Source organism: Dermacentor andersoni, chromosome 1 (genome assembly GCF_023375885.2).
Source record: "Dermacentor andersoni chromosome 1, qqDerAnde1_hic_scaffold, whole genome shotgun sequence".
NCBI classification, from domain to species: domain Eukaryota; kingdom Metazoa; phylum Arthropoda; class Arachnida; order Ixodida; family Ixodidae; genus Dermacentor; species Dermacentor andersoni.
In genome coordinates, this window is record NC_092814.1 from 269,658,987 (window position 1) to 270,160,138 (window position 501,152).

The 501,152-nt window shown below is 47.5% G+C and overlaps 3 protein-coding genes, 1 long non-coding RNA gene, 1 other non-coding gene and 3 pseudogenes across 6 annotated transcripts; 7 read left to right on the plus strand and 1 right to left on the minus strand.

The window, feature by feature from the left end:
• Window positions 1-1,556: 1,556 nt before the first annotated feature.
• LOC126548648 (U2 spliceosomal RNA) lies at window positions 1,557-1,736 on the plus strand (annotated as a pseudogene).
• Window positions 1,737-6,931: 5,195 nt separating this feature from the next.
• Window positions 6,932-24,141, plus strand: LOC126548474 (uncharacterized). Of its 2 annotated transcripts, XM_055063540.2 has the most exons (6): window positions 6,932-7,102; window positions 8,504-8,566; window positions 15,789-15,919; window positions 18,058-18,267; window positions 20,122-20,373; window positions 23,912-24,141. In XM_055063540.2, exons 1-6 carry the CDS (start codon window positions 6,982-6,984, stop codon window positions 24,050-24,052), a joined length of 918 nt encoding a protein of 305 aa, XP_054919515.1. In that variant the 5' UTR covers window positions 6,932-6,981; the 3' UTR covers window positions 24,053-24,141. The 2 variants fall into 2 exon arrangements, with proteins under 2 accessions (XP_054919515.1, XP_050052625.1); XM_050196668.2 differs by lacking the exon at window positions 8,504-8,566 and having other exon boundaries at window positions 6,934-7,102.
• Window positions 24,142-103,820: 79,679 nt separating this feature from the next.
• LOC126548494 (cytochrome P450 4V2-like) lies at window positions 103,821-469,085 on the minus strand. Its single transcript, XM_055063137.1, has 11 exons — window positions 468,807-469,085; window positions 219,006-219,118; window positions 204,971-205,056; window positions 154,532-154,719; window positions 153,071-153,140; window positions 146,171-146,297; window positions 144,740-144,913; window positions 116,382-116,555; window positions 115,533-115,599; window positions 109,909-110,088; window positions 103,821-109,002 (listed from the first exon to the last, which is right to left on the minus strand). Exons 1-11 carry the CDS (start codon window positions 468,991-468,993, stop codon window positions 108,815-108,817), a joined length of 1,554 nt encoding a protein of 517 aa, XP_054919112.1. The 5' UTR covers window positions 468,994-469,085; the 3' UTR covers window positions 103,821-108,814.
• LOC129380912 (uncharacterized) lies at window positions 157,876-163,574 on the plus strand. Its single transcript, XR_008609110.1, has 3 exons — window positions 157,876-159,146; window positions 160,120-160,244; window positions 162,274-163,574. It is a non-coding gene; the product is annotated as an uncharacterized lncRNA (long non-coding RNA).
• On the plus strand, window positions 169,830-170,008 carry LOC126548670 (U2 spliceosomal RNA; annotated as a pseudogene).
• Window positions 184,575-184,754, plus strand: LOC126548679 (U2 spliceosomal RNA; annotated as a pseudogene).
• Window positions 328,384-328,457, plus strand: TRNAT-AGU (transfer RNA threonine (anticodon AGU)). Its single transcript has one exon. It is a non-coding gene; the product is annotated as a tRNA-Thr (tRNA).
• LOC126547626 (high-affinity choline transporter 1-like) lies at window positions 380,288-460,464 on the plus strand. The gene is made up of 11 exons (XM_050195527.3): window positions 380,288-380,611; window positions 382,132-382,195; window positions 389,435-389,634; window positions 395,062-395,125; window positions 402,373-402,480; window positions 411,986-412,145; window positions 414,400-414,544; window positions 434,475-434,627; window positions 445,590-445,719; window positions 445,867-446,087; window positions 459,393-460,464. Exons 1-11 carry the CDS (start codon window positions 380,288-380,290, stop codon window positions 459,870-459,872), a joined length of 2,049 nt encoding a protein of 682 aa, XP_050051484.3. The 3' UTR covers window positions 459,873-460,464.
• Window positions 469,086-501,152: the final 32,067 nt, after the last annotated feature.

The window sequence follows — 501,152 nt, forward strand, 5'->3', positions numbered from 1 at the left end:
GCACTCTTCTTCGGCATCGCAGATCGCTTTCCAGCCAGTACGGTCCGCGCGGCGATGGCTACGAAGCCACAGCATGAGTAGGTTTGCTCACGGTTCATAATGGTTGGACGCGGGTGGATAAGGCGCTAGAGAGCGATAACGGCCTATAATGATCGGAACGCAATCAGCACGTCTGGCGCCGCCACCTGCAGTACTCTTCTTGCGTCATCAATGGTCCTTGCGCCGCTGTCCACACCAGTTCGTGTCGCCGCAGCGCTGTTGTTTGTACTGGCCAGATAAAGTTTCATTACATTGATAATGATACCAGGCTTCGTGGAGATGAGCAAGTGGCACAACGCTTACACATACTTAGACAACTCCCAGAAGAGTTTCTGCGAGATTTTTTTTCTTTGTTGACGGGGTGTGGAGCTCAGGCATGGCTATAAGCTTATGCACTGGTGCTAGTATCGATGTTCGTTCAGGTTCTTTTTTCCTCATTGTGCTATCGTCAACAAGTGTATGAAGCTATAGATTGCGTAGGCTGTGTGCTGTCGTATATCGTGCTAAAAACGCAACACGCGTTGTACATTGTTGTCAGAGTGCGTAGCTTTGTCAGTTCATGCTTTTGTTAGGCACTGCAATTATATTTTGCGCGAGCACAAGCTGTTCAATACCAAGTGTAAATGATTCTGACTATTTTGAGTAGGCTTGCTCCCCTTCGCCGTCTCGGCAGAATAAAGTGGTGCACGAATTTGTGGGCTCGTATTAACTTCGAAACTCCGCAAAGAAAAGGGGGAAGGTGCTCATTAAGGGATACCATTTATATGTGTAACTTTCGTCCTTGCATACGCTTTGTTTACAAATGAATTACAGGTTCCACTGTGATGGTTGCGGTTGACAGCCAACGGTACCAGTTTGTCATAAAGGCGTAGGACCAGTCTCACTGCATATAGAGAGGCCAGCGTCATGACGAAACGACGACAATAGAAGCTCCGCGTTGATAGCGCAATAAAACTGTTGCTCGAGTGTCAGAATATGTTCACGAAGTGTTGGATAGCATTCAAGAGCGCGTGCTCCAAATAGCTGAGCGAGATGCGGCCACCACACGGCAAGCGCGAGGTCTGCGAACAACGCGCGGTACCGCACACCATCAATTTTGTTGCGTGAGCAAGTGGCTAAAGGCTAGAGCAGATGCGTCGATGAGCGAGAAGAAGACTCCGCAGTGGTGGGTGTGCTGGTTGACACCTACTGCGGTTGCTGCGCGCCCGCACCAACTAAACTGTTCGCGGGCGGCAGCAAAATTTGCAAAGCCAAAAAATAGTCAGAGCATAATAAATCGTAATCCATTCCACTCTGTTAAGGCCAATGACCAGCGAAGCTGATTAGCACACGACACAGAGGCGACATAGAATTTTGAACAAGTGTACAATCTCGTTTGCCGTGATTTTTCTCTACATTCGCGTGCACAACGTCACCGCAGCCCCGAGCGGTGACGTTTCGACGGAAACGGAAGGAAAGGAAAGTAGATACGCAAGCGCTTGGAACGACGACAAAGAGAGGGCGGGGTGAACGTAGAGATGGCTGATGCGGGTCAAAGTTTAGTATCTGTTCTTATCAGCTTAATATCTCATAGGGGTTTTATTTGGACCCAAGATGTTAAGTTAATTTTTTCAAGTTGGCGGAGTTCTTGAATCCTGCTTCACCTCCGCCGCAGGTCGGCTCGTTATTGCACCATCTCCGGGATCGGCCCACGGTTTTTGCACCCGCAGAACAAAAATGCACGCTACCGTAGCCATAAGCATGCTTCACTGTAAGAATTTGGCGGACTGTGGGAATCGAGGTAAGCTAAGCTTTGTACGCTGTTTGCTTTAATTAACGTGGCAGAAATGTTAGACGTTACTTGAATTATGGGGCTGTACGTAATTCAATTAATTTTATAATTGTATGTATACATTTTATACATACATTTGCAAACTGCAACACTTTTCCCTGCGTAGCGAAGAGGCCCCTGTGCCGCGCGACGCTTCTTTCGGGTCTAAGTGTCCTCGACACTGAATGCACATTATGGAGCCATTTTGCTGGCGCGTTTTTACGTGCTCCTTCTGCACACGTGGCCAGCACGCTGTTGAGAAGCCAGCTCCAAGCGCTGTTCAGGCTATGGACGATTGTAATGTTCACACTATGACGCCGCAGCAAGCGACCTCCACAGCCCAGCACCTGCATTTTTGTCGCATAGGAAAGCAAGCACAGCACGTGCCATACGCGAAAGCTACGAAACGCTACCGCGGCGGCACCGGCCTGGGTGGATGGATGGATGTTATCAGCGTCCGTTTTGGAATTGGGCGGTGGGTTGCGCCACCGCGCTGTTGTTAATATATTGCCCAATATACTACCTATCTTAAAAAGAAAAAACAAACAGAAAAGACAAAAAAATTCGCGATGAATTCCCATAACCAAAGTTTCTGAACCCCTATTGTGAACATTGTTATTGTACGCCTCCGTCTATCTCGCTTTATAAGTAAATATCTCGCTTTATAAGTGCGTGTTCTCAGGCATCCTGATCTCGCTTCGAAGAGTAACCAGTCGGTCGTCCCGCCAGCTCCATCTGGTGGTGTTGCAAGAAACCCATCGACGTGCGCGAGAAAGACCGCAGCAGCAGCGCCCATAAAGTTGGGAGAAGAGGCAAAAAAAGCTTCGCTGTAAAACAACACGCACCACTTGACCATTGGCTAGCATCTTCTCCTATGCGAGTAGTTACAGCGCAAGAACTCTTTTTGTGAACACGGATTTTGGATCCTTGTTCTTAGGGCTGCCGAATGTCGAAGAGTGGAGCAAAGTATTTTAGCTAGGTGCTGATAACGTGGAACCTTCGCAAAGCTATGCAGTTCACGCATCCGGGCGCAGTCGCAGCTGTGACGCGCCGTGGGAACATCGTCGAGTTTAGTATCGCAACGACGGTCGCCGAAGCCCACGTGCTGTACTAATGACGCCTCAAGTGCCTGGGTTAAGGGCCAATTTACGCTCGAGCCGCACGCGTGCGATCGCGCGAAAAATTATACGTGTTTCACAATGGTGCACAAATGCTGGTTTACACTGGACCCGTAAATGCAGTGTAAACCGAAATATGTGCACCAGTATGCGACATCTGCAGTTTTTCGCACGACCGCACGCCTGCGGGGATGCGAGCGGTACGACGTGCGGCTCCACCACAAGTCAGCCTCAAGCGGCGTAATCATTATCCTCCACTATGCGTCCGGCTTTTGGACGATGTCTAAAATTAACGATAAGAAGTCACAAAGCCTTACGTAACCGCTTCCGTTCGTGGCAGAAACTGACGATTTATCGTTCATGTAAGCTGGCCCAATGCCTGTATACTCAAGAAGCAACTCGTACGCTAGCGCGGGTCCTAAAAACAAATGCCTACTAATTGCAACAGCGAACATATCTTTAGCGAAGGCTGCCAGTAAGTGATGTACATATATTATAAAAGAAAAGCTTTGAGGCTTCGGCCTCGGGCGGAATGTAATTTGTCCAGACTTCATTCTATCTCTCCAAATCTTGCTTGTTCAGTCAGTTTTTTTTTTCACCTCTGAAAGTTGATACCTATAAGGCAGGTTGATACGATATATATATCTAGCTTTGGGATAAGTTAGAAAGGTTGGAAGCACGTGACTACCCCCACTACATCTTACTCCCTGCCTTTCTTATCTCATATCTCATTAATATATATATATATATATATATATATATATATACATATATAAGTAAGGACTACGGCACCATGAGTGACAAATGATTGACAAAAATACTCATTAACACGTAAAAATGGAAACGACTCAAATGGCTGATTGATATCCCACCTAAGCACCACATTGACGAAAGAAAGCGAATAAAGATGAAGTTCGAGCCCATGCATACTCAGTACAAAGTAAAAATAAATGACATTAAAATAAATAAAAGAAAAGCGAATGAAAGCCCCTCGGCAGTGCTTGGTACCTCTCCTCCTCGGCCTCTGCTTCCGCTCGCGCGCCTGAGAGTCGTGGCGAAGCTCCATATACTCTGCCGCCAAAGGTACAGAGCAGGTTTAGAATGCTGGGTGCCGTAAGTATCCGCGTTGTAGTGACGGCATTTGCAGTGACAGTATTTGAAGTCTGAATTGCTCCTCGTGCACAGGCGGCGCCGCAGAGTCAACGAATCCCCTAATGTCTCTCTGTTTTACATGACAGCCCTATCCCTTAGGTAACTAGACTCCGTACCTTAGGGATCCACATTCAATCTGACGGCAAAGCCTCAGACTCTACACATCTTCTGGGCCAGCAAATAACAGAAGCTACACATATGTTACACCGCATTATTAGTCGTAGAAGAGGCCTACGCGAGCAAGATGTGCTGCGCATAGTACAGGCTGTGGTAATCAGCCGCCTCACCTATCACCTCCTCTATCATAATATCACCTTCACTGAGACTCAGAAGATGGTAGTCCTTCTAGGGAAGGTAGTGAACACGACGCTTGGGTTGCCTTCACATGCTTCCAGACAGCGCCTTCTTCAGCTTGGTATTCACCACATCGTAGGCGAACTTCTCGAGGCTCATCGCGACGGTCAGCTCCAACATCTCAGGTGCAGCCGTCAGGGCTGCGCTATACTCCCTCGTCTTGGCTACCCTGTCTCTGAGACACCCACACACGTCCCACAATATCTCCTTGCTCCTTGCTCCTTCTCTATACGCTAGCGTTCAAGTAGCCTCGATTCCCCGCAATATATGCATACCGAGCGACACGCCGGCCGGAAACGCGCCCGAACTCAGGCCCTGGCACGCATTTTTGGAAATGGCACCACACAGACGCCGCTTCTTTACACTGACGCGGCCCGCTACCCCGGGAGCCGTGCCATGTGTTTAGCTGTAATTGACAACACAGACGCACTTAGGGTGTGTACCACAGTTCTCGCAACGGACAACGGCTCGGCAGAGGAGTAGGGAGCTATTGCTCTGGCCACTGTGCACACCTCGACCCTTCTCGTACATAACACCCCAATCGCCATACTCACGGACTCGCAGGCTGCCTGTCGGGCCTTCGCGTAAGGACTTGTGACTGCGCACACACACAGAATCCTCTCCTCTGTTTCCCCTTCTGCGTTAAACAGGGTACATGTCGTCTGGTCTCGTGGACACGCCTATCTGCATGGTAATGAACGCGTTAATCTGGGCGTCCGAGGTATGACCGGCCGGGCACCGTCGGAAGAGCTGTTCAACCCATACGAAGCAGTGGCTGAGCCCCTACACTTCACCGCGACGCTCGAGTACTACTGGCAAGGCCGCCATAGCTATCTCCCGTCTCACCTTTCGCTTAATAGGGCAGTTGCCGCTGGCTGGCCGCAACTGCAGACCAATTCGTTTCCTTGTCTCCACATGCTATAAATCTTTCATCTCACCCTATACCCTTCCTATTCTCCCTACTGTGGGGCCAATCCCACGGTGTACCACTCCGCATGGGAATGCCCTAATTCTTCGGGTGTTCCTTCTATACCCAGCTCTACCCTTTCCTCTTGGGAGTCGGCGCTGCTCAGCTCAAACCGGCAGGAACAGCAACGGTCATCCAGCGGGCTCCCAAAGTCACGCATGGTAATGGAGCCCTGAACTGAGGGCCCCACTCATCAAGGAAGAATTTCCGACTTGTTTTCCAAATAAAAGTTTATGCTTCCTCTCTGCGTCGGCGTCGTCTGCTTAACCGAACGAACGAGCAGAGCGAATGATGAACGAGCAAACGCGTAGCCCAACGGGGGATTAAAAGCGAAGAGAGCACGAGGAGGAAAGCGAAGGAGAACGCTGCAGTAAAAACATGATGCGGAAACTATGTATGAAAACAAAGCGCTGCATTAGCGGAGGTCTGTTTGCGGTGGCTGCTGTGAATCGCGCCCACGTGTTACACACGCGCTGTCTCTCGCAATATCCTGATTAGCGAGGTACGCTCGTCACGAAAGCTGCCTGCATGGTAATGGCAAAACACGGGGAAGGCGGGAGATGGAAATTCAAGACGATGAGCAAAACGAGAACAAGGTGAAAGCAGGAGTCAACGTTTCGACAAGTCCACTCGTCGAAACGATAGCTCTTGCTTTCACCTTGGTCTCGCTTTGCTCATCGTTCTGCATGGTCCTAGAAATTTGGGGAAAAAAAAATCCCTGGGTTTAATATGTGGTCGAACTGATACGGAATGGTTCCTCCAAAAAGTTCCGTTTTGTGTTCGGTTCTAAGATCGCGGAAATCATACCGGTTCGGTTTGATTAACGTTCGGCTGAAAAGAACGGTTCAGCCTCGGTTGTCGATTCCGTTCGGGTTCGGTTCGAAACCCTAGTTTTATGGGAAGGTCCTCGTCGTCGCGCGTTGGATGTAACACCGCGTAGGGCATCGTGGCCACGACGTTCGCCTCAGAACGCTAGATATATGCGCTTGACTGCCTTCAACAGCCGCGTAACGAGACCAGCGATGGCGTGTCGCGTGTACCCTTGCTGAGAAAGCGCAATAACCATCCAGCTTTCGTCTTCCGTTATACTATCGCCATAATGCATCCTTGAAGCTGCTCCTAAATCGTTGCCGCCACGAACATATTCACACATTGCTCTCGGAATTGAGGTAGCACACAGCCTTCGTTGCTTCGTACAACAAAACATAAAGTAAAATGATATACGTAATTGTGCAACGTTTAAGCTTTCACGCTCTTCATAAGCAGAGTGGTTATCATCGGTACTTGCATCCACTCAGCTTACCATTGCACTCTCTTTGTTTGCATGTAATAGAGGATAAGAAGCATGAAAAGCGTATAGCTGCCGACGCAGAAGCGCACCGGTGACGTAAGAGATGCCCTGAAAACCAACTTTCGCGAGTCATGTAATGCGCATGCGCTCCAGTACTGCAGCTGCGCAAAATGTATTTAAATTCACGCGCTCTCGTGTTCCCGCGCAGTTTGACTAAGGTAATTGACTAAAGGCGGTCACGCGCATAGGTATGGAATCATCGATGCACGCCTCATCGGAGCCAAAGGGCAGGAATGCCCCTGCCCGCGCCGATTCGGTTCGGTCTTTGTCGTGTTACAGCGTCGACGAGAACGTCCTGGAGGTGCTATGGGGTAAGCGTAACAAGGGGCCTTCCGTAATAGCGTGCCGTCTTGTCCTTGCTACCGAAATCGAAATTCTGGAAGGCAAGCAAATTGTAGAGGTTGTCTATTGATTACCTGGGCGGGTAAACGAGTTAACTGTGACTTTTCTTACCCTTTCGGGCCTAATATTACACCCTCACGACGAGCTTAAATTGAGGGAAGAATATAGGTAAATAGCGTGCAAAGTGGATATGCTGGGGCTTGCTAACTTCGGCGGCCGCATGTAGGGAAGAGCACTCATGAACTAAGGTTTAGGCGTTCAGTAAAGATCCGCTAGGTGCCAATATTAATTCGGAATCTTGCACAGCGGCGTCTCTCATAACAAACTGTGCAGTTTTCGGGCGCAAAGGCTAAGGCGAAGTTGGCAAAGCAAGTGAGAATCGCAAAAAGAATTCTGCTGGCTTTTAGTGTGTTCGTACCATCTTCCTGTGAAGTCAATAAAATGCCTGCGCATGTTCCGGTAATATACACGCCTTTACCAGATTGTGTCGTAGTCTCTACCTGTTACTGTTGCCTGTTAGTACCTGTTAACTGGTATCATTTCAAGCTTACATGCCAGCAGAGTGAAGGTCGTAGGATAAGTGTTGCTGTTCTGCGTCGACTAGTACAGTGTAAAGCAATAATGGGTCAACGTGGGCGCGTCACATAAGCTTCCCAACAGCACGTCTGGGGACGAACTTGATATCTACGAGCGCGTACGCAACTGCATTCTTTGCTGCTTCTAACAAGTGCAATTACTGTCGTCGAGACATGGCACTGCGCATACTTGTAGGTGCTCGCAAGAACGGGATTGCATTTTATTTTCCCTCCAAGACTTTTATTAACGTGCGCCCTTGGCACGAGCCTTCCTTAACTCCGCCCCATCGGAATGCGGCTGGTAATCGAATCCACGAATTCGTTCCCAGCAGCGGAAACCCGTAGCCACCAAGATTCCCAGGCAGGTGATGTCCCGTGTATAGCACTGCATTTTTGAACACATGAACGCATTATCATCGGTACTTGCAACCACTCAGCTTACCATTGCACTCTCTTTGTTTGCATGTAATAGAGGATAAGAAGCATGAAAAGCGTATAGCTGCCGACGCAGAAGCGCACCGGTGACGTAAGAGATGCCCTGAAAACCAACTTTGGCTTTATGTCGCCGTTGCGCCGTCTCGTACAGCGCTCAAGCACAGTCACAGTTCGCGGATTCTCCGGTTGCTTTCACGTTTTCGGCTATCGCTTCTCGCGAATTATCAACGTTTCGCCGCTTCTTTGGACGGGCCGGAGCATCCCTTTGTACGCATGCCTTCGTTTGTCAGCTTAGCAATGCAGAGAAATGGGAATTGTAATGCGTTTCTACTTACTGGACATTATCATTTCTCACTATAGTTCATGACTGGTGCACCGCGATCACGGCACGGTCACAAGCCTCGGTTTTCTGGTCCCGTCGTGGTATGTATAAACACACCATCGACAAAAGACAAATCGACCAAAGATTTTACCCAGTTTACTGCCGTCTGCTACGCTGTTCGCTTCACGAGTGCTAGCGCCGTGCCTTTGCATTGTGCGACTCCGCATCGCGCACTGCCACGATAGCGAAGGCACGCAGCTTCACGTATTCGCAATCGTCGCCTCTGGCTCATTTAAAATACCTCGCGTGTGCTAATTCCTTTTTTTTTTAATTCATTTTTTTCGTGCATGAGCGTGTTTTGATAATACGCAGAAAAGCAAACGGTAGGCTGAAGTGTGGGTTCCATTTACATAATGCGAAGCATTCATTATTTGTTGAGAAGTGTTGTATATGCCTAATGTAACTGTTCTGTAGGCAATTGTTATGCACAGATAATAGGCTGTATTGTTTATGTTTATAATACGGAATGTTTGCCATCGCAACAGAACATTGCAAGCCAACTAAAACCCAGTGGCACATACCTAGTCGCTACTGTGGCACATAATTTCAGACTGCAGTATCGCCGGGATCGGCTCACCAAAACAGCACTAGGCTCGCCCGTCATGAAGTGCCTGGACTAGAAAGATGCTTCGCATTTGAACTGATCAGCGCATCGCAGATTACATCTTATTCTACATATGTTAATGCACCACGTTTTCGGAACCAGGACTACGCAGATCTTCAGGATACAAACAGCGTGACATATTACGCATATTGGCACGTGTACTTCTCATTTCCTCGTGGATTGCATTTCCCCGGCTAACAAATTAAAATTACCGCTCAGCGGGAGACGCGCCCGCACGATTGCAACTTACTCGAATGTTACAGCCGATTTTATGTTCTCGCCGAAATTTGTCATCAGATGGTATGCGCGACACGAATTGTGTAGTACTTTCTGGAACGCGCGCGGGCACCAGCGATTACGCTGGAACGCTCGAGTCGTATGTAAAATCCGACGCGCTTGACCCTGTTGCGGCTCGAGGTGGCGTTTGGACCAGGCATCCACCGAGCCCATCGACGAGTACGTCCAGTGTAGGACTGAAGGAAAAACGATTGATTTACACTGGCTCCAGATTAGAAAGCCCACTTCTTCTACAAGAATACTAAACGTCAGAGTTCACATCGGGGCACGGTTGCCCGCCTTGCTGCAAGAAAGGTGCCCGCTTTTAGCACCGTCGACTTTACTAGGTGACTAGACGAGAATCTGGTGGCATGTATCCCGGACAATCGCAACTGTTAAATCGGTCGCAATATCTCGCCCATGACATCGCATCGTTCAGTCGCACACCGCCTCCGATGGTGCTAATCATGCGGAGGCATATTTAGCCAGCGCGCAACACTCTGGGAATTCGAGGACGAAGCCGTTCCCACGATAGCATTCGACGTGTGCCCTTTTCATCATTTGTTCAGGCTGTCAGCTACAGGTACACATAGGCATTTTCTGGACCCGTCGGTGTAAACACTGCGTTCACGTCAGGGTAGGCGCGGAAAGAGGAGTGGGGTTGCCTCGTGGTAATCGTCTAGTCATAGTACTTGGCTGTGTTGAGACTATCAGGGTCGGCCCACACGACATCCGGTGTACACCATTTCGCCCCGTTCTGTCCTTATCTTGCGATAGTTAATGTTCAAGGCGCCAATTAAGCTGAATTGTGCTCACATTTACCATTAACTTCCATCTACTGTCTTGCACGCGGTCGTTTTATTTCGAAGGAAAGTATAGGTTATTATCCCCGGGCATGGTAGTTGTGTCCTGTCGTTGCATATCTCAACTGTCTCGCGGCCAAAGAAACGAGGAAGCATTAAAGAGCACGTACGTCGCATATATATTCAGCACTGTCCTTCCTGGCGCTCGCGATGCGTTTTACAGCGCAGCAGTCTATGGCTACGATCTGGAGAAACACGTGTCCGAGTTGACAAAAACAAACCATGTGGTACGACCCTGATAGTGCAGAACGGGTCTAAGCTCAATGGCACATGCCCCTGTGGAGCCCAGGGACCTGCAACGCGCCCTTGAACTACCCTTGTCACACGTGGGACCCAAATAAATCTCGCAAGGGTTTGAACAGATTTCTCCAATAAATGTTTCGTACAACTTCTTCAGAAGAACTTTAAATATTCTCCTCGCCTACCGCGCAAACGCGCTAGCGCTAATGTTCGCGCCTTCGTCGTTTTCCACAGTTGGCTCTGTTCCCGCTGATAATTCCAGCGTAGAATTTTACTTCTATTTGTCGTCGTAATCGGGAGGCCGCGTTTACGGTGGTATGAGCGTTTCCCTAAGGGGGTATGAGCCATTCAGTGTCTTCTGTGAGGGACACATTTAATAGGCGTTACGCGAATGCGTGTGCATACTTCTACAGCCACGATGACCACAGATTAGGACATGTTCATACCTTTGTTCAATGTTCTGGGTCACCTGTGTCGCGCGCTAAACAGCTTCGCTGGGAATCTCTTTTCAGTGTGGAGTGGCTGATGAATTTGTCTTTCAAGTGCAATTCCGTTTAACTTTGTTGTGCACCTTAATAATTTTCTTAATTTGACGAAGACCAGGTGCAGTACGTATTTGGGATCCCGTAGATATTTGCGTCTGTCCTGTCGCGGCGATGAGTTTTGTTCAATGTGTGCAAAACTATGTGACGTATAAGCTATAGCACTTTAAATCCGTATGACTGGCGCATATCGCTTTAGCGTTTAACGACGACCTTTTGCTGTTCGCCTTTAGACTGAGAGGGTCGTGTTTGATCGTACAGTTACTGTGTGTGAGTTAATTTCACGTCGCGTTCGTCTCGTTCCATGTAGACACGCACCGTGGTACCCGCTACATGTCTCGTACTTGCCTTTCTAAGCTTGGAGAAGGTGCTACGTAAAGGAGTGCGCTGATACCGGGCCGCATGAAGCTGCCACGTTTATGGCACGCCTGATGTCATGCAGGGCTCTGGCAGGAACTTTAGCAGACGACCATGCTAGCAGAGAATCCCGAATTTCAAACTGCCTCACGTGGCATCGGCGCCGCGCCGTTGGCACCTTCGACTGGCGACAGGATGCTGCGACCCTTTCGTTGATTACCCCAGTGTCGCCGACGCCGGCCACAAGCGAAACAGAAAGTGACTCATTTATAACCCACGACACGCATGCTTTCTCATTCATGTGAATGTTGCGCAACGGGCATACTTGAGTTTGGGCTTGTTCGCGCTTCTGCGTCTCGATTGCGAGCATGCCGTCTCATGCGAAACCCGCGTACTTAGACTTTTTCAGATCTGCCCCTGTAGCCTTTTTAAACGCGATCGGAGGTCTAAGACGTCTAACTCATCCCTTGCATTTTGTTTCTCCCCCACCCCTCGTTCGCTAGGCTGTTCTGGTGCTACTTTCAACTGCGGAAAGCGTCAGCACAAGGTGTATACCGGGCGTCCCAGATAACTTGGACCAAGATTTTTTTAAAAGTAGAAGAACTCTGGGAAATTAACTCTCGGCTCTCTTGTCCACAACGGTGAAGCTGCGAACGTTAAGAGAAACCCAGCGCGGTTCTAACGGCTCCACTGTAATCTCTACTAATAGGAGGAAGGCACGCGCCACTGGGTTACTTGGAGTAGCACTGGATGGCGTCGCCTCCGCGGACTGAGGCAAGGGTGCCTTTTATCGTCACTGCTGTTATTGATGTACATGGTGAGGTTGGAGAGGGCGCTAGAAGGAAGTAATATCGGGTTTAATCTTTTATAGAAAAGCAGGCGGGTACATTAGTAGAGCAGCAGCGTCCAGGTTTATTTTATGCGGGGGACATTGTGTTGCTAGTTAACAAGCAGTCTTTTGCAACTTATCCCTGATCTGTGGACAGCATGGCGAGAAGGCTGCTGAGCGCGAGGTCGCGGGATCGATTCCCGGCCATGGCGGCCGCATTTCGATGGGGGCGAAATGCGAAAACACCCGTGTACTTAGATTTAGGTGCACGTTAAAGAACCCCAGGTGGTCGAAATTTCCGAAGTCCTCCACTACGGCGTGCCTCATAATCAGAAAGTGGTTTTGGCACGTAAAACCCCATAATTTAATTTTTTAGGAAGGCGAGAATTTCGGTTTGAAATTTAGCGTTACAAGATCGGGTGTTATGGTGTTCAATGAAATCTGTGAACAGACAGTGGCATTACAGGGCCAGGAAATACCTCGGGTAAAAGAATATAAATATCTTTGTATATTGATAAACGAAGGCAATAAATATATGGAAACAAAGGAATAGAACAGTAAAGCGGACGAGAAATGCAGCCATGATGAAGCGCAGAGCGCCATGGGGATTAATCAAGACTAGCGCAAATAACAGGGACACAGACAGAGAAGACGACAGGACGAGCGCCATTAGCGATCGTCCTGTCGTCTTCTCTGTCTGTGTCCCTGTTATTTGCGCTAGTCTTTTGATTAATGATTCCACACCAACTAGCCCAGCTTTCTGCCTTGATCGCCATGGGGATACCATAGGTACGAGGTGCTCCGGGGTATGCGGAAAGGTGTAATATGGTTCCAAGACTTGCTTTTGGTAATGCGGTTGTTTGTTTGAAATCAGGCGTACAATCGGGACTCGATTGCAACCAAAGGTAAGTGGCAAGGTAAGTGGGACGCCTCGCATTGGGCGGTCACGGGAAGACTACAAATGAAGCTGGGCAGGGTGATATGGGCTGGAGAAGTTTTGAAGGGAGGGAAGCGCACAGTAAAATTGCTAATGAAGAACGACTGAGAAATATGGAAGTAAGTAAATGGGCTGGGAGAGTGTTCAGGTATTTGTACAGGAAAACCATTCCTTCACAGTGGAGGAAAAGAACTACGAAGCTTGGCAGCAAGTGTGCGGCCTGTAGGGGCGAGTAACGCGGCAACAAAAGAAGTTAACTAAATTATGGGGTTTTACGTGCCAAAACCACTTTCTGATTATGAGGCACACCGTAGTGGAGGACTCCGGAAATTTCGATCACCTGGGGTTCTTTAACGTGCACCTAAATCTAAGTACACGGGTGTTTTCGCATTTCGCCCCCATCACAAAAAAGTTAAGCCGAAAGTCGGAGAGGCTTAAATAATCTCATGGGTAGCCGCAGTGGAAAAACGACCTGCCATGATTAACTAAAGAAATGACTAAATCGGGAAAGAAAACATTTATAACTCAATGGGCAGCTTATTAGTTTTCGAAGAGATATCAGGATGCCTTAGAACGCGGACCTATAAAGCGAGATATAAGAAGGAAGCATGTGCTTGCTGCGGTAAAGCTAGGGAAACGATGGCGCATGTTTTATTAGAATGTGAAGATATTTGCCAAGCGGTCGATTTAGGCACCACTGGACTCCTCGAAGATCTTGTGTTAAGCGAGAGCAGAGGATGCTGACCAGAGTGCAGCTAGCGTCTTGCGTTGGCCTGAGTCTCTTTTCCCAAATGCCGAATTTCGCCCGGAACAGGGCCAGTTTTCTCTGCAACCAACTTGACTGAGCCATACAAGGTTTCTGTAGCTGCGGCTTGTAAGAGTTCGGGTCGGGCATGTAATCGGAGGTAGCTGGCCCATGCCGTCGTCCGACTCACCCACGCTAAGGACGTTGTTGAAGAGAAGAACGTGTTATTATCGAGAACGAGGAGCGCAGGATTTATTTACAATATCTACATAAAGGGTGGAGAGCGTTACATTTCATCAGTCTAGCATTACTGAAAACGAAGCACACCGAAGATCCGAAAACGGCTGCTTAAACCCTCTTTCCTCTGTGCCGTCCAACCTTCGTCGAATCGGAGCGTTCAGTCGTCGAAGGATCCGCCTTTGAGTGCGAGGGCTCACTTCCGCACTTTCACTGCAAACACCGAACGGAGTGGGGCCTCGTAGACAGGGGTTGTCACGCTTGACTCAAGCTGGCGCGTATGTCCAGCGACCGGAGTCCGAGGGGGAGCGCCGTATGACTCCCTTTTCAGGGAGTCTTCCTCCTCCAATTGGTCCGTGAAGGCGACAGTGAACCAGCTAACAATACTCGGTCTGTCAAACGTGTCTAGCCTTACTGGCGGCGTAGAGCTGTCCGAAGAGGGCGTATTGTTGGCTTCACGAAACGCTTCGTCGCGGCGGGGCCGGAGACAGCTGTAGGTCACCACCCCCGCTGGCCGACCGAAACAGGCTCGTATGGTCTTCTTGGCTATCACGCGCCTGCTCGTCGCCCGCTCGAGCCCCCGAAGGCGGATTGGGGACCCTCGAGAGTTTAAGTTCTTTGGGTTGACGCGAACGCAATGTCCCAAGCCTGCCTTGCGTTCTGCGCATGTTGAGTTGGGGCTCGCTGTCTTCTTGGGGCTCGCTGTCTTCTTGGGGCTCGCTGTCTTCTTGGGGCTCGCTGTCTTCTTGGGGCTCGCTGTCTTCTTGGGGCTCGCTGTCTTCTTGGGGCTCGCTGTCTTCTTGGGGCTCGCTGTCTTCTTGGGGCCGCAATTCTAAAACTCCAATTCTACCACAGCTTCGCTTGCCAACCATCTTCACGGCAGCGTAGATCGGAGCCGAATTTTTTGATATTTTTGCGGGATTTGTTTTTATCGGCAAAGACAACCAGGTAAGTTTTAGCAAGCAGGCAATGCATGCATCCGCGGTTATCTGATGCGCTCTACAACTTTAGAATTGACATGTTAGATTCCCGCAATAATAAGAGTAGACCAGATAATTTAAAACAACATTCAGTGACTAAAACAATACTGCTCAGTACACACGACTACTGCTTATATGTAGTCGGTACGATTTCTTTAGCGCTTTTGGTTTTGAAAAAACCTTGGTCCAAGTTAACTGCGCCACCCGGTATATGCTGGTTCCATTGAATTCTGAGGTATTATGTGCCAAAACCACGGCCTAATTATGAAGCGCGCTTTAGTGGTGGGACTCCGAATTACTTTCGCCTATCAGGGGAGGGGATCCTTAACGTGCCCCCAATGCACGGGGCAAAGACAGGCTGGTACAATCGTAAATCGGGTACCATCGCAATTAGCATGATTGCACCTGTAACATGGCAGCCATTGTGATAATGCCGCTTCTTTGCGTCAGTGTTCTGGACAGTATTGACGGAAGCTATAATTTTCCGTTATGTTGCTGTACTTGCGATTATGTATTTTTGCTGTTAACCTAATTTTTATAGACTTGTATTTGACCCCCCGCCCCTTACACAATGCTTTTGTTGCGGCCTGCAAGGTGTATGTAAATACAATAATTGTTTTCACCCAGTCCATCTGTTCACTGCTTGTCTGCAGACGAGGGAGTCGACATGGACGAGCTCCTCGAGTTCTCTTTCGACCAGATCGACAAGCTCGCAGAACGCAGGGGAAAGACGATCGCCACCACCGAGAAGTTGCGTCTTTGGGAGTATGTGCAGCAGATGAGGGTACGTGCGCATAAGTATCGTGTACTCGAGCGTCGATCACCATTGAGGATGAATATCGAAGATGCGAACTGAATTTATAATCATTGGGCATCGCAATCTATAGTTTACTCTCTGAAAAAAAAAAGTTTACCCCTTTTGGGGCTTATCTTGTCCCACAACGATAAGTCATCTGCCTTGCTTGCGTTTCATCTCTTGAAAACTCGGCGCTCGCTACCGTCCTGTAGAGAATGCTGTGTAAAGCCGATAACGTGCAAGCCGTTCGTGACTAGGCAGTACCGGGCTCGTAGCGTTAAAGAAAGGAAATGTGGGGTGGACAGGTGATGATTGTTTTGGGGAAAATACAACCCAAACGGTACAAACTTTTGCTGGTGTACAGCTATATGTGATGGCTTCCATTCCACCATCAACCTGGTTCAAATATGATTGCTTTACAGGTGGTATATATCCGTGAAGCCTCATTCAAAGTGCGGAATGTTTGCCGGGTATTTTAACGATGACGCATGGAATCGGTGCGTTGGTGAAAATGTTCTGGCACACCTTTTCGTCTATTGTTTCATATAAAAGTGGTCGATAGTGGCTCCGTGCAGCTTTCATGAGCTACTTCGAGTATTAATTCCACCAGCTGGTGTGGTAAGTTCTCGATCAGTGTACTACTAATTACCCTCGATTTCTTTTTTTTTGCATCCACGTAGCCTCAAGGGCGCTTTATGATAAGTATGACCGTTCCTCACGAATAAGTGATTCTTGAGGATGTTTCGAAAACAATAATCGACGATGATGCTTTTCACGAGCACCGGTGCTGCTCTTAACGAGTGATGTGCCCTTGTGAATAAATGTCTGCAGACAACGTAATTGTTCATTTCTGGCTCCTCCGTGTAATCAGCCCTCGGGTGCTTGTATACCACATTGCATCGAACACTCGCACTTGCATTGTATAGCACTCGACTACCTGCTGCATTTTTGCGCTGCGCAACATTTTTTTTTTTGTTCGTAGTATCCTTGTCTTTCCTACATTTACTCGAGTTTCTAGATATTGTTTATGCAGACTCATTCCCTTCGCTCTTGTATTTTGTTGAGATTTGATAGTGGACTTGGTCCGTTGCTGTCAGCTCATTGCCATGAGCTCTTCCTTCAGGTAGCTTTCAGCAATTGGCTGTCTACAAAAGCGACTGATCTGTCAGCGATTCCGTTCTCTAGCTCTGCACTTCCGGGGGAACGAGGGAAGAAGTTCGAAAGGCGGTAAACGACCCTTTGTCAATCTTTATCAGCCTACTCCATTGCCACAAACGCTATCCCAAGGACGAGTTTCACGCTCTGCTGTATTCTCAAAAGCGTGCTCAATATTTAGGTGCTTTGTGGCTTGGGTACCTAAAGTAGCATAGACGCATTGTGCTTGATTTAAAAACTTTGCCCATGTGCTGTCTACTCTCTGAATGCGTTCGCTTTCTTCAGGGTACTTTATATGGCAGCACGTTAGTCTGCAATTTACAAGGTGTTTCGGATAACTTTTACTTCCTTTTGCCGCAGCAACATACATTTTAATATCGCTCTAGTTTGTATTATTTCTTAGGTACAATCTTTTCAACCTAAAGAATTCAGCGATTGATTTGAAGACGTCCTTCAATTCTCGAGATACAAAGTGTTCGTACTCACATCCAGCCTTTCAAAAAGCTAAAGCTGGTGATTTTCGAGGCGCTAATTAGGCAAGTTAGGCTTAAAAGTGCAACTGGCCTGCTGCTGGTAGTCATCAGTGTGTCATAGTTTTCGTCTTGACGCGCCACGGAAACATGAGCGAGCTATCTGTGCAGCCGCGGTCTTCCTTGTCGGACACGTTGAATGCACTCGCTTTCTGTTAGTGAACGTAATTGTTATATGGTTAAGCTCACTAGAAGTGTACAGGCACTATGATTGTAGTCAGATTTTAAATGTCGCCAAAAAGAAAAAAAAGAAACCCACTGATAGAAGTTCACTATATCGGAGGAAATAGCCTATTTCATAACCTTTATAACTTCAATTGTATCTTCTGAAACACCCTCTGCATCTACAATAACACGTGGCAACTACAATGTGACGGCTTATTTTCATGATTCATAGTCGCGAGCACAGTGGACGCTTTATTTTTTCCTGCACCTTCACAGCGTGAGCAGCCTTACTGGGTAACCAAGGAGTCTGTGCCCTGGGACGAAATTCAGGCCAAGTATTCACTTCCCAGTCGGTCTCTGTCGTCCGGCTCCTTCCATTCTCACCTGGAGCTCTCGGGGACTGGACTTGCCACGCCCCCACCTTTGCTCTACTCCCTGAGCAAACCCCTGCCACCAACTTGTTCTCGTGCTACAGCCGCCAATGAGGCGAGTCTTTGCATCACATTTATCTGCACTAAAAGCTCACCGGGGTATGCACCTGCAGGCCGGTAACTTTAGTCGGCTCCTTCACTGCGCCGTTATCGCGACTTTTGGTCAGTGAATTACGCAATACCTCTTGCGCCTGGACTTTCTTTCCTTTCCCGTTAATTTCCCTCTTCAACATTGCAGACATACTCAATGAGGCTCTGTGGTCGAAAAGAATGTTTTTAGAAATTACAACAAATATGGAAGATCCCACGCGTCTGTTCAAATCGGTGAATTAGCGAACGATATTTCACCTTTATCGAAATGCAATTACTTCTGTGTAGCTCACCGTCCTTCACTCAATGCACGTTGTGGTCCCATTTCATTCATTTCTACTTTTCTCTGCACCAAGGTGCTTTCCTTGCCGATTTCACCTGTTGCGTATAGTTCTACTCGTGTATTCGGCCACCTGTTCACCCATTGTCACCTACATACGGCGATATGATTCAATAATGCTCCCATTTGCACATGCCAACTTGCACAAACCCAATCGCCGAAGTTGCTGTATTCTCGGCAAGGCATCGCGAAGCACAAAATTAAATGAAGCTTCACTTTCACTAGTTTAGCTTCAAAAGTACTGTAACAACGGAAAGGGTGAAAAGGGTATTGCAGGGCCTATTTGTGAACAGAAACCGTAATAACGGTCGCTCCTAATTAGAGAATACGTTTTTATCGCGGTCTCTCTCCATATTACGGGTACTTATTTTCACAGCACTTCATGTAGTTAACTGCGGATGCACGCAGCCCGCTTGTATGTGCATCCTACGTCGATAAAGAAGCCTGGCGGGAACCTTCAGCGTTTGCTGTTATCTAGTCCGGTGCGGTGCGCTGGCGGGAAAGGTGGGCCTTCCCGGACGAAGCGGTGATGCCGCGAATACTCGGGCAGAATTATGCGTCATTGGTGGCGCTTGTGTATCGTCGCACCTTTTAGGACGTCCTGACCAGCAACTGACATTCGATGGTCGCACAGGCCTACGCATACATAACAAAAGTTCACTGATGATTACGAAACTTAATAACGCGAAATTTGAGCGCAACTGTATACGTGTTCACTTCGCGATATAATGGCTGGCACTGACAAGGTCCCATGCGGCACGTTGCACACGGGGCGAGGTGTGGTGCGACTGCCTCGCTAATCATGCCGCGTGGGCGCGATTCACAGGATCCGCCGCTCATGCAACGCTTTGTTTCTATGCAGACGACGCAGGCTACTCTGGCGCCATCTCATAGCCATCGTCGCCGTAAAACCCGCCGTTCTTGCCACTACGCTTTTCTCGCGCTATCACCATATCATCCTCAGTTTTCTTCCTTATGCTTCCGCTGCATCCTCCTCCTGCGCTTTCCTCCTCGCACTCTTTTCGGTATGCTCGTCTTTCATCTCGCGATGTGCTCGTTCCGTCGGTTAGATGCTGCGAAAGCTTCCTAATATTTTCCAGAATACCAGGGTTTATTGGTAGTTACCTTGCTTTAGTTGATGCCGCTCCTTTCATTATATTTCGGATGGTATACACATGCTAGTTGCAAAAATACTCATGCCTACACATGGCGAGTCCGTCTTATAGGGTGCTCTTTCATACCTATTGCAGGTGAAAAGTCATTCTTACTCTAATATTACTTGTACTCACTTCTCTGGGACTTCCAAGGTTCTTGAAATGTACTCACAATGACGTTGTAACGCTGAAACAGCACTACAGAGCCCTAATTAAGTGGGCTGTGTCATTTAGTGACACGGCGAGCCCCTGTAGTTTTACTTTCCTATTTAATTCCTCCTAATATTTCTTGTCTTCAGCTAATGGCAACTTTCTCTCTTGCCAGAACTCGTCGCAGCCCTCGAACCAGCAGAAATGCGATCCGAACGAACGCTTCACACTGTCCGAGCAGTGGGACGCTGGTTCACCACACCGGGGTCATGTTTCGGCAACGGGTTTCAAGAAAAAGCAAGGCTGGCAACGACTCCTGGGGAAGGTTTTTCATCAGAAACACAAGGATCCTTCGAAAGACGACGGCAGTGGCGAATTCGCCTCCTTCTTTGCGGGTGTCGCCGACTCCTCTAGCCCTTGTTCGGTGGTATGGTTGAGCGCTGTTGAGCTCTAATATTTCTTTCATTTTCGTCTGACCCTTCCCAACTGTGCAGCAACTAAAAATACCTCGGGTTAACCTGCCGGCCTTTCCGCATATTCTATCTCTCATAATTTGTCGTACCGCCTTAATTTATGGGGTCTAAAAACTCCACGACAACGTCGAAAACGCGAACTAGTGCACGTCCTATCTTCTTGCACATTCTCGAAATTGCAGTGTTTCTTAGCTTTCATAGCGATTCCGTCAGTGTTGGGGGAACCTAGTTGAACTCTTCGTCGTGTCCTTGTAAACGAACACGACATCATTAATAAAGCGTATAAAGGACGAGCCCTCCTCCACAATGCAAGTCGGCAGGACGAGTGCTGCACTTGCTACGTGCCTTTTTCTGTAGCATCTTGTAGCACTATATGCGAATACGCCCATCTGAACACGGTGACCTGTTGAGGGTCTTCGTGCGTGCACGTGGTTAGCGCTCGCAGCCCGCGTTAGCCGAATGTCGTCGAATTACGCATATGTATCATTTCTACCCAAAAGTGCGGAGAAATAAAAACCTGATCGTGCAGTCCTACTTACGGCATCTTATGTGGGGCACTTCCCTCTCTGTTGACAGCCTCCTTTTCGTACGCATTGTGTATATACAGAACCGTCATTTCTGAGTTGAATAGCCTCATTGGTACTTCAATTACATTTCATTCACTTCACAGCGGACAATTGTATACACCTTTTAAGCGCCGACCTGCGTCTGTGAAAATGAAAGCATAGTGCTTCTAAAGCTCCCGAGCAGTGTAAAAATTAATACTTTCGAACCCTACGTTTGTCTCCGTAAACCGCACAGCATTTATGGATTTCGCGTATTACCCACTGTATTAGGGTCGTCGATTTAAGGCACTCCAGCTGTAGACGTCCTGGGCTCCGTCTGCTTTTGACGCGCTGGATGTAATGACAAGAGTTGAGCAATTCAGTATAATGTAATTTCAACACGCAGTGGAAGTTGCCGCTAATCAGAGGTTGGGGACTTCTCTTATTTGTAGGGGGCCATCAATCTTGCGTTCATCATTAATATGCGTGATAGACAGTGGGTGCAATAACAAAACTCAGCACCCGTGGCAACAAAAGCCTGAAGCAGCGCATGTAGTGTGCCATGCCAATCCAACTTAAGGATGTTGCTGCTTCGTTGGCTGCTTCATTCTATGTAATGTAGGGTGTCGCATAAGCATTGCCAAGGTGCCTTGCCAATTTCGGTAACGTGCAATGCGCATTCATTTGCATTTAATATGCGAAGTTGTTATTCTGTACGGGTTTCTAATGCAATTACTCCTGTATTATAGACGGCTGAGTGTAATGTCTTTTACGTTGTCGGCGGCTGAGTACAATTTCTGATGGCATTTAGTAGTTGCACGCTTTTTTTCTATCTCCGTACTCGCTCTGCTGCCTTTTGATCTTTTTTGACTATAAACTGAACAGCTTCTTTCTGTGTGCATTCTGGTAGAAACCCAATATACAGAGTCCGAACATGCGTTATCGCATGTATCTGCAGTCGCTGAGGGAAAAGAAAATATTTTGAGACATGCGGCATGAGCAGCGATGTGGAAAGTTAGGCTAGCTGGTGATTGATCATCATACCTTGCTGGTGAAGCAGCGCACTGACACGGACACAGAAGACACACAAGACGACACTCGCTGCACTCGCAACTATTTTATTTCAGAACACATACTTCATATTTATATACCTGCGCACCCTCAGGCGTCAAAGAAAACCAAGGCAAGATTAAAGGCATTTTTAACAATCATTTGTCCGCGCATACTCGGCCGTCAAAGAAATGTCACCTATCTATCATGGTGTGCGATCCTATCGCATTTGTTGCACCCCTAACAAACATTTTTTTACACAATATTTTTCCTTTAATTTACTTCCAAAAAAAGGCAACCTCACCATGGCTTAATGTACAGATGGCTGACTGATACAACCCTCTCCCCTCTTGTGAATGTGAAAGGCTTCGATTGTTTCCCTGGTCAGCTGATCCTTATGGTGCGATAAAACTGTAGTCATTGTAAAGCGGCCAGCACCCATGTTGTGAGCAGCGCCCTTTAATGTGGGAATGAGTGTTTCTCGCCAGTGATTTTTTTTTTTTTGTGTTCCAAAAGTCTTGTGTTTACGCACAGACTCTTTTGGCCGATGTATACTTTCCTTGAAGGAAAAAACCAGTAAAAAAATACAAAGGACAAGAGGAGAGGTTCACACCACAACGACTGGACTATCAGTCGTATGTACCAACTGGTATGCACCAACTGGCCCAGATTTCAACCCTTCTGCAAAGTATACTTTCCCACACGATATGGGCAAACAGTAGACAACGGACGACCTGTACTCTGCAATTTTTTTTCCTTATGCTTGACCGTGCCCTTAAAACCACTTACTTTTGTTTTTGTTGAAACTCTACGATCCAGTCCGGCACATATTTTTCCGAATTTGTTAGGCGCTGCCACACTACTCGTAGACCATATCTGCCACCTACGTTTTTAAAGTTATGCGTAATTTTTTTCAGCGCCTAACAAACTCGGAGAAATAAGTGCCGAACTGGATCGTAGAGTACAGGTCGTCCGTTGTCTACTGTTTGCCCATATCGTGTGGAAAAGTATACATCGGCCAAACGGGTCGGTGTGTAAACACAAGACTTTTGGAATACAAAAAATCACTGGGGGGAAACACTCATTCCCACATTAAAGGGCATGCTCACAACATAGGTGCTGGCCGCATTACAATGACACTAGTTTTATCGCACCATAAGGATCAGCTGACCAGGGGAATAATCGAAGCCTTTCACAACAGGAGAGAGGGTTGTATCAGTCAGCCATCTGTACATCTCAGCCATGGTGAGGTTGCCTTTCTGGAAGTAAATTAAAGGAAAAGTATTGTGTAAAGAAATTTTCGTTAGGGGTGCAACAAATACGATAGAATTGCACACCATGATAGATAGGTGCCATATCTTTGACGCCCGAGCATGCGTGGACATACCATTTTTTTAAAAATTCCTTTAATCTTGCCTTGATTTTCTTTGACGCCTGAGGGTGCGTAGGTATATAAATATGAAGTATGTGTTCTGAAATAAAATAGTTGCGAGTGTCGTCTTGTGTCTTAACTGTGTCCGTGTCAGTGCGCTGCTTCACCAGCAAGGTATGATGATGAGCAGCGACATCACACGTTCACTGCAGGTCTCCAACACGCCCACGAGACCTCTTTCCGGTCTTCAAAGTGATTCGGTGGCCACTCGTCAACAAAATTGATCGCGAGTGAAGAGTGTCCCCCATCGTATGGATGCAGGTGAAATAACTGTCTGCCAAAGGAAGCAATCGTAGGGAACGGCCTCGGTACTCATGCCTTCGGCATGTTCGTAACCTCGAGCAGCGGCGCAAGTCGCGCTGTCGCCGTTTCGGTCGCTTTAAGTAATCGTTTCTTTTTTTTACGACTGCTCAGAAATGCGGTTTGATAATTAATACCATGCGACTTCTGCCCTTGTCTTCTCAGAGCCATGAAGAGGGATTACAGTCTCCACTCAAGGGACCTGAGAAGAAACGCCCGACAGGATTCCTCCGACGGTCTCTGCGCAGGGTAGCCACGGCTACGCGGAAACGTGATTCGCGTGACGTTGTCAAGACCGATATTTAGGGCATGCTGTAAGCGTTTTATTTCAGTTTATTTTAGTTCTGACGAATTTATCGCTTCCTCTGTGCGAATAAATGATTAATTCCCGGCTATGTATAATGCCCTGTCTTTATTTCCACGCTATAGAGATATTCGTGAAATCTGGGAAGAAAAAAACCTGGTCCAACGACAAATACCAGCTGATAATCGGATAGCGGAAGTGGAAGACAGCGGATAATCGTCGAGAACACGAGTGTTTGGGTAGGGGTTTGTGACAACCAGAAACATTGAATGTAGTACGGAGCGTTATATAATCGAACGTTGTTTAAGTGACAAGTTCATTATCCAATCACTGTTCGGTATCTGCAAAATATAACTGTGCTAAGGCACCGTTATATTCAGTGTCATTTTTAATCGGGGCTGCGTTCCTGTTTTTGTGGTATGCGCGCAGTCGCCGCATCGTCTCATGTAATCTCAGATAGCGGTGGTGTATTCTGTTTTGTTGTAGTCTGGTAGTTACCTGCAATAGTTCTTTCTGCAGAATATTATTTGCGACCCGCCGTGGTTGCTCAGTGGCTATGGTGTTAGGCTGCTGAGCACGAGGTCGCGGGATCGAATCCCGGCCACGGCGGCCGCATTTCGATGGGGGCGAAATGCGAAAACACCCGTGTACTTAGATTTAGGTGCACGTTAAAGAACCCCGGGTGGTCGAAATTTCCGGAGTCCCCCACTACGGCGTGCCTCATAATCAGAAAGTGGTTTTGGCACGTAAAACCCCATAATTTAATTAATATTATTTGGAGTAGTAGGCATCGGGCACGTGGCAATATCTCCTATTCTATGATTAACAAAATTATCTTATCCGTGACGTCAACGTTTTCTTTATTGATTGCGGCATCAATACCGATGAGCGCTTCCGGCGTAATCGTCGCTCCTGAGCCTAGCACCAGTTCGGAAATAAGCGTGTTCCAATTCGCGGTTATGTACAGCGTTGTATATTGAAGGGTCTGTGGGGAAGTGCATGGAGGCTGATGCCAAAGTGGTGCTAGGGTTTACTCCTTTCATATATTTATATGCACGCCTTGAGTGTTCAGTAGCTTCAATTGTGCAAGTATTTACTGTAGTTTTTTTTTTTTTGTTGGCAAGCCAAGGAACTCATCGGACAATTACTGACGTTTGATATCGAAAAGAAAAGTAACCTTTTTGGCACTTTCCTCGCACATTGCTGACATGGGTCAGCACTTGTTTATAAGGATTGTTAATGTTTATCTTGATACAAGTACATGAAATTTTTTACAGCCTTGTAAACTGTCTGAATGAGAAGCAAACATCTATATACAGCAGCGCTTAACGGTTCAACATTACATCACCTTAATGCGTGCAACACAATTAATCGCTCAGGCTTTCCTATGTCGACAATGAGGGTACAAAATTAGGAGCGTCGTGGTGAATTCGAATAATACTCAATTTCCAAATCGCGGCGTGCAGCATTGCCTACAGTACCCGATCGCGCTCTTACCACTGCCTTGGGGCGTCAAAGAAACGGATAGTCAACAGCAAACTCCGAAACACCCGTTTGTATGAGCTTACCGAGTTCGATTTTGCTTAAGGGATTTGGTTTTTTTCCTGCATTCAAACTCTTGCTACTCCCGCGCACTACGTTCCGCTCGTTTGCGGGCGAGCGGCGATGATGCAGACGTGCAGTCTCGGAGGGCATGTAAAACCACGCAGTAATTTATTCTAAAGTTGTACCAAGTTATACAGCACCTAGTGAAACTCGATACTTGCACATCGCTTAATGATCGGTTCAGTACCGCGAGTCAGAGATGGCGCCAACGAACAGTCATTATTGCTCTTGCTATAGATACTTTAAATAAGGCCCGTAGATTTCCGTAACTGAGAAAATGGTGGTTGGGCGGTGTGTGTGCAGGTTGTGCGATGATCGGACGCGACATACTATGGGAAAATTACGGAGCATAGTTCCCTGCTTCACGCCAGCATATAAGTGTAAGCCCAAGGCAAACTTGGAACTCTCTCGACCCACAAATTCTGACTTTGTCGTAGCAGCAACAGTGTACCGCGTCACGCCGCCAGCATCTCGGTAAATGTTGCTAACAGCGAAAAATAATTCGGAGCGCTGTACTGCCAGCGCAGTTTTTCGGCGAAGATTGAAATGCCGGACCGCCCAGCTTCCCGAACTATCATTTGGACGTCACCAACTTTGTTTACCTTTATTCAGATCGCAGTTTGAGAGTTGTGCGGTATTTTTGAGGCTCACCTGTGTTCTCACTTTGTTTCGGAACAAAGTGTTTTTCGCGCATTAACGTTGAAATTAAGAAAATCCGGACATAAGTGAACATGCAATGCATAGAACTTATCTCGTGTGTGCCACAAAATTGCGGTTATTTTAGTCACTCACCGTGGACGCATTGATATTCTATGGTCCTTTCTGCCAGAAAGCTGTAAGAAAATGCCAGCGAGTATACGCGTATCGCACTCGCAGAATAAGTTGTCCTTCCCACAATGTCTTGTGAAGAAGCCGGCTGTAAAGGTGTTTACTACATAATTTCGAATGTGTCTGGGCCTCTGTATAGCAATTCGCCTTGAAAAGCGGACGATCAGACCTATTTTTAGGGTGGGACTGAAGCCAGATCATATCCAACTTTTCTGGACGCGTACCAACTAGCGCTCCAAGCGGCCCCGGCACGAAGCTAGCACGTTTTCAATGAAACGAGCGGGTTTTTCGCGAATAACAGAAACTGCAGATCAATTATTGAAAAAGGCAGGTGAGAGACATGTTCTAGAAGACAATCGACAAGAGCCAAATACAGTGATCACGCTGTGGCAAGCAAGAATTTTGTTCCCAGAGCGGTTAAAGATTCAGCAATGGAAGCCTATGCAAACGACGAAAATTTGTGCTCGAGACAAAAACAGAACCTGTGATAAAACTACGGCGTCTATCGTAAAAGCCGCTGCAGCGTATGTTGTCCGGAGACTCAGCTTTCGATTGATGCCTATCTCGACTCTCTACACATGGCGTAACACTGTTCCCAAAAGTGATTTTGGAAGAACAGTCACGCAAGTTCACGTGTCATCTATAAAAGCCGAGCGTATCACTCACTAAAGCGTTGGAAGCCGTGGCTGAGTCGTTTAATCGCTCGCATCTATCGTTCCGCGTCATGCTGGCAGCGGTTCGATGCCGTGCTGCATCATACCTCTTTCTTTCTAACGCTACGTAGGACTCGGACAGTCTTCCATCAGATGGCCGAAACACAAGATTTTTCTTTTCAGGAGTGCTCTTCAAATATTGTCTATTTTTGCTTCCTAAAACGTACTAATAGGTTGCTTATTTGTTAAGTGATCGCTTTTATTATCAGATTTTATTCCTTGGACAACATAATAACAAGCATGTGCGTGTCTTCGTGTTACGTTAAAAAAATACTATCGTGCCTTGTAGCACAGTCATACTCAGGAATTCTGGACATTGCACCTTCACCATCCTGTGGAAATTCACGGCAATGCACATGCGTAACTGAATGCGCAAAATCTTAAACAATTGTATTTCTGTATAATTGCTGCGTAACAAGCTTCAACTGTCTGCGCCAATGGGTTGTCCTTTGTAACATATGCATTTATGGCACTTAGTCGGAACATTGGTGGTGCGTTAAAGCAGTGTTTTGATCGGGGATGGGCGGTTATGTCACACGACAGGAGAAAATGGTCTTGCACCTTCTCGGCAGAAGGCACATTAACTTGAAGAAGCGATTTATTGCAGCTGGAGTTTTGAACGGTAATGCCAGAGCGAGTGTCATTCAATCTGTTTGCACGCCTATGTTTTTGTGAAGCAACAGGGAAGGAGAGGAAGTATATATGGGTGTGCACACCTTTAGCGTGCGCGCGTGTGCACTTGTATTTGCGTGAGCTCCTATGTTTGTATCTCAGTATTTGAATACGCGTGCGCATGAGTGCGTGTATGCGTGTGCGAGCATACGCGTGTTTGTGCGTGCCTACATTTCGGTGCGTGTGCGCATGCGTGGCCGCGTGTAAATGTGTATGCGGACGAGCATTTGTCGCGTGCGTGCGTGCGTGAGCATTTTCCCGCTTACACCTACTCTTGCGGATGAATGGGATATAGAGTTTATTTGCACCCACATTTACATCTACGAGACAAGAACGACTGCCATTGCATTTATAACATTATCTCCTTCTAAAAGCGAAATAAATGCAAAAAAAGGAAAATACAGTTCCCTTCTACTCTGAAGAAGTATGACCAGCGAAGCTGTGTATGTGGGCCCCTTGATGGCGAACGGCACCACCACTGCGAGTCGGCCCGGCATTCCACTATCTTCGCGATTTTGTTCTACGCGCGGACACGATAGTGGGGAAAGTTGCCCTTAAGGGGAATCTTTAGCTCGGGTGGTCCTATCTAAATACATGTAAAAAGAGAATTCATTTTTCTTGGCAACGACTGCACCAACTTTGATGAGGTTTGTTGTTTAAAAGAAAAAACTTAAAATATAGTGACTGCTCCTTTCGAAGTTTTGATTTACGTTATCATTTGTTCATTAAAATTAACAAAATCGCAAATTTTCAGAAAACGACACTATCAAATTTACCACTCTGTTATTCGGCAATGAAAAGTGATATCAAATTTAGGTGCATTGCATCTAACAGTACATCTAAAGCGGACAAAATTGATATATTACACAATAAATCTCAAAAATTTTAGTAATATGGAAATACAGCTTTTGCAGAACCCTTGTACACAATGTAACGAATTCATGTAAGATATAAATTGGCGTATCGAATTTGTCCTCTTTGAATGGTCTAGTGGATGCCGTTTACAGAACCGCGATATCTGTTCTTGATGCAGAGCTATTAATTTGTAAACTTCGTGCTTCTTCTTTAGCACTTTCAAAGTTTCGAAAATTTTTATACATTCAGTCCCTAAATAGAAATTCTACTTCCAACAGTCACTATAATTTACCTTTCTCTCTCAAATGCAACAAATTTCATTAAAATCGGTCCACGGCTTATCTCAGAAAAGCGTTTCTGCGTTTTACATCCATTTGAAAGGCCGCATTGGAGTTGGGCCCGAGCTAAAGGCCCGTTTATAGTCCGACGTTATCGGCGCACGGGCCAGCGTCGTTCGCGGTCAGTCACGCTACGTCGGTTGCGCTGCGCCGGCCGAGATGCCATCCCCTCTATACTTCAACGCGCGCGCCGTCGGCTGCTATCTTCGGAGCATGCGCAGAGCGTTCGCCAAGTCGCGTACCGTCCGCAAAAGCCGTCTGCGGAGTTGTGTTCGCGCCTTTTTCTTCGCGCGCAATGCATTGTGGGTCGACGCGGTTGGCGGCGCCAGCGCGCGAATGGAGCAGGAGCCAAATATGCGCCGAGCTCGTCGGGGCGCGCTGGCAGCCGCCGGTTACGTCGGCGCTGCAGTGCGTCGGACTATAGAAGGACTTGTTTTTGCTAACTTAACGTAGCGTGCGCGAGCGCGCGCGCGCGCGCGCGCGTTACTTCGGACTATAAACGGCCCTTAAAGCTTCCTCATAACGGCGTCGCTAAAGAAAAAGAAAAGAAAATAAAAGAAGAAAAAAAAAACGCCTCAACCGTCAATATCGCCGCCCCAGATTTCGTCACGATGGCGCCGTCACTTTGGGCACGGCTCCGTGAGTAGCTACCAAACTGTTCATTTTCGTTATCTTCCATCCCTCGGCGGCAGCGCTTTGTCTTGATGCCAGCGACGCGCTAAATCTGCACCATCATTGCGTCATGCATCGCTTCTGCGACCAAGCAAGCTTTCGGTGGCACACGTTTGCTGCTATATTGAGAATAAAAATTTAAACTGCTTGCCTTAAAAAAAATACAGCGTGAGTGAGTGAAACAACTTTATTCGGTCCACAATAGACGCGAGTAAACTCAACGTCACCTGGCTAGGCCCACTCGGGGACCATGTCAAACCTGACGGCCCTGTCGCGGGCCCTCTGGACTGCCAGAGTTTGAGAGATCTGGTCCTGGGCCTTAATAAGCTTCATCATTTCCTCTTGGGTGAAAGGGGGACCAGCAGAGGCGCAGCGCCACAGGACATGCTCGAAGTCCGCATAACCACCACACAGGGGGCAGTACGGGCTTGGGAATCGTTCGGTGTACATTGTGTGCAGTGCTGCGGTGCTCGGGTAAGTGCTTGTTCGTAGAAGTCTGGGAGTGATTGCCTGGGCCCTGCACAGCGAGGAGTGCGGCAAAGGCAGGAGTCTTCTTGAGAGATAATTATGCTGGCAGATCTCATGGTACGAGCAGAGAGGCTCGTGTCGCCCAGGGGAGGACTCGTTACCCGGCGCACGGTCAGTCAAACCTCGTGCCACCGAGTGCGCCTCCTCGTTGTGGTTGAGCGAGGCACGCTCAATGGTTCAAAGGTGCGCAGGGAACCAGGCCAATGAGTGATGTTTGAAGTCTTCAGCATTTTTGGATGATACGTAGCTCCTGGGGAGCCACCATTCTCATCTGAAAGCCCCTGATAGCGGCCTTGGAGTCTGAATAAATCGTGTCACGTACACCGTCCGTCAATGCAAGAGCAATTGCATCCTTCTCTGCAACGCTGGAAGTAGAAGTGCGGATGGTAGCGCAGCTGAGGACTTTGGAATCACAGTCGATGACCACTGAGGAGAAGGCTTCTTCTTGAGCATACGAAGCAGCGTCTACGAAGTATGTTCGATCCTTGTTCAAGCGCGCACTGGCGAGCAGAGCTTTACCCCTGGTTCGTCTTCGTCCTTTGTTGTAGGTGGGATGCATATTGCGTGGTATCCGGTGTGTGGAAATCTTGGATCTTACGTCGTTGGACAGCTTCACAGCGTCGGGACCGACGACTGTGGTGTTACGTCCCAGCTTGCCAAATATGGCTCGGCCCGCTGGGGTGCCGGAGAGTCTGACAAACTGAGAACGCTCTTGGGCTTCAACAATTTCTTCGGACGTGTTGCGAATTCCCAAATTGAGGAGGTCGTTTGTGTGCGTTCGGACGGGAAGGCCGAAGGCAACCTTGAAGACTCTTCTGATTAGGGCATTGATCTTGTTGCGCTCCAACACGAGCCAGTTGTACATAGCCCCTGAATAAGCGAGGTGGCATAGCACGAAGGCGTGGATAATCCGGATCAGATTGTCCTCCCGGATTCCGCGGTACCTGTTGGCGATTCTTCGGATCAGGCCGAGGGCGCTTTCGGTCTTGGAACAAATGTGTTTGAGGGCGGCTCCATTGGCCCCGTTCGACTCGATAAACATTCCTAGGACCCTGATAGTGTCTGCCCGCGGTACTGATGAGCCCTTCGGTGAATAACGTAATGTGGCTCTCCGTTGCTGGCTTCCAGGACCGGTGAGAATAGCCTCTGCGCCTCTTCTTGTAGAGCACGAGCTTGGTTTAGCGGGCGAGCACCTTAGCCCGGTGGGGATAAGATATCGCTTCGTCACATCGATGGCCTCTTGCAAAGTACCCTCGACCTGACCCTCACATCCGCTGGGGCACCAGATGGTGATGTCGTCCGCGTAGATCGTGTGGTTAATGTTCGGTATCTTGTTCAAGGCCCTCTACAGGTTGATCAGGGAGATGTTGAACAGCATCGGGGAGATCATCGCCCCCTGAGGTGTTCCCTTTGGCCCAAGCTGAATTTCGTGCTTCAAAAACTCGTTAATCTTGAGTCTAGTGGACCTCAAGGAATGGAAGGAGGGCACTAAATTGTACGCCCACTTGCCGACGTTAAACTCTGTCAGGCTCTTGAGAATAAAGGCGTGCGCTATGTTGTCAAAAACCTTTTTCAGATCCAAGCCGAGAATTGCCTTAGTGTCGGCGGAGGTGGAGTCAATGATCTGGTGCTTGATCAGACTCATGACATCCTGAGTCGAAAGCCCCGGCCGAAAGCTCATCATGTTGTGTGTATATATTCGTTAGACTCGAGATAGTCAGTGAGGTGGTTAAGCATGGCGTGCTCGGCCATCTTCCCAACACACGACGTCAGGGAGATGGGCCTTAGATTGTCGATGCTCGGCGCCTTACCTGGCTTGGGTATGAGTAGTGTGTAGGCTGCTTTCAGCTCTTGGGAATGAGGCCGCTGCACCAGATTTAATTCATCTTGTGCGTAAGAAACTCGACTGAGTCGTCGTCGATATGCTTGAGCATTTTGTTGGTGACCCCGTCGGGCCCAGGGGCAGATCTGCCGCTGAGGGATGCGAGAACCGGCTTGACCTCAGCCATGGTAAAATCCTCGTCCATATATGGCACGTCGCGCCCTTCGTACTCGGGAAACTGGGGGGGGGGGGGGGGCACCGGATCGTCCGAGGCCACCAGGTACTTGTCTATGAGCTGATCTGTGACCGCCTCATCTGGAGTCGACTCGGTGGCCAAATGGACAGCTTTCGCCAAAGCTCTCTTCTGATTGGACTTGGTGTTGCCATCGTGCAGTAGGTGCCTGAGGAGACTCCAGCTTTTACCATTCTTGAGCTGGCCCTCCACCGAGTCGCACAGCTCGTCCCATTGCTGCTTGCATAGCACCTTGCAATGAGCCTCTATCGTCTTGTTGATTTCGGAACTTTTCTTGCGTAGGTCTTCTGCTATGGCGCTGAGTCTTCCATCTCGCGAGCAGTGCCTGCTTGGCTTCCAACAGATGTGCGAGCTTACTGTCCATCCTGTCCACCTCCAGATCGGTTTTCACCTCCGTGGTGGCTCTAGCCGCATCCTCTTTTATCCCGTCGCACCAAAAGTCTAGTGAATCAAAATCGAAAGCGGACTGGCCACAAGGAGCATACTATTGATGACAGCATCAAAAAAGGCTAGGTGCGGTCAGGTTGACTTTACAGGTTTGCAAGGATTGACTGACGGGCTAGTTGGTTCCTTACCACAGAAAGAACAGCGATTGAAGTTGTTAGCGCAGTGTGCGTGTGGTTCCTTCTGTGTGTCCCGTCTTAAAGCGCTGTTCTTTGGCTACAGACGTTCTTTTTCTGCGTCAGTTACGCTTTCCAAGAGCGTTTACTGGGAATTTTTTTTTCTCATGGCTCTTACAGAAGCATTTTTAATCAGAATTACTGCGCTCGGCTGGATAATCTCGAGGACGGGCTCCGAACTGCTCATTTTCTTCAGCCACCTAAGATCAAGTATTGAAAGCCTAATTAACGTAGCTTTGTTAATTACGCACACATTCTCAACTTGCTCCGCATCCAGAGGTTACCAATCTGAACACTCGAATGATAAAATGATGTCACCATTACTTGTATTGGTTTAATAGTTTTGTCTGGTGTTGTTAAAAGTAGCCGGTGTATTGATAGTGCTGTAGGATTCTTATAAAGCAAGTGTGAAAGCTTGGACAGGTTATTTTGGCGCAAATCAACTTCATGAGCTTAAGCACATGTCCCCAACCATGCACGCCTGCCTTTATGACCGATTCTCTTACATTATACAAGAAGCACCTCAGCGCTACGGTACATCACACAAGGTGTGAAAGAACATTGTGTGCGCTCTCGATTAGATTTCCGAGCATTCGTGGTATCAGGCTTGGTTCCCTGGTATCATCAGGAATAAAAACAGCTGCCTGGGGGAAATCATTGAATACATTTTCAGTACTTTATAACATATGGATCAGCGCGGATATGTACGTTAGAACGAAAAGTACTGAAATATTAAGATGAGGGTTTTTCTGCATATATTTTGGCTATCTAATGTTAAGATCTAAAGAAAATATGCTGTGACTTTGTGACAAATAATGGTGACATGAAATATGAGCTCCGACCAGTACCCGTGGTTGAACTTGCCCCTAAACTACAGGGCTACATTGGACTAAGAAATGCTGGATTGATAAATGCCAGTAATTAGAAAGCGTTTAGCTGTTGAATTTTTGGTATGTCGGCGCCGCTGTGTAGTCTCGGGTGCCCTTTTTACTACGAGCACTATGTTTCAGCTAATATTCAAAGCAACTGTACCCTTTATTGTTTTTTTTGGGGGGGGGGGGGTGAACTTTCTTTAGCGTCTAACCGCCGTTCCATAGTTATCGGTTAGATCAAGACGCGCCTGCATGTGTTTCTAATATCCGACCCGCCGTGGTTGCTCAGTGGCTATGGTGTTAGGCTGCGGAGCACGAGGTCGCGGGATCGAATCCCGGCCACGGCGGCCGCATTTCGATGGGGGCGAAATGCGAAAACACCCGTGTACTTAGATTTAGGTGCACGTTAAAGAACCCCAGGTGGTCGAAATTTCCGGAGTCCCCCACTACGGCGTGCCTCATAATCAGAAAGTGGTTTTGGCACGTAAAACCCCATAATTTAATTTTTTTTTCTAATATCCAGTATGTTGTCACATATTCAATAGCGAAATAGCGTTATCTTATCAGATTGCGCGCATGAAGCGAATACTGGCATACATTCCCCATCAAATTTCAAGACCAGACATTACGCTGCAATGTATGAGCATTCCAATCTGATGAACCGATGCCTTGATCCCTAGATCAGATTCAGAGGAAGCACTACTTTGCGCGCAGCCATCGTTGTGCTTCGAGTGTTATTTTCTTTTCCAGCGCAATCTCACCTTTTATAATGAGTTATATTCGTGATTCACTCTTTTGGAACTGCCTTGTTCTTCACATGACCACAACTCGACAGTATCGACGTGCTACATCTTCATTGAGTGAATACTGGGAAATGGACTAGGACTTTCGTTCGGCGTGTGCGTTTACACATTTACCGCAACATTTTATTTTTCATAACTTACTTTTTAATTTAGGAGTCTGTAAAAGACTGCAGCCTTATATTAACAGGACGTCTTAATAACACAGAAAATATAAATGCTTATTATTCGGCTTTCACCTCACTTTAAGGAATTTCAATAAAGATATGTTTATGATAATTAAAAGCCTATCCGCTTGACAACGTTTCATCTGACTTCCCCCTTTGCAAGCTGATACCGACTTGAAGGTGGTTCGTATCGTGGGCACTTGACATATGTCCAACCGTCAAACAAAAGGTTATTCCGAACGTTTCATTTCAGGAAGGCGTGTTACCCTCCTGCCTTTCACTCCCGTTCGCAAAGACGCATAAGACGAAAGTGCTGCGTGAAGAGCGTCGTTAGTCTAAATACACGAGCTACCGTAATTCACCTCGCCTATATCACTGTCACTCAGGCTTAGATGAGAACTGTACATTTTAAATCGATGCATCACAAATCCGAAAAGAGCGGCCCGCGACCAGTCCAGCTATGTTTCTTTGATTTCGTACTTTGTCCTAGCGTCTAAAAGTAGCTCACGGAGCAGAGCGCTGAGTGTGGAAGTGGCAGAGAAGGTGCTCTACACTGTCTCGTCACTCATCAAAAATTGCCCGCCGCGCTGTTTGCCATTCCTAGAAAATTTTATATGCGATGCCCAGCCATTTGCAACACACCAACACTATTTTGCCATGGGAGTGTCTAGGTGATAGACAGGGTGGTTATGTAGATGAAGACACGCTATTTTCTGCAGCAATTTAGGAATGACTGAATAAATGACTGCATTTATTGAGAAAAAGGAGGAGCAAACATCGGTAGAAGCACGTCTCAGCACATTGGGAAAGGAGCGGGGGACAAAGAGAGGAAAAGCTGGAGTCCAGGTGGCAGGCGAAGTCGCAGTTTAGGGTCGAGAGAATATAAACGAGAGTTTGTGAAACCGGTTGAATTACAGTGTAGATGTGTGATGTGGCGAGTAAGAGATTGGAGTCACCACCCAGCATCCGTCCTTTGCTGTAGTATAAGCACCCGCCGTTCTTGATAATAAATGATTACTGAAAACCAATTTTGGCAATTACTTATTCATCGGACATACCTTGCCGCGTATTCCTTAGTGGCAGGATCTGTGTATTACAACTGCGCTCTCAAGGCAAGTTACGACTATACCATGACGCTTGCGGTTACAGTAGCCACACTCGTGACTGTTGTTATAGCGGGAATACTATAAAGATGAGTTTACTGTAAACGTTAGAGAACAGACATTTTAGAACAGCGTTTCTCGCCTTACACACGCTCAACGCAAGTTTTATTGCAGCATGTTACGGTGCGCGTCCCTTCAAGACAGAGACGCGAACGCAAACATAAGAACGCGTTAGAAGACAGGGTGCCGTCTTGCGCTTCGTGCCAAACATATCTAAGCCAACAATATATTAGCAATCATGCTGTCATTTTTATGCAAGGAGGTTATATACTTAAGCTTTTCGAGTGTCAGTCATAGCCGCCGCCTACGGGAGCGCGTGAAGCCGCCGGCGGCCATATTGCTAGAAATATTGCTAGCATCACAATGGAGGGCGTAATCAGGCAAAAATTGGAAGCATTTCATAGGAGGATGCCTGAGTACTCTGTGTAGATTACGTACGACAATAATAGCAAGAATACAACATTATTAGAGAATATAATTCGAAAACAAGTTCACTTATTAATGCAGTGTAGTGAAAAGGAAGTACTTCCACAGTATAGCTGTGGAGGGCACAAATAATGAACAGGCTAAAAAAACAGTCCTGTAGGTCTGTAGCAAACTGGCTAGACCATTCGCGTCTTGGCAACAGGATAAGGTTGCTCGTGAACGCAGAAAATCTAGTGGGCAGTTCGGCCAGTTGGCTCTCGCAGCTTAGACATGCCGCAAATGATGCGTTCACGCCACGACGACATGACACTGTGCGCCAACAAAGCCAACTTTTTTAAAGTGAAGCTTTCTTTGCTTGTTCCTTCGACTTTTCTACTGGTGGTGCTGTTGTCTTGCACGCCGTGTCAGGAGGGGCTCAGAGCGTGTACATACATGAAAGGAGCGTGGAAAAGAGGAAAGGTGGCGCAAGAAACTCGTTTGGACCTTGCCATCGCGTCTCATGTGCATGAGTGCTGAGCTGCACTCTATTTCTTGTAAAAATGAACTCCCTCCATACTGTCATACCACGTGCAATCTTTTATTTAGTGTATGTAGATGATATCCGAATAGGTTACAAGTCATGTAATCTTAGTATCTGCGAGCGACAAGTGCAGCTTCGCCTGAATAACTGAATTGAATTATGGGGTTTTACGTGCCAAAACCACTTACTGATTATGAGGCATGCCGTAGTGGAGGACTCCAGAAATTTCGACCACCTGGGGTTCTTTAACGTGCACCTAAATCTAAGTACACGGGTGTTTTCGCATTTTGCCCCCACCGAAATGCCGCCGCCGTGGCCGGGATTCGATCCCGCGACCTCGTGTTCAGCAGCCCAACACCATAGCCACTGAGCAACCACGGCTGGTTCGCCTGAATAAGTTGTCTAAGTGGGCAGACGAGAACTGTTTTAAACTAAACCCTCAGAAAAGTAAGCGCATTCTCTTCTCTAATAAGAGAGGTGTAATACCGGAGCCCGTTATTGATCTTAATGGAGAACGGCTATCTGTGAGCCATGAACATAAATTTCTAGACCTCATTTTAGACTCCAAACTAGCTTTTATCCCACACTTGAAATATTTGAAAATGAAGTGCTTGAAGACAATGAATCTACTGAAGTTCTTGTCCCGCACACGGGGAAGTGACAGAAGACGCCTCTTGAGCTTGTACAAAAGTCTTATACGGTCACGCCTTGACTACGGAGCCATTGTGTATAACTCTGCCACGCCTAGTGCTTTGAAGATGCTGGATTCCGTCCACCACTTGGCTATGCGTCTTGCTACTGGTGCGTTCAGGACTAGCCCAGTAGAAAGCCTGTACGCTCAATCCAACGAATGGTATCTACACCTTCAAAGAATATGTTTAAGTTTATCTTACGCCCTGAAGGTGAAATCAGATTTCCATCATCTATGCCATTCAGTTATTCACGACCTGTCCACGGCCAAGCTTTTCCGTAACCGCCCAGGCACTAGACCTCCTCTGTCCCTTCGGTTGGAAGCATTGTCCGAAGAAACGGGCGCCTCAATTTTACAGAATGTCATAATGGCAACTACGCGTCTTCCACCGCCTTGGGAGTGGCAGACTATCGAGTGTGACGCCTAGTTTGCAGAAATATCAAAACGAGCACCTGAGGCACACATACGTTCACATTTTCTTGAGCTTCAGGTGAAGTATTCTTGTGCTAAATTTTACACAGATGCCTCTAAGTCTCCTTCTGGAGTTGCTTACGCAGCACTAGGACCAGCATTTTTAATATCCGGTACATTGAACCCACATACATGTATTTTTACAGCGGAGGCATATGCAATACTATCTGCAGTAAAGCATATCAAGCAAACGAATCTCACCAGGGCTTTTGTGTTCACAGACTCATTGAGTGTAGTTCGAGCCCTAATGACTCTACGTAAACATAGAAACACTATCTTTAATGAACTGTATACATTGCTATGCTCAGCTTCTAGGGCTAAACAAATGATCATCCTATGCTGGGTACCTGGCCACTGTGGCATAAAAGGCAATGAACCTGCTGACGAGAAAGCTATCTCAGTAGCTTTTAACGGAACGGACACAAACATACTCATCCCAGCCACTGATCTTAAACCATTCTTGCGCCACAAGCGTAAAGTCCACTGGCAGAAACAATGGAATACTCAGATATAAAATAAACTGCACTTGATCAAACCCAAATTAGGACATTGGATATTGGAGAGAACATCACGATATAATGAAGTGCTCTTTTGCCGATTAAGAATAGGACGCACTTACGTCACTCACTCTTACCTCTTGACTGGGGGGTATCCTCCGACTTGTAGTAAGTGTGGCAAAAATCTCACAGTCCTGCACGTTCTTATTCAATGCCCTGCAATAGAAGCACACAGGAAAAAGTATTTCACTTCTGCATATCGCGAAAATATACCTCTTTACCCGAAATTTTTTCTTAGCAATGAACCGCTTTTTAATCTGAAATTAGTCTTAGAGTTTTTAGCTGAAACAGACACTCTGAAAATCATTTGAACAGGGAGTTTTTAGCGCACGTATAACAACCCTTATACTCAAGGGCTTTCTTGAAGCTATAGTGTCATTGTTATGTTTTGTTGCATCATGCATTTAACGAAATCCCATTGCCATAGCCCACATCACTACTTAGTCAGTGTCATTATTTTAGCACCCATATATTTTATGCCATTTACAGCGATTGGCTTTAGGCCCTTTTACAGCCATGTCACATCTACCATGAGGAATTCATTGTCCACGCCATTGACAATATATCGTTAACATTACCACTTGTCATGGCGCTCTATGGCCATGCCCTTGCCTGGCCTGGCCCTTGCGCCATAAAACACCATACATCATCAGGCTCTTGCCTTTCGCCACACACACACAGTTAGGACGCATAATTCTGTACAGAGCTCAAATATGAAAAAAAAGGAAACTCGATGAAGGCTTGGCGATAATTGTCCAGTCTCTATCCATGTTTCTCGACGTCGTGAGTATTTTGTCGGACTGATAGCTTGACTTCGATGCCAGTCTTGTTTCGAAGCACGAGGTGGCAAGCCAGGTTGAGTTTGTCGCGGGGCACTAGCGAGCGTACGCTGAACCGCCGGAACAAGTTGGACCCCACAATCTTCTGTTCCACGAACGCGAACCGCTGGCCTCCGAGGTGAGGATATGGAGAGGGAAACGGAGCACTGCTTAGGCAAGGAAAGAACACAAAGCTCTTGCTCTCTGAAAGTGTTCGCACACAAACCTTCCTTACTTTAACATAGCAACCCGCTCTGGTAGTACAGCTAGAATACTTGTAAACGTTTTTTTCCCCTCGGGGTAGTAGAAGCATAGAGCGGTGGACGATAGCAGTTGATATGCAGTCAGATAACCCATGTTTCTACCCTGTAATATTCGTGCAGTCGGAATTATAGCGCAGAAAAAGAAAATAAAGCACGCACGCACGCACGCTTATTAGCGGATAGATCCCCTGTTTCTTTCTTCTTTTGTGTACGCTATGTCGTTTGTTTTCTCATAAAGAATAATTTGGCACTGCCGCATATACCCCGTTTTAACATCATTCTCTACGAGCAAACCAGACTTTGATGGTGCTGGTGTTGTAGAAGCTCACTGGTTTAGCCTGGTGTGCTTGGCCGGAAATTGTTTTGCCTGAGCATCGCTTACGTTGTCAATGTAGGTTTAAGCAAGCGTCCATTAATTCGGTTCTCGAAGGAAGGCAACCAACAGGCTCTAAGTTCATTCCCTGATGACTACAGGTCCTTCAAGGTAACACTGCAGCACATAAAGCTCGCGTAAGGAAGACCCGTCGTCTGTATGCTAAGAAGCTCTTTCTTAGGGTGTGCATAGCAGGCTCGAAGTAATGCGTGCTTGCTCTTGACATTTCGCTCGCTTGGCATTCTATTCTAGTGCATCCCATGGAGGGCCGGCGACAAGCTTTTATAGCATTCTCACAATTATATTATTACTCACTTGATTACTTAATCAATGAAACACTTACGAAGAAAACCTCTTCGTGCCCACTGTGAGTTTTGACTGCCGCCGAAACAAACGCTCAACTGGGAACTCACCAATGCAATTCCGAGGTCCAACTGAAAACGGCACATAGGCAAATGGATGCCTTACCAGGCTGTTCTCCGGCAGGAAGCGCTCAGGCCGAAACTCTTCCGGTTGTCGGAAGGTCTTCGGATCTCGATGAAGAGTGTACGAGAAAATGATCACGATCGCGCCTTTCGGCACCACTCGACCGTCTGATCCCGAGACGAGAAAGGAATGAGAAGGTTGGCTCGCTGATCTTTAAATAATACAATAACAGTTGCCTGAAAGCGCAGTTAAGGCCCACGCACAAGGAATTGTCGACTTAGCTTAGCCTCCATCGATTCTCAATGTAGCGGTATACATACTTTGCTGTCGAGATGGAGTGCATAAGTGTGCATTCTGTGCATATTGTTCGCACTTTTCATTGCTGTGTAGTATGAGAGGAAATCCCTCGCTTTCTTTTGAAATGCATAAGTGCCTTCAAATTTTGTTCAACTTAAAAGAGTTTATGCAACTGTTGTTTCAACAGGAAAGAGTTCACCCTTCTGTAAGGGTGAACCAACGTGTTTGACCAATGTTTGGTGAAGATCCCGAGTTCCGACAGCAACGGTGAATGAGCAGCTTTTCCTTCCTCGTAATGTGATGCATTGTTGTGCATGTGTTTAAACGTCCCAGAAATGACCCATCTTCTACGATTCCAAGGTCGCCATCCAGAGTTTGCTCTCTGCGTTACGCCATGGACTCCACGGACGACTTGTCGCTGAAACATGAGAAATGAGAGGACGTGACATCGTATTTCTATGGTTGTCAAGTCATTGTGGTATCCTCTGAAAGGAGCAAGCAGATGCAGCCGCTCGAACTTTACATAACAGTGGTGCATGTGTCGCTATTCCGATGTCAAGAACAGACGCAGCAGGAAAGCTCCGTGCTCTTGCTCGCGAACTTACATTGGTCCAATGGAATTCGGCAGACTCTAAAAACCGGCGCCTCTGTTCCCTGGGTCCTCATCCGAAGCTCCGCCTTCAACATGGCTTACCACGACGGGAGGCAACTCTAATTTGTCGCCTCATTTGCTTTTTTTCTCTGTGACTGTACGATAACGAAGAAAAAAGATCGGTGGTCATTATTGCACTCGCAACTGCAATCACATTCTTTGGTAATATGAAATCGATGCACGTACGCCGCTGGGTGGTCGGTTGGGCCGGGTCGGTGTGGCATCGTAAGGGATATGTCTGCAACACGGAACGCGTGAACCACTCCATTTTCGGTACCGACACATCCACATTGAAACCACTGACAAAGACAGCAGCTGTAGTGTCATATCAGCCGTTTCACGCAGAAATAGTAGCCATGAACCTTACGGGACAATCAGTCATTGAATATTTTGCTTGCTTACAGGGGTATGAGCCATTGCTCGCGGAGGTATGAGCCATTGAGGATGACAGTTTTCGACATGCTGTTCTGTATTTTCTGCGCGTGATTAGAAAGAATTTAAGCATGGTTCGCTTCACTTTGCTGACTGCTCCTAGCCTCTGTCTTACGGGATTTGAGCCATTTCATATTTTGCTTGCTTACGGGAGCATGAATTCTTAGGGGGTATGAGCCATTGATGATGATAGTTTTTGTTCACGGAGAACAAAAATGCACGTAATCCTAGCCATATACAGCTTCGCTGTAAAAATATGTCGTACACAGAATTGTGGGGTCACAATGAGTAAGAGATGGTGCGAGGAATCTGAAAAACAGTAATGGTGCCAGCGGTAACGTTCGTAAATGCAATTCTGTGCTTGAAATCGGATATTTTGTCGCGGTTGAAAGTGAACGAAGATCCGTAGGCCGGTTGGCTTTGGGAGCCCACCGTAAAACCACACATGAGGCACTGCAAGGTGACATGGGTGTTTTCTCTTCTGAAGACAGAGAAGCTCAGCGCAAAATTAGTTTTGAAGGAGGACTCAGGAACATGGATGGAAATAAATGGGCAGCCTAAGTGCACAAGTATCTCTACTTGGAAAGTACACAATGGACACAGTATAAAGGAAGAGATCAAGAAAGTTGGCAACCAAGTAAGGGGTAATTGAAACTGTAAACAGACAAGCAGGAGTTACCAGGAAGAGCGAGAAACGGAGACGGTTAATTGGATGCAACGAATGGAAACAAAAAGGACCATGGAGATTTACAAGAATGAGAAGAAAAAAAAATAGACGGGAAAATCAGTAGGAAAACACAAATTGCAGTGCCTTGCCATTTCAGGATCGAGCCGATTGCCTAAGGTCAAAAACATACCGGTGCAAATATTCGGAACTAGATGAAGCAGGTGTATGCTGCAGAAAAAATCCGTAGACCACTCCGCACATACTAAAGGAATGCTAAGGGACTTACCCAGTGAGAACCGTAGGTAACGTACGCCTTCCAGAATCGCTTGTGTTAAGAGTGCACAACAGCGTCAGCCGCTCAGTAGTCCAGATAAGCAAGACACGTTTCGAGTATTGGTGAAAAAAGAAAGCAAGGAAGAGGTCGATACGACCGGATCTCTTAGAGTCATAGCAAGCGGTGCAAGGTAGATTTTGAACAAAAAAAAAGGAGATTAAGGAGATGTATACAAAAAATACTAGATAAAGAACACATATAGCATACCTGATCAAATCAAGCAGGCTAGGTGACAACATGTGACCGCCCCGTTTCAAAGTGTATGCCATAAGATCACCATCAAATCATCATCGTCATCCCGGCTGGCCCGCCGCGGCAGCATGGCACAGTTTGTGCCTGTATGGTTAGCGCTGAGCTTGCTTTCCTATGCGACAAAAATGGAGGTGCTGCGCTGTGGAAGTCGCGTGCTGCGCTGTGATAGTGTAAACATTACAATCGTCCATACCCTGAATAGAGCGCTTGGAGCTGGCGTCTCAACAGCGTGTTGGCCACGTATGCAAAAAGAGCATCTAAACACGCGCCAGCAAAATGGCTCCAAAGCATGCAAGACGCAAGGGGGCGCCGAGCAGAGCAGTACTGCTTGCATCGCGCTCTGCGTTTCGGTGTGTTTTTTGGTAGACTAGTGCTTCCACCCACGGTACCGAGATACCAGTCGACTCGTGAGTATACAAAGAACACGGGTGTGCTACCCACGTGGCCCTTGGTGAAGCTCGTGGAGCCCAGCGATCCTACAAACCCGGACTACGGGGCAGCGTCGATAACCCCGACGCCAGCTCGGCGCAGCAGCCGGTGCTGCTCCGACGCGTGAGGAACGCGAACGGCAGCAACCGTTCTGCCTAGGCATGGCTACGGGATCGCTTAGCGAACGTCAGACGATGACGACACTGCAAGGTGAGACCACACCAGCAGAGAACATGGATCTAACAAATGTAGACAGAACAGAAGACGGAATAGCAGGCTCCGTTCGCCACAACGCCGGGGGACGCCAGCGGACGGACGACGACTGGCAGACAGTCCGGACACTACGGCAAAGGAAGCAGCAGGCTCGAGAGCGCAAGCGAGAAACGGACTCAACGGGCAGCACTAACCCGGCGAAACTGAGAAAATGACGAAGAGGCATACCCAAACATAATCTTCTTCTTAATAATGACTTCAAGATAGTTATCCGACCACACCAGGGACTGCCTTTGAAGACTACCACCACGCCAACCCTCGCCGAAGCGATCGTCACGGCCTGCGACTACCAAATAAGAGGTGAGCAATTTTTGCTCCGTATAATGCCCGACTCCAATATCGCCATACTTTCGACATCGAGTCAGGAGGTCGCGGAGCAGGCACGCCGAGTCCACTCCCTCGCTATCAACGGACATGATGTTAACGCATACGCATGATGTTCGCATCATGTTAACGTATACGCTGCCACCGGAGAGGAAGCTATCCGAGGAGTTATACAAGGACTTTTACCCCGAACGCCACCGGAGACCATCATATGCAAACATACGTATACGGACTCAATGCGTCGAACTTATCCAAGTAAGAATGATCGGAGAAACAAAGAGTGCCGCCCTTGCTTTCTGTGGCCCGTCACTACCTCGGGTGGTGTACTACAACGGAGGTGAACTCTTGTGTCATCCTTACCGTGCTACTGTTCAGGTGTGCAAAACATGCCATGGAAAAGGGCATCGGACAGATGTCTGTCCACAGCCCGACCTGCGAGTGTGCCGAATTTGCGGACTCAGAAACCCAGTGAACGGACACCCGTGTGAGCCAAAGTGTGCCTCGTGTGAGGGGGCCCACGTCACCGGGGACCGCAGCTGCCAACGATGCCTCAAGCAACCGAAAAAACCTCAAGTCAGAAAGAGCACTGACAAGCGCAGTGAAGGGCAGAAAAAACCACGCTGGTTCGCCTCAGAGGATGAGGAATCGGACTGCACAAACGGCCATAGGAGCGACCAACGCGACCGACGGAGAAGGACGAGATCGCCATCTCCACAACGACTGAACGCTCGGTCAAGATCAGCGTCACCTCACACGACCAGATCCCGCTCTCGCGCACGAGAGCGCGTCCAGGGAGAAGAAGCAAGGCAGACGCAACGATCATTCAGAGAAGCACCGAAGGCGGCCTCCGTTCTGACAAATGCACAGGTAAGCTGGGCAGCGGTCGCGTCCTCCATAACCACACCTATCACACAAAACGAGGAGTACAAGAAAATATTTGCCGAAAACAGTCCACTTAGGTCAAGCTTGGACAGCATGAAAAATGAACTCGAAACGCTTAAACGACAAATGGCAAGCATGATGACGCACGGAGGAACCCATAAAACAAACGCACCCGCACAACTGTCCAACACACAGACGAAACCAACACAGACCAAACCACTATCACAAACGCAGCCTATAGCACAGACGCCTACACTCATCACTCATCTGGAAGGTAAACTAGACAATATGTGCGCACAAATGCAATTATTTTTTGCAGAGCTTCACAATATTAAGCGGTACGTCGACGACTCGCTCAAAGGACTAAAAAAAAAACGCGAAAACGTCGTAGCAGCATTAGCCCGGAGAACCGAGATCCAAAGGTCACCGTAACCACAGACACAGAACACTTAGAGAACCCAAACTCTGGCTAACTACACACTTACACAACAAGAGAATCTCGTAATTTTGTAGTGGAACTGCCGATCACTACATAACAAACATGCTGCACTTACACAATATATCAAGGCGGCGCTCGTCCCACCTGACATTATTTGTTTTCAGGAAGTGGGGAAAATGCGGATACCTATTGGGGGCTACCGTTTTTACAGTGATTCGAATTACCCTGAAGTGGCAGCATTGGCCTGCAAGGACCTGACAATCACTGTCGCCATAGTACCTGGCGTAGAAATCCACCACCAAATACTCACCATTTGGCCAGTGAAGAAGGGTCGTCCCAAGTGCCTGATAACCAACGTATATGGCTATATACGTTGGTTCGGCCCTCTTATCCCCTAGGGATAAGAGGGCCGATTTTTCATTAATTTTAAGTCATGTATCTACCTTGCTCTCAACGAAAGACCGACTACTCTTTCTCGGAGACTTTAACGCTTGGCACTCCGCATGGGGTTATCAACGCGACACCGCCAAGGGCTTCAATCTACTACGAGAAACTCAGTCCCACGAACTTGTACTGATGACGAAGCCAGGCACTCCTACAAGGATAGGAAACAGCGTTGCCCGGGACACCACGCCGGACCTTACATTTGTCAACAATGAGACGGGGTTCACCTGGTGTAACCTAGACGAAACACTAGGTAGTGATCACTATCTATTGTGTGTCAATGTTAACACAGCTAAAGTTGGACAGCCCCTAGGTGTGGCCAGGCTCACTGATTCGAAAATGTATAGAGAACGACAACAGGCTGCTTCCTCATTTCCAGCCATGGCCGCAGGTTGGACAACTTTCCTCAAGGAAGCCCATGCTGCCACCACCAGAGAGATCAAGACCACAACGGAAGCACCAGCAGTAGACAGCCATCTCGCCCACCTCTGGGAGGCCCACAGAAGCCTCACCAAACGCTGGAAGCGGCAGCGGCGTAATCGCCAACTTAGGGGCCGAATAGCCCTGCTGGCAAACGAAGCTAACACCTATGCAAAGCAGCTGAATAATCAAAATTGGCGCAGCTTCTGCGACTCTCTCAGAGGCACCCTCAGCACCAAGAAGACCTGGACCATTCTTCAGTGCATGTTAGACCCAACTAGCACGCGCACCGAGACGTCTAACGTCATGCCACGGCTCTTAGGAGAATACAGGGGCTCAGAACAAGAAGTACTCGAGCACCTAAAACGCACCTACACCGGCGCTGCCCAGACATCTTCACGCGTTATGAGAGAATACCAAGGACAGGATAACTCGAGCTTGGACGCCCCCATCACCTTCTCAGAGCTCTACGCAGCGGCACAAACCTTCAAGAAGAACACGGCTCTTGGACCCGACCAAATCACCAACGCAATGCTGCGCAACCTTAGTGACGTAGCCCTACAGCACTTAGTCGACTTCTTCGACGAACAGGTCTGGCGACCGGACGGAAGACTACCGCGAGAATGGAAGGAGGCAGACATCGTCCTTATACCAAAACCGGGCAAGCCGCGCGAGCTCAAACATCTCAGGCCCATATCGCTCACGTCTTGCATGGGCAAGCTCTTTGAACGAGTAATTCTAACCCGACTCGAAGCCCACATCGAACGAAACTCACTCTTCCCCGAATCCATGTTCGGTTTCCGCAGGGGAATCAGTGCACAGGACGACTTTCTTCTATTAAGAGATGAGGTGCTTGATCCTCCTCTGGTCAGTATGGAGATAATCCTGCTAGCACTTGACGTCCATAAGGCATTTGATAACATCTCACACACTACAATAATACACGGACTACGAGATGTCGGGTGTGGAGAAAGAGTATTTCATTACGTTCAAGACTTCCTGAGCAGCCGCTCCGCGAAAATAGGGCTGGATTCAACACGTTCTGCCCTGTATCGCCTACCAGATAAGGGCGCTCCTCAAGGATCCATATTGTCACCACTTCTCTTTAACATTGGCTTACGTAGAATGGCCCTGGACTTACAGAAGAACCAGGACCCTGGCTGCGCCATATATGCAGACAAAATTACACTCTGGGCCTGCAAAGGGTCCTACGGAAACCGACAGGACACGTTTCAACAGGCCATCAACACCATTGAAAGCTATGTGAGGCGAGCAGGCATGAGGTGTGCTCCAGCGAAATCGGAGTACATTCATATTAGACCTAGACATACACAAGCGACCAGGGCTCCGGATCTGCAGCTCACCTTGGAGGGAGAGCCCATCAAGAGGGCATCCTACCAGCGCGTACTAGGAATGTGCATTCAAGAAACGGGCAGCGTTAGCATCGCGCTCTCCCATCTCAGACGCACTGTTCGGAGCGTAACCGGGCTTATTAGCAGAGTTGCACGCAGCCGAGAAGGCATGACCGAAGCAGACACCATGCAACTAGTAAACGCCTTCGTCATTAGTCGTCTAACGTACGCCCTGCCTTTCCAAACCACCCGGCGTAACGACATCGAACATGCGGATAAGCTCATAAGAATCGCCTGTAAAGCAGCACTCGGCCTGCCTGAAAGCGCAAGCACGATTCGACTGAACGAATTGGGAATGATGAACACTTTCGAGGAATATGCAGTGGCCACACTAATGGCGCAGCGTGAACGGCTAAACACGACACCTCAGGGACGCTCGGTTTTACAAAGACTTCACTATCCACTGACACCACAATATTGCGGCGACGAAACAATACTACTGCCATCTGAAATACGAGAGCGGATCCACGTGGCGCCAATCCCCCGTCACATGCACCCAGTCCATCATGCGGCACGGAGACGCGCGCGGGCAGCCACCTTACTAAAGCGGCGAAGCGATCTGGACACTTACTTTACAGACGCGAGTTTGTTTCACAGGGATACAGGCACCCTCAATACATTTGCAGCAGTCGTGACTAGCCAAGGACGAACAACGGCAGCAGCATCCATACACATGAAATCGGTTGCAACGGCCGAAGCTGGGGCCATAGCCCTGGCCATACGCACCGCGGAAGCTAAGGGCCAATCGGCCTACGTGCTGACAGACTCGCAAGACGCCTGCCGCCTCTTCCTTGGGGGGGAGGCCTTACCGGGCTGCGTCTTCCGCATCCTAGGAACTCACCATGGATCATTGCGTGACCTGGTGCCCGGCGCACACAGGGATAGCGGGTAATGAACGGGCGGACCGTTTGGCTCGAGGCATGACAGGTCGAGCCGCGGGCCACACCACCCGAGAGAACACCTCGACACCCGGTGCGCCAAGAGAAATCCCTTCCTCACCCAGACCTAGACAGGAGGCAAGCACGGGACTGGCGCCGCCTGCAAACAAACACTTTCACCCCACATTTATACAGGCTACACAAAATGTACCCAGACAAATACAGCAACAAATGCCCGTGGTGCGAAGGAACACCGACAATGGAACACATAACATTCCAGTGCACGTTACGTCCGGCGGCTGCCACCTCGCCGCTGCTAGACAACACACTCCATAACTGGTCGTGGGAGGCGGGACTCGCGGAAGTGGAATTGGGAAGCCAACTGGCGACCCTTGACCAGGCCCGGCGAGCCGCTGTAACCAGTGGGGCCCTGGAGGAAGGGCTCCACCCACCATAACCACACAACTTATACCTACAATAAACGTTTACTCTATCTCTCTCCAAAGCATGCGTTCAATGTCGAGGACACCCAGGCCCGAAAGAAGCATCGCGCGCAGCAGGAGCGTCTGCGCTATACAGCCGAACGTGGTACAGACGGCGAATGTATGTATACAGTGTACACATACAATTGTCACTCACACACTATTTCTTTTTGGCTTCAGAAATTTTGCTGCCGCTCGTGTTCAGTAGAATGACGCGGGGGGCAGCAGCGGCAGTGGGTGTGTTTAGAAAAAGTTTATTTCGACAAGAGACGATACGAACACTGAGTCACAATCACGTGTCAACAAACACACCCACCGCTGCGGAGTCTTCTTCTCGCTCATCGACGCATCTGCTCTCGCCTTTGGTCACTTGCTCACGCAACAAAATTGATGGTGTGCGGCACAACCCATTGTACGCAGACCCTGCTTTAGCCGCGCGGTGGCGGCATCTCCCTCGGTTATTTGAAGCACGGACTTTGCAACGCTGTCGAACACTTGGTGATGGCAATAAACTTTACTGAAAGGGGGGAGGGGGGAGGTGGCAGAGGGATCGGGCGCAAGAAAGGCCCTGGGCCTGCTTGGCCTTTTCCGCCCAGTTCACCAGTGCAAGCTGTCGATCGACGTCCCCGGCCCTGAACAAGGCGGTCTAGTCCGCACTTCGTGAAAAGAGTCTGACGCTCGCACAACAGTTTAAGAGAGCTTCATGAAGTTATTTTCAGATGTACTGCGGAAATAGACGCGGCTTACTTATATGTAAACTGTCTTCTCTGTCTTTAGGCTAATATCGAAATGTAAACGAATAAGAGCAGTGACGATTACGCGACAGATGCGGTGTTGTTGCCACAACGACAGCCCGAAATTCCTGTAACTACTGTCAAATGCAGTCACTGCAACGCGGATAGGTACGCCACCCAGAATTCTACACCTGATCTGTACCTCTCTTCGCAGAGTATATGGACCTTCGCCAAGACTCTCAGACGCGCGAGCGAAAGTAGAGGCCGAGGAGTCGAAGCACAGAGCGCTGCCGATGGGCTTTCACTCGCCTTTTCTTTTATTTATTTTAATTTCATTTATATTTACTTTGTACTGAGTACGCATGGGCTCCAGCGTTAACTTTCTTCGCTTTTTTTTCAATGAGGTGCTTAGGTCAGATATCGTATCATCAATCATTTGAGTGGTTTTATCTTTACATCTTACTGAGTATTTTTGAGCAACAGTTGTCACTAATGGTGCCTTAGTCCATAGAGAGAGAGAGAGAGAGAGAGATGTATGAATGACATACGAAAGGCTCAGGGAGCAAAATGCATTGGCGGTGGTCACGTGCTTCCAACGTTTCTAACTGATGCAATAGCTAGATCTATCGTATCAGCCTGCCTTATAGGTATGAACTTTCAGCGAAGGAAAAGTCTGACTGGAAAAGCAAGAGTCGGAGAGATGGAATGAATGCTGGACAAACATTACATTCCGCCTGAGGCCGAAGCCTCGAAGCTTTTCTTTCATAATATATGTACATCACTGACTGCTAAAGATATGTTCGCTTTCGCGATTCGTAGGCATTTTTTTAGCAACCGAACTAACCTGCGAGTTGCTTCTTCAGTATGTATACAAGCTTTGGGCCAGCTTCCATGAATTATAACTCGTCAGTTTCTGGGGCAAACGGAAATGGTTACGTACGACTTTGCCACTTCTTATCGTTAATTTTAGCCATCGTCCAAAACACGGACACATAGCGGAGGATAATGATTGCGCCGCTTGAGGCTGACTTACGGTGGAGTCACACGTCGCACCCCCCGCATCCCCGCACGCGTGCGGTGGTGCGAAAAACTGCAGATGTCGCATACTCGTGCAAAAACTTCACTTTACACTGCATGTACGGGCCCACTGTAAACTATAATTTGTGCACCATTATGAAATATGTACAATTTCTCGCGCGATAGCGCGGGTGCAGCTCGAGCGTAAATTGGCACTTAACCCAGGCACTTGAGGCGTCTTTTGCACAGCACGGGGGCTTCGGTGACCGTCGTTGAGATGCTAAACTCGACGATGATCCCACGGCGCGCCACAGCTGCGACTGCGCTCGTCTGTGTGAACTGCAAAGCTACGCGAATGTTTCACGTTATTCGCATCTGGATAAAGTGCTTTGCGCCACTATTCGACATTCGGCGGCTGTAAGAACAGGGATCCAAAGTCCTTGTTCACAAAAGAAATTATTGTGCTGTAACTACTCGCATAGGGGCAGATGCTAGCCGATTGTCAAGTTTTCCTTTTTCTTTTACAGCGAGACTTTCTTCGCCTCTTCTCCCAACGTTATGGACACTAGTGCTGCGGTCGTTCACGCGCACGTCGATGGGTTTCTTGCAACACCCCCAGATGGAGCTGGCGGGATGAACGACTGGTTGCTCTTCGAATCGAGATCAGGACGCCTTAGAACACGTACTTATAAAGCGAGATTTTTGAAGGAAGAAGAAGCCTGTGCTTGCCGCGCAAAAGCTAGGGAAATGATGGAGCATGTTTTATTAGAATGTGAAAATATCTGCCGGGATTCGATTTAGAAATAACTGGCTTCCGGAAGCCCTTGGGTTCAGCGAGAGCAGAGGAAAAGTAAACATGTCAGCTATAGAGATTAGTAAGAGACGATTGGAAGATTGGTGGAAGAAAAGTAGGGAAACGAGCAACAACGGAGGCGTAGCAAAATAAATTTTGAAATAGGGGTTGGGAAACTCGTTATGGGAATTCATCGTGGATTTCTTTTTCTTTTCTTCTTTTTCTTTTATAACTTAGGTATGAGATTTGGCAATATAATAACATCAATTTGGTGGCACAACACACCACCCCGTTCCAAAGGGGACACTCATAGCATCCACCTATGCATCCATCCATCTACCCAGGCCGGCGCCGATGCGGTAGCGTTTCGTAGCTTTGGCGTACGGCAAGAGCTGTGCTTGATTTTCTATGCGATCAAAATGCAGGTGCCTCAGGTATGGAGACCGCGTGCTGCGCTATGATAGTATGAACATTACAATTGTCCATAGCCTAAAAGAGAGCACTTGGAGCTGGCGTCTCAGCAGCATGCTTCCCGCGTGTGCAGAAGGAACATGTAAACACGCCCCAACAAAATGGCTCCAAAGCATGCGTTCAATGTTGAGGACTCCCAGGTCGAAAAGAAGCATCGCGCGCAGCAGGAACGTCTGCGCTTCGCAGCGGAATGTGGTGCAGCCGGGGAATGCATGTATACAGTGTATACATACAATTGTAATTCACACACTGTTTCTTTTTTTGGCTTCAGAAATTTTGCTGCCGCCCGTGTTGAGCAGGATGATACGGGCGCGCAGCAGCAGCAGTAGGTGTCAACAAACACCCACCGCTGCGGAGTCTTCTTCTCGCTCATCGACGCATCTGCTTTCGCCTTTGGCCACTTGCTCACGCAACAAAACTGATGGTGTGCGGCACCGCTCATTATTTGCAGACCTCGCGCTTGCCGCGTGGTTGCCGCATCTCTCTCAATGATTTGAAGCACGCACTCTGCAACGCTGTCGAACACTTGGTGGTGGCAATAAACTTTACTGAAAGGGGGGAGGGAGGAGGTGGCAGAATGATCGGGCTGAAGTAAGGCCCAGGGCCTGCTTGGCCTTTTCCGCCAAGTCCACCATTACAAGCTGTCGATTGACGTCCCCGGCCCTGAGCAAGGCGGTCTAGTCAGCACTTCGTGAAGAGATACTGACGTTCGCACAACTGTTTAAGAGAGCTTGATGAAGTTATTTTCAGATGTACTGCGGAAATAGACGCGGCTTACCTATATGTAAACTGTCTTGTCTGTCTTTAGGCTAATATCGAAATGTAAACGAATAAGAGCAGTGATGTGACGCGACAGATGCGACAGATGCGACAGATGCCTCGAACTACGCTGCCGCCACCCGAGAGAAGATTCAGGAAGGCTGATGTATGGCGCACTCCTGACCGAATACCCCTCTGCTACCACTGTGGGGAGGCTGGCCACATATACAGAATGTGCCACTATCACCAGGCAGGGCTTCGTGGCTTTCCGGTGAACGCACCTTGCCCCCAAAATGGTGAGCGTCCATCGGCAATGAAGAGTACCTGTCCACTCGTCAGAGCTCCCCATAGACCTACTAGCAACACCAACCTCGATCAGCAGCGCCGTTTAGGCATCGGTCACCGAGCCCCCGTCCGTCTTCAAGCTCCCTAAGACGCCGTTCACAGAGCCCGAGTCGGGAAAACTAGAGTCAGCGACCTCGGGAGGTAAGGTCACTGCCGACGCGAAAAGACAAGAACCTCCATCGATGACTCCGAGCGACGACGAGGGACTCAGAAACCAGCGCCGTAAGAGCGACGTTGCCTCCGATTTACGTGTGTTTGTTGACGGCTACGAAGTGAACGCGTTAGTGGATACAAGTGCAGATTACTCGGTAATAAGTAGTGAGCTTGCCAGGAAACTGAAGAAAGTGCTGACTCCTTGGAAAGAGCCACCAGAAACTCCATTCGCCCAAGTGGGAATGGACTTACTTGGCCCCTTTCCCACATCGTCATCAGGAAAGCGTTGGATGGTAGTTGCAACTGACTACCTAACTCGATATGCCGAGATAGGGTGTCTTGCCAAGGGAACGGCCAGTGAAGTAGCTAATTTTTTCGTCACTAACATAGTACTACGGCATGGCACTCCTAAAGTTCTCATCACTGACCGAGGAACCATATTTACTGCCCATTTGACACAGGCCATCATGAAATTGACGCACACCAGTCACTGAAAAACCACCCCATATCATCCGCAGACAAATGGACTGACTGAACGACTGAAAAGAACGCTGACTGATATGTTGTCAATGTACGTGGACATGGAGCACCGAACATGGGGCAGGATACTACCGTACGCAACATTCGCGTACAATACCGCTGTGCAAGAGACGACTCAAATGACACCTTTCCAACTCGTTTTTGGCCGGACCGTCACCACAACCTTAGATGCAATGCTACCAGTAGATGAGACCTTCGAAAATGACAATGACGTCAGCGACTTCACACAAAAGGCCGAAGAAGCACGGCAGCTGGCGCGACACCGCATTCAGCAGCAGCAGCAAACCGACGCGGACCATTGCAACTTACGACGAAGAGACGTTCAGTATGTACCTGGAGACAAAGTATGGGTGTGGACTCCCGTACGGATGCGCGGCCTATCCGAGAAGCTTCTTCGTCGTTATTTTGGCCCGTATAGGATAATTCGCCGAATTAGTCCATTGAACTATGAAGTTGCTCCAGAAGGTCAAGTAACCTCATCACGACGGCGGCATCGAGCAGAAATCGTCCATGTCGTCCAAATGAAACCATACTACGACAGGCTTCCGCCTACAAACATTGCGAGTTCATGACAGTCTAGAAACCACCGCCTTCTGTATGAGCATCGGGACGATGCACTCTTGGAAGGGGGACAATGACGCAAGATAATTTCAAATTACGCGCGCCAGCCGCTTCCTGCGTCCGTCCAGCTGTTTGCTGCTACCTGCGAAAGATAGCGGCAGTGAAGCGGGCAACACGGGCTCGCAAGGCACACACAATCGGAGCAACGTGCCATCAGCTCGGGAGACGACGAAAGAAGAAGAGGCGCGGGTCTCTTGCGAAAAGACTGTGGACGTTCTCGCGAAACTCTCGTTTAGCTGTTTGTCGGGCACAAGTTCGCCCAAGGTAAATTGATTAAAGCACCGTCACTCAACTGTGCGTTACAATATCATCAACCATTTGAGTCGTTTTCATCTTTACGTCTTAATGAGTATTTTTGAGCAACAGTTGTCACTAATGGTGTCTTAGTCCGCACAGAGAAAGAGAGAGAGATAGAGAGATATGAATGAGATACGAAAGGCAGGGAGTAAAATGCAGTGGCGGTAATCACGTGCTTCCAACCTTCCTAACTGATGCAATAGCTAGATCTATCCTATCACCCTGCCTCATAGGTATGAACTTTCAGCGGAGGAAAAAACTGAGTGGAAAAGCAAGAGTCGCAGAGATGGAATCAAGGCTGGACAAACATTACATTCCGCCTGATGCCGAAGCCTCAAAGCTTTTCTTTCATAATAGATGTACATCACTCACTGGAGGCCTTCGCTAAAGATATGTTCGCTGTCGTGATTGGTGGGCATTTTTTTAACACGCGCACTAACGTGCGAGTTGCTTCTTGAATATGTATACAAGCCTTGGGCCAGCTTACATGCATTATAACTCTTCAGATTCTGGCGCATACGGAAGCGGTTACGTACGACTTTGCGACTTCTTATTGTTAATTTTAGACATCGTCCAAAATCCGGACACATAGCGGACGATAATGATTACGCCACTTGAGGCTGATTTACGGTGGAGCCGCGCGTCGTACCGTCCGCATCCCCGCACGAGTGCGGTCGTGCGAAAAACTGGAGATGTCGCATACTGGTGCACAAATTTCGGATTACACTGCATGTACGGGCCCAGTGTAAACCATAATTTGTGCACCATTGTGAAATATGTAGAATTTCTCGCGCGATAGCGGGGCTGCAGCTCGAGCGTAAATTGGCATTGTTGGAATCGCACCGCTGGCACGAGTTGTTGGGGTCTCGGTGCTGACGCCCGTTATTGCCAATGGGTCGCAAGCCCCAAGGGTAGCGTTGGCCTGGCGGCCTGGGGCACTGGAAGCATCCGAAGGTCCCGGCAAAGCATGAGAAGACTGGTAACAGAACAACTTGTTTATTCTAACATAGCAAAAGAGCGGCCGGTCAGGTCGACCGAAGCGGAGAGACGGGAGAGCACGTAACTCAACAGTACAAATCGGAGCCTCTCTCCTGGCGTCCGGGGGCAGCTGCTCTTATACCCTCGGCGTCGCGGTCCAAAAGAGAAGGTCACGGGATGAAGGTCACGGGATGAAGGTCACGGGACGGCGGAGCATGACCCCACGACGGCGCGAACTGTCGAGCCGAGAGACCTGCTGAACCGAGTGTAGTGACGCATCGCCAACCTTCACTTGGGGAGCTCCGCTCCCCTGATGCCGCGCTTTGACAAGCGTGGGCACACACACACACACACACACGAAGACACGTGGCACTGAAACACGCCTGGACACGCTTGGCGGGTAGGCGTTGCGGCGGCGTCGGACGGGCCAAAATGTCCGCCGCTTTGAACAAAGCCCCGGCGTCCGTTGCATCCGCGCCGGCATTACCGCGCGTTGTAGGCGAAACGTAACAGCATTTAACCCAGGCACCTGAGGCGTCTTTTGCACGACACGAGGGGTTCGGTGACCGTCGTTGAGATGCTAAACTCGACGATGATCCCACGGCGCACCACAGCTGCCACTGTGCCCGTCTGTGTGAACTGCATAGGTACACGAATGTTACACGTTATTGGCATCTGGCTAAAGTGCTTTGCGCCACTATTCGACATTCGGTGGCCGTAAGAACAGGGATCCAATGTCCTTGTTCACAAAAGAAGTTCTTGCGCTGTAACTACTTGCATAGGAGCAGATGTTAGCCGATCGTCAAGTTTTGCGTTTAGTTTTACAACGAGGCTTTCTATGCCTCTTCTCCCAACTTTGTGGACGCTAATGCTGCGGTTTTTCACGCGCACGTCGACGGGTTTCGTGCAACATCCCCAGATGGAGCTGGCGGGATGAACGACTGGTTGCTCTTCGAAGCGAGATCAGGACGCCTTAGAACACGTACTTATAAAGCGAGATTATAGAAGGAAGAAGAAGCCTGTGCTTGCTGCGCAAAAGCCAGGGAAACGATGGAGCAAGTTTTATTAGAATGTGAAAATATCTGCCCAGCTTCGATTTAGAAATCACTGGCTTCCTGAAGCCCTTGGGTTCAGCGAGAGCAGGGGAAAAGTAAACATGTCCGCTATAGAGATTAGTAAGAGACGATCGGAAGATTGGTGGAAGAAGAGTAGGGAAACGACCAACAACGGAGGCATAGAAAAACAAATTTCGCAATAGGGGTTGGGAAACTCGTTATGGGAATTCATAGTGGATTTTTCTCTTCTTTCTCTTTTATAACTGAGCTATGAGATTAGGCAATATAATAACAAGAGCTTGGTGGCACAACAGACCACCCGTTCCCAAAGCGACGCTCATAGCATCCATCTATGCATCCATCCATCTACCCTGGCCGGCGCCGATGCGGTAGCGTTTTGTAGCTTTCGCGTACGGCACGAGCTGTGCTTGCTTTTCTATGCGACAAAAATGCAGGTGCCTGAGGTGTGGAGACCGCGTGCTGCGCTGTGATAGTGTAAACATTACAATCGTCCATAGCTTAAAAGAGAGTACTTGGAGCTGGCGTCTCAGCAGCGTGCTGCCCGCGTGTGCGGAAGGAACATGTAAACACGCCCCAGCAAAATGGCTCCAAAGCGTGCGTTCAATGTTGAGGTCTCCCAGGTCGAAAAGAAGCATCGCGCGCAGCAGGACCGTCTGCGCTGCGCAGCGGAACGTGGTGCAGACGGCGAATACATGTATACAGTTTATACATACAATTGTAATTCACACACTATTTTTTGGCTTCAGAAATTTTGCTGCCGCCCGTGTTGAACAGGATGACACGGGCGCGCAGCAGCAGCAGTAGGTGTCAACAAACACCCACCGCTGCGGAGTCTTCTTCTCGCTCATCGACGCATCTGCTCTCACCTTTGGCCACTTGCTCACGCAATAAAACTGATGGTGTGCGGCACAGCCCATCGTGAAGACCTCGCGCGTGGCGCGTGGTGGCCGCATCTCGCTCATCGATTTGAAGCACGCACTCTGCAACGCTGTCGAACACTTGGTATGGTATGGTATGGTGAAACTTTAAAGAAGTCCTGCAGATCGGGAGTCTTCACCAAGCGGGCCGCTCCCACGTGGGAACCGGAAGGCCGAGCCTCTCGGCCGCATCGTGGGCCTGCTGGACAGCCCAGAGTTGGTTAGCCAGAAGAAGGCTGCGGAGAACCGCCTCCCATTTGGCCGAGCTGTTAGCGATGATAGAGCGTGACCGGGCACACCGCCAGAGCATATGGTCTAACGTGGCTATATCTCCACAATCGTGGCAGGTAGCGTTGGTGTAAGTATCCGGATAGATTTTATGTAAGAGCGACGGATTCGGATTCGGATAGGTATTCGTTTGTAGTAGACGGAGCGTTAATGCTTGAGCTCTATTGAGGCGCGGATGAGGAACAAAGTAGGTTATACGGCTGAGACTGTAGTGTTTAGTAATCTCGTTGTATGTGGAGGGCGTGTCCCTGTTCTCTGGGGAGTCGGCTTCCGATTGGTCGAGGGTTGCGCGGTGGGCAAGTTCACGCGCAGCCCCGTGAGCCGAGTCGTTGTGGTTGGGAGGAGCACCCTTTATCTGACCCTGATGTGCCGGAAACCAATAAGTGAAGTGGTGCGTGATTGCCTTGCCCCCAATAAGTCTGAGGGCCTGTTTGGAAACGGTGCCTTTTTCAAATGCTCTGACTGAAGATCTTGAATCACTATAGATGACATCCCGTGAGCTATCTAGCAGGGCTAGTGCAATAGCCATTTGTTCAGCTATTTCGGATTCCCTAGTCCGAACTGAGGCAGCATTGGTGATTCCTTGCCGACCATCAACAGTGACGATGGTGAACGCCCGACGTCCCTTACAAGAAGCTGCATCCACAAACCTGACCTGTCGCTGATCACTGTGGATTTGCCTAAGGAGGTTGGCCGTCCTTGCCCTCCTACCGCGATTATGATCGGGGTGCATGTGCCTAGGTATTGGCGCGACCGTAATGTTCTCACGAATCGACGGAGGAACGTGAAAGAACTCCTCCGCTACTCTATCGGGGTGATATCCGAGTTCCTGCAAGATGGATCTCCCTGCCTTCGTTGTTGTGAGGCTAGTTAGCTGTGCGCGCTCCTGGGCCTCTGCAATCTCTTCAAGAGTGTTATGAATACCAAGCTGCATTAAGCGCTCTGTACAAGTGTATACGGGTAACCCGAGCACCCGCTTGGTAATCTTCCTAAGCTGTGCATTCAATTTATCCCGCTCTGCCCGTTTCCATCGATGCATGGCTGCTACGTATCTAAAGTGGCACAGAACGAAGGCATGCATTAGTCGAATGAGGTTATCCTCCTTAAGTCCATGATGCCGATTTGATACCCTCCGAACTAAACGAACAGCACTTTCAGTTTTAGCAATTAGCTTGCGTATAGTCTTGCCATTTGTACCCCCTGACTCAACGATCATGCCCAAGACCTTGATTGAATCGACTCTGGGTATACGGCAACCGTTTCTTGTATATAAGTTAATGTCTCTGTCTTCTAACGATGTCCATCCCTTGGGCCTTGGACCCCGTTTCTTGCGGATATACATCAAAAGTTCCGACTTCAAGGGGGAGCATCTGAGACCGGTGGGTTCGAGATAGGTTTCAATAGTGTCTATTGCCTCCTGTAAGGCTCCCTCAACCTGACCGTCATTGCCTCCTGTGCACCATATAGTTATATCGTCAGCATACATAGTGTGTTTGATGCCTTCAATCTCGAGAAGCTTTCTGCTTAGGTCAACCATGGCTATATTGAATAAACAGGGGGAAATGACTGACCCCTGTGGGGTGCCCCCCTCGCCGAGTTCCAGCAGTTGTGATTCGATATCGGCCACCCGGAGGGTAGCCTTCCTATCCGAGAGGAACGATCTAACATAGTTATAAAATCTCTCACCCAGATTGAGCCGAGATATCGAGGCTAGAATATGCGAATGTAGAACGCTGTCGAAGGCCTTCTCAAGATCAAATCCCAAAACGGCTCGAGTGTCGCTAGAGTCGTTGACTATGATTTGATGCTTAATCAGTTTCACGGTATCTTGTGTGGATAGGCCTGGTCTGAATCCTATCATAGTATGGGGGTAAATGTCGTTATTCTCCAGGAACCGGGAGAGTCGATTCAGGACCGCGTGCTCCGCTACCTTACCCACACAGGATGTAAGCGAGATGGGCCTCAAGTGGTCAACGCTAGGTGTTTTACCAGGTTCGGGGATGAGTACTGCGAGAGCAGTCTTCCAAGGTAATGGGACGGTTCCATTCCTCCAAATTTCATTAATGTCCTCTGTGAGGTATGCGATTGATTTTTCATCCAGATTTCGCAACGCCTTGTTGGAGATGCCATCCGGCCCTGGTGCGGATCTACCATTGAGTCCATGTAGAACCCTACGAATCACCTCAACGCCAAACTCTGCATCCAGGTAGGAATTGGCCTGGCCCTGGTAATCGAGATGCACAGGAGGAGGAGGAGAGACAAAGAGGAGGAAAGACAGGGAGGTTAGCAAGTGTAAGTACCGGCTGGCTACCCTGTGCTGGGGAAAGGGGTAAAGGGAATAAAAGGAGAAAGAAGAAGAAAAGGAGAAAAAAAAGAGAAATCGGAAAATTCACGCAGTAACGCGATAGTACGCGATACAACACTCAAAGGCGATCGCACAATTCGCATGTCCTTAAAAACTTCAGCAAAGCCCTTAAGGCCTTGAGTGTCGAAGCCCGTCTGGACCAGTGTCCTAGAGCTTTTTCCTCTGTAAAGGGGCGATTGTCCAGTTTTTCAAGCGCGGTCACGAGCACTGTTCTTGGCACTTTGTAGCTGGGACAGTCACAAAGGTGCTCAATCGTCTCCTCGCAGCCGCAGGTGTCGCAAGTAGGGCTGTCGGCCATTCCAATGCGGAATGAATAGGAGTTCGTGAATGCCACGCCGAGCCACAGGCGGCACAGAAGTGTTGCTTCCGTTCGTGGTAACCCTGGTGGTAGACGGAGTTGCAGACATGGATCCAATCTGTGGAGACGTGCGTTCCTGAACTCATTGGTGTTCCACAGATTCTGCGTAAGCTCACGGGCGAGGGAGCGAAGACTTGTGGCTGCGTCTGTTCGTGACAGTGGTATTGGTATAACGTGGGCACCATCGTGGGCCGATCGGGTGGCATCATCCGCACTGTGATTGCCCGAAATTCCGCAGTGACCCGGTATCCACTGGTAGATGATGTTGTGCCCCTTGTTAATAGCGTGATGGTGGAGTAGTCAGATGTCTGCCACTAGTTGCATATTTGGTCCGTGGTTGAAAGGGGACATCAGACACTGGAGAGCTGCCTTCGAGTCACATAAGAGGGACCATGACTGTGACGATTTGTGACAAATAAACTCTAGAGCAGCACGGATAGCTGCGAGTTCTGCAGCCGTGGATGATGTAATGTGAGACGTCTTGAACTTGAGGGTGACAGACTCTGCGAGAATTACCACTGCTCCAGCTGAACTATTAGAGGAGACAGAACCATCCGTGTAAGCGTGGATGCGTTCTTTGTGTTTGTCATGTAGGAATGAAAGCACGGTTTGTTTGAGGGCGAAAGATATCTCCGTTTTCTTTTTGATAGCGGGAATAACAAGAAGAGCCTGGAGTGGATGGAGGCACCACAGCGGTAGAGAGGGTCGTGCTGCAGGCGTGAAATTTGATGGTAAAGTTCCGTGGTCAGCGGCAATAATCCTGCTAAACGCTGAACGAGGTCGAGCGGCAGGAAGGGAGGCGAGATGATGCGATGGAAGTCGCGCGAAGTGCCTGATATGCATCCTTAAAGCGTCGACTTGAAGATACGTATCGATAGGGTGGTCATGCGCGATGGCTATTGTTGCTGCCGTGGATGCACATCTGGGAAGTCCAAGGCAAATTCGTAGAGCTTGAGCTTGTACAGACTGGAGGGCACGGAGATTGATCTTACTGGTGCCACCCAGTACAGGTAAGCTATAGCGCAGGAGACCGAGGAACAGTGCGTTATAGAGTTGAAGCATCGCACTCACAGACGCACCCCACGACTTTCCCGCAAGAAATCTGAGCACGTGGGTTATCATGAGTAATTTCCTTTTTAGGTTTGAAATATGTGGACTCCAGGAGAGGTCTCGATCTATTATCACCCCTAGAAAGCGGTGCGTCTTCTCGTAGGCAATCGGATGTCCATTAATTCTGACAACGTACGGTTTCATTGCTTTGCGCGTGAAAGCTACCATAGAGCACTTCTCGGAGGACACCTCCAGGCCTCGCGCTCGAAGATAACCTGATATTAGTGTGGCCGCTTTTTGAAGTCTGGCGCGCACCTGGGGACGCGTCGCTCCTGATGAGAGACCGCCCTGAGCCGACTGGGAGATATTTGTTTAGCAAGCGTGCGGATTCATTCGTCCTCAGACGTCATTCGTGCGGCCTCATGTATGGTTCTACCAATGACCTGCCTCTGATTAGACTTAGTATTGGTCTCGTTAAGCAGATGCTTAAGCAAGCTCCAAGTTTTACCATTGCGCATTTGGCCGTCTACCGAATTGCAAACCTCGTCCCACTGCTGTTTAGAGAGGGTTACACAATGCTCCTCAATGTGCTTGTTAATCTCAGATATCTTTTTGCGTAGCCTACGATTAAGTCGTTGACACTTCCATCTGTTGAGAATGGACTGTTTGGCCTGAAACAGATGGGCTAACCTGCTATCCATTTTCTCAACCGGCAGGTCGGTACAGACCTTAGAGGTTGCACGCCGAACGTCCTCTTGGACCTGAACCATCCATTGCTCTATGGTAGGTCGGGAATCTGAGGGAGGCCTCTCCTCCCGAAGCTTGCGGAATTTATCCCAGTCCGTGTACGACAATTCGCGCTGTTTTCGCCCACGATAGGAAGCTGGGCCTCACAAATATAGTGGTCACTACCAAGGTTCTCAGCCAAGTTATTCCATTTGGCCTCAGTCACGTTCTTGACGAAGATGAGATCGGGGGTAGAGTCTCTGCACGTGGATGTCCCGAATCGGGTTGGAGAGTTAGGGTCAGTGATCAGCGTCAGGTCCAGATCCATGGCATTCTGCCAGAGATGCTTACCTTTATTGGTATCATATTTATAACCCCAGACATGAAGCGGGGCGTTAAAGTCCCCTGCGACAATAAGAGGGCTTGAGCCTGCCATGTCTACGGCCTTGCGGATCAGAGTCTTAAATCGTTGCCTTTTCTCGTTGGGACTACTATATAGGTTAAGAACATATATGCTGCCTCGGTTGACCCGACCAGGTATGATCTCTACCATAATATACTCAATATTACTACCAGCCAATTTGAGATCATGTGTCACATGAGCGAGTTTCTTACTAACGATAGATCATACCCCCCTCCCCCCCCCCCCCGACTGCACGGCGACCGAGCAAAACCTAGTCATCGAGATGCCAGGCGAGAGAGTTTCCCGTAATAAGATAACCTTGGGCATCTTTTCACAGCTGCGTAGATATCGCTGTAGGGGAGCCTCCTTCCTAGAGAAGCCCCTACGTTTCCATTGCCAAATTCGGAATGTCTCAAGGGTTTATATACAACAGATGCCTGTAAAGCTTGCGGACAACGAGCAACGCTGCGACACATGCTCTGGGAATGTGCCGGCAACCACGGTAATGGGACCACATCCGTTCGCGACGCGTCCGTAATCACGGCCGTTACCACAGTACGGGAAGCCTCGAGCTCGCTCCTCCCCGACGCCGCCCCAGCTGCGGGGGCCGCCGGGGACCTTCTCAATCGGCGTCGCCGCCGCTGGGAGGCGGCTCTCAAAAGTTCAGAGTTGGCAGACCAGCTCTGGGCCGTCCGGCAAGCCAAAGATGCCGCCCGAGTCCAAGGACTTCGAGCCGCCACCTGAGGCCACCACAACGAAACTGCCGGCCATTCATTAATAAAGTTTATTCTCTCTCTCTCTCTCAAGGGGCGGAGCCATCTCTTACGAGCTGAACACCGACCCTAGGTGGGGCTAGAATCGGGGCTACGTTGCTAGCTGTTGGGTCAGAAAGACGTATCGGTGGGTTCGGTGGCGTTACCGGGCCCACAACAAACTCGAGAAAGGATTCCATTTTGGCCAACCGTTGGTTGGTGTTTGCTTCTAAGGTCGTCATCTTGCTTTGCATCTCAGTGATCCTATCACCTAACTGTTTCACACTTTCGCTGAGAGCGGTTAACATCTCGCGCACCTCTGATTTAGTTTTACGTGACACGTTCTCCTGATCACGAGCTATTGCCCTCTTCTTCGGTGGTCGTGACCCGTCGCTACCCTCGGCCATCGGGACTTCCAGAATTTCCGCGTTGACGGTAGCAATGGGCTGCGAGTACCTAGCGCCCTTAATCTCTGCTATCTCAGCCATTAGCCTATTAATGTTCTCTCTCATGGCCGCGTTCTCGCGCTCTAATCTCGTGATTTTTTCCAAACTATGATCATGCTCTGGCAGCGACCTCGACATCACCTCTGATGGTCCTCCACGGACACGATCTGCCCAAGTGGGGCGGCCCTCCTTGTGTACCACCGGATGCTGATGATCATGTCCCCGGGCTCTGGATCTTGACCTGGACCGGCGTCTCGGCTCGAAGCGAACCATGGAAGCAGATCGTCCCCTGGAGCGACAACGGGAATGGCTCCGGGATAAACTCCAGGAACGGTCGCGACCCCTAGACCGCGATCTGGAGCGACGGCGACCTCTCTCGGGGGCTGTATGCTGGGACCGATGCTGGTCGAGCTCTAGAAACTGGAGCTCGGCACCGCGGTAATCCGGGGTAGGGCATCTTATCCGCCTCCTTTCGGCTCTGGCTCGTTCTCTTCGACGACGTCGAACGACGTATGGGATTTTAAAGCGTTGTCTGCATTCCTTTCCTGCCGTGAGATGGCCCTCGCCGCACAACTTGCATTTAGGCATGCACTGATGCTGCTCGTCTGGGTTCGAGGCTCCACATCCTCTGCATACGGCTTCGCTGGGTGTCGGACATACGTCGGCACGATGGCCAAGCCTTCCGCAAACGTAGCAGATGTCGATCTGCTTACGATATAAAGTACATCTCACCAGTGCATTGTCATACCTGACGTAGTTGGGTACCCGGTATCCGTCAAAGGCAACTATGACGGTGCCGGGGTCCTTGATCCTCTTGGCTGCCAGCGCCAGGGGGTTTCTTGCATTAACAATCTTGCGCTGCAACACCTCTGGCCCGTCACAACGGGCAACCTCTCGTATTACACCTTTGCACGTAGCATGTGGTGTCGTGCGGTATGCCGCTACCTCGTGCAGACGACCCGCCACCAAAATATTCTTGATTCTAACATATTTGGTTGCGTTCTCCTCCTCGGAGGTACTGACCACGATGATATTCTGTTGATAGTTAGGACAGATCGTGTCGGCTTCACGCTTCGAATCTTCGATGCAAGCAGCGGTGTTGATTGCATCAGCCACCACAGTCGGGCCTATCCTGGATATATTCAGGCCACCCCTCACTCTGATCACAATTTTGATGTCCTCCCTGGGAAGCGGCGGCATTCTTCCACGACGAATAATGCGGCTCTTGACACCAGCTCCGGTCCTGCCACGATCATTGTGCCCGGAAACCGCGTTAGGCCTGGCTCCATTGCTGGGCCTGTCTTTCGACGATTTCGTCAAATGGGGTCTTCGGCCAGCTAATTGCCAGCCGGAATCCTCGAGAAAATCGTCGGTGGGTAGCTCCTCTCCTTGCACTGTATATTCCATAAGAAGAGGTCTTATGGTCCACCGGCGACGCGGTCGAAGTGAAAAGAGCCGTAAAATTTGTAAACGTCCACTCACTGGCAACAGTCTGGTATCCAGTTGGAGCTCACAACTTCACGAATCCGTCGACAATGAAATTGGGCACCCACAAGCAAAAAATCCGGTAAGAAACTTCCCAAAAAACTGGAGCCAATGCAGACAAAGCATTGTGTCTGATGGTGATGGCAACACTTCGTGATGGCAATAAACTTTACTGAAAGGGTGGAGGTGGCAGAATGATTGGGCTCAAGTAAGGCCCGGGGCCTGCTTGGCCTTTTCCGCCAAGTCCACCATTACAAGCTGTCGATTGACGTCCCCGGCCCTGAACAAGGCGGTCTAGTCAGCACTTCGTGAAGAGATACTGACGCTCGCACAACTGTTTAAGAGAGCTTGTTGAAGTTATTTTCAGATGTACTGCGGAAATAGACGCGGCTTACCTATATTTAAACTGTCTTGTCTTTCTTTAGGCTAATATCGAAATGTAAACGAATAAGAGCAGTGACGATGACGCGACAGATGCGGTGTTGTTGCCACAACGACAGCCCGAAATTCCTGTAACTACTGTCAAATGCAGTTACTGCAACGCGGATACTTGCGTCATCCAGCATTCTAAGCCTGCTCTGTACCTTTGGCGGCAGAGTATATGGAGCTTCGCCACGACTCTCAAACTCGCGAGCGAAAGTAGACGCCGAGGATTCGAGGCACAGAGCGCTGCCGAGGGGCTTTCATTCGCCTATTCCTTTATTTATTTTAATTTCGTTTATATTTAATTTGTACTGAGTGCTCATGGGCTCGAGCGTTAACGTTATTCGCTTTCTTTTACAATGTGGTGCTTAGGTCGGATATCATATCATCAACCATTTGAGTCGTTTTCATCTTTACGTCTTAATGAGTATATTTGAGCAACAGTGTTCACTCATGGTGTCTTAGTCCGCAGAGAGAAAGAGAGAGAGAGAGAAAGAGAGATATGAATTAGATACGAAAGGCAGGGAGTAAAATGCAGTGGCGGTAGTCTCGTACCTCCAACCTTTCCAACTGATGCAATAGCTAGATATATCCTATCTGAAAGTTCATAGGTATGAACTTTCAGCGGAGGAAAAAACTGAGTGGAAAAGCAAGAGTCGCAGAGATGGAATGAAGGCTGGACAAACAGTACATTCCGCCTGATGCCGAAGCCTCAAAGCTTTTCTTTCATAATAGATGTACATCACTCACTGTAGGCCTTCGCTAAAGATATGTTCGCTGTCGTGATTGGTAGACATTTTTCTGGCACCCGCACTGACGTGCGAGTTGCTTCTTGAATATGTATACAAGCCTTGGGCCAGCTTACCTGAATTATAACTCGTCAGATTCTGGCGCAAATGGAAGCGGTTACGTACGACTTTGCGACTTCTTATTGTTAATTTTAGACATCGTCCAAAAGCCGGACACATAGCGGACGATAATGATTACGCCACTTGAGGCTCAGTTACGGTGGAGCCGCACGTCGTACCGCCCGCATCTCCGCACGCGTGCGGTCGTGCGAAAAACTGCTAATGTCGCATACTGGTGCACAAATTTCCGTTTACACTGCATGTACGGGCCCAGTGTAAACCATAATTTTTGCACCATTGTGAAATATGGAAAATGTCTCGCGCGATAGCGCGGGTGCAGCTGGATAGTAAATTGGCACTTAACACAGGCACTTGAGGCGTCTTTTGCACAGCACGGGGGCTTCGGTGACCGTCGTTGAGATGCTAAACTCGACGATGATCCCACGGCGCGCCACAGCTGCGACTGCGCCCGTCTGTGTGAACTGCATAGCTACGCGAATGTTGCACGTTATTGGCATCTGGCTAAAGTGCTTTGCGCCACTATTCGACATTCGGCGGCCGTTAGAAAAGGGATCCAAAGTCCTTGTTCACAAAAGAACTTCTTGCGCTGTAACTACTCGCATAGGAGCAGATGCTAGCCGATCGTCAAGTTTTGCGTTTCGTTTTACAGCGAGGCTTTCTATGCCTCTTCTCCCAACTTTATGGACGCTAATGCTGCGGTTTTTCACGCGCACGTCGATGGGTTTCGTGCAACACCCCCAGATGGAGCTGGCGGGATGAACGACTGGTTGCTCTTCGAAGCGAGATCAGGACGCCTTAGAACACGTACTTATAAAGCGAGATAATAGAAGGAAGAAGAAGCCTGTGCTTGCTGCGCAAAAGCTAGGGAAACGATGGAGCAAGTTTTATCAGAATGTGAAAATATCTGCCCAGCTTCGATTTAGAAATCACTGGCTTCCTGAAGCCCTTGGGTTCAGCGAGAGCAGGGGAAAACTGAACATGTCCGCTATAGAGATTAGTAAGAGGCGATCGGAAGATTGGTGGAAGAAGAGTAGGGAAACGACCAACAACGGAAGCGTAGCAAAAAAAATTTCCCAATAGGGGTTGGGAAACTCGTTATGGGAATTCATGGAGGATTTTTTCTCTTCTTTCTCTTTTATAACTTAGGTATGAGATTAGGCAATATAATAACAAGAGCTTGGTGGCACAGCAGACCACCCCGTTCCAAAAGCGACGCTCATAGCATCCATCTATGCATCCATCCATCTACCCGGGCCGGTGCCGATGCGGTAGCGTTTCGTAGCTTTCTCGTAAGGCACGAGCTGTACTTGCTTTTCTATGCGACAAAAATGCAGGTGCCTGAGGTGTGGAGACCGTGTGCTGCGCTGTGATAGTGTAAACATTACAATCGTTCATAGCGTAAAAGAGAGCACTTGGAGCTGGCGTTTCAACAGCGTGCTGCCCGCGTGTGCAGAAGGAACATGTAAACACGTCCCAAAAAATGGCTCCAAAGCATGCGTTCAATGTCGAGGACACTCAGGCCCAAAAGAAGCATCGCTCGCTGTAGGAACGTCTGCGCTGCGCAGCGGAACGTTGTGCAGACGGCGAATGCATGTATACAGTGTATACATACAATTGTTATTCACACACTATTTTTTTTGGCTTGAGAAATTTTGCTGCCGCCCGTTTTGAGCAGGATGACACGGGCGCGCAGCAGCAGCAGTAGGTGTCAACAAACACACCCACCGCTGCGGAGTCTTCTCGCTCATCGACGCATCTCCTCTCGCCTTCGACCACTTGTTCACGCAACAAAATTGGTGATGTGGCCCACCGCGCATTCTTCGTAGACCTCCCGCTTGCCGCGTGGTGGCCTCACCTCTCTCAGATATTTGGAGCACGCGCTCTGGAACGCTATCCAACACTTCGTGAGCAGATTCTGACACTCGCGCAACAATTTTGTTGCGCTATCAACGCGGAGCGTCTCAACTATTCTCGTGGTTTCGTCAAGACGCCGGCATCTTTGTATGCTGCGAAACGCATTTATTATTCTACGCCTTTATGACAAACTGGTTCCGCCGGCTGTCAACCCCAACGATCACAGTGGGACCTGCACTTCATTTGTAAACAAAACGTATGCAAGGACGAAAGTTATGTTTAGAAATGGTTTCCATCAATGAGCACCTTCCCCCTTTTCTCTTCGCAGTTTCAAAGTTAATACGAGCCCACAAACTCGTGCACTACTTTATTCTGCCGAGACGGCGAAGGGGAGAAAGCCTACTCACAAATAGTCAAAATCGTTCTCACTTGGAAATGAAGAGCTTGTGCTCACACGAAATATATTTGCAGCGCCTAACAAAAGCATCAACTGACAAAGCTACGTACGAACTCTCGGTTGTATACAACAGCAATAATGCATGTTGAGTTTTTAGCAGGGTATACGACAGCACACAGCCTCCGCAATCTATTGCTTCATGCATTTGTTGACGATAGCACAATGAGGAAAAAAACATCTGAACGACCACCTAGAATAGCACCCGTGCATAAGCTTACCCATGCCTGAGCTCCGTGCCACGTCAACAAAATAAACAATCTCGCAGAAACTCTTCTGGGGGTTGTCTAAGTGTTGTGCCACTTGCGCATCTCCACGAATCCTGGTATCATTATCAATGTTATGAAACTTCATCCGGCCAGTACAAACGAGAGCGCTGCGCCGACACGAACTGCATGGTGGGGATAGCGGCGCAAGGAGCATTGATTGACGCAAGCAGAGTACTGCAGGTGGCGGCGCCAGGCGTGCTGATTGCGTTCTGATCATTATAGGCCGTTATCGCTCTTTAGCGCCTTATCCATCCGCGTCAAACTATTATGAACTGTGAGCAAAGCTACTCAGGCTGCGGCTTCGTAGGCACCGCTGCGTGAACCGTACTGGCTTGAAAGCGATCTGTGGTGCCGACAAAGAGTGCCAACTACTGATAGCTTCGCGGGCTCTGTTCTTGCCGCTTAACGTTGAAGGGAGACCCTCGGGCCCGTATCATTAAAGCGATCCACGAATGTGTCAGATTGCGGCGTGTGCTGAGAGCTCCGTGAGCGCTGCGTTCTCGCCGCTTCGTTGGCGTTGAAGCGAGAGTTAGCGTGAAGGTGAATTCGCTCACTACTGCGGGAGCTATGTTGAAAGCGGTCGTCTTACAGGGCGGACGGACGGAAGGAGGGACGGCTTTCTCGTTGGGTGAGCATAGAAATGCTTACGCATTTATATAGCTCCGTTCGTACGCGTTTGCATTTTTGCTACGCTGAAAATGAATCCCTAACATAAAACAAAACAAAAACAGACTTCTTCACTAACGCGGGTAGCCTCAAAACTTAGCCAAAACATGTGAAATCTCTTGCGAATGCCTCTGCGCGGCAACTCGAAGGCACGTGCTTCCAACCTCTCTAACTGATCCTCAAGCTACATCTATCCTATCAGCCTTCCTTATTATAGGTATCATCTTTCTGCAGTGAAAAGAACGGACTAGACAAGCAATCAACTTGGTAAGGTCATACAAATGGGTGTTTTGGAGTTGGCTGTTGACTATCCACTTCTTTGACGCTTCAAGGCAGTGACAAGAGAACGATCAGGTACCGTAAGCAATGGTGCATGCGCGATTTGGAAATTGCACGTTACTCGAGTTCACGACGCTAATTTTGTTCCCTCATAATACCTATAGCAAAGCGTGAGCGATACATCTGTCGTGGTCAAGCACTCGCTTCAGGTTTTCGATCGCAATAATCCACTTCAAATCGTCACCAAACGGCCTCATCGCCGCATCTGAAGACGACGCCGATGAGATGCCACTGCTGTTCGCATGGGCGCCATTCGCTTGGCAAGAGACAGAGAGAGAGAGAGGCGGTTCTTGAAAGGGGGAACTGAAAGTGGGGTAGAGTGCAGCGCAGTAACTGTCTCTCAAACCACGCTGCATAAGGGGGAGGGGAAATGAAAGGAGGTACTCAACAACATCAACAGCACCGAGACGCCTCGGACGCGGAAGGTGACATGGCTGTCCACGATCTGCGGATAGACATTGACAAAGTGTATGGAGTCTGAGCATTTCAGTCTTCAAAAGTCTGCCGTACAGTTAATTTCACTGCTGAACCCGTTACACTCATGAAACTTCACTTCCAACTGAAGTGAAACTTAACAATAAATAGTTGCAGCGAAGCAAGCATCTTATTTCAGTTCAATAAAGAATTAGGCTTTCGCCATTCCACTATAATAGGCGTGGGAAAACGTATAAAATTACGCGCTAATAATTTTATTTTTGTAGGTACCGCCTTACTAGGGTAACAGGAAAAGTTTGAATTAGGAATTATTTGCAGCCTTGCGGAGGAACAGTGACAGGCGGTTATGAGGGCGTGCGCGGGGCTTCACTGCAGACTTAAGTTGTATCCGACAATAGGCGCGTTTTTTTGAACTAGCTATGGAAGAATTATACAGAAATATTTATTTTTGGAAAAATCACAGTTCTTTTGCATCCCTCGTTTGCAGCTCTACCAAGTGCTGAAACCGACTCGTTCTATTATTTGAGAACTTGCGTAACGATGCGTGGTCACCAGTCCCGTACAACCGCGTACAACGCAGGACGCGGCGGTTTTAGACGTACTGAGCCCACCGCGAAAGGTTAGAAAAACACCCACATATGCACAGCAGTGAAGTGACTACGTCAGGCGGCTCGACTGATGACTGTAGAAGCGTCATTCAAGATACACGGAACTATTCACACTTCCGGCGCCGTTTTCTCTACTTATTTACATAAATAGATGTTGATCAATAAATATTTTCATAAACAATCGTTGAATTCGTTACTTTTCGCTTTTCCTGCCTGTTTCGCTGTTGCCTTGGCTCTCTCCCTTAGTAGATCGCTTAATTTCTCAACTCCTTGCGACTCTTGTTTCCAGTTGCACGAAAAGTGCTGTACAATTAGGGAAAAGCCAGACGAGGTAACGGGTGACAGTCATATTGCTTATAGGTTTAAGGGTTATTGCATGGTTTGAGGATGGACGCTGCCTCGCATCGTTTTATTTTCCACCTTATCTCACCCATATCGCGGGTATATGATTCCAGGGATCTGCCAGCGTCCCGGGGACCGTCGCTCGAGGAAATAATGAAGCGAAAGAAAAAGTTAAACGCAGCTGGTTTTTTCTCCAGCCGTAACTCGTTCCACTAACATACAGACCAGCTGACCACGAACTGAATCCCTTTCCTGGTCCCTGGATCGGTTAAAACAAAGAAGGTTCAACTAACGAAGCAACAGCAATGCGCGTGGCCGTTGAATAGATGGTGACAACTGAACGCATCTCGAGTTAATCGCGCGGGCACCGAATCGATGATAAAACTGACCTTCACACCCCAGGAGATGCCGATAACTGCCGCCATCCAAAAGGGGTGAAAACGCAGCAAAATGTTGAGCTCCTAATAGCTGTCAAGTCTCAACTTTGATTTGGCGGAGCTTTAGGAATGTGTGTGAGGAGTGGTGGCGTGGGCGGAGCGGGAAGGGGGCCCGGACCCCCCCGGGCGCGGGGGTACGTGCCTGGTCTATCGGATCAGGTGATACCTCCCCTTTGCTGGCCAACCACCTTCGCTGCAGCGTGGATATGAGCCAAATTTTTCATATTTCATCCGCAAAGACAATCAGGTAAGTTTTTTCCAGTAGGAAATGCTGGCATTCGAGGATATTTGATGCGCTCTATACAACTTTATAATTGAATGTTCGAGATTATAGCAATAATGAAAAAGTGGACCAAAGGAAAATAATATTTAGTGACGAAAGAAACGCTGTTCAGTGCAAATGGCTAACGCTAATATGCAGTTGGTACGATTTCTTTAGTGCTCTTGGTTTTGAAAAAACCTTGGTCCAAGTTACCTGGGACACCCGTTATACGCTGGTACAATAGAATTCTCGGGTTTTTACGTGCCAAAACCACGACTTCCAGGGGAGGGGATCTTTAACGTGCCCCCAATGCACGCGACAAGGATGGGTCAAGCTAGTTCAATCATAAATTGGTTTCAATCGTAAATCGCATGATTGCACCTGTAACGCGGCAGCCGTTGTGATAATGCCCTTTCTTTGCGCCACAGCGTTTTGGACAGGATTGACTCAAGCTGTAATTTGCCGTTATCTTACTGTACTTGCCGTTATGTATTTTTTCTGTTAACCTAATTTGTATAGACTTGTATTTGGCAGCTAGTATGGAAAGTTCTCGCCTAGTGTAATACTAATTAACTTTCGATTTCTTCCTTTCTTTCTTTTTTCTACATCCACGTAGCAACAAAAGGGCTCTTTATGATAAGTATGACCGTTCCACATGAATAACTGTCAATCTTGAGGATGTTCCGAAAACATTTTTGACGGTGATGCTATTCACCGCGGGAACTAGATGGGTTCTCAAAACTAAGCGATGTGCCCGTGTGAGCAAATGTCGGCAGACAACGTAAGTGGTTATTTCTGGCGCGTCCTTGTAACCAGCACTCGGGTACTTGTATACTACATTGGCCGAACACTCGCACTTGCATTGTACCCCTCGACTACCTTCTGCATTTGTGCACTGCACAGACAGACAGACAGACAGACAGACAGACAGACAGACAGACAGACAGACAGACAGACAGACAGACAGACAGACAGACAGACAGACAGACAGACAGACAGACAGACAGACAGACAGACAGACAGACCAGGCGGACGGGCGGACGGACGGACGGGCGGACGGACGGACGGGCGGACGGACGGACGGACGGACGGACGGACGGACGGACGGACGGACGGACGGACGGACAGACAGACAGACAGACAGACAGACAGACAGACAGACAGACAGACAGACAGACAGACAGACAGACAGACGGACGGACGGACGGACGGACGGACAGACAGCGAACTTTATTTAATCCTGAGGAGCTACTGTCAAGATCTCCTAACGGGAGACCTTTGTAGCCGCTGGCCGCACCCACGTAGAGAACAGAACGCCGTGAGGCTCCGCCCTTTCCTGGGCCCTCTGGATAGCCTGGGTTTGATTTTGGAGTACCGTGCTTTTGATGGCCTCCTCCCATTCGGCTTCGCTGGAGAGGAAGTCGTTAGTCAACGCGGGACATCGCCAGAGCATGTGAGCCATAGAACAAAACGTTTCACTGCAGTCGGGACAACTGGGGTCCACATCTGAGTGCATCCTGCTGAGGAATCCCCGCGACGGGAAAGATCCCGTCTGCAACATTCTAAGAGTAGCTGACTGACCTCTACTGAGCTTCGGGTGAGGCAGAGAATAAATTCTCCGACCAAGTTGGTAATGTTTAGTAATTTCATTAAAAGTGAGGAGTGGATCGTTCTGCTGAGTCCCTTCCTGCCCCTCCGGAGCCTCCAGACCGTCGCGGCGCGTGAGTTCTTGCGCACGGTCGTGGGCCAGCTCGTTGAGGTTTGGGAAGCCCCCGAGAACGTTCGTCCCCATGTGTGCGGGGAACCACTTGATAAAATGAGAACCAGGGCAAGCCCTTTTCTCTAGAATAGAGGCCGCTTCTCGTGCGAGGTTACCCGATTCGAAAGATCTGATTGAGTCTCATTGCGTCTCTCGCGTTGGTGTAAATGTAGGAACGCTCTGGGTTACACAAGGCCAGCGCAACCGCAATTTGCTCTACTATACTCGTGGTGGCCGCTCTGACCGAGATCGAGGAGCGAAGCACCCCCCGTCCGTCTACAGCCGACAACGCGAACACTCTCCTGTTCCCGTACTGCGCCGCATCGACAAAGACCGCGGAGTCTCTGTCATCTCTAACATTCTTCATGATAGCTCGTGCACGGGCTTTACGTCTGCCCTCGTTATGCTGTGGATGCACGTTTCGCGGGAAGAGCCTCACCAGGTAGGTCACCCTCGTTTCTCGTGCCAATGTTATGTGCCGGTCCTCCATTATCCTAGGAGCCATGCCAACCTCGTCGAGAATTCGCCTGCCAGCTTTGGTCGACGATAGCCTAACCACCTGGGCAGTGACCAAGACTCTATGATCTCGTCTGTGCTATTGTGCATCCCTAGTTGATCTAGCCTGTCGGAGCTCGTGGCAATAGACAAGCCTAGCACTTTCTCGATGCCCTTGCGCTTGAGGGTACTTAATTTGGTCTTTTCCGTTTTTCTCCATAATAGGGCTGACGCCACATAGTTAATATGACTCATGAGAAACGCGTTGTACATCCGAAAGAGGTTGTCTTCACCTAACCCCTTCTTTCGGTTGGACACCCTAGCAATTAACCGCAACATATTCTCCGTCTTGGCTGTAACGTGGGTAATTGTTCTGGCATTACAGCCCCTCGCATCTATGAACAGGCCTAGGATCTTAACTGAGTCGACTCTAGGAATTGTCTGCCCATTATTTGCGTATAATACCACGGGAAGCTGGTTGAGGGGTGTCAGACCCCTAATCCATTGCCTTGCGGGTTTGTAAAGTAACAGCTCCGATTTACTCGTAGACAGCTTGAGACCAGTGTCCGCGAGGTAAGCCTCCATCTCGTCCAAGGCCACTTGTAGAGCTTGCTCCATTTCAGCTAAGGAGCCCCCTGGGCACCAGATCGTGATGTCATCTGCGTAAAGTGCGTGGCCTATGCCCTGGAGGCAGCCCAGCCTGTCTGATAGGCCCTTCATGACTATATTGAAGAGCAGTGTCCATATGACTGATCCCTGAGGGGTACCCCGAGCCCCCAATTTGTACACGTTCGACCGAATCTGCCCCACTTGAATAGTAGCAGTTCTATTCATGAGAAAGGACCTGACAAAGGCCGGGAATTTGACTCCCAGGCCTATCCCGGCCGTGGCCTGCAGAATGTATCTATGTAACACTGTGTCGAACACCTTAGTGAGATCCAGGGCGAGAATCCCTCTCATGTCCCGGGTGCTGCTATCAAAGATTTGCTTCCTTAGCATTAGCGTAACCTCCTGCGTCGATAGGCCGGGCCGAAAACCAACCATGTTATGTGGGATGAGATCTCTGCGCTCTATGTACCCGGAAACCCTGTTCAAGATCGCGTGCTTAGCTACCTTGCCTACGCACGAGGTTAGTGATATTGGCCTCATGTTGTCCTAATGAAGGAGTTTTCCTGGTTTAGGGATGAGTGTCACTATAGCCGGCCTCCATCCATCAGGCACCTGTCCTGTCTCCCATACCCTGTTGACCTCCTTAGTTAGTAGTTCCACTGCCTTATCGTCCAGGTTTCGTAATAGCCTGTTGGAAACATTATCCGGACCCGGAGCCGATCTGCTGTTTAAATTGTAGAGCACCGCCCTTATCTCCGATTCTGTGAAGGGCGCGTCCAGTTTCTGTACCGTCGCGCACTCGATTTGCGGATAATCCTCTTCCTGCGTCGGCCCTATAGGAAGGTATCTATCCGCGATCGCATTCAAAAGTGACTCTTCAGCACCTCCCTCCTCTTTGTGCCGGTGTATGACTTTACTAAGTGTTTGCCTTTGATTATGCTTTGTCTGTGCGTCACCCAGGAGGTGCTTGAGGAGGTTACCACTTCCCTCCTGAGCGCATGAACCCGTCTACTGCCGCGCAGACCTCGTCCCATTGTAGCCTATTGAGCTCGGCGCAATATCTCTCGATCTCTCTATTAAGCTCCGCAACCTTTTTTCTCAGCCTGCGATTTAACCTTTGTGTTTTCCACCTCATCAGAATTGACGATTTCGCCTCCAACAGGTGCGCCAGGTGCGTATCCATTCTTAGGACCTCCGCTTCCGTTTGTACTACCTTAGTAGCCCTCTCGACGTCCTCCGTTAGCGATTTGATGGCCTCGCCAAACTAGGAAAATGTGCTCGTTCTCTCCTTCCTAAGTTTCCTGAACTCCTACCAGTCCGTGACTCGAAATACCCTGGTCGGTCGGGCGTCCCCCGTTAATGTTACCGCTATTATGAAATGGTCATTGCCCAGGTTCTCCTGCTTATTGGCCCACGTTACGTTACCTACGTTCCTTACACATGCCAAATCAGGTGTTGTGTCTCGCGCAACTGACGTGCCCAGCCTAGTGGGGAACCCTGTGTCCGTGATTAACGAAAACGCGAGATCATCCAGGATCCTCGCCAGGTTCTCTCCTTTTGGAGTCCGTCTGACGTAGCCCCATGCATTATGAGAGGCGTTAAAGTTCCCGGCAACTATCAGAGGAGAGTGCTTGGCTATTGACGTCGCCTTCCTAAGCAGGGAGTTAAACGTCTGTCTCTGGTCCGACGGCGGGCTATAGACATTAAGCAAAAAGACGCTCTGCTTAAGACGCCCGTGCGGTATAACCTACACGAAAAGGGCCTCCATCTTACCCCGTCCAGATTGGATTGGATGTTCAATGAAGGCTAGATTTTTTTTATCATCGTAGCTAGTCCTCTGCCTCCCTCGTTCCTGACCGACACAGTGTTGAAGCCAGAGAGGGTAGGGTCGACACATAGTGTCTCCTGTAATAACAAAATCTGCGGTTTTTCCACCTCATTCGCCAAAAATTGCCGTAGCGGAGCCTTGCGCCTTTGAAAACTAGCGCAGTTCTACTGCCATATTGCCAGCTCTTTGTGATCACCCGCTATGATGCTACTACGAACATGGAAAAAAAAAATCCTGTGCGCTGCACAAGATTTTTTTTTTCATGTTCGTAGTAGCCTTGGCTTTCAAACATTCCCTCGAGATTCTAGACCTTGTTCATGCAGGCTCATTCTCTTCGCTGTCTTTATTATTTTGTTGCGATTTCATAGTGGAATTGGTCTGTTGTCAGCTCATTGCCATGAGCTCTTCCTTCAGTTGGCTTTTAACAATTGGCTCTCTACGAAAGTGACTGATCTGTCAGTGATTCGGTTCTGTAGCTCTGCCCATCCAGGGGAAAGAGGCGAGAATAACTTCGGAATGAGGCAATCGACCCTCAGTCAAACTAAATCAGCCTGCTCCATTGCCACCAACACTTTACCAAAGATAAGTTTCACGCTTTAGTGTATTCTCACAAGCATGCTCAATATTTAGGTGCTATGTGGCTGAGGTTCTTCCAGTGGAGGCATTGTGCTCGATTTAAATACTTTTCTCGTGTGCTGTCTGCTCTCTGAATGAGTTCGCTTTCTTGAGGATACTTTGTATGGCAGCCCGTTAGTCTTCAGAATTCACAAGGTGTTTCGGAGTACGCATTCGAAGTTCCTTAAAGATGGCGAAGATGAGCGGTTTAGTCTGAAATGATTTTACCACAGCAACATGCATTTTAAGATTGCTCGAGTTAGTATGATTTGTATTATTTATTACTTACAATCTTTTCAAGTTGAAGAATCCAGCGAGCGATTGGAAAACGTCCTTCAATTCTCAAGATACAAAGTGTTCGTAATCGTTTCCAGCTTTGCCAAAAGCTAAACCTCGTGATTTTCGAGGAGCTAATTAGGCAAGTTAAGCTTAAAAGTGCAACTGTCATGCTCCTGGAAGTCGTCCATGTGTTAGTGTTTCCGTCTTAACGCGCCACGGAAACATGAGCGAGTTATCTTGTGCAGCTGCGGTCTTCCTTTTGGACACGTTGAATGCACTTGCTTCCTGTTACTGAACGTAATTTCTGTATTGTTAGGCACACTAGAAGTGTACAGGCACTATGGTTGTAGTCTATATTTTTTAATTGTAAGCAAAAAAGAAACCTACTGATAGGCGTTCACAACATCGGAGGAAATAGGTTATTTCATAACTTTTTTTTAATTGGAAGCGCATCTTCTGAAACGCGCTCTGCGTCTACGATAACACGTGGCAACTACAATGTAACGTCTTATTTTTATAATTCAAAGTAACGAGCACAGTGGACGCGTTAATATTTTTTACTGCACCTTCACAGCGCGAGCAGCCCTACTGGGTAACCAAGGATTCTGTGCCCTGGGACGAAATACAGGCCAAATATTCACTTCCCAGTCGGTCTCTGTCGTCCGCCTCCTTCCATTCTCACCTTGAGCTCTCGGGGACTGGACTTTCCACGCCCCCACCTTTGCTCTACTCCCTGAGGAAACCCCTGCCGCCAACTTGTTCTCATACTGTAGCCGCCAATGAGGCGAGTCTTTGCATCAAATTTATCTGTACTAAAAGCTCACCGGGGTATGCACCTGCAGGCCGGTAACTTTAGTCGGCTCCTTCACTACGCCGTTATCGCGACTTTTGGTCAGTGAATTACGCAATACCTCTTGCGCCTGGACTTCTTTTCTTTCCTTTCCCGTTAATTTCCATCTTCGACATTGCAGACATGCTCAATGAGTCTCGCTGGTCGAAAAGAAAGATGCTTTTAGGAATTATAACAAATATGGAGGATCCCACGCGTCTGTTCGAATCGGTGAATTGGTGAACGGATATTTCATGTTTACTGAACTGCAACTACTTTTATGCAGTTCACCGTCCTTCACTCAGTGCACGTTGTGGTCCCATTTCGTTCGCATAACTTCTCCTTTTTTCTGCACCAAGGTGCTCTTTTCGCAGACTTGTTGCGTCTAGCTCTACTCGTGTATTCGGGCACCTAGTCACCCATTCTCACCTCCATACTACGTTATCGTTCAAGAATGCTTCCTTGCCCATTTGCACATGCCAACTTGCACAAACCCAGTGGTCGAAGTTGCTGTATTCTCGGCAAGGCATCACGCAGCACAAATCCCTTTCAATGGCTTAGCTTCAGAAGTACTGCAACAATGCAAAGGGTGAACAGGGTGTTGTATGGCTGATTTGTGGACAGCAATCGTACTAAAGCTCACTTCTGATTAGATAATACGTTTTTATCGTCGTCTCTCTCCATATTACGGGTACTTAATTTCACAGCACTTTATGACGAGTAGTGAATTACGGAGGCACGCAGCCCGCTTGTATGTGCATCCCACGTCGATGAAAAAGCCTGGGAACCTTTAGCGTTCGCTGTTGTCGAGGTCGGTGTGGTGCGCTGACGGGCAAGGCATGCCTTCCCGGACGAAGCGGTGATGCGGCGAATACTTGGGAAGAATTATGCGTCATTGGTGGTGATCGTGTATCGCCGCACCTTTTGAGAACTTCCTGACCAGCAGCTAACGGCCGATGCTTACTAACGCGAAATTTGAGCGCAGCTGTATACGTGTTTTCATTTCGCTATATATTGGCTGGGGCAGCCAAGGTCTCGTCCGGCAGGTTGCAAACGAAGCGAGGTGTGGGCGGACTTCCTCGCTAATCGTGACGCGTAGGCACAATTTACAGCAGCCGTCGCAGACAGACCTCCGCTCATGCAATGCTTTGTTTACATGCAGGCGACGTGCGCTACTCTGGCGCCTTCTCATAGCCATCGTCGCCACAAAACCCGCCATGCGCGCCACTACTAGCTCTTTTCACACTATCACCATACCCTCCTCCGCTTTCTTCCTCATACTTCTGCTGTACCCTCCTCCTGCACTTTCCTCCTCGCGCTATCTACCCCCGTCTTTTATCTTCCGCTTCGCTCCGCGTTCGTACTCATCTTTCGCTGTGCTCGTTTGCTGGGTTACGAGGAAAGACTTCGACGCTCGCCGCAGTAGTGCAGCTGCACCCTATGATTGTTGGGAAAAGGCTTTCCCGTCGTGGGAGCGATGCCGCTACACGCTTCCTAGTATTATGTGGAATACCAAAGCTCATCTGCAATAAACGAGAAGAAAGGAAGTTAACCGAGGGACCCGATTTTTATTAGTAATATCACAAGAAGCCAACAAACACTGACACCAAGGACAACATAGCGGAAATTACTTGTGCTTAATAAATGAAATAAAGAAACGATAAATATAACTGAAATGAAAGTGGATGAAAAAACAACTTGCTACAGGTGGGGAACGATACCACAACCTTCGCATTTCGCGTGCGATGCTCTACCAATTGAGCTACCGCGGCACCGTTTCCCCATCCACTTTCTTGGGTATTTATGTTTCCTAGTAGAATCCTGGAAGCGTACGTTAGCCAGCGCCACCACTCACAGACCTTGGCGGCGGATGTGGAACATCCTTTCTGCCACAAGCATCACGAGAACGTGATCTTTTTGGGTGAAGGCAGGCGGGCCAACGAGCTGCTGCCATCCGAATCAACTGACTCCAAACATGAGGCTGGTGGATCGGAAGACACAACTCTCCCTTCTGGCACCGTTTCACACCAAAGGGCCGACTCTCCGAACAATCCGCCTTATACCATAACCTTAAGATATCCTTCCATCAAAAATGAATGCACTAAATGCAAAAGTTCCTTCTCCTCACGCGTTGCCCTCGAGGGTCACTACATTAAGAAACACGATCTAAGGGTGATCTGGCGATGCTAGGCATGCAAAACGGCCCAGTACCTGACATCACACTCCGCCTCAGCGCATTTCGCTAAGTGCCGAAAGAAAAATCATCATAACAGTGAACTAAGACCGGATGGTCAACCCGGCCAGCAGACCACACAACGCCCGCGAGTCCCGGGGGTAGCAACACTCCCGTGGGGTTATCACACCCTCCGGCTAAAAACGCAGTTCCGTAAAAACTCTACCCTCCGCCGCCAAAATCCCGCCTTTTTCTCCACATATACTTTAGTTCCAAACCTCACAAAAAAGGAAATTTGAATAATATCGAATCATCTCCAGTTAACTCCCCGGACTCAAATCAGCTCGCTACACAGCGCTCGGATATTTCTGAAGGCCTAACAGGAGGCTCCCCCACCCCTCCTCGTTTAGTTATTTCAACACACCCATCAGCTACAACCTCGAATTATAAAAACCACAAATACAAGGATCAACATAATGATAAACAGGCGCCTCGTATTCAGCCAGGTAAACAAACACCTCGTAGTCAGCCGGGTCAAGGTCCCGAACTTGAGCCACCACAGAATTCAAACACACCTGCCCAAGGCAACCACAAAAATGGAAACTATATCAGCCCCTCATCTAACCCCTCACCACATCATTGGAGCATATCCGAAATCCACCACGTCGCGTCGGTCAGGCTTCGGCTGAGGGTCTCTGCGTCCAATTATCGGACTAGCCTTTGGATCCCTGAAAGGACCACATCGGAAATTGACATCCTTGTCGCTTTAGATCAATACAGAGATTTTTATGCTGAGGTAAAGAGCACAATAGACGTCGCGAAAGGCTCTGACGACAATGAGCTGAGCGGGTGCATACCACCTTTGAACGAGTCACGACCACGGTCGAAAGGCAAGCGACCAACCAGGACAGCACTGCAATCGTTGCGACTGCACTTTTCCTCCTCCTCCTCCTCCTCCTCCTTGTCCGGCCAGGATGAGCCCATGCCCGCCCCTGAACAATCACCAAGTCCGCATCGCGGTCACTCCTTGGAGATGGACCTCCTGCCGGCAAACAGGGTGCCACCAGGGGTAAGGACACGATGGCATGGACGACTCTCAGGGGTTTCCCCAGTCACCATCCACTGGGACGATAGGCGCGTCGGGCCTGACGCCGGCGGGGTATGGCGCAACACGTCGGCACTCGCCACTCTCTGCCAGGAGGGGACAGCTTGCCAGTCGTTGGCTCACGCCCCGGTCACCGTCACCCGCCGCACCAGAACCCCGATCCGGCTCTACGAGGGGAGGAGGAGAACCGCACTTCAGTGCTGAAAAGACCATGTAAACCAGGGACCTTGCTGCCTGATTTTCCGGTCAACCCCGCCAAATTCCCTCTCCTCTTGGCGCCTTGCCCGATGACGATGCCATCACAGGTGCGCTACCCGAGGGACCTGCTTCCGTCTCTCCCATGCCAACGGGTGGTAAACCTAAAGGGGGTCCTCGGGGTGAGTCTGAGAAAGTGAGACGGTACTGCTGAGATCCTCAGCAGTGCCGATGGACAGTTCCTGCCAGAGGTGGACAGAGGCGCAGATGAGAATACTGGCGCAGGCCGAGGTTAGGCTTCCACCCGGAGAGCGGCTCATCAACGCCGCCCTGGCGGCGATTTATCCATCTCGATCCGCCGACTCCATCAAAGGCCTTCGCCAGCAACGAATGTATCGCGAAATACTAGCGCAAGAATTGACCCAGTGGCCTGCGCCAACTTCAACTCAGCCGACACTCGCAGATCTCAATTCTAGTACCAAATCTCCAATTCTCCCAACAACACTCCCAACAAAAGACGAGGCCCACGAGACTCTGCTTGCCTTCGGGCTCGATGACGCTTGTCTGGCGGCCAATTTGGTTGACTACGCTCTGATCATTTCAGACTTAAGGTCTGTCTATGACTTCTTTGGAGTACGATCGCGGCCTGCGCGGAGGTAGAGCATTTGCAGCCAGCCACAAGCAGAGGACTCCGCTCTTCAGAGGTGGCCTGGAGAGCGCTCTCGGGCGTTTAAACGGTGGCTCTTCGAAGAGCATCAACGTCTCTTTGCCTTGGGCCCCAAAGTTCTCCTAGCGGAACTCATAGCCGATTCTGGAACCGTAAAGCAAATCACCCTTGATGAAATGCATTCGGCCTTCGACCGCATATTTACAAGCAAATCTCCTACAGTAAATGAAGTAGACACAAAGAGTCGCTTTCCTTCCGAATGCCCAAGATTCATTACAGATGAGGTTACAGACGCACTAAGGGGAATAGGGACGGCATCGGCTCCGGGGCCGGATGGGCTGTCAGTGAAAGAGCTCTGTAAGTTTCCTGCGGAGGTCCTGGCACTGGTTATGAACAATTGGCTCACGCACCACCATTTACCAGGTGAGCGCCGTTTATCCCGAACGGTGTTGATACGCAAGTGCTCGGATGCTGCCTCCGCCTCGGAGCTGAGACCTATAGCCATCTCCTCAGTGCTTATGAGACTTTATTCACGCCTGCTGCTCGCCAGGCTGCAACAGCAGCACACATTTCACCCGCTCCAAAGCGGGTTTGCCAAAAACCGAGCAGCACAGTCGAACCTTCTGCTGTTACAGGGCATCATGAAACATGCCAAAAGATACAATCGTCACTTCTATGCGGCCTGGTTGCATCTAAGAAAGGCTTTCGACTATGTCAGCGATCAGGCGCTCCTCACGTCTCTAAGGGAGGCAGGGGCGCATGATGACTACGTGAAGTCAATAGCCGATCAGTACTCTGATCAGTTTATAACTTACTCTTACAGGGGCCACACGGATGGGACGCGAGTTCTCTTGCAGAGGGGGATCAAGCAGAGCGACCCCTCTGTCCATTCTTATTCAATTTAACGCTTGATCCATTGTTGCACGAGGTTAACTCATCAGGTTTTGGTTATAACATAGAGGGCTTGACTGTGCCCGCGATGGCCTACGCGGACGATATCATCCTGATAGCTTCGTGCCTTCAGGAACTGACAAGGAACCTGGAGGTAACACAGCACCACTTCAAGATAATCGGATTACAAATAAAACCCCCCCAAAACCAGTGTTTTGGCTGGAGATACGAGGCTCACCGGCTCAGATGGTTTGATTATGGCATTCCCGAGCTTCAGCTGCGAGATGTCATGGTCAATCCAAAGAGCCGGAACGAGCCCATGAAATATCTCGGAGCGGACTTGGTCGTCCACAAGGGACCAAAGGCTTCAATCAACTTCATTCAAAAAGGACTGGCTCTCATCAATTCGGTCAAATTGAAGCCTTTTCAGAAATTACATTGCATTTCTACTTTACTGGCGCCAAAATTGCTACATGCTACCTCCAGCTCCCTTTCAGTGATGCCTATTGCTTCTGCGCTAGACATAAACATTAGGCAGGAAGTAAAACGCATCCTTCACCTTCCTAATTCATTTCCCAGCTTTCTCATTCACGCCCCTCATCGAGCTGGAGGCCTAGGCGTATTGGAGCTCTCTCGCGTTCCGGCCGAAACCCAAATAAAATCCTTCGCGAGGCTTCAACGTCTGCGCTCTCCTATCGTGGACGCGGTCCTAGAGGGTGCACTTGACGGCTCCCGACGAATCTTGAGGAGGAAATTGGGGTCCCGTCGGGAATCGAAAGCTCATCCCTAGAGGTGGCCCTTCGGGCCGCTAGGAAAACGCCCCTGGAGGAAATAAAATCCAAATACACCAACAAAAACCTTTTTGCTTTCGAGAGCGATCCAGTTGGAAATAGGTGGCTCAGACCTGATGAGCGATAGAGACCGAATAAAGGTCCTGCGGCTGCGCTCCAACCTATTCCCAACACGGACGCTCTCCAATCGGCACAGTAGCGATGATTCGGCGAAGCTATGCAGAAGGTGCCACAAGGCACAAGAAACAACCTACCACATCCTTCAGATGTGTGAAGCCGGCCACGAGCCGCGTTGCTCACGGCATAGCTTCATCAGTAAAGCCATAATTAACAAGCTTCAGAAGCATCATCCAGATGCTGACATCTCAAGCGAGCGCCTCCTTGTGGCCAAGTGCGCCACCAGGCTTCGGCCTGACGTAGTGCTTGACCTCAAGGATAAGACATTCATTTTAGATGTGCCGGTCGCTCGGGATGTCAGGACAGACATACTCGAGAACATGTGCACCCACAAGAGGGACACATACCAGCTCCCTTGTGCCCTTACTGAGCGAACGTTATCCTCAGAAGCAGGTTAAGGTTCTAGGCCTGGCGTTAGGTACGCGTGGTCTCCTCTGTCCAAGCACCAAAGAGGCTGCCACACATGCTACCTGAAGATAGCATGTGTGGGTTTATTGACCGGCTGCCTTCACCCAAAAAGATTACGTTCTCGTGACGCCTGCGGCAGAAAGGATGTTGCACATCCGCCGCCAAGGTCTGGGAGTGGTGGCACTGGCTAACACTCCCAGGGTTCTACTAGGAAACACAAATAGCCAAGAAAGCGGATGTCAAAACGGCGGCGCGGTGGCTCAATTGGTAGAGCATCGCACGCGAACTTCGGAGGTTGTGGGATCGTTCCCCACCTGCAGCAAAATTGTTTTTCATCCACTTTCATTTCCATTAATTTATCGTTTCCTTATTTCATTTATTAAGCACATGTAATTTCCCCTATGTTGTCCTTGGTGTCAGTGTTTGTTGGCTTCTTATGATAAAGCTTAACTGTAGTTACTTTGCTTTAGTTAGTGCCGCTCCTTTCATTTTATTTCGGAGGGTATACACATGCTAGTTGCAATAGTGCCCATGCGTACACCCTGGGACTCCGTCTTATCCGGTTCTCTTTCATACGTATTCCATATTGCAAGTCATTCTTGCTCTCACACTTTTACTCGTTTCTCTGGTACCTACAAGGTGTTTGAAGTGGGCTCACAATGATGGTATAGCTCTGAAACATGGACTACAGAGTCATAATTAAGTTAGCTTTGCTATTTAATCACCAGCGAGCACGCATAGCTTTTACTTTCCCATTTGATTCCTCTCAATATTGCTACGGTGAAGGGAAAGAAGGTGACATGAACTAGAGGAAGACGAGGACTGGCCGTTGCCTGAGCGCCATATACATCAGTTGTGAATATACATTATTTTACACTGGTGGACCTGCTTTCTTCCTGCAGCATTTTGGTGGAGGTGCTGGGTATAATTACGGAACTTCGCAGCGGACGTCATCTACCTGCCGCCAGAGTGGCAAATCAACCGACACAAGCGACAACGCCTCTGCAGCCGGTGCCAACGGTCATCCTCACTCGTCCGCGGGACTCGGGGACATTTTGTGGTACGGACAACGCCGACGTCGAGGACTGGCTTACGATGTACGAGCGAGTGTGCGACAACAACAGGTGGGATCCAACAATGATGCTAGCAAACGTGATATTTTATCTGAGAAGAACTGCGAAGCAATGGTACGACACACATGAAGCTGACCTAACGAGCTGGGATGTCTGCAAAGATAAAATGCGAGACCTGTTTGGCAGACCTGTTGGTCATCAGCTGGCAGCAAAAAAAAAAAAAAGAACTTGCGTGCCGCGCTCAGACGTCCACAGAATCCTATGTCGTGTACATACAGGATGCGCTGGCCCTCTGTTGCAAAGCTGATAACAACATTACCGAAGCAGACAAGATTGGTCACATACTAAAAGGTATTGCAGAAAATGCCTTCAATCTCCTGATGTGTAAGGATTGTGCCACTGTGGATGCAATTATGAAAGAGTGCCGGCGCTTCGAACAAGCGAAGGGCCGCCGCATCGCTCAAACTTTCGACCGATTGCCCAATACCGCCGCGACATCTTCTTGCGAAGACCCGTCGTAGTTCGTTCAGCCCACAGGACCGGAAGATATCACGCGCATCGTTCGCTGTGAGCTTGAGGCCATGGCTCCGGCTCCAGTTCGTTCCGACTGTCGGGAAAGCGTGCCCGCTATCTCCCTTATACAAGCGGTCGTTCGCGAGGAAATAGCAAGCTTGGGCATTCCATCTCTCTGCTCGGTCCGCCATACAAACACCTACCAGATTTCTCCTGCCGCTCGCTCCCAGACGCAAAGCTTTCCGCCACTCCGTCGCAACCCAGCTGACTGGCGCAGAGCGGATGATAAACCCATCTGTTTTAATTGTTCCGGTATTGGACACATCGCCCGTCATTGCCGCAACCACTTGTCGTCGCCTCCTCGGTGGTCTTCTCCGAATCACTACCGCCAAGTGCCAGACAATCGTACTTTCCGCCCTATACGCCGACTAGGAGCATCAACGCCGACAGTGCTCCACCGACATTCAGCCGCTCCCCGTCTCCGCAAGGTCGTAGGTCCCGTTCGCCTCTCGTTCACCGCTCTTCGTCCCCGTCTGCAACCGGCCGCTTCACTTCGGGAAACTAGTGCAGCTTCCGGAGGTGAAGCTGCAGCTCCGACCCGGCCCACAAATCCTCTGTTGACTCTGCCTACATGTGGAAGCCTACTGGACATTGAAGTTGATGGCGTTCCTGTTATATCTCTCGTTGGTACAGGAGCGCTTTCAGTTATGAGCGCTGCTCTCCGCCGAAGGCTCAAAAAGGTTCTGACACCCGCCGTACCGTGCACTGTGTGGTCGCCGATGGGAGTACTTCACCTGTCCTTGGAATGTGCACAGCCCGTGTGACCATTGGAGGCCATTATACCGTTGCTTTATTTATCGTCCTTGAGCACTCTCCGCACGACCTAATTCTCGGCCTCGACTTCCTTTTGAAACACTCTGCCCAAATTGACTGCTCCGCAGGTGTTGTACAGTTGGATCTGCCGCTTCTTGCTGACGCAACCACTTGTGCTTCACACCGCTTATGTTCGGCTGAGTTTGCAAGGCTGTCTCCACAGGCGGCTACGAATGTCCTCCTGACGCCCTGTCCTCCCGCACCTGATGGCGAGTACGTCGTGTCGCCGCTTACTGACGTGGTTTTTTGCGCAATATTGCCCTACCGAGCACCTTAATCCGGATCCGCGAGAACTGCGTTCGCGTGCCCATCCTCAATTTTGGATTTTCGTCGCCTGTGCTTCCACACGGTATCGCCATAGCGCATGATCACTACTTTGGAAGATTTTGAGATTTCTTCTTTGACCTCTGAATCCTTCCTCAGTACCAACGGACCTTTGTCACCCACTCCTCCGTACTTGACGCCTACGGACGATGTTTCTAAGATGAGCGCCCCTGACCTTCCTTCCGAGCAAACAGCAGCTCTTTGTCACCTCCTGTCTTCTTATCGGGATATCTTTGATTTGGACGGCCGTCCACTGGGCCAGACATCTGTTGTCACGCATCGCATCAACACCGGTGACGCCAGCCCCATTCATAGGCGGCCTTATCGTGTCTCCGCAACAGAAAGGGCCATCATACAGAAAGAGGTAGAGAGGATGATGGACAAGGACATCATTGAACATTCCAGTAGCCGGTGGTTATCACCAGTTGTCTTAGCAAAGAAAAAAGACAACTCGTGGCGCTTCTGCGTTGAATACCGTCACCTCAACAGGATAACAAAGAAGGATGTTTATCCCCTGCCTCGCATTGATGACGCTCTTGACTGCCTTCCTAATCCTACTACCTGATCCTAATCCCAATACTGATCCCAATCCTAATCATCCCAATCCCAATCCTAATCCCAATCAATTGATCTCCGCTCCGGCTATTGGCAGATTAGCGTCGATTAAATGGACCGCGAAAAAACCGCCTTCGTCACACCGGATCGTCTGTACCAATTTAAAGTCATGGCCTTTGGATTATGCAATGCGCCAGCTACATTCGAGCGCATGATGGACTCTCTTTTGTGCGGCTTGAAATGGCCTACATGCCTCTGTTACCTCGACGATGTGATTGTGTCTTCGCCGAACTTTGAGAGCCACCTGCGGTGCCTCACAACCATATTCTCCGTGTTTCGTAAGGCTGGCCTTCAGCTAAACTCTTCCAAGTGCCATTTCGGCCGCCGTGAAATTAACATGCTCGGCCATCTCGTAAACGCCGCCGAAATTCAACTTCATCCACAGAAAATTCACGCCGTGCGAAATTTTCCTGTACCTTGTTCAACAAACGATGTCCGTAGTTTTCTGGGCTTATGCTCTTATTTCCGGCGATTTGCGAAAAATTTTGCCGACATCGCTCACCCTCTCACTAACCTTCTTAAGAAAGATGTCTCTTTCTCTTGGGGACCACTACAGGAGAAAGCCTTTGCTACCCTGATTGAGCGGCTTACAACTTCCCCGATTCTGTTACACTTTGACCCTTCTGCGCCCACTGAAGTACGCACTGACGCGAGTGGTCATGGCATCGACGCTGTCCTCTCTCAGCGTCAACAGAGCCAAGACCGTGTCATCGCTTTCGCCAGCCGCCTTCTTTCCACGCCCTAGCGAAATTACTCTACTGCGAGAGAATGTCTCGCGCTCGTATGGGTGGTCGCGAAATTTCGACCATACCTATTCGGTCGGAGCTTCTGCGTCGTAACCGATCATCACGCCCTCTACGGCTTTTTCTTTGAAGGACCCAACTGGACGACTTGCACGTTGGGCATTGCGTCTACAAAAATATACATTTCCTATTATGTATAAGTCAGGGCGCCTGCATAAAGACGCTGAGTGCCTGTTCCGCAATCCCGTTGATCAACCGGTCGATACCGATGCAGACTCAGACATCAGTGTTCTATCCCTTTCCGGCTTCCTCCATATTGGTGACGAGCAACGCCAATATCCTGTTCTTCAAACACTTATGGAACGCCTAAGCACCTCGCCCAATGACCCATGCCTCCGGATGTTCACCTTGCGCGATCGAACTTTATACCGTCGTGGCGTTCGTTCTGATGGCCTGGAGCTCCTCCTAGTCGTTCCCAAGCACCTTCGACTGGCCGATTTTTTTAAGGGGGACGACGACGAAGTGTTTCTATCATAGAACGCTTGTACCTTTGTCTCGCGTTGTTTCTTTCCAAACTCTGGGAGCTGCCGCTCCCGTGTTGCGGCAATGGACGAAGAAGCCCTCGAAGACCTTCTTGGAGCCAAGCCATCACGTGGGGTCGCGTCCAGGAAACGTGGAAATGCGTCAAGTGACGCGGACAGCAAGGCAACCGAGTTGTGCTCGGACAGCGTCGACTCGTCGGACGGCGATTTCACGCTTGTCATGAGGCGAACCATAAAAAGGAGACTGCTCGGAGGTCATCGTCGCCAACTGTCTCCACCGTGAAGAGAACACCACAGCGCTGGCCGTACACTATGCTCTTCATGCCTATGGACCCAGTGTGAAATCTGCGACTCCTAAACAGGCAAGTCCTTTCTGGGTTTCTTGAGGGAATCGCGCCAAACGAGATAAATGACGTGAGAATAAACGCATGGAAGAATGTCCTTGCAGTAGATGTTCTACACCGTAGTGCACTGCAAAGCCCGCGGCACGTAACGGAGATCGACAAAGTGCAAGTGCGATCCATGATACCTACTGGCTGCAATGGCACTATCGGCGTCATTTATGATGTCGATATTTCTATACCAACCGACGACTTACCAATATTAATAAAGCCAACTACAGAAGGCACTCTTATCACGCACATCACAAGACTTGGCAACACCCGTTGCCTGAAGCTGTGGTTTGATGGAGACAGCCTTCCCTCACACGTCAAAGTTGACCACGTCCGCCATCCTGTCCGCCCATACGTACCAAAGCCCCTGCAATGCTACAAATGCTGTAAGATGCGACGCGTAAAAGGCGTCTGTAGGAATAAACTCGTGTGCCCACGGTGCGCCGAATCTCATTCAGCAGATTCCGGCCGCGCAACTGTGTTAAAGTGCCCTAACTGCCATGGTACTCATGAGGCCTCATCCAATGATTGCCCGCGGGTGAGGAACGAGCGAGCAGTATTCAAACGTATGGTACGGGACCATTCAACACACAGAGAGGCTGCCGCTACTCTGAGGCGACGACGACATCGGCACCGAAGAGCAGCACGAAGAGTTACGCCTACTGAAAGATATGCACCATCTTCCGGCAAAGCGGCTACCGTGTCAACGCCGACTTCAACAAAGACAGACACTGCGAAAACGAAGACTGGGGCAACACTCTCACCTCCTGAAGAGTGGCCTGCACTTCCACGAGCACAACCTGCCTCGGAGTCACATCAAATTGCGCCGCCCTCAATGACCTCTCGAACCGCGGATGGGACGACTACTGAGGATCGCCAAGTCATACTGATGCTGAAGTCACTTACGGACGCCATGCGTATTCTACTGTGCAGCATGAAAACCCCGTCGGCAAAGAGCGCACTGCAGGTTCTGGACACCTTGAGTCCGGTGCTTGCGGCTTTAGGGTAAAACCACGGCCCGAGAGATGCCGTCGTTTCAAGAGGAAGTCAAGAATGCATCGGTCTTTCAGTGGAACGCCAGAGGGCTTAAGTCACGCATGTCTGACTTTAGACAGTTTGTCTTTACGCACCAGTTACCCATTATCGTGATTTGCGAGCCCAACCTGTCAGCTCCCATCAGACTGTCCGGGTACGAGTGCTTTATGTCCTCTACCCACGGAGAGTGCAACAAGGTTGTGTTTATACGCCGTGGCTTGACTTATGTACATCACCCAGTGCCTCCTGATGAAGCAAATCAGTACGTTTGCTTAACAGTGAAGAAGAAAAAGCTCACGTTCACAATTCTTGAAGCCTATTTATCTCCAGCAAGCCGTCTAGATTGTGAGCGCCTACGGGGAATTTTGACATCGACTCCACAGCCGTGGGCGCTCACTGGTGACTTTAACGCCCACCATTACTTATGGGGAAGCTCCAAAGTTAACTCTAGAGACAGAACGTTGGTGTCCTTTGCCTCTGAACGCGAATTTTGCTTGTCAAATGATGGAAGCCCTACTTATCTGCGTGGATCAGCGTATAGCAGCTGCTTGGGCCTTACCTTCGTTTCACGTTCGCTTTCAAGAAGAGTGCACTGGTTTTCCGATTCACAAACACGGGGTAGCGACCACATTCCAACCTATTTGAAGATCGAAGGTTTGACTAGCTCCAAGTCCTCCAGAACCGTCCAGTGCACCGATTGGCCTAAATACAAAATAATAATGGAAGACTGTTGTCGTGACGGCACTTCCTATAACCTACAGGGCGCGATAAAGGATGCCATACAAACAACTACGCATTTGCTTTCGAGGAGTTCTTCCCGCACCTATTTCGACATCGAACTAGCAAAACTTCGAGCCATTCGCCGTTGTGCGGAGCGAATATATAGACGCACGAAGTCCAATCATGATTTGAGATTGGCTAGACGAACACAAAAGAAAATACAGCGTCACATGAACAAGCTGGCTTCGCGACAATGGGCATCCTTTTGCGAGTCCCTGGATCCGCGAAAACCTTTGTCGCTTATATGGAGGACTATTCGTGGCCTTTGCACAACCTTTGGTCAGCGCCACCCGTTTAAATATCTGGCACTTTATCTACAGTGTAGAGATATTGACGTCGTTGAATCTTTCTGCAAAAAGATTGCTGGCGAGGCAAATTCCGATGGAACGGGTATGGGAACGCTCGACCACCCACTGTTCTCACGCGATCCCCGCATGGAATGACCTTTTTCTATGGAAGAACTAGAAGCTGCGCTGGCTTTGTGCAGGCGTTCTTCAGCGCCAGGACCTGACGGCATTACATACCGTGTCCTGTGTAACCTAGGAGACCAAGCTCGGAAGGCACTCTTGCCCCTTTACAACGACTCCTGGCAGACGGGTACGGTTCCGCAAGAGTGGAAGTCCACTCACCTCATTCCAATTCTCAAAGCTGGCAAGTCGCCTTTGGACATTTCCTCATACCGTCCGATCGCACTTGCCAGCTGTGTCCGAAAAACAATAGAAAGAATGATTTTAACACGTCTGCAATGGTACTTAGAGTACTATGAAATCTATCTACATGCTATGGCCGGATTCAGACGGGGCCGTTCGTCAACAGACAGCGTTGTTGACTTGATAACATTTGTGCAACACCAAAAGGCCTGCAAGCGACTATCTGCTGCTCTGTTCCTAGACGCTAAAGGAGCTTATGATAATGTCACCCATGAAGCCATCCTTAGCACGTTAGAAGCCGTCGGACTTGGTGGTAAGATGTATATGTGGGTGTGCAACTACTTACAGAGGAGACCATTCTACGTGCACACAGAAAATGGCCCGATATCCGAGCATTACAGTAGCCGAGGAGTCCCTCAAGGCGGAGTGCTTAGCCCGACTCTTTTCAATCTCACCCTCAGTGGATTAGTTTACAACCTGCCAAGCACCGTACGACTTTCCATCTATGCGGACGACATCTGCATTTGGGCAAAAGGTTTGACACGACTTCAGCTTCGCGCTCGGCTTCAGAAGGCAGCCACAATGACATCTTGCGACCTTCGTGAACAAGGACTTGAAATTTCATGCTGAAAGTACGCAATGGTGGTATTCACGAGGAAGCCGATGTCTGGTTACGGCGTATCTGTTAACGGACAACTTATAGCATACAGTAGAAGCCACAGGTTCTTGGGAGTCGTAATTGACAGAGACCTGTCTTGGACTCCGCACGTCAATTACGTGAAAAAGCGGCTGACTGCTATCTGTCACCTGTTCAGGTTCCTTGCAGGAAAAAGTTGGGAAGTATCTATACACGCTATGTTACAGCTGTACATGGCGTTGTTCGATGGATTCCTGCGATACAGCCTGTCTGCAATATCCAACACCCTCAAGACTAACCTGCGTACGATTCAGACTATTCAAGCCCAAGCCCTTAAGATATGTCTTGGCTTACCACGCAGTGCATCAACGGCTGAAACCATTGCCTTTGCGCTGGATTACCCAATAACGACGCACATTACCGTTGAGACAATGCGTATGCATCTCAGGCATTATGCTAGGACCCCTTCCCACCACTTGGCGAGCCTCATTGCTGCAAGGCCCTGCTCAACATTTAGCGGTATTGTCAGTGCACATCGTGCGTCGTTTACTTCAGGGTACGCACCAGCGGCCAAACCAGCGTTTCCTCTGTGGTGTTTGAGCCGTCCACAAGTCATATAATGATTCCCGGACTACAGAAGAAGCCAGATCTACCGGCCCCTGCTCTAAAACAGCTGAGCTTACTTCTTTTGCATGAAAAGTACAGCAACCACGTGCACATCTATACCGATGGACGACTACGTCGTGCAGTTCTGGTGGTGCCGTGGTTATACCAACGCGAGGAATGACACTGCGGCTCAAGACATCGCATGTCACGACCTCAACGGCGGCAGAACTAACGGCCCTGCGTCAAGCACTGGAATTCATTGATTCTGAAAGACCTAGAAAATGGGCTGTGTTCTGTGATTCAAAACCGGCATTACAGTGCACGCAGTCAGTTCTCCGACACGGATGTCATGACCAATTGACATACGAAGTCGTGAAACTTTACCATGATGCCCAACAAAAAGGTCACGAGGTCGTTTTTCAATGGGTACCTGGCCACTGTGGAATCAGTGGCAATGATTCCGCCGATAACGCTGCTCGCACAGCACATCAAGAAGAGCACAGCGTTCCAATTCCGCTTTCGAGGACTGGCGCTGCAAGGCAGCTTCGACACCTGGCACGCAGTCTCACAGTGACCAAGTGGAACTCGCCAAACTTACGACTTACACGACTGCATCGACTAAACCCCTCCCTGCAACTCCGACCTCTACTCGGACTTGCTCGACGTGAAGCTGCGCTTCTCTGTCGGCTTTGGTTAGGAGTTGCCTTCACAAAGGCATACTCTACATTAATTGGAGTGACTGACAGTGCAGCATGCGAGGTCTGTGGCACTGAAGAAAACATCGCCCACCTGCTGTTCGACTGTCTAAGATATGGCCCAGAGAGACAAGAACTTGCCAAAGCTTTCGAAAAACTGGACAATCGGCCGCTTTCTGTGCAGGTGCTGTTTGAACACCGCCCTCATCGCCCGTCGGCCCATAAAGCGGTGAAGGCGCTTTTGTGTTTCTTAAGGACGACGGTTTTGTGCGACCATCTATGGCTATTCGTGCAATTTCTGTAAGACCACACGTGTCAGCGAACTCGCCACAAATTTCCTTCTTTCCTTCCCTCCTCTCTCTCCATGTGATCTTTGTTTTCCCCTTTCCCATTCCCCCGGTGTAGGGTAGCCAACCGGATGTTATTCTGGTTAACCTCCCTGCCTTCTACTTTTCTCTTTCCTCCTCCCCCTTCGGCTGGCCGTGCTCCAGCAGCTACACGACGCTTCTACTGCTGGACATCTGGGCATCACTCGTACTTATGACCGCCTGCGGCGCCGGTTCCCCTGGCCCGGCATTTATCGCTGTGTGCACCGTTATGTCGCGTCTTGCGACCTGTGTCAGCGCCGGAAGACGCCTGCTATGCCTCCTACTGGTTTGGTTCAACCAATTGACATCCCTACAGAGCCCTTCTTCCGTGTAGGCCTCGACCTCCTTGGCCCCTTCCCAATTTCCATTAAAGGAAACAAATGGATTGCTGTAGCAACAGATTATGCCACAAGATATGCCATCGCACGAGCGATGCCAACAAGCTACGCTACAGATGTCGCCGACTTCTTACTATACGACGTTATCCTGCACCACCGCGCCCCTCGCCAGTTACTCACGGATCGCGGCCGCTACTTTCTATCGAAGGTCGTCGATGATCGGTTCCGCTCCTGTTCTACAGAACACCAGCTTGCTACCGCGTACCACGCTCAAACGAACGGCCTCACCGAGTGACTCAACCGCACACTGACTGAAATGCTGGCCATGTACGTTTCCGGCGATCACCGTGACTGGGACGTCGCTTTACCATACGTCACTTTCGCGTACAACTCGTCCCGTCACGACACTGCCGGATTTTCCCCATTTTACCGTTTGTATGGCCGCGACCCCACCTTGCCATTCGACACGTCGCTACCTTCCGCAGTACAATCACCTAGCACTGGTTACGATCGCAATGCTATCACCTTAGCCGCCCAGGCCCGAGAGGTCGCCCGTCATCGCTTCACAGTCTCCCAAGCTTCTCAAAAGCGACGCTACGACCTTCGGCACCGAGACTACCATTTTTCACCTGGTTCCCTTGTCCTTCTCTGGACGCCTTCAAGTCGCGTCGGCTTGTAAGAAAAATTACTTTCCCGTTATTCTGGTCCGTAGCAGATCTTACGTCAACTATCCGACGTGACATACGAGATCTCTCCAGTCGGTCAGCCTTCAGTGCCTCCCAACATCACCAGTGATGTTGTTCACGTCGCCAGGCTCAAGCCCTATGTCCCCCCATTAAGCGAGGCTCTATAACTTGCACCAGGACGGAGCTAACCCCGGCGGGAGGGTGATGTTACGATGAAGGGAAAGAAGGTGACATGAACTAGAGGAGGACGAAGACTGGTCGTTGCCTGAACGCCATAGACACCAGTTATAAATATACAGTATTTTACACTTGGGGACCTGCTTTCTTCCTGCAAAAAAATTTCGTATCTTCACCTAACGGCAACTCTCTCTCGTTGCAAAACTCCTCGCAGCCCCCGGACCAGCTGAAGTGCCAGCCGGACGAACGCTTCACACTGTACGAACAGTGGGACGCAGGTTCATCGCACAGGGGCATGTTTCGGCAACGGGCCCCAAGAAAAAGCATGGCTGGCAGCGACGCCTTGGAAAGGTTTTTCATCAGAAACTCAAGGATCCTTGGAAAGATGAGAGCAGTGGCGAGTTCGCCTCCGTCCTCCCAGGTGTCGCCAACTCGTCCAGCCCTTGTTCGGCGGTATACTTGAACGCTGTCGAGCTCGCATATTTCTTTCTTTATTTTTATCCCTGTGACCCTTTCCAACTGTGCAGGGTAGCCAACCATTAATACCTCTGGTTAACCTCCCGGCTTTTCTATACATTCTACCTCTCGTAATTTGTCGTACCCAATTGCTTTATTCGGTGTAAAAACACCATGAGAACGCCGAAAATTCGCACTAGTGTGCTTCATAGGTTCGTTCACATTGTCGAAATTGCAGTGTGTTGTAGCTCTGGCAGGCGATTCCGTCACTGTTGGGTGGTCCTGGTTGAACTATTCAGAGTGTCCTTGTAAACAAACACGGATTCATTGGTAAAGACTGTAAAGGACGAGCGCTCCTACACAATGGAAGTCGGCAGGACGAGTGCTGCACTTCCAACGCACCTTTTTTGTTCTGGTATCTTGTACCACTATATGCGAATGCGCCCATCTGAACACGGTGTCCTGTTGAGGATGTTTGTGCGCGCACGTGGTTAGCGCTGCCAGCCCGCGTTAGCCGAATGTTGCAAAGATACGCATAGGTTTCTTTTCTACCCAAAAGTGCGAAGAAATAAAAACCTTATCGTGCAGTCCTACTTACGGCATCTTACGTGGGGCATTTGTCTCTCTTTTGACAGCCTCCTTTTCATACGCATTGTGTATGTACAGGACCGTCATCTCTAAGTTGAATAGCCTCATTGTTATTTAAGTTAGATTTCATTCATTCACTTCACAGCGCACAATTCTATGCACCTTAAAGCGCCGAAATGCTTCTTTGGCACAGCAACCGGATGAGACGTTACATGTCTTTCCTTCTCGTATAAATAAGATAAGATAATGAACACATTGTGCCTCGAAACCTCCCGTGCAGTGTAAGAATGTCTACGCACTACTGTCTGGTTGTGCGGTTGTCTCTTTAAACAACACTGCCATTTTCATCAAGAGTGCACATTGCGCGGATTATCCGCAGTAGTGGTGTCGTACGTTTGGAGTGCCTTATATCGAGAAGTCCTTGGCTTCATCTGCTTTTGACGCTCTGGGATGTAATAACAAGATTTGAGCAATTGTGCCTAAGGCAATTCCTGTAGGCAGCGGAAGTTGCCGCTAATCAGAGGTTGGGGACTTCTCTTATTTGTAGGGGACGTCAATCTTGCGTTTATCATTCATATACGTGATAAAGGCAGTGAGTGCAATAACAAAACACACTACGCGTGGCAACAAAACCCTGAACCAGCACATGTACTGTGCCCTGCCAATGCAACTTAAGGATGTTGCTGCTTCGTTGGCTACTTCATTCTATGTAATGTAGGAAGTCACATAAGCATTGCTAAGGTGCCTTGTCAATTTCGGTAATGTGCAAAACGCATTCATTTGCATTTAATATGCTAAGTTGTTATTTCGTACCTATTTCTAATGCAATTGCGTGTATACTATAGACGGCTTAGTGCAATCTCTTGTCTATTATAGATGGCTAAGTGTAATGTGTTGTACGTTGTAGGCGGCTGAGTATAATTTCTGAAGTCATTTTGTAGTCACACGTTTTTTTTTTCGTCTGCGTACTCCTTCTGCTGCCTTTCGATCTTTTAACTATAAACGAGGGAAAAGAAAATATTTTGAGACATGCGGCATGAGCAGCGACATTATACACGTTCACTGCAGGTCTCCAACATGACAACGTGACCTCCTTTCCAGTCTTCGAAGTGATTCGGTGGTCACTCGTCAACAAAATTGATCCTGAGTGATGAGTGGCCACCATCGTAGGGATGCAGGTAACATAACTGTCTGCCGAAGGAAGCAATCGTAGGAACGGCCCCGGTACTCATGCCTTCGGCATGTTCGTAACCTCGACCAGCGGTGCAAGTCGCGCTGTCGCGGTTTCGGTCGCTTTAAGTAATCCGTTTTTTTTATGACTTTTCAGGAATGCAGTTTGATAATAATGCCGTGCGAATTCTGCCCTTGTCTTCTCAGAGCCATGAAGAGGCATCACCGTCTCCACTCAAGGCGCCTGAGAAGAAACGCCTGACAGGGTTCCTCCCACGTTCACTGCGCAGGGTAGCCACGGTTACGCGGAAACGCGACTGACGTGACTTTGTCAAGACTGATCTTTAGGGCATGCTGTAAACATTCTATTTTACTTCATTTTAGTCTTGACGAATTTATCGCTTCCTCTGCGCGAATAAATGATAATTGATCCCGCTATGTATAATGCCCTGTCTTTCTTTCCACGCTAGAGATCTTCGTCAAATCTGGGAAGAAAAAAGTCCGCCTTATGACATAGTGCTGGAAGCCAGCGGATAATCGGCGGGAAAATCAGTGTTTGGGTAGGGGTTTATAATAACTGGAAACGTTGAATGTGGTACGGAGCGTTATACAATTTAACGTTGTTTAAGTGATAAGTTCCTGATGCAATCACTGTTCAGTATCTGCAAGATATAACGGTGCTATGGCACCGTTATATTTAGTGTCATTTTTAATGAGGGCTGCGTTTCAGTTTTTGTGCTAAGACCCTCAGTCAAGCGTGGAATTGAGGCGTTGTTTTATAAACAGTGCTATGCCCACAGTCGCGGTATCGTTTCATGTAAGCTCAGATGGAGCTGGTGTATTTTTTGTTGCAGTCTAGTAGTTACCTGCCTTAGTTCTTCTTTTCTTTCTTTTTTTGCAGAATATTATTTGCAGTAGTAGGCGCCAGGCACATGGCACAAATCGCCTATTTGTTTAGCAAAAATGATCACTTCAATGCCGGTGAGCGCTTAAAGCGTAATCCTGGCTCCTGAGCCTAGCACCAGTTCTGAAATAAGCGTGTCCCAATTGGCGGTTATGTACAGCGTTGTATATTGAAGGGTCCGTGGGGAAGTGCATACAGGCTGATGCCAAAGTGTGACTAGTGTTGACTCCTTCCACGTGTTGAGTGTTGAGTAGCTTCAGTTCTGCAAGTGTTTACCGAAACTTTTTGTTGAGAAGCTATGGAACTCGTCGGACATTTACTGAGGTTTGATATTGAACAGATAGGTAATGATATCCGAACTTTCCTCGCACATTACTGATATGGAACAGCGCTTGTGTATAAGGATTGTTAAATGTTTTTATTGAGACAAGTATATAAACATTATTTTAGAGCCTTGCAAGTTTTCTTAATGACAAACAAACATCTACATACAGCAGCGCTTAACGGTTCAACATTGCACCGCCTTAAATGCCATGCAACAGTTCATCGCTCAGGCTTTCATATGGTTACGAAATTAGGAGTGTCGTGGTCAACTCGAGTAATACGCGATTTCAAAGTTGCGGCATGCACCATTCTTTTTATCGCCTTCTTATCGCCGTCTTATCGCCTTCTTATCACTGCTTTGGAGCGTCTTTTTAAATTCGTGCTGCTCGCGCGCACTACATTCCACTCGTTAGCGGACGAGCGGCGATGTCGCCGTTCGCCAGATTAGCAGTCTCGGAGGCCATGTAAAACCACGCAGTAATTTGTACTAAAGTTGTACCAAGCTGTACAGCGCCTAATGAAACGCTATGCTTGCACATCGCTTATTCATCGGTTCAGTACCGCGAGTCAGAGACGGCGCCAACGAACAGTCATCCTTGCTCTTCCTTTAGATGCTTTAAATAAGGCCCGTTGATTCCTGTAACTGAGAAAATCGTCGTTGGGAGGTGTGTGCGTGTCGTGGGAGGATCGGACACGACTTACTAGGGAAAATTACGGAGCATAGTTCCCTGCTTCACGCCAGCAGCTAACTGCAAGCGCACGGCAAACATGGAGCCCTCTCAACCCGCAAATTCTGACATTGTCGTAGCAGCAACAGTGTGTCGCGCCACGCCGCCAGCATCTCGGTAGATGTTACTTCCAGCGAAACAAATGCGAGCACTGTTCTTACAGCGCAGTCTTGCGGCGAAGATTGCTCGGGGATCTGGGCGGTCCGGCATTTAAATCATTTGCAGTCATCGACTTCGCTAGCCTTTATTCAGATCGCAATTTGCGAACTGTTCAGTAGTTTTGAGGCTCACGTTTGTTCTTGCCACAATGTCTATTTACGAAGAAGCCGGCTGTTAAGATGTTTACTATATAATTTCAAATGTGTCTGCCCCTCTGTAGCAGTTTTCATTGCTGTGCCTTGGAAAGCGAGCGATCAAGCCTAAGATTTTAGGGCGGGACTGAAGCCAGATGTGCCAGAAAACTACACCGTACAATTGTTTTCCGGAAACATTTGCATTGTGCAGCAACTGCAGCAGACTTGCAAGATATTATTTGATTTTATTTCATTCCCCATATGGCCTTGCTGTAAATCGTTCTGAAAAAAAAATTGCGTTTTAGGCTGGATAGAATCCTCGAACCGTTCGCAATGCGTGCATGCTAATGGCTTTGGTTTTTCGTCAGTGGCTGTGAAGCATTGGTGTTATTTAAAGTAATCATGCGTTGAATGAAGACGCTGTTGATAACGTCTGGTATTTGCTAATGAATGAATTTAAATATATTTTTACTTACCAAAGTGACAAATGAACTATCGTCGTGGTGTGATATAGTGGAGCCTTAACATTTTAAAGAATAAAACAGCGCGTATCGCACATTCTTCGCTCAAAGTTACCTACTGTTTAAACACTCAAAATCTCACCGGTGGCAGCTGTTACCCCTAATATCTCGGGATGCACATTCCATACGACTTCTATTCGAATATGAACGTTGAGTTTGTAATGAAGAATCTTACTCGCATGCTCATTTGCGCCGCAATTTATCTTCGGCCCCCTCGTCACCTGAAGCTACTCCTTTTTAAGTCCATAGTGTAGTCACAGCTGCAGTGTGCCAGTTATGTCTGGGATTCAGTCCGTGCTACTTTATCGCATGCTCTCCTAAATGTCCAAAACCATGCCGCCCGTTTTGTTCAAGCAAGACTCATGTGAAGTCACTGTGTATTCTGCAAAAAAAACGCATGGTGCATCTCCTCTCGAATTACGCCATATATGGTCTCCCTTGTGCTTGCTTCACAATTTCTTTTGAGGGACTGCTTTCTCCTACCTCCCGCCTATATTTTGTCTCGCAGCGACCCAAATCCACAGGCCGGTTTCCTACATGCCGCAATAACCTTTCTCCTGATCCTTTCATACCATGCACGGGCAACGACTAATCATCTCTCCTGTTTTGTCGATGTAGTTACTGATGCTGTCGTCTTCAAATCCACGTCTGCAAATTTGTGGGTTAAAAGGGAACAAAAATCACTCCCTTATTTCTGCAGTGTAAGGGCCCGGAGATTCATATATATAAGAAACAAAGAAAACGGGGGGCTTCCTGTGGCATGGGCTGGCGGTCGGGCTTAGGAACCAAAGAACAAGGCTCTACTTCTGCAGGTGGGAGCTATAGCCTCTGAGATCAAGCTGCGCCGGCACGGTCTCGGAAGCCATAGCATTATTCAGAGCACTAGCCTCGGTTTTTCTTCAAGCCGGGTATACTTTTCTTTCGCGCCATTGCTTTAAAATCTTCATTCTCACAAAGCGTCCTTTGGCACATCATGCGTATATGTGATAACCGCGAGAAGCATGACAAAGACCGTGGTTCAAATGCTGTAGCGTCTGGAGTCTTGCGCACAATAGTATTCTCCGTCATTGCGACTGGCGGTGCATGTTGCCCATTTTTTCTCTGAAGTCGCCTCGTACGCGCACGTCAGCGTCCTTTGCACTCATCGCGAATACAATTCGTTGTGTCTACGATTTTTTCTACAAAATGTATGCGGATAATTTCGTGATATCGAAGTTTCAGGCAAAATCGCCCAAATATATGCCACTTTTGGCGAATAATGACACCATGACAATCCACCTTTTAATCGGCAGTGGGCGTGCTAAATTGGCTCGAATATGGGGTATTCATGTCCGACAATTTCTTGAAATGCGCACACCGACTCGTACTCTTTTCTCTGGTTGCGTACGGGCGTCTCCCATAACGACATATCACTGTTCTTCGAGTTTCGGGGGGTTTCACCTTATGCGGCAGCAAACTACAATCTATTCACCAATAACTCAAGAACATAGCTAGATAAAAATTTAGATTTTCGCGTTTTACTTGCCAAAACCATGATCTAATTGCGAGGCACGCCGCAGTGGGGGACTCAGGATTTATTTTGACCACCTGGATGTTCATTAACGCGCACCTAAATCTAAGTACACGGGTGTTTTTGCAGTTCGCCCCCATCGAAATGTGACCGCTGTGGCCGGGATTAGATCCAGCGACCTTGTGCTTAGCAGCGCAACACCATAGCCTCTCAAGCAACCACGGCAGTTTACATAGCTAGTGTCGTTGTAAGTAAACGATTTCATCTGCTCCGGAGTGCCAGAAACCTCTCTAGAGATGCACATTCTATGTACTTGAGCTTGCAATGCTTTGCGTGAGTCTTTCGGTGCATACATCAATTGAGCGAACGCATTAAAGAAACTTCGTACTTTTTGCTGTAACGTCAATCTTCTTGCTTTAACAGCAACGATAATTGTTCGGATTTTTGTGTCCCCTCACAGCTCGTGGTACCTGCGTATGGCGGTGCCTGTGCATGGATTTCGGAGGCCGTGTTAGGTGAGTCTGTACTGTACTCGACGAGGACGACATTGTCTGCATCGCAATTAAAGTTATTCAGATAACGGCAATGTCCGCTCCGAGAGCGTGGTGTTGTGGCGGTAGAAAGATTTTGTAGCTGCAGCTGACCCTAGACCTGATTACTTTTCTCTACCGTGTTTATCAGCAGTACGCGATTGCAAGACCAGACTCGAGTTACCGGGAGTCGATGTGGAGTGTTTGGATGGGGGTATGTAGTGACAGTTGTCAGTAGTGATGTAATATGATGGACTGTTCCCTCAAAGCAACATATAGCAGTGTGGGGCATGTTTATTACAGAACCACACAGAAAGGAATCGGGAGTATAGGATATGAGCGTACAATGAAGAATAAGGGTCGCGCGCAGAACAGAAGGAACGGGAAGAGATGAGAACCGTGAAGATGAAAAAAAAAGAAGACTGGCTAAGACGGCCAGACTTTCGTGAAACAATTCTTCACAGAAACTGCGCTGCCAATATTTGCATAGAAAGATCACGATTTTGATTGTAACCAGATGTGAGCGCTCCCCGGCAGACAGTAAGCGAAGAGTACACAAATCAATGCAATGTGAGCAATCAAAAACGCCGGTAAGAGTGCTTTCATTGTGGTTTCGAAACGGTGTTTATGAAAACTGAACTGCGTTAGCTTATACAATACAATTTGCAACTCATGTTCAGCTTATAACCGGCAAATTGTTTCAAAATCCCACAAAATGTGAAGCGAGCTTGTACTGAAACAGCCGTATTCGTCGTGCATTGCTGTTGTCAATTAATGTTCATGTTTCGGTCTATCGTGAATCTAGAAGAAATACGCAGACACTTCCTCCAATCAGCGCTAAAGGCCTCCCAAAACTTTCGGTTTGTTAATCCCGTTCTGTCATCCCTTAGGCAAGAGCTTGACTTTCGGTGCACTCCACACGTTTTTCGAACGGTTGACGAACGCATTCCATCCGTACCTTAGACATTGCTCCAAGGTACGGAGCAATCTCCAATGCTACTGCTGAGCTAGCTCCGCCTTTGATGTATCTTCTTATTAATCACTGCGTATTCCTTTCTGCTAGAACAACAAAAAAGAGGCGCACAATTTCTCATTTAGTCATCGCGTTCTTCTTCGCTTTTCTTTAGAGGCGTTGATGACAGATGCCACCTTGATACATTGTCGATGATCACATCACGACACTGCGAACACCGCGATCTTTTGTGCATTGTAGTGGTGAATGTACATTAGCGACTCAATGACCTTGCTTTGTTTGTGTTTTAGGGTCGCGTCTTCGAACAAACCTACTTCAGTGCAACGGCTGTCATTACGAGAAATTGAAAGTGAACATGCGTTGCCTCTCTTGGCAGAATATCTCAGCTATTTCTACAGAATACAGAGTAAGAAACAACGCGCAGACGCCCGTACAATTATCGCGATAGCCACGGCACTTACAGTGGTGGGAAGAATGATTATGCGTTGCTTGTGATGAAGGAAAGCAGTGTGCACACAAAACTGGAAAAACAACCCCCAACGTGTTCAAACATGTGTACGCGAGAAACCCTGACTTGTATGGCGCGGCACGTTGACTAGACGATGAGTTGTTCTTCCTGCATGATGAAAAAAAAATACAATGCGTGAATAAAATCCCCAGATCTATGTGCTTCCCTTGGAAGGCGCCCGGCAGATGTATGCGGACGTGGTCGCCGCTGACGTTTATTACGCGTTGTGAAGGGTTCGATGTTAAAGTTTATCAAGTTGGGCGGAACAAACTCGCCACGGTTAGGACCTTGTACTGGGATTTGTCTCTGTCGAGCAAGCACAGTCGGTTTAGTCGCTATCTTAGCTTGGCCACATTGAGCGAGTGGCTGTTTTCCTTTTGTTTCAACCCGTTGCTTGTTTTTGTTCCTATTTCAGACAAACGAAGTGGCAGGCGATGATATGCCTACCTAGTCAATCAAGCCGAACATTGCTATCTAAACATGCAACTTGACGATAAATAACAGTGGACTAGTTTTAGCTTGAACGGTGGTTTCTTAGACAATGTGTGCTGTCGTGCGCTTCAGCGTTTCTTGTGCGAACATGGTGCAGTGACCGCAAGTCCACTATAGTGTGACATCGTAGGCGACAGAAACAATATTTCTCGACTGGTAGGAGTCTCTAAGCTACAGTGCTAAGGGTACCCGCACTAGAAGAAAGAAATTATGTACAGAGAAGGAAGACATTGCAAATGCAAGTTAGTTTTACACCTTCAAAGGCGTAAAGTGTTCTTTTGACTCAAGTATGCGAACAAAGGTGCATCAAACAAGTCGCATTAAAGCCTTTCTTCTGTCGAGAAATACATAACACTAAACTGGACGTCTACCTTAGAACCCATCACAACGCGTCTAGAGAGGTGCGTAACGCATCGATCGCGCAGCCGCTGAGTATAAATTCACCTGGGCACAAGTCTATTACGCTGTGCTTTCACCAAGAAACCTGTGTCCTTCAACCCAGCCGACTCTGCAGGATAACACAGCCGAATAATTTTCATTTTTGGCATGGTACTTATGAATGATACGAAGCAGCTACAGTAACTTCGCCACAGTTACTGACACGCGTCGTCGTACTAAGGTATAGCGTCTGCTTGGTAGTGTCAATGCAGCACAGGTGATCACTCGGATGCGGGGCAATAAGTTTTCATTCTTAGACCGCAGTGCCTTCAGGCGGAACGCTTCGAACTTCATGTGTTTTCGAGGAACATGTGCTGATGTAGCAACTTTTTCTGGCACAAATACCTATGCCATAACAACGAGCATACAAATGTTAACAGACTGCACGTCAAACCTGGACATGGTGCACTCACACCAGCCACTGAATGCTCAAGCAAAATATTACTTCCAAACAGCACTTGCCTTTGTATTAAGAGCACAGGCTCCACACGTGCGACGAAAGTGCGACGTCCCTTTATTTACAAACACTAACTGAACCTGGGTTCACTAAGCGAATAAATAAAGTGAATGTGGCCTAACCTATTCAGAGTCGGCGTCGCCACTACCGTTCGCTTCCATATCGCCCCTACTTCACTTCTACTGGGCCACCTCCTATACGGTTTACCTCCAGCCTACTCCTCCGGTCGAACCCACTGGGCCCTCCCGGCCGGGCTGCTCTGATGCTGCTGGGACGACCCTCTACCTTTCTCCCTCCTACCCTCTCTTTCTTTTAATCCCATCTCGCCCACCCTGCTGGCGCTGAGCCATGCTGCCGCATGGGTTGCAGAAGATAGTGCCAGCCTTTCCTGCTTTCTCACAAGAACCACTTCTCTCAAGGCGAAGCCACCAGAAGAAATACAATACACAGCGAATGCGCTTGAGGGCTCAAAAGACGATGACGAAACACGTTCATCAACGCAGGCGCCACACAATACCGAATTTTGCTACCCACATGTAACTCACATACTTTACGAAATGGCGGAAGTCTCACCACTTGTGATGCTTGATGAAAAATGGGGGGCTGCGAGCATTATCCGAGTTAATACGGTAGCCCTGGAGTGTAGCCTCATTTGTCTGTACATATCCCTCGCCACTGTCGCTGCATCAATGCGCAAAATAAAGCGCACACTTACCGCGTTAGGCGGGCTTGGACAATCACTGCAGTTGTTAATCCTGTGGGACGCTGGTGTCGACTCATGCCAGCGGCCGTAGTTGCCCCTTTTAGAGGTATTTCCATTGCACTGCAAGCTAGGAGCATTGTAGGGTGTTTTCTTGTGCCTGTAGGCACTTTTCATTGTTTATTTCTCCTTTCTTTCTTCCAGCATTTTCCATTTCTACTCTACTACAATATAGAGCCTGAGTTTGTGGTAGTCTATAGCTGTCTGTCATTCCCATAGTACTATTTCCTAATACTTGGAGCCTCGTTTTGAAGACTTGGGCTCCCTGGTGAATAGAGACGAGTGTGCGAATCTTCCAGAACGCAACTTTTGCTCTCCTTCCGATTGTGATTAACCATAATTATGCGGATGTCCTGCACAACAATTTCCAACATCCTTTCCTTTCAGTGAGGACTCGTGCAGAACGCGTTGGCTTCTGATGCACATAGGTTTGGGTACAAAGACAACTGACACTTCAGAGCCCACCTTTGAAAACTTAGCGCTAGAGTTATCTCAGAGGTTTTAGTCCTCTGAACTAAGCCTTGGCTTTGCTGCCTTCTCCGTTTGTCTCGTATTTACTGCTTCATTCATCAGCGAGTACTTCAGAATGGTGTATAGGCTTTCTTGAACACCACTGCATCACTTTGAGTACAGAACTTGCGCTTGGACATTTGAGCGCTTACACCGCGCGTTTGGTTCTAATTGTGAGCGTCTGACAACCACTCCATCTATCAGCCCCCTTTCGGATTTTAGTATGGTACATAGGGTTTTAGAAGGAGTATGTGACTGTGTCAGAAACTTAAACGTCGCTCCGCGTGCTATCGCTCATGCGTCAGTGTGGTGCGCGCAAAAATATAGAAGGAGGGCCATTCTTATTGTGCATGTACTTGAACGGCAAAAAGCATTTGCAGCAAAGGGATTGCATGATCCACAAAGAGCTGTAGTCAACCGTGCAGTGGCGCTTAAACTTTCAACAGAAATGGCTCATGCTATCTTCACTGAGGTACAAGTTGCCTCGAGCCTAACTTTGTTGCGCCGTGCAAAATATTTGCGCTGCCGCTCCTGCGTAGAGAGATAGATAGAGATAGAGAGAGAGAGAGAGAAAGAGAGAGAGGAGTGATAAGGGAAAGGCAAGGAGATTAACCAGACTAGAGCGCGGTTCGTTACCTTGCACTGAGAAAGGGTGAATGGATGTGAAAGATCGAAAGTTGCAAAGCAGCAGTAACATGAGTGGACATCGTCACGCCTGATCATGCGCGGGATCCCTGATCGTTGGCCACGGCGCTTTCAAAAATGTTCTCCTGAAGAAATCGTCATGTCTCTGGACGCATGTCTGAAACTGAAGTGCGCAACTAGGATCGCGCCCTTATTAATCGCTGTCGTTTTGACTTCATCACTTTGAGCACATAACGTACCAGTGGACATTTGAGCGCTTGCACGGTGCGTTTGGTTCTAACTGTGGGTTTCTGACACCCACACCGCGCATGCGCATCAGCCCGCTGCTGCGCAACATCACAGACTTATGAGTACATGAATAAACTTGTGCCCAGGTTCTTGCCTTCCGCCATACACACACAGTTAGGACGCATAATTCTGTACAGATCTAAAACATGAAAAGAAAAAAAAGCGCGATGATGAAGGCAGGGTGATAAATGTTCTGTCTCTATCCATGTTTTTCCACGGCGTGGGTGTTTTGTCGGGGTGATAGCGTGACTTCGATGCCAGTCTTGTTTCGAAGCACGAGCTCGCCAGCCAGCTTGAGTTGGTCGCGGGGCACTAGCGAGCGTACGCTGAACCGCCGGAACAAGTTGGACAGCACAATCTTCTCTTCCATGAGCGCGAACCGCTGGCCTGCGAGGTGAGGATATGGAGAGGTAAATGCAGCACTTCTCAGGCAAGGAAGGAACACAATCTCATGCTCTCTGAAAGCGTTCGCAATAAAACCTGCCTTACTTTCACATAGCAACCACTCTGGTCAAACAGCTAGAATACTTGCCAGCGTTTCTTTTTTTTAGAAGTAGTAGAAGCATCGAGCAATGGACGATAGCAGTTAATATGTACAGTCAGATAACCCATGTCTCTACTTTGTAATATTCGAACAGTGTGAATTATAACGTATAAAAAGAAAATGAAACACTCACGCACACTTATTAGTAGATAGTTCCCCTGTTTTTTTCTGTTTGCTATGTCGTTTGTGTTCTCATAAAGAACAATTTGCTGCATATACCCGTTTTAACCATCATGCTCTGCGAGCAAGGCAGCCTTCTATGGTACTGGTGGTGTTGAAGCTGACGAGTTTAGCCTGGAGTGCTTGGCCGGATATTGTTTTGTTTGAGCATCGCTTACGTTGGGAACGTTAGGCTTAAGCAAGCGTCCATCAACTCCGGTCTTGACGGAAGGCAACCAACAGGCGCTGAATTCATTTCCTGATCACTCCAGGACCTTCAGGGTAACACTTCAGCATAGAAAGCTGGCTTAAGGAAGATCTGTCGTCTGCGGGCTAAGAAGCTACTCTTCTTTCTTAGGGTCTGCATAGCAGACTCGAAGTAATGCATGCTTGCTATTGCCATTTCGCTCGCCTGGCATTCTATTCTAGTCCATCCCATGGAAGGCCGGCGACAACCTTTTCTATTATTCTCACAATTATATAATTAATGGCTTGATTACTTAGTCAACGAAACACTTGTGAAGAAAACCTATTTTTGCTCACTGTGAGTTTTGACTGCGGTCTAACCAAACGGTCAACTGGGCACTCACCAATGCAATTCCGAGGTCCAGCTGAAAACGGCACATAGGCAAATGGATGCCTTCCCAGGGTGTTCTCCGGCAGGAAGCGCTCAGGCCGAAACTCTTCCGGTTGCGGGAAGGTCTTCGGATCTCGATGAAGCATGTACGAGAAGATGATCACGATCGAGCCTTCCGGCACCACTCGACCGTCTGATACGAGAAAGAAATCAGAAGGTTGGTCCGCTGATCTTTAAATAATACAATAACAGTTGCCTGCAAACGCAGTTAAGGCCCATGCACAAGAAATTGCCGACATAGGTGAGCCTCTATCGATCCTCATCTCACCGGAATACATGCTTTGCTTGCAAGATGGAGTGCATAACTGTGCATTCTGTGCATATTGTTCGCACTTTTTATTGCTGTGTAGTGTGAGAGGGATCATCATCATCATCATTATCATCATCATCATCAGCAGCCTGGTTACGCCCACTGCAGGGCAAAGGCCTCTCCCATACTTCTCCAACAACCCCGGTCACTATGCCTGGAGTGTGGCCTGATCCCGGTGACCAGAACCGGTAACACACTCCCTCACCAGAGCAGGATTGGCCACCCTGGTGCAGTACTTGGCCACAATCTCCTATATGAACGCAGCAATCAAAGTATGAGAGGGAATCCCTCGCTTTCTTTTGAAATGCGTAAGTGCCTTCAAATTTTGTTCAAATTAAAAGATTTTATGCAACTGTTGTTTCAAAAAGAAATGTTCACACTTCTCTGCATACCTGTCATGTTCGAACTCAGACCTGCTTGGTGGAACTCGCTTATCACGTAGTAAAGTTTACTTCACAACGGATTAGGCCGGACCGCCGCCAACAAGCGTGTTGAGCCAACTGCCACATCCTTGGATGCCCCAGGCGTTTCCTACACCCGTTGCGCGCCTTGAAGCAACTGATCAGCCTGGCCGCCGTAGCGTATCGCTCATATGTGAGGCATGGCCGCGCATGTTTATTTGCGTAAGCACCACCTTATTCCTCAGTGATGAATTTCTCTGGAGCCGAAGGCTGACAGCCATCTCTAAACTTTGCACGGCCTCACAGGCTCTTAGCAACGCGCCTAAGGCGGCATAGGAACGGGTAGGTTGAGCTCGGTGGTGCTCGTTGGCGACCGTGTGTCCCAATTTCCTTCCAAGGAAATTTCACTCCTGAATATATCTGTCATCTTGTTGCTTTGATTATCTTGTTACCTGGCTACTGTGTTTGAAACTCCTTTATGGATCAATGTGTTCCAGCGAATGGGCCTTGTGGGATAATTGATGCTTGAATGCTTTTTCTATGTTACGTTTGAAACTGAACATGGCTGTAGGTATATCTTCCGCAAAGAGCAAATAGTGCGCAACTTGCATTGGATCAATATTTGCACGGTAGAGCACCCCCTATATTTTATTCTTTCTTCAGAAATAGTTCCTTTGTTCATGTGGCGTAAAGGTCGTGGACTATTCGGCTTTTACGGTGGTGACGTCAATCTCTTCGCTGGCAAATGTATCTCTGTTCTTTGGCCACTTTTCAATGGCTATTAATTTATTCAAAGTACGCCTAAAGGACCTAAGCCGAGGGTAATACGAAAAGCGGCAGGGGAGGCGGGAGGGCGGCAGTACAAACATAAACGCGATTACAAAGAAGTAGTCGCAAGAAGCAATAGGATGAAGTATAGGACAAAAGTATGTTAACACAGTTTAGCTAATAAGAAAGAAAATGTAAAATATACAAAAAAAAGTAATGGATGGTGCACAATCATATGGGGGGAAAATATGGATGCTAACATAGTGTACAGTATTAAAAGAAGCATTTGCTAGTAACTCACAACCAACAAAACAATAATAAAAAGGCAACTAAAAGACAGAGCGTAGCATGTCGTGAAAGTTTACAGGGTCAGTTTCAGTGGCAATTACAGAGGGCAAGCCGTTATGTTCAATGATGGTGCGGGGCATTAAAGAATGTGTATAATGTAACATGTGACAGGCGATGCGCTTGATTTCGAAGTGGTGATACCGGCGTGAAAAGATGACAGCGGTGACTGAAAGCAATCTTAGTGACAAGAAGCATGGTGATAAAGTTTGTGAAGGAGGCAAAGACGTTTTGGTTTGCGGCGAAGAGATAGCGCTTATGAATCGGCACGTGCTTTTAATGATTAAACGCTAGTGTAGGATGAATAGTCAGAGAAGATGAAGTGAGTATCCCATTTTGCACAGATATTATGTCGTTGACGATGTATGCCTGACCCAGAACCCCCATTCCACATGCGTATTCGAGCTTCGGGCAGATTAGTGGAGTGCAAGTAAGTTTACGTATGTTTACAGGAGCGTGGTTTAGGTTGCATGTGATGGTGCCCAAAGAATGATTAGCAACTGCGAGGGTGGAGTAAATGTGACGGTAACAGGTTAGTCTTAATGTAAATGAACGCCTAGTTACCTATAGGTTGAAAGGAGTTGCACACTACTGAGTTATAAATGATACGAACTGGAGACTCGGAAGGCTGGGTTGGTAAAATGCATACATTTAGTTTTAGTAAGATTTAGGAGCATTAACCATGACTTACACCATGTGTTAACTGCGTATAACTCATTTTAAAGAGCTACATGATCGTTATAACAAGATATGTTACGATAAAGTACACAATCATCCGCAAAAAGTTTAATGCGGGAATAAACAACGTTAGGCAAGTCATTAATATACACAAGGAAAAGTAACGGTACAGACACGCTCCTCTGTGACACTCCGGTCGTGAGGTGAGGAAAGGTTAAAAGATATTATCGGGTTTTACGTGCCAAAGCCCCGATCTGATTATGAGGCACGCCATAGTGGGGGACTCTCGAAATTTGGACCACCTGGCGTTCTTTAACGTGCACCTAAATCTATGTAGACGGGTGTTTTCGCATTTCGCCCCCACCGAAATGCCGCCCCCGTGGCCGGGATTCGATCCCGCGACCACGTGCTTAGCAGTACAACGCCGTAGCCACTAAGCAACCAAGGCGGGTCCTTTGACGAAAGGTTGAATAAGAAATGTTAGCAGAGGTGTACTGTAGTCTAGATGCTAGGCAATCAGTTATCCACCATAAAACATGGGGATGAATGTTAACTCCTGAAAGTTTAGCCAGGTGTCTTGAATGAGGCTCACGATCGAAAGCTTCGGCGAAGTCTAGGAATATTGCGTCAACCTGGAATCCGGTTTCAATAAATGAATGGATGTCGTCAAGAAATCCAGCGAGCTGTGTCACAAGAGCAGCATTTTCTAAAGTCGAGCTGGCATTCAAATATTAAACTGTTATCATCGAGATAGTTGGTGACTTGCGAATCAACAATGTGTTCATAAATTTGCAAATGGTGCTGGTTAATCACAGTGGTCGGTAGTTAAGGGGTGAGAAACGCCCGCCTGATTTATTAATTGGGATGATCTTACCTATTCGCCAGTCTTGAGAAATAGAACCAGTGGAAAGGTATTGCGTGAATATTGCGGACACTACCCGAGAGAGACAGTGTGACGCATTATTGAGAATCTTGCTATTAAATCCGTTGTAATCCGATTCACTTGAACTTTTTAGTGTGTATAGTAAAGTAAGAATGCCCGACTCTTTACTAACGATTTCAGACATGCTGAAGTCGGATCGTGCGGGCAAATCAGGGCATGTAGCGACCTTTTTGCAGGTGAAGACTGAACAAAACGCGTCACTTCGTAACTGTGCACACTGTAACTCGGGAACTACGTAGAATTAGTTAGGATTATGTCAGGCTGAAAACAGCGACTTATTATGTGCCAGAATCGTCCAGGGTTATTCGTATTTAAGGATACTAAATCAAGACTTAGAAGTGCCAACCTTTGCATTTATGCAGCGATGGGTATTCATTGTCGCATATTTTATATATTTGCCATGTCTCGGAATCTTTATCTACTTTATACGCCGTTCTGTAAAGCCGTTTCTTTTTATTATTGAGGCGCGGCAAGCGTTCATTGAATCAAGGAGTAGTATTATTGCATCTAATGCTAAAAACAAGGACGCACGGTTTGATAAGATTTCCAAAGGTGTCTCTAAACATAACTCAATTCACTTCAATATATATATTTCGAATGGAATATGTATCCATGAAGGTGTCTGCGAAGGTGAATAATTCAAAGTTAATCCCTGTAACGTTGGCCCGATATACTGTAGTGTCTAGTGGGTTTAGTTGAGTTATTTTTCTTTGTTATCGTGTAACCCGCCGCGGTTGCTCAGTGGCTCTGGTGTTGGGATGTTGAGCATGAAGTCGCGGGATCGAATCGCGGCCACGGCGGCCGCATTTCGATGGGGGCGAAATGCGAAAACATCCGTGTACCTAAATTTAGGTGCACGTTAAACAACCCCAGGTGATCGAAATTTCCGGAGTCCTCCACTACGGCGTGCCTCATAATCAGAAAGTGGTTTTGGCACGTAAAACTCCATAATGTATTTTTAAATTTTTTGTTATCGTGTAGTTAAGCAGGCCTGTTATAAATGCGTGAGCACACATACCGTCAAGGTGAGTGATATCGGAACCGATTAGACGATCACTCGTCAAGTTGAGATCTGGAATACTGGCCGACGTGCATGGTGAACGGGTTAGGAAAGTAACGAGTTAAGATAACGTATAGTCTAGACATTCATGAAGGAAATCATCAGTGTGAACAGCTGCAACAGATTCAGCTGTCCAGTTAATAACGGAGAAATTAAAATCACCGCCAATGATATGAATAGAACGTGGAAAAAGCACGCGCACTTCATTTAGAACCCTTCGAAACTCACTTGAATATGCATCATTCTTATCTGGAAAGCGGTGGACCAAACGTATGATAACATATCTGCTTGAACATTGAAGTGGAATTAAAGTGGGCTCTAGGAATGAATGAATGACAATTGGATACCGCAAGGAATTCCTTTCTTAAAGCTATGAGCATGCCACCTCATCTGCGGTTGCCTCGATCACAACCAAAAATGTGTGCCGATTTGGAAAGAAAAATTTTGTTATCGGAGATGGTATCGTTTAGCCACGTCTCCCTTCTGGTACAACCAGAGATGCCGAGTATGAATCAATGAGCGATGAAGGGGACACGTTTCTCGACATCACACTTCGAATGTAAGTGTATAAAAATGACGTGTTCGTAGAAGTTTTATGGGTATGTGGTTGCAAAGGCTGTCTAGTTCCCACATTTGCAGACGACGAAGCTTTGGCTTCTCATTCCGATACATGCTGTGACACACGCACTACACAGTTTGCTTCCGTGTTCCAAATACATGTGTCGCCGTTGACCAAGAGCTAATAAAAAAACTAGGCGAACACGGTCACCATATTTCTTTGTTTTCTTGTTTTTTTTAAACTGCCACAGCTTTCGTAGGTCATCTCGTACTGCTTTTGAGCAATCACGCAACATGCCAAATTCTGTGTTTTCCAACCTATACCCACGGTTTAGCACGGGCTTTAATTCTTTGTCATTGTAAAATTTAGCTATCTTAAGCTTCACTTTTCCCGGTGCGAAGCGGCCCAACCGACGTGCCCTGGAAACACAGGAAAGTCATACTTCCAGGTGGTTGTTACAAAACTCGACTGGAAGTTGTGTAAGATCAGGAAAAAACAAAAGAAAGGACTTACTTATGCAGAACTCTTTGTATATCTCTCGACCGATTATAGGCACTGAAGGAAACAATCGAAGACTCTCCTGTAAAATAAAAAATAAGAATGAAGTATAGTTTATATAGAAGATGCAAGATATCTCAGGAGATATCGTCGCATATACGAGCGCAGCAAGCACAAGATATCAGTGTGGTATCCATAACTTTGTCACACGAGGAAAAATTGTGCAGGCAAAAGGGGGGCGGTTAGAGGGGGTAGAGCGTAGTCGGGTTTTCCGGCACACCATTTACGTACGGTACATATGTACAACATACAACATACATATGCACAACATATATATGGCCACCAAAAAAATTTTAGAACGAAAGGGGGGGGGGTTGGGGGGGGGGGTGACGCTATACATTCTGCGGTCTTCAGCAAACACCAATATGGCCTTGACCAAAGAACTTCGAAGCATCAAACACAGCTGTATTTAATGACAAGTTAAGACTGCTGTGGTAATTCCTCATCATATGAATGTTGCCCATATGCGGAAGCATATTACTACCCCTCGTTTTCCCCTCTCACTGCGTCCTCAAACACTCGTATATGTTCATACGGTGGCATAAGGGCCGGTGTGTGTGTGTGTGTGTGTGCGCTTGCTTGCTTGCTTGAGCGCCTGTTCCTCTCCGCTGTAGCGAATTACCATGTTTTGTACTTCCATTTCTAGGCCGAGTGTTTTAGTTAGTTTCATTCGCGTGGGCGCCGCTCGCGTCCTCGAGTTTAGCGAGACAGAAAAAAATAATTAAAATGTGAGATACCGTCAGGTCGCAGCTCAGTTCTACGCATTTCAAAGGAGACTGGAAACACCTGGGTGCAGCAGAGTACCTTGATGCAGCATTCTAGGAACTTCATCTCCTTGAGATCAGCTACGGTGGCATAGCGGTCTCGGTCGCAGGCGAATATGAGGTCCATCTCGTCCTGTACCTTCTTCTGTGCTTCTAGGCTGTGGCCCAGCAAGTAGATGCACCAAGATATGGCTGCTGACGTCGTGTCGTGTCCCTGCGTGTGCATGTGTAACGTATTGAGCGGCACGTCTCGGTGTCGTTACCAATTTTAATTTCTAGAACGAACATTTAGACACTGATATTCCTTTATTTGCAGAGCCGGTATTCGCTACAACCAAAAATGACGTTTTTCCCCCCCGGAGTTGAGACGGTGCCAGCCTGCGACGATAAGGGAGCAATGTTGACAATCTAGTGGTTCTCCCGCTAAATTTAGCGTCTTTCGGTGCTTCCTAGCGGGAACATTCGTTCTTTTGCGGGCGACGGTTTTCTTTTAGCGGTTTTCATGTAATGCTTGCTTCTTTTTTGGCCATACAAAAACTTTTTTTTTGAATAATTGCTGCTTCACGTGTCAGAAACATGTCGCTTATCCATGGCCCTTTGGAAGTGAGAGGAATTGAGCATGTTTTCAGCCAGCTAAACATGATTAAAGCTAAGTTAAGAAAGAAAATTTCCGCTGAGCTGACAAGTGACATCCTTACTGTGCGGGTGGTCTCCCAAGAAATTATAAATGCTGCTTCAGTTACACGCTGCCCGAGCACGTAGCTCGCAAGATCGGTGCGATGGAGGCCTATGGCGTCAGCGATGGCTCCGACCCTAGACCCAGCAATGCCAGCCAACAAATACACACTGAGGACGGGCGACCACACCAAGATGAAAGAGAGAAAATTTTTCCATCATTTTAATCACCACTCGTTAGTTTAACCTGCTTTTCAGCCAGTGATTGCAGTTCATGAAGCCATATATTTGTAATTAATTTTCACAACACATTTCCGCGCTTTAGTCTCACAAAAATGGGCTTAATAAAAGTAAGAATTTATATATTTATTTTATTACGTACAAAAAAAAATTTCGTCATGTGAAGTTCTTTTTCAACCGCGTTCTACATACACGCAATGAAACATATACAGATCGTGATTTTGCTTGTCTGTATTTAACCGGTTTTTCGATTATTTTTGGTGCTCGTAACCCGGATTTTAAAGTTTGTCGCGGCCTCGACTAAGGGGTATTTTGATTTCTTGTTGGCAACACTGGAGTGGAGGCGGAAGAAAGCCGCAAAGTTGCGGCAGGTTGTAACCGCGCTGCGAGCACATGAGTGCAGGGAGAGGAGAACGGTGGGGCAGTGGCAGGGGGACGTAGGGTGGAACTGACATGAGAAGGTGAACAGCCGCGTTTGTGGCGGGGTGTTCGCAAAGCACCAGCTAGACTGGAAGGCTGAGCAAACGCTGGACTGAACGAGGATGAGACGTCCAGGCAAATTCTGTGCGGTGGGCCACTCGCACTTCGAGAGTGAATCGCGAGTGGCTCGCGCAATCGCAGTGTACACGATTGTGTATACGTGACCTGTTCTTGCCAGTTTTGTCCTGCATAGTGGCAAGTAAAAAAACCACCAACACTGAACCTTCTGCTTACCCAATGTGGCTAGCTTTCCCTTTTCTCCGATGTTCAAAGTTGAACACGGCCACTTTACCGAATACACGGTCAAGTTTGACCAACGTGTTTGACCAATGTTTGGTGAAAATCCCGAGTTCCGACAGCAACGGTGAATGAGCAGCTTTTCCATCCTCGCAATGCCTGCATAGTTGCGCGTGCGTTTAAACGTCCCAGAAATGATTAATCTTCTGCGATTTCAAGGTCGCCATCCAGAGTTTGCTCTCTGCGTTACGCCGTGGACCCCACGAACGACTTGTCGCTGACACACGAGAAATTTACCATCGGGCAGTTGAGAAAGCACATGGCTTCGAATTTCCATGGTTGTCAAGTCAGTGTGGTATCCTTTCAAACGAACAAGCAGACGCAACTGCTCGATCTTCACATAACAGTGACCCGCCGTGGTTGCTCAGTGGCTATGGTGTTGGGCTGCCTAGCATGAGGTCGCGGGATCGAATCCCGGCCACGGCGGCCGCATTTCGATTGGGGCGAAATGCGAAAACACCCGTGTACTTAGATTTAGGCGCACGTTAAAGATCCCCAGGTGGTCGAAATTTACCGAGTCCTCCACTACGGCGTGCCTCATAATCAGAAAGTGGTCTTGGCACGTAAAACCCTACAATTTAATTTAATTTTTACATAACAGTGGCTATTGCGTCGCTATGCCGACGTCAAGAACAGACGGAGCGGCAAAGCTTCTTGCTCGCAAGCTTACGTTGGCCCAATGCAATTCGGCTGAATCTAAAAACCAGCAACTCTGTTCCCTGGCTCCTCATCTGAAGCTCCGCCTTCCACATGGCTTACCACGACGGGAGGCAACTCTCATTTTTCGCCTATAGTTTGGAGCAGCTTTTATTAATGCGTACCCCTCCGTCATCGAAATGGCCACAAGTACAGAATGTGAAGTTTTCGGGTGCAAATAGACGGTAGAGCACCTTCTGTGTGATTGTCGTGATTTCAATGCTCTAAGAAAAGTCCTCAGCACCACGCTCGACAAGACCGGCAACCGTCCTCTTTCGGAAGCACCATATTCTTGAACCCTGGTAGCAGCCGAAATCGACCCGAAGTGCTTTGAAAGTGCTAATGTGCTGTTGAAATGAAGCGGGACTCATTTAGGAACTATATAATCTGCGAATTGATGCGTTCTTTCTTTTAATCTTCTCTTGTTTTCTCATATTTTCTGCCCTTTCCCCATCCCCCTGTGCAGTGTAGGCAACCGGAAACTTAATCTGGTGAACTTCTCTGCCTTTTACTTCTTTTTCTTTAATAAATGTATTTTAGGAGAGGTTGGTGCCTATGTGTGGCGGTGGCTACTCCTATTCTCTTACGTGATAGTTATCGTCGGAAAGTTCTCAACAATCACCAAAGTGTACAAATAAACACATGAACGAACATTCACGTACTAAGTCTCAGTACTGCAATATCAATAAATGTTCGCGCAACAGAAGGCTTCACATAGCATAAGTACTCACAAAACCGAAATGTTCACACGCAACGCATGAGCTCACGCCGCATAAATGTTCACAAAACCAAGATGTTCACACAAAAGATGTTGGGCACTTGAATGCCGCACTCTAAATGCAACAAATACAACTGCTATATGAAGGCGAAGACACAAAGAACATGTAATTAAGGGTGCCTGTTAATAATAACAATGCGAGCAATAACTGTTGTATGACTTAGTATTTCTGTGATATTTTTGATTGCTCCAAAAATTGTACAAAGGCGTGCGCAGTGATTGTTTGCACTTTTTCTGCTGGCCATGGACCGAAAATTTTTCCTAACGATAGTGGCCGTCTCTCTAAGCCATGTAGTTTTTAGAGAGATTCTTGCGGAGAGCATCGTGATTTTTACAGTGTAGAAGAATGTGTTCTATGTCTTCTTCAGCCTCTTCACACGAGCATGTAGCACAGTTAGTGTTTCCTATCCTATACAGGAAGCTTTTAGTAGAGGCAGTGCCTAGTCGAAGTCCATGAAGTGTTGTTGCAACAGATCGACTAATTTTAAACGGAATATTGAATTCTTTTCCAGGATCTGTATTATATAATTGAGAGTTCTGCGCATCATTTATGAACCAAGTTTCCTTGAACAATCTACCGCATAGTTTGTTCAATAGACATCGCGCATCACTCGCCGCTAGAGGAAGTATAGTGCTAATTAATTCTCTTGGTGTGCTGCATGTGCCATGTGATCAGCTGTTACATTTGATATGATTTCACAGTGACTTGGAATCCACTGGAAAGTTATGTCGTGTCGCAGATCTTTCGCTGTGGCGTATGTCTACTGTATTCCGTATGTCAATGTGCTGTTTGCTTTTCTTAAGCTGATTTCATTTAAGCAAAGCAATGAGGCTTGTGAGTCACTCAGAATTACCCAGCGAAGTGGTTCTGACTGCTGACATATGTAACGTATAGCCGAAAGCATTGCGTAAAGTTCTGCCGTTGTCAACGTTGTAAATTGGCAAAGTTGATCAGCTCTTTTCTCTTCGTATGCATGATTACAACGAAGGCGCCAAATAAAACAACGGACGAAGGAAGGCGACACGGGACAACCACGTAGGCGCACTAACAACTGAGCGTTTTATTTCTTGACACAGGAATAAATAGCTGCTGCGAAGATGACAGCAGCTATTTATTCCTGTGTCAAGAAATGGCAGCAGCAATTTATTCCTGTGTCAAGAAATGCCAGCAGCAATTTATTCCTGTGTGAAGAAATAAAACGCTCAGTTGTTAGTGCGCCTACGTGGTTGTCACGTGTCGCCTTCCTTCGTCCGTTGTTTTATTTGGCGCCTTCATTGCAATCATGTATAACCAACTCGCCCACCAGCACGTGCTCAGTGACTTGGTAAGCAAGTATATAAAACGCAGATGTGGAGCTTTGTGTCCAGCTTGATCCATCGGTATACAGGTGAATGCGATCTACGTACTTCGTGTAAAGATGTGATAAAGTTAATTGCTTTAACGCAACTACGGGCATATCACATTTGCGACCTACTCCAGGAATTGAAGTGACTATTTCTGGAATTACTAGTCGCCACGGGGGATGAGTTGCGCAAGTAGACCAGTATATTCGTGAGCAGGCAGTAAGTTTTTGCACCGCCGTATTTCTTCATGTATGCGTACAGCGGTTCTATCCTGAAGGTATTCGCATAGTGGATCATTAGCGTGTTGTGCAGCCAAACTAAAAAAGCGACGAGAAGTTTCCGTAAATCTTAATGCATGAAAAGTTGGTTGGCGGAACTCGGCAATTACCAAAACACTGCCAGATGCACGCGGAACAACCAGACATATGCGAAGCATTCTGGCCAGCAATCTTTCAATTGTTTCCTCTAGATTAGAGGATATGCCATGTAGCATAGGAGCAGAGTATGTTATTCTTTGCCTAATGATTGCCGACTGAATGCGTAGTAAGGAAGAGGTTGAGCTACCCCATCTCACTCCAGCAAATCGACGAAGAATGTTGATTAGGGAGTTGACTTTCTCCTCTAATGCTTTTATTTGGGGAGCCCATGTTAGCCGACTGTCTATGACAATAACCAAGAATTTGTGTTGCCACACAAGTTGCAGACGATGAGAGCCTAGCACGAGCTGGAATCTCGTGAGGCATTTCCTTGTAAAAGAAAGTACAGCAGTTTTATCATGTGAAATAATCATACCTCTGCTTTTCAAAAAATCATTAATTAGTGTTAGGCCAGCTTGTAGCTTTTGTTGAACGGCTTGAGTACTCGAGTCAGATTACTCGAATCAGCGACCGAGGACTGCTCAGAGTGGTCACTCTGGCACCGACGGCAGCCTCACCGCGGCTGATCGCTCTGCGGCGCCGATATCGTCGCTAGGCCTTCTCCTCTTCACTTGAAAGCTGACGGCGCTTCGGAATGAATCACCGACGCTTACAAGTCGCAATATTTTTTTTGCCGTCGTTCTCTCTCTTCGCAATAATAATACATAAAAAAGGAAATGCGCTAACATTAACGGCACCGCCACTGGCTGCGATGCTAGCACAGCCGAGCCGCTCGTCTGCCGTCGGTAGCCGCGCACTGCAGCCGAGCTCGACAAGTACCTGAGCTCTCGTTCGTGTTTAATTAACGTTTGACAGTGGATATCGTGTTTCATAAAATGTACAATTTGCGCATCACTTTATCTGGCGGAAATTATTTTTATTGCAGCAGTAGCTTAGCCTATGTTTGCGACGCTGGTGGCGGAGGCGCGCATCTTCGCGGTCGTCGATTGGCCCGTCGTTCGTGCGGAGGGCGGTGCTCCGGCCGACCTGCCGTCTACTTTAGACACCTCTCGCGCGGCAGACGTTCTACGCCACTGGAGATCGGTTCGTCGTTACGGCATGTTTGCCGCTAGCGTGGGCGTGCTTTAATTCTTCGAATGAAAACGGCTGATATAGGTCATGATGATGGCTATTGATAGAAAATTTGATCGATGCTTTGACTTCTTCGACAGAGTTACTGTATTCAGGTGTGTTTACTGCTGCACTTGGGCATGTAATAAGGGGCCTTATAACGTACAACTATTCCAATATGTTTTTATTCTAATCTCCTGACGTCAAATTTGCGTAAACGCCGACGCAAGCATCCGGCGCTGACCCGCAGGGTTGTGTGAACCGACCAATCAAACGCTCTCCTCGTTCATAGGAGGTCACTTTTGCTTGCTTGAAAAACGATTAACATTGCCTACACTGCGCAGCTTGTCTTATCTAATTGGCTGACAAGAGGCGAGGAGCACGCTCAAGCGGAGAGGGATTCGATGGGGCCGAGCCACTGCACTGAAAACCGACAACCGGATGAAGAGGGTGGTGCCGGCGTCTGCGATTGGTCCGTTTTCCCTTGCTTAGTTTGTGGTGGCTGGTCGAAAAGCGTGGCGGCATCCAACGGAAGCTTAAGAATGACGCTAAAACAGATCCTCAACAAAGAAGTATTGGCAGAACGAGGTCGTAAACGTGCCGAAAGTGCACGAAAGCGTTACACGGCCCCGCAAAAAGTTTCATTATACTCAAATAAACCGATGCTCTCCTGCAGGTGCGAGCAGCCAGTGCCTGAGCGATCGGCGGCAGCCATCTTTTATTCCTTTCGGAACGGGGCAGCCTGCTGCTATTCAGAAGAAAATTCAGTTTTGTTCAGCATATTAATGCACCTTTAAAGCGTTCACGTTACTTTGACGCGGTGAGTTTTTGCGGTTTCATGACGTCGCGTGCAAGGCAGGCGAAGTGGGTGCAGCCCGAAAACTTTTGACCAATAGCCGAGGGCTAACGGCGAAGAGGCCTCGAATCAGAAATAACTATTCTTCTTTTGTTCGGTCAAATCATGCATAATGAGTGTGTACACGTCATATCAGATGGGGAGATATCGCAGTTTTCATGACGTCGCGTGACAGACAGGTGAGGTGGGGGTGGTTCAAAACGTTTCTGACCAATGGCGGAGGGCGGATTGCAGAATTAGAATAGAAAAGTTTGGAATAGCTTTACGTTATAGCGCCCCTTGAAGCTGACAGAACTCGTTCGCAACGGTCGTTTCCGGTACTTTCTGGACTAAAGCTAGAGCTCTGAATGGGTCTTGGTGTGTTACTGACCCATTCAAAGAGCGCAGAACATTCTATAGTTTTGATTCAGGTGCAGAGGGAGTAAGTGAAGTGCAGAATTCCTGCCAGGGCTTTGTACCTAGGCGCTCCATCTGCTGACCCATACGATCGTACGTATTTCGACATTCTCGGTAATCTTCAATAAGGCCTATTCGTCGGTATTTTCTTTCAGCTCTGCGGCGTATAGCCCTGAGCCTTTCGTATTCAGAGTCTACACCAGCGTAACCTTCAGGTATCTTAACAAACATTGAGCAAAGGTTTAATTTATCTTCAATAAGCGATAATAGAGTGTCTGTATCACTGACCGCATCAGCTTGATTGTAATGTGATATCGAAATGCTTGCCAATTTCTTATCTTTGCAGTGCGCCGATAAGTCGAAAATCGTAGTCTGGAATGCTGTATTAGAATCAGAAAATGATCGCTACGCTTTATTTCAATGTTTCGCCTCCCCCTTGAGCCAATGATTCAAATCTTGTTTACGCAGGTACAGGCGCACGAAGTCAATTCTTGACCTCAGAGAATCTCGGCGCATGCAGAAGACGATAAAACGCTGAATGAATAAGCTAGCGGATCAAAGATGGAAATGCTTTTGCGAGTCACTGGACCCCCGCAAGCTATTGTTCCGTGTATGGCATACACTACGGGGTCTTTGCTCAAACCTCCAGCAACGACGCCCTTTCAATGCCCTTGCTCTCTATCAAAACCACCGTGAGATAAACGTTACAGAGGAATTTTGTGCGAAAGTTGCCGGCAGCACAGTTTTAGTCGCTGACATGGATTTAGCAACATCCCCGGTCCACGAGATACAAGTATGGACGCTTCATTCTCTATGGAAGAGTCAGAAGCTGCTATGGCGCTCTGTAGGTGTTCGTCTCCACCAGGGCCCGATGGCATAACATATACTGCTTTGCGCCACCTAAGTCAAGAAGCACAAAGGGAACTCCTCAGCCTTTTTAATAGGTCATTGCAAGATGATGTCGTCTCACAGGAATGGAAACGCAGCCGCCTGGTACCGCTTCTAAAAGTAGGAAAGACACCGCTCGAACTGGCATCTTATCGGATTATAGCTCTTGCCAGCTGCGTCGGGAAGCTCATGGAACGTATGATCCTCATGCGTCTCGAATGTTACCTTGAATACCACAAAATTTACCCTGACTCTATGGCGGGATTTCGACGAGGTCGTTTATCGATTGACAGTGTCATCGATCTAGTATCATCTGTAGAACAGCCAAAATCTCGGAGGCGATTATCAGTAGCACTCTTTCTTGACGTGAAAGGCGCTTACGACAACGTTTCCCATCAAACCATTCTAGACGCACTTTTGACAATTGAATTAGGAGGGCGAGTATATCGATGGATCAGAAACTACTTGACACAAAGGTCCTTGTTCGGACGTACGGAAGGTGGTCCGAATACCAACCACTACACATGCCGAGGCGTTCCCCAAGGCGGTGTTCTAAGCCCTATTCTTTTCAACCTCGCACTTCTTGGGCTGCCCGAATCCCTACCGGAAACAGTGAGTGTCTCAATCTACGCCGACGACATCTGCATCTGGACATCAACGGTCACTCGCCTGCAGGTTCGCGCAAGGCTACGGAAAGCAGCAACACAGGCACCTGACTATCTCCACACACAAGGCCTTACCATCTCAACAGATTGGATTGGATTGGAGCAAACTCTATTTGTACCTGCAGTTGGGCGCTCGCACGCCCCGACGAGGGCCTACGTCATCTTCGAGGTTGCCGTTACTCGGCGCGGGTCTCCGCTGGTCGTTGCCGGCTCGCTGGGTCCCTGCCTTTCAAGCGCCCCGAGGACCTGCTGGACGGCCCACAGCTGTTGGTCTTATTCGTAGCTCTTCGCGGCTGCCTCGAGCCGCGGTGGGATCATTCTTGATCTTGCTTCTTCAGGATTGTTTATGCAGTCCCACAAGATGTGCGTGTAATCTGCCGTCTTCCTCCGGCAGATTCTGCACTTATCGGTCGGGTATGTCTCGGGGTACATGCGATGCATCAGTCCCGGGCTCGGTAGTGATCCGGTCTGGAGTTGTCTCAGTAGTGGAGTAGAGTGGAGTGTCTCAGAGTGGAGCTGTCTCCATTCGACTCAGCCTCGGAAGCGGCAGGGGAGGGGAGCCCTCCGAGCCAGGCGGTAGGCCTTCGTGGTATCGTTGTAGTCTGTCATGCGGTCCTTGGCTCCGAACCACGTCGAACGGTCTGTCGCCGGGGCGCGGTTGGTTAGCGCTCGCGCCGCTGCGTGTACCGTCTCATTGTGGTTCTCATCGCGTTCTGACGCGTCACCCGCGTGCGCCGGGAACCACTTGAGTCTTACTTTTCTGTCTTGCAGTTTGGCCACTCGCAGTACGCGCTCGGTCTCCCTGCATATTTGGCCTTTGGCGAAGTTTCGCACGCCTGTCTCGAGTCACTCAGCACCGTGTGGCAGTCTGCGTCGGCGATGGCCAGGGCGATGGCTACCTCATCCGCTTGTTCCACTCCGGCGCTTCTCACGTTCGCTGCCATCCTCGGGGCGCCGGTTTACGCCTTTATGACGACCACTGCGAAGGCATTCCGTTGGTATTCGGCCGCGTCCACGTACCGCGCGTGCTCGTCGTTGGCGTGCAGGTCGATGAGAGCCTTGGCCCTCGCCGCTCTTCTTCCCTTGTTGAACTCGGGATTCATGTTCTTGGGTATGGGGTTGATTCTGGTCTGGCGTTAGACTTCTTCGGGGACGGCGAGCTTCATCTCCACCTCGTTCGAGCGTCCTATTCCCAGGTCGTCCAGTATCCTACCGGCTTTGGTTGTGGACAGCCGCTCCAGTTGAGAGGTTCGTTGTGCTTCGGCTATTTCTCAGAGCGTGTTGTGTATACCGAGTTGTAACAAGCGGGTCGTGCTCGTGGACTCGAAGAGGCCCAGCGCCGTCTTGTACGCTCTCCGGCTTCGATGAGATGCGCAAGCCGGCTGCCTACTTTGTCGATCTCCGCGCCCGTTTCAATTTCTTTGGTAGCGTCGCGTATGCTATTCGTGATTTCAGCCGTTCACGAGTCCATGTCTTTGATCTCGTCGTCACCGTCTCTCTTCTGGCTTCTGGCGTCTCGGAAGGCATCCCAGTCAATCCATCTGTGTGTTTTGACACTGGTGTCGTTGTGTTCCAGTATGCCGATTTCCACGATGGTGTGGTCGCTGCAGAGGTCGGTCCCCGGGTTTCTCCAGGCGATCGCGCCCCGTACGTCGTTCTTGACGAACGTGAGGTCCGGAGTGGTGTCCCGGGACACGCAGTTACCGATTCTCGTCGGATGCGTCGGGTCCGTGATGAGGGTGAAGTCGAGTTTCGTGGAATCTTGGTACAGGTCGCGGCCCATGGCTGTGTACTTGCTGTAGCCCCAGGCAGGGTTCATCGCGTTGAAATCGCCGCACGCGATCAGCGTGTTGCGGCCCGCTGCAGTGCTGGCTCTGTGCAGTAATGTCTTGAATCTGTTTTCTCTGCGATGGGTTGCTGTAGACGTTGAGCAGAAATATGCTTCCTTTTCTCTTCTTACCCTGGATGATTTCGGTGAAAGGGTGCTCGACCTTGATATTGCTTTGCAGCTTGTGTTCGACGAACGTGAGTCCCTACCTGACCAGGGTGCACAGGCCTCTCACGTCGGGCGGTCGCTTGTGCACTCTGTAGCCGGTGAGGGACGGTGCGTCGGTCAGTGTTTCTTGTAATAGTATAACGTCCGGCTTGCGCACGGCATGTGCGATTTGCTGTTCGATTACTCCCTTCTTCCTTCCGAGGCCACGACAGTTTCATTGCCACGCTGTTACACCTGCTGCTGCTGGTGTTGCGTTGGCGGCCGTGATTGCTTTGGCGTGTACGGGCCTCCCTGGTTAGGTGGATGTTGCGCCAAGAGGGGCGCAAACGTCGGGTGGCTTACCATCGGCTGTAGGGTCCTTTCGATGTAGGCGAATCTTTTCTTGTTCTCGGCTTTGTAGGTATCCATTGTTTGTTTCACTGCTGTCACTGCTGCGATGTTCGCCGTGATTAGCTGTTCGAGTTTAGTGAATGTCGCTTCCAATTTCGCTTCGAGGTTGTCAATGCGATCGTTTTCTGTTTGCTTGCGCGTGACCTCGACGGCTCGCTTCTTCGGTGCCGGTTCTTCTACGGCTGTCTCCTGGGCGTTCGTGGTTGTTTCCTCGGTCTTGCTTGTGATTGGCGTGGGTCTCTGTAGAGGCTCGTTGTTGCATAGCGGTAACTGACGGATCTCGGCAATCTCTCTCGTAAGGTTGCTGGTGGTCGTTCGCAACGCCGCGTTTTCTTGTCGTAGGGTCTCATTTGCTTCTCGTATCTTGTTCATATCTTCTTTCTTCGTCGCTTCGCTGATTTTCTGCGCGTTCCTTACATTGTTCCTTTTCGCTGCATCGACCCAACTCGTTCACGTGATGGTTACCTTTTCCTGCTGAGGCTTCTCTTGCAGCAGCTGCTGTCTCTGGATTTAGGCGCGCGGTTCTCCGATGGGGTCCTTGACTTTCGCGTAGCTGGCGGCTTGTCGAGTGGCGGGAAATCGCTCTCCGACAGCAGCTGGCGTTCGGCCTGTCGGCGCTCCCATTGTAGCTTGCGCACTACGTAGGGGATCTTGTATTTCGCCTTGCACGTTCGGTCTCCGGTCGGTTGTTCTTCCCCACACAACTTACATTTTGGGGTGGAGCGATGGTCTTCTGTAGGGTTCGCGAGTCCGCAGGCCAGGCACGTCTTGATTGTGGGGGTCGGGCACACGTCCTTGCGGTGTCCCACTCGACCGCACTGCTGACAAACGTCGATCTGTTTCCTGTAGAGGCTGCACGGTATCAGGGTGACTCCGTATCGGACGAAGTTCGGTACCTTGGCTCCCTAGAAACGCAACGATTGCAGTGGTCGTGCTGCCAATCCTCTTTGCGCCCACTGCTAGCGGGTTCCTCTCGTTAACGATGTGCCTATCTGTATCAACAGAATAATGTGCGTTAGTCGCGTTTACGCCAAAAGCGATGACTCGTTATCCAGTTCGCATAAATGGCCAGCCTATCTGCTACAAGAGCAATCATCGGTTTTTGGGCGTCATTGTTCACCGGGAGCCCTCAGGTTGCCCACTTGAAGAAGAAGCTCACATCTATTGTTCACGTTTTCAAGTTCATCGCCTGCAAAACATGGGGATCGTCGGTGGGCTCCATGCTACAGTTATACAGAGCACTTTTTATCGGATTCCTACGCTATGGCTCTCCCGTGCTTGCTAAAACATGCAAGTCAAATCTTCGAGAACTTCCGAGTGTGCAAGCATAGGCACTACGTGTTTGCCTAGGCCTTCCGCGGAGCGCCTCAACGGCAGGAACCATTATAATGGCTCAAGACCATCCGATCACGACTTACATTAGCACAGACAGGCTTAGGGCCCATGTTCGTCATGTTTCATGGATGCAGTCAAGCTCTCTTGTCTGCCTGCCGGAACGACGACCACAGGCGTCCTTCTCCAACGAGGTCAGCATCCACCGTGCCTCCTTACCATCGGGCTTCACACCCTCAGCACGTTCAACCTCAGCTCTGTGGTGTTTAAAACAACCTCAAGTGCGTCTTATGGTTCCAGCGATAAGAAAGAAGACCGACCTGCCTACCTTGGCCTTGAAGCAAGCAGCTTCGAATTGTTTGCACACGTTCTACTTTGACCGAGTGCACATATATACGGATGGCTCTTCCACTCAGACCAGCTATACCGGCGCAGCGGTTATACCATCACGGTCAATAAGCACCCGATACAAGATTTCTCACTTGACAACATCCACCGGTTCAGAGCTTGTTGACCTCCGAGGTGCCGTTGATTATATTAACAACCAACCGGCTAATCGGTGGGCGATATTCTGCGATTCGAAGGCGGCCTTATAATGTCTTCTGTCATCTCTTTCTGGTTAACCTCCCTGCCTTTTTCTTATCTCTTTTCCTCCTTCTTCGTCGCGGGTCCTGTGAGCAACTCGTGTCGGAGATACGAGAAATACACCATCATATGATCGCGAAAGGACACGACGTCGTGTTTCAGTGGCTGCCAGGCCATTGCGGTATCTCCGGCAGCGACCTCGCTAACGAAGCTGCAAGGAAAGCACACGAAAGAGCAACCCTTGTTTGTGTACCTTTATCGCGGACTGACGCAGCCCAACACTTAAGCAAGCTAGCGGACCATAAGATATTGGAGAAGTGGTGCACACCTGAATTCACTTAACATCGACTGCATTCCCTCAATCTATCTATGCAACTGCGGCTGTTACCAGGGCTTCCTCGTAATGAGGAAACAATGCTGTGCCGCTTACGCTTGGGCGTCGCATTCACCAATGCATATACTTTTTTTATTGGAATGGCTGATAGCGGCCGAGTGCAATGCCTGCGGTGTCGAGGAAACTAAAGAACATCTACTGTGCTACTGCCCATCTTTTTAAAATGAAAGACATGACCTCTGCACAGCTCTTAATCAGTTAGATAGAAAACCGTTCACCTTGAACGAGATCTTGGGACCATGGCCTCGCATATCGCAGCTAGAAAAGGCCACAAAAGCGCTGCTGCGATATCTGAAAGCTACCGGATTGAGTCAGCGGCTGTGATCCGGACTGAGTGACCGAATGATATCCCAAGTGGACTTTCTCTTCTTCTTTTAATCTTTCCGTCCCATTTTCTCTTTCCCCAGTGTAGGGTAGCCAACCGGGATCAGTCCTGGTTAACCTCCTTACCTTTAATTGATCATTTGCTCTCTTTATTCGAGCGCTGCTACAGTTCTTGAAGTGCACCGTTCTGAGATACCATTCACAGTCTTGTGCATCCCCCTGTTGGCACACAGTATTCCCCCTCTCCCTCTTTCTATTTACATTTATTTTTTTGTCCCCAGTGTAGGGTAGAAAACCGGATGCTCGTCTGGTTGACCTCCCTGCATTTCCTCTCCCTGCTTTCTCTCTTTCTCTCTCTTTCTTTCTATAAGCAATGAGAAACAGCGATAAGCAAATATTTTTGTGCCTTGGGTATTACAAGGGGACGCGAAAACCATGCATCAATTGTCGACGGCTAGGAGGGTTTGGAGAGTGGAACAGAAATGGTGGTGGTGTAAGAATTCCAAGACAATGGCCTTTGTCAACGCTTTCATTTATTATGGTTGACAGTTCTCTTTTCATGTTGGGTTGCACGAATACAAATAGCGGCATAAAAAAATAAAAAAAAGTGATTGAAGCCTTATTTTGTTTATTGATAAACTGTGTATGGGCACGCAAAGCAGAGGCAGATTGATCGTGAATATCAATCCATCACTGCTTTGTGTAATCAAGAGGCTGTGAACTTCTAGCGGAAGGGGCACTACGCCTGCCTGTCGTCCAATAAGTCAGAGAGAGAGAGCGTGAAAAAACAAAAAGGTGGACGACACATCACGAAGTTTTCTACGATGAAATGAAAAGTAGAAACCCAACTAGAGTGAAAGGTAAGAGGGATTGCACTATTAAAATAAGATCACAGAAACAGTGTTGCACACAAAAGTCTCAAAAGCAACACGCTAGTGGTGAAGATCAATCACAATTATTAAATAAACAGTATGCAGCAACCATAGTCTGCACATGTTTTTTTAGGGACATGTTGACTCGGCTTAAAAAAAGCAAACCAGCCTCAACTTATCGAGGTGCACAGTCGCCTAACAGAAAATCGTCCTGGGGCTGTATTTTGGTTGTGATTCTGTTGTTCTGATTCTAGTCATCATCGGTCTACTATTGTCTATATTCTATTCAGGGGCGTAGCTAGGGGGGGAGGGGGGCTTATGGGGCATCAGCCCCTCCCGCCCCTCGAAATATTTTCGTGCTGTCCATGCGCCGCCGGCCAAAACAACCCCCGGCGCCGGAAATCATGCTTGATTTTGTCTAGAATGTCCTTTTCACGCTCGAAAAAACATTTTAGCGACATTCTTGCGCGAACATTGCGAAATTGGGCTGGATTTCGCGGCAACGCCCATGCACCGGGAGTCAGATATCGTAACGCAAGGAGCTCCATCCGAGCACAAACTTGCGGCCGGGCTCGTCGCGGCATCTCGCTGAGACCGCGGAATCGGGAGCGCTTGGATTTCAATTCTGACACTTTATGGGCATAAAGTTCTAATAAACGTTTGATGCGAAAGGTGCATTGATATTTCCAAAGTCGTGCTTTAGATTTTCAATTCCGGAACTTTGTCGGCTTAATGATGTTATAAACATTTGATGCCAAAGGTGCACTGACTTTTCTAAAGTCTTAGATCGGAACATCCAACGAGACAAGCCAAATCAACACACTTTCAGACAAGTTGACAAAACACGCAGCGAGATACGATGAGACGAAGCGTCGTGGTGGTTCATTTGTGCTGTCATCTCGCATAAAAAAATATCAACATGTTTTTTCACCTACGCCAAAGCATCCATGTCAAGACACTAAAGCCAGCCAGGGTAACTACGTTCTTATTTATGTTTTCTACTTTGACTTTTATTCGTGAGGACACATTGAGCCTCTTAAATTGTTTTATTCTCGCTACCCTACCCGCGGGCTCGCAGAGCCAGCCAGAGCGCATGCGTTTTTCTTTTGTTGCCCCGAAACCACCGCGCGGCGTACTTCGGTACGCGTGTGGTTTTCTCTGGCCGAGTGAATTTTCGCCTTGCAGAGTTTTGGACGCCTTCTGGCTAGCAGACGAGAAAAAGAAACTGTGGTCGCTCACCGCCATCACTGTGAAGACTTGACAGATTTCCGTGTTCGCTTGAGCTCAACCTCTCCGGGAAGTCTTGTCTCGCTGGTGTAAAATACTGAGCACTATGCGTATGGTTCTCGGTGGACCAAGCGTCTCCCGTTTTCTTCCATATTCATTCGGTAGCCACATTAGGTGCCCAAAGTAGGCATTGGATTGTCTCCAACATACTCTCCTTCGCGTTTTTTTTTTTTTCATTTCGATGCCTCCGCCCCACAAAAGGAAAAAAAAAAAAGATACATTGTTGCGGCGCAGCGAATTGTCGCATGCATGGTGACAGTTTGTTACATCTTTTGCGGAAAGTAATCGACCACGGCACGCTTCGGTTGCCGGATACTATTATTATATTATTGCGATAGCAACTATATGAAGACTCCAGGCGCATTCCTGCTGTCGCCGTTGCCGTCATGTTTCGTATGAAGTCTCAGGGAAAGTATGTGCGAGTGAAAGAGTAGGGGGGATGGAATAGGTGAGCCGACGATGGTGGCTCAGTCTTACGTGCGCAAAGGCGAAAAGCGGGTAGTAAGCGCGCCGCCTTCCGTCCACGCGACACATCGGATGGAGTGGATGGAATGGGGGCGGATCTAGGAATCTGTGATTGCGCTACATCTTTGTTTGCCTTGTTTGACGCATTATATACAGTGACTTTTTCTTAGATACGTAGATTTATTCGATAGTTATACGTATATCTAAATATCTTGTTGCGAGGTTTTGTGTATACGTGCAGTGAACTTTCTTTACAGTGACACTTTTTTGCCCTTTATCAAGTATTTGTATATTCCATGGTATCTTCGCATTTCTAATAAACTAGGGCGAGTTAAATGAAAGTGAGCCTACCGACCCCGCGCAATAATGATTCGGTTAATTATCTGCGAGGCATGCGCGTAGCACACAGACATCTTTCATATACAAAAGTGGCATGCTGACGTGAGGGTAAGTGTTCTTTAATGTTCTCATACACTGGATTGAACATGGTTGCGTGACGTAATGGACAGTTCAGAAGTTGAGCAGCGGGGTGCCGTAAATGTTTTGACAGCTGAAGGTGTTTCCCAAAAGGAAATTATTCGCCGTATGGCTGCCGTGTACGTTGAACATTGCATTTAATTGGCCACTGTGAAGCATTGGAGCAAACGGTTAAAAAAGGACGTGAAAGTTGCAAAGACGATCCAAGACCGGGCCAAAGCCATCGTGCAATCACCCCCAACACAAGTGCAAAAGTTGATGAGCTGATGAGACAGGAACGAAGGATAAACATCGATGAACTGGCAGAGCGTGTGAACATCAGTCGCGGTTCGGTTCACACCATAATTCATGAACATCTCGGTCATCGGCTCTTGTGTGAGCAATGGATGCCCAAGATTTTGAACCACCGCCAGAAGAAGGTTCTCCGCTGCCTTGACTCATCTGATCCGGTATCACAATGAGGGTGACGACTTGTCTGCAGTTGTGATCGGGCACGAACCATGGTGCCACTACTACGAGCCTGAAACACGACGGCAAAGCTTACAGTGGAAACATTCGAATTCATTACCCCCAAAGAAAGCAAAGGCCGTCATTTGCGCTGGAAGGTGTTGTTTACTATGTTTTTTTTCGATCGTCAGGGGCCATTACTGATAGAATTTTCTAAAGCCGGAGAGAATCGTTTCCGATATTATGAAACGCCGGATCGGCTGCGTGTCGCAATCAAGAACAAACGACGTGGAATATTGACGAAAATTGCTCCACGACCTGGCTATGGTGTTGGGCTGCTGAGCACGAGGTCGCGGAATCGAATCCCGGCCACGGCGGCCGCATTTCGATGGGGACGAAATGCGAAAACACCCGTGTACATAGATTTAGGTGCACGTTAAAGAACCCCAGGTGGTCGAAATTTCCGGAGTCCTCCATCACGGCGTGCCTCATAATCAGAAAGTGGTTTTGACACGTAAAACCCCATAATTTAGTTTTTAATTTTTCCACAATGCCCGTTCCCACGTCGCTGATGTGGTTAATACAAAACTGGCAAAGTTCAAGTGGAAAACGCTGCAACATCCGCCAGCCAGCTAAGACCTGTCACCTTGCGACTTACACATTTTGGGGAAAATGAAAAGAAAAGCAGCTTAAGGGAAACAGACTCGTGTCGGACGATGACGTGAAAGAGTCAGCTGCAAATTTCTTGAAGCAGCAACCTAAGAAGTTTTATGAGACGGTAATTACGCGACTCGTTAGTCAATAGGATAAATGTCTAAATGCTCATGGAGACTACTTTTACTTAAGTACCCTGTTTGTCATATATTTGCATTGGCTCACTTTCATTTGACTCGCCCTCGTATATTTTGCAGAACGGCTTTATATAGGTGCTCTCTGTTGGGACAATAATTTCTTTGCAATTACTCACGATACACGACCGGTGACAGCTGCTCCTGCGTAATACATTGGAATAAATGACAGCGTCATTGAGATTTTTCACTGGCCGTTGCATATGTACAAAAATGTAAACAAGGTTGTTGAATGACAAAGTTTCATTAACGTATTTGTCCTCAAATTGTTCATTTCATGGCCTTTACATTTTTCATATCAGTGGCATGCACTGCTTTGCTGGTTTCGAACTGATATAGTTCTAAGGATCGTGTGATATTTTCTTTACTTATTAAATAGACAAAAACATGGAAACATTGATATCAGTTATCTTGAGCACAATTTCTGGCACATACGAGTATATCTTCTTATTAAAAAATACATATATTACTTGTTTTGGCAGTGCGTAGCGTTCAAGAATTCGCTTGCAGCATCTTTGGCAATGGCAATGCAGTTATTATTCATGTATTTGATCTCTCGACAAATTGTTTAAGAGGAAGCTTTAGCTCGGGCCCAACTCCGACGCGGCCTATTCAAATAAATGTAAAACGCAGAAACGATTTTCTGAGATAACCCCTGGATAACTTTTAATGGAATTTTTTGAATTTGAGAAAGTTAACTTCTAGTATCTGTTGGAAGCGGAAGTTCGATTTAGGGCCTGAATTTTGTTCAAAATATTTTGAAAAATTCGAAAGTGTGAAAAAAATAGAAGCACGACGTTTACAAACTAAAAGCTCTTCATCAAAAACGGGTATCGCGGTTCGTCAAACGGCATCTATTATAAGAGTGAAATCGTACAAATTCGGTATGTCCATTTGTATCTTACATGAATTGATTACGTTGTGTACAAGGGTTCTGCAGAAGCCGTGTTTCCATAATATTAAAGGGACCCTGAAACGATTTTGGCGATTTTATACAAACGTACTGAATCGTTAGAGTAGGTCCTTCTGATCATTAATTGACACATCTAAGTGCTCTGCGTAAAGCGTGTAATTTATTATTAGGTTTTAAAAATGCACATCGCTGTCGATCGCAGCGCACTGCTCGGCGGAATTTTAAGCCGCCCCTACCCATATGATGCAAATAACCCATATGACGTCACATGGGCGAGCTATCTGATTGGCTGACCAGGGCGCGTGGTCGATAATTTTTCCAACTTTATGGTGAACAAATGATGCTCGTAATAGTTGGAATGTTAGTTACTTTGTTTTTGTAAAAAGAAAATAACAAAGAGAATACACAAGTATAGTTTTTTAGTACACTTGAGCACTTCCGGCACACAGCAAGTGTCGTCTGCTTGTGTTACAACGTGCGCAGTCTTTGACGAGAGCTCCGCCGTCAGTGTCGATCAGTCTTTTCGTGAGCACGATGAATCACCCTTGTTGCGTTGTGGGCTGCAGACGTAGCGACTGGAAAGATGTGAAGTTGCGAAATCGTGTCTCTCTGCAAGGCAGCATACGAGCGAACTGGCTGCTGCGCATCGGACTGCGGCTATCCGATAGGCGCCAGCATTTGCGCGTTTGTGGCCGTCACTTGACAGCGTAAGATTACTAACGCAATAGCGTTTCGCAAGTCCGGTATTAGGGCAAACACAAGCGCAAGGGGACAGGGTCTGGCCGCTTGACTGCGCCGGGATGAGCCATGAGATGAGCAGAAAAGTAAATGTGAATTGTCTGCACGGTGCAGCCACCTGGTGGCACAGAGCTCAACCATACACAGTAGCAGCAACGAAGTGCATTCTTCTTTGCTGCTGGTGTGTATTTTTCGCAGGAGTGTAATCATCAACACGTTGTTCTTATAAATGTTTAAAATGTTTTACACTTGGTTAGAGCAATATTAGCGCTTCGTTTGACTGGTTAAGCGCTCCGCCAACAAGTGTCTGGACAGTGCAGACCGATCAGGCTGCTCACGTACGTCTACTCTGAAGTTCCTTCATCAGCTTGAGTTTATGCCTCCAGTCATTTGCCGAAATGACCAGCTTGCCTGTGGTTACCGGAATACCGGCCACCTTCGGCGCTACGACAGAATGCTCGCAACGCACGCTGCTTCGATGGCTCTCGGTCGACGGCCAAGCGGCCAGCGGAGAGGTCTCGCGCGGGAGGAGGCGTGCTCCAACAACCGGAAGTGGACGATGTGACGTCGCATCGTGACGCATGACCAGTGAAGGCGGAGCTTAGCGCCGCTCGCCCGGCGAGCGAGTTGAGGAGGAAAGGCATGGCTAGGGAGGAGGGTAACTTCTAATCGCTTGTAACTCCATTAATACGTAACGCTTCATTTAAATTGTGGTGCGAATGTTCTACTTAAGCTGTACCCTATGCGCCTACAAAATTTGTCCGAACCGTTTCAGGGGCCCTTTAAATTTTTTTAGATTCATGTGTAACATATCAATTTTGTCCGCTGTAGATGTACTATTAGATGCGATTCACAGAATTGTGATATTATTTTTCATTGTTGAGTTACAGAGTTTTAAACGTGATAATTTTGTTTCCTGGAAATTTGAGATTTGTGCTAATTTTTAATAAAAAATTGACAACCTAAATGAAAAATTCGTGACCAGAAGACAGTAGAACTTAAGTTTTTCTTTAAATGCAACGAACCTCATCAAATTTTGTGCAGTGGTTGCCGAGAAAAACTAATTCACCTTCTACATGTATTTAGATTGGAGCATCCGAGATAAAGCTTCCTCTTGAGGAGGAGGCCAAGTTGCAACGTGAGCCCCCCCCCCCGAACGAAATTTCTGGCTACGCCGCTGATTCTATTATCACACGTTGATACTGGTGATACCACTTACCTCGGTGATACTAGGGGCACGACTTCGTGCGAGGCGATAATGAATCACAAATATATTGGAAAATGAAAAACAGTCGTTATAACATACGGCACCACGGCACACGACACGTGCAGAAGCAAGCCGATAGTCGGAACCCACGCAAGAAGGCCTAAATCGGGACTTTGCACTCGCCGTTACGGGTTATTTAAATTGAATTCTGGAGTCTACGTGCCAAAACCACGATCTGATTATGGGGCACGACGTAGTGGGAGACACCGGATTATTTTTTGACCACCTGATCTTCTTGAACTATAGAACCAAATGCACAGTGCACGAGCGTTTCGCATTCTGCCCCCATCGAAATACATCCGCCATGCTGGGATCGAACCCGCGACCTCGTTCTCAGCAGTGCCAGCAGTGCAACGCCACAGCCACTGAGCTACAGCGACGGGTCATTGCGCAATATTTAATTCCCATAAATGCACTTTCTGCACCTCATTCCAGTTTTACAACAGACTTCAGCGGGCCGAAGAGAACCGGCTGAGCAATATTTGGCGGGAGGTCACCCAGTCCAAACGTACCTGTAAAGCCGTTGGCGCCCTGATGATTCTACACGCTGTCTATACAGGGTATCCGACGTAACTTGAGCCACAAATTAAAGATATACAAAGCCACGTTGCTGGGCAGAACCAAGGTAATGTTGTTTGCCGTCACTTGGAGATACTCAGATTATTTATTAAGTATACCTAATTAGTTACCTTAATTAGGTTAATTAGTTAACCTGATTATAGTCTTAACTGATTAATCAAATTCTCAGTTATTATAGTAAGATGTAAAGTGTCAGCTGGAAAATTGTAGAGCAACACGAAGAACTCCCGATACAGCTTTCTGTTCCTCGATACGTGCTACATAAAAGTGTTTTTCCGAGGGTGAAAAAGGCCCGCGAATACACACAACAAAAATTAAGTGCCTCGAGCGGCCAGTCGCGCGGCAATATTGCGTGTATTTGCAGGCTTCTTTCACGCTCGGAAAAACACTTTTATGTAGCACGTATCGATAAATAGAAAGCTGTAGCGAGAGTTCTTCTTGCTCTACAATTTTCTCATTGACACTTTTTATCCAATCATAATATTTGAGATGTTGATTAATTAATTACGACTAATTACCTAATCAGGTGGAATTAAAAAATAATCTGAGTATCCCTAAGCGACGGCAAGCAACATTACATTGTTTCTGTCCAGCTACGTGGCATTTGCATGTACTTAATGTTTGGCTCGAGTTATGTGGGACGCACTGTATATCTTCTCGCAATCTTACCTGCTTACCAGCAGCTATACCGAACACAATATTAAGCTTTATTCTTGCTGTCAGGCGTATCTCGTTGCCACTGAGCTCAAATTCCTGCAGTAAAAGCATACCCTTTGTTACGTTTCGCCTACAACGCGCGGTATAGCCGGCGCGGATGCAACGGACGCCGGAGCTTCGTTCAAAGCGGCGGACATTTTGGCCCGTTCGGAGCTCCCGCAAAGCCTCCCCGCCAAGCGCGTCCAGGCGTGTTTCAGTGCCCCGTGTCTTCGTGTGTGCGTGTGTGTGTGTGTGCCCACGCTTGTCAAAGCGCGGCAGCCGGGGAGAGGAACTCCCCAAGTGTGAAGCGAGGAGGTCTGACAGGCGCCAGCTTGGCGATGCGTCACTACACTCGTCTCAACGTGTCTCTCAGTCTGCCCGTACCCGCCGTCACGTGGTCTCGTCACGAGGCCTTCCTCTTGCCCTCGACTCCGAGAGTATAAGAGCAGCTGCCCCCGGACGCCAAGAGAGAGGCTCCGATTTCTTCCGTTGAGTTACGTGCTCTCCCGTCTCTCCACTTCGGTCGACCTGACCGCCCGCTCTTTTGCGATGTTAGAATAAACAAGTTGTTCTGTTACCAGTCGACTCATGCTTTGCCGGGACCTTCGGATGCTTCCAGTTGTGCCCAGGCCGCCAGGCCAACGCTACCCTTGGGGCTTGCGACCCATTTGCAATAACGGGCGTCAGCACTGAGGTTCCAACAACTCGTGCCAGCGGTGCGATATCCAACAGCTGGTTGCCAGCGGTGAGATCGCGACAACGGAGGCCAGCAGCGAAGATATGCGGTTGACTGTATGCTGAGCAGCACAACGGCCATCCGGGAGCAGTGCAACGAGCCCTGTGTGATGACTGGTTGCCTGCAGCGGAACGACTGCGCTGAATTCTTGGCTGCGAGGTTTGGTGAGTGCGGGACTTTCTTCTACTGAGTTTTGCCAGGCTTTTGTTAGTGTCAGAAACAGAGCTGGTAATTGTGGTTGTCGTTGCTGCCGGGTTAGTTTGCGGCAAGACAATAGTAGGCAGTAGAGAAAGCAGCGTTCAGAACAGCCATGGATTTGAAGTCGTTGCGCAAACCGAAATTGCTGGAGCTTGCAAGAGAGTTGGGTCTGGATGTCTCAGACAAACTCAGAAAACCAGAACTGCTGAGGGCTATTCTTGAGTTAGAAGCTGAGGATGACGAGCTGTCGGAATGCCTTGAGACCATTGAGGAGAGGGAGACGGCAAAAAGACAGGAGCGCGAACTTAAAGAGCAAAAAGAGAAACAGGAGCGCGAACGAAAAGAGCAGAAAGAAAAAGAAGAGCGCGAACACGCTTTGGAAATGAAGCGTCTCCAGGTAGAGATGGAACGCGCTCGTAATGGAAGTCAGGCACACGGTGCAGGAGAACGAGTATTGTTCAAAATGACTGACCTGATGCGGCCGTTTAAGCTTGGAGAGGACATTGGTTTGTTCCTGGTTAACTTTGAGCGAACGTGCGAGAAGCAGCGGTTCTCTCGGGAAACGTGGCCACAGCGCTTGCTCACTTTGTTACCCGGCGAGGCGGCCGACGTAGTCGCTCGCTTGGAGAGAGAGGAGGCAGAGGATTTCGACAAAGTGAAATCGAGTCTGCTAAAAAAGTACAGGCTGTCAGCGGAGGCGTTCCGTCGGAAGTTTCGGGAAAATGAGAAAGGCAAAAGTGAGTCATATACAGAGTTTGCGTACAGGCTTATGTCAAACATGCAGGAGTGGCTCAAAGAAGAGAAAGCGTTTGGTGACCACGAGAAAGTTCTGCAGTGTTTCGGGCTAGAACAGTTTTATAGTCGGTTACCTGAGAACGTGCGGTACTGGGTCTTGGATAGGCCAGACGTTAGTACGGTGGCTAGAGCCGCTGAGCTAGCCGAGGAGTTTGTGACGCGTCGGGCTCGCGGAGCTAAGGACGGTCAAAAGGGTGAATTTGGCTCCAAGTTTGAGAGGCCGAAGTTCACGCCCATGAGAGCAAAGGGGGACACACGTAGTGCGGATGCGAGTGAAAGCAGTCCGACCGAACGTAAGGAGACGGCGGCAACCGAAGCCGAACGCAGAAAGAGGTTCGAGACGAGGCAAGCGCGCGTTTGTTATACGTGCCAGAAGCCGGGTCACTTTTCGGCGCAGTGTCCAGAAACAAAAACAAAAGTCGTGTTTTTGTCATTATGCAGCACTGACGAGAACATGAAGCTTCTCGAGCCTTACATGCGAGACCTCCTCGTGAACGGGAAAGAGTGCCGAGTGCTTCGCGATTCCGCAGCTACAATGGATGTAGTTCACCCCTCATACGTAGAACCCGATATGTTCACGGGCGAGTGCGCATGGATCAAGCAAGCCGTGGAAGCTCATAGTGTGTGTCTGCCCGTAGCAAAAGTGCTTATTGAAGGACCTTTCGGAGCACTTGAGACGGAGGCCGCAGTGTCATCTATGCTGCCCCCACCCAGTACCCGTACCTATTTTCGAACAGGTCCGATCACCTCCTGCGCGAGAAGGGGCTTTTGTTTGGTGAGGCTAGCGTTCAGGCCTTAACCAGATCGAAGGTTCGGGAGCTCGCTGCAAAGGCAGTAGTTGCGGGGCCGACGTTGTCGAACAATGAGAAAGAGTCAGAAGCGCAGCAAGCTGATATTCAGAGCACGCCCGAACTGAATAAAATTGAGCCTGTAGCGTTAAAGGCACCAGATACTGGAGAGGAAATTCCCGATGCGGGAAAGTTAGAAGAGCTATCTGCAGATTTGCTCATCGCGCCTACGTCAGACGGACTTAATAGGTTGCTAAAAGTCAGCCGGGCGGCTTTGATAGCCGAGCAAAAGAAGGATGGCAGCGTAGAAAACATACGCTGCATTGTCAAGGAAGGTATCGCCAAGAAAAATGCTCGCTTTGTGGAAAGAGGTGGGGTCCTGTACCGGAAGTATCTAGACCGCAGAGGAGTGGAGTTCGATCAGCTGATCGTGCCTCAATGCTACCGTCAGGATCTGTTGCGCTTGTCGCATGGGGGTTCGTGGTCCGGACACCTAGGAGTTAAGAAAACTAAGGACCGTCTCTTGCAAGAGTACTATTGGCCAGGGTGTTTTCGGGACGCAGACCACTTTGTGAAGACATGCGACACCTGTCAGCGGGTGGGCAAACCAGGGGACAAATCGAGGGCGCCGTTGAAGTTGGTACCTATCATTACGGAGCCTTTTAGACGGCTCGTTATTGATACAGTGGGACCTCTGCCGGTAACAACCACGGGGTACAGACACATTTTGACTGTGATCTGCCCAGCGACAAAGTTCCCTGAAGCAGTGCAGCTTAAAGAACTCAGCTCAGTTGAGATAGTCAATGCACTACTGTCCATATTTGCGCGAGTTGGTTTTCCTGCGGAAATCCAGTCAGATCAGGGCACGGTGTTTACGAGCGCTTTGACGACAGCCTTTCTCGAAAGGTGCGGGGTAAAGCTGTTACACAGCTCAGTGCACCACCCCCAGTCGAATTCCGTTGAGAAGCTCCACTCCGTCATGAAGCGCGTGTTGAGAGCATTGTGTTTTGAGCAAACTGACTGGGAGCTGTGTCTGCCTGGGGTGAAGTTTGCATTAAGGACCGCGCCGCATGCGGCTACGGGGTTTTCGCCAGCTGAGCTAGTGTACGGTCGCTCGCTGCGATCTCCGCTTCGCATGCTTCGAGACGGATCACTGCCCTCTCCAATGGCTGCAGACCATCTCTTCCACAAATGGCCGCCTCCTGCGCTGGAGCCTCGCTTTGCAATAATATTCCTTTGAGGTGCGTTACAAAAAGGGGAGTCTCAACGGTAACGCCGATGGCTTAAGTCGAAGCCGCTAACGTGGGAATCAGCCTCAAAATTGTTTGTTACTGATGTTTTTCTTCCTGAGGCAGGATTTTTAACATATTGCTTTTGTGTAGTGTTCCAAAGTGATGATGTGCTTTCTCGTGCAATTTTCCAATTTGTGGACGTGTTCTGAGTGCTGCTAAACTACTGTAAGGAACTAGGCAGTAGTATAAAAGGGGAAAGAGCCTGGCAGGGCTTAGTGAGGGTTGTGCCGTGCTTGCTGACTGAGCGGTTGAGTTTCGGCGTAGTTCTAACGCTTGCCGGGAACGAGAACAAAAATGTCAACTCTCCCGAAGTCACTTTGCAGTGTCCTGGGTGAACCTGAACGAGAGAACGAGGCCTTCTCTGTGCGCTGCGCTCAAGAAACGCCGAAGGACGCCCGACTTCGGTTATGAGCATCATCGAGCGACATCCCTCCGGACAGCGGATGCAGTCCCCTGACCATCGGGATCTCCTTCCCCCGGCGGGGCGGTCTGTTACGTTTCGCCTACAACGCGCGGTATAGCCGGCGCGGATGCAACGGACGCCGGAGCTTCGTTCAAAGCGGCGGACATTTTGGCCCGTTCGGAGCTCCCGCCAAGCGCGTCGAGGCGTGTTTCAGTGCCCCGTGTCTTCGTGTGTGCGTGTGTGTGTGTGTGCCCACGCTTGTCAAAGCGCGGCAGCCGGGGAGAGGAGCTCCCCAAGTGTGAAGCGAGGAGGTCTGACAGGCGCCAGCTTGGCGATGCGTCACTACACTCGTCTCAACGTGTCTCTCAGTCTGTCCGTACCCGCCGTCACGTGGTCTCGTCACGAGGCCTTCCTTCTTGCCCTCAACTGCGAAAGTATAAGAGCAGCTGCCCCCGGACGCCAAGAGAGAGGCTCCGATTTCTTCTGTTGAGTAACGTGCACTCCCGTCTCTCCACTTCGGTCGACCTGACCGCCCGCTCTTTTGCGATGTTAGAATAAACAAGTTGTTGTGTTACCAGTCGACTCATGCTTTGCCGGGACCTTCGGATGCTTCTAGTTGTGCCCAGGCCGCCAGGCCAACGCTACCCTTGGGGCTTGCGACCCAGATTCTAACACCTTGCTCTTGACTTGCCAGAATCCACATCAAGGGCGCCTTATCATCACGGACATTCCGGCTACAAAACGGGCCAGATTGTTACTCATGTTATTACGAAGTGCACAGAGGTCGCCTGCGCTTTTACAGAGCGATGAATCGGTCAGGCTTTGTAGTTAAGTAGCCATCACTGTCATTACGGCGAAATGTGTCACTATTATAAACATCGCACTTGGTGCCCACTATACGGCTGCCGTACTCGCATACGTCTGTGTCATAACTGCCTCCTTCAATAGTTAGGAAGCTCCAGCCGTGGTCTTTTTGCTTATATATATGTGAATGCATTATTTTCTTTGCCTGTGCATCGAAATGCACTGGCGGTGCCCCGAAAGGCTGAACAGGCCACTAGCGTCATAAGGGGTGCGTGTCAAACATCTCAGATCTGTCTTTCGATTTCCGACAGCAACGGTCCCTCACATAATTCGCATTTCGCTTTCTTGTGGAGGTGGCTGGTTGAACTAATGGTTGACAAAGCACGCATCCCCAGTTTAAGAATAACGAGTTGGCACACTTGGAGATGTACTGTCACACTTGCCAGTGTAACACTGTCTTAGATAACACGACTGTTTGGTTAGAAACAAGGGCGATCCGTCCCACTAGATATGTGAAATGTCACTATATTTCGAAGGTTAGCGATGACAGGTTTAGCTAGCCATCTATATAGACTTGACTTCGAAGGAAATACGTTTTTCTGAATACTCTTTGCTTCTATGCACTGATTAAATCTTTGCGTGGCTTGTTTGATTTATTTAGCATACTTAGCGCACATCATTAAAAGTGGTTAGATAAGAGTCAGTGCTACGTCCTGTTCCACTCCTGTTATCCTACATTTCGCGCGGTCATTATCATGACTGCGTGAGCTCTCCAGAACTTACTCTGTGCACTACACCGTAGTTCTGGTGAACTTATCGCTGACGTAAGGTAAATTGATTACCGAACAGGTGAGAAAGCACACGAAATAGGTTTTCAATTAATGATAGGCCAATGTGGTGTCAATGGAAACGATCGAGTCGACGTAGCCGTCTGTACTGCGCGCGACCACGAAAACTCTGTTCAGCGTACCTCGAACATGAAGGTGTCCACCTCTTCGCGGATGTCCTCTTCAGAGATGCTGTTCTCGTTTATGTGGTGGTCAAGCAGGACATCCAGGAACATTGGCCGCTTCTTGAGTTCGTCGCTGGAGTCCGTTATGAGCCGCTTCTCGGCGAGCTTGACGTCTTTCCGTTCACGTATCACCTGCACGGCAGCCGGGGAACGCAATACTTTCTCATTATTAGTCGATTTTCTCCAACTTAATCAACAAAAGACTTACTGTATGGCTTTCAGCCACGTGGTTCGTGCTTCTGCTGTTCTTACGTGCTTATTGATGTACTCTTCCCGCAATACTAATGACAGTTATCATCAAGGAACTGCATTTCATCTGTTATGACGGATGTCGGTGCAGTTCATCCTTATCATTCACTTGTTATCCAGGTTTTAGAACAATTTCTAGCTTTCTACCTTGCGTAACAAACGTTTTAGTTTTCTTTCTCTTCTGTCGTGGTGAATTATTTGCGCTCTTGCTGTACAACGCATAAAAAGGCAGATAATTTAAACTGTAACCGTGCCACTTGCCACTACACCTCTGTGTGCAATATTTTAATACGAACTTAAAAGACGCTAGAACTTAACGCTTTCTAAATAACATGCGAAATAAAGCACACAAGTTAACAAAGCACTGCTACTTTGCGCAACTGACATTCTCAGATTGCCACGAAACAAGAAGTCTTTTGTTCACTAACGCGGCTACACCAGTGTGCATTGTCGTTCTGCATGGAGGTAGCGCCTCTTTTATAAAGAACATTCTAATTACCACCTCACAAATGGCACGAACGCTAGTGCAAACTATTGGTTGTAATGTTTTGCACACCGTGCATCTAAGCACTCTTGCAGTGCTCATGAAGGCTTGTGCATCGACGTTGCCAGCACGTAATTACTTATCAACAGAGGGAAAGTGACAGGAGTGAGGCAATACCGTTATCACTCAAACACACCTTTTAGAATGCACTGATTAGTTCTATCATCAAATTGAAGAGAAACCAAAGAATAAAAGAAGCGTTTCTTCGCAAAGAGATAACAATATTTATTTCGGTGCAACCTCTTTTTTCTATCAACCTACCTGCCTTCCAATCTGCCTTCTTTATCTCCCCTTCATTGCAATAGGTGATAAAACTAGAAGACTGAAATTACTCTTTCACAAATTGAGTCTCAGAAATGTCAATCCTCCCTGCAGCTCGCAATCTTGAAAAGGAAGTGGCGAATATCCATGTGAACGTGGCACGTTACATCGGCAGAAACGTTTTGCACACTTGTCAAAGTGGCCTGCCGAATCTGAATTCTAAACTCGATAATATTGTTTTAGGGTGCAAGAATTGCAGAAGTGATCGGATTATTGACAAAACTGTTTGTGGTTTGACCGAGTATGCGCCGCACCGGAGGAAGGAGCACGCCTACCTTTTTGGTGAATGTGTGGATGGCGCTTATGTCGTGGTGGTAGAGACGTCCGTTCCTCGTTAGCCGGTAAAGAGAGTCCAGCCACAGCCACGGTCGCACGGCACGGTTGATGAAGTTGCTGCCCACTCTCCAGGTGGCGCCACCATGCGACACGAAAGGCGCCAGTTGAAAGCTAGGGCATATACTACCATGCCCCCGTTTAACAAGAATCATCGGTATGGCTAACACCGTAACTGTAGCTGGCATGAGATGGGGCACACGTAGCCAGTGATGTCGGGAGAAGCTTTGCTTCAGCCTGCAACAGCCCTCACAAATGTGCCTGTGTAGCGTATTTCAACTGCTAGTATTGTTTACTGACCTAGCTATGTGATAAGCCATTTTCATGCAAAGGATCATCACTCACTCTAAGGAATGCTCTAATGCGCCACGACGTTCCTACCACTTAACAGTGGTAGAAGCGCTAAGCCACAAGGCACATTTTCGCCCAGCTTCCACGTCGAATTCTGGCGCATGCAGTGTATTGGCCTTCCATTATCATCATCATCAGCATATAATTATGTCCACTGCAGGACGAAGGCCTATACCAGCGACCTCGAAATTCCCCTTCTTACGTTAGATGATTCCGAGTTGCAGCTGCAACTTTCCTAATTTCATCCCTTACCTAATGTACTGAAGTCCTCGACTGAGGTTCCCTTCCCCTGGCACCCATTCTATAATGCTAATGGTCCGTATGTTGACTGCCTTACGCATTACATGGCCTTATGCATTACATGGCCGCTTTCTTACTGTCTCTTAACGTTAGGCCTTACATTTTTCATTCCATCACTCTTTGTATGGTCCTTAACTTGTTCTCAAGCTTCTTTGTTAGCCCCCAACTTTCTGCCCCATATGTTGGTACCGCTAAAATGCAATGATTGTACGCTTTTCTTTTCAGCTGCAGTGGTAAGCCCCCAGTTAGAGTTTGGTAATGCCTGTTGCACGCACTCCAACCCATTTTTATTCTGTAAATTTCCTTCTCATGATCAGGGTCTCCTGTGAGTACCGACCTAGATAAACGTACTCCTGCATAGATTCTAGAGGTTGACTGGCGATCATGAATTCTTGTTTCCTTGCCAGGGCTTTCAATACTACCTTTGTCCTCTGCATATTAATCTTCAACCCTACTGTTACGCTTTCTCAGTTAAGGTCCCCAATCATTTGTTGCAATTCATCCCCAGTGTTGCTGAACAGGAAAATTACATCTGCAAACCGAAGGTTGTAGAGATATGCACTTTTGATCTTCACTCAGTCTAATAGCTGATAGATTCCCTGTCTAATTGCTTAAATACTTCTTCCAAGCATGCAGTGAATAGCACTGGAGAAATTTTGTCTCCTTGCCTGACCGCTTTCTTGACAGGAATGTTTCCACTTGTCTTGAGGAAGAATTAAGGTAGCTGTGTAGTCTGTGTAGATATTTGCCAAGATATTCACGTATGCTTCCTGTACTCCTTGATTACTTAATGCCTACATGAATGCTGGTGTCTCTTTGACTCAAATGCCTTTTCATGACTTATGAATGACATGGAGAGAGGTTGGTTCTACTCTGCAGGTTTCTGAAATACCTGGCTTATGACATGGATGTTGTCTATTCTAGAATGCCCTTCCTGAAGCCAGTAAGTTCTCTTGGTTATTAAAGTGTTATTCAAGTCAAACGTTGCCCTGACTGTATTGGAAATTACCTTGGTAAATATTTTATACAATACTGAAAGCAAGCTAATGCGTTTAAATTTTTCAATGAATTGCTTTTCCCCTTCTTACGGATTAGTATTATGTTAGCATTCTTTCAGCTCTCTGGTACAGTTGAAGTCGTGAGGCATTGCGCATAAAAGGCCCCAAGCTTTTCAAGCATACTATTCTCACCATATTTGAATAAATCGACTGTTATTCGATCGTTTACGCACAAATAGGTATGAATGAGAACTTGGTATGGACAAGCTCAGATGAACGGTAGCAGATACACTTTTTTTTTTAGAAATACGAGGACATATTAGACGCCTTGGATTGATACCCTCAGTATCACTATTTCCTTATGGTCTCTTGTCGACAGTATAGCCTCAAAAGATGCTGGGCCGTATGTGGCAGAATGGCGCTCACCGATAGAACGTCGTCAGCGAGAAAAGCAATGTGCTCGTGGGATGAAAGCGACATGCAAAAGGGGCGCCGTCGGTTATCAACGCATCTAAAAACGCCGATGTTATTTTCTGTATAGCTGTAACCTTTGCGGCGTATCGACGTTTGAGCGTTGATGTTTAGGTTTTTAAAAGCAAAATGTTATGCAGTGATGGTCCAGCCAGTTTAGGATTTGGAGCAATTTTTGGAGCAGGAAAAATGTATTTCACGAGCAGATTAGTAGCAGCCACACCAGCATTTCGGTGCAGTTTCGGAGCAGAAAAAGTGGTCTTTTTGGAACACTTGGAGCAGTACAGCACTAATCTGTAGCCATTTGGCGAAGCTTGTTATTACTGTGCAATCAGTTAGCGCTGCTCAGCAGTGAAGCAAGACACAGAGCCAACAGCAACCAATTAAGCATGCCTTCCCACGGACGGTATACCATGCATGGCATGTTGCAAACATCTTTATTTGGGTACGCAAGGAACTTAATTTCGTAAACAATAAAACAATATGTTTTACGCTAAACAGAACAGAAACATGGGCCTAGGCGCAAGATACATAAAAATTACAAATGAGCTAGAACAATTTGCGCCCTCAGGCACAAGACAAAAAGTGATGGCAAATGTCTTACGTGCATTTCAAATGACAGATCTGCTTTGATATGCTTTACCGCCCTAGACAAAATGTATATTACGCCCAATAACAACGTTAGATGCTCGACAAGAGATTATGCATCTATGAATGGCGCTAAGATGAGATGCCTCCGAATGGTGTGTCGCAAAGGTGGTGCATGGCGTTGGAGGACAACGTTCTTACCATCCACTTACACTTTCTTTTGTTATGAGGCAGTTTTTCGGCTTCCAATGTGTCATGTGGCCTCTGCGAATAGATTCGAATCGATTCGGGCTAAAACCGTAACTTTTTTCGTTGATACCCGAACCACCTTTCGAAGCCCTACCGATTAGGCCTAACGAACAAGGACGTTTTCAGCGGTCGTTTGCATGTGCAAACACGTGAATCTGCGTGTATGAACACGCGTATGCGCTATGATCTGCGTGCCTTCAAGTGGCTAATCAGTCCTATATCTTCGCATGCAGACGCTGCTTTTGTCGCCGTTCCCTCTGTCAGCGTCGGGTATGGGAATTGCTTCGAATGCAGCTAACGACCCGGACGACCTTTGTAAGAAGGAAGGCGTGCTTCATAATCAGATTGTGGTTTTGCCACGTAAAAATTCCATAGTTAAATTTTATTTTGTCCCGAAACCAACTGAGCGCCGTGGTAGCGCTCAGTGCAATGCATCGGCCTCAGCCAAGTTATTCACCAAATATAAGAAATATAGAGTACTAGATAATCGAGTCGCGAATTGAATTATTTGAATGTTCACAAGTTGATTAGTGTACTTGAGCACAGCCAACTTCCGATTTTTCGGGCTCCCTAGGGGCCGCGAAAATGTCCAAGAATTCAGGCAGTCCTAAAGAAACGAAATCATGCCTTTTACTGCCCTTGATCAGGGGCTCAAATCGCCACAGGCACGCCCGAAATAGCTCTCAAAGCCTGCGAGTACAGTTATTAGGCGTATAGGTGCTTGTACTGTGACAGGAAACGGCGGGTGCACGCGTGCACAATTAAGCAATACATATTGTGTGCCCTTACAATTGATTCTTCCCCCTCTTGGTATGCATCACCACAATACTTTTTGTATGCTTCACCGCATTACAACAAGCTATTGAGACAAAGCTGACTTCCTGGAACCAACATTATGCAATGCGTCGTGCTTTGCGAGTTTCGAAGTCATTGGCGAGGATTACAAAGGCGGAGTCTGCACCATTGCCAACAGCGGCGAATTGTTTTAATGGAAAACACGACACCGAACAGCAAGACGCTTCGTAGCCAACGTCGAAGTAGCTAGGCCTCGCGTTGCCACGGTGGTGCCTACGGCTGCCAGCGGATCTGCGTGCGACAGCGCCTGTTCTAGGCAGCGAGATAATCAAAATGGCGAATGTGGTGGCTTCGATCATTGCTGTTTCGAACCTGCGGTCATGGCTAAAAGTCCGGAAAATCGGAGGGCGAAGGGTTTTTGCGTACGCAATTTCAGATGTTCTTGTACACTGACTCTATGGGGCACCGTGGCGGTGCCGCGAAGGCATCCTAACTATCGGGCGCCCGGAAAGTTGGTAGTTGACTGTAGTTGCATAACCCCACTGAAAACATTGCATTGCCGTGGAAACGCGAGAATACCGCACTTTTGCGCAGTTGGCCCATATTGCACTTGAGTGGGCGCAGCCAGGCGCAGGCAAATCAAATTGTAAAAAAAATGGCGCAAATGGCGCAGTTGGACCACCACTGGTTATGGTTTAGGATGTGTTCACTGAACTATGATGCACATCCAGATAAGTTCGTCTTCGAATACTTACATTCACTTTAAATTCGTGCCGCTAGGGTAAAAAAAAGAGCCGCAAACATAATCGTCATTTCTTCCTGACGTGACGTCGATGTTCCTCAGGACAAAACCGTCGTGTGAATACCAATTGCTCATAATAATTCAGTACAAGTGGACAGTTTCTGAAGGTTACATTCTATCAATACCTTTCGATCGTATGGTCGTTTTCATGGCTGTTAAATTCGATTGTTTCTAACTAAGGGTGGGCAAATATTCGAAGTTTCGAATACTAATCGAATAATACAGGCTAACTATCCGTATTCGTACTCGAAAATGAACTAATCGGCATTTTCGAATATCTCAAAGCAACCAAATATTTCGCAACAACCGAAAGTTGAAGTCTGGTTAATGTTCGCCGCCTGGCTAAACAAAGTATTTCAAAACAACGTTTCGAAGCAATGCAGAAACGAGAAACAAAATGGGCAATGCAAACTTTGTTTTCAGTTTTTGCAGAAGCCTGCATGTCAACCTGTGATTTTCGTTGTGGCCTATCGTTAAGGTTCTCATGCAGTCTATAGGTTCTCATGCAGTCTCATGCAGTCTCATGCAGCCCCCTTTTTTATATGTAATTAAACGAGAGGCTGGCGCCTTTAGTGGCGCTGTCATGTAGCAGCTTTATCTTTTACGGTGCAACCTGCGATGTTTACTTTGCAACGAACCTTTTGACATGTCTATAGAACACAAGCAGCATTGCCTTTTCTTCGCTTCCAACAACTTTTTATCCTTTTTCGGGAACCATTTATTTAACGTCTTCGGAATGGTAGATATACAGCTATCTTACTAGGAAAACGTGTTTGCTACCAGGTTCCAATTTTGTTGAGAAGCTATTCGTGCAGTCTTTCGTTGTGGCAGTGATCTTGGGTTTAAAACTGATCCTTTGTTTCTGATAGCTAGCCGTCTTACTTGCACTAGTCCGTACAGGCGCGGTACCTCAATATACCGAAGTAACTAATCCTTCCGTAAATATATGCCTCAGGCTTCAACTATTCGACATTCTATTCGGTATTCGATACTTGCTATTCGTATTCCATTCATATTGGATAAAGTAGATATTCGATCACCTCTGTTTCTAACACTTGGTGGTTCTAAGAAGTGGTGTGACATCCTGTACACAGGCTGTTTTTATAGGTTGTGCAGATCTTCGCAGCGAAACGGTTGCCACCACGCAAACTGTTTTCTCGCTTGGGACTTTCTGACGGAAATACTCTCTCGAAAATTTTCTCCTGAAGCAATTTCCGCGTCTTGTGCTTTGGTGAAACCGCACTTCTCTTTTTGTTTCCTGCTGTGCTTCACGTGCTCTGAACGAAATTTGTTTAGAGTGGAACAAAACTTCTTAACTGCTGTACTTTCCATAATGTATCCTGGAAAGTATGTTTACTTTACCAGATAATTTTTAGCGCACCCTGCTGGACTAGTAAGTTCATATTTAGACATCAAAATTGCGTAAGCAGCGACTATAAGAAAGTGGAGTAGATAAGACGGCGCTTTTCTTGTCTAGTTCTAGAGTATTGTCCTTGCTTACGTTTTTTTTTTTTTTTAGGACTACGGATGAAAACTTCTCAGTTTATCATCATGACTGCTGGCACGTTCCACAATGGTTACGTGCACTTGTGAGCTCTGACTAGGCGTGTCTTCCTATTACTTCCTTACAATGAGCACATCAGAACTTAAAGCATCATGGCAGAGTGGCAGTGCGACAACATGAAAACGTACGAAAGGCCAGCCTATCATTCATAGATCACTCACGCTCGATCATAACTGCCCGCAGCGCATGCACCTCGGAGCTAAAAATAACCTTTTAATGATCGGTAATTAGTTTTAGTAGAACTAATTCCTCTATGGTGGATAACCTTTCATTTCTACTTTCGAATTGATGTTCATTACAAACTGCACCAACTCAAAGACCATGTACGCGGATCAGATGGACTCGCACATTCAATGGTTGGTATTTCGTCCGCAAAGACCCGTTTGTGTCAGCACATAGTTTTTTTTCTCTGCACCATGCCACACTGCGAAATACAAGCTCGCTATGTTCGCCTATACCTTACACTGTTATCAAAGGACGCTCGTTGCGTCTTTCACCTTGTGATTACTCAGGCACTGAGGATCCGTAAAAAAAAAAAAAGGCATGCAATGGCATTAAAGTCAATGGCGCCCTCTCTTTGACGTTCGTCAAACTACTCTCTCTAAGGTGTCTACATACATTTTCATATTTCCGAAAAGCGACGGACATCGGCAGCCCTTTCCCGCTCATCAGCTGTGCAGAATGTTAGCAGCGCGAGCATCTCCCAGGAAGAGTGGCATCTCACCTGTAGATGTTGCTCACGTACGTAGAGGTCGGGTTCGTCTGCGCGTTCACCTTGACTCCCATGGCAGTCTCTGGGAAAGAGTCGCATGAACGTGAAGCGACGCATTAGGAGGAGCGCAAGTTAGAATATTTACCCGAGAATGCGGATGCAGCGAGCACACGCCCAGCGGGCATGTTTACCTTGAAAGCGAGAGAAGCTGCCCAAAATGGATGACTAAACAGTGACAGAAAATTAGCTCGTGGCGGAAAGGCTTCATGCATATGAAACACAAATGCGGCAGAGTACCACGGTAGAAAGGTCGAAATAACCATTCACCACTGAAACGGGGGAACGCTGTAGACGTCGTCATACTGATTTCACATTGAACCAGTCCTTTTATTTCGAGGAATTTCAGTTTCAGTTTCAGTTCAGTCTATTTTCCTTACCTGCTTCAATTCGAGACTATCTTCTTGCTGAGAGAGAGAGAGAGAGCGCGCGATGTCGTTTATGAAATCTAGAGAAACCTGGCCGCAGGCCTGGCGTGATACTGTGGATGTAGAGTGAAAGATGAAACAACGCCCGCAAAAAGAACACAAGCATACATCCAACTCAAACAAGCCATTCACATTGAAAACCACCTAAAATGCCTTGTTAACACCAGATTGCCGCCAAAAGCGCCTCTGTATCGCACGAGCGGTATTTCTATACAGGCCGAAATTGTCCCGTAGCTCGTTCGAGTGTTGCCGTAACCAATCGCGTCACGGGAAAGTGGAACAAGCGAAACAGCAGTATCGGTGAAAGCAACAAATCTAGCGTTAGCTGCCCCCTCTGCCATCACGATAACGAGCCCGTGGACATACCACACTTGCTGTGGACTCGCTCAGCTACCGCAAGCATCAGACGTCGTCATGCCGGTCGAGCTAAAGTCAGCATGCAAGATCAAATCGGCCTGAAAACATGGCTGAACGACACCTCGTGTCGCACGCTCTTACATCTTGGAAGGCCGGCGCCTGCTGTGAACAGATGAACCTCGCAATATTTTTATCCAATCCCCTCGCCGGCCTTGTGGTCATACCCTCGGTATAAAGACGTTTTAACTACTACTTCTCAGGACGCAGATCATGGCGAATACATTGAAGCGGCATTCATGAGCGTTCTGTACAAGGAGTATACATAACGGCTTTAGGCGCAAATTAAATAACTTCACTGGAACGTTACACGTCAAGTACTTTGGGGAGTCTGGCATTTGAACCTTATAATGAAAGTGCGTGCTACACGGCAGGAATACGCCTTCTTCAGTTCACCATGGTGGCGGCATGCCTGCTCCCTCCTGCCAGTTAAACTTGTTCTAGCCTACCGGATAAACGAGCAGGAATATATATATTCGTTTCAGTACACCTTCCATCCACGCAGACCACATCAGCCATTCTCTACACTTCCGTTTTTTTTTTCACAAAAATTTCTTGCTCACGGCGAGCGTACCGCAAATAATGTCGAGAGTGCAGGCAGTGACGAACTTGGTGATGTCGATTACACAATGTGTCTGGTGCTGCAGCGCCTGCGCGAAGATCTCTCCTTGCTCGTTCATGATAGGCAGGAAGTCTTCGAGTATTCGAAAGTGGAACGCCGGCGTCAGCATCTTCCGCCGCGACTTCCACTTGGAGCCGGAACTGCAAAGGTAGAAGAAAAAAAATGTGTAGTATCTTCCTATCTGTCCGTCCTGGGACTGTATTATCACTAGAATTAAAGGCCGAGCACGAAAGAAAAATGCAAGAACAAGAAGAAGGTGTTATAAGGCACGCTGATTGTTTTTACCCGCTTAATTCAACCACCTGATTCATAGCCAATCCCCCACTATGGGTATGCGCCACAACCTCTAAGGTGAACAACAATAACAACAAAAATATGGCACCAGGCCGGACGTGATGCTTGATGACTGCTGGAGGAGAAAGAGCAAATTATCAAGAGCATGTGTGACTAATGTAAAAAAAACAATACGCCGCTTGACCAGCTTCATTTTCAGCGATGGCCACATACAAATTAACCGTTGAAAGGCTTTTTCTATGATTTCTGCTAGAGTCTGAACTTATGGCGACAGATGGTCGTGGCAGCGAAAGAGACTCTTAGGCGGAGAATATTGCTGGTCCAGTCTACCAGGCTAGCCTCGCCTGTTGTAGCGTTTACCGCCACCACCTGCTCTGTTCAGTGATTTGCAGTTTTGACTACGCGCAGGATGTAGCAGAGCCTGTATTCTGCAATCTAAGATGGCTGATTTTGCGCAACAGGCTAGGAGACTATAACACGTGCCTGACGCAGACACACAGGCGCTAGTGTTTTTGTATTCACGTGTTATTGTGTCCTAGTTTGTGCACAAAAGTTGCCATCATGCATGGATTACTCGCCCAAACCAGTACCCTATACTCAGCTGTATACTGCGCACATTCGCATGAGGAATACACGTGAAAATAGACGGCTTGCGCTGGACGGCGCTTTGTTCATTGAATATATGAAAGCAGTCACACCTCCGTTGGTTCCAACACAGCTGGTTCCCTCAAAGCTACACATTAAACATTTTAACACCCTTATGGGTGTTAAAATGGGTGTTTTCTGTATTTACACCCATGTCTACACCCTTTCAGCACCCTCTTCGGCCAAAACACCCTATCCTAAGGGTGTATACCACACATAAGGTGTGACTTTGCTCGAAGAAGGGTGTTAAATCGACGACTCAGGGGTGTTGAACGCATTGATGCACAAATCTTGGTAACGTGTACACGTCCGCGCATATAGCAATGTGTTCACGTATTGCATTTTAAATGCGAAAGCATTTTATGTCCTTTCAGGTAGAAAAGCTGGCGTTCTCCGCAACAACAATCCATATAGGACCTTGCTCATGCCAATCTTGCCATTTCCATTGAAAGCATTCAGAACCGCCCCGCCCGTTTTATTCTCTCAAAGTATTCACGTCATTCTAGCGTCACGTCCATGAAAAGAACACTAGGTCTACCTGACCTTTGGTTGCGTCGCAAGTACTTTCGTCTCTGCCTTTTTCATAGAATATGCTACTTTAACCCTTCTTTTAAAGAAAATATTTTCACCACACCAAGTTCTCGTCTCGCATCGACAATCAACACAAAATTGATGTGCCATTCTTCCTTTTTGCCAAGAACAGCGACTGAATGGAACCGCCTTCCCGCCTCCACAGTCTCAATTTGGGACACCACTAATTCAAGATCGCCGTTCAAAGTGTCTTACAGTACGATTTTATATTCTTGCCCTGCACTGCAAATATTGTATATTTTCAAAACTTCTTTCTGTTGTACCTATTAGGCCTTGAAAGTATGTATAATAAATAAATAATATGTGACGTCATCACCATCTTGTATGACGTCAGTAGTGATACAGAAAGTAGTAAATAGAACAACGTTAATTATGAGCAATTATGGGTAAGTTATGTGAAATAATGTGAATTAGGGTGGAATAAATTGGATCAAGGTTCGTACAAACTATAGCAAGGTGGATTACGGTAGATTAAGGTAGAATTGTGAACGACACGTGACAATGTATGAACTAACCTATCACGGTCACGTGATAGTTGAAAGTGTACATCCGTGAAGTCATTAAGTTTTCGCATTCCTAAGTGACTGTCGATTTTTGTTCAAGGATTCCAATGTTACTGGCATGACGGCCACTCCAAAAATGCATCATCCAGAAAAAGTACGCCCTCTCACTTACAATTTAATTATCATTATATTCTGTGCTCACAGTAATATTATCATGCAATTAAACACTTCTAGAAAAACTGCACTAGCAGAATGAAAACACGCGAGCAACTTGCACAATTCTGCACGAATATTTCGGTGCCCTTAATAGCCCAACAAAAAGTGGCGAAATAAAAGAAGCTGTTTGGATACATTGCTCATCAAACAGGGACGTGCTGTTAGACGAGCCTCTGCTGTACAATGACATCAACTTACAATTTGCCTGGTGAAGCAATAGACATTTATAGCGGCGAGATCACGTTGGAAGTTCTCAAACCCGAATTTCCACCTACCTTTCCTAATTTATTAAGAAATTTACTAAGCTACTGATCTGCTTTCAAAGCACATCCTCAGACACAGTTTGTAAGGCTCAGCCTATATATTAAGGGCTGGTATCGTCAAAGCTGTAATTGCTTATCCACAACATACGCTCTTACAAACGCAGTCTTCAGTCTCCTCATGAATGCCTACGCGTTGCTGTCGCACGACCAAGATGTGAGCATCTTTATCGAGCCACGATCTCGCTGGATTACGCTGTAACCTCGCAAGGTTGCTTCGTTCAGACGCAGCGAGTAATCTAATCGCACCAGCAGAAGAGCGCCGAACGTCTCGTTCACGGTCATGATTTGTGCACCGTACCCTCCGTGATGCAGCACAGACCGCACCCCCGCCCCCAACGAAAAAAAAAATGCTCGGCACGAAACGTAGTAGGAACTACCCACTCACCGCTCTAGTTAGAGACCACTACGAAAGAGCAGCACACAGGCGGCCATGCGAGCACGCAAATCGCATGGCCGCCTGTGTGCTGCTCTTTCGTAGTGGTCTCTAACTAGAGCGGTGAGTAGGTAGTTCCTACTACTAGATATATATATATATAATTCGATTGACTACGGCGCGGCTCAATTTGCGCGGCTGCCCCCCTGCCAACAATGAAAAGCGAGCGGAAGTGACGGGACGACGCTGTACCCTCACAGACCACTAGGTGCGCGGCAGGACGGGAAGGCGAAAACTGCGCCATCATTGCATTCGCTGCTCTTGCTGCATGAGATGTATTGTCTCGTTTTCACCTGTGTTCGTGTCTGGCGCTGTTCGAAATAATTTTAAACGTGTGATTAGTTTTGTGCGCGGTGTAGAAAAAGATGTGGCCGTGCTTTGTGTATTACTTGTGCCCCACTTGAAAGCAAAGCGTTCGTACGCACTGTAAGATGGATCCACGGAGGCTGAAACGAGCAGTTGCAACGTGCCCAGTGTCGGCGGTCGGTAGTACTGCCATAATGGAAATATTCAGGCAAGTGCCCGTTTATTTGGTATTTGTTTGGTGGGTTACGTGTTATTGTTCGCTCTAGAAGTATCTCACTGTGATCTCGTAGCATATTTCACTAATGTAAGTGCAAGAGCAGCTGCGCTCCTAGTAGGGCAAGTTAACTACCTCGATCGCGTCCCGTGTGACAAGTTTGTCAAACCTATATCGGGCGTGGTGCGCCTGCATACTTCCGCTTTGTTTCTCAGCGCTTGAACGTTCATAGGTGTGATTCTCTCGTGCGTTCAGCGCGGCTTCTTGTAATACGGTCGTTCGCACTTAAGTGAAATGTGGTCGACCACTTTTGCGTCGCGCAGAAAAAGGACGACTGGCTTTGCCACCTTTCGAAAGAATCGGCGCGGTATTGGTTATCCCTGTTGCCGTCGCGTGCGGCTGTTGCTGCTTGCCGGATGCCTTCAGCATATTTTAGGCTGGCTTGTACGTGTGTTTGTGCGCTCGCTCGCGCTCGGCTCTGTGTGTGTGTGTGTGTGTGTGTGTGTGCGCGCGTGTGCGCGTGTGCGTGCGCGTGTGTGTGTGTGTGTGTGCGTGTGTGTGCGTGTGTATGTCCATGTGTGTGCGTGCGTGCGCGCGCGTACATGCAGGTTTGTATGGGCCAGCGTGTTTGCGTGTGTCTTGTGCGTACGTGTTTTGTGAGCGTGTTTGTGTATGCGTGCGTGTGCGCGCATGTTTCTGTGTAAGTCGCGGTGTGTGCGTGCACGTGTTAGTGTGCCTGCCTGCATGTATGTGTGCTTGTTTGTGTTTATCAATGTGTGCGTGTGCGCGTATCAATGTGTGCGTGTGCGCGTGCGCGCTTTTGTGTCTGCGCTTTGACAGTGCGCATATTTGTGTGTGCGTGCGAGTGCGTTTTGTGTGCGTGCGTATGTATTGCATAAGGTCGGTAGAGTTTTACTCGCAGTAAAACCCTTCCAATTTGGTGCAGCGAGTGTTCCTGCCTGAAAGCCGAGCTTGGTTTGAAGCCACCCTGGACAACTGCTGTATGAGGCCGTTTCTTGGAGGACCACTGGGAAGGCGTCAGGTATACGCTTCCTCCTTTTTCCCTCCCCTCCCCTGATGAATCCATATCCTTGATTGTTACTGTGAAAGGAACGTTACATCCAGAGCATAAGTAAATGATTAAGAAATCTGGTAACGTGTTTCGCCAGTACACTAATTCTGATCTTAAAGACGTGGATTAGCCTGCATTTCATTTGATGTAGACAACCGCTGAAATTGTGAATGGGGGGTTATTCAAGACGTTCTACGTATATAGCAGTTGGCTTCAGAAGCGTTAATGAATTTTGAAAATTTGAAGTATTGTGCTTTAGAGGTATATACAAGCTTTAGGTCTCTCTGGGTAGTTTGTATGCCCTTCTAGAGCTGTCGCCTAAGCCCTATTGAAATTCGTAACTATAGTTTGGAGCACTGTGGAAGCTAGAAGGCTTGCCCGGGCTCTCGAGAAAGTGTTAAAGCTGGAAGTGTAGGTTGAGGAGTTTAGGGTTGGTCACACAAATGTTTTTATGCCTTAGCAGTAGGAGTGTTAAAGAATAAAAAAAGTGCATGTGTGTCATGCGGGAAAGCTGCTCATGCGGTAGAGGCTTTTTTTGCGTGTGTGTGTGTGTGTGTGTGTGTGTGTGTGTGTGTGTGTGTGTGTGTGTGTGTGTGTGTGTGTGTGTGTGTGTGTGTGTGTGTGTGTGTGTGTGTGTGTGTACTGTTTGCCAAGAATTGGCAAGAAAACACAGTAATCAATTTAACTTGAAATAATAAACTATGCAAAGCATGCTGGTGCAGTGGCAACCGCAGCATATGAGCATACAAACGTGCAGCTGTGTGACAATCTTAATGCATGACTGCAACATCTGGAAGGAGGCTTGCTTCTTTTTCAGTAAGCAGCATAACGTCCATACTTTGGCTTTTCTCGTGCAAACCAAAACGAGGCTCATCGCCAATTATCTTGTATTTTGTTCTAATAGCATTTGTTTATCTTGAACTTAAAGCGTCGTTTCTCGCAGGTCGTGCAGGTGATAGCAGCAGTTTACCTATGCCCAGCTTTGGTACCCTCCATCAAGAGCGATCCACTTGCGTTCGCCTTCGGACAGATGTTTGATGTCTTGGACGCAGTTGTGAAGACAATATTGTAAGTAGATATAGGTGTGTAGTGTAGTATATTAGGTCAAGTTATAATTTAAAACTTTGAGGCTCCTTGGCGGCCTATGCTTGATATCAGTGCAGTTGTGTGTGGTTTTAAATATTGCCGATGGTACAGTGCATACTGCAGGTATGACTGCTGATCCAAACTATACAATGACGATTTTCTTTATGTAAGAATATTCCCAGAATAGGGCATTGCAGCATCATATTCTTCATTGTGCATTCAGTGCTAATTCCGTATCCCTTTCCTGCTACCAATTTATTTGCAGGAAAAGAACATTTGTTTACTGTTTGCAGTGAGCTTGTTATTTGCTTATTGCATTACACTCTTCTACCTTTAATTTATTCCCATATAAATCTCAAAACCTTAAAATTTGAGCTGTTTTTATTTTGAATACAACATCAAAATGCGCCGGATTGCAATCTAGACTGCAAGGGACTTGAAAAAATTACAAGAAACCAGGACCTCTCGAGGGCGTTAAAAAACGTTGCAGCAGGCCATGCGCCTATTTCTTGTGATGAGCTAGCTGGTCATGAAAATTGCAAGCATATTTCATTTCACACAGTTTTGCAGCAGATAGCAGGCCTATCATTGTCTCTAAGCACAACTTTTCCTCATTTGCATCATGAAACTCTGTCTGATGCTTAATTTGGGACAACTCTTGAAAATGAATGTTTCATAATTTTGAAACTACACAAAGTATTGGTTGGGGTTAGACAATTTTCAGACAACTTGACCATGTTGAACGTAGTCATTACTAGACGAGAAAAAAAATGCACAGGAGCACTCATTCAATCAAATGCAATGTTTGTGGTCATTTTCCACGTGGCAAACTGTACTCTTAAGCGAGAAAGGGCGGGCAGCCAATTTACCACCCTAACGACTCATGCGGATAGTGGCAACACAGGATGAGAAATGGTTGTGGCTCGGCGGTTCATTGAATATCTGAACACATATATACAATCCCCCCCCCCCCCCCAGTGAAGGGTAACTGTGCAATATGTTTTGGGCGGTAAAGTTGATTGTTTTAGGAGACAAGAAATTTCAGGCTCCAGTTGAGAGGCTACAGAAAGGACCATGTAAACAGTCGCAGACCAACATAAACTGCGTAGGAGGCACATTACAGTTTAGAGCATGAAGTAGAAATTGGGAGCATGAGGAAGGATCATAAGTTTAAATAAGGGAATACTACTTGTCAGCGTATTGCCAAGCTAACCTAATGAAAGAAGGGGGCGTGCTCTAAGGAAAGTAGTTGACAACACAAGCTAAATTTTCCAGGAGAGTATGGCGAAATGCCAATTCTTACTAAATTAGTAAATAGGAAATACACAATAAATTTTAGGGTACAGAAAGGGCTTAATAAACTGCTTTGGAGATTGTTGGGCTGGATGTATGTACTGCAGGGCAAATGAGAATGCCAGTGGGAGTTTCCTCATTTTCATTTGTGTACACTCTCTGTAAAACAGTACTCTTTGTCTCCTAGTGTAATAATGTTGTGCAAAAACAATTATTTTTCATGGCTTGTGTATCTCAGTCTTAATGTGCCATATACCATAAGGTTCTCAGCTGCAGTACTTATAAAGTGTAATGCACAGATATATTGCAGATTTCATAATGTCAATTTTATACTAAGGTCACATACACGCTCCTGGACAAATGTCTGCTGTTGAGAGATGTCAGTGGTAGTGTCTATAAATTTTATTCACTCTTATTTTCTATGGTGAAAGGCTACTGTACATTTACTTGCTTTTGCTGCTGTATGTGCCATGTTGTATTCACAATGAAATAGTGGTTTAGTGTTCACGGTAACATGCAATTCTTGAATTTGCAAAATAGCAATTTCTTCTACCTTTCACTTGTCTTGCCCAGTTACCTAAGTTGTGCAATGTGCCCTGTCACAATAATTAAGATTGTTGTTTTCAGGAGTTTGTTGCCTTATCAAGTTTTCCGCAGTGTACATGTGTAATTGCACAAACTGATCTCTCCTGATTCCCTTCTTATTTTGCTAATGCAGGATGCAAGATTCCAGCATAGCCATGTGTTGCATTTATTGGTCAAGATGCTCAGAGAATGGTGTCCCTGCACATCGTGGTTAAACGTGAACAGTATTATTTTTTTCTTTTTGAAAGCTAAATGCGTCTTGCTGCATAAATTGCATTCTTGCAGCTCAAATCTGTACCATATCTTTTTTAATTTTGAATCAATTAATTACACTGTTCAGTATATTTGTACTGTTTGATACAACCATTTCTTGCTGGCAAATGGTAACAGTGTGATATTTAACATGACTGCCTGTGCCTGTGTTTTTAGTAACCAGAGTAGGGCTGACTTAATAAACCATATTTGCTCATTTGCATACTGATATGCTACAGCAAGCCGTAATGTTGCATTAGCGCATCTAAGTGCAAATAATTTAGAAATTTACAATGTATTTTAAAACACTGTCCACCGTTTGTGCTCAGCAAAATAGCTTAATCAACAGTGGTTTGTTTTTATCAGGCCTCCATTGATACTGCACTTTGCACCTAGACAGTAGTAAATGTGGAATATTCAGTCTTTTGTATTATATTAAGAAAAGCACGCATTTTCAAACTACATATTGTATAATAGACCAGTGCCTTCGGGTTACAAAACAAAAATTTAAGGAAACCGGCATTGTTACACAATCTGCTACACAGCACTTTTAGCCCAGTGAACTCTCGTTTCCCAAAAGAAAAAAAAAACTATTTACGCACTAAAAAATTCTACATATTTTTTGTGCTCAAGTAATCTTGTTGGAAAGAGAAAATAAGCAATAATGCTCCTGGCTTAAACCTCATTTAAAGCACGTCTATGCTTGGAAAATATTGTTTCAATCTCAAAAATGTTGACCAGTTATGCCTTACATCGACTTTCTAAGCTTTTCATAATGCTTTGCCATGACATTGGTGTACAAAATAACAGGTGTGTTTCTTGTGTTTGCTGAGAATTTCATTTACTTCCCTAATTGACCTTTGCAATGTCTCTTCTTTTTTTCAAGGCATCAAAACTTTATTTTCGTTCATTGGAGCTTAATACTGAAAATTTATCACTTGATCTGGCCCAAAACACTGCAAGGTCAACTCAGGCTCTTTCAGTGCTGCTATACATAGTTTCTTCTCTAATAAGAACAGATTTGATCAATACATATATTTTTAAATACGTTTGTGGGAAATGTACATGTTGTGCTTACCAATGTGTTTGGTGATTGTGCATGCTTAGATTTCATGTGATTTATGTATATCTTGTACTCTGTATTGTAGCATGCAATAAATACATTTATATTTTTCGTGCAAATGCAGCATGTCTTAGCAGTCTGTGTTGCATGTTATACAGATCTGGAAATCGTGATAACGGTTGATGTGGATATACATGCTCAAAAGTGTCAAATTTGCTAGGTTGTATTTGTGCAGCGAAGACGGGTTTTGCAATATGCACCATGAATTACTAATGTGTAATGTGATCCACACGTATAGGTGTTGTGTATGCCCATTGAAGCTTCAAGGCCGGCTGTTGGACGGTGCGTTTGGCAGCCGAACTTGAACCTTCTGGCACACACGAGAGTTACGCGTGGATCGCTGTACATAGTAGTAATTGAAGGCGTGTACTGCCGGACCTGCCTTCCATGCACGCCAGAAATAAAAGGGTGTATCCTCTTCCGACACCTACATAGATGGTTCTTAATGTGGACTAGCACCCTTACACCCTAAATTTATTTTGCTGGACACCCTTTCTCTAGGGTGCTATAATTGCACCCCAACTGTAGGGTGTAGGCAACAGCACCTTTAGGGTGTCCGTCTGGCGACAAACTGATTTACGCTCTTAAGGGTGTTAAATGTTTACTGTGTAGTGCGGGGTTCAAGAAACCGTGCTTTCACGGCAGCGTCCTTTATTTCGGAGATGCTTACGAGGTGCTTACGCACTACCATAGAGCTACAGAAATTCGATGCCATCTTAAAGGGGATACACTATGGCAAAGCATCAGCAAAATTGAGAAAGGGGATAATTCTTTGGCACCACAAGACGATGAATTATGGTTATTAACAACCAGTAGCCCTATAACGACTGTGAGGTAGAAATTGGCACGCTTCCTATGGGAGGCGCCGTTTTTCGCGCATAACTGAGAGACAGCGACAAGCATTCAAAATTGTACACAAAAATATATTCTAGCGGCACATACTAAAGGCGCTGTTTTTAGCAACCGGAAACACACACATTCCACCTTCTGTGAGTCGTGGGCGAGTGGTTTTAATAAACGGATATCAAAATCGGTAATAAGAATATTGTGCGGTGAAATTGTTAGTTTCATTATTAGCCGCAGAGACGAATGATGATGATGAGGAGGAGGAGGAGGAGCAGGAGGAGGATTATGAGCATTTCCTTTTAACGGCGTGTTGGCACCAGCCCCCAAGCTTATTCTTCTAACGTTACTGGTGTCTAAATATTTAAACGGTTGCAAAAACGTAGCTACTTTAAAAGAGAAGGTTTTCTTCGTTACAAGCTTACCATTTCCTTGCGTCACCAAGATTCCAGCCGTCTCTTGCTATAGCTCCCATGCCCAGATTAGTTTACGTTTTCCCCATTGGTCCTAAAAGCCCAAGGCTCCCGGGCAGGCCAGGTACTTCAACATTTATCACTTGATGGATACTGCTACAGCATAAACGAGCATGCTTAACTGTTTCTGCGCCATTTCCACACGCTATGCACGAATCGTCCTCTGAAAATTTTCTCCTCGAACACCGCGTTCTAAGACACCCTGATCTCGGTTCGAACAATAGGAAACTGCCCCTTGAATTATAAAGCTTTTCCCTTCAGAGTATATTCTTTATTATTAAATATATTTCCCTGGTTAGTGTAGTGTTTCTATTGCTATATCTAGCCAAGTATCCAGAGCCAGTTTCCAACTACGTAGCGTGAATGCTGTTACATACCCGCTCTATCTAACTGAATCTATGTGCGCAGTTCGCAACCCTGCAAGCGCAGCAATGGCGGATTAAAGCAGTATCAGTTCCAGTCGTGTGTGTCGTTATCCAATTCAATCGTTACATTTCAAGGCACAACAGTTGGCTTCCTCTCCATTCCGCTTATCCAGTATATTGTTTCTGCATTTATTCCGGCTTTTCGTTTAAGAGGAAGCTTTAGCTCGAGTGTTCCCATATAAATACATGCAAAGGGAGAATTCGTTTTTCTAGACAACCACCGCACCAAATATGACAAGGTTTGTTGCATTTAAAGGAAGATTTTTAAATCTAGTGACCGTTGGCTCCCAAATTTTGATTTAGGTAGTCAACTTTTCGTTAAAGATTGCCAAACATTTCAGAAAACGAAACTATAGAGCTTGCTACTCTGTAACACAGCAAGGAAAAATGATAGCACAATTCTGTGAATTGCATGTGATAGTACATTTAAAGCGGACAAAATTAATATGTTGCACACGAATCTGAAAATTTTCAGTAATATGGAAATACAGCTTTTGCAGAACCCTTGTGCACAACGTAACAAATTTACATAAGATATAAATTGACACATCGAATTTGTCCGCTTTGAATGATCTGATGGATGCCGTTTATAGAACCGCAATATCTGTTCTTGATGCTGAGCTATAAACTTGTAAACTTCCTGCTTCTATATTTTCCAAACTTTCGTATTTTTGAAAATCTTTTTCACAAAGTTCAGGCTCCAGATCGAAATTACGCTTCCAACAGTCACTAGAATTTAACTTTCTCTTTCAAGTGCAACACATTTCATTAAAATCTGTCAAGGGGTTCTTTCAGAAAAGCGTTTTTGCGTTTTACATGCATTTGAATAGGTCGCATCGGAGTTGAGCCGAGCTAAAGCTTCCTCCTAGGAGCTTTTTACGGTTTTCCGCTACATTAGCGTATCTGAAATTGTCAAATAACCTAACCTAGCCTTACCTAGACGCTCATCTATTTTAGTGCGTACTTCATCTTTCGGATCACAGTTTGCTCCGAGTATCCCACATATCGGAGGATGCCCGCCCTATATCTTCCTGTACTGCGTCGCTTCTGATTTCTGCATTTTTCTTGTTTCTCTTAATTACCACAAGACACATGCTTGAGTCATCTTGAGAAATTCGAATTTTAAAGCTCAAGACGCGCCGCGTGATGGTGGAAGGTAAAGTTCCATCTAAATGTCCATAATACCAGAGTATGAGGCGGGGAAGCAACGAGTCAGCCAAAGAATGTACACCTTTGCCGTATATTATTTACATCGGCGTGAAATTTCAGGAAATGGCTCAGAGAAAACTGGACCCAAACAAGTTTGCGTGTCGTCCTGTTCTTGTGCGTCCCACTTCCCTTTAATTCTTTTCGCGTTTGTTGGCACAGTGCTACTGACTAGCAGCTTGGTGAGAGAGAGAAAATGAATGAATGAATGAATGAATGAATGAATGAATGAATGAATGAATGAATGAATGAATGAATGAATGAATGAATGAATGAAGGAATGAATGAATGGTAGAGAGGTTAACTAGACTGTCCAGTTTGCTACCTTGCACGTGGGGAGGGGAAGTAAAAGAGATAGAGGGCAGACTAAGCTTGATGATTTCGCATTTCGTAGTTGAGAACATGCAGAAGACATGTTGTGCGTGGGAGACAGACCCATAAGTTACCGAGAAGAAGACGAAGAATTCAATACAGTCACTCTCACTTGGATTCCTCTGGGAGCGCTCTCATGATGTGATGTATATACGCAAGAGCTTGACCCGCCAATAACTGCAATTCCTTGATGTGTAAGGCAGGCGCTGTAACACGACACTCAAGAGTTACAGACAGACGACAGGGGCGCTGCCTCAGTTTTCGTCCCCTATTTTAGCCCTGCTTTCCTCGAAATATCGAAGCAAACAGGCACAACCTACACCTACGATTTCGGGAGCTTCGCCGATGGAGAAGCGGGGCATGATGACGATATCTGAACGCCTGTCGCGCTCGGCGCCAACCGGGTCCGTGTTTACAAAGTTGGGCCCGTATTCGTAAAAAAAAGAATAAAGAAAGAAAAAACGCGTCCATGCGCTAGAATCACTGCTCATTACAGCGGGTGCCAGGGCAGCTTGATGAACGTAATAGCGAAGGCGGCCGGCCAATGGCAAACAGTTACTACAAACGAGAAGCTATGCGATTTCGGCCCCAGTTCTTATACGATAGAACATTTCGTAACAACAGCCGCTAACCAAACGAACGCATTATTAACCAAAAAGGCTGGCCAATGAAAGTTTTGTTATTCCGGGGCCAACTTCACTAAACTCTTCGTGTGTCAGGGATGAGTGCCACTGGCAGGCCACATTCGGTAATAACACAAACAACTTGACGATTGGCTGGAATCTGTTCCTATGCGAGTAGTTGCACCGCAGGAACTCTTTTTGTGAATACGGGCTTTGGATTCCGGTTCTTACGGTAGCAGAATCTTGAAGAGTGGAGCAAAGTACTTTCGCGCGACGTGAACAACGTGCAACCTTCGGAAAGCTACGCAGTTGACACGGACGGGTGCTGTAGCCGCTGTGGCGCGCCGTGGCATCATCGTCGAGTTTAGTGTCTCAACGACGGTCAACGAAGCCCACCTGCCGTGCGACAGGCGCCTCAGGAGACTATGTTAAGGGCCGATTTGCGCTCGAGCCTAACGCCGTACCGTCCGCCTGACGCACGCGTGCGGTCGTGCGAAAAACTGCACATGTGCCACAATGGTGCACAAATTACGGTTTACACTGGGCCCATACATGCAGTGTAAATAAAAATTTGTGCACTCGTATGCGACATCTGCAGTTTTTCGCATGACCGGGAGGCGGGCTGTACAGCGTGCAGCACGACCATAAATCGGCCTTAAGCGGCACAATGATTATCGTTCGCTGTTTGTCCGTGTTTTGGACGATGAATGAGATTAGCGACAAGCAGTCGCAAACACTTACGAAAACGCGCTTGTTTGTGCCAGAAACTCTGGAGTTATCGTTCAAGGAAGCTGGCCCAAGGCCTGTATACTCAAGAAGCAGCTCGTACGCTAGCGCAAGTCCTGAAAACAAATGCCTACCAATCGCGACAGCGAACATATCTTTAGCAAAGACGACCAGTCAATTATGTATGTGCATCTACTACGAAAGAAAAGCTTTGAAACTTAGGCCCCAGGTGGAATGTAATGTTTCTTCAGATTAAAAAAAAAAATTATGGGGTTTTACGTGCCAAAATCATTTTCTGATTATGAGGCACGCCGTAGTGGGGGACTCCGGAAATTTCGACCACCTGGGGTTCTTTAACGTGCATTGTCCAGATTTTATTCGACCTTTCTAACTTTTGCTTGTCCAGTCAATCTTTTTTTTTGTTTTTCTGTTTTTGTTTTTCACCGCTGAAAGTTGATACGTATGAGGCAGGGTGATAAGATAGATGCAACTTGGGGATCAGTTAGAGGGGTTGGTAGCACGTGCCTACCGCCCCTACATTTTACTTATATATGAACTAAGGCACCATGAGTGACAAAAGTTACTCAAAAATACCCATTAACACGTAAAGATGAAAACGACTCAAATGGTGGATGATGTTATCCCGCACCTAAGAGCCGGATTGAAAAAAAAAAGCGAATAAGTCACATCTCGACAGCGCATGCATACTCAGTACAAAGTAAAAATGAATGAAATGAAATAAAAATAAATAAAAACAAACGCGACTGAAAGCCCCTCGGAAGCCGTTGCTGCCTCTCCTCCTCGCCCTCTCCTTTCGCTCGTGCGTCTCAGAGTCTTGGCAGAGATCGAAATACTCTGCCGGTAAATGTCCAGAAGTTGTTTGGAATGCTGGGTGCCGTACGTATTCGCACTGCAGTGACAACACTTGATGGTGGTTGCAGGAATTTCTGACTGTCGTTGTGGCAGCAGCACCGCATCTGTCTCGTCATCGTCGCTGCTCTAATTCGTTTACATTTCGATATTAGCCTAAAGACAGACAGACGTTTGCTTCCTTATACGTAAGGCGCTCCCATCTCCGCGGCCCATCTAAAAATTACTTCATCGCCTCTCTCAAACTGTTGCGCGAGTGTCAGAATCTGTTCGCGAAGCATTGGATAGCGTTCCAGAGCGCGTGCTCCAAATAGCTTAGCGAGATGCGGTCACCACGCGGCAAGCGCGAGGTCTGCGGACAATGGGCGGTGCCGCACACCATCAATTTCGTTGCGTTAGCAACTGGCCAAAGGCGAGAACAGATGCGTCGATGAGCGAGAAGAAGACTCCGCAGCGGTGGGTGTTTGTTCACACCTACTGCTGCTGCTGCGCGCCCGTGTCATTATGAACACGGGCGGCAGCAAAATTTCCAAAGCCAAAAAAATAGTCTCAGCATAAAAAATCGCTATCCATTCCAATCTGTGAAGGCGAATGAACAGCAAAGCTGTTTAGCACACCACACAGAGGTGACACAGAATTTTGAACAAAGGTGTACGAACACACGGGACGTTTGGGACGTTTCGACGGGACCGCCACCACGGCAGAGCGGAAGGAAATGGAAGTAGATACGCAAGTGCTTGGAACGACGACAAAGAGAGGGCGGCGCGAACGCACACATGGCTGACGCGGGTCAAAGCGCAGTATCTCTTCTTATTAGCTTAATATCTGATACGGGTTTTATTTGGACCAAAGATGCTAAGTTTATTTTTGCAAGTTGGCGGAGTTCTTGAAGCCTGCTTCACCTCCGCCGCGGGTCGGCCAGGTATTGCACCCTCTCCGGATTGAACGTGCATGCAGAACAAAAATGCACGGTACCGGCCGTAAGCATGCTTCACTCTTAGAATTTGGCAGATCCCAAGCACTGTGGGAATCGAGGTAAGCTTAGCTTAGTATGCTGTTTGCTTTGATTGACGTGGCAGAAGTGTTAAGCATTAATTGAATTGTGGGGCTGTACGTAATAAAGTTTATAATCGTACGTACACATTATATAGACATATTCTCGATCTGCACCACGTTTCCATATGTAGCGAACAGGCTTCTGTTCCGCGCGACGCTTCTTTCGGGTCTGGGTGTCCTCGACACTGAATGCACGCTGTGGAGTCATCTTGCTGGCGCTTGTTTACGTGCTCCTGCATACGTGGCCAGCACGCTGTTGAGACGCCAGCTCCAAGCGCTCTCTTCAGGCTATGGACGATTGTAATGTTTGCATTATCACAGCCAATCACGTGACCTACAGCCCAGAACCTGCATTTTTGTCGCATAGGAAAGCACGCACAGCTCGTGCCGTACGCGAACGCTACGAAACGCTGCCGCGGCGGCGCCGTCCTTGGTGGATGGATGGATGGATGGATGGATGCTTGCTATGAGCATCCCCTTTGGAACGGGGCGGTGGGTTGCGCCACCAAGCTCTTGCTAGTATACTGTCTAATGTCCTACCTATGTTAAAAGAGAAAAAAAAGAAAGGAGCAAAGATCCACAATGAATTCCCATAAGCAATGTTTCTGAACCCCTATTGTGAACTTTCTTATTGTACGCCTCTGTTGTTTGTCGTTTCCCTACTTTTCTTTCACCAATCGTCCGATCGCCTCTTACTAATCTCCCCCCCCCCCCCCCCAATTGCGGACATGTTTACTTTCCCTCTGCTCTCGCCGAACCCAAGGACTTCAAGGAGGCCAGTGGTGCCTAAATATACCGCTGGACAGATTTTTATTTATTTATTTCAAAATACTGCAGGCCAATGTGGTGGCCCAAGCAGGTGTGGGTTACATCCAACATGAATGTACAAAACAACAAAAGGCAAGCAAGAAAGAAAAAAGCAAAAAGAAAAAGAAAGCTTAAGAGAGAAGGTGACACTCCAACTCAGCGAGAAAATTATTGGAACCAAAAATATCAGACGGCAAAGAATTCCAATCTTCCACAGTTCTAGGAAAATAACTGAATTTGAAAGATTTTGATCGGGCAAAGATTGGGGTTAGTGCAAATTCATGGCCATGGCGTGTGCGTCGTGTTGTTAGGGGTTTTATACTGTCAGGCAGATCTATTTTTATGTCACCAAACATACAATTATAAAGAAATGAAAGGCGACTAAACTTTCTGCGGGCTTCTAGAGTAGAAATACAGTTTAATTGCATTAGGTTAGATGGGGAATCAAGTCTGCGATATTTGCCAAATATAAACCTAACAGCCGTTCTGTTAATACGTTCAAGTTCCACATGCTCCATCGTTTCCCTATCGTTACCGCAGCAAGCACATGCTTCTTCCTTCTTATATCTCGCTTTATAGGCGCGTGTTCTAAGGCATCCTGACCTCGCTTCGAAAAGTAATGAGCTTGCCTTTGAGTTATCATAAATTGTAGTTACTCCTGGCAATCAATTATTTTCCTGTGGAAATACCTAAACACTCTCCCAGCCCATTTACATTCTTGCATATTCCTCAGTCGTTGTTCATAATCTATTTTACTGGGAGCTTCCCTCACTTCAAACCTTGTCCAGCCCATATCATCCTGCACAGCTTCATTTATACTCTTCCCGTGAGCGCCCAATGGGAGGCGTCCCGCTTACCTATGGTGGCCATCGAATCCTGATTGTACCCCTTATTTCAATCAAACAATCGCATTTCCAAATGAACGAGGAAAAAGGGGGTTAACCGAGGGGCCCGATTTTTATTATTCATATCATAAGAAGCCAACAAACATAGACACCAAGGAAAACACAGGGGAAATTACTTGTACTTAAGTAGGAAACGATCTCACGTGCTTCGCATCGACGTGGGATGGTTCCCCACCTGCGGCAAGTTGTTTTTTCATTCATTTTCAATTCCAGTAATTTATAATTTCTTTAATTCAATTAGTATAAGTACCAGTAATTTGCCCTGTGTTTTCCTTGGTGTCTATGTTTGTTGGCTTCTTATGATACGCATTTCCAAATGTAACTCCTGGAACCATTACACCTTTCCACATTCCCCGGAGCGCCTCGTACCTATTGTATCCCCATAGCGCTCTGTGCTTCACTATGGCCGCATTTGTCTTCCTGTTTACTGTTATGGTTTTTTCATGTATTTCTATATATCTATTGCCTTCGTTTATCCATATATCAAGGTATTTATATTCTTTTACGTGAGGTATTTTGTGGCCCTGTATTGACACTGTCTGTTCACTGTTTTCATTGAACATCATAATGCCTGATTTTTTAACGCTAAATTTCACACCTAAGTTCTCGCTTTTCTGTCCACAGATATTAGCCAGACGTTGCATATTACTTTGCTTGTTAGCTAGCAACACATTGTCATCCGCATAAAACAAACCTGGAAGCTGCTGTTCTACTGCTGTACCCGCCTGTTTGTATAAGAGGTTGCAACCAATAGTACTCCCGTCTAGCGCCCTCTCCATCCTCACCATGTACATCATAAACAGCAGCGGGGATAAAGGGCAGCCCTGGCGACCAGCATCCTGTGGTGTTGCAAGAAACCCAGTGGAGCGCGCGAGCGATACCTAAAGACCTAGTGTTCTTGTATATGCTTATAAAGGGCCACTACAAACACCAGGAGGCGAGCGCCAACTGCTGGTGTTGCAAGAAAGCCAGCGGCGCGCGCGGGAAATACCGTCGCGCCAGCAGCAGCAGCATCTGGAAAGTTGGAAGAAGAGGCAAGGAAAGCTTGACTTTAAAATAATACGCACAACTTAACGATTGGACAGCATCTACTCCTATGCGAGTTGTTACAGTGCAACAACTATTTCTACAGCGGAGCTGTATATGGATAGGGTATCACTGAATTTTAATGTCCACACAGAAACTATTATCATCAATGGCTCATATCGCCGCCTTCTTCGAAAGCGCTGCCGTTTGACGCCTTGCCTTCCAGTTCTTCTCTTTTTTGCCTTTGGGTTTGGTACACCAATCTGGTTCCTGTTTTCAATCTTTTCTAATTTAAGCTTCAATCAGTTTTATTTGCAGTGATACATCAGAAGCCGCAGTGATATCCAGGAACTCTCCTGGGCAGGCACGTTCCGCCTGGACATCATCTCTCAAACATGATAAATTACCATTGGAAACATTTCTCCACAATGGCATTAGCAGCATTCCCGTAGCGCTCGTGCCCTTGGGTAATGGCTCAATCAGATTAAATAACCCCAAAGTAATACAGGAACAACTTTATGCTGTGACTGCTCACTACCAGAATATCACCGATGTCCGGCACTCTGGTCGCAGTGTGCAGGTCGCCAGACCAGGCTTGCGTAGCCGATCTACTGAAGTGCTTGTCATTTGCCTCTGTCCCGGTGAGTTCGAGTATACCGCCACATCTTGCATGCACCAAGGGACTCGTGCACGGAGTTGACTCTCAACTAAGCCCATCTGAAACCCTGCAGAAACTAGCCATGGCCGGAGATGTAGCAATTTACCGCTGTAATGGCATTGTGGATAATATAAGGTCCCCCACTGAATCGGTTATAGCGATGTTTGCTGGTACATCGTACCCATCAGAAATCAAAGCATGGCCTCCTGTCTTTAGGGTTGAACCCCTCGCTTCACGTCCCCTACAATGGCGAAATTGCTGGAGATTCGCACATAGCGCAGGTGGATGCAAATCTGGATTCTGCATGTTGCATATGTGGAGAGGGCCACTCTAATGCAGACTGCATTGCCCAAAATGAGAAGTATTGCCTCGGTGAAGGTGCACACACAGTGGACTATGCAGATTGTCCAGTTCGTGTGGAAGAAACACGAGTGGTAGAAGTTATTGACAAGAGGAAGCGCTCTAGGAGACACGCCATGGCGATTGTCAAGGAGAGGTCACACGGATACGCTGGAATTACTGCACGTCAACCTTCATTCATGGATACGACCTTTGTGCTGACAGTTGAAGCCGCAGTGGAAAAGGCAATGACAAAAGCGATGAATCGATTAGTCGCCAGTCTCTGAGCACGCTTATCCCAGCTAATAAGTACTCAGGTAGCTAACCTGGTAAATATCCCTCCATCGCACCCTCCTGTAGCTTCGAACCTACCAACTCCAACAGAAGTAAACTACATCAACAAAGGGAGCTTGCTTCCCTCAGATGACAGCCGTGAGACATCTAAATCTTCAAGGAGTTCGGACCAAACTCACTCGTTGGACTAGCATGTCACTACTGACGTTGAACTCGATGCTCGAGCTCAAAAACGTAGCCGGTCATCATTAAACCATGCTTCTTCCTTGTCGACCCAGAATAAGAACAAAATGTCTCCGCCGAATAAGACCCTCAAGTAGGGTACTTTGGAGAAGGTTGTTGCTAGCGCAATACCATTTCCCCCTAGGTTTCTTAAAAGTATTACAGTGGAACTGTCGTTCCATTTTTGCAGCTTCCGCAGATTTATCGTGTCTCACTGTTCAATTAGATCCTGATATAATCATTTTACAAGAACTTGGCTAGCCCTAGATAAAAATTTTCATCTCAGAAATTATCGCCCTTTTTGTTTAGATTGGTCTACACGAGGCGGTGGATGACTTATATTAGTTTCATCCAGAATTTGCCACAAAGCAAAGAGAGCACTGAAACTTATGTCCCCAGAATTCGAAATTCTAGTAATAGCCTTAAATCTACCTTTATGCGGTCATTTTTCACCGCCAATGTATACTATCCTTCAGGGGTGCACGACACATGGCCTCTGGATAGTGTAATTTCTATTAGCAGAAATGATGTCATATTTGTGGGTGATTTCAACTCCAATCATCTCACATGGGTCTTAAAAAGAGATCTGTGCGGTACTAGACTGTGACATTGGTCTCAGGACAATAATCTCTCTTGTCAAAATTCAGGTCATCCTACTTTTGTTAGAGGTTTAACTACTTCTGCTCTAGACTTGACTTTCTCAGGTTCAGGTCTTTGCGTATGCTGTTGGTCGACTGTTGACTATGCCACAAATAATAACCACATTCCGGTGGCTTTTGGGATTATATGCCCGGTAACACTCTTAGTGGTTCATGCGCGAACATACATTAATTACGGCAAGTTCCAAAGCAATTTGCGATCATCATTGGCTGCCCTATCTGAAGCGAATTCTAAACAAAAAGCATTAAGCATTTGTTCACTCTTAGAGGACTCCCGTAGAAAAGCTCAATTTGAGGTTCACTCAGTTAAAGATAAATCCTCTTCGTGCTGGTGGAATGATGATTGCTCGTGGGATTGTAGAAAGAAGAAAAGCCGCCTGAAAGAAATGCTTACATAACCAATGTCCGAAAAATTGGTCAGACTATAAATTTGTTGCAGCTACATGTAAACGTAGTGCATCAAAAGCAAGAGATGAATACGACATATAGCATTTTGATTTTTCTTGCCAAACCCAATAAGAAACGCGCGCTATTCGGCTTTCTTAGGTACAAGAAAGTAATTCGATTGCCGGTAAACGTCGAATCTAGAGTTCTGGCCCCACATGTCATGATAGAGTCATTGGAAGTTCTAGCTAAAGAGCTGGAGCATCGCTTTTCTTCAAATGTTCGCCCCCTTACATTGATTTCACATATTGATGAGGATTTTACGGAGATATCTGTGGATTAATTGTCATATGTCTTAAAGAAATTTCCGACTGCGCCTCCAGGACCTGATGGAGTCACCTCGGCCATGTTAAAAGCTTTAGATAAAGGGTCGCGAGACGATCTACTAAACATCATAAATTATTCAGTCAGAGGAGCTTGGAGTCCACCAGAATGGCAGATTGCAAGGATTATACCGTTGCCAAAAAAAAAAAAAAAAACCGGGAGAGGGTTATACCCAAGATAACATTAGACCAATCGCCCTTACATCAAATTTTGTAAAGTTGATAGAGAGAGCCTTACATGTTCGCGTTATGAATATTATTAATAGAAGAATGATTCTTAGTCTACGTCAGTCCACGGATTCAGGCTGGGGTGCAATATGGCAGGCGCATATTTTAACCTGGAAAGTCGTATACAACGTGCACGGTGCCAAGGTTAGTATGTGGCATTGGTTACGCTTGATACCACCAAGGCATACGATAGCGTCGAACACGAGATATTTCTAAGCCGGCTGCGAGAACTTAACTTTCCCAAATATTTGCAAGCTTGGATTGCGCAATATTTAAGTGGCAAATAATTTTATTGCTTCCAGAACGGCTTTTCATCGAGTACATATAGTCAGGCAAAAGGAGTTGCACAGGACTCAGTGCTATCTGCGGTTTTGTTTAATATTTTACTGAGCTCCTTTCCATCCCAAGAGGACGTGTACATTTATGTGTATGCGGGTGACATTGCGTTCTTCTCATCGGCAAAGGATATCCAAACACTTTACGAAAACCTGCAACGGTATTTATCTGTTCTAGAGGCTTGACTAAATTCCGTTCATCTGGCTCTAAACGAGAACAAGTAAGTGCTCATTGCTCGTATTTCCTCTGAAGGACCGAGTGCATATATCTATGTCATATCAGCTCGAATTCATTCCACAAGTAGATGCTGTTAAGTATATTGGTGTTATATACGACAGCTCTCTTTCATGGCTAGCGCACATAGATTATATTGCAGCTAAGGGCGTTCGAGCGGTGGCTTTGTTACGTAGACTGAGCAACAGTCGGATCAGGGATGCGCAGGGCCACCTTGTTACCCTATGTATGTGCACCCTGTCCTGGAATTCGGCTGTGCTCTGGGGCGCCTGCCTATAAGCTTCGCCCCATTTTATTCTAGAAAAGCAGGCATTAAGGCTATCTTTAGGGCTGCCTAAATTTGTAGCAAATACTATTTTGTACCTAGAAGCAAGAAATCCTTCTTTTGTAACTCGGTTTCCTATGCTCACAGTACAAACATATTTAAGGGCGTACTAATCACCAATAAGACGTTGCCAAGCAGTGATCATTTCTCCGCCTAGTATGTTTTTCGATGTACATTGGTCTCGATTCCACACTCCTCAAGTTAATTTTGTACGAACTCTTCTCGATCCGTTGAACATTAGGTTCAGAGAGGTAAAGCACCTTTGTGACGGGGAAATTCTTCTAACATACCATTTGACGATATTTTCCCAAGCAACACAAAATACCTACCTTAGCGAATGTTAAGTGCTATTTTGCAGGATTATTTAATAAAATCTCAAACAAATGTTATCATAGCGACTTATACCACGCAGAACCAAAAAAAAAATGTGGTATTTATATATTCAGCCTTACTCTCGATTGTTCATTTTCCCTGATGCTTCCGGACTTTGTACAAATATTTCTTGCAGAATTTTTAGCAGTAGTACTGGCCCTTCGTAGATTAAGCTCAACAATAGATTATGTAGTCATTGTTACCTATTCTTTGTCCTTGTGTATTTCACTCACAGCAACTAATGAATCTCTGGTTCTGTCGAATGTTTAAATCCTTAGTATCTCAACACTTAATCAATATCCCTCTATTCTGGGTGCCTATAGGCATTAGGCCTAGTTCTAAATGAAACGGCTGTTTCATTGCCGAAAGTGTCGCTAGGTGGCCCAGCCATTCAAGTTCTCCCTACATCAGCCTTGATCATAGCTGCAAGAGCTCGGAGGCAAATGGTGATGCGAGAATTCTCTGTAGTATATATAACAAATTCCTCGGATTTTAAACACTTATTGTACCACTAGAAAAACACCCTTTGCCTATCTAGAAAAATTCAAGCAGTGATTAGTAGGCTTCGCTGTCGCATACCTTCTTCTTTTATTTATACAGGGGTGGTCTGGCATCCTCACCGATTTGTCATGTGTGTACGGAAGATGAAACGATAGAACATTTGTAAATTTTTTATCGACCATTTATTAGCTTAAGAAAACTAACCCTGGCAACACCACTCCGCCTTCTTAGATTAGATTTACCTATTCAAAATATACTTTCTTTGTGTGCCTCTACACTTGGGTATAGCGACGGGAAAGTTAGCGCTGCCATCCTAGATTTTCATTTAGATGAATGAGATATAAACTCTGAATACAAACATTTTTCACCTCCTTTTCTTTCTCCAAAATTGAATTGATTTCACTTTATTGTCATGATACAAATTTCAGTTTCATAAAATCATGCAGGCTCTACATTCTGCACGCCAGCTGCACGCCATACCGCACGCCAGGCGCATGCGTGCGATCGTGAGAAAAATTGCACATGTCGCACAATGGTGCACAAATTTCGGTTTACACTGGGCCCGTACATACACCGTAAATCAAAACTGGGGCACCAGTGTGTGACACGTACAGTTTTACAGCGAAGCTGTCTATGCGGACCCTGTGCCGTCGTTGTCGGACCGCTGAAAAGGGGTCACGTGACCTAGCGGGAGAGGAAAAGAAGAGCTCAACAGGGGGAAAGGTGCTGGAGTGACCCCATTTCCCCCTGTGAAAATTCTATTTATACGAGAACTCATACGGTTGTCACACGGTGCATTTCGGGTGATCGAGCCAGATCAGCATCCAATTTGTCGACGATTGCTTCCACCCTGCCGCGAAAGAAACAAATGTTATGCTGGCGGTTTGTGGGCACCGAACAGCGGCCAGCGACTGAAACGCGATACTAGGAGCGCATGCCTGCCAGCACCTCTTGCGCCAGCAAGAAGCGCCGGCAGCCACGCCAATCGTCAAACAAATCCAACCAATCGTCAAAGCGATTGCAGCGCCCGTATATCCAGTGGTAGACGTTGCGCCCAAAACAGGGAGCTTTGTATTAGTGGTTCGGCACATTCCATCCCAGTTACAACTGTGGGAAGACCACGAGTAGCGCGCACTCCTGAGGAAGCTGCTTACTGCGAGTGTCAGCGAGAGTTTGCTCGTGAACGGGCTCCTCGTCGTAGGGCCGATCCCGAGCTGCGCGAAAGAGATTCCTAATGCCAGATGCCAGAGATGCCGCAAAAAAAAAAAAAAAGGCACTCCTAAAGCATGCTCACCACACGAAGGACGCAATGCGAAAATGAGCTGAAGGAATAATGAAACAATAGATTTACAATATAGACTGCTCGCGAAGTTAGGCTTGCATGGTGTAACACTCGGTGTAACTAACACAGCTTCGCTGTTCGACCATCTTCACAGAATGGAAGGGGCGGTGATTTTTTTTTTTTTTTTGCACGACCGCACGCGCATTGGCAGGCGGTACGGCGTGCGGCTCCACCGTAAATCGTTCGCTATACGTCCGGCTTTCGGACGATGTCTAAAATTAGCGATAAGAAGTCGCAAACCCTTACGTAAACGCTTCCGCTTCTGCCAGAAACTGACAAATTATCGTTCGAGGAAGCTGGCCCAAGGCCTGTATAGTCAAGAAGCAACTCGTACGCTATCGCGGGTTCTAAAAAGGAATGCCTACCAACAGCCACAGCGAACATATCTTTAGCGAAAGCGGCCAGTCAACGATGTATACGTCTATTACGAATGCAAAGCTTTGAGGCGTAGGCCCCATGTGAAATATGATGTTTGTCCAGACTTCATTCCGACTCTTGCTTGTCCAGTCAGTTCTCTTTTTTTCGCCGCTGAAGGATGATACTTATAAGGGAAAAAAATAAACTTATAAGGCAGGGTGATACGATATATGTAGCTTGGGCATAAGATGGAGAGGTTGGAAGCACGTGCCAGGGACTAACGCATCATGAGTGACAAAAGTTACTCAGAAATACTCACTAGCACATAAAGATGAAAACGCGTCTCAAATGGTCGTCCCACTTGATCGCCAGATTAAAAAAAAAGCGAACAAAGGTAACGTTCGAGCACATGCATTGTTAAGAACGGCCAGCTGCAGTGCAAGTTTTGCCAACCAGTTGCGACCGCGGGCGTCATCTTTTCCTGGAGCGCCGCCGCAAACCTCTAGCCACGGCGTAACTAAATCGCCATTGTAACTGAATGCGTTCGGCGGGCCAACTATTGTTACCGAACCCACCAACGCCGCCCTGTTCTGCTATGAGTGGGGGAGTTGCCGCGGGAACGTCGACGGAGGCCCCTTCCCACGCGCCGACCAAGACGCAGGACAATGGCTACCCGGGTACGCTGCGAGGGTCCGCTCCGAGTTCTACGAAATTCGTGTGATGTCGGTTTCGGACCGTGAACCTGTGTGCGTGTGTGTGTGCGTGTGTGTAAACCGTCCCGCGGAGAGGCGGCCTGTTTACGATGACTGGACGAACGTTTCCGTCACCTTGGAATAGAGGGGGGACCGAGTGTTTATAAACCGCTGTTGTGCGGATGCTCGACACACTCTCTCATGCAGTCATGTTAGAATGACGTACTTTCTCTCGCAGCCATGCTAGACTGATGGACTGCAGGTAAATACTGTAAATAAACCCATATTCCTCGCTCTCGATGAGAAGCAGTCCTTCCCTTCATCAACGTCCTCGGCGTGGATAAGTTGGATGACGGCATGGGCCAGCTACCTTCCAATTCATGCCGGACTCCAATCTTGTCAACTGATTACGAGCGATGGGATTGAGCCCCCAATCCTGACAGCATACACAGTACAAAGTAAAAATAAATGAAATGAAATAAAAATAAACAATAAGTTCGGCAGGTGTTACGTCCTTGTAACCCAAGAAGGCGAAAGCATGCTGCACATTTGCTAATACATAAAGTTATACAATCGGGGTTAGCCTTCTTTGTAAGACATATTGGTAACGCATTAAGTTATACAACCGGCGCTAGATTTCTTACAAGGCATAACGAGCCGCATTGGGAAGTACACGTGTGGCACTAAGACGCAGCGGCACGCGTTTGTTCCGCAGTGGCGTACTTGCGCGGCCGTCCTCGCGAGCCGCAGGTGCGTTCACGCGCCTACACCGCCGCCGCTCCAAATGAGACTCTGACGTGGGTGCGCAGGGCGCGCATGCCCGCTCTCCTGCGCAACACCTGGCGCGACAACAATTACTAAACATAATATTCGGCAGACACTTAAAGGGAAGCTGAAGAGTCTGTCGAATTCAATAAGACGCTCATATACGGATGCGGGAACCTTATAAACCATGTAGGCAAAATTTGGGGTTTTTTTTAAATTAGGAGCGACGTAATCGTCGGTTGAAATTGCGCTGTAGCTCCGCCCCCCGTCGAATGCCGCGCGCTGCTGCTGACGCTGACGATGCGAGCGGAGACCGGAAACCGCGGTGTTGTAACGTCAACTCTAGTGTTTCGTTCCTTCGTAGCGTCCACGACCGTGCCTGACCGCGCTTGTTTCTGCGTGCGTGCCATCGTAATCTGCTTCGATCGACCCTGCATTCATTTGTTGGTGCGTCTGCGTGTATGTAGAGTGGTAGTCAACGTGCGTGGTAGTCAACGTGAGTGGTAATCAACGTGAGTGGTAGTCAACGTGGTAGTCAGCAGATGGAGGTCACTACACGTACTGCATGAACCGGGAAGCTTTTCACGCGTTTAAACTGTCTTTGTAGATTGCCGACAGCTTTGGACAGCGCACAAATGCCGACGATGGCATCCCCGCTTACGTTCCACGAGAAGGCATGCAGGAACACAACACTACAGTTTTTTGACCGGAAACGAGCTCACTAGATCGGCGAAATATCGGCGAGATCACTAGATCGCTTTGCAAGAAACATACTCACCAAAGAGCATTTCCAACACGAGGAGATCCCAAGACTTTGCTTTCGTTCGCGTCGAAAGCACTGCTCGCACCAGCATCGTTTGCTTCTTCGAGAGGCCGGCTCTTCGCAATCGGCTCGTACATGTAGGGAGTAACGCCGAACTCCTCAGAAAAACGCAGTCTCTCTAAATTTTCCATTACCGTCTCAGAAAAACAGCACCAAACTACCTGGCACCGCGCTTCATGTGTAGCGGCAGCGGTCGGTGTCTAGTGTTGACGTCACGAGGCGCCCGACCAATCACAGGCGGAAACGAGACGCGCGAGCTGGGCGTGTCCGCTGCTGCACTTTTCGTCGAAATAAAATATATTTGCGCTTTCTTTCGCTCAATTTCGATACGATATTCGAATTCGGAGGGTTGAAAACCATTATGTACAGATGTTCACTCATTTTTTCTGGAAAACCTTTCAGCTTCAATTTAAGACTGCTTGCGTGTGGGAATTTGAAAGCATTATACCGTTTCTAGACCTCGGAACGTCATCAACGTGCTCATTTTATACACTCATGACGTGGCGCCACCTCCTCCGCGCCGTCATGTGCGCCGCCCAATGACGCACGCACTAGTCAGCGAGATGGCTGCGACGTGAGGTGTGCAATCAGGCTCGCACTAGGCACATTTCAAGGAAGCAACAGCCATGGAGCTGCCGTGACTTAATGGAAGCGTGCTCGTCTCGCCCCCCGAAGGTCCCGGATCGATTCCCGCCGAGACCAAAATGTACTGAACGTTCTTTTGAAAGCCACTAATTTACTTTGTTTACGGGATCTCCCTGAGAAATGTTTCGACCAATCCGCGCAATTTCCTAAATGTTTTTACTCTTTCAAACGTCGGCCATTTTTCGTCACGGCGCAGTTTCGCCAAGGTCACCGCCAACATAGACACCTAAGGCTTTCGCCTTAAAGGGCACCTCACCACGTCTGGCCATTTTGAGCTGACAAGCGCAGATACATTGCGCGACAACAATCGTGTCTGCAAAGTATTACATCGCTGCGCACCGCGGAAAGAACTGAAATTTCAATTCGAACGCCGTGTCCCTCTTTTCCAAGCCGGACGGTGACGTAATCGTGCGCCTGCGCCTACTTAATCGTGTCCGCAGTGTGACGTCGCTCGTGGTGACACGTGACTTCGAGAATTATTCAATACAACATCTGTTATCTGTGCGATCTGTTGCTTCAGTTGACGAATTGAAGTTTAGAGAAATAATAAAACACCCAAACGGAATGTCTGCGTTTCTTTTTTTTTTTTTACTTCGCACCGAAGCAAGAGAGATGTACTTCCGCTTCGACTGCTTGTTCCCACGGTCGTGCGGTCAAGTGCGCAGGTACCGAAACCGTGTTCCAGCTCGTGATCGTGCTCTGCGATCCGCTTGTTCTGCCTCAGTATTCGTGTAGCACTTAATTATACCGCTAGTAACGTTTCCTTGTGCACAGCGTGCAAAATCGTGCTCGGCGCGAACGAGACAACAGCTCGCGCGCGACGCCGTCGGCGGAAGTGCGTCGCCGAAAAAAAAAAAAAAAAAAGAAAGAGAAGAAGGCGGTGCCTGTGGCGTATACCTCAGCGTATGCCTGTGGCGTATGCGATCCTCGAGGTCCGGCATGGGAGAACGCAGGTAAATAATTTCGCTTGCGTAGGCTAGACGGGGCGAGTGGAGAGAGCGTCTTGCTTGGCAGTGGAGCCCGCCTGCTGAAATCAGGGGTTCGCGGCACTGAAATATTTCTATCTCGGCTATTAATGAGCCGATTTCAAGACTTTTGCGGCAGAACGCTCCCTAGAGGACACGTAACAACGTCCAGCGTATAAACAAAATTTGCTATGGGGCCTGGTGAAGGGCCCTTTAAAAAACAAACGCGACTGAAAGCCCCTCGGAAGCCGTTGCTGCCTCTCCTCCTCGCCCTCTCCTTTCGCTCGTGCGTCTCTGAGTCTTGGCTGAGATCGAAATACTCTCCCGGGAAATGTCCAGAGGAGGTTTGGAATGCTGCGTGCCGTAAGTAACCGCACTGCAGTGACAACACTTGACGGTGGTTGCAGGAATTTCTAACTGTCGTTGTGGCAGCAGCACCGCATCTCTCTCGTCATCGTCGCTGCTCTAATTCGTTTACATTTCGATATTTGCCTAAAGACAGACAGGTGTTTGTTTCCTTATACGTAAGGCGCTCCCTTCTCCGCGGCCCATCTAAAAATTACTTCATCGCCTCTCTCAAATGGTTGCGCGAGTGTCAGAATCTGTTCCCGAAGCGCTGGATAGCGTTCCAGAGCGCGTGCTCCAAATAGCTTAGCGAGATGCGGTCACCACGCGGCAAGCGCGAGGTCTGCGGACAATGGCCGGTGCCGCACACCATCAGTTTTGTTGCGTGAGCAAGTGGCCAAAGGCGAGAACAGATGCGTCGATGAGCGAGAAGAAGACTCCGCAGCGGTGGGTGTTTGTTCACACCTACTGCTGCTGCTGCGCACCCGTGTCGTTATGAACACGGGCGGCAGCAAAATTTCCAAAGCCAGAAAATAGTCTCAGCATAAAAAATCGTTATCCATTCCAATCTATGAAGGCACATGAACAGCAAAGCTGTTTAGCACACCACACAGAGGTGACACAGAATTTTGAACAAAGGTGTACGAACTCGTTTGCCGTGATTTTTCTCTATATTCGCGTGGACGACTGCACCGCCGCCCCGAGGAGCCGGAGGAAACTAGACACACGGGACGTTTAATCGGGACGTTTAATCGGGACGTTTCGACGGGACCGCCACCACGGCAGAGCGGAAGGAAATGGAAGTAGATACGCAAGCGCTTGGAACGACGAGAAAGAGAGGGCGGTGCGAACGCACACATGGCTGACGCGGGTCAAAGTATAGTATCTCTTCTTATTAGCTTAATATCTGATACGGGTTTTATTTGGACGAACGATGCTAAGTTTATTTTTTACAAGTTGGCGGAGTTCTTGAAGCCGGCTTCACCTCCGCCGCGGGTCGGCCCTGTATTGCACCCTCTCCGGGATGAGCGTACATGCAGAACAAAAATGCACGGTACCGGCCATAAGCATGCTTCACTCTAAGAATTCGGCGGATCCCACGCACTGTGGGAATCGAGGTAAGCTTAGCTTAGTATGTTGTTTGCTTTGATTGACGTGACAGAAGTGTTAAACCTTAATTGAATTATGGGGCTGTACGTAATAAAGTTTATGATTGTATGTACACATTGTATACACACATTCTCGATCTGCACCACGTTTCCATACGTAGCGAAGAGGCTTCTGTTCCGCGCGAAGCTTCTTTCGGGCCAGGGTGTCCTCGACACTGAATGCACGCTATGGAGCCATTTTGCTGGCGCGTGTTTACCTGCTCCTTCTGCACACGTGGTCAGTACGCTGTTGAGACGCCAGCTCCAAGCGCTCTCTTCACGCTTTGGACGATTGTAATGTTTACACTATCACAGCGCAGCACGCGACCTCCACAGCCCAGCACCTGCATTTTTGTCGCATAGAAAAGAAAGCACAGCTGTTGTACGCGAAAGCTACGATACGCTGCCGCGGCGGCGCCGTCCTCGGTGGATGGATGGATGGATGGATGGATGCTATGAGCGTCCCCTTTGGAATGGGGCAGTGTGTTGCTGCACCAAGCTCTTGTTACTATATTGCCTAATGTCCTACCTATGTTAAAAAAGATAAAAAGGAAAAAAAGAAAAAAATCCGCGATGAATTCCCCTAACGAAACTTTCTGAACCTCTATTGTGAACTTTGTTTATGCATGCGTCCGTTGTTGGTCGTATCTCTACTGTTCTTCCACCAATCTTCCAATCGCCGCGTACTAATATCTACTGCGGACATGTTTACTTTCGCCCTGTTCTCGCTGAACCCAAGAATTTCAAGGAGGTCAGAGATTCCAAAATCGACCGCTGGGCAGATATCTTCATATTCTAATAAAGAATGCTGCATCGCTTCCCTAGCTTTATACCACAGCAAACAAATGCTTCTTCTTCCTACTTATATCTCGCTTTGTAAGTGCGTGTTCTAAGGCATCCTGATCTCGCTTCGAAAACCAATGAGCTTCCCTTTGAGTTATCATAAATTGTTCCTATCCTGATTTAATTTTTTCCTCTTAAGTGGTTACTCATGGCAGGTTTCTTTTCCATTGCCGCCACCCATGAGATTATCTCAGCCTATCTGACTTTCTGCTTGATGTTCTTTGTTGCCGTGTTATTCACCATACAGGTTGCGTACTGGTTGGTAAGCTTCTTAGCTATGTTCATCCACTGTGAATCAATGTTCTTCCTTTACAAATACGTGAAAACTCTCCCAACCATTTACTTTATTCCATAGTCATCAGTCGCTCCGCATAATCAATTTTACTGTGGGCTTCTATCACTTCAAAGCTTGGCCAGTTCATATCTCCCTGCACAGCTTTATTTGTAGTCTTCCCGTGAGCGCCCAATGCGAGACGTCCTACTGGCCTTTCCCTTACAAAAATGAGGTTAGACTCTCTATAGAAAGTCTATAGACTTTTTATAGACGACCTTGCCTTTCTAGAGATTTAGTATTTTGTTGATACAAAGTCTACAGAATGTCTATAGACGAAAATCGATAAGGTTTCTATTTCGTTTTGTCTACTCGCATTCTATACACGGTCTATGGAAGGAAGTCGATAAGGTGTTTGTTTCTTTTTGTCTGCTTCCCCTGTATAGACTACCTATAGACAAGAGTCAATATAGCCTCTATTTATTTTTGTCTGCTCGCAGTTTATAGATTGTCTACAGACAAAAGTTCATAAGCTTTCTATACCTTTTTGTCTACTCCCATTCTGTAGTCGGTCTATAGAATAAAGTCGCTATGATGCCCTTATTTCTTTTTGTCTACTTCTCCTCTATAGACTACCTATAGACGAAGGTCACTATAGCCTGTATTTATTTTTTATACTCCCAGTTTAAGGATTGTCTATAGACAAAAGTTGATAAGCTTTCTACACCTTTTTGTCTACTCCCATTCTATAGTCGGTCTATAGAAAAAAGTCGATATGATGCTTCTTTCTTTTTGTCTACTTCCGCCCTATAGATTACCTGTAGACAAAATTCGATACAGTCTCCATTTATCACCGCCGATGAAGGCCATAGGGTGGGACGTTACCAAAGGTCATATTAAGTTGAGCGAACAGCCCCTATACTGATTGTGGTAAGGCGTGAGATGAACTAGAAAACAGCCGATACTGTAAACTTGGTTAAAACACGTTGGCGGGCTAGTTGGTTAGAATCCATGATAGAGTGCAGAGTTAGTGAGCTAGTGATAGAGTTCTGTCGCGCTTATACACTCTATCATCAATATTGTAAAAGTATTATTGCTTCAGGTTTACATGCAGTTTAGCAGTCTATAGATTGACTATAGACAAAAGCCGTTAATCCCTGCCCAACCCGTGTGCGCTGTAACCAAGCGCAGGTGCCGGTGGACAATGCGGAGCTACGTTAGATATAAGCCACTGAAGTTGTATACTGCTGAGATTGCTTTAGATCCTATTTGTAGACTTTAGTATACACATAGTTTATACCTCCACATTTGTTGACCACATGATATTATCTACGTAGTCGCTCTCGGCAATGCCAAGACAGTCTTCACAGTTGTCATAGCATGGCTTTTGCGGCAGTAGAATAAAAAAAAAACGCCGATCCAATCGTGATAATAGATGTTATGAACGCCAACTTTAGCTACAAGTAGATTCCAAACAGGCATCAAGCTATCAGCACAGAGACTCGTAATGTTTGTAGCTGACAACGCAGACTTTGTGAGTGTGCGATAAACCGATGTCGCGCATGTGGTGTGCGCGTTCTCAGATACATTTCACATTGTCCTCATATCTCGGCTGCATCCCTAACATTCGGTCACTGATATCCTGCACTATACTCATCGAAGTTTCTCATTCACTTAAAGTATGTGCCAAATCATCTGAGCCAAACTAGTACTTCGCCGGCGGTATGCCGGCGCGGCCACGCATATGCGTACGTCATTGCTGTACTGATTGCTTTGAGCTATCATCAGAACAGAAAATTTCCACTAACATGTGTGCGGGTATCCTATTTGGCGGTAGGCTGAAAGATATGCTAGAAATGCGCTGTATTACTCATCGTCGCTGGCGATGATGCAAGCGCCTGACGAGCCCTGTAACGGCTTTTACAAACAGTGCATTCATCCATGTGAGCGTTCCAGTTCCATACGATAGCCTACAGTGTTGTGATACAACGTGCCAACGCATTTCCTTCATTCATAAAAAAAAACTGAAAATTGCAAAAGAAAACAACCCGTTCCGCGCGCATGGTGCGCAGAGAGAAAGAGACAGACAAAACAAAATGAAAAAGGAAAACGCGGACATCTCGGAACGCGCTCAACCTCGCCGCCCTGAGCGTCTGCGCATGCGCAATGGCAGTAACGGTGGTGCAAGGCGGTGCGCCCTTTCCGCGTCAATTTCAATTCTCAATGAGTACGCCAGGCACGTAAACGCTTGTTGCAGCGCGGTGTGCTGGGTCTGCCTGTACCTTGGTGTCTGTGTATGCGTGTCTTCTTTGTGGCATCACACGTCAACTGCACATAACGGTAAGTTTTAGCAAAGGTGTTTTCCGTCAATAGCTCATGATTAGGTGAGGGCATTTCGTAGCGCGAAGAGGCTGTATGTAGCGTAGGTGACTCGGCCATAGTGTCGGTTTGTGGTTTACATGGTTTGTTAACGCGCTCTTGTTTTCGCTTCTACTATATTGTTACGTGTAGCTGATGCCCAATGCTATTTACAATTTATTTACAGGGGAGCTAACGGAGGCCAAAATGGCGACGCTATATCAAGCGGGCACACGTCGTTGTCTTCCTCCTCAGTGCAGCCACACTGTGGCGGCTGTTCCGTATCATCACCCCCGGCAGTAGAAGCACCGTCCCGGTGCCTAATCTACACATCCACGGTGAATGGTGTGGGGTATGGCTTTAGTCTCGCCACGTGAACGATGTCGCTTGCAGCTGACGATGACGCTGAGAGGTCGGCGGAGATGATTTCATACGAGACATCGGTCACTTGTCGCACCACACGGCATGGGCCAGTGTAGCGCGACAGCAGCTTTTCGGAAAGGCCCACACGTCGAATGGGTGACCAGAGAAGCACCAGAGAACCCGGAGAAAAGTGCACGTCGCGATGGTGGCAATCATAGAGGCGTCTCTGATGCTCCTGTGAGTCCTCCAGACGGGTGCGGGTGAGTTGGCGTGCGTGGTCGGCGTGTGCGATCGTGTCGCGGGCGTATTCAATGGCTGAACGTGTGGCCGAGGGCAGCAAAGTGTCCAAGGGCAACGGGGGTTCTCGGCCATATCGGAGATAGAATGGTGAATAGCCGGCGGTGTCGTGACGCGATGAATTATACACGAACGTCACATATGGTAAGTGAAAATCCCAGTCGTGGTGGTCGGTCGCAACGTACTTCGAAAGCATGTCGGTGATGGTCCGGTTGAGGCGCTCCGTGAGGCCGTTGGTCTGGGTGGTAGGACGTGCTGAACTTCTGTTTTGTCGACCAGGAGCGGAGGATGTCCTCGACGACTGCCGAGAGAAAGCTGCAGCCACGGTCAGTGAGTAATTGGCGCGAAGCACCGTGTTCCGTATCAATATGGAATGTTTTACGGCAAGCAATCACTCACGCTTGTTCATTTACGCGTCATAGTTGATGTACGTAAAAAAGAAAGCACACCATGTTTTACCTTGATACTGAGCAGCCACTAAGCGTATTGTGTGTGTTGAGCAGCAAGTGTCGGTAGATCTCATTTAGTGGCGCTCGATCGGGCCACCATGAACACTGCGCCGCATGTGTAGTGAAATTCTCGTGACACGCTTTACGTATATACCTTGAAATTGTGCTAGCGTGAGGAATTTTCAAACAGAGACGTATAGTTGAACAAATCCTAGCGTACTCGAATGAAAGGCCGTGTTTGCGGGGCATGCATCAGCAGTGCGTGCGCTGCCGTTTCCGTATGGGGTAAAAGTAGCAGTATTTTTAAGGCACGTGGTAGCCAATCTAAATATATGCAACCACAAAAGCTTTCGGAGCACGGAACGTGCGATGAGCTCAGTCACTCGCAGCTTCGCAACTTAGCCGAAAAAAGTATAGAACAATAAATTAGTCCCTCGGGGAAGCACCTTTAGACGTTTCAAAGTGAAGGCATTGGGTTTGACGATAGTTGGAATGTTTTTTTTTTTCTTTCGGGTCTCTTTTATGAACACTTTAGCAGCAGAAGTTATTTTCCGGGCTATATGTAAAGCGTTAAGCACCTGTCGGTGCTTCGGCGTTATGAAGTTTACGTGCTGTTATTCACTAGGTAGCTGCTGCCGCAGATTCGCATTTTGCCAATCGTGCATGGTGTGACGCCCTTGTCGTTCGTAATAAGTGTTACGGTTTTCATTACTGTTGCATTTAGTGCTGTCATCTTGGACAGACTGTATACTACATGACCTGTACAAAAGAAAAAAGAGCCAGGTTATCCATTTGGTGGTCTTTTCTTTGTAGATAATGCACAGATTATTCAAATAATTTAGTGGACATTGCGCTTGCTCTACTCTTATCAACACACCTAAGAGATCGTAACATGTTTTAGCTGATAAGTAACCTTATCAATACACCGCATTCATGTGCATCCTACTGAAAGTGTGTCAAATGTATTCATCGCGGAATATGAGAAAAGGGACATTGCAGATTGTTCTAAGCGGAAATAAATTGCAATTCTTAACGTGATGGTTGAAAACTGCAGTCACTATTCTGACCATGTTCGTTCGGCACGGGAATATTGCATTAACACCCGGAAATGTGCACGGCCCAGCCAGGTATCTTCTTTTCAGCAATTATTATTATAGGAATCATTTGGGATTCTTGCATTTGTTTCTTATTTTTATAAGTACACTATATGTCACATGAACCTGTCTTGAAACGAAACGTACCGTTGCTGGCACCGGCGACCATTACGGTTGTCAACTGTTCATCATACTGTAACATAATGAAACATCATAATGGTACTAATTTATATTGCCATGTAGTCTTTAGTCAGAGGTAAACCAGGTTAACGAGAGACGTAAGTGGTGAGAGAAAACTACATATAAAACTACTAATGTACTGTAAAAATAACTCATTGAATAGTTTTCCCTCACATTGTTGCATTTGCTTTACGTGTGTTCTTTCTGTGTCATTGTCTTCCGTGCTGTGCTCGTGTTGCCATGAATTACGAACTTGCCCTAGCCCTTGTCATCTTTATGAAAGAAGGGATTCAATTCAGTTGAATCTAATACTGCATGTCAAGTGACTGACGTGTTATTCGTTTTATCTAAATATTATGGACTGGCAGTACTTGGCAAGCATTAAACTAAAATATTTTTTCATTGCACTTAAGCTGCGGGTGTCATGAGTGCCAGGGAATTTCCATGAAAACAGCCAGGGAAGATTTGGAAAAAGATTGGGGAATTTGAAAATGTCAACATAGGTATGCTGTCTTGTTATATGTCCACTTGTCCAGACAAGTCCACTTGTCGAAACGTTGGCTCCTGCTTCCACCTTGTTCTTGTTTTACTCATCGTCTTAGATTTCCATCTCCCGCCCTCCCCGTGTTTTCCCTGTCAATACTGTAGTCACTCTTCTGAGCATATCACTCAGCGCGGGCATATTTATTTGCCACAAAAAATTGCACAGACAGTCCAACTGGGTAACTTTGTTTCAGCAATTGATATAGAGATCATTTGGGATAATTACAATAATGTGTCATATATGAATTGTCACAAAATCAACATACTGTTGCTGCAGCACCAGGAGCAGTTGTGACTGTTTAATTGTTCATCATGCCATAAAATGAAAGTTATAGTTAAACCGCCTTGAGTGACTTGAGTGGTTTGAGTAAATATATTATGCTGCTTAATAACCATAGATAGAATACACAATTGTTATTTTTGCCTCACATTGCTGCATACACTTATTTGCAGCATACACTTGCAGCACCTTTGAAACATACTACATGAAGGTCAAGACCTGCCTGGCGACCTTGCTTGCCAAGGGGAAGTGGTCTGTAAATCTCTAAATAGTTTCTTTCGATCATAGCATAAGACCTACATTTTAAGAAAATTTATATATTGCGCAATAAAAAGAGTTAATTCAATATCGGTGCACTTGTCTTTTTTTTTCCACTGCATGATTCAGCACTAGTTGAATTGCTGCAATCTTTTTCTGTTTATGCAACATATGACAGTGCAGCTGGTTCAGGAGTATTATTAAGCTATTGACATTAATGCATAAGTACAGATGAGAAGCAACACGTGAACATACATAATATACATTCAAAATCTTTTTGCCACCATATGTAAACAAAAATGCAAACTAACTTGTAGATAGCAGATAACGAGCAGATTTCATTCAAGCGGATGCATTGCGTGCAACTGTAATATCTTTTAAATGTGCTCGTGCACAAATACTCATGCAATCTTGCATAGTGTTAAGAATGGCCATACGGGGTGGCAACGTGCCAGCTTTCAGCCTGCTGCACGTGTTCCAAGCCCACCAGTCGGGGCGCCCTTCCGAGAACTGCGGTCGGCCGGCAGCCACGTGGCGCGCGATCAACTCCGGAAATTGGTACTTGGCCGAGCCACCCGGGACAAAGCAGTTCTACGAAGCCCTCTGACGTCGGCACTGAAAGCTGGGCGGTACTGAGAACTGCGGATGACCGGCGGCCACGTGGCGCGCGATCAACTCAGGAAATTGGTACTTGGCCGCACCACCCGAGACGGAGCACAGTTCTACGAAGCCGTCGGTCGTCGACTCCGGAGCCTTTGTGTGTATGGGCTCGAATGTGTGTGCCTTTGTGTGTGTGAGCCATAGTGCGGGGCGGCGGCGAGTTTACAATGCTTGGACGAACCTTCCCGACCATTCCTGCTCCGTCCCCGCCGAACGATGACGTCGAACTATGACGTCAAGCGGAGAGCTTATAAGCAGCGTTTGCCGGCTGCTAGGGTGTGCTCGTGTCGTGCTCGTTGTCGGGAGCTGAGTGCTCTGTCATACTAGAAATGTACTAGTGAGCTGTGTGCTCGTAAACTGTTTGCTGTATGTTAGTTTTGCGGGCTCCATATGGGAGTCGCGCTAGTCTGCCAATGTATCCTGCTTAAACTGTTAATATGTAAATAAATCCTGTTCACCGAGTTCCTGTCTACGACCTTCATCTCCTTCAAATGGTGGCAGCGGCGAGATAGTCCGACGACTCCTACATCTGGTCGACAGCGGTAGGACCGTCCGACAAATCTAATAATAGAATCACGGCTACATGCATTTGATATTTTTTGCCTGCTTCCATCCGCATGTATGATTTTCTATGTACAGTTCCCTGGGTATGTTCCCATATGCATGCTGGATGCAGTACATTATATACTGCTTATTAACAACCTCAGCAGCGAGTGTTTATATATAATCGAAACATAGTTGGTAAAATGTGGTTTATATAGCTAGTATATAGAGTGTCGATCCTGGCTATATTAGCCAAGCTGGTCAAGGAAAATAAGAGATAAAAATAAACACGATGCAAGATATACTATTATAAAGAAACCTACAGGTCAGATCTCTGACGGCTGAACACCACGAGTCTTAAATTCGGATCTTACTGCGCCGTCTTTTTTACATCATTCTTCTTTGAACAGCTTCACTCAATTTATGTTAGCTGGGACACCCTGTATCGACAATAGTCGACAAATAGTGTAAGGCTAAATAAAGTCTATGGAGTAGCTATAGACTGTTCTGCGGGAATTGTCTAGAGACGGTCTATGGACTTATGGCGTTACACTTTTTGTAGACTAGTCTATAAAATGTCTGAGTCGTCTGAGTCTATAGACACTCTATAGACTGTATATAGATTAATGAAAATTCACGTTTATAGACAAAGGTCGGCAGAATGTCTATAGCCAAAAGTGTATAGGGTTATACAGTTTTCCTTTTGTAGACAAGTCTACGGAAGGTCTATAGACAAATGTCTATACATAGCCTAAAGACATTTGCTTATAGGCATACAATTCTACTTTTGTAGACTGAAGTCTATAAATTGTTTTTAAGCAAATGTCTGTAGAGCATCTACAGACATTTGTCTGTACACTTTTCATAGACTTCAGCCTACAAAAATAGAACTGTATAAGCCTATACACTTTTGTCTAAATACATTCTGCAGACAATTCTCTACAAACGTGAGTTTTCATTAATCTATAGAGTCAATAGACAATCTATAGAGTCAGAGATTTTATAGACTGGTTTATAGAAAGTGGAAGGCCATAAGTCTATAGACTGTCTATAGACTAGTCTAAAGAAATATATATAGACAATCTATGGACTTCATAGACACATCTCTATAGACTGTCTATAGACTTTCTGTGAAAAATTTTGTAAGGGTTGGTTGCCATCCAATCCTGATTGTACGCCTGATTTCAAGCAAACAACCGCATCTCCAAATGTAAGTCCTGGAACCAATACACCTTTCCACATAACGCGGAGCACCTTGTACCTATTGCATCTTCTAGTATTCTGTGTTTCAGTATGGCCGCATTTCTCTTCCCCATTGCTGTTATTGTTTTTTTCCTGTGTTTCCAGATATCTATCACCTTCGTTTATTCATATACCAAGGCATTTATATTCTGTTAGCCGAGGTATTTCCTGGCCCTAAATTGACACTGTCCACTGCTTTCATTGAATCCCATAACACCTGATTTTTAACGCTAAATTTCAGACCTAAATTCTCGCCTTCCTGTAGACAGATATTAACCAGACGTACCCGCCGTGGTTGCTTAGTGGCTATGGTGTTGGGCTGCTAAGCACGAGTTCGCGGGATCAAATCTCGGCCACGGCGGCCGCATTTCGATGGGAGTGAAATGTGAAAACACCGGTGTAGTTAGATTTAGGTGCACGTTAAAGAACCCCAGGTGGTACAAATTTCCGTAGTCCCACACTGCGGCGTGCCTCATAATCAGAAAGTGGTTTTGGCACGTAAAACCTCATAATTTAATGTTAACCAGACTTTGTATATCACTTTGCTTCTTAGGTAGCAACAGAATGTCGTCCGCATGAAACAAACCTGGAAGCTGCTGCTCTACTACTGTACCCGCCTGTTTGCATGAGAGAATAAGTCGGATATTACTTTCCTCTGGCGCCCTTTCCATCCTCACCATGTACATCATAAACTGCAGTGGGGATAAAGGGCACCCCTGCCTGAGTCCCTTGTTCACATCAACTTTCTCCTCGCTGCTCATCCCTTCCCATTTAACGGAAATGGTATTTTGTCGGCAAATCTCTCAAAAGCTGTATACAATCGTCGCCCTAGCCTTCCCCTTCCAGAATATGCCACAAAATGTGGTGGTCTACGTTGTCAATACGCTCCTGTAAGGTCTAAAAAGGCCACATATAACTGTCGCCTTTCTAGTCTGGATATTTCAATAAACTGAGTAAGGACAAATAAGTCATCATCCAGCCGCTTACCTCTTCTGCAGCCATTCTGAAGTTCTCCCAAAATGCCATGATTATCTGCCTATGTTTGCAGCTTTAATTTAATTGCTTGCATTGCTAACCTGTATAATACCGGTCAACGGTCTATATGAGTGAATTCTATCTTTCTCCCCCTTAACTTCATAAATTAGATTCATTTTACTTTGTCGCCAACTGTCTGGTATTCGCCTATCTTTAAACCTTAATTGAATTAGAATGGCCGGGATGCGCGGAGGCGAGCGCCATCTGGTGGTGTTGCAAGAGACCCAGCGGCGCGCGCAAGCAACACCACAGCAGCAGGGCCCGGAAAGTCAGGAGAAGAGGCAAAGAAAGCTTCACTTTAGTAACAGAACATTCGCAGATGCAACGGACACGGTGGAATTCACGTGATGCTATATTGCTTCGCAGCCAACGGTGATGCGGCGTAGAATTTTGTTCACTTTGATCCTATGCAACGTGTAATCGCATGCAGTGTTTATGCACGACAAAGGTCACAACTTTGTTGTCATGTGATCTTTGTGTTATGCACATACACTGCGCGGATGCACAATGTGAGACGTGCACGCAGCCACATCACTCTAGGACCATGGTGGCAACATGGTTTGATGAAAATTCTAAATCTTCAGAATTATTTATCATTGACCGTCGCCTTGAATGTCATATTCCAGGCAAATCAAATGCCAGCAGCTCTTTTTAAACTAATTTGCTGCTTGAGGCTTGGTGTCGTGTTTCGAGAGCATCTTCTGCATAAAATTTCGCGCGCTGATAGTCGGCAATGCATTTGAGGCACGTGGATGGCGACATACATAACATATTGCTAGAACGCCCACGACATGATACTGAAAGACGCCATCTTTTACGCACCTTAATGGCAATAGACCGAAGGCGCTTAAGCCTTAAAAAGATCCTGGGCCCGTAGCCAACGGCGAGTGCTAGTGGCCCTACAGAGATTTTTGGAAGGAAGTGATAGCGTTCGAAATTACTGATTGCCCTTTATATTACTTTGTGTGCCCAAATTCATTAGAATTTCCGTGACCTGGCTTCATATTTTATGTGTTTAGTGTATGAGAGCTGACTTTACGCTTTAGTGTGCGGTATGCGACCTCTGATGTGATCAGTCTTTTTTGTATGTGAGCTGAGTTTGCGTTCTATAGCGTGCTTTATGTGACCTATTTTGAGAGTAGTCTCCTCTACATTTATGTGAGATGACCTTATGTTCAAATTTCATTCATGTGATTTGCGTGGTGAACTGTTTCAGTGTATTTAAGTTACCTCACTGTCTGACTTTTTCGTACTTGTTATTTTTCGTTCAGTGCCGGTTTGTTATTTTTAATTCGGTCACCGGGCGAAGGTAAACAAGTACGCGTGTCGGTATTTGCAATAAATTTGGTCCGTGTGAAAAGGAGTAGCCGGTGCTGCCCAATGGCGCGACAACATCTTCCAAAGATCACGTGGGAAAAAAAAAGGAAGCCGATTTACGATACTTGTCCAGAGAGGAATGGTGATGACGTGTTTATGCACATACACTATCAGTACTTTGAAGCGAAATGATGTATGAAAGAAAAGAAACGCAGGGTTATAAGCTTATAGTCAGTTAAACTGACGCAGGTAAACGTAACTATACGGGCACGATCTTTACAACTGGGAAGTTAGAATTGAAGATCGCGTTCACTTTAACAGAGATGATTTAAACCGCAGTTGCCTGATCCTGCAAAAAGCATTTGGCAGAACTCCTCTACGCCCCCTATCCAAGTATGCGAATAGCTGAGACGTGTCATGTATGAGGCATGTACTGTAAACTGGCTCATGCTTCCCTCTGGACACGCTGAGTCATCTAGCGGCGCCGACTCGAAGTCCGCGTATGCCCAGTGGAACACCCCTGATGACACAAGTTAGCGTCAAAGAAGTTCATTGAAGAGGGGCACATACCCAGTGGCACATACCCACGGGCCCATACCCACGGGAACGGTCAGCACTTTTAGAACGCTCTATCTTTCGAAGCAAACCATAATTTTGTTTTAGCTAGCTAACTAAACTAGCTAGCTAGTTAAGCAACTGCCGAAGCTAGTTAAGCTACTAAGCTAAGCTAGCTAGCTAGCTAGCTGGATGGATGGATGGATGGATGGATGGATGGATGGATGGATGGATGGCCGGCAAGAAAACTGGTCCGACAATGCCAAGAATGCTATTTGCATTAAAAGACTGCTGACCAAGTTAAATGCAAGGAATCTCAGGATTGTTGTCAGTCGCATCTGCTATCGGTGAACTAGCAATTCTGCGCACGCAACCTAGGGTTCTTTAAATAAGTTAGACGTCACATCGTGCTCCAATCTTAGCCAGGCTCTATGATGGGCACCCGTATTCACAGAGCATTTGATACTTTCGGGCAGTTGATAAGAAGATATACCGGACAATCACAATGATGAACATATTATTATGGGACGCGGCCAGTCGATGGCAACAAAAATTTTTGTGAATTCGATATGTTGTTTTTAACGTAACATCTGTGCAACAAAGCGCAAGTATATGAGCCGTGCGTGCACAAAGCTGAAACATTTTCCTCAAGCATAGATCTTTCCCCGGCACGCCATCGCTGTGACTTCAAAGTGCGGACTCAAAAGGATGCAGTCAGCATAATCGGAACACATTTCGCAGCTATGTCCGATGTCTATATCTAAATAGTACGTCCATATGTTTGAAGGGTTTGTCATTAAGTTAAGCTGAATTATTTTAACACATATATGCCTAAACTTTGGTAACTTGGACTTTCAGATATATATTTTTTTACAAAAGGCGTTTCAGACGTTTAGAATGTGGTATCAGCAGTTTCTTGTAGAAATTTCTGTTACAACTGCCGGTTTTTAACCGTCCTACATATAGGACAATAAGCAAATGTAGCCCTTATCAGGCGTAATAAGGCATAAACTATTTCGCATGAACTCTCATGTCAAATTTCTTACAACGCATGATAGCTTTCTTATGGCAGTGGCAATAAACAGTTCATTTATCCAGCGGAGTCTCAATATTGTCCAACGAGCCAAATCAATTTCCTGCTTTTAACAAATACCGTCGGCACTTTCCATGCAATGACTTTTAACCATAAGCCTTCTTGTATAAGATTGCTAGAAGCCTTTGAAATGCGCGCACTTCAACTTTGACCTCGTAAAGCTGGAACACATTGTTGATACAGACACACATCAAATAGGTAAAGTAGTGAAGAATACCACTTCTTGCCTATACACGAGTATGACAGTGCAGTATACGGCAATGGTTGGTCAAGCCTCTCTACTTTACCCGTGTTAGCACTATACGCTGTGATTGTAAAGAATTTTGTCTTTTATCACGACAGTTGAATTGCTTTCTCTCGAGTGTCTTATTACCAGTTCGCGTAGGCAGGCTTTATGCCCCTCTCGGTGACAGTTGCCAGCCTGCTCCTTCCCTATTTCCCTTTCTGTGCATTGTATGTGTATTGTCATATCAAATAATAATATTAACTCCACACCCTGAGTGTTATACGCAGCTGAAACAGTTTTGTAGCGCTTACAGCGATTGACGATTACCTCAGAATCGCAGTCAACTCGGTAATCGAAAGCTGGCAGCCAAGCTGTTAAAACTACTTGAATGAATAAAGTTTCAACGGTATTTATCAGTCTCCGAAAGGCGCATCAAAACACTTCCTCTTATCTCATGTATCATGTAAGCAGTGATAGTTTTGCTGCGCATAGCAGTTGGTCCTATGTACAAGAAAGGTGGCTGGTTCATCGGCAAAACTCCTTCCAGTGCATCGATTGCAGTCAAGGTTGCTTTTTCATACAATGACGGTTCGCAGAACTGTGTGCTAGGAAAACTCGTTCAGATCACCCTTGCACTCCCTTTATTGAGAATTTTGGACATTATGCTGGTGTCTGAGTGATGACCTTTCCATCCGACGGGGCAACACATTCTCCAATCACTCGGGATTGCATACAACATCGAATTCGGACCAAAGCGGGACATTCGAATTAAGAAAACACATACATGTCCCACCATTACCTAAGAACACTCACCCTCTGCACAACCAAGAGCGCAGGCAGGAAAGAACCAAATCCTTACAAAAACGCTCTGCAAACTCTAAGGACGTGGCCTATGTAAACGCTGCCGACTAACGTGACCGAGACGCTATGACAGTGGCTGTATTAGATCAGCAAAATGAAATCATCGCTGCAAGCTCAGTTATTACAAGCTCGCCGGAGGTCGGGAAGGAAGTCGCAATCATCTTGGCTTACGCTTCCTCCGCAGCCAAATTCATAGTCAGCGACTCAAAGACAGCTATACGAAATTTCGCGAAAGGGCGCAGTTCGCCCGAAGCCCTCAAAACTCTGGCCAGGATACCAGAAACGAGGCATAAATGGACGCAACTCGTTTGGGCACCGGCGTACTCCGGTCTTCCGGGAAACGAAGCTGCTCACAGTGCGGTGCGTGAACTGGCCATCCATGGCCGCACGACAACCTCTTGCGATGAGCAGTTCGAATCCCTCCGCGGCTCAGGCAGGGACCGGGTATTATCTTACAAGGAAATTCTACAATTCTACCGCCATACCAGGGGGCACTACCCTGCCGCTCACAAAAATTTAGATAAAATGCAATCAGTTACCTGGCGCCTTTTACAGGCGCGCACTTTCCCAAACCCAGTAATGTACAGTCACCTCTATCCCGGGCTATATACCGTGGATTGTAAATTATGCGCAGGTAGAGCCGATCTTCACCACATCATGTGGGCATGTCCGCTGATAAGGACCAGAAAACACATTAGCTTATCGCCTCCCCTTCCCATCACTACCCTAGAGCAATGGGAGACGGCACTGCTCAGCTCAGACCTGGATCTCCACCTCCGGGTCGTCCAGATGGCCGAAAACGCTGCCAAAGCGCAAGGCCTGGCCGCCGCCTGAGGAAGAAGAGGACGGGTCCTCCCACTCCCCTCCTCTCTAAACTCCATCTCGGACAAAATAAAGTTTGTACTACTACTACTACTACTCACAGCAGGTCTAAAAAAACGCTGTACATGTCGGAAACAGAGATTTTTGACATGCACAGATATAGCTATATATAAAGCTATCCGTGTTTCCTGTTATACAACACTTTCTTTTTTTTTTTCTAATTCGAGCACTTCTTTATAAGAGACCTCCAAAATTTACTATAAACACGTCACTACATATCAATTGTCTCCCCAGGTGAGGATCGCAATAAAGAAAAAGCAAAGCAGTCATTTCACTCATTAAGCTAATTGCATCAATAAACTTCTTACAAACATTGTGGCACCTGCTTATATTGAAAAGTTGATGCGAATCGTCATAAAAGTCTATTCTTATCTTTCTGAATTTCGAGATGGTTGTGTAGATCGAAAAAGACTGGCGTCACAGTATTCGTTTAATTTGCCTGATTACGCACACGGCACCGCGAAGAGCGCCTCGTGGTGCAATCCCTCCCCGGCGCAAATAGGGCGGCGTAAAATAACGCTTCGCCATACGCCACACGAGAAAGCTGTCTTTCTGGCCCCTGCTGCTGAAGTGACTATGCAACTCTGCGCTAAGTGGCGCAAAGCTCCAATCGGAATAAGACTGTGGGAAGAAGGAAACGCGACGGTAGCGTCATTTACGCCACATTATTACCTCACAGAGTGGTTGAACAAAGAACCACGCTTCGCGATACCGCGTGCCTAATCGGGTGACGTGAACCAATAATTTAACGCCAGTTTATTAACTAGACTTTTAATACAATTCTCTTCAACTTTTCAACCGATACATGTGGCATAAGGTTCGTAAATAAGAAGGTATTAGATGGAATTTGATTCATTAGTGAAATAATTGCCTCGTTTTTTTCTTGCAGATGATGTACGCCGGGGCAGTTATTTCACTGTAATGACGTAATTCGAGTAAATTTTGTAGGCTTTTTAAAAACGAAGCATTTCGAAGTAAAAAAAAAAGGAAACGCTGTATATGGAAAATAAGCGATATATCGGATACCGCTTATTCATCTTCGCACAGGGCGTTAGACCACTTACAGCAGGTGATAGCATTACAACATTATGCTTCTGTAATCAAGAATTCGATGGAACAATCCATGGTCAGATAAAGACATAAATAATCAAGTTCTGTTTTCTGACATTGGTCAGCAACCTCTTCAATAATGAGACGTTATGCTTCGTCTAGAAACATGCTTGCTAAACTTTCAATTTCTTGTTCGGTTTCTTTTATTGCAATAGCAAGTAATAGGCACACCAGGAGCATTTCTGCCGTCGTCGGCGTCGGCGTCGCCATAATGTTCTGTTAAAGTTCAAGGATGATAAAATCGTCGCCGCGCGCCGTATGCTGTATGTGCGAGTTAAAGCTTGCAAAGGTGAAAAAAAGGGGAAAACTCGCGCACGCAACAGCGGAAAGCGGGAAGGAAGCGCGCCGCCTTTCGTCGCGTGCACGGCTTCGGGGGTACGGTAGGGAGAGGGGCGCGTTTTACTCGGAACGGCCCTGGCGGCCGCGCGTGCCCGGACGGGCCGCTGTATCTTGAAAGCTATCTACGCCGGGTACAGAGTCCGCGCTGCGCTGTGTTTTCGCGGCGTAGTCCGTGTTGATGCGATCGGCACCACAAAGGTCAATTTGCTCGCTGCTGCTGCCACGTTTCCTCACTGCAGCGTTTTGACAGCGAGTTTCCGCGGTCATCGACAGAGATGTGTTCGTGTTGGCTGGTGCGCGCGTGACACCATGCTTGTTAATTTAGTTAGTATGACTATGTTTACAAGCTAATACGGCCCATAAATCTACTATCTTTACTTCGTATAGCTGTCCACTAATTTGCTATCGCAATCGATGCTTCGCCTTTTGTGCGAAACTGAGACTTTTTCAAACAATATGTATCTGTTCAAGCAAATCTTTCACAAATGCAGGCTTCCTAATCTAGTTTATGCTGTTCTACATGATGGCTGCGAGTTGAAAGAAAATAATAAAAAATTGTCTGTTGATGTCGTGAGTGTACTGCGTGATTTTCGGCTGTTGCTGAGCAGGGGCCCAAAATCACGCCCCTGCTCAGCAAACTGCCCATATCGGTTTACGGTCGAACGTACTAAAGGAATACTACTGCAACGCGAACACGACGAGGTCACGATAAGAGCACATGATCACACAACGACTCCAACATCCAATAAACTGTCTGCGCGTTCATGTGCTGTTCTCGTGTTTTTGTTTTGTTCTTGATACACCGGTATTCAAAGATGGCGGCATACCGACAAGCTCCCATCGCAACCCTAGGTTAAACAGTATTCTGCTTTAGCAGTCCACAAGTGCATTGTTGGGCTTGCACGAATGCACGAAATCTACACTAATTACAGAAACCTACGCTCTATTTTTAAGGGCGCTTGGCCGGCGCAAAGGTTTAAGTGTCAGGATCAGATCTTCCCTCATTTGCGGTGCTACTTCAGGAAGGCAAGCAGCCAGCGCGGAGAAATGAAGCCTTTGTTTCTTTGTTCTTTTGCCATTGTTTCATTCTTCTTTTTTGACATTCATTAGTCGCTGCAGTTGGCTTTGGTTATTGGGATGGCCGGCTCTTCGGTTGCCTGCTTTCTCAGGATCTCATCATTCAACAAACAATAACAACGCCCCGTCCATTTCGACCCATGTTTCTTGTTTTTGGCTTCGCCGCATGTGACTCTGTCAATCGGTGAAGACGACGTGCCGTTTTGCTTAGACGTGCGTTTCGACAGCTCTGATTATTTCTCCGTCAGCGCTTCATCCGCTTTGTTATTGACGATAGTCAGCATTGTTAGGATCGGCCTGCAGGGGTATTACTCTGCAAAGCTATTTCAGCCCGCGGCACGTGCTTCGATCGACCCGCGGTGCTGGCGCCCTTCAGAGAACCAGCGAGGACGACAGCGCCAATCCACCATGCGCCTCGTTCGGAGAATCGGTGACGACAGCAGGGCGGGCCACGTTTGCGCCCAACGTATTGTTGGTTGATTTGCGGGTCTTCATGGTCTCTCTCGGCAGCAAGAAGAGCTTTCCCTAACAAAAGGGGGCTTTGCGGTACGGGGGCCCCAGAATTCGTCACAGTCTGCTGACACTCGTGGCGACTACAGCAGAAAGGCAGCTGTGGAATTTAGAGGCGCAAGACAATGGGCAACCGGCAGCCGCGCTGCGGGGGTCAGCTCGGGGAGTCGACGCGCCTTTCAAGACTCAAGATAATGGACAACCGGCGGGTCAAATTCGATGACTGGTCGAACGGTTCTCTCACCTAGGGAACTAGGGACCAATGGAGTGTTTACAAGCGGCTGTTGTCGGCTGCTAGAGTGCTCGTCAAGGTGCTCGTCGTCGTGCTCTGTGCTCGTGCTCGTCAGTGTGCTCTGTGATCGTGCTCGTGAGCTGCGTGCTCGTCTGTGTGCTTCGTCTTGCGGGCTCCATTTGGGAGCCACGCTAAACTATCGAATGTATCTCTTGTTTAAAATGTAAATACTGTAAATAAACCCTGTATGCCTAGTTCCTCCCACGTTCCTCTCTACGACCTTCAACCCTTACAAATGGAGGCAGCGGCGAGATCGTCCGACAACTCCAACTGTATGCCAGCGGTGGGATCGTCCGTCAACTCTAATAGCATACAAAACTCGTCTTCGCTTTAACACTTTCCTTCGTGTTGCTGGTCTGTCATAACAAAATATTGCTGAGCAGAAGAAGGACAGTAAGAAAGAAATAAAGAAAGAAAGAAAGCGACGAGGAAAATCTTTGTCTTAAAGGTGGGGCTGCAAACCATTACTTCTCGTTTGCGAGCCAGCTATGTTAGCCAGTGTACCGGGGCAGTTTATTTTCTTATTTTTCCTCCTTTCAAGCAATATTATCAGTATTAAAAGAAGCGTGCAACCACCATGCTTATAGTGGGACACGTATAGAGATACTCTACGGGGCACAGCGCGCGGTTTTACAGAAGTAGTGGAATAGTAGGGACATGTGATGGGCTGGACGTGCTTTCTGAAACATAGCCTCGTAGTTCTTTTTATTTTTTCGCTGCCTTGAGCAGACAGTCTCGGGAAAGGTCATCGTGTACTCACGGAGAATGTGACCAACGAGAATTAGTCAAAGCATTGTCAGTTGTTTTTAGAGATATCTTAAAGCTTGTGTGAGTAGACACAGACAAAATTACTGTTCGAATTCTTTAAATTGCCGAGCCAAAGATCAAGTAGAAACCTTCGAATTACGCGGGAAAATTAATTATTCTTCGTTTCCCCAGCAAGAGGCCTTAGAAAGCAAACTAAAGATTGCAGAAAGAAAATAAGGGAACATGAATCATTTCCTACAAATCAATGTGTTCATGGCACACACACACAAAAAAAAAACATTTCGCAGCCTTCAGCTTGCACGCTATGCAAGAGGATTTTAAGGCGCACAGCGATACGCAAGGGCTGTTTCTTGTGCAGCTTGCGCCGCGGCACATTGATGGTATACATATTTCTGAAAACACCGCGCGCATTTTGTGGACGCGTGTACCGACAGTATATCATAAACATCTGCCAGGCTCCTGTCGAATACGCCGCCCTTTCAGACACGTGCCTAGACGCGGCGTCGCATGAAGGCTCCAAATTTGCCCCCACGTGTTTTTGCACCACGCTTGACAGTCTACTTGGCGAGGGTGTGCCCCAACACATCCACTTGTGCTAATGTTTGCCTTTCGTCCGACAAAATAAGAAAGCAAAAGAGACCTCACCAAGAGGGTCCTTACCTGGTGAGAAGACCGGTTCCCAGCCAAGCATGGAGCAGCGAGTACAGGATAGGCTTCTTCAGGTTCGTCGAACAGTTGAGTACAGACTGCGCCACAGAGAAAATGCACAGAAACAAAAGAAGAAGCATATTAGCAGCAAAATCTGACCTCGAAAACCAGCTACCTGGGCCGAGATGTTATTGTAGACGCCATTGGAATTGCTTATTCATCGTTTGACAACCTGATTCGTAGTAGGTAGAGAGCGAGAGGGAAAGGCAGGGAGGTTAACTAGGCTGAGCCGGTCGGCAGGCATCGACCGAAGTCGTAGTGAATGCAACTTCAAGTTGAGCGCAAGCACAAACACTCGGACTACTAATCGGCACACAGACCGATACGCAATCAACACTGGCACAATGGTCCGTGTGAAACACCGAACAATAACCTATAGCAATAAGTAAGCAAAGGCTGGTGCATCGGCAAAGAGTCATGGGTATACGCGTTGTGGGCATTATATGGGCACATATAATTTCTACGTAAGTATATCCATAGCGCCTTAAGGATGCACCAGCTTGTTTGCGCATACTAAAACACGAGTATCTGCAGGCCAATTTTGCCTCGTGTTATAGTATGCGCAAGCATTGCTTTAAACCATTAAACGCTACGCTCAATCTATAGGTGCGATGAATGTGATTAACAGTGGCCAGATACTCGCCATTTCGCTTCCTCCCTCTAAGCCTTAGAGTAAGAGAAATCTCAGGAAGTAGGTAGGGGATAATTTATCACAAAAGGCAAGCGTACATGAGAAAGAAACGAAGAACACCACACAAACGCCGACTATAAATTCAAAGTTCGCGCAGTTGCGAAAGAGAAGAATGGCAAACGCGTTTGTGTTAATTGTCCTCTTCGTTCATCTTGTTTCGGTATTTAGTAGGCCTATAGCTGACTTTTCTTTGCACGAATTATTCTAAGCCCTCTCCCTCGTTATCGCCCCACCCCCATTACTCAAGTAATATTGCGCAACAAAAACGATTTGGTGTGTCTTCTTCTCTTACGTCCGTGTCGTTTTTTGTTGCGCAATACTACTCGAGTAATGGATTACCAACTTGCCCGGTATGCTGCCCCACCCCCCGCCCCCGCTTTTTCATGCAAGTACAAAAACGTTGCGCCAAGTATAGTTTCATGATCAAATAGGAATCGCCTACTGTAAGACCACCGAATTCATGGAGATATTGCGGACAGCATCACTCAGACAGTCACGTGCATTTGCGGAGCGGGAACCAGAGCACTTTACTGGCGCTAAGCTTAGAAAAAAAAAGGGGGGACGTATAATGAGCTCAATGGGTCACGTACTAGCCGTGCATATTCGTACAAAATTGAGTACTACAAATTGAGTACGAATTGAATACTACTATATGTAGTACCACGTTAATTTTCTTTCACTGGCGAAAGAATGCACGAAAGGTGTGGTACACCTATACGTTGCATTGACGAACACGCCTTGCGGTGCCGCTCCCGCTACCACCTGAAGCTGAAAGGTATTCTGCAAGCTTTGTGGAAGTGCCTGTGGAATGCCTAGGCCCTTCGTAGAAACGTAGCACTGGCCCGCTACGGCCCATGTCAAGAGTGCCATCAGTGCGAGCTGTGACATTGCGTCCCTGGAAGCAACGTTTCTTACACCGTAGAGTCTCCGGTCGTGGATTCTACGTGGTACTCGTATAATTTTATCGCATGTAAACGTGGAATAAGTGAAAACACTGAACATACACCGGTGCTCAGGCGGAGAAAAAAGTGTCCGCAGTGACTGCCAGGCTAACAAAGCCTGCAGCATTTACACATCCATTACCAGCACCATGCCATCATGTATTATCGTTCGATGCCGACTTGCCTGTAACTCTAACTGTTAGATGTTGCTGGCTGAGACGCGGCGTTTTCCAAAGCTATGAAAATTGAGGCAGACGCTTTCATTTTCACAGCCTTTCAGGAGTGTTGACATCATTTAGTCCCGATGCGTTTCAGGCTTCCTCATTACCCGATGATATGCTCTTCTTTTCCACACCCGTTAGCAAACCTATGCGCGTTTCCTAGTCACAATAAAATTTCGCCACTCAAATCGTGGGCGAACTTATAATATATTCTATGATCGCTACAAGTGTTAGGGTTTTTAAGCTAACAGAAAAGATGAATCGAGAAAGAAGAAAGGAAGAACGAATCAAGATTGGTCGCTCAATTTCTCTTTCAGAATTACAAGATAATGAACGCAAGAAAATCGGCGTTTTCTATGCGCAGGTTAGAAGCACGACAACGGTGGGCGTGGAGACAGAATGATCTGTGCGTGGAAAACCGCGTCTCCCGCCAGCTGCGACAAAAGGAAGCCCCGCAATTCCTTCCGTCTCCCTTCCGCTCTCGCGAGAGCGCCTTCGCCCGCCGCAATGTGGGTCAGGCGCTTCGCCCCTATCATCGCGCTCGCGCATCCAAGCTCCACCCTCTGGACGAGCGTGACACGGAAAGTTGCGCGCGCGTGTTACGCTCCACCATCCGGAGGTCAGAATGCGCATGTGCTGTAATTGCGCGCTGCCACGCGCCCGCGCTATAGAGTAGTTTTTCGGTGAGCGCACTGCGCGAAGAGAAACAAACCAGAAGATGCGAAGCGAAACAAAACAAAGACGTGAAACGAAACGAGCCAAGGACGTCACTAATGCAAAAGTTGCAGTTTTAGCATTGGGGATCGAATTCGCAAAGGTTATCGCTCGTAAGTGCTCTTTGCCCTTGGGCGGTCACATTCGCCATTAATAAGACCTCTGTCCCAGAAGTTATTTCAGTACGTTTAAAAAAGTTCATATAACAAACTTTCAGATGCATCAAAACGCTCACCATGAAAATATTGCCCATTAGACGCCATACACTGGTTCCACCTCTTTTTTCATTGCTGGAAGCACTCTTGGAAGTCCTCTTTTGTTAAGCGCTTGAGCAGCGCTGTCGCTTTCTTTTGAATTGTCATCACATCCCCGAAATGCCTCCCCCGGAGCACCAGTTTGCATTCGAGGAATAAAAAAAAAAATATTTTGCAGGGGGCCAAATACGGTGAGTATTAAGGGTGTTCCTGTACAGTGACTGAATTTCAATTTCACGCCGACTGCATTGGGGGCACGTTAAAAATGCCCAGGTGGGCAAATTTAATCCGGAGTCCCCCACTACGGCATGTCTCATGATCACATCGTGGCTTTGGTACGTAGAACCTCATCATTCATTCAATTTCATGCCGAAAACTCACGCAGAGAGCGAGAGAGCTGCACCGCTACACCCTAACTGTTTTGCTGACTCACTGCGTGAATTTTCGAGGATAGACCTTGCATGTCCAACATCCCGATTCGCTGGCACCTGCTCTTACGAACAGCGTAAGAACCTGTTTTGAATACGGGCTCTAACGCATTATTTCGGCCCTCGGCCAATAATCGCAGATCATTTTGCATACACACTACCGCGGTTCGTATAAGAATGGATGCAAACCAATGGTAATATCAAACTTGTAATTAGTGAAATCGAGGGTATGACGGAATCCTTCTCGGTTAGGACGGAACATGATGAACGAAGAAGACGATCACTGACCACAAAATGTTTAGTAATGTTAACGTTTCGGATCTCGCAAGGGAGCCTTGTTCGCAAGGTGCCCGTGTGAAGGTGGCCGACCAATAGCTTTTACGAGTGAAAATCGTCGTCAGTCCATTCTAAAGTCGGTGAACCACGTGTCTTGGTGCTCAAGTATTATTATTCTCCTTCTTTTCTCCAGTGGTTACATGTCGATGTACTTTGTTTCTTCTGCGCGCAACGAAAGTAGACAGTGTTGCATTGTTTGTATGCAATGGAAGACATCTCGGAGGAGGTTGGTTCTGAGTTAGATCTTTGGCTGAACGCAGCAGCATATAGCTGTAATTCTGTAGAAGCTTGGACGAGACGGCATAAAGCGGAAAATTTTATGAAAAAAATACAGAAATCCTTTCTTCATTTGTGTGTTTTGTGTCGTCACATGCGTCACAGTCACAGTCGAGTCACATGCTAAAGCGCATGTTGCTGGGACGCACCATGATTTTCCTCTCTCATGACGATGATGATGATGATGATGATGTCTAAGTGCATTCTATTTGAAATGGGGCGGCCACTAATAGTCGTCTAGCATGCCTGAGCTAATCAAGTTTTACTGCATCTATTGCTGCCAAGGATTTTGCCTATATCTACATTCTTTCGCGTCATTGAAAGCGCTATCTTCATATTGTAGGATTACCTATGCCTGTAATGACGCTGGCTCCACCTCTTTCTTTCTTTATTTGTTTACCACTAATACTCAAAACGTATTTCGCTTATCTCGGCCGCTGTCTAGTTAACGCTCCCATCAGCTTTGAACCGTAACGCTTCTGGAAGGTGGACGTTCCACGGTAGTTGCTGGGTGAATATCTTGGCATTCCATCGCGATTTGCTGAGTCGTCTCCGGACTTTTTCTGCAGCAGACACATGGCTCATCCTCTTGCGTATATTTGCTCCTGTATGTCTTTGCCCTCAGGCAGCCATTTCAAGTCTGAAATAGCAAGGCACTGTCTTTGTTTTATAGTACAAATTTTCTTTCTCGGTTTTAACATTGCTGTTTTTGTAAATCTCCGCGGACATTTTTTGTTGTTGTTGTTTCCATCATTTCAATCTAATTTAGTATCTCTGTTTCTCTCACTTTCTTTTTGATGACGCAAGTTCTTTTTGATGACTCACTTTCTTTTTATGTCTACTTGCACTGCCTATTGCTCTGTACTTGGTTGCCAACTTTCATGGCCCCTTACTCTATTTCATGGCCACGTTATTGAGCTCCATATAATGTTACAAGGATTTGTGCGCTTTAGTTGCCCATTTATTTTAATCCGTTTGTTTTTTAGTCTTCCTTCAGTACTAATTTTCCCCTGCGATTCTCTGACTTCAAAAGCGACCCAACCTACGTCGCCCTGACCGTGGACTGCCCACAAATGAGGCAGTGCAGGGTGCAGTGTGGGCCGCCAATGCCAATCGGCCCACCGTCCTTTATTTCACTTCAAACCCCGTGAAGATCCAGCCCTCTTCTCCGAGCTCTGAGCTGCTGAGCGTTTCCTTGCCACTAGAAGTACTGCACCAGTGCGCTACGACTTGGTTACAACTTGCCTTTGCTCTGGCAACTTCTTGTGCTTGGTGGACCGGTACCCGGTTAGCTAGCGCACTGGCCGCCCGTATACTCGATCGGTCTTGCAGGGAGCCTTTTTTTCCCCCCGCAAGCTGCGACTGTGACACTATCAGGAATCCTGGGTTCATAAACACGTGTTTGTTGGCGATCTGACTGTGGAGCCTTCTCAGTGCTGTGTCGAATAGCCGACGAACCTTGCCGCAGGGGCCTTTGTGACCAGCGGAGTATAGGAGCGTCGTGCCTTTATCTGACCATCGTTCATAGGTATGGTAAACAGCAAGCAAACCCATCTCCGCATCAAACAGTATTCACAGGCGGGAAAAGCTGACGCTTTGCTCATAGCGTGAATTACGTGACGCATGCGGGACGTCATTGCGATGCGCTAGCGCTGGCGAACTATATCCGCGCGGAGGTCTGATGTTTTTTGTTCGGCCGCTACAAACCAGCTGAGCGGAGGGCGTCAAAGCAGCTGGATTTATCGTTTCGTTCGCATGTCTGATAGCTTTGGCTGTTTTGCCTTGTACGGCGCTGGCTCTATCATCCCTTAGCCCACGGCGGCGCGCCGGGCTCGGAAGCGAGCCCATCAACTTGGAAATCAACGCGCAGCACGCATAAGCTGATAAGCCAACTGCTGGCTAAAGGACTTCGGTCAAAGTTAAAACTGCGTGTTCACCGGAGGAAAGGTTCGTGTTTTTTTTTTCTGCTCTTTAATAGCTGGTTTGGCGGTCTCGCCCGTGCGGTAGAGGTCGGACGGTCACTTTCCCGCGCGTGCGCTAGCTGAATTTGTCTGGTAGTCCTTACGTCTCTGTGACCTCAGCGCTGCCCGTGCGAATGAAGGAGCAGCGGAGGGGCCAGCGGTGATCCACTCCGAGCTGCGTGCCGTCATGTTGAGATCTGAGCGGATTTCTCCGCCGTTTGATTACCCCTTTCCTGCGCCCGGCTAGGTTTCCGTATGACATCAGGGAAGGCCCACTCTCGGCCATCGTTCCTGCTGCATCCCGTGGTTACGGACTTATTGTTCTTCGATACTGACGACTTCGCTAGTTCGCCTCAGCTTTCGGCACGGAAGCAATCCGCCAGCAACCAGCAACAATTCTACTCCGCCAGCAACTGCGTAGTTGGCGCGGCCGCACGTGGTCGCGCACGCCGTATCTTGAAAGCGATCTTGAGACGCCTCATAGCTTTGTACGTGCTGTTTTCTCGCCGCTGTTTGCGTTGAAGCTATAGACAGAACGAAGGCCACTTCGCTCGCTGCTGCCGCCACGCTTGCTCACGTCAGCGTTTTGACAGCGAGTGTCCGCGGTCGTCGAGTGTGATGTGTTCATGTTTGCCTGTGCGCGCTGACACCATGCTTGTTAATTCAATCAGTAAGTGAATGTTTCCAAGTTTATACGGCCGATAAAACTACTATCCTTACTTCATATAACTTTCTACTAATTTGCTATCGCAATCGATGCTACGTCTTTCGGCCGAAACTGCGACATTCTTTTTTTTTTTTTACACATCCTCAATCGAACTGATTTCTGTAGACAAAGAGGGCGTAAAAAAGATTTCTCGGTCCGGAAACTTCATAATACACGCTATACATAGCAGTCTACTACAATGAGGCATTCAGGATACAATAAATTGAGCAGAGTTGGCCGAGTAGACAGAATGAGCTGGGTCTATAAACGAGCCAGCGACGACAAGGCTCGGCTTAATAGGGATTTCACCGCTCAAGTCGTAAGGCACAAGGAAGGAAACCGTTGCACGAACGCCGCAACGAGGAAAAGAAGCAGCGAAGCTGGTTCGGTGCAAGCAAGAGACCGCGCGCGCGCTAAAGAGATGCAAAGAGAGACGCCCAGCCGGGCGGCGGAGCAACGGTGTTCCCATTTCCCGCACCGCGAGCCCGGGCCGACCCCCGCAGACTGTCTGTCCGATATGTGTTTGGCGTACTCGCCAAACAAAGTCAAGGACGGCGTGGCCGCGCCGACCAAATTGCTTCGCCCTCCAAGTCTTTCTCGTGCGCCTGTGCTTGTTCGCTTTCTGCCCCGTGTCGCTTTCGCCGTGCCACGGGGTGGTCTTGCGAAGACTGCTGACCTGGAAGTCTGCGATCGCCGCTGCTGCGTCCGCTCGCCGCGCCGTTCCCTTGGGCAGGTTTCTTTCTTTCTCTTCACGGTTGCGCGCGGACACTGGGGTGTTTACAGACACGGTCGATTTGCGTAACAAGCGGAGAGCGCCTACGCGTGGGGTGCCGGGGGGCAACGATCTTATTTGCCTGTGTACGGCGACGCTGTTTTGCTCGTTCCTTATCGCCTCCTCGTCACCTTGCGATTCGTGGTGCGCCAGGATTGCTCGGTTACGTAAGTAGCCGAGAGGGAGCAGAACGCGCACGCGAGTTGAGTAACGCGTACTCGCAGTAGCGAAGCCGACGGGTGAACAATTAGGACTGGAGCGGGTAGGTTACAAGATAATCTGGTTGCCCCTTAGCGGACAAAAACGTTCATGGATATTTGCGACGTGCCCCGACGAAGCGACAAGTTATGACTTATTTGACCGCATCGAAGCTGCCTCTGCCTGCCGGGGATGATAGCAAAGCATAATGGCTATTCTTACGAAGATTCTTGAGTTTTCCTACTGGAACGTCTATTGGTTGGATATGGTTGCCGCTGTTTAAGTAGTGGATCAAGCTATTAAGTCACCCTGATAGAAAATGTTAAGCGAGGTTAGCCTATTGCACTTCTGGAATGAGAAATGTGTGGGTTTAGCGAGAATGGAGGCATGGAATGAAAGACAACGATGAGCAGCGTATAAAACAAGCGGCGACGGCGATTCGAAGTTTCCTCAGTTACACATCCAGCTAAACCTATAGTTAAATCTTTCATAATAATACTCCATTGCGTTGCGTTAGAAAGGAACCCAAACTAGACGTAATAGCTTCTGCATGACCTCCACCGCAACCCGCCGTGGTTGCTTAGTGGCTATGGTGTCGGGCTGCTAAGCCCGAGGCAGCGGGATCGAATCCCGGCCACGGCAGCCGCATTTCGATGGTGGTGAAAACGCCCGTGTAGTTAGAGTTGGGTGCACGTTAAAGAACCCCTGGTCGTCCAAATTATTCCGGGTCCCCCACTACAGCGTGCCTCATAATCAAATAGTGGTTTTGGCACGTAAAAACCCATAATTATTTAAATTTTTAACCTTCACCGCTTACAATTAAGGAACCATAACATCGAAAATACTACGAAACTCATCGCATGGACGTCATCGGCAGTGCTTTTTCACGACGCGAAAGTAAAGAAAACAGGTAAAAACAGCTTGGCCCCCTTTGTTCCCCCTTTATTTTCATTAAGCAATCTTCTCTCTTTATCCGGCAATGCAAACGCAGGGAAAGTTCAGAGAGAGTAATCTACGAGTGTGGAGCTACACTTGTTGTTTAGGTGACCATTTGGTGTTCCTTTAAAGCTTCTGTGCTACCTGGGCCGAAATCACAGAGCTTGTCGTTCGTAAGTGTTGTTTGCCATTGGCCGATCGCCTTCGCTAATATGTCCGACATCACGACTGCTATCAGCTTCACTTACGAACATTTCTAGCGTAACTACGCACTTTTATCGCCCATAAGGCAACTAACAAGGCAGTGAAAGCTCTTCTGTGCTTCTTGAAGGTGATCGGCCTGTGTGAACGTCTTCGATTGTGTGGTGCAGTCCACCGCGTACATTAACCGCGTCTTTCCTTCCTCTCCCCCTCTATCACATATCTATACCCTCCCATCGTAGGGTAGCAAAACAGATTGCTTTTCTGATTAACATACCTACCTTCTCCCTTTTTTTTCTCCTCTCCTCGTGAATACGGGCCCAGAATTTCATATAACAACGGACGCTGGCAAACCTTAATAGTCGAACATATTAGGGAAGGCGGTCAACCAACGTTACAAACAGTTCTTGCGAATGAAAATATTTGCGAAGTTGGGTACTGTCTCCCACCGCCGTTTATCTCGGGAAGTTGGGCTAAAGGAGCTGTGCGACATGCAATGGAAGAACTTGACATTTCCTCTATAGATGCCTTCTTTTACTGCGCGCGCTTGTGGCAGCGGATAAATCTTTGGTGGTCGGCATAGTTTCAGATCTCCATAGTGTTTGTTTGCTTGCTTGACACCAGCATGTGTTGACACGTGTTGAAAGCGTGCTTGACACTATAGGTTGCCACTTGCTGGACACTAGCGCATTTCGCTCGATTCTGTTCCTTTCACAATTGCCCTCCGTGTACGACCAATACGAGGTGATAGTATAGGTGGAAAATAGACTATTGGTGAAGCGATAGTATATTACTCAGCTTACTTTAATGTAATATCCCAATATTGGCAACGAGTATCCTAGTCCAGGGGCATTATTCCTGGACTCTGTCCAATTCCACCACGTTGGCCTTTTGAGCCAATAAGAGAGGCCGTAGCAGCCCTGTGAGCCAATCAGAACTGACAATATGGCGGAATTTGAAAATGTCCAGATTAACACCTCGGGCCGCAATGACGAACCTACATCGAGAAACAAGCATATGTAACCATGAAAAGCGACAGCATAAAGTAAGAGGCAAAACAAAGCGACTTCAAGTTGTATACGCACGAAACAAAAGCAGATTCTCTAAAAAAGATATTGACAAAAAGAATATGCGAAGAAACACAAAAGCACGGTAGTGAATGCATAAGCAGCAAAAACATTACAAGAAAAAAGAAGAAAAAGCCTTGCGAACAAAACCGTCTCACAAGCGGCATACCATTGCATAGCGAAATATGCTGAAATTAAGGTAAATGTTACCCAGTTTCATGATGTGAACTGACTGTACAATTAACCGCTACGCGGTGGCGCTTCAAGACAAAAAAAAAAAGAAAGAAAGAAGATGTTCACTGTACGCATCACTGAAACAGCTCGCAATGTCACCCGTAGCGCCTACTCGACATCATTTCTACCCGATTTCCTCGTTCAAAGTAACCAGATGTTACACCCCCCCGTCATATGTAGCGCGTTACGCAAGTCTCAGTAAAGAAAAAAAAAAAGAAGAGAGAGATTCTTTCTCGCAGGGGTCAGTTTTTTCTGCTCAAACAACCTCTTCGTGAAAGTGTCGAAACTGTAATCTGCCGAAGTATATCTGCCGATTGCATCGACTATCTCCGCGAGCGGGACGCGGGCGCCGTGAAAGCGCGCCTTTTCGCCCCAGTGGTACGTGCCGCGCAATGCAGCAGCAGCGATGGCTATCACCGGTTTGGCAAATGTGTTTCCAGGCTGACCCACATTGGCGCCGACACGTGCGATTGCGAAGCTTCTACGCTCTCTTCCTCGCATACATTTGTGCTTTTTCATTTGTATGAGCCGTTTCTTTTTCAGTTTTATTTTCCTCCACGCTTCGACGCTGGCGACTCGAGCGATGAAGGTTGCTCAATTTCTGGAATCCTCGACAGCAAAACGGATATTGATGTTATGTATACACCGGTTCTTCGCCGTTGCCAGAGTTTTTTTAAAAAAAACCGTAAGTTGTAAATTCTTGTTCCCTCTGTGCTCGGACGTTTTTTGTTTAACTGAGGCACACTCATATGCGCACGAGCCTCGTTTTCTTTTTTTTTTTTCCGCCTGTTAAGTGTCCAGCGCGCGTGACTGTGGCCCTATCAGGGCGCACATTCGCCGTGTTACACGCATATTTAGCCATCACTAGGATTCCCGGCTCGCATCGAGCTACATTTTCGCGACTGATGCCCTCCTTCGTGAGAAATATACACCACCAAATTGTACACCAGAGGTGAAATCTACATTTCCTCTATGGTGCCTTCGACAGCTTCAAGTGCACATGTCTATTCCCGGCTGATCACTCGTCACTGGCTCTGAAGAAAGATGGCGCTGCTCTCGTTGCACCAGACGTACGAAGACCGCATGGTCTATATACACCGATGACTAGACTATGCCAACTAGCCTCTGTAGGTGGGGTTGCCGTCCCAGGAAAACAGGTCACAATTAACTTCAACGTGTCACACACAACGATATGCGCAGCGACAGTGCTTACAGCCCTCTGTGCCGCTGTGAACTAGTGTGTCACCGATAAGTGAGCACATAAATTCGTCGTGCTTTGCAACTTGAAAGCAACTCTTCAGAGCCTCCGTTCTGTCTTACGTCCCGGAACGTGGGAGCAGTTGGTGTTCGAACTGCCAATGCTGTCCCCCCCCCCCCCCCCCCACCCCCGCTCAAACACATCAGAAAAAGTATGGTCAACATTGCATATATGAACACACGAGTGTATGAGTGGCCATGCAACGCGAATAGACCTGCCCTCATGCAAGCTCCCTACAACCTTTTTCTACGTGGCAGAAATTATTCTGCAGTACCTATATTTAGCTACCACCATATTCTTAGCCGTAAGAAGTGTTCCATGGTCACCGGTAACATCGACATCGCTTCGTTCGTTACTGCTAGCCAAGTATGCCCGACGACCTTGAAATCTCGTGCCGAAGAGTTGTTCGCTTCAATAGTTTTCACGTTAGTGCAGTAAGGGCTTTCAGCAGGTACACTAATTCACTCGGTATTGTCCGAACACAGCTTACAATAGTTGCACTATCTGAGCGATTCGACCACTCACCGCCGCGTAGTGGTTCGAGTCGACCCATTTTTTTTTCTTTTAGAACACGTTCCAATGCATAATCATTCGGGGCCATGGTCGGGTAAGGTCGTGCAAGCTGGCATGAAGCAGGGCGGTGGCCGCCACCGGCATTTCCAGTGTTATCCCACCATCGGAGCCCTTGTAACACGAAGCACACTGCCCTGCTTTCCGGCTGCGCAAACCGGCTTTTATTTTTTCGTTCATCGAATGCTTGGGTCAACTGCACGCAGCGTCACAGAAGCTGTGCAAGTTGATGCGAGCAGCTGCGCACAGCAACACGGGTTTGAAGGTTGCGAGCTTGAGCTCAATTTTGCTACCTTGCATAATATTTCCGCGCGGTTCGTAAACACCGGCATGTGCTAACGTCTAAAAAGCGTATTAAGACAGCATTACACCCGCTCTACTCTCCTAAATAGATTTTGACAGTGACTAACTCCATCCCGCGCAAGAAATATTGAGGCAGGCACGCGTCAAGCGAAATATTTCAGCATCAGCTGAAGCTCAGACTCCGTACAAAACTAGTACAGCCACGCATGAATTTAGTATATCTATATGTTGTGGGGCACTGTGCTCACTCTGCAATATATAGATCCATGGCCATAGATACTTGTATACCTATGGGGAGCACTCGGCGTTCATCTTCTCATCGGGGAGTATCTATCGTCGCCAGCACTGAGACACGCTCCTAGCGATCCTACACCGGGCTGCTGTCCAGTCGATCAGCCTCTAAATAACCAGCGAAGTTGACAAGTGTAACGGTTTGGACAAGTTGACACATCTGAATTTCACATACGTAGCACACCATATACAAGAACTTAAACAAGAGTGGCGTGGATACAGTGCTAAACGAATCCCGTCTCTCTCTCTCTCTCTCTCTCTCTCTCTCTCTCTCTCTCTCTCTCTCTCTCTCTCTCTCTCTCTCTCTCTCTCTCTCTCTCTCTCTCTCTCTCTCTCTCTCTCTCTCTCTCTCTCTCTCTCTCTCTCTCTCTCTCCTCTCTCTCACTCTCTCTCTCTCTCGCGCGCTATTTTCTCACTTTCTTTTTGGTCCTTGTTTATCCCCCGCTACGTAAAGCGCTTGTTTCAGGAAATGCGCTCGAAATCTCCTAAACATAGGCAAGATGAGATAATTAAACTATTTCCTTTGTATTGCTTTTACGAGAGTCAAACGCGTAAAAAACGACTCGATGTAGTAATTGGAGAGGTAATTACGCAAACGAGACGTATTAACTTTTAAAAGAGCGATGCTATCGATCCCGATGGAAGACTGTAAGCGCGCCATCCGAGGAACTCGTTACCCTTCGAGAAATGCAACAAATTGACGCTGCTAATTTTTACAGCGCAATCAATTCTCGCCAATTTCACAGAGAAAAACGAAACTGAACAGCCCGAGAGCGCAACCGCGATGCCTATAGTAGACGCCCGTGAGTGGCGTGACGGCTTGCGCCTCACCGTCGGGCGACCTTGAAGCGACGGGTGATCGCCGCTTTATAAGGACGCTCGCGTGATGCTGGCCCCCACCTGTGAGGCACAGTCCATAACGTCACTCAAGGGCGTCTTCTGTGGGAGTCACAGTGGTGCTCTTGGGATGTTGAGTTTCGCTTTTCTGTGTGAAATTGGCCGGAATTGATTACGCTGTAAAAATTAGCAGCGTCAATCTGTCACGTTTCTTGAAAGGGCTACGAGCGCCTCTGACGGCGCGCTTACAGTCTTCCATTGGTATCAATCGCGTCGCTCTTTTGGTTAAAAGTGTATACTAATTTCTATAATTACTTGTCTAATTACTACATCGAGTGATCTTCAAATGTATGCTTGCGTCGTAAAACAATAGAAAGCAAATGAATTAATTATCTCATTTTGTCTATTCATAAATATAAATAAATAATTCAATATCAATTAAGGAATTTCGAGCGTGTGTCCTGGCAAAACCGGCATAAATTCAAGATGAGGTTGACTTCCACGTGGAAACAAGCTCGGCTATATGATACACACACCGTGCAAGTGAAGCTGTTTCTCTATAGTGGAGGAAGCGACCGTTCCGTGCCCTAGCTCAGTTGACGCGCCTTGTGCTTGTTCATTCGTAAACAGTGGTGTCTCGTACCACCTAATGCATTGATTGCGCAGGTGCATGAGAGTGCTCCTTCGGCCCAGGCGCGAGAAGTCTCGTACATCATTTCAAATATGCGGAACGCTTAACGGAAGCCATTGCGCTCGACAAGTGTCATCGCAAAGCAAGGGCGCCGCACTCACCTCAACCGCTTCCGGCTTGAAGAGCACGACGACGGGCTGGAACCCCAGGTAGGTCTTGAACACCCGCTCCCGCTCGAAGAAGTATGTCAGGCCCACGAGCAGGCTGAACAGCCCTGCCGCAGACAGAAAAGTACGAGGAGGGGCCTTGTGAACTGCTGCCGCTACACTGGTGTGGCAAGAGGTGTACACTAAATAGAAGCCTTAAGTTAATGCTATTAGAGTGGTAGATTACGCCTCTCGCAGCTACGAATATGCTAGAAAAGAGGCAAATTAAAAAAAGCGAGTGGCAACGCCATTTTTAATCTTCCTATCCACGCCCCCCTGACAATATGTTATTATGTAATTATTAACTGCATTTAGGGAGATGTTGCGAGTAGGTGGCGCGCGGCTACTTCTCCTCTGTGACATTATAGAGATTGCCAGCGTTTATTGAGCTCTATGTCACTGTTTCGGATCAAAAAAGAACAAGAAAGATTATATTGCATTAGAAGGTAAACAAAGACACAGCCTGTCAAAATTGGTGGGTAACTATGGCGTCACATTGACGTAACCGGTGACGCGTATCGGGCTCAAAATTTAAAAAAGGGGGACGTTTGGACATAGTTTTCCTTTTCATTACTGATGAATCTCCCTCAGAATAAGATAGTCTAGAACAGAATACTAAAAAAGAAGTCTGTCAGTCTGCATAGATATACTGTTTCCCTATACTGTCCTTTTTGAGTTACCGGCATAATGGAGATTTGTCGCAGTTTTGTGCAAATGTTTGCTGGTTCACTTGACGATTCTGTTTTTAATCACTAATCTTTAAGATCACTATTTAGGATGACTAGTTAGATCAGTCAACCAATCAATCAATCAATCTTTATTTGGAATTTCTTCGTTTACAACATGAATGCTGAGACAAGAACTAAAACCTGCTGGTTAGCAGCTTCACAAGGTTCTTGCCCTTGTCAATGGGACCTGTTCTGCCCCTGTAAATGGGATATTTTGTTCTTTTCATTGCCATAGCAATTACATGAACATTACAGGTTGCGCATGGCGCGGTAGCGCCTGCCGTATATTGAAAGCGATCTGCGATGGGGACAGAGTGCGCCGAGTGCTGATAGCTTCATGTGCGCTGTGTTCTCGCCGCTTAGTTCGCGTGTAAACGAGAGGCAGCACGAAGGACAATTCGCTCGCTGCTGCCACCACGCTCTCTCGCTCCAGCATTTTGACTGCGGGTGTGCGCTGTCATCGAGTGAGATGTGCTCATGTTTGCTTGTAGGCGCGTGACACAATGCTTGTTAATTTAGTTAGTAAGCGAATGTTTACAACCTTATGCGGCCGATAAAACTAATATCCTTACTTCGTATAGTCGCCTACTAATTTGTACAGTCGTCTACTTCGTCTACTACTTTGACGTTTTTAGCCCCGCCATGGTTGCTCAGTGGCTATGGTGTTGGGCTGCTGAGCACGAGGTCGCGGGATCGAATCCCGACAACGGCGGCTGCATTCCGATGGGGGCGAAATGTGAAAACGCCCGTGGTACTTAGATTTAGGTGCTCGTTGAACAACCCCAGGTGGTCGAAATTTCCGGAGTGCTCCGCTGCGGCGTGCCTCATAATCAGAAAGTGGTTTTGGCGCGTAAAACCCCATAATTTAATTTTTTTTATGTTGTTAGGTGACATTGTGACCACAATAACACCTATAAACTGTAAACGCTTATCCTTATTCCAACTGAATCACGTAGATTTCAGGCTGCCCCTCTCTTGTGTATCCTGAAGCAGGGTTCGTGTACGGACTAGTTGGTATTCCATTTCAAACTTGACTTACAGCGCGTACACAGGCAAAAGAACCGAAAGAACGACGAAAACGAGCGCTGACTTCCAATTGAATTTTTATTTCGAATAACAAGCATATATACCCAAGACCTCAAGGCAAAAACACCCCCTCCGAAACATGAAGCCAGCATGAGTTCGCATTCGAAATCCAAACGAACCATAACCGCCCCCTTAATACGAACGATAGAATATATAAGACAGACAGGTCTGTCATATATAGGGCAAATACGTAGATGTCTAAATGTTAGACTGCAAGAACATAGCATTAAAGTGCGCAAAGGGCGAGACGGGTTTAATTCTAGGTGTTCATTGCGCAGAGTGCGGCTATATTCTGTTCTTTTAGAAGTCCAGTATCTTGGCTAGGCATCCTGATGAAAACATTAGACTTATAATTGAAGAAGCAGCGATCACTGAGGGGGACACGGGTTAGTAAGCCGTCAATTACATTAACAGATAAAGAATTTGCTTTCTTGAGATCACACATACACTCTCGTTCGTCTTCAGGAGGCTGTTAAGGGTTTGTGTGAATTTTTGTTTTGGAGGGAGCGTTTTCGTCTTGGTGTCTTGGTGCATATATGCTTGTTATTCGAAATAAAAATTCAGTTGGAAGTCAGCGCTTGTCTTCGTTGTCCTTTCGGTCCTTTTGTCTATCTACGCGCTGTAAGTCAAGCTTACCTATCCAGCTGGTCACGATGCATAAATGTCTGCGACCACCAAGCAGGCCTACTGAGATTTTTTGCATAACTAATATGATAATACTAAGCATCTATTTATTGTTGGCTTCGAAGTAAACTAGCGTGGGCCGCTTTGATCACTTCCCCCACGGTAGTTTAGTGGCTATGGCGTTGCGCTGCTGATCTCGAGGTCGTGTTTTCGATTCCGGACGCAGCGACCGCATTTCGACGAGGGCGAGATGTAAAAACGTTCGTATAGTCAGATTTAGGTGCACGTTAAAGAACCCTAGGTGGTCAAAATTAATCCGGACTCCCCTACTACGGCATGCATCATAATCAGATCGTGCTTTTGGCACGTAAAACCTCAGAATTTATGTTTTATCACTTGCTTTCTTCTTTGTTTCACTGTGACAATTTTCCACGCAGTGAGACAATGATTATGACGATAGTTGCCGCATCAAAGTTTCACCACACCATCGCGACTCACAAAGCGAAAAACATTTATATGCCCGCAAGTGCCGCCCTCGAACGAGTGTATAAGCGCAGAATCTGCGCTGGTCGTCCTATACCAGACAGAGCTGCCGAAATGTTTTTTTTTTTTTTGAGGGCTTCGTTAGGTAGTCAGAATCAAGCGACATCATAATTTTTTTTTTTTTTTGATGGGACTGTTCCAAGCATCCTTGCGCTACAAAGGAGCCTCCTGGGAACACGTTTGCACAAGTTTGTAGCTTTCCGGTAAAGTCATAAGTCGGATAAAAAAGAATGTGTTCATGTAGTGTGCGAAATAACTTTTTTATATACCCTGAAGCACAGAAAGCATTCGCGACATACGGTACTCAACGTGCCATGTTTTGAGTAGCGTAGCGGAAGGCCGAGCGACTCATGCGTGAGCGGCCGAATCGAGCACGCACCCAGCAAGAAGTACAAGGGTCCATATTGGCCGGAAGAGCAAAGACCGAAGATACACTTCATCCAACAGTCCCCTAAACCCAGACGCCCACCTAATCCGCAACAGAGGGCGAGAGCTGTCCCCCTTAATAAGGTTCATTCACTCAATCATTTTATTTCTGAAGTTATGAGGTGTATTCGGCCGATCGTTGCGGCATCTAGATTAATTGTAAACTCTTAGCCCGGTAACGTTCTATAAAGGGGCAGATTCTCACAAGTTTGTGCACAAATGACATTGTAACCTTTACTTAAGTAACCATTAATAAAAGGCCATATTCTCACAATTCTGTGCACCAATTAAGTTATATAGTAACCGTTAGTATAGGTACACGCAGCCCTTTGTATTGCAATCTCCAGTCTTGCAAGCCTTCACCAGCGCGTCCTTCCGCGTATACCCATGAATTTAGGACAGTGACGGTTCAGCCATCCGTCAAAGTTCACCGCAATGCACTAGCGTAATTCACCGAGTAACACTTTATAAAAATCATATTGCAAAAGATCGGCCGAATTTGAACAACTTTCAGTTACCAGCGTCTGGGGGATACTCTCTTCTGAAAATATAGGCGTTTGAGGTACTTAGTCGTAACTTCGCTGCGTTGTGGTAGCGCTTTGATCAAGGCTAAAACGCCGCTATAAATCAGCAGGGAAATTACGACTAAATGCCATAAAAGCGTATGTTATCAGAAAAAAAAAGTATCCTTTGGGCTTAGGTAGCGGAAAGTTGTTGAATTTCGGTCGATCTTCTGAAATATCATATTCCTTGCTATAGCAATTGTATGGTCATTCCAGTCAGATTTCTGCCGTCGCCGTCACCGTCGCCGCGATGTTTCGTATAAAATACAAGAGTGACAACACCGTCGCCGCGCGCACTATACGCTGTATGTGCGAGTGAAAGCGTGCGAGGGGAGCCGACGATCGCGACTCAAATCTCCCGCGCTAAAGGGAGGAGAGCGGGGAGGAAGCGCGTCGTCTTCAGTCGCGCGCGAAGTACCCAACGTTGCGAGGCACCGGGGAAGGGGAGGGCGAGAGGGGCGCTGTTCTACTCTGGGTACAAGTGCGTATGTGGCGGCTGCGCGCTGTCGCGCAGCCGTATCTCGGGGGCGATGCGTCGACGGCTGGTACATTTGTGCGTAATGTGTGTTATCGGTGCTCAGGTTGCATTGAAGCGATAGACAGCATGTAGGTTACTTCGCTTGCTACTGCTGCCGCTCTTGCTCACGCCAGCGCTTCGACAACGAGTGTCCGCGGTCATCGAGTGTGACGGGTTCATGTTTACTGTGCGCGCAGAGAACAGGCTTGTTAATTTGCTTAGCAGGCGAATGTTTGCAAGTTGATACGGCCGATAAAGTGCTATCCTTACTTCGTATGGACGTGTGCTAGTTTGATATCGGAATCGCTGCTTCGCCTTTCTGGCGCAACTGCGACTTTTTTGTTAGCGCTGCTCAATTAGTCACGCTGGTGCACTGCACTGAAGTTCGATGGACCGCTGAAGGAGCAATGTAAAAAATGCATGGACATGCGCAGTAGGATGCACGGTCGAAGATGTGTAAGACTGTATGCCTATAGCAATGAGTTCAAAAAAAACGTTCAATATAATGGCCCGAGGGGCTATGCCCAAAATTCTTGGACATAACTCATTTTCTAAAATTCATAAATATTCAGGGCTTAAGATAAAATGACATGTTATTGTTGTGAGAGTTTCATAGCGGCGACAGACATGATGATTTGTGCGATAGTCAATACAATTATTTTTCCTTTCATTAGGGGACATGTCATTGCATATTGAAGGCAGCGAGCACTGAAAGCATGCGAATTAGCCATAAATTGTGCCTGGCATCAGTTTCGAGAAATTGGAAGTCAGAATCTGCAACGAAGTGTGTTGCTGTTTCAGTTATTGTTTCTGCACGCCCTACAGGAAAATTATGTAAAAAAATATCTCAACTGGAACAGCAATGCATTTTATGGCATGTTTGCAATCTGTGTTTTTTCAAACTATTCTGCGGCAGAATGCTTCCAGCAAACGGATATGGAGTGCTGATTGGCCAGCTCTGCCGTTAACCACAATTGGTTATTTCCATGCTGATCAGTCAAATACTCATAATATTCGTAATAACGATTATTGCACAAATTCCGTCGCTATAGCTATAAAACTTGTTCATAGGAATCAACATTTCGTCTCAAGTTCTCTATTTTGATTATTCAAAAGACAGTCTGGATCACAGCGTATAAATGACCTTTGCCGCATTGCTATGTTACAGCGCAGGTCATTTACACAAGGCAGCTTGCAGCAATTAGTATAGAAGGCACGGTGTATCAAAAAAGTTGTACCTAGTGAAATAAGCTGGCACATACTTGGTAATTTCAGGATTAAATGTGCAGAAGAAAATATGTGATGAAATACACAGTATGCTGCTTTTGTAGAGGTGAAGGCATTGTATACAGGTTCGACCCGTAACATATTTCTTTGCCACGGACCACGTTGAAAGAGAGTTTTCTGCAAATAGTATGATGCCGTCATCACATTATAGTAAGATGCCTAATAAATATATTTCGCACAAGTGAACAAAATCTGAAAAAGTGCCACATTAGAGAATCTCTAGACATTTCTGCATACAACATTGCCTGTATCGAAAAGAAATTTATGGAGGTATGAAGCGGCAGCACCCACATTCTGGAAATTATTTGAGTAGCAGCTGTCAGAAGAGAAGCTGACACAAAACATTCGGTAAAAATGTCATGATTACTTTATTTGCTTATGCAAAACAAGGTAACCCAAGTTTTCCCTTCACAAACAAAAATACATTTTGCCTGTCTCTGTCTTTTTCTTCACGGCCATGAAGCAATAATGAAAAGGCTTTGCGCACAGTGCTGCGTGGCAGCACAATTTTCTACAGCGGCACCATGAATGGTGCAATTAGACAGAAATGTTGAAGGTTCAAGTACCAATATATGTTTAAATACAAATACGCGTACACAAAAGTTTTGGGCTATCATAAGGAAGACGGTCTCATCCTTGTTGTGAGCACAATCATGTATGTTTGCTGTCAGTGTGTCATTTGCTAATTATCCGATCTCCTTGCAGGGTAGTGGAGGCTACAAGGACAGAATAGTAATCTTACAATCTTATGGTTACTTGTTAAAGTCGCACTGCAAACAACAGCAATTAACATGTATTGAAAGAGGCATAAATAAACCACAGACAGATAAAGAAACTGCCGTAGAACAAATAATTAAACACTCATAATTGGAGTATGCTCTTTTGTCTAGGAAATTTCGGTAACAATGAAAATTTAAGAATAAAAAAGGGAATGCAAATTAATTCCCAAGTCAGTTCGTACTCCCTTCCAGTACAAACGACAACACCGCAAAAATGTGACACTCTAACGGCAAAACCCAATATCAAGTGATTACAAACTGAATTACTGGAATTAATATTTTTTAAATAAGGGTAGTTTGCAATTCATTTGTAAACTATCCATATCAGTACAGAAAACCAGTTCCGTGCATGGGGTCTAATGCCGTGTGTCCATACGAAAGTGCAGCATAAACTTGAGCTTTAAGAATAACCAGCATGGGGACTGACAGAGATACAAAAAATTCAGAGCCATTCCACTCTATGAAGGTGGATGGCCAGAGGAACTGTATATAACTATAAAGAAAATAAAAAAAGCTGGCAGATCCCACGCCCTGTCGGAATCGATGTTATGCGAAGTAGTGTGCGAGGAGCCTACCAAGTTAACGAAACGACCATGAGAGCACCAAAACGTAGGCGGCTGTTTCATGACCTACATGACACACATGTCATGACCGAACATTTATGTTCGTCATACACTCTTGTCTATACTATGCCAATTTTGGTACATACCAAGTTAACGAAACGACCATGAGGGCACCAAGGCGTAGGCGGTTGTTTCATGACCTACATGATACGCATGTCATGACGTTCATGTCATGACCGATCATTTATGTTCTTCATATACTTTTGTCATACTATGCCAATTTTTGTACATACCAAGTTAACGAAACGACCACTTGAGCACCAAGACGTAGGCGGCTAGATAGACACTGTCAAAGTGTCACAAAATCATACTTAAAGATGCTAATATTGTATAGTTTAAAGATGTTGCTGTTCTTTTGTATTTGTACGTTTCATTCCTGCTCATTTGGCTGGCCGTCATTGTTGCCTCATACCGTGAGTGCACGTTCATCGCTCTACGAGACCTTACTGAAGCGGCTGTCGCCCACTGTCATGTGAACGTATACCGGCGCGTCTTTCTCGCGTGTTAGCGAGTGGGCAAAAGCGATGCGTGTCTGCCGTTCTCTAATGAATCAGACATTTACTACAATTTACGAACCACTCCCTCATATACGTTAAAAATGAAAAAAAAGTAAGAATAACATGTGTGTGAATTGCAGTGTACAGTAAGTCTTACTACGAAACATCTTACTCACCCTAAAGAATAGTTATTCCTCCTGCTCGATGTTTTTATTCTGTCAGTCGTACAGCTTTTACAGAACTCCAGCGTGCCCCCGCGTGCGACCTTCCCTGAACGGCCGCTGTCAGTGAGTGTCGCGTTTCAGGAGATGCACAAACGCGTCTAAAGGGAGCATTGATACACAAGGAAATAAAAAGAGTTTTTGTATATATATATATATATATATATATATATAAATATATATATATATATATATATATATATATATATATATATATATATATATATATATATATATATATATATATGTTCAATGATTATAATGCATCCGCTTTTAGTTTTTGTGTAGGTATACAGGTCTATGCTGTGTACCACGGCCTAAAATGCCTGCAATGGTAGCGGAGGGGCTTTCCAGCACATTGAACCGTAGTGATAACTTATGCCACAACATCGTTCGCCACAATACTATCCATATGTATGTTCACAATATTTAATGTGTATGTGGCGTGGTTTATGTTATAATGGCACGTATGCAGTATAGATCACTGACCAATGAATTGCTGCTGTCTGACTTGAGAATATAATTCTGGAATATTTCAACTTTGACATTGCGAAACCAAAGATCCCGACTGGTACCAATAAAATTTTCATTTAGTCCAACTTGCCTAGGTCCCCCGGCCGCACACCATATCGTACAGGTTTGTTCCGGCTGAAAAAATCATATCAGGATAGCAATACGACACAATAATCCGTAAACTTTCAATTCATACAATATAACCCCTCAGCCACCAAATGCGACTCCTTTTATACGTTACAATTTAAAGGTTACAAAACGTTTGGCGTTGCATTAACCTTTAAAATAGACGCTTCGACACATGTAACCTCTAGCCGCGGCGGAAAATAGCAATAACACAAAGACCAAGGTATTTTAGTGATGGAGTAACCTTTATGTTATAAATTACTTGCAACTATGAGTTAACTTAAATGTTTTTTTTTTATTTATATGATATAAGGAGATGTTGGCGCGCAATTTAAGGCGCCGGCTACTCCTTATCTCTTGGGTGGTTCCGTCATACATCATTCAGGGTTCTCGGTTACATATCAAATAATCATTTCACACAAGCACCAGGACTTATAAAGCAACGTTTCCACAGGAAGACTATGGCAAATGTCTCCACACCTATGTATTCGAAAGTCTCAAAAGTAGAAACGATACTGTCGCCTAATAACACATTTTCTAGTCAGCGGGTGGTATATACATCGTGTAAATATATTAGCACATACAGTCATAACAAAGTAGTCAACATAACATAATTCCCAAACAGATGGATATATAGAGTCACATTGAAATGAACAGAACAATGAAAGCACTAATAACGTCCAGCGATGCCGCTGTCTTCAAAAAAAGTCTTTAGTGCTTTTAAAGCGCTCTTCTGCAAGGCCGTTGTTGGCCAAGGGCCCAAAAGTTTCCTTAAACTGAAAGGTCTGCGGTCTAATTTACTTAGCGCTGATTTAAGTCGGCATCTTGGTGTGTCGTGATGTGGGCAATCTAGAAGGAGGTGATATATATCTTCATCTACAAATCCACAATCACATTCGGGGGTTTCCGCTCGGCCAATTCTGTGTAAGAAATACTTTGTGTAGGCAGTGCCTAGCCTTAACCGATGAATAAGCGTTTCCATAGTTCTATCTAATGACAATGAAAATTTGAATTCAATTAATGGATCAATATGATATAAGTCAGAGCTCTTAGAATTCTGCTCAAACCAAGTGTTTCTAGACATGTTGAGAGACGTTGTCCTTATAATGCAGCGTAATTCATTCTTTGATATTGGGAGCGGAGCCGTATCATCTTTCAGGTGCGCTTGTCGTGCTGCTTCATCGGCTGCTGTGTTGCCAGGAACGTTGCAATGCACTGGTATCCACTGGAATGCTATTGCATGTTTCGCTTCGCTTGCCTTTGAGAGGTTGTTAAGTGTTTCATATATTATACTGTCGCTGAATGTTTTCCCCTTTGTGCTGCAGAGTGATGTTAGAGCCGCCTGTGAATCGCTGAAAATTACCCATTTTTGCGCTTCTGTTACTGACAATATAAATTTTACCGCACATAGGATTGCGAACAGTTCAGCCGTTGCGGACGAAGTCGCACGAGATAACTTAAATGATTCTTGTTTGTTGAGGTGCGGTATAATGAATGATGAAGTTGAAGAGGTTGCTGTACTGGAGCCGTCTGTATAGACGTGTGTGTATCCTGAATACCGCATATATATCTGGTATAGTGCTAGTTGTTGAGCAGCTTGAATGGACATGTCTCTTTTTCTGAATATCCCTTCTACTGACAATTCGATTTTTGGAACTGTAAGCAGCCATGGAGGATATTTCCTGGCAATATGTGAAGATTTTTTTGAATTTCTATATGAACATAACTTCTATCTCGTTTCATTATGTCTTATGGGTGGTTTTTATGCTGGGTTTGAAGACGGAAATAATGCCGGCATGTTTCTGTAGTTCGCATAACTGGAAATGGTGATTGGCGAGCCTCAGCTATTACAAGAGAACTCGAAGTCGCTCGTGGAACTCCTAGACATAGGCGTAGTCCTCTAGCTAAAAGTCTTTGAAGTCTCTCTTCTGACGTGTGGGAAAGTCCGTGTAAGATGGGCGCGGAATATGCAATTTTTTGTCGTATTAATGCATTGTAAACAGTCAGCATGGACGATACTGATCCGCCCCATGATGTGCCTGCAAGTCTGCGAAGTACAGTCACTATGGCATTGACCTCGTTTTCGAGTTTTTTTAAGTGGGGTGCCCAGGATAGCTGCCTATCAAGTATTATGCCAAGAAATCGATGCTGTGTGACAATCATTAAAGGGTGTCCTTCCAGATTAAGAGTGAAATGTTTTAACTGCCTCCGAGTGAAGGGCAATACAGCAGTCTTTGCGTGTGATAGTACCATTCCTCTTTCTCTCAAAAATTGGTTGATGATATTTATGCCGTCTTGCAATGCCATCTGAAGTAGTTGAGCATTAGACCCAGATGTCCAAATACACACATCATCTGCATACAGTGAAAACTTTAACTGGGATGGCAGTCTTCGCGTTAAATCAGCCATGACGCAGTTAAAAAGGAAGGGGCTGAGTACGCTTCCCTGTGGTACTCCCTGTTTGACAATATGTTCAGCACTCTTTCCTTCACCCGTCTGAACAAATATTTTGCGACCTGATAAAAATTCCGAAATCCATCGCAAGGACCTGCCAGAGAGACCAAGTTCCAACATGCTTAGCAGAACATGAACGTGACTAACGGAGTCAAATGCCCTCTTGATGTCTAGGAATACTGCTATAGTCATGTTTCCAAGTGCACGCTCGTGCTCCACACAGGTTACTATATCTAATATTGCATCCATCGTGCATCTATGTTTTCTAAAACCTACTGAGTAGTTGGACAACACCTTCGTTTCATTACACCACCATTGAAGTCGCGCGTCAATCATTTTCTCCATTCCTTTGCATAAACAACTTGTCAAACTAACGGCGCGGAAGGATTCAAGGCACAAGGGCGTCTTACCAGGTTTTTAAATTGGTATGATTCCAGCGACTTTCCAAGAGTCAGGTACAGTTTCCTCTATCCATAAGTTATTATATATGTATGCCTAAGAGCGCATTTGTACCTGTCGGTCCGAGGTTTAAACTTAAATGTTACCGTGTTAAGAGTGATACACATGCATACTCTTAACAGAACACAGGTCATGTTGTTTGCCGTCGCTTGGAGATACTCAATTTTTTTTTTCATTCGGCCTAATCAGATAATTAGTCGTCATTAATTCATCAACTTATCAAATATTAAGATAATTATATTATTTAGATTAAAAGTGTCAATGTGAAAATTGTAGGCGACACGAAGAACTCTCAATACAGCCATCTGTTGCTCAATACGAGCTACATAAAAGCGTTTTTCAGAGCGTGAAAGAAGCCCGCAAATGCACGCAAAATTGCCGCGCGACTGACCGCTCGAGGCACTTTGCGTGTATTCGCGGGCTTCTTTCACGCTTGGAAAAACACTGTTATATAGCACCTATTGAGCAACAGATAGCTGTATCGGGAGTTTTTCGTGTCGCCTACAATTTTCTCATGAATACCTTTAATCTAACTATAAGGTTTGAGAATTATTTAATTAATTAAGACTAATCGTTTGAATAGGCGGAGTGAAAAAAAATTGTTTATCTCCAAGCGACGGCAAACAACATTATTTTGGTTCTGTCCAGCTATGTGGCATTTGCATATTTTTAAGCTCTGGCTAAAGTTATCTGGGACACCCTTTACGTAGGGCTACCTATGGCACTCGAAAAGTGCCCTTGCGAGGGCTCGCTCACGCGAGCGAGCTCGGGTTCGTTCACTTCTTCACGATTGTTCCTGTTGCGCCATCTTAAAGCGCCATGAGCGACTAATGGCGCGCTTCCTGTAATGGACGGCCTGGAGCGCCTGCAGTTGCAACTGCTTGCAAGCCGTCATGAGGCGTGCACTCTCGCGAGGGCTTGAGGCAGCCTTCACAGGCGCTGCCGCGAAGACCGGCGCGGGCCCTCGTGAGAGCATTTTTCGTGTGGTTTCAAGTGCTCCTACAGGAGCAGAAGACGCTCTAATCCCGGTGTTGTACTTGAGGTAATGCAATCGGCGCACCCGCCCTGGTTGCTTAGTAGCTGTGGTGTTGGGCTGCTATATAAGCACGAGGTCGCGGGATCGAAACCCGGCCACGGTGGCCACATTTCGATGGCGGGGCGATCGAAATGCGAAAACACCCGTGTACTTAGATTTAGGTGCGCGTTGAAGAACACCCAGGTGATCCAAATTTCCGGAGTCCCCCACTACGACGTGTCCCATAATCATATCGTGGCTTTGGCAAGTAAAACACCATTTCTTGTGGTTGTTTTTTTCCAATCGGAATGCGTATTCCGTCCGAACTATACCTGTAAAAGTGGCCTCAAGACTTCTGGATACGGTTAATGTAAACTAAACATTAATTTGACGTAGTAGTTCTGCGGAAACCCGCAAGGTGGAGAGAAGTGATTAATAAAGGGAAAGTCAGACATCCACCCGTTCGTAGCAATTACTACAAAGGAAACCCATACGGGTTCCTCGAAAGAAAAGCCTCAGAGTTAAAGAAAAATTCGTCCCGGACCAGGACGAATTTTTCTTTAACTCTGAGGCTTTTCTTTCGAGGAACCCGTATGGGTTTCCTTTGTAGCAATTGCTACGAACGGGTGGATGTCTGATTTTCCCTTTATCAAATATTAATTGGAACGCACTTTGAAGCATCCATTGAGCGTAAAGCAAGCGGGCTCTCCACACCGTCAGATCATGCATGTGCTTAACAGGTTACCTTAATATTACACCTGTCGTACGCGGAGAAAAAAAATTAGAAACGAGAACAGCACACTGTCGACTGAAAAATCCGTTGGGCTTTCTTTCTTCACTATAAAGACCCTGCTATTCTCCGTGGCTACAAGCGCGCCCTTTTAGCGTCATGCACGAAAGAGGGAATAAATTGCTGCTATACATGCGCCGAATTCATTTCGGTGTTACGACTCGAAGGAACCACGGCGAGGAGAGTTGTAGAAAAAGCGAACCCAGAGAAGATAGGGAGCCGCGCGTGCTACAAGTTTGAGAGGCTCGAGTTAGGATCGGAAAGGAAAGCGCCGCGCGAAGATGTGTGCGTGGACGCAGGTTACGAGCACCGCAGCGCGCCAGTCCAGACACGTCGCCACAGCAGCCACGAGAAAGCGCAGCATGAAATGCACATACACGTATGTATTAATATACATATGTTGCATACACACTAAGGGTTTTAACTCCTTGGATGTACAAAGGGGGCTTGTTTGTTCCATGATTAACACCCTTAGCCTAAAGGTGTAACACGAAATCGTTGATGGGGTCAATCAAGCATTCTTTTCCGGACGACTTTTTTGCGGTGAATAAAGATAATGACAGCTGCGACAGACGACGACACAGCGTCATGAATAAACTTTAAGTTAGCGCGGCCGAACTCTAGTGTCAGAAATTTTCGTGCGCATCAGGGCCCGTATGTGCAGAAAGCTCTAACGCTAGAATGCCTCGTGAGAAAAAAAGAAGCAAACACAGAAACTCCTCTGGGAGTTTTCAAAGTATGCGTAAGCATTGTGCCACTTGCTCATCTCCACGAAGCCCGGTATCATTATCAATGTTATGAAAGTTGGTCCGACCAGTATAAACGACAGCGCTGCGGCGACACGAACTGCTGCGGACGGCGGCGCAAGGTAGATTGATGCGCAAACAAACTATTCTAGGTGGCAGATCCATGGTGCGCTGATGACTTTCCGATCATTATAAGCTGTTGTCTCTCTTTAGCGCCTTATCCATCCGCGTCGAACCATTATCAACCGTGATCAAGCGTGCTCCGGCAGCGACTGCGTATGGCGCCTGCACGCCGCGCGGGCCCTATGTTGAAAGCGATCTGCGATGGAGATAGAGTGCGCCAAGTGCTGGTAGCTTCGCGTGCGCTGTGTTCTCGCCGCTGAGTTCGCGTTGAAGCCAGAGGCAGCACGAAGGCCAATTCGCTCGCTGCTGCTGGTCCTATCTCGAAGGCAAAAGTCTTATACGACGGGCACATGGGTTTCCTTATTGGGTATGCATAGAAATGCTTGCGCATTTAAGGTACCAGCCAATCGTGATTCTTGACATATCATTAGCCAAGGCGGCCAGCCGATGGCAAAGAGCACTTACGACAGAAAAGCTTTGTGAATTCGGCTCCACGGACTCGGGTACAAAATGTTTTGAGCGTAGGATGAAAATAAATCCAATTTCCCGCATCGCATTTAATCGTATAGCAATTTTAATCAGCTCCTTTCCTAAACCTTCGCATCACTTTGCAAAGATTTCAACATGTGTGGTGGATCAGCAATTTTTTTTTTAATGAGAAGCTACTCGTCCTGAGCGACAGCAGAAGGTTAATCAATGTTACGCTACATACTTAGAACGCGATGTTCAAACTATATGCATGCTTCTCTCATGCCAAAGAACGTCTCTAGAACGGAATGACCTGTATAACGTAGGAATAACTATGTCCATGTTCTTGTGTGAGCTGGGCGCTGCGCGACTTTCACAATGAAGTGACCTGTCTGCTTTTCTATCACCACTTACGGCGCCCTTCCGCGGGAATTCCCGCCGCATGCGTATCCTTCTGTAATGCGATAGCAGGAGTGCGGAAGAGAGCCGGTCGCCGACTCCTCGCTTCCCCTTCTCCATCGTCGTCGTCATCGGCGGCGGCCTTCCCTTTCTCCTATCGAGGTCGATTGAGGCCAAGCGCGGGGTAGTGTTACGCGACCGCGTGTGCGTCGCCCACTGGCGGCTGAGTTGCACGGACGACCGTGACACGGACAAGTCCGAACCAGGTAACGGGGCTTTGTGCCGCCCAGCGCGGTCATTCAAATGCGCCTGTGCGCGGCTCTTTACGCAATCGCCTCGGGCCGCCGCCGCCGCCGCTGCTACTCGCAGTGCTTGGCCGAAGCACGACTGCCTTCTACCCGAAGCCCTTCTGAGAGCCAGTTCACTGATCTTCGCAGCTACGACTATTGGCGCTGACGTCGTCCGGCTTCGCTTGACCCGTCTTTTGTCGTCGCCTTGATGGCTCGTTTGTTTATTTTTTCTCTCTCTCTCTCTTTTTTTATCTTTTCATTTACCTTTTCTTTTTCCCACCTGCGTACTACCTTTACACCTGTCGCTACCGCTAGTTGCCTGTTATACTCTGTTGCAACTGCATTGTAATGCGGAGAGGTTGAGATACAAGATACCTGCGCGACTCCAAAGATAAAAACTAAGAAAAGCAGAGAAAAGAGACAGCTACCAGGACGCACACTTCATTTATTATCAAACAGCAGTCTGCTCTACAGGAAAAATACGGGATGCTCTATAGGATTGCTCTCGTAGACTTATCTCCTCACTTACCTGTCGATTATAGCTACTCGTACTACGTACTACTAGCAAAGTCATATGCAAGGACCAAACAAACAGCTTTGCTTGAACACCAGAAACAGCAGCGTAAATCGGGAATGAATGCGATGCATCAACCAAAGAACTGGTTTTCTCCACTCGCTTTATCCGATGAGTAGAGACATGTTCTGGCTACGTACCCGGAGAACCACTTTACGCCGTGTACACGACCATACCGACCCTCTGTGTCAGAGAGGCACTTTATTCGCTAAGCCGAAAACATGGCCCTAATATGACATCTCTAAGTTCCTTAATGTATATGACAATACTACCGAATAACAAGAGTTAAAAGAGTGCAAATGGAAAGTGGGAGTGACGCTCCGTGATTAGCCAGCATTTCGCTATATAGGGTACATGTTTCAACGCGATGCGATACTGCATAGCTGCCCTTTAAACTGTAATACATGGTGCACTGCGCGCAACAGCAAGGCGGTGTTACAATTCTATCATGCATTTACGCAATGCGAGTACTCACAGCGAATACGCACATCGTAAATAAATACGAGGAAAACAAGGAATGAAATATCGAGGTTCACATTTGTGCCACAACTGTACGCAAGACACAGGTAATAATGTCATGAATAGACGCTACATTATGCAGGAGTCGATGCGAGAACTCCATATTTTCTGTTGTTGTTGATCGTGGCGCTAAAGTTGGCGTACTAGTGCAAGTGCTTCATGTCCTTGTGGTTAAACATACGTAAGGACCGGCAAAAGATGTTTGCATATTGATGCTTCTTTTATTTCTTTTTTTCATTTCTCCATTGTCAACCAGTCGGTACGCATGAACGAAGGCAGTGGCTACATGCCAGTGTCCAATTAGCAAGCTGATAACTGCAGGCATAAAATGCATCACGGGTACGATTGCAAGGCACAGATCTCGCCCGTTTCTGAACACTGCCGTGATCCAGTCGCCACACGGTTATAGAGAGTCAGAGCGGAGAAAGCGAGAGGGTACGGGTGGCAAAAAGGTGGAGGACGAGGGGGGGGGGGGAGAGGAGGGACGTACGTTTAGCAGTAGACGTGACGGGTCTCACGCATGCAGCAGCTCTTCTCGGGCACGCGGAAGGAAGCCGCTGTCGACCCGGGTGGAAGTGGGAGGCGGAAGGAAGCCACGCGCGTGCGGGCGCGCGAGACCGCGAATGCCGGGAGGGGCGGCTCTGACACGGCGGCTCGCGACGCCGGCCGCCAAAGGGCGCGCAGGTTGCCGCTGCCTGGCGCGCGAGAGACGCGAGTAGCCTCAATGAGCATAGAGCGAAATCGTGTTTGATAACCTGCGACAGAAGTAAAGGGAGCGTCCTGCTGAGATCAAAGCGTTTTGTCGCGCGTTTCTTTAATGCGACGCGCTCTTTGACCTTTTCCTCGGAGCCTTGCGGCTGGTAGGTTCCTGTCTCGCCTCGTTTATGGCCTCTTCGATAAAGATATTTGGTCAGACGCTGGGATGTGAACCATGTTCCCCCACCGCAACAGTCCAGTGCCCTGCACATTAGATGACAAACGAACGCACGGCGCGAGAAAACGACAACCTTACCGCACTTCTCACGCGTGAGCGATAGCGCATTCAGACAGCTGGCCCACACTCGAGGTTGTAACGTTTCAGTGCCGGAGTACAATAAATAATTCATGCTGGCGCAGCTTGGCCTTAGTCGCCTTTGCGCCATTAAACCCGAATTAACCAACCAATTCATGGTATTGCCGTGCCATCGTCGCTGTCCTGCCGCTATCGTCACACACTTGTGCACACATAAAAGCTCGCCTTACACGGAAATGAGTTAACTGATAACATCTTGCGGAACCCCAAACAAGGCTATAGATAAGCAGCTACATGCAGTATATATATATATATATATATATATATATATATATATATATATATATATATATATATATATATATATATATATATATATATATATATATATATATATATATATAATACGTGTGTGTGTGAGGAAAGGAAGCCTAGGGACCCGATTTTTATTAGTCATATCACAAGAAGCCAACAAGCAATGAGACGTCGGACAGCATAAGGGAAATTACTCGTATTTGTAGACGAGAGAACGTAAGGTAGGAATCCTTCCTACGCACACCTTTCTTCTTGTTGCGAGACCTTTCTTCTTTGCAATTTTCGTCCTAGTTTCATTAGAAACAAAATTAAGAGCGCTGTTCACCTGGTGGAAACTGGGTGACGTAACTCAAGAAAAGAAAAAAAGAAAAACAAAATCGATGGATTTCTTCAGAACATTGAGAAAGAGAACCACGTGAAAGATCGTGAAAACAACTACATCCGGTGCTTCTGAACACGCTCTACAACAGTTCAAATCCAACTGACGCCCTAAAATTAATATCTTGAATTTTCGACAAATGAACGTCATACTGTTAAATTTCTGAACCTATTGTTAGTTGCAAAACCTAACGGAGCCACAACGACAACAACAATTTGTTGGTCAAGTTGGAATCGATGTGGAGCGACGATTTGCTGGAACGGTTATTTAAAGTCTACACAACTAACGGCCCTGCGTAAAGCAGCGCTGATTTTGGTCCTATGCAACGCGTAAGATCATCTAATGTTAATATTTATGCGCCATGCGGTTCACAAGTTATGCCGGAATGCCAACACCAATTCAGGCGTGCACAGTGTGAGACGTCGACGCAGTGATGTCACGAGGATGAAGGCGATGTATGATGCTGGTCGAGGAAATAATGGTGCAGAATATAGGTGCCATGCACCGATTAGAGCGACAAATATCTAAATACATTTAAGGCTTCTATACTTCTTAGGTCGCACTGGCACACACCCATTCTGGAGGATCGACCAAGAATGGGCACATAGCCAGTAGCACATATTCAGGGGCAATTGCCCAATGGTCCAATTGGGGATAGCACAACATAAAAAAGTTAATGAAAAGCGGAGATATCGTTGACTGTCATGAGCTATTCCATTATTACGTAGGCGTGCTTTAGAGATGCCTATCAACTGACGTTATCTGTACAAGTTTTAGGTCGAGATTGATTATTTCATCACGCAGACCAGAGGTGCGTTCACCGGCACTACTTTGTGGGTCAGCATTCCGGGCTAACTGCACCCTTATTCGCGTGCCTAACAGGCGAGAAACCAATGACCTGATACGCCGACGAAATAGGAAGAGAAAGCTTCGCTTCAAAATATTCTTAATAACTCAGGACGACTGCTAACAACAAACCATTGGTCACCTTCACCAACCATGTATCGCATTGTTTTTAATGTTTGGTTAGAGCTACGTACTAAAGGAATACTGCCTATGGCTGAATTCGACCAGCTTTTTGTTCGTAAGCTCTTTGCCGTCGCACGGCTGCCTTCACTAATGATATGTCCAATATCAGGATTGGTTGAAATTTCCTCTTGCGAATAATTCTAGCGTAAGAGCTTCTTTAACAATGGGCCCTGGACCGAATTGACAAAGCTTTTCTTTTTTTAAGTGCTCCTTGCCACTGACTGGTTACCTTCGCTAGTACTTTGTACAACATCAGGATTAGCTAGAAGTTTCTTTTACAAATAATTCTAGCATAAGACCTTCTTTGAGAACGGCCCTAGGGCAGAATTGACAAAGCTTTTCGTTCGTAAGTGCTCCTTGCCACTGACTGGTTGCCTTCGCTAGTACTTTGTCCAGGGGGAACGACCACGAAGTTCTTGCATTCGGTTGGTGCTTTATTCTGATGCTGAAGTTTCCTCTAATTTTGTGCTTCATCGTGCATCAACAACACCCAGTGCTGTTTGTACTGGCCCTCAGGACTCCTGCTTTGCTGGGAGACCCTCCCTGCAAAGCTTGCGATGGAGGAGTTGGTGGTGGAACCGTCTGGTGGTAGGGACAGGCCTCCCGCTGCAAGGAAGCGCCTCAACACTTCAGTGGCATGAGAAGCTGATGATTCCGAGTTTGATGCAAGGTAGCATGCCTCGGATACTTTCATACCTGCTAAGCATCGGCGTTCAAGACGGAAGTCCTCGACGTCGTTCTCAAGTGAAGCGACCATCATATACAACAGCATCGTTACTACGACAGTAGCCTTTGTGCCTGTTGACGTCGTGGTAAACCTGAATGACATCTCAACACAGAAACTTCATGACTTTTTCTTCAAACTGGCCTCTGGTCTTATTCAAGAGGCTCGAGTGAACCACGGAAAAATATCGTTGCCATAGACACAACAGATGAGAAGACGGTGCAAACTCTACTTGGCCTGTCTCAACTCTGTGGTGTCAACCCGCGGGCTTATATACAACAGGGTCCGAATGTAAAAGCTGGTGTCATATCTGATGTTGACATAGATCTTAAAGACGACGTTTTGAAGAGCATGATTATTTTCACGCCATCACGCAAAATCATCAGCGCTCGAAGGCTCAGCTCGTCAAAGCGTATGAAGATGCTCATTGACTGTGAAAAGGTATCTAGCCATATAACGGCTGTACTGGTGCGATATCCAGTTCGATCTTCTGTACCCAGGCCTTTACAGTGCCGTAAATGTCTAAAAATTGGTCATGTACAGGGTTAACTGCAAGATTATTGTGGTCTGTGCCAAATGTGGCAACAATCACGGCGTAAATTCTTGCGACAGTCCCACATCTCGCTGCCCTAACTGCGAATGTGAACACTTGGCAACAGACAAAGCCTGTTCCACATTGAAGGAAAAACTAAAAGCTGTGAAAAAGAAAGCTAAAAAGAACGCATCAGGAGAGAATACACGTACCCATAGCACCCGTCCAGCGGCTGAAAATGCCCCAGCTGAGTTCGAACAATAGCGCAGACACCATGCATCAGAGGGAAGAAGGGAGGCGGAACTTCTGCCTTTCAGCAAAATCGTGGCCGGCGCTTCCATCGAAAGCATCAGAACCTGTCTCTACCGAGATCACGCCTCCGAAAGTGTCCGAACCAGCTTCTGCCATGGCCCCGTCTACAGCAGAAAACACTGTAAATAGGGTGCCCAAAATGGTCTCAGTCAACGACGATGCCCAGCTTATTAATCTTCTTAAGATGCTTGTCAACATCATTAGGTCTCTGATTGCCGGTCATCAGACACCAGCAGCAACAGCCGCATAGCTTCTTCTCGTAGCTATCGTTCCAGTTCTCGACGGCCTTCATTAGAAACAATATGAACACTTCTCGAAAGCGTCGTCCATTTGTGCTGCAATAGATGCCGGGTCCGTACGACCGCGGCATGCTGATCTTTTGATTTCCTTCAGCTCCTCGCAATGAACACCCTGCCAGATGTTATAGCGCTTCAAGAAACCAATGTAAGAAAAGAAGAATTCAGACTTCCAGGCTTCGTAGGTGTCCACAGCAACACTCGATGCGCATTGCCGGCATGCGGTACTTTCCAGTGCACGGACGTCACGCATCCACGAAATGCGTCAGAGAGAGACAAAAGAAAGGGAAAGCAGGGAGGTTAACCAGATGGGTAGATCCGGTTTGCTACCCTACGCTGGGGAGATAAGGGAGGGAGAGGTAAAGTGATAGTAAAGTAGTGATAGAGAAAGAAAGGAGCATAGACATACAATCACAGTCAAATACCGTCACCGTATACCGTCACCCTATACCGTCACCACACAGCACAGTAGCACTTGCAGCACTATAAACATCTGTTCAGGCTACAACCGCTTGTCCAATTCAAAAGCATCGTTATACGTACGAGCTGATCTACATTTCGCAGTTATTGACACAGGTGACATCTGCGACGGCGATTTTGAATGTGCGGCTGTTGCTGTAAGTCTCAGAGATACAACGACGACTGTGGCAAGCATATATTATCGACCGAAGCGGTTTTCAGACTCCGCATTACTGGAGTGCATAGTCTCGTTGCGGCTTATCATTTGTGCTGTGCGGAGACTTCAATGCTCACCATCCTCGCTGGTGTTCTCGTCCACAAGACAATCGTGGCGTGGAGATAAACGAACTTATTGTTAGGCATGATCTATAAACCCTCAATGACGGCTCACCTACATTTGTTGGCAGAGGAAAGTAAAAATCCTCCATCGACCTTGCAATATCAACGAGAGATGTGCGCCTGGCCTGGTCATGTGAAGCTGACCCATGGGACTGAGATCACGTACCAATTTGGTTGGTTCCAGAAAATGTTCCTAGCCGCCATACTGCTGGCTACGCTGCGACAAATTGGGACAAGTTCCGTCAGCTGATTTCAAAGGCGCCATCACATGACAAGCTGTTCAACCTGGTGCGTGAGTGTCTACAATAAGCTACGGTACGACGACGGCGGCGCATAGATAAACCAAACCTGATCTTAAGCTCTTCAGTGTACGCGCCTGTCGACGCCGCGCTTACAGGAGGGCGCAGCGCTCTAAACGAAGCTCTGATTGGATGGTATATAACCGCCTAGATGCAGCTATACGGCGGCACACAAAACAACTTCGTCGAAAGAGCTGGACCGCACTTTGTAGTTCGCTGCATACGGCAAGCGGTTTAGTAAGTTTATAGCGCATACTGAAGGCTCTCCGAACTCCTGAGATCTACACGAATCCAACTGCTGCTTTGTGCATAACGAACGGCCGGTCGCCGAAAATTCTCGTGGAAGCATTTGCCAACCTTTTCATATCTGCTATGTCAGGAGACAACACAAAGGGCGACCTTAATTCTCTGACAAGTCACGGTACCATAACCTCTTGCTATGGTTCTGCTTGCGAGATGGATGAGGCAGGTTTTACTCTCGAGGAGCTAAGCCATGCGCTTAGCCTTTCTAAACGCCGCACTGCCCCGGGCGAAGACGGTGTCGCGTACCAAGCTTATCAGTTTATCTTGGACGAATATAATGGAGTGTGGCGAAGGTGTCAGATCCCCAACGAATGGAAATCACCTGTGGTGATACCTGTTTTAAAGCCCGGCGTCCGGCAAAACACCTCAAGTCATACCGGCCAATATCACTAACATCTAATGTTATCAAGCTGATGGAACGAATGGTACTGTTTCGTCTTGATAACGGGTTACAGGAACTGAATTTCTTTTCCGATGTCATGAGCGACTTTTGTCGCCATCTTTCAGCCCTTGACAGCATTGCAGACCTTGTATATTCGCTCGAATTTGCTCGAGAAAAGAAGCACTCTGCATATATACTATTCCTAGACACACAGCAAGCATTTGATTCGGTACCACATAGGGCGATTGTTTTCGCACTTATGACTGCGGGTATTTCTGGTCGTTTTTTGCTTCGTTTTGTGGCCTATTTTCTATCGGAGCGCAATGTGAAAGTGCGCGTTGGAGGAGTAACAAGTAAATTTCGCACTGTTAAGTGTGGTGTCCCGCAAGTCAGCGTCCTATCGCCGCTTCTCTTCAACAGCGTACTTGCTGGGCTTCCAAGCCGATTGCCTCAAGAATGTGACTTTCCAATAGGTATAGCAATCTATACTGATGACATCGCACTGTAGATCAGCGTCCCGTCGCACCATGGTCCACGTCTTCGTGAAATCTTGCAGAGAGCTCTGAATGTCATATCAGAGTACATGGATGAATTTGGTCTGCAGATTTCACCCGCTAAGTGAGCCGCAATTGCGTATCATCCTAGAGAACGCGCTCGTCGAACCATGAGCCGGCTATACCTCGGAAATACACCGATAGATTGTCCACAGCAACACCGCTACCTTGGCGCAATTATCGATGACCGCCTGTCATGGTGCCCTGCCGTCACGTCAGTGCGGCACAAATCGCAGTCCCTACTCAGATGTGTGGCCGTCTTGACTGCTAAGGGCGACGGCTGTTACCAGATGACAGCAGTACAGGTATATCAATCATCTGTACCTTCTGGTATAATGTATGCCTTGCCAGTGTTGAACGTGCCGCCTAGTTTGATGTCTCAATTGGAACGGAACCATCATGTTGCCCTCCGAGTCATTCTTGAATTACCTCGTGAGGCGCAGTCTGTTTCACTACTCACTGAAGCACACCATGCTGCCCCTGAGGCTGCAAGCAGACCAGACAGCGTTAAATCACGTAGAGCGTCTTCATCGAGCGTCAGGTGGACAAGCACTTATTAACCGGCTGATTCAGCGACCGATCTCCCAAATGGGGAAAATGGCGCATCGTTCGTTGCCATTGTTGGCAGTTCAGAAGATACTACCTCACTGACAACTCCGAAGAAACAGAACAACAAATGTCCCTTCCTTATTCATCTTTCGATTCCCGAGATACACGAAAAGTCTGACCAGCCTGTTTCGGCACTATTCCAGTTGGCCCAGCTGCACTTATTTGAAAAGTATGGAGACCATGTTAAAGTAGTTACGGACGCATCGGTAAGCAGCGACGCCCAAGGCACTGCAGCAGGTTTCTTCTGCCCTTCGACTGACATAAGGAGGGTGTTTAGAATACCTCATCCGTCCTCATCAACAACTACGGAGCTGGCAGCGATTGTTGTTGTTCCGAAGTACGTACAGGAAGAAATAAGCACGTCGTAGGTCATCATCCTTACAGAATCCCGTGCTGCCCTTGGCAGGCTGTTGAGAAAGGATGTCAATAGCCCAATTCTCCGCCGTATAATAGAGTCCGCCAACAAAATTATTTCTCGTGGGGTGTTCCTCATTGCCCAGTGGATACCTTCGCGCGTGGGTATTGCTGGATATGAAGAGGCTGATCACCTCGTTTCAACCTGTGCTCACAACGGAAGTGACTGCTCAGAAATTTTTTGTATGATTGACAACGCCCGTGTGTTAATCCGCCGGTACCTCCTAAAGCAGCACCCAGACCACCGTGTTGCAAACGGATCGTCCCTTCCCAGTGTTCGTGGCCGTGGTTTGCCTCGTATTACCAGAGCACTGTTAGCGAAATTAAGAGTTGGCTCTGTGTTTGTGCGGGAACGCTTGTATCGTCAAGGACGTGTGGAGAGTCAGTCGTGTACGTCCTGTGGCTCCTGTGAGACACTTGAACACCTTATATTGGAGTGTCCTGCATTCGACACACAACGTGCACTGCTAATTAAGGAATATGGACTGATTGGTCACAAGTGTACGACCCTTGACGGTTGCCTGTTTCCGAGAGGGAGTGCTACTCAACGCGACCACGCCCATAGAGCCTTGCTAACTTTCATGCAGAAAACTGATTTGGCCTCCCGTTTATAGACATTTTTTCCGTGTTCCTACTTACTTACTTTCTTTTGTCCGTGCCTCTGTCATTTGTTTATTTTCTTTTTTTTTCTATTTCTTTGTTTCCTTTCTTCTCCTCTTTTCATTCCCTCCATTCGACAGAGTAGGCAGGTGTAGTGCCCCTCTCGGTGGCAGTTCTGAGCTTGCTCACTGCCTGTTTTCTTTGTGGCTTTGTATGTTTCCAAATAATAATAATAATAATAATAATAATAATAATAATAATAATAATAATAATAATAATAATAATAATAATTTGTCCAGCATCAGGATTAGCTGGAATTTTCTCTTACGAACAACTCTACCGTATGATCTTTTTTGAGAACGGCTCTGGGGTCGAACTGACAAAGCTTTTCGCTCGTAAGTGCTCCTTGCCACTTACTGGTTGCCTTCGCTAGTACTTTGCCCAGCATTAGGATTAGCTAGAATTTCCTTTTAAAAACGATTCTAACGTAAGAGCTTCTTGAAGTTCAGTGTTTGACGGAAGCCCGTCTGGTCGGGATGAAACATGGTTAAAAGGTAAACAAAAACCCGGGGCACTTCGCCGACCAAATAAAGATTTAAAAGAAAACAAGACGTTTCGGCTCCCACACGGGAGCCTTGTTCACAGGTAAAATAAACAAAGGTGCTCGAGCAGCTTCGGCTCCCGTGTCCTCCCGTGACGTTTCGGCTCCCGTGTGGGAGCCGAAACGTCTTCTTTTTTTTTAAATCTTTATTTGGTCGGCGAAGTGCCCCGGGTTTTTGTTTACCTTTTAACCATAAGAGCTTCTTGTGAGTATGGGCCCTTGTTTCACAGAATTTGACATGGCAGAATCTACCCCCTCTCCCCTTCTTTGCGAACGGAATAAATAAAGATAGCTAGACCTTGATCAGTGGTATAGATGGCGCCTGCCGAATTATGCAGCGCGGTATAAACACAGAGCAATGGAATGAAGCGGGGGCGCACTAGATTCACGCTGTCTCCTGCCCTTCGGGTTTGCTCCCGATTGGCCGATTCCTCGCCTGTGGTCTATAGCTATCTGCCTGTTAGTCGCAATACCTGACGGAGCCACAAGGAAGCGCCAAGTTACGTGCAACCGGTCGTGCACAGTGCCCCCATCAGTCACTAATTAAACTTGCGTGTTATAAAAGTTTGCCCATACGATACCCGCTGAATGATAAGCACATATGGCTGACAATTAATGGGCTGCACATCCGAAGACCAAATATTCTGGCAAAACATAATTATAAATACTAACAAAAAGTGTGACAGTCTATACAGGGCCCCGTTACACTTGCCCAGGCTCTCCGGTCATGTAAGACTACGCGCCTACATCGTCAATCGCTATGCCGGGAGAGAGAGAGAGAAAATGATAAATGAAAGGAAGGGAGGTTAACCAAGACTGAACCCGGTTGGCTACCCTACACTGGAAAAAGGGAAAGGGGGACGGGAAGATTAAAAAAAAAGAGAAAGTCCTCTGAGAAAGTGCCAAAGAACATGGAAGGTGCAGTAGCCAAAATCAGGGGACTGACTCGCGAGGCTTCCCGTTCGTATTTATGGTTTGCCTGTCACTCAACGAACGCCTTGTTCACGCCATTGTTACGAACCGTTCTGCGTATACAGGGAGCTCTCTGAACCCATGCTGTAGCGTTAAATATAGAAAGAGATGATGGCTAATGATGGCACACTGCTAATGATGGCAAACTACATTCCCCTCTTCGAGACACGGAGGCACGTATTTCGTCTGAATTTCCTACGGCAACTAATTAATCGTGAATTATCCTTAGACCTCTCGATATACGTGACTCCTTTGTCCACAAGGTATACACGTCATGATCACACATATGGATTAACTCCTCAGTTCGCCACGACAAATACATACAAATTTTTTTTCTTTCCCAGAACAGTGTCTGTGTGGAACTGCCGACCCGCGATGTATTAAAACCTTCCCAATGAATTGCGTTACTCATATGTTCTCTGTTATGCATATTTATCTGTATTTATTGTATAGTATTTATATTTCTATATTTTCATATTTTTTATATTGCTTGCCCTGTTTATTACTTGCCTTGTACGCCTGAGTGCCCTTCCTGCAAGCATCGATTTGTGGTCCGCAGTATGTTATAAATAAATAATAATAAATAGATAGCGAAGCGCTTCATCCCGATTCATGCCGCGCACAACCGAAGTAAGTTTGAAAAAGCTTGGCTGCCGCTTAGCTCAGCTAACCCTGGATATGCAAAGCGAAAGCTTGGTTTAGCCTTGTTAAGTCTTGGTTTCACTTGGTAAACCTTTGATTTAGCTGTAATTATTATACTTAGGTATGCAATTGTCGTTAAGCCAGGTGTGACAGCTCTGCCTAGGTTGGGGGCTAGGCATGACTGTGATTAGGCTTGGGTAGACGCGCATCGTTCGACGATGCGACGATTCTTGTGCCACAGCGAAAGCGCAAGTGCTAGAGATGCAAAGAGACGCCGCGAACATGCGCAGCGTCGAAGCACAAACGAACAAGGCGCGAACCGAACATCGCAGTCCCGACGCCGTAGCAGAAATCTTCCTCGCGTCTGTGCTTGCTGCATAACCGAGTTGTAGGCGATGGCTGTTTGCCGGTTCCAAGTTTCGCGAGCCAAGTTTATTGTCCTGCGGCTACGTGTGAGTAAGACTGACACCAGGCTCCGTTGCGTACGTCCGGCACTGCGGCACCGAGCAGCAGCCTGCCATGCTGCACGCCTCCAAAAGCAGCCACTGCCTATTACAGTGCTTTCAAATGCTGTCAAGTAGATACCCAAGGCGGGAAAATCTCACCACTTAATCAGAACCGCAGCGCAGGTGAGACTTAAAACTTTCGTTTTCAGTTCGCTTCGGCGCTTCCGAAGCAGCCGACGTGGCCGCTGTGTCCACGTGATCCCTCACGCCACGTCACGCCGACGGTGGCGCCAGCTTTTCCAGTGGTGGAGCTCACCCCCAATATTCTCGCTTGCGGTGGCAGTGCTTTTCTAACGTCGTCTAGCGTCAGTTGGGGTGGTGGTACTTGTCTAACGTCGGGTATGCTAATCTAACGTCAGCAACAGCTTTCTTATGCACCCACTCTCACAGAATGGGATGGAGGCGGATATTTTCATTTTTCGTGAGCAAGGTCATCGTATCTGACCTTATTGCTACGTAAGGTCAGCAAATTTTGCTCTGTGTCCTGATGTATCGGTAATGTCAGTGACCGGCATTTCGTCAGTGTCAGTGACACCAGGACCGGCATTACGAGATCAAATTAAATTGCCTTACGTTTTCCAATCTTCATACTTTAAGTGTCATCATTTTAAGTGCGACAGGCATGCGACAGAGCTTCTACAACTTGTAAAATATGCCATCATATTTTAAGCCATCATGGTAATAGTGGGTAACAGTGTGTTATATTTGTCTGTCTGCTAACTTCTAGTTCCTGTTCCAAATGTTTCTAATTATTAAAAATACGAACTAATAGAACGACTGAGAGTAGAGTAAGTTGTTAGGGAACACGTTCACGTTCCTGAAAAGAAGGCGTGAAACAAGGACAACACAAAAGCCGACACTTGTGGTTATCCTTCTTATAATGTTTTCACAGGACAAGATTCGCAACAAGCGCGGTCAAAAGGAAGCTCCCTGAGAAACATTTGGCAGTCTAATTATCTAAGATCCGCTAATTAACTTTTTAATTATCATGTTAGGTACTAATGCCAACTGGACGTCTGTAGCTTATGGCGAGGTCGTTACGAATCGGCTTTTAAAACAAATCAAAAGCCGTTAATTAAGGCACGCTGGCACGAAGAGCGAAAATCAAACACAGTTACAGCGCTCACGAAGACGAAGAAATGGAGACAAAATGCGCAGGACCGGGTGCTGGTCGTGTTTATCTCTTAGCGCTACAACCATGTTTCATAATGTCAGTGACCGACTATTAGCCCATGCAGCTTTCGGCACTTGCGACTGGTCATATTTCTAACTCTGTAGTAAATTTCACTAATATTACTAATGCCTCACTTGCTTCTCATATGACATATAGTAAACTATCCCGTGTGTTGCCACGTTACGGAGTTATATAAAAAATACCTCGCGTTTCTACGACGGCTGTTTCTGATTATGAAAAACAGGGAATTCGAGCCAAAACAATACTTTTTGCAGGCTATGCTTCGCAGCTGCGGCGGATATTATAATTCGCGCGATAAATGCCACTGCAAATATTGAGTTACTAAATTTTACCAATCACCTTTTATATATACGAGCATTAGGGACACATTTCAATTAAAAAAATTGACATCAAACAGTATAATCAAACCATAATGTTGGGCTCGCTCCAGTTTTGAGAAACAAGTACACAGTATGCTGCAAGGTGTATTGCCGTACCGTTAATTACGTTTTCGCCCTGTAAAAATTTACACGGTACGGGAAAATTAACTTGAACAGGGGCGCTATAACGTAAGGTTATTCGAAACTGTTTGTGTTCTATTTCTGCAATCAGCCCTCCACGATTAGTCAAACATTCCTCTCGCCACACCTATTTCGCCTGTTTCTGACGTGGCGTCACGAAAATCGCAAATACTCCCCAACTCATATGACGTATGCACACTTATTATGCATGATCAGACCGAAAAAACGAAAAATAATTATTTTCAATTCTACTCTTTGCGCCATTAGCCCTCCGCTATTGGTCAATCGTTTTCGGGCTGCGCCCACTTCGCCCACACGACGTCACAAAACCGCCAAAACTCGCCACGTCAAAGTGACGTCTAGCAATAAAACTTCATTAATATGCCGAACAAAACCGAATTTTCGTTTTAATAGCCGGAGAATGCTTCGTTTCGAAAGGGATAGAAGACGTCTGCCTACCGACCGCTCTGGCACTGGCTACTGGGAGCTGCCAGGTAGAATGGATTTATTTGAGTATAATAAAAAAATTTACGTGGCAGTACAACGTTGTCGAGCCCTTTCAGTATGTATACGACATCGCTATGCCAAGGGCGCTATAACGTAAAACGGTTCCAAACATTTCTATTCCAATTCTGCTTCAGCCCTCCTCGATTGGTCAGGAACTTTTTTGGACCGCCCCCACTTCACCTGTATGTCACGCGACGTCACGAAAATCGTGATACCTCCCCATCTGATATGATGTGTACACACTGATTATGCATGATTTGACCGAAAAAAGAAAAACAGTTATTTCTGATTCGACACCTTTTTGCCATTAGCCCCCGGCTATTGGTCAAAAGATATTGGGCTGCACCCACTTCCCTTGCCTGTCACGCGACGTCACAAAACCGCGAGAACTCACCGCGTCAAAGTGACGTGTACACATTAAAGATGCATTAATATGCCGAACAAAACTGAATTTTCTTCTGAATAGCCGCAGGCTGCCCCGTTCCGAAAGGAATAAAAGATGGCTGCCGCCGATCACTCAGGCGCTGGCTACTCGCACCTGCTGGAGAGCATGGGTTTATTTGCGTATACTAAAGCTTCTTGCGTGGCCGTGTAACGTTTTCAAGCACTTTCGGCGCGTTTACGACCTTATTCTACCAACTCTTTTTTGCTGAGGATCCGTTTTAGCGTCATTCTTAAACTTCCGCTGCATGGCGCCGCGATTTTCGACCAGCCACCGCAAGCTAAGTAAGGGAAAGCGGACCAATCGCAGACGCGGGCACCACCCTCTTCATCCGGTTATCAATTTTCAGTGCACTATCTCTGTCCCATCGAATCCATCTCCACTTGAGCGTTCTCCTCGCTTCTTGTCAGCCAATTAGATACGACAAGCCGCTCAGTGTAGGCAATGCAATTCGTTTTTTTAAGCAAACAAAAGTGGCCTCCAATGAACGTGGAGAGCGTTTGATTGGTCTGTTCAGACAACCCTGCGGGTGACCGCCCGGTGCTTGCGTCGGTGATTACGCAAATTTGGCATCAGGAGATTGGAATAAAAACATATTGGAATAGTTTTACATTATAGGGCCCTTCTCTCTCTCGCTGAGAATTCATTTTAGCCACATTTTAACCTCCCGTTGCACGCCGCCACGATTTTCAACCCGCCGCCCCAAGCTAAGCAAGTGGAAGCGAGCCAATCCTAGAGACCGGCACCACGCCCTTCATCCGACTATTTTCACTGGGCTAGCTCGGCCCCACCGAAGCCCTCTCCATTTCTGCGGGCTCCTCGGCTCTTGTCAATAAATTAGATAAGCAAGACCTGTCAAAGCAGACATTGTTATTCGCTTTGAAATCAAACAAAAGTGATCTCCTATAAACGAGGAGAGGGATTGATTGGGTGGTTCAAACAACCGCTTCTGGTCACCTCCCGATCATTGCATTGGCGGTTACGTAAATTTGACGTCAGGAGATTGAAATAAAAACAGGTTGGAATAGTTTTACGTTAGAGGGCCCCGGCAATGCGTTTCACGGCACATGTTAAGTAGCTTCCTGAAGTGTAGCAAACCGTATCACTTTCAGAAGACTCGTAAGTGCGTGGCATGCTCTGTCTCGCGCGCATAGCCAAAGCCTTTGTGCAATAGGTCGCTCTCCGAGTTTCTCTGCTTGTTAGCCCGAATAAGCCTCGTCATCGCAATGTGCCCGCGTTGCTTCGGTTCGACGCGGAAGGCGTCTCGCTGAACGCAGTGACTTCTCCGGTGTGAACCAACTATTGCACTGTTGCCAAGCTAGTTTAAGCGCGTATGAAGCGCGCACCATTAACGCTGAAAGTGAAACAGGAATAATATCATCCTAAAAAACAAACACCCAGTGCCACTTTGGTATTGCTTTGTTACTTTTACTTGAACTAAATGAGCGAATATATGATTGAGTACTGTCTAAATTACAGTAGTACCGGGACGGGCTTTTGGCTCCACCAATCACCATCGCTTCACTTTTGTTTCTTATCTATGGCAATGAAAGCTGGAGATAAGAAAGACACGAGGCCCACGGGAATGCGGCTTCAGTCGCGAACAGTATGCGTTATTTATCACTGGCATGACAGTTATATCACGTATCGGTTTTCCTTGAATCGTCGAGGACGAAAAAGAAAATTAAAGGACAATTACATTGTAGAAAAATCGCATCATTGGAAAGCAGGTCGAACATTTGAGTAAATAAAATAAAAAAGATAGAAACTATAATCCACCTGTAAGGTCAGTTACACCATCGGGAAATGCGTGGTTACGCTGACAGCGCTCTCGTATGGAACAGAATAAATGCGCTTAAATCATATTTATGGAAGAAATACGAAGTTTATCGTGCTTCAATCGTTCACTATAGAGCAGGCGTTACATGATCGTTGCGTGAATTGTGACACAACGATGAATATGCGTCTCCTTTCATTTGCTTTCGATTTGGTGTAAGCTTTGCTATACGTGCAGAAATCAAGTAGGAACACCGCTTTATTACGGGCTTTGAGTGTGCCTATGAGATTGCGCTTCTTTTGTTTCGTTTTGCTGAGGGAGTGACCAAGGGCATTATTTTTGTGTGTGTGTGTGTGTGTTCGTAATTACGTAGTTATTGAAAGTTGCATGTTCCACCGTTATCAGCTTTCAATATTTTCCTAAAGTACACGTCATACCCTGGCTCTCTTTCAAGTTCGTTTTCTTCCTTTCCGTTTTCGTTTGGACTCCCTGTGATTATTACTTTCTTCGAGAGACATGAAAAGTATGTTTTGTAACAATTTGCGACAACCGTCCTAGTGTTTATGAGAGAGTTAGAACGCTATTCGAAAGAGACACGAAATAAAGGGGAAATGCACTGAAGTTAACCCGAACAGAAAATCCCGTTTGCTAGCCTACACTGGAGGACGGGGGAAGGGGGATAAATAGATAATAATAAAATAGATAACTTTAATGAAGTCATACAGCAGTGACGAATGTACAGGAGTATATCTACTGGGAGCCTTCTTCGCTACCTTAGTACCTCAATTTCACCTCAATACACGCTGATTCACTCATCTCATAGTCTGAATCACAGAATATGTTCGCAAAAGTGACTACCAGTTTTCTTCGTTTATGTTTTTTTTTTCTCTTTTGTCGTTTCTTTATGCCTCACAAAAACACCAGTAAAAGAAACCAAGACGATCGTGTAAGGCTTCCTTAGTAGACGTCTTCGGAGACTGACGTATGTTGCAAAGGGGGAACTTTGTACAGAACGCTTCGGAGAAGGCGCTTACCCAATAGGACAGCACGCGCTTCTCGAAAGCGCATCTCTTTGCATAGGAAATATTGGCGAGACGCGCTAAATCACCCATTGTTTGCTTTCGCGACACGAAAAGGAAACAGTCGAAAGAAATCGCCTGGGGGAAAAAAAGCTTTGCGTCCTGAGTCAGGCAGCGGTGTTGACAAAGGTGGAAGGCACAGACTCACCGATGCGTGAAACGAGTGAGAAATTCCCCCTTGTACGCACAAGCTGGAGGAACAAGGTGACAAATTATGGCGTAAAGGAACGTGCGACGTAAAAGTGACCAGAAGGGCCCCGTACAGAATGCGAACTGTGCCATTCTCTGCGCCCTCGTTCCGCTAGACGTTAATCAAGTGTCCTCGCTATTTCGCTATTTTTCTCCACATCAAAAAAAAAATACGCCTATACGAGTAAAGTACCCTGCCAACCGCCACGTGAGCTGTTCGGTCAATAAAAAAAAGCGGTGTTATTTCATTGGTAAACTGATTATCTAATGCGGCATCAAATTAATCAAAGCTGATGTTTTATCAAATCATACGTATTATTCCTTTAACTTTTGTAAATTCGTTCGTAAAAGTGCGGGTAAAAGGACAATCGAACGATTTAACAAGTTGCACTGAAATTTTTTATCAAAGCGAAAAGTGGTGGACCATAAGAGATCTGAGTGAGCTCAACGGATATCTATAGGCACTTATTCACCATTTACGACTGCGCAGCGCCTGCACAAAACAGTTTCTGTATCGCATTGTCCATGCTGAAAACTCTCACTGTGAATGCGGTAAAGCAAGATAAGACGTAAGACTTAAAGTTCTGCATACACTGCAATACAAGAAGGTGACTGGTGTCCAAATTAATGAGGCTTGATCGAAGTCCAATGAGTGCAAAGAAGGTTTTGAGCTCGCGGCTAATAACTACTCCTTGAAATCGTCTACCAGATTTTCTAAATAGATTATTTGGAGTCTAGTCACTGTCAACTAATATTAAAATAAGAAGTGAATGTAAAACATTTGGTGGTTCAAGATGACGCTGTCTTTTGCATTTTATTTTCTTTTTCGAAGAAGTGAAATGTATTGTTTTCTTTAGCTCTTGCAACAATTTCTGTTTTTAGTATTGTCAGGGTCAATAGCAATTTAAAATTCGTGTATTTCTCTATTGTGACATTTTGTGGTTTGTCATTGTTGTGCTTAGTGTCAGTTATGGTGTGTTGCTTTTTTGTGTGGTGTTGTAACTTTTGATACATTTCTACTTTCCTCAACAGACACGGAGCAACCGGTACCATCTCCTGGAGCCAGCACCTTCTTGTGTATCCATGTCAATAATTAAAAAAAAACATCGTATTAGGTTCTTATGGAAAATATTCAACAAGAATGTCGATCTCTTATGTAGTGGCAAACTGGAACCTTTGTAAATGTCTATTGCCGTTTTCCTCTTCGAACTTGGTCTCAGCAGAATCATGGACACACTGTGTACCCCGTGCGATCCTTAGGCAGCGTAAGACAGTCAGACATCCTAGTGGGACCATATGCATCATCTGCTTTCGCTTGGACATGCGCAGCTGAGCACACATTTAAATTTATTGTGACTCAAAAAAGTGTGGCAGGATCCACCGAAGATGATCGTCAATGTCAGTGATAGCTCTCTTGTGTGACTTGCTGCGTATCATGCCATCTGTGATGTGACCAGATTCCTCGAACGCAAAAGCGTCTTAAAAGGAGGGGGGGGGGGGGGGGCTAAAATCTTACGATAGATAGAAATTTACGAGTCATAATTTTCCGGTGCGTTGTAGAAGCGTGCGACCTTATAACGAGTCCGAAAGCGAACCGTTTGCTTGGCCTCACGTGATTGAACAGAATCGCGTTTTCGTCCGCAAAAGCGCCATTCTGATTAATCACATCAGAGCAAGCGAACGGTTCGCTTTTCGAACCGTTTTAAAAACTGCATATGTTGCTGCCTCACTTCCCGTAGTGTTTCGCTTGGCCTTCGAGTCTATGTGAAGGTAGCAGGACCACACTCGAGAAAGTGAACAGACGATTCGGCACTACAGGGCGGGATTTTCAGAACTGGGGTCTGCAGAGACCAAAGCGCGACAAAATACCATCCCACACGAAAGGCGTGGGTAAAAGGGACCGCAACTGTAAAAGTGGGACGTGTCCCGCCTAAATTGGGACGCCTGGCCGCCTTAGTCATCCGTGAATCACTAAAGCTTATGACGTATTAGCAGGCACACGAAGTGGCGATCAACAACATTGTCGAATGATACCACGACAAAGTGTATCTTGCTGTAATCATTGCATCCCACTTGAAGCTCCTTAGTAACCTCTACTACCCATAGTATCCTGGCTGTAACTTCGTTGTAATCAAGCGACCGTGCTCGACGCAGAATTGTCTGTTGCGGACGAGGCGCTATCACTTTATTATATTTAAGTCTACACGCACCTTGCGTCACCTTGGCACATCAATTCTGGATGAGTGGACAAGAACAGCCACATACTGTTATCACACTGGCAGTGCCGATGTTGTCTGTTCGAGCACACATACCTAGCGGCACATACCCAGTTTACCCATGTTGTCTACTCGGTCAAACAGCAACCAGCATATACATAGTGGCACAAGCTTGTAGACAACTTGTGTCACTGAGTATGTGCCATTGTTTATTGTGCGAGTTCGTCCACCCATCTAATGTGGCCGAAGTAGCTAAAGAAAGCCATCACTTTAGAAGTTTCGCACAGTTGCTGAACTTGGGGTGTTTTAATAATTGTGAGTTACCTTATACAAACATTACGGCAGAATATGTCTATTTTTCGGTGGTAGTCCTTCAGAAACGCAAAGGAAATATGTAAAAAGAGAAAAGCGGTACCTAATGAGAACGGGTTAGCTTGCATGTGCTATTCCCGTACTGTCGAAAGTAGCTCTCAATCGACGGGAAACTATAGAAGCATCCGTATGTGTCGAGGCGTCCGTCGTGCAACTAAACAATCTCTTCGCAACTGTCTACTCTCTCAACCGACTTTTTGATCACCGAAATCTATGGAGACTTCCCACTCCTGTAGCTTGGCAACCATGCGCGCTACCCATTCTGAGTTCGAAGCACCTGTCGATCTAGTCGAGACGCGCTCGTGCGATCACGCCAATCACCAAAAGCACGATAAGTGAAAGATGGCGCGGTTCAGGCAAGCATTATGGCGCTTTCCATTGGGCGAACAAGAGTACAGCTCACTTTAGTGAACCTCTCTCCAGAGCGCTTTTCGAAGATCGCGCACCGTTCTCGATATATGTGACAAGGGTTTATGGGGATCAAGGAAATCACAGAAAGTCTTCCACCTTAGAGGCTGCAGATAGTTGATCCGATGCTGGAACTTCTTCTGTATGCGTATCGCCTTCCTTAAGTCCCAGATGGACTTGGTGCGCCTGTACCTTCGTTCCGCGCGACAGCGAATCGCTCGAAGCCGCTCCAATTCTGCTTCGAATTCAGAAAATTTAGAAATAGGCCTAAAAACGCTTGTTGCTTTTTGAGCAGCGTGGACGCGGCCGAATACCAACGGAACGCCTTCGCTGCGATCGTCATAGAGGCGTCAACCGGCACCACGAGGACGGCAGCGAGCGTGAGAAGCGCCGGAGCGGAACAAGCGGAGGAGGTAGCCATCGCCCTGGCCATCGCCGACGCAGACTGCCACACGGTGCTGAGTGACTCGAGACAGGCGGTGCGAAACTTCGCCAAAGGCCAAATCTGCAGGGAGGCCGAGCGCGTACTGCGAGCGGCCAAACTACAAGACAGAAAACTAAGACTCAAGTGGTTCCCGGCGCACGCGGGCGATGCGTCGGGACGCAATGAGAACCACAATGAAATGGCACACGCAGCGGCGGGAGCACTAACCTACCGCGCCCCGGCGACAGACCGTCCGACGTTGTTCGGAACCAAGGACCGCATGACGGACTACAACGAAATCACGAAGGCCTACCGCCTGGCTCGCAGGACTCTCCCACCCCGCACCCGAGGCTGAGTCGAGCGGAGGCGGTACTACTGAGACAGCTCCAGACCGGATCGCTACCGAGCCCGGGACTGATGCATCGCATGTACCCCGAGACATATCCGACTGATAAGTGCAGAGTCTGCCGGAGGGAGACGGCACATTACACGCACATCTTGTGGGACTGCGTTAAAAATCCAGAAGAAGCAAAATCAAGAACGATCCCACCGCGGCTCGAGGCAGCCGCGAAGAGCTACAACCGATACGAACAGGTCTGGGCCATCCAGCAGGTCCTCGGGGCCCTCGAAAGGCAGGGACCCAGCGAGCCGGCAACGGCGAGCGGAGACCCGCGCCGAGTAACGGCGACTACGTAGATGACGTAGGCCCTCGTCGGGGCGCGCGAGCGCCCAAGTGCAGACACAAATAAAGTTGGCTCCAATCCAATCCAATCCAATCGAGCAGCCGCAAGTATTCCTGTACCACAGATTGAAAATGCTTTGGTTCAGTCAGAGCTACAGCTACAACACTGCAGTGCTAAGAAGTATGCACGAGTGAGGAGGTTTGCCTGCTTTTCAACGTTGTCGCTGTCTAGCTAAACATCTTCGTCATCACCACCACACCACGTTATCATCGTTATCAGCAACAACGCTAAAGTAGAAATATCACAATTATGAAAGGTTTGTTGCGGAAGGCATCAACACAGTTAGCTTTATTTTTGTCTTCCTTATATTAACTTTTGTTTCAAGATGCCTCAGCGCCTGTGTGAAATGGTTTCCGGACAACAAAACGCATGGTAGTGACCACGTTCCAACGTATCTTAAAATCGAAGGCATAAGCAAGTCACACCAAAGTTCTTCAACGCATTGACTGGCCGAAATATACGTTGCTCATGGAGAATTGTCAAAAGTCTGAGTACTGTGTACCTGGTAACACTGAGGATCTAATTAACAACGCTGCTCAAAAAGCAGCAAGTGTTTTTAGGCCTATTCCTAAATTTGGAATTGGAGCAGAATTGAAGCAGAATTGAAGCAGAATTGAAGCAGAATTGAAGCAGAATTGAAGCAGAATTGAAGCATAATTGGAGCGGCTAGCAATTCGCCGTCGCGTGGAACGAAGGTACACGCGCACCAAGTCCACCTGCGACTTAAGGAAGGCGAGACGCATACAGAAGATCTAGCGCCGGATCAACTCCCTGCAGCCTCTAAGATGGAAGACTTTCTGTGATTCCCTTGATCCACATAAACCCCTGTCACATATATCAAGAACGGTGCGTGGTCTTCGAACATCGCCGCCACAACGCCACCCCTCCAAATGCCTGGCTCTGTGCCAAGGTCGCCGAGAGATTCACGTCGCGGAGAACTACTGTTCGAAGATTAGCTGGTCATCCGTACTCGCTCACCGCACATGATCCTCATGACGTTCCAATCTCACGGGATTCTCGTATGGACAATCTGTTTTCCATTGAGGAGTTACAAGCGGCGTTTGCAGCGTGCCAGCATTTCTCATCACCTGGGCATGACGGAGTGACATACGCAGCTCTTGGCAACCTCGGTCAAGCAGCCGGGCATACTCTGCTGGACGGGTTGCGTGGAAGTCCAGTCACCTTGGGCCTCTGCTCAAACCAGGCAAACCACCGCTATAGACGTGGTGCCTTATCGTCTCATCGCTCTGCCAGTTGTCTGGGAAAGGTGATGGAGAGGATGGTGCTGACACGTCTAGAGTGGTATCTAGAACATTATGAGATATACCCTGATGCTATGGCAGGTTTCTGACGCCGGCGCTCTTCTACAGACAATGTCATAGGTCTTGTCTCGTCTGTTCAGCAAGGAAAAAAAGTCTAGTCAGGCAGTCAGCGGCGATGTGTCCGGATGTTAAAGGCGCTTATGACAACGTGACTCATCGAGTCATCCAGGACGCCTTGGGCGATGTCGGCCTAGGTGGCCTTGTTTTTCGATGGATATTCAGCTACTTGAAGGACAGGTCATTCTTTGTGCAAACCTAAGATGGTGTGTCATGAAAACGGAGCCTCCACCTTGTACCTTGTATCTTAAGATACACGATACATTCTTTAATGTATCGGAAATACAGATGCCGATACACGTCTTGCCAGACGTATCATGATACAGATACAAGATACTTACAGAGTATCTAAGATACATGTATCTTTGATACTGCCCATCATTGATCGCGAGTGATGGCGCGCGCGTGTATGTGTTTCGAGTCCTTCAAACACAAGCGAAGTTAAACGCGTGTGCGTGTGTGGCTTTCGATGAGAGGCAAAGGGGGTACTACTTTCTGCAACTCATTGGGAGCACGGCTCCGCACCTCTGGGAAAGGGGATGGTGGGAAAAAAAGAGGAGGACGGTTGGGGTGGTGGGAGCTATGGCGAGGCAGGGCCGCAGCGGTGAATGCCACAGGGCAGATCTCAAACAGGACATATTCTTCTACGCGAAGTACGCAACACCTGCTGCCATATTTACCGCGATGCATCGGTCTGCTTCACGCTGAAATTACTACAGAGGGAGATTTACGTGCTGGAATCGTTCAACTGCTGCAACAACCATGGGCATAAAATGAACCTTTCTACGATTTGGCACAGTCTTGTTGAGAAAGCACGTTACGACTTGGCGAACATTCTTCACCGTTCAACGGCGTTTTGGGTGCTTGGCTCACAGCGTTTATTCCGAGCAGATCAGCCGTTCTACATGCGCAGCTGATTCGTTTTGATCGCGTAATTTTCTGCGCCCAGATAAACTGCGACTTGAGAGCACACGTATCCCTAATTCTTGATTATTTGTTAGCAGAAAGACAACCCTCGGCTAACTTAGTTTTGTTGTTATAAACGAGCCCTTTCTTTCTGCAGCAGCCTGAAAGCAGTCGAATGCTACTTTGGAGAATAAATAAGGTTAATCATTGCCAGACAACGAATTTCCGATGATAAATTATGCTTAGCAAGGTTAGCATAAAATGCTACATGGAAGTTGGAAGCCAGAGCGACAAAGTTCGGACAAACGCCCGCACTGTCTATCATTACCAGAGAGACACGCACCCGAAGACACATGGCCGATTTCCCTTTGTTAAACTTTGTACAAAACTCTGTGGATTGATCACCCCTTTTAAATCAGCAACTGCGGCGATCAGCTCTGCGAAGTCTGTCGAAATGAAACTCCAAGGATTCTATTTAATGTCAGCGAAGGCCTTCCGAGCTCCCATAGGCCCGCCTCCATAAGGCTCTTGATTTCATTTATCAGGAAGCTCGCCTCCTACGGTACGGCATTGTATGACTTTCAGTGATTACTCTCCACACTTCGCCTTGGATCTTACGAGCAGCTCGTCGATGACAAAAGATAACTTCTTAATGGCACAGTTTACAATGGGTTGGACATCGTTCTTCAGTGGCTACCAGGTCACTAATCAACGATCCAGTGGGCGCAGACGCCCGATCTGCCTACGACGGCATCAACTGTGATCATGTCACTGCCCCGATTTAGTGAGCAGACGCAGGGGTAAGCTACACGTGCCGTCCCAGTGGAACTCCACTCACTTCGCAAACTCTTGTCTTCATTCCCTCGCGGGGTCCTCATCTGCGTTTCTGACTTCTTTTCAGACTGTCATGGCTGGACACAACTCTATATCTCTCTGTATCAGTATTGTTCTCCCTCGCATCGATCAGCACTCACGATCGCACAATGCGCATTTGTGAATGGCATTCTAAGCCTGACATCACTATCGGTGATGTCGCCCATTTCTATGTAAAATGGTATCCCTTTGTCGTCCGAACGAACGATAGCCCCTTTTTTTGAGGCATGTGGGAGCGATGTAACAAAGCTGTGCACTTTCTATGCGAGCCGCTACCCCTTAACCCGCAGTGCAAATGCTGAACAACCGTCCGCATTCGGACTGTTCAGTTTTGTACGGAATGGTGCGGACGGGTTCTAAGGCGCTGCTGTAGTTTTTAGAGCGAAGCTTTGTTTGCAAACCATCCCCGGACTTTCCTGACCATGGATGCTGGGTGCTGCTGCTGTCCTGCCGAATAGCTCCCACTTAAAAAAATGAATTACGTGCCCGTTGGAAGGATCTAACATCTGTCCCCCAGCACAGCAGCGCGACGTTCTAACCATTAGGCCACAATCGCTCATATACTTCTAATTATACATATACGTATACATATTATTCATGAAATTGGAAAGACTTGGACTTCGAGGCATTTCCTTAGACTTTTTTAAAAAGTTATCTCGATAACCGTAAACAAGCAGTGGTCATCGATGAGCACACCTCAAGTCCTACGCCACCTCCTGGACCCGGACACCACCAGGGCCGAAGGCAGAAGAAACATGGCCAAGTTAATCCACAGGCATGCTCAGGACCCGGGGGCGTTCCTGGCCGAGATGCGAGACAAGTACATCGGCCCGCAACTCAAGACACCGTTACCTGCGGCCTACCACGGCCGGCCGAACGCGCACATAGACGCAGACTTTACGTTCGCTGAGGTGTCGGCCGCCGCCTTCAAGCTGCGGACGAACTCGGCGCCGGGTTCAGACCGCGTTACCAACAAGATCCTACGCAACCTGGACGAGGCCGCAATGGAGCAGCTCACCGAGTTCATGAACGAATGCTGGAAGACGGGCGCCATCCCGGAAGACTGGAAGACGTCCACGATCGTATTTATACCAAAACCAGGCAAACCACTCAGTGCGCACAACCTCAGGCCGATTTCACTCACATCATGCGTCGGCAAACTGATGGAGCACGTGGTCCTAGACCGTCTGAATGAACACGTAGAAGATGGGGACGAGTTCCCCCACTCTATGTTTGGTTTCAGGCCACACCTGTCCTCCCAAGATGTACTCCTTCACTTAAAAAGGCAGGTGATGCAACCCGAAAGTCCGGCAGACGCTCGCCGTTTCCGGTGCATCCTGGGCCTCGAGCTGAAGAAGGCCTTCGACAATGTCGCCCATGCAGCGGTGCTCGAGGGCCTCACCCAACTGGGTGTCGGAAACCGAGCATACCAATACGTCCGAAACTTTCTCACCGACCGGAAGTGCCGGATCAAAGTAAGCGAACATGAAACTGACCTTATAGAGCTGGGGAGCCGAGGCACGCCGCAGGGATCAGTCATCTCCCCTTTTCTCTTTAACGCGGCGGTGCGCGGGCTCCCGGAACTGCCGTGCTCTATCCCCGGGCTTCACCACAGCCTCTACGCTGACGACGTGACGTTATGGGCAGCGGCGGATGATCCACAAACTCTTCAAGAGATCATGCAACGCGGCATCGACGTCGTAGCTTATGCGGAGTCGAGGGGCCTGACGTGCTCACCGGAAAAGTCCGAATACCTCCTGATCAAGCCCGGCAGAAGTAGCTGTCCCAGGGGATTACCACGGAGAAGGCGCTTCCTTGAACTTAAGGTCGGAGAACTTACCATCCCGGAGCGCCCCAGTATCAAAATATTGGGGCTAGACTTTCAGAACACGCTGCGCTGCGGGCTAATATTAAAGAAACTCCAGAGGGCGACCAACTACACACTACAGCTCATTCGCCGGGAGGCTAATCGGCACCATGGCATGGGCGATCTGCTTCGACTTGTGCAGGCATACATAACCAGCAGAACCATGTACTCGACACCATATGTCAAACTCGCAGCCACGGACTTAGCCAAATTAAACACAATGATCAGACGAAGCACAAAGGCCTTCCGGACCACGCGGCCACCGCAAGGCTAGAGGCCTTAGGCATGCACAACACGATCGAGGAGCTCTTAGACGCTCACCACACAGCCCAAGTCCGTCGTCTATCGCTAACCCCGGCTGGCCGCACAATCCTCCGGAAGCTCAGTCTCGAGGCTATCCCCGAGGTTACAGAGTACATGACGATTCCGCGAAAGATAAGAGGGCATATTTATGCCCCACCTCTACCCCGCAACATGGACCCCGAGTTCCATCAGGGCCTTCGGCAGGCCCGTAGTGAAGCCATTTGGCGACGCTACGGCTCGCAAGATGGAGTGGTCTACACAGACGCAGCCAGACACCCTCGCGGCGACCTCATGACCGCGGTGGTAGCGGATCACAACGGAGGATTGATAGCACACACAACAATCACGGCTGGCCGAGTGGTGGAAGCGGAGGAAACCGCGATTGCCATGGCCATGCATGCGGAAGCGAATACCGTCATCAGCGACAGCAAGCAGGCCATCGGCAATTTCGTCCGCGGTAGAATTTCCAAACAGGCGTACCATGTCCTCACACGACGCCCCCTAAGCGGCTTGAAAACCCTCGTGTGGACCCCCGCTCACGCGGCTGTGCCCGGCAACGCTTCGGCTCACAGTTTGGCTCGAGATCTCACGCGCCGAGCCTCGTCCGCGGATGCGGACGGCGTGAATGAGGAGGAGAGACACGAGGAACCCTGCGAGACTTATCATGAAATAGCCCATAGGCATCGCTTGAGGCGTCGCGTGCTCCCACCACCGGCCAAGCAACTCGACAAAACGCAAGCGGTCGCATTTCGGCGACTTCAGACAAACACATACCCACACCCAAAGTACATAAACAAAATCACAGGGGGCAAGGAAAGCGACCAATGTTGGCTCTGTTCGGAAACCGGAACACTCACACACATAATGTGGGGATGCACCTTGCTCCCGTTCTCTCATTCCCCCGTCAGCAGCGAGACTGACTGGACAGCCTGGCTCAGTTCCGGGGACGTCGACCGACAGCTTGAGCTGGTGGACTGGGCGGAGAAGGCCAAGCAGGCCCAGGGCCTTATTGAGCCCAATCCCTCAGCCGCGTCCCCCTTTACCCTTCCCCCTTTCAATAAAGTTTATCACCACCACCACCTCAAGTCTCTCTGACATTACTATGGGTGTACCACAAGGATCGGTACTTGGGCCAATATTATTTACAATATACATAAATCACCTTCCAGACGGCCTAAATGAAGCACATTCCTTCATGTGTGCTGATGACACAGCTCTTGTCGTCTGTAGCAAATCTTTAAATGACGCAGTTAAAACAATCAACAATGAACTTCAATATTTTAGCAAATGGTTTAAATAATCGACTTTCCTTAAATACAAATAAAACTAAATTTGTTATTTTTAAGTCCCCGTTTAAGAAAAAGCCTTTTGAGGAGCCATTCCGCATTACAATTGGCCGTGATGAAATAGAAAAAGTCGACTCAGTGCTCTACTTAGGGTAATCCTTGATTTCGCTCTGAACTGGAAGCCTCATATCGATAGGCTGTGTGGTAAGGTCTCTTCCGCATGTTTTGTACTGACAAAGGCGCGGAGTAATTTCAGTTTCGAAACGTTGAGAACCTTATATTTTTGTCTGATTCCTTCTCACTTAGCCTATTGTATTGAAGCCTGGGGGTTTACATACAAAACATACTTGGAGCCTGTAGTACGGCTTCAGAAGAGAGCTTTGCGGATAACCAACTACGCTAGCTTTACTACACCGTCAAGAAATCTTTCTTGCGAACGAAGACATGTCATTATCACACCTGCGAGATTACCGCGTTGCCTTATTAGTGTGCTCAATAACGAGCTGCAACACACCATTTCTTGCCACTATCTTCAATGAATCGATATTTAACAGTCTCTCAACCTTCCTCGAGGAATTTCTCGTCCCGATATGTCACAACCAGTACGGCCAGCAACGCATACATTATATAGGTGTCAAAATATGGAAGTCGCTTCCTGCAAACAATAGGCAGTCAGTAAATTTCAATACTACTGTAAAAGAATTCTTTCTTTCTGATCTAAATTGATTAGGCTTTAACAAAAGTTATAATGATGTCAACAACTGGATACAGCGTTGATGTTACGCTTTCTTGTTGTTTCTATATACGTATGTGTTTATGGATGTGTAGTAACGGGAGTGTAAATACCGGTGTATCCTTGTTCTTACTCGCACACCGTGCATCAAATGTATATATAGCATATCAGTGTGTATTCTTGCTGCGTTGAGTGAATAATAATTACGTGTTGCCGTTCTGCAAACAGCTAAACCCGCAAATGTTCAACCAATTCTTTTTGTGTAACCGTTTCATGTATTCTTATCGCAAGCATGTATGCGTACGGGCTGCCGTGAGAGGGAGGCCATAGGTCTTGTCTCGAATACGTGCTGCCTCACTGGTGGTGTGGGGCTCCTGTCGTGGGCGACATTTAGCAGTTTGGACAGCATCTAAGCCTTTTCGCTTCTGGGTGCCGATGTCTGTGTCGTCGGCATGCGGGGAATGACGCGCGCCCGAGCCGGCGGGGGTCGTGACTTTTTCGCTCCTGCGGTGGTCTACAGCTTAGTTCATTGGTTTTTGTTTGGTTGCATTTTTTTTCTTTTCCTTTTTTTTTTCTTTTGTTTGTTTGTTTATTTGATCCAAAACAAGAAATGATTGTGCCCGTGTCTGAATGTTTACTTTTCTTTGTATAACTGCATGGATCCATAACTAGCCTATGGCTGGATCCAGACGTTGTCGCATACCAGTTTTGGTTATTTGAATAAAGTTACTGTTGAATTGAATTGATGTGCCAACGGCAAGAAGATCGCCGCATAGCACGAACGGATGCATGCGCTCGTGTCAGTTTTCTTTGCGCCAAAGACGCAGGAATGGAATGGGCAGATTTATAGCATTTGATTATAACCAGCTTCACGAAACTTTCGCTTCGCGTATCATTCCAATTTGTGCGTTACACCTGCATATTTTTTTTTGTTTACTAAGTGCTAGGTTCGTGCGACAGCCTGTCATAAATATATCGCGCGCGACCACAGTGCTTGCGTGGACAATTTTCTATTTCCTATGTTCTATGGTTTTCTTTTGTTTGTTCGTTTTTAATCTTTTTCAACCACATATATAGAAATTTAATTAAGACAACATGGACTACCCAACCTAAAAGCTGCTTAAGTTAACGTCCATGTTTTCTTTTGTTTCACTTTCTCTCTGTATATATATCTCTCTCTCTCTCTCTGTTGTGTAGGAGAAAGTATGTATCGTGGAATCATGTGCTTTTTTAGCACATTATTCCAGGATATGTCTTTTTTCATGATTTACCACAATTATGCGCTAACATGCTTTACAGGACATTATTTTAAGTAATACGTTAAGGGGGCATCGCGTGGACGTTCGCGCTCGGGTATTTGTTACAGTAAATGACAAGGCAGCCTACGAAAGGAAAAAAAAATCGAAAGCAAGGGGGGGGGGGGGGGGGAGTTATTACTATTAGTGTTGTAATGGTTGGCCTCCTTTAAGATAACAATAGATTATTCTCGCGAGCGTTCTTGTAGTGGATACGCGACCACTATTTGTTTACCAATTTTTTTTTTTTTTTAGAAATATGGCTTACAAGAGCTAATCATATTTGTGTAAGGGCGCCAATAGAGCCATTCAATTCCAGAATACCATGTAAACACCAAATATTATTCTCTTTTGAGATAGAACATACGTAGTCCTTGGTGGGTCAAGAAGTGTTCTGGCTAGACGGTAAACCGGTCATATTGTACTTCAGCGAGTGATAGCCGCGTTATGCCGACGTTCTCGCAGTAGCGGTGGTGTCTGAAACAGTTGCAATATGGCCGCTGAAAAGTCGGGCGAAACCAGGCTGCACCGGTCGGAAGCGCTCCTAGCCCGAGCAGCGAGAGAGCTCGAAATGGGAGGCCCACTTCTGCCGCCCTTCGTTCAGCGTCGCGCGCCTCTGCCGCAGCGGCGGATTGGGGACGGAAGGGGTCGTTCGCTCGCCCGTCCGCGCTGGCGTAACTTGCGCCCGTCGGCGGTGAAAAAGAAAAAGGAAGGAAGGAATGGGGGTCGATTCCGTTTCCTTTTCTTCTTCGCTTTCCGCCGTTTCCTTGCACAACCTGCCGTCGCTCGGCGTCCCCTCCACCTGTCGTTTTCGCCTGCCTCCTCCCCCGAAGGAAAGAAAGCAGGGCAACAATAAACGCGTTCCGGTCTGACCTACAATGCACTCAACTTGGCCTTGACTTCGCCCGTTACACGAGCAAAGCGAGACTGACGCTCGCGCTGCCCGTCGGTCGGCCACCCTGGCCGGCCTCGCGCGCGAGTCTGGAGTGGAACGGAAGTTGCGCGAGCCTTTTCTTCGGGGGCCCTCGGCTGGCAACAAAGTTTTCTTGATGCACGGCACACACTTGCGCGCAAGCTTCCTTCGGACAGCGTAACCTGCGAAAAGCCTCAAATGCTTCGCGGCGTAAGCATGCAGCTTGCAAATGATGGCTGCATTCTGCACTTGAGTGTGGTGCGGGTGGGTACACTTCTTGCGGCGTATGGTGCACTGTGGCGCGAGAAGTGTGGTGCATTTCTCGGCTCGGCGCTGCATGCTTGAACCGCGAAGTATCTGAACGTTATCGTAATTTTCCCATTACGAAAAGGTTTATGAACCGTTGCACTATGACCAACTGCACTATCGGCACGACTTCTAGAACGTCCGTGGAGTGAGTGGCGTAGTACAGGTTGCGTTATTAGCTGTTATGGCCGCCACTTATTTGACATATATGCACGGGCTGACGTCTCGCCGCGAGGTTACGTCTTGCGGCTCACCGCACAGAGATGTGATTCTGTTTCGTCATTAGGTCGATAGGGTCGTCATTGCACTACACATACGCGTGTGCTGCGCACATTTGAACCATATTTGCAAGAAGAAAATAAAAACGAAATATAGTTCAAAAGAGCGCATTCATGCTTAACTTCTTTTGCCAGGACATTTCAAGAGACGTTGTTACCGTTAAGAAATAAGGGAACTTGCTGCAGCGCAGATTATCAACTACGTGTTGTTGCCCAGCTGTCTATTGTAATTGAGTATATGTTATCACCACGGTAACGGCAAGCGATTCAAGGAGTGGAGCATGTCAGGCGCTAGCTTTGCAGCGTACGGCTATACGCGTGGTCACACGTGGAGTTTTGGCAGCTCTTCGTGTCACATGGCACGACAGCCTTTTGTTTATGTCGCAAAATTTAACACGTCTGCGCATATTGATGACTGCGCCAGGTTGCTGCGGTATAGGACGCTATTGAGCTGGCGTTTATGTCAGGTGCACGAGGCAAGTATCTCGTAAACGCAGAAGCGGGAAGACACACGTAAGCGTTGCATGAAGCAGCGATGGCTTCAAGCACGGACCACGTTAACGGCTACGTCTAGTTAAGCACGTAAGTCAGCCATTGATTGGCCGAAATCGTCCAGAACATAGACATCACGGACATGACAGGAAGTTTGCTGAACATTCTGGAAATGGCGCATGACTGCCGCGCCGCAGAAAAAGCATAGCCTTCCGCGGGCGAACGCTTCCTCCTGCCGCAACGTTTGTAGGGTGCGCGTTTGGGCCTACTCGACGTTGTCGGTATCTTATGCAAATTTGCGCAGTTACGCAACATCAAACACTGTGGCCACGGCACATACATACGTGTGGCGCGGATCGTCGTTGACGCCGAAGAAAGACGTCGACGGCGCTTCGCTGGACTGATATTCGGCAAGCCGGAAAAAATAAAAAATAAAAAGAAGCCGCCGAAAAAGGCAGCGCAGCGGTTTGTCAAAGTGCGTCTTCGTATACAGGCTTTCACTTCCAGGGAAAGCTGTTACATAAAACATGTTCTCGCGCTATGACTCTCGGTGTGCAAGAGAGACGAAAAAAAAAGCAAAGCTGAAGTAAAGAAAAACTGTACAAACGCAGCACAAAATGGATTGGAAAACAGGAACCAAAAGAGGGGGGGGGGGGGGGGCTTCGACTACCCCCGATGTCCCTCACCCATACCAGCGTGCCCAAATACGTGTAACAAATGTGGAACTTAGAGAGAAGAAAAAAACTAAATAAATACAACAGCATCTAGTCGTGCGAGCAAGTTAAAAAATGTCATGAAAAGGGCCTGCTCAATTTCTGTGCATATATGCGGGACACGAGGAAAAGACGAGACTTCGGCGGCGGCGCGGGATAGCCTCAGAAACGGAAATGCGGGCATTCCTACTCTGGGCGCGCGCCTTGGGCGGCGCGAGCAGCGGTGGCCGCCTTGAATAATCCCCCGAAATGGCAGCCGCGTCAGAAAGAAGTTTTCGGCGAGCGAGACCTTTGCGTCAGCCGTCAAAGAAAGCTTATTCAAATACATGTCCCGTTTATGCGTTCAGCGCTCAAGTAGATTACGTGCTAGTCTCATAAAGCAACTAAGGGCATAAATAACGGAAACTGAAAAGGAATTTTACAATACACCAGCCCCGGTTCTTTACGCACGTTCCAACTCAAGTTTAACGAAGTCGGAAAACAAACACGCATAATACGCTCACACAGACATACACCACACTGGTGTGTGGGGGGGTGGGGGGGAGAGAGAGGGTATGTGCTTGCGTGAGTGCATGTACGACGCACGCACGCACCTACGCACGAACCGATTTTTTTTATTGTGATTGTTCTGCCATTGCAGAAGAGAAGAGTTCACGTATCCCTGAGTGCCATTTAACTTGATTTTCGCCCCGCCGTAAACTCACCCCAACCCCTTTTAAAATGCTCGTCTTAAAGTTGAATTTTGTCAGTTCTGCGCAAAATCTTGTCCCTTTAGTTTCCTACTGCACGTGGTGTCGTCCACGCCGATGACGCATTTGAATTTGGAGCCAAATGCGCACAGTAGTTTGCATACGACGAGGTCGCATCCGGCTTTGATCTTTGCCTATCAAACCTCGCACACTGAATGGCAGCCGTGAGAGAGCTTGGAGAGGCAACGGATGCCCCTGCTTAAGTAACTTGGAGACCGTTATCCATTTATAATAACAATATTTTCACGTGCATCAGACAAAGCTCTTCAGCTAGCCGTGCGACATACCCACTGCCTGTTTAGCATCCGAAATATTTTGTGGCACATGTGGTTGACCGTATCACACGGGCAGCAAATAATGGCGGTCGATGGCTTTTGCCGCTTTCGAGTTCGTGAAGAGGAGTATCTTGAACTGCCCGAATAATGCTTCTTATCGCCCGCTAGAAAGTCATAAGACTGTTTCTGCACAGAATAGAAGTGGTACTCGCTCAAAGAAAAAGAAACAAAGAAAATACTTTAAAACAACTGTAATAAAGTTGTATTGCGTAACAACATCACAGGACGACAACTGCCCCTTCTTTTGAAGGGGCAGTTCTGCCCCTTCTGCCCCTTCTTTTCAAAGGGCAGAAGGGGCAGTTGGGACAACTGCCCCTTCTTTTGAAGCAGGTGACAAAAATATTGCAGGCCGTGGTCAACACTTCAAAAGCACCGTCGTCAGAGACTGAAATGACTGCAGTCGTGACAGCTCTGAAAAATCTAATGCCTGATTTCTCCGTAGTTTTCTTTTTGTCCTTTTTTTTTCATTGCAATACGAGGCTGATTCGTTGTCTTTTACTTACAAATGCAGCATTATCGGCGATTTTCAATGCTTCGCCATAGCGATTTCTCACTTTGTATGGATTTTGTAAGGATCTGTTGCTGGTGGCCTCGTAGCTCGTTTTAAAATAATTTTCGCAATGGGTCAAAGGAGAGATATTTGCTCCTCATTGTAATATAGATTAATATGTAGACAAAAACGAACACTGCTTTTAACACTACTGAACAAGCAGTTGAGAAAATCTGCCAGTAATGGATCACTCTCCATGTGCTGTTTGTTTCTTCGATGCCATGGTGAAGTTCCGTGTATATCTGTGTCAACTGTATACCTTCACTGGTCAGTATGTTTCGCGGACCAACCCCTTTGAGCGCACAAAAGTGCCCGTCCGTCCGTCCGTCCGTCCGTCCGTCCGTCTGTCCGTCTGTCCGTCTGTCTGTCTGTCTGTCTGTCTGTCTGTCTGTCTGTCTGTCTGCCTGTCTGTCTGTCTGTCTGTCTGTCTGTCTGTCTGTCTGTCTGTCTGCCTGTCTGTCTGCCTGTCTGCCTGTCTGTCTGTTGTTGCTTGCTTGGCTCCCCGGAAAGCTCGCAAAAAATTTTGATTGGTATGTGCAATTAAGTGGCATATGTGGAAAGGCAGAATGTACTCCATGGCAGAGTGGGAATTTACCCCTGAAGAGATATCGCATCACCTCCCGAAGTCATACATGAGTTCACCATGTCACCATAATCAAAATAAGACCATTTTGTGAAACGCTTTGTCATTTGTAGTTATTTTTGGAGAAATCGCTTTTCGTATAGCCCAAAAATAGTAATACGCCATTCCAGACGCTGGCATGAGAAAGTTGTATAATTGACAGCAATGGTAGCACGTTTAATGACTATTAATTTGCGGGCTATAAATTAAATTGCTTGGTACGAACATTGTGTAATACTTATGAAGACTACAGACACCTTGTAAGTATTTCAGGTAAAGCCGATTACAGCCTCAACGGAATAACTTCCTTGTTTACTTGGTTGAATAGTGCCAAAAATTTTTTTTACATCGCTGTTGTATCACGTGGTAACAGCATGTCGCTTGTCGTGAATACATGAAACTGTGCTCGCATTCAAGTTCTCGCGTTTCTTGCCGTAAATATACTTTGTTGTGTCTTGTTTGGCTTGCCTTAACATGAGTTTTCTTGTGTAATTACACATTTTTTGCCTTGTACTGTTCTTTGATCTAGCAAACATTCATAGCCGCCCCGTCATTTTACCTGCGTTGATTTACGGAGTTATGTCTCCCATTACATACTACTGCACTTCTTTCTGACAACATAAGCTGTCTGAAAAGCATTAACGGCGCACGAGATCTGCATGCCTTCAACGCTGCGTAGGCTATTTCACCTTCTCTGAATGAGGGATTAAACGTCCCTCTTTCAAAGCGAAATAATAAAATTAAAAGGAAAATATAAATTGCAAGCTTTGTCTATTACCTTGTTTTCTGATTTACATCGCAAAACGAAAAATCTCGTGCCGTTAGGCGCTGCCTTTGAGTACACATTTTACAAATGTTCAGTGTGAACTCGCTAATTGCCGCAAAAACTGGGAATCTCAGCGGATCATCAAACGCATGGACAAAAGCGTCCAACAGCCACTGACAACAAAGAAAGCACAATATGTTGCTTTTTTCTCGATATCGATGACTGTTAGCGTCTTTTCTGTGGAACGCTAGTGCATGTACTCGTCCATGAAATCAGTGCAGTGACGCTCGTACTACATTCCCAACATATTGCCTTATAATAATGGTTCAGGCTACTTTTGAGTCTTAACTCCTATCGACATGACACGTCTGTTGAAGTACAAAAGTGCAAATAGCAAAAATGCCGACATCTAAGGGCCTGGTAATTAAGCGCTGTGGTTGCTTGCTCAGTTCTTACACAACATAATGGCTGTCTATAATAGCACTTGGCCACGCAACTGAACTTTCCTTGATGTCCCAGCTGTAATGGTGAAAAGTCATGCAAATCTTGTTTACTAAGAGCAAGAACATGACAAACAGTCACGCAAATCTAGCAAAAATGTAGTAATCGTAGGTGTTACTACGTTCTTGCTAGCGTTTCTACATTCTTTTCTCTGGACACAACGCAGGGAAGAAAAGAAGCCTCGAACGCAAGCAACGAGTAACAATGAAATAATGTCACTAAAGAAAGGTAAAAAGGAAGACCTAGGCACTGCAGTTGACACGTGACCATGAGTTGCGGTTCCCCTACGCCGAGTGTCGCAAATGTTTCGCACAACATTACCGCCGGTTGCTAGGTCGAAGGGACGATTCACCAAGACGTACCTGTGGAAGTGTTGAAGATGTCCCGGTAACGGGCCGCGGCCCTGAGACAATTGACGTTGAACAGAGGCGGGAACCAGTCCGGGGGTCCCGCCATGGGCCTCAGCGCCTTCCAGAGCCGGTAGAAGCGCAGCAGGGCCTGGCTCACGACCACGCAGCCGGCCACCACGATGGTGGCAAGTAGCACGCGTTGAGTGGCCGTAGTCACAGTTAGCAGCATCACGTACTTCCACGAAAAGGCCGACGTGGCGCTGGACACGGCCGAAAACGTGCTTGCCACGATGTTCAGCATCGCGTACCCCTGGTTGCGTGCTTACAGCTTACTCGGGTTGCAAGTGCCGGCGGCTACGACTCTTGGCGACACAGAGCGGGACGCACAACCTCACCACGCGCAATCCATTGGGTCTGTTGTCGATATGACTTGCGCGCTGGCGGCCTGTTTGGATCCCTTCAGAAATATGCGTGTTGAGTTGAAAGCGCCCGATGTCCCTCTTCCTTCAGACAAGTGGGACTAAGCTCCTTAGTTGGCGTCAATGACACGTGGATTTTCTTCTGGTGACTAAGATGAGCTCAGCTTTCCTCGGTGAACTGCGTGAAAGCTGGCCACTTACCACCCTTCAGCTCTGTTATACAATCTTCTTCGAATAATTAGTCCATAGGCACGACCTCTCTGCTTTGGAAATCCGGCGGCGTCTTCAGCAAGGCCTCTGAGACTAGCCTGATTCAACCCAAACCGTGGGCTGTGGGGCTTTACAGCGTTTACCACTTATGGATGACCGAAGAGCACTGACGCCTCTCATGCGAGCCACTCGAGATATTTATACCAGGCGGCGCTGCGGGCTTCCCAGTATCGACGCCGATGAGTCCAGAGCACTTCCTGCAGTCCGCTCGGCCTTGAGGTTTACGCCACAGGGGGATAGTTCCGCGCTCGTTTTTCTTTTTTTACGAATTGGCACGAGGAAAGGTGACGACGATGACAGGGCCAGCTCATCCACAAAAGCCGGAAGACGAGTTTAAAATAACACAGCTAGAAGAACAAAAGAAGCTACACGGATTTTGCTGCTGTCGCCGGCACTGGTAGCTGCGTCCCTCGCGACTGTCCTCCGACGGCCGCCGGTGTGCGAGCTACTCTCGAAATGCGCCCCGTGCGCGGGTTCATCCATCGGTCGTGCGCGCTCTCTCTGCCGTCAGCCTCCTTCCACACGGACGCCTCCCCCCACTTTCTCCTCCTCGATGCGTACGTTACGCCGTGCGAGAGGGGAGCGGGCTTGGCAGGGAAAGTGAACGGTGGGTGACGACGGAGGTGAAAGTTGCGCTGGCGCTGCGACGGAAAGAAGGTCAAGACGACCGCTCGCCTCGTTCCAGCGGCGGCAGCAGCTCCGATGGATTTCACTCCTGGTCGGCCGCAGGCGTGCGCGCTTTCCGCGAAACACGCGCTTCATGTATCGAGGGAAAGGCAGCTGGAACGGCAGTCGCGTATAACATCTGCACCACTCGTATCTACGGTCTGCCCCAGCTGCACTTTCGTCAAAGTCACTCGTAACGCCAGCTCGCACCGGTATAGAGTCCACACGCTGTCCAGTTATAAGGCGGACAATGAGCTGTATTGATACGAGCAGTGTCGTCATCTTAACGAATTTACCACTACCTCGAACAGTTCTAGGGATCGTCTAAGCGGCACAAATGTAATATAATTTAATTTCTGAGGTATTAGGTACGAAACCCCCCATCTGATTATGAGGCACGCCGTAGTAACTTTGGTCCCCTGGTGTTCTTTAACGTACAACCAATTAACGGTAAACCGGGCGCTTTTGCATTTCGCCCCCATCGAAATTCGGCCGCTGCTGACGGGATTTGATCCCACAACCTCTTGCTTAGCAGCGTAACGCCAAAGCCACTAAGCAACCACAGCGGGTAGAACAAATGTACGTTCACCGAATTTTTCAGCGGATTTCGCATTATGAATCCTGTCTTGGGTTTCAGTCCTGTTTTCCAATAATTTTGATTTTCCAGGGATATTGCGGGCATTTGCAGCGCGTGCGCGGACTTGTACACGTGTCACTCCTGAAGCCCATATACAAATGCCGTTCGCATATACAGAGAGCTGTAGGATTTGCGGCAACGAATCGGTGAGACCAACGAGCACCAGGTTTAAACATGGTAGGGCTAAGTGCGCCGCCTTTCGGTACACCACGAATGCTATAACTAGACGGCGTTGGTCCGTCTTCAGTCAAAATAAAGAAAGATCTTCCATTCAAATAGCTGCGAATCCAGCGAAAGACGTGTCCACCAATCCCTACAGCTTCTAAGGGGTCCAGAATTGGATGATGAGCTACATTGTCGCAGACATTGCTGACTTCAGAAGGCTTCAATAGCAGTGTCAACATATCTAAGAAGGCAAGGCCTGAAGCTTTCACCTGAGAAGTGTGCTCGTGTTGCTTTTATTCGCAAAGCGATGGCTCCGTGCACTTTGCGGATTAATGGTCAAAATGTACCATACGGACGAAAGCACCGATTTCTTGGCGTATTCATTGATAGAGTGGTCTTGTAGTCCTCACGTCTTGTACATGACAAAGTGTTTAGTGGCCATTGTGGACCTTCTCAAGTTTCTCGGTGGGAAGTCCTGGGGCGCTACAGTGTCATCAGTGTTTCAATTATATAAAGCACTATTTTAGGGCTTCCAGCGGCACAACTTTCCTGTACTAGAAAATTCTTTCACTACAAAACTTCGCAGACTTCAGAGTGTACAAGCCCAAGGACTCAGAATTTGTCTTGGTCTCCCAAAACCAAGCGACTGCGTCAGTGGTCATTGCCAGAGATTTTCCTTTGGCAGTCTACATTGCTATATACAGATGTCCTGAGAGTATCCATCTGACACCTGACTCAGATTCCCTCTCATCATCTTGCTTGCTTGCCAGCAAAAAGGCCACATTCAACATTTGCCAAAAATATTGTTAAATATAGCAAAAAAATCGTCCAGTCAGACTACCAAATTTTTTTTACCGTTGGGTCTGAGAACGAAAACATAGTTGGGATAGCTTTTATTGTGTTTGACAAACATGGCAATTGTATTCACTCGGTTCAGTTTCAACTATCCAAGTACAATAACAATTTCGTTGCATAAATGACGGCAATTATGGAATTCGTAAAATACATCAGACTACAGAACGACGGCAGTCACTATCAAACTTTAACGGATAGTTTATCCACATTCCAATGACCATAAAATCCCAACAACAATAATTACTTTATTAAGCTAAATAAATAATTAATTTACATCCTTGATAATAATGCGAAAATTTCCTTAACATGTGTTAAGGCACGTCAGGGAACCAATGGAAATGAATTTATGGATAAGCTAGCAAACACCGCAAGAACTAAAGGTATTCCTACCTATGTGCCAATAACTAAACAGCCCCTTAAAACAGAATTTTCTCAAGAGGCAAGAAAGAAACAGGATCTCCTATGGCATGAACAAGGAATACGAACGTATAGCGATCAATGGATAGGAAGTGTAAACCCCTTCCAAAATTTTTCATCACTAACTATTTTTCTTCTCAGGCACTAAGGGGCCACGGTCGCTTCCATTTGACGTCAAGAGATTCGGTACAGTTACTACAGAAGAGCGTTTCTGTGGAAAAATAGCAAATGGCTTCGATCACTATCTCGGGGAATGTACCGGAACTAAAGCACAGGAAACTCAACTACGTAATAACCTTGAAGGAGATGCTACAAGTCATAAACCTGGGATAGCCAAAACAAAAACTTCTATAGAAACTTTAGAAGAAATAGTACAAATAATTAATGATACTATACTAAGAAATAAAATAAGGCCTAGCCTGGCATTTCGGCGCTGGACGGGGGAGGCGGGGGGGAACGTATCAAATGACATTCATTTTATGGCAAGGTTGTTGAACATGGGTTTTCTAGGCATAGAGCATATTTCACCAGCATGTAGCTGGACATCAAGGGCTAGGACCCTTGCCACGCTATCTACGGTTTGAGACCATTGTTACAGTCCTCCCTGAGGGTTGAGTCGACTGAGAGCTCCGTTTAAGTAAGTATTATAAGGCATCTTGCAAGGGACGTAGTCCTGGTCATGCATGCCAGTTGGGCTTCCACCAGCTCATTCTTGTGAGCCCTGGAGGCGTCACAGATCCTTCATCCTGAAAGAAACGAGGCTTGTTCAATGCTATTGAGCCGATGAGTTCTTCTCACATCCACAAATTATTTGTGGATAAATCAGCACGACACTCAGCTACCTTTTTGTTGAACAAAGGGACGCTACTCACCCGTATACACCCCTATACAACCTACACCTTCTTGGTTCTACCAAGGATGGTCCTACGATTTTAGCACCCCCGAGGCAGGCACGTTTCTTGGTTTTCTTGGTTAGGTGCTCAGTTGGAACTATCCCTTGCTTTTCTTGTCTTTGTATAGTCATCTTCCACAAAGTAGACGTATTATTTACTCCTTGCAGTTACTGCTTATTCTAAAATATAAGAACAATATTTTTACAACACGTACGACAACACTCAAGATAAACAGTGTAATGAGAAACACAGCAATAATTCTTTTTCTTTAAGTATATTGAAAATCAGCAGAGACATAGAAGGGAAGAGAGAGAGGGAAAGAAAAGAAGTGTAAGGTATAATTCCATTTGCCTATACTATTTAACTCATTGTAGGACACAACAATGGTATACAAAACACTAGTAGTAAACATAAAGCAGCCAATTCAACTCGTTACCACCTTGGTGGCATAAAAGCTTACGAAATAAACTGGAAGGAGCCATTGTTAATGGAAGAAATTCAGGCAAATACATTACATGTAAATCACAACTTAATATTACATCGTGCAAAAAGAAAGTAAAACGCAAAAATAGAAAGGGAAAGGGAATGAGAAAGGGAAAAAAGCAAGAAGAAAGAAGGGAGGTCAAGGGAAATAAGGAGAGAGGAGGAAAGGAAAGACATAGGAAAGGGGAAAAGTAAATAATGGAAACGAGAAGGCAGAGAAAAGGGGAATGACGATAAGAAAATGGAGGAAAGAGGAAGGTGAAAAGGAAAGAAGAGAATAGAGAGAAAGAGGGAAATTGAGTTGCTACAAGCTACTTTGTTTCGCAATTAGAGAATAATACTCTTCTTGAGTTCTTTTGAACTAGTTTTACAGACTGCAGTATGTTCACCCGAAATGGCAAGACGAGCACCAACACTAGGACCAGATCTTCAAATAAAGCATTGCGACCAATAACATCACAGCCCGATCTTCCAACATGAGAGGGTGCATCAGCCTAGCAAGAAGATGGTTAGTAAAAAAAAGCCAACCAGTCATGTCATTAGAATAGAACACGTTGAATTGGAGCAATGTACTACGTCAAGATACGAGATACGCTAAAGAATTGCGAGTCAGGAAAGCCAATAAATTATGTTATTAGTATTTGTCATGTTCAATTTTAAAATTAATGCCGCTGAGCCCGGGCCGCCCCTTGGCTGTGAAATTGCTGATGGTAGATACCCCCCCCCCCCTTTTTTTTATGCTTTTCTGCAATGCTAAATTTTTATTTATACAAATATTTTATTTTGCACTAGTTTGGGTCCGTTGTGCCTTAGGCGGTGCAGACTGGGCAATATTATTATTATTTCTTTTTTTACATGCCCACACTAATTTATGTCCCTATGTTCATGGTGCTGCCGCCGCCGCCACCACCCTACCTGGCACGAAACAACGCTGTCGTGAACATATGAGCTTTCTAGCTTACAGGTGGCAGACAATGTCACATTATCGCTGTAAAAGTCCCGCATTCTTTTCTGGACCTTACTGAAAGCACAGCACTCCTTCTATCGGCCACCAGATTGGGCCATAGGTGGCAGCACCGTCAATGAGTTAGTGTGAATGGGCGATCGGCGGCGCGCATTACCAGGAATACTGCAGGGCCCGGGTATCCACTGAAATGCAATTACGTGATTCATTGCACTTACTTTTGTATGTTCTTTGAGCGTCTCATACAATAGCAATGTGTTCAAATAAGTTTTCTTATTGCATTGTAGTAATGTGAGAGCGGCTTACGAATCGCTAAACATAACCCATTTCTGCGAATGCTTTTCTGATGTAATGAAACGCAAAGCACACAGGATTACAAACAGTTCTGCCACGATGGAAGATGTCTCTCGGGATAATTTAAATGTTTGCTCTAGCGCTAAATGTGGAATGCCGAATGCTGAAGTCAAGAAATTTTTATGACACGAACCGTCTGTATATACGTGGATGTACTGGGGATATAGTGAGCAAATTTGGAAAAGCTCCAGTTGCTGTGCGGCTACCATGAACATGTCTGTCGTAGATATGATCCCACCGACCGAATGTTCTATTTTAGGGCTTGTTAACATCCAAGGAGGCTAACTAACATCCACTTTGCATAATTCAAATCTTGGTACTAATGTTTTATGTTCTTGAACATCATCAATTTTGCTTTCGTTTCGCTCGCTAAGCGCGAAGTGTAATGGATGCTCCTCGTGTTGGATTAAGATGCGATAAATATGTCGGCATGTTTCAACCGTTGGTATGACTGCAAATGGTGGGTGATGAGCTTCAGCAATTACCGTATTTACTCGCGTAATCCTCGCACTTTTTTTCCCTGAAAATCAACGCGAAGTTTTGGGGTGCGATAATTATGCGGGGAAAATTTTCAAGCAAATGTTTCGGAGTGTTAAATGCGAAGATGGATGGGTACAAGATCAGGATTGTCAGGTCCGCAATTGTAAATATAAAGAAAACATTACTTTCAAGCGTAACTTACCTTCGTTATGAAAGTACATGGTGAACGTAACCTCAAGCTGCTAAAGCACTTTATTTGCCGCGCGCAACCTCCCCGTCACTACTCGCGTTGCGTACGTCCTGCAGGCAATTGTACTCTTCATCAGAGTTCGTGTCGACACTGGAATCGACGGTTTCTTCATCTTCCGATGCTTTCTGCGTCTTACCAGTCGTCTTGAGTTCGTCGTGCTGCCGTCTCCAATACCGGACGCCAAACTCGTTGACGCCGAAGTGTCTGATGGCGGCGCGGTTGCCATGTTCCAACGCATACTCAATAGCTTTTAGCTTAAAAGCAGCTTTGTAGCTTGCGTAGCGTCCCATGGCGAAGTGGCACAAAGAGCACGGTGCAACACGCGAACAAGGCAAAGGAGGCCTACGAGACACCGGAGAGCTGGAGACACCTTCGCAAAATGGCGTAGCGGTGGTGAGTGGATGAGCGGTAGCGGCGGTGGCAGCGGATGATAGCACAGTACCGCCGCCTAGTAGCACGCGCGCCCAACCATGGCTATCGCTACGACAAGCAGACGGCTCGCGGCAGTAATTTTGGGGGTGCGATGATTATGCGGGGAAAAAAATTTTTCCAATTTTTGATAGCCAATGTGGGGGGTGCGAGCATTACGCGAGTGCGAGCATTATGCGAGTAAATACGGTATTAGGGAACTCGAGGTAGCTTGCAGGACCCCAAGACATACTCGCAGCCCCCTTGCCAGTAAACGTTGAAGACGTTTCTCAGAGAGAGAGAGAGAGAGAGAAAGCAAGGATAGGAAAGGCTGGAAGGTCAACCAGAAGAGCATCCGGTTTGCTTCCCTACAATGGGGGCGGGGGAAAGGGCAATAGAAAGAGGAAAAAAGGGAGAGAGTAAGCACTGAGTGCGTGTGGGAGGGACACTATACCCAAGGACACTATAAACGGTCTCTTAAGCCGGTGCACTTCAAGTATTGCGATAAACCATGGAGAATAGGTGCCGAATAAGCATTTTTTTGTTTTGTGAGTGCGTTATGAAGTTGTAATAGTGAAGAGGCTGATCCCCCCCACCCTCGTTGTGCCAGCCAGTCGCCGAAGTACGTTTATTACAGCATTGGTCTGTTTTTGAATTGCGCGGATGTGTGATGCCCATATCAACTGACGGTCAAGAATAACATCAAAAAATTTATGCTCTTTCACGGACATCAAAGTTTGCCCATTAAGCGTAAGTTGGCAGTTATTCAGCTGTCGTCTAGTGAAAGAAAGTACGGTTGTCTTTGCGTATGAAAGACTCATGCCTCTTTCTTTTAAAGATGTGTCGATTCTATCAAGACTCTCTTGCAGCGTTGTTTGAATGTCTTGTATATGAGATCCAGAGGCCCATATGCAGATGTCATCTGCGTACAGAGAATACTGTAGGCCAGACGGTAGTTTTTTTGGTAAGGCTGCCATGACACAGTTGAATAAAAACGGATTGAGAACACTGCCCTGCGGAACGCCCTGCGTGATGCTGTGATAATTACTCTCCTTCAATTGTTTCCATAAATATTTTTCTTTCGTTCAAGAAATGTGATATCCATCGCAGTGTTCGACCGTGTAGGCCAAGCTCTAACATACCAGCAAAGCCGTGTATGTGACTTACAGTGTCGATTGCTCTTTGAATGTCTAAGAACGCTGCTACTGTCACATTTCCACAAATTCGTTCATGTGCGACGCAATGTGGCAATCTCTAATATTCCACCCATTGTACACTGATTTTGTCGAAAACCGGTCATGTAGTTGGAAAACACATTTTTGTGTTCACACCACCATTGCAGCCGACTGTCTATCATCTTCTCCATTAGTTTGCAAAAACAGCTTGTGAGACTGACGGGTCGGTAGGATTCAAAACAAAGGGGAGTCGATCTTTCCTGGTTTCAGTACTGGAATTACCCGAGCTAATTTCCATGAATCTGGAAGAGTATCTCTTACCCAGATATCATTAAATATCTCCAAAAGAGCCATTCTTCCTGCTGAACAGAGGTTCCTTAACATCACATACGTAACACCGTCTGGGCCTGGGTTGTCTTTGTACGGCATGACGAAAGAACACGTTTCAATTCATCTAAACTAAATTTACATTCGAGTTGAGGGTGCTGTGACATAAAGCACGCACGAACCTTCTGTTCTGCTAGTGTTGTGGAACTTGTAAATTGTAGGCAAGTAAACGGAGTTGCTGGTCTGGATATAAGTTGACAGAATTCGTCAGCAACAGATGTTTCCGGAGTGCTTCGAGCTACGGCAAGGGCTCGGAAAGGATGGCTCTGGGTCGGACAACTGACCATATTCTGGGATCTGGAGTGAAAGGAGACAACGACGCGCAGTTTTCTTGCCATCTTCTTGTACCTAATTTTTGTAAGCGTTTGCGCGAAGTTGATTGAACTTTCTGTGCCATCTTGTAGTCATCCAGTTTTCCGCTGCGGTGGTAAGCACGTTCTGCGCGTCTTCTAATTGCTCTTAGACATTCATATTTCCCGTCAACTGCAGCGTATTCATTTGGAACAATGACTTGCTTTGTGCAGATCTTGTAGGACTCACACAATATACTTGCAAAACTTTGAAAGTTCGGATTTTCACCTAATGTGTTACTTAAGTAGTGACGAAAACTTTGCCAATTAGTATATTTTCAGTAGTGTCGGGTCCCTTCATTCCGTATTAGCCGATGTTTTACCAGAACCGGAAAATGATCACTACCGGGCGTTTCTGTCCGTTGACCATTCGACGCCATCAAGATGGTCTTGTGAGCAGAGCGTAACATCTAAACAGCTTGAGTAACGAAGCCCCCGCAAGAGCGTTGGAGAGCTGTCATTTAACACGATCAGATTGCTTTTTTCTGTGGCGCATTCTATAATGCTTCCACGGGAATCATTATCTTCACTGCCCCATATGACGTTATATGCGTTGAAGTCCCCACAAACCAGCACATGTCAGTTTGCGATATCAAACACATTCAGCAAGCTGTCTACAAATATTTTGCTAGAACATTGTAGATAAAGACTCATCACTGTGACGCATGTATTTCTAAGAGATATCTTGCATGCTGCGGACTCCAGTATATCTAAATCGCTCGACTGTATTAAATAGGATGGCAGGTCTTTTCCCACGCATAACATCGCTCTGTTACTTCCAGCAATGCGCAATGATTTATACATAACATAGTTGGAAAGACGAAAGTCATCTCGTACGCCTGCCTCCTGTATACATAAAACAGTAAAGTTATGTTGACCTAGTAGTTCGCGAAAATCAGCTGACTTATTTCGAAGGCTATTAGCATTCCACTGAAATATGAAAATATTGTTGTAACGATTATTCATTGTAAGCCTGCCGTGAAGCTGTTGGTGGTTGTGGAAGCACCAACGATACTATAGAAAGCAGTGCTTTCACCTCTGGCAGGTTGTTTGCGTGTGGAATTGCATTGAGAATCGCACACAAAGTTGTGAATAGCATGGGCGGGACCATCTGTGGCACGGGTAAAGACGCGTAATCACCAAACGACGCTGAAGCTCCATCGATGCAGGTCGCTGAAGAGCTGACTGGGATGGTCGCTGTGATGACTGGTGTGGCTGAGGCGAATGCTAAGACAGGTGCTCAGATGTTAGATGAGGTTGCTGTGTCAATGGCGGAGGGCGTTGCTGAGAAGGTCTGCAAATTTGACTCGATGTCTGGGCAAGGTGATTAGCATTCTCTGAAGATGGATCGTGTCGCTCGCTGTCAGAACATTGTCGACCTGAGTGCTTTAGAGCTGCAGAATAGTTCAAATTGTCCCCTTGCTCTTTTTCTTTGTTGGGAGTTGGAGGCGCATATCTTACAGTATCTAGGTTGGATGGGGGCGCATTACGAGGAGACAGCCTTCCGTATTTCAATTCATGTCTATGTAACTTTGAGGCAGCTCTGCTCTGAGGGCACCCGGAGTGGGCAGCTGTGTGGTTTGCGCCACAGTTGGTCCACTTTGGCTGATGCAAAGACTTGCACTCTGAATGGTTGTGGTCTTCTGAGCATATGTTGCAGCGACATAGACTGCGAGGGTTCTTCGCTAAATGTCCAAACCTCTGGCAGTTGTAGCATCTCAGAGCAGGACCATTATTGTTCTACAGCAGGTATTATTCTACAGGATGGCTCGTGAAGCCCAAGTGCACTCCTTGCGGCATTAGTTTGTCGTCTCTGAAATGAAAAGTAACGCTTCTCAGAGGGCGTGATTCTATTGCTCCGTCTTCTTGGCGATTGTAGCGCGCCTGACGACAGGCAGATGGCACGCCAAAATCCTCGAGGAAGTCAACCAGTTGTTCTTCTGTATATTCAACTGGGACATGGCGTATCTTGCCAAAATTTTTGGTATAAGATGCCGTAATAAATGGCTTGACTCCCAGAACAGCCACCTCACTCATCGACAGTAGATGTCTTGCAGATGAGACTGAAGTAACGTTGACAGAGAAACTTCCATCTCTATTCACGTGGAATGACTGTACCTTTTCCTTTGCCGCGAAAACAATTTCTGACGCAACGCGGTTTGGATTCACTTGCCAGAAGTTAGGGCCTTCCTGTGAGGGTCGAAAAACAACTGGAGTTCCCTCAGGTCGCTTCTTTTTATACATTACCAAGGAGAACGGCGTTTCATCGCAGTCTATGTCTTCATCTTCACTTAGCTCATAGGTAGATGTCCTGTCGTCGTCAACCCGTAATTTCTTGGCTTCACTTTCGCTTGTCTCAGCCATATTCACTGAAGGTGCGCTGGAACGTAGTGCAGCGTGCAAAACTAGCGTCGCCGGCTTGATGACATTAGGCGGGTGTTGTGGCACTTCCAAATGCGGCGCCGATTCTGCGGCACTCATGCGCCTAGGAACGCGCTGTCGGACATATGGCTCGTGTCGGTGTTCTTTGCTGCCTACCGCCATGGTAGGCACAAATTCGCTGCAGAGCGCAGCAAAACCACGCGATATTGTGCGTGATCTTTAGCACATAGGTATCCAACGGGATGTCTGTTCTGTCTGGGCAACAGCACAAAGTCTCAAAGCAGCACTGATTCTTCGAAGAAAACAGAAAATAATATCTCACCGAAGAAGCAGCGGCCGCTCGGAGGGACTTCCTTGTTTTCTTTATTTGTACAAATAATACAGTCGCCACCGTCCGTCAGGCTAAAAGCACCACGCTAAGGAGCGCATTATATTAGCCACCAGCAGCTTAGCTTTAAGACGTCCTGTGTCTAGCAACTGCAACGTTACACGTGATCCTCTTGTAATACTTTATTTCCGCTTCCCTTTTGTATTGCGTAATCAAAATACCAAAGTGTCAAAATTCACTTACGAGGCAAAATGATTTCTACGTTGTGGGATATGTACATGATGGAAGGGCACCTCAGGAACAGCTAAGGACGGTCACGTAACCACGACAGCCGTACAATTGTACACCTATGTTAAGTTATATCCTGCGACAATATGAGCGCATAAGATTTTATTTCCTACTGCTAAGTGGTCTCAAGCCACCTCGTCCATGTTTCTTAGTATCATAAAGATTGTGTTATGACCAAAGCATCATTACAGGGAATCGATAAAGCGCTGCGCTCTGGTGGCGCAGTGACCATGCAATTCATCTGTTTAAGACGACGCCAAGTGTTGTTTTTTGTGAAGTACTTTAACAGCAATTCAGCAATAAAATTTGAATAATTGTCACGAAGGGAGGGGCGCGACGATCACAAAAATCATGCTCTCGACACGTGCGGTCACTGTTTTTATTGCAGCGCAGTGACTACAGCGCAAAGCTAAATGAGTCTTTACATTCTCAAAAAAATGCATACCACCACTTACGACTGCAGTACAACCACGCAACGAGCAGACATTAACGGATACGTGCGTCGCACGCGCACGTGTAAACAAGTAGCGGCTAGCAGACAATGCTACGCGTGTCACGTGGTGGTGACATTGAAGCACACAGGAGCAATACTGCGAACGACAAAACTAACTTTTATTGGGCGAACCTGTGCCCACAAGACAGGCTACACTTATAGCACAACGATAGCGGCGAACACGGTCGGCGATCCTCGAAAATATGATCAACGGTTCAAGCGCGTCGGCTTTTATACATCAATCGTCGAACGTCCCAGGCTAATCGTTGGGACCCGCGTGCCTTCCACAACGTTCTACACCATTCACGTCAGGTGATGAAATCAGATAACATAAGGTTCGGCGACAACAGACAGCGAATAGAAGCATCGATAACTTTCCAGAAACTTCGGATACATGCAGGCGCGTCCCGCGCTGAGCGACAACATTTGTTAGGCGGCGAAACGTGGTCGCCCGGTAAAAATAAGTACACGTGTCACGCGCCATCCACACTATAGTGTGGTTCAGCCGCTCTCCACCAGGCGGTGACTCTGCTCGATCTCGCGGCCAATAGGCCCATCGCTACATTCCACGGCCCTCTATTGGCCGGTTAGCGGCCGTCATGAGAAATCATTACTTCATCAGGAGCAAGAATGATTACAAAGGCGGCGCCGAATAAAACAACACACGAAGAAGGGGGACACGAGACAGCACGTAGGCCTACGTGCTGTCTCGTGTCCCCCTTCTTCGTGTGTTGTTTTATTCGGCGCTGTCTTTGTAATCATGCTTAACCAACTAGCCCACCAACACATGCTCAGGAGCAAGAAAAATAATCAGCACTGCTGTAACTAGTTCTCTCGTTAAATAAATTAAAAGATTATTGCGTCGAAAATCGCTACAAACTATTTCAATTTCGCGCTTCAATTATTCAGTGGCATTGTCTACCTGTAAGAGAGCGAGGGAGGTAAAAGGCGGCAAAAGAAGAGACGTTAACCAGAGGGCCTCCGGTTGGCTGCCCTGTGCTTATAAAAACGAAAAGCTGTAAGATGGATGAGATAACAAGAAGTGAAGACTGAACAACACAAGGTTGTGGGTGTGAGCGCTGTCACACATTCTGAAGGCACCATGTTCACACATTATGCCGATGTGTTTTGTCGTCTCCTACGTAGCACGAGACTGCGTCATCAATTTGCATAGAGCTTACACTGTCTTGCATCACGTAAGCGTGCTCTAGCGCGTGTTCTTGGTTGCAAGTTGTCTGCGATCATTTGTTGTCTCTTTTCTCTTCTCCCTAAAGAACAGGCAGGCGTTGTGCTCCTCTCGGTGGCGATTGCCAGCTAGCTCCATCGCTATATCCCTCTCTGTCTATCGTATATGTGTACTTTCATATTGTCACGTTGTATTGACGGTGAAGAAAAACGGAGTCCGAAAACTGTCGGCCACGAATTTAACTCTTCGCTGCATGGGTGAACTTGTGCCCACACAAGTGGCACTCAAAGCGCTGCAATAGCGGCGAGCACAATTGTCGATCGTCACAAAATGTGATGTACGCGTCAAGTGCGTCGGCTATGGCGGCATTTATGCATGACTTGTCATAGATTCTGGCGCAGTCGCTAGTGCTTGCGTACGTTCTATGAGCTACAACGCGCGTGCGCTTTGCCCCGCGCTTTCGCCAATTGAGCTCGTACTTGAGCGCGATTAAATTAAAAATTAAATTATGGGGTTTTACGTGCCAAAACCACTTTCTGATTATGAGGCACGCCGTAGTGGAGGACTCCGGAAATTTCGACCACCTGGGGTTCCTTAACGTGCACCGAAATCTAAGTACACGGGTGTTTTCGCATTTCGCCTCCATCGAAATGCGGCCGCCGTGGCGGGGATTTGATCCCGCAACCTCGTGCTCAGCAGCCCAAAACCATAGCCACCGAGCAACCACGGCGGGTAAATGAGCGCTATAGTTCACCACTATTCGTGCCGCGCATGCAATCTTATTACAGACAGGTTCCGATATATAAGGGTGCCCAAGGTAACCTTAGCCGAGCTGTTCAACGAAAAAAAAATTTAAAGAACACTGTGCAAGATGCGATCTGAAGACCTTCAGTGTTCGGTCGTCACACCTGTGATGACCAAATACCATAGGTTTTATAATTATATTTTGTACCGCCTTTTTAAAACAATCTTTTTTTTCGCTGTTGATGAGCAGCTTCGCTAACGGTAGCTGCAGGACACATGGTAGGATCGGTGATAACATTCGAGAATGTTCCGATACAGCAAGGCGCGTCTTGCGCTCAGCAATAACTCTAGCATCCGTTAGCGGGTGAAAAACGGTGGCCGGAAAAAGATAAGTAAGTACACAAGTCAATATCCAGTAACAATAATAATAATAAGCATCTGAGCGTGGGCAGAGGCGTTATCCTTGGTTTCTCTATACGTTTGCCGTTTGAAGACAAGTGGCTAAAAAAACCACAGCGCGTGCAGCTAAATGTTGCTTTCTCCACTCGCTACGATGTGTGTTTAGTTTCTGCTCGCAGCTGAGGCAATTTTAGCACTGGTTCGGGATGAGTAGGTGTTGCTGCCCCATGCGGAAGCACGTGAAATATACAGAACATTTCACCTAACTAAAACCAAACATTTAAAAATAAACGATGCATCACAGATGAATGCCACGAGTGGCCAGATAATGCAGCCCCGTAGTACACATAGGGCTTGGTGGCATGCCTAGAAAGCGTTTCTGCTCATCCTAAAGGTCGCTTACTGCCCTACCTCTTCAAGTGGGTCTTCTTCCCCATTATCGCCGGTCGGGACAACCGCACAGCCGAATAACGCAGTCGTACGGTACAAGTGAAAGAGAAAGGGAGCCGCTATGCCGTTCTACCACTGTGCATCGAGTTGGACACAAACGGTGCTACAGAAGAGGCGGGAAAAAGAGAACAACGGTCGCGGTTGGCGTGAAGGAAGGATTTGTCAAGGGTTTTACAGCGGCGGATCTTCGTTTTCCTGTATCCTTCTCACTGCGCGTTGTTGCCGGCCCACTGGCGGTGACGAATGACTCCATGGCGTGACAGCAGCAGCAGCGCGCTTCGTGGCCTCACTGGGCCGGCGCTGGCAGCGTGGACAGCAGCTGCGCTCACGCGCCTCGCTCGGCGCGCGTGCATGGACGGCGGTGTGCTGTTGACTCTCTCGCTGCTGCACGTGTCCCCACGTTGACTTAGCTGTTATGAGCTGCGGGCGAGCGGACGTGCGTTCTTTCTCTGTTTTCTGCTGCTGTTCCGGACGCTTAAAAAGGAATGCGAAACGGCCTTGAATTTTGTTTCCCTCCTTGCCGGGCGCGCTGCGCCGAGAAATAGCGACATACTGGCGTGACCAGCTGATACAAGTATTCTGCAGGTTGCTGCAGAATTAGTGACTTTCTCTTGTTTAGTAGCGAATAGTAAAGTTAACTGTTCGGCGTTCTCGCGATGGCTCGCGCCGATCTTGGCGACAATACTAAGGGGTGTGTGCGAGCCGTCGCGAGAACATTTTTCTGTACGCGGAAAGGTGCTCTTGTTCGCAGTTGGAATTTGCTATGACACGTTAGCTTGAGCTCCTGCTGCATGGTTACAAGAGGGAGAGCGCGGAAAATGGGAGGTTCGCCTCCATTAAATCCATTAGTCCGTTAAATTATTTAGAAGACGGGGGGACGAGATGATTTCTAAATAGAGACAATCAAATGCACGTAAATAATGCAAAAAAGAGTGCCACTACTCTTAAAGCTTATCGCTCAGTTTGTGCGCCTTGAAAGAAGCGCAGCTTAGAGCCCATTTTGCTGACAATGGCCTGGACACACTGGATTCTCTCCTATCACGATGAAATTGACCTTACAGTAGACCTTGCCATGCACTCGGACGCACCAACGCGGCCAAGGCATGCATTCCGCGTTGTCGGCATAAAGGCAAAATTCGCTGTATACGCACCGTTTGTCGGGCAGCTGCAGACGCGGTGCAACGAAGTCCCGCGTTTCTTCGAGTCCAGTCACGGCATGGCTATGGTTCACGCAGCAAGGTAATGAGCAAAACGCCATAGACACGGTAAGCGCAGCGTGGTTTGTCGCGTCCCGCCTGCTTACGGAGCACATGTGGTGTTTTGTTGGAAAGCTTCTTCGAGTATAGAGCTGCGAACTTCACTCTTCTTCTTCCTGCTTGCTGTCCCTCCTTCCGTCTTCTCCTTCACACTCTTCATTCATGCTGGCCAATGTTCCTGTGTCGCATTAAACCGTTACGATGCGGTCAACATTCCCCATTCAGCCAATCTCTATATCTTTCAGCTACTAAGGGCAATTGTACAGGCTTCCTAGCGCGGTCTGGTTTGCACTATGTAGCGGGAGATGTCACAGGGCAGGGGCCGAATTCACAGAGTTTTTGATCTTGATCGTTTGCCATTGGCGAGCCGCTTTCGCTAATGATGCCCAACATGATTATTCGTTTGGAATATGCTTACGAACAATCTTTTTTTCGTAAGAACTCTTTTCGTGAATACGGGCCCAGCTGTATTATTGTGTCCTCGCAGCCCACAGTTGTTTCAAAGACTATCCACTTAGCTATAGAGCGCTCTGCGTGCCACAATTTGCCTGCGTCTGTTCGAATCTAGGGCCGAATTCCCCAAAGTTTTAATGCGAAAGCATTATACGCCCCGTTATACGAAAATCCGGCGTTGTAGTCGGTGACGTGACCGAATGATGGCACCAAAAATGGCCGACGCCAAAGAGTAAAGCAACATAAAAAAATTCTCGAGTTGACGTCAAATTTCTCATGGAGATTCTTGCAAATAAAGTGAATTAATGCCTTCGAAAATACTATTAGGTAAACTTCTGGCCGGGTGGGAACCGAACCCGAGCCACCGGGATGCGAGACGAGCACGCTTCCCCGCCGCCTCGGCGGCTCCTCGGTTCTGGTTGACTAAATGCGTGCCTGGCACGTGCGTCATTGCGCACATCACGTCGCAGCGATCTGGCTGACTAAACGTGGGACCTAGAGCGTGCGTCACTGGGCACGTGACGGCGCATCCAATGTGTAGGAGGTGGCGCCACGTCATGAGTGTATAAAATGAGTGAATAAAATAAAAACCACGAATGTCCAATTGAACACCGCCGAGTGGTCCTTCGAGTTATGAACTCCTCGCGGGCAAGCGAGTGCGTTGAGCGCTTAGAGCGTGTTCATATGGCCTTACCGAGGCGCAGTTAAAACCCAGGCGAGAGCTTACGCGGACAAGGAACGCGCAGAAACAAAAACATTACGCCAAAAGGACTACAATGCTTTCGCATTTCCACAAGTAAGCACTCTTAAGTGTCTGCGGATTTTCTTTTATTTATTTATTATTTTTCATTCGTAAAAGGCTGTTAGGGCCGACTATTTCTGGCAGTAATTCTAACATCACGATTTGCTGGCGCCTAGCTGCTTCTACGAACTCCTTTAGCATTAGAACTGTATTTGTGAATGCCGGCCCTGATGATCACAGAAGCAGACTTCAAAGCCTGTATAGTCTTAAAGCTTCTCATACGCAGATGTCGTCCGCTATTGGCAATCGCCGCAGCAATGCCTTAGTTATCCCGTCAATCCATGTCATACGAGCGGCAAGCTCGGGAACGCTTGCAAATGAGAGCCCGCATTCACAAAAATTTCCAAAGCTATATAGAATTGTTCGTAAAAGCAAATTACAGCCAATTCTCGTGATGGGTTCATCATTAGCGAACGCGACTGCAGCCAATGACAATGAGCACTTACAAACGTAAACCTTCGTGAATTCGACCCCCTGTCTTACGTAGGCATTTTTTTTTTGTGTGATTGCAGGCTCAGTAGGAATGCGCGAATGGCACGAGGCGCAACAGCCTCCTACGTGGCTTTCTCGATTACAACCTTCCTATTTGCCTAAATTTTACAACGGTTTCGAAAAGTAAAGCGAGCCTCCTTATTGATAGTAAATGTGTTTTGTGCTGCGTGTTTTAAAGACGGAGATTAGCTCATGGGCCTTATCCAGGCACGATCTCACTCTCTTCATGCTCTCCCGATCTCAAAGCGTAAACATTCACGTCCCTCATGGGCGTCTGTTAAGTGCGTGACGACTGCACCCTTCGGCATTTACGCTTTTGCCGGGTGAAATTCGCCGGATTTCATCATGGCCGCCGAAATTAGGAGCGTCAGTTTTTGCATGTCTGGAACCGGTTATGAAATATTTTTCTTTTCTTTTTACCTAGATCTTTTTACCTAGTATAGCCTGTATTTAGAGGGAACATGGGCCTTTGTCAAGCCGCGCTCTTCCGGCTTTTTGCCCACGTTCCTGACATTGTGTAATGCCATGATGTCGCATAAATCGGTCTGTCTGTCAACCCCTCGGTTAACAGACTTGCATTAGGTGCAACGATTGGGATCATTAGGACCAACCGTCTCACTGTTTCGGCTAAAATGTTAGTCTAATTTTCATTATTACTCGTTTGATTACCTCCCCGAGTCATTTTAAGATATCGCCGTGGTGAGAACAATGCCGAGGAGATCGCTTAACTACTAGATCTTCCCTATTTTAAAGTAATTTCAAATGCCTTTTCTAAAACGCCCTGTATAAACGCGATCAAGAAATTTATAACGGCTAATCGAATTGTTCACAGAGAAGTGTCTCCAGTTTGGTGTTCTCTAAAATAGGGGAAGCCTTTCCGTTTATGGAACTCGGGAATTTTTTTTTAAATTATTATTGAGTGTTCACGCAAATGCTTTCTCTCTCTCTAACTTTCTTTTTCTTTTCTTCTTTTTAACGTGCATAGCTTTGTTTCGCTCTTTCGCGCGTTTTCGTGGTCGGTGGTTGGATTTTCACCGCTGACACAAAGATGGTGGCGTAAAGGAAACGTGCTCTTGCGCAACCGAGTTGCGGTTCGCGTTCGTCGCCCAACGCCAACTATATATATATATTGTAGCTGTTTGAGACGTACTTGCCGTATACCTATACTACCGCTACAGTTATGCTGGTTAACGGCTCTACTCTCCACATAATTACCCGATGATATAACGAATGCTACCTAAATAGCCTCACTACAACGAACATGCGTCGCCAAGCTTGGGCATGATTCCTTTAAAAGCGAATGGATATTTAGAAGCGTTCGGCTAATCGCTTATACATTGACGATCATGGTCGATGGTTTCTGCGTTATCTTGTGTGTGTGTGTGTGTGTGTGTGTGTGTGTGTGTGTGTGTGTGTGTGTGTGTGTGTGTGTGTGTGTGTGTGTGTGTTCAGCCGTCGTACAGTTGACTGGCCGAACGGCTTTTTGTTGCACGCCAAGGAAACACGTATAATACCACGGGGACGCGCGTATCGCGAATACGAACACTGATTTCTACACGTCGGCCTAGACAGGCTTTCACGCGTTCAATCGAGCACACGACGGCAGGCCAGCTGGCGCCTCTGCGCTCGGTGCAAGCGTAGAGGAGGAGGGCACCCGCTTTATGGGGGGGGGGGGGGGGGTTGCGCACTGGCTAGCCGCGATTCATTGTCACGGAGGAACACGCGCAAAGCTGTAAGGACAGCCTGCGAGACGAGGCGGCAGGCGTCGATGCGTTCGCTCAGGCTCCGTTCGCATTATGCCCCGAGGGCGTAAACGTTCGTCATCCCCAAGAGCCAAACAGCGAAAGCTATCGGCCGTGGTTTGCGACGATTTCTGCAGGAAGGCCGCAACAGGCGTCGTGGCGATGCCATGCGGGAGAATTTAAAGCCTTGCATGACGCCGAATTCACGAAAAAGTTGTAACGCTAGAAATGTTTGTATTTGGCAAGTGCCAGATAACTTTCGTGTCGGACATATACAGAAGGCGGCCGACCAATGGCGAAACAGCACTGACGAAGAAAAAGCTTTGTGAATTCGACCCCTGCGCTATATACCTATATATATTGCGTTCAAGGCCGTCTCCGCATTGAAAAATGCGTGCGAATGGTATGGGTTCGCGCCTGCAAAAGAAAAAGCTCGTTTTTTGTTTGTGTTTGCTTTCTTTTAGTGCATTACCACGCAAGATTGTGATGTAACACCCACGTGTTACCGGCGGTTGAACGGTACCGTGTAAACCTGAGTCGCCCACCACTTGTTCACAGCACAGGGGTGACATAGTAAAGGGTAGAAGAAAAGTGTTTTTTGTTTAAACAAGCTTTTCACCCTACATTGCTGACCGATGGCCCTCTATTCTATAGTGTTACTGTATATATATATCACCAAACGACACGTGCTTGCGAGTACAGAGGGATGAAAATAGAGAGAGAGAAAGGCAAAGGGAAAGCCAGGGAGGTTAACCAGAGATTATTTCAGGTTGGTTACCCTGTACCTGTCGAAGGGCAAAGGGATGTGGCAGGTGAGAGAGAGAAAAAGAATTAAAAAAAACACACAGACAATACAGAATTGTGTCTGTGGGCACTCTCACGAAGTCTGCTAAGGCGTTCCTAGTGTTACACAGTGTCAGCGTCCCATCCTATACGTCACACAGTGTACAATCACAATTTGTCACAAAGTCCGGTGTCTTTCAAATAACGCAGCAGTGCCTTCAAAGCAGCTCGCGCTGATGTTCGCGTAGGCCAGTTTCCAATGTTGTTGTTTTCCGTTATTGGGCGCTTGTCCAGTTGGTCTAGGGTGGCTGAGAGGGCTGATCTTTGCGGGTTGAAACGAGGGCACTGACAAAGAAGATGCGCGATTGTTTCGTTGTATCCGCAGAAGTCACAAAGTGGGCTATTGGCCATTCGGATAAGAAAGGAGTGTGCATTTCAAAATGCTACTGCAAGCCATAGACGGACTAGAAGGATGCAGATACGTCATGTAAGGTCGGGGGTGAAATACGGAGCTTGTTACGTTTCGCCTACGACGCGCGGTATAGCCGGCGCGGATGCAACGGACGCCGGGGCTTCGTTCAAAGCGGCGGACATTTTGGCCCGTTCAGCGCTGCCGCAAAGCCTCCCCGCCAAGCGCGTCCAGGCATGTTTCAATGCCACGTGTCTTCGTGTGCGCGTGTGTGTGTGTGTGCATGTTGGTGCCCACGCTTGTCAAAGCGCGGCAGCCGGGGAGAGGAGCTCCCCAACTGTGAAGCGAGGAGGTCTGACCGGCGCCGGCCCGGCGAATGCGTCACCTTCTAGTCTCAACGTGTCCGCGCGGCGCCGTCACGTGCGCCTCATCACGAGCCGTTCCTTCTTGCCCTCGACTCCGAGAGTATAAAAGCAGCAGCCCACGGACGCCGAGAGAGGCTCCGAATTCTTCCGTCGAGTAACGTGCTCTCCCGTCTCTCCACTTAGGTCGACCTGACCAGCCGCTCTTTTGCAATGCTATAATAAACAAGTTGTTCTGTTAGCAGTCGACTCATCCTTTGCCAGGACCTTCGGATGCTTCCAGTTGTGCCCCAGGCCGCCAGGCCAACGCTACCCTTGGGGCTTGCGACCCAGATGCAACAAGTTGTAAATTAGGGTCCAGGGTATGAAGACGTGCACTTGTAAACTCAGATGAATTCCACTGACCTAATGTTAATTCACGCGCAAGTGCGGAAAGTTTTTTTCGCTGCGTCGGCTCTGGAAAGAGGAATGGCAACGCAGCTGACGCAGTTATTGGTCGATCGCAGCTGCGTCCGCTCGATCACTGCCATGCATGCCCCAGTGACTAGGCAACCACCGATATATTATATCGTGTCCTTCGGCAACTTTGCGATGGTGGACTTCTCTTATCTATGTGACGAGCTGCTCATGTGATCCACGGCGCAGTGCTGAGAGTACACTCTGGAGGGCTGCCTTGGAATCGCAGAAGATTGACCATGCAGGGATGGTTCTTCCTGAATGAAATGAAGAGCCACACGGAGGGCTACCAGTTCAGCAGCTGTCGTCGATAATACATGAGACGTTTTAGGCTGTATTTTGACGGATCTTGCTGGAAGCACCACCGCGGCAGCTAAACTTGTAGGTGTGACTGAGCCATCGATGTAAACATGTACGCGACCACAGTGCACCTCATGTAAATGTCCTAATGTGGCTTGTTTCAGGGAAAACGACGGCATGTTAGCTTTCTTCGTGATTCCTGGGATGGTGAGGCGTATTTCCGGTTTGTGCAGGCCCCATAAAGGTGAGGATGGTCTTGCTGTAGGCATGCAGTTCGATGGCAACCAGGTACGATTGGCAGCAATTATACGACTGAAAGTTGTGCGTGGCCTATCTGCAAGTAAAGAAGCAAGATGGTGAGGAGGCCGTCGGGCAACGTGCCGAATATGCGCCCTGAGAGCGTCGGCGGATACGTATACGTTGATATTGGGTGATCTCGCACTATGACAATCGTTGCCGCGGTAGATGCACACTTCGGAAGACCGAGAGGGCTTGAGCTTGTAGTCCCTGCAGTACACGCAGGTTTGTTTCGAAGGTGGTGCCTATCACTGGGAGGCTGTATCTTACGAAACCGGGGAGCCAGACTTTGTAAAGCTCCAGCACTGACTGCGCACACACACACACACACACACACACACACACACACACACATATATATATATATATATATATATATATATATATATATATATATATATATATACAAGCCAGAAAAGATGCAAAAGCGAAAGACGGGTGGCGACGCCTCCTTCGAGCTCCCGCACTAGCTCGCCGTGACGTCATGGATTCTTGACATGCGTCCGTACTCTGGTCTAGTTCCTTTTTTTTTTATCGGTAAAGAATGACTATATGATTTTTTCGAAAAGAGCCAAAGACTCAATTTGTCAAGTTTCAAGAGAACTTTTTTCATACCTTGAAATCAGTGACATATACAACAATGACGTGTACATGTGCTGGCGTTTCAGCGCGAAATTAGAAAAAAAGAAAAAAAAATGGGAACAATACTTTGACCTTCAATTTCTTTTCTCACAGTCGACATATTGTCGCGAAATTAGCGAAAATGTAGTTTTTGAAACAATACTTTATAAGTCTAAACTGACTTAACGTTTCTCTCTAAGCGTCCGTTTAGCAACCGTGGCACCCTATATAGCAATTAAAGTATGCACGCAAGCTTCGCACGAACGCACGATTTTCCGACTCGAGGCGAGAACGTGCTTCTGGGAGTAGGCGAAAGCAAGCGGGAACGAAGGCAATGCAAGGGCGACGTTTTGCGTAAGATGCGGCTGCGCACGCGCAACGTCTCTTTAGTGCCCGTTACATAACAGGCGCCGCACCGGTGGAATGCCCCTCTCCGGGCGTCACTCCGCCGAAGGCTACATTAGCGGCGGCAGCGCCGTCAGACCCGGCTGTGTGGGCAACGGAGAGAGGCTTGCCTTGGCATTTTGCCTTCTCGCGTAAAGGAGGCGAGCGAGTCTCTGCCGCATACCGCCTCGCGTTACGACAGTAATGGAGAGAAAAGTAAGGCAGCGCGGGCCGCAGTCGACAACTGCTTTTGTCTGTGCCGTCGCGCAAAACAGGAACAGCTGGAGGGGCGTCGTCGCACTCTACCCCGTTGTTGTTGTTGTTGTTTTTGCTTCTTTTTTACGTTTGACATTCTTAATTTAGGGGCATGAAGAAGAGTGCGAGTGCGCACAAAACCTGGGGGAGTGGGGTCGGGTTTCACTAAGTGGCACACAAAATCCTTCTTTTTTTCTTTTTTTCTGTGACGGAGCTACGACGCAACGCACGAGATTCGTTTGTGCGGGCTACGTGGGCACGATTGCCTGAGTGCGCGTTCCTTTCCACAAGAATTGGCGTTTTCTCTTTCCGTTAATCAGGTTGACTCGTGCATTTCCATTCGCTAGCACTGAAGGTTAGAGTCCGCATTCGGGGGCGACCATTCAGACATGCTCGTATGATGCAAGCCGATCGCGTGATCGCTGGACGTATGACTATTGAACGCGGCCTGTCAATGGCAGATACCACTTACGAAAGAAAAGCTTTGGGAATTCGGCCCCATATATTCTTTAATTATAGACAATGTCAGACGTGGTAGCGTGTGTGTGCGTCAACCGTAGTTGACGACGTTGCTTGTGCGAATTGCCGAATGGTTTATACTATGTACCGCGTTACTGCGCGTAGAGATATATCCATACGGCGCTACAGATAACATTCTACCGATAAAACTTGGCCGAATTCACAGCATTTCGTTCGCAAGTACTCTTTGCAATTGACTGGCCGCCTTTGCTAATAATTTGTCCACCGTTAGGATCGGCTGCAATTTGATCTAATCATTGCCATTGTCGTCCCGCCTTCTACGCTGACCCAGTGGCCCAAGTTGTCTAATAGCTTGGATCACTAGGCATGCGCTCGTGGTAATGGTGTCATTGGGGTCGTTGCATCGCTAATTATAGCCTAAGAGATTTTTTTTTTTTTTAATGGGCCCTCGATTCTTATTTATACTCAAGAAGAATCGTCCACTAAAGTTGTTCGTGAGAGAAGACGAGAGCCAATTGTGATGTCCCACATATCATTAGTGGAGGTGACCGGCGCATTGCAAGCAACCTTTGCGACCTAAAAGCACTCAGGATTCGGCCTCCGGGCCCGTATTCACAAGACGCTACGCTAGAATTGTTCGTAAGAGCAATTTCCAGTTAACCCCGATGCTGAGCATGCTATTAGTCAAGGCGACCATCCTAGGACAGAGGGAATTTGAAACAACAAAAAAAAACTTTGTGATTTCGGGTTTTGCAAGTGTCAGAATTTGGAGAGCATAGTACCTGGCGGGTTTATAAACTCCGTTTTCTTACTTGGACCGCAGTGTTCAGTAAAGTTTCGGACCTTACTATTCCCACCCTAGAGGAATCCCTGAGAACGCGCGTGATAGGATAGTTTAAATTTTTTTGCGCACCAAATGAACCGCACGTGTTCTAACCTTAATGCGCAGGCCACCAGCAATGCGTGTACAGCGCGGAATTCTATACTTCTATGTGAGCCCAATTATTTGCCAGACGACAAGCGAGAACAGCAACAGCGAAATTTAAGAAGTTGTACATGTGCAACAACACCTTTCTTTTTGTGTGCGTGTTCTCTCACTTTCACTGCTTTATTTTCCTCTGCTTCCACGTGTGCCTCCCTCTTTACATCTACGGGTGGAGGCTGCTCCCTCGGTGCTTCCCCCCCCCCTCCTTTCCCCTCGGCGCGTTGACCCGCTTTCCGCTGTTTTCTCCGTCTTGCACGCGCGCACCCGAGCCAGCGGCGCGTCGATCGAGATTGAAAGTGGGATGCGGTTTCATTCCGGCCTCCCATTCCGGTCAAGGATACGGACGCGGCGACGGCCTGCGTCTCGTCGCCGCGGCGGCGCTTTTGTTTGGCCAGCCGGCCAGCGACCGAGCGCGCCGCCGGGTGGCGTAATTCGCCGCCCAACCTCGATTCCGTCTTGCGATGCCGCCGCAGCTGAGCAGGCACTGTCTCCCCCGCCTGCTTCGCTTTTCGGCCCACCGCTGGGCGACTGGTGATAGCTTTATTTGATTGTTTGCTTCGTCTTTGTTAACGTTATGCAATATTAGGAATGTTTTGTTTTTTGCTCCTCTAAATTCTGGATTGCTTTTCTTGCTTGTTTAGCTGGCCACCGTACCTGTAGACCTTGGTCCCGCTCGAAATCACGCACGCGTTGCCACCATGCACATTATTTGCGCGCTACCTGTTTTCGAGTGTCGCCATCGCCTGCCAGTTTTCCTCCCCCCTTCCCCCCTCTGCTACCATTTCTTTCTTTGCAGTACTTAGCAGGTCTGGTGTTTGTTTGTCTTTAATCACCGGCGCTTGTTCTCGGCCGCAGAAACTCGTGAGGGGCAGATCGACTCCTGTGCACCAAAGTCTTAGCAGCTGAACAATATAGACTGCAGGAGCGACAGCCGAGACGAGTCCAGCATTCTTCTGCGACGTGATTATGACGCGAAAATAGTGAATAAAGCATGCCAGCACGGCGTATTTGCATTGAGGTATGAAGGATTGGATGGATAGATAAGTCAAATGAGGATTCCGTAAGGCGACAGCGTGAGCAAGTACGCTTGCATCGGCCACTTATCCGGTATCTGCTCGGAGGAGTGAGGGTGAAGCGGCATAGCGCGTATCGATGCTTCATTCTGTCTGAAGAGGTCAAAGCAGTAATGAGCTCGTATATCCCGTATCCGGTTATATTGGTAACGTTGCGTCAGACAATGCTGTCCGGAGAGGTCCCCACTGAACGTCCCAGGAACAAACGCCCACAAAGGCTGTTCAATAGCTTCTTCGCTTGAACAAGGGTCGCATTAAACCAGCTGTACTCAATGCGGCTTTCAGAATCGAGATCCTTAGACCATGATAGTTCGCGTCGCTGGTGCAGAAAGCAAAGAGCGTAACTCAAGGTCCTCAAATCGACAGGTATTTGAACACATGACTTGCTGCGCATCGTCACGTGTGCACGCACTAGTGCTCTCTCTCTCTCTCTCTCATTCCGTTCCTTGATCCCTTTCTCTGAGTGCAGGGTAGCAAACCAGACGTGCGTCTAATTACCCTCCTCGTTTTTCATTTCTTCAATCTCTCTCTCTCTTGCCTCAAACAAGTTGGCAAGCGTTCGTTCGAGTCCATCAGAAGGAGGCGCCGCTCGCTGAAGGAGTTGCAGTCACTATCAAGGCTACTTTCGCGAGCATCGAATCGCATGTCTGAAGCATCGAAGTTCCTCAGGAAAGCACAAGTGAACGTCTGTAGGCGGACAGCCGCTCAGATGTGACTGCCTTTCAAAGTAACCTTGAACAGAGAGTCGACGCACCCGTAAGGTTCGCAAACACATAGTGCTGTTTTACGCGTCTCTTTCGCTCCACCGTTGACGTGGAACAAGTGTTGCTGCTGCCATATGTGTGCTTCACACCTATTGCAGCATTACTCCCTTTGTTAGACGCTGCAAACATTTCTATTCAGGAAAGCACAGCGCGCACCAAGATGAAGCTCTCGGCAAATACAATAACTTCGGTTTGGGAAAGTTTACGCGACATGCTGAAGCCTCAACAGAGCAAAAAGAGACGGAAAAATTCACTTACACACACAAAACGATCGCTGCATTCAAAACTCCACACAATTTATTCCTATAGACTCTTTGTTATGCGGCCTGTATTCCGAAGCACCTTTTTGAACGCCTAACTGAATGCATGACGATAAATATACGAGTAGCTTTCTATAGCTTTTTCTTGATTCAGAAACTACATTCTTAATCTGGTTACACATAGATTCCAGCTAGTAAGACGATTTTTTTTTGATGCAAAAACGTTTCTCTTAAGAGTAACACCCATTCCAGCGAAAATACGCGTATTGAGCAGTGACTCAGCGAAATGAAAAACGCAATATCCCTATAGCAGTGTCCCAGTTATGTCTTGTCTGGATCTTCATTTCACATACGCTAACAGTAATTTTACCTGACTTTTTGTTCCCCAGAGGTCCATCCGGCCACAACATTTCACATAACCGGCGCCTTTCTTTAAGAAAGGAAAAGGAGCCAGCCGGTGCAAAAAATACGGATTTTTTGCACTCTGACATTATGGTTGGCATCACAAAGCGAAAAAAATTTTTTCAACAAAAAAAAAAAAGAAACATTTTCAATCTTTTATTTCACGAAGTGCTAGGGAGAATATATTTGGGTGAAACAATTTACAGGGTGAGAAAGGTTGTAGCGTTAGCACTTTCCAATACACTGCAGAGCTTCAAGCTTCCTCTAATCTCATGCTCAACAAAACATCAAAATTAATCAAATGAATGGTACCAATATGTACAAAGGGGGGATAACTTAGCTCCGGGCCTTGAAGCAACGATGCCTGAAGCGCCATGTGCGTAGGCGTAGGCAACCTGTTTCGCATGGGATCCTCCAAAGCAGACAGATTCAGATAGATATCTCGTTCGTGCCGCATTAATGTAAGCAACGCCGTTCTATCTGGAAGCTATGCGAAACAATATTAGGTGGAGAAGCGCCTGAGAGATCCAGCTGCGTTAATAATAAAGCTAACTGGATGAAATTCATGCAGAACACAAAGTTTAATCTCCTATTTTCGAATATGTTGTTAGTTTCTCAATGTCTTATCTGCTTAGCTTTCTGTGTTCCCAGAAAGTGCCAAAAGTACGGTCTTTCGTGCATGGTTAAGAGGAAGCTTTAGCTCGGGCCCAACTCCGACACGGCCTATTCAAATACATGTCAAACGCAAAAACGTTTTTCCGAGATAACCCCTGGATCGATTTTAGCGAAATTTCTAGCATTTGACAGAGAAAGTTAAAGTCTAGTGACTGTTGGAAGCGGAATTTCGACTTAGGGCTTTAATTTTGTTAAAAAGATTTTCAAATATTCGACCGTTTGAGAAAATAGAAGCACGAAGTTTACAAATTCATAGCTCTGCATCATGAACAGATATCGCGGTTCTGTAAACGGCATCCATTAGATCATTCTAAGCGGACAAATTCGATATGTTATTTTACATTTTAAGTGAATTTGTTACGTTGGTTACAAGGGTTCTGCAAAAGCTGTGTTTCGATATTACTAAATTTTTTTTATAATCATGCGTGACATATCAATTTTGTCCGCTTTAAATGTAGTATTAGATGCAATTCACAGGATTGTATTATCATTTTTGTTGTTGAGTTATCGAGTTGTAAACTTGATAGTTTCGTCTTCCGAAAATTTTCGATTTTTTGCTAATTTTTAATAAAATATTGAAAACCTAAATCGAAAATTCGAGACCAATAGTCACTAGATTTTAAGTTTTCCTTTTAATATGCAACAAACCTCGTCAAATTTGATGCAGTGGTTGCCGAGAAAAACGAATTCTCCTTTTACATGTATTTAGATAGGAACACCCGAGCTAAAGCTTCCTCTTAAGGCTTCATTTTCCAAGCGGACACGCCGTGCCAACTCAGCGGCTATAATTCGTAGATTGATATATGCATGGTACAGTAATTAATTAAAACGTTAATTATCCCAATTACGTTAATTATTCAATTGGACGTTTTGAATTATCGTCGGATGAATGGTCGCCTCATCGAGTAATTTAGATCAGGGGTTAGAATTATGCTATCTGCCACAGGCAATCTTTAAAAAGTTGGGTGCAGCTAAAAAAAAACACCCTGTATAGGTTATATCGGGGTTCCCTAATTTTTCATCGTGTCAGAAGCACTAAGAAGCTCGCAAAAATGAGCGCCATGTAGGGAAATAGCCTAATCGAGTCGAAGCCTTAAATTGTTTCAGAGACGCCTACACAAAGAGAGAAAAAATGGCGCATCGACCAGTGTGGCTCCCACCTGGGAGCCGCACTAGGCCTACCTGCCCTAACTTACAACTCTGCAGTGGCAAATAAAGTTGTTTCTCTCTCTCTTCATAACTTCGTGCCGGTTAGTTATAACCTCACCCTGCTCGTCAGCCTGACATTTTCTTTCTTCGTTTATTTCGTATCCAGTCTTCATCGGCAGGTGCAAAGATGGCGCAATGTCACGCCCGGTGTCGATTCTGAGAAATTGCGAACGCGTGGAAGTTCGTTCACCACGGTTGCCTACTAATTATTTCTCGACGCGACGGCAGCGGCGGATGTTACTGTCTGGAGTGATGGGTGGGGCTGTCAAGTGCGTGCCCCGACATATTACGAAGAAGTAGAAGAAGAAGAAGAAGAAGAGGAGGAGGAGGAGGAGGAGGAGGAGGAGGAGGAGGAGGAGGAGGAGGAGGAAGAAAATAACAGAGAGGCTAGAGTTCGAAGTTCAAGGAAGGCCGTTCACGAGGTGACCGGTTCCTCTCTCTCTCTCCCTTTCCCCTTTTCTTCCTTTTTCTTTGTTTAAGTAACCGAAAGGCTTATGTTTCGCCAGAGATCCATTCACCTGTACGAAATCGCCGGAACAGAAGCATGCAATAAAAAAAAATGGGAGCGAAATTCGCAAAGCTTTTCGTTCATAAGTGCCGTTTGCTATTGGCCGCCGGCCTTCGCTAATATGTTGTACATCACAATTGGCTCGCATTTGCTCTGACGAAAAGTTGTAATGCAAGGACGTTTTTAATGTGCGTGAATATGGGAAGGGGAAGGAAGAGGAGGAGGGTGGGGTTGCGAAGAGGGGACTATGGCGGCAAGAACTCTATTGGGAGGACACGTGAGCCTATATATACTGCCTTCTCGAGAAATTGTGTTCACATTTAAAAACGGTGAAGCACGAAAGACGGGACAACACGAGGTGAGATAAACAGGACAAGCCCATTCAATAAGCGCGTTCTTCGCGCTTCACCGTACTTCAAATATGCATCCCCAAGTGGCCCAAAATTCCGCTCTTCTGAATTGTGTTCCCCGTTGCGCCGACTGATGCACTTGTCCGTGAGTTCCCGGCACAGATTTATGGTCGACAGTGGAGTGTTATATAGGAGGCATACGCTATATAGAACTGTTCTTTCCAGTCAATTGAATCATCGCACATATTATTAGCGAAGGCGACCGGTTAATGGTAAAGAGAACTTACGCCCGAAAAGCTTTGTGAATTCGGCCTCAGAGGAGTAACGCAGTGGTGCTTCGACAAACACAGCCGAGACGATATCCTGGCTGCGTTCCACTGTGTCGACTACCCCCAACCAAGAGGGCTATGTCGAGCCTAACTGCTTACAACTAAAGCCAGAGCAGGATACGCCATGACAGACGGCATTAGAGCGTTAAGGGGTGACGGTCACGCAACGACCCCACTCACCCGCAATCACCACTGAAACCCAGTGAAATGTTATTCATGCGCAAGTGAGATAGTTAATTAAGTAATTAAACGAGTAACAACTTCAATAAAAGAATAATTACATTTTGTTTAAAATTGTGATGACGCAATTCTTTCTTTGGGAACGCCTAGCAAATGGGTCCCTCAAATAGTATAATAAACCAACTTTGCACAAAGGAACACAATACAAGTTGCAATAAGCATGGCGCAACATTCGAAGATCCTAAACTAAATACAAATTGTTCTAGCGGAGACTGCAGTCTTCCTCCTTTTTTAGTGCTCTGTGTCATTCGAACCATTTTTAGCTAGAAAATAGTGGTGTGTCGTTACCAGCAGTGAGCAGAGTAGCTCAAATTAAGCTCCGTCGTTGCGTCACGTGTTTATATTCGGCTTTAAAAACTTGTCTATTATAACCTACAGTGATACAAGTTGAAGGAAGAAAGAAAGGTTTCACTGGTTCGTTCTTACACAGTCATATTCGTCGTCATCGTCGTTATCAGCCTGTCTATAGAAGACGGAGGTCGGTCCCTGTGAACACACTCTATAGTCGTGCTATAGATCAACCGAGTACAACAGCTTTAGTTTATGTCCCACCGCCACCTAATCATTAATTCCCAGAAAGGTAACCACGTATTCAGGAATCTTATTTATTTATTTATTTATTTATTTATTTATTTATTTATTTATTTATTGCATAAATGTCGTCTCTTATAAGGACACTAAATTACTCTTATTTTTTGTGAAACGGTAACGAACTTATATACATATGTAATACTATACTGAAGCCAGTGTTCATATTTAAAACCTACAATGCTTTTTTTTTTATTTATTCCTCGACTTCGTCAGCAAACAATTAACGGGGTCGGTTCGCCATAGGCGGCCTGGTGAGACACCAATTGTGGGAATTATATAATAATTATACCATGCCTGTGTCCCGAGCGTGCTTGTAACAGCTGATGTGGTATGATGTCGTGCATAGACGGAAAACTATTGTACGTGTGGTTACTTTGTTGATGTGCGCCAGGCTTGAGGCACAAACGTTTTACAATGCCCACGATCATAGTGTAGAATTAACATGCTTGCAACCTTTAATATTCAACATTTCTTGACAGTTAGAAATACATTCGCGTTAAAATAATGTTTGTATTCTTATTTTTCCCACATGATACCAGATAGAACTTCCAGATAACGTTTGCATGCCAGCAATATCACGATAATATCACAAGATCCCAGTTGTCTTCGACTATAAGAGAAAGGTCAAGTTATCCTACAACAAAGCCTGTTGTGTACGCACGCAGCAAGACACTTGTCCTGCGAAGCGCCATCCCTTCAGGCATCGCAGCTGAGTTATACCACCTTTGTGAACGAATTCCTGCCTTTAATTTTGCTATTTTTGCGTTTTGATGAGTACGTGATTAGCCAGGGCGTAGACTGGGGTAGAGGGGGGGCTTATGGGGCTTCAGCCTCCCTTCCCCCGAAATTTTTCATGCACCGCTGACCAAACAAACCCCGGCGCCGGATATCATTTTGAATTTTGTCTAGAATGTCTTTTTCACGCTCGAAAATACATTTAAGCGCGAACATTGCAAACTCGGGATCGATTTCGCGGCAACGCCCGAGCACCGGGAGTCACATGACGCCAAGGAGGGCCCCATCCTAGCACAAAGTTTCAAGGGCCTTTGGATGGCGAGCGGGCTCGTCGCGGAATCTACGGAGCGCGTGGATTTCAATTCCGAAACTTTATGGCTATAAAGCTCTCATAAACATTTGATGCGAAAGGTGCATTGACGCTTCCAAAGTCGTGCTCTAGATTTTCAATTCCGGAACTTTGTGGGTGTAATGTTGTTATAAACTTTTGACGCCAAATTTCCGTTAACTTTTCTAAATTCGTACATCGCACCATACAACGAGACAAGCCAAATTAACACACTACCAGACAAGTTGACAAAGCACGCAGCGAGGTCCGATGAGACGAAGCGTTGTGGTGGTTAATTTGTGGCACCATATCACAGACAAGAATATCAATAATTTTTTCACCTGCGCCAAAGCATGCATGTCAAGACACTAAAGCAAGCAAAGGTAACTACGTTCTTATTTATTTTTCTACTTTGACTTTTTAGTCGCGAGGACGCGTTGAGCCTCTTCAATTTTCTTGTTCTCTCTACCCACGGGCTGCCAGAGCCAGCCAGAGCACGTGTGTTTTTCTTGTGTTGCTCCGACGATAGTGGCTCAGTCTTGTGTGCGCAAGGGATAAAAGCGAGGAGAAGGCGCGCCGCCTCCTGTCGCGCGCGATTCATCAGGGGGAGTGACGGGTGGGGGCTGTGCTCTGTGAATCTGTGGTTGCGCAACATGTTTATTTGCCTTGTTAGACGCATTATGTACAGTCACTTTTTCTTAGATACGTAGATTTATTAGAGACGTATACGCATATTTAAACATCGTGTTGCGAGGTTTTGTGTATACGTGAAGTGAAATTCGTTTCCAGCGAAACTTTTTTGTCCTTTATCAAGCTGCATCTTCGCATTTGTATATTCCATTGTATCTTCGCAATTCTAGTGTACGAGGGCGAGACAAATGAAAGTGAGCCAACCCACACCACGCAATTATGGTTTGGTTCATTATCTGCGAGGCATGCGCGTTGCACACAGGCATCTCTCATTTAAAAAAGTGGCACGCAAGTGTGAGGATAAATGTTGTTTAATGCTCTCATACTCTGGTTGAACATGGTTGCGTGACATAAAGGACGCTGCAAAAGTTTAACAGCGTGGTGTTGTTGGGTTTTTGACAGCTGAAGGTGTTTCCTAAAAAAAATTTAGTCGCCGTATGGCTGTCGTGTACGTTGAACATGGCATGTCATTGGCCACTGTGAAGCGTTGGAGCAAACGGTTAAAAGAAGGCCGTGAAATTTTCAAAGACAATCCAAGGCCGGGACAAAGCCACCGTGCAATCATCGCCAACACAATTGCAAAGATTGATGAGCTGATTAGACAAGAACGGAGGATAAGCATCGGTGGACTGGCAGAGCGTGTGAACATGTCACGGTTCGGTTCAAACCATAATTCATGAACATCTCGGTTATCGGCCCTTGTGTGCGCAGTGAATGGCCAAGGTTTTGAACCACCGCCAGGAGATGGAGAGGTTAGGCGCTGCCTTGACTCATCTGATCCGGTATCAGAATGAGGGTGACGACTTCTTGTCTGTAATTGTCACCGGGGACGAATCGTGGTGCCACTATTACGAGCCTGAAACACGACGGCAATGCTTACAATGGAAACATTCGAATTCGCCACTCCAAAAGAAAGCAAAAGCCATCATTTCTGCCAGAAAGGTGTTGTTGACTTTCTTTTCGATCGTCAGGGGCCATTACTGACCGAATTTGCTAAACCTGGAGAGACTATCAATCGTTTCCGATATTGTGAAACGCCAGATCGGCTGCGTGTCGCAATCAAAAACAAACGACGTGGAAAATTGAAGAATTTGGTCATATTGCTCTACGACAATGCCCGTGCCCACGTCGTTGATGTTAACACAAAACTGGCAAAGTTCAAGTGGGAGACGCTGCAACATCCGCCATACAGTCCAGACCTGCGCCTTGTGACTTCCATAATTTGGGGAAATTGAAAAAACAGCTCAAGAGAACCAGATTCGTGTCGGACGATGGCGGGAAAGAGTCAGTTAAAACTTCTTGAAGCAGCAACCCAAGGAGCTTTATGAGACAGGAAACACGCGACTCGTTAGCCAGTGGGATAAATGTCTCGATGCTTATGAAGACTACTTTTAAATAAAGTAACCCGTTTGTCATATGTTCGCATTGGCTCACTATCATTTGACTCACCCTTGGTATATTTTGCAGAACGCTTGCTTTTTATGTGTTCTCTCTATTGTGAGTATAATTTAGGTGCAAATTACTCACAATGCACGACCGGTGACAGCTGCTCCTGCGCAATACATTGTAACAAAGGTTTTACCTGGCCGTCGCATATGTACAGATATCTAAACAACGTTCTTGAATACGAAAGTATCATTAAAATATTTGTTCTCTAATTTGTTCATTTCATGGCCTTTAAATTTGTCATATCAGCGACATGCACTGCTTTGCTGGTTTCAAGCTGATATAGTTCTAAAGTTCGTGTGATATTCTCTATACTTACTAAATAGACAAAAAAACACACGGAAGCATTGATATCAGTTATTTCGGGCCCAATGTTTGGGACATACGAGCATATTCCTTTATGAAAAAAATAGACATATTTTACATGTCTTGACAGTGCGTACCACTCAAAAATGCGTTTGCATCATCTGTGGCAATGACAATGCAGTTATTATTCATGTATTTGATCCCTCCACAAATTTTATAAGGAGGAGGCTGAGCTGCAAAGCGAGCGCCCCCCCCCCCCCCCCAGCCGAAGAAAATTTCTGGCTACGCCACTGGTGATTAGAGGATTCAGGGTGCTCTGTACTGCATTTTGAAGTGCTAAACGTATGCAGCCTTCCGCCATTTGTAATTCGTTTAACACAAGTATGTTCAGCTGAGTGCTTTGTGAAATAAACAATTAAAAAATACATCTTTGTTTAAATTGTTTTCGCACTTTTATGCCTGCCAGCAGAACGCCAAACTATGAGCATGCGTATTTTTGCCGCTACATGTCTTTTCTTTGTCATCTCAATCTGGCGCCATGTGTGTCAGCGTTCTGTCTGTGGAACTCAGCGACAGAGAAATTATTTACCTTTACGATTAAGGCAGGCGTTGTGTCTCGAACTTTGTCTTCTATATTTCCATTAGTGTATGTTTTTTTCTGTTTTCTTCCCCTTCTAAGGTTTATAGGCCATCTTTCACGAAATAAATATTTCAGTTGGTAGCCAGCGGACAGTCTTGAGTCTTCTTCTTTTGTCCCGTTTTTAGCGCAGTTTGCTTCCAAATCATGTGTCATCTAACTGACGAACTAACGTTAATACCAGATAAGCTCTATATGGTGAGTCTTTTTTCTAGTGTTCCCTTACGCAAGCTCACTCCACGATTAGCTACCGCCGCGACGGTCGTCTCTTTATCATACCGATCGCGCAAACATGAATGGCAGGAGCCCGAGTGCCGGCAAAGGAGGAAACGCTCAGATTTAAGAGAAGGTTTAGGAATGCTGTCCCAGGGGCCGAATTCACAAAACTTTCTGCCTGTGAGTACCATTCGCCATTGGCCTGCTGCATTTGCTAATAATATGTCCAGCATCATGATTGGCTGATATCTGCTTTTACAAACAGTCCTAGCATGTTAGAACGTTTTTTGTGTATATACGTGCTCCAAACTGTCTGTTTAGCCATAGCGTCCTCCTACATAAATACTGAAGGAAACGCTATCGATTTTTGTGACAAAATTTGCACGTTTTGAGTGTGCCGACGAAACGCGGAACAAAAGCGACTGATGTTGCCTGTGGCGTGCATTATTACGGGAGTTCCAAATGGGACCTGGGAGAAAAGTTGTATTTGCTATGTTTGACGAGTAAGTTACATTTATTAACGCTAGCTTACAATTGTGTTGAACGGAATCGGTTCACTGTGTTTGAATGAAACTTTGGATTAAGTGACCGTTTTGGTTATATTAAACTAAAACCGAAGACGTCAGCTGATTGTGTGGCGCCATCTACATTTACTAGCTTGAGTTATGGCAACGCTTTATCCAACCGTGAGACACGATCGAGCCGCGCGAAAATTCCGGCCTTTGACACAGCCCCGAAGGATGAATAAAACAAACCAACATGCGGGCAACCGTTCGCGTGCGATCCCATACTTCATTCACTGTGGACATTACCACCGCGCTAATTATGGCCTAATGAATCAAGTGGCGAAATGCCTATTATGAAACGTAGAAATACACCGATTATGATGAAATACAAATTAGACAATGGTGTTTCAAAAATATGGAGATTTTGTCGGCAATCAGCCATTGTTTAGGATATCATTGGCCTTAGTGAGGTTAGAAGAACTGGTGAGGCTTATACAGTGCTGACAAGTGGCCACGTCGTCTGCGGTGGAGTACTACCAGATAAGAAGCAGTTCGGAGTAGGATTCCTAATCCATAAGGACATAGCGGGCAACATTGACGAATTCTACAGCATTAATGAGAGGGTAGCAGTTCTCGTAATAAAGCTGAATAGGAGCTATAGAATAAAGGTAGTACAAACCTACGCTCCAACCTCCAGTCACGATGAAGAAGAAATATAACAGTTTTATGAAGATGTTGAATTAGCGATGCGAAAAGTGCGAAATCAGTATACAGTAGTCATGGGCGACTTCAATGTAAAAGTGGGGGAAAAGCAGGCTGGTGAACAAGCAATTGGAACCACGGCATGGATTCTAGTAACACTCGAGGAGAGATGTTGGCAGAATTCGCGGAAAGGAATAAGCTGCGAATAATGAACACCTTTTTCAAGAAGCATTGGAACAAAAAGTGGACCTGGAAAAGCCCTCATGGTGAAACAAGAAGAACGCTTACGGACGCTTACGTAAGTATCTTGGGAAGTGTCTACAGAGATTCCACAGCTACCTTAATTCTCCACAAGAAAAGTAGGAAGATGCCTTTAAAGAAAGGGCTCAGACAAGGAGACACAATTTCTCCAATGCTATTCACTGCGTGCTTGGAAGAAGTATTCAAGCTATTAAACTGGGAACGCTTAGGAGTGAGGATCAACGGCGAATATCTCAGCAACCTTCGATTTGCAGATGACATTGTCCTGTTCAGCAGCACTGGGCACAAGTTACAACAAATGATTGAGAACCCTAACAGAGAGAGTATAAAAGTGGGGTTGAATATTAATATGCAGAAGAGCAAGATAATGATCAATAGCCGGGCAAGGGAACAAGAGTTCGGGATCGCCGGTCAGCCTCTCGAATTTGTGAAGGAGTACGTTTACCTAGGTCAATTACTCACAGGGAACCCTGATAATGAGAAGAAAATTTACAGAAGAATAAAAATGGGTTGGAAAGCATAGAGCAGACTTTGTGAGCTCCTGACTGGAAGCTTACCATTATTATTGTAAAGTAAGGTGTACAATCAATGCATTTTACCGGTGCTGACATATGGGGCAGAAACTTAGAGACTGACAAAGAAGCTCGAAAATAAGTTAGTACTAGTAGTAGTAGAAAACTTTATTTGTTACTTGGTAATGAAGTCCTAGAGGGTGGCGTTCTCATTCCAGAGCCCCATTTGCTGCTGCTATCCGGCTGGCCCGGTCAATCAGGTATCGCTGGTCGTCCAAGGTTGTGCTGGAAAGAGCGGCTTTCCACGGTGATCGGGAGGCGTTGGGTAGTTTAGGAAGGCCGTGTGGTTTGGAGCATTCCCACGTAGAATGGTAGAGGTCTGGGTGTCCTCCACAGAACGGACATGTGTCAGGATACTTGGTAGGGTAAGAAGTGTGGCGGACAGCAAGGCTGGGGAACGTATTAGTTTGGAGCTGGCGCCAAGCGGCTGCATCTGCACGGTTTAGTTTCATGCGTCGTGGAGGGAACGTTCTACGGGATAGTCTGTAGTGTTGTAGTATATGCGTGTATGTAAGTGGTATGTTTTCCACCTTGTCTGGGTTGGACTGGCCTTCCACCGGCGCCCAGAGGGTGAGGCCTCGGGCTGTTGCATGAACGTGCTCATTGCCAGGGAGAGACGCATGCGCAGGTGATCAAATTTATGAGCCATCGGGGAAATACGGCCTTGTGCGTAGTTTCGACATGCTTGCTGGGAATCTGTAAGAATATATTGTTACGGTCTCCGGAGAAGGTTAAGGGGCCGCTTTAATGATCACCAAGGCACCAATAACCGTCGAAATCGTAGGAGCAACATCGTCCTCCTCATTCTCTACTCTCGCTTCCTGGTATTTTTCTTGCAGATACCCTTTGTAACATTCCTCCTCTCCCTGACGAAGCCCTCCGGGTGAGTCACTCCTGCTTCCTGCGTGTGAACGGCTTCAGGCGGGCAACATGCGTCACCTCAGTCTTGCGTGAAGAGCGGCCATTGGAAGCGAGACGCGCAATCGTGTAGTTCACCTCGCTTAGACGATCGAGCATAACGAACGGCCTGGCATAGTCGCTGAGCAGCTTCTGGCCCAAGCCACGCGTGCGTATTGCGGATGATAAGCTGTTGAGTGTCGGAACGTGGAGGCACACGAACGCAGTAGTTCTCCCACAATATCGGCGATAAATTTGCGACCATGATCACTTATTATCACGCGAGGCGGCCTGTGTCGGAGTACGACTGAATGCTGGGAAACTGGGAAATCTGGGCTGCACTGGAGGAGAGTAGAGCTGCCGTCTCACAATACCGCGTCAGGTAGCCCGCACACACAATGATAAACCGGTTGCTTCTTGAAGAACGCGGAAACGGTCCTATCAGGTCTATACCGACTTTTTCAAAAGGGGAACTGGGGGGCTTTACTGGCTGCAGGTGACCGACTGGAGCTGAGGCAGTTCGCCTGTGGCTCTCGCACTGTGTAAAACTGGCCACATAGGTGTCAATTGTTTTGCGCATTTGAGGCCAGTAGAATCTTTCTTTGGTACGAGTAAGTGTTTGCGCCGTCCCTAAGTGACCTGAGGCCGGGTCATCGTGCGTAACGCGCGGAACAGATGTGGAAATAGACTCCGGAACCACCAGTAGAAAGCGGGCACCCGTCGTTGAGAAGTTACTCTTGTAAAGAAGACCATCTCGGACGCAAAATCGACCTGAGGCTACAGGCCCTTGTTTGATAGAGAAAAGAACCTTCAAGCTTGGGTCCTTCCGCTGCTCTGCGGAGAATTTCAAGGCGTCGGGAAAGTCAGGCGAAAGGGAAGCAATAAGGTGATCAAAGTTGTCGGCTTCACAATTCGTACGTAGTGGCATCCTAGAAAGGCACTCCGCGTCTGCGTGTCGACGGCCACTCTGGTACGAAATAGTGAACACATCCCTGTAGACGAAGGGCCCATCGCGCGAGGCGACCGGATGGGTCATGAAGGTTGAACAGCCAGCACAGAGAATGGTGATCTGTGACGATGATGACGGGCGACCATAGACGTACGAGCGAAGCCGTTGCACGGCAAATAGTACTGCTAGACATTTTTGTTCCGTTACAGTGTAGTTTCGTTCAGCTTTGCTTAAAGAACGGCTTGCGTACGCGACGATATGTTCGTTGTTCCTAGAGCGCTGAACGAGGACGACACTGATGCCGACGCTACTTGCGTCGGTGTGGATCTCTGTTGGTGACGAAGGATCGAAGTGCCGGAGGATTGACAGTGAAGTTAACAAAAACTTCAGCTGCCGAAAAGCGGCTTCACACTCAAGGGGTCCACTGAAACGAAGTATTCTTACGCAGAAGATTCGTCAAAGGGTAAGCGACATCCGCGAAACGGGGTACAAACCGCCGGAAATATTAGCAGTGCCCTACAAAGCTACGAAGATGTTTGACAGATTTAGGTTGCTCGAATGATTCAACGGCTGCCGTCTTCTGTGGGTCGGGTCTAATGCCATCCTTTTCGACGAGATGTCCTAACACCACACTTTGGCACTCGCCAAAATGGCATTTTTTGGAATTCTGCTCGAGACCAGCGTTTTCGATAGAGTCGAGTATAATAGCGAGACGAGTGCTGTACTCCTGAAATGTACGTCCAAAGATTACGACATCATCAAGGTAGCACATAGAAATCTGCCATTTCTAACTGCGCAGAATAGTATCCATGAACCTTTTGAATGTCGCCGGCGCATTGCGCAATCAGAACGGCATGACGTTGAATTCGTACAACCCGTCAAGGCGTAACGAATGCCGTTTTTGCTTGTCAGCTGGGTGCATCAGAATTTGCCAATAACCTGCTCTCAGATCGACGGAAGAAAAGTAGAAAGCGGAATGCAGACAGTCGATGGCCTCATCAATACGGGGCAGCGGATAAACGTCTTTCTTGGTAACGGAATTCAGTCAGTGGTAATCAACGCAGAATCTCCACGTACCATATTTCTTCTTCACAAGAATGACGGGAGCAGCCCAGGGATTTGCTGATTCTTCAATTACTCCCTTTCCTAGCATCTCTTGCACTTGCTCGTTGATGATGCTGCGCTCTGACGGTGTCTTTCTGTAAGGTTTCTGCCGTATGGGATGCGCCGAAGCAGTGTTGATCCGATGACGTATTCGAGACGCTGGAATGGGAGGCATTTTATTGCTTTTCGAAAAGTCGAACACTTTTGAGTGCTTGGAGAGGACGCCCAGGAGTGTATGACGTTCGCTTTGACTAAGTGACATGCTGATCATTTCTAGAAGTTGGGAATCTTTTGAACCTTGAGAATCTAGATCTTCATTCTCGCCTGTAGCAGCAACAAGCGCAACCAGCGTCGTAGAGGATTCGAGTTTGAATACAGCGAGTTTCATGCCACGAGGCAACACTGCAGGCTCCATTGAACTGTTAATTGTCCACACACTTGCGCGTCCATCGACTACAGACACCACGCAATGGGGAACTAAAATGTTCTTTTTTTTCACACAAGTCAATTGAATCGGTTCCAGAGTGGCATCGAACATGGCAAGATCGTTACTAGAAGAGGTTACTGGAAGGCACAAAGCAGAAAATGCAGGAACGACCGTGTCCTCGGAGACGACAAAGATGCATTCATCCCGTGATGAATTCTCATACAGCGCAGCTGGGAAACTACAGCGGACGGAAAGGTGCCCACTTCTACAGTCAACAGTTTCCCCACACTCCCGCAAAAAAAATCGATTCCAAAGACGACCCGGAGGCCTTCGCGGAAGAGATCGTGCAGACGCACATCGCTCGACCGGAAGGGCAGAGTCACACAGACTGCCGCAGGGCTGCCAACGAGGAGCTGGACGCGGACGTTGCCGCGCAGAAAATTAGAACGGTCCTCCAGTTATTGAAGACCAAATCGGAGCCCGGTCCTGACAGGATCACCAACAAAATCCTGATTGATTGATTGATTGATTAGTAGAGTTTATTGGCGCAAGGGCCAGATGTGGCCAAAGAGCGCCAAGTCGATGATCCGTGCTTGTCAATGTTATGTGAGTGTTGATTGTGGGAAGTATATGATACACGGCTGCATAGTGGCCTAAAATATTCGGTAAAAGATGGAAAATATACATATGGTGCAATGTGGCTGTAAAAGGGCCTAAAATTTATTCGCTCTGAAGTGCGTAAAATACAAGTATAAAAAAAATGACAGTGACTGATGGTGTCTGCGATGAAAATAGATGTTTCGCGAGATATGGATGATCAGTAAAATATGTGATGGCTGTAGCATTAGTGCCTCAGCAAGGCCTTGAAAGCAAGGGCTGGGAGGCACGTGCTTTTGAAAATGGTTTCATTGCAGCTACGACCTCCGGGTGGAGGCCGTGCTACAAGTAGCCTGGCCAAATTACACTTAAGGTGTCAGTTTCAGTTAAAAAGTTTAATACTGATTGAAAAGTAAAAAGGGGTTCATTGCTGAGAAAGAATGCTGGGTGTAATGGTATGTGTTGCAGATAAGCGGAGGGGAAGTACTTTTTCCTTTCTGCCTCTATTTCACTGCATTGGATAAGAACATGAATAACTGTAAGCCTGTTGCCACATTTGGTACATGTCGGAGGTTCGCTTCCCGTCAAAAGGTAGGAGTGAGTGGCGTACGTATGTCCTATTCTTAATCTACACAGAAGTACTTCCTTATGTCTTGCTGTTCTTTCAGTTATCCAGTTCCCTAATTTTGGTTTGATAACGTGTAGCTTATTCAATATTGCATTATCCCATTGATCTTGCCAGTACATCCTCAGTTTATGGCGTAAGAAGGGCTTAAGTTCTGTTGCTGCTATGGGTCTATTCACATCCGTTTCATTAAAGACGACTGACGTTGCACTTTCGTCAGCAGCTACATTGCCTTTTATGCCCCTATGGCCAGGTACCCAACATAGGACGATGTTTTGGTTGTACAATAATGCTAGGCATAGTTGTGTGTACAGTTCATTAAAAACAGGGTTCTTATGTTTTCGAAAACTCATTAAGGCCCTTATTACGCTTAACGAATCTGTGAAAATGATGGCCTTATTCAGATTTGTTTGTCTGATGTGCTTTACAGCTGAGAGTATTGCGTACGCTTCAGCCATAAAAATACTTGTGTTAGGATTTAGAGTACCGGAGGTGGAAAAAACTGGCCCATGAGCTGCATATGCGACACCAGCAGATGACTTGGAAGCATCTGTGTAAAACTCGGCGCAGCAGTACTTCGCTTGGATTTCGAGGAAGTGTGATAGTATGTGTGCCTCAGGTGCATGTTTCGTTATTGCAACAAAAGAGATATCGCACTGCATGGTCTGCCATTCCCAAGGCGGTGGAAGGCGAGTGGGAGGCATTAGAATATTTTCTGGGAAGTGTATGTCTGTTTTTTCTGCCATTGCTTCCAAGCGCAGGCTCAAAGGAGTTCTAATAAGTGGGCGGTTACGGTAAAGTCTGGCAGCGGAGAGGTCGCTAACGATGGAATGGCATGGATGTTCGGTGTCTGATTTTACCTTAGTGTAGTATGATAAACTTAGGAATGTTCTGCGTAGATGTAAGGACCATTCGTTGGACTCAACATAAAGACTTTCAACAGGGCTCGTTCTAAAGGCGCCTGTTGCCAGTCGTATACCGAGGTTGTGGACTGGGTCAAGAATCTTTAGCGCAGTCTCTGTTGCGGAGTGGTACACCACGGCTCCGTAGTCGAGGCGTGATTGTACGAGACTCTTATACAGGCTAAGCAGACACTTCCTGTCACTGCCCCAAGTTGTTAGAGAGAGCAGCTTGAGGAGGTTCATGGTCTTCAGGCACTTTTCTTTAAGATATTTTAGGTGTGGAATGAAGTTGAGTTTTGTGTCCAGGATAACACCTAAGAATTTGTGTTCAAGGCTGACGGTTAGTCTTTCTCCCTTAAGGTTAATATCTGGTTCTGGAAGTACACCTCTCTTGTTTGAGAACAGGACACATGTGCTTTTTTGAGGGTTCAATCTAAAACCATTCTCATCAGCCCACTTTTAGAATCTATTCAAGCCAAGCTGTAGCTGTCTCTCGCAAATGCTAAGGTTACACGACCTGAACCCTATCTGAACATCGTCCACATAGACTGAGTAGAAGAGCGTGCGTGGTAATATGGTGTGTAGGGAGTTCATTTTAACAATAAATAGCGTACAGCTCAGTACTCCACCCTGCGGTACACCTGTTTCCTGTAAGAATGGTCGAGATTGCACGTTGCCAACTCTAACACGAAATGTCCTGTCAGAGAGATAGCTTTCAGTTATTCTCAGCAAGTTGCCGCGAATACCCATTGCAGAAAGATCACGAAGGATCCCGAAGCGCCACGTAGTATCATACGCCTTCTCCAAGTCAAGAAATACTGATAATACAAGCTGTTTGTGGACAAATGCATCCCTGATGTACATTTCCATGCGCACAAGCTGATCTGTCGTCGATCTGCCTTCTCTGAAACCACATTGATATGGGTCTAACTTCTTGTTTATTTCTAGATAGTGGACCAGGCGACTGTTTACTATCTTCTCAAAAACTTTGCATAAGCAGCTCGTCAATGCTATAGGCCTATAACTATTTGCCAGAGAAGGGTCCTTACCCTGTTTCAAAATAGGAATTATGATGGCCTCTTTCCAAGCAGAGGGAATGTGGCCGGAAGACCATATAGAATTGTAGAGACAAAGAAGGGTTTTTTGTGATTCAGACGGCAGGTGTTTTAGCATTTCATATAGGATGCGGTCAGAACCTGGGGCAGATTTGTTGCAGCTATTTAGTGCTGCCTGAAGTTCCGCCATGGATAAAGGTCTATTGTATGCCTCGCATTTTGTGCTTTTCCGTTCTAATGGTTGTCTTTCTATTTGCCTTTTGTATCTTTGGAATGTTTCAGAGTAGTGCGACGAGCTGGAAATCTGTTCGAAATGTGCGCCAAGAAAGTTCGCCTGATCTTCCATGCTGTCGCCTTGAGTATTTACCAGAGGCAGCGAGTAAGGCTGTCGACCGTTTATTCTCTTCACTCTATTCCAAACCTTTGTTTCATCAGTGTATGAGTTAATGCCCGATATATACTTTCTCCAACTTTCTCTTCTAGCTTGTCACCGCGTTCTCCGACCCTGGGATTTGACCTGTTTGAAATTGACAAGATTTTCTGCCGTCGGAGAATCCCGAAGTAAAGCCCATGCCTTGTTCTGTTTCTTACGCGCTATTCGACAGTCATCGTTCCACCACGGAAGACGGCGTTTTGTGGACAATCCACTTGTTACAGGGATACATTTGGAGGAGGCGTCAAGGAGAAAAACCGTAAAATATTTAACTGCAGCTTCTATGCTTAGAGCACACATGTCGTCCCAGGATAAAGAAGCAAGCTTTTTGAATTTTTCCCAGTCAGCTGAGTCAGTTCTCCAGCGAGGTAATTGTGGAAGGCATTCATTAGCCATTGGTGTGCTTAGAACTACAGGGAAATGATCACTCCCGTATGGGTTTTTAAGAACTTTCCATTTAAAGTAAGGTAGAAGGGTAGGAGATGCAATGCTAAGATCTATTGAGGAGTATGTTTTGTTTGCTATGTTATAATACGTGGGCTCCTTCTCATTCAAAAGACATGCACCTGAAGAAAAAAGGAACTGTTCAATCAAGCGACCTCTCGCGTCACAGCGCGAGTCGCCCCATAGGTTGCTGTGCGCATTTAAATCTCCAAGCACAAGATATGGCTCAGGCAGCTGATCTATTAATGTTTGGAATTCTTGTTTGTGAAGCTGAAAATGCGGCGGTATATACAGGGAACAGATGGTTATCAGTTTACTTAAAAGTACAGCTCGAATGGCCACTAAGGGGCGTTTGTAGCTGTAAGTGTTGACAGGCTATAGATTTGTCTGCTATGATGGCTACACCGCCTGATGATGCGAGAGCATCATCGCGATCCTTCCGAAAAATAACATAGTGACGAAGGAAGTGTTTATGTTTAGATTTCAAGTGAGTCTCTTGGACACACAGCACTTTTGGAGTTAGTTCATTAAGGATTTCTTGGATATCATCGAGGTTGCAAAGGAGGCCTCTGATATTCCACTGAATAATTAGTGTATCCATATTAAAATAAATGTTGTGCTATGTGTCGAAGAGAATGTACATCGTTTAGGTTACAGAGCCCTTTTGGGGTCCTGTAATTGGAATTTTGTCTTTCCTGGAGCGGTCGAGAAAATCGCGCCGCTCCTTAGGCGTCAGCTGCGCCTTCTGACTGGGTGTTGTGCCCATGGCCTCTTGAGAGGCACTGGACACGTGCTCTTGCGAGCGGTGTGTTTTCCATGGAGGCCTTGTCTTGGAAGACAAGGCCTTGGAGCCCACCGTGCTGGTGGTTGATGGGCTTGTGTTGACCTCTGAGCTGTGCTGACTGGTGCCAGCACTAGCAGGGGCCTCCGCTGGAGTCAAATTCGGGAGAGGTAGGGCAGCCATCGCTGCTCCCACCGTGGGGGCGGGTGGCGTTGCCACACGCTCGCTATGCGTCGCGCTGGCGTCCGCCAAGTGCCGTTGTGGTACTGCCCCCCGACGTACCACTTCGGCGAAAGATGTGCTCTGTGCAAATGTTGGTGCAATGCGTTGTCGTGCTTCTCTGAAAGTTATGTTTTCTTTTACCTTTATCGTAATTATTTCTTTTTCTTTTTTCCAGACCGCGCATGATCGAGAATATGCAGGGTGGCCACCGTTACAATTGCTACAATGGGGCTCAGCCTTACAGTCATCTGCGGAGTGATCATTGATGCCGCATTTTGCACATGTTAGCCGCCCTCGGCAGCTCTGGGAAGCGTGGCCAAACCTCTGGCATTTAAAACAGCGTCGCGGGTTGGGGATATACGGTCGTACTCTGATTTTGATGTATCCAGTTTCTATGGTCTCTGGTAACGTGCTAGAGCCAAAGGTAACTATGAGGTGTTTAGTTGGCAGCTCCTTATTGTCCCGTCTGATCTTTATTCTTTGTACGTTTATTACATTTTCATCCTTCCATCCTTCCAGGAGTTCTTCTTCGGTCAAATCCATCAAGTCAATGTCAGAAATTACGCCTTTGGCCGTATTCATGGTTCGGTGTGCTGTTACACTGACGGGGATGTCTCCAAGTTGTACAAGGTTCGTTAGCTTGTCGTGTTGTGCTTTGTCTTTCAATTCGAGTAACAAGTCGCCACTGGCCAGCTTGGTGATTTTATAGCCGCCTCCAATGGTCTCTGTGAGATACTTCGCCACAATGAATGGTGAAATCGTTCTTGCCTTCTTGTCAGGTTTTTCACTGTGTACAACGTGAAATTTCGGGAAAGTCTGAGTGGGTTTGAGAGAAAACTGGAATGTAGCATCGGTGCGCCCCCTTTTAGAGGGACGATCGGTTGAAAAAGGGTTGGAAGTTCCCATGAAATATGTTTAGTATTCAGCGACGATGTCAGTCACCCACCACCGAGTCCAACAAGGGGACAAGGCTGGGTATGTGGTGAAACAAGCCCTGCCATGCCAACTGTACGTCGTCGCTATAACCACATATGTTATAACCAAGGTAGGTCATACCACACCAGGTTAACCCTCGCCGCCAGGAATGTTGGAAGTTATCAGAAGAAAAAGAAGACAGGAAAGACTAAAAGGGAGAGGGAAAGACGAAGATGTGCGGAGAGAGAGACAGGAAAAGGCGACTGCCGATTTCCCCCAGGTGGGTCAGCCTGGAGGTGCCGTCTATGTGAAGCCGAGGCCGAAGAGGTGTGTTGCCTCCGCCGGGGGGCCTTAATGGTCCAAACACCCAGCATCGGCTCAACCGCCAGGATCCCCTTTTCCCCAGACACGGCGAAGCCGCGCACGGCTACACGCGGGAGGGTCCAACCCTCGTGTGCTCGGGTCCGTGGTGTCGCAACACACCAAACGCCTGCTGACGCAGACGCCCCTGCGGGGACCAACAAAATCCTGACGAACCTGAACGATGACGCCATCGAGAAGCTCTGCGAGTACATCAACGCGTTATGGAAGGAGGGCCAAGTTCCGCGAGAGTGGAAGACCGCCGGAAGTTATACTCATACCAATTAAGCCGGGCAAACCGCTAGAGGTCCGAAACATGAGGCTGATCTCCGTAACATCCTGCATCGGGAAAGTGATGGAGCATGCCTGCCTCAACAGGGTGACAGTGCTCCTCGGGAAGCAGGCCGCCTTCGGCACCCACATCATCGGTTTCCGGAGGACACTTTCCACGCAGGACGCCATGCTGCAGATCAAGGAACAGGTCGTGAACGCTCCGAACATGCGCGTGCGCGCCCTGCTCGGGCTGGACCTCAAGAGCGCCTTCGACACAGTGAAGCACATGGCCATACTGGACAAGATCAGCCGACTCGACCTCGGGGCGAGGTTCCATCGATATGTCAGCAGATTCCTGAATGGGCGCGAGGCGACGGTCAAGATGGACGGCGCACCGCCACGAATGGTCCTAATGGGTGGTGCGGGAACACCGCAGGGCTCCGTACTCTCCCCCACGCTTTTCAACCTCATCATGATCGGCCTGCCGGAGCGTCTTGACGCGATAGAGGGCCTCAATCACACGATCTACGCAGATGACGTGACGGTGTGGACCACGGAGAACACGAGCGTCGGCGAAATGCAAGACCGGCTGCAGCGGGCCGTCCGGGAGGTAGAGCGGCACCTCGAAGACACGGGACTCGTCTGCTCACCCGACAAGTAGGAGCTCCTGCTCCACAGACCGCGCAAGAAAGGACCCCTCCCGCAGGGCGTGCTAGACGCCCGTCGTTTGGGCGTCCGCGTCACGACGAGGGAGGGGACCCGAATATCGACGGTGTCCAAGTTTCGAGTGCTCGGCCTGTGGGTGGAAGAGAATGGTGCCACGCATGAGCTGGTTGCCCGACTGCAGAAGAAAGTGACCACCGCCGCACACCTCGTGCGGCGGGTTGCGAACAAGAGGAAAAGAATGAAGGAACACAACGTTACGAGGCTGTTACGGGCGTACGCGCTGAGCCACATAGCGGACGTCGCCACGTACGCCGACTGGAACAGGAGCGAAACGGACAAGCTGAACGTGGCAATCCGCAAGGCGTTCAAGCCCTGGGAGTACCCCAGTACACGCCAACCCACAGGCTCCTCGAGCTGGGCGTACGCAACACGCTCGAGGAGATCGCCGAGATGCAGAGAATCGCGCAGCTGGAGAGGCTGTCGAGCACCAGAACGGGAAGACAAATCCTAGACCTACTCGGGATTCGATATCACGAGGCGCGGGGACTGAAAGAAACACTGCTACCGGAAGTCAGGGACGCCATACAGACGGAAAACATGTCGAAGAACATGCACCCGGTGCATGACGTGCAAAGACGTAAACGCAGGGCGGTAACAATCCTTCAGAAGCACGGAAGACGAGAAGGCGTCCTCTTCGTCGATGCAGCCAGGTACCCGCGGTCAGCCGGTGACTGTGATGGCGACGAGGGACGTCGACCACCACCGCTGTTGCAACGGAATGTGCGAGACGAACCGGAGTTACCAACACCACCATCACTACTACTACTACGAGAAAAACGGCAGCAGCAACAGCGGCAACATCGACACGGCCGGCCGACGGCGGCGGCGCCCGCCTTCTCCATGGCAGTCGTAGAAACGAAGGGGAGGATCCGACTCACGGCATCAGCGAGGCTGCCGTAGGCCGAAGCAGCGGAGGAGATGGCCATGTCCCTTGCGGTACTCCACGGAGGTGCGGAGGATAGCCCGATCATTAGCGACTCCAAATCAGCGATTCGGAGCTACACCAAAGGTTGGGTGTCCGCGGAGGTGGTGCGCATGCTCAACGCCATGCAGGGCCGGGGACTTCGGGTCCGGCACGATTACAAACAACTCCCTCAAGTAGTTCCCCGTGCACGTCGGGGAGATTAGCACTAACAACAACAACAAGTTGAGTTGAGTTGAGTTGAGTTGTTGTAGGCTACTGGTGGGATTAGCCTTGCAGTTGCTGCCGGCAATTGCTCCACCGTAGCGACACTTAAAATAAATAAATCACATAATCAGACACAGTCCTCAGAAAATACAAATGGTCACTCCTCAGTTCACCATGTGGAGGCCAAATCTGTGTCCTGTAGGTAATTTAAAAGAAGGCGAGAGACCTCCTTCCTACACAACCGGTTCCCGCGCGGGAAAACAATGTCTTGAAAAGAGCTGTGAGGAACTCCTGTCTTCTTGAGGGACCCGAACAACAACAACATCCGCGACAACAATGACAACAACAATACTAACGGCCGAAGACACACCGACACCCCGCCCAACCACCACGAGCGCACCCACCTCGTTGCGAGGCAGCTTACCCGCCGCGACGCGGTCACCTAGAGGGCAGCCGCTGCCGTTGTTGTGCGGGACCCCAGCGGAGGAGTGACGGCGACGGCCGCGGCCACCCCGTCCGGCGCCGCCGCTGTCGTTACCAACACAATCCAAATCGCGGCGGACGGAGCTGGGGATCACGTGGACGCCGATCGCTATGTCGAGGAGTTTCCGGCAACGTCCGAGAGGTGCTTGGTCACTACAGGAAGGAATGAAGGAAATATACACAACCCCACGCTGGACAGGTCCCAGGCGGTCGACCTGAGACGGTTGCAGACAGGCACTTTCACCAACCCCTACCACCTGCACCGCCTGTGGCCCGCGCTGCACCCGTCGCCCGGCTGCCCGTGGCGCGAGCACGAACGGGCCGATATGGCCCATGTGCTTTTGGAATACCAACGCCTTGAGGAAGAAGGACCAGGAGGAAAGGGAAAAACAACAGCAGGACCCTCTGAAGCGGGGCGCCTCGCTGAGCGATGGCAAGCCGCCCTCCTCAGCGAGGCACCCGAAGACCAGGAGTGGGCCGTCCAGCGGGCCAGGGCCGTTGCCGAGGATCTCGGAAGATTTTTCTCTGGCGATGGACCCCTGGCAGCCTAGCCCCGGGTACCAACAGCAATAACCGTTGGACAAATAAAGTTTATTCATATCCTATCCTATCCCAGAATAACGTCATGTGACCCGCCGTGGTTGCTCAGTGGCTATGGTGTTGGGCTGCTGACCACGAGGTCGCGGGATCGAATCCCGGCCACGGCGGCCGCATTTCGATGTGGGCGAAATGCGAAAACACCCGTGTACTTATTTACGTGCACGTTAAAGAACCCCAGGTGGTCGAAATTTCCGGAGTCCCCCACTACGGCGTGCCTCATAATCAGAAAGTGGTTTTGGCACGTAAAACCCCACAATTAAAATTTTTATAATGTCATGCGTGGATCGTGTAATAACCGCGAATTCTGTGGGAAACACTTTGCCACACAAAGACACATCCGCAGTAGACTCCCACAGGACACAACGCATCACCACTCACACCGCAGAATGTCGCACCATGGCTTAAAGAAAACTTCACTTTCAGTCCAAGAAGCTTCTTAATATTGACACTCATCACAGATATTGTCGCGCCTGTATCCACAAGTGCCATGGTAGGTACGCCATCAACAAGTACATGAACTTTGTTCTTCAGCATAAACACTGATGCGGGTATATCTATCGATAGTGCGTGGTATCTTGCGGCCTCACCCCCATTGGCCACACCGACTAGTTTTCCGGTAATGGTGACAGCGTGCGTCGCCGCGGCGATGGGGATCGTGGAGCACGGGGAGCTCGTGGCGGCGTTAAGCTTCTATCATAAGCTAGCGAGGGGTAGCGTAAACCGGGAGGTGCGCGTGGTGGCCATGACGTAGAGAACGGGCGGTCGGAAGACTGGGAAGACATGTGCAAGGGCTCTCGCTGGTTTGAAGGGCGGTAGTTACAAAAGCGCGAGATGTGACCCGGGACGTCACAGCTGTAGCACACTGGAAGGGGTCGAGACACCTGCGGCAGCTCAGAGTAGCCAGGCCTCTCAGGAGGAATTGAATGGTAGTATCGCTCTAAGACGGCGTTCGTAATTGTAGGGTGGTCGATATGAGTGCCCAGATCCCAATGTTCCTTGGCATTCATCGACGACATCTGCTGCATTAACTGATGGCTGCCATGGGTCCGGAGCGGCCGGCGTTCGCGTGCGTTCTCTTTCTGTTCCATAGCCGTCCTGAAAGCCCCCGGGGCAATGAGAGATTTTCTGACATCGAAGCAATTCTTCTGTTACAATCTGCCGTATTGTGGACGAGAGGTCAATAGGCGGCATTGTATCGACACTGGCCACTGTTGGGACGTTCAACAGACGGCCAAATTTCAGAGTTATCCGTCGCATGTTCAGCGTTTCAAATGTGCGACAGTGCTGCATTACCTCGGACACGGAATTCGGGTTTTCTTTTCCAATCAGGAAATTGTACACGTCCTCGGCTCGTTCCCTTAAGAACGTGTCCAACCTTGTCCTCATCAGGCATCCTGGGATTCACTATACTGCACAACTTCAAAATTTCTTCTATATATGTGGTACATGTCTCCCCTGGAATCTGTGCCCTCTGAGCCAATGTCTATTCCGCTCGCTTTTTCTTCGCGCTAAAATCGCCGAAGCACTTCTGCACTTCCACAGCAAAACGTTCTTAAGTTGTGAACATTTCCTCGTGGTTTTAATACCACATGAGAGCGATGTTAGCGAAAACACAACATGACTGAGCTGCGCTGCCGAGTCCCAGCCGTTGCTTCTGCTCACCCGCTTGTAGTTCTTGAGCCACTCATCGACGTCTTCTCCTGAGGTCCCGCCGAAGTTCAGCAGCACTCGATAGTATGGCAAGGAACCCATAGGAGTTGACCCCACCACATCAGTGGTCTGGACTTGGGATATCATTTCGATCGGCGAAGGTGGAATCCCGGCAAGGTGGCGGCTGCGGTGAAGTCCAGGGAGTAGAGCTTCCGTCACTGGGTTCGTATTCGCCTTACCCCGCACCTCCACCAATCTGTTACGGTCTCCGGAGATGGCTAAGGGGCCGCTTTAATGATCACCAAAGCACAAATAACCGTCTAAATCGTAGGAGCAAGGTCATCCTCCTCTTTCGCTACTCTCGCTTCCTGCGTATTTTTCTTGCAGAGACCTTTGTAACAATATAATATCTTATCTTGGGGTTGAGCGCTGATGGCGGGAGCTATGGCACATTCTTCCGCTTCCGTGCAGTTGTCGGTCCGTATTGTGGCTGGTATACTGTTTCGGCCCTCCCGTCGGCCACCGCTACCACTTCAGCTGCAATGTCGGGGTAACACGCGGCGTCTGTATAGAAGGTGTCGCGGTCGTTGCCGTATGCTCTTTGCAGTGCCATTGCACGTGCAGTGCGCCTGCCTTTATGGTGTTCTGGGTGTATATTCCGAGGAATGGGGGCCACTGTAATGTTTTCTCTGATGTTTGGTGCAATTGACAGGGGCTCACGTGGGGCAAACTCTGATGTTAAGGACCGCGCAAAGAGCGATGGAACGAAGAATGTTAGGCATTGCGTTAAGGGACAGGACAAGAGAGGTATGGATCAGACAGCAAACAGGGATAGCCGATAATCTAATTGGCATTAAGATAAATGGAGCTGGACAGGTCATGTAATGCGTAGGTTAGATAACCGGTGGAGCGTTAGGGTTACGGAATGGTTGCCAAGAGAAGGGAAGCGCAGTCGAGGACGGCAGAAAACTAGGTGGGGTGTCGAAATTAAGAAATTCGCAGGCGCTAGCTGGAATCGGTTGGCGCAGGACAGGGGTAATTGGAGATCGCAGGGAGACGCCTTCGTCCTGCAGTGTACATAAAAGATGATGATGTTGGCGCTCTTTGGCCATACCTGGCCCTTGCGCCAATAAACACCACACATTCAAAAGAAGAAGAAGAAGAAGATGATGACGGTGATAATGATAATGATAATGATAATGATAATAATAATGATGATGATGATGATGGTGGTGGTGGTGGTGGTGGTGGTGGTGGTGGTGGTGGTGGTGGTGGAACATCAGCCAGCAGTCAAAGGCAGGTCAGCCAGCAGTCAAAGGCAGGTCTCCTTGTCTAAACGCTGGCTCCGAGTCCTGTTTGTCCTGTTGAAATGCTCTTTTACGCGGCTTTATTGTCACAGGGGAAGTAAACTGAATATCAGGCAAAATTCTACCATATAGCTATGAAATGTGTGTGCCGTTTGGTCATTTCAAGACGCGGGCGAGGATACATACGTGCGTTTGCGAGCAATGCAGCCACGTGCTTTGTACGCTGCAGATATCAGCAGAAGTATAGCCCACTTTTCAGGACAAGCCATGTCAGCTATACTGAGTGATGCTCCTCTTCGCCATCTCTCATCGCTGTGCGAATCTATGGCTCCTGGACACTAGGCCCGTGATTGTACTTTCTAATAGCCATAAATCGATTCGTGAAGTAACTTAGCATGAATGGTTACCGATGACTTCCGTTGGTTTCGCTTCTCATTCGTGCATATTTCCGCTAGTGCAATCCAGAATCCCGCTATACTAGGTGCGCTCGTTCACAAGTATTACCGGGTGGCTATCATTTTTATGACGACGCAGTTACATAACGCGAGACCCACTTACATAACATCAGCACCAGAAGGGGCATTAATAACACGTACTACTATATAGGCTAGTTGGTTCAATCCTTGCCATTTGTATGGTGCTAACGAGAACAACATCGCAGCGCCAAAGCTCCCTTTCGCGCTAGTCCTATACCTTCTTCGTTGAGGCGTCCTCGAAAGCGCCATACGAATTGTAACGTAAGTCATATGGCTATAGCTGAAAAAGCTCGCCTTTCGTAAGGAGGCACTGATCTGGCTGCTGAAAGTTTCCCCAATATATATGTTGGCCAGTTGCCTCTTAGGTTTCATCGGTGTTGTTGCATTTCTGTTCTCGCGCTACAAGCGCTCTCGGATGTGAATTTTTTATGTCACGATTGTTGCATATTTAGTAAGACATGCCAACCTTATCGGATTGATTTGTATGCATGCAACAACTTCTGGAACCGGCCGACCTTGTGGTTATTACCACATCACAACCATGGGCCGGTCGGTCTAGAATGTGGATGACGCGGCTATTAGTGTAGGGGACCGCGAATGTCAACCAGGCATTCGATTCGACGACCGACGATATATTTGTGCTTGCAGTTACGGCCGTAGTATAGTTTTTAAGGCACGATTAAGTTCGCCCAATAAACAGTTTGGCATCTGATCTCGAGTCACCCTGCTTCCCTGCCTCATCGCCTGCGCAGCCTCACAACCACGTGACAGTACGCCGGGCTGTTCCCTAACCCAGAGTTTTTCGTTTCTATACTTACTGTTGCTGCTTAAGCATGTTTATGAAATCTGCTTTATTGCCGGGCCCCTTTGTCTGTTTTCCATATCACATCATGTTGTCATCCTTTGCTCACTGCACAATCTATTGTTTGTGGAGAAGCCGGCGGCACAAGAGTTGCCAACATCTCCAATGTCATCAGAATAAGCCACTCGCACACAGAGGATATTCGGCCCGACCTGTTGCAACCTGGCTATAGTGCAAACTTTATTCGTGCCTTCATTTTTTAAATCAATTTTCATTGCAGAAATAATCTCAAATAAAAAGTAAAAATAAATGTTTGAAACGTTACAGTTCTTGTCACCACTCTGAAATTATCAAACTTTAAAAGAACCATTCATGATACTGCCTGAGGAAGAAAGTGTTGTTTAGAAGGTAGCTCCCAATTCAGGGCTCGTGTTCCCAAAAACGTTCTTGCGCAATTGTTCGTAAGAGAAAAGTTTCAACCAATTCTGATGTTTGGACATATTATTAGCAAAGGCGGCGAGCCATTGATAAAGAGCTGTTGGGAACGAGAAGCTTTGTGAATAAGGCCCCAGATACATTATTTTTTTGCAGTAACTCACTCAACGGGCATAAGGTAGGTTTCTAATATCTGACAGCTTCAAAGCACACCTGCCTTGAGCCTCAGCAACTTTCGTCGACCTACCAGAGGGTGTATATACAGAAAATTGCGTGGTTGAAATTTTTTTTACATTGGAGCTGCAGTTCTTAATTTAAAGAGACAATAAAGACGAAGGAGAACAGTAGTTCCAGCAGCCGTGATGTCGGCAGCAACCTGTAAGCATCCACTATACGTCTTGGGATTTCGCAAGAGGCCACGGCGATTGCACACGGCTCTGGTGCCCCTTTAGGCGGTAGTTTCTCGTTCTCGGAAACTCTCTCTCTCTCTCTCTCTCTCTCTCTCTGTTTATTACCACATTACACCGTCGAACAGGCGTGGCTCTTGGCAACGTGCCCCCTCCTGCTCGAATAACCCTACTCGCCTTCAGCGTACTTTCAGTTCGACTACGAATGTGCCGTGAAATGAAAACAAATGAAGAGAGAAACCGGATCAGCAGCCAAATATACGCCAAATGAGGTGCACCCGGCAGACGCTTCCGTCGGCGCCGTGGCTTAGTTGGTTAAAGCGCCTGTCTAGTAAACAGGAGATCGTGAGTTCGAATCTCACCGGTGCCTTTACTGTGCGGAGACCGTCCGCGTTCATTTTATTTGCTCAGCCGCCGTGCCAGCTACACTTGCATTATTTTATTGCTCGACCACCTTGTAAGCTACGCTTGCAGCCGCGGCTCGAAGTAAGCATCATGTTCAGCTTTAGCATTTCTTTATATGTTGAGGTAATCCCGAATATCAACCATTTTTAGTTCCATCAGATGCGGTGGCCAGCGCAGATCTTCGCCACTTAACAGCCTTTCGCCCCACGGTTGTCAGCCTATACCTAATCACACATCTTCATAACTTTTTCAAACTCTACTGACTTCTCAACTAGACGGCACCAGCTGTGCATCGCTGCTCTAGAGGTTTGTGTTTCACAACTTTCTATTATCGCAAAAGTGGTTTATAGCTATAGTCGGGTACAACTTTAGAAAAAAGGGGAGGCCTCGCCCACATGACCGAAGCGCGACAGCCGCTTGCCTCCGCGACTATTATTTTTTTTTTATGTACAGAGTACTGCAGGCCCGAAAAAGGGCCCAAGCAGAAGGAGCAAAAATATATAAAAATGAATCGAAGCAACGCGTACAAATAGCATAGAACACGATCATATACCTAGCAACAAAGAGGAGTAGTAATTGTAAAAGCGGAAAAATGAAAAGAAAAAGGCACGAACCGTACAAACATTAGCAAATAGCAACATCGAATGCAGGGCAATGAAGCGTAGCAACATAATGATGTAAAGTTTTTTTACGTACTTGAAACACAACCTAATTGTCAAAAGCATGTCACACACGCAGATACACAAAAAAAAACACCAACAACATTTTACGAGGCTGTTACTGCAGCCAACGAAACACAGGATAACAAAACACAAGAAAGCAGATAAGTGTAGGTATAAATTCGCAGTACATTATAGCCAGTGATGTTAAAGATTTATATGTTCTAAAAAATCAGCATTAGCTAACTGTGAAAAAGCTAGGTTGTTCTAATCTGTTATGGTGCGTGGAAAGAAAGAATATTTGAAAAGTTTAGTTCGGGTGTTCTAAGGTGTTAAAGAGTCAGTATGACGATGCCATGTTCGACGTGCTGTTAGTGGTTTTAAATAAGGATCTGGGTTTATAGACAAGAGATTATTCTTGAGCGAAAACAGAAATTTTAGTCTTCGTATTTTTCTTCGTAACTGTAGAGTCTGAATGTTATGCTGCGTCATTAGACTAGAGGGAGAGTCACTTGTACGATATTTAGAATAAATGAACCTGACAACATTACGCTGTATCATTTCAAGAGCATCGATGTTAGTTTTTGTATAGGGATCCCAGACAATGCTGGCGTATTCGAGTTTAGGTCGAATTAGATATGTATAAGCCGTTAACCTAGTTCTAGGAGGTACATGCTTTAGCTTATGTCTGAAAAAGCAAAGTTTCCTGAACGAAGAGTTACATACGTTAGAGATGTGAATACTCCAGCTGAGGTTGTTGGATATAGTGATTCCCAAGTATTTGTACTCGCTGACTTCCGCAAGCAGTTCGGAACCTAGTTTGTAGACAAACGACAGTTTTTTTTTTCATTTTCTTTTTGGTTATTGACATGTATACTGTTTTACTCGTATTTAATTCCATGCTCCATTGACGACACCGCGAAAGATTGCTTTGGAGATTAGAGTTTAGTACTAATTGATCTTCCCGGCAGCTAATTTTATTATACAGTACACAATCGTCCGCAAATAATTTAATTTGTACCGGGGATTTAATTTCATTTGTAATGTCATTAATGTATATCAAGAATAGTAAAGGGCCCAGTACGCTACCCTGGGGCACTTCAGATGATACTGGAAGTTCGGTGGATGAGTGATCATTAATTGAAACAATCTGCATGCGGTTAGTCAGATAAGCAGCCACCCAATTCACTAAGTAGGTTGGAAGGTTAATTGATTTTAGTTTATTAATCAGTTTGCTATGTGATACGAGACCGAACGCCTTTCTTAAATCTAAAAATATTACATCAATTTGATCGGTCCTATCAAGAACACTAGCCAAATTGTGGATAACCGTTGTTAATTGTGTTACAGTAGAAAAGCCCTTGCGAAAACCATGTTGGCAAGAAGAAGGAACGTTGTTATCCCCTACAAGCTTATTAATTTCCTTAGCTATGATATGTTCAAGTAGTTTGCAACATGATGAAGTTAGTGATATAGCACGACAACTTGTTACTAGTTTAGCATCACCTTTCTTCAGTGCAGGTACAACACGTGCCAAGAGCCAATCTCTAGGCAGGGTAGCTGAAGACAAGGGCACTTGAAATATAATAACAATAAAAGGTGCTACTGCTTCGGCATACCTCCTCGAAAAAAACGTTGGGTATGTCATCTGGACCTGGGGTATGTCATCTGGACCTAAAGTTGAGTAGCATTGAAACAACACCTGGTAATGACACAATATCAGGTGCAGAGTTGCATGGCGTACAGTTATGAAGTGAAGTAGTATCAGAGTTAGAAAAAACACTGCGGAAGTATTCATTAAAATATTGCGCAATATTGTGCTTTTCATTGATGATAATCCCCTCGTGTACAATATGGCTAATTACTTCGTTCTTTTTTCTTAGATAGGCCCAAAATTTTTTCGGTGCGAAGCGAATAAAATTTGGCAGTGTATGCTGGACGTACCGACGCTTAGCAAGCCCCAACTTTTGGTTTAAGTTATTCTGGATTTCTCGGATTGCGTCACGTGAACCACATCGCTGTTCTAAGCGCTTAGCTCTTCTTTTAAGGTGTAAGACTTCTCTTGTAATCCAGGGAGTAACTTTAGATGTTCGTTTAGTTCTGCTCGGAATAAAATTGTTGAGGCAGTGATCGACAATTTTTTTAAATGTGTCCCAAAGTACAGTAATATTATACCCTCGGAAATTGGCAAGGCATATTTCAAGGTAATCTAGAACGCTTTCATCATTGGCTCGAGAGAGGTCTTTAATAGCAATTGTCTTGTTTTTACTGACTTAACACGAGTTCAACGAGCATGTGAAATACACGAGTTCATGGTCAGAAATGCCAGGTTCAACGGAGACAGAAAATTTTTCAATGGATCGACTTACAAAAACAAGATCAAGGACCGTTGGTGACGTGCCATGAACGCGTGTCGGATGTTTGACAACTTGTTGCAAGTTATGACAAAGCATAATATTGCGTAGGTAGTTCACGTGTAAGTCAGACTCGGTGAAGGAAGATACATTCTCGCAATCAATGTGTGGGAGATTAAAATCGCCTATAAGCAGCACATTATCATTTGTAAACGATGCAATATGTTCACAAAGGTCACCAAGGAATTGCGCAGGTGACTCAGGGGCTCGACAAACGCCAAACAATAAAAATGTTTTACCACAGCAAGAAAGTTTCAATGTAACAGCTTCTAGGTTACTGGCTTGACGTAAAGGAACAGCAGTTATATTTTTGTTTACCAGAACTGCTACCCCGCCACCCCTCGATGACCTATCACGACGATAAGCCTGATAAGACGGGGGGAAAAGAACTGTATCATCAATAGCGTCATGCAGCCACGTTTCGGTTAACACAACTACATGGGGATTGTTACTCAAGATAAGCGATTCAAGTTTCTCAGTTTTGTTAACAATGCTGCGAGCATTAATCTTTAGAACCCGTAATTCTTTGACTGCAACCGTAGTGCGTCGGTCATTCTTTGGGGCACCTTGATTACCACGAATTTGCGTTCTCGAGTTTTTTTGTTCATCCCAAACGAAGAACTTATTATCCACTCGCAGTCTGTCATTAATTAAGCTGACTTTCTTTCTCTGTTCCTTCTCAGCTTTTGCACTGTTCCATAGAAGTCTTCGCTTACTCAGAGTACTTCGCGAATAGTCATTCTGGACCGATATTCTGGTGTCTTTTAATTTGTAAGTGTTTTTCAACACAAGCTGCTTTTCATTAAAATCCTGGAAATAAATTATGACCGGTCTTTGTTTGCCCGGCCTTCCAAGGCGATGAATTTTACTAACGGATTTACATGGAATGTCAAGCTTTGCAGCAAAAATTTCGTCGAAAAGACTGTGCTTCTAAAACGTGTAATTCTCGGTATATATAAAGAATATTGTATTTTTATGACTGGTTTAGTAGAGCTCTGGTGATTGAAATGCTACAGCACATGCCAGATCGCGAGAAAAAATTTACTTTATGCCTTCTACAACGCTGCGCGTCGTCTGCTTTTTAGCTTCATCGCAAGAGACAAAAGTAGAACGAGCAGCTCTGCATGACTTTTGCACTGGTTTACACGTACAGGGCACATTTACCGCTCGTTTTCGGAGCTTAAAATGAATCAGTTTGCTATTTAACAAGTACTTTAAAAAAATGCATTTATCGAAACCATTACAAACCTGAGGCGAGAAGACGATCGAGACAGGAAAGATACAAAAATGCTTCATGCATCGTTTTAAATAAATACTCTTGGCTTTAAATAGCGCTAGATTCATGTATTTTCTTGGTTTTGTGTTTTCACAAACTTATATTCAAGAATGCGATAGGTTTTTTTTTTCTCGTTGCTTTTCACGCTTTATTTTTTGCAAGCCTGCAGTTTCGCCAGTTTGCGTAGCGTAGCGTCAGCGATGCTCGCTGCTATCTTTTGTCGCCGGATCACGGCTCAGAATAAACGCACGCTGCAGAAATGGTGCATCGAAAGCTCGCAATAATATTTCCGGCCTGATAGACCACCACAAACAGTTTGGGAATTCACTCTGACGATGGGGCATACGCACACGACTGACGCGAATCGGCCCAGTTCGAAGTGCGCGCGGCCATCTGCTCCATCGGTGGGGTCACCGGCCGTCCAGCTCGTGACGTTGGTCTAGAGTGCGCGCCCATTGGTGGAGGCTCGTGTGCATCCGCCTTGAAAGAGTAAACGCCCCTTTTTTCTAAGTTGTACCCGACTAAAGTCTGCTAGGTCTTCCGCAGACATCCGGTACCTGGATGAACTGGAGAAGTCATTGTCGATATGGTGGAACACAGCCTTCCTGCCTCAGGCCAAACACATAGCTTCATGCAAAGTGAATGGGGCTGTAGACTTTTGCTGTCCTTCATAACACCTCAGCAGCGAAGCTGTAGCGTTATCTTGGCAAATTCCGCCGAGATAACGCCACGATAAGACAGTGAGTCACCAGCCTTACATTCACCCAGCGGATGGCTAATTTTGATCCCAATAATGCATTGTACGCCCTCTCACGACACCACTTCCACGACGGGATCTTTCTACGACTCATTTGGTTCTCATAAGCTCAAGATTAGAAGCATTAAATCGGGCGCCTTGTATCGCATGCTGTCGAAAATAATTACTTAATAATTAAAAGTAGGCACCAGAACGAATTTGCAGTGAGTGAGCAGATAGTTATTTATTTTTGGTTAACGAAAACGCCGGTAGCGAGACCAAAATAAATGCAGACGTAAAAGAAAAACATACTCTGAAGGCATCGGTGAGATTCGAATTCACGATCTCCTGTTTATCTCCATGAATGAAGTCCTAATAACTTCATTCATTATGGAGAAGCCACGGCGCCGATAACAAGCGCTGTGAGGAGCACCCTGCTTCCAGTATTGCGTCCCACGATCTCGAAGCTTACTGAAGGCCGGCACTGCGGTGTTTCCAAAGAAACAACAGCAGATGAGATGTGCTGCTTGTGCGCTGTCCGAAACCACTTTTCATGGTTTTGCAAATGGCATGCACAGGGTTTCCCAACTATCCTGCACCAAGATTTAAATGTATGCACATGCCATGTAGCTGGACAGATCAAAGGTAATGTTGTTTGCCGTCGTTGGAGATACCCAGATTATTTCTTGCATTCTGCTTAATTACATAATTGGTCTTGATTAATTAATGAACTTCTCAAATATTATAATTAGATTGAGAGTTTCAATTAGAGAATTGTAGAGCAACATGAGAAACTCCCGATACAGCTTTCTGTTGCTCAATAAGTGCTACATAAAAGTGTTTTTCCGAGCGTGAAAGAAGCCCACGAATACACGCAAAGTGCCTCAAGTGGCCTGTCGCGCAGCAATTTTCTGTCTAACATAACATAACGTAAATACCCCAGAACGTAGATGAGAAAACGGCGCCGCGGTGGCTCTCTTGGTAAGACCATCGCACGCGTAATGCGAAGACGTGGGTTCGTATCCTACTTGCGGCCAGTTGTTTTTTCATCCACTTTCGTTTCCATAATTAAATTATAATTTCTTGAACTCAATTAGTAAGTACAAGTAATTTCCCCTATGCTGTCCTTGGTGTCTTTGTTCGTTGGCTTCTTATGATATGAAAGAGGGCAGTGACATTTACGTGAGAAGCCGGGTCACCGAGACGTTCGTTGAAGCACAAATGCGAATAAACGTAAGTGCTTAACGCTCTTCTTTTTCTGTGAAATGTAAAAATACCCCGGAATCAGGGCCTCTCGGATAAAATAACATTATTCGTTATGATTATCGGCAGACGACAGGAGCAGTTTACAGTAAAACATTAACAACGTCACTCTAAGAATAATAATCTCAGGCTCTACAAGTGAAAACAAAACATAAGAAAGAAAACAGCAGACTTCAGCGACTTCTCAAGAGCGCAACTCATTTACTGCGATATGAGCAGGTGCTTATAGCTGATACTGTCATGTGCTGAAAAGCTTTGCGATGCGTCCTCGTCCGCTACAGTGTCTCCAGCTGTGGCGTCCGAAATGCATGCAAATAGACCGCCAATCTCCGAGTCTGTGTGAGGCGCAAAACCTTGCAGAAAGTACCAAGCGCGAATGTTGTGCGATATGAGTTTATTTATTTATTTATTTATTTATTTATTTATTTATTTATTTATTTATTTATTTATTTATTTATTTATTTTCATTACTCTCAGGGCCCAGCAGGGCGTTACAGAGGGTGTGGGTAAATTAATATACAACATATTCAAACAATTTTGAGTTGTTAAAACGATAGACTAAAATATCATCAGTTATTGCAGTCTTGAAAGATGATGGCTCCTCGGTGCAGGCGATGAAGGGGGGAAGGCGGTTCCACTCGGCACTGATCTTTGGCAGAAAAGAATCGGAGAAAACATTTGTGGGACAGAAAGGAATGAAAATTACACCCATAATTATGACGCGATGACAGGTACGAAGGTTCGGAAATGAATTATTGTTTAAGTGGGTTATTTTGGTAAAGGATTTTTTTTAACAAGGCAGAGCCGAGAAATCTTTCTTCGAAGCTGCACATTAGTAAGGCCAAGGTCTGGTTTCATTAAACAAACGCTAGCTCTGCGGGAATAATTTGAAAGGATGAAACGAGCTGACCTGTTTTGGACTGACTCAATAGTATTTGCTAAAGTGTTTTTGACCAGGGTCCCAAACTGATGATTCGCATACTCTAGCTTGGGCCTAATTAATGTTTTGTATAGCAGTCGTTTTAAATGGGGTGGGGCTTTAGAGAAATTCCAGCGTATGTAGCCAATGTATCTGTTTACATTATTAGTGACGTGTTCAATGTTGTTCAATGTTCCATGAAATGTTGTTGTTTGGTAGGGCTTCCGAGATATTTATAGGAAGTCACTTGCTCAAGGTTGGTTGCATTGACAATATAGCCGAAAGGAGTAGGTGGGATTCAGCGATGCGACACAAACATAATTTTGCATTTAGTGGGATTTAAGTACATTAGCTATGGTGAGCACCACCTTGAGATGTTATCTAGACCTGACTGAAGACCAACCTTATCATGCGGATTAGTTAATTCATGGCATAGAACGCAATCGTCGGCAAATAGTGTAATATAGCTAATAATTACGAGAGGTGAGTCGTTAATTTAAATTATTAATAGTAACTGACCCCAGACAGAGCCTTGAGGAACACCTGACACTACGGAACAGTGCGGGGATGCAGAATCTTTAGCTGTTACATACTGGGCACACTTTTCTAGTAAACATTCAATCAATTTCAGAATATTAGGGTCAATATTAAGAGTACTAAGTTTAAGAAGCAGTAAGTGACGAGGCACCTTGTCAAATGCTGTTGCAAAGTCTAGAAAAATACAGTCAGTGACTTGGCTTTTGTATAAAGAGGAAGAAATATTGTGTATAAACAATGTTAGTTGCATTTCGCCGGAGTAGTTGCTGCGAAACCCATGCTGAAATGAAGTTAATAAAGTGTTGGATTCTAGAAATGAGAGTAGTTTGGAAAATATTACGTGTTCAAGGACTTTGCAAGGAACGCTGGTAGCTGAAAGGGGTCTGTAATTGATAGGAGAGTACTGGTTACCTGATTTCAACAGAGGGACAACCTTCCCCATCTTTCAATCTGCGGGCAAAGCCGAGCACTAAATAGATTGGGTGAAAAGGTACATAAAAATATTGAGGAGCACACAGCAGTATCCATCAAATTGTTTGAATTAATTTCGTCGGCACCGCAGGAAGACGATAGTTTGAAATCTTTAATTCGCTTCGGAATCCCCGCAAAATCGACAAGTGGATCCATGGAAAAGAAATTTCGTTTGCGCATGTGCGGGATTGTATCAACACAGCAAAAATTATTTCGCGAAGGTATCATTTAGAACCGTGCAACATTCTACATTGCTCATGGCGTTACAATCCGTATCTCTAAGAGATATGTTATTTTTCATGTTTATATGAACAGTGCTCTAAAATTTCGATAGATTAGTAAAAAGAAGTGAGGGCAGATTGTTAATAAAAAAAACGTCCTTCGCTTCTTTTGACGCGGTACGATAAGCATTAAGAGAGTTAGAATAATCGTTCCAACAAGTACATGTTCGACGCATTTTGCAAGACGGAAGAGGTGCTTTTTTCTTGTTTGACGTTCTTTTTAGTGTGGTGGAAAACGAAGCAAAGCGTTTGTTTCCGGAAAGTCTGCGCAGTGGCACATATTTAGCGACGAGTGTAGTGGCTTTGCTTTTAAACAAGTTCCGATTTTCTTACACGGTACGGCTGAAAAAAATCTGGTATACAGTCGTCAATGCGTACTGCAAACACATTATTATTTGCAGTGTAATTGCCACTGGTGTAATCTCTGATAAATTTTGCATTGTTCTTCTTACATCTAACGCGCGGCCTCTTAGAAAATAATGTAAAATATAATGATTGCTTAGTCCGGGGAAACAAGTCAAATAATCTGCTAAGTTAGGTTCAGTGACAAGGATCAAGTCTAGGACTGTTAGGTTAAGTAGTGCCAGTTCTAGTAGGCCCAGAAACAAGTTGAGTAGGATTAAAATTTCAGCACAAGTTAATAAAAGATTCACTTTCGGCGGAGGTACCGACAATAAGGGGGTGATACCGAAGTCCACTTTATTTTAGGAAAATTAAAATCGCTTTAAAGGAATCACGGTGAGTTTGGAAATTCTGAGACGAGAAAATTAAGAGTGTCATGCAGTTCATCACAGAAAGTAGATGGTGCACTTGGCGGCCAATACCACGCACAGGGCAATGTATTTTGATGGTTTATAACAACACGAACACAAACAAATTCTAAAGACATCGTAAGTGAAATCCTATTAGGTACTATACTGTCGGCGACGGCGAATTAAACACCACCGCCTGATTGTAGGTCGCGGTCATGACGGTAAACATAAAATTATCGTCATAAAGGAACAGCTCTTCGTTGAAGATATTATCGTAAACCAAGCCTCCATCAATACAACCGCGTCAGCGTAACATGAATCAAAAATATATGCTATAGCTTCACGTTTATTAACTGCGCACTTCGCACGCTCGACAATAAAAGTGATAAATCGCGACAAGATTGGCTGCGTTGCCGGTGCCCAATTTCTGTTAAGAAAAAGACGCATAAGAGCGGCTGCTTGTGGTGACAGACGATAATTCATGAGTACAGGGCACAATGCCCGATTGTAGTTCACAGACACTGATGGTATGCAGGGGAGTAAATATAAAATTGTTTGTTGTACTTCACACTGAAAAGTTGGCCGCTTTCCTTATACCATCCCGCTAGGAAATGCCCATTGTCGCAAGTATCGTGTGTCTTAACCCCATTGGCGGCAGTAGACAAGTAGACAGAGCTTCATTTTAAGCGCGCAAGTGTTTATTCGCCTATCCCCTGCATATTTTGCCGACATCCGCATGCAACGCCTAACGCGGTGAAATAATGCAATTGTTAAATATATCGCACTGTTCTGTTAGCAGCATTGTGTACTTTCTGGTCCAAATTTTGTTTCTGCATGGTGTCATAAATGTATATTTTGTGCATCTGAACGAAAAAAAAAAGCGAGAAAGATAATAAATTCCCAATGGATTTTTTTCTCAATATATCGAAACCTTCTAATCACACGCTCCGCATATTGCAGGCAGCTTCTTACAACTTCCTACATTCGCAGTCCTAAGTGGCGTAATTGTGGCCACAAATTATTTGAAGGCTGCTTGCATGCTGTTAGGAATGGCCTGCCGAGGTGGCAACATGCAAGTTTTCTCAGCCAGCTGCAGCTGCGAGCGTGGCGAGCTTCCGCGAAGATACCATGGAAGCCTTCAGCACCTGCCGCGGTGACTCGTTTCGCAGGGGCCGCGAGGTGCCGCGTCAACAACCCCTCGGCGCCGCATAACTAAACGCGATCAGCTATTGTCAGGGAAATCGCCAACGCCTTCACGGTTCGACTGAAACAAGGGGATTTCCTGGAATGAGATGCCTTGCGGTGCCTTTTCACGGGCCTTTGAAGACGCCAGACAATGGGCAGCGGCGGAGGCCACTGTGCGAGGTCCGCCCTAGAATTTAGAGGCGCCGGCTGGGGTCGGGCGTGACCACCGGGCTACGGGGACGCAGTACAATGGACAACACGAAGGCCGCGTTGCGAAGGTCAGCTCCGAGTGCATTGAAAATGCGTACGTGTGTGTGTAAACCGTCCCGCAGAGAGGCGGCTTGTTTACGATGTCGAACGTTTTGCCTCACCTAGGCATCTAGGGAACACGAAGTGGATATAACCAGCTGTTGTCGGCGGCTAGCGTGTGCTCGTCGTCGTGCTCTGTGCTCGTGAATGTACTCGTAAGCTGTGTGCTCGTTTGCTGTATGTTTCGTCTTGCGGGCTCCATTTGGGAGTCACGCTAGACTGTGTAAATGTATCTCTTGTTTAAAATGTAAATACTGTAAATAAACCCTGTTCACCTAGTTCCTCCCAAGTTCCTCTCTACGATCTTCAACCCTTACAAATGGTGGCAGCGGCGAGATCGTCCGACAACTCCTACAACTGCACGCCAGCGGTGGGGTCGTCCGACAACTCTAATAATGCCCCCTAAGTCATGTATAGCCAGCCTAGGTGGCAGGCTACAGAGGTGCGACACAGACGACTAATCGCAGGGTGTCGCAACGTGCGAATGTTAAAGAAATTTCATTAAAGAAAACGATTGTCTGCGGCACCAAGTCTGGATAAATTATGGGGACAGAGTCGCTGGAACTGTGCTTTCTCTTATTAGTTTTCACTTCGGCTTTTCTCTCGCCCAGGTATTGTGATTCCTGCAGGAATTATAGGACCAGAAAGGGTTAAGAGGAAACTGTTTCAAAGGGTTATGAGGCAACTGTATAATATGCAGGTACTTTGTCGTAAAGTTAATGTTTTATTACACAGAACAGAGATGTGATCACTAGCACTATTGCATGGCCCCAGCAAGCAGACTTCTGCTTGCCGGGGCTTTGATTTTCTGCAGCGCGAACAATGTAGGGGGGGGGGGGGGGCGAAGTTTTTTATTTTTTTTCATGACTTTGTTGTTGTCGTTGTTTTAACGATTCAGTTCAAGTTACGAAAATACTCGGGTGTCTGTGGCCAGCTGCCGCGCCATAAGCCTAGGCACGTAGTCCAGCTGACAGCACTTCCAGGTGCGGCGCAAAAAGAAACCTCTTTTATAATTTTATCCGCACTCTCTTGTATCGCTGCAAAAAATTACAACGTCATCCGCATAAGCCAGAACTCTGATCTCCATTCCTGAATGCGTAAATCCACGAATACCTTGGCTTGTAATTGTTTTCAAACACGGCTGTAAACACAAGGTAAACAAAATAGGCGACAAACAGCGTCCTTGTTTTACCGATGACTCCACATTTATACTGGTACTTAAGTTTCAATGAAAGATTAACTTTGGAGTGCAGTCTTTGTGCAGTATTCTTATTCCATCTGTTATAACTACACCGGAGATAACATCTTCTGAAGTCGATAATATGACATCATGAACAATACTATCAAAAGCTTTTTCCAGCTCAATTTTCGACTCGGCCCTCCTTTTCGTCACAATTCTTTTCCTCAGCTCTTTGAAGCGCTCGGCTCGTGTGCCCCATGCCACTTCCTGGCCTTCTTGTGACAGCTCGCGCTCTGAGGCGCCGTGTTAGACGGCACTATCTCCGGGACCGGCCCACCTTGCTCCGCATATTTGCTCGTAGAACGCTACGTAGAAATAGTGCGACATTATACCGACTTCATGATCACTCAAGTTAATCATACTCTAATATTTCTTCACTGAAGTACTAATGTCACCGCCGTTTTACCATACACCACATCACACAGCCATACGTAGGACTGCATAACACGTACTCGCTGATGACGTCACAATCCGTGCTCCTCTGGCTTACGCTCGTCGACTACCTATGTAGAAACCAACAATTGCCAGGTCGTAGCCCCGCGTCGAACGGCCGACGCAGAAATCGTGCAGCTGCCACCGTTCAATTTTCTTCAACGTGGTCGTTCGTCGTCATGCTGCTGTCCTCACGGTCACGTACAGTTCGCGGCCCACACGCACACAAAACTACTGAATTTTAAACAAACACGTTGGTTCACCTGATATCGTTTCGCGAAACCCAAAACAATGCTGATAGTCAGGCACATGAAAAACACTTCGCATAACATCGATTTCCACGATGTGTGGGATCTGCACTTTTTCTTTCTTTTTTTTTTTTTTTAAGTGTGGGCTGTTCGGGCAAGACAGGTGCGGCACCCAGCAGCCACGGTCAGGAAAGTCCGGGAGGGCTCGGAAAGGAGGCTTCGCTTTAAAACAGGAGAAAGCACGACTCCTTGTGGTGACTGTTTATATATCTAGACGACAAATATAGCCGCGTTGAAAGCAATATAAAATTATCTTTCGATTAAATATTTCGAAAACTACGCCGTAATATATATGGGAAAATTATGATCCTGATGCTGATTTAGCAGAATGGCATGCTCAACCTTGTTGTAAGCTTCAGCTAGGTCAAGAGTCGCTAACGCTTAAAACTCCCCTTGGCGCAAAAGCTAGCTGAATGCGGCTCTCCATGTCAAAGTGCGTACACCTTATCAAGCACCCAGATCTAAGGCTAATTTGACTGGGGCGTAGCAGCGGGATGCGACAACCCTTTTGTTTTGGGCTATTAAGAGCATAAGGTGTACTTCAGTAATGATAAGTTATTAAGATGAAAGCCTTAGATGGCTCATGGTCGAAAAATCCGATGTCCGGCGTTGTTGCACCAAAATTTTTGGCACCAAATTCATAGAGAGTCGAACCCACGATCTTTGGTGTTAATTAGATCGAATTAGGCTATCAACTTATTTTTTTAAGAAAGCGTGACGCCGAGACGAAGAAAAAGCGTCAGCACGACCTGTGGTGTTAATTAAGGTACATCGAATTAGCACATAACTAATTAAGGCACTGGAACCCACGACCTTTGGTGGGAGTTGAACCCACAACCTTTGGAGATAACTTAGGGAAGGTAATTAAGGCACTCGAACCAACGGCCCAACATGGAGGCATGGGTGAGCCGGCCATATCTCCGAGTTGGATTGCAAATGACATCGTAAAGGTGCACAGTCCAGCCCACTACCCTTGGTATTATTTGAGGCGAATCTAATCAAGGCAAACTAATTAAGGTATAGTTAATTAATGGACTCTAACCCACAATCTTTGGGGGGAGAAAACAAGTAATAGAAAGTAACAACGATTTCGAAGGGAAATGTCAGGTAATGAATGTCTCGTGAGCGCGCAGGCTTTCGCCTTTATCCTCTTTAGCGTGTATGCTGAAGTGAATGTCAACTTTTTTCTACGACTATAATCAAACCGGTCGTAGGAGAAGTTCTGGTATTATCTAGGTGATAGCCGCCTTCCTGCTTCTTATATGTAGGATTTACTCTATTAACTATCCATTCTGAAGGAATTCAGGCATTAAAAAAATAATTGGCCATATTCAGGTGCCTTGAGGGTAGAATTCATAGAGTACTTTGATTATGGCCGAGGTAATGCCATCAGAACTTGGCACTGAAGAAGGCGGCGTACAAACAACTTGCGCTAATTCTCATGTCCAGAAAGTCGTTGTCTGACAGTGTACTCGGTAGATGGGATGACATAACTGAAGTTAAATGGTATTCTAAGGCCTTGAAGATATGTTCTAGGGATTCAGACTTTTCACCTAGCGAAATAACGAACGATGCAGTACTTACTGGCAGCGGAAGCCTCTTCGAGAAGACGGCAAAAATCTGAAGAGGGATTTACTGTTTCCAAATTTGATGATATCATATCATAACATGATATCATATCGGAGTCTGTACGCTTGAAAGAAGCAGCAACAAACTTGTAATCTCTCAAGTTCTTCAGAATTTGATTAAAGAGAGGATGCTTCTAAGCAGTCTTTTGATGCCTGTGTATGCGCATTACTCTGAATTAGACTGCGGAATGAATGAGTCGGCTTTAGCTAGGCCAAATTAAAAGCCCAATTCTTCAAGCAACGCTTGAAAACAGCACTGCGAATTTTATGCGACTTTAATGTCCTTTTGGGTACATGTTGACAATGTCCAGTGTAATGTTTTTGCTTACTCGCAGAATGACATGCTAATTCTGAAAACTTTTCTCACTATTTTCTCTCACTATTCTGAATTAACAGTTTTGTGTTGATTAAGGTATCCTGTTAATTTCAGAGAGGCAGATCTCGTATGAACGAGCATGTGAGTCGTAATTCTGAAAACAGCACAGCTGCTCCCTAGGCGGTTTTGAGGCACACAGTATCGTGGCTATATATACTGGCAGCGTTGCTTCTTGAGTATCGTGTGTACGTCGGATATCTTTCGAAGTTCTGCACTGGGCGTTTCTGAAATGTTTATGTATGTCATGATTTATGTGCTTTCATTGACTTGCTTCGTTAAACTTAACGCGGTCTTGTGTGTGTATTTTAAAATTTGAGCAGTAGCCTCAGCATATAAGAATCTTTACGCAAACTAACGCGGTACCTTTTTTTTATAGTCCCGTTGCACCTCGAAAAAACTCCGTCCATTGCAAAGCAAAAAATAAAGAAAGACAGAAAAAAAAAACTCCCATGATACCACGCAAAAATTGCGCTCGCACGGAGTAAAAATTCTACTCCGATCATACGGAGCATAATAAACTCCCAACCGGGGGGTCGCTAGAGGAAAAGCATTATACTCCCACCTGGGAGTTATTTCCGTTTACAGTATACATTTACGAAAGAAAAGAATGCGCCTGAGGCAGCTACGAGGGCGTCCTTTCGAATATCTCTGCTTATTACACGTTCAGGTCTCCCATTCACAGATGGCGACGTCATAGGCCTCCTGCGCTGCCCATGCATGTAGCGCTGCGAAAAAAGCAATTGCTATAGCGCCCCCATCGCAGCATTGGCAGCTGTCCGCTGGGAAATGTGCCTGGGCCAGTAATTAAAGTTTCTTCCGCCCACACTGCACAAGGAGAGGAAACATAGCCAGTCGAACTACGTCCACGCTGTCAAAGAAGTTTCGGGTATTTCGGCACGCTGCAACTCGAAGTACACAGCGAGCATATTGCGACATCCAGTTCGAGGTAAGCTTTGCGATGTTCTCTCGCGCCCGACGTCTCTGTGCTAAATTTGTGTCTGCACAATGTCAAGGCGATCAAGTGCATGCACGATTAAACGATTACTGCATTGGGGGCAAGTGGCCCCGGGCGACCTTGGCCTCTCAGTTATTCTCGCATCAACGCTCGCTTCTTGTGCCCTTCAACTGCTTTACCGGCACATATTCAATCCTATAGTTTACGGCCGTCTTCCGTTTGTGAATAAGCGGGGAAGAGGGGTTGGGGCATAGGTGTACATGTGCGTGCCGGCTATCGTGCGTGTACGAGCGTGCTGGTGAAACTGGCAGTGGTCGCTATATATAGCCAGCGCCGCCGAGAAACAATGAGGCGGTCATTTTACATATTTTGTGAGGGATTTGTATAACACACGTGTTAGTAGTTGAGAGGTAAAACCTGCATGTTAAACTCCTAAAACGTACATAGTGAATCGAAATTAATGCGCGTTAGTTTCGGTTATCGCAGTACAGATGCGGTCGCTCTGCGTGATACGCGAGATGCGCTCATCGGTAACTTATATATAGGTCCGAAATTTGAATGAAACATCTGTGCGCGGCGAGGACAGAGTGATCGCAGATGCAGCGTCATATATGACACTTATGTAGGTGAAAGCTACAATTGACTGTAAAACATACCGCGAAATAGCTGTCGGTGCAATTTGATTGATTCTTCTCCACTTCTTCATTCTTTTTTTTCTATTTTGTTTCTGTGCTGGCGTCAAAAAATCACGCCGATCACTGTGGTCGGTGCGACGTGCGACCAAGTTGTTCTTGGCAGGCCCCAGGCCTCCTGCGACGAGTGTGATTTTCGTAGTATGCGATCACAATTTCAAGCGGTGGACAGGTCTCTACACACGCAGCATGGCTCACAACATTTTTTTTTCTGCTTCTTCGTTTTTTTCATTACTGCTGTTCCAAACGAAGTTGTGGCTGCAGATACTTCCGTTACCAATCGGCAGTCACGGCGTTCCGTCTCTAAGGCGAGCGGCCGTCACGGAGTACACGTAGTTTCGCTTTTCCCGTGCGTTGAACAGCCCTTATCCTGCATTTTCGCCTCTCTGCTTCACATGAACGAGACCGAAAATAGTAAAATTGAACCTTGTGATGTAGTCCTTCTTGTTCGCGGCAATTCACGACGCAACAGCGCCGTCGGTGATGACGTTGCGTCGCAGGGCGCGGCGCGGTACGGCAGCTTTCGCTTCCGCTTTCTGCAGAGGTCTGGCGAATGAGGTGAGCAACTATTCTAGGACGATATTGTAGTTGTTAGGCGTCTTAGAAGTGCTATAGACGCAAAAAAAAACACGCATCATGCACCAGGGACAAGTGAAATAGGTGCTTCCCATCCGATAGCTACGCAACCAACTGAATCAGCCAGTCGGACTCTGTATTACTCGATTCAGTGCCTCACATGTACCAGCAGGTGGCGCCACGCTTGTTTCAAAACTACCGCGCAGGAAGCCTATAAAGGAGTGCCTTATTATTGCCAGCGAATAGATGTGGCCGGACAAAAAGTTGGCAATTGCAAACCTTTCAAGGTCTGAACTTTTCAAGAATGACGGCCGAGAGACGCGTTTATGATATTGCAGGCGACTTAACAAAATAACTGCGGTGCACTTGCAGCAAGTTCGCCTACTACTCCGTAGCTTTGGACGAGCGCAGAGATATCACAGACGCAGCTGAGTTGCTTGTTTTCATTCGAGGTGTGGATGAAAACTTTGGCGTCACTGAGGAACTTGCGGAGCTGTGTTCAGTACACGGACGAACAACAAGAGAAAGTCAAAAGCAAGGAAGTCAAGAACGTCGTCGAGAAACTCAATCTGTCGGAAAAGTTCGCAGGTGTCTGCAAAGGTCAAGCCATGGCTATGATTTGGAAAAGAAACGGATCCATCGCGTTTCTCAGGGCATGTTGCGTCGTGGAAGCTAAGAGTACTACTGCATGCTGCACCAGGAAGCGCTCTGCGCCAAGGTTATGAACATTGAGCACGTGCTGAGGATTGTGACGCCAGTCGTCAATCTCATAGGTTCTCACAGGTTCAAGCATAGAGGATTTCAAGAGTATCTTCAGGAAGTTGAAATCAACCACGAGGATGTCCCGTATCAGGAGCTTGGTGTGGGCGAGTTGGTGTAACATACTTGAAGAAAAAACAGTGCTACAAAGACGCGGACAAAAAGAAGAACATGTACGACGGACAGGGCTGTCCGTCGTACATGTTCTTCTTTTAGTCCGCGTCTTTGTAGCACTGTTTTTTCTTCAAATCCCGTATCACACCGACGTTTGCTGGTTAAGCCGTGGGAATGCTTTGAATGGCTTCGTGGCGCTCAGAGGAGACATCACTAGTTTCTTAATCGACGAAGCGAAAAGCGTTCTGTACCTCGAAGACGACGAGTGGTTGTGGCACCTAGCATTTCTCATGGATATAAGAGGTCGTCTTAATACGCTCAACACAACGCCAAAGGATCATATGTCATTACGGACATGGTGAGCGCCATATTCGCGTTCCAAGAGAAACTGTGCTTGTTCACGTTGCAGCTCACATGCGCGAACATAGTGCACTCGCCTGCCTGCCAGAAGCTCTTTCCTGCTGGCGAGAAGCAGAGGTCCGTAAGCGCCACCTACGCGTAACATGTGGAAACCCTTCTGGCAGAGTTCCAAGAGCGGTTGAAGTATCTGAAGACGAGAATCAGCGCTACCACCTATTTCACGAGCCGTTCACGGTGACGCCGAAACACTGCGACTTCACAGTACAGCTAGAGCTCACCGACCTGCAGTGTTCGCAGAGCTAAAAGCCTTGCACCGAGAGCAGCCCCACCTTCGGTTTTATAAGAACCTTGATAAGAACAAATACGGAAACAAATACCTTGCAACTAGAGTCTCTCTTCGGAAGTGCATACGTCTGTGAGCTGATGTTCTCTTTAGTGACTTAACGAGAGCCGCCTTCGGTCTTCTGCGACCTATACAACCTTACAAGGCGTGCTGAAGACGGCAACAAGTGCAATGACACCAAACACCGAAGGCCTTTCCACAAGCAAAAAGTGTTAATCTTCATGGTCTTCTTTGTTCCTATTTTTTGCATCTAATTTACTGTCTCTGTTTTTCTCACTTTCTTTCTGATGACTACTGACTGTTTATTTACACTTTCACTTACCCTGTACTTAGTTGCCAACTTTTCTGACCTCTTCCTCCGTTCTGTGTCCACGCTTTTCAGATACAGATATTTGTCTACTTTAGCAGCCCATTTATTTTGATCCATGTTCCTGAGTCTTTCTTCAAAGCTAACTTGCTTTGCACTTTGACTTCAAAGAGGTCCAACCCATGTCAACCTACGCTGCCTCATTTGTGGTTTTACCGTGGGCTCCCAAAGCCAACCAGCTTACGGATTTTTGGTTAACTTCCAACCGCGACAAGATATCTGATTTTAAGCATAGAATGGCATCTGCGAAAGTTAGCGCTGGCACCATTACTCCTTTCCAACTTCCACGCACTGTCTTATACTTATTGTGGCCCCAGAGTGCTCTATGTTTCATTATTGCTGTATTCTGCTTCTCCTTTATTTTCAGCTTATCTTGGTGGGTACTAAGTTTTTCTGTCGTTTATGTATACGCCGACGTATTTATATTCCTTGATTATGGGTATGACTTGCTATTGAATTGACACCCTGTAATTACTTTCGCTTTATTAAAAATCATGATTCCCGATTTCTCTGTGCTAAACTTATTGCCTAGGTTTTTCGTTGCATTGCCACATATATTCGCAAGTCTCTGTAAATCTGTTGCATTGTCAGCTAGTAGGACTATGTCATCCGCATACAGCAGTCCGGAGACCTTCTGTTGTATCATTTGCCCATTACGCATGTAGAATAAATCAATCGCAAATTCACTGTTTTTCCGTCGTCTTCCTATCTACTTAACAACAAACGTGAACAATACTGGAGACAGAGGACATCCTTGCTTCAGTCCTTGGTGAATTTCCACCACTTCATTACTATTTCGGCGTTACCATTCAATTTGTACTCAGTTGTCTCTATATATCTCCCTCAGCAGCTCTACGAAATTGTAGTCTATGTCTTCGTGCTTGAGAATAACCCATAACAATTTCCTGCCTAAGTTGTCGTAGGCTCCCCTAATATCTAGAAATGCTATCCATAAAGGTGTGTTCTGCGCTACTGAAACATCTATGCACTGAGTTAGTACAAACATATTATCCTCAAAGCGTCTGCGTGGTCTAAACCCTATTCTGTAGTTCCCCCAGTACATAATTTTTCGCCACCAACTTCGACAGTTCTAATTTTATGGCTTGCATTGCCATTCTATACATCACCGACGTCATTGTAACTGGTCTGCGCAAGCTCATCTTATCCTTATTACCTTTGCCTTTGTATTATCTTGCGTTCACGCCATCCAGCCGGAATTTTCTTCGTTTTAATCACTTGCTCTGTGGCATTAGTCAGCAGTGCCTTGCTATATGGACCCAGGTTTTGGATTTGATATATTGTGATTTCATTGGGTCCTGTGGCCGTGTTATTGGGGACATTTTCTTCTGCTTTGGTTTTACCGGTAAAAGTTTTCTGCGGTAAATTTTTATCTCTCAGGCTTCTCTGTTTTTTCAGAAGGGTGGTTTGCTGAGCGAGTTGGTAATGCATCTTGACGTGGGCAGCGCGAAACAACATAGACAAAATGAAAAAAAAACACAGACACAGCGCAGACTACCAACTGAAGATTTTACTGAAAGAGAGACAGATATATAGCAACGCTATAAGAACCCGTGGTCCCCAGAATTAAAAAAAGTTGGAAATAAACTTAGAAGTCCAAACGTCACTCAGTGGTGTGCACTGTTGTGGTCTCTGCTGCTGCTGGATTTGTTGATGAACCCTGGGTGTGTTAGCCAGGGCTGGTCACAACGACGACAACGGATGTGCAATATCATTTCGACCGCGGTCGTCATGTAGTATAGCTGAACTTAGGAGCAGGTTCGTGGCCAATGATAGCCTCGTATGCACCTCATGGCATCGAGACTGCCCAAGCCGAAACCCTTGCTATGCAATGAGCGATAAGGACAAAGGGATCGGATGGGTTTTATTTTTTGTTAGTTATAACCACATGAGCCTGAAATTCGATCAGATTTCATGTCTTCTTTTTTTATTTCCTGGAGCATACAGCACAATTCGGCCTGTTCGTGGATTAGCTATTGAGGTGGACAGTATAATAAAATTTTAATTAAGATATCTATATAAAAGATGCTTAACTAATTTACTTTCGAACCATTCACTTTTGCGCACATGACTCACTTGTGAACTTCAAGCCACACAGTAAGGAACTATTAACAATTTAGCAGCAATCCTATACTTATCGCATTTCGTTGTCGCCATTGGCGTATTACTCGAGAACAGGACAAAAGTTCGCTAGAAGATCCCCGCTTGGCCAGGTTTTATTGAATGGCTCATATTGACCTTTAAATTGGATTGTTAAAGTACTCGCTAGGCTTTAACTGGTTGCGTAATCTTTGTTCTAGCATGTAAATGCAGAAGAGTTGTGCGAACACCTGCAGTGCATATGTGTTAGATTATTCTAGACATCTCGCTACAGAAGCGCAAATTGTTGGCGAGCATGCGGGCGTGTCATGCACGGAACGTCAAGAGGACAGCCCAGCTTTTCTATTAGCAATGGTATTTCTTATTTTCAATCACCGTTGCAAACCCGTTCTACTTCCTGTTTGTGAACAGCCGTGCACTTGCCTTTAGCTTGCCTATTCAGCTATTATTTAGATCATGCTTCTGGCGCGCTCATTACCATTTCCACATTGAAACGCATTCCACCTCGTAATGTTTCTCTTCTTTTATTTTTCACCTCGAAATCCAGCAGGGACAGTTCACCGAGTCGGCGTTGACCTCTGAGGGCGAAGTCACAGGCGCGGTATACTGCGGCTTCAGCGCACTGCATGCAAGGGCGTTCTTGTTCTTCTTCTAAGTTCTGTTTTACTCTCGCCAAACAGAACTTAGAAAAGGAGAGAAGGAGGGGGAGGAAAGGGGGGAGGAGTTACACTGATGGTCATGAGTTGCACTTTCAGGAAACGACAGGCGACACCTCAAAATTTTCTTTGTGCACAGTCGATGTTCTCCTCCCCAAATCCTGTTTTATTTGCGTGCATAATTAATGCTAAGGCGAAGTTATATGTCAGAAACAGAAAAAGTACCGGCATTGGAAACTTGAAGTCTTCAGTGCGACGCGGCCAAGTACGGAAGGAATAGCAAATGCGTTGTGATGATGCATAACGTTGCAAGGGTTGAGTTGCGGCTTGGTTGGTACGATGTTTCTGACTGGTGTTCTAGCGAAAAATATATATGTTAAGACAATGACGCTCCCAACACCAGTGCTTTTGTTGTGTTCGCCTGTCAACTGTTCATATATTTTGGGTTAAAACGCAAGTCAGTTGCATAATGGTTTTAAGCGGTAGCTCTTGCATGAAGTAAAAAATGCTGAGAAATGTCCGTCCTAAACAAAATAAAGCAGAGGTATGCAGTACGTCATTCAAGCGAGCACATATGCATTCCAGCAACCGCGAGGGGTCAATTCAAGCGACTATGTGCGCCGAGATTTCTGGGCAATGCCAAACCCACCCACCGTGATTCAACGACTAATTATAACTGTAAGCACCGTCTTCTGATAAGTACTGGGGACATTGTGGTCGAATACACTCTCTCCTATGAATACTTCGTACCGGAGGGAACACGAGGTCTGTACATTCTGCGCTATAATACTGAGAACAAAAGGAACGCCTGCTAAAAAGCTTGCTATGTAAAACTCGCAACTGAAAGAAAAGTAACGATCACTTATATAGCCTACATACTTATGAAAACAAAAGTAGAACATTTGGCTGTCAAGCCTTACATTATCAAAACGAAGTAATGTGGCAAGTTCAAACGATAATATATAACAGAAAATAATGAAGACATGTTCTAAATTATTAGATGAATTTCAGAAACTCCTTGGCAGGTACAACTTCAGCAATAAGTAACGTAATATAAGTAAAAAGTTCATAAGATAAAGCAAAATTATACAAAAGAAAAGATTGAAAGCCATATTTTTTTTCATTGGCAACTTGATAAATTATACAGGCAGTAAAAACCTGCGGTTGCCACCATGAGCGAATCACTCAACCGCTTCGTTCACGTCAGCAGCGACGCCCCGGTGAATGGAAAACAAAGAAAGGCCTAGCAGTTTTATATCTTAGCATCTTGGAGGAATTGGAGAGAAGAAAAAGAGCAAAAGCCGGTCAGTGGCAGTCAGAAAAGTGTTGGGAGACCATCTCCCTTATCCTCACGAGAGCATCACCCACCCAAAGCTACGACCACTATGTTTTTAAGAAAAAAATTATACATTGATTGTGCTCACTCTTCATTCTTTCCAAAAGCACGCGCACAACACCTCAAGTGCAACAGTACTCGAGAAACAAGGATGTTTTGGTTGAAAGCAACTTTCCAAAACAACCAAATAGCGGTCAATTAAGTCTCAGGGAAAGGGACGGGAGGGGGGGGGGGCGCTGGGGGCGCCTACTTCCTCTCCTGGATCCACACCTGACTCATGGCACTGCCCTTCGTGGATTTTATCACATGCAGACTTTTTTTTTATGCACACACATCCGCGCGGCGGGCCAGATGTTTCGCGTTGCACATGTGCGTGAAAACGCGGCAGAATGACTCGCCGGGTTTGACAGAACCTGTGGAACGAGCAGCCAGACAGCACACGAGTCGCTTGAGAAAGGTACGTGTTCTCTGCTGGATTCTCGCCATAGCAGCCCACTTGGCGGTCGACAGTTGTACAATATCGAGAGCAAAGCATTTTTGAAGCGCGCTTCAACGACGAGCGGCAATCACTATGCATATGCAAACCACGTGGAACTGTTGCTTGTGCTAAAAGTTGTTTGCTCACTGCAAACACGTGACAAGCGAGGAGATGTGTGTGCACTCAATGTTTGTGACGAGGTGACGATTTCTAATGCCTCGTGGCTCGCAGATGTGACCGCCAAGCGTGCATTTTCTTCCTCCCAAATCTCGTTTCTGTACCCGCAGAATTGATATAAGCATACTGCAAAGCTTCCTCCGGTGGTTTAACCGCTATTATTTCACGTCCGCTGTTGAATACGCAACGCCGACAGTGTAACTCCACTGATAGCGTCAATCGAATCGATGCGCACATGTCAACCACGCAGCCTGCCATCGGATGGTCAGGAAAATTAACATCAATCTCGCTCAAACACAAATGAATTGTTGCAGCGATCGCTAGCAGTATGGCAGCCGTGTAGCCGTAGCAAATGACGCATAAGCATTCCTATCTCCGTTCTCGATTGCCCACTGTTAGCCTGCTGCACGCTGCAGTGGCATGTATTTTGACTGCTTTGGAAGCTCTTATGGCGTGTTGTATGCCTTTCTTCTTTTTTCCCGGTGACTCGACGAAGCCAACATCAGCACTCTCCAACGCAAGACAGTGTAGCTCACGCGATCAATTGTCTGAAATTTCCTAACGCGTATGGCAGTATATCCGGGAATAATTGAACCGACCTCCGGCGCTTCGAACCCGTCATTCATCGCTGCTGTGCGCGTGCCTTCTTTCTATCTCGTTGATTCTGTGTCTACCACCCAGTGGCGTCGGTAGAAAGAGGATGCATCCCTTGACGCGCATTGTGAGAACGGACGACAGCTGTCCAATCGATGAACAGACAGCTTTAATTTTAAACAGACGACAGAAACTAATCAATTGATATAATCTAGTTTACTTCCTGACAAACCGTACATAAAAACCAACACATACAAACATGTCAAACATGTAGGGCATGCATGGAACAAAATTGTCAGTTTCGCCCAAACGAAGCACTGAGAAGTATAGCGAGGTTTAGCGTTGTGCTCGAGCTTCTCAGACGGCGTTATAAGAATACGTGAAGGTCACATGTTGGCGTGACGCGGCACGTGAGATAACCACTGCGGCGCGGCAGAAGGAGCGCCGTGGCTGTTGCCAGGCGTCTCAGAGCACTGGCTTGGTGGGCAGTGCCACCCAGAGGCCATGCAGGCATTGCACCTCGGTGATGCATGAGAGAGGACCAAAGGAAAACCGTCGGTGTTTGTCAGCGCCCAATAAAAGGGCTAGATAGATTTATCTTAACGCTTATTTCTCGTTCCGCTTAGATACTGCACCCACAACTGCCCAAAGGGAATGTTGTGCGTGCGCACAGCGCTTGATCAGGCCAGCAGTGGAGGGCAGAACGCTGCCCTGGCTCCGAGCTGATTGAGCGGAGCGCGTGATGGTGTGTCCACTTGGCCTCTTAGTTTTCGCAGCCAATCGCGCTGTGTGTCTCTCGCGACTCTAGAGGCCTTCGAACACTCTACGCTCGGGCGGCGCATGCGCCGTCCATGGCTGGACAGCACGGCGGCGCGCGCGAACGAGCCTCGAGGGTTAGTTGCTGTCGTGATAAAAAAATATTCAGCGCTGTTTGACATTGTTTTGCCTAAGCGCTATTCTTATAAACAGTGTATGGAGTAATTTGTTAAGATAAACTAATGAACGAAAAATAAATATCAAGCTTCAGGCACACAGAACTTCATTATTAGGCCAGAGGAACAGCAGGTGTCTCAATGACACACTCATGAGGAACTCGATGTTGCAGGCTATATTTCGATCATTAAGAGGAACGCGCCATCCGAAGCAGACGTCTTTTGATGCCTCCCCGCAACGATGAATTCCCTCAATTTTTCTATTTAGGAACCGGTGACTTCTTTTGCCTTTTTGTATATGTCGTCAATTGAGACAACAACTGGCGACATATTAGCGACTTCGAAGTTGAGACTCCAAAAATAGCCATGGCCAATACAGCGATACCTGTAGTACGGATCCTGGCAGTGTTGTGGCAGGCCATGATGTGCCCAGCGCGCGGCAGCAGACAGCGGACGGAAAGGCGCGACGGAGACAAGCGCCGCGCTAGTAGTCTCCATCGTGCGACTCGACCACAGCCACCCGAAGTGAGCGGACGTGCCGTCGGCGCTCTCCGGACCCCGAAATCTGCCCGAAGAGAACGTACGTGCCGTCGGCGCGCACTCCGAACCGATCCGACGTGAGCTTTGGCCGTCGCCCCCTGCCCGGGCCTCCCGAGGCGCGAGCTTTGCCCGTCGCCCCCCGCCCGGGCCTCCCGAGGTGCCGTGCGCTGTGTGTGCCAGTCACCACAGAATACGCACGAATCCCCTCCGTTTGCGCCGCTGCCGACCGCTAAACCTACATCCGAACTTTTTTGGACCGTATCGATGTCGGAAAGTCTGCTCCTGGCCAGCCGCCGCACTGAGTCTTGCCTCGCTAGAGGCTAGGCCAATCACTGGTAGCGCACCCACCCCCAACAGCCATGGAGGTGCAATCGCAGGGCGAAGACCTCGACCCGACAACGTTCAGACCCAGTGAGTGGACCACGATACTCCGCGCGTACAAGGGAGGCAAACCAAGCCCGGAAACGCTCGTTGTGCCTCCTCATGCAGCCCCTGTTCGAGATAAGCCTGCCGCGCCCGCCGTCGGTGCTCCGGCCGACACTGCCCCTGCGACCTTCAAGCCGACATACCGTGCTCAACAACAACAGCTGCGCGTGACGCACGCAATCGCATTGCGAAGTAAGCAACTTGCTTCACTCCCTCCCGGCACTATAAGGGTGGTCTTCCGACCAAGAGGAGGCCTCGCTTTGAACGGAGCCATGGCGCAGCCACTCATGAAAGCTCTGCGAGTCACCGCCGCTGACCGGGACCTAGGAGAGTTTCACCTCCGGATTCACCCGACGAATAACACCTTCACGGTCGCTACACCTCACGAGTCAACGGCCCTTCACCTCGTCCAATTCAAGGAAGTGATCCTTCAAGAAACCAGTTACCCCGTCGCCGCCTACATCGCACCGCCGCCCGCTGCTGCGCGCGGAGTCATCTCGCAAGCCTACTGGGCGGAAACACCGGAAGAGATGCTACAAGACCTCCAGACTCGCAACCCGGAAGCTGATATCATCGCAGCCCGCAGAATGGGTAGGACCCTTTCCATATTGATTACATTTGCGCATGGCCCAGTCCCTCACACCATACGCTACATGAGTGTAGTGCATAGATGCACGGCGTACAAGGGAAGTCCAGACGCGTGCACAAACTGTCGTCGACCGGGCCACAGACACGACGTGTGCCCCCACCCCAAGAGTGGTCTCTGCCCGCGGTGCGGGGACAAGCATGAGCTGCAAGATGTTCCCTCCTGCATCCCGAAATGCATTCTCTGTGGGGGGCAGCACCTCACGGGCACCGGCTCGTGCAAGGCAAGAAATACCGCCACCAAACGACTTAGCCCACCGCCCCAGAAGTCAAAGTTCCCTACCAAGAAGGACTTTCCCCCGCTTAGCACGACCCTCCCGTCTACCTCTACATGGGCTTCCAAGGTTGCCAAGACGAACATCATGACTTCCCAGGACTCGGGCGTGAAGTCTCTGCGGGATGAGGTAAGGCAGCTCAAGGCAGCCCTCTCTACCTCCACCCCTGCTCTACCCCCCACTCCACCATCCCCATCTTCCTCATCCAACCCGTCCGACCAACCTCCTCAGAAAAAGAGGAGGCCTGATGAGAGCCCAGTCCAACCTATAGACCTGGAAGCCAAATTTCAGGACCTCGCCCAAAACCTATAATCCAAGTTCACAGAGCGCATTACTGCGCAGGTCACTGCACAGTGCCAGACTATGATTGAAGCTACCATTACTGGTATAATAGATAGGGTCATATCTAGCATCATGGCCAAGGTTGAGGAGCGTTTAGCTAACCTTATATCTGGACTGTCAGCGGCCTCTCCTCCCGCAGTCCCGCCTTCTGCACTCCTCCTTCGCCCCGCCACCCTTCAACGTGGCTCCTCCGAGGCACCATAATTCCTTACAAATTATTCAATGGAATTGCAGGGGCTTTCGGCGAAAGCGCGACCCTCTGCAGCAGATTATCGCGAATTCTTTGTCCCCACCAGACATTATCGCTATCCAGGATGCCAATGTTTGCAGGCAACTGCCAGGATACGCTGTTATCCCCTCTGACTCCACTGATCTTCCTCGGGTGGTTACATACGTCTGTAACACTTTGCATTACGCGGAGCACGACGTTATCTCGCCTATTGCTCACACCTTCATCGAAATTTTACCCCACACCCCTGCACAATCTCCCCTGTTCATGCTTAACTGCTATCCTCTCCCACGACAGCCGATTCACCTACTTGCTCCACTGCTAAAATCCGTAACCCAAATGGCCGGGTCAAACTCCCTACTGGTTGCCGGTGACTTTAACTGCGCTCACGTGGACTGGGGCTATCGACGCACCAACCACAGAGGCACAGTTTTATACAATAATACGCTATTACTTCACCTGACCATCTTTAATGATTTTAGCTTACCTACGCGGGTTGGTAACAGTGTTACTGCCGATACTAGCCCAGACCTCACGCTTGGTAGAAACTTGGCTCACCTACAGTGGGAAAGAACGCAAGCCACACTAGGCAGCGACCACCACCTGATTCGCATAGCGGTGAACTATCGCCGACCTCAGCGCAAATTTACCGCTAGGCACACTAATTGGGATCAGCTCCGTAAATTTAGGCAAGCGCAGCCAGCACAGGGCCCCTTCGACCTAGACACCTGGACTACTCAGTTACAGAAAGACATTCGCCAACATACACAAACGCTCGATACTACCCCAGACACCCCCGTTATCGACAGTAAGCTCGCCCACCTTCTTGAAGCTCAAGAGAACATAACGCGAAGGTGGAGAACTCAAAAGCACAACAGGAAACTAAAACTCAAACTCACCCAGCTTCAATCCCAAATAGAACAACATGGTGCCACTCTTTGCAAAGCTAACTGGGCTCAGGTTTGTGACGGCCTCCGAGGCAATCTCCCCACAACCCGTGCTTGGCACCTGTTACGCCATATGCTCGATCCCACGCAATCTAAAACTCAGACGCGTCTTAGCATTCGCCGCCTCACTCATAATCATCGGCAGGACACCGACGCCTTCCTCGCACAGGTGAAATGCACCTATACCACCCCAGGTCCTCCTTGCAAACATCCCGAGTACACGGGCTCACCCCAACCACAGCTTGACGCTCCTATTACAGAATCTGAATTTCGCGCAGCCCTATTGAAATTGCGCAATACCACACCCGGGGAAGATCAAATTACGAATGCTGCCATCCGAAATCTTGATGATGTCTCCATATCTCACCTCGTTACCTACTTTAACGAGTGCTGGGAGGCAGGTACCCTCCCTGCCTCCTGGAAGCATGGAAAAATTATATTTATCCCAAAACCTCACAAGCCCATCACCCTCGAGAACATCCGCCCCATTTCTCTTATATCTTGCCTCGGCAAGACCTTTGAGCACATAATCCTTGCCCGACTGACAACGTACATGGAAGAAAATCACCTTTTCCCCCACAGTATGGTCGGCTTTCGTGCGCATCTATCTGCGCAGGATGCCCTACTTCAAATTACGCACGATGTGCTTGATGATACCATCCCCCATCTTACTAAAGCCATCCTGGCGGTTGACCTCATTAAGGCATTTGACAGAATTCGACACGCTGCCATCTTACGGGAACTGCAGGAACTACAGGTAGGCCCTAAGACCTACAACTACGTTCGCGCCTTCCTCTCTGGCCGCACTGCCTCCTTGCACATTGATCAGCTCAGCACACCCTCTTATACACTCGGTGAATTTGGAACCCCGCAAGGCGCGTTCCTCTCCCCTCTTTTATTTAACATTGCTCTCATTCCCTTAGCCCAGAAGCTCAATCTCATCCCACACCTAAAACATACTCTGTACGCTGATGATATTACCGCATGGACCACTCATGGCTCAGACGGGGAAATTGAGGAAACTCTACAATTAGCAGTCGACACGATCTCCGCTCACGTATCATCTATCGGACTCGAATGTTCCCCCTCTAAGTCCGCGCTCCTCCTAATTAGACCAAAATCTGCCGCTAACTCACCCATCCAAATCACTTTACAAGGATCCCCTATCCCCATCACTCCCACCCTGCGCATCCTTGGCCTCTACCTGCAGGATTCCGGACGCAATGACCATACCCTTAAAACACTGAAGGCCTCCACGCAATCAGTGTTGCAGCTTCTACGCCGCGTATCTTCCCTGCACAAGGGTTTAGACGAAGCAGACAACATGAAAGTTGTACATGCTTTTACGCTTAGCCGCATTCTGTACGCCACTCCATATCTCAAGCTGAACTGCACGGAAACCGAGCGCGTAAACGCCATGATCCGCCTTGCAACTAAGGCAGCCCTCAACCTGCCTCGCAGCACTAGCACAGCCAAACTCCTCGCACTAGGCATGCATAACACGCTTCCTGAACTAGTTGAGGCGCACCTTCAGACGCAGTATTTAAGACTTGCCGCGAGCGCCACTGGCCGCCATATCCTCGCCTCCCTTCGCATCAACATACCCGCTAATCAGTCAACCCTTATAGCCATTTCTCGACACATTCATACACCCCTTGTAGTGAAACCCCTTCCTCGAAACGTCCATCGCCAATATCACATCTCTCGCCGCGTAGCTCGCGCAAATGCCCTCCACAAGTATTACGGACAAGTCGAGAAAGCCATCTGGGTGGACGCCGCATGTACAACGCATGAAGCTGTAGCAGTTGCTTACAACCCAACCTTACCCCGACCCCTAACTCACCATCTTCCCTCGGGCTCTACACCTGAGGAAGCAGAGGAGACCGCCATCGCCTTAGCCCTTGCCCTTTCGGATGCTGAATACATCTTTAGCGATTCAAAGACTGCTTTGTCCAACTTTGCCAGAGGCAGAATTCACAGCCCTGCCTGGAATTTGTTGAACATCCCCACCCAGAATTTACCACGCAGGGTTGAGCTCCGGTGGGTGCCGGCTCACTCTGGGAACCCCGGAAACGAGGCTGCCGATAAATTGGCCCGAGGTTTAATTTGCCGGGCTCAGGACAGCCTCGATCCGGGTTTCTCGAGGGAGCGGGTACACAGCTTTGCGGAGCTCACGCAAATACCCCGTTTGGACCGTCGGACTTACCCTCCTCCCCACCCCTCCCTGACGCACTCCCAACAGATCCTCTGGAGACGCCTCCAGACCCGCTCCCTCCCATCCCCTCAGCTGCTATCCCACTACTGTGGCATCTCCCCTACATGCTCCCTATGCGGAGACCCTCACGCCACACTCTCCCACGTCCTTTTTGGCTGCCCTGCCGATCCTCCTCCGCAGGGACAGCCCGCCATCTCAAGCTGGGAGGACTGGGAGGTCCTGCTCTCGTCGACGGACCCGACATCGCAGGTTACTGCGGTGGCTCGGGCTGCCGACGTCATGAACAAAAGGAGCATGAACGTTTCGACGTAGTGCGGGACCGTGCGGTGGTCCAGGGACCCAGAGGAGTCCAAACTCACTTGCTATGAATAAAGTTTTTCTGTCTGTCTGTCTGTCCATCGTGCTTTTCCGTCTTCTGACTGCTGCTGCGCGCTGTGCACATCGGGCCTAGCAGCGCAACGCCGAAGCCACTACGCCACCAAAGCGGGAGATTGAGAGTATTTTATTAAGCTTACCAGGAAAACGCAATGGCAGAGTGCTTGCGCTCCGAGGGGATTCAACGCCTGTTCTGCGCGTTGCATCGATGACAGATGTCGATCGCATAACTGCATCAAGTCCGATTGCAGGACCTGATACTGAGTAGGCAGATACGAGGGCGGCTTATTGGGGCCCAAATTTCTTGCGCATTTTCGCTGAGAAATGTCTGCTCTGGGGTCCGTTGACTGCATGCATCCTGAGCATATAAAAGGGTTCTCAGTTCTTATCAGTTAGATGATTTCATATCCCTTTTCGTTAAATGCTTAACAAATTTAATTAGCATACTGTGCTGGCAAATCGCTTCGGCTTTTCCGGTGACGTGATAATGATATCTAAGACATGGTACCCAAACAAGAATGTGTTCGCGCTACCAATGTATCAGACGTACTTTGTTAACCGTCCAAGTGGACGTCGAGGTGGTGGTGTCTCGGTGCTTGTTCGTTCTGATCTTGAATGCCACTTAATTATCGAGTTTTCTTTTGTATCTGACAATTGCGAAGTGTTCTCTCTCTCTCCTTGCCAACCGCACTGTATTTTATGTTTTCTAGCGTCCTCCAAATGGTGCTGCATTGGAGTTCATAAACGATTACATTATTTTCTGTGGTGAAGACTTAAACATCGATATGTTGGGTGATAGTATACTGCGATTTGACTTCTAATGCAAGTTCAAATGTGATTAAGTTGCCAACTCCTGTTACACAACAGTCCGCGAGACTTGTTGACACATTTATAACTAACGTTGAGATGTCACGAAATCAGGTGTTGTTAATTTGCTGTGACCTGAGTGATCACACGGGAATATTTTTGTGTGCTCTGAAACAAACGACTAAACGGCCATTACTGTGTGATCGATACTGTCAGACAACAATCGATAACACCCTTGAATCACTTCGTGTTGTAATAAAAAATGTGTCACTGGATTATGTATACTCCGCAGATGAAGCAGCTACTGCATATCAAACGTTTATGAATAAATTAAAACGTCATATTCTGAGCACTTCTCAATGAAAAAAACATCAAGACGGAGGAAAATTCGGAAGCCCTGGGTTAGCCTTTCTTTGCTTCAACGCAGTAGTCTTAAAGACCAGCTCTAGAAAACCTTTGTCAAAGCTAGAGACCTTTTAACTCTATCGCGATACAAAGCGTATCCAAATAAATTCAACAAGGACATCAGAGTTGCTAAGACTCAATTTTATAAGGACATTTCACAGCGTAGTAGTGGTCGCACGTGACGTTCTCTGGCGGCAACTATCCACTCTTTTCAATCCTGGTGGCAAAAGTGAAATACCTGATAAAATTATTTTCGACGGAATTGAGACGTGTTGTCCCTCACTGGCAAAATTCCTTCAACAACTCTTTTCTCATACATTCCCAGTAGTTTAGAAGCGTTGAAACTTCTTTCAACGAGTAGTCGTGGCAGCGTTTTTATTTCTCTTGCGGATAACCAGGAAGTTACCTCCACATTTCGTAGCCTTAAAAATAGCAGTTCGTTGGATGCAGATGACTTATAGATATTACCTATTAAACGTGTTATCGACCTGATTGCACGTCCACTGACCCGTGTTTTTAACCTTTGTCTTACTACATCCACTTTCCCTGTTCAAATGCAAGTCGCATTCCGGTTGTTAAAAAGGTGGGATAAAAATAGCGTTTCCAACTATAGGCTAATATCTTTACTTCCTGCTTTTTCTAAGGGTCTAAAAAATCATTTTAACTCGTCTCTCTCATTTTACTGAGCGACATAACGTTCTAACGTCATTCCAACATGGTTTCAGAAAAAAGTAGGCCGACTGCGGCGCTTTTTGCGCAGAAAGAATTTATTCTGAGAAACTTTGGGGAAAAACAACGAGTATTAGCCCTTTTTATTGACTCTAAAAAGCCTTCGACAGCTTCAGTCATCAAATACTTCTTGCCAAACTTGGAAGCTATGGGATTCGAGGACATGCAGTTGAACTCATTATGTTAACGTTAATGGGCACTCATCGCAAACGCTATGTCTTACGTCAGAAGTGCCGCAGGGAAGTATACCGGGACCTTTCTTGTTTAACTTATATATTAACGACACCGTCAATAATCATGCTAACTCATTTTATATTATATACGAAGAATGACGCCGGTGTATTTTTAAGCGGTAAAAATCCTCACGAATTGATCAGAAAAGCTAATGAAATGCTTGTCATACTCAAGCCTTAGTCGCAACTAAAGGCATTAGAAATTAATGCGGCCATAACAAAAGCGATCATTTTTCGCCCGAAAGGTGAAAGTGTAGTATGCTCTGAATCTTTGACTTATAGCTCCAATAACACGGAAATTGTGTCAGCATTAAAAACCCTTGGAGTTTGGTTTACAGAAAAGTTGCTGTGGGATGTGCATATCAGTCACGTGTGTTTAGCTGTCATGTTTTCGTGGTTTCTTATATCGTAATGCTCACGTCCTCCCTACTAATATCAAATTGCTGCTTTTCCAATCTTTGTTTTTCCAATCTTTTCTAACTCGTATGGGGCACTGCCACGCACACAGCCTTACAGAAGGTCTACGTTCTTGAAACGAAAGCTTTACGCGTTACTTACAACTTTGCCAGAGCTCACCCTTCCGCACAGCCCTTCCAAACTGCTGATATTCCAACGGTTTTTGGTATTTATAGCCTACGCCTAGTTCTTCAATACAAATGCGAAATAAAGAACCATATCTCAATGCTAAAGAAATAGCAGAGTTAACCGAATACGCTTCTGTGTATCCCTTACGGTTCATGAAAAAATTCGAAACACGAACACTACGCACAAATTGCGGAGCCCAAACGCTGAAAATAGCTCTTCCTTCTGTATCATATGTTTTAACGCGAAATGCTCATGTTGCCGGTCTGAGCTTCATGTTTTCTTCGTGTGGAACTCATATCTGGGATATCAATTATGAAAATTGTCTTTGATGTAGTGTTTTTCTTCGCTTTTCGCTTCATATTTTTTTTTTTTGATGATTGTATACAAGCATAATGTACGTTTCTTTCCTTATGTTTATGTTTACGTGCGCAGATTATGTATACCGCCCCTGCATGCTGCTCAACTGTAATAGGCTGGGAAGCCTAGTCAAGCTCACTAGAGGTTTTTCTTCCCATGCCCTCAGCTCTCTGAAGTGTTAAATAAAGTTATTCACTTTGTTACAGCCGGTCTGTTTACAACCCTGTTTGGCCGCGCTAAGCGTTTGAAATACGTTGGTGTGTATTTCTCTTTTGACTTACCTTGGAAGGAGCATATAGGGGCCCCATGACGGAAAATTATTCTAGCCTCCTAACGTCAAATTTGCGTAACCGCCGACGCAAGCATCGGGTGGCGACCCGCAGCGTTATTTCAGCCGCCCAATCAAATGCTCTTCTCGTTTATGGCAGGTTACCCTTCTTTTCTTTCAAAGCGAATAGCGTTGCCTACCTTGACATATTTTTCTTATCTAATTGGCTGACAAATGGTGATGAGCAGGCAGAAGTGGAGAGGGTTTCTGTGTGCCGAGTTAGCACAGTGAAAGTAGATGACCGGAGGAGGAGGGTGGTGCCGGAGTCTGCAACTGGCCCGCCTCCCTTCGCGGTGGCTGGTCAAAAGTCGCAGGGGCGTGCAACGGAAGGTTAAATATGCCGCTAAACATCTCCTTAGTAATGAAGAGTTGACAGAATGATGTCGTATAGGTGCCGAAAGGGCTCGACAACGTTACGCTGCCAAGCAAAAAATTTTAAATGCAAATAAATCCTTTCTCCCCAGCAGCTCCGAGTGGAGCCAGTGCCAGAGCGATCGGTGGGTACCAATCTTCCATTACTTTCGGAACGAGGCAGTCTCCAGCTATTCCGCTAAAAATGCAGTTTTGTTCGGCATATTAAGGTATCTTTAATGCGTAACCGTCACTTTGGCAAGGTGAGTTTTCGCGTTTTTGTGACGTCGCATCACAGACCGGCGAAGTGGGCGCTGCCCAAAAACTTTTAATCAATACCGGAGGGTTATTGGCGAAAAAGGCGTAGAATTAGGAATAATTATATTCCTTTTGTTCGGTCTAGTCATGCATAACCAGTGTGTACACGTGATATCGGATGGGTAGTTTTCGCGGTTCTCGGAACGTCGCGTGACAGACAGGCGAAGTAGAGCCCCCCTCCCCCCTCCCCCCCCCCCAAAAAAAAAGAAGATTTGACCGATCATGGAGTGCTGAATGCAGAAATGGGATAGAAACAGTTCGGAATAGCTTTACCTTATAGTGTCCTAGGTTACATAACGGGTAAAGTCAGACGTCTGTTAGATTTCATTAAACGGGATTTCAAATCTGCCCCATAAATGCCTTGAAGAAAATTCGTATGTCACAAGTGCGCGACCATTACTTGAATATGCCTGTGCAATATGGGGTCAATGTCATGGCCAAACGCTACTCTACAGACTTCATCGCATACAAAGCCGCGCTGCACGCTCTGTCACTTGTATTTATTTATTTATTTATTTATTTATTTATTTATTTAGCAATACTGCCGATCGCACAAGAAATTATTGCAAGGAGGGCTTACATATAAATTCAAGAGAAATAGAATCAAATCATTTGTACAATGCAAAACACTGAAGTAATCAATACATGAAGATCAGTAGTAGCAATGCGACAAATCACGACAAGACTACAAATTACGACAATTACAATGGTAGGGTGCGCAATGATGCAATCAGGTTAGTGAAACAGAAAATCCGGATACAGGTTAAAAAAAGTTTACAGTAACTGCTACGCCTGTACATCCATTTCCACCATACTTAACAACATATTTAAAGATGAAGCCTTAGTAACACAAGGACTGAGTTGGTTCCATTCTCTTGTGATTCGAGGGAAATGTGAAAATTTGAAGCAATTTGAGTTGAAAGTGCATTCATTAAGTGTTTGAGAGTGCCTGCAGCGTGTGGATATAGAACGATTCTACGTAGTCTAGACGTGTCAATGTTTATGTCATCAGGAATTAATTGAAGCAAAAACTTCGGTCTTGCTAGTTTTGCCCGACTTATCAGTGTTAATAACCCAGCTTTCGTTAGTAATTCAGTCGGAGAAACCGTTGGCTTGTATTTAATATAAATGAACCTTACTGCCTTCCTCTGCACCCCCTCCATTCTTGCAATAAGTTCCTTTGTGTACGGGAACCAAACAATATTAGCGTACTCTAGCACTCGTCTAACAAGCATTTTGTAGGCCAGCAGCTTTGTATCTGGGGGCGCAAGATGAAGGCGTCTTCTCAAAAAAGAAAAACCGCTTTAGTGTACTTGAAGTTATATCATTAACATGGGTTTCGCATGGAAGACCATGCGTTAAAGTGACGCCTAAATATTTATGCTCAAATACACGAGTGAAAAGTGTGTCGTTAATAATGTTAGTAAAATAAGATATTTGTTTCTTTACTCCTGACACCAAGAAAAGAAAGTCCCTAGGGCATTGTTTAGTGCACGGCGAGCATCGTCGGAATTGATTTCACGGTACAATATACAATCGTCAGCGAATAGACGGATGGTAACACGTAATCTGGAAGGCAAATCGTTTATGTATATCAGAAATAAAACAGGGCCCAATACCCTGCCCTGGAGAACTCCCGATGTAACAGATGCTAGAGTGGAATCTTAGTTATAAATATGCATGAACTGCGAGCGGTCAGTCAGATAGTTTTCTATCCATTTAATAATAAGGCATTCTCCTAGTGTACACTGAAGCTTCCTAGTCAGTTTTTTGCGTGGTACATGATCAAAGTAGATAATGGAGTAGTTAAATAAAATTAAGTCTGTTTTCTATCATCTTGACTGTGACATGTCGTGTGTTAGTTCTAGTAGCTGTGTGATTGTTGAGAAACCGTGACGGAAGCCGTGTTGATAGGAAGAAAGAATAGATTCATGTTCTAGGTGTGTGTTTATGTGTTTAAGTACTGCGTGTTCGGTAAGTTTACGTATGGACGAAGTTAGAGAAAGGAGCCTGAAATAATATATCTGTGATGCGCTACCAGACTTATGCGCGGGGATGATTTTAGCAGTTTTGCTTTCGGCGGGAAGTGAGCACGTCATTAATGATTTATTAAAGCTTTCGCATATATATGTAGCCTTCCACTCAACATATCTCTTAAAATATAGATATGTTATCGGGTCCAATAGCTTTCTTCATGTCAATATTTAACAAAAGGTTTAACAGACCAGGTTCTGTGATTGTAAGGGGCTCGATATGCTTTCGGCCACGTGGTATACTACGTGCGGAAATACAGACTGAAAATAACTGTTAAAGGAATTTGCGGAGTTCCTATTATCATCACTGGAAGCGGCGTAGCTGTCATGTTTAAGGTTAAGGTAACTCCAAAACTTCTGTGGCGTGCTTTTCAAAAATTTAGGAAGAGTTTTAGAAAAATTGTTATTCTTAGCTGCCTTAATTTTTCACTTCATATTTTGTAATGGATGCGTCAAATGCATGTCTGTTTACGTGTGTAGGCTTTAGCTTGAGGCTTTTACGTAGGCTTCTTACTTTTCGTTTAGCTTGGATTACCTCGCGTGTTATCCATGCATTTGTTTTGTTTGCCTTTTTCGTTTTGATTGGCTCGTAATTTCGAAGGCTGAAAAAAAAACAATGTCTGTATTTTTTCCACAAAGCGTCTATATCTGTGTAAACGTCCGTAAAACGTTCTTCAAATGTAGCGTATTGAAAACTGAGATGGTCGATAATAGTGACGTCATCAGCACTTGGAAAATCACGGTGCTTCACTGCACACACAGTCATCACTTCCTTCCTCTTTTCTTCTTTCTATTCCCCCTTTCCCTTACCCCCAGTGTAGGGTAGCAAACCGAATACTCGTCTGGTTGAGCTCCCTGCCTTTCCTCTTTTTGCTATCTCTCTCTATAAAATGTGCTACACTTTTCAACGACAGGAATAAGGGTTTCTGGGCGGCCGGTGCAATATGTTATTTCGTGATCGGATATGCTTACAAAATTTGTAAATTTATGTTTCCAAGAGGAAGTGATGACTCAGAAATGTTAGATCAAGAATATTTTACGTAGTTCCCTTAGTGCGCGTGGCCTGAACCCCTACCATATTCAGGTTAAAATTCAACATCATATCACTTATTATTTAAGAGGCTGTCAATGGAAAGTACATGGCTTTCCAATCAATATCGGGTAACTTGAAGTCGCCCACTAAGATAAGCCGGCCACGTGACACATGACGTTGTAGATGGTCATATAGTGAACGGGCGATGCTACAGTCAGATGTGGGACTGCGGTAAACGCATCCCACCGTAACCGCGTGCTGGCCCAACGTTACTTTGCAAAATATTGCTTCAACATTTTTTACATCAGGGAGCCTTGATAAAGGGATAGCTTTCTTCATAAATATGGCAACGCCCCCGCCGCGTGTGTGTCTGCCTTTTCGTACTACTGAATAGTTTGGCGGGGACAGTACAACGTCCAGGATATCATGTGTCAGCCATGTTTCTGTCACGGCAATGAAATTCGCCTCTAGACTAATTAAAACCGACTCCAGTGAATCAACTTTATTAACAATGCTACATGCATTTAAATTTATGAAACTTATTTTGAATTCTGCTGTATTCGGCGTAGACGTAGCGACCTCAATTCCCCTTGCTGTTTTTTTTTTTTTTTTCAAGCTAAGAATCCTCGACTGTCTCTCTAATAGTACATCATATTGACTCTCATCCCATCAGTACAGCTCACCGTTAATTCTCAGTTTGTCATAAGTTAAAGAAACCCTCTCTTCAGCTTCCGCTTTTGTTTTGCCAGAGTTTCAGGGGTTTTTTTTATGTCTTGAATACGGGCTGAAAACTCTTCACTTATTGAATAATTGGTCCCTTTCAACTTGCGACAGTTCTTCAACATCCTTGACTTATCTCGAAAGTCGGCAAGTTTCATGATTACCGGTCATGTTTGTTTGGCTGCAGGTTTCCCAAGTCTGCGAATCCTTTCGAAAGTAACAGGTTCCATTTGCAGAATGTTTTTAACGATTGTTTGATTTATAACTTCTTCAAGGGGGTCGTCACTTTCTTTTTCATTCTCAGGGATACCATGAATGATAAGATTAGACCTTCTGGAACGATTTTCCCGATCATCCGCCTTGAGCTCGCGGGTATAGTTTTCTCCAAACTAGCCAATTCATTAATACAAGCCTTTGCCATCTAATCTCACTAGCAGTTCCAGCTTGGAATCAGTTGCAGTTAATCGTTCTTGCTAAGTTTCCTTCAGGCCCTCTGCAACCAGCGGCAGTTGCTTCGAAATAGTAGTGGTATCAGTACCGGGGTTAGTTTCATTGTCACCACATAATAACATAGTGTTTTGTTAAACGAAACGCCAACGCATTCCCACAGCAGTCCAGCAAGCAGCCTTGGTGACGGCAGCACAACTGAAAACGCGTTATTTGACTGAAAACATTTGTCATAACGTTTTCCCACCAGCGTAAGGAAGGAGAACGGATTAGGCGGATGCATTCCGGTGGTGTGAGGATTGGGAGGTCAATCCCACCGCTCGTAACCCGTTGTCAAGATTGGAGTCGGGCATGAATTAGATGGTAGCTGGCCCATGCCGTCGTCCAACTTATCCACGCTGAGGACGTCGTTGAAGGGAGGGACTGCTTCTCATCGAGAACGAGGAATATGGGTTTATTTACAGTATCTACATAAGGACGTTGCAGTTCATCAGTCTAGCATGACTGCGAGAGAAAGTACACTGAGCAGCCGCACAACAGCGGTTTATAAACACTCTGTCCTCACTCGATCCCAAGGTGAGGGAAACGTTCGACCAGGCACCGTAGACGAGCCGCTTCTCCGCGGGAGGGCTTACACACACACAAACACATCCGCACAGGTTCACGGTCCCCACCGACGTCAGACGGTCTTCGCAGAACTCGGGGCTTACGTCAGAAAAGGCACATCTTATTCCCCGAGCTGACCCCCGCAGCTCGGCCGCCGGTTGTCCATTGTCTTGCGTATTGAAAGGCGCGTAGGAAGGGGCCTCCAACTACGTTCCCTCGGGCACTCCCTTGTTCACAGCAGACCGGGTCGGTGGTGGCGGGTTCCGTCACAAAGCCTGGTTCGTCGAACTCCTCTCGGCAATCGCGCGACGCAGGGTGGCGGACGTGGCGCATTGTCCTGCGGACACAGTAGACTTAGTGACGCCGTTTGGCTAGAGGATGGTGGTGGCTTTCCAGGAAAAGTTGACGCCGCTGTCGCAACTGGCTGGCAAAGCTTGCACCTTAGCAGGCCGTTCTTAACAGTGGTCCTGCCACGTACTTCGCTCGAGCGGCATTCGTATGCGCCTCTTTGATGCCACGATGTCAAATTTTCCGCCTGGGAGCCGTTGATATTTCAGCTTCAGTATAGACCTCTCCCTGTTTGCAAACAGCGTGACGTCACTGGGAGTGCACCTTCCGTCTGCCCCGCCTCCGAAGCGGTGGTCGGCAAAAAACGTTCAGCCGACCGGTTCTCTGCATAGGAGCGCTGCCTGTATCTAAGCGGCTGCGATCGAAATTTTTGCATATTCCTATTTTCTGAAGTGGCAGCATCTTTGAACTGTGCTCAGAAAGTAGCCGTCGGCATTTTACTGGTACAACAACGTACAGTAGTTGCCAAGTGCATGGCGCTTTTAAGTCAGCGAATGGTGATTTCGTAAGGACGCCTCTTCGTAGATCAAACAGCCACAAAAATTACATTACTCTTCGAAAGCGAATATAATAGCACAAACGATGAACATTTTCCCCGTGCCGAAATGACACTTCGCTGAAATGCGTGGTCGTCTGAAAAAAATTGCGTTGAGTTGGCGTGAATGTACTTAATTTCCGCCCCTGTACACTGTAATCTTAAACGATATACAAGATTAATCTCGTCTACAACCATAAGCCATACCCAGTGGTGGCGCCTAAATTCTAATGGGGGTGGAAGGCAAAAACAATGGTTACCGTGCTTTACGTGCACGCTGAAAAACCCCAGGTGTTCAAAATTAATCCGGAGCTCTCGCTTCTTTGTAAGCCACTCTGTTGAATAGGAATGTTAAACACCATATTTTAATTAATTTTACCTCTTAGTTATCGCAATCCGAATGCAGGAAGCATGTATAAATTATACTGAATTCTTCGCGTTAACTTCGCTGTGCCTGCGGCCTCCCTTTGCTGGCTTTAATTTTAGAAGACCCAGTTTTATGTGTTTATGCTCATTATCACAGCATAAATTTTGTGTCGTAAAGAGAAGTATGAGAAGAAGAAATGCAGCAAGAAAACTCGCTGCTTTAGCAAAACCCCATGATATCTGCTATAAAGCGCGATATATAACAGCAATCCCCGTGCCGAAGCGTACACAGGCAGCTTCGGCAATGGTAAAAACATACTCATAGGGCACACACATTCCTTGTGGTGAGGCGTACGCTGTTCCGGGAATGGTAAAAAATAGAAATGTGAGGAGCTCATTTACAGTCATACCTTTAGGCCGATAGATCACGCTGAAACATTTTTTTTTTCTCCACAAACGCAGACGGCACTAAGATGTACGCGCCCACTGATCATCGCGTCTCATTCGTTCCCACCTGTACAAAAATGACGGGTTCTGAAGTTCTGCCGATGCCTGGACACTAAGACTGCCCCCTATTACACGTCAGCACGTCCACATTTTCGCAAACATGATGCATTGCTAGTCGCGCATTACACCGCACATCCACATCCACACCACAATGTGCTCCGTTTTCCTACGCAAAGATGAGCCCATACCGTCACTATTTTTTTTTTTTTGCTCACTCTTTATCACGACTAAGCAAACGCGGTGCATTTCCGAAGAAAAGCCGATGTCACTGTCAGCAATAAACCACGATGTTGTTAACTTCTGGGAGCAAAAAAAGCAAGCGTCGACAGTTTTACATCACGCCATTTACCACACACCGATGTTCTCCGGCACACAATACTGCTAATCTAATTTACAAGTGTGGATTTTTACAAAAATGAGAAAATAAGCGCATCCACGTGCCGCACACCCGCACCAAGCACTGCGCGAATGCACCCCGCCGAGAGCTGGCGGAGGCAGGATCAGTGCAAGTGTGCCGTTGACGTCACGATGTGACGTCGCCAACGCGGTGTGACGTACCCCAGGAGAGGTCTATTGCCTGCTGTTGTCACAAAGCGCGCAGCGCTGGGGACGTCGTTCTGTATCAGTGGCCTCGATGGCACTATGAATTTCCCATCGTCGAATGTCTGCATCATGCGGCCGTGTGCATCGGGATGCTGCCTCGTCGCAACGCGTTGACTGTCGTAGCAGAACGACCAACAACTGCCTAAAAAAGGCGAACGGATTAGGCGGACGCCATTCTGGTAGTCCTGCCGTGCCCTATAACATTGGTTTTATTATACCTAACATCAAGCGTGCACTAAGTTACAAAGCTCTTCAGCAACAAAAGAACATCTCGCGATCGAAAAGTTTTCTTTTGTAGTGATGATAACGATATTATTAAAGGTTCCTACATGATGAGCCCATACTATATATCTCACAAAAATGATCACGCTAAAAAATTTCGAGAAATTAGATATCGTACGAATGTATTTGCGCATTCATTTTCTTTCCTTCTTTCTTCCCTTCTTTCTTTCTTTTTTTCTTTCTTTCTTTTTACGTTTCATGAGTAGAGTCAATTGAACGCCAACGTTGTGGACGGGCCCGCGAATATGCTTTCCTCGTCCTTGCAAGAAGTATGCTTTCATGATCTGTCAGCACAACAACTGGACAGTCCATGTCCACTTGTTGCGCTAACAAATCGTGAACACATGCCAACTCATGCAGTTCTCGCTACTCGTGATGCATGCTTTAGTTGAATGTGCAAGGGTTTACTATGCTTGTTGTTCCCATGTTTTCATTTTTGTTATTGTTTTGAGCCCCCTAGAGTAATGACCAACTGGGCGATGTAGGTTATCAAATAAATAAACAAATAAATAAACAAGCAAATAAATAAATAAATAAATGTGAGTAAGCTCATCCAACAATATAGCGGACCCTCAGTTCGTGCCATATGTAGTTGTAGGCGGAAATAAATCCAGAAAACTCCTGCCAATGGATTTCAGTCAGCCTGCTGATGGGTCATTACGTCGGATTATGCAAGAACTGTGTGTGTGGTGTCTTTTCTTGTATTTATATTATGTAGACTTTTAAAAATAGCCTGTGGCAAATACCATGTCTGCAATCCTTGAACAGAATCCTTTCCCGTGGACTATCACTGATTTTGCATCTCGCGCAACGAAGGCACCTTTGTATTTTCTTAGAGACACTATAGGCTAAATAAGACAGTTTAGTTGAGTGTTAAGTGCTGTGCTTTCTGCATGTTGTATAACTTTGTCGTCAACTGTGCACATCGTTTCATTTTTCACCCTATATCCATTAGGAGTTCCAGGGTAGGCATGCTACCAGGCAAATCCCACTAAGATTCATTAAATCTATTTCTCTCCCTTAACTAAAATGCTCGGTCTAATTCGGACTAATTCTCGGTCTCGGACTAATTAACTAAATTTCACCAAGTTTATAGCTAACTACTTTTGACGGCATATATTGAAATTTGCTAATTGCAACTGGTGAGCTTGCAAGGCATATCCACTGCGAACGAATTCTGAGGATGGCACCTGTTTCAAGATAGGCGCTGTCAAACTTGCGGTAAAAATTCACTGTTGCTCCACTTACTTTTTTTAATTAACGGAACATCGTTTTATGCATTGACTCACACAATTATCTGGAATTCCCCATGTTTCGTCGCACACTTTGGGAATGACTGTCGCGAAACTAGTGTAATCCTGAGAAACTCACAAACTACAATTGGTAAATTTCATTATATGTCATCCAGTAACTAGTTAAAAGCTTAATTAGCAACATTTTGTTCATTAGTCGATTATGCATTTAGATTTATCATGCATGTCCGCCTTTTCGAGTAATCCAGCACAAGAACTGCACTTGTGTTCAAAAATTCTACGTAGTGTAAAGAAAAACTCGCCGGCAGAGCGTCACTTGCCCTCTGCCCACCTTCAGGCTACGTCGCTTCTCAGCCGTGCGTTCAGGCAATGTAGCGAATGGTGCGCAGTATTTGATGAATGACATTCTGAAACTCGTGCCCGTAAGGACTAATCCACAGTATGGGTCTGCCACCAATGACGATCGTTCACGACTCTGTAACCGAAATGTAATCCCAGTTATCAAAAAACATTTCCGACCGCTGGCCATATAGGCATTCGCGGTCCCTTCGCAGCTAACATGACGCTCAACGTGGCCGCTCTGGCCACCATAGTGGTCCTGTACGTGGTTATTTTCCTCGTGGGTCTGCTTGGTGCCCGCAAGAAGAGGCAGCAGTCCCGGAAGGTGGCCGACGCTTCCGACAGCCGACTGCTCATGAACGGAGGCCGCAGCTTGGGGCTGGTCGTCAGCACCTTCACTTTAGTAGGTGAGTACCGGCATCGCGATCATCTTTTTACCCCCATGCAGGCTGTATATGCAGGCACAACTGGCGTGTTAATTAGGTGATGCCCTACTAATAAAGATAGACAATGAAATGACAGCAAGCATCCGGTTGGCTACCTCCCACTGAAGGAGAAAGAAATGGTGTACGTAAAGTTGAGACAGAGAGAGCTGTAGGAAAGGAAGATGTGCTCAACTTCTGCGCATGGCACGAACAGTGTCACGCAGTCAAAGGCCTTCTTCAAGGCCGTAGTCGACTACAAAAAGCACAAAAGGGCATACGCTGTTATTGCGGGCCCAGGAGCGGCGATGGCAATGTTCAAGTAGATGCTGACAGACAAAAGACGGTGCTCGAAAGCGTTGGAGATTTGTGGTCTCTGCGGCTCAGATCGAAGACGACAGCACAATAGGTGGTCATTGTTCTTTTCGCGGCCGCAGATATCGTATGCAGCAATATCGGTCATTCCCATTAGCGTGTGGTACGGTATACCTCTGATAGCGCGAACCATAGAGTTTCAAACAATAATTACTAGAGGGAACTCTGGCGCTGATGTCTACGGTAGCTGCAATGGAAGCGGTTGTGCCAGCACGGGAATTATGGGAAGTACATGGATTTGCCTAAACTTCGTCCTTCTGGCTTCAAGCGGCCTTGTGACTTCGTCATTTTCAACAATGTACTGCGTAATACATTACATTAACATCATTATAATTGTCTGACGGCAGGATTCGAGCACAGGACCTCTAGCACAGACGCCCTATATTGAAACCATTACGCCATGGACACATGCATCGACAAGCGACATATAACGCCTTTATGAATTTGCAAGGGGATTTATTGCAGGAAAGCCAGTACCTTGAGACGCTCGGCGCCTTTCGATTTGGCCACCTCGAGAAGCTGAACCGTTGCAATTAGGGGTGATTGTGCGTGTTCGCAGCGTCTTGTGCACTTGGAAGAATATAGATTGCTCTGAAATTTACAATGAAGGCATACAAAGCATAATAAACAAATCCGCAAGAACGTCTGAATCCACAAGCAAGAAGATCAGACAAATCCATGTACTTCCCATCATTCCCATGGTGACTCAACGATTGCAGCGCCATAGTTGCCTCTAGTACATTGTAGGAAACTCTATGGCGCGAACCGCTTGCATCACACACGTAAACCGCTGTTGTTACCTCAGTTGCGACGCGCCGTGTTCCTCGAGCTCGATAGCAACGATCAAGAATAGAGGATGCGAAACCGGCATAACACGCGTCAGGTGACGACTTGGTGTTCCCGGTATTAGATTTGGAGCGGTCGTAGTCGTAGGGATGGAGCTTGGGAGGAACTAGGATTTACTGGCAGTATTTACATTTAAAACAGCACATACATTAGCAGACTAGCGTGACTCCCATATGGAGCCCGCAAAACTAACATACAGCAAACAGTTTACGAGCACACAGCTCACTACTACATTTCGAGCATGACAGAGCACTCAGCTCCCGACAACGAGCACGACACGAGCACGCTCTAGCAGCCGGCAAACGCTGCTTATAAGCTCTCCGCTTGACGTCATAGTTCGACGTCATCGTTCGACGTCACTCTTCGAGGTCCCCGTGGACGGAAACGCTCGTCCAGTCATTGTAAACTTGCCGCCGCCCCGCAGTACGGCCCACACACACAAAGGCACACACGTCCGAGCCTACACACACAAAGGCTGACACGTTCGAGGGCCCCGTGGACGGAAATGTTCGTGTTGCACACACACACAGGTTTCAGTGCCGCACAGCTCTCGGTGTTGACGTCAGAGGGCTTCGTGGAACTCTGCTCCGTACCGGATGGCTCGGCCAAGTACCAATTTCCTGAGTTGATCGCGCGCCACGTGGCTGCCGGCTCTTCGCAGTTCTCCGAAGGGCGCCCCGTCTGGTGGGCTTGGAACACGTGCAGCGGGCTGAAAGCTGGCCCGTACGGCCATTCTTAACAGCTCCTCCATGGCCCGGAAAATCTCGCCTGGCCAGTGCTGGCAACCGCTGGGCAGGAAGAGAATGGCTGGCGAGCAAGACGATGGCTTTGCTCTCTGCAACCCCTGCGTACTTGGAATGCCTTCAACCATTTTACAACAACTGGCACAGAAGAGCCGACCCGGCAATACAATACCGCTCAGCGTTCAAACGCCCGGAATCAGCTGCTAACCCACCAGGCCTCCTATCACAATTCCGATGCAAGTCACTCAACTGGGAATCCCAAATTTTGCCCCAAAATTTCGTGCCGCCAAAGCGAGCGTTCACGTTCCCCTTTCAGTTCGACCAAACCTGACTGTCGTGCTGCACAAGAGTAAAGGTTTACGCAGAATTAAACCGAAGGCTCTCAAACACCAATACCCAAACATAACATAAGCAGCCTAACTTCACGAACAGCCTGTTCTTACCCTATCGCAGTGGCGTACTTATCTCACGTACTGTTGCCACTGAACAGTCTGGCCAACTCCACAGGTACGCAATCACAATCGCGCTAGCTTTGTGGTCCCTATTCCGAACACGTGCTTGCATCCAACAAAGTTTTCATCACGCTGACTCACATTTGTTCCTTTAGTCCACACAGGACACGTTCCTTAAACAAACAACCAAATTTGCGTAACTTACGCATCACAGAGGAACCTTCGAACAAATGTGTCTTCTAATAACTAGCTCTACGCACGCGTACTAGAGAAGTCAGAATACGGCTGCCCTCAACACACACGAGCAACCCACACATAAATCTGCTTCTTTCCGTCCACACAGGACATGCGCTAATGGACTTAGGAGCTCTTCTCAGTGCCAATCGTGCACTTACTGAAAATCTACGCGCTTAACCTTAGAAAATTCAAAAGACACTTAAAAAAAAGAAGGTTAAATAACACACACGCGCGTTACGATAGGCCTCTCAACGATAACCTTGACCTTCAGGTTACTCACACACACAAAAAGCAAGCCTATATACGTATTAAGGAACACCTCGCGAAACTACATGTTTACTTAAAACGCGTCTTTCAAATCTCGAGCTTCTCAAACAAAACATAAACAGAGCTCATGCCTTACAATTGAAAGAAACTTAAATCGCGAAAATTATCCGAGTGCTCAAAAATAAAACAAAACAACATGTTTTACTTCCACGGAAGCTCCCTTGGCCTCCCGTTCCAAGCATTTACAACTGACTCATACTTTTGAGCCGTACTCGAGGTGGTCGCGGTCCGAAAGTTACTCTGGCTACGGGGGAAGAACAAAAGGGCTGACTCACTATCAGCTCCCCCAAGACGTTAGAGTCCCCTGCCAATATGCGTCCTCGCGCCTCGCTTTCAGCATGTCCTCGATTGACCGCGTCGCTACTCCCCACCTGGTCTCGTCTTGCCACCTTGCGCTTCTTCGTACTGCACGCTGAGCTTCGAAGAGAACGACGGAACGACGAGGAATTTAACTGCCCCATGCCCTTTGTCCGCGTCCGTGCAGAACATGCTTCTCGGTCCCCTTTTGACCGGTGGCTCGAACGATTAGGATGCGTCAACATCGTCCGTGACGCCCGCACCTTTTTCCTCGCGCCTTGCCTTTTCGCGCCTGTCGCCGTCTTTGGCTTCGCTACATTAGCCACCGCATTCCGATCCTTTCGGCGCTTCTTTCTGCGGCGCTTTCTCCTCGAACTCTCTTTCATGCCGTCATCTCGCGCCTCGTACTGGCCGTTACACATCTCGTCGGCCCGGATCGGTCTCTTACCCGCACAGTCTGAGTGATTTTCATTTAAATCAACATTCTCGCTGCCTCGACTGGCGGACAGCTCAACCGACTCTGGCACAATGCAGCAGGCTTTACTCGAGTTATGGAACTCGCACTCTTGCGAACTGCCCTCTACTGCATTGCCCAGCTCACGCTGTGCATCTGCACACAGCCCGTCGGTATCGATCGCTGTCTCACGCGCACAGTCCGAATGATTAACAACTGAATCATCCCTATCTAGGCTATCTAGACTGGCGGAGAGCCGCACCGATCCCTGAACAATGCAGTTGTTCTCTCGTGAGCTACGGAGCTCGCCACCCCGAGAACTATTCTCAACTGCATCGTCCAGTTCGCACTTCACTTCTGCACGCAGATCTGACTCGACATGGGTGCTCGCGTCTGTCAAGTCCGTAGTATTCTGTACCTCGCTAACGACCTCGCTACCATGAGATGCGACGCACACGCGCGGTAACTGTGCCAATTTGTTCGCAGCTGGCCTAGCTGTCTCTACAGTCATCTGTTGGCACAGCACCTCGTCGCTCTCACTCTGGCCTTTAACGGCCTCTGTTGCCACTAAGGCTTCGTTAGCTGCTAGCACTTCGAGTTCACTTGTGAACGTGCTGCTACTCTCACAGGTACTACTACTTTTATCGGCTTTCGACTGAAATCTGCTGTCTACTTCCTCCCACTTTCGCTGCGTCCAGCCTACAGATTTCTCAAGCCGCTGTTGACTTCGCTCGATTAACTGCTCAAAACCTTGAATCTCATTGTTCAATGCATCAATGTACTGCCTCGTTACTTCTGTTAGGCCTTCTTCCTGTGTAATGCTTTTCAGTTTCTGCCTTGCTTTTTCCTGTTCTTGCTTAAGGTCTTCCAGTTCTTACCTAATTGCTTCCTGTTCTCGTTTCTTACTTAGAATTCGTTTGCCCATTTGCTCTATGAATTTCAAATCATTCTCACTTTCGAGAATTGTCTTACGAATTTCTGATTCCTTCAAGTTCTCATCTACGTTTACCCCGATCTCCTCACACAACCATAACAGGTCAGCTCTCGTCAAACACATTAGGACCATGGTCGCTACTTTAAGCTTTGGCTCTGCTGTCATACAATACTTGTTGCGATACCCATGCAAATCAATATACAAGTAACAGATCCCAGCGAATCAAATTCAAAAACACAGAGAAATTGAAGCCTGGTAAATCTTACAGCCAAAACCAAACGCTTACCCACTGAAGCAGCACCATATCACCAGTCCTTCCCCGCCGTATCCAGTCAGTTGCAAGAGGTGGTCAATCTCAAGTCGCCTCCAACTTGACCAGGATGCCGGTCGGTCACCATGTGCCAACGTCCGTCAGCTGCCGTTGCTGTTTCCGAGTCGTAGGCCGATCTAGGAGTCGTAGGCCGATCTAGGAGCCGTAGGCTGGTCTAGGAGCCGTAGGCTGATCTCACCGCTGCCAACCAGACATTAGATTTGGCAGACGTAGCTGTAGAAATGAACTTGGGACGACAGGGCTAGGCGAGCAGGATTTAATTGCAGGATATACATTTAAAACAGGACATACATTAGCATACTAGCGCGACTCCCATATGGAGCCCGCAAAACTAACATACAGCAAACAGTTTACGAGCACACAGCTCACCACTACATTTCGAGCATGACAGAGCACTCAGCTCCCGACAACGAGCAAGACACGAGCACGCTCTAGCAGCCGGCAAACGCTGCTTATAAGCTCTCCGCTTGACGTCATAGTTCGACGTCATCGTTCGACGTCACTCTTCGAGGTCCCCGTGGACGGAGTCCCAGTGGACGGAAACGCTCGTCCAGTCATTGTAAACTTGCCGCCGCCCCGCAGTACGGCCCACACACACAAAGGCACACACGTCCGAGCCTACACACACAAAGGCTGACACGTTCGAGGGCCCCGTGGGCGGAAATGTTCGTGTTGCACACACACACAGGTTTCAGTGCCGCACAGCTCTCGGTGTTGACGTCAGAGGGCTTCGTGGAGCTCTGCTCCGTACCGGATGGCTCAGCCAAGTACCAATTTCCTGAGTTGATCGCGCGCCACGTGGCTGCCGGCTCTTCGCAGTTATCCGAAGGGCGCCCCGTCTGGTGGGCTTGGAACACGTGCAGCGGGCTGAAAGCTGGCCCGCACGGCCATTCTTAACACCGGGCGCAGTAGCCTAAAATCACTGTTAAGCTACGCTCCAAAGGCGTCGCGCCGGAGTGCACTCGAGTGCATGGCTTTGGAGTTCGGTGCGCGACAACACAACTTAAGGTTGTCTTGTGCGTGCGTGCGTGCGTGCGTGCGTGTGTGTGTGTGTGTGTGTGTGTGTGTGTGTGTGTGTGTGTGTGTGTGTGTGTGTGTGTGTGTGTGTGTGTGTGTGTGTGTGTGTGTGTGTGTGTGTGTGTGTGTGTGTGTGTGTGTGTGTGTGTGTGTGTGTGTGTGTGTGTGTGTGTGTGTGTGTGTGCGTGCGTGTGCGTGTGCGTGTGCGTGTGTGTGTGTGTGTGTGGAAGAAAAGCTCGAGCTTCGCTCCTGCCGATCGCCGCTCCAGAGGAAGAGTACGGACGCCTCGGCGCTGCAGCTCGCGCTTGCGTTTGGTTGGGTCTGCGCTCGACCCAACGTGACTGTGCCTACGGCTTCCCGGTAACCGTCAATAAAGAACGTAGCATTTGGTGGAGTTCCTGAGTTCCCTACCGCCTCGGCCTAGAACTCAGGAGTCGCACTATTCCTGCCGCGGCCGTCACCGCCATGCCAGACACTCCAGTGAACGACCCACTATGTCAACTGGTCCAGTCACCTGCGGTGCCGTTCGTCAACATCACCCAGTCGTGCTCAGTGGCACTGCCGACACTGACATCGACGGCTGGCTTTCGTCGTATGAACTGGTGAGCAACCACAACAAAGGGGACGTTTCGACCAAACTCACCAATGTTATTTTTTACCTAGCAGATGTGCCTAATTTGTGGTTCCGCAACGACGAGGCAACCTTTGTGACATGGGCTAAATTTATTATTGCCTTTGTAGAGGTATTTGGCCGACCTACGTGAAAAAGCTTCGCGCTGCACAACGCCTCCGCCAACGTGCGCAACAGTCAGGCGAGAATTTCACAAGCTATATTGAGGACGTCGTCGATCTCTGCAACCGTGTAAGCCGAACTGTATATGACTGAGGAATATAAGATTAAATAGATCATCAAGGGCATTGAAGATGACGCTTTCCAGATGCTCCTGGCCAAGAATCCTACCATCGTCGCAGCTCCAGTCACCTACTGCCATAGCTTTGACGAATTACGGAGGCGACGAGCGCTCGCCCGCCAAGCTGTTCCTCAAGTGGCATCCCTTTCGAGCTTGGCGGATGCTCCTGGACACACTGATGATGAATCTCTGTTGCCCCACATCAAAGCTTTCATTCGTGAAGAAGTGGCGCGCCAGCTCTCCCTGCTCCCTCTCATCCAGGAACCTGGTCAGCCTTTGTACTCGGTCCAGCAGCAGACCATCCACAAGCAGGTTGCGGAGCTTCTCCCGCCAGTCCACCAGCAACCTCTGGTTACCGCACCGCTGACGCACGCAGAAGTCGCGTAGCGTCCTAGGCTGACGACACTCCCCTACTCGGTTCCCCAGCTGCCCTATTCGACGCCACAGCTGCCCTACTCGACGCCACCGCGTCCGGCCCTACTCACTGCGCCTCAAATGTCCACTCAGTACTTCCAGCCGCAAAATTCCTGGCGCACGCGGGGCAACTGACCGATATGCTTCGGCTGCGGTCTCGCGGGACATGCGGCACGCTTTTGTCGCCACCACCTGCCGCGTTTAAACGTCACGTGACTGCAACCCACCGCCATGCCTATCCCAACCCACCGCTGAACTTTTGGAACGCTCGTCAAAACTTCAGCACCCGTCTTACTTCATTACCGCGTGGCCGCTCGATATCGCCGTTGCGTCGTCGCCCTCCTTCAAACGAGGGAAATATGGTGCTACAGTTCCGGAGGCAAGAGCTGCAAGCTTTTCGGAATTTCAATATCCTCCGCTATCGCCGCAAAACATTAAAGAAGTACAGGTCGACTGAGTTGCTACATTGGCGCTAGCTGATACGAGCGCAGCAGTTTCTGTTATACCTTAGACGCTTTGCCGACGACTCGGGAAGGTCACCACGGCTCTTACTGGCATTATACTTCGCGCCGGCAGCATTCAGCCCGTCCAACCGTCGGCTCCGTGCACTGCCAGACTTATTATTCAGAACATTCTCTATACCGTCGAGTTTGTTGTGCGGCCTTCCTGCTCTCACGATGTAATCCTATGGTGGAACTTAATGTTGCGTCATAGTGCTGTCATTGATTGCGCCCGTGTCGAAGTCACGTTACGTGGCCTCTCCAACACTGTACCATATACTGTTGCCGCTCCACAAAAGGTTGTTGTCGCCGCTGATACCGACGTACCTACAGAAAGTGCGGTCCTCGTCACTTTGTCGTGTCCGCCTGTGCCCGAAGCTCCTGTCCTGTTGACGCTGTCATCATTCTTTATTCAACGTACACTTCTGCCGATTCCATTTCTATTCTCGACGCCCGTATCGTGTTTCAGCGAAAGAGCGGTGCATTATCAACGGCCAGGTGGAGAACATGTTTGAATGTGGCGTCATTCAGCAGTCCCATGGTCCGTGGTCGTCCCCAGTTGTGCTTGTGCGAAAGAAAGACGGCTCTATTCGATTCTGTGTTGATTATCGTCGTCTCAACAAAATTACGCGGAATGACATCTATCCCTTACGACATATTGACTATGCCCTTGATTACTTGCAACGTTCTGAATACTTTTCGTAGTTAAACTTGCGCTCTCGCTACTGGCAGGTTCCTGTGGTCGCATGTGATCGCCATAAGACTGCGTTCGTGACGCCCGACGGGTTATATGAATTTACCGTCATGCCGTTTGGTCTCTGCGATGCGCCTGCAACTTTTGGGAGCATTATGGACAGTATTCTTTGTGGCATAAAGTATAACGTCTGCCTGTGCTCTCTGGATGACATCATCGTATTTTCTCGGAATCTTGCGACTCATCTCACCCATCTCCACCAGGTTCTGACGTGCCTCAAGTCTGCTGGCCTCCAGCTGAACATCCAAGAGCGTCGCTTTGCCTCCCGTAAACTGACTATCTTGGGTCAGGCTGTATCCGGATATGGTTTCTTCCCCAAACTCACGAAATTCCGTGCTGTTGCCGACTTCCAGAAATCGACGTCACTGAAGATCCTTCGGAGCTTTTCGGGCTCTGTTCCTACCTGCGTCGCTTTGTGCCTGCGAGTGTCTGAAAGTGCCTGCAAGTGTCTGCGTGCCAGGACGCTATTGCTCACCTGTTTTCTCCTTATTTCTGCGTACATCTTTGGAGAGCCGGCATGGTTCGTGCAAGTTGACCTCCCCGTGCCTCTGCCGGGAATGGCGACTTCAGCGGCGGCTGCGTCTAGGAAGCGGACCGGCCTCCAGAGCGAAACCGACGGTGATGACACCAGCGTCTACTCGCTCAGCAGTGATGACTTCTCCGATGACGCCTTCGAGCTTGTGTGGAGCCGCAAGGCGAAACGAAGACACACCACCAGGGCATCCATGTCTTCGAGCACGCCAATGGTAGGACCAACTCAGAATACCGCAGTCAGTACGATTCTATTTGTGCCAGAACTCGCTACCGATAACCTGAGGCGACTCAACAGACAGCCTGTATCGGTGAAACTTGAAGCGGTGGCGTCAAATCAGGTAACAGACGCTAGAATTACCACACGAAAAAATGTGTTGGCTATCGACGTCACACATGAGACGGCGCTGAGAAATTTGACTAAAGTTCAGAACTGGGTGGCGTTAAGCTCCGCTCGTACATCCCCCTGAACAGTGGTTCCACTAATGGTGTCATCTAATGTTCACTAATGGTGTCAATGGAGACGTGGACGTCTCCATTGACTTGCCGATTCTAGTGAAGCCTGCAGTTGATGGCGTTGCTATAACACATATGTATTGCCTCGGCACATACCGCTGTGTGAAATTTATTTTCAAAAGCGAGTCTCTCCCTTCGCACGTCAAGATGGGCCACTTTAGACACCCTGTGCGACCATTCATCCCAAGGCCACTGCAATGCCGCAATTGTATGAGACTGGGACATGTGAGCGCCGTGTGCGAGAAGACGAGAGTTTGCTCACGCTGCAGCGAGCCCCACGCTGCAGACTCTTGTGCATCCATGGTTCTCAAGTGCACCAATTGACTTTGGTCCCACGATGCTTCTTCGAAGGACTGCCCCAAAATGAAGAAGGAAAAGGTGATCTTGAAACAGATGGCGAGAGACCATTCGTCTCGTCTGGAAGCTGTTGCGGCCGTTAGAAAGCGACGCTCCCGACGCCGTCGGACTTCAAAGAACGCTGATGCCTCTGTGAAAAGCACGACCCATTTGACAACACCTCCTCGGCCTACTAGGCCTGGCGCAATTCAATCTAAATCTGGCAATGTCAAAGCGGAGAAAAATTCAACTTGGTGCGCACTACTAAAGCAACAGCCAAAGCCAGAACAACAGCGGAAGTCACAACCGAAGCCGCAGCCGATGCCACATCCGGAACCGGAGCCACGTCAAGTGATACAGATGCGCACAGCTGTAGAGTGCGCAGAGCGGGTTCCTGACAAATTGCCCGAAGTAGATCGGCAAGTGTTTATGATGCTCCAGTCCCTGATACTTTTCGAATGCTTTTGAATAACCTGCACACTCCGTCAGCGCGAAGTGCAATGCCATGTGCTGGATGCTTTCGATTCAGTACTTGCAGCTCTTGAGTAAGCATCATGGCTCACCCGCATCATTTTATTCGTACTGAAGTCAAAAAGGCTGGGGTTTAGCTTATAACGATATACTGCCACGCGCTGCAACGTACTGCTGACGCCCACCGGCTCCTTGGTCTTCACTGGTGACTTCAACGTGCACACGCAGTGGTCCCTCTATCCCTCTTTCCTCTTTCTGTTCCCCCTTTCCCTTCCCCCAGTGTAGGGTAGAAAACCGGACGCTCGTTTGCTTGTCCTCCCGGCCTTTCCTCTCTTTGCTATCTCTCTCTCTTCGCCGCCATAATTGTACCTTTCACGATGTTTCTAAGCGCTGGCACCGACATCTGCAGTTGATCCCCTGAATGTGATGTGTCCTTCCAGACTCTCCGCCACCTAGCTGTTAGCATCTCCTCCAATACTCCGTCACTACGATTTTCAAGCTCCTACGGAAGTATATACAGATGCCAGTGCTGTCGGCCTTGGTGCGGTACTTGCGCAACGCAAACCTGGTTATGCGGAAGGTGTTGTCGCCTACGCGAGTCGCACACTCACAAAGTCCGATACGAAGTATTCTGAAGCTGAAAAAGAGCGCCTGGCCATCTTGTGGGCTCTCACAACGTTCCGACTTTACCTTTATGGCCGTTCTTTCTACGTCTTCACGGACCATCCCGCTCTGTGCTGGTTGAAGTCCCTAAAGCATCCCTCCGGCCGCCTTGGCCGCTTGCACTTCGGCTGCAAGAGTACGACATACAAGTGTATACAGATCTGGTCGGATGCACACTGACGTGGATGCCCTTTCTCGGCGTCCGCTACCACTTGATACTTCTTCAATCTCGGCACTCAACTTCGGTTCTATGCCGTCGTCGGAGCAGCACAAGGATTCATGGATTGTTATCATCATTAACATCCTGTCCTCCCAATCGCCGCCTCGCCTTCCCGCGCGCTCCGCCGTCAAGCCGCTTATCTTACTCTGCACGAAAACCTGCTCTACCACTGAAACTATATGCATGACACAGAGTGGTCATGCCGCCGCGTTGAAGACATATACGTGGTTACACCATCGCTTTTACTGGCACAGAATGTACACTTTTGTGCGCAAGTACATTCGTGATTGCACCACCTGCCAGCGACGCAAGGCGCCTCCTCAGCGTTTGACCGGCGCACTCCAACCTCTACCTTGCCCAGAGCGTCCTTTCGACCGCGTCGACACCGACCTTTACGGCCCACTCCCGTCCACCACCTCTGATGAAATATGTATAATGGTTGGTGTCGACCATCTCACCCGCTGTGCTGAGACAGCAGCCCTTTCTGTCGTGCCGCTACAGCACGTGAGGTTGCTTTCTTCGTTCTACTCAATTTCGTGCTTCCACACGGCGCGCCGCGTGAATTTCTCAGTGACAGAAGGCGTGTGTTTCTGTTCGAAGTAGTCCAAGCACTCCTTAGAGAGTGTCAGGTAATTTATCGCACGTCGACGACATACCACCCACAAACTAACGGGTTAACTAATGTTCATACGTACGTCGCGTGCGACCATTACAACTGGGACATGGTTCTCCCATTTGTGACGTACGCTTATAGTACCGCAAGGCAAGCGACCACTGGCTCCTCGCTATTCTTTCTGTTGTATGGACGAGAACCACCGTGCACGTTGGACACTGTACTACTGTACCAACCCGACGGCTCCGAATGCCGGCCCATTTCAGAACTCGCAAAGTACGCAGAAGAGTGCAGGCAACTTGTTAGCATTTTGACAACGGAAGATTAAGCACACCAACAGAATAAACACGACAATCGCTTAACCACTATAACTTTGCGTACCGACTCCCTTGTTTGGCTGTGGATTCCACATCGCGTTCCGGGCCTTTCGTCCAAGCTGCTGGCTCAATATCGTGGGCCCTACTGAATCGTCGACCATACGTCGCCAGTCAACTACGTGATCGAGCCTCTCACACCGTCTGACAACATCCGCCGTCGCGGTCGCAACACCGTACACGACAACGGTATCAAACACTACTATACGATCCCATTATCGTACCTTCGCCATAAATCGCCAGGATGGCTCCTTTTCTCTCCCGGAGCCATTGCAATGAAGAGGAACTCGAGCATTGCTCTGGCCCAATCACTGCTGAAGACGACGGACGCCTCGGCGCTGCAGCTCGCACTTGCGTTTGCCTGGGCGAGCTCGGTTCCTCTGCGCTCTACCCGATGTGACTGTGCCTACGGCTTTCCGATATATATAGATAATGTCGCGAAGCACTTTGAGCAGTAACCGTTCGCGACTAGAACGTGGGAGCAGCGAGAGGTAGTGTAGCCGACCGAGCACCGAAACAAGGTTGTTCTTTTTCGTCGTCGTTGTCTCTCTCCTAGCCACAGCCCCACTGCTCCCTATTTTATAGTACAATATATATATATATATATATATATATATATATATATATATATATATATATATATATATCAAGATTTAAAGATATGCAAATGCTACGTAGCTGGGCAGAAGCAAGGTATGTCGTTTGCCGTCGCTTGGAGAAACTCGGATAATTTTTTTGCATTCCGTCTAATAACATAATCAGTCTTAATTTATTAATCAACTTCTCAAATACCAAACTTCTCAACTTCCCAAAGTGCCTCGAGCGGGCAGTCGCGCGGCAATCTTGCGTGTATTCGCAGGCTTCTTTCGCACTCGGAAAAACACTTTTATGTAGCCCGCATTGAGCAACAAAAAGCTGTATCGGGAGTTTTTCATGTTGCTCTACAATTTTTCCATTGACACTTTTCATCTAACTATAATATTTGAGAAGTTCATTAATTAAGAAAAATTAGGCAATTAGGCTGAATGCAAAAAATTATCTGAGTGTCTCCAAGTGACGGCAAACAACATTACCTTGGTTCTGCTCAGCTACATGGCATTTTCATATTTTTAAATCTTGGTGCATGATAGTTGGGACACCTTGTATATAGCCCAGGACACCTTGACCAGCCCATTGTGAACAAGGCTTCCGTAGCGAAGCCGAAACGTCTTTTAGATTTATTCATTTTTTAGCACTTCAATGTTGGTCGGTGTCCTTCGTTTTATTTCTTCAATGCTTCATCCCGACCAGACGGGCTTCCGTCGAACCCTCGATTTCACCTTGTATATAGTACAACTGACGGAAGCCTGCCCCGGGCCACCGTCACTTGCACTTCGCTCCTCGAAGAGGCAGGACGTGTGTCGAGTGACCTCCTGCATAATACTTTGTAATGTGATAAACGCGGTTTAGATCATGGATCCTAAGTTTAAAAGAGCTACGACGTAATGTGTCATGCATTTTTCTCGCATTTACTGCTAAATCACCACATAATATTTTAATCGTCTTACAGGGCGCACGTTGCTATATAGTTGCTATATAGTAGCCATTTGCGGAAGGACCACGCTCCGCTGTTCAAATTGTGGTTGCGTCCTTTGTATATAGCAGAAATAACGAGGTACTATATGCGCTTACGCGTGATGGCGTAAGTGCGTGACGGCGTAACGGTGTACGGTGTAAGGCACGTTTATAGTCCGACGTAATTGACGCGCGGGCGAGCGTCACTCGATGTCGGGCGCGTCGGAGCGCGTTGGCCGCGTCCGGTTACGTTGGCTGCGCGAGTGAGTCCAACAATCGGTAGAACTAAAGACGCTCTTTTTCTCGCCAACGCGACGCAACGTGTGCGCGCGCTCACGGTACGTCGGACTATATTTAGCCCTTAAGCGATGCTGTAGCGCAGAAGGGCGCTCGCAAGCTCCCGGTCCTTGTTTTGTGTCGCCGTGGGGTTTGAACACCGCATACAGCGCGCGTCTTCGCTTCCGTCTTAGCTGGGTGCAACAACGAAGAAGTCTGCTATACGCTCTTCTTTTTTTCGTTTTCTTTCTCGTTTTGTATAGTTCAGCCGCGAATGACGCACACGGAGCGGAACGACGAGAAATTTTTCAGCCAGAGCTCAGTGTAATGGCTGCCAACGCAGGGACGCGTCGTCCTCGCGAACGCGTTTATTGCCACTGTTAACTGAAGCATCTTCCGCAGCTGAGCGCATATACTGATCACTTGTAATAAGTTCGATTCATATTAGTGATACACCCACCGTGGTTGCTCAGTGGCTATGGTGTTAGGCTGCTGAGCACAAGGTCGCGGGATCGAATCCCGGCCACGGCGGCCGCATTTCGATGGGGGCGAAATGCGAAAACACCCGTGTTCTTAGATTTAGGTGCACGTTAAAGAACCCCAGGTGGTCGAAATTTCCGGAGTCCTCCACTACGGCGTGCCTCATAATCAGAAAGTGGTTTTGGCACGTAAAACCCCATAATTTAATTTTTTTTTTAATATTAGTGATATTTAAATACACAAGCATTTCTATGCTTACCCAACAAGAAAACCCGTCCGTCGGTCCGTCACGTAAAACGATCGCTTTCAAGATAGGTCCCGCAGCAGCGAGCGCATTCCCTTTCGTGCTGCCTCTCGCTTCAACGCGAACTAAGCAGCGAGAATACAGCCATGGCACAGCGCTCGCTAGCTATCAGCACTCGGCGCTCACTGTCCCCATCGCAGATCGCTTTCAAGACAGGACCCGCGCGGCCGCGCCATACGCAGCCACCGCCGGGGTACGGTTGATCACGGTGTATAATGGTTCGACGCGGATGTATAAGCCGCTAAAGAGCGATAACGGCTTATAATGATCGGAAAGTCATCAGCGCATCTGGCGCCGCCACCTGCAGTAGTTTGCTTGCGTCATCAAGTCACCTTGAGCCGCTGTCCGCAGCAGTTCGTGTCGCCGCAGCGCTGTCGTTTGTACTGGTCGGATCAAGCTTCATAACATTGATAATAAACATATTTAGTACGGCGTACGTTGCGCACGCAACGGCGTTGCGTACGTAAGATTGCTACGTTCTGCAAAGTGCGCATGTACACGAACGTACGTGATGCGTGCGCAGCCGCCGTATAGGCACGTATCCGATTCTTGCGTGCGTACGTGGGGAGCCTTGCATGCTGCTCTCGTGGTTCTCGTTTGTTCGGGAGAGCGCGAGACAAAGTAGCTTGGCAAAATGGCGGCGTCAAAGGTAACCAGCGGAAGGCTGTACTTTTCCATAGCCTACAATTTGGCTTTGCTGCATGAAGTTAACGCGCAGAACCCATTCCAGGATCCTGCACGGTTGGAATGCATAGCAAAAAATATGAACTTTGTTTTTGAGAAAGTGTTCAGTGTACCCTGTTTGCGTGCACACGTTACGTCACCTTGGCGAGAACAACAGCGTCTATAGCTCGACGCACTGCCGGACGCGGCCAACGCGCTACGACGCGCCCGGCGTCTAACGACACTCGCCTGATTACGTACGTAGGCATTTCGTAGTACTTAAAGCCCTGACGTGAAACGCGCTGCTACGTTCCGCAAAGCGCTTGCGTGCTGCGTACGTATCGTCATGGCGCAGTACTAAAACTGTCTAATAAAATCGAGTTGCGTGGAGGTGAGCAAGCGGCACAATGCGCATGCGTTGACAACTCCCAGAGGATTTTCTGCACGAATTTTTTTAAACTGCGCCGAGCGTACCTGAATACTTGGTTGTGCTTCTTGTTCGCAGCCACCTGGGTAGACGGCGGCTTCTTGAACGGCACCGTGGAGGTGATAACAACGCGGGGCCTGGTGTGGTGCCAGGCAGTTTTCGGCTACTCCCTCAGTCTGCTCACGGGTCAGTCGGAAGAATTTGCTTCGTTTTTCCACGTGCAGAGCGGCGTCGTCATCGCTTCCATGCAGGAAGAGGAGGAACTGAAGGAGGAGGATGCAAGGCTACGAGCGGATCTAGCCTTGCAGAGGCATACCGAAAATTTCTCCGCCCGAGTGTCTCTTTTTACCGTGGGGGGAAAAACATGCGTATGAATAAGCAGTTCATCGCAGCATACAGTTCACGCCGTATCCAATGGAGTTGTCAAGTACATTATACGATTGGTAAAATTAAGCATTACCTGGCAAAACTCGCTACTCGTCGAATAGGTACGTTTCTTTTAGAAACTTCATGAGAACGCAAAATAGCCCTTTCCTAAATATCCAGTGTCCTTGCGGGAAGATAAATTCCTCCACGGTAGCGCACGGAGGCACTTTATGTTTCAGTCCGTCAAATAGAGTCCTCGGGCGCTAAAACGTGAAACTATTCCAAACTTTTCTACTACAATTCTGCAATCAGCCCTCCGCGATTGGTCAAAAGCTTTTTTGGACCCCCCCCCCCCCCTCCCTTCACCTGTATGTGACGCGACGTCACGAAAACCGGGATAGCTCCCCATGTTATATGACGTGTATATTATGCATGATTTGACTGAACAAAAGAAAAATAGTTATTTCTGATTCGACGCCTTTTCGCCATTAGCCCTCGGCTATTGGTCTAAAGTATTCGGGCTGCACACACTTCACCTGCTGCCACGCGACGTCACAAAACCGCAAAAACTCACATCGTCAAAGTGACGTGTACGCGTTAAAGATGCATTAATATACCGAATAAAACTGAATTTTCTTCTGAATAGCCGCAGGCTGCCCCGTTTCGGAAGGAATAAAAGATGGCTGCCGCCGATCGCTCAGGCACTGGCTACTCGCACCTGCCGGAGAGCATGGGTTTATTTGCGTATAATAAAGCTTCTTGCGTGGCCGTGTAACGTTTTCAAGCACTTTCGGCACGTTTACGACCTCGTTCTGCCAACTCTTCTTTGCTGAGGATCCGTTTTAGCGTCATTCTTAAGCGTCCGTTGCATGTCGCCGCGATTTTCGACCAACCACCGCAAGCTAAGTAAGGGAAAGCGGACCAATCGCAGACGCCGGCACCACCCTCTTCATCCGGTTATCGATTTTCAGTGCAGCGGCTCGACCCTGTCGAATTCCTTTCCACTTGAGCGTGCTTCTCGCCTCCTGTCAGCCAATTGTATAAGACAAGCCCCTCAGCATAGGCAATGTTATTCGTTTTTCAAGCAAAGAAAACTGACCTCCTATGAACGGGGAAAGCACTTGATCGGTCTGTTCACTCAGCACGTGCTGGTGGGCGAGTTGGTTATACATGATTACAACGAAGGCGCCAAATAAAACAACGGACGAAGGAAGGCGACACGGGACAACCACGTAGGCGCACTAACAACTGAGCGTTTTATTTCTTCACACAGGAATAAATAGCTGCTGTCACCTTGGCTGCAGCTATTTATTCCTTTGTCAAGAAATAAAACGCTCAGTTGTTAGTGCGCCTACGTGGTTGTCCCGTGTCGCCTTCCTTCGTCCGTTGTTTTATTTGGCGCCTTTATTGTAATCATGGTCTGTTCACACAACCCTGCCTTTCTGTGTAGCGATTCCAAGATGTACTGCGCTTCTGACGGCGAGGTAAAATGTAGCTGATAAAGCACTCTGTTGACCACCAGTGCTGTGCACCATTACTGACGTCTAATGGCTTCCCCATGTGCACCAGCAATTCTTCTAATCAAGTTGAGACGCGGAACAAGTGATGAAACGGTGTATCCATGTCTCGATATTATTGCATCATGTAGTCAAGTGTTACACCTGGAAAACGCACTTGCCTTGTCTGCTTTATTAGTAAGTTTCCGATGCTAATTCGCAGGGTCGCTACCCTTCTGCGTATTCAAGGGAAGAAAACAAAGCATGATTTTTCCATTGATATTTCGAATAAGACTGTGTCGCGGTAAACCTGCGTGGCCAGGACTGTCTTCTGGGCTATTATAGCCAGACTATTGTGCTGGTAACCACTGAACTAAATATAAATCTCATCGGCGTATAGGGACACGCGTACAGATTTGTACGCTATCTTCAGCGCCTCAGGCAGGCCAGCCGCGGCATCATTGAACAGTAAGGGGTACAGGACGCTTCCTTGTAGCACTCCCCGTGAAACTACACTTGTGTCACTTAACGTCATTCCTAATTTCACTTGCATTATGGTGCGTCGCAGAGCCGCTGGTGGCTGCCAACGATTTATTAAACATAATAAATACGAAACACATCAGCAGACAGTAGCTCAGTCATTGGAACAAACACTGGCTAGCGAAACACCGCAGTACGGCCCACACACACAAAGGCACACACGTCCGAGCCTACACACACAAAGGCTGACACGTTCGAGGGCCCCGTGGGCGGAAATGTTCGTGTTGCACACACACACAGGTTTCAGTGCCGCACAGCTCTCGGTGTTGACGTCAGAGGGCTTCGTGGAGCTCTGCTCCGTACCGGATGGCTCAGCCAAGTACCAATTTCCTGAGTTGATCGCGCGCCACGTGGCTGCCGGCTCTTCGCAGTTATCCGAAGGGCGCCCCGTCTGGTGGGCTTGGAACACGTGCAGCGGGCTGAAAGCTGGCCCGCACGGCCATTCTTAACACCGGGCGCAGTAGCCTAAAATCACTGTTAAGCTACGCTCCAAAGGCGTCGCGCCGGAGTGCACTCGAGTGCATGGCTTTGGAGTTCGGTGCGCGACAACACAACTTAAGGTTGTCTTGTGCGTGCGTGCGTGCGTGCGTGCGTGTGTGTGTGTGTGTGTGTGTGTGTGTGTGTGTGTGTGTGTGTGTGTGTGTGTGTGTGTGTGTGTGTGTGTGTGTGTGTGTGTGTGTGTGTGTGTGTGTGTGTGTGTGTGTGTGTGTGTGCGTGTGCGTGTGCGTGTGTGTGTGTGTGTGTGTGGAAGAAAAGCTCGAGCTTCGCTCCTGCCGATCGCCGCTCCAGAGGAAGAGTACGGACGCCTCGGCGCTGCAGCTCGCGCTTGCGTTTGGTTGGGTCTGCGCTCGACCCAACGTGACTGTGCCTACGGCTTCCCGGTAACCGTCAATAAAGAACGTAGCATTTGGTGGAGTTCCTGAGTTCCCTACCGCCTCGGCCTAGAACTCAGGAGTCGCACTATTCCTGCCGCGGCCGCCACCGCCATGCCAGACACTCCAGTGAACGACCCACTATGTCAACTGGTCCAGTCACCTGCGGTGCCGTTCGTCAACATCACCCAGTCGTGCTCAGTGGCACTGCCGACACTGACATCGACGGCTGGCTTTCGTCGTATGAACTGGTGAGCAACCACAACAAAGGGGACGTTTCGACCAAACTCACCAATGTTATTTTTTACCTAGCAGATGTGCCTAATTTGTGGTTCCGCAACGACGAGGCAACCTTTGTGACATGGGCTAAATTTATTATTGCCTTTGTAGAGGTATTTGGCCGACCTACGTGAAAAAGCTTCGCGCTGCACAACGCCTCCGCCAACGTGCGCAACAGTCAGGCGAGAATTTCACAAGCTATATTGAGGACGTCGTCGATCTCTGCAACCGTGTAAGCCGAACTGTATATGACTGAGGAATATAAGATTAAATAGATCATCAAGGGCATTGAAGATGACGCTTTCCAGATGCTCCTGGCCAAGAATCCTACCATCGTCGCAGCTCCAGTCACCTACTGCCATAGCTTTGACGAATTACGGAGGCGACGAGCGCTCGCCCGCCAAGCTGTTCCTCAAGTGGCATCCCTTTCGAGCTTGGCGGATGCTCCTGGACACACTGATGATGAATCTCTGTTGCCCCACATCAAAGCTTTCATTCGTGAAGAAGTGGCGCGCCAGCTCTCCCTGCTCCCTCTCATCCAGGAACCTGGTCAGCCTTTGTACTCGGTCCAGCAGCAGACCATCCACAAGCAGGTTGCGGAGCTTCTCCCGCCAGTCCACCAGCAACCTCTGGTTACCGCACCGCTGACGCACGCAGAAGTCGCGTAGCGTCCTAGGCTGACGACACTCCCCTACTCGGTTCCCCAGCTGCCCTATTCGACGCCACAGCTGCCCTACTCGACGCCACCGCGTCCGGCCCTACTCACTGCGCCTCAAATGTCCACTCAGTACTTCCAGCCGCAAAATTCCTGGCGCACGCGGGGCAACTGACCGATATGCTTCGGCTGCGGTCTCGCGGGACATGCGGCACGCTTTTGTCGCCACCACCTGCCGCGTTTAAACGTCACGTGACTGCAACCCACCGCCATGCCTATCCCAACCCACCGCTGAACTTTTGGAACGCTCGTCAAAACTTCAGCACCCGTCTTACTTCATTACCGCGTGGCCGCTCGATATCGCCGTTGCGTCGTCGCCCTCCTTCAAACGAGGGAAATATGGTGCTACAGTTCCGGAGGCAAGAGCTGCAAGCTTTTCGGAATTTCAATATCCTCCGCTATCGCCGCAAAACATTAAAGAAGTACAGGTCGACTGAGTTGCTACATTGGCGCTAGCTGATACGAGCGCAGCAGTTTCTGTTATACCTTAGACGCTTTGCCGACGACTCGGGAAGGTCACCACGGCTCTTACTGGCATTATACTTCGCGCCGGCAGCATTCAGCCCGTCCAACCGTCGGCTCCGTGCACTGCCAGACTTATTATTCAGAACATTCTCTATACCGTCGAGTTTGTTGTGCGGCCTTCCTGCTCTCACGATGTAATCCTATGGTGGAACTTAATGTTGCGTCATAGTGCTGTCATTGATTGCGCCCGTGTCGAAGTCACGTTACGTGGCCTCTCCAACACTGTACCATATACTGTTGCCGCTCCACAAAAGGTTGTTGTCGCCGCTGATACCGACGTACCTACAGAAAGTGCGGTCCTCGTCACTTTGTCGTGTCCGCCTGTGCCCGAAGCTCCTGTCCTGTTGACGCTGTCATCATTCTTTATTCAACGTACACTTCTGCCGATTCCATTTCTATTCTCGACGCCCGTATCGTGTTTCAGCGAAAGAGCGGTGCATTATCAACGGCCAGGTGGAGAACATGTTTGAATGTGGCGTCATTCAGCAGTCCCATGGTCCGTGGTCGTCCCCAGTTGTGCTTGTGCGAAAGAAAGACGGCTCTATTCGATTCTGTGTTGATTATCGTCGTCTCAACAAAATTACGCGGAATGACATCTATCCCTTACGACATATTGACTATGCCCTTGATTACTTGCAACGTTCTGAATACTTTTCGTAGTTAAACTTGCGCTCTCGCTACTGGCAGGTTCCTGTGGTCGCATGTGATCGCCATAAGACTGCGTTCGTGACGCCCGACGGGTTATATGAATTTACCGTCATGCCGTTTGGTCTCTGCGATGCGCCTGCAACTTTTGGGAGCATTATGGACAGTATTCTTTGTGGCATAAAGTATAACGTCTGCCTGTGCTCTCTGGATGACATCATCGTATTTTCTCGGAATCTTGCGACTCATCTCACCCATCTCCACCAGGTTCTGACGTGCCTCAAGTCTGCTGGCCTCCAGCTGAACATCCAAGAGCGTCGCTTTGCCTCCCGTAAACTGACTATCTTGGGTCAGGCTGTATCCGGATATGGTTTCTTCCCCAAACTCACGAAATTCCGTGCTGTTGCCGACTTCCAGAAATCGACGTCACTGAAGATCCTTCGGAGCTTTTCGGGCTCTGTTCCTACCTGCGTCGCTTTGTGCCTGCGAGTGTCTGAAAGTGCCTGCAAGTGTCTGCGTGCCAGGACGCTATTGCTCACCTGTTTTCTCCTTATTTCTGCGTACATCTTTGGAGAGCCGGCATGGTTCGTGCAAGTTGACCTCCCCGTGCCTCTGCCGGGAATGGCGACTTCAGCGGCGGCTGCGTCTAGGAAGCGGACCGGCCTCCAGAGCGAAACCGACGGTGATGACACCAGCGTCTACTCGCTCAGCAGTGATGACTTCTCCGATGACGCCTTCGAGCTTGTGTGGAGCCGCAAGGCGAAACGAAGACACACCACCAGGGCATCCATGTCTTCGAGCACGCCAATGGTAGGACCAACTCAGAATACCGCAGTCAGTACGATTCTATTTGTGCCAGAACTCGCTACCGATAACCTGAGGCGACTCAACAGACAGCCTGTATCGGTGAAACTTGAAGCGGTGGCGTCAAATCAGGTAACAGACGCTAGAATTACCACACGAAAAAATGTGTTGGCTATCGACGTCACACATGAGACGGCGCTGAGAAATTTGACTAAAGTTCAGAACTGGGTGGCGTTAAGCTCCACTCGTACATCCCCCTGAACAGTGGTTCCACTAATGGTGTCATCTAATGTTCACTAATGGTGTCAATGGAGACGTGGACGTCTCCATTGACTTGCCGATTCTAGTGAAGCCTGCAGTTGATGGCGTTGCTATAACACATATGTATTGCCTCGGCACATACCGCTGTGTGAAATTTATTTTCAAAAGCGAGTCTCTCCCTTCGCACGTCAAGATGGGCCACTTTAGACACCCTGTGCGACCATTCATCCCAAGGCCACTGCAATGCCGCAATTGTATGAGACTGGGACATGTGAGCGCCGTGTGCGAGAAGACGAGAGTTTGCTCACGCTGCAGCGAGCCCCACGCTGCAGACTCTTGTGCATCCATGGTTCTCAAGTGCACCAATTGACTTTGGTCCCACGATGCTTCTTCGAAGGACTGCCCCAAAATGAAGAAGGAAAAGGTGATCTTGAAACAGATGGCGAGAGACCATTCGTCTCGTCTGGAAGCTGTTGCGGCCGTTAGAAAGCGACGCTCCCGACGCCGTCGGACTTCAAAGAACGCTGATGCCTCTGTGAAAAGCACGACCCATTTGACAACACCTCCTCGGCCTACTAGGCCTGGCGCAATTCAATCTAAATCTGGCAATGTCAAAGCGGAGAAAAATTCAACTTGGTGCGCACTACTAAAGCAACAGCCAAAGCCAGAACAACAGCGGAAGTCACAACCGAAGCCGCAGCCGATGCCACATCCGGAACCGGAGCCACGTCAAGTGATACAGATGCGCACAGCTGTAGAGTGCGCAGAGCGGGTTCCTGACAAATTGCCCGAAGTAGATCGGCAAGTGTTTATGATGCTCCAGTCCCTGATACTTTTCGAATGCTTTTGAATAACCTGCACACTCCGTCAGCGCGAAGTGCAATGCCATGTGCTGGATGCTTTCGATTCAGTACTTGCAGCTCTTGAGTAAGCATCATGGCTCACCCGCATCATTTTATTCGTACTGAAGTCAAAAAGGCTGGGGTTTAGCTTATAACGATATACTGCCACGCGCTGCAACGTACTGCTGACGCCCACCGGCTCCTTGGTCTTCACTGGTGACTTCAACGTGCACACGCAGTGGTCCCTCTATCCCTCTTTCCTCTTTCTGTTCCCCCTTTCCCTTCCCCCAGTGTAGGGTAGAAAACCGGACGCTCGTTTGCTTGTCCTCCCGGCCTTTCCTCTCTTTGCTATCTCTCTCTCTTCGCCGCCATAATTGTACCTTTCACGATGTTTCTAAGCGCTGGCACCGACATCTGCAGTTGATCCCCTGAATGTGATGTGTCCTTCCAGACTCTCCGCCACCTAGCTGTTAGCATCTCCTCCAATACTCCGTCACTACGATTTTCAAGCTCCTACGGAAGTATATACAGATGCCAGTGCTGTCGGCCTTGGTGCGGTACTTGCGCAACGCAAACCTGGTTATGCGGAAGGTGTTGTCGCCTACGCGAGTCGCACACTCACAAAGTCCGATACGAAGTATTCTGAAGCTGAAAAAGAGCGCCTGGCCATCTTGTGGGCTCTCACAACGTTCCGACTTTACCTTTATGGCCGTTCTTTCTACGTCTTCACGGACCATCCCGCTCTGTGCTGGTTGAAGTCCCTAAAGCATCCCTCCGGCCGCCTTGGCCGCTTGCACTTCGGCTGCAAGAGTACGACATACAAGTGTATACAGATCTGGTCGGATGCACACTGACGTGGATGCCCTTTCTCGGCGTCCGCTACCACTTGATACTTCTTCAATCTCGGCACTCAACTTCGGTTCTATGCCGTCGTCGGAGCAGCACAAGGATTCATGGATTGTTATCATCATTAACATCCTGTCCTCCCAATCGCCGCCTCGCCTTCCCGCGCGCTCCGCCGTCAAGCCGCTTATCTTACTCTGCACGAAAACCTGCTCTACCACTGAAACTATATGCATGACACAGAGTGGTCATGCCGCCGCGTTGAAGACATATACGTGGTTACACCATCGCTTTTACTGGCACAGAATGTACACTTTTGTGCGCAAGTACATTCGTGATTGCACCACCTGCCAGCGACGCAAGGCGCCTCCTCAGCGTTTGACCGGCGCACTCCAACCTCTACCTTGCCCAGAGCGTCCTTTCGACCGCGTCGACACCGACCTTTACGGCCCACTCCCGTCCACCACCTCTGATGAAATATGTATAATGGTTGGTGTCGACCATCTCACCCGCTGTGCTGAGACAGCAGCCCTTTCTGTCGTGCCGCTACAGCACGTGAGGTTGCTTTCTTCGTTCTACTCAATTTCGTGCTTCCACACGGCGCGCCGCGTGAATTTCTCAGTGACAGAAGGCGTGTGTTTCTGTTCGAAGTAGTCCAAGCACTCCTTAGAGAGTGTCAGGTAATTTATCGCACGTCGACGACATACCACCCACAAACTAACGGGTTAACTAATGTTCATACGTACGTCGCGTGCGACCATTACAACTGGGACATGGTTCTCCCATTTGTGACGTACGCTTATAGTACCGCAAGGCAAGCGACCACTGGCTCCTCGCTATTCTTTCTGTTGTATGGACGAGAACCACCGTGCACGTTGGACACTGTACTACTGTACCAACCCGACGGCTCCGAATGCCGGCCCATTTCAGAACTCGCAAAGTACGCAGAAGAGTGCAGGCAACTTGTTAGCATTTTGACAACGGAAGATTAAGCACACCAACAGAATAAACACGACAATCGCTTAACCACTATAACTTTGCGTACCGACTCCCTTGTTTGGCTGTGGATTCCACATCGCGTTCCGGGCCTTTCGTCCAAGCTGCTGGCTCAATATCGTGGGCCCTACTGAATCGTCGACCATACGTCGCCAGTCAACTACGTGATCGAGCCTCTCACACCGTCTGACAACATCCGCCGTCGCGGTCGCAACACCGTACACGACAACGGTATCAAACACTACTATACGATCCCATTATCGTACCTTCGCCATAAATCGCCAGGATGGCTCCTTTTCTCTCCCGGAGCCATTGCAATGAAGAGGAACTCGAGCATTGCTCTGGCCCAATCACTGCTGAAGACGACGGACGCCTCGGCGCTGCAGCTCGCACTTGCGTTTGCCTGGGCGAGCTCGGTTCCTCTGCGCTCTACCCGATGTGACTGTGCCTACGGCTTTCCGATATATATAGATAATGTCGCGAAGCACTTTGAGCAGTAACCGTTCGCGACTAGAACGTGGGAGCAGCGAGAGGTAGTGTAGCCGACCGAGCACCGAAACAAGGTTGTTCTTTTTCGTCGTCGTTGTCTCTCTCCTAGCCACAGCCCCACTGCTCCCTATTTTATAGTACAATATATATATATATATATATATATATATATATATATATATATATATATATATATATATATATCAAGATTTAAAGATATGCAAATGCTACGTAGCTGGGCAGAAGCAAGGTATGTCGTTTGCCGTCGCTTGGAGAAACTCGGATAATTTTTTTGCATTCCGTCTAATAACATAATCAGTCTTAATTTATTAATCAACTTCTCAAATACCAAACTTCTCAACTTCCCAAAGTGCCTCGAGCGGGCAGTCGCGCGGCAATCTTGCGTGTATTCGCAGGCTTCTTTCGCACTCGGAAAAACACTTTTATGTAGCCCGCATTGAGCAACAAAAAGCTGTATCGGGAGTTTTTCATGTTGCTCTACAATTTTTCCATTGACACTTTTCATCTAACTATAATATTTGAGAAGTTCATTAATTAAGAAAAATTAGGCAATTAGGCTGAATGCAAAAAATTATCTGAGTGTCTCCAAGTGACGGCAAACAACATTACCTTGGTTCTGCTCAGCTACATGGCATTTTCATATTTTTAAATCTTGGTGCATGATAGTTGGGACACCTTGTATATAGCCCAGGACACCTTGACCAGCCCATTGTGAACAAGGCTTCCGTAGCGAAGCCGAAACGTCTTTTAGATTTATTCATTTTTTAGCACTTCAATGTTGGTCGGTGTCCTTCGTTTTATTTCTTCAATGCTTCATCCCGACCAGACGGGCTTCCGTCGAACCCTCGATTTCACCTTGTATATAGTACAACTGACGGAAGCCTGCCCCGGGCCACCGTCACTTGCACTTCGCTCCTCGAAGAGGCAGGACGTGTGTCGAGTGACCTCCTGCATAATACTTTGTAATGTGATAAACGCGGTTTAGATCATGGATCCTAAGTTTAAAAGAGCTACGACGTAATGTGTCATGCATTTTTCTCGCATTTACTGCTAAATCACCACATAATATTTTAATCGTCTTACAGGGCGCACGTTGCTATATAGTTGCTATATAGTAGCCATTTGCGGAAGGACCACGCTCCGCTGTTCAAATTGTGGTTGCGTCCTTTGTATATAGCAGAAATAACGAGGTACTATATGCGCTTACGCGTGATGGCGTAAGTGCGTGACGGCGTAACGGTGTACGGTGTAAGGCACGTTTATAGTCCGACGTAATTGACGCGCGGGCGAGCGTCACTCGATGTCGGGCGCGTCGGAGCGCGTTGGCCGCGTCCGGTTACGTTGGCTGCGCGAGTGAGTCCAACAATCGGTAGAACTAAAGACGCTCTTTTTCTCGCCAACGCGACGCAACGTGTGCGCGCGCTCACGGTACGTCGGACTATATTTAGCCCTTAAGCGATGCTGTAGCGCAGAAGGGCGCTCGCAAGCTCCCGGTCCTTGTTTTGTGTCGCCGTGGGGTTTGAACACCGCATACAGCGCGCGTCTTCGCTTCCGTCTTAGCTGGGTGCAACAACGAAGAAGTCTGCTATACGCTCTTCTTTTTTTCGTTTTCTTTCTCGTTTTGTATAGTTCAGCCGCGAATGACGCACACGGAGCGGAACGACGAGAAATTTTTCAGCCAGAGCTCAGTGTAATGGCTGCCAACGCAGGGACGCGTCGTCCTCGCGAACGCGTTTATTGCCACTGTTAACTGAAGCATCTTCCGCAGCTGAGCGCATATACTGATCACTTGTAATAAGTTCGATTCATATTAGTGATACACCCACCGTGGTTGCTCAGTGGCTATGGTGTTAGGCTGCTGAGCACAAGGTCGCGGGATCGAATCCCGGCCACGGCGGCCGCATTTCGATGGGGGCGAAATGCGAAAACACCCGTGTTCTTAGATTTAGGTGCACGTTAAAGAACCCCAGGTGGTCGAAATTTCCGGAGTCCTCCACTACGGCGTGCCTCATAATCAGAAAGTGGTTTTGGCACGTAAAACCCCATAATTTAATTTTTTTTTTAATATTAGTGATATTTAAATACACAAGCATTTCTATGCTTACCCAACAAGAAAACCCGTCCGTCGGTCCGTCACGTAAAACGATCGCTTTCAAGATAGGTCCCGCAGCAGCGAGCGCATTCCCTTTCGTGCTGCCTCTCGCTTCAACGCGAACTAAGCAGCGAGAATACAGCCATGGCACAGCGCTCGCTAGCTATCAGCACTCGGCGCTCACTGTCCCCATCGCAGATCGCTTTCAAGACAGGACCCGCGCGGCCGCGCCATACGCAGCCACCGCCGGGGTACGGTTGATCACGGTGTATAATGGTTCGACGCGGATGTATAAGCCGCTAAAGAGCGATAACGGCTTATAATGATCGGAAAGTCATCAGCGCATCTGGCGCCGCCACCTGCAGTAGTTTGCTTGCGTCATCAAGTCACCTTGAGCCGCTGTCCGCAGCAGTTCGTGTCGCCGCAGCGCTGTCGTTTGTACTGGTCGGATCAAGCTTCATAACATTGATAATAAACATATTTAGTACGGCGTACGTTGCGCACGCAACGGCGTTGCGTACGTAAGATTGCTACGTTCTGCAAAGTGCGCATGTACACGAACGTACGTGATGCGTGCGCAGCCGCCGTATAGGCACGTATCCGATTCTTGCGTGCGTACGTGGGGAGCCTTGCATGCTGCTCTCGTGGTTCTCGTTTGTTCGGGAGAGCGCGAGACAAAGTAGCTTGGCAAAATGGCGGCGTCAAAGGTAACCAGCGGAAGGCTGTACTTTTCCATAGCCTACAATTTGGCTTTGCTGCATGAAGTTAACGCGCAGAACCCATTCCAGGATCCTGCACGGTTGGAATGCATAGCAAAAAATATGAACTTTGTTTTTGAGAAAGTGTTCAGTGTACCCTGTTTGCGTGCACACGTTACGTCACCTTGGCGAGAACAACAGCGTCTATAGCTCGACGCACTGCCGGACGCGGCCAACGCGCTACGACGCGCCCGGCGTCTAACGACACTCGCCTGATTACGTATGTACGTAGGCATTTCGTAGTACTTAAAGCCCTGACGTGAAACGCGCTGCTACGTTCCGCAAAGCGCTTGCGTGCTGCGTACGTATCGTCATGGCGCAGTACTAAAACTGTCTAATAAAATCGAGTTGCGTGGAGGTGAGCAAGTGGCACAATGCGCATGCGTTGACAACTCCCAGAGGATTTTCTGCACGAATTTTTTTAAACTGCGCCGAGCGTACCTGAATACTTGGTTGTGCTTCTTGTTCGCAGCCACCTGGGTAGACGGCGGCTTCTTGAACGGCACCGTGGAGGTGATAACAACGCGGGGCCTGGTGTGGTGCCAGGCAGTTTTCGGCTACTCCCTCAGTCTGCTCACGGGTCAGTCGGAAGAATTTGCTTCGTTTTTCCACGTGCAGAGCGGCGTCGTCATTGCTTCCATGCAGGAAGAGGAGGAACTGAAGGAGGAGGATGCAAGGCTACGAGCGGATCTAGCCTTGCAGAGGCATACCGAAAATTTCTCCGCCCGAGTGTCTCTTTTTACCGTGGGGGGAAAAACATGCGTATGAATAAGCAGTTCATCGCAGCATACAGTTCACGCCGTATCCAATGGAGTTGTCAAGTACATTATACGATTGGTAAAATTAAGCATTACCTGGCAAAACTCGCCACTCGTCGAATAGGTACGTTTCTTTTAGAAACTTCATGAGAACGCAAAATAGCCCTTTCCTAAAATCCAGTGTCCTTGCGGGAAGATAAATTCCTCCATGGTAGCGCACGGAGGCACTTTATGTTTCAGTCCGTCAAATAGAGTCCTCGGGCGCTAAAACGTGAAACTATTCCAAACTTTTCTACTACAATTCTGCAATCAGCCCTCCGCGATTGGTCAAAAGCTTTTTTGGACCCCCCCCCCCCCCCTCCCTTCACCTGTATGTGACGCGACGTCACGAAAACCGGGATAGCTCCCCATGTTATATGACGTGTATATTATGCATGATTTGACTGAACAAAAGAAAAATAGTTATTTCTGATTCGACGCCTTTTCGCCATTAGCCCTCGGCTATTGGTCTAAAGTATTCGGGCTGCACACACTTCACCTGCTGCCACGCGACGTCACAAAACCGCAAAAACTCACATCGTCAAAGTGACGTGTACGCGTTAAAGATGCATTAATTAATATACCGAATAAAACTGAATTTTCTTCTGAATAGCCGCAGGCTGCCCCGTTTCGGAAGGAATAAAAGATGGCTGCCGCCGATCGCTCAGGCACTGGCTACTCGCACCTGCCGGAGAGCATGGGTTTATTTGCGTATAATAAAGCTTCTTGCGTGGCCGTGTAACGTTTTCAAGCACTTTCGGCACGTTTACGACCTCGTTCTGCCAACTCTTCTTTGCTGAGGATCCGTTTTAGCGTCATTCTTAAGCGTCCGTTGCATGTCGCCGCGATTTTCGACCAACCACCGCAAGCTAAGTAAGGGAAAGCGGACCAATCGCAGACGCCGGCACCACCCTCTTCATCCGGTTATCGATTTTCAGTGCAGCGGCTCGACCCTGTCGAATTCCTTTCCACTTGAGCGTGCTTCTCGCCTCCTGTCAGCCAATTGTATAAGACAAGCCCCTCAGCATAGGCAATGTTATTCGTTTTTCAAGCAAACAAAACTGACCTCCTATGAACGGGGAAAGCACTTGATTGGTCTGTTCACTCAGCACATGCTGGTGGGCGAGTTGGTTATACATGATTACAACGAAGGCGCCAAATAAAACAACGGACGAAGGAAGGCGACACGGGACAACCACGTAGGCGCACTAACAACTGAGCGTTTTATTTCTTCACACAGGAATAAATAGCTGCTGTCATCTTGGCAGCAGCTATTTATTCCTTTGTCAAGAAATAAAACGCTCAGTTGTTAGTGCGCCTACGTGGTTGTCCCGTGTCGCCTTCCTTCGTCCGTTGTTTTATTTGGCGCCTTTATTGTAATCATGGTCTGTTCACACAACCCTGCCTTTCTGTGTAGCGATTCCAAGATGTACTGCGCTTCTGACGGCGAGGTAAAATGTAGCTGATAAAGCACTCTGTTGACCACCAGTGCTGTGCACCATTACTGACGTCTAATGGCTTCCCCATGTGCACCAGCAATTCTTCTAATCAAGTTGAGACGCGGAACAAGTGATGAAACGGTGTATCCACGTCTCGATATTATTGCATCATGTAGTCAAGTGTTACACCTGGAAAACGCACTTGCCTTGTCTGCTTTATTAGTAAGTTTCCGATGCTAATTCGCAAGGTCGCTACCCTTCTGCGTATTCAAGGGAAGAAAACAAAGCATGATTTTTCCATTGATATTTCCAATAAGGCTGTGTCGCGGTAAACCTGCGTGGCCAGGACTGTCTTCTGGGCTATTATAGCCAGACTATTGTGCTGGTAACCACTGAACTAAATATAAATCTCATCGGCGTATAGGGACACGCGTACAGATTTGTACGCTATCTTCAGCGCCTCAGGCAGGCCAGCCACGGCATCATTGAACAGTAAGGGGTACAGGACGCTTCCTTGTAGCACTCCCCGTGAAACTACCCTTGTGTCACTTAACGTCATTCCTAATTTCACTTGCATTATGGTGCGTCGCAGAGCCGCTGGTGGCTGCCAACGATTTATTAAACATAATAAATACGAAACACATCAGCAGACAGTAGCTCAGTCATTGGAACAAACACTGGCTAGCGACTAGCATTCGCCGCGTGAGGCGCATTCGTGCCCAAGAGTATGTGCAACTAGCCTATGCGCTTCATCGTTGTCGTCTTCTGAGACGACACACCAATTTTTCCAAGTTTAGACGATGTGTCTCCATAGCGGTATGGCCACCGCCTAGCCTCTGGCAGTCGCAGTTGCCGAGTGGCTGCTGCTTGTGACCTCAAGGTCGATGATTGAGAGAAGCTTGCGCTTTGCATATCGCCCGAGTCGGTAACCAAAGGTACAGCAGAACACGATGTGTCTTGTGACGTTGTGTCAGAGAAATCGTCTGCTGGTGCCCCAATTTGTCGGCAGTTGTGCTGCTTGCGCGGTCTGGCTTGTTTTCTTACTGTGGCTCAGGTGACGCCGAACATTTCCGTGGGCATATTTGACACGCCAGGGTCATGGTCCGATGTGGCGCAGTATTTCTTCTTCAATTCAATCTTTGTCAAAAACTGCAGGATAATCGCTCGCTCCTCTACTGAGAAGCGGCATGATGGCAGTAGTGTCTCATGGCATTCCTTGACTTGTGTTTCCATCTCTGGCTTGAGAACAAAAGTTCTCGTCCAAAAATCACCCTCGCAGGTACGTGCCATTCCTGTAGCTGAGTAAACCGTGGTGTGTTGCCGATAAAGAAATTTCGCAAGTCCGCACTGTTTGGTTCAAGTGGTATCCGTTAGGAATGATCTCTTAAGTTGTGCCACATAGCATTCTGCCTGGCCGTTTGTTACAGGATGGTACGCTGGTGACATTAGAGCCTGTATGCCATTTGACGCAAAGAACTTATTTATATAGTCAGAAATAAAGGCTTTTCCGTTGTCGGAGACGACTTCTCGGGGTATGCCAAACGTAACGAAGAAGCTTCGGAGTACATCGATGTCAGCTGCGCTTGTTGCGCTAGTGTCACATGACAGACTTCCACCCACTTTGTGTACTCGTCAATGACGATTAGGTAGGTGCCTCCGTATAGCGGCCTCGCGAAGTCAGCATGCACTGTGTACCACGGTGTCTATGGACGTTCCCAGTTGGGAACAGAAACTTTCGATGGACTCTTCTGCGTTGACTGGTGGCACAGTTTCTTCGATTACCTTGTGAATTCCGGGCCACCATACGTAGCTTTTTGCGCACTTCTTCATACGTGCCATGCCTTGGTGACTAGCACGTAGCAGTGTCAGCATGTGAGACTGTTGAGCTTGGTATAATCACCCGAGATCCAAGCGTGAGACAATCGCGATGAAATGCCAGTGCGCTCGTTCTTCGCTGGTAAAGCCTGAACTAATCTCCAGTGACTTTCTCTAGTGTGCTATGCTTTACTGTCTTGTAAAGCCATTGTAAATGTTCATGAAAAATATTTAGTGCATTTGACGCCGTAGGTGGCAACATTTTGTATATTTCAGCAACAACAAACTTACCTATCCTGCAGAGTTATTATGGTGCAGCCCAGGCACGTACCCAGGATCTTTATTTCGGAGGGGTGGGGGGGCAACCCAAGCTAACTTTTCTGTGCAAATGAGGGGGGGTACCTTTACTAGTGTAAATGTGAATAATGCCAACCGTTCGCCATAAAAATGCGTAAACCCGCAAAAGAGAAATGAAATAAGGTGTATTTCAGAGGAAAGAAGGAAAGAGAAAAGCAGAAGGCAGGGAGGTTAACCAGAATAACGTCCGGTTGGCTACCCTACACCGAGAGGATGGGAAAGTGGCAAACAGTGATGCCAGGGAGAGAGAGGAGGGAAGGAAAGAAGAAAATTAGCCGTGAGTTCAATGACGCGTGTGGTCTAATAGTAATTAAACTAATAGTCACAGATGTTCACACAAGCCCGTCGTCCTCAAGAAGGACAAAAGTGCCTTCACCGCTTTATAGGCCGACGAGCGATGGGGGCCGTAGTCCAGCAGCACCTGCAGGGAAAGCGACCGATTGTCCAGTTTTTGGAGAGCGTTAGCAAGTTGTTGTCTTTCTGGGGCATATCGTGGACAGTGGCACAACAGGTGGTGGATATTTTCTTCGGTGCCGCAGACCTCGCACGCTGCACTGTCTGTCACTCCAATTAATGTAGAGTATGCCTTTGTGAAGGCAACTCCTAACCAAAGGCGACAGAGAAGCGTAGCTTCACGTCGAGGAAGTCCGAATAGAGATCAGAGTTTCAGTTAGGGGTTTAATCGATGCAGTCGTGTAAGTCTTAAGTTTGGCTAGTTCCACTCGCCCAGTGAGAGGCTGCGTGCCAGGTGTCGAAGCTGCCTTGCTGCGTCTGTCCTCGAAAGCGCAATTGGAACGCTGTGCTCTTCTTGATGTGCTGTGCGAGCAGCCCTATCGGCGGAATCATTGCCACTGATTCAACAATGGCCAGGCACCCATTGAAAGACAACCTCGTGACCTTTTTCTTGTACGTGATGGTGAAGTTTCACGATTTCGTATGTCAGCTGTTCATGACATCCACGTCGGAGAACTGACTGCGTGCACTGTAATGGCGGTTTTGAGTCAGAGAACACAGCCCATTTTCTAGGTCTTTCTAGGTTCTAGGTCTTTCAGAATCAATGAATTCCAGTGCACGAAGCAGAGCCGTTAGTTCTGCCGCCGTTGAGGCCGTGACATGCGATGTCTTGAACCGCAGTGTTATTCCTCGCGTTGGTATAACCACCGCACCACCAGAACTGGATGACGTAGTCGATCCATCGGTATAGGTATGCATCTCACAGGTATACGCCTGTGAGATAGACCTCTCCTTTACTTGACAAACAAGGAACCACATCAGATAGACTCTCGCAGGAAAGATGCGCAGGAAGAACACTGTCAAGAACAAGTAAACAAGCCAAAGTGTAAACTAAAGATTTCTAGTAGCGTTGTTTTTAATTATCTCTGGAAGAAATACTTAGAAATATATATTTGCGGAACAATCCCAGTTCTTTTGGATCACTCATTTGCTGCTCTACCGAGTTAAGTGCCAAAACCAACTCGTATTGTTATTTGGGAAGTTGCGTAATGATGCGTGGCTGCAAGTCCCGTACAACTGCGTAGAGCGCAGGACGCTGCGGTTCTTGATGTACTGCGCCCACCGCGGAAGGTTAGAAAAACACCCCCATAAGCATAGCATAGAAGTTGCTACGTCAGGCAGTTGGACTGATAACGGTAGAAGCGTCATTCAAAAAACACGGAATCCTTCTCCACTTCTGGCGGCGTTCTCTCTACTTCCTTTTTAAAGAAAAAGATGTTGATCCATAAATAGTTTCACAAGGAATGGTTAAATTTGTTAATTTTCATTTGTCCTTCCTGTTTGGCAGTTGCCTCGGCTTTCTCCCTTAGTAGATCGCTTAATTTCTCAACTCCTTGCAACTCTTGTTTCCAGTTGCCAATTTTGCATGAAAAATGCTGTAAAATTAGGGGAAAACCAGGCGAGGTAACGGGTGACATTCATATTCCTTATGGGCTTAACGGTTATTGCAGGGTTTGATTCTGGACACTGTTTGGCATGATTTTATTTTCAACCTTATCTAACATGTATGACAGGTATATGGTTCCGAGGATATGCCAGCATCGCGGCCAGCCGTCGCTCGAGGAAGTAATGAAGCAAAAGGAAAAGTTAAACGCATCTGGCATTGTCTCCGGCCGCAACTCGTTCCACGAGTATACAGACCAGCTTACTACGAAGTGAACCCCTTTCCTGGTTCCTGGATCAGTCTAAACAAAGAAGGTTGATCTAACGGAGCAACAGTTATGCGCGAGATCGTTGCAATAGATGGTGACAACTGAACGCATCTCGAGTTAATCGCTCGGGCGCCGAATCGATGAGAAAACTGGCCTTAACCCCAGAAGATGCCGACAACTACAGTCATCCAAAAGGAGTGAAAAGGGCAGCAAAATGTTGACCGCCAAATCGCTGTCAAGTCTCAAGATTAATTCGGCGGCGCTTTAGGAATGTGAGTGGGGAGTGGTGGCGCGAGTAGGGGGAGGGGGAGGGGGGCAGTATGCCGCTTAATTTCGGGAGGCCCCCCCCCCCCCCCCCTCTACGTGCCTGGTGTAGCCGTTGGTTCCTCGCATAAAAATAAACCCGCTTCCAATTGAATCTTATTGAGGATGACGTTACACTCTAATTTTGCACAAACAGAAAACGCGGGAGCCGTAGAATCTTCCACTGCGGGATCCGGTGAGCATGAGGCTATTGACATACGTACGTGCTGACGAGCTCCGCAAACGCCGGGACAGAAATGAAGTCGTCACAATCGGTACAGGCTTGATTCGCAGCTTGTTGCTGTGATTTCTATGAGTGCTAGCGGTCTTAATCACGTTGTGTGGTCACAATTTAAGAATATGTCTATGTTCTTTTCTCGGGCATCACATTATAAAGATGAGCGGAAGCTTCATATCACTGCATCTTTGTGAAACCTCTCTTAGTCGACCACATGGGTGAAATCGCGCTTGAGGATAACGGTTCTTAAAGGTGCTCTTCGCACTTAACTAAGTATTTTCCGTTGCTGCTCTTGTTGGATTGGGAACAGTGCTATTTCAAGCCCGCTGACTTACAATTCAGATCGAAGAAATAAATATGCATGGTTGATCTTTTTTTTTAATTTCCTCTAACATTGCCGCTCACATTTTCGTTGTAGAAGCTTCCACATCTTTTAGCAACTTCTAAACGCGCAATAACAGGGACGCGTAGCTCCTCACTGCACAAACCAGTGACTACACTTGACAGTTTTTCAATCTGTATGATTTATTTGTTGGGCGCCGTATGCCACAAGTACCAGAGGACACGCGCAGCACAGAACCGTTCTACTAACCACAGCGCCATTTCTGCGTGATGATGCCGAGAAATAGTGAACTATACTCAAGACGGGTCGGTCGGTAAACATCTCCTCTAGCCACCATATTAGTACCCCTCTATAATTTCAATGCCCTTAACCCATGCTCTGGTTGGTCCGAAAGTTTAGCTATATGATTCGGCACGAGTGGGCTTACAGTCCGCACTTCGGATGGCGCTCCTAAGATCCGAGGATGTTCCGCCATGCAATGACGATGACGGTGACCTCATTAACTGTGGAACGTATGTATACCACAGAACACCTATACAAACTTAGAGAAGGGAAACTGTACCTTCCACAGTGCTACGGAAATAAGCGTAGCGGTGGCGTCGTGAACTAAAGTATGCGACCACAGGTGGCGCTGTACAACAGGAAACGGAAACGGGGTTTTGCACACGCTTTACCAGGTGTTCTGTAGCTTTACTGGGTTTCTGGATGCTGCGCCTCGATCGTGCTCCCGCCAGTTTAGTTGCTGTGTAGCAAACGTAGCGCCCGCTACGTTTGCTACACAGCAACGAAACTGGCGGGAGCACGATCGAGGCGCAGCAGAATACATGTAGCGCTGAGTCATATCGAGTTAAGGCACACTCTGAACTGACTTTTAAGGGCATCGCGAGCGGTTTTTCGTTTAATACGCCGCCGTTACCCTGAGTTAAATTGTGCCGCCGCGCTCCAGCTGTTGCATTTCGTGTAGGGCTACTGACAGAATGCGGTTTCCAGGTGGCACGATGGCCTCGACTGGAATAAACGCACACGACACCAAAGATTGAGTAAGCCTGAAAATATTTTATTTGCATTGTACAAGTACAACAAAAAGCACACGTCTACGCATCCACACAAACGCGGTTACATAGTCAAGAACATAGTCGAGAAATGGCTCATTAATAAGGGTAGCACAAACGCACAAGAAAGAAGACCTAAGCTACAAAACGTACGGTCGGCTGCTAAGTATAATAATTTCCCTGTCACCGCGTGTCACTTTTATACATCATCTTTACAGCACTACCAGGCCGGGTAAATTGGCGGAAAGAACGCAACAGCTTATACGGCCGTCAGCTGCCTCTTCCTTACGGGTGTCATAATTATCCTAATCTCCGCATCAACGTCGTGCAAGTTCGCATACAGGTATCTGTATCTGAACCATATGTGCCAGCTTAATACACGTGTAGTGAAATTATGATAACCACTGTGTCTTATCAAACGTATTGGTTTTGCAAATGCGCATTACAGTTGACGGAACGACATACTGTAAGTGAAGCACAAGAGAACAAGGACAAAAGGAGGACACAACACTCGAAGAAATAAAGAATTAGTAGGCATACAGCAAACAAGCGATGACGGAGAACACACAATGATGCATCGGGTGTTCTGTGACATCGGTTTGCGTACTTACGGTGTTATGGAGATCAATGGCATAAAAACGTACCTTCAAGCGTACTCCCTCAACCTCCGCCGCATTCATTATGATAATCGACGCCTAAACAAAATGAGGCACTATTCTTTGCCAAGAGTAGACCTTTTTACAGCAAGTCTATGTAATGACTCGCAGACGAAACCAGCATGCTTTCGAAAATGTTTTACCGCCGTAGTATTCGAACGCCAACGGCCAGGAAACACATCGATAACAATAGGCTGTCGGCTGTCGGTGGTTAATCGAGCACAAAAACCTTGACGCTATCACTAAAAAGCAGCTTCAACAATCAAATTAAAACAAAATCAACTGCCTATTTGCCTGAGGTAAAAAAGCATCCTTAGACACCTCGATTGTTCATGTCGATGGTTTGTGTAAATTAAAAAATTCTGCATGTTCAGCGCCCCTAGCAGAGAAAGCACAAATTAAAGTATTCGACCAAATTACAGTAGCTCCACTTGCGCGCTTACGCTGAAACGCGCCTCGATTGATTTTTCGCCCTCTGTGGCCATTTGTTGAACTTGAGAGTGTGCGGGGCCTGTGTATACACTGTGAGGATGAGAAAATCCATGAGTGCACTGCCGCAGCACGACTTGCTTCGTATTTTACACACTGAGATCACGCTCCCGTATACACCTGGCGAATCAACTGCCGCAATAGGCAACCTGGCTTTAATTTAATTAGTTGAACCTGTTCTTTAATCAGGGCTCAGTGTTCATCCAAAAAATGCGAGGAGCACCCATATGCCGTATACAATCGATCAAATTACCATTTCCCTACAGCGGCGTCCCCGTCCCATGCGTCGTGGAATATATCGACTGCGCGCCTTTAGACAAACATATATTTCAAAGCACATATCGCGCGTGTGCCAGCAAGAGCTGCTCTATACAAATGTAACACGCTGGAGCAGCGTCTGGCTGCTGTAAGTGCGTGTCCTGTCCGTGCAGGTGGCCTGTTCATCGCGGGCCCCGTGTGGCGTGCGGGATATGTGACCATGATGGACCCACTGCAGGAGACATACGGTGACACCATGGCCAGCCTGCTGTTCCTGCCCGCACTCGTGGGAGAGGTCTGCTGGTGCGGGTCCATCTTCAACGCACTCGGTGCGTGAGACGTGCATTGCGCTCGGATGTGCGAACTTTCATTGCCTTTTCCTTCTACTATTACACCTGCCGCCGCCGCCGCCGCCGCCGCCGCCGCTACTGCTGCTGCATGCTGGTGGCGGCGGCGGCGGCTAGCTGCAGCAGCATTGGCTAGCACTGCACTGCTACAGCATCAGCATAATTAGTCCTAATTAATTATTCAACTTCTCAAATATTATAGTTAGATTAAAACTGTCCATGCGAAAATTGTAGAACAACGTGAAAAACTCCCGATAGAGTTTTCTGTTGCTCAATACGTGCTACATAAAAGTTTTTGCGAGCATGAAAGAAGCCCGCGAATACACGTACAGTGCCTCGAGCGGCCAGTCGCGCGGCAATCGCGTCGGCTTTTATACGTGAGTCATCGAAGGTTCCAGAGTAATCGCTGGTGCCCACGTGCCTTCCAGGAAGTACTACACAATTCGCGTCGAGCATACAGGCAATCAAATTACACAATGCTCGGTGACAGCAGACAGCGGATAGAACCATCGATTACATTCGATAAACTTTCGATACATACAAGCTTGTCCTGCGCTGAGCGATAACATTCGTTACACGGTGAGACGCGGCCACCCGATAAAGATAAACAAGTAAGCGTGTTACTATGCTGTGCGGGAGCATCAACAGGGCTGACTTTTGGACGATTTTTTTTTTCGCTATTAAGGCGCGAGTGACAGCAAAAGAGACGAAACACAACGATACTATCAACTGATTTTTATTTGTGAAAGCGACGCGCATAAATACACTTGCTGGCACACAAAACAGCGAAATATGGAATGTGCGTTCCTGAATGCCTTAATAAGAAAGGACGATTCATTTTCGCGTAAGGATGCGCACAGATGGAATGTTAATGAACTAACGGTATCTTTTAATAAAGGGAAAATCAGTGATCCACCCGTTCGTAGGAATTGCTACAAAGGAAACCCATACGGGTTCGAGTGCCGGACCAAGACGAATTTTTCTTCAATTGCGAGGCTTTTCTTTCGAGGAACCCGTATGGGTTTCCTTTGTAGCAATTGCTACGAACGGGTGGATGTCTGATTTTTCCCTTTAATGATTACTTCTCTCCGCATGGCGGGTTTCCGCAGAACTATTACGCCAACGTTATCTTTAGTAACCAGTGCACCTTATACTATTTCTCTTGTGTTGTAATCACTAACACTGTTCTGCACTCTGCATTCAATTAACAGTGATCGCAGGGACGTTCATCGTCGTTTTATACCGCTAGAAAAGTTCATGCGGTTCATGCGAAATACCTGAATGAAACGGAGCATGCGACAAACGCCACCAAGGCACCAAAGCATGCGTGCAACTGAGCGCACATGTCGATTACTGTGCAGAAGGTCACGGAGAACTTCCGCGTCGACATTTATAGCCGTGATTTCTACGCCAGCTGTGAAATCTGTGAGCTCCTGGGTGTTCTGCGCAGTCCCATAAAACTATGGACTATATATTTGCTAAAGGTCATTATGTATACGGTTATGTATGGGGAGAAAGGCATAACGCAAGAAGAAGCAGTCCACAAGAATAATGCGTTAACGTTGTCACCACACGGCACAAGAGACCAGTGGTCAAGTTTGGTATATCATCTCCACCAACTTCAGATTCATGCCAGCTTTGGACATTTCTTGCTACTCGTAAACAGTTGCTTCTCGGGCACAAATAAATGAGCAACTGAAGCAGTGAATGGGTTATTTTACGGGCTTTTTTTTCCCTAAGAATGTAAAACGTAATGTTTGCTTAAATTGACCAGCATGACTTCCCATCTGCCTCTGTAGCGTCCAAAGAAGACAGCGTCTGGCCGCGACCTTGAACACATAAAAAAAAAAAAACATTCAATGGTTATCACTAAACGATACTCCTCTGTGCACAGCAAAGAATATATATATATATATATATATATATATATTACTCCGGGAACTACAGGAATGTGCGACTCCTTGCCACTTCCCAGGTTGGTTCGGAAAACCGTCTTCCTGCTTGGCTTCACATCCATAATTCTGACGCGAGGACGGCGAGGTGTCTCTTATAAGTGAATTACGCCATAAGCATTTACAACATCGTTAGCAACCTTGTAAGGTGCAGCGCAAACCTGATTTTGGAATGAGAAATTCGGACTAAAACGATGGTGTTGTACTGCATCGAAGCACGTTCTGCACCAGCAAGCGCGCAGCTTGGCGTTACAGCCTCTAGCTCTTGCGGCCGTGTTTCGCAGGCAGCACCCTGAGCGTGGTGACCGGGCTGGACGGCCGTGTGTCCATAGGCGTGTCGGCGGCCGTGGCCGTGCTGTACACTGTCACTGGGGGCGTCTATTCGGTCGCCTACACCGACGTAGTCCAGCTTTCATTCATTTTCATCGGACTCGTGAGTAGCAGCACATTTACTTCTTCGATCGCCGCGGTGAAATGCGGCGCCCAGCTCACCGCAACACTAGCATATTCTTCTTTCTTTTTTCTTGGTTATGTAAAAAAAAATTATACGTTAGGCTTCTTTGCAGGCTGGCTGTCCCGAAATACCAAATTCACCACTCAGGCATTATGAATATTGAAGAAAAATAACAGTGAAGAAAAAAAAGAAGTCGCAGTTTCACCCGGAAAGCGAACCATTGATTGTACCAGCATATCATTACACAGCTATACGATGTAAGCTTAGTAGTTTTATCGACCGTATAAATTGCTATAAACATTCGCTTACTAACTGAATTAACAATTGTGGGGTCACGGGTGCAGAGGCAAACATGATCTCACTCGGGAATTCGCTACGAGAACGCTGGAGTGAGGAACAGCGGTAGGAGAGGCGAGCGAACACTTGGTACTGGCGCGCGAGACATAATTCCTTGCATGCTTAGGGAAAAGAGATGGAAATACAAGACGATGAGCAAAACGTGAACAAGGTGAATGCAGGAGCCAACGTTTCGACAAGTGGACTTGTCTTCTTCAAGGCGACCTACGCTTTGCTCACGTTTTGCATGCTTATGTATTATATATATATATATATATATATATATATATATATATATATATATATATATATTCTTATCCCCTGCGCATATTGCAATTTCTTCCGTATTTCACTTTTACTTGACCTTACGGAACATTTTCTTGGGCGACTTGGTTCATAATGGAGAACAAAAACAGAAGCGCGAGAGAAACAAGGACGAGAACGAGTACGTAGGACTTGCGCTTCTCCTGGGCACTCGTCGCGTCCCTGATTCTTTCGCGCTTTTGTTTTTCTTCTCAATTCACCTTTCACCTTTGCCATTCTTCTTATTACTGTACAGGGATTCACTTGTGTCATGTATCTTATTTAATTCTACACTAAGTGCCATCTTATAACATATATTGTTTATCTTTTGAAAAGCCAGTAGTGCGAACTATATTTATTATTTAGCAAGGTATATATTATCCTTTATTAAACATTTATACAATTGTGTTTCAAAGTTAGTTCCACCTCTCAAACATTAAAATGGGGTCCTACAAAAGTAGATAACCGTGTTTCAACCTTTTTAAAAGTGCCCGGCAAAAATTTCAATTAACCAATTATACGATGAAAAACTCTGCATCCAAAGCGAATAATCGATTATAGTCTAAATGATGAATGATTAATCATTAATCAATTAAAGCAATAGTCGGCCATCCCTAATAAGCAACAATGCGCATGATAACGTACGTTGACAATAGCTTGTAGGATAATGAAAAGCATCACACCTCCTGCGAAACATTCCCGTGTGCGCTTTTGAGTTTTTCTATTCTTCCTGAGCTAAAAAAATTCACAAATTCACAGAATAAATTAACGAAGGGATCGCCCAACCTGTCTCAGTTTGTTGTTTTTGTTAATGCCATTTCTATTAAATAAAATATTCATGTCAGAAAAACAAGCATTTCTACAGATGAGTTCGTCACATAATTTGCGGACAGCTATATATTTGCCATTACATGTTCCTGTGAGTGATTTCACTTTTTTAAATGGCATGTTAGCGTCCAAAGAGATACTATTTCTTGTGCTGATCGTATGTAAAAGTTACCAGGAAAATTTCGAACTTCGGGGAACCTACCCGCCGGGGCTGCTTAGTGGCTATGGTGTTGAACTTCTAAGCACGAAGTCGTGTCGAATCCCGGCCGCGGCGGCCACATTTTAATGGAGACGAAATGCGAAAACACCCGTGTACATACATTTAGGTGCCCGTTAAAGAACCTCAGGTGGTCCAAATTATTCCGGCGCCCCCCACTAAGGCGCGCCTCATGATCAGATCGTGGTTTTGTCACGTAAAAAAGCCCATAATTTTTTAACTTCGGCCAATCGCACCACAAAATGCCCGATTTGTTCCCGGTTTTCCATGCCAGAAAAGAAAACCGCCTATTTCTCCGCGGATTTCCTCTTTAAAAATAACAGCCGATTTTTACCCCCCGAATCCCGAAAATTAACAAACCCGAAGGCAAGAAAGCCTATACGTATATATACCATGTATCTGCTACGCGCCTCCTCTTCGGCGTCGAGCCCTTGTGCATTCTTTTTTTCATTTGCCCCCATTCCTTTTCCCCATTTCGGTTATTCTATATGCACACACGAACACTAGAACATCTCGAAAGTATTCCCGTAGTCCCTGCGTCTTCTTTATGCGTATGATTACCCTTGCATCTCTTGCGGCCGGTATCGATCGTCCATGGGTGAGAGTACACCCGCCATCGCGAATGCAGCGAACCCACAATATCTGCGCAATCATCTTACCGGAAAGCTCCACGCAGTGACTAGGGTGACAATTAGCACCACACTTAACCAATACAAGTCAACAGGAGCGCAGTATGTACTAGCTAGCAATTTTCCTCATGCTTTTTAACCTCTGCACTGAAGATAACACCGTGCAGCGTCGCGTTTGATTTTCAATCTTGTAGTTGGCTGTTTCATTCCTATACTATAGCCGGATACCATCAGCTAGTGTCTTCTTTTGTCTCGTCATACCTGTGATGCTATGCTCACGCCGTCTCTCCGTTTCCTTAACTGAAACAGCCGACGTCACGAAAGAGCGCAGAAATGTTATCGCAAAAGAAATTATAAAGGTATTCGACTTGCTGTTTTCCAGCACAGAGGTGGAAAGAGCGTTAGCATCAGCAAACGACGTTTGTGAAAGTGTATATTAAAGCGCGAAAACATATACGCTCAATTCATCAAAATGATTTCAAGGACGAAGCTTGCAATGGATTGGGCCTCGGAAACATGAGCATTGAATATACGACTGACAACAAGATGATATAACAGCAACAGGTTGACTTTGGAACTGGTTTTTTCCACTGTTGTGTAAAACAACTCCAGCCCGTCTAGAAGAAAGCACCCAGATTTATCTTCAACCTATATATGATCGCCACTTTTCCCTGTCATCGCACGGTCATCATCCATCCCTATACAGTCTCTAGCTCTGAGGCGCTCATCAGAATACTTTGTCATGCTGCACGAGGTTGTTCATACGTCCTCCGTCATACACGTATCAACTTCGTTGACATATCTTTTCGAGCGCACAAATCGTCGAACTCAGCCACTGAACGTTGCCCCACTTATGTTGCACATCGGGTGTTCCAAGTACTCTTTTTTTTTTCATTAAAGTGCTGAAATGTGAAAAACTAGATAGTTCGCTTAGATATTCGTCATTCAAAGAATCTAGGAAAGAAATCCCTAAATAAATTCGACAGCTGTCCATTTCATCTGTTAGTATTACCTTGTCCCGATGTCTCGTAATTAATAATTAATAAATTAATCTTACCACTTCGGACTTTTAAACTCACGAGGGGTCTCTACAGAGCTGGACCCGCAATGCCTGACGCTTGTATCAACACGTTTGTCGCTCAGGCTTTTCTTTCTCTGAGCAGTCACGTTCTGTGAGATACGTCTCGTAACGTGCTCTGGCTGGCGTGGCTGAAGAAGCTGAATTCACCGTGCTTTGAAACTCGAAACCCGGCGAAACTACCGAGTGAACGTTTGAGCAAAAACGTTGTCGAGCAAAAGAAAAAGGAAAAGAAAACCTCGCATGTTTTCTTTTTTTTTTTTTAGTCTGTTGATTCTTTGCAGAGGCAGTTGAAGGGCCACCACGTTTAACTGGACTCACGACAAGAGTTTTGTTTTTATTCACGAAGGAGCTTCGACTCAGGCGCTTCTTGCAGTACACGTTATGATAGGGCCATTCACTGATCGAAGGACGAAGCATTTCACTATTATACGAGTGCAGTCTTACAGCAGAAAGAGATTAAAAAGAACCGTTGTTGTTGTTGTTTTTTAGCCTTCCTCCAGCACACATATTGTTGGGCGTATAAGTTAGTAACGCTGTTTACACAACAAGCGTCTGTATAGAACTCTTTTGCAACAGGGTGTAACTATAGTCAAGCGAATTACATTTAAATTTGTTCGGTGGAGAAAGTTTCATGAAAAAGAAAGTTTGAACTTTCATCCGCCTGAGAGTAATAGGAATTTACAAAGAAAACCCGTATGAGTCCGTCCGTCCGTCCGTCCGTCCGTTTGTTTGTTTGTTTGTTTGTTTGTTTGTTTGTTTGTTCTACTGTGACGCGGATGCCAAAGTTCCATTGCAGAAAATTGTGCACCGAACAATTCTTCAGCAGTGCCAGAGATGAAAACGCGAAGAGAACAATCACACGCGATATAGCGACGATGCATATGCGCCGGCATGCTCCTGAAAGGCATGCACAAGCGTGACGGCCTCTCAGCAACAACCGCAGCACCGGATGTTGCAGCCCACGTTTTCCACAATCCGAGCAGTGCACGCAGTTCAGTCTGCCCTCAAGGTACGTTCAGGCACAACATGTACATCGCGGTGCTTCTCCCAGGCAGCTGTGACATATAGTAGGGCCCCAGTTTCACTATGTCGATCAAAGCTAGAGATCTATTAACCTACATTCCCGCTTAAAGCAGCTGCGCCGTATAGCAAGTCCTGCACTCAGCTAGCCGACGTAGTATTTGTGTTAGTTTGCCTCGCATGTTTGGGCGTAACGTAGCAGTGCAAAGGATCCAGCTGCAGGCGCAGAATACTGCTCTAGATTTGTTTTAATATTGTATATTACAGGGTTGTAACCAGGGGGAGGGTTAGGAGATTCTGACAGCCTCCAAAATTATCGTTGGGGAGAGGTACTTTTTATAACTTTTATGTCATTAATTTAATTGCGATTAACGTTAAGATGTGGATCATGGCGATGTGGATCATAGAGCAAACGGGGAGCAAATGGAGCTGGCCAGGTCATGTAATGCGTAGGGCAGATAACCAGATGTCTATTGGAGTTACAGAATTGGGGCCAAGGGAAGCGAAGCGCAGTCGAGCACGGCAGAAAATTAGGTGTGGTGGTGAAACTCGGCAATTTTCGGGTGCCACTTGGAATCAGCGCAATACAGGGGTAATTTGAAATCTCTGAGAGACCTTCGTCCTGGATATAAAAATAGGCTGTTTGATGACGTTATTTCATTATATGAAGCTGTAAAAGTGCAGAATATGTTTACAGTATTATACAGGGTGTTTTATTTTAACAGAATTTTTAAAGATTGCCTCTATAATTTAGAATAAATCTACTTATTGAGCTTGACTGCTCGAAGATGTATACATACACAGGAAGTCAACACATATATCTGAATATTTTTAACAATTTCACTCATTAACTTTTCAATTACTTTAGAGCTTATACATTGCAATACACGAATTGAAAACAGTGATTCCACAGGGCATATGCACTTGGAACAAATTTTGAAATAGCCGTATAATTCACTGTTGTTGCACTTAGATTTTTAAGAAAACTTGTTTAACTGCATTGAAGCTCAAACATTACTGGAACACCAATGCATTTCGTAGCAAACTTTGGGAGCCCATATCCCCAACCTGGTGTAATCCTCAGAATTCGTTCCAAGTGAATATGACTTTAAAAGTCACCGGTTACAATTCGTGAAGTGCAACATGTGCTATAATCGAATTAGTTTAAGGGTTAATTAGCCAAGAAGTGTTAATTAGTCAAATATTCGTTGTCATTTCTTGTGCAAATAATGTGTGCCTCTGAATGTAATCTAGCTCAAGGAGTAGAACTGTCTTACATGACACAGATGCTTTTTCAAAATTGCGTTAACGATAAAATAAAACAACCCGTATGCCAGTGATTTTCATGCGCAAAGACAGGGGGAGTTTTCAAAATGGCCGCAGCTGCTCCCGCAAGACCCCTCCCGAAAATCTTTCCTGGCTACTACAGCCTTGGCATACCATGTGCTTTTAACATGACAGGTATGTCAAGAAGCGACGCAGTTCCCTGAAAGGCATAGAATGAGCAAATGTTGCCGCTATACTGCGGCCGCATTAGGCATATCGCACACTTGTGCGGTTTGTCCTGTTGTACTTCTTAAACCTGGCGATGCACTTTGAAAGTGTGTAAGAAAGGGTTTAATGTTGAGCAGACTAGCAATCTGTCGTGTTCCGGAACAAGCGAGCACGGATTATAAAATGAATGCTAAGGTTTAGTATTGGCGTTTGTAGAATTATATAGCTGCTGCTGAAGAACAGTACACATGCAACAGAATACAGAAGCTATGTACATCTCCACACAACAAAGGCGCCGCTATACCGTTTGTACGAGGATTGATCCAGAAATAAGGTTCCCAAAGAGCTCCAGGCACACGGGAAGGTGCGAGGCGAAATCCGGCAACACTGCTGCGCGCGGCTGTTCCCCCACTCTCGATTACCCCCGGCCACGCTCCGCTGCGCTGCTCATTCTTGGATCCGTAGCCGTCCGATATGGAGGTTCCCATCGTTGAACCTGCCAAGTGCGATATTCGTTCCGTAATTTGCTTTTTGCACGCCAAGGGGACTCCACCCGTGGATATTAATCGTCAGTTGACAGAGCTGTATGGTGACAAGTGTATGTCCGTTCAACACGTCCGAAAGTGGTGCAGGGAGTTTAGTGCCGGCCGGAAGGAAGTCCACGATGAAGAAGGGAGTGGAAGACCGTCAGTTTCGGAGGCGGTTATCAAAATGGTCCAACATGAAGTACTTCAAAACAGGAGGATCCCCGTCTGTGAACTTGTTTCTCAGATTCCTAAGAGTTCTTACGGCAGAGTATAAATAGCTTTGACTGAAAAATTCGGGTACCACAAGTGTTGTGCTCGATGGGTACCGTGGCTATTAACATCAGATCACAAGGACAAACGCCTTGACTGTGCTCGCCTGTTTCTTCAAAAGTGTCAAGAAGGTAAGGAAGGATTGTTGGACTCCATTGTTACGGGAGACGAAACGTGGGTGTTTCATTTCATTCCCGAAAGGAAACAAAAATCGAAACAGTGCCGCCACCCAGAGTCACCAGCCGCAAAGAAGTTCAAACAAACTCCTTATGTTGGCAAAGTCTAGGCCAGTGTTTTTTGGGATCGTAAGGGAATACTGCTGATCGATTTCATTGAATGTGGGACAACAATCGACTCATACAGTTATTGTGCAACACTAAGAAAACTGCGGCGAGCTATCCAGAACCGCCGGCGAGGAAGATTGCCTGCCGGTGTAACCTGCTTCACAACGCCCGACCTCACGTCTCCCGTCAAACCCGTCAAACCCGTCATGCCCCACCCACCGTACAGTCCCGACCTCGCGCCTAGTGATTATCACTTGTTCCCCAAGTTAAAGGAACATTTGAGTGGCCAATGCTTCCGGAGCGACGAAGTCAAAGAAGAGGTGAAACGCTTCCTCAGCGGTTTGACGGCGGAGCTGTACGACATTGGGATACAGAAATTGGAGCACCGTCTACAAAAATGCATAAAAAAAGATAGCAATTATGTAGAAAAATAGAGCAATGTTTCATCTTTCCAATGATGTAAATTGCTATGAGAATAAACAATGTTGTCTAATTCTAAAATTGATGGGAACCGTGTGTGTGTGTGTGTGTGCGTGTGCGTGTGCGTGTGCGTGCGTGCGTGCGTGCGTGCGTGTGACGCGAGGTAGCGACTTGCGCGTACGTTGGTAGCGGACGAGACTGATGGCGAGAGGCCTGTTCATCCCTGATGACCTCACTCAAGGCCGCGCCAGAAGGCGAGTTGATTGTAATTCGCGTTGTGACGATGTCAGCGATTGTAGCAGGGTTCTTGATGGCAAGGGCATTGAAGGCGACTCTTCTAATGCCTTTCATAATGTGGCGTACTTTGTCTGACTCTGTCATAGATCAACTCACACGGCGGCAGATTATATATATATATATATATATTGTGGGAACGGCGCGGCCCCTCAGTCCATGCCAGCAGTGAGCGAGTGGCAAGGCGCCAAACGAGATGGACCTCACTCTGGTCACTGACAAGGATTTTCCCACTCGCATCGGAACTCCGTCACCCGGGACTCGACACCCGACCACGCCTTCGTCAGGAACGTCGAGGACGTGGGCTAGGAGAACACCGCCATGGAGTTCGGCAACAACTTACATTCTCTAGACCAACTTCAAGGTGTCTCGAAGTAGGGTCAGGGAATTCACGTTCATCGATTGGGACCATTTTCGCAAGATTCGGAAAGAACCCGAGAAAGCCAGGGCACCCGCCATCCTCGAAGAATGGTGAAAAGGCATCTGCAATGACGCTTCCGCGGCCACCAAGAATGTGGAAACCGATCTCGACGTCGAGCAAATGGACAGCAGGCTCGCCCACTTGATCAAGGCCAAAAACGCCCTGCTCCGCCGATGGAAGGGTCAAAGGCTCAATTGCAGACTCCTAAAGAAGATCTCGGAGCTCAACAAGGTCATCGATGACCTCTGCAAAGGGCTATGCCAGCAGCAGTGGGACGAGCTCTGGGAATCCATCAACGGACAGATGCGCAACGGCAAGTCCTGGGGTGTGGTGAAGCACCTTCTCGACGAAAGCGGCTCCAAGTCAAATTGGAGGCATATGTTGGCCCGGGCCCTTCACGAAGCCACCAGGTCTCACACGGTCGATGAACTCGTCTCAGAACTCATACCGAAGTACCTGCCCGTCCGGCGCGACGGGGATCCGGCGACCCAACTCCTGGACTACCGAGGCCCTCCTCGCCGGGCCCGAGCTGGACGAAGACTTCTCCATTGCCGAGGTCAGATAGGCCACCTTCGCGCTCAACCGCAAGTCTGCGCCGGGTCCGCACGGAGTCACCAACAGAATGTTGAGAAACCTCGACGACCCGTCGATCGTCTTTCTTACCGACAAGATCAATGAGTCCTGGAAGAGCGGCGTTGTTCCTGCAGAATGGAAGACGGCTGCACGGTGCTCATTCCCAAGCCCGACAAGGCCCCGAACATCGAGAACCTCAAGCCGATTTCTCTAACCTCCTGCGTCGGCAAGGTCAGGGAGCGCGTCGTCCTCAACAGGCTCAACAGGCACTTAGAAGACAACGAGGTTTACACGTACAACATTATCGGCTTCCGCGCCGGACTCTCGGCGCAGGATGCCATGAAACTAATCAAGCATCAGATCGTGGACGGCCGTTCCAGAGACGTCAGCGCTCTGCTCGGTCTGGACCTCGAGAAGGCTTTCGATAACGTGCTCCACAGCCTCATTGTCACGGCCATTTTGAATCTGGGTCTCGGTTCCAGATTCCACAGCTACGTCAGCTCTTTTCTAGCGGACAGGAAGGCCCAGCTTCGCACTGAGGACTTTCGCTCCGAAGATGTGCCCCTCGGAGGATGGGGCACTTCTCAGGGCGCCATCATTTCTGCCAGTGTTTAACATCTGTATGATTGGTCTTTCCGAGAGGTTGGCACGCGTCGAGGACGTCAAGCACGCCATCTACGCCGACGACATCACCATCTGGTGCTCCGGCGGCTGCTAGGGCAGAGTCGAAGAAACCATGCAGGAGGCGACCGACGTGATCGAGGCGTATCTCCGCCCCACCGGACTTCGATGCTCCCCCGCCAAGTCGGAGCTTCTGCTTTTTCAGAAAAGAGAAAGGAAGCAGACCCAAAGATTGGAAGCCAGTCTCCGAAAGCAACATCAGTCTTCGCACTTGTGACGGGGGAGGTGATACCCAGGGTCGACGTCATTCGGGCCCTGGGCATGTTTGTCGAATTCAACGGCGTGAACGGAACGGCTCTCCGCAAGATCATCGCGAAGACGGACAACGCTTTCCGCCTCGTTCGCAGAATCACAAACCGGCACCGAGGAATGAAGGAAAACAATATCCTCAGGATAATCAACGCATTCGTACTATGCCACTTCACGTACACTATTTCTATGCACAACTGGCTCAGAGTGGAGCAAGACAAGCTCGGCGCTCTCATTCGCAAAATGGTCAAGCGGGGTCTCGGGCTACCCATCAGGACCCATACCGAGGATCTCCTCAAGTTGAGGTACATAACACCGCCAAGGGGATTACCGAAGCCCAAGAACGCGCGCAACTCACTCGCCTGACTCGAAGAGCTGGGTTACCACCCTGCGGGATTCCCGATGGTCAGTACCCCGATCCCGAGGTGCATTCGAGACAAGTTTGAAGTGGCCCCTGTGCCCCGAAACGTCCAACCCTTCCACAACGAGGGCAGACGCAAGGGCAGGGCGGCAGCGATCCTCAAACAGATCAAGCAACGAGACATCAGAGCAAGCTTCGTCGACGCCGCGGAGTACAGCGATGGGAAGACCTTTGCCGTCGTCGTGGTCGACTCCAGCGGCAATATTTCCAATAGCGCCTCAATTCGCACTTCAGACCCCGGAGTGGCCGAGCGCAAGCCGCCATCGCCCTCTCTCTGCTAGACAGTCGTGGGTACGAGATCTATAGCGGTTCCAAAACGGCAGTTAGGGCTTTTCAGAAAGGCTGTATCACCAAGCAAACTGCTAGTCATCTTAACGTCTCGAGTCCATATGCTCTTACGCATCATTCCATTCACTGGTTTCCCGCTCACGTAGGGTCGCTCGAGGGTGCTCCCCCGAAACCTCAATGAGTCTGCTCATGAGGCTGCGCGCGACCTCACCGACCCCGCTTCCTCTGTAAGGAGCGCTGACTCCCCTCCCCCCTACGGCCACGGGGACGCTCTCGCTACTCACAACGAGGTTATGAAATTCTTCTACATGTCTAGAAGGGTCTTTCAACCCCCAAACTCCGTGTGGGGGTGGAAACGCATACCCGTGTTTGTCCGTTCTACACGAAGTTTACCCCGACGTATATCGCGACGACGCCTGCCCGTCCTGCTCTAGCACACATGCTCTGGGAGTGCGGGACGACAAACTCCAAGTTCAGCAAGTAGGACTGGGACTCGCTTCTGCGTAGCCCTTTTCTAGACGAGCAAATCCTGGCCCTCCGGCGTGCTCGCGACCGGGCCAGTGGGCTAGACCTGCCGGTCCCGACGTGGGACTAGCCAGGTGCGCGACAGGTTCGCGTCCTCACCGAACCTCCAATAAAGTTCTGCCACTCACTCACTGCTGGAGTGGACTGAGGGGCCGCACCGTTCCCACAATATATATATATATATATATATATATATATATATATATATATATATATATATATATATATATGATGGCAGGCAGTGAGCCGCGGTTCCTCCTCCACGAATCATACTTTATTTTAGCTTGCGTGTCTTAGCGGATGACGGTGCTCACCTGGCTTGTTTCTAGACGCTGTTACGTTTCGCCTACAACGCGCGGTAATGCCGGCGCGGATGCAACGGACGCCGGGGCTTCGTTCAAAGCGGCGGACATTTTGGCCCGTGCGACGCCGCCGCAACGTTTCCCCGCCAAGCGTGTCCAGGCGTGTTTCAGTGCCACGTGTCTTCGTGTGTGCGTGTGTGTGTGTGTGCCCTCGCTTGTCAAAGCGCGGCAGCCGGGGAGCGGAGTTCCCCGAATGAGGAGCCTGGAGGTCTCTCGGCTCAACCGTTCGCGCCGTCGTGTGGGCGGGTTGGCGATGCGTCACTGCACTCGGTTCAGCAGGTCTCTCGGCTCGACCGTGCGCGCCGTCGTGGGCTCATGCTCCGCCGTCCCGTGACCTTCATCCCGTGACCTTCATCCCGTGACCTTCCCTTTTGGACCGCGACGCCGAGAGTATAAAAGCAGCTGCCCCCGGACGCCAGGAGAGAGGCTCCGATTTGTACTGTTGAGTTACGTGCTCTCCCGTCTCTCCACTTCGGTCGACCTGACCGGCCGCTCTTTTGCTATGTTAGAATAAACAAGTTGTTCTGTTACCAGTCTTCTCTTGCTTTGCCGGGACCTTCGGATGCTTCCAGTGCCCCAGGCCGCCAGGCCAACGCTACCCTTGGGGCTTGCGACCCATTGGCAATAACGGGCGTCAGCACCGAGACCCCATCAACTCGTGCCAGCGGTGCGATTTCCAACATCTGGTGGCAGCGGTGCGATTCCTACATCTGGTTGCCAGCGGTGAGATCGCGACAACGGAGGCCAGCAGCGAAGAGATGCGGTTGACTGTATGCTGAGCAGCACAACGACCATCCGGGAGCAGCGCAACGAGCCCTGTGTGATGACTGGTTGCCTGCAGCGGAACGACTGCGCTGAAGTCTTGGCTGCGAGGTTTGGTGAGTGCGGGACTTTCTTCTTCTGAGTTTTGCCAGGCTTTTGTTAGTGTTAGAAACAGAGCTGGTAATTGTGGTTGTCGTTGCTACCGGGTTAGTTTGCGGCAAGACAATAGTAGGCAGTAGAGAAAGCAGCATTCAGAGCAGCCGTGGATTTGAAGTCGTTGCGCAAACCGAAATTGCTGGAGCTTGCAAGAGAGTTGGGTCTGGATGTCTCAGACAAACTCAGAAAACCAGAACTGCTAAGGGCTATTCTTGAGTTAGAAGCTGAGGATGACGAGCTGTCGGAATGCCTTGAGACCATTGAGGAGAGGGAGCGTGAACTTAAAGAACAGAAAGAGAAAGATGAGCGTGAACGAAAAGAACAGAAAGAAAAAGAAGAGCGCGAACACGCTTTGGCAATGAAGCGTCTCGAGGTAGAGATGGAACGCGCTCGTAATGGAAGTTAGGCACACGGTGCAGGAGAACGAGTATTGTTCAAAATGACTGACCTGATGCGGCCGTTTAAGCTTGGAGAGGACATTGGTTTGTTCCTGGTTAACTTTGAGCGAACGTGCGAGAAGCAGGGGTTCTCTCGGGAAACGTGGCCACAGCGCTTGCTCACTTTGCTACCCGGCGAGGCGGCCGACGTAGTCGCTCGCTTGGAGAGAGAGGAGGCAGAGGATTTCGACAAAGTGAAATCGAGTCTGCTAAAAAAGTACCGGCTGTCAGCGGAGGCGTTCCGTCGGAAGTTTCGGGAAAATGAGAAAGGCAAAAGTGAGTCATATACAGAGTTTGCCTACAGGCTTATGTCAAACATGCAGGAGTGGCTCAAAGAAGAGAAAGCGTTTGGTGACCACGAGAAAGTTCTGCAGTGTTTCGGGCTAGAACAGTTTTATAGTCGGTTACCTGAGAACGTGCGGTACTGGGTCTTGGATAGGCCAGACGTTAGTACGGTGGCTAGAGCCGCTGAGTTAGCCGAGGAGTTTGTGACGCGTCGGGCTCGTGGAGCTAAGGACGGTCAAAAGGGTGAATTTGGCTCCAAGTTTGAGAGGCCAAAGTTCACGCCCATGAGAGCAAAGGGGGACACACGTAGTTCGGATGCGAGTGAAAGCAGTCCGACCGAACGTAAGGAGACGGCGGCAACCGAAGCCGAACGCAGAAAGCGGTTCGAGATGAGGCAAGCGCGCGTTTGTTATACGTGCCAGAAGCCGGGTCACTTTTCGGCGCAGTGTCCAGAAACAAAAACACAAGTCGTGTTTTTGTCTATATGCAGCACTGACGAGAACATGAAGCTTCTCGAGCCTTACATGCGAGACCTCCTCGTAAACGGGAAAGAGTGCCGAGTGCTTCGCGATTCCGCAGCTACAATGGATGTAGTTCACCCCTCTTACGTAGAACCCGATATGTTCACGGGCGAGTGCGCATGGATCAAGCAAGCAGTGGAAGCTCATAGCGTGTGTCTGCCGGTAGCAAAAGTGCTTATTGAAGGACCTTTCGGAGCACTTGAGACGGAGGCCGCAGTGTCATCTATGCTGCCCCCCCCCAGTACCCGTACCTATTTTCGAACAGGTCCGATCACCTCCTGCGCGAGAAGGGGCTTTTGTTTGGTGAGGCTAGCGTTCAGGCCTTAACCAGATCGAAGGTTCGGGAGCTCGCTGCAAAGGCGGTAGTTGCGGGGCCGACGTTGTTGAACGGTGAAGCAATGGCAGAGGCCCAGCAGAGGGCCAAGGTTTATTATGATCGGACAGCCAGGGCCCGTCGTTTTGAGGTGGGCGATGAGGTCATGATATTGCGCACATCGCTAAAGAACAAACTCGACGTGCAGTGGGAGGGCCCAGCACGGATTGTTCAAAAACTGTCGGACGTTAACTACGTGGTGAGTCTGCCAGGAAAGCGGAAAGCACAGCAAGTTTACCACTGTAATCTGCTCAAACCCTATAAGCAACGGGAAGCAGTGGTGTGCATGATGGTAAACGTGCCCGAAGAGCTTCCGGTCGAGCTTCCGGGACTAGGCTCAGTGACAAACAGGAAAGACACCGATCAAGTCATTAGTGACTTAATAAGTAAAGCATCGCTGTCGCCTGAGCAGAAAACCGAACTACACCAGCTCTTACAAGAGTTTCAAGGTCTGTTCTCTGAGAGGCCTGGTAGGACTTCTGTCCTTACTCATGACATAGAACTTACCTCCCCAGAGCCAGTACGATCCAAGGCGTACCGGGTGTCACCCCGCCAGAGCGATATTATGGAGGCTGAGGTAAAGAAAATGCTACAGCTCGGTGTTATTGAAGCGGGTGAGAGTGATTATACCTCCCCTTTGATTTTAGTTGAGGTACCGGGCAAGGAACCTCGTCCTTGCGTCGACTACCGCAGGCTTAATTCCATCACTAAGGATCAAATTTATCCGATCCCTAACATCGAGGAGCGCCTTGAGAGAGTGAGTAGCGCTCAGTTTATTTCCACCCTAGATCTTGTCAGGGGTTATTGGCAGGTTCCACTTACAGAAGAGGCTAGTAGGTATGCGGCGTTCATTTCACCAATGGGGACATTCCGTCCTAAAGTTTTGAGTTTTGGTTTGAAGAACGCGCCATACTGCTTTTCAAGCCTCATGGATAAAGTGTTGCGGGGACAGCAAGAATTCGCTTTACCGTATCTAGACGACGTAGCGATATTCTCCGCATCCTGGCCTGAGCATATGGCCCACTTGCGGGCAGTGCTAACCCGCCTGCGCGATGCGGGCTTGACAGTCAAAGCTCCCAAGTGCCAGTTAGCACAGGCCGAGGTTGTCTACCTCGGACACGTGATTGGTCGGGGTCGTCGCCGCCCCTCTGAAATAAAGGTGGCCGCTGTGCGAGACTTCCCGCAACCGCGCACGAAGACCGATATTCGGTCGTTCTTAGGTGTCGCCGGCTACTATCAGAGGTACATCCCCAGGTACTCTGATATCGCGGCTCCCTTGACGGATGCTCTAAGAAAGACAGAGCCGCAAACAGTCGTCTGGGATGAGACGAAGGAAAGGGCTTTTAGCGCCCTAAAGAGCGCCCTAACAAGCCAGCCTGTGCTACGATCGCCCGACTACACAAAAGGGTTCGTTGTTCAGTGTGATGCTAGTGAGCGAGGCATGGGCGTTGTACTGTGCCAACGGGAAAATGGAGAAGTAGAACACCCCGTCCTGTATGCTAGTCGTAAGCTGACCAGTCGTGAGCAGGCGTATAGCGCCACCGAGAAAGAGTGTGCGTGTATCGTGTGGGCCGTTCAGAAATTGTCATGTTACCTAGCCGGCTCGAGGTTTATCATTGAAACGGATCACTGCCCTCTCCAATGGCTGCAGACCATCTCTCCCAAAAATGGCCGCCTCCTGCGCTGGAGCCTCGCTTTGCAACAATATTCCTTTGAGGTGCGTTACAAAAAGGGGAGTCTCAACGGTAACGCCGATGGCTTAAGTCGAAGCCCCTAACGTGGGAATCAGCCTCAAAATTGCTTGTTACTGATGTTTTTCTTCCTGAGGCAGGATTTTTTTTTTAACTTATTGCTTTTGTGTAGTGTTTCAAAGTGATGATGTGCTTTCTAGTGCAATTTTCCGATTTGTGGAAGCGTTCTGAGTGCTGCTAAACTACTGTAAGGAACTAGGCAGCAGTATAAAAGGGGAAAGAGCCTGGCAGGGCTTAGTGAGGGTTGTGCCGTGCTTGCTGACTGAGCGGTTGACTTTCGGCGTAGTTCTAACGCTTGCCGGAAACGAGAACAAAAATGTCAACTCTCCCGAAGTCACTTTGCAGTGTCCTGTGTGCACCTGAACGTGAGAACGAGGCCTTCTCTGTGCCCTGCGCTCAAGAAACGCCAAAGGACGCCCGACTTCGGTTATGAGCATCATCGAGCGACATCCCTCCGGACAGCGGATGCAGTCCCCTGACCATCGGGATCTCCTTCCCCCGGCGGGGCGGTCTGTTACGTTTCGCCTACAACGCGCGGTAATGCCGGCGCGGATGCAACGGACGCCGGGGCTTCGTTCAAAGCGGCGGACATTTTGGCCCGTGCGACGCCGCCGCAACGTTTCCCCGCCAAGCGTGTCCAGGCGTGTTTCAGTGCCACGTGTCTTCGTGTGTGCGTGTGTGTGTGTGTGTGCCCTCGCTTGTCAAAGCGCGGCAGCCGGGGAGCGGAGTTCCCCGAATGAGGAGCCTGGAGGTCTCTCGGCTCAACCGTTCGCGCCGTCGTGTGGGCGGGTTGGCGATGCGTCACTGCACTCGGTTCAGCAGGTCTCTCGGCTCGACCGTGCGCGCCGTCGTGGGCTCATGCTCCGCCGTCCCGTGACCTTCATCCCGTGACCTTCATCCCGTGACCTTCCCTTTTGGACCGCGACGCCGAGAGTATAAAAGCAGCTGCCCCCGGACGCCAGGAGAGAGGCTCCGATTTGTACTGTTGAGTTACGTGCTCTCCCGTCTCTCCACTTCGGTCGACCTGACCGGCCGCTCTTTTGCTATGTTAGAATAAACAAGTTGTTCTGTTTCCAGTCTTCTCTTGCTTTGCCGGGACCTTCGGATGCTTCCAGTGCCCCAGGCCGCCAGGCCAACGCTACCCTTGGGGCTTGCGACCCATTGGCAATAACGGGCGTCAGCACCGAGACCCCATCAACTCGTGCCAGCGGTGCGATTTCCAACATCTGGTGGCAGCGGTGCGATTCCTACAACGCCCAAGAAGAAATCGCACCTCCAAATCTGCTTATTTTTCTAATAGAAATGACATTGAACGCCAGAGGACTGTATAGCGCAGTATACTTCTTTATTTATTTATTTATTTATTTATTTATTTATTTATTTATTTATTTATTTATTGCTGCACCAGTACAGGAAGTGACATCCGCTTTGGCGTGACACCTTTGAGCAACACAACGCGAACCATGATTGACGCTAAAGTTGCAACTTTCTTGGCAACCTATAAGTGCAGTCTCAAGGTCATCAGACTTGCACGTAACAAATTACATGTAATTAATTACTTGTAATGTATTACGCCTTTTGGTAATGTTGTAATCTAACGACTACTTTGTTTACTCGGTAACGCTCACGGTAATTCAATCTTTTTTTTCAGTAACCAGTTACATTTTTGACGAAACAAGCTCTGGCAGGCAGCACAGCTTTGAACACTTAAATTTCTCGCGAAATACAGAGCCCAAAGGGGCGATAACATGCACATGGATTACCACCTACCGACCTTCAGCGTCCTGCAGCTCGATCACCTTGGCTTGCAGGTTAGCGCACTTCTCTCCGAAGTGCGACCCCTGAGCTTTTCTCTTACAATGAACTTATCTCCCTCTTCAATGAATGCGCTTATAGACGACATTCATAGGCGGTAGGAGCTCAGTCCTTGTGCGCTTAGTGCATTCTATGACTTCTCTGATATAGACGGAAGCTCTTAGCCGTTGAACGCATACGTTTCTACCTGTCTTATATTACCTGACTCATGTACACCTATTTCCTTTTAATTGTAACACACGAAGAGTATTTCTATGGCTGAATAATATGCAGCGTCATATTGAATGGCATTACAGATTTGGCCAGCTTTTAAAGGAAAGTCAACGTTGACTGGCGTCCATTACAATTAGTCGTTTGTCTAAATGCCTAACAAGTGAAGGGCGCCTAATTGAGGTACACCAGATGTTGGCCGACAAAGTAAAACGGCGCTTATGTGGCTCCATAGCGATGGCCACTTCGGACGTGGATGCTGGGGAATCACCTAATAGGATTTTTCAGTTTTTCCCTAGCCCTATCAGGAGCGCCTTCACCTAGCCCCAGCTACAATGGAGCGCTGCGCTTCATACAGACCCAAGACCCGAGTATCGCGGCACTTAGTAACCACAGTCTTTTGAGCAATCTGTTCGTACGCTACTACCCAGCCCTTCGTTCCTGCGCGCACATCGAGCGAGTTTTCAGCGTCGCTGCCGATGTCTTCACAAGAAAACGAGGGAAGACTACAGAATAAAACTTAAAAAACCAATGCTTGTCAAGATAAACAACCTGTGAAGAGCTGCAGAGGGCGCGTTGGAAGACTCAGGCCAACTCGTTCTATTTACTGTATCTGTGTAGTGTTAATAAAAGTAGAGAGGAAAGTAACGTTAAAGTAATTGATTACTTTTTAGCAATTGCTTTCGTGGGGCACTAACTAATAAACTAGACTAACTGCAATCAAATAAATTTTTCAAAGAAGGAATTGTAATTGGTTACTTTTTTTTTCTGTAACGTGTACAAGTCGGAGTCTCCATAGACGAGTGCAGGCCGTATTCCTCAATTCTCAATTCCATGCTGCACGACCCCATTCATAATGCTTTTGTTCGCAAGTGTATCTGTGTGTGAAGTACGAACTCTTTCAAATGTCTCGATACCAGTCATCATCACCAAAAATTACCACGAGTCAGTGGTTTTCATATAGCATTCAGAGTTGTAGATTAGAACGACAGAAAGCTGAGCTAGTTGGTAAGGATTCATTATGCAAAAAAAGGTGAGGCGTGCAGACAGGACACAAGAGAATATAAGTGGACAACACGAACGCCGACTATCAACTGAATGGAGCACTGAGGCGAAAAAAGAAAGAAGACACAAAACTCATCTGCGCAAGCTCTGGAATGGTAGATGAGTTTGCGCAGATGAGTTTTGTGTCTTCTTTCTTTTTTCGCCTCAGTGCTGCATTCAGCTGATAGTCGGCGTTCGTGTTGTCCACTTCTATTCTCTTGTGTCCTGTCTGCACGGGTCACCTTTTTTTGCATAAGAAGTTGTAGAGTTTTGCAGTGCGTAGAAAACTCCCGCGCTCTCTACTCTATGGAGTTAGGATGATTAAACTCTTTCCCGCTAAAGTGTGCGCTTTTCGTTTATTGAGAATCCTTCCCGCTTTATTTCTTACCCGCCGTGGTTGCTTAGTGGCTATGGTGTTGGTTTGCTAAGCACAAGGTCGGGGGATCGAATCCCGGCAACGGCGGTTGCATATTGATGGGGGCGAAATGCGAAAACACCCGTGTACTGAGATTGAAGTGCACGTTAAAGAACCACAGGTGGTGCAAATTATTCCGAAGTCTCCCACTACGGCGTGCCTCATAATTAGACCGTAGTTTTGGCACGTAAAACCTCACAGTTCATTTTTTTATTTGTTGTTGGCTTGAACCCAATATTCCGTTAGGTGGCGAACATATTTTTACTTTCACTTTACTTATTCATTTTAGGCAGAGGAAATAACGCAAGAAAGGAACTTTGATGAACTGTACATGACTTGGAGCTGGCTCTGCCGTCAAATATGTCATTTGGCCTCTATATCCCTTTGGCAAAGGTGCACATAGGGAAACGGAAAAGAAGACGGAGCTGCAATATAACCAAATTACCTTATATCTAACCAGAATTTGTACCATTTGGATGATTTTGTGAGACGCAGCAGTGTTTGTGGTGCCATTATCCACACGAACTGTCCCGCAACGTTGCCGCTTTCGTGATCGTGACGGCAATGCACCCTGCCGCCGTATACCGTGCACATATGACATATCGCCGGTAATGAGATGTCCGCTTTGCAAGTGCACGAGTTGCTCGAAGTGCAATCGCGTGCGGCCTGCATACTTAGCTCGCAGAAATGGCAGAAGGCCTAGTGAGTTCCCGCGGTACAGTGTGGCACCAACGTAATTTCGTGCGAGCACGTCGAGATACTCTTTTCCGATGCAGAGCGCGCCATACGATCGTGTAGGCAGCGCCCACGTATTTCGTTCCCTTTTCTTTTCGTTCTTACATCAGTAAGTACTGCCTGGTAGCATAGATCCTGAGGTCCAAGCTGATGCGGACAAACTAACCTATTTCGTGTCGCAGTGGATCTGTGTGCCGTTTATGCTTCTCAACGGGCACGTCGACCCCATCTGGTCTGTGCCAAAGGATGAGCTGCTCGGTTCTGTGGCCATGAACGAGATACCCAGCTACGTGGACACCATGCTCCTGTTCATTTTCGGTGGCATCCCGTGGCAGGTGAGAACGACCAGCGTACACCTATGTCCATAAACAGTCTTTGTGCTGGTATGCCATAAATCATCCAGAATTGATCCCAAATTTCGTGTTGATTTTTGTCCAGTGAAGCAGAAGTTGCATCACGGAACTTGCAGGCAGATGAACTCATAGAAAACTAGCGCCATACATCCATAAAGCAGCTTCGCATGTATACGGCCGGCTCGACATTGTCCGGATCCTTGGCTACCGTAGCAATGTTTTTAAGCATCTTTGGATCCGCTGCGTAGGCTCTTCAGAAGTTTTTCTATAGAAACATGCTCGTCGAGGTAATAACTAAATTCTACAAAAATCTTCCTATTGACTATGTTGCAGTGTGATATAGGTGACTATAAACATTTATCTTTATTCGTGAGCTCTATATCATGCATTATAAGTGTGTTTCGGCAGAATCTAAACTTCCGGAATTATCCGCCGTCAGTCAATTTCGCGATAGCTCTAAAAGCATATCATTCTTTCGAAACTAGTGCACCACGTAGTATCTCGTCATCCTGTTGAGTAATGCTTATAAATGACGTGTCTCACTTCTCTCATTCGATGTGGTGTCACACCACGGTCAAGGAAATTAGGTTGCGATTGCTGGAGCAGAACACCACCCGCGTGGTGGCATTATCGAATACTGAACAGACAAGGGATTAGCTAACCCGTCCTCAAGTTTACTTTAGCTTGTGAAGATCATGCACGGGGTCAGTGCACCGTCATATTGGTCTGTGAAGACGTGGGTCACTTCATTTAAGAACGAGAGTCTTAGAACACGACCCGCCGGTCATCCAGTAATGTAACCACTGAGGAAAAATTGCGGTAAGTGCAAATACGCTTTTATGACCCGTAGGCGTGTGAAGGTACTTCAGCTTTCTCCGGAACTGGGAGGCATGTGAATGGATGCGTAACAGCGATCTTCCTCGGTCATTTTGGTATGTCAAGGTGTCAGGATGCTCGCGGGGAGTGGCGAAAACGTTGACAACGGAAAAGCAGAAAAGTCGAACGGAAACATGTCATATAATATTGGGCATGATGTCTTTGACAAGAGCTGCAACTATGCACGATTGGTGGCTTAGATTGAAGCCTGCATCTTATAATGACACTCTGATAATGAGCATGAGATCTAGCGTGGTCTGGAAGCACGAGCATTCGTTCCCGCCCGTAAAGCTTAAGACAAACAAAACGAGAAAGGTAACGAGTTCTAGCGTGTTATAATGAACATGCTGCTCTGCTGATTGATTACCTACCACCAAACACTACGGTAACAGATACTTCGCTGCGTGCAGAAAACTCTGACCTTTGAAACACTTTCATGGTACCCCCACGTAGTCAACCACTTCATGTTTTATGTCGCCGAGGTTGATTTTGTCCATAGGTTCAGTATTTTTGGAGCTAAGGTCAGAACCACAAACTCGGTACGTCTCGTCTCACGCGTGGAATCCGTGGTGCGGGCTCAGTGAGCCACCCTTCTTGCAGGAAACATTTCTTAATTGTGGTCTCCAACCGACAAGCAGGGCTTATTACCATAACGCGTGTGTTCTTTAAGTAGGTGCTAGGCACACACGTGCGGATAACAAGCGCTGTGATGGGCCTGTAATAACACAGATTGATTTGTGTGCGTCAACTTCAGCGACCACCATCCGACAATCTACAGTCGGGGCCCTGACATTAAGCCCTGCGCAGTCAGAGGATCGTACGACCCAGTGCTGTCCGCTCTGCCGTAAGGCAGCTGTCTAACCGTCTCAAGATGGTGGTCCAGGCTTAGATTATACAAATGATTTTCGTCGCCTTAAGCCGATGATGCGGGCTTCCAAAGTAGCCGCCGTGACAGTCGGAAAGCCTGACGCCACAAGGATCAAGAATGGATTACCTGAATGATCTTCACAGCGAGCACATGAGGAGGCGCTGCGGGATTTCGAGGCAACTAGCAAGACACCTTCACCAACTGGTGCTAGTGCGAGTGAGAACATGCCTGCAAGGCCTTGTGACCAATCTTAAGCGTACACGCTGATGCAAACGCGAGCTACACACAACGTACGTCAGTCGGATGACTTATTCAAGTGGTGGGTGCCCTTGTGCTCGCACATTGCCATAACGCCTAAAAATTTTGCGAAGGACATGGAAGCAGTACTGGCTCTTCAGCCAGTGATCCTAAGCCAAGTAATACTGACATGAACATGTGGCTGTGACTGAGTGGCCATATTATGAGTACTATTCCAGCCCCAAATTGTCCCATATTATAATTCAGTGGAACTGTGATGGTCTTCACCCTCGCCTTTTCTGAGGCTGGTCCACCATCGTTTTATGCTCGGCTACGTTGGTTGCGGAAGCGAGACAACTACCTCGTTTCTCAGTGGTAGTGCTACGTTTTTCAACCGGCGCGAAATATCATCATTCTGCTAGTTCGAGATTTTTGCATCCCTGTTGTGGAACCATATTGGGGGCCAGGACTTACGGAGTCGCCATCTGTCGGAAGCGCCTCCCTTGCGCAGTATGAGGGATCAAGCGGCGCGCTCTTCGTAGGTTTGGCTTACGGCGCTTAATAAAAACACCACGCGGCAGCCCTCCTATACATTTCTGTAAGTACTCTCAAAACGAGGGAACGTTATTACCGTCGAAGTAATCATCTTGGGCAAACTGAAAGCACAGAATCCTTAACAGACTCCATCTCTCTACCGAATACGTACAGTGAAAGTCACTGTGCGTGGTCGCCGCGATGGAGTCTCCCGAACCGGCTTGCGTGAAAGGTCGGCAGTCGCTGAGCACAAACTATGAGAAATATGGTCCTATAGTGGGCGGTCTGTATAACAAAATGACGCATAACAGAATGAAGCCTCAATACATGCAGCGATTCTGAGAACGGACGGGTTCGCGGCGACCGACTGCGCGTCTGCATGCATGTCCGCGCACAATGTTTCGCTTTCGCTGAGAGCGTTTTCGCACCGTGTTGTGAGCTTTAGGCCGTAGAATATGAGCATTTGACAGTTCGCAAGCAAACCATTGTTGCGTGGACGTTATCAGAGCTCTTCAAAAATGATTTCGTTTTAATAAGGGACTTCGACGCCTACGGCGTCTGTGATATGGGCCGTCGCGACGTTTCAATATATTTTTTCTCTAAATTCTTGGGCGTTTCAATACTACTTCTAAAGTTGCGTCGCACTTTATGCACTCAGCAGGCGATTTCGTGCTGCTTCTTTTTCGTAATCCAGTGCGTTAATTCATAACACAAACATGACCCTATGCCATGCCTTTGTTTAATGCGCTTCAATTACCACTCCCTTTCTATTGCAGTAAACCTGCCGGTGTCTAGCATCAACAAGTTCACAGACAAAACTGTCGTGACATTATCCCGGCAGCGAGCGCGGGCGAACCTCCCAGTGCGCGTTTTCTGCTACTCACCGAGCATCACAGTCCCGGCGCCGTAGCAGAAATATTCCTCGCGTCTGTGTATGCTGCATACCCGAGTTGTAGCTGATGGCTGTTTGCTGGTCCTAAGTTTCGCGAGCCAAGCTTCACGCAGCTTCTTGTCCTGCGGCTACGTGTGAATAAGGCTGACATCGGGCTCCGTTGCGTACCTCCGGCACTGCGGCACCGAGCAGTAGCTTACCATGCTGCACGCCTACAAAGGCAGTCATTACCTACTATAGTGATTTCAAATGTTGTCAAGCTGACACCCCAAGGCGGGAAAGCCTCGCCACTTAATGAGAACCGCAGCGCAGACTTTAAACTTTCGTTTTCAGCTCGCTTCGGCGCTTCTGAAGCAGCCGACGCGGCCACTATGTCCACGTGATCCCTCCTGCCACGTCACGCCGACGGTGGCGCCAGCTTTTCTGGTGGTGGAGCTCGCCCCCAATAGTCATCGTGCAGGTGCAGTTAGGCAGGAGCCTTATTACGGTGTCAGTTCCCATTATCCCCCGGCAAGTGGTGCTCGTAAAATATTTCTTGAACCATCTTTAGCCGCCGTGGTTGCTTAGTAGCTATGGTGTTAGCCCGCTAAGCACGAGGTCGCGGGATCGAATCCCGGCCACGGCGGCCGCATTTCGATGGGGGCGAAATGCGAAAACAGCCGTGTACTTAGATTTAGGTGCACGTTAAAGAACCCCAGGTGGTGCAAATTTCCGAAGTCCCCCACAACGGCGTGCCTCATAATCAGAAAGTGGTTTTGGCACGTAAAACCCCATAATTCAAACATCTTTGCAACCGCTTCCCTCCACCTCCTCCTCGTCCTAGAATATCTTGTGGTGATTTCAATGTACACCATTCGCTGTGGGGTGGCGGGCTCGTCCACGCTTGGGAGAAGCACCTTGTTGGGGCCATGGATTCGGGGAACCTGTAGTGCCACGCAAAGTCCGACAACGTTGTTGTCTGTGCATGTATATCAGAGGCCGCAGCAGGAAACAGTGTCGGTCGAAAGAGGAAGTTCTGCGCATCTCAAAGACGTTGTTCTCGATAATATAGCGGTGACAGATGTGATAACATGCTCCTGTCGCAGTAAATGAGTTCAGAGCCGGAGGAATTACTAAAGCCTGCTGATTTTTTGCAGTCATATTGTATGCTGGGCAGCAAGAAAGCGACTACCAAATTTATTAAACTGCTGACCATTTCACTGTCCGAGACGTTTACAGAACATTTACGAGGCCTGTAGAAAACCGAAGCCTATGTTCTTGAAGAACTCGGGAGGCCCGTTGCTGGAAACGACGTTTAATCAAATCGATTCTGTGGTTCAGAGGCATACCAAAAGATTAAAAAAGAGAACAATGAGCGGCATGCTGCGCCAGCTTGTGGCTGTTTATCCCCATCTCAAGAGTCTGGGCAGTGACTGACACCGCTGCTGGGATTCTACATGAAGACCTCGAATTAATATTAGGCAAGATTTTTCTGGCCTTAGCAGAAGATGTTGCGATGTCTTCTCGTCTCGTCGACCAAGGAAAGTCCACAGGCCATTTAATGCCTTCTACTTCTTCCATACAGACGCCCACTTTCACATCTCGGGAGCTATAATCAGCGGTAAGCAGCCTACGACGGTGTTTTGCTGTGGACCTTGACCTGATAAGCAAGCATACGGTCGCAAATATGCCCAAGCAGCGAAAACAAGAGCTCCTTGTCCGCTTCAATGACATGTGAAGCACATGCGACACACCATAGCATACCTGCCAACTATCCCGAATTTCTCGTAATGTTTGCGAGGAGGAGGAGGAGAAACATTTATTTAAAAAAAATAAAGGACAAGCAGGTGTTTTTCTGCTTGTGCGGGAGGCGCCCTTAGTCCAGGGCTCCTGCGGCTCTTGCTATCTACCGGGCCCGCCGCACCAGTTGCTGCTGGTTACGAGGGTCCGAACTAGTCAGCACGGCCTCCCACTGCTCTGGTGTGGGGTTGGGTATTTGCGGGGCCGCCTTCACGTTGGGGCACGCCGACGTGGTGTGATATAGGGAGGCGTAATCATTACAAAGGGGATATTTGTATGAATATAGTGTAGGGTGTATTGCATGTAGTCTGCTTAAATGGGGGTATGTATTGGTTTGTAGTTGTCGCCATGTTACGGCGTCTTCACGTGAGAGGGTCTTGTGTGGAGGTGGGTATTGTCTGTTCAATCTGTGGTGTTGTAGTATGGCGTTGCATTGTAAAGGTACGGGCTCCATGGATGCGGCCGTATCCCTCTCTTGTGGTGCCCGGGAGGCATGAGCTCGGGCAACAGCGTGCGCACGCTGATTTCCACGGAGGGACTCGTGTCCTGGAGTCCACACTATTTCAACGCCCGGGAATTGGGAGGCTTGTTTGAGGAGTTGGTGGGCGACTGAAGATATTCTGCCTCTCGCGTAGCTACGGCAAGCTGCCTGGGAGTCAGTAATAACTGTGACGTACTCGTTGGCCAGACTAGAGGTGATGGCCAAGGCGATGGCTGTCTCCTCCGCTACGAGGGCGCTGGCAGTGCGGACCGTCATCGAGACCACCTCTTGTAGGTTATAGTCGAGAACACTGGCCGTCGTGGCTGCTTTTTGGGGGTACTGCGCGGCATCTGTGTAGAGTGTGGTGGGGAGACTGCCATATTTTGTCTGTAGAGTTTTTGCGCGAGCTTGGCGACGATCGGCATGATGTTCCGGGTGCATGCTTCTGGGGATAGGGCCTACCCTGATGTGCTCCCGGAAGTCGGGGGCCAGATAGATTGCTTGTTCGTGGCCTTTCGCGTGTGTGGGGTAGCCTAGGGGCGCTATGACTGTTCTTCCTGTTGGTGTGAGGGCTACGCGTTCTCGTTGGCTTGTGAGGTGGGCGTCTATAATTTCTCTTATAGTATTATGGACTCCTAGGGCTTCAAGCTTGAGTGTCGCTGTTCCCGGTGGTAGGACGAGCGCTTGCTTGTACGCTTTCCGAAGAAGTACGTCTAACTCATCTATCTCCTTGGGAGTGAGGGGCAAGTACGGGGCAGCGTAGGCAATGCGGCTCATTATCAGGGCCTGGACGAGCTGTATTATGTCGTGTTCTTTCAGTCCGTATTGTCTGGTGGTGATGCGGCTGACCATTCGCATGATTTGGAAGGTGGTCTGCTTGAGACGTTGGATGGTGTATGCATCTCCGCCGTCCTGTTGTATGTGGAGGCCGAGAATGCGGATGCCGTTTACTGTGGGTATTTCTTTGTCGTCGAGGGTGAGTGTGATGTGGGGTAGGTCATTGAGTTTTCTTCGTGATTTCTGTCGAACGACTAATAGGTCTGATTTCTCGGGGGAGCACCGGAGTCCACTTGTTTTTGCACAAGTCGGTCGCTTGTTGAAGGGCGTCTTGTTTCTCTCCTTCGGAACCAGTGGTCGTCCAGATAGTGATGTCATCGGCGTATATTGCATGCCTGATTCCAGGTATTGCGTTGAGTTTGTCAGGTAATTTCATCATAGCAAATTATTGGGTTTTACGTGTCAAAACCACTTTCTGATTATGAGGCACGCCGTAGTGGAGGACTCCGGAAATTTTGACCACCTGGGGTTCTTTAACGTGCACCTAAATCTAAGTACACGGGTGTTTTCGCATTTCGCCCCCATCGAAATGCGGCCGCCGTGGCCGGGATTCGATCCCGCGACCTCGTGCTCAGCAGCCTAACACCATAGCCACTGAGCAACCACGGCGGGTAATTTCATCATAGCAATATTGAAAAGGGGGGGGGGGGTGATAGAACAGCACCTTGTGGAGTTCCTTTGTTAAGGGTAGGTAACGTCAAGGTTCTGAGTGAGCCAATGCCTATTGTGGCCGTGCGGTTGTTTAGAAAGGCGCGTATATAATTGTAAGTATTACGACTACAGTTCGTCAGGCTTAGGTTTGTAAGGATGGTATGGTGAGCCACATTGTCGAAAGCGCCTTTGAGATCGAGTGCTAGAATCGCTCCGGTGTTGTGCGGTGAGATGTGTTCAAGGACTTGTTCCTTCAGCTGAAGAAGGATGTCGTGGGTAGAAAGGTGGGGCCGGAATCCGAACATTGTTTCGGGAAAGAGGTCGCTGGATTCTAGGTAAGGTTGAAGCCGGTTCAGAATGACATGTTCCAGAAGTTTGCCTAGGCATGAATTCAGTGAGATTGGTCTCATATTTTCTAAGCTGGAGAGTTTGCCTGGCTTCGGAATTAGTATGATGTCCGCGTGCTTCCAGTCTGCTGGTAGCGTACCCGCTTCCCAGTGATGATTAAAGAGGTCAGTAAGAGATTTAATGGTGCCATCATCCAGATTGCGCAGGAGCTTGTTATTTATTTTGTCCTTGCCTGGGGTGGTGTTTCGTGTGAGTGCATGGAGTGCTTGTTGCACCTCAGTGACAGTGATCGGCTTGTCGAGGTCGTAATTGTCGCTCCCGCTGTAGGTTGGAGGTTGTCCTTGTGCGGGTTCGAAATCGCCTATGTACCGCGCCCGCAACTCCTCCAGAATTTCGTCATCAGAACCCGGATGATTTTGGAGGATACGGTGCTTTGTTTACTGGCTAATTGCCTTGCTTTGTGTGGGGTCAAGAAGATGGCGTAGCAGCGACCATGTTTTGGCCGTGCTAAGATTGCCCTGCAACTTGTTGCATAGTTGTCGCCAGTTGTGACGGGTGAGCTCCCCAGCATAAAATTCTGCAGTTGCCGTGAGTTTCGCTATACGTAGTTTCAATTTACGATTATGGTTTTGGCGCTTCCATCTCCTAATAAGGCCTCGATGTGCTTCCCAGAGGTGAACAAGGTGCGGGTCTACGGCAGGTATGTCTGTGGTGAGTGTGATCTGTTTTGAATGTCTGGCTACGTCTTGCTGGAGCTCTCGTACCCACTGCTCGAGATACGTAATACCCGTTGAGGAGTCATCCGCTCGCTCTTTGCGAAAAGCTGTCCAATCTGTGAGTGTTTTCTTTTTTATCGGGTGGCGTGCATGCGTAACGTTCAATGTGGTGGCAAGTATGCAGTGGTCACTGCCCAGAGTTTCCTCGGTGTTGTGCCAGGCAGCTTGTTGTATCCCTTAGTGAGGGTGAGGTCAGGCCATGTATCTCGGGAGACGCTGTTTCCTAGACGTGTGGGGTATGCGGGGTCTGTAAGGATGGTGAGACGGTGCTCAGTGATCCTTGCTTGCGTTTGTAGGTGCGACAATTCCATTGCCAGATTATGAATGGGTTTTCGTTCCTGTGGTTGGTATTGCTATTCGTCCTGGCTGACGGGTGAATCGGCAGGGTGTCCCTGCTCTACTTCCTGTTGTACCAGTGTTCTCACTTTCTTGCGTCGCTGACCTTTTGCGAGCCGTGTTTCTTCAATAACACTTGCCAGTTGCTGGATGCTTTGTTACATTGCTAGAAGCTGCCGTTGCAGTACATCAAATTTCTCCTCGACTTGTGCGATTTCTGTCGGTTTTGCTGATTCCGCGAGAATCATGGGTTCAGAACGTTCCGAAGATAATGGTATTGAGGGTACAGTTATTGGTGTGGAATGCTGAGTGGCAGTACGAGTGGCGTATAGTTCTGCAATGTGCGTGCGAAGTTTGTTGTTTTCTTCATGAAGGCGTTTGTTTTCTTCTCTGATGGCCTTTAGTTCAGCTAGAATTTGCAATTGAACATCAGTATTGTGTATGGGTGAAGACTTGTGTGGGGTTGGTGCTGTGTGTAGACGTGATGAGAGGGTGTTGTCTTGGTGGACTGTGTGAGAGGGGAAAAGCCGTGCTGACCAGCTCACCGCTTGTGATCCCGGTACAGCAGGTCCGCTGAGGTTCCGGGTCGCTCCTGGTTGGTTCCGCGAGCAGGAGCGAGACCTGGAGCGGCAACGCTTCCGTTGCTGGTCTGTACGTGACCGAGACTTCGACCGTGAGTAATCCCGGCGGCTGGTCCTTTGGGATGCTGAGGATGCCTTCTTCAGTCGATCAGGGCACTCCTTGGAAGCCGTAGGATGAGTCCCCTGGCATAAGGCGCACCGGGGGTGACAGGGGTGGTCCTGAGTGGGGTTCCGTGTACCACACTGGGGGCATACGTTTGCTTCTGGAGTTGGGCATACATCGGTCCGGTGGCCGACTTGGTGGCAGATGCGGCAGAAATGCGTGGTTGGTCGGTATGGTTTGCATCGTACTTCACCGCTGTAGTATCGTACGTAGAAGGATACAGCCTTGCCAGTGAATGTGATCACTGCCGCAGCGGCTTGTCCGAGCATACGGGCATGTAAGATTTCTCGGCCAGGTGCATAGAGCCCGTTAAGGAGGACTTCTGTGGGAGTTCCTGAGAGAATGCCGTAAATGACCCCTTTGACGGAGCTGTCGGGTGCCGCCACGTATGCCGTGACTGCAAATTCTCGACCGCCCAGGTGAATTGTAGTGATGTGACGGATGCTCATAGCTAGCTCTTCGTTTGGTGTGCTAGTAATAGCGATGTTTTGTACTGGGTCAATTCTTACAGTAAGAGTCCGTACGTGCTCAGTAGTGGGGTGCTGACATGCCAGCTTGATGCCTTCAGCGACCTGTGGCGTGGTCTAGGTGGCAAGGTTGAGTCCCTCTCGTGGACGGATGATTACCTTGAGGCCGTTTCGGGGCAGCGGTGGGAGTCGGGGTTGTCGGGGAACCGATGGGTGTCGGGGTTGGAGGGCCGGGTGGGCTGGTGGGAGTCGATGTTTTCTTCCGACCACACTTAACAGTGAGCCAGTCCCCTCCGGCAGGTTCATCAGGAAGTGGGATTTGTGCGGGCTCGAGATTCATCTCGGTGCCATCATTGGTGGCCATTGGTGCGCCGAACTGGGTCAAGGTCTTCGGCTAGACCATACCCGTCGTTAGGCTTAGCTGGGCGGGCGCCTCTTGCGAAGTTGAGAGTCCGGTAATTGGTGGAGCAAGCGACTCACAGTATAGATTTGGGTGTCCACGTGTTCCGCTCGACGGAAAGAGTCGATTGAGGCTGGTTGTGGCGGCGCTGACGTCAATTATCCAGGGTTTGGCGATATAAAGGCGGAACCCATGTGCGGTGCAACCGTGCGCAGCCTCTTCTTCTAGTTTTTCCGAATTTAGGTTCGTACTACGATTTTACGAATGTAGCATCACGTTTTACAAAAAGTAATCTCCTTGCGAAAAAAGTTTTAAAGTACTGATAAGATGTGTGTGTGTAAGAGAGAGGGGGTGAAGCATGATTCCAAGAAATGCACGCAAAAAGTAATTGTGTGTTACTTGCGCCGCTTTCTTGAGGCAGTGCAAGACGCCGTACACTATATAGTGGGGTACTTGCTTCGAGCAAGTTTATTCACTATAATACCTGAAGCTCGCAAAATCGGCAATAAAGTCGCTGAAGAAGTCAGCGTGATCTAAAGACAACTTGTTGCTCGTCCGTCTCTGCTGTTCTAAATTTTATGCTGGTTGTGTGGCTGCGTCTGGTTAAATAAATAATAAAGGGCGTGCGCATAGGGAGGGGGTAAGGTGCATATTCTGGGCAAAGCTCTTAAAAATGCGCGTAATATACTTCCTGTCCACTCTCGTTTCTTGTCCACAGGATTATTTCCAGAGGATACTGTCTACCAAGAGCGAATTTCGCGCCAGGGCCTTGTCCCTTGTAGGGTTCGTGGGCATGCTCGCCATGGCTGTGCCGCCCATGCTCATCGGCGCTGCCGTCAAAGCAACAAGTGAGTAAGCGAGGTTTATTTCGTTTTTTTATTATTATTATTCATTTCTACAACCTGCATTTCCTGCACGTCCGGTGTCTGTCGTTATGTGATCTCTGTCGAGAGATCACATAATGGCGCTCAATGGCGCTTCCTTCCTCCGAGCAGGATGGAACGAGACGACGTTCCCAAGTGGCGCCGATCCGACGGACGAGAAGTACGCGCCCATGATGCTGCCCCTGGCGCTGCAATACCTCACGCCGACCGCGGTCTCGTGCGTGGGGCTCGGCGTGGTGGCAGCAGCCGTCATGTCTTCCGCCGACTCGTGCCTTCTCAGCTGCGGATCCATGGCAGCCAGGAATATCTACGTGCCGCTCCTTAGGCCGAAGGCAGGTTTCGCCCACAATCAGGGTTCGAATTGTGCGCGTGCGTAACTCACACATTCGTGTGCGAGCAGCGCGAATGCGTAAGGGCGCGAGTGCAAGCAAGTGTCATGCAGCGGCAGCGGAGTTTCCTGAAATGCTGGCGATGCTATTGCGTCATATGATGGGTGTGATCAGCGTGATATAGGGACATCAATTTAGAAGGGAAATTCCGGGATACATTGCGATCCCGGAATTTCCAGGATCTAGACTAGGATGATTTCTGCTGAGACATGACTTCACAGCTGCTCGGCTTCAAAGTGTCTCCTGAAGTGAATAATTAAAAGAGAATTTTAAATTTTAGTTAGCTATCTCGACAGTTCGTTTTACCACGTAGATGTAACGTTCGCCTCTTTAGGTAATCTACCTGAAAAGTCATAATTGCACTATCTTGCACAGGCAATTTTTTTTTAGAAATCTGTCCGAACTATAAGCGCATGCCCTCGCACACACATGCACGCGAGCGTTCGCACGCGTTAGTAACACCATATATACTAAAACTAAATCGCGAGCCTAAAACGTCTGCCTGCTCTTCACAAACACCTTCCAACTCTTGTAAATCGTTTATATTGCATGCTATGAGGATATCATTGAGACAACCTTCACGCACTTTGCGTCATCTGACGGCCACCGCAGGTACCTACGACGATGAGTGAGTTGTAGGAAGACGAGTGAATTGTCTGGTATGAGAGCTTTTTATGTCCTGCAATCGTACAAATTACGACTGCTGTCGTGGGAGCGAATGAGCTCATGTGCGTCTCGCTGGTTTGACGTTTTTCCAGGCCAGATTGCATTCGTCAGCACAATGCAAAATTTTTTTACACTCTTCTTTTTTTCTTACAGACCATATGAGCGACGCCTTCATGGATCCCAATTTATTTATGTATTTATTTATTTATTTATTTATTTATTTATTTATTTATTTATTTATTTATTTATTTATTTATCAAGGAAGTCAGGGCTGGGACATTACATGCGGAGGTTGGCATAACAAGGCCATCAGTGGGTTATTGCGGGGAATTTGAGTGATGGGCGTGCATCTTCAACGGCTTTCCTGAAACGTAGTGAATCGGTAATAAGTGCAACACCAGCCGTTTGTAAAAGGAAGAAGTGCTGTAATGCTGCTGTGTGGGCGTGAAAAAGGTATGCAGCATTAGGATGGCTGTGACATGCAATGGCCGTGAGGTGGCCTCATGAACTGCAAGTCTGTGGAGACTGTACGGTAAAACCTTTCGGAAAAGACAAAGTCGGGCTCCCTTTTGAGGGGAGGAGAGTGCGCAAAGCTGAACACGCGCTTTTAACGCCGAAATTCTGTTTTCATAGGTGTAATCGCATATAGCAAAACGAGTGGCTCGGTTCTGAATTAACTACCCGTAGCGGTTGCTTAGTGGCTATGTTGTTGAGCTGCTAAGGACGAGGTAGCGGGATCCAATCCCGGCAACGGTGGCCACATTTCGATGGAGGCGAAATGTGAAAACACCCTTGTACTTAGATTTAGGTGCACGTTAAATGATTCCAGGTAGTCTAAATTATCCCGGAGCCCCCCACTACGGCGTACCTCATAATCAAATCGTGGTTTTTCACGTAAAACCCCATATTTTTTTCTTTTTCTTTCTTGCTGAATGAATTCGAGGGTATTAATTAGGTTGCCTTGTTGTGGATCCAAAGTAGAGGTAGGATATTCTAATTTAGGGCGGCAAACTAAGGCATTATATGCTAACAATTTTAAAGAAGGAAGAGCCATTGACAGACTATGGTGCAAGTACCCAAGGACATGGTTGGCGTAGTTTGCAATTTGATTAATGTAGTAGGTCCCAGTCAAGTCGTGGCTAAAATGAACGCCTATAAGTAGTTATATGTATCAGCAGTAGCTGTCGATTGCTTGTTAAGAAAGTAGGGGGGGGGGGGGGGGGGAGTGTTGTGGCGACAAGGGGTGAAAGTGTACTGCTGATGTTTTGTCCGTAAGGAAGAAGAGCAGCACAGTCAGTGGCATCGCGAACGCATGGCTCGACAGCTCTGGTTCGGACTCTGTGTTGTGGTTAGGCGTCCTACCAGAGGCTGCTCGTCCGCTGCAACAAACCCCATTACAACTGGTGAAAGTGCTGAGTAGCCGTCACAACTACCATTGTGAAACAGCGACCATCTTGCTGTTGTTGCCGGTATCCGAAGATAAAAAAACCGTGCGAAGTTATCTACGGGTAGAAGAGTCTACTATTATGAGAAGGGTGACTACGATGCAATTTCTAAAAAACTTCGTAATTTCTTTTGTGTTTTCATGTGCTTATCTGAGGAGCATAATGTGCATGATATGTGGGACAATTTCAAGAATATGTTACTCGAGCTGGTAAGTGCACATATCCCCAATGTTGGTTCTTCACGACTTAAAAAGCACAAACAGCCATGGGTAATAACACATATACTAAAGCTTATCAAGAAAAGGTTTGCATTTAACACATTCAAGAAAAGCAAATCAGCTGCTCATTTCGCAAAACTACATATGATTACACGTGAATATAAGCTAGAGATAGAAAAAACTAAAGATGACTACTTCATTGAACTGAGCAACAAAATGAAATCAAACCCTAAAATGTTTTGGAAGTACATAAAACAGTGTGGTTCAGATTCCTTCGGAATGCAGGAGTTAAATTATAATGGTAAGATAATTACGGAAGACAAAGATAAAACTGCGTGCCTAAAGACCTTTTTTCATTCGGTGTTCTTACCCAACCACACCTGTCATATTCATCCACCTACAATGAATATTTCGCCTATGCTTCCTGTTGAGCTTAGTGTTAATGGAATAGAAAAACTATTGAAGGATGTTGATGAGAGTAAATCTAGTGGTCCCGATGGAATTCCCCCCCCCCCCCCCACCCCCCCCCGAGGTAACCTTCATTGCCGCTCTAGAACAAATACAAAACCATGCTGCCTGGTTTGTCTTGGGGCGGTACGGAAGGAGGGAGATGCACTGCAATGAATGCTGAGCTAGGATGAGAATCTCTTTCTGCCCGCCGCAAAAAACTGAGATTGAAAATTTTATATTCAATTTACTATCATAAGACTGGAATTAATGGGGAAATTTACCTACGGAAACCTCATTACATTTCAAAACGAACTGATCATAGTTGCAAAATCCTCGAGTACCCTGCCAAGACGAACATGTATGCCCAACTCGTTTTTTTGTTCCAACAATTAAACAGTGGAATAGGCTGACTGAAAAGCAAGTGCATTGGGTGAATGAAGATGTATTTTATTCCATGTTGTAAACCCCTGCTGTAATGCCTTTGGGCGCTGCGGAGTAATTGATGAATAAAGAATAAAAATAAAGGATGTTCTGTACGCGATTGAGTTCGGCATACTATCCGCCTGCTCGCACTAGATCATCTTAGGCTGAGATTTCATGTCTCGCTGTCATGTCGTCATCGGCTGTGCACGTGATGAAGTTGCCCTCTTCTCTCCGTTGTGTAACGCAATTTTCGACGACATTCCGCCTATACTCCAACCAAAATGGTCGTCCAGGACGATACTGTTTTTGATCCCCCCTTCTCTTCAGCTCTTTTGTCTGTATCCTGCGGCAATGTACCGGATGCGACAGTCCTTTTTACTCATTCATACCTCTTCATCACAGGCAAAGTTATCCCGCTTCCCTTCGCCACCCTTGGCGTCTCAGCAGGCTCCAGTACATTGCTCGTTCCCAACACGCTGGCTTGTCCTCTCATGTTGCTCCATTCAGAATGTCTTGGCCATGTCCAGCCCGATGACGCCACACTCATTGCGGGTGTACTGGGTGGTGATGCATGTGCCGCTGAGCGCATCTCTCAATGAACTCTGTACCACCGGAGATACTTCTTCCACGGTTGCCTTAGACGGCTCTGCCGATGACCTTACGTCTGTACAGCGCTCGCAGCTGCTTCACTTGTTTCCGCAGTTTCGTGCTTCCTTCGACTTCACGCAGTCTTCGCTGAGACGAACTTCAGCATGACATCGAAACTGGATCCCACAAGCCTTTGCACGAACGGCCGTATCGTGTTTCCGCCACCGGACACAAGGTCATTACAGAGCAGGTCGATGATGCTTCGTCTGGGCGTCATTCGATCTTCCACAGCTCTTGGGCCTCTCCCGTCATCCTCGTCACAGATAAAGATAATTACATGCGTTCTTGTGTTGACGGTCGCGACTGAACAAGATCACCCAGCAAGGTCGTCTACCATCTTCCCCGAATTAACGACGCTCTAGACAGCTTACAGCGCGCAGAGTTCCTTTAAGTCATTGGCTACTGGCGGCTTCCCATGGAGGAAGCTGATCGCCAAAAGACCGCATTCGTCACTCCAGACGGTTTGTACGAATTGAACGCTACGTCATTCTGACCTTGTAATGCACCTGCAAGATTCTAACGCATGATGGACAACTTGCGCGGCTTGAAGGGGCATATATGTCTTTGTTACCTTGACGACATGGTTGTCTTCGCTTCTGACTTTACGACGCACCTATTTTGCCTAAAACACGTGCTCAGATGCCTGACAGACCCTGGCCTACAACTCAACCTTAACAAGTGCGACTTCGCCACGCGGAAACTATTTTAGGATACGTGGCGTGGAAGGATGGAATTCTCCCTGACCCTGCGAAGCTTCGTGCCGTCACCGAGTTCCCTAAGCCCACGAACATGCGGAAACTTCGAAATTCCGTCGGAATTTGTTTGTATTTCCGCCGATTTGTTCGCAACTTCGCGACAATCATATCTGTCTCTCGTTCAACACCTTGGGGTGAGCTCCTGTGACCTGTCATCGTGGTCCACAGAATGCGACGCTGCTTTTACCACCCTTCGTCGCATTTTGACGTCATCTTCTATTTTACGTCAATTCGACCCTCACGCACCTACCGAAGCCCATACAGACGCTAGCGGGATTGACCTCGATCGGCGCTGTTCTTGCGCAACGTACATGTGTATGCCCTCCTCTACAGGCGAAATCACACGCCAGACAGTCGTAAATGGCCTCTCGTCACTCCAAGAACCTTGCGCTCAGAAACTTGCGCCTCCTTTCACATCGATTAACAGGGTGCTCACGCTGGCGCTTTTGGAGCTTACGAGCGTCTGCAACTGGTGTGGCATGTTCAACTTCGTTCGCAAGTTTGTTCGCTTATGCATAGACTGTCAACGCCGCAAACTACCACCGGATCATCCAGCTGGTATCGTGCAACCTCTCCCCTGCACCGCTCGCCCGTTCTACCATGTCGGTGTGGACCTCTACGGCCCGTTATCACTTACTGCAGGTGGAAGCCATTGGGTTATTGTCGCGGTAGACCGTTCAATGCGATATGCCGAAAAACACCCTCTACCAGCCGCCAAGGAGCGCGAGGCCGCTTCCTTTCTTCTTCGACACATAAAGCGGCGTCATGACGCCCCCAGAGAACACCTCAGCGACAGAGGCCGTGCCTTTCTGTCTGACGTTGTACTAGCCTTTCTTGCTGAATGCCACATTCTACGCCGCACCAGCACTGCACATCACCCCCAAACTAACGACCTTACAGAGCGTTTCAATCGCACTCCCTGGGACATGCTCGCAATGTTCATCGCATACGAACAAACTAATTAGGACCATGTTCGTCCCTTTGTCGCATATGCATACAACACCGCAACGCAGTCTACTACTGTGTTTTTTTTTCTCCTTTACGCTCGTCACCCTTCTCATACAATCGACACCATTCTACCATGCCATCCAGATACCTCAGAGCGCGTCTGTTACAATACATGCATATGAAAACTAGCGCCACTAAAAGCTAGTGGTGCTTATTAAGCTCCGAATAAAAGATGTGGCGCACGACGTCACCGGCAGTCGCAGCACGTGCTTCGATCCAACATGGTGTGCGCCTGTTTTTTTCTGGCACAATCATAATTTAGGCGACGAGGATCAACTGGTAATTGCACGATGCTAATGTACGGTTCTCTTGAGCTCTTCGAGCTCCACGTCCAGACATAGAAAGAGTATTTGGAACGAATGAAGCGGTACTTCGGTGCCAAAGACGCGCCAGTAAACAAGCGTCGCACCCTCTTTCTTAGTTGCTGCGGTTCCAGGAGGTACTCCATCCTGCGGAGCCTTCTTGCGCCAGGGAAGTCTACGGAAGCTACCCTGGCGATTTGCCTACAAATCCTCAGTAACCACTTTTCGCCGAAAGCTTCAGTCGTGATGAGTTGTTTACCCGCCGTGGTTGCTCAGTGGCTATGGTGTTAGGCTGATGAGCACGAGGTCGCGGGATCGAATCCCGGCCACGGCGGCCGCATTTCGATGGGGGCGAAATGCGAAAACACCCGTGTACTTAGATTTAGGTGCACGTTAAAGAACCCCAGGTGGTCCAAATTTCCGGAGTCCTCCACTACGGCGTGCCTCATAATCAGAAAGTGGTTTTGGCACGTAAAAACCCATAATTAAATTAGTGATGAGTTGTTTCAAGTTTAATTCTGGCATCGGCGAAGGGTACGAGTTGGTTAGCGACTACGCAGCCACGCTCAAGAACCTCTCAGAAAAAAATCACCGACGATTACAATACTCCCTAATGCGAAATTTGAGCACAGCTCTATGCGTGTTTTCATTTCGCGATATATTGGCTTGCGAAGGACAATCTGTCTCGTGCGGCACGTTCCAAGCGGAGAGAAGTGTGGCGCGTCTGCCCGCATTGGGAGAACGCAAGAGGCAGAGCGTGAGTGACGCGTGGGTGTGATTAACAGCAGCCGCCGCAGATAGACCTCCGCTCATGCAGCGCTTTGTTTCCACAGAGACGACGCGCGCTAATCTGGCGCCAAATCGTAGCCATCGCCTCCGCACAGCCAGTCTTGCGCGGCACTACGGTTTTCTTCTCACGCTTTCGTTCCACCAATGACGAGAGCGGCCCTTCGTCGTGGGCAAGTCGTGCCACCAGTGTCAGCGGCGACAACACCCAAGAGAGCGTCACATCGAGCCTTACTCGTAGCCGCTAGCCATCGCTTGCAGGAGCAGTGATCACCGACACACGCTGGTACCGCAGACTGACTTCAGCAGCTGACGCCGCGGCCGATCGTAGCCTTCCCCACCTCACGGCACCTTGCCAAACATTTTCCCTCTCGGAAGCGCAAATGAGATCGCCCACGCGGCTGCGGATGCCTAGGCCACCGGCAACTCTGCGCATGCGCAGGCCGTCTCCCCTCCGCCCCTCCTCCGCTATCGGCCTCGTGGTTCCGCTCCAACCTCATCCTGCGCTATCGCCTTCTTTTTTTCATCTCCCGCTGCGCTCTGCGTTCGTTTTTATTCTTCGCAGCGCTAGTTCGCTCGGTTACGCTGACGCCGACGGACAACGCCAGAGCTGCGCTCTAAAACTGCAATTTCGGAACTTTTCTCAACGACTTGCTTAGAGACCGCATCCTTTGTAGGATCAACGATCCTCAAGTGCAAACCAGGCTACTAGACGACCTTAGCCTCACGTTAGAATCCACAGTAACGTCGGCACTGGATACGGACCCTGCGAAACGTGATGCGTTGAAACTCTCTGCTACTTCAGAAGCGTCTTCTACAGCAGTTAATGCTATCCAGGCTCCTCATACAAAGCGTGTTAGTTGCTACCGCTGCGGTGACACGCACTCCGTGACTAAGTGTTCCCACGTTCATGATGCTTGCAACTGTCAATTGCCACAAGAAAGGACATACAGCTAAAGTATGTGAGACAAAAAGCGCTAATTCTATTCAGAAATCTATCGTACCCAAGCAAAAATATCACCAGATGAGGAATGCCGGCAAGCAAGCTGTTGTGCATGCAGTAGATGAGCCAGGAAGCCAGGTTGGAACTTCATGCAGCTAGCACAGAAACCTACGATATGTGGAAAATTTCTTCGACGTCACACTGGTCCTACAAGATCAATCATTTCATTCTTCTAATTGAAATATAAGGAAGACCATTTAAGATTGAGCTTGACACAGAAGCAAGCGTATCCATAACTTGGAAGGTGACATTACACCGTGAGTTTCCGACGCTGCATTGTGCACCTTCATTCAACTAAGGAGTTACACCGGTGAAATCAAACATGTCCTTGGAATAGTTGTGGTATTATCAAAGTACAACGATAACCATCATAATCTTCTATTATTAGTAGCGCATGGTAAAGCACCATTGCTTCTTGGACGTAACTGGACAGAGGCGTTGAATACGTCATTCAACACGTCCCTCTTCAGTGTCGCTGAAATGTGTTCAATAAGTGATTCCCAACAGCTTGTACAGAACCATCGTGCGTTGTTTTTTTTATGGGCCAAGAACTTTCCTAGACGTCACAGTTAAACTTGCCTTCAAAGAGGGAGCAAATGCCCGTTTTTTTTTTTTTCAATACCAGAACAGTTCCGTTTGCGTTGATGGATGAACTGTCTTAAGAACTGCAAAGGTTGCAGCGGGAAGACATCATACAACCTGCACGCTCGTCTGACTGGGCAGCACCTATTCGAGTCCTCAAGAAAGATGGCCGGACGTGCATCTGTGGAGACTACAAGGGGACTGCGAATGCCGTTGTAATTGTGAACAAGTACCTAATCTCAAAGGCTGAAGAATCGTAACCGAAGCTGTAAGGTGGGATCAAATTTACTAAGGTAGATGCAACTGAACACGCCAAAAGGTGTCATCAAATATAGGACACTTCCTTTTGGGATTACGTCAGCGCCATTCATTTTCCAAAGGGAGATGGAAATCCTTCTTCAAGTTCTATCATGTTGCAATCTACTTTGACGACATCTTGATGACAGGCACCGACAACAAGGACCATGTGAACAATCTCTTTAAAATATCCTAGCGAATGGAGAAGACACACCTGAAGCTCAAATATATCAAATGCCAATTCATTATGTCCTCTGTCGAGTACTTAGACCATGTCATTAATGCCAACAGTCTGCACCCTGCTCCACGCAAGGTTGAGGCAGTTCTTTGTGTGCCTGTGCCAAGCAACGTCAAATACCTACATAGTTTCCTTGGTTTGGTGAATTACTACAGGAAGTTTTTGCCAAACTTGGCTTCAGTTCTCAATCTTCTGCATTATCTTCCGACTAATAACGTCCCATGGACTTAGAAAAACAGAGCATGAAGATTTATTTCTAGAAGCAAAGCAACTTATATCTACCACTCCTATATTGGTTCACTATGACTATAAGAAAGAACTGTTCCTAATCGGTAATGCGTCTCCAACGGGCCTTGGGGCCCTCTTAGCTCATCAGTTAGACCATTTCATCGCATTGGCATCTAGAAGCCTGCGACCTGCCGAGAAGAATTACTGTCAGCTCGACAAGGAAGTTTTAACGTCAATCTACGGCGTTACAAGATTCCACGAGTACCTCTGGGGAAGACATTTTGTCGCTGTTACAGATCACAAGCCGTTACTCTGATATGTTGGCCGAGACCAGGCCATTCCAGAATGCAGTTCTTCTAGCATTGTGCGTTGAGCCCTTATGTTACTTGCTTACAACTATACCTTGATATATAGTCCAGGAATCAAGATAGGGCATGGTGATAGACTGAGTCGTTTGCCACTGAAATGCGACAACTTCATGATCGGACATTCCTCAGACATATTAATGTTGTAAGAACGTTACCCCCGAGTTTTGTCATCTGCAGCAATAGCACAGGCCTCGAAAAAAAACTGTGTTGTATCAAGTTCATGACATAATTTTGCAAGGACCACAACTTCCACAGGAGGCTGAATGGAAACCATTCAAGGTTCGTGATTTTGAGCTCAGTTTTCAGGACAAAGCTATTCTCTAAGGAACAAGAGTCACTATCCTAGCTGTACTTCAAGATGAAGTGCTAAAACTTTTGCGTGACGGTCGTCCAGGTATTGAGAAAATGAAGTATATAGCCCCAAGTCCCGTCCGGTAGCCCAACATCGACCACGATATTGTTAGGAAGGTCAAGTCTTGCACTCACTGTATGCCAAGAACATTAGCATATGCCGCAACCAGCGCAATCTACGCCTTGACCGTTTCCGGAGAATCTTTGATCACGCCTGCACATTGATTTCGGTGGACCGAAAATTGCAATATATGCAATATTCGTAAACTGCAATATGTGCCTTCAGTAAATAATTGAAACGTTAATTGGTGAGACTCTGTTAATTAGCCGATTATGCATTTTGATTGGTCATGCGAGTAATGTCGGCTGCTTCGAGTAATCCAGCTCAAGGACCACAATTACCGTATCTGCCACAAGTAGCTTTTAAAAATTCCGTATGGTCGAGAAAAAACACCCTGTATATATAAGAAAAGGAAGTGGCCCAAGAAAGGTGCCTTGCGGCATGCCTCATAGGATGGTAGAGGAGGAGGAAGAGCGGAAATTGGTATACACAAATTGGTGTCTATTGGGTGTAGATGCTGACATGACAGTTTAACCAGTAAACGGTTATATGAGGGACCTCCTCGAAGGAGTTCTCGAAGTCAAGGAAAAGCTCATATACAGGAACGTTTAAGTCAACGGAAGAGTGCAAGTCATGAGAGAAAAGTGCAAGTTGTGTGTCGCATGAATGGTTTTTCAGGAACCCATGCTGGCTGTGACAAAAAAGTGAACATTTGAAAGGAAACCCGCAACATTTGAATACATAAGATCTTTCATGACTGTAGAGCAGAAGTTTATTGCAGAGATGGAGGTCGGTAATTGTTTGGATATGAACGATTGCCTTTCTTAGAGGAGGGACACGGATGCATAGGATTAGCAGACCGAGAAGAGCACTGTCAGGCTAAAAGCTGGGCATCAGAGGGTTAAGCTGGGGCCGGGAGACGGGGCGTACCAATTCTCCGATCTGTATTTATGCGAAAATGTAGAATATATGAAGCACCTTTTTTGGTCGTGTCCGAGTAATCGCACGGAAAGGGACGCTCTTCTTGGGAATTTACTAAATCTACTTAAGAGAAGCCTTCCGCTTGCGCGCCTGCAACATTTTGCGTTTCCAGGAAGGCCCATCATAGGCCCGCAACGAAGCTTCACATCTTATTCCATTCCTAAATGACACTGGATTGCTGGAGGTGTGGTGACATACCCCAGTGAAGGTAACAGCGTTAAAAACAGGACCAAGACGAAAGTATACAAACACGGCACTGACTAACAACTAACTTAATTGCTTGTCTACACCAATGCATACTGAGTGTAATCAGTATCAGGAAAAAGCAAGGACATACGACATCCCCGCTAACAGAGTGGTGTCACGTGCTTGATAAGTACATGTCTTCATTATGACGCTACGACAGCGAAGGCACACTGACACAATTTTCACCACATTAATGGACGGTGAAGGCTTCGAAAATTTCGCGTTTGCGTTGCTCATGGTATCTACCTAAATTGCGCACTCGCCAAGCATGGATTAACGATTACATCTCGTGCAGTATTCGGCTAGATGGCTACTAACCAAACCTTTCAGCGAGTACGCATGTTCTCGAAGTATATGATTTATACTCTCGGAGTATATGATGTAGCTATACACACACCTAGGGGGGATATCCGGGTGTCCTGACCTCCCCTCTCCCCCGCCTTAAAATTTGTGTGCGCAGCGCCAGCGTACGGCACGTGTCAAACTCATGAAGTCCTGCTTCCCATCTGTTTTGGGAAGAACAGCTGCGAAGAAGCTTTGGAGAGACAAGAAAGGTTTAATGACTATTGAAGAGAACCTTTAGCACGTAAAAAACTCATCACCACCATTTGGGAGGGCTGCGAGAAATAATCAAAGCTTTATTAATTGCTTGTTGGAGCCATTGTAGCTTTCTAAGAAGTATACAGCGCGAGAAATATTGAAAATATGTAATAGTAGACTACATACCTTGAAGAACGTGCTGGCTCAGTTTCAAAGTTGCAGAGCGATTCGGGGAGTGACTAGAAGTTAACAAAATGCCACGGGAGCGGCGATAATGCCTTTCCACGCATTAACAATTCTGTTCAGCCAAGCACTTATTCGCGTGCGCCATATCGGGCTCTGACACTACGGTGAAGGTCATAGCGTGATAGCCTCAATTATTGAAGCATATTTTTCACGTGTACTGGAACAGTTGGTGAATAAAAAACAGCATCAAATTATTAGCAAAAATTGCTGTTTGACGCCACCTCTAAGCGTTGCGTAGTGCCGGAGGCGACGTATGCTCTAATATTTATTTATTCATTTATTTATTTATTTATTTATTTATTTATTTATTTATTTTTGCGCGTGGAGAGGGTTCCCTCCAGTAGATAAGATAACCTTAAATAGGGCCTGAACCACCCATCGAGCTTCGCGAAAAAACGCAGTCCGCGGAAAGCACACGCTGCTGTGAACATCCCAGCCAGATTTGAACATCTGAGCGCGCACTCAAGCACTGCCGTGCAGAAAGCAAACACTGCGTACACGCACGGCCGCCGCGGGGTGCCGCGACGAGTCCGCTCGCTAAGCTCACCGCGGTTTGCGGAGGACAATCGCGTGCTCTCTGTGGGTGACGTGGCTACAAGCGCGTGGCGAGCCGACATGTTTGCACAGCGTAAAGGACGAGGACTGAAGGAAGAACACAACACAGGCGCTGACTTCAACTGATATTTATTTGCGAAATCGCCAGAACTATATACACGAGCAAAAGTAATGAAAAAAAAAAACTTTTGCCTTATGTCACACGTGAGCCCCTATTACATCACAGCCAGATACTTCATTTCGTTTTTGGTGAGGGCAATAGACGGCATGTTGATGCAAAGGTCACCCAGCCGCTATATCTTGTCAGCCTCTATGATTTCACGTGCAAGCTGTTCTCGGCGGAGAACTGCATTGGCGTTCCAGTTAATTTTCTACTTTAATGCATAAAACGAAGTTTTCTACAGAAAGTAAGTGGAACGCCATTTCTCCGCAAAGTTCTGGAGTTAATATCTCGAAACTGGTGTCATCCTGAGAATTCGTTACAAGTGGATCCGTCTTGCGAACTCCCCGGCTAGAATTTGTAAATTGCAATATGTGCCATAAGGTAATTAGATAAAACTTAATTGTTCAATTTTTGTTAATTCGTCGAGTATGCATTTCAATTTTTTTTTTTTGTGCACGTAATGTGTGCCTCTTTGAGTAGACCAGCTCATGGACTAGAATTGTGCTATCTGCCACAGGCAATTAAACAATTTTTTTATGTGTTCGCTGAAACACCCTGTGTACTTGAAATATATAGTAATTAAGCCTATATATATCGAGAATCTACTATATCTGGCTTGAAGATGATGATCCTATATATAAACGTAGGACGTGCACCTGACTGAGGTTGATGTCTCTCTCTGGGGCAGGCCTCGGACACCGAGGTGGTGTGGGTGCTTCGGCTGTGCGTGGTTGCCGTGGCCGCTTTATCGGCCATCATGGCCGTGGCGGTGCGCTCGGTCTACGACCTGTGGGCGCTGAGCGCCGACCTGGTGTACGTGGTGCTTCTGCCCCAGCTCCTAGCCGCCGTGTTCTTGGGCCGCCGGTGGTGTAACGCGGTCGGTTCAGTGACCGCCTTCACTTTGGGCCTGGCACTGCGCGTTCTGGGCGGGGAGCCTGTGCTGGGCATTCCGGCCATCATGCAGTATCCGCTCTACGACGACGGCAGGCAGCTATTCCCTTTCAAAACGACCACCATGCTCCTGTCCGGCATCACGCTGCTCGCCGTGTCCCGCGTGGCCGATTGGGTCACCGGCTCCAAGCGCACCAGTCACCGCGAGACCCCGCCTTTGCCGGCGTGCAAACTGCCTAAAGAGCCGGCGCTCACTTCTAACGACTTGTGGAAATAGCTAGCCATATCATTGTATAGGGACCACTGCAACATTGCTTCATCGTTTGACAACACCGTAAACGGTCCCCGAGACATGCTGTGTTGAAAAACTGCAACCTGTATTTCTTCCGCGGCCGCATATTCTAGGATTTTTGCTCCTGAAAAAAATGGCACTGGACGTCGCATGCAAAGACAGAAGCACGTGAGGCGTCAGTTGTCTTTTCACGCCTACAAGAGTCGCACGTAATTGTGATGGGCACGTGCGCGTGTGCACCAGGCAAACTGGACGTGCGCCTAGTTAACCTTCTTTCCTTTCCTCTCTTCGTTGTCCTTCGCTTGACACTGCGCATAGACGAACAGCTCGCTGCGCGTCACCATGTACAGTCAAGCGCCTCTACAACGAACGCCTGTACAACGAAATTACAAGTATAACGAAGGAATGATTCTGTCCCGATTCTATCGTGGGTTGTGCGGTGTGCGACCTTTACAACGAATTGGCGTGTATAACGAATGATTTCAGAGGCCCCAAGTACTTCTTTATGAAGGTGTCCGACTGGAGTTGACATTGTGGACTGTTTCGTGGCAAGCAAATGCATGTACGCATGAAGGTAACCACATTAATAGCGCGCGCGACGATAAGCATGAGCTTTGACACGGCTTCGTCTCCATGTGTGCTTATCAAATGGTCGTGACAGCACCATCTATAGTCCCTCCCACAGTTTTGCAGCGAAGGTGCTTGGGGTAGTTCTCCAACAGTTTTCGTGAGGCGGCGGCAACGTGTTGCGACGTGGGAGATATCTAATGTCAGCCACAGGACAGGCTAGCTGATCCCAACTTGCACCTGCAAATTTCCTAATTTCATCGCCCCACCAAGTTTTGAGCCGTCCTCGACTGTGCTACCCTTCCCTGGGCACCTATTCTGTAATTATAATAGTCCACCAGTTATCTACACTACGCATTACATGGACTGCCCAGCTCCTTTTTTTTTCTTGATGTCAACTGGAATATCGGCTATCCCCGTTTGCTTTCGGATCCACACCTCTCTCTGTCTCTTAACGTTACGCCTAACATTTCCCGTTCCATCGCTCTTTGCGTGGTCCTTAACTTGTTCTCGTGCTTCTTCTCGAAGTTTGTGCCCCACACGTTAGCACCGGTAGAATGCAATGATTGTACACTTTTCTTTACAATGACAGTGGTAAGTTCCCGATCAGGATTTGGTTATGCCTGCCGTATGCACTCCGACCCATTTTTATTCTTCTGTACGTTTCCTTCTCATGATCAGGGTTCCCTGTGAGTAATTGACCTAGGTAAACGTACTCCTTCACAGACTCTAGAGGCTGACTGGCGATCATGAGCTCTTGTTCCCTTGCCCGGCTATTGATCATTATCTTTGTCTTCTGCATATTAATCTTCAACCCCACTCTTACATTTTCTCTGTTAAGGTCCTCAATCATTTGTTTTTATTCGTCCCCAGTGTTGCTGAACATGACAATGTCATCTGCAAGCCGAAGGTTGCTGAGATATTCGCCGTTGATCCTCACTCCTAAGCCATCCCATTCTAATAGCTTGAATACTTATTCTAAGCAGGCAATGAATAGTATTGCAGAGATTGTCTTCTTGCCTGATCCCTTTCTTGATAGTAAACTTTCTACTTTTCTTGTGGAGTACCAAGGGAGCTGTGGAATCTTTGTAGATATTTCCCCAAAATAATGTCTCCTGTACTCCTTGATTACGCAATGCCTTTATGACTGCAGGTATCTCTACTTAATCAAATGCCTTTTCATAATCTATGAAAGTCATATAGAGAGGTTGATTGTATTCTGCAGATTTCTCAATTACCCGATCGGTGACATGGATGTGATTCACATTAGAATATCCCTTCCTGAAGCCAGCTTGCTTTCTTGGTTGATAGAAGGGAGTACTGTACACACATTTTTGGCGTAGCAGCATATTGTTGTCGAGCCCTTCCGGCCACGTATACGACATTGCTCTGCCAACTCATCTTCATTGAGGATCCGTTTTAGCGGCATTTTTAACCTTCCGTTAATCAAGGGAAAACGGACCAATCGCAGATGCCGGCCGGCACCACCTTCTTCATCCGGTTATCTACTTTCACTGCGCTACCTCGGCCCCACCAAAACCCTCTGTACTTCTGAATGCTCCTCAACTCTTATCAGCTCCTTAGATAAGAAAAAAAACTGAAGGTAGGCAAAAAATAACCTCCTATAAACGAGGAGAGCGTTTTATTGGACTGTTCAGACAACCCTGCGGGTCACCGCCCGATGTTTGCGTCGGCTGTTACGTAAATTTGACGTCATGCAATTGGAACAAAAAAAGTCATGAGCCATTCCACTCTGTGAAGGTGGATGACCAGCGATTCTGCTTAGCACACGGCACAGAAGTGACATAGAAGTCTGAACAAAGGTAAGAACATATTTATTGTCCTGATTGGTTGTCATCGTGACGATAGGTGTGCACACACATTTTCGTATCATCTCTGTTAGTAAATGAGTCCGTCTGTTAATAAATGAGTCCGTCACGTAAGAAAATGAGTGGCTCATACCCCGTTAAGGAATGGTTCATACCACCGTAAATAAAGTAAAAAATTTAACACGGCCTCCCCATTACGACGACAGAAGAGAAATGAAATCTACGCTGGAATGATGAGTGGCAACTCAGCCAGCTGTGGAAGAAGATGACGATGCTTGGCCGCTCTATTACCAGGCGGTGGCTCAACCAATGACATAAGCACAACGATTGGCTAATAACTGAACAAAGCTGAGCTACAGCGGGCAAAAGAGAAGGAGAGAGATGCGTCCCGCGCGGGAAATAAAATACCGATTCGTCACATCAGCGAGTTCGATCAACATTTGACGAAAGGGCTCGGCTGCTTACCAGCAAGCTATCTATTATTTTGCGAACAGCATTCTTGCATTGTCATACAAGTTTATTTCCGGTTATGTAGCTATCCATCTATCCCCTAAAATATGGCAGGCCTATCCCGAAGACAGCGTAGTTTTAAAAAGTGGGCTGATCCCGAAGTTAGTGCTGTTTAACTATGGGCTGTTCAGGAGAATATGTGCCACTGGGTATGAGTCAATGGGTATGTGTCGATGGGTATGTGCCGCTCTTCTATGAACCTGCTTGACGCCAACTTAAGTCCCTGTGTGCGTACCATTGTATATCCGCGGGTTCCACGGCGGCTGCGCTGACCAGAGGCAACCTAGCACATCCTAATGGTATGCGAAGGTATTCACCCAGCGAGACCCATAGGTAACGTCCACCTTTCAAAAGCGCTGGGATTCAAAGCACGCACGCACGCACGCACACGCACACACACACACACACACACACACACACACATATATTATATATATATATATATATATATATATATATATATATATATATACGCCAATACTCTAAACGTCTCTTGCTTATCTCAACTGCCTGGTCGCTTGATGCCTCCACCCGCTATTCTATATATATATATATATATATATATAGATATATAATATATATATAGATATATAATACACAGTACTTTTTAAAAAAAATGGTGTTAGGCTGCTAAGCACGAGGTCGCGGCATCGAATCCCGGCCACGGCGGCCGCATTCCGATGGGGGCGAAATGCTAAAACACCCGTGTACTTATATTTAGGTGCACGTTAAAGAACCCCAGGTGGTCGAAATTTCCGGAGTCCTCCACTACGGCGTGCCTCATAATCAGAAAGTGGTGTTGGCACGTAAAACCCCATAATTTTTACTTTTAAAAAATTATAGGGTGTCTTAAGATCTCTCTTAAGAGGTGAACGGCGAAAGCCTACTCTTCCTCTTCTTATCGTTCGCCTCTTTCTTTTTGCCTCTTCTCTTTCTCTTCTTTCTTTTAGTCATTACTGCTCACTACTAAGCATTTTTAGTCATTTGTAATCAATTGCGGTAATGACTAGCCATCGTTAGACATGTTGGTCTAATCATGATCATCAGTAGTCATTACAAGTCATTTCACTATTAGTCATTACTGGTCATTACTAAGCATCTTTAGTCATTTCTAATCAATTTTAGCCGTTAGAAGTTGTCGTTAGACATACTGGTCATTTCATAGTCAGTACTAGTGATTATAAGTCATTTATTTATTTATTTATTTATTTAACCATACTGCAGGCCAATTCTTTGGCCCTAGCAGGAGGGGCATTTTCGGAATGACAAACAGTGAATAACAGCAATAAATTCTCAAACAGCAAATGGGCAAAAGCAACAGCGCTAACACAATGAATCAATTTTCAACAAAACAAAAAACAAGAAAAAACAGACAGAACAGAACTAAACCAGCAGCAAATACCTACATTTATACAATTGCAAACATCTATTGCTCACAAAAGAAACGTTCCAGTTCTGCCGAAATGTCTTCGGCCTTGGTAACACTTGGCCGCAACTCATTCCACTCTAACTGTTCTAGGGAAAAAACTGTATTTGTAGAAATTAGGTTTCGCGAAAATAGGTCTCAGTGAATGTTCTGCGGTGTGCCTTGTTTTCCTAGTAGCAGCAGGTTGAACATAACTTGATTCAGATAGGGCGATTTTTCCGGTCATAAAATTGTGAAGTAACAAAAGTCTGTTTATTTTTCTACGTATCTCCAATGTTGTAATGTTATTACGTTTCATCAGAGACGATGGTGAATCCGTCCTTCTATATTTTCCGAATATAAACCGTACAGCCTTTCTTTGAACACCCTCAAGTTTAATTATATCCTTCTTAACATGCGGGTCCCACAGCGCAGACGCGTACTCTAACTTCGACCTAACACATGCGTTATAAGCTAGAAGCCGAACACTTACAGGAGCATTTCTAAGTTTCCTCTTAAGAAAACATAGCTTTTGAAAAGCTGACGCGCAGATGTCTGAAATGTGCACACCCGATGAAAGATTACTGGTAAGAGTTACCCCCAAGTACTTATATTTATCAACCTCCTTTATAATGCTGCCGTTAATGTGGTAAGTGAAGGTACTCGGACATTTTTTCCTTGTTACACGTAGAAGAACAGTTTTTTCCCTATTCAGTTCCATGCCCCAGTTCTCACACCAGTCGTGAATTGCCAGAACAGCTGCTTGTAAAGAGGCGTGGTCATTTGCATTCGAGATTGTTTTAAAAACCACACAATCATCAGCAAATAATCTGATTGAGACATCCTTTGGTATTACCTTCGTTAAATCATTTATATAAATTAAGAACAACAATGGCCCTAACACACTCCCCTGTGGAACCCCCGAGGTAACTGGCAGCACACTGGAAGAAAAATCCTGCACTTCTACAAACTGTTGCCTATGATTAAGGTACGCGGAAATCCACCTAACAACAAAGAGTGGAAGTCCAATGCTCTCCAACTTAAACAATAATTTATTATGCGGTACCTTGTCAAATGCCTTGCAAAAGTCCATAAACAATACATCTACTTGGCCAGTCATGTCAAGAACACTAAACAAATTATGCAATGTCGATACCAGCTGTGTAACTGTTGACATACCCTTTCTGAACCCGTGCTGATGAACCTATAAAACTTTATTTTCGGAGAGGAAGCCTTGTATGTGCTTAGCAATCACATGCTCTAACATCTTACAGCATTGACTGGTCATTGAGACAGGGCGGTAGTTAGAAGGCAGAGAACGGCTGCCCTTTTTGTGTATGGGAACGACTCGGGCCAGACGCCAATCATCAGGTATTTCGCCCATTTCTAGTGAAAAGTTAAAGAGCTCTGTTAGGTACCAAGAAATTTGTTCGGCATATCGCCTCAAAAATAGGTTCGGGACACCGTCCGGCCCAGTAGCTTTACGCGTATCAACATTTAAAATCAATGCCAAAACCCCTTCACGCGTTACCCGAAGGCCCTGCGGGAGGTCCGATGCAGTGGTTCGTGGCTCATATTCTTCATACTCAGAAAATACACTTTGAAAGTACTCGTTAAAGGTCTCCGCTATGCTGGAAGGATCTGTCTGAATGACACCATCGACATTCAATTTGGACACTTCGACTTTTGTGTTCCCTAAGTAGCGCCAGAACTTAGAAGGATCGTTTTTAATGAACTCCGAAAGGCTGTTGTTGAAAAAAATATTTCTAGCTTGCCTAACTTTCCATAACAAATCATCTTTAAGGTGTCTGAACTGCTCGGATTCTGTTTTACCTTTCTTCTTCCATCGTTTTAATTTTCTTTTACTCTGAATTATTTCTCTGGTGATCCATGGATTTAATCTACGCTGACGGAGCGCTTTTAGTGGCACAAAGTTTTCTATACAGTGGTGAATAACATTACGAATGCGCTTCCATGCTGCCTCTATATTACTTATAGGACCGCATAGATGAGTATCCAAATAGTCTATTATGGCCACATCATCCGCCCGAGCGAAATCCTTGATAACTTTTATCACAGAAGCATTTTTTTGCCTATCAGTGTCTTTAATCCATGAGTAGAAAATTAAATTGTGATCTGAAATACCCTCCTCAACTAGCAGAGTGCCTCCGCCGAAAATGTCACTGATAAATAAAAGATCTAGGACTGCATTTCCTCTTGTGTTTACTTTCACGACTTGCTCGAGGTTAAGGGAAAGCATAATGTCCAATATGGCGTCTCCAGGGGTGGAGCAACCATAATGAAGCTCTTGCCAATTAATGAAGGGCAAATTAAAATCACCGGTTATTACGATACTTTTTCCCTGAAATTGTAGCGCATGATCGTACAATTGGGTCAAATACAAGTCATCAGTATCGGGAGGGCGATAAACAGCGACAAGAACAAACGTAATATCAAAGAACTCGACTCTCAAAAACAGGCTTTCGTGGTTAACAATCTGGTCAAGTACTTGTACGTTGACCCCTTTTGGAGCAATGACAGCTACGCCGCCACCACGTGAGCCTCTATCCCGTCTGTACAGCTGATAGGCCGGCGAAACAACTTCATCGTCTCGAATAAACTCATTCAGCCAAGTTTCTGTTATGACGCAGACATGTGGATCGTACAGCAGCAACAAATCTTCAAGTTTATCTAATTTATTCACAACACTTCGAGAATTCAGAGAAAGCAAGCGTAGCTGGCAAGGCTGTAGTCGCTAGCTAGGCGCAACCACTGGAAGGTTTCGGCAAACGCTTCTGGGTTTTGGTACTGCTTTGCGTGAATGGGAGCCATCGTCCCATGTGTAAGGGCAGTCGTCAACCCAAAGCCTATCGTGTACTAGAGACACCTTCTTTCCGGCTTCCTTATCAGTCTTGGCACTGGCCCAAAGTAGCTTACGCCTTCTGAGTGTGTCTGCGCAGTAGTCATTTTGAATAGAAATTTGCGTTCCTTTTAGTTTTTTTACGTTGTTCCAGACCGCTTGCTTTTCCCTGTAATCTTGGAAATAAAGAATAATCGGACGATTGCGCTTTGGCCGGCCAAGCCTGTGAATACGGGCGACCGACAAGCAAGTGACGCCCATTTTATCTTGAAATAGTTCTTTTATAATGGTAGTCCGCAGGGTTGCTTCCGATTCTGCAAGTGTATCAGGAACGCCGAATACAATCAGGTTTGACCGGTGGCTTCTATCCTCTAAGTCAACTAATTTTTCCTGCTGCATGTGAAACATCTTTTCTATTTCCGCTAAGCCAATACCTTCGTTCAGAGAAGTCTTGTTTTTTCATTCTTTTACTTCGTCTTCTAGTCTTGTCAAACGGGAACCAAAGCTATGTATCAATTTTTCCGTAGTCTCCAGGCAGTCTTTCAAGTGGGATATGTCAGCTTTAATCGACTTCTGACCTTCCACAAGCATTGCTAACATCTCCTCTACCGTAGGTCCAGGATTTTCCTCTACATCGCCACATATTAACAGTTTGCAAACACAAAAACAGTCGTACGCAATGCATACGCAAGTGTGTGGGCACGGCACGACAACCAGGAATCTGCTATCACTTCTCAAGGAACTGCAACTAACCTGTAAGACGACAACGAAACGCATGGTGAGTGACCTGCGCCCAGCGCTTTCGCCGTGCCCACTGAATTTCATCAGGAACGGTGCAGTCTTTATCGGGTAACTTGCTGGTGACGTCACAAGGCCACGGGTTGAAGTAAGGGGCGGGGCATCCTCGTGTGGTCATTTCAGTCATTGTTAGTCATTACTGCTCACTAGTTTAACAACACCTGCAGACGGGTTAGATGGTGCATTGCAGATCGACAGAAAATAAGCGCACAGGAACACGAACAGCCGAGAAAGACACAGGACAGGCGCTACCTGTCCACAAGACAGACACAGGTAACGCCTGTCCTGTGTCTTTCTCGGCTGTTCTAGCGTCTCTTCCTGTGCGCTTATTTTCCGTCGAACTGCTCACTAGTAAGCATGTTTAGTCATTTGTAATCAATTGTGGTCATTACAAGCCGTCGTTAGACATACTGGTCATTTCGTAGTCATTACAATTCATTAGTAGTCATTTTAGTCATTACTACTCATTACTAGACATTTCTAATCATTTCTAATCAATTGTGGTCATTACAAGCCGTCGTTAGACGTATTGGTCATTTCGGAGTCATTAGTAGCAATTACAAGTCATTATTAGTCATTACTAGTCATTTTTAACCTCTACCAATCTCTATTATAAAGTTATGATTCATTAACTGTCATTATCAATCATTTTTCATTCTTTAGTTTGTCTTTAACCTGTCTTCATATGGCGTGATGACGCTTCGGCGGACACTCCGGCGGTCTGCTGACACAAACTTCACGATGAGCCTAGAAAGGCTTTCGCCTTAAAACAAATACGCACTCAAGCCCTTCAGCACAAGTATTTCGTCAACAGCAGACGGGCTGCCGTCATGACGAATGGGTCGAGCGACACTGCTCCTATGTCAGTCCACTCAGGCTAGCACAGAACTGGTTTACTCGTGCAAAATGAATACCTGCACAGAAAATAAAGTGAAAAAATTTGTGCTCACCTGCTGTCATTAGGAAACCTGAAAAACTTGGCATAACTGGGATTCCCAGTATTAGAACACCACAAAGCCGTGCAACACATCTGATGCCCCGATGTAGCCATTTTCGCTGAATGCTTGGTTGACCTGGTTTCCTGCGTGTTTCGTTCGTTGCACGCCTGATCAAGCTTCTCTGTCTTATCTTTCTCATCTTCGTACTTGGGAAGACAGCCGAAGCAGGTGATCAAGCGCGATGCGACTCGTGATTTCGCTGAGCGAGTGGCAAGGGTGAGCGGAGGTAAGCTCGACGGACGCACGAAGACAACCACTTCCCGCGTTTTGCCCGATTTAAAATTAACAAAAACAGAAATAAAAAAATTGGTTAGGATGTCTGGCAACCGCTTGGAGCGCGCATGTTCCTTGAAACCGAAACTAGCGCTCGCCTTCCGGGGATCGCACAAGATTTCGGGCCTTCAATAAAATTGTTTTGGTTAGTAATAACCACAAACCGTACAGTATGACTCGCACTTGTCATGTGGTCGAGCGACCGGCTGCGGACTTCGCGACAAGCGTGCGGCATGACCATGTGAGATCTTATTGCAGCGTTCGTTTTTTGAGCAAAAAAAGAAAATGAAAACATATGTGTGCGTGCGTGCGCCGTCGGATTCTTTTTATGCGATACCCTTCGTATAATACTGCTTTACAGGGCAAAAAGGCAATGCCGAAGCACAAAGCTTTTTATGCTTTGTATCATGCTGGTTTACCAAACGCAGTGATCGCTGTGCTGAGCAAAGCCATCGGCCTCATACAGGAGGCCAAAATGCAGACATAGTGATTTTAAGCCTAGTAGACTTGAAATGTGTGAGAACGATGCCGGTGGCTGACGTAATAGTTTTATAACGATCCGTGCTTAGGTGTTTCGGGATTGCATAGGGCTGGCCGTACACGAGCACTCTTGTACTTTAGTTTCCACGCCAAGCGATCAGATAGTGATAATATTTTCAAGCTCACGCTGGGGGCAACTCACAGACGTCGGGCCTCTTCGTCGATTGAAAAAATTTGGAGGACGCTTAAGCTTCGCCTTCAAGAGTAGAACGCGATAGCGTTATCGCACCCCGTTTGCACCGCCTACTCAAACGCGCTACGCCAGCCAAACGTCGCGATCGGCACAGATAGCCGGGCCCCGACGCGCCATGAAGGCGGACGCAATCATGGGGCGAGTGGCGCGCCACGTGTCGGGGCAGCGCCGTACATTGCGAGGAGGGGGTCTTCTGTGTTTGCCGCAAGATGACTCTGCGTGTGCGCAGAGCGCAGAAGAAATGTAGCGGAAACGTACTTCGCTACTAACTGCGACTTCTGTAAGTTACATGGTCATAATTACCGATATATACCGCAGTATAACTTTCTACGGCACGTTTCTAAGGCAACACCGCATTCACTAGAGGCGATTTTGTCCCGTTTTGAAGGAGCGAACTCGTGGCTGAGTGGTAGCGTCTCCGTTTCGCACTCCAGAGACCCTGGTTCGATTTCCACCAGCCCATCTTGCAAGATGTTTTTTATTTGTGAAGTGGCTTCTGGTATTTATCGCTCACGGCCAACGCCGCTGACGCCGACGCCGATGACACCGGCTTTTCTGCGACACGAGCTCCTTAACGCTGTCACGTTAAAACCGATACAACCAAAACAGTTCACAAACACGTACAGCATCGCGGCTGATGACGCACGTAACATATGTTTGAGGAGCCAAGAGGAATTTCTGCATACTGTAGTTACTGCTGCGCCGAAAGGCTACACAGTGGTTCTTCGACGACCTTGTATGGACATCTCCAAATCGTTTCGCAGCACGCGATGGCAACACATTCAAGCAGGGCCGCGCAGACTCGCACAAGCCAGAGATGAGAAAAGGCTCGCCGCGCGCCCTTTCTTCCTCGCCCGATGGAGCAATTTGCTCGAGAAGGCGCGTTCGGCGGCACGTCGCGCGTTGCCTCAGCGAAAGCACACGAATATGAAACCATTACTGCTTCTGTCTAGCTACTACTGTGCTATCAGCTGTCGGAAATTAACTAGGTGTTCGCCAACGCACTGTACTCTATTCGTGGTACAAAATACGGAAAGGTAGAGGTTAGGTGTGCGCACTGGTTGGCTGCAAAAATATTGACTGTCATATTAAGGAATATAATTAATATATGTGATCAAGCTCACGGAATGCTGCTAACTGGCTGTGCTGCCAGCCCCTCGTGACGCACGGCTCTCATGGAGGATAAAAAAGAAAAAAAAAAGAAAAAGAAAAAAAAAAACACTAGTCGGTGAGCACTCGCTAACCTCCAAAGAGAGGACTTCAGTTCCGGGAAGTCGGCAAGTGTGAGCACCACTCGTCATACAGTGATAAAGGAAGTAGCGCCGCTTCCTGACATAGAAAGTTTCTCCCACGTCAGCTACACACGTCCACCCCAACTCACACGCAAACTTACGCCCATTCTATAGCTAACGTATCAATAATAAGTGAATAGGCTCACTCATCAATCAATGCGCCGAAGCATGGGCGACAGCGACTACACCGACTAAACACGAATATTCGAACCTGAACGTTTCGTGACAAGCGAATTACTAGCGATAACACGTCTTTGCTATAGGGTATTACAAAGCACAGATCATCTAGGTTCCAAGCTTTGCATGCAGCAAGAACGAATTTATCGCAAATGAGCACACTCCCGAGCGATTAGGCAGACAATAAACAATCATACAGTGACGGCACCAGTGAACCTTTTTACGGAGTCAGAAACATAACAAGCCGCTGTTTCAAAGTGATCGCCAATAAAGAACAAAGAACAAAACACACTGATCTTGATTTAATCCATAAGCGGATAGTTTGGACAGTTTGAAACACATATCTAGCCCCGCTTTCAGTATAAGCACCATATAGGCTGTGACCGAAGCTTCGTGTCGCCCACCCAATCACCGTCTACGATGTCCGCCGAAACAGAGGTTTGCTGAGCCGCACCGTGCGTCATGCAGATCCATTGTAAACAGGGAGGCAACGGAGGGAGTTGAGTCAAGCAACTGACGTCTCCCCACGTGATCAAATATGGCGGCGCCCAAGAGACCATGAAGAGGTTCAATATAGGTTTTAAGGAAGAGATAAATGAGAGATAAGCAAAACTCCAGACTGATAAACATGTATATATTGTGGGCATTTATAAGCTATTCTTTGTCATCTATACATGATCATCATCATGTGGTGTTCATATGGGGTTCTTCTTCATCATCACTTGTGGGGCTTGCTCTTGTGTGTGATCCGTGCTGTGGGCGTGGTCGGTTCGCCGCATCTTCGACGAAGAGTAAACGGCATGATAACTGCTGCGTCACAAGTGGTGGAGTGTGCTCTTCGGTCCTCCGTCCTCTGAATCCCAGCTCAGCCTCCTGGAGCTTCGCTCAGGTCGCCGATTGTGCCAGCTGCCCGCCAACATGTCTCAGGATGAGCCAACAGGCACTTCTACTTCCACCATCTCGGCCTCGGCTACCCCAGCCTCTTCGTATTGGATTGTCAGTGGGCACCAGCGTGATCCCCATCTGTTTGCTGGACTTCGCGGTGAAGACGTCGAGGATTGGCTGGACGACTACGACCGAGTGAGTTCGGCTAACCGTTGGGACGCTGCGTCCAAGCAACGTCACGTTGCCTTTTATCTGACAGGAGAAGCGAAGACTTGGTTTTTCAACCATGAGGTTGATTTCACGAAATGGGGCGCTTTCAAACAGCAGCTTCGCCCAATCTTCGATACACCGGCTGTTCGTTCCGCCCTCGCAAAAAAGACGCTCGACACTCGCAAGCAACAACTCGAGGAATCTTATACGTCGTACATCGAGGATGTGCTTGCTCTTTGTCGACGCGTGAACACTGCCACGACCGAATCAGACAAGGTTCGCCACGTACTCAAAGGCATCGGGGCTATTGCTTTCAATGCTTTGGCCGTAAAGAACCCCGCTACCGCTACCGTCGCTGATATCGTCGCTACTTGCCAGCGCCTTGACGAACTCGAATCAATACGGTTGCCGCCAGACACCACAGCAAACACTACCGCCGACAACCCCACGTTACGAGCAATGATCCGCGCAATAATTCTAGAAGAGCTACAGTATCTTGGCTTCGCCGCAGGACCTATGCCTTCTCATGCCTCGGGTACCAATCTGCGAGACGTTGTCAAGGAGGAATCGGTGTCCATGGCTGGTGCAGCGTACACGGACCCTCTAACCCCTAGGGCCCCACCAACGTACGCACAAGTAGCCGCAGTTACTTCAGTCATCGTTCCACCGATGCCTCCAAAATCAACGCCGGCCCACATGGCTTCCATGACTACCAGCGCACCTACCCAAACCAGCTATCCGCAGTGGCGTCCTCCTCGTCCCATCTGCTACTACTGCGGCTATCGTGGCCACATAGCACGTTTTTGCCGCAAACGCCAGCAAGACGAGCGTCGCGGCTATGATGTATACGAACGGGATGACTTTTCGCACGGAGTTACTTTCCAACGTCTAGGGAGCCTCCATGACCAACGCCGTCCTTATGCTCCACCGCGCGGCCGCTCTCCATCGCCTACTGTAGTATCCGAGACGGCTCCGACGTACCGTCCTGCGAGACGCCGCTCGCCGTCACCCCTTCGCCGCTCTACGTCCCCAGCTTCTCAATTCGCCGAGCGTCGTCCGGAAAACTGAATTATGCAGCTTTTGGAGGAAAAGCTGCATCGAGCGACAGGATATAAATTCCTCCATCGGGTCCGTGCACTATGATATTGGTTGTAGTAGAAGGTGTACAAATAGAAGCTTTGATAGACACTGGTGCTAGTGTTTCAGTTATTCACCGTGAATTGTGTTCGCGACTCCGGAAAGTTATGACCCCCTATGATGGACCTACGCTACTCGCTGCTCAAGGGGCCGCCATTCGACCTACCGGCATGTGCACTGCTCGTATTTCCATTGATGGACTTCTGCATTACGTACAATTTGCAGTGCTAAGTTCTTATGCCCAGCAGCTCACATTGGGTTGGGATTTTCTTTCTACGGCCTCCACCGCCATCTACTGCGGGGAACGCGTTCTCCACATGACCGACACGACCTATTCACTTCATGCAGATGACGCACCACTTCACTTGCTTGCTGCAGAAGATACCGCGCTACCTCCTCGCCATCAAAGCATTGTTACTATCACGTCTGATGTCATTGACTGCGGCGACGTGCTCGCATTGCCATCTGCACGCTGTCTCGCAAGAGGGTAGCCTTTGCATCAGGGCTGGTTCGGTTTGATCATGGCTCCGAACTTCTTTACGTTACAAACCCGACATCCGAAAAGGTTCTCATACCTAAAGGCACTACATTGGCTTGCCCCACTGAATCGGAGACTATCTCTGTTGTTTTCTTTAAAGCTCATTAGCTCTAACAGGCCACTATTTGTCACCGGCTCGTTTCGAAGAGGATGCCGATAAATCGTCGTCATCACGCTGCAGTACACTCATACACGACGCATTTCGGCTATATCGCATACTTGGATAGTCATCGTATACGAGTTCTGCCCGATATTCCATAGAGTGTTTTATAAAGGCAACAATTTCGGAACAACTCTATGGTTCTTTCGTGACGCGCTGTATTTAACGAGATGAAAGTGCAGTCTCTGGAGTTTGTAAAACACATCACTTCTTACAGGGCAATAACGTCTCCGAATTTCAACGGTATCCATAGACGGACATTTTACAACGAAGCTGTTAAGTGGTGTTGCACAATGGTTTTCGTGGAGAATCAGTAAAAGCCAACGGCGGCGTGCTCGGTATCAAATGTCAAAGAACAGTTGGAAAGGCAGCCTGCGTCGGAGCCTCGAAACGGCCGTATTTTGTCAAGGTATGGGTGAGTACGCTCAGTCGGACGCCGACACCGGTGATGAGACTACGCAAATGGAAAAAATGTGAAAAATTTATACTCACTCCCCCCCCCCCCCCCCCCCAAGAAAAAACACCTGCGCGATTAGACACTGTTACTATCGGCCTGCGGAGGTTGGCGAACTTCGGGAAAGCGACCGTCGAACTCTGCCCGGCCCGCTGCGATGACTCGCTTTGTGAAAACAAGAATGCGCCTCGTCAACAACCCGTTGGCGCCGGCATGTCTGCTGCGGCGACTCGCTTTGTAAGGACGAAAATACGCCCCGTCCCCAAGCGAGCGTCGCCAGGATGTCTAGACGCAGTCGGCGGACTAAGTATTGTTAGTAGATTCGCTGTCACCGTCACGGTATGTTTGGAGCAGGTGAACTCCTGGAAGGAGGTGTTTTGCGGCGCCGTCTCACGGGTCTTAGAAGTCGTCAGTCAATGGACAGACGCGGCGGCCACTGTCTGCGGGGTCAATTCTGGTACGAAGAGGCGGCTGCTCAGGGCAAGACCCGTGTCTGCGAAAACCCTCTCACCTTGGTGTGGTCAGTGAAACCTGTGCGGAAGTGAGTGTGTAAACCCTCCCCCTCAAAGGCGGGGTGGCTACGATGACTTTGGACGCTCCGAATTGGTCCACGGTTGAACGGCCGTTTTCCCTCACCTAGGGATCTAGGAAGCACAGAGTGTTTATAAGCAGCCGTTGTCGGCCCTCTCTTTCCTCTTTCATCTTTCAATCATGTTAGACTGATGAACTATAACGTTCTCATGTAGATACTGTAAACAAATCCCATATTCCTCATTCTCGATGCGAACAAATCTCTCCCTTCAACAACGTCCTCAGCGTGGATGAGAATTGGACGACGGCATGGGCCAGCTACCATCTGTTTCATGCCCGACCCCAACCATTACAACACTTCGAATGGATATCCTCCTTATTGCGCTGAAATAGGAAGTCTATGAGAAACGGTAGACAGTCCCTTAAAACTGTGCCAAGTACATCGGCGTTCCTGTTCCCAAAACGTTCCTTTAGTATTTCGAGAAGGCCGTTGCATGTTTAAAACATATTTCAAGGACGAATGGAATATATTGAACGCGGTGGTTCGCTTCAATTGCCCAATTTGCCACCTGTGCCTCAAAGTAAAAAATTAAATATTTTATTTAGCTACCTGGACATTGCGATTTCTAGTGCCAGGTAATTTCTAAATGTTCCACAAGACGTGAAAAAGCGCTGCCAAAGGCGATTTTCTTTAATCTGCTAAAGAAAAAATAAAATAACGGGAAAGTGCGCAATCGCTCCCTGCAATCGAAGCCGTGCGATCTATGTACTGAGACGCAGTGTTGTAGACAGGAGGAAGAGGAGAGGGGGGGGGGGGAGGTACGTGCACACCGCGCACATGTACCCCTAGAAATTTTTGTGTTAGTATGTGGCCTGGCAAGAACTCCCCCCCCTCCCCCCCCCCCCGTCTCATCCTCCGCGTTCTCGGTCAAATGTGTCCCCCCTCCCCTCCCCCAAAAAAAATTCTGGCTACGCCACTGCTGAGACGTCATGGCTTTGGTTGCACAGGCCGTACACAGCGCCATATAAATTATGGTAAGCATATTTTATATTTGGAAAGATTGGATGCGCTTTGTAGACGATCACAAGAAAGAAGACGGGCCGAGGCCGACTACCTTTTTCTCCTCGAGCAGGTCAATCATGCGTGGGCTGAGGGGAACATGCCCCAGGAATGGAAGCTTGCTGAAATCATATTCATTCCTAACCTTGAAAAAACACTTTCGCTTACATCCTCGCGACCCATCTCTCTTACTTCTTGCGCTGAAAAACTCATGGAGCGCATCATACTTGCTCGCTTCACAGCTTTCTTGGACAACATTAAGTACTTACCACTAGACATGAACACTCTCACGAAGGCCTTCCTCAGCCTCACGTGGTGAGGTAAGGGTGAGGTGAGGATAGCCTTCGGGAAGGTTGGTGAGGGTGATGAGAGGAAGGGCGGACGTTGTGAGGTGAGGGCGAAGGAGCGTGCGGTGGTGACGATGTGAGGTTAAATAAGAAAAAGGCGATTCATATTGTTGAAGTACAGAAATGTCACTCAGATCGTATGCGTGGCAGGCTTAAAGTCTAAAGTTTTGAGGTGCGCTTGCAAGAAGTCTCTGTAACGCAGATGTACGTTGAAGCCCCACTTTCAACTGACTAAAGTCATAAATGGCTGTTGATGTTAACTGTAGCTAAACCTATTGAAAAATGTAGCCATTGAAAGCGACAACGAGAGCGGGAGGAGTGACCGCGACTTTTTGGCGTCACTGCGAGATTCTCTCTCTTGTTTTTTTTCACTGATCACCTCTGGTCAGTGCACTCCTTTTTCCGAAATAAACATCCCGGAATTTACCCTTTCTTGCTCTAATTAGATGGGCAAAAATTTCAGTTCGAGGATTTTCGGGCACTGATAGCGTTTGTTGATATGAATTAAAGGAAACACAAAGATGAAGAAAAAATATTTTGGCAATATAGCTAGAGCTCGTCTACAAAACAGTCAAAACGTGTTTGTTTCATTCTTAAGCTCGCGCATGGCAATGGTAGTCGAGCGACTTTATTTACAGTAAACATTCAGCTTAATTGTTTTACGTCAGCCTCTACAACGTCGAGCTGTTGCACTGATTCTCAAGATGAGCACGGAAGAAGAGTTGCATAGATTAACACGTATTTGCTTGGTATATATTAATGAATTCCGACAAGCATACGACATGAAAAACACCGCTAGAGATTCGTTAGAAACATGACAGCACTCAGCACATACATTCATGTTCCATCTAGTTCGCCGTCCACATAGGCATGCATTGTAAAAAATAATGTTCAGCTTCATGATGTTGACATACTTACTGCTGGAAAATTCTTCGCTTCGGCTTTTCAGTGTATTAATCTAGGCTTATTTAACTACCAGCGAAGTGTAGCAAATACTACTAACGTTCTTTTTTGCCCACTGCCACTATGCAACCGCTGTAGCATAAATGGAAGACCTGACCTCATGCTTGACAAAAGCAGCATTAGTTTCTGAGCCACCACGGCTGGCACGCACTCAGGAAAATTCAACTTCGATAACATGTTCGCATCTTCAGTGGCATTTCGCATTTCTACAAGTTTAACATCGCCGTCGGATGATTTACCGCCACGAAAACAAAACGAAAGCTCTTAATATCGTTACGCGGCGCTTGCACATGAACGCGATAATCATGCCGCGAGAAAGACGAGGTTGTCAAGAAGCGCTGCACAAACTGCCTGAGAGTGAGTGAGTAAAAACTTTATTGAAAATAAAGTAAGGCTAGATGGTTGGGGCCCCTATTCCAGGGCCCCACTGGCACGAGCGGCTCGCTGGGCTTGATCCAGAAGAGCCAATTGGCTCTCCCGGCCCTCGTCCGCAAGCCGTGCCTCACACTGCCTATTCCTCATTAGTGGATGTTGGTGTATTATGGGCCTGTCGATGTGCGGAGGCCTCCTGGGGCACTCCCATGTGATGCGTTTTAGTGCGGGTGTGTCTGTGCACCACGGGCACTCGTCAGTGAACCTCGTGGGGTGTATTCGGTGTAGGTGGTGCAGAATGGGGTATGTATTCGTCTGAATATGACGCCAGTCCCTCTCCTGTTGGCTGTTTAAATTCGAGTGAGGACGTCCAAAATGTCTCTGCTCCTGTATTTGCTGTAAGAGGATGTCACGAGAATTCAGTGGAAGGTCATCGCTGGGCCATGCCGTTGCTCGGACGTTTAATCCTCGAGCAATACGGTCTGCCCTCGCGTTTCCTGTCAGTCCCTCGTGTGCCGGACACCATATGATAGTGTGGTGGCCTTCTATAGTTTATCGCCCAAAATTTATATTATTGATTATGGTGCCGTTCCATTTAGAAACAGGCTGCAAGCGGCTTGTGAGTCGGATATTATGACAGCCGGATTGATTTGGCGCTCGGCGTCCTGAATGGCCAAGGCGATGGCTGCAGCCTCTGCCATGCGAGCTGAGGTGGTTTTGAATGATGCCTTATTATGTTGTTCTGACACGCAGATACTATTGTGAAGGTGTCTGAGCTGGTTCGACTAGCATCCGTATAATACACTTCTGGTCCCATGCCAAAACAAACGTTTGTGAAGAGTCTTTGCCCTTGCTCTGCGTCGTCCGGGATGGTACTTGGGGTGCATGTTTTTGGGAATTGGGGCCACCGCGATATGCATTCGAACGTTGCGGTCTATCTGTGCCATTTCCTCTCCTCAATACTGGGGTCTCAGGGGAAAGCCTAACCTCGTCAATACTTCCCTGCCCTGAGTTGAAGAACAAAGTCGTTCTTTCTGAGCATATAACTTCGCAACGGCGTACTCGCCAAAGATATTCTGCCGACCCAGTCCCTCGAATCTCTCTGTGCTAGCGCATTCGGGAAGACCAAGGGCGGTTTTGAAGGCTTTTCTTATTATTGTGTTTGCCTGAATGATCTCTTGGTTTATCAAAGCCTGATAAGAAGGGCGTATGTGATGCGTCTAATTACGAATGCGTGGACCAGGCTGATGTTCTCTTCATTAGTTAGGCCGTCTCTGCTTCTTGCCACTCTCCGTATCACCGACGTGAGGCATCGCTTCTATACCAGCTGTGGTTGGGAGTGGCTTTCACGAAGGCGTACACTACTTTGATTGGAATAACCGACAGTGCTGCATCCGACGTCTGCGGCGTGGAAAAGAACCTCGAACATTTATTCTGCCATTGTCATCAATTTCAGTCGGAAAGACAAACATTATGTATCGCATTGCGACGACGAGTGGACGATCGGCCGTTGTGTGTGCAGGTGCTACTTCAAGACCGTCCCCATTGCTCGTTGGCCCACAAAGCTACGAAGACACTTTTGTCATTCTTGAGGGCGACTGGCCTATGTGAACGTCTTTGACTCGCTAATGTCCTACGCGTGCGTGCGCGAGCTTACCGCGGCTTTCCTCCCCCTCCCCTCCCTCTTTCTATCTTTCTATTCTCTTTTTCCCGTCCCCCAGACTAGGGTAGCCAACCAGGCGCATTTCTGGTTAACATCCCTGCCTTCTCTCTTTATTTCCTCCTCCTCCTCTCCGTATCGTTCTGGCCACGTTTCCTGTGACCCCCTTTAGTTCTGAATGGTGTGGGATGTTCCAGCGTTCTGCTGCATCCATATCCCCAATATTCTGAGTGCCTCCACTTCTGGAATCGGCGCCCTGTCGAGAGTCAGAGTGACTGGCACCCAGTCCTTCTTTCTTGCGTATTTCGCACGCACCCGGATGAATTCGATTTTTCGGGTGCGCGCGCCATGTCCGCCGTCCTCGCGTATTCCACGACTGCGTCGATAGCCTTTTGAAGAGTTTCTTGCTTGTCCCCATAGCATCCCTGGTGAGCCCAGAGCGTGATGTCATCGGCATATATCGCACAGCCGAGATTCGGGCGTTTATCTAGCTGCAGGGCTAGATTCTCATCCCCACATTAAATAGCAGTGGACAGAGTATAGCTCCCTGTGGGGTGTCTCTGTCGGGACAACTAAAGGTGTCGGACCTCGTGGAGCCTAATCCGACTGCGGCCGTGCGGTCGCTGAGGAACGAGCGCACGTATAGTTATAAATTCGTGTTCCTCAGTTTACCGCTTGCCGTCCCTCCAGAATAGTGTGGTGGGAGATGGTGTCGAAGGCCTTTTTAATATCCAACGCCAATACAAATTTATCGTCCGACCCCTCTGTTGGGGTGCAGGACCTCGTACTTTAGTAGTAAAAAAACGTCCTGCGCTGAAACGTGGGGTCGGAAACCGAATATGTCGGAGGGGAACATGCTGTTTATTTCTATGTGGTTCGAGAGCCGGACCTGCACAACTTTTTCAGAGTTTCCCTGCGCACGACGTTAGGGATATGGGTCGAAGGTTGTTGATGTTACTGGGTAACTTTGGCTTCCTTCTATTCTTTTGGAAGGACGCCGTCCTCTGTCGAGACCGTGTCGTTAAAGAATTTAGTCAAGCTCTTTAGCGCGTCGTCACTTAGATTGCGAATCATTGCGTTCGTGACCTGATCTACCCCTGGGGCCGTGTTTTTTCCTGAAGGAATGTGCCACTGCACGAACCTCATCAAAGGTTATGGGGGCGTCCAGTTCCGGCTGGTCCTGACCTTCGTAAACGGGTTTGGTGAATTGCCCGGTCGGAACAGTTCCTGCGTACATCTGTTTAATTTTGTCTATTATGTCAGCTTCCCGACCTTCAATCTTGCATCCAGCAGCTTGAGTGTGCGGTTCGCCACTGCTTTTGTTCCTCCCGGTCGATCATTCTTCGAAGAATGTACCATGTTTTCTTTGTAGTCAATGTGCCCCGAAGCGAGACGCTGAAGTGACACTGGCCCAACTTGCCGTTCTGATGCGTATTTCTAGTCGTCGTTTTATTCATTCTGTTGTCCTTGTCTTGGGTGCGCTGTTACAACCCTTACCATGAATCCCAACCAACTGGCCCAACTTGCCGCTCTGATGCACTATGCTCCGATAACTGGCCTGCGCAAAATGCGGTACCCGCGTTAATAATTATGTCCGCACCTTTTTTCTGGCAGGCACCTACTCTCTTCGAATTGCATAGCAGACGCCGCTTCATCAACCACATTTCCACAAGCGCAGCGAGGTATTCCACAAGTCGTGTGTACTCCGGGACATGAGTCCTTACGCGGCAATCGGCAGGCACACGCCTCCGCCCGAGCGCATGCACACCGGGAGCCGCGAGAGGGTCACGCCCGCGCAGTTCCATCCCGAGCACACACCATTAACCTACATGCACATCCTACAACACTATCGCCTTTCACGAAGAACACTACCGCCGCCTCATAATGCTCTGACGCGAGAGGAAGCCGTAATATGGCGAAAACTTCAAACACACATCGACATTTCAGTCTCTACCATGCCATACACCCCGCGCTCCCATTGCGATCAATGCGCAACGCTTTACCATATGGTATCGGCTTGCAAAAGCACACCGCAGCTCACACCCACAACACACCCCACCACAAGCCAATGGGAGGCAGAGCTGTCCAGCTCAGGCTCGACGGACCAGCTCAACCTGGTCAACCGAGCAAAAAGGGGCAGCTAAGGCCGCTGGACTCTTGGATTGAGGGGATCACCCACTGTACAGTGGAAGAGCTACCTACGCTCGTGTGCTCTTTTCTATAAAGTTTACTCTCTCTCTCTCTCTCTCTCTCTCTCTCTCTCTCTCAAGGCTCTGTTCTTTCTTCTCCTCTTTTCAATATAGCCATATGTGCTTCATCGATCGGGCTCTTTCTTCCCTATCGGATACCCATTACAGTATTACTATGTGATTACAGTATTACAGTATACAGGATATTACTATGTGGATGGCTTCTGGCTCCCCTGGTCAAATTCGGGATACCTTACAGAATGCATTCAATGTGACCTCTTCTGCTGCTAGCACTACTGGCCTAACCTAGAGCATTGCACGGGCCGGCTTTTCAGGCCCGGGCCCGGCACGAGCCCGAAAGTACCATGCATTGGCCCGCCAGAGCTCGGCTAGGTGATTTTAAACCTGACCCGCACACGGCCCGGGCCTGAAAGATTCCGGCCCGGCCCGGTTCTGTTCGATCCATTAGACCTTGAGCCTAGCGAAGCTAGGTAGCGTTCTCGGTTATTGTGAATATACTGCCATGTGATCAATGGCCGCCGGGCGGTCTTCAAGCTGCATAAAAGCAGCTTTTTGCCTTGCGTCCCCTCTTCCTGGCTACTCTAACTGTGAGAGAAATAAACATTTCATTTCATTTCTAGACGAACGCGCACATTTTTCGAATATGTGGTATGAAAACACACATATACCATGGACACTTAGAAAACTAGAGAGGGATCCGACTGGCAACAGCCACCGGCAAAATATGCCGAGAGCGAGTGAGGCTATACTAATCCAAGTACAACCAAATTAGGAAGGCCCACTAAGCTTCAGCAAGACACTCCCTCACCAGAACAGGGATTGGTCTCCCTGTTGCAGTATTCGACTACTCCCTGCTCCCCCTCCCCCGAATGTCTCACTCAATTACCCTATCCAGCAGCTGCGAAGCACCTGACCAAGGCAGCGGTCAGACCTGTAACACAGCAGAGGGTGCAAGAATCTCTGGGTCCGGACAGACCGCCAATGGAAACCACCCCTTGCAACGTTTAACACCCGAACCGTCTCAAGTGAGGCTAGCTTAGCAGGACTCTTTGAGGAACTAGCAGACATTGTTTGGGATATCATCGGCCTTAGTGAGATCAAAAGAACTGGTGAGGCTTATAGATTGCTGAACAACGGACATGTCCTCTGCTATAGAGGTCTCCTAGATAAGAAGCAATATGGGATAGGATTCCTAATCCATAAGGACATAGCGAGCAACATTGACGAATTCTACAGCATTAATGAGAGGGTAGTTGTAGTCGTAATCAAACTTAATAAGAGGTATAGATTCAAGGTAGTACAAGCCTACGCTCCAATATTCAGTCGCGATGATGAGGAAGTAGATCACTTTTATGAAGATGTTAAATTAGCGATGAGAAAAGTTCAAACTCAGTATACTGTAGTAATGGACGACTCCATTGCAAAAGTGGGGAAAAGGGAGGCTGGTGAACAAGCAATTGGCAACTACGGCGTCGATTCTAAGAACGCTAGAGGAGAGATGCTGGTAGAATTCGCAGAAAGGAATAAGCTTCGAATAATGAACACGTTTTTCAAGAAGCGTAGCATCAAAAAGTGGACCTGGAAAAGCCCTAATGGTGAAACAAGAAATGAAATTGACTTCATACTTTCTGCTGATCCCAGCATAGTGCAGGATGTAGAAGTGATAGGTAGGGTAAAGTGCAGTGATCATAGGTTAGTCAGGGTTAGGATTCACCTTAATTTGAAGAGAGAAAGAGCAAAATTGGTCAAGAAGAAACAGGTCAACCTTGAGGCAGTAAGGGTAAAGGCAGACAAATTCAGGCTGGTACTTGCAAACAAATATGCAGCCTTAGAACAGAGAGATGATGACATAGCGGTAATGAATGTAACTGTAACAAGGATGGCTTCAGAGGCAGCATGTGAAGTGGGAGGCAAGGCACTAAGGCAACCAGTAGGCAAGTTCTCCCGAGTAAGAAAGGACTTAATAAAGAAACGACAAAGAATGAAAGTGTCCAACTCAAGAGATAAAATAGAATTCGCAGAACTGTCAAAATTGATCAACAAAGCGAAAATAAGTGATATTAGAAATTATAACGTGAGAAAGACTGAAGAAGCCGTAAAAAATGGACGCAGCCTGAAATCAGTGAAAAGGAAGCTTGGCATAAGACAAAACAAGATGTACGCACTGAAAGATAAGCAGGGTAATATCATCAGCAATCTCGAAGATATAGTAAAAGCAGCGGAAGATTTCTACACTGACCTGTACAACACGCAGAGGAGTCAGGATACCTCAATTAGAAACAGTAATGAACAGGATATAGAAACTCCTGCTATATCTAGCGATGAGCTCAGAAGGGCCTTGCAAGACATGAAACGAGGAAGAGCGGCAGGAGAAGATGGAATAACAGTCTATTTAATCAAAGATGGAGGAGACATAATGCTTGGAAAGCTGGCGGCTCTTTATACGAAGTGTCTATCGACTGCAACGGTCCGAAAAACTGGAAGAATGCAAACATTATACTAATCCACAAAAAGGGAGACGTCAAGGAATTGAAAAATATAGGCCCACTAGCTTACTCCCAGTTTTATATAAAATATTTACCAAAATAATCTCCAATAGAATAAGGGCAACACTGGACTTTAGTCAACCAAGGGAACAGGCTGGCTTCAGGAAGGGATACTCTACTGTGGATCACATCCATGTCATCAATCAGGTTATCGAGAAAACCGCAGAGTAAAATAAGCCTCTCTAAATGGCTTTCATAGATTACGAAAAGGCATTTGACTCACTAGAGATACCAGCAGTCAGTGGAGTAGCTAGGTCGTCTGGCACCCGGGGCCCATAGGTCTTCTGTTATCCCCCGCACCCCCCCTCCCCCCCGGTGTAGTCGAGGAAGGCGAGGATATAGACAATTTCCGGGTGTCTTCAGACGTGTATGACGCCCCCCCCCCCCCCCCCCCCCCCGCTGGCCCCTTGCACCCCCCCCCCCGTTGCTACGCCACTGCCAGCAGTCATAGAGGCATTACGTAATCAAGGAGTACAGAACGCTCACGTAAATACCTTGGGAAATATCTACAGAGGTTCTACAGCTACCTCAATTCTACACAAGAAAAGCAGGAAGATACCTATAAAGAAAGGGGTCAGACAGGGAGACAATCTCTCCAATGCTATTCACTGCGTGCTTGGAAGAAGTATTCAAGCTATTAAACTGGGAAGGCTTAGGAGTAAGAATCGACGGCGAATATCTCAGCAACCTTCGGTTTCCCAATGACATTGTTCTATTCAGCAACAATGCAGACGAGTTACAATAAATGATTGAGGACCTTAACAGAGAGAGTATAAGAGTGGGGTTGAAGATTAATATTCAGAAGACAAAGATAATTATCAGTAGCCGAGCAAGGGAACAAGAGTTCAGGATCGCCAGTCAGCCTCTATAGTCTGTGAAGGAGTACGTTTACCTGGGTCAATTACTCACAAGGGACCCTGATCATGAGAAGGAAACTTACAGAAGAATAAAAATAGGTTGGAGCATATACGGCAGGCATTGTCATATCCTGACTGGAAGCTTACCATTATCATCGAAAAGAAAGCCGTACAATCAATGCATTCTACCGGTGATATCATATGGGCAGAAACTTGCTGAGTTTCAAAGCAGCTCGAAAACAAGTTAAGGATCGCGCAAAGTGCGATGGAATGATGAATGTTAGGCGTAACATTAGGAGACAGGAAGAAAGCGATGTGGATTAGAGAGCAAACAAGGACAGCCGATATTCTAATTGACATTAAGAGAAAAAAATGGAGCTGGGCAGGTCATGTAATGCGTAGGTTAGATAACCGGTGGACCATTAGGGTTAAAGACGAGAACCGGCGTATTGAGCATGGTATCTCCGTTGGCCATTAGGGTTAAAGAATTGGTGCCGAGAAGGGAAGCGCAGTCGAGGATGGCAGAAGACTAGGTGGGGCCATGAAATTAAGAAATTCGCAGGCGCTAGTTGGAATCGGTTGGCGCAGGACAGGGGTAATTGGAGATCGCAGGGAGAGGCCTTCGTGCTGCAATGGACATAAAACATGATGATGATGATGATGATGATGATGATGATGATGTAAAAAACCACATCCGTTGATCACCACGCTCGTGCTTTAATATGTTATATGAACAGCCGAACTACATTTTCTAAATAGTTGCGCGGTAATATAATGTATACAGTCAAACCTCAATTTAATAAAATTCGCGCTGCAACGAACTATTTTCATTTCCCGATCTTAGTTGCATTGAAACCCCTGTATTTATTTTTCGCTATTTAACGATGTAATTCACGTGACACAGTTTCTATTTAACGAAGTTTTCGGCCATTTCAATCATGTACTTGGAACCTGTATGGCTAGTAAATCTAGCAGAAATTATGCCGGCCAAGGCAAAAGTTATTTCAAGTGTCTTTCTGCATGCAAAGTTTGAAGCAGTGATGCAAAGTGATGAAGCACGTGTGCTGGGCGGGGGGGGGGGGGGGCGAATCAGGAGCGCGAGCCTATCTGCCTTCTCTTCGTGCGCGTCCGTGCACGGGCCACGCACCGTATCGATTTTGGAGGTAATCTCTCCTCTGCAAGCCGAAAGGGATGGTGCCTTCACGCGCATTTTGTTGTTCCCGCGCGTCTAGTGTTGGCAGTCGCGTAATCTCAAGTTTCCGAGACACGGTACGAAGCGCTCGCTCGCGCTGTGACAGCGAGTTCGTGGTCATCAAGTGAGATCGTTAATGTTTGCCTGAGCGCGCGTGACACCGATAAAACTACGAACCTTACTTTGTGTACCTCTTAGTCTCTTTGCTATCGCCATCAATGTTCTACCTTTCTGGCAAAATTCACTATTCTTTTCTTCTTTCTTTTTTTTTTCTCAGCGCCAATATCCGCACCTGCTAACACTTCTGTTTTGAATTTGTGGGCGCCGGCTGCGGGCACCAAGCGCGGTCAGCTATGGCGTCCAAAATTTACGGCGCCGTGCGACGCACGCAAACGTCGGACAAAGTGAGCCACGTCGATGCATTGCACTCGGTGTGATCTGCACCGCCCGCGCTGGCGTTCATAACCTCGCTGTTACGACCCGACCTCCTCGCGATTTGTTTATAAATGCTTACTAAGAAGATAATGCTCTGGGAATTTGTGAAGTTGTTTTAATGCTGAAACTCTGAAACCTCGAATCAACAAAATTCACAATTTAAGCAAGTTTTTGCTACAAGTACAACTTCGTTATATCGAGGTTCGACTGCATACCGAAGACATAGATGAACACTCCCGTACACACCGCCAGCCATTTCAACTCACTTGGGGTCTCATATAATCATTGGGACGTACAGCGATGGAACTCGAGCCAATAAATAATACATCACCAATAAACATCCCCAATAAACGGAGATTGGTGATGTTCAATCATATCATCACACGGAACATGCCATTTTTATTGCTTTATTCGGCTTCATTATAATGGTGTCAATTTTTCAGTCGATAATTTATTCATCCTTATGTCTCAGTATATGCAAACTTGGACTCTGTCTACTTTTGTTTCAGTACAGTGCATGTACAGCGTGGGAAACCTAATATTTTTCCCGTCAGATTGGAATATGAACTGCTTGTTTTTTCACGTAAGTTGGCAGGTAAACCACTTAGTGCTAGAAAAACATACAAGGCTGCAAACACGAGGGTTGAGCCACTTAACGTGTGAAGATAGCATTCAAAAGAAAATTTCACTGAGACAATCAAATTTTCTGTGTTCTGTTTTCTTTTTTGCATCCCTCTCACCAATGCTGAGAAATTTTGCAGCATTCGTGTAGGCTTAAAGTATTTATCTAAGAACAATGGACACTTGATAGTCTAAATGTAGTTATTAGGACTATTTGTGCGATAAACTAAGGTAGAATATTCAACTCGCTTGAACAAATAATCCAGCAAAATAATAGAAACCAGTAGTGTGTTGCACTATGCTTTAACACAAAAAGAAATTGTGAATGAACTTTCGAGAATTTATTTGATACCACTTTATTTATTTACTCTAAGAACTTGTTGAACATGTATTGAATTTTTGTTTTTCTATGATAATGAACCCGCACAGTCAGTGCAAAGCGGCACATCAGTGACCGCTGTCGAAAACCTACATATTTTTGTGCAGCAAGAAAATATTCCAGACGAGTCTGTCTCTGGGCACATCTTCTGCTCTTGAAAAATGTAACCAGCTGTACCGAAACTCCTCTCATTGATTCCTCATGTGGTTGCTATACGAAGGATAGCTTGGATACCTGAAGACAGACATTTTTATTTATTTTTTTCCAGGGAGTCTCGCACCAATCAAATAGTTTGCAATTCCTTCGGCGCGATTGCAATGCAAATATCGCTCTAGCTCTTCGTCATATTGATTTCACTCTGTGATGTCTAGCAAATCTTGAAGTTTGCCTTTCGCCGCCACTAACAACCACCAAATTGCGCTTCCCCTTATTGATAGGCGGGGCCGCTGTCACAATCACAGCGCCACTTCCATCGAACGTCAGATCCTCCGTCTCACGACTGAGTACGATCACGAGGTCCTAATAACTTGGGAACAATAGTAACAGAGTATTTTAGTGTCGCGAAGACGAAAGAATTCCGGCAGAATCCATCTTAAAATGACTATCGCAGTTATTGAGATTAGCATTCACGCACTGTACGTAGCGACACACCGTACTGACTGTAGTAGTCCTCTAGAGATTTCAAGTGCTTCGACTATATTCGACATACACTTAATCCGCGGTTGGCCCGCTAAGACCATCGCTCGCCGATGTTATCTCACGACGGCAGGGCGAGGACCGTACGTCGACGGCGCGTGCAGTGACAACGACGAAGGCATCATGAGGACGACGCTACGACGACGACGGAATGATTCTGAAGTGAGGACGATAAATAACCACGACGCAATTACAATGTCATGACAACGGTATTAGAATCACGATTGAGCGACGATAGCACAATTATAACAGAATGACGGAGAAATTATGTTGATGGAACGACGACGACATAACAACAATTGGATGAAATTTCTGAAATGGTGGCGACGGTGCGACAACAGCGTGACGACGGCGGCCTGGCGACAATGGAATGACGACAAGCGTATAACGATGATGGCATGACAACAGCGCGACTACGATTGTATGACGAAAATGGAGGGACGACAGCAGCATGCCGAGAATCAGATGACGAAGCTGGAATGACGACGATGGAACGACCACGATGGTATCACGACCGCGGTATGACAGCGAATGCATGCCGATGAGCGTATATGCCGACGACGCAATTACAACGATGGCATGGCAACTGCGACATAATCACGATTCAATAACAGCACGATTACGAGAGAATGACGTCGATGGAATGCGAAGGCGGTATTACGACACTTTGATTATGGCTCTGGAATGATGACAATGGTACGACAACCGTACGAGAACATGACTACAACGGGTATATCATGACTGTATGGCGACGATGGAACTATACCATGACTCCGAAGGCATACGTATAGTAGCTTAAGTTAGGCTACAATAGGGTCACATAGTGTAAGATAGATAGATAGATAGATAGATAGATAGATAGATAGATAGATAGATAGATAGATAGATAGATAGATAGATAGATAGATAGATAAATAGATAGATAGATAGATAGATAGATAGATAGATAGATAGATAGATAGATAGATAGATAGATAGATAGATAGATAGATAGATAGATAGATAGATAGATAGATAGATAGATAGATAGATAGATAGATAGATAGATAGATAGATAGATAGATAGATAGATAGATAGATAGATAGATAGATAGATAGATAGATAGATAGATTTCCTGAAATCGGCAAAGAATGGTGAACGCATTAACTCTTTCCGTACCATGCCCATTGGGCATCGTTAGCCCGCAAACGATGGTTTGAAACGCCGCTTTCGAGACCTTCCGCGACGCTCACGAATACACTGCGCTATCGGACGCGAAGGAGAACTATATTTTGTTTTCTAAGCAGTTTGCTTTTTTTCTCGCCAAGCGGTGATTTCTAAAACTCTTTGAAGTTTCGCGATCGTCAAAGTAGAAAGTAAAAATGGCCGCCTGCTATCGTTGGTTTGAAACGCCGCTTTTGAGAGCTTCCACGCCCTTCATGGACACACTTCGGCATCGGACGTGAAGGAGGAGAACTATGTTTTTGTTTTCTTAGTAGCGCGGTTTTCCCCCGCCAGGAGTAGGAATAAACTTTATTTTATGACAGCAGATTTGAGACCTAGGCCTCTCTACCTAGATGACGGCCTGGAGCCCTTGGGCCCTGGTGGCATCTTCGGCCTGCTGGATTGCCTTGAGTTGGTCTTCCGGTACACAGCTGAGCAATGCGGTCTCCCACTGCTCTTTGGTCTTGTGCATTTCATTCTATGTGGGTGTCCGAGGACAAGCCCAAACCATATGTTGTAGGTTCGCCATTTCTTGACAGAATCTGCATCTATCCGTGTAAAGATCCGGGTAGTAGCGGTGGTAGGCCACCGGGTTCGGATATGCATATGTTTGTAAGAGGCGCCATGCCGTCGCTTGCCGTCTACTTAGCGAGGAGTGTGCCAGGGGGAAATGGGCCCTTCCCAATTTATAATGTTTGGTGATCTCGGTAAAGCCGGTTATCCGGTCTCTCTCCGTTCCCAGTATTTACATGTCACCTGCTCGACCCGTCAGTTCTCGAGCCAGGTTGTGCGCGATTTCGTTCCCGGGAACAAAGGACTATGCGGGTGCCCATATAATGTGAACGTCTCGATCTTCACGAAAGTTGGTTAAAATTCTCAGCGCTTCCGGCGAGATTCTTCCTTTGGCATAGTTCTTGGCGGTTGTCTTGGAGTAGCTGACTATGATGTTAGCCTCCCTGGAGGCTATTATCAATGCTAAGGCAGCCTCCTCCGCCACATCCGCCTTTCCTGTTTTTACCGTGCCACTAACTCTGCAGTCACCCTCTAGACTCGTACCAACTACCGACATACTCTGTCTGTTTGTGTAATCCGCCGCGTCCACATAGACCACGTCCCTGGAACTAAGGAATCTTTTGTGGAGAGCTCTCGCTCTTGCGATTCTTCTACATTGGTGAAACTCCGGGTGCATCTTTATGGGGATTGGCGGTATTGAGAGATGTTGCCTTATTTTCCTTGGGATGTCTCTCCGCTCTCCGTGCTGTGCTTCGTATGTGTTGGAATCTCAGCGCTGACGCCCGTTGTTGCAAATGGGTCGCAAGCCCCAAGGGTAGCGTTGGCCTGGCGGCCTGGGGCACAACTAGAAGCATCCGAAGGTCCCGGCAATGCATGAGTCGACTGGTAACAGAACAACTTGTTTATTCTAGCATCGCAAAAGAGCGGGCGGTCAGGTCGACCGAAGTGGAGAGACGGGAGAGCACGTTACTCGACAGAAGAAATCGGAGCCTCTCTCGGCGTCCGGGAGCAGCTGCTCTTATACTCTCGGAGTCGAGGGGAAGAAGGAACGTCTCTGGATGAGACCACGTGACAGCGGCGCTCAGGCACGTCGAGACTAGAAGGTGACGCATCCGCCGGGCCGGCGCCGGTCAGACCTCCTCGCTTCACACTTGGGGAGCTCCTCTCCCCGGCTGCCGCGCCTTGACAAGCGTGGGCACCAACATGCACACACACACACACACACACACACTTGAAGACACGTGGCACTGAAACATGCCTGGACGCGCGTGGCGGGGAGGCGTATCGGCGGCGCTGAACGGGCCAAAATGTCCGCCGCTTTGAACGAAGCCCCGGCGTCCGTTGCATCCGCGCCGGCTATAGACCAGAATACGCTAGCCTCGCACCCAGACTAACCGAACGCATACTCTCGTACCCGGATTGCCCGGTCGACCAGCGCCATATTGTACTGGGCTGCCAAAGTGTGTTCGCCGGCTACCAGTAGACATGGCAAGCGCTAGCTCTAGGACTCCAAAGTGCGGAAATGTGCCCGTTCACGCGGATCCAAAGTACAAGAAGTCATCTGGGCATCATTGCGTCGTGTTTGGATGCCAAAATAACCAGTGGAAAAGGAGCCGATTGCTTAGCGCTGTTTGCGAAGAGCACAATACACGTAGGGAATCGTGCCGGTGCGGTGTTTTCAGCCTGCACCGATTTCCGTCCGCAACGAAGAATGACAAGCTGCGCCACCGGTGGATAGCTGCAGTGAGTAGGAAGTACTACCAACCCAGTGAAAATGCACGAGTGAGTATTCGATCTTTGTATATTTTGGTGCCACGTTCAACTTTGCGCCCTACGAACGTAATATGTGTAACACGCAGGTTTGCTCCGAGCACTTTCTGGACAACAAGCCTACAGAGCAGAATCCCGTGCCGGTGCTTTGCCTTGGCTCTAACAAGAAGGCAAGCCTTTTCGTGTTTTCATTCAGGCAGAGCTCCCGACGGGTTAAGCGGAACAGTTGAGTTTGCGGTTAGCGATACTTGCAGCTGGTGCACGGCATGACCATTAAGCGTGAACGACAAGTTGTAAGCAATAGTATGTTGCCCTGCTGGTGAGCGTTATTGCTAATGACAGCAAACCGAAGTCCGCTCGTCACGTAGCATGCGTCCACAAAAACGTAATCGACGACTGCTCGTCGCCGAAGGTGTTCTTGCAGCGCGCCTGTCTTTACGAGCTGGTATTGCAGGTGTTATTCGTAACGAATTCATTTGAGCCTCCTGAGCTCTAAACTGCGTGCGGGCTGTTATGCGGGGCAAAGCGCAAAATTTTTCCGTTCATATGGCGAGAAAAATAAGGTGCTTAATTATTGTTGTTTTTTGTTACAAAATTTTGCTCTTTCTCACCAGTATTTCTTGCTGTTTTTTCTAAGGGAGCGCCAACAATCCGATATGGCCTCGCACAAGCGAAACAGGTCTGACACTAGGTAGCTGCAGTTGGTGGGGCTAATTCTTTGGAATGCAGGTGCGGTTGTTGTCTTGTACCAAAGAGGTCCCTGATGATGCAGCTTTAAGTAGGGATGGTAATTTTATGTGCCCTGTCATGGTTTGTGCAACTGTACAACACCTGCATCTGTCATGCTCGCCCTGTTAAACGGGCTTTGACTGCACATGTAGTTGAACATTATAACTACTGTAGTTCATCATTTTCCAATGAGTGCAGGTTTAGCATCATATGCTGCTTGTTCGAGTGCTGTAGGCTTGTGTTCTGAATGTTGTACTCTTAAGTGGTTGCACGATACAATTGGCTTGGTGTATTTTCTATTTCATTTTGAGAGGACTTTATATCTTCGCAACAGTGATGGCAAGGGAAAGAACTACAGCCCTTCTTACTATAACATATATTTTGTTTTCAATGTGCAGGTGGTGAAGGGCAGGCGTCTGCTAATCAGGCAGTCAAACGAGCTCGCCAGTTGGGTTGCCAAACGCGGCCAACCCAGTACTGACCATGACAAACAAGACCAAACTGAAAGTGCAGAGGACAATGTTCTGGGTGCTTTAATAAAATATGGCACCAACACAGTGCTGTAAAATCCTTCACAGGTTACGTGCCAAAAAGCTCACACGTGTTCTAGCCCATAGCGCGCGGTTTGTACAAACGTAATAGCGTACTTACCCGATATATTCGCTTCTGCAGTCTACACAGCACTCAGTGTGGCCATTGCGGACTTGCATGAGGTCTTGAAGTTTGATTGAATCGAGACAGCGCAAATGACAGGTTAGAAAAAACGCGAAACACGCCTTCCGCCCAGCTAAAAAGCCCAAGTTTCGCTTTCGCGCCGGGTCGCATCTCCCAGCGTGGCAGCCCAGGCCTGCTACTTCGCGGCGCTTGGGATAGATGGCGCGACCGGCGCTCATCAATATGGCGGCGCGCTTAGAATTCACGGTGTTCTGGTGTATACCGCGCGTCGTAGGCGAAACGTAACATATGTCATTCCAATGTCGTTTAAGATGTGTCTCCCCGTCAAACTCTGTGTAAGTCTTTCATACTGAGCTCTCTGGGCTTCAATAAGTTCGTCTAGTGTGTTGTGCACGCCGAGCGCCAGGAACTTCTCGTTTGCCGTATTCGCCGGAAGTCCCAAGGCTTGCTAATATGCCCTTCTAATAATACACTCTATCTTGGCTTTCTCCGCAGCGTAGAGCTTGAGGTAAGGCACCACATATACAGAACGGCTGATTACGAATGTTTCTATTAATCGGATGAGATTGTGCTCTTTCATGCCACAGTGCATGTTGGATATCTGCTTCATTAGTCTGACTGTTTGTTAAGCACTATTGTCCAGTAGTCTAATGGTTTCTCCATTATGGCCATTTTCGGATATGCGGACTCCCAGTATTCTCAGGCTCTCCACTATCGGTATCCTGGTGCCTTCTACTGTGACCACAATGCCCGGCCTTTCATTAATGCTTTTTCTACCCCTGCATGGGGGTCTATAGAGCAGAAGTTCTGATTTTTGCGAGGAACATCTCAGTCCCTTGTCTCTGATGTAGTTTTCGACCATGTTAACTGCTGTTTAGAGGATCTCTTCCGCATGCCCATCGCTTCCAGCTGCCACCCAGAAGGCGATGTCGTCCGCGTATAGGCTGTATCCGAGTTCTATCTTTTCGAGTCTCGCAGGAAGACCAATCATTGCCCCGTTGAATAGAAAGGGGGATAGGACTGAACCCTGTGGGGTGCCCCTATTACCTAGTTTGAGCTCCTCCGATTTGGTTTCTCCAATTGAAATCTTTGCCGTACGATCCGTCAAGAAGTCTTTGATGTACGCGTATGTTTTACGTCCTAGATCCAGCTCTTGGAGATTTTGTAGTATTGCCTTGTACGTGACAGTGTCAAAGGCCTTAGTTAAATCGAGACCTACAGTATCGCCTTGGTGTCTAGAGTTTTCTCACCCGCATCTATGATCTGATGTTTTAGTTTGAGCATAATATCCTGCATCGATAACTTGGGTCGAAAGTCAACCATGGTATGTGGGTAAAGTCCTCCATCATCCATGTATCTCGTGAGGCATGTGAGAACCACATGTTCCATGAGTTTACCGACGCAGGATGTTAGCGATATGGGCCTGAAGTTCGTCAGTTGTGGTTACTCTCAGGCTTCGGTATAAAAATGATTTGGGCTGATTTCCAATGACTTGGAATGCCACCTTGCTCCCAGCAGTTATTCATGTAGTCCGTGAGAGCTCGGATGGATACATCGTCGATGTACCTGAGTGTTTTGTTGCTTATCCCATCAGGTCCTGGTGCAGATTTCGGGTTGAGCCTGGTAAATTCATATCTGACTTCTGCCTCCGTAATGGGGCTATCGAGATCAGGATTCTCGTTACCAAGGTATTCCGGGAGTCGTTCTCTATCCGCATCTCCAACGTAAATCTTTTGGAGCTCTCGAAAGAGCTCTTCTTCTGTACCGTCGTAGCTGTGTATAACCCTCGGTATATTGTGTCTTTGTATGGTTTTTGTACTCCCGGGGTCCAAAAGGCATCGAAGAATGTCCCAGGTCTTGGACATTCCCATCTACTTTTCCATCAAGTTGCACGTGACTTCCCACTTTTGTTGGGTTAACCTATTTGCATATATCTCGATTTCCTTGTTTAATTCCACAATTATCTTCTTTAATTTCCTATTGTTTTTGCTTTTTCCGCCTTTTCAGCATACTGCCTTTCACTTCCCACATGTGCAATAATCTGCTATCCGTCTCCTCTATCACTGCCTTCTCCTGAACAGTTTTGGTAGATGGTTTAACGCTTTCTTGTTTCTCTGCCCATTTCTCGATGTCCGTTAGGCTTCCGCATCTTCCTATCGGATTTTGCGGAAAGAGTCCCATTTTACAAGTTTCAGTTCTCCATCTCTCTTTTTCCTTGGGCCTGCTTGTACCGTTGTGACGACGATGTAGTGCTCACTATGTAAGCTTTCTTGCACGTTTATCCATTGAAAATCTGCTACATTCTTCGTAAACGTGAGATCTGGTGTCGTGTCGTTTGTTACGCTGTTTCCTATTCTGGTTGGTGCCTGAGGGTTAGTTATGAACGTTAGTCCTTTGTGCTGAGCGTCTGCCCATAGGTTTCGGTCCCTAATGTTCTCTATGCTCTATCCACAAGCCGCGTGTGGCGCGTTAAAATCGCCGACCACGACTAGCGCCTGTTTGTCCGCTACGCTTAACGCTTTGCGGAAGAGTGGACGGAATTTGGGCTCCTGTCTGGGTGGACTGTACATGTTAAGAATAAATAGACTTCAATCTTTTTTACGGGAGGGGAATATTCCAATCAGGACGTGGTCCATGCCGCGCATACTGGTATCGTGCTCGACATCCGAGAGGTTTCTGTGTATCAACGTCGTGGCGGTTACCTTCTCGCCGGAAGCACTGCAAGATTTAATTATACCCCGATAATTTTGCCATCCCCCCGGTCTCCTGCAGGGCGATAACATCTGGCGTCTCCTTACTTGTTACGAACTGCTGCAGGCTTCCTCGCTTCCGACGATACCCGCGGCAGTACCATTGCCAAATCGCGTATTGGTTACGCGGCGCCATGTTGATTTATTTGTTCTTCCCCGGTGGCCTTGCTATCTTCTATACCGCATTCGGTCTGCTATGCGGCTTGCTTTCAACCGGCCCTGCGCCTGCTGGCCGAATATCCTTTGGTGTGCTTTCTAGTGCCGCTACTCTATTCTCTAATCCATCGTATCGTTGTTTAATCTCTACATACATGTTTGTGATTTGTTGCTGTAACCCACCGAACATTTCTTTAAACGCTCCCATAACCTCTCTCTCATAACCTCTCTAAGTTGCTCTGTAAGTACTTGCTTCAAATTCTTGTTCTCCAAGGTGGAGCTCATTGATAGCCCTAGATTTCCTGGCCCGGTTCTCGGAAGGCGTGCTGAGTACCACTATATTTTGCTTGCTGTTTATGCATATGCTGTCTCCCTCCGCTGACTCTCGACCGACTCCGGCAGCGTTGCGCAGGCAGCAGTAAATGAGATCCAGCTTGTAGTCTGCTACGTTAAGTCCGCCACGTGGACGCAGAATAACTCTGTAATCTTCTTTTGGAAGGTTAGGTAGCCTTGCTTCGATGATTTGTCGCACCTTGCGTTCGTTCTTCCATTTGTTTCCATTTGTTGCTTCACCGACGAAGGTTCTTCCCTGCTGCTTGTGTCCCGCCAATCCGGCCCCACCGCTGCATCGCTTCTCCGCGCTTCACACCAGCTTGATTCTCTTCCGAACTCCTCCGGTTGCATTTATTCGCCTTCCACGCTCACGAGTTCCATCATGGAGGGGGGCCTGGATATCTCCGTCGGCGCGCTAGGCAGGGCTCTCTCAGCCACTGCCGCGGCGGAGACGTTCGACGTTGGGCGTAGATCTCCCGCCACGCGTAGCGAGGGGAAAGAACGATTGACGGCCGAAAAACTGGCCCACCAGGTAGAGAATAGTATCCTTGGGGTCCTTGGCACTTGTTCTTTTGATTATAAATGGATTTCTCCAAAAAACGCGATTTTCCGCCGAGGATCATAAGAAAAATGCGGAGCTGACGCGACGAGCATCCGCACTCCGTGGCTTTTTCTCCTCCCCCGCCAGGCGTTAATTTTTGAACGCGCTCCGTAATTTCGCGATCGCCAAAGTAGGAAGCAAAAATGGCCGCCTTCAGGAGCGGCGCGCGCACGTCGAAAGATCGCAGATCTCTTGATTTCGCCGCGTCTGCGGCCGATTTTATCGATGGATCGAGCAGCAGCGAGTCTGACGATGTTGCCTTTTCGTCGGACTTTGAGAGCGACGACAACGCAAGCCAGCCGCCATGCAGAGCGCCATCGATGCGACCGAGCGCTTCCTCCGCCCCACTGGGCTCAGATGTTCTCCATCGAAATCTGAGCGACTTCTCTACAATAAAAGACCCAGAGGCGGCGGCCATCGTGATTGAAAACCGGCGTCCGAAAGCGAAATACGGCTTTTCACTGGTGACGGGTCCCCGGTGCCCAGAGTGGACTCGCTCCGAATATTGGGGATGTATATCGAGTCTAACGGTGCCAATGGAACCGCACTCAGAAAGATCACCACCAAGACGGAGAGTGCTCTCGGCCTCATTCGGAGGTTTGCCAACAGGCACCGGGGAATCAAGGAAGACAATCTCATCCGCATTATACATGCTTTTGTTCTCTGCCACCCTTCATACTTGGCGCCCATGCATAATTGGCATGTTGCAAAGAGGAACAAGCTCAATTCACTCATCAGAAAGGTCTTTAAGCTTGCCCTCGGCTTATCTGCAAGCACCCACACCGAAAACCTGTTGAAGCTCGGAGTCCACAACACGCTCGAAGAAATTATCGAGGCACAAGAGCACTCACAGCTGCTCAGGCTATCCGGCACCCCGACCGGCCGCAAGATACTCGACGAGATGGGCCTCAATCCTGTCGACCAGTGCCCCGACGCCGTGTGGATTCCCAGCGACATCAGGTCTCAACTGCACATCGCGCCCCTTCCCCGCAGTATGCACCCCGCAAACAACGTCGGCAGACGCCGGGCCAGGGGTACAGCTCTACTCGAGCATGTCCGCAATAACCGCATTGAGGCAAGCTTCGTGGATGCCGCGGCATATGTCCAACAAGAGCCATTCGCCGTCTCCATCGTCGACTCCAATTCAAGTCTCACTTGCTGCGCTACGGTACGCACTTCGAGGCCCGTGGTAGCCGAACAGGTTGCAATCGCGGTGGCTGTGCTCGATGGTAGCAGAGAGGCAATATATAGTGATTCCAAGGCAGCCATTAAGGCCTACCAAACCGGTATGGTCTCCCCCCAGGCCCTCCGCATTCTCCAAAGCGCCAAAAGTATCTCTCCGCATTCTCTCATTTGGTTTCCCGCTCACTTGGGGTCGATTGAGGGTTCTCCCTCTAACCCTAACGAGGGCGCGCACGAGGCCGCGCGAGGACTCACTGACCGCGCCGCCTCAGCAGTCCCCCTGCCCCGCGGGGAACCCTTGCTCACGTTTTATGAAATCACCACACACTACTATCTGTCAAGACGGGTATTCCGCCTCCCGCACCCCGCCTTATGCAGGGCGCGGGCGGTTACCCTTCGACTTTTACAAGCCCGTGCGTACCCTAACCTCGCGGCTCTTCATGCTATATAACCTGAAAGATATCCCAGTGCGGACTGCCCTGCCTGTGGACCATGGGCAACATTGGACCATGTGTTGTGGGAGTGTGAAGCCATCGGCTACTCCTTCAGCGAGGATAGGTGGGCTGCGCTCTTGCAGCCCTCTTGCAGCCCCGAACCCAACGACCAAACCCTGGCCGTCCAGAGTGCCCCCGATCGGGCCGTCAAGCTCGGCTTGGCGGTCCCTACGTGGGAATATATAGGCGGGTGGCGCGGGGTCTCCCCTGCGTCTTCTCTGGACCGAAATAAAGTTACTTCACTCACTCACCCCGGAACATGGGCGGCTGCAGCCCGGCACGCCAAACTGCAGTGCTTGCATTTAACTTTTATTGTAAAATACCTGTTCAATTAAAAATTTAGATTTTTTTCAAAGATATTGCCTATTAAACGGCGTTACATTTTGTACATCTCATAATTTTTTTACATATTTTTCTCAGTAGATACACGCGTGTCTTTACAAACCTTGTTAAATTTTATCCCAGAATCTTGATTCTGGTATCTATATATTTTTTATGACATATATCTCGTTAATAAAACGTTTATGAGTGAAAAGTTCATTTAGACTGCTTTTTTATATATTACATAAAATATTAAGCGCAGTAGTTTCTTCAGAAAAAGAATCTGACGTAACATAAAAAAAAGAAACATTTTCCCCGTGGTAAAGAAAGGGTTAAAAAGCGAGGCGTACAGTGGGCGCGGTTGATCACTGGTACCGTTTTCTCAGTGTCCGAAGAGCGCCGCTAATGTACACTAATTTGTGCAGCGTACAGCTGCTCTGTCGTAGCCTGCCTGCCTCGACTTTCCCATAAACCGACAGACACCACTGACCTAAAATTTGCATAGGGCTGCAGTTTTCAAGTGAAGCTTGTATTGGCTCAGAAGTGGCGTTGTCGTGGTCACGCAAAAAAAAAAAAAAACACTTGCACCCAGAGCAGAGCAGCTGCGGGAATGGGCGGTTTGATGAGTTGACAGCTGCGCCGGCGCCGGAGCGTGAGCCATAGCAACAATTCCAATTGCATAGGCGCGCGCTCACGCCACGCGCGCAATCAATCAGAGCCGTTTCACTTCCGTCGGGGAGGGAAAGGGCAGGAAAGGGTTTCGCGCGCGCTGCGCCAGCTTCGTTTCCGTTCAGTTCATTCTCGGAAAAACGGATGGGACGGCCACGCGTTTGCGTTCCCCCGCGGAGCTGGCAGCCTTCAACGAGCGGCGGCGAGAACTCACCCGTGAAAGGGCTCGCCGTCGGCGCGTCGATCCAGCCGTTAGAGCCGCCCGAGGTCAGGCAATCCGACAGCAACGAGAAAATGATCGCGAGCTGAGGCAGCGGGAGGCCGAAGCAATTCGGCACCGTTACCTATGGGTTACTTAACCGTGACGAAGGTCCGGTGCACGCAGGACAACCTTCGTTTACCCCCATTTTCCAGTAGGGGAAGGGTTGGTCATTTTTTTTTATATATAGTCTTCCGTTTTGTGGATTTGCAAATAGCATATCCGGGCCTAATCCGAGCCCGGCTGAGGCCCGAGCCCGAAGCTGCTGGGCCCGGGCCCGAGAATTGTTGCTTACCCAGCCCAAGGGCCGGGCTTTCGGGCCAGCCTGGGCCTGTGCAGTGCTATAGCCTAAACTGCACACCAGAGCAAACAGAACTTATCGTTGTGCACCACCTTCGGTGGTGCACAACGGGGGCAACCACCTTCGGTGGTTGCCTCCGTTTATACAAATTACTTCTGCTGGGGTTAGTTCCCTTCAGCCACGGTGCCAGTGCATCCTTTACAAGATGCCTGCGGTATGGCTCAAGCTCCCAGCGTAACGGGCCAACAACTGAACTACAGCTGAAGCTAAATTTTCTTTCTCAATAGAGTGACCACATCTTTTTCTTTACTACGCATCCCCTGCTTGGACAGCGAAGATCGCCTTTGTGCCTTCTGGGGACGCCCTGTAACGGACAATGCGCAGAATTCGCCATACACGCTCGCGTTGCGGATAACGCCTGGAGCAGGTCAGCTCCCGCCCTAACAAACTGTCAGCTTGTGCAACTTGCATCGTGCCCAATTTTCTTGGGACCGCTATATCGGTATTCGAGAACACAATCCGCGTGCTACGTTTAACCTGCGGGCGAAGGTGAAATCCGGATAAAATATACAATCAGCCGCGCCCAACGACTAGTGTGCCTTACGGCATGAAA

Coding starts and splice junctions, on each gene's coding strand:
- LOC126548494 (XM_055063137.1), bottom strand. CDS start 468,993: ATGAGAAAGATAAGACAGAGAAGCTTGATCAGGCGTGCAACGAACGAA. Junction 146,298..153,070: donor TACGTGAGCAACATCTACAG/GTGAGATGCCAC, acceptor CGCCACCTGGAG/AGTGGGCAGCAACTTCATCA. Junction 109,003..109,908: donor TGGACCTCGGAATTGCATTG/GTGAGTGCCCAG, acceptor CTCACCTCGCAG/GCCAGCGGTTCGCGCTCATG.
- LOC126547626 (XM_050195527.3), top strand. CDS start 380,288: ATGCTCCTGGCCAAGAATCCTACCATCGTCGCAGCTCCAGTCACCTAC. Junction 402,481..411,985: donor CTCCCTCAGTCTGCTCACGG/GTCAGTCGGAAG, acceptor CTGTCCGTGCAG/GTGGCCTGTTCATCGCGGGC. Junction 414,545..434,474: donor CATTCATTTTCATCGGACTC/GTGAGTAGCAGC, acceptor TTCGTGTCGCAG/TGGATCTGTGTGCCGTTTAT.
- LOC126548474 (XM_055063540.2), top strand. CDS start 6,982: ATGGAATCATCGATGCACGCCTCATCGGAGCCAAAGGGCAGGAATGCC. Junction 15,920..18,057: donor AGTATGTGCAGCAGATGAGG/GTACGTGCGCAT, acceptor GCACCTTCACAG/CGTGAGCAGCCTTACTGGGT. Junction 20,374..23,911: donor CCTCTAGCCCTTGTTCGGTG/GTATGGTTGAGC, acceptor TTGTCTTCTCAG/AGCCATGAAGAGGGATTACA.